Source organism: Plectrocnemia conspersa, unplaced genomic scaffold (genome assembly GCF_051122295.1).
Source record: "Plectrocnemia conspersa isolate PC_06_02 unplaced genomic scaffold, ASM5112229v1 ptg000013l, whole genome shotgun sequence".
NCBI lineage: Eukaryota > Metazoa > Arthropoda > Insecta > Trichoptera > Polycentropodidae > Plectrocnemia > Plectrocnemia conspersa.
This window is the reverse complement of record NW_028277177.1, coordinates 26082523-26659238: the sequence shown is the minus strand read 5'-3', so window position 1 is coordinate 26659238 and position 576716 is coordinate 26082523. Positions and strand designations below refer to the sequence as shown.

Genomic DNA, 576716 nt, shown 5'->3' with positions numbered 1-576716 from the left:
CCCACTAGACCTACGACACGGGTGTCAAACTATATACTAAAAAAATACAGTGATAAGCAGACGATTAATTACTTCAAAGTCAATAAATCGAACGTTAAGGTCATAGTTCAGTCTACCTTCGTAGCTGTTTTGATACAACTACGAACAGAAACGATGGAGAGAAGGAGAGAGATTATAGAGGCAACGGCAAAGTTCGCCCACGCTCACTATTGTACAGGTAAATAAATGTCAACCCGTCGAGGTGAGAGGACGGTGAAAGACGCAGAAAGGCGGAGGAGGGAACAAAGAGAGCAAATTAGGGAGAACTCCGTCAGCCAGGAAATGTATGTTCGTCGGCTATCGCGCAATGTCACGAGCGTGCGATAACTTTAATCGGACCGCGACGGGTCAAGTCTGAGCAAGAGTGTTTTGAATCAATTTAATTGTCTTTACGATATTGACATTATTAATGTGTTATGTATACGACAAATAATGATGCACGATTACGGGAACGGCACATTGTTAGACAATGTTGCACACGAGAATCGCACCAAAGGAGTTAATAGTTAAAAAATGGCAGATTCCATGCAAATTTACTTTTAATCCATTTAATTTATTATTTTATTTTTATATGCAATAAAATATAAACTTGTTATCTTCACGACTACATTGCACTTTCGAGGGCTACTTTTAACGCCGCCGCCATAAAAAGCGCATTAAATTACATTTTTATCGACCATAATATGTGCATATTTTATTTCGTCGTGCAGACATATTTTATACCTATGGCAATATCGACACGTGTTGCCTTAGATTTATAAAATTGTGCAGATGTTGATTTAATCAGCGGATATTGCGGAGGTATAATAATATATTCTAAGCGGTCGCTGCAAAGGATTCGTGCGATTGTATATTCTTGAATGAAATTATTAGAGAGCAGGACTCGATGAGTCAATCGTTTTGTTTATGAATTAACGATAAGCAAGTACGACATGTTTATGATCTGTATTCGAGTGGATGAGAGTTTCGACATATTTCGAATTCCAAAGATTTTCCCACGTGCGTTAAATAAAACAAGCAAGCAATAAACTCTGATCTAGTGTTTTGACAGGTGAAGAGTTTTTTAACATCAATATTTATTATCTTTGACGATGTCATGAGAGAAAGGATATAAATATAAAATCCAAGGCTCTTCGTGTGAAATGCAATAAGCTTAAATCGAACTTGAAATTAGTTTATATTAACTCAATCCGTTAAAATGGGCACGTGCTTTTCATATCCACAAGAATTTATTTATAAATTACTTTTAAAACGGTCGTTAGTATGTGGACACGACACGAGCAGAAAAGCAATTTGCCCCCCCCCAGAAAAATCAGCATATTATTTAATAGAATACTATAAATCTTAATGAAATCGAAATAATAAAAAAAAACGATAAATGACCAGCCATGAAAAAACTGAAATGACGTCCTTGATTCTCCAAATACATTTCACAATTTGCTGTTTAAACCCAAACTTAAGCCAATGGAAGTTTCAATACGAATTATTATTTAATCTGTACATAAACGATTTAACCTTATGTAATTTTGGATTTAACTGTATGCTGATGATACAGTGCTAATATATAACTCTAAAACATACAAAGATGTGCAAAGAAACATGCAGATTGATTTGATCAATATTAGTGAATGCATGATATTAAACAAATTAAAAATTAATGAAAAAAAATTTAATGATACTTTTGATATCACAATCACTGTAAGTAATATAAAATACTGTGGTCTATGTTTAGATAAAAATTATTACCATATTGATTTTATAATATTTTTTTTTTACACAACTTTCAAAATATATTATCTAAAAAAACTAGATTAAACATTTATTATACACTTATTTATAGTCGTCTAATATATATGTCTTACGTTTGGGGATTTAAAAATAAATTTAAATTAAAATCACTTCAAGTTATTCAAAATACAGTGAAATCTCTTTGTAACGAATACCGAAATAACGAAATTCCCAGTATAACGAATCTTTAATTTGTCTCCGAAAAACTTTCAAACAAAATGTTTTCATTGTAACGAAGACAGATCTCAGTATAACGAAATATTTTGATCAGAATTTAAGAATGACGTTACAACTTGACCCTCAAAACCTTTTTCATAAAACATTTTTTTAACAAATTTAATTGTTTTTATTACAGTATCCTTAAAAATGGACAAAAAACAATTTGTCAATCTTGTAAGAGGCAATAATTATTAAATTTGATAATTTAAACATCTCTTAAGCATTTTCTGTGAAGTTTGGCACAAATTCATTTTAATATATTGAATTTAAAATCATTCATGATTTACCAAAATCAACTAGGAAGAATTGCCAAGAATTAAACAATTTTTTTTAATGAATTCATGCAACTTTAATCAAATAAAATGAAGTCACATATATTATATCATTATATAACTGTAACTTTTTCCTTTTAGTATGCTTCTTATTTGTTCTTTTAAAATTTAATAATACATATTTTAACAAAAAAATATTGTTATAGAACTTTCATTAAGTCAAGTGCAAAATACGAACTGAGCTAGGGGAAAAAAAGTAGAAGTACAGACAGACGTCGCATCTCGCATATTGCTCCATAGTTAGTCTGTGTTTTAAAAATATGATAGTTATTCTAATCGATATTACTATCGATTTATATATGAGAGTATTGGTTAAAGTGTATTCAACCCGAATTTTGGTCAATAAGAGGGGTGCAAAAAAATTATCACTTCTCAGAAATCAAAAATTCACGTTAAAAGCAATAGAATCGTATCGGCGCCGTCGCACTGGGAACGTTCGGTAACGAGCGCTCCCACTGCGACGGCACAATTTTATTGCTTTTGACGTGAATTTTTGACTTCTGAGAAGTGATACTTGTTTTTGCGCTCTCCTATTGGTCAAACTTCGGTTTAGATATATTTCAATCGAAACGAGGAAAATGTCCAAAAAGGTGTTTCAGATACCTGTACATGAGAGAATATATAAATATTATAAATTTTTATTTATCATAAAATTCCTATATGGTATGCTCGAATATGATTCCCTCGAGTCGCGTCAACGAGAATATCTGGGAAAGCACTTCTTTAAGTTGCATTTAGAGAATATACATAATCTGGAGATATTGGAAGAACTACGTTTTTATGTATCACATAATTACCAGCGCTATTGTTTGATGTACCGCATTCAAGAACAGAAGTTTTGGTCAACTAACCATTTAGCACACCTATTAGATTTTTAAACCACCTGTCGGATAGTATTGATTTCTTCTCAAGTTTGAAAATATCGCTTTCTTTAAACACAAGCGTCTTTAACTATTGGGGGATGCGTTAATTACTTTAAAACATCTGTTGTTGTTTGCTGACAACGTCTCGCGATTATTATTATAACGTTAACGTTATTTATATATTTTTATTTAATGTTTATTACGTTCTCTAAATCCGTGCCGGCGCACTCCCCGCGGCTCTCTTTTAAAAAGCAAACCTGTTTTGAGCGGGCTCGACGATTATTCCTCTCTCAGGTACTAAATAAAACGCGGGGGCTCAAAAGTACGGATTCACCTGTGTGTGCCGCTTCTTCTCCTCGTCCTTCTTTTTTGTTTAAGCCTTTGATTTTTCTTAATTTTATATCCGCGTCTCTTTCCCACTCTCGCACCGTTGCGTCTCTATCTCTCTTTGTTTTGTACCTCTTCGCAGCCAAGTTGCGTAATACTCGTCGTTAACGTGTGTTACAAATCATTCTCTCAAACGAAACGCATTAGCTGGTCGCGCATGGACGATAACGTCTCCATCCGCGGTTAGTTACTAAAATATCGCAAGCATAATTATATTTATAAACATTGTCAATGTTTTCAAATCGAATTAAACCTTCTCGATCAAGGAAGTGATTCAGATGTATAAATATATTTGACATCTCAAGCTCAATCGCATAGGAATAAATTTTGAAAAAAAATATCCTAACCCAATCTATTCCACTACCTCAAAAACGATAAAATAAAAACTCACAGCGACCGGTCGTTTCGGAGGAACCGAGAGATGGTTATCTCTCGTCCGGCGGAGAGTGGCGTATTTCATCGGGTTTATCTGTACAAGATCGAATCGAATCTCGATTCGATCTCGGGTCCGGTTAAAATCAAACAAAACAGTAGTAGTGGTGGGTGTGTGTATAAAAATAAAACAAAAATTAGGATTCGGGGGAACGGAAGACGCCGCTGGCGCTTCGCGGATATCGGCGTGCAACAGGTAGTAGTATCATAGTAGGAGAGCGAGAGATAAGAACAGCCGAACGCCGGGCAAGATCAGTTTTCACACATGAGCGAGATAAGAAATTTAGCAAGAGTAGGGGGAGAAAGAGGAGGCAGGTCTTTGTGTCACGAGGTGGAAAACCGAGCACGCGAGCTCATCAATCCAGTTTCTGTCGGCCGGCCGGCACGAAAAATATTGTACCTACTGTTGTGACGTCACGCAAGTGGATGAACTCCCGAACGGGTGTTCGTAACAGATAACGAACATTTATTTATTAGAATATAAAGCGATCACTCGTTGCGCTATCGGACAGGTGAAACGGCAGCAATTAGAAATTGTTCGGTTGCATTTGCACTGCGACTGCACACGTGTGTTCACACATAGGCAACTAGCGGCTCTCGAAGTTTCGCGAGCCGGCCGCCCCTTTCAAACATTGTCTCGCCTCTTCGGTTTCCGAACACGTTCGCCGAGAACGGAAGCTATCGTACCGCACATTTCTATCGGCGAATGGCTACACGTCCTATGACATATTTCACCGGGGGGGATGGAGCGGGGGAGACCTTGAAAATTTCCGTGGTAGAATCCCAACAATCCGGCGTATGACGTGTTACGTCACGTGACGAAATGCGGCGAAACGTGACGTGACGTACGATGACGATTTACTGAGTAGAAATTTTCGTTAGGCAATTGACCATGTGTGATAACAAAATTGTTGTAATTTAAATTTTGATACAATTGAATGGCAAAATATGGTCATAACAACTTCATATTATGACTAACAAAAATTTAAATTCATTAGTCTTTACTTGCGACACGGAGGCGCAGCAGTAGCTTAAAATAGCCGCCGCAATATGAAGGAATAAAACCCACATTAGTAGACATTTGAATTTACGCCGAGTAGTAAATTCAAAATCCAAGTTTGCAGGGAACTTATGTTAGCTGCGTTTTAAGGACGAACGAGGGACATTTTTGAGTCACTAGTTTTCAAGTTTGATAAAATATTTCATTATTTTAGAACGTGCTGATTTTATGACCGGCCGGGTCATAAATACAGCATTTGTTAAAATGTTTATTGTTTTAACCTATTCAACTTAGCTCTTAGCTATTCATAAATATATGTCATTTAGCGCATTCAGTTTAAGAAACACGCTACACGAACGGCCCTTTCATTGCGAAAATACCACCCCTAAGCAAGTGCCGCCCGAAGCGGCCCCCCCCCCCCCCCCCGATAATGAACGATACACGGCATTAGACAAATTGTGAAGATTTTTAAATACTCTCCCGTATGAAACAACATTTTACAAAAGTATGTATTTAAAGTTAAAAAAATTGAACCTCATTTATATAGAACATGCGATGCTAGACCGCTTTTTACGAATTAAGCAATAAGTTAAAAATGCACTAACTGACCTACATTTCATAGTATTTAATTATTCCTGAAGAGGTACTGAAAACTTTACAGCCAATAAAGATTACTGTAGAGAGAATATGTTACATTATTGACATTCTTTTTGTTAAAACAATTAGAAATTATCAATTTTGAGCTAAGGTAGAAATTTCAAAGGGCAATTAAAGAGAAATTAAATGATCGAAGAAACCAGATATTGATGTCATTAATTAAATATTTGCAAAATCTTGAACCTTTACCGTTCAAAAAAGAATGACTTCAGTTATTCTTCAAAAACAGAAATATGTAACATGGAGAAATAAAATATTCGTAGATTATTTAATGGTTTGATTAATTATAAAGACCATTGAATCATTAGAATCCATAGAATCTATTAAAGAGATTAAAAATTTATCTTTGGCTCAATAATTAGAGAAAGAAAGTCAACATCTTGCGGATTAATGAAGAAAGAATTTAAATTATTTAAGTCGACAGGCAAGAGAACAAATATTTTAGAGTGCTTATTTGAAGCCTTGTTATCGATTAAACCAACATCAGCACAAAATCAGAGGAATTTTCTGTGGCCGAAAATTTTTTAGCAAAAAAAGATTGAGGAGATGCGATTTTACTTCAGATGACATGTGTTTTTTAAAGTGTTACTTTGAAAATAATATGTATAATGTATCTAATATTAATTAATACATATATTAATAATAAATAACAAATATTTTAACATTCTACTAGTTTATATTTCAATTACATACTATGATAACAATATTTAAATGCTTAAAACGAAAAAACGATTACAGTAAATCTATTTGTAAAGATATTTCATTCATTTAAATTTCTCATGAATTCTCAATAAATTTGAGAAGTGAAGTCGAGAATTCTCATTTCTCGAGAAATGAAAATGATCGTGAAAAGCAAAACAACGTAAATTTTATTTTTTGACACTCGTCTGGCATTCAATTTCAAATGATTATAGAATAGGGTTACTCGCACAAATTGGCGTGCAGTCAATTTACGAACTAAACGTTTTCGATGTGTTACACGTTAACGTCCTCACCAATCGCAAACTTTGACTGGTAACTTTTTGGAATAACTTCGTGATGTGTAACATTCGCAAATGATCCAAATCTGCAGATAATCACCAACGACCGAATACGAAGCATAATAAAAAGAAAGTCGAGTATCTTTACTTATATGATATTACTGAAAACGACAACCTCCGTATAAAAAAACGGTGAAACGACACAATAATATTTAATTGCAAAAAAGCAACAACACCTCAAAATAGAGCGGAACACTAGAGATTATTATCGAGCGGTGCAGCACAGGCGTAATTTTTCTTCTTTTTCCTTCGTTTTTTGCAAACTGCGGAAAAAAGACCGCGCAAAGTCTTTAAGCACAAACGACACGGAGCCGATGAGCGTTGCGAGCCGACATGCGATCGGAGGAGATGAAGAGGAGAGAGAAGAAGGCGACGAAGATCGTTCGAGATTGCAAATCGCATCACATGAGCACACACTCGTACAAACAAATGCTGTTGAGGAAGTGAAAATTGCCGTGCAGCATCCTAATGTCGCGTGGTGGAGCCTCGAACGGATTGTGCGAGGAACGAATGAACTGACCACACATAAAGTTGTTAAAATAAGACGTCTAAATCTCTAAAATATAGATTTTATTCTGAAAAAGAGTCGAATGCAGTATTGACTAACAATAAATTATAGTAACATTCAAAAAGACGAATCATACACGAGATGTAAATTAAATTGATAAAAAATATGACGTATTCAGGAGCTACATTTACATATAATTAATAACGATTTTATAAAAAAAAAATTGGTTGAAAAGCTCACCTAGACGCTTTATTATTATAATAATGGAACGGAAAGAGTTAAATATAATAAAAAATATTTTTGGATTTCAAACACCGTAACTGAACCACGGTTGCGTGAAGAGGGAAGCGGCTGCTTTGTCGGTTTCTACAGTCTGTAGATGGTCAGCGTAACTCAATTTAGTGCGAATTTTTATGAATTATTATATCATAAGTCAAATGCTGACGGAAGCGAATTCCGAATGGAAGTTAACGTTTGGTCTGCCTGTAAGAGGTTTCGTGGTGATCGAATATGCGACAAGATTTTTTCTCGCGGTCAATGCGTCAATTTCAATTAAAGCTTTATACCTGTCGATGGTATTTCACATCATTATTTAAATAAATAAAAAAAGAAAAACTCAAATTCCATGTACTAGCGTAAAATATGTCTAGTATTAAATGTAATGTCTTATCACTACAATAAACAAGCATTTAAAAATACGTATGAAAATAATTTGATAAATGATTTTAACCAAACTGGCTTTTATTTTTTTATAATCTCTTTACCAGTATTACACTTTTAAATAAAACAAAGTATACGGTGTAATTGGGAACAATTAGAGTAAATCGGATTCCCATAAAACGACGTTCTTATCTATAAAAAGTAGTGAATAAGAAGAACGGGTTCGCAAAGAAAAAGGAGTATCATCGGTTTGTAATTATTTTTCAATTCGGTGGTTTACTTCGCTTCTAATGTAAATGTAATTCAAGAATTTTCGTCCCAAATGAAAAATGCATTCCATGTTTTATGAAATATCGTAGTGTATATATAATATAACATAACGTGCAATAAGTATGCAATAAAATGATTCGATTGATGAACTTTTAAGTGGCTAACGAGTTCATTTGGACCTTTTAGCACAAATAATAATAGTAACTCGACATTTATTATTTAATATGGACTCCGTGGGCACTAAATAGTGAATTACGCAATAGTGAGGTTTCAACGATTTTGATTGTTATTAAAAATCGGATAGTTTAAATTTATGAAGCGAACAACAAAACGCCTTACATAATACATTAATGCAAATTTTGACAGTCACTCCCTTTCAATTCGTACAAGAGGTGCATTCGTGGTGTAAAAAACTTAAATAATAATATACAAATAATTTTAATTGATAATATAAATGTCGACATGACTCGGAAGAGTAAGTGAATGGACAAGGGCGGAGCTAATATATAGCTAATATATCAAAACCTACGAAATACTGTGTGATTAAATGAAAATGATTATGTGATAATTCGTAGAAACCAAATACTAACTAGTAACTACCTATATTGACATGTCGTATTTCGCAAGCAGAAAAAGAGAGCTGTTCAATTCACATATCCAATACTATGCGCTGGATCCATCTTCAATCGACCGGTTTGCATTTTTATATTGATTGAAATGAACAATACATTTAAAGTTATGTTTGAAACACGCAATCGAATGGTTCGATCGAGCGTTAAAAAGTCGCATTAGCGCGAACAATAACAATAAAACAGCCACACGTTTACGCACACATACAAGCGACCAAACAACGTACACAATTTTCACGAAAAGGGTCGGGAATTTTTCGAAATGCCCACATCTCATTAGTGCGCACACTCGGCGAATAATTGTGGAATTAATAGCGCAAGAGCGGCGCAGGAATGCAACTATAAAACCCGCCCGCCTGAAATGCCTATGGAAATTGTTCGAACGTACCTACGACTATTATTGTTTTTATTTTTTATTGTGAAACGTGCAACAGTAGTGGTTGGTGTCAAGCTGTAAAAGCTACGTAACGATCGAAAGGTGCATACACACATAATTAACATCGTTGGCATTGAAAATAAAATAAACACGGAATTATGCAAAGGGGAATGGGAAAATGGTGAACGATATGCTAGGCTTATTTACCAGCGTTTAGATAATATGAACTTTGATTTAATAAATACTAATTTACACAACAAGCCATGAAATACATTGCACTATCAAAGAGTCTCGAAGATAGTCAATAAAAAAAACATTATGTCAAGTGTTATTAATATAAGAAAAAAATATTATTGTAATGTGTTTTTTATATATGTATGTATATATATTTTGTATTCAAATAGAAAATTAAGCATTTGTAAGCAAATATCTATAGATGAGTTTTCTATTTTTTTTAAATAAGAAGAATATTTTATTTATATATTTAAATAAGATTTTACAACAAAAAAAAAGCAATACATATATTAACAAAAATCATGTCGAGTTGTCAACTTATTCCCGCCCAACTTGAGTAACTATAATTTAAATAAAAATTAAAACCTATTTAATTTGAACTCTGAGTTTTTAAAGCTTATTATTTGGTTGAAAAAATGTAGGGCGTGATAAACCGCGCACAGAAATTTGTAGGTTTTTCTTTCATTAAAATAATTTAATTTTTCTAATTGATTTTATTGGTTTACATAAATATAATAATGGCCATGCCACAATGGGTCCACCAGCTGCGAATACCTGGTTGAGAGCAAATCATTACTATCCGACAGATGGTTAAAAATCAGATAGCTGTTGTAATTGGGGAGTTGTCAAGCAAGCGCTGTTAATTTAATGGCACAGAAAAACGAAGTTCTTTCAAAATCTCTGGATTGTAAATATTCCCTAACAGCAACTTAAGGAAGTACTTTCCCAAGTACACTTGTCGACGCGACTCGAGGAAATCATATTCCAGCACACCCTGTAGGAATTGTTTGGGAAATAATTATTGATAATATTTATACTCCTATATCTAGCTTCATTAGAGGTGAATCAGACCAGATAAGCATGCTCAAGGGTTCTGCGTATTAAGTGATTATACAAGGTACACAGTGCCCTCGAGCTTCTCAAATAAATCACGACATCTTTGAGGCTTTGTTGCATGTGCTTTCTATATTCTGATGTAATCCTTAGCCTCTTGAAATAGGACTACTGTGAGATGAAGCATATTGTAATCCAATCTATAATATGATCAAATTTAAGTGGTGATCTTGCTTTAGAATAGTCATGGTTGATGTGGCAATATATTCATTCAGACGACTTGTGTTGCCTATATTTCCCATAAAATTCAATCATTTCATGGGAAAACTCAAATCAATTCATTTTTTTTAAGAATTAAGGAATGACAAATTTTATCAAAAGCATTTTTAAAATCGGTGTAGATTATATCTATTGGATTTTTCGTCACAAAATTAAAAATAGAGTATATTTTTGATATCCATATTGATTCACAAAAACCAAGCTGTCGATCAATCAAGTATTCTTCGAAATGATTTGAAGCATACTTATGAATACTTAGGCTCGTGCTGATAAAATCGACACTAGCCTATAATTATTTATTATAGATTTTTATGTATGAGAGTCTTTTTCAATGGAAAATATATCGATAGAATCCTTGAATCGGATCAGTGAATTAAATTCATGCTAAAATCTGTCGATTTGAGTGTATTATTTTTTTATTACAACGTGACGCACACTAGGGTTTACAATAAAACAATTTGTATACTTGGGCAACACAGCTAGTCGTTTTATTTCTCAATATACCTGAGTGACTAGTGCCGCTCCAAAATTCATGGATATGTGTCTTTAAATTGTTTCAAAATGCGAAACAATGAAACGCTTGTTCTCAACAGAAAAATGCTTTATTTAATATTTTATTAATTTATTTAGCTATACTAGCTATATAATTTTATAATAATATTAATATTTTACGCATTCGAAAAATATTTGTGAATAGAATTGTTTATCGGCTGTGTATACTATGACCGAAATTCACAGAATTCATTCTTTAAACGAAACAAAATGTTGCAATAATTATATCGCGTTATTTAATTTATATGCAAATTCGCATAAATCAAAAGCTGATACAGATCCGATCTTTATGTATATAAAATTCGTTCCAAACATTATTAGCTATTGTATTCTATAAAACTATGTACATTAATTTTGCTGAATTAATTCAATTGCAGTTAATCTTAATTCTGGTGATTTGAAATAGCTGAAATGACGTCCATGATCAAAAAGTATGTATTAATAAATAAAGCATTTTGACGCCCTCATTGATCAGTAATTCGCACAGCATTGTGTTATGCATCATTATTTATTTTTTAATTAAATAATATTTTACAGACATTAATTGGTTAAATAATATCGGTAAAAACCGAGAAAAAATTAAGAATATATTCGAATACTTCATCCATTTTTTATTCAATATTCGAATAGTTGAAACTTGAATAATTGAGAACCCTAGCGCACACGCAATTGAGCTACAATTGCGTTGTTTACATGATTACATAGTAACTACTCAACGCAACAATTTTGCATATAAATATATGATTATCTATTGTTAATAAACTGATGAATATTTCACCATACATCAGCGATTAAGATATTATTTATTTTTTAAACGTAGTTGCTATTCAGCGAACAAAATTAATGACGACATCTGCATAATTGAAATTTAACTGAATTCGAACTTTGCCCTCGCACCAGAGCCTTCACAGATTGGCAGGCGCTGCGCTGCTCTGCTGGCAGCATAGAGAGGCAAACTGGTGGACCAAGTTCCCTTTTACTGGTGGACACACAATCGGCGCGACTCGTCGAGAATATCATTGACTGGTTAACGGTAAACGATCAGCAGCCGAGAGGAGGAGGTGTGGGTCAGCGAGGTGAGGAGGGCCACTCTCTTTGCCAACAGTGTCCGTTATGTGCGACCAGCTAGCCATAGGCATAGCAGGAGGCGAAACGACGAGCGATTCCCCTTCCTCTATCTCTCTCTCGTGGAGATATTGCCGATCAATTAGCGGGCGCTGGCGGCGATTAAGGTTTCGACCGATCGACTTCTGAAGTTCAAGAAGACTATCGACCGGTAGTCGATTTCTTCGGTCTTAATGCGTAATAAACGACGTCGAGAGATAAGCTAATGAACGATCGAGGTATCTGATTTGGTGAACGATGATTAAAAAAATACAATCTATAAGTAGTCTATAAAGATACGTTCGATAATATATTTAGTCAGGCTTTAGCAATCCGAGTTATCTACCGGATCTGTCCTACACGGGCTGCGATTTACGACAGTTTTAACCTATAACCTTTTAAACAACGAGTATCCAGTCTCGTGTACGTTCTATGAATTGCGCATTTCTAATCTTGATAATTGAGGTTATAAAGGCAAAGTTAGCATTTTCAAGAAATCAAGGTGATTAATCGAATAGGGGCAAGTCATGCCAAAATTCAGGATTGATGTTGTGAACTAATAACGAATACACAACCGATGGTTTTGAAGAAATTTTAAGTCAACACAGTAGCAAAAACCTCATATTACGTGAAAAAAAAATATTTTCAAATTTGATGAAAATTTTCAGGTTTGAATCCCAGCAAATTAGTCACCGAGTTGGACCACTCGGAGTTAGATAGATATAAACAAGTAGGTCGATACGAAACGGCAACGTCGTTTTAAGACCGATTTTCCTCTTATGAGTACATAATATAGTGTTTTTTTTTATTATCTATCTCTCTCTTTCCATTCAGAGTTGACTCATTCGCTGTTTACATAATCGTTCGCGAAACCATCGCGCAGGTGAGAGAGAACGCACGCGGATGATTAACCGATTTGAACGAGTGACCCAAGCAAGATGCGCTGCTGCCGGTTAACGAGTCGAAATCCTGTCCGGCGATGGTCCAAAATTTATACGTATTGTATAACGACGAGAATCGGTGAGTCACAATGGTAAAAGTGAACGAACGGTCTTTGTGTGTCGTAATTAAAAACGAAATTGCGAACAGTACCTGTGTCAGGTTGAAGATGTGCAGGTAAACGTTGTGCTGCTGTTGTTACGCCTGCAACAAATTGAAACAGTTCATTAATCGTGTGCGGAACTAATACATAAATAAATAATAAGTGGGTGTAAATTACACGATCGTAAATTATGCGTATATTATTATAGTGAAACCGATAAATGACACTGGGTTTATATACTGGCGTTTCCTATGAACTAACTATACAGCATGGTCTATTATAATACACTGATAAAGATCAAGCTGTGCATCGAAATATTTACTGTACCAATTAAAAAGTATAAATGTTTACATTGACACCTTATAATTTGTATAAGACTTTCTATACAATTTAAACATATATATATATATATATATATATTGTCTAGTATATGTAGTAGATTAGCAATTAGTAGAACGTTCTAAAGGTGAATGGAAATATAAACATTTGACATTTAAGTGTCGGTTAAGATTGTTAAATCGAAAATACATATTGAAGAGTAGTATTAGTTAATAAAATAGGTTTAAAAAATAATTCTAAATGTATAATTAACAAAGCTAAATTAATTGAACCTTTATCGTCGTATAAAAGATATTAACGTTTTAATTTTAAATACCAAACTTTAAGATATCCAATAAAAGCTTTACTCGTGATAACAGAGGAGCAAAGGTGCATTTCTGACTAGCAATGAAAAATAGTATATTATATATTGCTAGATCATATTATCGAATTAACAATAAATTCACATTTTAAAATAATTCAAACACGATCATATTATCTAAAAAATGATTGATTAATTTTAGATCATATCATTATTACCTTAAAATGGAAATGAATAATAGTTTTTTTTAGATAAATAAGAACATTCGGTAATCGCAAATAAATATTGTAAAGTATAATGAAAAATTAACACAGGCGCACATCGCAAATAAGCATTCAGATTGATTTGCTATGTAAAAATATGCAACCAGATCATATAAGCCAAACTACGGGGAAATTTTTAAATATAATTTTTCACCAAAACGCATTTTTTCGAAAATAAAGCTGTAGCCAAAGTCGCGAGTATCTAATTTATTAACAAATACCGGAAAGCCATTTACTTATGTTGAATTAATAAAGTCGTGTAAGATTAATGCAGCCTTATATCAATCTATCAAGTTTTCAGTGTAAACAGTTGCTGGAACTGTTGAGCACATTGGGCGTAACATCAATAGCCAATCCAATCCAATTCAACAAATGATTTCGAAAGATTGTGTTTGGCTTCTCCAGTGGTTCTACTCTCAACGCCCAATAAAAAAATTAAAAATAAATAAAACCTCTATTCCCACAAACATTTGCGGCGGATAAGCTTGAACTGCAGTTCTAGCGGTGTGCAGCATACATTTCGATTTAAAAAAACACATTCGACTGAACAATTGAAAAACTTTCACTATACCTTTAATTTAAATTGAACAATCTGCTAAATGACGACATTCTATTAGGAACATTTTAAGAAAAGAAACTAACAGACTTCTTCAAATGTGAGGAATATCGACAATTAAGATCACATGCTTGGAAATTAAAATTTGTATTTGTTAGCACCTATGTATGTGAAAAGACATTTTTAAAGATGAAGTACAAATAGTGACAATTTCAGGTTAGTATTAACAGATGACCATTTGCAATAAATTTTGACGATATAAAGTGACTAACCACAAACTCCAGTTTGATGAAATATTATCTCAAAAAAAAGCAATTACATTATTTTTATAAGTAAAGCTTATTACTAGAGACGTATTTTGAGCGATAGATACCAAAATTCAAATTACATTAAACTATCCAAATCGATGCTTAACTATGTAATTCTATTAAAACTGAAGGTTCATAAAATAAAAAAATATAAGTGAGTAATTAGATTTTGAAAGTCGTAATATGAACTAATTTAAGAAACACTGGTATATGTATCTATATATTGTAAATTATTGTTACATTGACGTTACATGACCTTTGTTTTGATCTCAAATCGAACCAGCTAGTATATAGCACGATAGACCAGTGACTAATACATGAAAGACGTGAGTTTAAATCCCATATGAACATGTTTGGGAGATCGGAATAATGTTTATTATATAATTATAATCTGATCGATCATCACAGATTATGTCTTCCTAGATTTTCTTAAGCTCGCGGATGAATAATTAAAATAAAATTATCTCAGTACGTATTTGTAGGCGTTGATTGTGTTTACTTGGTCGTAACGCATTGTGTTATGTTACATCAAAATATTTGCAATAAATTATTATAATCGAGTCGGACCAACTAATGTTTTTTTTAAATACTATCAAGTATAGTTGCATGCAAAGTCATGCCATTTCAAATCAGACTACTTTTGATCCGACGAGCGGAGTAAAAAATCGCCGATCAAGGTCCCGAACCTGGCCGGTACGCTATTGGCCGTTGGTGATGGTGGTGGTAGCGACTGAGTCACCATCATCACCACGCGTTAGTTTAGTAGCGGTATTGTATATATGCAAGTCGCACAACACACGACCGGTAACCGACCGGTCTTTTGCCCTCATCTCCCCACCTTCCCTCGCCCGACGACTAGCCAATCTCCCGCCTCCTTCGACCTGTTGTAAGTTTTGCGGTGGTGGCGGTGGTAGAATCGGATCTACCGATCGATCGAAAGTTCGCCGGTGACTAATTTGAACTTAATTTCAAACGCAGCCTCCGATTGAGCGCCGTTGATATTGCGCTGATATATGAGTTTTGCATAACTGAATAAATTTGATTGTTGAGATCCCGTGAGACACATAATCTACAAATAGTCCCAACTCGAATTTGATTTATACGAATCGGTTTCATGTAGTCGAAAGCTGATATGTTGTCGTTAATCACTGTTTCAGTTTCAATTGATAGATTCAACATAATATATGATACAATGTAAACAATAGTTGTAACCTACGTCTGCATCACTGAATGTCAACAAGCTAAAACCCGCATACAAACGAAAGAAAGTTCGTATTAAGCCGATGGTACGATATCAGCTTAACGTTATACGATTGTAATCGATTCTACGAAATATGTTTTTTAACTATTTCATTCACGTTATCATTATCGTGTCGCAATACCTTAGCGAATGTCGATTATAATGTAACACGGTTATTAAATAGATTATATAATTTATATACATATCGAGTTAAAGTAATTGAATATATCATGATGGAGAATATCGCAACAAATTATAATGCAAGCGTGTTAATTAATGCGTGAGTATAGAGTCATAATCAGAAGCATAGCGATTAAACGTTTATCATTTTTAAACCAGAGGTAACTCAATAATTAACCGATTAAGCGATGTGATGTGTAACAAAGTGCTTTATTAGGACACCAAAGTCGGTTTGGATTTTATTCAAAGGATCAGTCAAATTTTTAAATTTATCGCATAGTTGAAGCTGATGGCGAATTCAAGTGCAATGCAAACACATAATAAACTAAATATTATTTCGCGTGCGATACGGACTGCGATAATCTAGTACCGATATCGATAATAATAATAAAAAAATCACCCACAAACTTGGATTAAAACCTTTTGAATACATATTAGTTTGCATATTTTATAGACCTTCAAACACAAAGCATCAATAATTGTACGTATAAAATATGCAATGATAATAATAACTATGCATATACACGGCACGTGTGTGAACAATTTCAAAATTTAAAAAAGGTGCCATTATAATATACACACTACCGGAGGGAGGGCATTTACCCTCTTTTGAATATGAGCAGAAAAATACGTTTCATTTTATTTTTTTAATTATGTAATTTCGCATGAGTAAGAAATAACTCATTCTACGGTTACAGTATAAATTTAATACGTATAAATTTAAAAAAATGCTTGACAAAGTTGGTCTACAATGAGGACAAGGCAGACACTCAAAGACACCGGGAGACGCGCCTCCACCGACAGACACGAAGATACGATTTGAGACTCCCGAACACGATCATTGCAGCAAGAGGAACTGACCTCCAGACACTATCACTGCCACCTACAAGACCCCTGAGGATCTTCCACAGACATCATCCCTGTGCCAGCTTCTCCACCACTGCTCTGAGAAAACTATATTCGCCCATCATAGTAACTCGCAATATATTAATTAATAAATTATGACTAGTTTCCACCTGCGTCTCACTGGCTGCGAAGTCACAACTCTTAGGGTTACCAAACCTTAAAATAGTATTGGTTAGTGTATTCAAACCGAATTTTGGTAAATAGGAGGGCGTCATGCCGTCGCAGTAGGAACTCTCGTTACCGAGTGTTCCCAATGCGACACGATTTTATTGCTTTTGACGTGAATTTTTGACTTCTGAGAAGATATAATTGCTTATTGCGCTCTCTTATTGATCAAAATTTGGTTTAGATGTGCTTCATTCAATTCTTAAGTCTTAATATTAACGCTAGATAACTGAGCGTTTCCACTGAGACGGCGACGGCACGATTTTATTGCTTTTGACGTAGATTCTAAACAGGAATTTGGCTAGAAAAATGTATGTCATATACTCCATAAAATGGAAATATTAAAAAACGACTACCATCTGGCCAACTTTTGCATCCCCCCCAGAAAAATTTGAAATGACGTACAAAATTATTATTACCGCAAACAGTAATTTGCACATGCGTGCAGTGCCTGAGTAAAAACAATAATCGGATAAACGGAAGGAAAGACGTTGTGCGATTTTTCACCTACTTACTGAAAATGGGTCGGAAGTTCGCATTATCAAAACGGTTCGTCGAACGAATACAAATCGTCAATTAACCGAAGCAAAACGTTTGTGTTTACGCGCGTTGAAAATAAAACTGTGCCGCTGCCAAACATCTGCGGGAATGATCGCTAGTTAATTTTCGATACCTTCCGGTAGTAAGTCAAGCACCGGGTACATTATGCAAATTCATTTTAATTATTGATGTTGATTGAATATCGAGATCGTGACGATGGATAATTAAATATAAAACGTGTATGTATCAATGATTGCGATACTATACATCCGGAATAAACTAAAACCATAAATAATTGAAGCAATCGTCTGATTCTCATCGCCAAAGAAAGGGTATAAATATGAATTTGAATACCACTAAGCAAGTAATGGGACACCGAACTGAAATCAAAGAAATCTATTTTATTAATTATGAACTTTACAGTTTACAACCCAACTCGATTTAATTTTTAAAATCGCGATATTCCTCCGCGAGACTAGGAAAATCGAGGAAAACCTACTATTTGATGATCGATCTGAATTATAATTTTATAATTATCATTAATTGTAATCTCACAGACACTAGGTTTTTTACGGTATAAGCTACCAAGTCATATGCTACATGGACTATTTCGAACATTAAAATAAAACGAACGTAGTTTATTAGTTACACGTTTGCCATCTAAAACGACATTCAGCAAATAACTGCGCCAATCGGAAGCGATTCTCACTCTCTAAACACAACCTACCGTATTTCCGACGATCGTTTTTCCCTCCGTTAGAAATCTTTCACTTACATAAACAACCAATACGGACCATTTAGGGATTTTTACGTGCAACTTGTTGAGCGCCGACCAAATGTACGCACACAAACGTAGTACGTTCGACACGCGAAAAGCGTTCGATCCCGCGCTCTTCTTGCATAACAAAAGAGTGAAACCGGCGTTAGTCAGCGTAAATTCCCCGCGGTAACACTATTGCGCCCCCGGGGCCCACCTGCCCGCGCTCGTCACTTCGGTTCATTCACAAAACGAAGAACAAGAGCGAGAGACGCTGCTTCTCGGAATATAACGAGTGTATAAACGACCCGACACCCCACCCGATGGCTAATTATACATTTGAGACCGAAACGGAGCAGTGTCGAGAACGTTCGATTGCACCTTGGCGTGACGATGATGATGGTGGATCATGGTCCAGGATCTGTGTGTGTGATACCACTCAGCTCCTTCCTAAGATTCGTGCTGTAACAAGCGCACGCATCGAAAGTTAGCACGCAATGGTAAAAAAAATAGTTCAACGTCCACCGCGTATTATTTCAATTATAAAATAAAATAGGTCAGTTTCTACCCTTAGCAACTAACACCGCATATCATTTGATTCAAATCTAATATGCTTGGACCAAGCCGAGCGGGAGTATTTTGCTCTTTCTTATACCGTTGGCGTCCGTAGCGTACGGACGCAGTAATAAATAATAATAAAAGTGGTGATGCAAATGTGTTAATATCTAAGCGAATTAATTTTAAACTCTTCAATTGAGCACGGCAAGCTCGAAACGGCACTCGCCATAAATTAGATCGTCTCGGAGGGAAGTGGCCGCTTCAAATTCGAAGCTAGCGTGCTCACTGCGAAACGTAAAAGTTTCCGCGTGTCGGAAAAATAAATAAAAGTTAGGATCGTCAATCAAAGTGAGCCGGTATACATCAAGTGCAATTTGTTCGCGGGGAAACACTCGCGTGATGGAGGTGGATGGGGATACGAGTGCTCTTCGCGGACGGGTAGGGGGTGTATCTGAAAACTTTCCGACTTGAACAGCTTTAATACAATTTCCGAGTATAGACACGCATACGCATCCATCCGAACGACTATGTTTGTTTACTTTTTCAAACTTTTCGGCGTGCATTTGGCATCAAAAGTGAAATATATGATCGAACTCAAATATAATATATTTATATGTGTATATAATAGTTAGTTAACAGGGGGGCGAATTCCGTGGTTCGACCAAACCGATGCCGGAGCCGACTGCCCTCATCGTTCGGTTCGGCAACTTGACCGAACGCAACAATGGTTCTCTGGTCCGGCGCACATTTCTGGCCGTTAGGGTTCGGTTTCGCAGGAACAATTCCGACAGAAATGCCTAAAATGCAATTACATATCAATATGAACAGATTACTCAGCTTGCCGCAACAACCCTTGTTCGCTCTCTCCTTGTTGTAAATAGAATGCAAACAAAGGGTTAAACTATCAAATAAAACTTGAATCAGATATTCCTTTTTTTTATCTAATTGAGTAAACATTATTATAAACCTCAAATCAGATAATATAATTTTTTAATCTAAAAAGTTGGTCATTTTACGTTTTTAAGTGAAACTAAATTCAAAAGAGTACATGCATCGATAAGCTTGGATAGTATTTCTAAGAATTCTATCGTAATAATTTAAAACCTAAGGTAAACAATATATTAAAATTTAAATAATATTTTCAGAAGAAGATAACATACGTATGTTTTAAAGTTAATGAAAAGCATATTGAGTTCGCTAACCTTTCTCTCACGAACATGAACAATACCCATTGTTAATTTTTGCATCCAATGACAATATTAATTTACTCACTCTGAGTGATGTGAATTAATTCAAAACAACTACTGATACAGACAAGACAACACAATATGATAAATTAAAGCGAAATTGAATCCTTGCTGCCTTCCATTTATTAGAAACTTCCTTGTACAGAATTGCAATTATTGTTCAGCGTTCTTGCATGTTCATATAATATAATACATACCCAGAAAAAGTTTTTTTTTAATACATTTTGGGGTTCAGAACAAAATCATTGGAGCAGTTTTATTGGATTTCAAGAGAAATAATGTTGAAGAAATTAAAGAATATCGGCATAAGTGAAATAGTTTTAAGATGGTTCAATAATTATTTAAAAAAAATTAAACAAAAAGTTAAAATTAATTATGCGTATTCCAAATTGAAATCAATATCTCACCACAGGGTGTACCACAGGGGTCTAAATTGGGATCATTGTTGTTTATATTATATATTAATGATATAATTAATAATACCAAAAAAATATTAAATACATCTGTTTGCGGACGACTCATTTATAGCATAGGTTATAACGTTAAAGTAGTAGTAGATAACTTAAATAATGAATTAGGTATAATAGAAATATGGTTAAAAAATAATGTACTTAATAAATAAACTAAATTAATTATTATTAATTATAAAGATATGTTAGATAATAATATAAAATATTTAGGAGTAATTGTAAATAAAAAAATAGTAGTAAAATAGGTATATTATATAAGATGAGAAAATACAAAAAAATCTACATAGTATTATATTGCCCCACTTCAATTATTGTGCAGCAATATTAAATAAGCTTAATTAGATAAAATGATGTTGCAAAAATTACAAAATAGGGCAATGAGAGTAGATTTAAATATAAATAGATTTATAATAATATGTTACCAAAGCATTTTAATAAGAAATAAAGATGTACATACATACATAGATTTAATACTAGAATAGAGACAACTTAAGGATAGTTAGGTATAAGAAAACGAGTACGGCCAGGGGAATATTTTACGGAGGTGTGAATTTTTATAATACTCTTAGGACGAACCGCAAAAATATAAATGTAGGCGGTTTTCTCAATGGAATAAAGAAACACTTTCTTGCATTATTAAATAAATTATAATATTAAACTATTTTTTATATACATACATATGCTTTGATTAAATATGTAATGTGTATAAACAAGTATCTATATTAGCTAAATAATTTAATAAAATAAAATAATAAGTGAAAATCATTTTCAAATTTTCAATTAATTTATTTAAATCATTCTTCTGATTTATTTAAGCCGTGCCCGTTACAAATGTTAATATAAGCCAAGAAATGTATTGGCGAAGCCGAGCGGGAAATACCCGCCCTATCGTTCTTATACTGCTGTCTACCGTACTACGCAGACGCGGTGGTGAGTCTACTTATACAGTTATGTAGAAGTCCCTTGAGTCTTAAGATGACCATCACACGTAAGTTAGGGTAATACAAAGAATATTAATAAACCGCAGACTCGAGTGTAAAAATTAAACAATTTTACTATGTATTCTCTGTCGATATGCAGTTTTGCATTTTTTTACAATTTTTTGTAAGCTTTGACGTAAAATATTAGGATTAAATCGGGACTATATAGAAAATGATCGATAACTTTCCATCATAATCATGCTGTCATATGAAAAAGAGCATTATCATGCTGCAAATATATCGTCCAACGTCATTTAGTATTTAATTATTGATCTAGCTGTTTAAGATATTTCGCTACCGTTATTATCGTAATTGAAATTGAAAGTTGATTAATTTACTATATAACGTCTGGTTTAATTGTTTTTGTTACCCGCTTCTTTGATAATTATTATGCAATACCATTTTTTGTCAGTGAATAAAAAGATTTATGTATTTTCGGTACATAAATCTTGTGTTTACAAACCTATAAAATTTTTTAAATGCATTTTTTTAGTTATCTAAAAAAAAATATTGTCAATTTTAAGACTCCAATGAGTTTATCTCTAACACAAAAATCTCCCGATTTTAATTATTTAAACCATTTTAGAATTAGCGGATAATCTTGTTGTAACTCAAATAACATACTTTAACTTTAATGGTACAGATAATTTTGTTATATACATATATGGGTTTTTATAGAGATCACTCGCTTATTTAGGAAAAATTTTAATTAACACAACAAAGTTCTTTGTTATGGGGCATATAGCATTCCGTATCATACGGTCCGTCAGGACTCAGGACCCTAAGAATATCGAACTTTACACGAGTCGAAGATAGCTAGTAAAGATAGCAATTAATATGTATCGTGTCAATAAGTTACCGAGCGTTTAATTATAATACCTCAAATCCTCCGTGAAAATCTTTGAATCCTGTATTCGAATTTCATCGAATTCAGGATTCATCAACATAAGTGATCTTATATTCATTAATTGGAAAATCTAATGTAAATGTTTTAACGAATTCAATGCAAAAATTTAGAATGGCACACGAGCGAGACAAACGTGAAACTTTGCACATGTTCAGAAATAACGTGATTTAAAATGTCAATCGACTAGAACGAAGGCGCAGAAGGAACGAGAGGCGATTCTATTTTTGCAAACGTTAAAATCCAACCGCGAAATTCTCCAAACTGTATGCACATTTATTATACACGTACGAAAATTTGCTTTGCATAATAAGAATTCTTAGAATTGTTTAATTAGAAAAAAACACAATGTTTACACACGTGTTGCAATGTATCATCTTGATAATGATGATCATTTATAAAATAAATAAAAAAATATTTATATTATGACGGGCACATTCGAGGGGTAATCTTTAGGCATTGCCTAACGCAGTATTATATCTGATTTTATATCCCATATTCCTAAATCACTAGAGAGATACTACCGTGATATACAATATAAAATAAACGAGACTATCTTATAAATACTAAACAACTATGAAAACGTAATCAAAACTCAAAAAAATGGTAGTATCAATTAAGAGATAAAAAATCATTCATGTTACATATGCGCTTCGTGAGATTATACAAAAAAATTGAGAAACACTGTAAATCTTCGATTTAATGCGCTAATCGACCGCAGTGTGTTCAAAATCGCAATGCGACCGCAATAGAGCCAACTTTGACGCATTCAGTTCTATTGTCCGACATATTGTACGTGTACATAAGGACGCATGATTCACTTGAGCGTGGGCGTCTTTAACCGAAACTAATTTCGGATCGAGAAATATGATACAGTACATTATACGAGTACATAAGGTAACTACTATATATAGAAAAAAATACGTAAGCAAACCAGGAAAAGGAGAAGGGTTACTTGATTGTTATATGGCACGTTCAACGTCATGACTACGTAATAATTAAACAAAGTATTATAATAAATTAGTTATTATTCACAAAATATATTAGATTAAGTCATTCTAAGAGAAAATATTTAAGTCAATTCACATATATGATTAATCAATAACACATACTATTCGCAGCAATAAAACACAAACAAGTAAGCGATAGTTTAACGGCGAATATTCAGCCATGATAAGGTTTATTTATACAACGTTAATAAAACAAACAGTGATTTTCCGATAGATATAATTTAAACCCACTACTGCACGTTGTTGGTTATTTTTATATGATACATCATATGAGTCATGGAGCGTAATCGTCAAAATTAAATAATCGCCGATAATACGCACTTTATCTGACGATTTCCGAGTATGTAATCAAATTTAAACAAAAAACATACATTAAACATCGATTCAGTCCGGTAAAAACTCGATCGACAAATTATCAACGAAATTACACCGTCCCGCGGCCATAACGGAGAATTTGGCAAAATTGGATCAAGCGAACGAGTTGAGAAAATGAGAAAATAAACATATAATTCGTGATAACACAACATGATATCTAGAAAAATTATGTTTGTTAAATCGTGACTATATTCAAATACATTACTGTTATTATTGTGTGGGAGGGAAAACTCACCAGAATCCATGCGTTTTTCAAAACATTAGTCACGATGATTAGAAAAACTAGATTAATGATTTGATTAATTATAAATTATCATCTGAGATTTATGAAATATTATAATTGTGCACATTCGTTAGATTATATTTTTACAATATTGAAATATTATTATAAATATAATTTCATCTTAGTCAGGATTTCTGCCATTAGTCAATGGCGTTGATTAGAAGTAAGAATATTTGAAATTATAACATACATAGTCCGTTTCACCGCATGGACATACATATTACCGTACAACTTTCTTAGTGTGGACTTTTCACCGTGAGTCATTTTTACCGTGTGTGCACTAATTCATGAGAAAAATTCACCTACTCCTTATGAAATAAAAGTTTGATTAAATTATTGAAACATGATGCAAAAACGTGCAATTTATATTTAAATATAAACGAGACTTTAATGTGTACAATTGTACACACCAATTTCGCACGTTAATGTTTCGGCTGTATGGATATTTTTGAACCATTGCGTAATACGGTCAAAGGTTTGCACGGTAAGAAGTCCGGATACCATAGGTAAAAAATAGAAGATATATCAGCCCGGTATACCAGTGGTATTCGAATCCCATATGGACCCTAGTGTTTTTCAATTTATTTATTTATTAAAATTATAACCATCGTGACCTGACGGGCAAACCCAATGCGTCACGATAGTCAAAAGTACTAACACATAATAATACATACAAATATAAACAAGACAAAACAACAGACACAAATCACCTCAACAGGTGTGCATTGTCCCATACGAACTGAACCAAAACTCCATATGTGCAAGAGAAAATGTCAATATTACTATGGACAGAATTGAGCAGATAAATAGCCTTGGCCAGAGAAGAGTTGGCAAGTGCTCCAGTTCTAGACTTAACAGGCAAGAATAGTGGACGCGACCGAGAACTATAACCACCTTCAGGAGCCCACATTTGAAGCTGCTCGAGCACTGAAGGATTGTCTACGATGCCCTTGAGCAATTTTAATTACATAAACACTTCTGCGAGTCGACAAAGAAACGTATCCCAGGGCTCCCAAAATAAAAGCATTGGGAAACAAGAACGGATAATACCCGTATTCCTTCAAGTATAAATATCGAAGAAATTTACGTTGTACTTTTTCCAGCTTCAATTCATTACGCCTGGGATCCAAATGATGGAGCTAGTTTCTAGTATGCTGCGGACTAGAGTATCATAAAGAGTGCGCAATACTAAAGTATTCCTGAAGTAACGCGCATTTCTCAAGATAAAACCGAGCATTTTTAAGGATTTGCTATGAGTCTCTGCAATGTGCTGGCTAAATTTCCAACGTTCTTCGAAAGTCACTCCTAAATCCTTAGTTGAAGAAAACCTTTCCAGAAAATATCCGCCTAGATGGTATGAATATTTTGCCGGCGTTAATGACCTTGAAAATGAAATTGTGTGACATTTCTTTACACTGAAAGGCAATTGGTTATAGCAAGCCCATTTCCATATAGAGTTGAGATCCTCCTGTAGGTCGAGGGAATCAGAAATCGAATGCATTTTCTTGTAAATTTTCAAGTCATCTGCATATAATAAAAAATCTGAATGCTCTATTGCTGTTTCTATGTCATTAATGAACAATAAAAACAACAATGGACCCAAATTGGATCCTTGAGGTACTCCAGTAGGGGTAATATCGTGTTTGTGAGATCGGAATTAGTGATTATTAAAATTTGGGAAAATTTGCAATAAATAAATAGTGAAATTAAAAATATAAAGGAATATAATAAAATAATACTAATAAAATAACAATAAAATAATTTTGTGTAATCATATAACTCGTTATAGGCAAGTAAAAACGCATTACAAAACCGCGCCTATATCGAGTATACTAATAGTTGTTTTTATTACTTATTTTATATTTTTAATTTCCTCTTGTAATCTAGAAAATGAGCAAATGCCAGCAACTTACACTTAATTTAATGTGTGTACTTTTCTATATTCTTAATCTTGTAATGAACGTTTATATAAGAGAGATAGGGAGAGTGTGTTTTGTTCGATTCCAAACTCATTTTATACAGTATTTTGAGACTATTGAAACACATGCTTTCTACGGGAAAGAAAGAAACGTAAGTACATTTGTTTGGAATTTATCTGGAATTTAAACCCACTATCTATTGAATGAGAAATATTGACTTACACCATTAATATTTTGTCATTCCAATTTCCACGCTACTATTTCTTAATAAAATATTTATTTTTAACAATGCAACAATTAGCACAAAAATAACAATTTATGAATTTCGCTATATTATAGATTATATTAGAATAAACATGACATTTAATTTTTGTAACACGATAGGCATAAGTCTAGCGCGTTGCAATCGTGCAAACACAATCAACACCTACAAGTAAGTGGTAAGAGACCGGACGTAAAAGTCTGTTCATTTAATTATATTTTTTTATAAAGAATCTAACCATCATGGTGTGACCCCAAAGTCTCACAATGGCCATTATACAGTAATATATATTTAAAAAAAAAATATATATAAAATATCCCTTATAGCTATCGCCGGACACTACATTGTGTTTGGCAAGCTCATTGAGAAGCTGCGTAGCTCGTGAGTGTTCTTAAGCGCTGATATCGTGGCCGCGACAGTAAAGAATAAAGGACGCGATCGCGACTCTCGATTGCCAATTATAAAGCACATTTATATATATATATAAAAATTTGAGTCTGTTGCGAGACCCGAACCCGCGCCTTATTCTAAGTTTGTTTTGTAGCGCAGTACAAACATTTTATATTTTAAATTAGCTTCATTTTATTTTCAGTTTAAACAATTTCTCAAATAATCAATAACCGATTTTCGTACTGATTACTTGAGTATTGCGACTGATTTCATCATGAAATTAAGGAAAACTTTTATCTTGAAATATTTGAGAACGTAATGCATTTGAACGCGAAAATCGACTAAAATCGCCCAATTGATTTTTACGCAAAAATCAGTAAAAAAAAATGCTTTTTAAGAAAAAACTTTTTTTTGTGAATTAAAATAAAATATCATTTTAAATAAATAAAAATTAAAAAATCAGAACATTTAAACACAGTATCGAGGTAAGATTTTGCATTTAAAAAAAAATATTTTTGATTAACGCGTCCAAAGGGTTTTAAGCAAAACATGATCGATAATATGGTTGAAATAAAATTTTGCGATACGTGCGAAAACGTAATTAATTATTTATTATCGCGTATCGGACGAAGCGGGGAAAATCGCGGCGAGCATCGGTGTCAACAATAAAAGCGGAAAATCCGAGCGCGCGCGAAAAAATGCATTATGGATATTGTGGTAAATAATATGTAATGGCGGGGAGTTCGCGTGTCATATGTGTGTCAGATGAATGATTGAGATGATATCGCCGCGGAGGTATAGACACAACAAAGCGCGACCACGCGGCTGAAACGGGAGAAAACTGACAAAGTGACGGTTGTAACGACGATAGTAATGATATGACGAAAGCGCACGATCTTTGAACAATCCATGGTTTTAGATTGCGATTTGTGATCCATGGCATTTGCATAGTATAATTAAACAAATACTAGATCATATATATATGTTTGTTTTTATACGATGAGAGTAAAAAATCGATCACTTAACATTATAAAAACAAAGTCAAGAATATGTATTAAAACCTAGCACATAAATGTAATTCAATCACATAAATTCTAAGCAATGTACTAATGATTAATAAATATAATAGTTTATATTTAAATGATATAACTGAAAACCGCAATTATCCCAATGGTTTGTATATAAGTAATGTTTGGTTAACATAAAAATAAATCAGGTATCATAATTATAACAAAGATCTAAAACAATATTAACATGGGCAAAATGGTTACATTACTCTAAAATTATAAAACAACGGTCCGGAGGCGATCAACGTGTTGAATTTGAATTGTACAAAGCCATGCGCTTGACCCTTTCTAAGTCTCTATATTTAAATACTATGCTACCGTAGTTATATTGCATATACACACTAACACAACCGATAAAATCGCCATTTACACTCCCGACCTTCCGGAAAATCGCCACAAACCGCATCAGACTTTTTTCCTCGATCCATCTGCTTCTGCGTCGATTCGACAACATCTCAATCGATCAAGATCATCATCCTCCAGCCGATTCCGCGGAAACGCTACAACGCTCTACACACGTTCGACCTTTAATTTATTTTTCGACCATACTCTTGGCTCGAGTCCAGGGTTGGTCCGTTCGCGGCCGCTCTCCCAGCCGTGATTTATGACGATAACCGAGTTTGATTTTCCTATAAATACTACGGGATTTGGCCGTTTTATTTTATCTTTCAAAATGGTAACCGGCGAACACGCGTGGGAACGGATCGAATTGTAAAATTCGCACCGGCAAATGCATGCAGTAATCGGACCACAGCAGTACAGTGGTCAAACGGGTGGATTATTGATATGCCGGCTGTTGGATTGTCGTTTCACGTGTCATTTGCGATAATGTTGCGGTTCGGAGGGTCTTCCGATTGCCTCTGTGAACGTACGTAATTACGAACACGCGCATAGGCCTATTCCTAATTTGATTAGATGGATAGAATTCACGTTGGATTTAATTACAGAGAATAGGTTGTTCATAATCACTTTTAGAAATGGGTTTAAATGCCAATTTAACCTTTGGCAATTGAATAACACCAACTTATCAAACTTTCTCGCATGTTAGAGCATTTAAGGATATGCAGGTATAAGAAAACGAATACGGACAGAGGAGTAAATTTGTATGATACTATTCATAAGACAATCCGCAAAAATAAAAATGTAGCGGTTTTCCTCAATGGAATAAAGAAATACTTTCGTGCATTATGAAACAACCTTTTTTATATTCCGTTTATGTTAATATTATATTTGATATATATGTTTTGATTATATTTGTTTAGTGTATAAACAATTAGCTATATTGGCTAAATAAATTAAACATGGAAACATGCGAGCGGTTCTTGGATTATTTTTTCGTTTTTTTCTTACTACCAAGTAATTAAAATAATAATAATAATGTCAATACCGGTATCGACTGTTTTGTCTTGCGGTAATACCGGTATTAATGCAATCCCTACTTTTAAATTTTGCCTTGTGATTGGTCATTCACCATGAGGGATGTGCCGGTACGTGAAAGTACACAGCTCAGTATTGAATTGTTTTTCTCGAGGTACAGTTGTCGAAATTATTATCTTACTGTCTGTTTAAAACATAAAATGTCTTCTGCAAACACAGATAATAAATATTAAAAGAAAATATGGGCCGGACATTTTTTCTGTATGGACGACTTGAAGCCTGCAAAGCGGTTAGCACTTAACAAGCCTGAAGGTAAGAGGAGCTCGTGTACATTTGACGTAGTAAAAACGCTGTCTGCATAGCAAAGGGCGAAGCAAGATAGAAGACAAACTTGAAGGAAGCGAAGACTATTCCTGAACTATAGCGATAGAATAATGATAACAAATGGCAGAACACTAAGAATATACAGTGATCTCAGATAGTACATAATGATCATTATCCCTCGAGCCGAGGACGCAAAAATGAAGCTTAAATCGGCTACATTTACGGATTTTTCACTTACACGCAATATCCATTATAATGAAGATTGCGCTAATGCGATATAAGGCTAATTATGTCTTGAAATTTTGCTTTAAATCAAACAATAAATAAAAACAACAATACCGATTTCGCAGCGTAACGATTTACGTTTACGGATCGATTTTAATCGAAAAATAATCCAACAAATCGCAATTCAACGAATTTTCCTATCGTCGCCGATTACGAGCGATAAACTTAAATCGATTATAATTATTTTACTTGTATATTAATGCGAGTGCGGCATTGTGGTAAAGAAAAGTAACTCTATGCGTGATTTTGACCGACTGTCACGTAGCGTGTCAGAGGCGGCTTTGTCGATACAAATTCGTCGGTTCGCGTCACGCAGCGTCTCACTCTCAAAGCGCCAATCATGAATGAGTGAATGAATCGCGTCTCGCGAGATGACAACCCGCGGTTGTTTGTCGTTTGCTGCGTTTAGCGGCGCAATCATTGTCCTGGGTTTCCTGTCAAACGGGTATGCACGGCGAGCGAATCGATTGAGCGAGTTTTGATTGCGCGACTGTCGACTTCCAAAGAAAAGCGCGCTCTACGCCGCAAAAGTCGATTTATGGTATCGGTATTTGTTTATATAAAAGCGGCTCGATTAATTGTGGCAAATTGATTGTGGCTATATTTATCTTGTTGCGAAACGCTACATCGCTAAAATTGTAACATATTACGACCAGTGAACTAATTAACACGAGCTTTGACAATAATATTTGTTAAGAAAGCTTCACATTGCTAGTGATACAACAAATAGAAATCTATATATTTTCTATTGACTACAAAATTAAATTTGTGAGATGAGACATGTGTATGTTTATTTAACTAAGAATTGGTTCAAGTTACATTTTATTTTTATATTATGTATATATACATATCCTAACTGTGGCACCCAGCTTCGTCCTGAGCCGACATAGAACGACTAATTAGACGCATATCGAAACACAGAGTTGAAATACAATGTAGTTTTGACACGATACATTTCACTGAAACAACTTGTCTCGATGCAAACATAAAGTTTAATATACATCAGTTCGCTCATGAATACACGCGACTGGTTAAATTTAGTTCTAATTATTTGTGTATGTTATCATATAATGTTATCAATATGTATGTTCAGCATCATGACGATTTACTATAATAAAATTTAACGTAATACATTTACGGTGAAATATCAAATGGGAACATAAGATTTATTATAAATTACGGTGCTAGTACGATGTTCTTGTGGTATGGTTACGAAATTATTATATTATCGTCCCTTTCACTATTGTAATAGTTATATATGTTTTATTTATTTTAATCCTCGCCTTAATCTATGTGTATTTTTTTTAATTTTATGTATTTCTAGTATGCACTGACATTTAAATATTTAAATTTAAATTAAAGTGCGTCGGAGAATCGAATTGAATAGGTTCAATTAACTATCTGAGAAGCAATAAGTTACGTACGAATCAGGCGCGTATGGTAAGATATTCTCCCTTTGGCTCGCTCACACATTAAGTAACGGGCAACCGTGTTATTGGGGGGTCTACTGTACTGAATTCATTATTTATTTTTTTCCAAATCAAATACATAAAAATTAATAATAATAGTATATTGAAAAGATTAAACCAGAAACTAAAGAATAAAAACTTAAGTTTATTTACCAGAAAGAGGAAAATTCTTCAACGCGGCAATACATAACCCAAAAATCAAAAATTACTAGTGTAAAAATGTTTAGTTTAACTATGATAATTTTCTATGCTCTCCATAATTACCAAACCTCACAACCGATTGTTACTTTTCAGGTCCATGGAGCACACCTTAAATGAAAAACATTTTCAAAATGTGGTCGAAGTGAAAAATAAAAAATTGGACTGAAGAGCAAACGAGATGGTAAGTAGTTGTAGATAATGATGTGTCACATATTAGGAAATGTTTTTATAAGCACGCGATTTTGTTATAGTACAACAAATTAAGAAATGATAGAAGTTTATGTGGGATTTGAACTCAGATCTTTCAGTCATTGACCTACACTGCTAAAAAAAAACGAAATTTAATTGGTCAATTTTAATTATAATTATAATAATCACTAGTGTAGCCTAATGTGTCCCTGACACATCAAACTTCATTTAAAATTCACGAGTCCACGACTTTCAGATGTTAGTTATCGAGTTACAGCATTGATCAATCGTGCTGATTTTTTAATACTTGATTAGATGCCATTTAAGGTAGACAACGAATAAGACTTTTAAATAATAAGAGCAAAAGTTTGATGTCAATCTGATTAGAACCCACATATTAATATTTTTAAACGGAGGGTAGATAATTGAAAAATGTATCGAGAGATTGTGAAAGTTTCTCTCTGCAATTGGTAGTGTTTCCAATCGAGCAAAAAATATATCAATGAGTTACAAAAATCATATCAAGTTAAATAAAACAGAGATGAGAGTCGATCAGACTGTAGTCAAATCTTTCAAGCTCAATAATTCAATATGACATGAATAAGAGTATATAGGTGGTATTCAATTATTTTGTTTTTGTTCTCATGCAAGGTTCTATGCATGTAATTTCAATCTTCTCGATTCCGACGCCTGCGATAACGATCCCAATTTATTTCGTTCGTCGCGAGCTTTCGCGTCGCCTCAACACCGACCCGAGAGAGACGCATAAACTAAATACTCAGGTATGTCCGCGTCCGTAGGTATGCGCACGTATACGTACCCTCCGGCGGCGGCGTTGTTTTTATTTTTTTCGTTTTTTGTGTCGTTTCGGGGTTAAGCAGGTGCACGCGGGCGCGTCGCGGCGTCCCTCTGGTAAAAAGGTTTCCCACGCGCCGCAAAGGAAAACGCGATGCGCCGATAACTGGCCGCGGGATTCCCGTCTCCATTCCGCGCATTCCGGGCCCGCATTGCTCGGCGTGCTCCGGCCCCCATTTGATCTGCGCTCCTCGCTCTCTCGCTCGTGTTTTGCGCTTAAATTATTTTCATTGTTCTATTGTGCCGCCGCCGACGGTGCCCGAAAAAAACGCGACAACGGCCCCCCCTTTGGCGGGAGCCGCCACCGCGGACGCGGGCCCCGTTTCGGCGAAGATATACCCCCACCCCGGCGGCGGAGAGAGAAAATTGAGTTTTTCCTAGTGAAGATGACGGAGTGCGGTCAAGGAATTTGCAAAACTAATAATATTAACCGCAATATGTTCTTTATTTTTATTACAAATGCAAATTTATCTTTTTATAAAAGTGCAAGAGGAGCGTTTTTAAGCGCTGATCTGCTGGCCGCGACGAGCAAGAACAAGGGACGCGACCGCGACTCTCAAGCTTGCAGCTGAAAGTCGCTGAGAATTGACGGATTGTCGACACCGCCCTTTATCAACTTCAAAAAGTGCTTCATTACGCCGAGAATGTAATATATCCACCTTTTTTGTATATCCAACCACTATGCTTTATTGTTCATTTTCTGAAAGACATGATTTCAACATTTTATTATGAAAACGCTATAAGCCTCTTTAAACTTGAAGGTTAATATTTTTAATTTCAAAGTTTAAAACAATTTGATACTTACTTAAATGTAATAATTAAACAATCAATGCGGTTTGAGTTCAAAAATTAAAATTAACAGCGAATGGCTTCGTTAATTCATTGATATCCGAAAGGAGTAATGTATTATTTAAAAAATATTTAATTGTTTGGGTAAGCTTTTAGCCACAGTGGGTAACTAGTAACAAAACTTATTATATGCTATATAATAAAATATATATTAATTGTAAACTTACCGTTGTATTAACTGCGAAACAACGGGGTAACAAGCAACATATAAGCGTAGACATCTTGGAATTATTTATATAATAAGGGTTGAAATTAAACAAGCTGATACATTACTAACGACTGAATACACATCTTTGGTTACACTTTTGCAATACAGGTATTGGGTACAAAATGAAATACCATTTTATTTGTTGAAAACGATATTTCCATAGCTTAAAACTACGAAAACTAAAATACCCATATTGCTTGAAAGCAGAAGCGAGGAATAAATTATGCTTAATATATGGGGTTTAACATAAGTAGTGTCATCGGCGAAGGATATCAAAGTAGAATAATATTATGCAGTATTTACGTTTCTTTTTATTCTATAATATTCACATAAACATTTATAACTTAAATTTAATTAACGTTTAACTTAAGTAGAAATAACTATATGTACGTATATACTAGAGATGAATCTTTCAAAAATAAATATTATTGAAATATTCTAAAATGTTCTTAGAAAAAATATTTTGTCACATTTTGAACAAACAGATTTATAATTTTGTACACACTCCTTTCTCATAAGGTTATTTTGAATAATCGTAACTGACAAAAAATAATGAGTAAAATAGGAATATATTTTATTGCAATAAATTGGCTAGTGGTGCTTTAGTCCCTGGTATAAAAACTTAGGAGGCATCCAGAATCTGCCGATGAAAGAGGATATTTTCTTTGACTTATTTATTTTATTGGTACTAGTAGAAAACACAATATTTACATAAATACTTCACAACTGTGTTTTTATAGTTGATTAGTTTTTTGATATTTTTAGAAAATCAAAATTTCAAAATATTCTACTGAAAATATGACCGAATATTTTACGAATAGTTAGACATTCGAATATTCGGATTGGAATCTCTACATATATTTTATACAATCGAAACACCATTAAATATAACTACTTAGACAGATGAGAAGTACATTTCAAAAAATACGTATCACGAAAATTGAAATGCTTAAAATCGGAGTAGTTGGATTTTTTTAAGAACGACTATAGACGAATTTTCCACTTCTTAAAAGATCTGTTTTTGTATATTGGCAAAAAATGCGCGGATAATAATATCTATACATTTTGCACGAAAATCGACCGACACTCTTTACAAATTAAAAACGCCTTGTAGGGTGTCGTTTTCAAATTTTAATTTATTTTAATTGAGCTATTTACACAAAAAATCTGTACAATAAAATAAAAATAAGTACTTGTTTTTAGCCACATTATAAAGTTTATAAGCTTTTAAAGTGAGCTTAAAACTTGTTAATTTGAAGATTCCACGCAATACATCTACCAAGCGAGCGTAATGAAAATAGTAAATTCGCTCATTTTTTTCACTATTCTTCTCATCGCGCTTTCCTCTCTTAGCTCTTCTGCTCGTTTCTCTAGTAATTTTTCAAACTAATCCAAACGTCGAGCTTTTATAGCTACATAATTTATTTATAGTCAGCGCCGCTGTGCAATAAATTGCGATGCTCTCGCCATTTGTTCTTCTTTTTGGAAGCGAGCGGTCCCTTCTCGATTGACAACACAATCGAATCGAGCAAAGAGAAAGAGAACGAGCGAAGGAGACGTCGTTAAAAGTGGACGATATTCATGTGTATACGTAAGATTGTGTCATCTTATAAGTCATCATAATACGCTTCGTGCGAGAATATCGCGTTCGTTCTCACGTCTTCGAATTTTATTGCCCGCGTAATATCGCCTCACCGTTGTTGTTGTTGTTGACTAGTATAACGATAGTAAACGCATCGCATGGGTCGTTTACCATCGTATTACTATAGTAGTAGGTAGTATACAGTAATATAAATAAATCGAAACTACCGCGATAAATCGCGCGATCAAGTCTTTCTCTGCGTGGAAGCCGATGGTGTGTTTTACAAGTTATGATTTATAAACAGCGATATTCGAGCGTGTAATGAGCCTGAGCGTTTTCGGGAGTCGGTAGGCAAATTGCCAGCGAGCTGCGTGTAATTCAGCAAATTCGGTAGAATTTGATCAGAATATTGAATGGGATTTTCGAAAATTGACATGTAAGAATATCGCATTTCCCCAAAAAATATATCGCACGAAACGATACTCGAAATCAAAGCTTCTGAGAAAAATTAATTTGCAGCGTTTCTTGAGTAAACGGGTTAAAAACAATCTCGCCAAGATGTCTCGCCTCTCTCGGGATTATCTCTAGTCGAATCTTCCTCGATATCGGCGCTGATTGGCGGAAGCCAAAGCCGCTCGCTCCCTCTCTTTCCTTTAGCTTTTTTTCCAACCGATTAAGGAGCCTCTTATCTCGTCGCTCTCATTAACGCCGCTAATTGAAAATCGATACGCGCGTTTTTCGATTCGGGGTAAAAACGCTTTGATTGGCTTCGTCGCCCCTGGAGCGAGTCTGGAATTCTTGCTTCGGGGAGAAAGTAGATCTCGCGCCTAATTGCTTGGCAAAGCGACGCTTTTCTTATTTCCCGGTATTCGCGGTGAACGTCGGCAAAATATCCAATTTGAGGAGGATGTTGTGTGTGTGAAATTTGAATATTAAAAACGTGTGTGCTTTTTAGATTCCAATCTATTAGCGAAGAATATCTTTCAGCTGTAATGGTATGAACCACGCACAAACCCGATTTGTTAAAAATTGAATTTCTATTAATATGAGTTTTATTAGTAACACAAAATCGACGGTTATCGACTAGATTAGACCACGAAAAATAAGTTATATGTGCAATAATAACATATTGAAAAGGAGCATCTTCAAAACTTTTTTTGACGCCACATTTGGTTTTATATAATTTAAGCTTAAGTATAAAGTCAAATGTGACGTTAATTTTCCACTATTCACTACATTAACTTTTAGCCTAGCACTAAATGGGTTCGATTAAATAAGGAATTATATTAAATACTTTGTTCCATAAAACGAATTGTTTGTGCATTACAATAATAAAAAATGAGCATTAAATAAATATATCTATGTTCAATAAAAATTTAGATTGAGAAACATTTTATTTGTAATGTGAACATTGCAAAACCTTTTTTAATTTTTTTTCTTTATTTAATAAAAAATACTATATTGAGCAATATTTTATGTTCAAACACAAACATAACCTAAGAGAATTAATAAAATGGAAGTTCTACAACTATAATTAGTTTTAGAACTTTTTTTAGGTTAGGTTTGGGTTTGAACAGGATGTTTCACAACTGTTATAGTGAAATTCTATTTTCAATAGTATGACCTAAACAATTGATGTATAAATCACACCAACAGCTTATTTATTTTAATACACGCATATTTTATAAAATGTTGACAATAAATGCGCATTTTATTTTATATATTGCTCATTTAAATTGTTCTCATACTAAATGTGCACTCCACGCCAAGATCTGTGCATGAACAAATTTATTTAGTATGGAGGAAATCAAAAATAAAATCATAGCAGGAAAGAGATTGCTCTACCCACTCGCATTCAGAGTAATATAAGGGTGCGAGTTAACTAGGAAATATTTTAAGAGATATGTGCATTTATGTAAGGTAGATCTTCGGATTCGTTGCAGAGTTATTCATTGGTTATTTACTGTTCTGACAAATGCTTGTTCGCACCTAATCTGTTCAACAGTAATGCACAAAAACATTGTTTTATGGAACAATTTGCTCATTTAAATTTTCCTCGTAATATAATATATGAATATAATTTACGTTCTTTAATAATATACAGATGCAGATTATGGAACATCACAAAGAATCACTTTATCATCAAAACAAATAAAAAATGGAAAATAATGTTTATGAAATAAACCATAAATAATAAAATATCGAAAAGATACAACTGTAAATACAGAAAGTACTCCAATCATTTTAGAAAATTTATCAAGTATTCGTTCATATTTATAGTGGAATATTTTGAATTTCTAAAAACGGATTAAATCAAAAAGCCAGTTGTAAGTCATTGTGTATTACAATAATGTAGGTAGTCATATTTGTTTTTCAAAATTTATCTTCTTATGTTTATGTTGTTAATAACATGCAATGCCATAACAACTAAAAGGCGACCAATGAAAAAAAAATACTCTAAAATTTAAAATTTCAGAAATTATTCATATTTCCCAGTTAATATTATGCAGCTATGGACTTTCTTTGATGGTTATCATTGAATTTTTCGCTCTCTTCAAATCAATACGAACAATGATTAATTTATAGTCTAGCGCAGATATCTAACAGTTTTGATCGGCAAGACGGATTAACAATTTTTCAAAGTCCAACGGGCCATAACCCGATATTAAGTACGATTTTATTTAAAAGCAATTATATAATGCATATAATTTTTCATGAATTGCGTTATGTTTTTAAATGTCGACGCATTGACGGACAATAAATCAATCTGTTTAATTTGCATAGAGACAATAACTGTTTTCAAGGAATTAAATGTGAAACGTCTATACGACACGAAACATTCGAAGAATTATTCAATATTTACTAGAACATGTCGGTCAGGAAAATTTGAGTGATTGAAACGCGGGCCTAACTCATAGTAGCTGATTTTCAAGAAATTTAATTCTGAACAAGAAGCAGAAACCAGAGCAAGTTATCGTGTAACACATTTAATAGAAAAAGCTGGAAAGCCATTCACTGGCGGAGAAATAATCAAACAATGCATGATCGAAGCAGTAGAACAAATATGTCCAGATAAAGCTACTTTATTCAATCAAATAAGATTGTATGGGAACACTATAGGGCGAATAATACGATATTGTCGAAAAAAAATCATCTCAGGTGACAAGCTTTTCTTTGGACGAATTTGGATATTTAAAAATAGAATCCAAATAATGAATATTTGGAGACAACCATTTTACATTCGTAGGTTACAAGATTTAATAAAAACAGAAACATCGAGAATATTTTCGATACTCTTCAAAACATATTATTCAGGTTGTATCAAAAACATATTAACCCTTTGAGTAGTGAATTAATTTATACACATTTGTTAATTTGTTAGTATACACCCGGGAGTGAGTTAGTTTTACGTATTTTACTACTTTGTTGTATTAGTATATTTAGATAATTTATTTTAACACTTTTCTATTATTAAATTTCGCTAATTTATTTTTATATATTATTAGACCCATTGTGGATTTTTTTTTATATCAATACATAGGCTCTCAATATTTTTTAAATATTAATATATAATATTTTTTATTATGTTCGTATATTTCGTACTCTTTTTACAACTAGAAATCATTTATATTCCCCTGACTTTAAAACCATCTTGGCGAAACTTTTACCAAATTGGTGTACTGACACGTTATAATTTTGAAGATATACATATGTATACTTAATACAGCAAATACAGACATGTCACTCGATTTTAAAGAGTCCGTAGGGGACACTTGAGTGCAAGCTTGCCGGTCTAAAATTGGGAGGACTACAGTGGCGCCGATCCGCGGGCCATAGAGCTAACAGCGAGAATCGGCAAATGCCAAGGTCCCGCAGCCGCGGATCGAGAGAGAGATGTCGAAACCGATAATCGATTCCAAGGTTTCGCAACGTCGTCGTTCGGAATGACACATAGTTCGCGTTATGCAAATGGCCGCCGATCGGGGGGTGGTGTGATACCGAAAGCTGCGAACGCGGCTCTGCATTGATAACGGCGGAACAGCTTGCGCTTTTAGCGGTTCACTTTTGGCGTGTCGCACACTACGTGTGTGCGTATTATAAAGCGCCGAAAGAAAGTCGACGGTTGAGCAGTTCGAGTTGTTGGTTGGCGTTAGTTCGGTTCGATTTTACGCCGAGAACGAAAACCGGTTCCGTGCGCGTGGCTTTTGTGCGGTTCTATTGGACATACACACATAAACTTTTCGCTTTCAAGTCGTCGGCCAGTAGGTACACGCTAGATTATATCGGATTAACGATTTCGACGCCTTCCCTAAACGTTTCCATACAAAGGTACAAAGAGCGTATAGCGCATACGTTCAAATATAAAAAAGTATTTTGCTATAAGAATGATATTGAGTACTACAAACACTTGTATAAAATATGTTTACGAAATGATTCAGAAACCCGTTATTTAACGATCAATTTGTCAATGTGACATAAAAAATGTATATAAATATTTAAACCCTAAAAATGTATATAAATATTTATACACTTACGCTGCGATTTTATGCACTGCTTTTACATTACGAATTTACTGCCAAGAGTGTGGGACAGGAAGAGTTTACAGCTTTTAACGTAATACAAAGGCCAATATACTTCTTCAAAGTGGCGTAGCTAGAAGAGCGGGGACCGCGCCGAGCGGCACTTACTTGGGGGCGGCATTTTCGCGATGGAAGGACCATTTGTGTAATGTGGTTCTTAAGTTGAATGCGCTAAAAAATATGTATCCACGAATAGTAAGAGCTAAATTGATTATCTGAAACAGTTTAACAAGTGCTGATTTTATGACCCGGTGGATCATAAAATGCCGCCCCTATCGATAAAAATATTTTTGGTAGTTACACTAGATGTTCCCCATTGTTTGTTCGAGTCGAGCACGTGATAAAATAACGAAATGCCTGATAACCATTAATATATTTCATCAAACTTGTAAACTATTTTGCACTTTTTTATATGCATATAATATGCAAAGGATATGTAGTATAGCTGAAGGGGGAGAGGTTTAAAAAATGCCGCATGCTAAAGTTACAGATTTTTAGGAAGGTAAGATTCTGTAAGGATCGCCCGGGACCGCACAAAACCTAGCTACGCCACTGCATTATATTAATATTGCGCCTAGATCTTTTTTTACTATTTCTGTAAGGGTTAAAAATGAACTTGACCGACGATCATATTCGGAATGTTTTGTTATCGAAGATAAGAGCGACAGTAGCAGCAGAAAAAATAAGTAAAGTCTGCAGCAATATACTGCAAGCGGTGGTTAAAGAAGTTCCGTCTGGGAATTACGACCTCTTTCTGGAAGGCCCGTGAAGATCTGTAGTGGACAATAGTGGACGCGCTTAATTGACAGAGAAGCATCAATACATCCTTTTATCGGTAAGATTTCAAAATATGGACAATGAGTGTCACGTATGGATTGCAATAATACCGGGATTTTCAATACCGGTATTAATGCAATCCAAGATAGTTATGTCGCGACCCGATACCGGGCCACATAAGAAAAAAGACAGGGTCGCCTAAAAACTCCCGAATACCTTTGTTTTATTACGAAACGCTAAATATGAGTAAGTAACGATGAATTTATCAAGATAAACGGCGCTCTTTGTCAGGTCCGCACTGCTGTAGCGCGCTGCACTGCACCACTAGCCAAATATTTTTTCAACTTTATTCATAACTTAATCAGTGTACCGTGCTATTATTTTAATCCATCATGATTAAAACGTGATATTTTAACGGCCATTGCAAAAATACGCTACAAACTAACGCGAATCACCAATATTTTTTAAACTGACGCGCTCCGCATATAGCAACCGAGCATATTCGAAACCTTATCGCAAACTTTGGCTATGTTCCTCAGATATTGCCTCACCTAAGTCTGCAATATCATTTATATGGAAAAATAACCGAGAAACTAATATTTAAGATCCAGATCTAGAAAAATAGGTTCGTTACTATATATAATTACGACCCACTTAATACAACATAAATAATCTCGAGTAGCCGGAGGAGCAGTAGCATCCGGCAGACAAACGTACGTATCCTGTCCAACCCTCGAAAGCTCGACGTTAACGAGGAGTACGTGAAAAGGGCGCTATTAGCGCACGTGGTGGGGGCAAAGGTTGTCACCGCAAGCGAGCGACGTCACCCGCCGCCTTATAGCCGGTTAAACCCGTTATGGCCGATATTGATGAGGGTCTACCCGCAACCGTGCGGTCTGACCTATTAACCCCTTCGGCGCCAAACGTAACGAAACGGGGAGTGCCGAAAAATTAAACTATAGCAGGAAAAGCACACGCGTCTTACCGTTGACGACGGAATGGTGTCCAGCGCTTCGGACGCTCTTTCAGCTTTGCCAATTTTCCGACGACGAGCGTGCGTATGGTTTGTGTGTGGGGTGCGCCACGCTGTGTTGTAGCCGGTGGGTTGGTCCACCGTTGTCGAAACACTGCGAAAGAAACAAAAGAAAAACGTAAGTAAATTAAAACAAACTGTAGTGTAAGTCTATGGCAGCGATAAGGTTCAACCACTTTACAAATAATGGTGATTATCGCCAACATTATTGGAAATCAATAAACTATATTCCTTCTCGTTAGATTCGTTAATCAACAATATCATATTTTCTACTGTAAATTCATGTTTGGCAGTTAATAAAATATTAATTTAAAGAAAAAATAACCTATCGCAACAGTTTACCCTATAATATAATGTATATTTATAAATAGTCAGACGGATAATTCTTCATAATTGTCGGCAACCTAAGTCGAAATTTGATCTGCTGTTTTATTATATTAAAAAAAGCTACTACATTTTCATTCAATATCTTCAAAGAAAATGTTCCGACTCTTGAATCCTTGTATTTTTCGCAAAATTTGCAAGCATTCATGAATATATTACAGCATAAACTTAGCAATAAAGCATTTAGTTTGACTTTGAATGAATGGATGTCTATCAGATATGACAACTAAACATGATAATTAGGTATAGTTACGAGTTAATGTAATAAAAAAACACAAATTCATACAAAACATACTGGACGTAAACAATGTAAAAATTAAAATATTTAATATAATATGTATATAGAAACAATAATTTAATCGTATTCGAATGCTTTGGTTTTGCTAATCAATAAATATGGAGAAACATGAGAGCGATGCTAGAATTATTTTTTCGTTTTTTTTTATTACCAATTAATTAAAATAATAATATCAATATCGGTGATACCAATATTGACTGTTTTTTTCCTCAGTAATACCGGTATAAAAAGCAGCTTCATGAAATAGTAAATATTAAGTTTTTAACCGAAATGTGATCCATATAGCGTCAAGATGACGAATCGGATTTTTACAACAAAGAAAGATTGTACGTGCGGTGGTTTCAATCCAGTCCTCGGAAAGGTACAAGGAAGAGATCCGCCGCTTGCGGTCTCGAGTTGAACAGCAATAAGACAATAAAGCAAGTGAGTATCTCCGGTGAAGCGTGGGCGAAACTTTAGAATCGCGCTCAATCAAACGCGTATCAGTCATCGTTGCGCAAGAGAAGAGTTTACGCACATGAAAAGACGACAAACGTCTTTTATGTATGTATGTAGAAGAAGAACTATCACGACCGGTTGGTCAGCTAGTAAAAAGTGAAAAACTAGTTTTTTTCCTTTACGCACAGCTACACGCCATCGGTCCCGTTTAATTATTTATTTACCTCTCTAACATTGTTTCATATTAATCCACGTGCGAACTGCAGATTTTTTAATATTATTATTTATTATATACGAAATAGTAATTGTGCTACAAAACGATAAGATAAGCGAGCGCGAGCAGTGCAATCGTAAAAAGAGCGGTAACGCGATAAAATCACGTTGCGTTTTAATCGGCATTGCAATTTTTTACGGGCGCTAATCGCTTTTGTTATTACATTACTCAGGCGAATTCGTTTAATCGAATTTCTTTTATAGGAAATGCTCTTTCGCAACACTTTGGATCTAAACGAGATGAATACAATTTTCCAATGTGACGCGCGAATTGTAAAGAAACGCCATCGTCTATTTCCGATTTCACTATGCGGGGGAGTCGAGGTCTAAATCGATCGTTGGTTCAATATTTGTGTAATGCTTTATGTCTGTGGAGTGTTAATTTACGTTCAAACCAAAATACCACTAGAAAGGAGCAATAAAACAGGATATAAAATTATTCCCGTGTATCGATTTTAACGATTGCGTTACAATTGAGCTACGATACTACAATAATATTAAGCCGACCATAAAATTAATAAAGCGAATCAATTTAGCAAAATTTACACAATGCTAATATAAGAAAAAAATAATCATTTGTAATAGACAAAAAAAAACATGCATACAATAAACATTTTTTGCACAAATGCCATTCAGATAATTTTAATATTTACATAAATATATTTTCTTAACAAAAAAGCGTTTTAATTTTATGAATATCATTAGTACGGATTGTTTAGAATATTTATAAACTCTCACGTAGAAGAGCTTTAACTATTTATAATTGTAAAACAAATAGTATGAGAACGATCAAGTGGATGATTCAGAACCATGTGCACAAGATCAACGTTTCCTAATCATTTTCCTTTGGATCGGTCAGTCGACCGCGTCCATGACCGATTATTTTATTTCGATCAGACATTTCATGGCAGCACGAAGAAAATTATTATGAAACGATTCCGCGAACTCCACCACAGTTCTCAATTATCCCAAACCTCATGCACAAGGTTTAAAAAAATGTTAAAATTGTAGTGTGTGACTTTATATGTATCATAATCGAGTTGTCGAAAGAAGATTAATGTAGAATAATGAGGTTAATTTTTTTTGTTTATACGAAATTAATTGTGGAGTAATACATCATAATACAATATCATGCCCAGAAGTACCTACATATATGTATGTAATTAATGGTTTACAAATGCTACAATTTTGAAAACAAGTAGTGGTTAATTTAAATCCGCTAAATTCAGAGCAGGTAGTGAGAAAAAAGGCAGGGATTTCCGATTAACGCTTCCGAGACGCTTTTGTTCAACAAAAAATGCTTTTATGCTTTTGAAAAACATATGTATCGGAGGTATCTACTATGACCGAAATTAGCAGAATTCGTTCATTGAACGAAATAAAATATTTTTTCATCTTTATTATCGTTTATCGTGCGTCGCAATTGTTTGTAAAGTTCGTGTTACTTTTTTGTGTTTGTTGTTTCAAGGCACAAAGATTTTATTTATTTAATTTATATGCAAATCCGTACAAAACAACTGCCGATACGGATTCGATCTTTATGTACATTAATCAAATTAGCTCTAAGCATTATTAGCTATTGTATATATAATAAATTAGATAAAATGTTTCATAATTTTTTATGAATCAATTAAATCGCAGCTGATCTATTCTGGTGATTTGAAAAATCTGATCAAAAAGTATGTAATAATAAATAAGGTAATGCCCTCACTGATCAGTAATTCGCACAGCATTGTCATGAATATATTATAAAATTAGCGATTATAAGAGTATTTAATGATTAATTCAAATAATTATTTTTTGCACTAATTGGTTAAATAAAATAATATCGGTACAAACGAATAATTAAGAACCCTACTCTCAACCTTTTTTTATAAGCTTCGAGACTCATCGATCGAATAAGCATTGTTATACATATATTTTGTAATTATCGGATGATCACCCACGAATTGCCACCTGGAAGCGGAGCTAAACAATAAAGCGATTTGGTCTAAATTAGTTTTCTCTCTCATTCGTCCAAGCTTACTCGAAGAAACAGTATAAAGGAAGTGACTTCTAGTTTTACAGACACGTATTAAAGAAAAGGCGGGGACAACTTGAAGAAACTAATATTGGTGGGTGGCATAGAAGAAAAACAAAACTATCGAGTCAAGGCTGTCAGTGGGTTTCACAGCTTTTCGAACAGTCGAATTTTATTTCATTTTTATTACAGCATGATTTTATTTTTCATGAATGATTTTAAAGTACCCGAATCTCCCCCCTCCTACATGCCCTAGATATACATTATCCGATACCTTTAATTGATTACTAATGCTAGAAACCATCAATAGTTTTCGCGCCGGTTTCGTGACAGCATAAGTAGGGGGTCGGGCCTAGCTTTAGTAAAGGCGATACAAAGCACGCTAGGTAATAATCGTATTTCTTAATTGGTCGAAACTTATGAGCATTATGCAACTACCGACATAGGCTGACAAGTAAAAAGTTGATTAAGAGAATATTGGAGCAGAATAGTAGTGGTAGAAAATAAGCATATTCAAATTCACTTTATCGCTTCTAATATAACGTGTGTTTTAAAACAACATTGATCAACACTATAAATAGGTCGTTATTGACATGAGATATAATACCAAAATCCGGCGCCCCATACCTATTCGTACCGAATTGAGCCCAGGTGGAGATAGATAGATAGATAGGGGGTGATGGCGTGCAACGGGTGCAACCCACACGGGCGCATAGCTCAGTGTTTACGTCCTGACGCATAATTCGAGGTCCCGTCGAACGTTCAAAAATCAATAAAGCCTATTCCATAGATATTCCAGCCATTGTCCAGGCAAATGTAAACAGGTGAGCATGCGCTTCAGCTAAACAACGGGTTGGCGGACCGGAACTGCCCCGAGCCCGGGACACGTACCCCCGCGTGCGGGCGGACGGATGCACAGGGCCGGATCAGTGGAGAAGGGAGACAGAAAAGAGAAGTAGACAAAAAAAGTGTATCGCGTATGTGCGCGATCGAGCTGCGGCGCAACTTGTTGCTGGTTGACCTCCCTGGATGTCGGATCGGGAGAAACTGGGTGAAAACTGAGGAAAAGTTGTGCGGAAAGAAAATAACGGAAAGCGAAAATTTGTTCCAACCTTCAGGCAGTCGCTGTAAAATGCGAATAACCATGTTTTTATACACTTTTAATGGCGTGAAACGTAGCATAACTTTAACTTCACTTTCTTTGCGTTATTTTTAACTGTTAATTTTCAGGGCACAATGTTTGTGGTAGACGACAATTGCATAATGATAATCATACTAGAGAATATATACAATATAGTGGCTCCCTATTTTTAACTTGTACAATAAAATTATTAGTTCATTAGAATATGGTATAAATAAATAATTCATTTGTATAATCCCTGTATAGTTAAAACATAACAAAATGTATTGAAACAATTCAAGTGTTTTAATTTTACAGCCCCTTAAAAATAAATACGCGTTTTAATGCGTCCAAAATAGAGAAGCATTCAAACACCCTATTTTATGTTTATGGGGTCGCTGGTTCACATTAACATTTCGGAAGCGGAAGGAATTTGTGAAACATTAACATATATGCCATAAACCTATATTCCTACACAGCATGTTTTATTTTTGAATAAACTAATCAATAACAACAACTAAAGAAACGCGCATCACGCACAACATCGCATTAATAGGTTCAATATTTTTTTCATACATATATTTAACTCTTGACAGGAAAACGTTGGATTAACCTTTAGAAGTCCAAAGGCATGTGTCATGCCTAAAGTGGTTTTACCATTACAGCTCAAAAGCAACTACGTAATGCCCAACATATTTTATATTTTTTGAAGCTATTTTAAATGATTCCTGATTAAATTTCCAGCATCTTATTTCATTCCACGTCTCTGAGTCTAAACTAGAAATTCTTGGGTTATCCCACAAAAAAATCTATCCCGAAAATATTTTTTTAAGTATGTAATTCCGGTGAAATTAAATCGAAATACATTTTCACCGATAGATATACATATACTTTTACCAGTGAAAATATAACTTCTCAGAAGTCAAAAACTCGCGTAAAAGCAATAAAATTTCGTTGGCCGCTCGGTAACGAGCGTTCCCACTGCGACGGCACGATTTTATTGCTTTTGACGTGGATTTTTGACTTCTGAGAATTGATAGTTGTTTTTTTGCGCTCTTCTATTGGTCATAGTTCAGTTTAGATGTGCTCCATTCGATTCTCATTTAATGTTATAAAAAGTATTAATATGAACACTACATAACCGAGCGTTTAAACTGCGACGGCACAATTTTATTGCCTTTGACGTGAACTAAACTCATTTAATAATCTGAATTTCGAAATAATAAAAAAAACGACCACTGACTAACCAATTTTTACCACCGCCCTGAAAAAAGTTGGATCGTCGTCCCTGCATTTGATACTTTAAACACGCGTGATTATTAACAGCTGTCTGATTTACAGTACTGCCAACATATGAAACGCGAATTGGATTAACTTTTTTTAATTAATTAGTATATATAACTAGTTAGTTAGGTCTAACACAAGTAATCAAAAATACGCAAGGGAAAAGTTGTAATATATGTATAAAGGACGAACAATAATATTATAGTATGTATTTGCATATAATAAAATTCCTATTTTATGTATAAAAAACTTGTGAGGGAAAATCAAATGAAATGTTTAAAAACGTAATTCAGAATCATATCTTCATATGGAAGATTGCTTCAAGAAATATCACACGACGGACGAATATATAAATATGTAAGTAATTGTAATGTACATAAATAAATATATTTAGTGATTCATATATCAAAGTAATAAAAACAACAATAAATTCCGTGCGATTAAAAATGCATTGAGAACCATTGGTTTTGTATGAATTACAATAGTGAACAACTAAATACTATTTACAAGGATAGAGCGAAACATTCTTTTGTAATTGCTTTTTTGGGTGGTTTTTTTATACAGGTAGTGGTTCCAACATCTAGAACGGGTACAGGGTATACCCTAAATAAAAGGTTAAAAGCTTTATTTTTGTGATTAAATAAATCGGACCGCAGTGTAACAGTCAATAAGAAAAAAGTTTTTGTCCGGTAAAGGTTAAATGGACAACGATTGAACTCATATATAGAGTCGGAAGAGAAAAATTAATATTCATCGTTCGACTGGATATTAGGCAATTTCGGGAAAATTTCGCACGAATACGTCCGCACACGCACGCGTGTGTGAGGCTGGTACGTGTGCGACGAAAGCGGGTGAGCTCAAAAAGGGCCAATATGAAAATTTGCCACCCTTGAGCGACGGGAGCAATCAGAGGGATGATTGCGCACAACCGGTCCATATATTATTATGATCGACACGCGAACACGCATCCGTATATTATCTATTATATATGCTAATAAGCAACAATTATATGCTAAAACATATTCAAACATCATCGTCCATATAGTACTTATGATGAGTATTCAGTATTAAGAAGAAAAAAAAACCTTGTGTGTATATAAAGTTCTTGTAAAAGCAATAATTATTATTGTGGATACTAACGAATGTAATCCAACTAAAAACAGTAGTAATCTAATATTTAGTTAAATATTCTGTTCTACACTGAGTCGAAAGCCTTACAAATTAATAAACAATCTGATAATCAACTAAGCTAATGGAAATATTGGTATTTATATATCAACACTAACGATGTCATTGTTGACCAATCCAGAAGTGAATTCACACGAACTCTATCGACTGGGTTAGGGTTTCTTAGTTTCACCTAATGCTATAAATAAATATCGAGATTGATTAATTCATGCTATAATGATTCGTTATTACACCATCTAAGATTTCCTCAAATATATAAAAATTATATAGAACGGTACATCAGGTAGATGTTAAAATTCTCAACGTTTTTGTTTGTATTCACAGTCGCTACTAAGTCTCTCGCACTGAGTTCTATTTCGGTAATCGCGAGATTCACGCCTCAACACAGATTCGCACAGCGAAGAACACGTGTAGTAAATGATTCATCGAATCGAGAGAATTATTCATTGACTCGTTGATTCCATCGAACCGGAGATTAGCATATAGTTGCGAGTGAGCTTTTCTGAATTAGAAATTGAGCGTGATGGGAAAAGCTCTAACGCTAACGTAATGACAACCCTTTGCTCGCACTCGCACAATGGACACGCGATTGCGTGTCTCGATGCGCTTCTTGAAGGAACAAAACCCGCATTGTCCACCGCCGCCGGACGCCAGTTTAATTGCGACGTCATTATTATAATAGAGCATGTGCTTTTATCGTTTGATGCGCAATTTTAATTGATTTGGAACTGAGTGACGATCGGGCGGCTAATTTGGGATTGCGCGGGTCACTCGCTCGCTTGTCATCGGATATGACGCGTTTTGATCTGCATCTAAATAAAAAACAAACAAATGCGCGAGTGATGTAGACGAATTTAACCCGTTTAGCGCCGCGAATGTGAAGTTGTTTAATATGGTTCCACTTTCGTTAAGCGCCTTTGTTGTACAAGGTATTCAACCGAACAATTCGAAAACATTGTTTCTCAAGAAACTATGAAGTGCGAACTAAAATGGGGTAGCAGAAGATGAACGCCACTTCAATGTGCTTTGGCTTTGGTTGCAACTTGTAATTAAGTAATACAAGATTGCCGAAACCTTCCTACACCTTAGAACAAACTGACCCGGATCAGCTTTTTCCGAAGTTCATAGGTCAGTGGTAAAATAATCATATTATTATATAAAAAACGCCTTTTATTTATTTCAGCATTTATTCCTTATAATTGAATATGTTTAACCATTATTATACTGTGACGTACACCGAGTGTACAGCTTATTATGTGAATATCTCTATAAATATGCCTAGTAATATTCATATGTAATGTTCACGCGATACACGTACATATCAAATCAGATAATTACATTATATATTATATGTAAGTAATTATCGAAAATAACACAATAATAAATGTTTTGTCAACAAAAATAGTATTAATTCATCAATATAGATAATTCCAAACTTAGAAATTTTTATTAGCTATATAGTATGTAATACAGAATAAATGCGATATCCAAAACATTTAGTCGTTCTTAGTGCTTATAATACAATAATTATTATAATGCATATTTCGTAATAATATTAATGTTTTTACAATTTTAAATAACAAATTTTCAGTTTTTATATGTACACTAAGTATACATCACCGGAGCGCGCAAAATTTGCACCGTAAGAGGAAGGTTAATACAATAAATTAATGGTTTTAAAATTAGTTATTTAAATATATTTTTGCTTATATACAATATATGGTTACTAGATGGCGAAATAAAAATGAAGATAAAACTATTCCGAAATTACTACCTACTTGGAAACACTTTCTAAAATATTTTTGATAAGTTCTTCGTTTCATAACAGTAATCTAATATAATATAAGCAGTCGATATTGAACAGGGCTCTGGTCGTTTAAAATTTCACCGACTCTGATTTTAATAAGATTATTTTTATCAGGATATGATTGATAGCAATAAAAATAATGTCAACGATTTTCAAATTTAAAAAAAATATAAGGATTTCAAAAAATAATTAAGCAAAAAAAAGGGCCACGTCTACTTAATTCACTTTCATTTACTAATTATACTGATATGTTTAAAAAAGTAAGTACAAAAAAGATATTTAATAAAATATTTATATAAAAAATAAAGTGATACATTAAAATAGCAAATTTAATTATTTATTTTCGTAAGGGAAAAGGTTGGTTTTATTTTATAAGGTTGACTAAATCTAATCATAAGTCTTTAATAAATCTAAATTAAATATGTCTCATCCTTGTTTTAAGCTGAAATTAGACCTTAGAAATTAGTAAAATAATTGCTGTAAAATAATAAGTCAGCGTTTATGGAAGCTTTTAAATCAGATTTGATTATTTTAAGCGCGAAAAATAAACGCCCTTTAGCGCACTCAGCGTGTTAAAGAAAATTATAAAAATGAGTCGGAGTCGGTCGATTTTTTACGACTCCCGACTATTTTTAAAATACGACGACTCCGACTCCGTCTGCGAAACAACAGCCCTGATATTAAAGCAAACGTTGTAAAATACCCTTAATTGTTACTCAGCAAATTATTTCGACAAACAAAAATCATTATATTTTCGGACTAAATGAATAAGTTCAGTTGAGAAAATTGTTCGTATAGTCCACATGTTCTCAAAGTTAGGAAAATCGCCCACCGGTGAACGATGAACAAATCTCGTTGTAAGGCGCCAGTTAATAGGGCAAAAAATTTTTGTTCAAAAAATAATGTTTTTGGCGTTTTATATTTATAATAAAGTAAATATCTTTTGTGTAAAATATAATGCGTTTTAGGATCTTTTGGAAATGGCCGCTCAACCAACAAAAACACAGCTCAACCAACGAGTTATTTTTTTTAAAAGGGGCGCTGGACTGATAATTCAGAGGTTGCGGGTTCGGGTTCCCGCAGCAAAATAAAAATTTTATTTATAAAAATGCATTATTATTAATATAAAAAACAGCTCCATCTGCGAGTGACATTAATTAATCGTATGCTATAATTTTATAGTTTATAATTATTAAAATAAACGTCACTGATTTACAGGCTTTGTTTTAAGTCTGGTCTTTCGCCACTTATTTGTAGAGGTTGATTGTTTTAAAAATTCATCATATATGCCATATTTCTTCATATTAAGCACTTTCTTTATGAGAAAACTATTTTAAATTTAAGGGCACGATGTTTGTAATTTACAGTGATGAGATCTCTACTCAATTTCAATCTCCTCTACTATTCTCGTTTTCTACTTGATTTACTTTCTCCTCTACTAATTTATAGCATGTATACTTGTAAGTGTATGTTTTTATATATAGTTGAATATGTAAGATGAGGACAATATATTTTATTGTATACATATTTTTTTTGTAAAATAAAATATCTTCGAGCTTAACATACATATGTATGTATTAAAAAATATAGGTAATAAATTTGTTAAATTCGTACTATTTTTATTTTATGAGTCGGTATTCGTATACATTAAAAATATAAGTCAAGTTAATTCTGATTTAAAGATATGATATAAGTTATGCAGTTTGTATCACTAGATAATCATTTTCATTCATACAAACCGCAAGCTAATCCGCGCGAATGATCAACGTTAACAAGTCGAAAACCACTCGAAACGCATCTCTCGACTGGAGAGCAATAAGAAGTAGGAGAAAAACTTGGAAACACACAACTGGAGACAAAAGTCGTCGGAGGAGCTTCTCGCTTCGTATAAATATCGCGCCAGGAATAGCCCGCGGCTCGTCTAGCCCGACGGGAAACTGAGTCACTCACTCTCTGCGAATCTTTCTCTCGGTCGAGTTGGTGTAGCACAATCGACGATAATGCAATGATACACTACACGTGTAAAATACTCGAGAAAAGTACTAGCGGGAGGCGCGCGTAAGTGCTCCGTGGAAAAACACAGGTCCGATAAAGAAAAGTGCGCGCGAAACTATCGCACATTGGCAATAGATGCAGGTGCAAATGCGCTAGCGCACCTGTGTTTGTTTTAGAAGGTGACAAGCCTGATTCACACATGTCGATTGGTGGTGGGTGAACGTTAAATTATATAAAAACATACATCAAGAAGCAATTTATAGAATTAGAATATAAACAAATAAGAGAGGCGTTGACAATATTAAGGGCGAACTCAACACTCGCATGTTTCTAGATAATCGAGTACAAAGTTTTTTAAGAATATTAACGGCCAATTAAACTCATAGGTCTAATCATCACCTTTCAAGGCCGGGCTATTGCGTATTGTAAGTATGTGATATCAAGCATTTCTTTTTTTGCCTTTTGAATATTGGTCAATTTCCATATTCATTTCGTGATTTTTTTTATCGTCCAAAAAATATTATTTGATATAATAACGAAAAAATAACAATAAAATATATTGAAAATTAAATTAACTATTTCAGTAATAAATCGTTTTGTCATGTTTGACTTTTTCGCCGAATAGTTGATGGACATTAGGTTTACACGATTATGAAATGAAAAATCCGGACATTTGACTAGTACATATCGGAAGCTAGAAAAGGTTTTCCGAATAAAATTTTAGAAGGTACAGTAATTGCAATATTTTTAAAGCTTTTTGCTCTAAGTTTGGAAACACCTATTTACATTCAGATTAGTCTCCAAATAATCGTTATTTTGAAGTATTAGAATATCGAATAATAAACGATAAAATATTAGTTTGAATAATGAATACAAGTTTATACACAAATAATTACATGTTCCAACAAAAAAAAACGTGTATTTATTTTTACTATTACTTACAAACTTTCAGTACGAATTAATTAAGAAAATATTACCATAATAAACTACATCAAATTGAACATTATTCGTATTGATTTAAAAATATATAAAAATCAACGAGAAAGTACACAGCTGCACAATATTAACTAGGAAATATGAGTAATTTCTGGAATTTCGGCAATTACAACGTTATCTGTTATACGCCGTCTGTCCCAAATCGGCGAGTAGTTATATTAGTAATATCTTCGGTTCCAGTAGCACCATCTCTTAGTTGTGGCATACGTTAGGTCTAGGTTTTGACATTCACAAGCGAATTATTTTGGTATTAGTTCTTCTATTTCAACAAGAATACCAAGCCGAAGGCATTTGATCGTTGTTGCATGATAATGCACGCGAATTCTTGTGCAATAAAGGAACCTTAGTGCTCAGCCACCTGATTTGGCTCACTGTAAAAATTAAGTTGGCGTCGAAAGGAAAACGTTTTGACACCATTGATGACGTCTAAAATGGTAGACTGAGCCATTAAAGGCACTTCCGGGGAATTTTTACAAAAGCGCTGTATTGACTCAGAAGGGGTGTATTTTGAATAAATGAATATAATATTGCAAAATAATAAACGTCTCAAAAATCAGTCCTCGCGGATTTGTGTATCATGTTCTGTTTTGTCTAGTTACTGTGTCCAACGAACGTGCATGTATTAGTTTTCCAGATAATATAAGCCCGGCATTTTTTATTGCATCCAGTAAACTATTTAGACAATGATGAATGTAAAATGTATTTATGACGTTACAGCTGGCAACCTTTTTAGCGTGTAAGATACTTCAAAGATTTCAATTATTTGCCATGTCACTTATAGCACTTGAAGTCTATATTTGATCATAGAACATTAAGTGAATATTTAGACTGCAAAACTACTATTTTAGTAATGTAATGATTGGCCACGCAGCGCGAATTTTTTTCTGTATTGTTTCAAATGCTTAAACGTGCCGATTATTATTCATCTAAATTCCGCGAATTACACCGTATACTACATATTCATCTTAATACTCTTATAGGTTAAGAGTTTACATAGCGAGCGTCAATCAATATTAAAGATGCTGATTATTGGACATCATTTAGAAAGGTCCAAATCAAGAAAACTAATAAATCCTGTTGAAAAGTGGACTATTTTATCATTTTTTTTTGTCTTGTCTGTCACGTGACATATCTCCGACAGATTTTACGTCAGGTTGTTTCTCAAACAGGCGCGTCAGGAACGAAATTGTGCATAAAACGCGTTTAATACGTCCTGGTGGAGTTCGTCTGGGGGCACGCAATAACCCTATAGTCGGGGACGACGCAAATAGCTCAATCTCAGAGACGAAGAAGAGAACAAGACGAAGACGACGACGACCAACGGTGCTTTAAACTCTGGCCGGCTGTGAAACAACAAAAATTGCGTAAGGGGCCTAACGAACGACTACACACTTAGGTGACCCGTCCTATGCGAGCGAGAGACGCGAGAATCGAATTAACCTTTTCGATGCCGGCGGCGCCGTTTCGTCTCGAGTGGTTTTCGTGCAGTGAAAAACGTCTACCGGGAGAAGTATCAATCTGCATTAAATCTTATTAATTTGTTCTCCAAAGTAACGATCCGTTAAATAATGATGATTTTGAACCATGTTTGAAGTTTATTTTGTAAATAAAAAAACAAATACATTGCTCAGAATGGTGCGGTTTGATGAGTAAAAGTTTCTTAGAAGATGATGTCATCATGTCGCGGTAATATTGTTGGAAGTTCGCCGAAAATTTTCCAACTATGCCAACTATGACTTTCTTCGTAATTTAATAAAAAAACAATAATCTTTCCAGTTATTGATAATTTGCAACAATGCGAAATAAAAATCGTAGAATACAAAATCAAATTTCAATTAAATAAAAATCAGTATATGGAACTTTTTGGATTAATATAGTAATTATTGACAGATGCAAGCATTACTAATTTAAGATTCGTAACGATGGTGAACATTTTATAAATCTTCTGTCAAATATGTGCTAAAACGTTTGTCGCAATCGTGCGAAAATCTCTCAAAATAAATTTATTAGTTCGTCAAAGTAACTATAAAATACGGATGAAATACTGAGCGAATCGCAATGGTGCAGAAACACCGCATCAATTTCACACGTGTAATTTACCTGTCAACGCGTGAGATACGCATCTCGGGCAAATTGCGCAAAAAAGATGCTAATCGGAATTGATATGCAGATAAATGTACGTACGAAGATATGATCGTAATAAATAAACTTACGCGGAAGAAACATGCTTGATCACATTTCTTCATCGAGTTAAACCAACCGTACTGATCTGATAATAAAAAATCTAAATTAAACGAACGACTGATAATTTTAAATATACTGATGCTTTGTGTCGTAACACAACGACAGATCTATTATGTCTTTTTGGACACTGTCCAGAAAGAAACTTACGCAGATTAGCGCACTTTAACGGATCAATTTTATTATAACAATATCAACAACAACGCGTCTGATACGCAGACGACGGTTACACCGATTTGTTTACAAACAACAACAACGAGCATCACTGTTCATTGATAACGCCGACGCGTGTGAAGATAACGTATTGTATAATATTACATTCTACTGTAGCACAGGTGGAGCATTTAAAATTGGTCTAATATGTATAATAATAAAAAAAAGGTTTCAATATAACGCTATTAAGATATTAAAAGTTGTTTTATTTATTTACTTTAAATAGCTCTTTATGTAATTAAATATATAATTATTAGAAATATATGTTACAGATCCTTAATGTTTAAAATGTAGATTCTTACTTCTAACCTTTCGTATCCAATTTTATTTTATATTTATTGCCTCTCGTATGTGTAATATATCAAGATTATACGTCAAATTAAAATATCTTTGATAAAAAGTTTGGCACTATGTTGAACAATAAATTATTTGTATAGCTAATTATGGATATATCGTTGTTGTTATGGAAAAAGTCATTGATTATATTTTTATCCCGATTCTTAGTTAATCAATAGAAGGAAGGTGATCATCACAAAGAAAATACATAATGGGTATGAAATATTTAATCTTATTTTAGAATAGTAAATTATTACACAAACGATAGACCAGTGGTATAATTTAGTGACTGATATTTAAAAGACCTGTGTTCAAATCGAATCGTGTCTGGGAGATAGAAATTAGTGATTAATACATAAATTTAATTCTGATCGACCATCACAGATTAGATTTTCCTAATCTCGCGGATAAATAATTTAAATAAAATTTAATTATAGACATTTTTAGACTTTCGTATCATAACTTAGTAGTTGTTACCCTGTTGTAACGCATTGGGCTAACGCCTATCACATTGAAATATAACACCTCTCACGAAGCGGGAATAACGACAGAGCGGCGGCAAAGAGCACGCTTAGCTTGTGTTGTTATCTGATAATGTTGCGAGCCCAACCAAACAAATTGGCCCTAAAACACCTTGATAATTACCATGTATTATTATGCTTATTATCAACTTAAAACTGATCTTTAGGTTAAAATACAGATCATATAATATAAATACTGACTAAAAAAATTTATTCTGACCATCTGTTAAAATAATTATTATTATTGAATACAAATTTTAACCAGTCCGACCAATTAATATAAAGTTTGACCCATGAAATATAAATTCTGACCACAAGTGAATTAGAATTCTGACCCGAAAAATACGAGCCGATTTGAATCAGTTAAATAATTTTATTATACATGATTCAGGACTTGGAGGAAGTAATGTCTTAACAATAAGTTACTACATATTTTATTTAATGGCTTATTTAACTACTTATACTAAACCTAACCAAATTTCGTAAATATAGTTTTTATACATTTTATAAGCATTTATTTTTAAATAATATAAGCAAATGACATTTTATTTAACTCCAAAAACACTATCGGAGCCCTACTATATACTTTTTTAAAATGCATATATAATAATATATATTAACTCATTTAAAAAAAATAATGTTAATACGTTGATTCAACCGTGAGATTAGGGGAATCTAGGGAAATCTAAAACTAATTTCTGATGATCTATCGGAATTATAATTATATAATAATCACTAATTCTGATCACCCAGAAGCAATATCAAATAATACTTCTATCAATGTACGAAAGAAGTAAAATAATTCATGGCCAATTCAGGCATTCGGTATATAATTTGCCTAATTCATTGTTGAAGCAAAGTTGCTTTCCTCTTCATGAATTAGGCATTTTTTGCCTTTTTCATGTAATAAGAAATTTCGCGGATTCGGTGTTGCACAATTACATACTTTTTGAGTTGTTATGAATTCAAAACTTCTTTCATACAAATTGTGATATTAAACCGTTTAAAATTAGATTTATATCAAATGTGTAATACAAGATGAAAAAATGCTCTCAGAAATATTTTTCTCTCAGTTTATTTTCTGTTAAAGAAACTTTTTTCATACGTCATTAGCGAAATTTCCGAGAATTAATAAAAAATGCTTTTCGGATGTAATGTTTGCAACTCGATGGTTATTTTGAGGTTCAAACATATAAAAATATGGAACTCCCCTTTTAATGTATGAAAAAAAGTTGTTATGATTCAAAATTTTAATTAAAAAATATATAACACAGGTATAATTGTTGTTAAGGTTCTACAACTTAAAAAAATTATTGATTTAAACCTTTTATATATAGTTGAAAAACAGGTAGATTGTTCCATTACTATTGTTATGGTTTATGAATAAATATTTAGTTTTAAATCGGTTAGATTGATGTGTAATAAAGTATATTTTTTTAATTAAAATTTATTTTAAACTCAACTAATGAACCTATTACAAACATGATATAGATCTTATGGGTCAAATGCCATAAAGTAGATCAATGATGATTTTGTTAAAAGCTGTTGATGAAAAATTTTAAAAATGTAATGGGATTCCCATTCCATATATAAATAAACAAGACATGGAAGAAAATGAAACCGAGTCGCACAATTGTATTTTAGTCGTTGTGATAGTTATTTTGGTTTAATTTAGCACAGGTGCACGATTGTTGTTATGGGCAAAAAAGCGGCGTTATGGCCAAAATTTGATCGAAATAAAAACACTTTGAATTTGTAACGTCACAGTTGTATAATTTTTTGAATTGTTGTTATTGTGGTTCCTAAAGCGGATAATCCCTCGACCGCGGCGCATCTCACGTTCACCTGTTGGCGGGAGGCGCGAAGCGTTCGAAAGTTTGGAGACGCCTGGAGTCGAGCGAGCGAGGAGCGACGGGCTACGGGCTGCGGACTACGGGCGCTGCGCTGCGTCGGGGGCGGCCGCGCCGGGCCCGATCGATCCGCGCGGCCCGCTTTGTTTTCAAATCTTGGACAGGATGACGTCCTCGGGGGGGCGACGCCGCCGCGAACTCCGCGAAGTCTCCTCCGGCTCGAGGCCCGAGAAGAAGTCGCGGCGGCCGCGGGCGAAGGGACACTCGGGGGGCGCGGGCCACTCGCGATGGTCGGCTCTCACCTGCGACGGTCGACTGCGACAGTCGGGGCGGAGGCGCGGGCGGCGGCGGCGCGCTGCAGGCTGGCGCGGCTCCCCGCCGGCGCTGGTATGCCAGGAATGGCACAAAGAATCCGGACAACGCGTTGCCACCGCGCATTCGCGACTGCGCATGCCCCTCTCCGTCGCTTCGCCTCGCCGCCCCGCGGGAGAGCGTCGAAAACGACGGCAGCGCCGCTCGACGGTTGCACCCGCCGACTGCTGCAGCTCCGATCGCAAATGTTTTTTAATAGTTGGCCATAGGCGGCACTAATTTAAAAATAATACAAAAACAAATTTTATTTTTATCAATATTATTTTACCAACAAAAAATTACATTTAATATTATTTACTTATTTATTATTATTCGAAAATCATATCCCAATAATTTATACTATATACGTATATTATAAACTAGTATCTATTTTCGTATTTTGCTCAAATAGTATTTAATTATAAAAATAATAAGATGTATAATTGTTAATATTTTATTTAATCGAAATATTTATTCCGTGAGAAAGTGTAAATATTTTAAGGTATTTTCCTGTTATCGGGGGTCAAATGTTCTTACCTCTAATTTATTAATTACAATTTATTTATATTACATTTTATACATGCATTTAAGACTACTTTAAATCATATACTTTACATGCATTACATTTTTACATACATTATCACATCAAATAAATATTTCTGTGCAATGGCATACTAATATAAGTAAAATATTGTACGAAGGCTAAGTTGAGGAAAAATACTTTGAAAATTCGTTGAGAGTATAGATGAATTAAACTTTTCTTAATAATGAGAAAATCATTGAATAAAATAATCCACGAAGCGGTAAAAAACAAGTAATATCTTTAAATCACATGAAAATATAATATAATAAGAAACACTTTCGAAATTAAGTCGATAAAAAATCTAAAATACTAATCATTCACTTTGCTCATTCTTTTTTCCATAAAACAAAAAACTTGACATAATATTTTAATTATAAAAACCGATTTGAATTTAGTGCAAAATGCATTTTAAAATTTTAATTTTCTGTACTATATGAAGCTTTACGAGAAGCGTTAAAAAAAATGAAACATACTGTAAATATATACAGTAGACCCCCCGATAACACGGTAAATTGGGGACGTGCTATTTTGGTGCCTGTTACTTTATGTGAGCAAGCCAAAGAAAGGATATCTCGCCAAACGCGCCTGATTCATATGTATACGTATTCTACGTATTGCAAAAAAATATGAGTATTTTCTAGTCCCCTAACAACACGCACCCAAATAGCACTTCCCCAATTTACCGTGTTATTGGGTGTCTACTGTATATAAAAAGTCGTTTACAAAATATTAAAAATGAAATAATTTAAGAAAAATGTTGATTTAAACCGCCAACGAAGTTTTTCACTTATAATAAATAAAAATGTACGCGACGGATTATGCTTCACTAATATTCTTCGATCTTCACTGATGCTCATCTGAATCTAGACAGGCTATATATATTTACGAAATACATGTTGACAGATTTTATTTGATACAAATTTCCAAAGGTTCAATGAAATTTAGTCATACAATAAAGTCCGGTAAGTACAATGTAGGTAATATAAATTTTCAGCTGTAGTATATAATTCCCTGCTGTAACGACGAAACCTTTTTTTTTCATTTCAACGCACTACACTCACTGTGGAACTGTGAACGCTCAAAGAAAAATGGCAATACCTTGCTAGATGTATTAGAAAAACGCGATATACATTTAGAATTTCCTGAGACTCACACATACCATCGTAAAGGCAGGCCATCAAAGCTCGATTTAACTATTTTCAAAAACTTTCCGGCTTGGCGTTGAAGACCTTGCAGCGTTTATCATCCGATAATCTGCCGGTTACATTTACGCTGGGCGGTACTGCTGAGGAAATTGATGGATTTGCCGAAATTGCTATGAAAACTGTTGCTATTTCTAAAAATCTTTGAATTAAAAATAACAGATCCGCGAAGAGTTTTTTGCCAACTTTTCCTCTATAAATAATTAGCCTAATAATCTAAGCTAAGATAATAATTTTAAGAAACTGAAAATGTTATAGATTAAGTACTTAAATAGGTAATTATAGTATTATAAATAATGTATTACATCAAAAAAGTATGAACATTTATTAACAAATAAAGAAATTGTTTAATTTTGGTATTGAACTGGATCAATTTTAACTGGCATTGAACATGGATCTGTTTAATGTCAGCTACGAGGAGCTGGTCCCGTTTGTATAATTTCATATTTTATGATATTTTTTCTTTCTTACTATATATTATTTTTTATCTTACTTTCATTATATTTTTTTGTGTATTGTAATAATACAATGCATTGTTCTTTAACCACTATGAAGCATTGGGGTAACCTGTTAGGTCATGATGGTCCTTATTTAATTAAAATAAATTAATATATAGGTATTTAGTTTGAACAATATAAAAATAGTTCGATATTAATTCTTAGTCAAATCTAATAAGAAGTACATGTTATAGCTTTGATATCTTCTTAAAAATAATTTCATTTTGAAAGGTAAAGTGACCTTAAAAATACATTATAGTATGTATATAAAACATAACTTACATTCCATAAAAATGTCTTCTTTTGAAGAAATTGTCTCCACGTACAAAAATTAATTAATGAGATATAATAGGTATAAAAAAGGGCGAGCCACCTTGGTGGAAGGAGATTGCGTTGGACAATATTATCGCTAATTTGCACGATTAGGCCTATTGGGCGAGGACATGTCCAACGACATCTGCCTTTTTTGAAGACACCATCGTCCGAAATTATCCTCGTGGACGGGCTTTGTGAACGATCCCCGCCCAGACCGCGCCCCCGCCTACCCGGACTCGCCTACTTAAAAACAACACTAATTCGCATTATATGCCAATACTGAAAAAAAATTCCGTTTGCGATTATGTTTCGGTACAAAAAAATATTTTAATATACTTTTGGTATCCCCTAAAAAAAATATACAAGAGTCATCGTATTCTGGACGGTGTAAATGTGCTATTAAAATTATCATAGAAATTGTTTGTGTAGTCATGAATTAGTTATAAAATTATTCGTGCAATTCAAAGTAGATTGCGTACGAACTTACACTCCACCGCGCTTTGGCCGATCAACGAATTAATATTTAATTATAGCAAAGTTAATCATGCAAAATAATTTTATAGCTAATACACAGGAGTGTGTTTAAAATATTATATTAAATAAATTTATCGTATTTATTTATTTATCTATTTATTAAAATTAAGACTATCATAACCTGACAGGTAAACCTAATGCGTTACAAAAACAGGAAACACATGATAATTAAAAATAAATAAAACATAAAAAGAGGATACACATTACCACAACATATGTGTAAAGCATAAAAAGAGGATACACATTACCACAACATATAGGAAATATCAACATCTCGATGCTCCATATTGAGCAGATAATACACATAAAAATATAATAAAAGTCGTAAATATTTTTTTTATTCTATATTTTATGTTATTTGTATGAAACGTTTGTATATATTCTCAATTAAAATCGTATTTTTTATTTCACCTTTTTTAAATTATTTATTGCATTTTTAATTTAGCATAATATTAACATTAATTATCAATTCGACCAATATGTGGCAGCACAGTATTTCGCTGGCATCACCACTTTATTAATTTTGCAAATCAAGCAGGTAACAAGAATAATTCTCAACTATATTTTAAAACATTGTTTTCGCCATTAGTAATATATTGACAATTTTAGAAATCACTTACTACTATAAACAATTTTATATAAATATTTTTATTCATTTTTCAGTCGCAAGCGGAACGATCGATTTACGTCAACATATAAGGACAAGATCAGAATAATGTAGTTGCGAGTTCGGGGTGGATATGGGGGTACGGTCAGGATAGGGACCGTCTCAAAAGCCTTTTCACGTGTGCTCATTTTCCATAGTCCAGTGTGGAAAGGTGGCACAACTCTTGTTTTTACAAGGGTACCTAAGTCGGATCGTACCAGTGCGGTCTGAGGACCGGCAGTTGTTCATAAGAACAATATACCGTTTTCCAGTGTGATAGGCGACATTGTCGCCTACTACAATCCACCATTCTCCCATTGTAGCTCGCAATATTTTTGACCATTTTTTAATTTTATTTTTGTATCTAAACACATGTAATTGAGAGCCAGTGCCATTAAAGTCTATAAATCCATCTCCAAAATCACCCTATTTAGTAAAACCTGGCTTCAAGGTTAAACGTTGGACGACCATGTGATAATTATAAAGGATAATTTAAACAATGCTTATTCGATGCTAGGCTAGTAGTGTTTGCTCTAATATAAAATGGTTTATTGAGTTTTTGTAGTAATTAATGTTTTTTTGTTGTTGAATACATACAATATATTTTTTAGCTTATTATTAGATTTTTTTACTAGCTCATATGTACGACTTATTTGAATTAATCATCAAGATATTCATCCGTAATATAAGGGAAAGGTAGAAAACATAATCTGTTAATTATTTTATTTTTTCTAATTTTATTTTATTATTCTATATGAGCTGAGGTAGCTCATTATTTGAACTATATATCATGAAATGTCATTATGAACAACGTAGCTCGATTTGATGTTAATTATTCATCATTATATACGTCCATAAACTTAGGAAAATCTAGGAAAACGAAATCTGTTATGATCGACCGGAATTATATTTTTAAAATAATAATCACTAATTTCGACCCCTAAACATGATAGGAATTAAAAAAAACACAAGGGTCTGTATGGTAGCGAACCCAAGTCTTCAGGTATAGTCAATAACTTATTTATTTATTTTTTTAAATTAAAATTAACACTGGTCCATCGTGCTGATTGCTTATATGTTCGTATTTATTTAGTCAGTATTTTATTTTAGATAGTCGGTATAAAATATATTATTTACCATCAATTTAGAGAAATGTAGATGTCAGTATCAGGCGGTGTAGTTGAAATGGTATGCTTTGTAAATCAGAAAATCTTCGCTGGTGTGTCAAGTGGCAATTGTTCGTCCGTAGGTGCAGTAGATGTTTTCAGTCAGAGTTGTGTTGAGTTTATATCAGCTGCAATAATTATTAATAGCTTTTGAAAGTTCGTGGTTATTGTGTAATACTGGGTGTTCTGCACGATTTCTTTATCAATTGTTAATGCTAACCCTGTTGAACAGCAGATCTCTCTTTTGTTGTTTAAAGCCACTTATTATCATTAGCGTCAGGTCTAAATTTATCATCGATGCTATTGTTGTCTTCGGGCTATATTTCATTGTTAAAAGTCATTTGAAACCCCTCACATCCTAATTTAGTATTGAACAAAAATGAAATTTATACTGATCATATACTATTTACAATAACTTATTTAATTAAATAATACTGACCATGAACAAAATTATTCTATAGATCATGACCCGTTGTGGAAATCATCTCTTGGTAATTCCTTAAAACACTATGAGACGCGAATATATAATTGCTTCCACTGCATTGTGATCTTTCTTGATATACCTATTATTTCCCCCCCCCCCCCCGGAAATATTAACATTAAGCATTTATTCATGTGCTTAACTTACTGCTTTATGCTAATATATTATAGTGTCAAGTAAAACCAGAAGCGTTTTAAGTAATAATTTATTTCTTGAGGAATAAGATACAATACATTTCAAAAATTTTACATACGAGAGTATCCATTTTATTTTTTAAATTTAATTGTAATAAAGACAAACTACTATATAAGGCAAAAATGTTTATACTTTTTTTTTATAAATGTAATACTTTTACAGCATCGACGTAATTTGAACTGGATTACATTTGTCATATATGTAGTATGTATATATTTAATTTTGTTAAAATTAAAAAATAATATGGCATGTCTATCTGTCACGATTTACGATTTAAATATAAATTATAGTTTTGACAAACATTTTTAATCAAAATAAATAATTTCATATATAATATTAATAAATTTCAAAAAGTTTCTATCACACTATACGTATCATATACCTAATCTACCGATACTAAAAAAATTAAAGTGTCATAGCGAGGATTTAGTATAAAAGTATCAGATTTCAATTGTAAATAGATTTATATATAAATAATAAGTACGTTTAACTTTGGAAAAGATCAATTTGGAAGAATCACAAATAAAAAAAATAGAGCGTAAGATTTGTTTTTTAAGCATATCAGAGCATAGGTGCAATCATAAATATCTACAAGGAGAGAGAGATTGATAACATAGTGAAAATTATCGAGTAACCTAGTCACTGCTATAGATTTTTTCTTAATCAATAAAAAATTCAAAATTCTATAAATGTGTTACTTTATGTATGTATAATATATTATAACTATATCTAAATATATTATTATATAAACTGTAACAATAATACTATCTAAAACAAAATTTATAAAAATTACTTCATGACTTTTGTGTTGTGGATAATTTTTAACAAGGCACAAGGCACACACCGTTCTAGTAAAATTTTGACAAATATCCATTGATCACAGAAATTAAAGAAATACATATCTCACTTTCGTACGTGATAAATTATTAACAACAATAAAAAGGTACGACGTATTTCATAACAAATAAATTGTACTATGAGTGTTTATATAATAGTGTAAAAAAATACTAAATTATCAGGTAGTAGCCTCGTAAGCGAATAATCTACGTTAAGTCACTGTCTTAAAGTAATAATTTCAATACGAACAACTATGATAAAATAAGAGGTCTCAATTTATGGGTGAAAAATAAAATTAATTACAAATCCTGCAAATTCAAACCTTACATGCGATACATATTTCTATATATTAATCATATACGTCCTATATAAAATTTATTGCTTAAATACATACAAATTTGAAGTCAAAAAATACTGAACAAATAATATGCATACGAGTGCATCTAAATCTTGGATCTTTAAAGTTTATATGTATATTTTAAATTATTGGTTTTGTTCTAATCCCATGTAAATCATTTTGTATTATTATAAATTTTGATTCAGTGCATTTGAGGAAATCTTGCAAGTGCAATTTTATAGGTTTTTTCTTATTACTCAAAACTGGTTTCAGCATCTTTCATAGAATTCTTTAAAGAACTTATATGGGAATAGAACTAAGCCAGCTATATTAATAAATTTATAGCAATCAATTTTATTTAATTCTAAATTTGTATTAATAGATATTTGTTTTTATTTCGACTTTCACAAATTATGTCGATAACGAATATGTATATTTGCAATATGATTTAATATGAAAAATTCACTAGTTTTTGTATCAAAACAATTAAATGTAATTTTGCAATAATATCAAAATATTTTTTTTATTCCTGGCAAACATAGTTATGAATTATAAGAGTTAGATTAATTAAAAAAACATTTAAAAATCATCAGTCGTTAGCCGTAACAATCATTATTCAGAAAAATATATATTCGTTAGCATATACTTTAAAATAAAAAAATATCAATACATAAACACACACATTTGTGCACATCTAACAACAAAAATATTCGACATAGTAAAATAGGATTTCAATTAATTAAGATCTTACAAAAATAAAGAGTATTCTAGTCAACCGTCTATAATAAGCGTGATATGATTTTAGTATAAAAAAAACAATACAATTTTCAGTGATTATACATAAATTTTTCATGGTAACTTATAAAATGAATTTAAAAAAATATCTCATCACTATCCTAATAATACATCAGTAATTGATTTTTTTAAGTATCATAGTAACACTATGTAATTGAACGTTTGATTTTTTCACGACGTTTACATTACATTTTAAATAATAATCACAATATTCTTTGAAAAATGATAGACAGACGTACAAAAACCTTTCAAAGTTTTTATCACAACAGTCTGTCTGGCTTTGGTATCAAATAATAAAAACATGAGATCAATGAGTACAATTTTAAATCTACAAAAAGCTTATTTAATATTATATATAAATGACTAAAAATTATTAAATAAAACATCACAATCTCAAATCTAACCTAATCACTAATGGTTATTCTTCTGTAATTGTAGTACTAATTACGCAATTTATTATAAACACAACATACCAGTTTATTAGGCACAGTATGAAAACACAATTATTCTTTTAAGACGACACAAAAATCTTGGCATTCTTAATAATTAACAACATCAAAGTAAAGCTATTGTTAATATATTACACCCTCAGTAAAATACGGTTTCGTTATTTATTTCGTTAACATCTATCTGAAATTCTAAAACAATGCTTATAACTCAGTTGTAACCTAGCTCTTTTTTTAATCTTATTGTAAAATGTAATTTTTGCCTTATTACAGTATTTAACTGAGGATGTAATATGTTTCATTAGATATAAAACTTGCCCAAGTATTCAAGATTGTTTTTGATATTCAATTTTTTTTGGCAGTGTTAGTAAGTTACACTCTTTTTTATACCCCACGGATGAATCTGCAATTTAAAGCGATACATAATACTGATATTAACAGTTTTTAAGAATATTCCGGTGAGGTTTTAAAAATTAGGGTTATATTTGTCACATATATTTATTTATAATAGAATTGATAAATATTGACTTGAGCGAGTTTGATATCTAACGATATATATTTTTAGGTACTAGTCTGCTTTGTTACCCCTAATTTTTATTTGTTAAATTTTTTTAAGTACTTAACCGTCCAGACAAGACGGGTGTATCACTAATTTCCATTGAAATCCTCAGCCGAAATGAAATTTTAAGCCGATGCCACGGTACAGACTAATCTGAATTTCTACAGCTGCGACCATAACAAAAAAGATGTTCATATTGAGCAAAATAAGTTATAAACAAACAATTTTATATTCAACCTATATTTTAATTACGCTACCGAAACATCTTTGTTGTTAATTTAACCTTCATAATAGCTATCTATTAGTTTCTATATAGAAACTCACTGGTTCAGGCTTCAAAGGTTTTTTTTTGGGTGCTGAAAGCAGACCAGTATCAATTTTAATATAAGAATTTCGACATCAATAAAATGATAATCTTAGCACAACATAAAATCACATTGTTTTAAAATTATACACCCTATCAAGTACACCGCCTCCGATCGTAGACCCAAACGAGATTTAAAGCTACGTTCACTACATGCTTTAACCGTTTCGAATACGTTAAAAATCGTTTATATGCTTAAAAATAGTCAATTGGTCACCAGCTTGCCTGCACATGCGGCCCACATCAAACGAAACGGGCGATGGGCCACACATGCAAGAAAAGAACACTTCGTGCGAAAATATCATAACAACACGCACAATGTAACTCGTCAGTCTCCAGTTATAATTAATTTCATTTAAATATAATTTATAATACGATGGTGCGACACAAAAATTCGAGGACCTGAGGAAATTTTGATTCAAAAAATACAAAAATATTTTCACACGAGTTCTGCTGAATTTTTGAGGATTGCGAAAGTATTACAATGTGTACAAGAACAAAAGGTATCTCCTCTCGGCACCGGTAGCAAGAATCAGGTAGATTTGGTCTGTGTAAAAGGAAGATATATTTAAAAAAAAATGGTAATAGAACACTTTTTTTTCTAGAACCAATTTTGAATCAACATCAGGCTGGCTAACAAGTTTAGCCATGATATTTACAAAAGCAATTTTTCAGAAAAAAATATCAAAACTCTCCGCAATAGTATTTCTATCCTATCCAATATATTAAAATCAGCCGAATAAAGTAGATTGACTAGCTTGAAAAAAGCTTTTCAGGAAGATCGACATGCGGAGAAAAGTTGGTAGACCCATAATGAGGTGAGTCAATTGTGTGAATTGCGATATTAGGACGATAAGTGTACTTAATCGGAGTGTATGTACTCCATTTACTTCATCTGGGAAAAATGACAGTGATAGCAACAAACTCATTTGTTAGTCCTCACAAGTCTTTGTGTCGTTATATGTAAATCACAACAAAGTTTAATTTGAACAACAAAAATTTAGCGAGCTACTGATAAGCTTCTTGTGAGCCGCATGCATACTTAAGGCATAAAACGGTGACCGTTGGTCTTAGACAAGCTACAACCGTTGTTAATTTATCATATACGATTATAATTATAATTTGGAACTTATACAATAAGTAAGTTAAATACAGAAATAACTAATGCACGATACAGAAAAATAAACAGTGCACAGTTTAAATTTTATATATATATAAATATATGATGATTTCAATTAAAGCAATGTGAAAATTTTAGTACCTTTTTCTTTTTTTTTTCTTCTTTAATTAACTTGTGTAAAATTTTGACAAGGCTAAAACTATAAACGTGAACCGTATTCATAAAATGACTAGAACAACTTTTAGGCAGTAATTATTAGTTTAAAAGCAGAAGATTTTTAGGAACAATGTTTTTTAAAACACTTGTATGAGTAACATAACAATGAATAATTATTTTCCTCGTATTAGCAGTCAGAAAAAATTACAATTATGTCATTAGGAAGGGTTTATTACGCATAATTTACACTAGCGTAAGATTGTCCTTAAGCAACGACATTTCATAACAAGCGTTCGTTCATAATGGAAGAAGTTTCATATATTAAATATCATATAAAACACAGCGGAAGTTGCACAAATCGGAAGCTGTGTCGAGTATAATATAGATTTTTTTTTCTTTGTCAATACAGATTTTGGACCCAAAGAGAAAAATCATGAATTGCAACTTGTATATGTAACGACTTTGCAAAATATACATCATTTTTGATTAGTTATAGATAAAAATATATACGTATGACTTTTTTCAATATTTGGTTAAAAACATTGTATATATGTAGATGCGTACGATAATAATTGGGATTGAAGTAAAATTTCGAGAAACGTAGGAAGAGTGAAGCACGATTCGTCAGGCATTTCAATCTCTCTTGGATCCTTCGATTACTTGAGCCACTTGTAGGTGATGTTCAGGAAAATCCAAGACTACTGTTGCATGGAACGCCATGTTTGCACATGCTATAATATATTCGCACAACGAAAACCAGCTAAAAGCTAAAAAAAAAGTAAAAATTATTATGAATATTAAGTATACATAAATTCAGTATAGAAAAAAAACCAGGGTTCTTTCACATTTTGACTACTGCTTAACGATATTTGATTGCTGGTAAATTACAGAATACTCTGAAGTAGTGAGCATCCTTTTAATAATCATAATAAACAATAGCAACAAATTAAATGGTCAGAATTTAAATCATCTTTGGAGTAGAATAAAAATCAAATCTTGGTTAGAATTTTATTAATAGTTTGGTCATAATTATATTATTTAGGGTCAGAATAAAAAAATCATATGCTCAGAATAAAAATATAGGATGATCAGAATTAAAATAATGAATGGTCATAATAATATTATTAAGAGTCAGAATAAATATCAAATGGTTAGAATAAAAATAGCTTATGGTCAAAATAAAAATATAGGACGATCGGAATTAAAATAATGAATGGTCATAATAATATTATTAAAGATTAGAATAAAAATATAAAATTTATGAATATAAATTGGCAATAAATTATTTACTTTAGAAATATCTTATAAAATATGTCGCTCGCACCTAAACTGTTATACAGGTTAGGTGCGAGCGAGCTTTGGTCAGAACAATGAAGACCCCACGAATAACTATCAAAGAATTTGCAAGGAATCTATTTAATTGTATGTCAAATGAAGCGGGAATAAATACAAGCCAAATTATTTGACTATGGTAATATGGTCGTCATACATTACAATAACAAAAATAAAAAAATAAATTGCATTTAACATTTTTTTTAATAAATCCACTTTGCCGATATGCAAACGACATATCGACCAAATGTAACAATCTTCAGCGTTACAGCAATAACAACACCATACGATAACACTACTGACAACTAAAAAAATGATTCTGACCATTTGTTAAAAAAATTCTTACCAATAAATATAAATTCTGACCACAATCTTGTTAAAATTTCGACCCGAAAAATATGAGCCATTATTTACTTTACAGATCTCAAATGAAGGTATGGGACATCTGAAAGAACCTTAATTTTTGGTTGTTTTATACTCAAAACAATCATACTTACACATAGGTCTACAGAGCAAACGATGCCGCAAAAAGAACACTACTAATCCAATCGTCGAAACGACGGACACCCAAAACAATATCCACACAGCTTTGTTGCTTTTTAGCTCCGTATCACCAAATCGTCCGGCACTTCCGATCTTCGCTCGGCACCACATATGGAATAGGGAAGATATCATAAATATTATGAATATTTTTTCATGTACAGCTGAAATTCAAAAACAAATATTTATTAATATATATATTGAAACACAACACAAGAACTAATATAAAAATGATTACTTACGGTAATTTTCTCTATTAGAAATATAAGTTACTCCTGTCAGTGCACAAACTTCGATCACATTTAACCAGTAGCAAACATCGCTTAGTTTCACCGCAGATAATCGGTTCTAATACACGATGAAACATTGTATTATATAAACAACAAGACAATAAGTATCATTAATTTAACGAATGTAACTCACCTCGACATCACTTATAAGATTTGAACGTTGCATGTGATATGTGTGATATAGTGAACCTATTAAAAATCGAGGTCCCAAATGCAAAGCAACACAAATGCGCCATAAGTATCTTTGAGGGCTTATGCCTGTGATGGCGCTGATCGATGGAATTATGTTATAAACCTGAAATATTTATATAAAATTTTAGAATTAACATATTGTGTAAATAATATTTTTATAAAAATAAGCGAGTATTTTACCCTGCAGTGAGTCTCGTGTATATCATCCTGTTGGAATATGGAAGCAGTAATGAAGCAGACCAGTAGAGATCCGAGCGGAAGCCACAATGCACCAATGCACACATGCCGCAGTCCACAGCGCCATAATGTCACCTATGATAGGCAAAAATAAATAGTAAATAGTATGGTACAATATTTTTACTTCAAAGATAAAATATATGTTTTAGATATCATTTTTAATTTTCGTCAAAATTCATTGTTTTTTTTTTTTAAGATTTGAATCCCTTGTTATTTTCATAGGAGCGGCGAAAGATACATTTTAAAATGTATTTCTGTTACTATTGTGTGATTCATCAACATTGCATATTTATTATGCTTCATGATATATTGTTTAATATCTTCCATATTAAGTGGTTTCTTTGAGTTACTTTCCTGTGTTTTAGAAGGAACAATATCTATTCATTTTTTATAGATATCAAACAGAAGCAATTCACATAAAATTTATTTGTTCAGCTGTTAAGGTTGTGTACGAATGTAAGTCAACCCCTAAGGCTTGGTCTATTATTTTAATACCATACATTGTATGCAAATGAGGCTATATATAGATAAATTTTTCGAGATTGGTAGCTGAGTGATGTGGCGTTTCAGCGAGTTAGACACCGAAAGAATTGTTTGATACACAGTTTATTGTGTAATAAAAATACAGATGTGTCGATGAGGAAGAGACATAGAGATTTACAGTTGTATAAATGGCGAGTCTCTCTGGTTCTAGGTTCGCCGAGAGTGAGTCTATGTCGAAAGTGCTGGAGTTATTGCATGTGATTTGTGCTGTGACAAATTTTACATCCTTTATACCGATCTTTCGATGAAGTTTGGGCGAATGGGAGAGGACTATTTAAAATTAGTTCGATTTAACAGGGAATTTTATAAGAGATATGTGCATTTAAATAAATACTTTGTTCCATAAAACGAATTATTTGTGCATTACAATAATAAAAAATGAGCATTAAATAAATATATCTGTTCCATAAAATATATTAGATTTAGCAACATTTTATTTTCAGTGTGCACTGAAACAAATGATATGTGCATTGAAATATCAAAAAATGAGCATTAAATTATATTCATACAATTGAAAATATAACTTCACTGTAACAGTTGCTATTCAAACCCAAATCTAGCCTAATGAAAGTTCTAAAACTAATTAAGAAATATTAATATATACTAATTATAATATATATTAACATTTCTTAAATTTACAATTTTATATAAGAGAAAAATGTTTCTTTTAGTGCACACTACAAATAAAATATTTCTCAATTAAATTAATTTATTTATATAAAATCTTCCGCTGTAACCTGATAGGTGTAATTCCAATGCGTTACAACGGGATAAATCTGTACCCTACCAACTGAGTGTGTCAATCAGAAATAATGAATACTTATAAGTAAGTATTAACCACCAAAGTCTGGGAATTGGTGACATCTATATTAATAATTATAAATTATTATGTGTAATATAATTCATAAGCTATAGATGTCACTGCAGCTGGGGCCGTTTTTTTAAATAGTAGTGTATTTTTTTATACATAAAAAGTCAAGTGTCTCTGCCCGGGCTCGAACCTGCAACCTCAGAGTTACTAGTCTGAGATGTTATAGACTACGCTATTCCGTATTTTTTTTATTGAAAATAGTTTTTTTAATGCCCATTTTTTAATATTTTAATGCACAAATAATTCGTTAAGTGCACACTACAGATAAAATATTGCTCAATGTACTCTTTTTTATTGAATAAAGATATATTTATTTATATTTTAATGCACAAATCATTCGTTTTAGTGCACACTACAAATAAAATTGCTCAACTTAAAATATGTGATTTAGAACCAATTGTGTGATTGTTTAGCGCCGCCTCCAATACATCTTTTGGTGAAAGCGTAATTTCCAATGTGGCAAATTGCAGGCGATCATCATTAAACTACAAAGGATGTGTACAAGAATACTTATTCATTGTGAAGCCATGAATATATTTTCTAGACGTGCCTCCCGATGCTGATGAAAAACAGGGTTTAAAGAGTTTTCATTTTGTGATAATTGAAAAGTCTCTGTGGTTATTGTGCAGTTCTTTAGTATTTCGAAATGCCTATTTTACTAATGTTTTGTTTAGTTAAAAATTTTATTTTGTAGCTTACTATTTTTTTTAAACTCTTACAAAGTATTTTAATATTATTCAATGAGGACAATTTAAATGAGCAATATATAAAATAATTGTTTCATAAAACGGACTGTTTGTGCATTACTGTTGGACAGATTAGGTGCAAACGAGCATTGGGCTGAACAGCGAATAACTCTCAGCAATGAATCCTTTTTGGAAGAAAAAATTCAAAGGTTTACCTTACAAAAATGCACATTCAATTCGTTTAATGGGGCAAAGTATATATTTTAATGCAGATATCTCTCAAAATAATTCCCTGTTTAATGATAAGGTAGTCATTTGCTGAGCAACTCAATTTGATGAATATTTATATAACAAAAAAAAATATATAATTTAGAACTACTAGATCTTCTAATTATCCCAAATGCAAGTTTAATTTGCACTCACAATTTTTTTTGATGAATAAAACTACACTATTTTTTTCCAACAGTCAGTGCATGTAAGCAATGCTCAACGCGTGACAATCACGTGTTCTTCACAGAAAGCTTCTAATTGGTCACTTGAACAGATCCACCCCCAAATACTATTTCAACAGGGTAGTATTGGTTTGCTGTTCGCGAGATATTATTTGCGTGTGCATACGGTTGCCGAATTTTTAAAGTGTAAAAATGTCTTTTACGGACACCAATACTAAAATTAACCCCTGTAGTCCTCCAAAAAAAAAAACGGACTAAAGGAAATCACATAAATATTTAAAAAAAAACATTATATATATATTAAAGGAAAATTTTGGAAAATCCCAACCAAATTAATGACAAAGTATAAATTATTTTATGGGGCTTTTGGGACAATAACACCAGAAATATGGAAAAAATGTGTTGAGCATGTTAAGGATAAGATTGAAATTTATATGTGGGAATTAGATAATGTAATTTTTAATGTCATTTTTATTAATGTAAACTAGAATTGATTGCTCAAATCGATTTTATTTGCTTTTTTTCAATAAGTTGTTTTATATTTAGTATTTAAAATATGATTTATTTATAATCCTTGCCTTTAGTATTAGTTTTTACGTGTTTTCTAATTGTATATGTTTTTAAAATTAATGAAGTGTTTTATTTATTTAAAATAATTCGTTTATTTGTTCTGATTCAGCCCTGTACTCAACGATCAGGTGATCCCCATGTGCATTTGTTATTGTCGACTAACTGTTGGAAAAAATATACTATAGTTGGGTGATGCACGTCCATCAATACAGCAAAGTTTTAGAATGTACTAGAAAGTTCTAAGATAGCATGAGCACTGTAGCAGATTTTTTGACTAAGTCAAGTACACCGATTAGTGACATTGCAGCAGTTGAAGGCATTGCGAAGAAAAATCTGCAAGGTTGTAAAACGACGTTGAAATTGAAAAAAAAATATTGATGTCCGCCGAGCACTTTTTTAGCATTTGTAAGGAGAAAGTATTATCGGAGATAAAACCAAGAGAGCGAGTAAGAAATAGCGTCATACATTCTCATCGAAACCGAAGAAATTCAGCACACAATCATCTTTTGGAAAGATTATGCTAATTATCTTTTGGGATGAACAAAGAATTTACAGTATCAGACATATCTCACGAATCATCCTTGAGCTACTATTAAATCAAAGTTTTTGTCGTAATATGACAATGCTTTACCCCAAGCTACATGATGCATTTCAGTTTGTTGAACATTCGCCGTAATTTCCAAATCTCGTCCCTAGTGATTTTCGAGTATTTGGAATATTCAAAGAAGCAATGGCAAGAAAGAGGTGCAAAAGTGATGTTCGGACGTTGTTGAATTAAATGATGATTATCAGGGTGCTGCTCGAATTGAAGTGTTTGATGTGTGCAAAAAAACATTTTTATATGATTTATGGTCTTGATGATTTTTATTTTGATCAATTAAATCGAAGGAAAGATCAACTATATATTATTAGGTATTATTAGGGGTGGCCAGCCATAATGACTTATTGGTCATAAATAATTGCATAATGAGTCCCTCTACGCATCTCAATGAGAATGATCTGTAGTGTTTTGGCGCGACAATATAATTGAAACGATGGCTATTCTTTATTATGTTAGAACAACCAGAATGTTTGTATTTGTTTTAACGTGAAGCATCTAGTGCGATTTTATTCCTTACAGAAGTATCCATGCACTGTGCCAAGCGCTGCAAAACCAGGTGGATTAGAAGTGTTTCTGTATTCTTTTCGTTCAATAAAAATTACGAATTTTTATTTGTGTCACCTATTGCTTAAATTATCTAAAGGCATGAATAAATAACAGTAATTCCTAAATGAAGGCTGAGATCGCACTGAATTTGATCTGTATATCAAACAGCTCTTCCGGGGTTTAACAGGCTGAATAAGTCACATAACTAACATAAGCTCTGCGAATGAGGGAGGAAAGAGGTTATAAACTGACAAAGAAGTGCGGCACAATTAAACATATTTAAGGTTTTCATTTAACTTACTCTCGTATATATTGTGTTACTCTTTTGTTCTCTAGACATGGGCCTTTCAACGATACTTCCATCCGCTCTCGTCTTCAATTAATCACAAGAAAAATATAAATAGAAAATATTATACTGCATAATTACATAACACACCCCCGGTAAGTTAAAAATGAATCTAGCGCGTAATGCATGTCGTACGCGTTGAATAATTGACAGTAACCATTAGTAAGAATCGATCGTAGAACACGCGTAAGTCGGTCGGATTAATCGAAACGCATTCGATGCGCAATAGCAATAGGAGACACCGACCTGATAGTCTTCATAGTGTGTTCGCGCGGCGTCCTTGGGAGGCGACGCCATGTCCTGGTCCGCTAGCGGAGGCTCATGGCTCGGCGTTCCGGTGTTTCGTCTGCTACTCGGCCATGCTGACAGCTCTCATCGATTATTTGTTTTCGAACGATCGCGCCGGTGTTGCCGCACGCAAAATATCGCAATGCGACAATTCAGCCGGTTATGCAATTACCAACTTTTACACAAATTTAAATCCAATTCATTATACATGGCAATTTATTTATTATAACTATTCAAATTAACACTTAGGAAATAATAAAAATAATTTGTTAAAAACAAAACTTCTTAATATTTTTCAAATCTCTTAATTTCAAATATACATATGTAATAACATCAACCGCTACTAAAATTTTATTTTGTAAAATTTTTGAAATTAATAAAAAATAATAAATCTTTGATATACCTACTATTGATATTCCTATTAAAAAAATACTATGTACTTCTCAATGACTAATACTATCCAGCTCAACGGAAGACCGCAAGGGTTATAATGATAACAAAATCGGTAAAGGATTCATAAGACCTAAAGCCATACAGGCCAATAAGTCTCCTTCCCATATTAACAGAAGTTTACGAAATACTGTTGCTCATAATAATTAAAAGTGAAAGTGAAAAAAGTTACTTCTTAGTCATAAATTTGGTTTTCTTCAGAAACACAGTTCAATCGAACAAGTACAACGAGTGGCGGGTGAGGTGAACTGAAGCCTCCAAGTACTATTCAGCTGTATTTCTAGACATCAGCCAGGCGTTCGACAAAATGTGCCACGAAGGCCTACAATATAAACTCAAGAACGCACTCCCATATAATATGTATGTGATGCTCAAGTCATATCTGAGTGACAGACATTTTCAAATCAAATACCAGGATAATGTGTCAGTTCTTCATAAAATAAGAACGGGGTTCCTCAAGGCAGTGCGCTTGGATCGATAATATACCTACTTTAAGGAAGGTGATGGTGACGGGTGGCAATTATACACAGATTGAGCCGCTGCAAAATGGACAGCAGGCTGGACTCGCAACCGGCCGTTGTGAGTCCGCCAAATTTTGCTCAGAGAATGTGCCGTCACGTCAGGGTTACTAGAGTGCCGGCAAGTTTTGGCAATAATAAAACCTATGTATAAATACATAAATGGGCCCCTATACTACCTTTCAAACAATACGGTCGTTATGGCCTCATATGAATATCCAAACAAGGCGTCTTGATTTCTACAGGAGCATCTGAATAAAATTTAAAAATGGCTACAATTCTGAAGAATCAAGGCACAAGAGCAAACATCTGTCCATGTGACATTTACCATGAAAAATGACATATGCCCACCAGTCCAGTTAGATAATATTACATTACCATAAGCAGATAGTGCTGCCAAGTTTTGGCCATAACAACATCTATATATACATAGAAATATAAACAGACTTCACATTACTGATAATTGTATACAGTGATTTATAATTACTTTCTCGTTAAAATATTAAGAAAAATTATAAAGCGATTGCACAGGAGTTACGAATTAATGTAAACATATAAGGACATATAAGGACGGAATAGTGTAGTCCGTAACTTCTCAGACAAGTAACTCTGAGGTTGCTGGCTCGAGCCCCGACGGCGGCACTCGAAATTTTATTTATGAAAATTACACTATTAAAAAAAACCGACCCCAGCTGCAGTGACATCTATTGGTTATAAATTATATTACACATAATAATTTATAATTATTAATATAGATGCCACCAATTCTCAGACTTTCAGTCTGGTGGTTAATATTTACTTGTAGGTATTTATTTTATCTGATTGACTTACTCAGTTGGTACAGATTTATCCCGTTGTAACGCATTAGGCTTGCGCCTGTTAGGTTACAACGGAAGATTTAATAAAAAATAATACACCTTTTTTACTAATAATATATATATATATATATATATATATATATATATATATATATATATATATATATATATATATATATATATATATATATATATATAAATATAGAAGAAATTCTAAATACATAAAAAATTTACAAAAAGTATAAAATAATATATAATTTGTATACGTCTGACTCATTTTCAGCTTATTCAGTATTTTTGATTATATATGTCTATAGATTGATTTAATAAGTTTTTTTGTAATTTAATTTAATATGTACTATATTTTAAAATACTTTTTTTATTCTTTACTTTTGGTGCACGAGACAGCGAGTATTATTTCTAGGCATGTGTAACAATAACAAAGATCATAAATAAATAAAGATATTAATTACGGTTGAGTACATTAGGTGCTCTTTAATTTTTTGGATATTACAAAACTCTGATTACCGCTGTACTTCAATGTTTGTCTAAGGAATTGTGTATTGAAATTGTTAACGAATAATTTGCTTAAACTTTTAATTCGAATACTCTTACATAATTTTCAATAAATAATACAATGAATATTTTTTACAAAATCAACTAATTAATATGTTTTAATAAATTTATAATACTCTTTAAATACGTATAATTTACATATTATACATATGTTTTAACAACTACAAAACAAAAATACGATATATTATTGAATATGATGTTTTTAAATAATTGAACTATTTTTAGATAATTATTCGTCTTGTTAGTTTAGTGCATATTCATAAAATTCATCGATAGAAAATAAGGCAAGCTCTTGCTTAGTTGTCTCCTCCTCATTAGCTCTGCTCCATCTTCCCAGATAGCTTTCCAAAGTTTGGCTTCTGCCATTATTTGTCTTGATAAATCATCGCCAGCTGGATTTGCCGATATATCCTAGAAATATTATTTTAAACACAACTATAACTTTATTGCCAAAGCTTTCTTTTCCCACTACAGTGATTTTTTGTTTGTCAGTGTTATTACCTAGCTATCCCAAAGATATGTTTGTAGCCACTTTACTATTCAATATTTTTTGTTTTAATTTATAACACTTTGAACTCCAACAGCATTAAGTTAATGCATTATTGGTGTTATTATTGTGGTCCTACAGTAAAATAAATATAAACAAAATATTCACCAATGTACTACGATATAATATGATAATAATTGTTCCCCTTCTCTTTAGGTAAAGTATATAAGTATAGTAGTGGTACTTTAGCTATTGTGACCAGCAATAAAAAACTATCATTTTCTTGATATATGTTTATTAACTTTTTGTTTTATAATAACTGAAGTTGCTGTCAAATTGGTGAGATCTTAGAAGTGAGTCGATAGTATCATGGACAATATGTTTCAATATCAGGGAAAGTCGTTGCTCTGTTTTGATTAAGTCGGAAGTTAGGCTGCCTTCGGTGTCAATTAATTAACCTTTTTTCGGTGCTTTAGTGGGTGGTCGATCTTGGCATCCTATAATTAAAAATATTTTTAAGCTCATAAAAATATTAAGAAGAATCTACGTAATTTATCTAACTACAATAATTTAAACATCCATGACTAATTTTTGTATTTTTTTGCTTTACCTCCATATGCGTTGCAGAATTGTCCAGCTACATTTGATGGAAGCTCTTCAAGTATTTCGTGATTATTGACCAACTGCACATTTCAAAAATGTTAAAAAATTATTAAGTACCATGTCATTTAACAATTACTTACGGATTAATACAGAAGATAAAAAAAATATACTAAATAGGGTAAACTTTGATTTTAATAATATAGCTACAAGCTCATTTGTCTTACCTGTCATTGATTTTGTTTCGTATTTTGCTACACACACTAGTTTTGATAAATAAAGATTGTATTTGAAGAAAAAAACTTTATAATTATCTTGTTTTCACTACAAAATAAATGCCTTGTTTTGTAGTGAAAACAATAGCGTTGTGGTTTTAAATTATGACTTTCTAAATTTGCAAACATTATTTACTGCGACTAATTACTATTGTACGAGAAATATACAGCACGTTCAATGAATCGCCAATGAAAGAGTTTAGACAAAAATACTGTAAAAATGTTAGAAGGTGCTAGATTTATGTATATTGTTTTAAATATCAAAGACGATTTTGGAATCAGCTTACACTTATTTTCACAACTTGTACTTTCAATGCCAAAATGTATTTTATTTTTATATGCACGCACATTCTCAAAAATGTGTATGTCTTAATTATTCATTATTTTTCTAGCCAATAAGAACGAAAAAATATTCATCAGTGTTGTTCAAAATTATTAACCAGTGAATACTAACAAATGTGGGTGATATAGTTCGAAATCCAAGGTAGAAATGTTATTGCTGTAATATGATATAAATGTAGAAATCTGTTTATTTTTAGGCTTTCGTTTTCGAGACATGAGAGAGGGGTTGCTAGTAGATAGAGAAAGCATAACACATGATCCTAAAAATGATCTATTAAACTGTATTGTAAATAAAATTATTATTAGATTTGGATTAACTGACTTCTACTATTAGACATTATAGAAATATGTCTAAGAAATTCACTATTTTTTAAGATATTGGCTAAATACACTAATAATTTATTTTGTAATTTTTTTTATAATTTTACCCCTATATTTTGGCGAAGAAATAATGCTACATTCTGATGAAAAATACTGATAAAAATCGTATTGAATGAGAAGAAATGATTGCAGGGAGCTACAGTATACAATTTTACGGCAAATGGTAACCACAAAAAGTATTTCATAAATTTAAATCATTATTTGCAACACATTGCCGTTATAGATAATAAAATGTTGTTTATCACTTATTAATGTTACGTACCATATCCTTAGGAATGGACCTCTTCTGTTCGTCATTTTTCGCCCATGTGAGACCTGAAAGCATTTCACATATCTCATCGTGTATATATAAACTGTCTTATAATATATGCCTAAGGCATATTTTTTATTTAATATAATTTTCCATTCAATATAAGCAATTGTACATGACTATTTATTAAATAGTTATTAAACTGATGAGAGAACAATGAAAGTCTTATCATGGGTTTCATGAAATTTAATAATTAAATAGATTGAAAATTTAATAAATTTATTTAGTTCAGATAATAGCTAGTAAAATTGTTTAATTACTACTAAACTTACCCACTAGACACAGCATTATAATGACGAATACCTTCATATTGTTGTTTATATATTTTCTAACAGAGCAGATGTATTAATGCATTGTTATATAAAATTAAATAATAATTTATTGTGTTACCATACTTCGATTTCTAAACGATTGAATAGCACCTGTTATTTGAGTACCAATTAATAAAATTCGTCGACTTATATACCTAAGTTTTTCAGCGATAAACAACGTTTTATACGTTATATATTTACCATTAAATACGTAAATAATAACCATGACTAAAAAGTTCATTTATAACCACGACAAATAAGTGTAACCATGGCATATAATTAGAATTAACAAATACATATTATATATTTATAAATAACATTAAATTATTTATTTATATTATAAGTGAGACTTAATTCTCTCTGTTTTTTTATTACAATAATATAAATTTAGTCACGTTGCAAAATCTAGCTGCAGATAAACTATAGAGCATTTACTGAGATACTTAACTAAATATTTGCTAAATTTGTAGTTCTATTGAATACTTACGATGTTAATGTTCTTTTAATCGAACAAGCATATACAATTGCAAGTCTTATATTTTTTTAAATTATTAACTATTACGGCAAAGAATAACTCTAGTAACTTTATTTCTTTGAATAAGCTTATTTATGAGATTTTTACACACACATATATATATATATATATATATATATATATATATATATATATATATATATATATATATATATATATATATATATATATATATATATATATATACAGTATTATTTAGTAGTGTATCGCTGGTGGTACAAAATTTCTCAGGTTATCCCTTAAAGAAAATCTAAAAAAATCTTAATAATTTTTTGGTTGATTCTTTTTAAAGATATTTTTTAAGATATCATTTCAGTGAAATCATTTCGGAATATACTTTCACCGGTAGATATACATATGTATATATGTTTTCCAGTGAAAATATAATTTATCTGGCAGGTGCTAGTAAAATTATATGATTTTAACTTTTCCATATGTAGTAATATTTACATACTTAATCATTATTTATTTGCATGCGATATACAAATTTTACAGTGAATGTTAATTTTCATCAGTAATCCAAATACATATATTATATATATACATATATGTATGTGTGTTGTTTTGAAGGGATTTTAATGTCGGTAGTTTTTCCTTTGACCGATTTTGGCCAAACATGAGAAATTTACAGGCAAATTCAAAATGTAAATAAATAACTAAGTAAAAAGTTGTTTAATGTTTCGAATATTACCATTGTTTATTGATTTTATCTTTTATTTTGTGTCTTGTGTATACATTTTCTCTTTTATTTTGTAACTATTAAAATATGGTTGATCAAAAAAAATTTTAAAAATGCACATTGTTTATTTTAAAATAAAGTGATAACATTTAAATAATCATTCAAGCAAACCGCATGATAAACTTGTAAATGTCCAAAAATGGATCGATTCTATAAATTTTCGTAATTAAAATTCACTGACACACGGTGTAAAGATGTCATATAAACTTAAAATACCATAAATAATGAACACATGGATGATGTTATTGTATTTAAAAAATTATGATACATATTTATCGAAACAAATAACAGTAGCACTCAATAATTGTAATATAAACAAAATTATCATTGCTTTGTAAAGTTATCATTGCAATTTCCTAATACCAAAGGAGAGATAAGCTATTGTTACCAAAAGCTTAGCTTTAAATAAATTTATTGTTGAATTTAGATAGCCGTGGTACGCACTTGAAACAAATTAGATTTGAGATAAGTTGTTAAAAGTACACAGGTATTTTTATAATGTAGCATAAATATATTCTTACAATTAATTAACAATAAATTAATTATATTTCTAGCAGTCTACACTAATAATGTAATGTCTTCCAACGGCCATATTCTCATCAATACTCTACTTTTAATTAAACCCTGGGGAACAGGTCCGTAAACGCGAGAATCTGATGAATTCGACGAATTATCTCCTTCTAACCAAACGTGGCCTCTAGGAACGAGCTGCCTTCGCAAGGAATACTGCCCTCTCATCATGTCCCCGGGTAAACCCGTTACCCGCTTGCAAATGTTTTGGCTAGGATTGGAGGGATTCTTCGCTATCACAATATCGCCTTTTTGAATTTTATGCATCCTCGGGGTGATGTGTTCCGTTACCAAAACATTGTTTGAGTGCAGCGTCGGTTCCATTGATGGTCCAGCGCACTGAAATAAAATCACTAGAGTTAAATTTCGTCCGTAGGTGAATAATATTCTTCAATCTAAGTTAAATAAGTGTGACATAATAGGTTATATCCTAACCACAACGAAATCTCCGATGTACGCAAAGGTACAATGAGCGATGCAACCATAGCGTATAACGTTTAACGCCAGTCTTCCCTTCTGACGCCACATTATCGATCGATATCAAGATCCATTCTTTATTAAAAGTGACATTTTACAACGAAACGTCAACATTCAAATAGTTTCAATTAAGGTGTTGCCATATCAATGAAAAATGACTACACGTGAAAATTAAAAAATGCTCGTATTTTTCGGGTCAGAATTTTAACATGGTTTTGGTCAGAATTTATATTAAATGGTCAGAATACATCGTTCAGAATACTGGCGGTCAAAATAAATATTAAATGGTCAGAATAAATATTAGATTGTCATAATTTATATTTATTGGTCAAAATTGAAATCGGAATCGGTCAGATTTAATATTAAATGGTAAGATTTATGTTGACACATGCTCAGATTCGATTTTTTCAGTTGACAATAGTGTTATCGTTTAAGATTGGTACAACTGTTCGACGGCGTCTGTCGTTTACATCTTGACAGTTCTGACGCGCCAACGCTGAATCAACAGCTCTTGTCAACGCCAACTATTAGACCTTCGCTACGACCACCACTACGGTGAATGATAATCAAAGTGTAACATTCTAAAATAAAACAAAATTCATTTTTTAACATAGTTTTTATTTAGTAATAATTACAAACTTATATAGGAAAAGGTGACATGGCGACTCACACCCGCTCGCGCCGACTTTCACTGTAGAACCAAACAACCTAACCTTTTTTTTAATCATATTGTATTGATTTGTTCTCATTTCGGTATATCTTGTAATTGTCCAGCATCATCCAATCTATGACTAACTGTTCAAAAAGCGAAGACGCATATGTGAGTACCAAAATTGGAATGAGATAATAAAATAGGTTAACTTCGAGTTTCCTGCGAAAAAATGTGACTATGGCAGCAATTTACTTTATTATGACCATATGTTATTTTTATTCTGACTGTATACTATTTTTATTCTGACCGTTTATTATTTTTATTCTGACCATTTAATATTTATTCTGACCATTTGCTAATAAAATTCTCACCGAAAATTGATTTTTATTCTGACCAAAATTTGATTTAAATTGTGACAAATAAATAAATATTTATATTAATTACAATTTTTTTGATTTTAGCTTTCTGCGTTGTGAAATTTTTGTATTTAAAAAAACATGTATTTATATCTGCGATTCGTACTTCACAAAACTTTGCTTATTGCTAGTGTTGTTAGTCTTATTCGAGAAGCTAAAAGCATAAAAATTTAATTTTTTTTTTTTTTTATTTATTTATTAACGTAATTCCGCTTGAGTATAAAATTACTTATTCTACGGTTACATTTTATTACAGTTTTATGTTAAATATGAAAAATAAAAACTTATACATTAGAAAGTATTTAAACTCTTATCAAAATAACAAGTATAACAAATTATAAGAATTACATACACATATACATACATCCATACATATGCATACATATATAAAAATATACAAACATAAACATATACACACATTTTTTTTTTTTTTTTTTTTATTTTTTTTTTATTTTTTTTTTTAATTTTTTTTTTAAAGTTCGATGAATTTTTTTAAAAAATAATTTTTAATTTCTTTAAAGTTATTTCTGGTTGATATTGGTAAATCATTATATGTTTTAAAAGCTATATATTTTAAAGAATTTGTTCCAAACTTTACTGAAAATGGTTGAGGGATGTGTAGATCATATGCAGATCTAATTTCATATTTGTGTTGTTCTTTTCTAATTTTAAATTTAGTATTTATAGTTGATTTTCCCTCTAACATTTTTTTTGTTATCATTATTAATTCATATTTTGGAAGGATAGTTATAGGTAAAATTTTTGTTTTTATATATATGTCTTTAGTGTGAGTATCAAACGGTAAATTCAATAAATTTTTTATGGCACTATTTTGTATCACCTGAAGTGATTTTATTTTAAATTTACTTGTAAATCCCCAGACGCAAGACATATATGTTAGATGACTATGAATGTGTGAAAAATAAATGCTTAATCTAGTTTTATATGATAAAATATTTTGAAACCTGTATAAAATTTTTGACATTGGTAACATTTTTTTTATTATATAATCAATATGATTATAAAAATTTAAATTTTTATCTAATTCATTGACTATGATTTTTTACTAATCCTAAGAGTGCTTTTGCAATGATCTAATTTGTCGCGTAGTTTTCAACGAATCTACATATTTAATTGTTTATATGACGCGAATGTAAACAGTACGACGAACGAAGTGGGAATAACGACAGATCGGTGGTGGAGAGCACGCTTGGCTTGATGTGTTGATATCTAACAATGTTGCTAAGCCCAATCAAACAAGTTAGCCCTAAAACACCTTAATGATTTTAATGGACTGCCGACATGCGAATGACAGATCGACCAGTTGTACCAATCTCCAGCGTTACAGCAGTAACAATACTATATGATAACACTATTGTCAACTGAAATAATGATTCTGATTCTGACCATTTATATTCTTACCAACGTGTTTGACCTTTATTATAAATTCTGACTACAATCGTATTAAAATTCTGACCCGAAAAATACGAGTAATCAGAAAATGCACAAAAATTAACTGCAGTCGATTATTAGGAAATATTGAAACACACACACATACATTGATGTATACCGGATATCATTGTGTTAATGGAAAGTGCTTCTGTAAAAACTATAAATATCGAAAATTTAATGAAATGTTACACTATGTGTTAATTTTTATAAATTTTATTTAATATACATATAGTGTTATTAATATTTGTCTATAATAAATTATTAGTATTTATTTATGTATGCACATAATATTACATTGTTAAAGATTTCTAATGTTTCTGATATTTGTTTTTTGGCGATGGGAGGTGACGGGTGGCAATTAGATACAGTCTGAGCGACTTCAGTAGTATTTTTATTGAATAGAAGATGAAGTTACATGTTAGAATATTATTACAGTTACAGTGAGGAATATGCGGGGCTCGCACTGGCGTACGAGCCCACCAGGCTGCCAAGAGTGTCCGTTACGCCAGTGTTACCAGAGTGCCGCCCAGTTGTGGCCATAAGAAAATATAAATATATATAAATAGGCCTCCTATACTTTTATATATTTTTTATGTATATATAATCTTAAAAAATAAAACTATTCAGAAAAAAAGGTTTTTTAGATGGGGGAGAGGGGGGTCATAATTATTTTTGCAGGATCTTAAATTTGAAGTTTAGCTACTGGTTTGCGTATAATAATTTCATCGATTGGTTCGACTGCATATCATCATTCTTGCGAGTCCGCCATACACTGGTGGCCCGTCACATCAGTGTGGGAGAGCAATATGAACTCTTTTCTAGGAGCAGGGATTCTCGGGGGTAGGCAGCAGAGGTAGTGTTGATATCACTCTCGAAGTTGCCAAAGTCCTTCGAGACGCACGGGCGTTCCTAGGAGTAGGAGTTACAACGAATATGATAATCCAATCTAACAAGAGCCCGATCATAGATACTCGGAGAATATGTTATATAAACTCTTAAAAATAGGTATCGGGTGCCCATCTGGATGTAAAAATCCAGATGGGCACCCGATGGGATGGACTCGTAGGACCACAATACTAATAGACTTGCACGAGTCTTTTTGCTTGTATTAACATAGGCATAGCCTTGTAACTTAAGTTGAAGCACTAGTGTTAGTCTGGTACTTGATTGCTTGTGTTAGGGCTTGCACTGGAGCTTAAGTGAGCGCAGGCGGTGCTTTTGAAAATTATGCAAAGTAGTCGCAACTCTGTCATGTACACAATCTCTGAACCACTAAGACTATTGATGTAAACGTAATTAAAATAAAATGTGCTAATTATATGAATTCTTACTTATTTCCAATACTTTTCGTACCCAAAGCTCCACAGTACCAACTGAGTCGCCTCAAACGACACAAGCTTTCCTTACAAAAAAATCTTTTATTAACATATTTATTATGAAGTCTTGATATACGTGAGAATATTATTATAAAATAAGTAATTTTTAAATAATATTTGTGCAATATTTATATGAAATTGTCTAAATTCAATAAAACTTTTACTCGAAAAATATGTGTTGCAAAATGCTCCGTATTATTGGGATTACGACGTTGACTTACAATTTTTACCACTTATATACATATATTAAAGTGAATGTGTATTACTATTGAAGTTATATTTTCACTAATATAAATATAATTTAACTAATTTAGGCTATCAGTTAAATATATTCAAATATGATTTCACTAAATATAACTTTAATGTTAATACTCATTCGCTAACAATTAAGTCACTTTGGTGGTTGGATGGCGACGGGTGGCAATTACACACAGATTGAGTCGCTGCAGTAGTATTTTTACTAAAAGTATATAGAGTTTTTATGTTTGTTATTGAAATATATCCTAATGAACGGCGGAAGAGGAACCACTGAACATTGTCTTCCCCTCGAGGCGCATTAAAATAATGTGCTGCCTTCCGGCCCCGACACGTCATTGTTACTAGAGTGGCACAAAGTTTTGAACAGTATGAACTAATAAAAAAATGTATAAATATATCCCCACGTTACTATTAAAACTACATTTTTTGATTATTTTTAGAAAATTCTGTTATATATTAATTTATTGTGTATAATAAACGAAACCAGCAAAAATTCGTTTGTATTTATTATTCAAGCTAGTTGCAAATAAAACAAATACTAAATCATATACATTATAATAAAATAAAAATGAATGGTCGTAATTGTCACTGTTTGGATAACCAGTTTGGTCGGATGACACATAGTGCGGGCAGGTCGAATCTGTCAAAGGCGCCTCGGCCGCGGTTCCGCGAAGTTTTCCTTTGCATTCGGCGGTGGGAATCGGCGGTGACGCACGGCGCCTCAGATGAGTGTCGGACGTCAAGGCGACACCTCCGGTGAGTGGTCCCGCTTTCGCTTTCGTCGATTCATCCCTCTGATGCTCGATTCGCGAACGTCACGCATGCAAATACGCGACCGTTTTCTACTCTCGTGCCTTTCTTTTCACTCTCGCGTGTCTCGCATCTCTCGCTCGCACTGGAGTCGACGCATCGTCTCGTTTTCCTTGTCTCTTTAATTATTCCGCGATTTCGCAATTATCGATTCGGCGATCCTCGACGCGTTCCTAAAGGCTAATCATATTTACAAATAACAATCGCACGCCCTTGTGCTCGAATTTCGTTTTCGTCTTCGTCTTCGTCGACTGTCTTTGTTTATAAATTTATGTGTGTCGTCCTCTATTGATATTATTATACATTTGGGCCGGATCTTCTATTGTGCCGTAATTTAGGTCAGTTCATATCAATTGATAATCGGTCCCGTTTTAAATTGCATTATATTAGATCATCGTGAGATTTATATATATTATATTCTATTCTATTATCGCAGCGAATCTTTTTTGCATACAATATTTTAACCTAATTTTATTGATAAGATATCTTTCGCTTATCATGTCGCACTTTACTCATTTTTTATTGGAACGCCGTTAAACAAATTATCTTCTTTTTATTGTTTTCCAACATTGACTTTGCGTTTGATAAGCGTAATAAAATATACAACAGTTCAAATTTGTTTAAATTCAAAAACCGATTGTAACTTTTTTAACAATAAAAAGTAAGTTACTGTGGTCTACATAATGATAAAATAAAACCACAATTGTATAGGTAAATATATTTTCAAAACCACTACTTATTCAGTAAACATTTTGTCAGAATGAGTCATTAAATTTACACTTATAAACAGTGAATACTTTTCTCCAAATATGGTATGAGTCACTTATTTGTGTATGAAATTTAAAAATAACTGATATTTACATTTTTAAATCGAATTTTCAGACATTAATTAAACGAAATTTAAAATGATTTGGCCTAATTTTTCGGATTTATTATTTGCGATAGATCAGATTTTTGATAATTATTTTAATTCCGATCTAACAAACAATCAGATTAGATTTTTATAATCTTGTTAGATTTCGTTAATAATTTGGGTTATAAATAATAGATTGCTTATTTTCTGCTTAGTGTCAAAATATTACGAGAAACAATCTTAACTCATAGTGAGTCGCATACAATTGTGATATTTCCAATATTTAAAAAAATAGGAAATGCATCTATTTGCAATTTCAATTTTTAATAGTGAATATGCTTATTGCTAAATAACGTTGCTGGCATGCCAAACATACAACCGGTAATTTTTTATGATTGCGATTTCCTCTACACTGTATATTATAAAATATATTATTTGTGTTCTATGTAGAGCTTTTAAAAATATGTCATATTACAAAGTAGTAGACTGAAACCCACAATTATATTCTATTTTTAAAAAGAGTTATTTATTTTATTTGAAATAATACATACCATAATTTTTTTTGCATTGATAGTATGAATCAATAGAAAAGCGCCTCAAGAAAATTCTGAAATGTTGAGGATGCTAAATTAAAAAAAATATACCAAGTTTTGAATTTTAGATTTTTAATTTTTATTCATCATATTTTATATCAAATAATATGTTTTTTGTCTTATCGTTATTTTATGGTTTTTGTGTATTTCATTATGTCAAGTAAAGTTTAAATATTTTTTTATTTGTTTTACTTTTATTAACATTTAAAAGAATCCAATATCAGTATTGAATTTTAAAAATATTACTATTATAAATTAGTCTACAATTTTGATATTTTCCAATTTTCCGATAATTTGTTTAAATAGTAAATCAAAATAATTTTCTTGCGATTAATTTGTTATTGAGATTTATTCAAATTGAATTAAGCATTGCAAAAATATTTGCATATAAATCTGTATTCTGAACATAAAATGATAATTATAAAATATTATATGTTAACTAACTATATTGATATACCCCATGAAAAGACCGAGAAGAATATTATTTTACATATATAATTAAATACTTATAATAAAAAATATATAATCAAAAACTTTTTAATAAAATATAATTGTTCTAAACTTTGATCTCCTAATTGCGACCTAATTTTTAAAAACTGCGGAGAAATCTCTTTAAAATTCGTTAGTTGATAGTCACTATGCCATTTAAATATATTTCCTCTCAATTTTTTCATTTTAAAAATACGCTAATTACTTTCTGATGATGTTTTCTTGTTGATCAATATTCAATGTTTTCATTTTTTGTCTTAATTAGGAATTGGAGTTTCTCTTTCGTTGCTAACGTAATTTTTAGGATCAGAATTACTTATTATTTCTGACAATTCAATAGTATCTCTTTCGTTTTTATTATATTTTCTGCTGGTGCATCATTTTGCAATTTAGATTCTAGTATATTTGCTAAATATTGTTAACCAGCACACCAAATTTACAAAAATTAATAATTATGATTTTACTATCCATTAATAAGAAAAATGTGCTGTTTGTTGTTTTGAAGAGTAAATAACAAACGCGATAATATTACAAATATTGAAATGACTCTGTTATCTGAAGGTTGAATGAATACTAGGATTATCATCAATTACATTATTTTGCACACCTTCAATTTATAGATTCATTATGTATCAAAATAATTAGATTGTATGAAAACACTAATAGAGCTTCTCTTGATTTTTCATTCTATTTTTGATATTTTATATATCTTAACACATTACGTTCTTGCATTTTCGCATATCTTTGCAATCAGTCCACTCACACGTTTTCGAGGGTTAAAAATAATTAACCCTTTATCATTATATAAAATAAATGCTAACAAAGATCGCTGTTGACATCATGATGCCCGAAAAAGTAAATTAATCTGTGAAATTATTACTCCGTTAGTATGACAATGGCATAAAACAGTTTTTGAATGAATTTAATTATAATAATGTATAGGAAGAACTGATGAATATGTGAAAATAAAGAATTTTTAAAAACACTAACATCCAAAGGGTTAAGCTTGTAAAAATATCGTGTAAACTTAATAAGATTAATTTATCAGGAGATGGTAATATATACATTTATAATTATTTTGACAGCTCAAATTTTTTTTACATTTTGCCCAAACTTAAATATATTCTGCGAAAATAGCAGACCATAATGTGTTAATATGTAAAGCAAAGTCATATTTTTTTCTCATCTTTTAAAAATAATGGTATTGAAAGCCTTAGTTACATGACATGATGTATCAATTAAAAAATCAGTTGTGCGCACCAAAGTTGATAATAAACTACACCAATAAAGACTGCATTCCTCACAAATAAAAAAAACATCGTCAAAGATTGTACTTGGAATTATTCATATAATATAAAAATTGCAGTATTTGCTTTAGGAACTTTATAAACGGTTTCCATGACTCGTGTAATTAAATAATGTCACATCTTCGCGTTAAAATATTAAGAATATAAATAACCAAGAAAGCCATTCCTATGATAATTACCATGATCTAGTGTTGACGTCAGATTAAACATATCTATGTGTGTAGAGCGACATTAACAAGTTTACCTTGAAATATTTGCATTTGAAAATTATAATAATAGTGAAGCATATCACGCTCATTTCACGGATAACACTATTTTTTATCCTTCAATTGATCTCTTCTTTATCTATTTATTATTATTTCTATTGTTGATTTACTACAGAGGCATGACATGTTTACTATGCATATTACAGATCTTTAAGTAGTCATGGGCAAATTCACCGGTAAAAGATGCCGTCTACTGTCGATGCTGTGGTTGACGACGTTCTTCTTCTTCGTGGAGATCGTCGTTGGATATGTAACCAATTCCATGTCGCTGGTAGCTGACAGTTTTCACATGCTGAGCGACGTCGCCGCTCTGATAGTCGCATTTCTGTCCGTAAAGGTAAGACGATCGATTGCCGTATAAATCGCATCGACTGCATGTTTATGTTTGTTTTTGTTTTAATTTTATAGATGTCGCCAAAGAAGTGGTCGAAGAACACGTTCGGCTGGGCGAGAGCTGAAGTATTAGGTGCGTTGGTGAACGCAGTGTTTTTAGTGGCCTTATGCTTCAGCATCACCGTTGAGGCGTGCAAGCGGTTCATCGAAGTCGAGGAGATACACGAACCAAAACTTCTAGTCGTTGTCGGAGCTCTTGGGCTGCTTGTAAATGTTATAGGAATATTTTTATTTCATGGTAAGTTAATATTTGTTCGATAGCGATAGCAATGCTTATATACACCTAAACCTTTCCAAGAATCCAAGTCATAATATATGAAAAGCGTTGTAGTGAAACAGTGTATACATTAATAATATGAATTACAGCAAACGCAATCGACAATTACGACTAATAAAATGTGCAATAATTTCTATGATACGCAAAGTTTTCTGAAGAATTTACTTTCAATGTAAATTTACTTTCTTTGTCATGCCCTGAATTGTTTATTCATTTTAAGAAAGTGAAAGTTAGGAGAAAAGGGTGGGTGTGTGTGTCTCAACAGCAGTGTGTATTTTATATTTTTTTTATAAATCTTCATGCTAAAAAGTAGAGCGTTTGGCGAACTTTTGCCACAATTTTATGAACTTCTGTGACTGAATTGTTTTCGCATCATCTGGAATTTTTTATACGTCCATCTTTAAAATGATTAAATCAATCAAGTACGACTAAACACATTACCGACGGAAAGCCAATTTTTTTGGCTTAACGCCCAAATTTTTTTGGAAGTATATTTACTCTTTTAAAGATATTGCTAGATTTTGAATAAGTTCAAATTTATAAAATAAAATTATTATACTATAAAATTTTAGATTTAGTAATGGTGGAATCTATCGGTAATGTGTTATGGTCATTGTATATAATTTCTGTTGCAGTTTTCCTTAATTTACGTTTTATATGTATATAAATACACTAAAGAGTGTCAAACAAACATTCATCCACCAAATTTGTTTTAAAATTTGCTTATATGACATACTTGCATAATAAATACATTCAATTTTTTCTGGAAATCAACTTATTTAAAATGCCATTCTTTCAAGGTAATCCAAATGTTAAAACATCATCAAAAGAGGAAAAAATGCTTGTATATATTTTTATCTACATATAGTTTTATAAATAGAAATACATACATACTTGAATTGACATTGCGACACTTTCTTTGTGACTTATTTATTGTAATGGTGAAGACGAATTGGGAATTTAAGCGAAACAACAAATCTTCGTTACCTGAATCGTGTAAGTTCAATGCCTTCACAACCAACACGTGTGGAGGCATTGAACTTATAATATAGAAATTGTGACAGAGGACTAACATTTGGTAGATAGATGCTTAAAACTCTAGACCAGTAAACGCCATGCCTTCCAATTTTTACAATAAAGTCATATACGTAACACGAAAATACGATTATGTGTTGTTTTTGTTTCTACCTGTGCTGCAATAACGGTTATTATCGGGAAACTGCCGCATATCGGCATACTTCGACGAGTGTATGCAGAAGTCGATAACAATTTTACACCTATGATATATTATTTAAAAAATGTATTTAAAAACTTTGGGCAGTTTTCTTTGGTTTCGTTTCAACAAGACTCACTTTCTTATGGTGTAGAAGAAGATTGGCAGTTCATTTTCAATTTTCAAAAAGTCACTGAAAAATTGTGAGAGTACCGAATCCAAAGACAGTTTGTTGTTAACAGATATGTCAAAAATTCGTACTGCAATAATTTTGTGAATGCTTTGTCTACGTATACAGATGTATGCGAGAGAGAAGCAATACACAAGAATATTCATTGTCTCGCTTGTTCTTGTTGAAGCGGCAATGCTCATTTCAAGAATTTTCGTCTGTCACATCCGGCTATAAAATAAATATTTCTGTTTATTTCGCACAAAATAAAATATATGTAATATCACAGTAGTTGGTTGTCAACTCCTACAATATGATTGTGTGAGTAAAGCGTCTGTGTGTTTTGGATAAAAAGTGGAAGGTGTGATGTTCACTGCTATAGACTTTTATTAGTACATATTACTATTGAGATTATTTGTTCAATTTTAAACTTAAAATTGTTTAAAAGCTTGGTTTTTATGACATTTTTAATACTTTAACTATACCAAATTATTGTAAATATTATCAAAATTATCAATACCTGGGTATATATACTTGATGTTTTTATTAAAATTTGGTAACATAATACGTTTCATACATTTTCTGTATATAGCAACAAATCAAATAAAGCCATCATTTCTTGAAGTAGATTTTTGTGACGTAGTTTATTTACTGCATACAACTTTTGATTGCATTTTATCAGATGATTAAGTATATATCAATGTTTTAAACCATCAAGTGGATTAAGAGCTTAGTTGACTAATGCATGTTCCTATCATAATTTCAATTCGTATTTTATAGTTAAGCTTGCCTTACATATCGATAAAATAAACTGAAAAAATAAGATGTTTTGAAATTAGACTCGTTGCTGATATTATTTTAAAGTTCTATTTATAATGATACTGTTTGCTTCTAAAAAACCTGTTTTTGCCTCAGGAGAAACAATGTCAAGGCCAAAGATCGAAGGAATACATTCGTGATGTTTTATGCTTTTTTTGTGCAATACTTTCGGAAACATCTTAAAACTTCATATATCGTTAAAATTATTTAAAAGTGGTGAATAGCCAAATACAGGAAAGCTCTTAAAATGTAAAGTAATGTTTTAAATTCACCGGTGAAGTCAGATCCAGTAAATCCAATAAATAATTATCAATAGATCTTGGATGTTTGTGGTCGATAGTTTAATGAACATGAAACTGATCCGTTTTTGAAAAGAATTGTTGCTGGTAATGAAAAATTGGTTTTCTACAACAATCCGAAGAGAAAGAAAATGTCTTATTCCAAAATAAGTATATGGTTTGGTCCCTCGACCAACGTTGACCGTAAAAAGATTCTTCTTTGTGTTTAGTGGGATATTTTGGGAGTTATTCCTTTCTGAATTATTGAAACTTGGCCAAATCGTCACAGCATATGTATATTGTGGTATTCTGCAAGATGACAAAGCAAAAACACATGCATCTTTTGATTATCACCTTTCCTAATTATTGCAAAAAGTAAAAAATAGTATTTGTATTGTATACATTATATTACTATGATTAATGTTTTTCAGAACACGGTGGTAGTCACGGTCATTCTCATGTCGGAAGTGGATTATCAGAACTCGTCGGCAACGATTTGTCCGACGATAAAAACGAATCGCTCTACTCCAGAAACGTCGGAGATACGGTACCTCCGCCGTCCACCGCCAAACACGGTCACACACATGATGCGTCTCAATTGAACATGCGTGGCGTGTTCTTACACATTCTGTCCGATGCTTTAGGTATATATGTTCACTCATAAATACGACAACTTAGATTTTATCCACTCTAATTACAAATCGTATATTTTTAGGCTCAGTGATTGTTGTCTGTTCTGCCTTAGTCGTTTGGCTCTCAGACTGGGAATATAAATTTTATATTGATCCAGCGCTCAGCGTCATCTTGGTTATGTTGATACTGCATTCAGTTTGGCCCTTGTTGAGAGAGTCGGCATTAATTCTTTTACAAACTGTGCCTACTCATATTCAAGTGAGTGAATTTTTTTTATGATTTGATCTGGCTTGATAAGTTTGTCGTCAAATTATTTTGTCTTTTTAGGTTGATGCTATCCAAAGACGTCTATTGGAGAGAGTTGACGGCGTCTTAGCAGTACACGAATTTCATGTGTGGCAGCTGGCTGGTGATAGAATTATAGCATCGGCGCACATACGGTTGGTAATTTAAACTTTAGCCCAAAGTACCCATTTTTTTAAAGCAAACTACTATATCTACTACGTCACGGTACATTGCAGACTGACTGTAAATGAAGGCGTTGCTCAAACGATTTTGGAATATGGATCATAATGTGTTTTTAGGTAATGAGTACCATAGATGTCAACAATAATCATAGATTTAAAATTTATTATAAAAAAAAATAGTAACAATTTCTTTGATATGTTACGAGAAAATACAACGTTTGCGTTCATTTTTAGTTGCCGTAATTTATCAGAGTATATGAAGATAGCCGAGAAGGTGAAGGAATTCTTTCATAATGAAGGAATTCATTCGACTACAATTCAGCCGGAATTTGTTGAAATTCCTGGCGATGGTTACGATGTAAGTATTGTTTTATTTTTATTGACAATTAATGATGAATATTCGTAATTCTATTACGATTCAATTTCAGGGTTTGAATGGGCTAAACGGTACTGTAGAACCACCTTGTGCTCTTTATTGTCCTACGACTGATCCTCCGTGTCACAATGCAACATGTTGCGGAACAAACAAACAGGTATTATATTTGCACTTTATCTTCTAACTAAATCGTACTCTAGTTCAGGGTTTAAATTTAAAAAAAAATAATGGCAGTCTAATGCATTTTTACCGAATATTACACACCTAATTTGATGTTTCTTGTCTATAGTGGTATAATATTTGCTGTCTAAATTTTTTAAGTGGTAGCATTAACCCTTCGGTTGCTAAAATCTAATTTACCGACTTTTGCAAACGAAAATTGCCGAATCTGACTTCATCATTGAAGAAAAATTCAATTCGACAGTAGACCAATAACACGGTAAATTGGGGATGTGCTATTTGGGTGCGTGTAGTTGGGGAACTAGAAAATATTTTTTTTTGCAATATGTACGTACGAATCAGGCGCGTGTGGTGAGATATCCTCCTTTGGCTCGTTCACACATAAAGTAAGGGGTATCCAAATAACACATCCCCAATTTACTTATTATTGGGGGGGTATACTGTATTTTTAGTGGGTTGTAGGGTATTTGCTTCGAGGGAGAATATCAATTTTTTCTAACATCTAATTCATCAATATATAGATAGTAGTCCATGGCATCCAAATACCCTTTTGTTCTGAATGCAGCTGTGAATTCAGCGGACTTTTTGGAAGCACCGAATATTGTTGCAGGAAAGTGTTCACTTAATCTCTAAATGAGTTTTGCGAAATAGAAAAATATCCAGAGAATTTTGCATCTTGAAAAATTGTGTGAGATATATATTTCATATAAAGAAATAAAATGACCAGATACCCGTTAAAACTAACAGGGTTTTTGGTTGGAGTTATTTTTATCTGTTCTGCTTATGAGATTACGACATAAAATTTACCACGAGAGAAGCATTCATTTGGCAAATTAATTTCTGTTGCATTTAACGATTATCTTTGTGATTTATTTATTGTGTCGGCGAATGCACGGAGAAGTGAATATTAAGCATAAACACATTTCAGGAGTTCAAAACATTTTATACTATAATTATTTAAAAAAAATCAAAACTATTCTGTTAGTCGCGAGTTATTCGAAAAATGCTCAGTATATGGGATTTTAGTTTTAATTATATTGACAAAAAACTTTTCTTAAAAATATATCTTGGCTAAATTCGTTAGCCAGCCTGATTCTCACATCTTGTTTCATAATGGAAGCTAATAAAAAAATCGTAACAGTTGAAAAATTGTATAGAAATTTGTAAAGAGGTCAAAAATATACTATAATATAATAGAAATTTAAATATATTTTTTATGCCATTAACTTGGCACATGAGGAAATGGTAACTGCTATAGTTTTAATCGTATCGCTATGGAACTTTTTTTAATATATCTTGTAAATATCTCGCTGGTTCCAATTAGCCAGCCTAGTTCGTTATCTTGTTTCATAATGGTGGCTAATAATTTGTAGGTCTGTTTAAAAAAAATCGTAATCTATAATATATTAAAATAAAATAAAGAAATTTTCTTACACATTTTCACATACGTGTAAAAATATTTATATTTAATATTAAAGACGCGTTTTTGCGTCATCGGCTATTAACGATAGTTTTACGCATATTTAAGTCATTATCCAGTAAAGTACACGATAATACATTTTTTTTTTAAGAACCTACTTATATAATCTCTCAGTGTAATGTTCTGTAAAAATTTCATATTGCTAGTGTTTTCTTCTCAAGTTTTCAATGACACAAACATAAGGACAAAGTTTAAGAATTATAGTATAGATTTTAAGTTGTTTTATAGATCAAGATTTCTACTTTTTTTGTTCTTTGGCATTATTCTCTAGCTTAATGCTCTGTTTTATCAATTCATATTAAGTTTAATACACTTCTTTGAGGTTGACATATCCTGAAAGAAGCTGTTCTGGCTGTAATGTATATGGAAAACGCCATTATCAGAGATCCTTAGCACTCGCCTATAACTATCTTTTACCTTGAACTGCTACTGTCTAATAACAATTTTATTGGTTTAACAAATGAATCGTTTTTCAGGATCGAACTACTCCAACACCATCTCCTGCCAACACGCCGTATCTGTGTCGGCAGCGAAACATCTCAAACTCTTTCCAGCAGCCCGATGTGCTGGAAAGCGGAGCGCTCTTGCTTCCGCCGCCGGAAGCGCCGATAACACCTGGCTCGCGCGAATCTTGTGTTTGACACATGCACCCCGCGACCTACATGCCTTATACTAGCTATATAAAATTCTTATTATATACAAATACCAAAATTGTTTCCCATCTATTGAAAAGTTATAACATGACGGTCGTCGCGCAATAACGAACTGCTGCAAAGTAAACCAGACTGACGTCATCATCATTAATTATATGCATATATATATATATATTTATATATATATATATATCAATATGTATATACATATATATGTATATAAATATGTATATATATATATGTATGTATATATATATATATTAACATTTACATATATAACGTAATATGTGTGCACATAGGGGTTCAATATATTTTACAATATTAATTTTATATATATAAACGTTATATATATATATATATATATTTTTAGGTATTGTAACAATAGTGATAAAAAGTCATAGGCTTGTTACTTTAAATGTAAAGTTCAATCATCGTCAAAGAAAAATTAACAACGATTTTCTTTGCGCTCTTGGCTGTGTAGCTTGTGTTTTTTAGTTTTAAAGTTGCAATGTATATTTTGAAACTATATATGGTGAAGTACTTAAAAGTAGCCACATGCCTGTAGTCGGTATGTGAGCATTTATGGAGATTGCTGGGCGTGTTTAAGCTACTGATAAGGTCACCATACACTTTCTGTTCCGTAATTTTGTAGACTTGAATATAAAGACACATTTCAGGAGTCGCCTATTAAAAAAATGCTATTTTCGTACTGTATGATCCCTCTGAGCCATTTTAAATTTTGTCATAAAAAGCTGTAAACCCTTTGGATTCTTTTCTGTCATCGCAATATTTAGAAAATCACTGAAACTATGACCGATTCACAAGTATTGTGTTGTATATTTAGAACACTTGTTTTATTTAATATAGAAGCTATCAAAATCACGGAACAGATGGTGTACTTTGTTAAACTATTTTGGATCATCTCCCATCATTATCGATCACAAATCTATAGGATTTTTATTTTACTATTAATAAAGTATGTATATAATGAATTCTCTCCAGAGAGTGATAGTCGTCGTTTCATTATGAAGCAATCGTCGAAAAAAAAGTATTTGATTTTTATTCCATTGTAATTATTAAAATAAATATAGATATGTAATTAAATAGGAGCGAGTGAATAGATGATAAAAATATTGTCTTTGGAGATAACGCAATTTCATTTTTATTCACTTAATGACTAATTTTAGTACAAATATTATGCAAAAGCTCCATCCTTAATCTATAATTGTGGCGATGAGTGTTTGCGGCGAGTGAGTAATTTTTTTATAAAGTTTTATACGTTTTCAATGATTGTCTTAAAAAATATATTATACACGATAACGATATGTATTCTAATGATGATATTTATTGAAGTTGTAATTTTAGATTTTTAAACGTTCGCTTAGTGTACGTAAACAAGTATTGCGAGGAAGGACAGTATGTTGAATAATATATGCTAGCGTATCAGACGAGATCTTGTAAAGATGTATAATGAATTAAACTCATAGTTGGAATGCTGTTTGTGTGTATAACGGGAATTGTTGAATTTTAGACCAATTTTATGGTTTAAATAAATATTTAGAAGGTCAGTAATGTGCGGATCATCGTGGATCTTCATAATTTCAATCTGGTTAGCACAATTAACGAGTCATATCAATTATGTATTAATTTTAAGTTTTAATTTTACTGTTGAAGCGTAGGATGTGATTTAAAGAAATATATGTATATATGTATCTGAATCTCAAAACAACTGCGGATTATCGTTTCAACAGAGCTTATTTTACACTTAGGCGTATTACCGAATTATAAAGAAAATAGTATATTATCAAAATTAACTAAAAAAAAGAGTATTATGATTTTTATATTTTTATTTTCAATATTATTTATTTTATATTATTTATTTATAAAAGATTGGATTGTTTGACTTATGAAAATTTTCAAAAAAAGTATTTAAATATTTGTAACAAATTTAATTTACTTCTATTTTTTTATATGCAATTTTATAATGTGTATTGATAGCAATAAAAATGAATTCTTATTTTATTTTTGATTAAACATTTTTATTTTATCAACTAATACTTATATAATCCCCTTTTGGATATTAGTATGATTGAATTTTACAGTGTATCTAATATTATTATATAATATAATGAAACGATATGCCAATAAATAAATAAAATGCTCAATAATTTATACACGTATAAGTAAATATTAAATTACCAAAAATATATACATTAATAGCAATATTAAAATTTATTCGTCAAAAAAATTTGTAAAATAAAATTTATAACATATAAAAGCCCCAGTTTTAGTATAATTCAAGACTAGAAAAATAATTATAATTAATAGCGGATATTATTGCGGAGAAGGCGATAGCAATCAGTCATTCTTTGGTGATTTTTTATACACTTAGTACTTATTTTTTTAGCGACGGAATGATACGGTTAGTTCGTCAAAAAATTATTTTACAAAATTCCTCAATTCAAAACTCAACGATTGATAAGCTTTAATAACAAAAATAACCCGATCGTTATTAGATACATAAAAGTATTTGCACTCATTATTTTCCTACTGCCGATCATAATTTGTTAATTTTTAAATATCTGAATAATTTTGTTACGAATATTATTTTAAAATGTATAAATAAAACTTTAGATAAAATTGGAGTGTTTATTTTATTGATAAGCATATCTTAATTATAGCAATAACAAATTGCTATTCATTATAAAGCTTTCGAACTGAAGAAATATCATCTGTTATTTGAACAATAATAATTCTTATTACTTATTTTAATTAAGAGTAAAATAGTAATAAAATGAAAATATTATGTAAATAATAATAACTATGTAAGAAAATCAAATATCTTATTAAAGTTGTATTACTTACATTATAACCTCAAAAAAATGATTTCACAATATTCATCATCTGTGACACATCGGTATTTCAGAATTTGCTTCACAAACCCAGGAAACATGAATAGCGATAAGATGTAACAAAGTCTACAAAAGACATTACGAATAGATTTTGTATTAATAGAAAAAGTTTAGATAACAACCATTGAACGTTGATAACGAAATGTGTTTTACACTTCAGTTTATTTCGTTAAATTCTTATTAAGAATGAGAATCATGTTATTTTATCTAAAATATTTGTAATTGAAAATAATTAAAATTCTAACGTTATCAAAAGAGCAGGTATTGAATTGAAGACAGACAACCAAATTCTGATTGTAAATGATAAGATTAGATATTTTTTATCAACATTTTTAGAACAAATGCGTTCATCAGATAAATGACAATATACAATATATAAGCATATCTAAAAAAAGGTTCAGTCAAATGAAAACCTTTAAAGTTCAAGAACATTAAAATTATTAAACGAATTAGTTGGCAGTACGAGTAAAGAATAAAACACTTATAACATGCACTAAAGTAGGACAACGCTACATCATTCGATTTTTAAATAGTAACGCTAAAAATAAATAGAAATGGAATAGAAAGTTCTAAAGCATTTTCTTGACTGTAATTCATTTTCACATTTTAGGAACGCTCAAAGAGATTCAGGTCCGACATAGAGGTGCAGCAAGCGATGCACTAGTAGTTGCACATTAATCAAAAGATTTATTAGAGAAAAGTATCCACGCGCTTTATGAGCGTTGAAAAATTAAAAAAATATAAATCTTTGAAAAAATTTCTTTTCCTCGTTTTGAAATATATTAAATATGAAATCTCGAAATCCTGGCTTTGTTCTGGACAATAAATACAATACTATAGATACTTCTGGTCGCTATAGTGTGAAAATAACAATATTCCTTTGTATCAATGATATTCGTTGCCTATTATAAAGTTATTTTAAGAGAAATAAATTATTTTAAAAGATTTGCAGTTTAGAAAATACTAATGTTACTCCACACAAGCATTTATTGAAAATTATTTATTGGTGTTAACGCGCTGTTCTAAGGGTCGCAATGGCGGCAAGTCTTTTAGAACAAACTTCCGGAATGCGTTTACTTTGAAGATCCAGTGGCAAAGCTTGTCTATAATTCATAAATATGTTTTTTGTATTAGTCTTGAAGTAAAGCATCAACAGGTTTACAATATTTATGAAATTCTAAGCCGGGACAGCTAAAAAAAGGTCGTCATGGAATATTTTATTCGTTTTGGGATGTTAAAATGTGTAAGTTGAATGCCGGTATGAGCTAAAATTTTTTTGCTTATTTATTTTGTGTGGTTGAGATGTGTTTGGTTGGTTGACAGGATGCTAGGAGAGCTAAAAAAAGCCAAAACTTGGCGGTACTCAGGTAACACTAACGCGATGGACATATTCCCTTGGCGAACTTTGACGGAACAGCCAGTGCTGCCTCGTGCACCGTTCGAAAGCATATCTTATTAATAACATGTAAACAAATTAAATCTTCAATAAAACACTACCGCAGCGGTTTAATCTGTGTCTAATTGCAGCCCGTCACCATCCGTCGCCAAACTCACCATCCGTCACCATCCGTTGGATTAAGCCATTTAGAGGCCTTAAATACTTGATGTCCTCGAAGTAAACATAGTTTTAAAAATCTATGTTTATTTTATGTACTATTAAAAAAAACTAGAACGGATTTTAAAAGAGCAAACATTCGCTTTAGAGCACCGTATTTTATTATTGTGTGTTCTGATTTGCTTAGGTCACGACCATTACAAAGGTTGTTATGGCTAAGAGATGTTATTAGTTCGCGTTATTGCCTCGCGAATTGTGCGGTCGCGGTAATATGTCCTACATATTATAAAGTGACCAGATTTTGAAAATAATAAAGGCGAATACTAAAAAATAAAAGGTAATTATTGCTCCGGGAAAAAAAATATGTAATTGCGGAAATTATTGTTCAAAAGCTATCTCGGATTTTTTGTTTGAGGACAGATTGCCGCGAAAGGTAGAAAAGGGTCATTTCGAAAATTTTGTTTAAAGGTCATCCACAAGATTTCGAAAATATCACAGGAGGACTCTAACTAAAAGGTTAAATGAGAAATTCTTGTTTTTCTGGGAGCAAAAAAAAGTAATTATGGAAATTTTTGTTCATTAATGAGTACTATGGGAGCTTAAAAAAAATCACTTTGGACATTTTTGTTTGAGGAGGACAGAGAAGAACAAAATATGACAAAAGAAGACAAAAAGAAAACAAAATAAGCAAACTTTTTGAGGAGAAGAATCTTCTTTAAAGGAGGACGTCTGGTCACCTTAGGTAATACGGGCAGGACCAGTTGCAACGTTAGTTCTAGGTAAAACTAGTACTAACGCTGCAACTGCTGCTAAACTTTACCAAACCAAAGTCATGCTATGTTTTGGGTGACTATTTTTTGAACAGAATTATGCTAAATGACGTGCCAGGTTGGAATGCAGGATGCTGGTGAGAGCTATAAAAACGGCCATACAGGAAATTTTGTGAAAGCGGGACCGATGGTGAGAAATCAGAATAATCCCTGAAAAATCAGAACGCACGGTAAGCCTAATTGTTATCTTTGTGAAATTCGTTGTAAAAACGGCATGATTTAAATATTGTTTTACTCATGTAAAACAATTATAACCTTTGGTACATGTATCTATCACGCAATTTACCGATATGTTTGCACACAGTCGGTCAACCTCCTAGGCGCGGCGCTGTTGATTATTAAGTTTGTTACCCTATTGATGATTTTCTTTTTTATTATCCTGTTAATTATTTTTTTTATTTAAAATACAACAGCTCAAATATTTCGTTTTTAACCGACAAAAGCAAATCACTGAGAGATAAAATAAATACATAGCTTACCATAGCGTCAAAGTATCAATGTTTTAATATGTAATAAAATTATTTTACTTGTTTCTGAGCATCTTTATGGTTTGGAAATTAGTCGGTGTGGGGGAAAGATGCAGTCCTGCTATATTGCACAAAACCCTTAAAAACTTTAAATTTTTCTACCCTTTTATTAAAAAATGTTTTTAGAAGTGTATTTTTTTTTACATAAGAGTAAATAAAAACTTGTATTAAAAAAAATTACGCAAATTTTGATTCATGGTCGCATTTATTCGCGTTAAGACGGCGCGGGGCGTGCCGGTGCGCCGCCGCAGCCGAGCCGGAGGCCGGGAGGCGCCCACGGAGGTGCGAGAGGGTTCTTGCCCCCCGCGGCGACGGAGCGCGCGGGCCATGCCGCCTCCGCGCCCCAACTGAACGTTATCGGCCTTATCTGAGTGACTCACTTCATGCCGCGATATCTACGGCCCGACTCCGAAGGTCCCTCTGACTCCTGATCCGATCGCACGTCTCGGCGCTCCGAGCGAAGCGGATCTACGCACGTAAGTGGGCCTCCGCCCCCCTCAGCCCGTTTCTATCATATCATTATCGACTCCCCGCTCTTTATCGATCTGGGGGTGGCACTTATATAAATATCCAATATCCTATCTCCGATTACGATCTGCCAACTGTCAATATCAAGGTTGACCTTCGTTCGCCATTACCACCATCACCACCATCAACACCATCATCGTGACAGATGACGTCGATTTTCAAAACATGGCGGATTCTAGCTTCTTCTTTGGTCTGCTGCGTTCGGGGTTGCCAACCTAATTGATTACCAACTGACATGTCAAACTTACATAATATTTTATTCAAATTTATTTATTGCCAACGGTAACCGTTACAATGCGAGATTTATTTGGGACACTTTTTTTTTAATAATTTCATAAAATGTAAATAACCACATTAAACTCACAATTTATTTTAAATAATTAACTGTGTATTAGCTTTTATTCCCGAAATTATCGCGAATATTTTATCAAATTTCCTAATTTTGAGTTAACGATTGATTTCGTGGTGTAATTCCATATTTGTAAACATCGATTCTTATTTGAGTCGGTACAGTTCACTGTAATGGAACACTTCCATGTTTCGGTGAGTCGGTGCAAGTGCACCTGTTGCGTAGATATGGGTAAGTTGTTGTTATTAACCATATAGTTCTTTCTGGAACAATAAGTTGATTCATATTTAGCTCACATTTCGAGATAAAACAATAAATTCAAAATAGAACGGAGTGTTATTCCAAATAGAAAAATGATTAATTTCGTCTAGTCTTACATCTTGAGCTGGTGACGTTGACATATTTGTTTTTTGTTTTGCTTGATTTTGATTTCTTCCTGTAATGTAGATGGTCTTTCCTGCTTTCTTGCGGTACACAATGTTCGAGTCAAGTCTATTCTAAAATCAGCTTGGTAGTTTATCTGCCCTTAGATATTACAACGGACTTCTAATATAAGAGTGTTGATAAAAGTATACTCTAACCAAATTTTGGTCAATAGTTTGACCAAATAGACCCCCTAAAGTTTGGCTAGAAAAATGCTTATAATTTAATGAAATACTATGAATCTTAATGAAATGGAAATATTAAAAAAACGGCTGCTGATTGGCCGACGTTTGCCCCCACCCTAAAGAAAAGCTTAAAAATCTTGAAAAGCCCTGATTCTAAACTAAAAATTTAAAAAAACAGTCGAATCTACCCTGAAAATATTTTTTAAAATATGTCATTTCAATGAAATCATTTCGGAATACATTTTCACCAGTAGATATATATTTTTACCAGTGAAAATTTAATTTGTCTGGCAGGTGCTAGTAAAATTATATGATTTAAAATTTTCAAATATTTGAAAAAAATTTTCGTTTCCACAATAGCTGAGAAAGAAATCATATCTTGCTGTTGTAGCAGTTTCTTTGATCGTAATCGTAACATTATTAGTATTATTTCTTTCCGAGTATTCTTCTAATAATTCCTTGAAAACAATTGTATTTTCTTCATCATTACTATCGGGACAAAATTTATCATCACTGCCATCAGGTATACTTTCAATCAAGTCAAATAATAATAAGTATTTTCACCACTAAGTAAATAATATTTAAATGCATAGTGATTTATATGTGAATCGGCTATTATTTCTAACATAGCAACAATTAATGCAAATAAAATTAATAACTTACACTATAAAATTACGTTGTACAATGCTGTGATGCATATGTATCAATTTGCTTATAAATTTGCAAAAATCTGGATAAGAGCAATGTTGCAAAATATACATACATGTATTTACATAGAAACTGTATCGTAATGATTTTCTTAAAATGTAGGATATAGATTTGTTACATCTTCTGTGATTTTTTTAATAAATCAATAGGTTGCAAATTTTCCCGACTAAATATTAATTGAAATGATCCAGATAATTAAAAAATCGTCCCAAATTGCCTCTTTTCAAGGCATTGATTATATCTAACTTGTCTTTTAATGACAGCACAATACGTTTACTTTATCATGACATATAGGTAATATTGAAAATAAATATTTAAATTGTGACCGAGAATTGTGATTCGGAAGACAATAACTCGACCTGAATTTAAATGGCTACTGACTCATAGCAGCTACAATTACATACTAAGTCTAGGTATATAAATACGCTACTGATAGGTGACTGTTTATCACATAGTTAGTAAAGTATTGAACCTGTATATTAAATTCAACTGCCCATCACACATTGCTGTTAAAATTATTTGTTATGTACAATACATATAATCGAGGCTACTGTATATTGCATTCCGAAGTTTTAACATACTTTTTATTATTTCTTGATTGTTTTTGTAAATTATAATTATTTTTATATATAAACCATATTTGAGTTAACGACAACTCGAAGATTCGTGTTATTCTTAGAACATTTTCGTTGCCTTTCCTCATGAGTTATAAGAAGTCACTTATACAACAAAGTTGTTGAAAAAGTTGCATAGTTTGGTAACTATCATCCAGTTACAAGTTATATAATACGTATACGGATGTAGCATTAAAAAAAATTGATACATAATTTTATTAATTCAAGAGGAATGCGATAAAGTATTTAAAGTTTCTGACAAAAGCCCTCGGTGCGCCAATACCTGTTTTAGAGTATACATTCACATGCTTATCTTTTAATTTTAAAGATAAGCTCAGTACACATGTAACATTGTGAATGGAAATAAACCTTGATTGATTTTTTTTACATAATTAAATAATAATCACTGTAGAAATATAACCAATCGGTTAAGTTTTCACTGAAATCTCACAGTAGCTTGAAAAATGTCGACTTTCTATTTCAATTGGGTAAACAAAATTTAATCTGTGTACACAAGTGGAAAGTAACCCACAGCTGATCTAACCGTTATATTTACATTTTACTGTAAGAGTTTTGCCTTCATTTGTAAACCATTGAGCATTTGAAACACACTCTCAGTAATATTATATATTGTATAATATAACATATTGACAACCCCTGGAAATTTTATTTTTGGACAATTTTAAAAATTGCGTTAAATGTTTCAAACTGAGCTTAATTTTATTAAAAGTGTATTGTGTGAATCAGAGCAGTTGAAATATACGAATTTCGATTTCCCAAATAAACTGCTAGTTTGTTCGACACCGTTAAGACACATCTATGTTTGATTGTAACATGTTTATGACATGTAGACATACATACATATATCATATTAAAATCATTCAACAATCATTATAATTAATTATAACCTATGATGTCATCCCTCGCTTTGCAATATCACATGTGTTGTTTATTGTTGTCATTAAAATACTAAAAGAGACATCTGATAACTCACATAAAGTAATTTTTTCATAAGTATTCTTATCAAGCGTGTCATGGTTATGCACGTGCATTGTAACCGTGAGTAGTCATTAACAGTAAATTGCTGTTTTTCAATTTGAACCGATTTTAACTTACTGTTATGGCCGAGTGTAATATGCAATTCTTGCATCATGTCGAATGAAGTTGAAATTAGTTGATTGAATTAGCTGTCGTTAACGTGTTATTCAGGTGAGCCAGTGACATGTGTGTATTCGTTGAATTAGCTTCATTGCCATGTGTGACATTTGTCATTCTATATATTTGTGGATTAGTTTGTTTCGGACTTTCTTGACACAATTGATTTGACATGGTGCCAGATGCTTTTCAGATGTTTGTATGTACATATGATATATTTCGGCGGCTCTTAGACTTTTTAGTTTGTGACCCAGTTTTAATTTAATATTATTCAAAGAAGAAGATGACATTCAATTTCACAGTTTAGACGCATATAAATAGAGTCACGCATTGAGCTATTTCATCTTTTCATTGAAAGACAAAGTATTTTATAAATATAAAATCGCAATATAATGTCACAACGTATGGGACTATTTAGTGAGAAATTTAATGCTATTTTTGTAAGAACTCATGCACTGAAAAGGTTTTCGATTATTTTTAATATGCTCTTTTCATCAATAAATACATATGTTTTTTTATTATTATTTTTATGATTGATTGAAGTAGACTATAACACTATACGCACAAATTAATTTAAAGCTTAGTTTATAATTAGCTTATTAAATAGAAAAACATAAGTTTATAATATATAAATCGCAATAAAAAGGCTTAGTATTTTTTTCATTAAAAAAATTGTTCTGCTTACTGTTGTGCTTAGGATTTTGATTATATTTTTTGTTTTATAGTTGACTGACAAATAGCTATGCTTTATTACATTCTTTATTCTTCAAAGATTCAATAAATCGATTTAGGTATTTGTTAGTGCGGCGCCACGCTCAAATTTGACAGTTGCAAAACATTCATTTGCTGTCAAACCCAAACCTAACCTAAACGAATATAATAACGGTATAATGGTTAATTTGATTTGGTTAGGTTTGGGTTTGAACAGCACGAGAAACACAATGGGCAGTAACAACTGATGGTTTTTGAGCTTGGCGCCCATAAACGTCATTTCAGTCTTTTCAAGGGGGGTGGGTAATTTTGATTTCATTATTATTCATGGTATTTCATTAAATGACATGCATTTTTCTGTGCAAATTCAAGTTGCCCCTCGCCCCCAAAGCAATAAAATCGTGCTGTTGCATTGGAAACGCTCGTTTTAATATGAACTACGTTAATATTAAGACTTTATGACGACTATACAATAAGTGAGAATCGAATGGAGCATATATAAATCGAATTTCGACCAATAAGATAGCGCAAAAAACAATTATACTTTCTCAGAAGTCAAAAATCCACGTCAAAAGCAATAAAATCGTACTGTCGTCGTCGCAGTGGGACGATTGTTACCGAGCGTTCCGACTGCTTATTATTTTTTGCGTTCCCCTATTGGTCAAAATTCGGTTTGAATACACTTTAACCAAAACTCTCATATAGAAGTCGGTAGTAATATTGATTATAATAGCTATCATATTTTTAAGTGCAGATAAACTATGGAGCAATATGCAAGATACGACTTCTGTCGGTACTTATTCTTCCACTTATATTCCCCTGAGAGATGAGTTGGCTTAGTTTGTATTTTGGACTTCACCTTCTGAAAGTTCTAAAACTGTAATTAGTTTTAAAACTTTCATTAGGTTAAGTTAGGGTTAGAACATTTTATAGCAGCATATTAGTGCCTATCGCTTAAATGATATTTTCGCTAATAGAAATATATATCTACTGGTGAAAATGTATTTGGATTTCACTAGTGAACATTTATACATCGCATGTAAATAAATAATGATAATTATATAAATGTATATATTACTACATATGGAAAAAATAAAATCATATAATTTCGCTAGCTAGAAAATGTATTTCGATATGATTTCACTGAAATGATATATTGAAAAAAAATTTTTGGGATAGATTTGAGACTGTTTTTTTAGATTTTCTTTGAGGAATAACCTAAGAATTTCTTGCTTAGATTCAGAGACATCATTTCAACTTTTTCCAATGGGAAGGGCAAAAATTGGCCAGTTATTGGTCGTTTTTTTTTAATATTTTGATTTCATTTGAATTGCATTTTATGGCCAAATTCAAGAGAAGGGGAGGAGAGAATGCCCCCACCTGCCCCCCCAAATGACGTCCCTAGTGGCGCCTAATAATTAACAAGTACCCCAATTTATATGTAAAATTGTTTGCTGATTTTAAATCTAATTTTTATACAGATTTTTCAAAACCTTATTTCACCTTTTTGAAACACATAAATAAATTAATAGTTTTAGAACCATTTAAATAATGTTAGTGTTTTGTTTATGTGAAAACATTAAAGAAACGATGTATTTGACTATTTTGCATAATTGTACATTGGGATTTGTTGACAGGCTTTGGGAGCTGTTGGTTAATATTTAGTTGTTTTACTACTATATTGAATAATTTTAAATTCTTAGATCGTTTATATTCAAATGAGTCGATGCTTATAAATGTGACCTTTACTTTTTAAAAACCGTTGAGTTGCTGTAATATCTTTGTGGTTTGAGTGTTATAGTTATATAATTGGATGGGTTACATTGCATATTGAATTTCGGAATGTATTTTATAGTATTTTTTTATACATTACTATTTTTATAGTGTTGATACATAATATAACGCACATGGCCTTTGATGTGGTTCTGACTCATTGCATTCTTTTTCTATATCTGGTTTCTAGTAGCACAAAGTTCGATTATTTGTGGAATATTTACATGCGTCGTATACTCAGTCAGTAAAGAGCTTATTTCGAGAGGATTACTTTATTGATTATATATTATGATTATATGACAACTATGTTCATGTTCTATTACTAATTATTTTATTTTGTTTCTGTTTCAGAACTCAGAATGTTCAACGGGCACATCAAACATTGTCTGCATTGCGTTTTATTATTTTCTGTTATTTATTTCATCGAATCGATATCCGGAGCCTTGTGGCGCGATGACGGATTTGACTTCGACCCTTGGGAGAGATACGGAACAGTCGGCACGATCACTCTCTACCTGCTGAGGGCTTTTACCCTCCTTACTCTGCCGCAAGTCTTATTCAACTTTGTCGGACTCGTGTTTTACAATGCGTTTCCAGACAAGGTGCAGCTTAAAGGCTCGCCGCTGCTGGCGCCGTTCATCTGCATCAGAGTTGTCACCCGCGGAGACTTCCCCGACCTGGTCAAGACGAACGTGGCCAGAAACATGAACACCTGCACCGACGCCGGCTTAGAAAACTTTCTGATCGAAGTGGTCACCGATAAAGCACTGGGTCTGTCTAAAAACGGCCGCGTCAGGGAGGTGGTGGTGCCAACCACTTATGCCACAAAATCGGGTGCCTTATTCAAAGCCAGAGCTCTGCAATACTGCCTGGAAGACTCGGTCAATAAGAACTTGGGCGATGCTGATTGGATCGTTCATCTCGACGAGGAGACGTTGCTCACTGAAAACTCCGTCCGGGGAATCTTGAATTTTGTCATGGATGGAAAACACCAGTTCGGACAGGGACTCATCACGTACGCGAACGAGGACGTCGTAAATTGGCTAACCACTCTGGCCGATAGCTTTAGAGTTGCTGATGATATGGGAAAGTTGAGATCGCAGTTCAATCTGTTTCACAAGCCGCTGTTCAGTTGGAAGGGATCTTACGTAGTAACACAGGTGAGTTATTCTATCATTATTTTAACCGATTATCTGAAATTATATATAAAATAAGTTCTTAAAATCGTAATTATGTTGAAATAAATTTTATTTTTTATATGATCCACACAAAATAACTTAATTTATTTGCATTGTTTTAATGCCTGTTGATTGTTATGGTTTTATAAATAAATATCTCTTTATGGCTTAGATTTTCGAGGTTTGTGATAAGATGAAAGTCATTGGGTGCTGAATTAGTATGTGTGCAAGGAATTATTTTGAGAGAAATGTGCATAAAAAGAAATAATTTGCTCCATAAAACGAATTGTTGGTGTATTTATGTAACGTAAATTTTCGGATTTTTGTGATTAATTGGATTGAGCAACATTTTATTTGTAATGTGTACTAAAACAAATGATTTGTGCATTAAAATATTAATAAATATGCATTAAATAAATATATCTTGATTCAATAAAAAATTTACATTGTGCTGTATTTTATCTGTAGTGTGTACTAAAACGAATTATTTGTGCATTAAATTATTCAAAAATAGGCATTAAAAAAATCATTTTCAATAAAAAAAATATTAAATTGAACAATATTTTATTTAACTAATAAAATAAATAACCTTGTCAGACAATAATGGATAAGCGATTTGTTTTATGGAATAATTATTTTATGTCTTGCTCATTTAAATTGTCCTCAATTAGTATGGGTTATGTGGAAGTAATGAAACTAAATTCATCGTCTTTTTGATTGATTATCTTATTAGAATGCTGTTTTGTATTATCATAATAAAAGATCATTTATTGTTGTCTTCTATGTTGTTTTTAACATAATTTGAATCTCAAAAACATATTTTTGTTGAATCATTAGTTAAATGTAATACTTAATATTTTCTTTCTAAAAATACCTCTAAATCAAACATAACAATATAAATAAATTCACAATCGTATGATCTTAGCTAATTTTATTTGCGATAGCTAAAGTTTATTTTAATTGAAAAAATAAATTGGTTTTTTATTCACACTTTCTGAAATATAAATAATAAGAATTGACAAATTAAAAAAATTATATTCTCTAAATTAAAAATAATATCAAACAACAAAAAATCGAATTGAAAAATTAAAAAAAAAAACAGTTCTTATTTTATTATTATTCCAGTTTTTTATATTTATTTTTCTGTTATTTTTTTTATAAATGCGTTGCGCTGTTTTTTTGGTTGCGCCCTTTTGTCCGCGCTCTTTTGTCTTGTGCCGTTTTGAAGGGACACTGCTTCTACACAACATTTTTACGTGGTAACGATAATATTTTTGGTTATTGCTTTTAGTCATTTCTTATTTTATAAGGTCCTAAATATATTTTTAATTAATTCATATCTGGAGATTCATTAGTTAAATCTAATACTTTATTGAACTTGCATTTACTGTTGAAAATCCAACATTTCAGTCATCCTGAGTGATGTTTTTGTATTTTTTTATGCTAATAGTTTTTTAATTATATTGTTTGTTCATTTTAATTCTAGCTTAGATTTTTTATCTATGCTCTTCTTTATTTCTTTAACATATAGTTTGCGGGTATAATTCTATGTAATATCTCGCCTGGCGCGGGTGAAGATCGAGGTCTCACGCAAAATTATTTGTGTGCAAAAAATCGTCATGACTTCTAAAGTATCTAATATAATTTAATATTTTTTTTAATTCTAAACTCACCCTATACTACTCCCTTTCGCCAACCCCATGTCAATGAACCATCCCTATCCAGGTGTAAAAAAAAGATTTGAACAGAGTTGCAGTACAAAAGCAGCATATTAAAAATCTGGCATAAATACGATCTGTTTGAAGTTTTTAACCTTGTGAAATAAAAATAGTTCATTATTTGACAAAAAAATATATAACTGAAACTATATTGATTTTTATTACAATTAATCATATATAAAAAAAAGTTCTTTGTGTAGTATGAACTATGATCTGATGGAGAGCAATGAAATCTGTCATAAAAATAACCCGTATAAATATATTACCTGACTTCCACCACCAGTTAAAATTTATATATTTACATATTTTTTCGTGTGTGGCAATTCTTGAAACGTTTATCGGTACATAAACCAACTTTACAATTTATCTATATATTGAGCGTATAATTTGATTATTTTTTAACATAAGTGACATAATTATGCTTTTGATCTTTTCTGGCCAATGTTCGGAATGTTTTACTTCTTATCTCACAATAGATATTTCTGTAGACTTCATTATGATATTTGTTTTTTTAGTTCCACCAGTTCACAAACTAACAACAAACGGGAAGCTATGTGATCTTTATTGTGTAGGGATCTTGATATTATGTAACAATTTAGAAGTGGAAGAACAGTTTCTTCGTCTATTTCCACGATCGTCTAGAAATCGTATATTTTATGTGACTCATGTCATGTTTTGTCTGTGATCATAAGTCTGGATAAAATTGTGGGAATTTTCACATAAATATATAAATATAACAGGGAAAATAAAGTATAATAATAAGAAAATAAAGTATAATAATTAAATATAAAGGCAAGAGATAATATTTTTAATCATAATTTATATATTTTTCAGGCTGGTGCTGAGAAAAAGGTTTCATTTGACAACGGCCTGGACGGATCGGTCGCCGAAGACTGCTTCTTTGCGATAAAAGCTTTCCAGCAAGGGTACACCTTCAGCTTTATCGAAGGCGAGATGTGGGAGAAGTCACCGTTCACCCTCTGGGATTTTGTCCAGCAGAGGAAGCGGTGGCTGCAGGGTATACTGCTCGTTGTGCACTCCAAGTGCATCTCGTACAAATACAAAACGCTCCTGATGATATCGTGCTACTCCTGGGTGACGTTGCCGTTCTCCACCAGCAACGTCGTGCTCGCCGCCATATGCCCCATCCCCTGTTCGCAGATATACGATCTAATCTGTGCGTTCATCGGCGCCGTCAACATCTACATGTACATCTTTGGTGTCATCAAATCGTTTTCCGTGTACAGGTTCGGTTTCCTGAAGTTCATCTTATGCATATGCGGCGCCTTATCGACCATACCCTTCAATATAATAATTGAAAACGTCGCCGTCATCTGGGGCGTGATTGGCAAGAAGCATAAATTTTACATAGTGAACAAAGATGCCAGACCCCCCATCACAGTTTAGTTTAGCCAATTTTTTTTGCAATTTGTGTATATAGGTTTTTCAATTTAAGATAACAGTCACTAAAGTCGGACTTGAGAAAACCGATCGGTTGAAATATTATTTTTTTTGGCCGTTCGTGAATCTGACTGTTACGTATTTTAATTTTAAATGATTAAGCGTCGTTTTCGATTTATACGTTTGTACCTTTGCGACCCTTTCCATACTGCGGCTGTGAATTATTTTTCTCTATTTGTCTTTGTGATTCAAGTGAGAGTTAAGGGTCGTCTTTACAACGACGTTCCCGTAAGCTAAGATTAAAATTTGACCCCCACGGCGAGGACGGGTTGATCTTACACTAATTCTAAATGTGAACAATGTATGTTATTGTACATTAAAAAAATACTAAATAACAAAGATTAAACATTATAAAATGCAAGTACGCCAAAGATTTCATAATGTAGCGAATTAATTACGATACTTATAATGAATATTAAAATATTGTGGCTTCTGTATCAATTTTGTTGATTTTACGGAAGCGAAGTTGATTGATGCGCTATCGTTATATACATGACTTTTAGGTTAATTATGGAAAATTTGCAGTATTTTTTTGTAGTTTTTGCAATATTAAAGTTAAGGTTTTGAAACTGTTCATGTGTTTTATAAACATATAGCTTTCTGTGCTTATAATAACCAGTATTTTTATTATTATAATTTAACATATTATGCACATTGTGCCTTTTTCATTAAAGCTTATGGGATTTATATATATATATTTATATGTATATATATATATGTATATACACATATATGTGTATATACATATATATATATACATATATCAGGCGCGGGCGGCTAGATACTTTCCCTCTCGATCGCTCGCGTGCTAAGTAACGAGAGTGGGTGAAAGATAAGAGCATGCGGTCCGCATGCCCTTATCTCTCATTCACTCTCGTCACTTACGCGAGCAATTAAAGTATTTCACCGCCCGCCCCTGATATATATACATATATGTATATATACATTAAGACATGCTCATTTTTTCGATTTGTATTGATTTTTGTGCATTCAAGCTTGTGAGATTTGTAAACATTTAAGATATATTTTTTTTTTGGTTAAAATTCTCAAAATGCATATTTTTTAGGTTTAATTACCGATAACTGGTGCAGCAAAAATAATATAATTATTATATGTTTATTTATCCTTATACTATTTTTGATTGTCTAATATCGAAACTTAATTTATTTGTCTGGAATTTTTGTTTATTGGTCAAGATGCCCATTTGTATTATTTTTTTGTGATTTTAATATTGTTTATTTGTAAATACGCGTCGTCTACCCGATCGACATGGTGTCACAAACGAGTGTTTCGGTCAAAATTCGGCGTTTTTATAACCCAGTTTTTTTTTGTTAAGCTACGATAATGGCGCATAGCAAAGGGAGAGAATGTAAAGGGCGATTTTAACACGATAGTGTCTAGTCACTTGTTGCGGTGAGTGATATTTCACTACTATTAAGTTTTGTAAATATATTTTTGAATTCGTATCATAAATTATATAAAACGATCGATGTCTATTTTCATATTGTGTATGTATGATTTTGCTCGTCGGCGGCAATGTTCTTTCAAAAGTTTTTCCAAGATTCACAGTGGTCGGCGATCTTCATTTACACAGAAGGTCATCCACGGTGTGTTTATTAATTAACACACGCTTAAATCAGCCGTTGAAATAGTTGCAGGCCACTTCTTTAAAATGTATTCTATTTTGAGATCATTACAATGTCCATTTTTTTTGCATTGACAGCTTAATTCAATGACGATTTGTTTGAAAATCATCAGGTTAAATTTAGTGTAAATATTTGTCCAGTTGATTGATTACATTTGCCGTGTTCAGTGAGGTTTGCCGATTTACGACGCTTAAGTAAATTTGTGAGAAAGCTGCGATTTCATTGTTGCGAATTGTATAGTGAATTTTTGTAGTGTTGTATGTTAATTATTGTATTGTAAACGGTGATTTCTTGTATAAAATGTTGCTTTTTTTTTTAACAATTTTTTTATTGTAATATCTTGTTTTTTTACGAGGAATGTAATCATACCTTATCTGTATAGATTCAAATCATTATCCCGAAGTTTGACATGGAATATAATATACGTTATATATATGATAATAATAAATGTAAAATGAGTACATGTGATTATAATATTACATATGCAACATAAAGTTGTTACGAGGAAAACATAGTACGTATAAATATAGTACATATAGTTGTTATGAGCAAAAACATTGTCCAAAGAATTACATAGCAAAAGTTTGTATAATACGTAGTAATATTGCATTCCACTTTGTGAAAAAAGTTTAAACAGCGTTGATGCATTGATATCAACTGTGATAGTTTTCGTTTTAAGAAAAATTCAGCTAATAATAGTATATTAGGTTGAACTACAAGTCCTGTCTCTTTTGTTTATTAAACTAGTTTGATATAATAATAAATTGATATATAATATTGCTTATTAGTAATCAGGAGAGACGGTACTCGATTATGTGACATGCGTGTGCAAAAATCACTGAAATGTTCATCGAACAGAACTGAACAATTCATTAATATATTTTTTATTGTGAGTAAGAAAATTGTTTTTTTTTTATCTACAAGTGGTAGGCATTGTAGTGTTTATTGTATTTGATATTATCTTAATTACTCATCATCCCGATGTCGTCTAGTGATAAACTTTAGCTATAAGCTTTCTCAGAAAAATATATAATAGAATGGAGAAAGCCGCATAAAATCGGACAATCCATTATTGAAATATTTGCAAATATATATTGACTAGATTAACTTAACTTTTATATTATATATTCTTCCAAATCGTGACCGTCATGATCATTTTTGACATTTCACTTCCACAATGGCCTGCTTTATACATTCAGGTGTGCCTTTGTGGCATCATTCACATGGTCAAATTTAACATCATTATACACTATTTGAAATCTACATGTCTTTAATTTGTATGCTTAACAATATCGTCGCATACATATATGAGTACATTTTTAACGATAGAAACCCTGGATATTTTGGGGAATTTACTTTTTGTATCAAATTAAAAATATAATGTAAATATATGTATACAAAAAATGTGTTAATAGATAGTTCAGTCAAGTTATACGAACTCCTCAATTTTTTCACTCACATGCACACAGATGATCACCGATTATATCATGATGGACGAATTCCCAATTAAAAGTAAAAATAATAAATACAGGGACAGAACTTGCATAGTGACTTAGTATATTACTTATTCATACGTGGATCTCATTTGAAAAAATAAAATATTGGACGAATTTAATGTGATTTTAGTACAAATTAAGAGCATTGATCATATTTTTTTTAATGTAAGTAATTTTCGGTCGAGATTTAAGTTTAATTTATTATTGTATTTTTATGTAAAAATGATGCTTGAACACTGCGTGTTCTTTTTGTGTTTTTTACACGACTTTTAACCGTTTGGTTATATATCGCGTTAAGGATTCATCATTTTAGGGTGTAGTATTCATATTCACAATTTTGTACAATATTTTTTCAATTGACGGGCGCGTGTTTGGGACTAAATTTGCTATATATACACTATTTTTCTTTTCACCTCGCACATTCGTTACATTGTAAGCTTGGACCACGAAACGTTGGCTGACCAATAACGATAAATTATAATCACACTAGATTAAGTTGAATTGAAAGAGTTGGGTTTAGTTTAAACAGAGTTCGATTAAACAAAATCAAAGAGCTTAATTTTAATTTTTTATTTTTTCGAAGAACTTATCGTCTAAGGAACACGAACAATTTAATGCTAATTCGGATAAGAGTAAAACCCGTTTTTTATTATAAAGAATTATTTAATATCCAATATATTTTGTAAAAGGTGCGTGATTCGTCTCGAGCGTGAAATTGGCGTGGTACAAATGTGTATGAACGGACCAAAACTGATATATAAAATAGTCTTATGTACCATTTGTACACACTTATGGTCGGATCGGTACGAATGATTACATTGTACATAATGATGTCATATATGTGTTACCTGTGTTTTTTTCTTTGTGTGAAAAATTTTTTTATGTAACAAATCATTCTGTAGGTACTCTATATTATAATTTTCAATTATTTTAGGATGTTGTATATTTTTTTGAAGGACTTACGTTCGAGTGGATGTGTTGTCGTTGCCATTTGTTATTGTAACGTTTTATAAATAGTTGCTGATTTGTCGCTTTAACACCTTAATATATATTTAATTTAAGTAAAGTTTATATTGTACCATGCATGGCCGCTCCATCCTATAACAGTGATTTTTAATTGATTATGAATCGCATGAATCTTTAAAATAAAAAGAGTGAACAAAGACACTGTACTTATTATTCTATTCACTATTGTAAGTTACTTTATGTTGTTTTCCCACTAACACAATAAAAAAGCTTGTTATGTAGGAAACTTACTTATGGAAATTAACCATTGTGCTTAAAGATATATTAGTATGAGTCAAATGAAAATCTTGAATATTTTTTATTTAAGGCACAGAAGAACATAATTTTTATAGTCTGTATGGCGTTCAATACTAGTATTCCAGTGAATTAATAATAAATAAAATAACTTTTTGGCTGAATGTGTAGATCGATGATGTACGCAAAAGATGTGTACATCATCAGGGGCCGTTTATTGTCATGCTGCAACAAAGCACTTTTACTCGGAAGTCTATCTGTTTTGCTTCGATTTTAGATTGAATACGCTTCTTTAGATCTGCAAACGTTGTATTGGTAACAACGTCCCCCATGGATTTTCAGTTATAATTCTTTCTAGAAAGCCATCACATTTTGTTTAAAAGCGCTACAAATGCAACTTACACATTCACTATCAAAAAAAGAATGACAGAAATTCTCCATTCTGTTGTATGTTGCAAGTGCGGCGATTGTTTTAAGCTACTGTCGTGTCTTCCTATATGATGCATAATTCGTACTACCACTACTTGAAATTCTATGTAATATTGCTACAGCGTTATGAATTGTTTTTGGCTACTTTTAAGGTTTTCATGTGACTCAACCTTGTATATGCATGTACATAATCATGACACAGATTATATTGATTTATAGGAGAGATATTCGAAGAGTAAAGTTACTTAAGATAAGGATAATAAAAATGGAAGCTCGATTGTAGCACTGTCGTTTCATTACTGTAAGGTAAATCTTTGGAAAAGGATTCGTTGCAGAGTTATTCATGGGGTGTTCACTGTTCTGACCAATGCTCGCTCGCTGCCGCTCGTTCGCACGTAATCTTTCTAACGGTAATGCACAAATAATTATTTTATACATTGCTCATTTAAATTGTATAGGCTATCGAAAACTGCGCGCATTGGGTGGCGAAAAAATAACACGCAAGACTCTGGAATCAAGAAACTCGTTAAGGTCCATTTTGATAATATGTGAAGGATATGCCGCAGATTTTTTGTTCGCGTTTTTCCCCCAAAATCTTTGGATTTTTTTTATTAAAACCACGTTACTCAAGAAAAGATACTGCCTCTTCAAAACGGCACGTATAGTCAGCCTAATTATAAAGCAATCCCAAAATAAAACCCTATAGAAACATGTTTTAGACTTTGATACGATATAGAAGCTTTTTAACATATACTATTTTTCTAAAAATGTTATTTGTAATTAATGGTCAACATAGGTAAGTTCATTTGCATGGAATGTAATCAAATAAAGTCCCACAGTCCCTTCGCATTCATTAGTTGGTAATAAAAGATAAAAAATCTAGGTAATAGAATTCGGAGGATATAGTTGCGTTACATACTGCTTTTGTGAAACTGAGTTGGTGGGAGAACGAAGTTAAGAGTAGGTAAGTAAAGGCGTCAGTTTAAGCATTGATAACATAATATTATCAAATCCAGAATATATCTGTTCCTGCATAGAAGGCAATAGGAAAACCAATCTGCACTTCTGGAGTCGACATTATAATTGATAATGTTTTAAATTTCAACTTCGCTTTATGTAATCAATGAAGTAGAAAGTACTACACTATACTTCATAGCATATAAAGCTCATTTTCACACGAATGTTTTTATGTTACCAGGGTTAAAATAATCAAACACAGCCATTGGTCCAAGAACTGTGAGCTCTACAACAGGTCGGTAGGCGAGTAATTAATTCCTCGCCGGTCGACCAAAAGCCTGTATTTGTGCAACAATATAGCCAGTTGAAGCTCGACATAGACATTATTTATCTTTGCTCATATTCTTCATAAATTGTTATTTTTTAGATAGGGTGGAGGAGAACTTGGCCTTGTAGCGTAAAATTATTGAATATTGCACAAATAAATTGGCATTCCATTGATTAAAAACTTGACAGTTTTTTCGGTCGTACAATGAGAACATTTTTATAAATAAAAATGTTTATAAAAGTAAGAATGTACGAGATTAAGTCTTATTTATTTCGGTAAACATTTTTAGTTGTATTTTTTTAGATAATTAGCTTTTTAAAAGTTGGTTTTTATATAAACATTTTTTTATACTATATAGTATATACGATAAAATAGTATTATTAGTTATGGTCGCAATATATTTTCTTTAGAAAAGTGAATAGAATGTAGTCAATGGGAACGTCCTTAGGAACGAGAGGAAAAGGAAGACCACTAACAAAAGCTCTCAAATCTGTGGGGTGTCGGGAGAGATGAGAAGAATCATAAAGAGATCCCAGCGAAGCGTATTGTATTTTTTCATACAATACTTACTATATTATTTGCTTAGTCACGAATTCAGTTATCTTTGTATTTCGTAAGACCTTTTTTTACACTTCAAGCTAGTAGTTGACCTCATATATAAACAACTGAAGCATTACATGTAAATTATTAGAATACTTATTTAAGATTTTTCTATTTAGAGATCGCAAAAGACTCGCATAAAATGAGAAATGGTGAATCAATCAGAAAAAAGATAAGTCAGGTTATTGATGATGTTCTTAAAGGAACTTCTATGAATACTGCAGCAAAACGCTACTCAGAACCACGCATTAGTGAAGTGTATAAAGATTTTTTTGGATTAAAACTGGTATTTATGACCAGCACATAATTTTACTCTATATTTAATAATTTATGTTTTGTTCATCCACTGGCGTCCAAAAGTTTTTTTACTACACTAAATAATCACGAATAATAAATGAATTCTAGTAATGATAATTAGAGCAGTTCGAAGGCCTTAACCCTCTTCAGCCGTCTTTCCAAGTTGTCCACATTGAGGAGTTTGTTGTCTCGATGTTAACGTGCTGATGGATCCTCGTTTCAATACCTTACAACTTTGTTATGATTTTTTAATTCATATTAATGTGGTACTATTTGGCAAATCCCCATAGCTGTATGCCGTAGACCCAAACTGGTTTCAGGATTTGATTATATGTCTTGATTTTTTTACAACATCCCTGCGCCAGCTTCTCCACCACTGTTCTGAGAAAACATCTCGCCCATCATGGTCGCAATATGTAATATAATCTAATAAAATTCTCACTAGTTTCCACCTGCGTCTTCCTGGCTGTGAAGTTACACCCAATAGGGTTACCAAACCTCAAAGGCAAACATTAACCATATTTATATAATACTTTATTCATTATTAAAATTATCTACAACAACTTACTATTTTTACATTTTTTTATATTATTAATTATATTTTACATTTTTTTATATTATTAATTATATAATTAATATAAAAATTAATCAGCAATAGTCACAATTTACTGTGGTACACCGTGAGATATTATTTTCTCTTTGGAATACACATAATTTAATTTAACTTTTTGCTTTCTTTTTTTAAATAATTATTAGCCACTTTAAAACATTTCACCTATACCGATATTCTTTTATTTTTTAAATATTATTCTTTTGTCTATTGTTTCGAAAGCTCTCTTTAAATCCAAGAAAACTGTTCCAGTAATTTTGTTTGTATCCTTGGCTAACAACCAATCATTTATAACTACTTGTAATACAGCCGCAGTGCAATATTTTTCTCTGAATCCCGATTGTTATTTACATAGAATGTTTTGAGAAATAATGAAATCATTTAATTGTTTCTTCCATCATCATTTTTGATACAAGGCAATTGGTCTCATTTCCTCAACCGTTTTACTGGTTTTTATTTTAGGTATAGGTATTTAGTTGCAAAATACTTCTGCCTCGACTCGATCCAAAGATAAATTAGTGTATTTTTTTGTCTTTTATCTCGAGCTTATGGGTGCGCAAAATATACAATATTAAAAAAACCGCTATTTAATTATAATATTTTTTATAAAATTATGTACTAATTTTTACAAACTTTTTTTGGAAGGGGATTCTTGTCTCGGGTCTCGCGTTTCTTAGCGCCGTCTCTGGAGATAATGATAGAACAGATGGTGATGAGGATCTTATACCAGCCACAAATGTGTCGTTGGAACTTGATTTTGGGTGATAGTGAGAGTGATTGTTGAGTTTTGCTTTCCTGCCTGGAGCTTGCTCTTATCGAGCGAAAGAGAAAAGATCTCACCGCACGCGCCTGTTCTGTTCCTCGTGTACACGTTCCCACTTAGCACGCCCCCTTCTAGCGTGTCATCGAGGAGTCTACTGTATGTACATTTTCGCTTTTTTTCCAGTTCTCTCTCTCTCTCTCTCTCTCTCATAAAAAAATGAAAAGGCAACATTGTGGTCTAAATGGAACATAGATTACTCTAGACAACGGGAGGAAAAATATAGATTGCCTTTAGAACGTGTTAGCATAAGATTTAAAAAAAAAAATTTCGTGTTTTTTTAACACATTTTTTACGCCTGTTTTGCAGATGATTACAGTGTTTTAAGATAATATTTCTCAATTATTTGACTTTGAAGTCATATGATTGCCAGCAACCATTCCTTAGAGATCATATTCAAAATAATAAGGCATGGTAGATAGGATGAACCTCGATAGCTTCAAATATTGTACAAAATGAAATCGCTTTGGCCATATAATTCGGCCGAAATTAGTTCGTCAGATTTTTGCTTGATCTCTAATTTACTTACACTTTGCTCTCAATAATTCATAACATCTCTCTCTTTTATTTCTTGGCAATCTTGGCAACTTTACTTACATCAACTCGCAATCAGTTCCGCTAACATAACGACGATTACCCAACCGCGAAACGACATGCAAAAATAGTATTCCCCCGGCGCTTTTCTCAGACAGCAAATTGAAATTGGTTCCCGATCAATTTGAGAATATTGACCGAGTCGCATGTCAGCCTGTAGTTCGCTGTACTTAGGCCATAACAGGATTAGTCACAATGTCCCCCTAAATCCCAAGCTTATCATCGGCGAAGCCCGACAAGCGCTATGGGCCGGTGCTAAACTACACTACGATAGCTAATACAGTACCGTATACTATTCGCGACGACTGCCCTCTTTTCGCGCTTTCTTAATTTAATAATAAAAATAAGAGCACCTTGGACAAAGCGGTGTAAGCCAGTTACTGACGCGGGACTCTGTGTAACGGTTAACAGACGGTGAAAAAATGGGTGAAACTGTGACTCCTGAAATCGTTGTGCAATCGGAGCCGGATGTCAATATGACTAATGGTGAAGAGAATGGCGAGGTGCAGAGCGATGGGCTGTCTGTGCCGGATGCAGAGGAAAAGGGGTAAGTGAGCATTTTGTTAACGTAGAAGCGTTTGTGCTGTGTGAAAAATACTTTCAAAAGCACATAGTGTAGTAATTAAGAGCGTCTTAGCAGTGTTGTCGTGGCACTTATTTAATCGGAATTTTTCAATAGTCACTGTGACCAGTGCTATAACTTAACATGGTAAACGCATGCATGTAAATTAAAAAAATATCAACGGTCTGGAATGTAGACAAAAATCAATCCAAAAATCAACTAGGGTTGCCACTTTTCTGGTTTTGACCCGGAGACTTTGGGTTTCAGTAAGTTGTGTCCGGTTTCCGGATTATACTTTCTGCACTTTATTGCAAACGTTAATTCAATTTAATATTGCTATCTAGAACTTTCACCTAAAGCGCATTTATTGGTAATTATTGTTAAGTACTGCGTCCAATTGTATGAATATTTCGTTTTCCGCTTATTCTGTTTTGAGAAGTGAAGTGTTACAGATGCGAAAGAAGTTATGCAGTCATCAGTTTAAATATAATATTTATAAAATCATCATCACAGGTTCTTCAATTAACAGTTAGTGTAACTTATTATTATTATTTTAGGATATATACTATTATATATAATGGAAAGTAATACACGTACTGCCACCAGCAGTCAATAAAAAGAACAACGAGGGACTTCAGAAACTAAAAAAATTGTAAAGAATCGACTATGAATGTACATTTAAAGATCAATTGGTGTGAAGAGATGAGTATTGTTGTGGCTGAAAAAAATTGATAAAATAACTGTAATGTGTCTGTTGTGCAATATCAAACAAGATGGAGAAAAAGCGTTACGAACTCATTGTAATAGCAAAAATAATTTGTAGTGAAATCTGCTGTAGAACATCTTTTCTTCAAAAAACAAATTTACTCGATGAAGTAAAAGTGGAATCATGAAACATCAAAAAATTATAATCCAAGTCATTGCAGCATTGACTTTGAAAAGAAAATTAATTTATTGTTATAGTTTGATTCTACAATTGCTAAAAAAATACATTGTGTATTTTTAAGCAAGGGATTGCTTTTCGATGTTTAAAACTTGAATTTTCTGTTAACTCTAAAAGAGTTAAGAAGTTGAAAGATTGCTTTAATATTTTGGATCTAGAATATGTATACGTCGTTCGACATGTGATAACGAGATGATTACCTCTATATAAAGCCCTTGATACAATGGCTAATTCTTGGTTAGCGATACAACAGAGTGAATTCAAAGATGGGATTCAAAGCAATGAAAATAATTTAGCTGAGTGTTAAATTCAATTTGTGCACCATTTTATGAAAATTATGAATCAGATTTTTTACAGCTTCAAAATCATTCAATTGTGTGTTTTGAATTGCATGACATATTTTTTATAGTAGCAGAGTGAGTTTAAATTTCTTGACTGTCTATGAAAAGCAAAAATCGATCAGTGAAGCAAAACAAGTAAGCAGAAAAGCTATTGATTACTTATCGTGATTTTGTAAATGCCGCAAATATGTAAATATAAAATTAGGAAAATTATGATATTTGCCTTCTCAAAAATATCTATTCTGAAATTATGTCGCTTGATTTACCGTCACTGTCATTGTCAGTCACATTTTAGAAATTCTTAAAATGTATGGACGGACGAAAGCACTTATTAATATAGTGTTACTACTTTTGTCATATATTTAATGAATGTGTATTTTAAGTAATTTTCAACAATTGTTTATGATTTGCAATTGAGTACTCAACATAGTTAAAAAAGTAAAATTAAAAACGGTAGAGCATTGTACTATCCGTTTTTTTAAGGCTTTTCTAGCTTTATCTATGTAATCTCGATGAATTAGACCTATATATAGTATAAAACATCTCTAATAAAGAACTAAATTCAGCTCGTATGTATCGACAAAATTAAAATATTTATTTTAGTCATACATACATAAAAACTTATGTTTTATCTACAGAATTTAGATTAATTAATTCATATCCGAATATCAATATTGCTCTCTGAATATTTCTCACTCTTTCAATTTCTAATGTTTCACGTGAGAAAAGTTTCAGCAAGTTAAAATAATCGATGTAAACAATTTGTTTAAATGGAAGCCTAAAAAGTGCAATTTATATATATTTTTTATTATAATTTAATAAAATAAATACGAGATACAGAAATAAAATCTTGTACAAAGCACATAAAAGCACTAATTGCAAGCAATGAACCTTTTCATTAGTCTTACTGAAGTACGAATCGTGCAGTAACAGAAAAAAATGTTTAGAATACATACTTATTAAAGTTTCAATACGTCTCAATAATTACTAATTGTATAGTAGTAGCGTTTGCTTAAATAAATATGAAAAAATTGAGCTCATCTCGTGAAAATATATTTTAACTCTACTTTTAAAAACATTATTCAAGGGGAAAATTCTTTGTTTATACAAAGAAAATTTAATATGATAACAGGGATAAAAATAATAAACAGTATAAAATATTTTTATAAGGAATAGAGCGCAAAAATAATTTGCACTATGTTTTTAGTAAAATATACTATGGTAATTTTGTACGTATTTTTATATAGAGATTGTTTATCTTTCATAAATGCAAGTTATCGCGAAGGCTTTCGCTTTTATTTCATATTATGGTTATTCTTCGGGGTGCAGTTGTGCTTATTCACGCTTCTTAACAGCAAAGATCTTTTTAGTGACATAAAAAATGATTTTTGCCAAAAATATTATATATTTATATAAACGTTTTTTACAGATAGTTACATAGCAAAACATTTCTTTAAAGTTAAAATTTTATATATTAAAAAATGTGATATTTACTGTATGAAATCTTATTAAATATTATTTTTGATCATGATATCAGCATACTATTAGCATGGTAAAAATAGTAGATATAGAATAGATATGACGTTAAATATCGGTTGGAGATAAAATTAGACAATGGCAAGATAATTAGATCGCTTCTTTCTTCTGCATAGTTTACTTGATATTTTTTGTATATCGATGGCTTAAAATGTAAAATTGATAACAACTTTAAAATAGGAAAATAAAATAATATCTCAAGTTTGTAATTTAATGTTTGTAGTGTTTAATTGGAAATTGGTAAATTATTTTCATTCAAAAGTAAGTTAGAAAATTTAGACTTTAAGCCATCGATGTGTTACAGTTTAAGGGTTAAATTTTGTTAAAAAAATATGCATTATGAGTTTTAGTTAAAGCGTACAATGCTACATTTCGTGTATTATTTTCCTAGATAATGTATGCTTTAACTAGTGAGTTAGTTACATCGTTAACGAACAATATTTGACAGGTTAGCGTGTTTGACAACCAATCTAATTACGAGTTATTAGTAGTAGAGCCAATAAAAAAATTAGCGTTTGTAAGAACCAAGCGCGTACGGTGAGATACATACCCTTTCGCTCGCTCGCATGTTAATTGACGAGAGTGAGTGAGAAATAAAGGCGTGCGTTACATGCGTTCCGCACGACCGCTTCTTCTCACCGTACGCCCCAGGTCGGAATTTACTTAAAAGGAGGATTAAATATATTATCATAAAGATTTAATTTAAATAAAATATTTAAAATACTTATTAAATATATAATTTATTTGATTTTGAATTCTTTTGACAAAAAACGAACATTGAGGGCATACAATAACTAGTTACATTATTTATACTGTAACTGAAGTGATTTGATAGTGCATACATTGCCTAGCTAATGTTTGCATTTTCGGAATTCACACTTCGCCTGTAACATATACAAAAATATGCTTCAATAATGTCTAAAAAAGTTAGAATTTTAAATAAATTGCATACTATATCATATACTACAGATATTTTTAACTTTTTTTAAATACACAGTACATTAAAAAGGGTATTAGTTAAACAAGTAGTAGATCTAATTACAATCAGCTCTGAAGCTTTGCTTAGGCTCTCCTGCAAGTATTTTTATTCACATTTGATACAAGTGGAGCTGTATCTATTTTTCCGAATGGAATGTATCTCATCGGAAGTGTGCGTGCGAAACGCATTTAATGCACGTTCTTATCTCTTACTCACTCTTGTCACTTAACACGCGAGCGAGCGAAAGGGAATGTATCGCACCGTACGCGCCTGGTATATATGTACGTATATTTTAAGTGAAACTTCAAGATAAGATAATAATTAAAAGAAAGTTTTTTTTGTACTGAATTTTTATTAATTATTTGGACCTTTATGTAAGCTTACCGAGCCATTTAAGAATTATCTTAACTCGCAAAAAAATGTATTGTTATTAAAATATTCTTCACAAATTTTCGTTGCGTTCTTTATTTTATAATAAAAATCCGAAATGCCAACTGTTATGTCAAAGCTGTTGTGCCTTAAGCTATAATTAAATTAGCCTACGGGCTAATCTAGCTTTGACTGTGCAATGTAATTAATATATACTATATTAGATTTACACTTTATCCGTTTCATCCTGTTTCATCGTAAAATCGCCGACGCGTTTCATTCGCCGAAACATAGCATACATATGGTATTATATGTAATAAAACGAGCATTGCTTGTGTTTTATAAGGTGAATAATCGATTTGACACTGAATCGACACGACATGACATGCAAGATAATATTAAACGAAAATTTTTCATCATTTATAGATTGGACATAGACGCCAGGCACGGATATCGCGTACATTTCGCAGAGCAGGCGGAGTGAGTTTTTCTCTTTTATACTAATTTTCTTTTCCGTTTTTAGTGACTTTGCACTATTTTTACCATTTTCATATATCGACGACATTGTTTCGCGTCAAACGTACGTCAAAACCACAAACCGGGTATTAAATAGTTCTGTGAAAACGTGTCTATGTATCATATTATACATATACTTTAATATAGCATTTATTGACATGTGTTAAATTCGCCAATTTGCCAAAACCAGGTGTGTTATTTAATAGGAGAACAAAGCTTAACTATACATTGCTTATTGATATTGGTTTTACACACACAATACAAATGATAATCTATATAACCAATTTAAAAGGTTACATTTGACATGAAAATGTAGTATAATTTTTAAAATTAAAGATGAATAATATTTTTTGGTATATTATCATAACTTTCTCCATTACGTTTAAATTTTTTTGCTGATTGGTGGCAATCAAACACAGGCTGGATTGCTGCATGAGTTTAATGGGGGTGTGAATGATCGGTGGACGAAGCGCCGCCGGTCGTAGTTTTCTCGTCAAGGTTCGCCAGTGAATGTGTTGCTCTACGCAGGGCAGCCAAGAGCGACCCCGGGCTCTGTAAAAACAATGATTCCGGGCCACGTGGCAAAAATGGCATTTTATATATTTTTAACATCGTAATATAATTTCTTGAATAAATAATAATAGCTTCTATGCTACAAATAAATATAAAAATTAGCCACCGTTGAACCATATTTTATCCGAAAAAAGCGCTTTAATAACATTTTCTGATTATTCTTCTTCAAAAGTAATTATATAATATAATTTCTATATTAATAATCAAGATGTTAAATTTTTTTGTTGCAAAATTCAGATTTAACCGCTGATTTTTGTTCCTGATGACTTTCATTCCAAATCTTGTACTAAAATATTAATCAATTTCATCTTATAGTTGTTAAAAAATAAATTTTGCTGCACAATTATATAAAGAATTAATGAAAAAAAATATACTCGTACACCAAAATAATATCCATAGTATATATTTTATTTTGTGATTAATTTGAAATTGCTAAATGTACTACATTCGAGTATTTTTAAAATGTACCTAAAAAGGTACTTAAAATATATATCCCCAATATTTTTAATTAAATATTTTACTTAATTTATTTAATAAGCTAAAGGTTTATTCTAAAAAATAGGACAAAATTTATAAAAAATACTTTAAAAATTAAAAACACCTCTATACTGTCTTGTTAATTATCAGTAGTGTTACATATAGTAGTAATACGAAACAGGCATGCAACATAATGGTCATATATCGCAACAAATAGACAATTCTGAAACATTAGTTTTGTAGCATATTATTTGTCTGGATCTGGTACAGATATTAGAGACCATTGCAATATTCAGAAAACAGGGAACAAACTATTTACAATTATCTATAATGCTATGTAGTTCTATAAAATGTCAATAAGTTAACATACCGACTATCTTCAGAATTAAAAGAACGGTACATTGACGTCTGCCGGGTATTTTTGTAGGACTTTGAATGAAAATATGATGGTTTCTTAGAAAGAATTGTTATTGGATTTTAAATATCGGTTCATAACCGCAAGACCACAAGACACGACACCTCTTTAACTCTTTAAACGCCAGTGACTAGTGCGTCACTTGTTATTTCTTTTCACGCGTCAATATCTACTTCTGAAAATAAATATATAAAATATTTGGCACGGCTAGTAAAATAGTCTTTACTAACTAAAAAAATTGTTGTTAAAAAAAATTAACCAGTGACTCACGTTTAAGTAGTTAAGAATCCTGACGGCGTACACATTTATTTACCTTCTTCTTCGGTCTTTTAAGGGTCATCTCAGTCTATTCAGCGTGGCTCCGTTTGGTGCGAGTTTGCCTGTATTATTGTAATTCTAAGTCAGAATTTTTCTTCCGATTTGGAATAATGTCAATAATAAGTGGTAGTTCAGGCGGATGTGATTGAGTATGAAAGTGTTCTAGAATATATACTTTGAAATAATTGGAGAAGTTTAACGCATGTTCTAGTCCTCGATCATCTGACCAATGTGGATGATTCGAGGCCGAACCAGACTTTTTGTTTTTTTGTGATTATTTTTTTTATTAAACTCTTTGATATGTATAGCTGCGAAAAATATAAAGCATTATGTCCAGATGTGATATTGTGAACTGTATATAATACATATGTCCCCTAAAGAAGCATCTTCGACCTGTAATCGAAGCAAAACGCTGTATACTTTTGAGTATAAGTGTTTCATTGAAACATGTCAATGCGTGCTTTTTTGTTAATTTTTTTTTAAATTCATTTTTAAAAACAAGTATCCGAATTATTAAAGTTTATTGTATTTTTACATGCTTAATTTATCAGTATTTTATATTTATTTAAAAAAAAAGATACTGACCCGTTAAGAGAAATAACAGGCGACTCACTAAAAAGTCACTGGCGTTTAAAGGGTTAATACGACCCGAAGTTTTCACTTTTAGTATCTTGAACATATGCTGTACTCATCAGTTCTGGCTTTAGTTGATTTTCACATCTTTGAACAACTCAAAAATATTGAATGTACAGAAGAAATTTCATCTTGTATCTCTTCACTTAGAAAATTTGCGTCGAATGCCATGGAAAACCTTTAACGTTGAATAAATTAATATATAAGGAATATTTTGATCTAATCTTGTATATAAAAATCTCGAATACCGGAAACTCCTGGTACCAAAGTCTCTATTCATGTGATTCCTAAAATGCAGATACTCAGAATCCCTCATAATGTACCTAACGATATGTATTGTACAATTCTACGAAAAATTGTAATATTATACTTTTATTTCAACTAAAATACGCGGGTGGAGCTTTTGATGGTTATATACATGTGTGATTATTATTACACGTTTTTTTTTACGAAAGAACATCCTTTTGCAAAGCACAATTCCGAGAAACTCCAAGCTTTTAATTACCAAGCGTTTTGAAATAAACTCATACATTTCAATGTACTGACGGGAGCGTTTCAGAACCACCTGCGCAGGGTGGAAAATTCGCTTCGGATATTTTTTTGCTTACGTAAATTTGTATATTCAGACTTTATTTTTTTTAACATACGCCCGTTCGTTGGATGATGGGACGATTGATTTGATATGGTCATAGTTGAAAAATGAAAAATTTCCCGGCCCTCCCGGGAAAATATGCATATTCATATGATAAAAATTTGCTCGTATTGAATAACTTTTTATATGCAATAATTTGAGGTAGGTGTGTTACGATCAACAAGAGTCAGAAATATGTAAGGAAAAACGTGAAGAAATATGAATTATGTTTTTACATAATCGGCAACAAATATTTCAACACGTAAATAACGTTAAAAATATAATTTAGCCCATAAAAAATTCTTTTGAAATTATGTATATCATATATGTATATGTCACTAACAAATTTCAAATTCATAGTTCATTTTCTGGTGATGTAAAATATTGCCTTGAATAATCTGTTTCAGTAAAGGTTGATATTATAATAATATCAGTGGTTCCATAATATTAATTAAGATTGGTAATAAAAAATATTTATTTAATATATTACATATAAAAATGTACCAAATTCCAAACTATTTATCAGCTTCAACTCTATTTCTTACATTACTAAAAGATTTAAAATTACAAGGTATTTATTTTTGACGCATACTAAAAATAAATAAATATAAAATCAAGCGGTTTTATTAAATGGGATGGATTTGTATAACATATTTTTTTCAGATTATTAAATTACGTAACTTTTACCGTTACATAAAAGCCATTTTTGTCAAACAAAACGAAAAGGTTTCCTCATCCTCCCTGAAAATATTTTTATTATTACAGTCACTTTACGTCACCCGAATCGAGGAAATACCGAAACTTCCGGGAACCGATGAATGGCGACCGATTTCTGATACCTGAAATTCCCTTTACCGCTTCCTTCCTTTACGCCCTCAGACATAAGTGGGTTGATCCCACGAAAGTTTCCGCAATGAAAATATTTATTACGCTGAAAACACGTATACAATGTAAGCAAGCCACTGAGCTTTTCAATAGAATAAAAAATATAATAACTATTGCACGTTCAATGCACTGACCGCTACATTATAATAAAAACAGTGAAATAACTTTCAAGTTGTTTTTTTCCGGATTATGCAAGTCATAACATAAATATTAATTAAAATCGAGTTACCTGTTGATTTTTGTATATCGTAAAAATCACATCAATGTGTATCGATAAACACGGTTTCATTTGCTTTAATGCATAAATAGGCAACGTCACAAATGAGCGCGGACAAATAAATGTGCGTCAAAAGAGCGCTGCGTTATAAGCGCTGTGTCATAAGAGCGCTTACTAAAGTAGCGCTGTAACAAAATATAATTTATTTTCAGATAATTTTATTTATCTTACACTTAGCGCGTAAAATTTATATTGCGCTTGTTTTCGCCATTCACGAAAAAGTGAAGTTGTCTAAAATAAATGAATAAAAAGTCCGACGAGCCATAGAACTGTACGTATTTATTGCAAGTCGAGTCGATAATTATTTGTCAATTTGTATATCGTATGTATGGGGATGGGGAGCCATACTTTCGTATGTACATAATAATTAATAAATAATAATGTTTGCATTGGCTATCATTATAATCGTCATTACGCTCTGGTATAGAAAATAGTAATTTTATCGCCTTTGCAGATTTCTCACAATTTACTTATATTTTGTATACCTAATTCCTAAAATATTCATTACTTGATTTTCTCCAAGTATTTTTGCGCTCTTATGACGTGCTCCCTTTTTTTAAGCGCTCATATTACTGTCTGCGCATTTGACGTACGCTATTTTGTTACAGCGCTACTTTGGTAAGCGTATAATGCAGCGCTCATATGACGGCGCTCATTTGCTGTACGCTCTTTTGACCGGCTGCCATTAACGGAAGTATTATATTTAATTTAATAAAATTAATTTTTACCATACTGGCGACAAGTGCTGTAGAAAGATCATTTTCGACAATGAAAATAATTTAAACATTCAATAGAAATAGTCAAAGTGAGAATAGATTGTCAGCTCTTATATTAATATCAATCGAAAAAAACTTATAGTCAAATTAAAGAAAGATGATTATAAAGAGCGTCAATTAATATTAATTTTCAAAAAATAAATACATAATATGTTTATAAAATAAAGAAAATTTGAAGTTTAAAATAAATAGTTTTGTTCCCCCCCACTAACCCCCATATTATCAATATGTAATAAAAAAAAATTCACTATTTTGAACAAAAGAACGTCATTTGAAAATGTCGTAAATTTGGCACATATAAATTAGATTTAAATAATATTTTTCATATAAATAAACTTGAAATCTTCGACATTATACTTTTAGAAGGTCAACAAGTAAACAACAAAGGTGACCTTCATGTCACTCTCGCATTAAAATAAATCGAATGAGAGATAGATATTCTAAAAATAAACAAATTGCATTAAAATAATTCGAATTAGGCCGGTTACACACGTGCCGGATGGATTTGCCCGGCGCCGTGTAGTGGGGGTGGTGTTGTATGGGCAGCGTCGGGCCGGCGCCGGATGGATTCGTCCGGCACGTCTGAAATGGTAGGTACTAGTTCATACAACACCATCCCCACTACACGGCGCCGGCCCGGTGCCGGGTGAATCCATCCGGCACGTGTGAAATCGGCCTTAGAGATAAATATTTAAAAAATAGACAAATTGTCAACCTTTAATAAAAAATATTTTTTTTTGTAATCTGAGATGCACGACATTTTAATCGTTATGGTTTATATGAACATAACACGAAGCTTAACCTTGAACTCGTTTGAGCTTGTCTATGCATCTCGAAATATTTAAAAAAAATTCAGTAGCTATATGACATTAGTCATTAACGGTCGTGTTACATTTTTCTCCAATAAGTGTTTTCGTTCATATTTTTTATAATAATATCCGTTTCGATGTTTTTAATTATAAAGTGATAGTGTAATTTAGTGTATGTGTTAGAATTAAGCAGTGTATAATTCAAATTAATGTTTATAATAGTTATTAGTTGCATCGGCACGGGGCCGGCACGACGTCCTTACCGACGCCGACGCCGACGCGCCCGTCACCCGTCACAAGGTAATGTCTTTGTAATTTTCTGTGTCTTTCGAATATATACTAGTTAGCCCTTTGTGCTCGTAAGTCGACATCCGAGTGTATTCCAAGCGTTGCACTCTTACGTCGACAAAACTTTCAATTTTGCCAATTTCAATTTATTAATGGTAAAAAAGCTTCTGGTAGACACAGTTTAGTAATATTGAATTCTAAACTTATGCAAGTAAGTCAATAATCTTCAATTTACGAGTGTAAGTTTATTGTAAAATTTTTCATCGGAACATGGCCGGATCGAGCGGTTTTAAGACCACGCATAACGCGATACTTGACAATTATTGGTCTTAAACTGATTTTTTCCGGGTATCTATATTTTTATGATATGGGATGAAACGGGGCTATATGCTTTAATTGTGCATAATTGCTACTTAATATTGTGTGTCTGTTATCAAATAAAAACGATAAGAAAAAAAGAGCGAGATGCAAGCAGAGCTCGCTATCTCGCTCGCACTAAACAAATCAGCGATTGACAACTATCGATCTGGGTATCGACATTATTAGCGGCAACTTAAATAATAATTACTAAGTTATGTAAAACAGAATTAGTAATCTGTGTTTTAATTACTTATAAATACATATATTGATGAATGACGATATAATAATTGATTAACAGTGTTATTATTACTGCGACAGTAATAGTAGTAGGAATGATATCTAACCACTTAAAAGAAGATGGATTGTGCCAATATTTGATGCAAATAATGAATACGAATCTTAAATATTATGACAATAAATTGGTATGGTGCGCCAAGTAAATATTGTTAACCTAATATAATACCTCTGCACCAAAAGATCCATTTACTGTCCAGATACCCAGAGACCCGTAACTATAGAATAATATATCAATTTATAAAAACACTAATTAATTTACTAAGAGAGATTAGCATAATAGTTTATTATTAATATTTGTAAGCTAATAAAAATATTGTTTCTGAAACAAGTTTATATATAGTCCCCTTTTAAAATTGTAAATTCTACAATTTTTTTAATATAATTTTTAATTTGATTTATTTTATACACTTTCTGGATTAATAGTGCAGCAAGGGCATTTAGTATATCATAAGAAATCAAATTTCTCATATGTATTTAATGCGATTCAACAACCTGAACGAACGTTCAACATCAGCTTTAGACTCGTTCATGCTAAGACTATTTCTACCTATTTTAAATCTTGTACAAGTTTCAAGTTTTAGAATAATCTTTTAATGCAATCATTTTTTATGATCAATTTAATTATTTTTTAAAAACTGTTTTAATAAATTCCTAAATATTTTGGTATGTCCAAATATGGTTTTAATTTCAAATGTCATTAGGGAATAACAGTATTTTCACATTTCAAGGTATCGGGTTTTGTAATAAGAAATTACATTTTTTGTCTTCCACTGAAATTAATGTATAATTGTCAATTGGAGTTTTGTAAGTCTTTTTAAGAGATTTGATCTTTTCATTGAGCAACGTTTCAAAATGTTGTAGTGCTTGTTCAGCTGTTATATAAGTGTAATTATTTGATTGCAAAACATTTTATTATTCGATATTAGTGATTATTTTTAATATTTTTCTTAAAAACCACAAAATTTTATGTCAATTTTTATCATCCAAATTATAACGCCTAGATATACTGGGGCGATATTGAAAGATAGTTATGGAGAAAAATGGTATTTTGTCAAATATTGTAAATCTTACTGTATTATTTATAGATTCGATTTCGATTTCCGAAAGATATTTAAAATACAGAATTTTTTGAGCGTCGAGGCGTATCAAAGTCAAGTGTATCTAGTCCGGTTTTGTGCTGCGTTATATGCACCGTCATAAGCTGGCCACACACGGGCGGATCTGCCCGTTGGATTTGTCCGAAATGGATGTCCGACGGACAAATCCGCCAGTGTATGGGGTTAAAACTCTCGGACAGACCCGTCTGTTGTCTGTCCGTTTATTAATTTGATTACATATTATATATTTTTTTTGTGTTACACATATGGTCGTTCTTTGAGTTCGTAAAGCAAAATGTGGCACTATGTATAATCAAGATCTTTAGAAAAATATTTTCATGTACATTAAAAATTCCAACATCCCGTTTCAACTCTGCTGCATAATGCTGCATAGACACTTCTATAAAACTGTTTTAGTATTATACGTACTTTCTAATGAATAAATTTATTATTTTGTACTTTATAGCAAATGTGCGCCACCCCCTTTACCAAATGGGGGTGGCTTAAGCCTCCCGCAGTTGCACTCTGAATCTACACTTAAAGCGATATGCTTTCCGCTCAAGTCAGGGCCGCACCTGGCATACAAATAATTAAGGTGAAATCGCGCCTCCTGAAAGCTCTCCGGTTTTTATTCTCCGCTTTAATTATCGCTATTATAACGCTTAATCAAATTCTATTTGCGAGTAATTAATATTAATAATTGCCGTTTGGGATTCGACGACACGAAAACGCTTTTAGTCACTATATACTCGTATGTATATGGGCATAGTAAAATGATTCATTTCGAAATCCATCAGTCAGTAACCTTACATAAATTTTGTTTATGTAAAAAATATCAGCTTTATCAACAAAAATCTGCGAATAATTCTCGCTGTTAAGATTACGATAAGGACACGTTTATTTTTGTATTTAATATACACATTTTAAACAAGTTATCGCGACGCTCTTAAATCTGTATAATATTTTTTTATAACACAACACTCTTCTAAAATTTAGAATAACATGATATCATATGCTCAAATGGGCTTTACAATTTGCTGGTATATCACAAGTTTATTAAGTATTAAAAATTTTGGATGTCTTCTTAAATTCTATTACAATTTTCCTAATCATTTTGTTTTCATCGCAATTTCGTATCCAAGATCATGACAAGACGCTTTGTTGTATTAGCATACGACACATATTGATACTTAAGGAGTGTTTTGTTATGGCAGCATTAAGTTTTATATACGATTATGGAATAGAGAGAATATTATACTCTTCACCCGTTTCTATGCAATACAAAGGATTTGAGACAGAAAATATTTAATTAGATTTTCTAGAATCTGAGTTTTTAGTTGCGTAAGTGTCGTAGCAACAAAATTGTAAATTTCACTAGTGTTCACAAGTGTAAATTGATTTTAATATCGTTGGTGTCGTCCTTCGTTCCTTTTTGAGAGTCCGCTAAAACGCCGTATTTTTGCAAATGTAATGGAAAAATCCATTAGTTTTTATTTTTATTTTACCTGATCTTGTACAAATACATTGCAACGCGACAATTATATATATATATATCCAGACAGTTAATATTTGTAATTTAAAGCTACATTAAAAACTTCCTTTTTTTAATTTAATGATTAAATTAAATTTTAGTATTACTATTATTTTTATTTTAAGGAAAATTTAAAATTATAATCGTATACAATTAAGCTTCTCCTAAAGTACCAACAATTTCTATGAATTTTGCTAGGTTTGGAACGTGTTGCTGTAATCTCCGAATTAATAACAATCTACATGGTTTAACCCTTTGAACGCGGAAAGCGACTAAAGTCGCCCAATTGATTTTTTTATCTCTTTACGCAAAAATCAGTAAAAAAAATGCTTTTCAAGAAAAAACTTTTTTTTGTGAATAAACATAAAATATCATTTTACATAAATAAAAATTAAAAAATCAGAACATTTATACACAATATCAAGGTAAAATTTGCATTTTTCAAAAAAAAAAAAAAAAAACAATAAAATATTAATTTTGATTAACGCGTTCAAAGGGTTAAGTAAAAGTTTTTTTTTATGTTGGAGCGATGGTTTTTTAGATTTTTTTTGAGCATATAATTTACCCTATGGTCGCATTCTCTTACTCGAATGCAAAATTAGTTGAATTTGTTTAACTCTTTTAATGCCAACGAAAATTAGGTGGTGTATGCTAAGAATGCCAAGGATTTTTTTGGCAAATATAGTAATAAAAATATTTCTAAAATTTTTTTTTTGTGTGAGCCAATATTTATTGTAGAAACAAAATTAAATATATTTTATACGAGTAAATACACAAAAAGTGTAGAATTTTTTTTTTCATAATTAAAAAAGAAAAGAAAATACAAACTAAGAAACGAGATATTATTATTGAAAAGAAACTCTAGGTGCAGCTATATGTAGTAAAAAAATGGTTGATCATTGAAATAAATATACTTTTAGTAGTAATCATTACGACGATAAACCGATTTATACAATTAAATTGCTGCGTAACTGATGATAGTTATAATAAATGTTGTTGTTGATATATTATTATTATTGCATAAGCAAAGCTATTTAGTTATAGATTATTCTTATTGAGTTTTTTTTTGAGTCTATGAAAGATCAGGCTTGAAGTGAAGAGGGAAGCGGCTTCTTTTTTAGTCTTGTCTGTCTCTGTTGATGGTAGGCGTAGCTAATAAGCATGTATGTCCGTCGATTTAAATATTTTGAATTCTCTCTTTCTCCATTAATCCGTAACATGTTGGTTTTCCTACACTACTCTCTGTGAGGCTAAAAGAAATTTCTTTCTCTAATTGTTGCGTTAATGATAAATTTCCATTTATTCAATGAATTCTAATGAGTCGCGAGGGTCCTATCTGCGAATAATTTATTTTACCATTTTTCATATTTCTGTTTTTGAAGAATAACTGAAAAAGTCATTCTTTTCTTGACTGATGAAAGATTCTAGATTTTGCAAATATTTAATTATTAACGTCAATTTTGTTTATACTTTGTTAAGCGTAAAACGTCTAATTACGAAATAATTTCGGGCTCTCGCATTTATACCCAAATCGTGAGAGCATTGTCAATTACAGCTATTGCTACTTTACAAAAATAATATAAAAAAACATTTTTCAGCCCTAAATCATTTTTCATTTTGTAAATTCGCATATGTTTTCTTTTCGGAGCGGGTTCTTAGATCACCAAAGCAAAGATAAATTCGCCGGCCGGTTAGAGTAATAGAAAATCGCAAAAAATGGGTTAATGGTTTAATTATTATTTTTATAATGACGCATTGGGAAAACCTGATAAGATTTCTAATAAAAAAATAATTATTAGTTTTATTAATATTATATATTGGAATATGCAGGATTTTTATTTATGCTCCATTATTTATAATTGGCTTCTTAGACGATGAGAAAAGAGGGTAGGCGAGACATTTAGTTATAGAGTTTACTTAGCACTCTTGAATAAGTCCGCGGACGATCATTCTTTCAGTCCATTGGAGCTATGTTTTCATCAGCCGTCTGTCTTGGTAGTGATTAGAAGGTGGTCTCCAGAGGTTTCGTAAATTGTTGACGGGAAAAGAGAATTCTAGCTTTACCTCTAAATGAAAGCTCCGAGCTTTTCCGTAGTGCACTGTTGCACCTGTGATGGGTGTCCAGGTGGGGGCGCCGCCGCTCAAGCTGGGGCTGCGGAGACGGCCAGTCCGCCGCGAGTCGCCCGCGAGGTCGGTCGCGCCGCGCCGCCACAGGTCGCCAACCTGTGGCTCGAGTGCCACGAGACCACGTGCTACGACATGGCTACGCGACTATCCACCACGACTACGACCGTTGCTGATTTTGCTACGGCTACGACACGCGACGAGGCGCATCAATAAAATGGTGCCCACACTCAATAATTATCGATAAATCTAATGATCACCGCTCGTTCAGTTAAAACCATAGAAATATAGCATTAAGATCCCTTTATTAATATGATAAGTGCTAGCATGTGCAAAAATCACGTAAAAGTTTGTTAACTATCTGCTTTCGTATTTGTTTGAATGAAGTTACATTGCTCTCACCATTCTAATGTATGTCCTATAAAAATCTCATGTCTTTTAAATATAAAGAAATTTTATTGATTGATTTACAGATGCATTAAAAAGAAGTTAGCGTAGATGATTTGATATTTTTTCTGACAGGATCAGTTATAAATTATTTAATTTGCTCTTAAGATAAATGATAAAATGTTATTTTTTTAATAAATGGATCAACACATAAAGTACTGATAATCCATACTTTGCAAATAACGTATGTTAGAAATCTTATGGTAACTTAGATTATGTTTATCGTGTTATATTTCTATGGTATATTATTGATAATATATAGTATGATCGAGCAGCGAGTTCTGAAGCGCATGTAAAGGTTTTGTATCAATGGTTTCATTCATTCAGTGTTGAAAGTGATACAGTGGGTCGAATGGGTTAATCCATGAATGAAAATAAATCTATGTATAAAAAACGTGCTTCTTGAATGACTCAAAAGCGTAAGTAGTCTTTACTTGATATTATTGTTATTGTGCATTGTTTATAACTTCAGAGTTATTAACCGATACAAAACCTTTACGATTGCGTCTGATTTTTGTATAGATATCGAAATCGTTAATATATTCGAATTATGATTTTTAAATATATGCTATTTTTAGATTAACATTATTAATTAAAACTTATAGTGATATTTGCGATTCAAGTATATAAAGCGAAAGCTTTTCTAATTTAAAAATTAGTTATATTAAAAATATTTTTATAATATCAATTATATTTAAAAGCACTGAAAAGCTCGTTTTATAATATTTTTCAGTATATTAGAAATATTTTTTATTATAGTTATATTTATATAGACGAAGGATAGTAGTGAATCTCAGTCTAAGTATAATTTTATTATCTTGCATTATATTTATATAAAAAATAATGTTTCCAAATGTAATAAAATATTTTATCGCTTTTAAGTGTTGAAATATTATTCATCACAATTCAATACTTCCATTGCTTCCATAATTGATTAAGCTGGTTTAATATAAGTTTTTTTAATTAAATGCGATCATTTGATAATGTCATATTTTAACAGAGTTGATTATTAAAATAAAATTATCTAAATATACATTACAAAATTGATGTATGTATGAATTTTATATATAAAAACAGGCTTAAGATAAATCTTTACTTATGCCTCATAATATATAAAAAATATGATTTGTATTTTTTTATAATTTTCTTTATCTATTTTTAGGTTATTTTGTGGTTTTATTATTAAATGTGTCACTTTTTATTTTATTGTTTTTTTTTTATGTTTTAATAATTGTAATTTTAGATTTTTACAGAACTTGCAGTATGTCCTTGATTATTAGAAAAAATATTAGTGACATATTATTTTTTTATTTAAAAAAACTTTTCTTGTGTTCTCGATTAATGAAATATTTGATTACCAGTTGACAAAAAAATCCATAGCATATCTATTGTATTTTAAAGCTGTGACAAAACAGACCCAATATTCAATTATCTTATTATTTTAAAGTAAAATATGGAGTTATTTTATATTATTTTATATTAAAATAATATTCATTGAATAAAATTGTTACTTAATCATCAATCAAACTGACCTTGGTTTATTTTTGTGTTCTTATGACTTCAATATATAATAGTATTTTTATCACTATTAAGTACGTTTAAAACACTTTTTATTATGCATCGCTGCTTCACTTGAATTTACGCAAAAATGTGTTTCGTGACGAAAACGCTTATATTATATTATACATTACGCATTGCGTAATTTATGGTAATTTTCTTTGTGGCGTCGGATTAATAAATTATTTATCGGTCCAATTATGGATTATTATACCGTGTATTAACAATATAAGCATTTGCGTGTACGATTTTCTTTGACGTAACATTATTGTACTATAGTACCTGTGTAAGATAGATTGACCGATTTAGCTTCGTTAGATCAAGATCTGACGTATGTGTTCTCTATTAATTGGATTTCTTCAGAATTGGGATTTGAGATTAGCTCAGCAGCGATTAATTAATTACGGTTATACGATATATAATATATATATACAGCATGTCTTAGCAATAAAAGATTAATTTTAATCTTGATTCTAAAATATATTTCAGTCGAGCTTAAGAAGCTCTCGTTAAAGAGATTTTTCCACAAGTATAAATGACAGTTTAAACAGAGTAATGAAAATTTCAATTGCCCATCGTCGTATTTGAACTCTTTCATCTCGCCGAGTAGAAAAAGGTATTTTTGCCCGGGGAGAAAATAAAAATGACAACGGAGAGATAGAGAAGAGCGTTATTAAATTTTATTTTTCCATATAATTGTATTTGAGCGCCTTCTCTCTGTCTCTCCCAGAAAGGGTTAACCCTAATTTTTTTCAATTTTTCCCGAATCCACAAAGTCGAGCTTTCCTCTCGCTACGCAGCGGTGATTCAAAAAATAAGCACAATTTTTTACAGAAAGGTAGTAGAATGAGAAAAAAACACAGCGCCATATATGTACCTCAGATATTGAAAATTGCGAGTAAAGTGTTTGAAAAAAATTGTTTTCCCACTTGAATATAAATGTAATCGATAAAAATATATTATCGTTTCATGTTATATATTACAAATTCATTATTGGTTAATATAATATATAAAGATCTTTTTGTTATTGTGTTAGTTAAATCAAGCATTAATTTGTACTATTGTACTATTTTATGTGCTTTCTATGGTTATTTTCTTCGTTTGAATCGCTAGTTGTAATATATTTTAATATACATCTCATCAATAGTATTTTTATTTATTTATCATCATTAGGTTTCACTTCAATGCGTAAATCGATATGTTATATTCTCTGATGTGTCATCAGCATTTCTTCAGTTGTTTACACATTTTTTTTATATTCTTTGCCTCAATACCATATAAGAAAAAATAAGCTTTTAGCTCATCTTAAACATAATTATTATATTTGCGTCATTAAATATTGTAATGCCTTTCATAATACTTTATGAAAAAGTTTGCTATAGCCAGAAGGTAAAACTCAAAAATACATTTTGCAACTTTCTTTCGCTAATTGCTAATTATTAATTGCTAGCATTCGCACCAAATTGCGTAAATACAACAACAATTAGAATCATAAGCAAATGCGTACATATTTCAAAGGAAAAGTCTTAACCATCACCTTTTTAATCTATTATATCCACTTTTTTTTATTAATTTGCTTATTTTCGTATATTTCTGTAAAAAAACCTTATTTTTAATATTAAATCATTTTATGACGTTCATTGGCTAAATAGTAGAACATCCGAATGCGTTTTATCTTAATAATTAAAAAAATATTGATTGCGTGATTGATATACAACCTAATTTAAATATTTTTTAACCTTCCTTAAAGGTTTTAATTACAGCTCCTATAAGTATTTTTTTATTAATGTATGATTTTTTAAATTTACTTAAAATGTAAAAATAATCAACATTTTCAACCCAAAATAATTCCGTTTTAGATAATTGATATAAAAAAACAATATTTGTGCATAAACATGATTTTTACCTCTGCTGCTGCAGAATAAACTATGTTTGTGAATTTAGAGGAAGGGTATTGCTATTTCTTACATTTTACTTCTTGGAGCAATGCGACGCTTCAGGGCAGAAACAGACTATGTTGTTGTCTGTTAGATTATTTTTTATAAGTATGTTTTGGGTAATGTAACATTTTAGCAACGCTCACTGGAAACATGTATTTAAGGCATCTGCTAGCCATATTTCACAGACTTGTTGGCACATGTGGTCTTTTGTTACTATTTAGAAGTGGCCCTAATCCGCCCCGACTATCTAATTTGCACGTATACTTGTATAACGCTGGCGTAAAAAATAACAAAAACTTATATAATAGCAATTATTTTTATTACGCATTAAATATTTTCAACAAGTCTAACTAAAACAAAACATACATATATTAAATTTAGTTCTGAATCACTTTAGCACAATCTGAAAGTGTCCAGTCTGGGTGTTGCCGAGCCCATGTTATATTTATTTTAAAGCCACGATTTATGTAGAGCTTTACATATCTTTTATATGCTATAAATTGGATGTACAAAAATATTTAGAAATACGCTAAAAATATTTTACAAGACTTTTTTTCTAAATCAGTTAACATTTGCTTTTTTGAAGTTTTTCTTACATTTGTATGTATTATATTCACTGAACTAGTTTGTTATTTGATTTAGTTATTCAACATTTTTTTATTCATATTTATCAATGATGAAAACAAGATCTTATCTGAAATAAGAACGGTAGTATTAAATATTGCTAGAATCTTCCAATAAGCCGTTTTCACGTGACATGCGAGTGGAGCCGGAATAAATGAGATCGTTTATCTCAGGACACTCTTCGCGCAGCATGTAATCCTAATACTAGTTAAAAATATTATTGTAATATATTCGCCTAAATGCTCGATTATTTTGTCGTTAAAAAAAGTAAAGTACTAATTTACTTTTGTGATTTCTTGTTCGTTAATTACGATTAGATGGTATTAGAATAATAATAATACTTTAGCGCCCGCCCTCCAAGGGGCGCTGTGTAAGAGGAAACCAGGAACAAGTGAGTCGTTGATGCTCCAGCAATAATGCGAAGGTGTGTCGTTGTGACTACTGGTTAATGACCTTTATTTATTTTAATCGCTCCATATTTATACTAAATATTTAATACGATACACGAGTATTAATGACAATTACTTATTAATGAGCAAAATATTAATCAATTTGCAACATGTGTCTATAAAAATAAATTCGTTGCTGCTATGCTAATTTATTTTTGATAAAAATAATATGCAGTTAAATTGTTGGTTCCAACAATACCAATTTAATGTTAAAAAAGCAATATTTAAAACTTGTGCGTTAAAAGTTATATTTATTATATACATTTATGTATTTAAGTTTATATTTTAGTTTCAGTAAACAGTTACGGTGTAATAATTTTTTTACTTATATAATCAGCAGCATAAGTCTCTAATTATTGATCTTAAATACCTGGGTTCGAATCCTATATAGAATTCTATCGTATTTGGGAGATTAGAATTAGTATGATATATAATTCTGATCCATCATCACAGATTAGGTTTACCTATTTTTGTCTAATCTCACAGTTATATATCATGATGATATGTAACACATATTAGATATTAAAAAATATATAATAATTAGCTACTTTAAAATATTCATAAAGAATATTTTATATGCATTTAAAAAAATATATCCTGATCTCATAGTCACGCTTATATTTTTATATTTAATGCGAAGTTATTTGTATTGTAGCATTTAAAAAGTTTGTCCTGGAGGCGATGCTTAACATGATACAAGGCTAAAATGTGGTACGAATGGTAAGGCCGAGTCCGCTGTGTCCCTACCACGAACGTTAGTAAAGATCAGTTTTCTTTTATATACCGGTTTATCGCACTTTTACAGAATATGCGCTGAAGATAAGTTTTTTATAGGTGATTCTAATACTTACATACCAAATAAATACTTATAATGACTTTTTGGCGGACGATTAGATACGGGTGGAAATTAGACTCAAATTGCACCACTACAAAAGTATAGTTACATGATGCTGATTATTATGAATGAAATGAGATTGGTGGACGAAGCGCCACCAGTCGTCGTATTACCATCATGGTCGCCAAAGGAATATGTTTGTTCTTGCCGCCGCTACGACAAAGTATTGCTCATGTTATGATTGCAAAAAACATTATTGCTTATTTTAATTAAATTAAGTAAAGTGTATTGCATTTAACAAAAAGTCGGATTTCAAATATATCAACTATTAAATCGTATTTTATTGTTGTATCATCATCTCTTAATATTATAACAAAGGGTGTTTCAGAGTCATATGAAATTATACAAAAAGTATCATAATCAACATTTTAGTCATAAACGACTTCTATGATATAATTTTCGGATTTTTACGTACTTTAAAATTTAAAAAATATTTAACTAGTATATACTTTTTTTTCACTTTAATACACGTTTTACGGTATTATCTTTTTCGAAGAGTCCAAATACAGTATTTAAAAGGTTTATTAATATATTGTAATTTGTGTTTTTTTGCACGTATTAAAACAGTTTTCCGAAAAGTAAAAAGACGTTTTCAAAATGTATCTAATATATACATCGTTTTAAATAGCTCGTGTTTTTTAATTGGATCAATCCGTGATATAAATTGTCATTAAAGCGTTGTTATTTTTCCACCTGAAGCTGCGATTGTTTTTATTCGCTTTTTCTGTGTATGAATATACAATTGTTGTGTTAAATTGATCGTGAATGGAATACTTTTATATGAATATATACTTCCATTGATATTTTTATAATGATATGATATCAGTGTTTTTTATTTGATGCGAAATGAGCAAACTGGTCTTTAGAAATAAGCTAACAATTTGAAATTGTAAACGTACATTCTTTAGCATTTACGCTCTGTTTCAGATGGACGTACAATTTAATCAATGTCTCATAGTTTGGCGAATAAGTGAAAGTAAACAAACACCCTCTTTGATAAACCTTTGAAATCCTTCCGCGGCATCAGCATTATCCTCGAATTAATCCGTTTTGCCGAAACATCCGACACGGAGTGTTAATTCGAAATTAATTTCGACTCTGATTCTATATATATACATATAATGCTATATAATTCATAGCAAAGAAGCGACATCACTTTTTACGCACGCTTTTACTGTAATGGCAGCGTAAATATTGAATTTCAAACGCTTGTCGTTCTTCCTTTTGTAATTTCACGTTAATATACGGCTACACAAAAGTTAAGAATACGGAATGAATAAATAAATGCCGTTCAGCGTTGATAAATTACACGGGTGCCCTTTTGAGCGATTCGTCGAACACGCGAGTATTGATAATTTTTGACAATGTTAGAATGCCTACTCATCGAATTAAAGCTATTTGTGTTTCACGTAATTATCGCCTTTAAAAATTCTGTATAAAGCGTAATATAATGAACATCAGACACAAGCAGCTTTATTTTCATAATAACATTACACGACGCTGTTGAAGCCTTTACTAAAAAATAATTCTTGAAAGCTAGACGCTGCGAAATTTCCATATGATCTCGAAGGAATTCTTCTCAAAGGAGAAATTTCTTCTAAAGATATTGGCTTTTTGTATAAAAGGAATTTATATTTTAACTTTTACCTGCTTAATATTTTAATTAGGCTTAAAATACTAAGGGTTTTTTATGCGAAAAGTTGAATCCACAGGTAATTTAAACGACACATTGGTGCTTAGTATATTATATTACAGAGTTGTAGAACGATGTAATATTTATTATTATTTGCATGTATACATGTACAATTTTATCATTCATAAAAAAAAGAATATAGATTTTTTCTATTCTTATTTTTTGCTTTAAAATACGCTCGTGCGTTGTAACTAGTTTAGCGAAAACTTTTAATATATTCCATACATATGTATAAATAATTGTTTATTTTATTTCGTATTGCATTATTTCTTTATTTATTGTATGCGATGCATTACAACTAGATAAACACAATGAATAAGTACTAAGTAAGCAATAAACACTGTAATTATTAACCAGTGTACGCGTACTAGAGCTCAGTCACAAGAATAATTATTAGACGTATTATTGTGTGTTGTTGTTTCTATCTTCGCTGCAATAACAGTTATTATCCGGAAACTGCATACTTCGGAGAGTTTAGCGGAGATTGATAACAATTTTACGCGTATGATATATTATTTCAAAAATCCATAAAATATTTTTCTTATATGTGATACAAATTACAAAAAATAAAAATAAAATTACAGTTAAGATGGAAATAATAATACAAATTTTTCCAAGTCAGTTTTCTTTAACAATACTATCATTTTCTAATAATGTAGAAGAAGAAGATTGATAGTTCATTTTCAATTTTTAAAAAGTCACTATGAAAAATTGTGAGTGTACCAAATCCAAAGACGGTGTGCTGTTAACTGAAACATTAAATATTCGTACTGCAATAGTGCATCAGCATTCTTTTTGTGAATGCGAAGGAGAATGCTTATTTCAAGGTTTTTTGTCTGTGTCACATACGGCTATAAAAATAAATATTTTGGTCCATTTTTCACCAAATAAATAAAAAATAGTATATATGTAATAACACAGTAACTAGTGTCAGTTCCAGCGTCTGTGTGTTTTGGATAAAAAGTGGAGGATGTGACGCTCACTGCTATAAACTATTATTACAGCTTACAATCTATAGATGTCACAATTTACGAAATGGCTCGATTTTAATTATAATTATTTATCGCAACATTCATCCACGAGAATAATAAATCTAAGAAAACCAAAATTATTTATTGAATATATTTTAATCATTAATTTAATTTTTACAGACGTACAATATGTTTCATTTGGGATGAAACCCATGTCTTTTAGGTATTAGTCACAGACTTATACAACTGCTCTATCATGCTTTAAAAACATTTATTCTTTGTTGCATATTTATGCAATTTTATCGTATTTTAATACGTAAAAAAACAGCACAGGACAAAATATCACCGACAAAACAGCGCCACGTTTCGTTAGATAAAGTTTATTTTAATTGAAGACTTTTGTGAAACGTAGTAACGAGAGTAATCGACAAATTCAATTTATTTATATAGTTTATATTGAAAATATTATCGAAGAATTGGGGAAAATGCAAGTGTGCACTTTCAGAAAAATATTTATTCCTGTTTTTAATATTTTATATTTCTGTTTTGGTGTTTCCTTTTATATATATGCGTTGCGCTGTTTTGTCGGTGCTATTTTGTCTTGCGCCTTTTTGATGGAACACAAAAAAAAAACAATGGCCGATACATAAATTAAAATTATTAATAAACCTACAATAAAGTATAGTGTAAACTTCTCTGTCATTTTTTTTATTGGAATAGTAATTTTAAATAAATTCATTACCCTTTTTCTTGCATTGCTTTTTAAATATTGATGAATTACATATTAATAAAAATATATGTTCCGAAAAAATGTTATTTGCTCCTAAAGCAAATACTTATACAGACCATATTCAAATCGGGCGATTGTCACAAAAGTAGAAAATGTCAATAAAGTGGATTTCGGCAAATAAAAGGTTAACAAATATTAATCTAATCCTAAAAAAATATATATTGGCATTATTTAATTAATTTTAAGGGCATCAGCGTTAAGCTTTTTAATCATACAGAATAAATATATAAATTAAATATAAGCAATACAGATTGTTCAAAAAATATTGGTATTATAAACTAATATTATTTATATACATTCTTAGGTCAATTTCTCAATCTTAAATACAGGATGATTTTTAAAAGCTCATATACCGTAACACAAAGGAGTATAAATCATATAAATTTATTCATAGCAATGAGAATGTTTTTATATTTTTATAATACATGTTAAAGTAAATAATGTTTAATTCAATATACTTTCATTAAATGTTATTTTTTTTATTTCCATTGCTCACTATCTCAATAGTCCAACTCTCTCGTGATAATATATTTAAATTATGCTTTTGATCTTCTATATAAGGGATGGCGATCCTAAGACGCGAATTTTTAATTACATTGCATAATGTATATACATCCCCTATCACTATTTAATCAGATCGAGTTCGCATATTTAGAAATAGAGTTCATTGAATTTTAAATAGGATTGACTAAAAAGTTAAATATTAATACACAAACTTCCATGGATTGCTCAAAACATGACTTATTCTATCCCCATTAATAAATTTGTAAAATAATGAACATATATATGGATAAAAAAATAGCTTTTTTATGTTAAAACTTATTTAACTATTTTTTTGTGTCACAATTATTTCTGAAATTTGCAATGTAAGTATAAAGAATTGTTTGTTTCGAAAATCCCATATTGAATTTGGGTTGCTTAATTTTGTTGTATGTCACAATTTTAAGTGCATATATTCTAAATACTTTTTATTTGTTAAAAATGCTATTTACATGGCTTAGAACTAAGAAAACCATGATATCCACATTGCTTGAAAGTAGAAACGGAGAATATATTAATGCTTATTGTAGGAGATTAATCTTTATGGTATTATCGGCGTAGGATAATATTATGCAGTATTTACAAATGTGTTTCTATTAATCAGTGATTTTCTATTAATCACAGTGAGTTCTCCCTAGCTGATTCACCCTTTTAGTTTCGCATCTCTGATGAGCCACGCTTAGAGATTATTTAATCAATAAGATTTAGTTAAAATTGCAAAAAAGCAATTCATAATGAAAACAAATTACAAGTCACAAACATATTAAAAAACAATCACACTTACTTTATTATAGTGAGCATTGAAAGGGATAATGATATAGTTAAAATATTTGATATATCGAAATAAAAATTGCCGGGGTATTCGAATGTCTTGCTAATCAATAAACACGGTAAAAAATGTGAGCTGCATTTGGATTATTTATTCGTTCTTTTTTTTATTATTTAATTTAAATAATAATAATAATGTCAATATCGCTAAAGCGGTATTACATATTTCCTCTCTCTAGTATTGAAAATCCCGGTATTATTGCAATCCTTAATGTTGAAAAAAATATTTCAGCCGACGCAGATTTTCTATATGCATATTATATAAGTCACTAGATTGAATCCATTAAATCATATTAACCCTTTGTAGTCCTAAAATAAATACTATGATTTTTTAACATAAAACTGTATTGACAAAACTATCTTATTTCACTTAAATATTCACACTTAAGACACATTTGTATAATCACCAAAACTCTTAACATTTTTTCTTGAATACCGTTAAATAAATGAGTAAAAAAATACTGTGCCTAAAAACTTTACTATTAAAAATAATAAAATTAGTTCGACGAAAGGCTGGAAAGGGTTAAGATAGATTAGGAGTAAATATTTCTGAGTGGATAAATAATCTGCGAATAAGATGGATTAGGAATAAATATTTCTAAGTGGATAAATAATCTGCGAAGGGTTAAGATAGATTAGAAGTAAATAGAAGTAAATAAATAATCTGCGAATTAAATAAACAACAAAAATATAATATTTGTTTTTAGCAGTGGCGTACGGTGGGTGTTAATATTGGGTGTGCTATAAAAAATAAAAAAAACGTACATTTTTTCATTTTTATAAGCCGAGGTTTTGGCATGCCTAAACTGCCTTACAGCTTTTTCCCATATATAAATAAATAAATAAACATCAAACCAAATCTAAAATATTATTATATAAAAATATCAAATTTCCAATAAACATAAAATTATAATTATTTATATATAAAATCTAATCTTCTTTCTTTGATCATAAATTTTTCTATCACGCTGTCATAAAAAGTGCTCTTCTTTTTAATATCCATAAGGATCCCTTTTTCTATTGAAATCAAGCTAAGGCCACATAGCCTTTCTTGGCCTTGGGTACTTCGATAACAATTATTAATTCGTTTCAGAGCAGAAAATGAACGTTCTGCTGAAGCAGTACTGCTTGGAGGAGCTAATATTAGTTTGCCTAATTTATCTATTTCCTGAAAACCTGACTCAAGATTATTTGTGTTCATAAATTGTACAAGCTCATGAACAGATTTCTCTGCAAATTCAGGCAAATGATAAAGAACAGCAAGCTCATTTTTTAAACTTATATAATCAAATAATGTTCCATAGAATTGTTGTAGTTTGGTAAGTAATTCATTTGGAAATTTTCCTTTATATTGCTCATATTTTTCTTTCTCCAAAAGGTGAAAATATTCCAATTTGGACATTGAAGAAAAACGGCAACAATTTGCTTACATATATTATCAACTATTGTATTAAATAGTTGGCAAAACGCGTGCTTTTCTTCAACAAGCAAATCATTACTCAGTCTTGGATAATTTTCTTCCGTTACATAAGAATCCCATAATGTTTCATAATTATTTTCCTGTTCATGTCTGAGTTGTTGCAAAATTTCGGTAACTTTCTTACAGCAATATAATATGTCAAAAGATTTGGATTGTAAAATGTTGTATAACACATCAGTTTTTCCAAAAAGGTTTGACCATATGTGGAGAAGTTTTCTTGTTTCAAAATCTTCCAAAAAGCTAAGAAAACCTCGTGCTTTTATTACAGTGTCGGGGTCCCATAGTTCACTATTTTTCATGACGTCTCGAAAAAAGTCCGTAAATTCATTTCTGTATTTTTGCACTGTGTTACTTAACCGTGATGTGTAATTCCATCTTGTAGGTGTAACAGAAGGAAGTCTTCTACCTACAAACTCTTGTAAAGCATTTATTCGTTTGGAAGATTTCGAAAAGAATGCAGACAATCCATTTAAAGTTTGAAAGAAAGATTTGCACACCTTTATATTGGAAAGACCTTGTTGTAATGTTAAATTCAACATATGAGCATAGCAGTGTGTAAAAATGGCCAATGGATAAACTTCGAGTACTTTGGCTTGCAAACCATAAATAAATTGGGAAGAGGTGGACGTGGTTTGCCAATTTTGATTATCTTCAATTTAATTTCATAACTTCTTTTTGAAAATGGATTATTCAAAATATCTTCAACAGTATTCTTCATCATTTTTGGGGTAAATAAAAAAATATAATCTAGAATAGAAAATTAAATATTGATCATATGTAAATAAGATAATAAATTATAAAAAATGAGTGACCTGTTATTGTGATGTAATAAAAAAGCAGCGACGGACGCAAGAGTTTGTGAAGTACGCGCACCAAATTCGAGACCAATTTTACTACTGAGCGCTGCCAGCCGACAGATCGACTTCAGCCGTTAAATCTCGGAACAATTTACTTTAGTCGGCGGCCGCGCGCAAGGTCGGCGCGTTATATGTGTTGTTCCAAAACGATCGCTCGCGCGAAAACGTTCAGAGCGTATGACAAATACCAATGCATACTATACACTGCATATTAAAATTTTATAATTTTGCATACTACTGTATGCAAAATGATGTCGCTTTACGCCCTAAATTTTCTAAATTTATATTTTAGATGGTTTTGCGGGTGTGCGCCGCACACCTAGCACACCCTGAATACACGCCCCTGGTTTTTAGTAATGTATAAAAATAAAAAAATGGCAGATCAGGTTGTTCTATTAGTTTGCGTGTTTTTCTTACATTTGTAAACATGTATACCTTTTGTGAATTAATGATCATTATATTATTCTTTCGGTGTTTGTTGAGAAAAGTAGTATCAATGTCGCTCTTTAGTAATGGAATATTTTTCCTTTCGAAAATTTCAACGCTAAATCAATAATGGCGGTGGAGATAAAATAATTTTGGTTAAGCTATATTGTGATTTATAAGTTTTAAAATATGTGTAATACAATGGGCCGGATTGCAATTAAATTTAAAAAGTGTCAAATGTGGTTCTAAAATATTCGATCGTAAGGGCGGGTGATCCTAAGGGGGTTGTTAGTGAGGATATCAGGGCTGCCATCAAGGCAGACCTGAGATTAGCGGTACAAAAGCTAGCACAATAGCTCTGTCGTGTCGCCTATATCAGTTCATAGATATTTAAAAAAATAGGAAGGGTGTCAATTTGCAGAATATAGGTTTCTCAATGTGCCAATCATTATTGATTCTAGAACAGAAAGATTTATTTTTGAGTCGTATTGTTACAGGAGATGAGAAGTAAATCCTTTACTTTAACACTGAAGTGATTGGACGTCAATCAACCTCCAATTTCAGCCCCGAGTTCAGGATTACACTTCAATAAGATAGTGTTGTAGAATTTTGTTGAATATGAAGGGTATAATTTTTAATGAATATTGGATTACATGCTCAACTAATTTGATTGACCTTAAAAATACCTTCCCTTATAAATCAAAAACGGGTAATTCTACACTAAGACAGCACTCATGTATGAAAATGGATTTTTTTGGAACATTTTTTTCACCCAATGTATTTTTCAGACATTGCTCCAAAAACTATCATCTATTTTTATTATCTCTGCAACAGTTTTTATGTGCAGAAATAATGAAAATAGATAATAAAATATTTTATTTTTACAAAAATAGATATAAAAATCGACAATAAAGAATCAATTGCTTCCAAAAAATTTTTTTCGAATCAGGTATAAAAAATTGATTAAAATTATTACATATTTATTTTTGAACCATTTGACCCGCTCCTTAAAAAAAGAAAAAAAAGACTTATGGAACAACCCGAGGGCTCTCAATCATTCGTAGTTTAATTTTTTTATTCAATATTCGAATTGAATATAAAATGGATGAAATGAAGAAATGGATCTTCGAATATATTTGTGATTTTTATTTTGGTTTTTATCGATATTAATTTATTTAACCAATTAGTGCAATTTTTTGCCTAAAAAATATTATTTAATTAAAAAATATTTATTAATGAATAATATTTATTTTAATTAATCGTTAATTATTTTCATAATAGTTTTTTGAGTTTTATAAAATATGCATAACACAATGCTGTGCGAATTACTGATTAGTGAGGACGTTAAAAGGAAAATGCCTAATTTATTATTATAAACATTTTGATCAGGCACGTCAATTTTTTCAAATAAACAGAATTAAGATCAGCTGTGATTGAATTATTTCAGTAAAATTTATGCAACATTTTAAATACATAATTTTATCGAATTTATTGAATATAAAATAGCTAATAATGTTTGGAACAAATTTGATATAAATAAAGATCGAATCCGTATCGGTGATTGTTTTGTGCGGATTTGCATATAAATTGAATAACTAGAAATAAATTAACGCGATCGAATTATTGAACTGAATGAAATATAATATTTGCGTCTTGAAACAACAAATCCAAAAACGTAACACGAATTTCACAGAAATTTGCGACGCTCACCTATTGAGATAAGCGTTAAACGATAATGAAAGATCGGACTTTCTAATATTTTATTTCGTTCAACGAACGAATTCTGTGAATTTCGGTCTTAGTAAATATCGCCGAAAAACATTCTATACACAAATGTTTGTCGAAGGCGTAAAAGTATTTTTTTGTCGAGATGAAGCGTCTTATTGTCTCGAATTTTGAAACAAAATAAAGGCGCATATAGGACCGTGGATTTTGGAGCGGCACTAGGTACTACCTGTGTGGCTTATGTATACAAATTATTTTATTTTATGATTTTTAAAATTTCACTTGAGATAGTATTTAGGAATATTTTACTAAAATTCGATCAATTATTCGAATATTTATATGGTTAAAATTCGGGCGAATAATTCGAATAATCTAATATTCGATTGAGAATTCTAAACCTGATGGTAGCGTAATCTGTTTTTATTGGCGTATTAAGGATTGATTGTATAAGCTGCCACATGTGTTTAAAAAGTTCTCTTAATGATTTGAATTTGTGAATTTGAAGTTAAGCTATTAGGAATTTAGATAAACCGGTTAAGCGGCAGATTTATCTGGGTTGAATGGTCGTTTCTTTGTTTAGTGCAAGTTAGGCTGAACTCTTGTAAATTTTAGTGCTGATTAAAGTATCTGAAGAAAGTAATTTAGTCTTATTCTAATGTGTGCTTTGAAACGTCGGCTCTGATACGCAATTTTTTTGTTTATGTCGACGAGAAAAAACACCATATCTTACAAGATCTAAGAAATACAAAGCAATTTGTCTTATAAAATTCTCGACTAATTTCGTAGCAAATATAATATTACGCGTGGTCTTTAATTGTATCAAAAAAAATATGCTGGGCCATCCTGTATATTTACTACAAGCTCTAATATACAAGCATAAAATACACGTAGATCATATCGTAAAATTCTTTTTCCCTAAGGAACGACCGACTCAACGCTGACCTTCGACGAACCCCTAACCTTCAGTAGTCGAGGTCCGAGCGTTCAAATATGCAACGGGCGTATGTTTATATGTATGTTTAGTCGATATGCCAAATTCAAAGTGAATTCGGAATGAGGTGCAAAATTAACGGCCAAATCAAATATTAATTTGGGATCACTGAATGCGTCAGGGTACTTCGGATCAAATGCTAGGAAATGTCACTCGAGTGATTTGCTGCTATGACATATGAGTGTAATATAATTTATATATGTATTAGCTGTCAGATTAATTTTAGTGGTTATCTTTAATATAATTGAATATTTATTAAAAAAATATTGATCTCACCATAACTACAAATATTTAAACTACTCGTTGTCACAGCTTTTAATGAATATTCAGTCTGGAAACATTTTATTTAAGATTTAGATTGTGCTGAAAGCATATGCTTATATGTTACATGTCATTTTTTTATTAAAATATTTTTCAATCACAGTTCTATGTATATTACGCGTCCCTTCTTAATATTATATATAATTACGACGTTTTGAAGATTGATTAAAATCATAAAGATTTGGGATGACCTAGCGTTTCTAAAGCTTTGTCTCGGTCGATTCACCGTAGCTCCGCTTGGTGCGTGATCGGTTAAACTTTCTTTATTCCAAGTCGAAAGCAAAGATTTGTGGCAAAGTTTCAAATGAAAAGTCTAAAATTATGGTGGAGGTTCTAAAATTTTAATTTATTGTTTTTTTTATGAAACATAATTTAAATAAATAAATAAATTAATATATATATATTATAGGAAATTTAATGGCACGTGAATTATAGATTGCCAAATATTGGTTTGACACATTTTAGCCACAAATAATATAATTGGTTTCTATACAAAAATCTTTTAAATATTTTAGACGTTTTAGAACAATGTGAGTTAATTTAATTAAAGCTTATTTTCAGTGAAATTGGAAGATAATTTTGAGCACTTTACTCATTGTTTTCTCTTTTTAAGCAGTTAGTATAAATTTTGTAATAATTTATAATATTTGATTATTTTCTACGGGTTTCGTATTTCTTTAATGCGGGTTAACCTTGATAAGTCTGCCTCTATATCTCTGAATAAAATCCACTAAGCGAGTAATCGTGGGTCGGAAAACATATTATTTCTACTAATTGAACACAATTTTCTGAAGGTAATTGTAGACTGATTTTCGTATTACGTTTGAATTATAACAACGCGCTGTTGAAAGCTTAAGATCTTTTATACGGCTATTTCAATTGAATCAAATCAAAATGGTCCTCTATCGTGTAAAATATGTTCAACCACTTAGTCCGTCTTTTATGGTTAAGTTATTTTTAAAACAATACATTTTATTCCCGTCGCCTTGAATTTAGCATATTCATATCCACGTATTATATATTTCATCTACGTAATTTAAAGAATTCGCGAACGACTCCGCTTTTATCTCCTGGATGTCATTTAGACAAAAACGTCAATAGAGAGTGTCCTCGTTCGTGCACGGTCATGGCAACCCCACTTTGTCAGAATTGAAAATCGGAATTAAGGTCTTGTCCTCGACTCCAAAATCCAAGCACCACTACAATGAATTTATTATAAAATACCACTGCGAGAATAAAAAACACAACAACGCAAACACCAGTGATGCTGTGTAGTACCAAGTGAGATTTAATAGCCACTCTCTTCTTTGGTCGGATGGCTACTTTATCCGCTAGGGCATAAATAATTCATGAAACTTCGTCACAGGGAAAAATAGCACATTTACATTACATACCTATAGAGAAGACGTGAAATAGTCTAATTATTTACATTTTTATATAGTTTCACACTGATTTTAATGAAAATTAATGATAGTTTCGATACATCAAGGAAATATTACGTATATATAAATAATATTAAATTTATAAAATCCGCAGACTTTAAATGCTATTGTTTTGTAAGTTTTATGGGGGCTTATTTATTGTCAAAATTATACGGTATAACCGCGACGGGAAGACGACAACCGGCAGTGCCTCGTCTGCCGATTCGATAAAATACTACTTCAGCGGTTAAATCAGTGTTTAATTGCCAATCATCATCATCTGTATGCAATAGTTTATTTACCTAATGAAAATAATCACAATGTTTATGGTACACAAAAAATGTTTTTACTTTAATAATCTCACTGCAACGTTAAGAAACTGCTGAGTTAGTGGTCACATGTTTTGTAATTAATTTTGCTTCGTAAAATACCCATTTGAAAAAAGTATTATCCATAAAATAATAGAGAAATATCTTTGGACAGTATTAGGTTATGTAAGAAATGAGTACACATCTATGATTTCCATGTCAGAATAATAAACTAACTTTTCTGGAAATCTTTTTAGAAAATTAGTCTAATCATATTAAAATAATTTATTTAAAAGCCCTTATTTGATTGTTTTCTTAATACTTTTTATTTAATTTATTATTTTTTTTATTTATTAAAAAAAAATAAAAGTTAGTGATAAGTTTAAATGTTTCCAGTCTTCTCTTTGTGTTTGTATGTACGTAGGTCCACACTTAAATTGGACACCCACTTTGCCTCCAAGGGCTGTCACGTCCTTTGATTTTGGCGTCTTTTAATTAACCGACCCAGAACTAAGATCCTCGAGATTTGCTCGAGGAGTGACAAAATCTTAAGTGTCACTGCGACGATCAGATTTGATTTTCTGGCGTTATTCGTCACGACAGTCTCTCCTCATCTGATAAGTGTCACGATACCAATTTGAGGCACATTTTCTTTTTTCCACTTGTCGACGTTTACTGTCACGTACATTGGATTTATTCAATTTTTCTTCTTACCATATATAGAAAAATATATTCGCTGGCATCTGCTCAACGTCGATTGTCTAGATTTTTTTTTTATGAAAGCGGATTCTGATGATATATATGGAGAAGACACAATATATGTATACCTATATGTATGTTGTGTGTCACGACAAGGAAATGAAAGATAAACTCACATTATTATATGTGGTATATATATATAGTTTTTTTTTATTATCTGCTACATTAATCTAAATTGTGTGTGTGTTGTTGTCGTTCGGTTTTTATCATCAATCGTTAATGAATCAGCTATCTGTTTTGGCAGCGAGTGGTTTGTGTTTCTAGAATAATGTAATGCTATTACTATTAAAACGGCAATAAAATGATGCAAAAGCAAAACCGTGTTTAAAACACTGTGGTAGATGTTAGCTTGAAGTAATAGGAAAATCGATATGGTACAAAGAGCAATGGCAAAGCTGGTAAAGATTTAGAGTAATAGAAAAGTGTCGGGTAAAACCAAAACGAATCGTATTAAATCCGTGACTTTTCTCGATACTCCTAGGTTTATAGTCGCATTTGAAATGTTCTGGTATAAAGAGATTCTTGGTATTTTTTGGAGCGAGCAGAGAAGCAATGTATCTTTAATGAAAAAAAAATGGCTTTCGATGTATACAAAGAGAATAATCTATTTCTTGGGAGGCTAAGTAGCAAAATGGGAAGGATAGCAGTGATTTAAATTTTAAATTATCTGGCCTAAGATCAAAGAGTTTTTGATCTGTATTTATATGTATATTAATTGACAAGCAATACTTGTTTTTAATGTATAATTTTGTATAGATATGATTCTTAAGTTACAAAGAAGTATATTTATATCGAAACTCTAGCAAATCAACGTATTGTTTGTGTTAAATAAATCAGTATCTTTAATAAAATTGTCCTTAAATATTAATGAAAATATAATCCAATATATGGATTATGAAAAATATGTCATATTGTACAGATTGATCTTTGTATTTATTTAAAACATAATATGTTTGCTACCTGTAGATTGAAATCATCTGATCTCCAAGTTAAATATTTTATTTTAACTCTCAAATTTTAATTCTTAAGCCATGTTTCTAACCACTGCACCATTCGCTTACTAAATGGCAATTTATTACTTATATCAATAATAAGAAACAAATAATATTTGTCAATATTTATACATGTTCGAATATGATAGTATTTTTTTACATATCAGTAATATATGTACATATGATAGGGCACATGTAACATATCTAAATCAGCCTTGTTAAATATTATACATAGCTCTTATTATATATATATATATATATACATACATATATATATTCGTGCTAAAATTAGAATTCACTGGACCGTCGCAATATGGGAATCACATTACGTATTATTATTACAAGTCAAACATAACTGTTTTATTAGGTATTTCTCCGTAAATTTATTATCATAATAAAAAATACTATTAATGTGAAAACATATATAAAGGTTGACTCATTAAAAAAATACTTATAATATAATGAATTTCATTACCAAATATAAGCAAACATTCAAGTGAAAATAGTTGTTGTAATGAATAAACGATATTTTATTAAAGTATACCTTTGAATATCTTCTATTTAAATAAATACATATGTATATTGCAATAGAAAAAAAGAGCTTTCGTGTCTCAACTTTTTATGACAATAGATTAGTTTTTAGATAGTGACGTATCACGTGTGTCTCTTTTTAAGGTCAACTCAGAATAATATTAGTACATATCCATACATGGTGTGTGTTCGTTCTCATTACACGCTTTACATCCATCACAAAAATGCGTTAATAGCGTTCAGTCCCTAGGGTCGCCAGTTCGGATTTCACTTCATTAGGGTCGAATTTCGTACGAACTCGGATTTACATAATGGCTTTGGACAATCAGCGATGTTACGCTCTTTTCGCATTCGCAATTAATCAGAACGATCCACTGTGACGAGTGTTCTCTCGGCTCAAAATCGGAAAAAAATATCCCAAGTAATTCCGACGATCGCAAATAAAATTACGTCCCATATTTTATTTACTTTCTTTGTAATTTTAGAGATTTAATGAAGCTCATTGATTCCACTAATCTTAAGTTGTTATTTTGCGTGTAGTTAATAATCAATTCTGTGCCTGTGAAGGTTTCGAGTAGGTCTTCTAATTCAACTCTCACTAACTCCACTTTTTTGGTTTATTAATATGCTATGAAATTATTGTTATACGATATAGCTGCGACTCGAACAGAGTTCTGACGGACCGTATGGTACGGAATGCTATATGATTATGTTCATCCAATATCTATACCGTTATGTTTATTAAAAACGTAAAGTATTCTTTGACTTTACATGCTAAAATTAATATGTAGCGCAAACCGTACATATAATACCAGCAAAGCACGCGCTTATTTTTTTTAAAAAGCAAAGTTTTTACAGATTTAAAATTCTCAGTATAATTTGTACCATTACTTATTTTTTTGTTTATAAAAATTAGGACTATCGTAACCTGTCAGAATAATCAAAATAATTAAAAATATCAATGATTAAAAAAATCACCTCAATCAAGATATTTCTCAGCGGGATCTAGGAAAACCCGATTTGTAATGATCGGCTGGAATTTTAATTATATAATAATCACTAATTCCGTTCTACCAGATATAATAGAAATTGAAATCACAAAGGTTTATATATAATTTAAACCCAGGTTTTTATTCTTTGCGTTTGGCACCGACTGTATCAATTGTTCAAATACTTTGTGTAAGTGATTTTTAATGGTTGTTTGCTCAAATATGCGATCATTTGTAAAAAAAAAAAATGTTTTTATTAATACCTATTAATTTTAGCAATTATAATGTGTGGTCCCGACACTATGATTAATATCGCTTAATTCAAGCTTTTATTCATATTTAAGTGATCAATTACAAATTTAATAAGGTTGAGTTTAAATTCAATATTATTATTCCTAATACGACGACAATCATAGTATTATTACCTGGATGGCTGGAAGTTGGTAGGCTACACGGTAAATTGCGAACGTGCTATTTGGGTGCGTGTAATTGGAGAAGTAGTATTTTTATTAGTTATTTTTTGCAATATGCACGTATGAATCGGGCGCATATGGTGAAATATTTTCTATTTCGCTCAATCACACATTAAGTAATGGGCATCCTAATAGCATGTCTCCAATTTACCGTGTTATTTGGGGGTGTACTGTATATCCTATAATTTTCAATCTGTTATAATAAAATTCGCGAGTTAAATTTTAATTTTTATGTACTGTTTCATAGTATAGTTCAATAATATATTATTTTCTTATTGATGTACGAATATATAACTGGTTCTTAATTAGTGAAATATAGTTTAATATTCGTTTGGAACTGATTTAATTGATCAAGTCTGCATTTTCCAATACCTTTTATATTTCTTTTTTTGCATTGTTTGTTTAATCATATATTCTTTTAAAATACCTATTATATTTCAGACATAATTCGAATGAAAGTTAACATATATAATTTAACACAAGTATATGCAAATTTAAGATAATATGCACAACAGTTTATATTTTTTCTCAAATACAACGTAACAAAATTTGTATATAAAAAATAAAAAAAGTTTATTCCTTAAAAGGGATATTATTTAGGTCCAAGGCCAAAATATAACCACAAGTTTGACATGGTTTTAGTAAAGCTTTTAAGATGCTGTGATTTGTTTTCAGCTATTATCATAAATTAAAGAGCTCGAGTGAAATTGATTCTATTATGATAAAAAAAAGTTTACAAGAGATTTATTTGTATCTTGTGTATTTATTTATATAACTATACCGCCTTTTCCATGTTTTTTGTGAAAGTTAAAATACAATTTCTGCATAAAAACCTTAACGTTTAAAACCTAATTCAACTAAGTCCATATAATCATTTTCTACGTTATGTATTTTGTTACACATTAAAATTTCTGTTACATAATTTAAAATTTTAATCTATTGTAGTACATAAATATTAAGTAAATTAAATAGTTAAAGACGATCTATAACGGTATTTATAAGTTTTCAAAACGGGATTGAACCAATGTGAATTTGACGGTTAAAAAGTTTATTTAGGCGTTTATTTAAAAATAATATTTAATGTAGGTAGTAAGTCATGTTTAAAATTTTCAGTGAATATGTCGAGATTGTAATTAGCTTAGAATAAAAGTTTATGTTCCACTTCTAAGTATCTTACTAAGACATATGCTTAAATTTGTTAACATAATCTTTCTTAACGATATTCTTTGTGCAAAATTTAATATAAGTAATGAAGTTAAATTTATTATAAATGACTTGTATAGGTTACGCCAGAAGTCTCTTTTAGATTTAATTCACATATAGTATATACTACATAATGAATGGAATGTAATATCATATTATATATAAAAATATTTGGTATATATATAAATAAATATCAGCTAAAATCATTATATAGCTCTTTTCATGTAGTTTTTCATTACTTAATGTTTCTGAAATATATTATCAAAATCTCATATGTTTAAGCTAATATAATGCAGCTGTGGACTTTCATAATCACCAGTTTTAATATTTTTTAATTTTAATTCTATCAAAAATATTTTTTATAGTGATACTTTTTAAGCATACCGTTTTGTAGTTTCTGCAATTCATAGTTGAAATTAAAGCTCACAACTACAGCAACTAATTTTTTTTTGCAGCAGGAATGAATAAAACTTATCTTCTTACTTATTTTAAGTTTGAAACATTTACTATTTCGTATTTTATCGTTTACTATTCGATATTCGAATAGTTAAAAACTTGAAACTAAAAAACTATATGATAAAAATTCGTCATCTCTTAACACAGACCTTTAAAATTTGTCAATGTTTATTATTTGGAAGGATGTTTAATGTCAAAATCGGTATGTTTGTATTTTATGCTTCTATGAGATTCTTGTTTTTTTTAATGGGCATGTTTTCTTTGTAAATTCCGTAAAAGTAAGAAAGGTTTCATGTTATCATTTGACAGCGAGTTTTTAAGCCTTATTTCAAATCCACGTGCTCTTTAACTACCCACTATTTTACTAGTTCATATATTGTTGAATCTGTTAGGGTAGTTCCAATGCCATGTAATCATCTAAATCATGTATGTGTACTAACAATAGATGGGTTATTTTGCATTGGCAATATTACGGTTTTGATTCGTTTTGAATTGATTTAAATCCCCAACGTTATTTTCTGGATCGTATGGGTTCGCACAAGTAGAAGAAATTCAAGCCTTTATTGAATTTCGATAAATTAAATGTATTGATTTAAAATTACATTACATATACTGGGTTGTTGCAAATCATTTTTTTCTGCACTAATATGTTTTTAAAGTATTCCATTTTTAGTTTAGTAATAGACATCGAAGAGTAGAGAGCTGTTATATTTTTTAAATCGATAAACTGCACTTAATTATTTCGTGAAGATACTACCGCGACTGTAGCAAAATAAGATGGAGATTTTTCATTGCTTGATAACTGATCAGGTACAGGATGACCTTTAAGGTCTGAAGTTGAAGGTTATAATTAGCAATGATCTTTGTTAAAATACTGTAGTAAGGCATTTGCATCGCATGGGAATGGTGCTCAAGCTTTTGATAAAGTATGGCACAAAATTAAAATTTAAAAGCTAAATAGCATACTATCGGAGCAATATGTAGAATCACTTGAATCGAATATTCTGAATTATAAAAAATAAAAGCTGGAGTCCTACAAGGAAGTGTCCTAGGACTAATACGATTTGCCACAAATAGAGAATGTTACAATTGCAACATTCACGGATTATACAGCAATCTTGATAATGTGAAAATAAATAGCGAATACTACCGAAAAACTTCAACAAGCCGACGATGGAATCACTAAAATTGGAGTACATATCAACTTCACTGATAAAAATATAACTAAGCAATCGCGAATTTTCATAAGCCGCAACACTATCCCATTAGGAAATACAGCTAAATCCTTTGGCATGATCCTGGACAGCTAACTGGGGGCGGAAGGTATGAATACAAAATAAAAAAGAAGAACTTATAAATAAAATATAAAAAGCTATATTGGCTTTTAAGAAGAAGCTCCAAATTATCGTTAAACAGCAAAATAAAAATAAACAATAAATTTTGAAAACCAGTTCGGGTCTACGGTATGCAATTTGGGAATTTGCCAAAACGGTGCCACTTTAAAATGATTGAAAAATTCAAAATAAAGTGTTACGAAACATTGTGAATACTCCGTGGTATGTTTGCGATAGAGACATACATCGTAACCTAGGTGTCGAAGACGTTGCCAGTGCTATAAAACGTTTTGCTGCTAAACATGAAACTAGACACAGCACGTCAATATCGAGGCAGTAAACTCCTCAATGTGGACAATTTGAAAAAATGACTATGCTCTTCTAACCGGTTTAGTCATCATTAATGGAACTCATTTACAGAAAACTTTTGGTCGCAATGGGTGAAAATAGTGTCTAAAACATAAATTATTAAATATTGAATAAAATTTCTCATAAAGAGCAGTTTTAATGCTTAAAAAAATCAAAGCAAGTAAAAAACTCTTATAAAATCATGATTGCCAACAAAAATTAGGTAGCTGATTAAATTAGTCAACAATTTTGATTTTTTATGTCTTATAAAAAAATATTTTTTCATTAAGAGAAAAGGATTCTCGAAAAAAAAAAATAATAAAAACATATGTCTCACTGGTATTTCTATTGCCAAACAACACTCTATATGCTTCTTAAAAAGCAGTTTTCATCTGGTTCCGAGATGTGGTGTTATCGCATTAGACGTATCAAACGGTCGCCACATAATGAAAAATAGAAAAATTGAAAAAAATTAATTGTTTTAAATAAAAAAGGGACTTTTTGCAACCAGTGTTATCAATAAATTAAATTTTAAATTCAATAAATACTTGAAAATATATTTTTACTAATTGAATCAAGAATTTCGAAGAGGGCACAAATTTTACAGGAGATTAAAAAACTGAATAACTTTCGAGTAGTTTAAATTAGGAGTGCATTTTTTTTTGTAACTGCTATTGTGTTACATACGTACTAAAATGGTTTCTTTGTATGATTCTTTTGCATTTCACAGTATTGTTATGTTATAAATATAAAAAAATACCTCTCATATTTTTTTATTAAAAATCTTTTTCGACGTCTGTCTATGATGCTGCATCTGTCGACCACTGCAAAATACCTTCGTGTAAGGTTTTTTAATTCCGACGGAACGTATTGTTTCAACTCTTGTAGGTCCTTTATTTTTAAGGGATTGATTGGCAATTTTGAGTAGTAGCATGGAAATGTTTAAAGAGTAGGAATGTTTGCCTTTCCGTATTTATTTCAAAGCGTCATATTTTTTCCATTATGAAAATCACATAGGAAATCTTTTGGCAAATCTTTGGGAAATCCCTTGGTTTGAAAAAACAGTGAAAAAGTCCACTTTGAAAATAATAATATCGAAATGAGCCCTTTTTGAAATAACAATGTCATATTTTAAGTCAAATATGTACTGATTTTATATGTATTAAAATCAAATGAAAACCATTATAAACCAATGATAACGATATATATATATATATATATATATATATATATATATATATATATATATATATATATATATATATATATATATAAGCATAAAACCTAACGTTGCATTAAGCGAATAATGTGGTAATACAAATAATATTCATTCTTAAGAATGTTCTGTGATACGAATCATTATACTAGCGTTCTTATCTCATCCAGGTAATCGTAGTTGTTGAATGAAAAGGGTTAATTAGTTTGTTAAATGGTTAGTGTCACGTATAATATGTACTGAAACGATTTGCTTTTGAAATTTAATCACAAGGAAGATCCTACTCTGTATTAAATTTAGTGTATCTTTCACAGCACGGGAAATAAATCAATGCATTGAATCGTATCCAATTCCCCAGTTCACTCGTTCCGATAACAATTAATCACAGTTATTCCGGCCCCAAAGTGTTTCGCAAGGGTCTCATGAGTGCAAATCGGTACATAAAAATAGGTGCCCAGGAAACAAACTCATTTCCCTGCGTCATCGGATCGATATAGAACATTGTTTATGTCGGCGGCAATAGACTTCCACTCGTTCACTCGTTTCCAATATGGACGCCGAAAATAATCTGACCAATTTCTGACCGACGAAGTCCATCAACCCGACCCGAGTTATAATAAATCCAACCGAGGGTAAAAAGCAAAACGTTAATAACATTCGCGAATGACGTCCGAGAACGTGACCCCGTTTTCGCGCTCGGTGCATTCTCATTAAGAATTCATTTTTTCCGCTGTGCAAAATTAAGTAGATGTTTTCAAATTGTACGGTGGGAGGAAATCTTGTGTGGGGTGGATACAGGATGGCAGAAATTTTTTGCAATTTTAATCTTATAAAATTATGCAGCAATAAAAGTTTTGCGATTGCTCTTTTCTTCGTGGCTGTTTCCTAAGGTAAATATTTAGATACCTGTTTGTGTTATACATAAAGTTCACTGATCGTTAAACACCTTTTCAAATTTTTCGAAATAGTTCATCAATGATAACGGATGGCCTTCCATTAATTTTTCATTATAAACGTCTCAACACACTGCTTTTAAGTTACGACCTTTTTTTGTTGTTTATTTCTGATTAGCGTTTAGTTTAAAAATTAAAGGAAGCTCTGATAAGACCAGCTTTAGCACACACTAGGGAAACTAAATAAAAAAGTCTTAATTTTCACTTTTCTAATACAATTCGTACTTGCAGAGTTGTGACATATATAAAGAGTTTTTTTTTTGAATTAAAACGTGCGTGGCTAAACTTTTTACTATATTACAAAATCTACAAAAACCTTCAAGAACAATAATTTATTTTCTAGTATGGGATTTTTTTTGGTTTGTAACTATATGGTTACACAGGTGATGATAAAATTAAGGATGAGTTTTTAAAATATAATTATTATAGCTTACGAGCAAATAATAAATATCGTGTTTTATGTATGTGGTTTGATAGACATTTCATATTAGTTTTTACTTTGAAGCTATTCATCAAACCTTCATTATAAAGTTATTCATATGGAACTCCCCTTATTTTTGCTTAAAAACAGAATAAGACACTTAGATGAGAAAACTTTTCGATGGTGTTCGTGCCGAATGTTAAAAAATATTCATACTTTTTCAGAAGATCGAAGTATTTAATATCTAACCGGCCGGCGGCTTTATCTTTGCTTTGGTAATCTAAGAACCCGCTTAATTAATAAATTACGCATAGGAATCGGTAGAATGCAAAACGATTTAGGGCTATTTTTTTTTCGATTATCCAAAAAGGTTTTATTATATTGTTTTTATGAAGTAGCTACAATTGTCTTACGATTATTATTGACAGCCGAAGGGTCCTTAAATTTTTTGTTAAAGCAATTGAAAAATATCAATTCTGAGATAAGTTCGAAGTTTCAACGGGCAATTAAAGAGAAATTATTTAATCGAAGAAACCAGACATTGATGTCGTTAATTAAATATTTGCAAAATCCGGAATCTTTCACCACGCAAAAAAAGAGTGACTTCTTTAGTTATTCTGTAAAATCAGAATGATATAAAATGGGAAAAGAAAGTATTCACAGATTATTTAATGGCTCGACGAATTCTAATGACAAGAAATCATTACAATCAATTTAAGAAATTTAAAATTTATCATTGGCGCAACAATTAGAGAAATAAATTTCTTTCAGCCTTACAGAGAGTAGTGAAAGATTAGCAACATCTTACGGATTAATGGAGAAAGAATTCAAAATATTTAAATTTTTGGGCAAGAGGACAAATAATTTACAGTACCAATTTGAAGCCTTGTTGTCGATTAAACCAACATCAACATAAAACGATAGGAATTTTTCCACAACCAAAATTAAAAAAAGGAGTACAGGGATGATTAATTTTACTTTAGATGGCATGTGTTTTTTAAAGGGTTATTTTAACAATATTATGTGATTATGTATCTGCAATATTTTCATTCATCAAAATTTTTCAAGAATTCACAAGAAAATCATCAAGAAATCAGAAAGTGACATAATTGATATTAGATAAAATTACTTAAAAATAAGAATTTGTATTGGTAGTGCTGCATCAATACATGTTGAAAGATTGGAAAAATTACTTTATTACAGCTAAAATATCTACAATATAATATATTATATTAGTAAAAAATAATTTACTTACTATATACCACACGAATATATAGAAATATTTAAAAATGGAACAAGTATTTTTTTATGAAGGGGATGCAGCCCCGCAGCCCATATGGATGGACCACAACTAAATAAAAGTAATATAAAAATAGCTGTTTTTTACAGAAAAAACACGCTTTTCAAGGAACACCTTGTTGCGTCAAGAATTTTTCAAACCTACATTTTTATGACCGTGTTTTTTCTCCTTGCATTAAAAAGGGTCTTATGCAAACTTTTGATGATCGCTTTGAAAGAAAAAAAAAACACATAGCAAGCAAGTAAAAAATAACTAGCTTTATTTTTAAAATGGAATAATAAATTAAAGCGTTGTAATGATCGAAAAAACGCGTCACTGCAAATGTATTGTGTGAAGCATCAATATAAAAATCAAATAGCTAATTAATGTCTTCATACTTTTGTATTGCTTCATTAAATTATATTAATAAAATAACACACGAGCCCACTGGCGCGGTATGCGCGATGTTATAACTGCGAACATGCGTAAAGAATGAGCTCCACAGATTAAGCGCAAGAAAGGGAGGAATCAGAAAAAACTTTTTATTGTTTTCCTGTAAATTTTATATATAAAAGTGTTTAAAAATCAGCAGTGTTTTAAAACACGCTTATTAAATTAATTTAATCTTAGATCAGATCTTCACTATTTTTTAAATAAATCAAACGCGTTTATACTCATTATTTATGTTAAATTTCATTGAAGTAAAATAGGGTGCCGGTCGTGAAAATTTGTCTGCTTTTGTTAATTTCGTTTATTATTCATTAGAGCGCTGAATAAATTATGCACATGAGAAAACTTGCGGCCGGAAAATTAAATCCATGTAGCGGTCTAGCGCATACAGTCGAATTTGGTTATTTAAAACCCGATTTTCCATCGCGCATAAACATGTTACAGCATCGATGTAAACAATTATTTTTTAATGATCGTCGGTCGGTCGGGTTAGGCTATTAAATATTTTATTAGAATTTGAGCTTATTTCAAAAGCATATATTTTTTCGCATCCAAATATGAATGAAACACATTTATTCACATCTATCAACCGTACAATCCCGTCACTCAATCATGGGATTATATTTTGGATTGGAAGTTTAAACCAAACGTTCAGCGAATACAATGCATTAATCAAGATTATCAACCAGTCACAGATCCGCCTAATACCCAATCACGAATTCAGCTATGTTTTATTAACTCGATTGAATAACGATACACTTTCTATAGATAGGATTATGGCGTACGTCTAGCGAGGGCTCGTTAAATTTAAACATATCAGTGCCTTAGTGCGTCTTTAGTTAACCATCTCGACAATATATTTTAAAGGGTGTCACCTGCTGATTCACCACGACAATGCACCAGCTTATATCACAGCAGATTTTAAAAAAAATTATCATTTATTCAGATTTAGCCTTGTGATTTTCTGTTTTCTAAAGCGAAAACACTCACAGGGAATAAAGTTTCAGTCCATTGAAGAGGCAATTACGTCGTACAATGAGGTCATTTCGTAGGTTCTCAAAGACCATTGGTTTGAAACGTTTTCTACGCATAAAACTACATAACATACGGGCTGAATGGGAGCACTTGGAAATAATGTAATAATTCTTTTTTACAATAATGTATGCTTATAAAAAAATGTGTGATCGTTATTTCTAACTTTGCTAGTATTATTAAAAATATCCAAAAATAGTTTTTGTTATTTGAGATAAATGTAGTTTCGAAATATTATTAAATCACTATTAATTTTATTATTTTATTCTTTCGTTATAATCTAAGAGGCGTAAGCCCAATGTGTTTCAAAGCAACTGAATTAGTCACTCAGTTAGAAGTGAATGTAAAATCACTTTTTCGGGTTTTGAGGCCGAAGGGGTGTGACTTTACAGATAAAAAATATGCCGGAAAAATCTGGTAGCAGTTTATTGTTAAATTATACAATTTACCAAAGCGAAATAGTGTCGAGTTGTAAATGTTTAGTAGACTGAGCGCTGATGGAGAAGTGATGTTCTGAGGTGTCTTGTGTTTGTTGTAGTTATTTGTTCCCGGTCTCGGTCTGGTTGCCTTCAGTCTCGAATAATATGAAGTGACAAAATGTCACGTATTTTATACTCTTAATTCGGGTCGTCTCTGGTGAATCAGAGATGCAGAAATTGGTTAGCCATTTGCATCGCTTGCATATTTGACCAATAAAATATGTTCACGCCTTAAATAAATTAAATTACAAAGTGAACAAATTCCGAAAGTCATTCATGCAAGAGATAGATTACAATAGTGGTTTTTACACCGGAAATACGCATTATGTTTTTACGCTAAAAAGGTGCTTAACGAGCGACTAACGGGCGGATGCTGACAGAAAAGTGAAATATTTAAAAAATCATATGGTATTTGTTAGCATCATTGTAAATGTAAGTTAGGCAATGTGGTATTAAGTGTTTTCTTATTGATATTAGACCTTTTGTTAAAACGCGTTGTTATTTCTTTTTCATAATTTCGAAATTGTCATATTACTATTAATTTCAAAATTTTTGAACTTAACTTAAAATTTAAAAACATATTATTTTCTAATTTAAATATTCAACCATTCCAATCTATCAATCATACTTCTATAACTAGTTAATATTTTTTTATTTATAACTACATTAATTTCCCTATTTTGTAATTTTTGCAACATCATTTTATCTAATTTATTAAACATATCTAATATTGTTGCACAAATAATAAAAAAATATATAATATATATTTCTTATTGATAACTTAAAATATTTATTATATAATATGTTGATGATTTGATTAGGTCAGTGTATTAGAGTATTTGTGCAAATGCAGATTCGCTGTCTCAACAAAAATACACAGAGTCGCTGTAAATCAATAATTGGTTATAATTAAATCATTGCCAAGTTTCACATTCTCGCATATTCTTGCCTGACAGAATTAACTTGTACTTTATAGTTAAGTGTTTTAATCAGATTTTTGCCGACAATAGCTTAGGAGCGTTGCAAATCGCTAAAATTTGCGGTAATGCATCGATGATACTCGATTTCGTTAAGCGAAGCGCGTGTCACTTATCAATTTATTGCCAATTTGTGCTATGTACGATAATTTATTTCGTAGTTTCCTCAAAGTTGCCTCCATTTTTTTTGATATCTATTGAGACACGACTGATTTTTTGTTAAGAGTATTGGTGTAAGCAATCCGTAGATTTTCAGATGTTGTCTATAGAGCGTCATAGAGTCACGTTTGCATATCTAATTCTTAACCTTTGCGACGTCAGCGCTCGAAAAGGCTCAACTTACACAGAGTATTTAAAACACAAAGATGTTTTCGGGGATAATTACAAGTAGCTGAAACAATTTTGTGTGATATTATGCACACATTTTTTAGGTGTGCGTCACAATGTGATTTTAATATATTTATTAGGAATAGTTGAATCTATACAGTCAAGTTAATATTCAGGCACACTGTGCACATGTGCCCTTTAATTAGCGTAGTTTATTTATGCTGAATTGTCTATAAAGTACCAGATTATATAGATTTAGGCCAAGATTTGCTTGCATATGCGAATATAATATATCAATACGCGATACATTTGTCTATGCATAGGAATAATATAATTAATCCGTCTGACCCACATCTAACAATTAATTCGTCGTGTATAGGCGTTCGAATTATCGCGGGTCCATGACCTCGACAATGGGTCTCAGGTAATTCAAGCCGTGACACTTGAGAGGTTATTGACAGTTTAGTAAGGACGAAGGCAATTTGCCAGGACTCACTTGGCTTTGTAAAGTGGAGACCGAACGCTGTGGTATAAGTTGACGTCTTACGGGACAAACCGTATAACGTTTAAACGCTTTATGTTCTGCAAATTAGCATAAAAGATACTATAAGCATAATTCATATCTTCTACAGAGTGATTAAAAGTACATAAAAACAAAATAGGGCAAAGAATGTGCTTGGAATGACACGGTGATTTTTTTTTATATTCTTGTCGACGGATGTCGAAGAATTGATGCATCGTTATCGTTTCGAAAATTGGGTTGAACAGTCGTTTCGGTCGATTCGTTTTGTTAGTCGTTAGTTGAAGTCGAAAGCGAAGTGGTAGTCAAACTGGTAAGCATGTTTCCGATGAAGGTGGTGACTGGTTTATGTAGTATTTTTGCGTGTTTAAAGCAGTAGAAATTTATTTATGATTGCGTAAATCTGACAACTTTGAAGGTACACGCTACCTGCTCGGTTGTTGTCAAAGTACGGTCCAACGGTTTTAGTGCGAATTTCTCTGCTCCGGCAGCGAAAATGTATAACTGCTTTATGGCCGACAACGCTTCGATTATTATTAAATTCAAGTGACTTTTAAATTAGATTTTTGATCATAAATTTAATTATTATAACGCAAAAATAAAAGATGCGTCTGATTATAATTTTAAAAAATAAACGACATACCTTATATTCAGTCATAGTAATATTCTATTATAAAATATTACAATTTATTAGTTTCAAAGTGTTTTTTATAAAGTGCGGTTTCTAGCGGATTATTGCGTATTTTTATAATATGCCATGATGCTTAATTTATAAAACGCAATGTGTTTTTATTTAACAAATTGCATTTTTATTGTTGCATCGTAGTATTAGCAGCAAATGTCGATCAAACAATATTTATTAAGCTATAAGCAATTTTAAACTGGGCTAAATTGTTCAGAATTTTGATTGTAATTTTATACTAATTTAGAGCTTCGCTTTTATATTAATTTAAAGCTAGAAACAAATATTCACAAATTTATTTTTTAAAATATAAATTTAAAACATGAAAAATATTTTAATTTTTCGATTTTGATTTGTAAAAAAAACAAAATTCGTTTTATTTTCACACGGTTTTTTGCAACCCTAATCATCGGTCAACATTTTAAATATTTTCGCGTCGCCCTACAATTATATTTTGCAACGAAATTTTTTGGTAGCGTACGGGATTTAATAACCATCACTTAAATAATTTCACTAGAACCTGTCAGATAAATAATATTTTCACTATACTATATTTGCGTTATAATAGCAGAAGCTTAAACCAAAACTTGCCATCTCTTTCTCAATTATGGATAATGATGAAATTGATAGCTCTCGAACTGACTGTGTTAATGCAAATATATTATAGTAGAAATACGTATCTATTGGTGAAAATATGTTCTAATATGATTTCACTGAAATGCAAGTAAAAATATAATTTCACTGGTAATACACATTCACTTGAACATATATTTAACTATTGACCATACAAAGTTTATTTTGTTTATGTATGAATTATTTTTCTAAAATATCGTAGGTGAGTTTATTTCTGTTAATAGATAAAATTGTAGTTTGCAATTTTTTAAAATTCATAATAGAAGTATATAACATTTTTACATGACTAGAGTGAGAATTAAATCATATACATATGTTTAATGTACTATTCGGGGATATTAATGTTTTTTGTACAAAATATAATTATCAAAAAATTGTAGTCGTTATATTTAAGCATTCATTGTATTTAAAAGTCATTTCTAGAAAAGATGTTGATAAAAAAATCTCTTAAAATAAATTAATATGTTGAATTATGTTCTTACGACTCAAACATTTATAAAAGCCTTAATAAATAAGTAAAATACTTTTTTGCAGCAATTACGCTATATAATTAGACTTTGTCTCTCTAATTTATGCCCCTATAACAGAGCATGCGTATTTTTTCAGTCCAAAGCATTGCTTTGTGGTGATAAATAGTTATATAAGTTTAGGGTGTCTGTTTATGTTTTGTATTTTTTTTGTGTAGCAAGTTTTCTCTCGAGGGTTTATATGCAAAGCACGTTTGTTTAAATACAGTTTAACAGTAAAGAATGTATTTTTTTAGAATGTATTATGTGGTAATTATAATTTATATTTACCAAATTTGTTGTTTTAAATACTCAACAATGTGTTATTGTTTGTTGCCTAAAGGGTTATAAAATAAAAAATAAATATATGAAAATTGACAAAATATCATTTTACATAAGCCAACAACTTAATTCACCGGCTTTAATATTCTACACTTTGCAGCCAAAAATAGACGCCGTGAAAAGTTGGTAATAGTTTATTGTTAGGTAGTACAATTTACCAAAGAAAAATAGTGTCGAGTTGCATATGTATTTGACAGACGAAATATGTTCACACTTTGAATGAGTGAAATTGCAAGGTTTTTACTCTGGATAGACGCATTGTCTATTGCATATTTTAAGCACAAAAGCGTAGTTTTCTTGGCATCACGAGCGGTGAATGATCTGTTTGATATTATAATTGTGGTATTGAGTATTATCTTATTGTTATTAAAACTTTTATCAAAACGCGCTGTTATTTCTGAGCAGCTGGATGGACCTCGAACAAATTAATATTTAATTCTCTCAAACCATATAGTTGTTGATTGGTTTATGACTGTAACTCTGACTGATATTAAATATTTAATGCTGATATGTCAGATACATGAGAAATTACAATAATTAGGGATTTTCATATTTAAATTTTAAAATTGTTATTAATTTTATTAAAAATTGTCACGTTATTTTCTTAGTACACGCTTTTTAAAAAGCATGTCGATAATTTTAATAAAAGGTCAACGCTTATGAAATTTGCACGAGCTTCAAGATGACCTACAGTACGTACATATATATCTTGAGGGCAAATTCCATTAGGGTCCATTAGGACAGACGTATGTGTGTGGAAAGGTCATGTCAATTATGATGAAAAAAATACTTTACTAGAACGTATTTCTTCCATAATTCCAAATAATAATAACACGTTCACGGATTATTTGACAAACAAGAACGGTTTTTGCGTTATTTCTCATTGGTTGTATAGTAAATGTGTACAACGTACGTAACGTTGTGTTACAAGACCTATCAAAACAATATGTCGCTTAAGTGATTCTATGTAATTTCTCGCCAATTCCATGTAATGCTGTCAAAGAGAGTTCTTTTATAAATGGAATTTGCTGTATTAAATTTCTACAGTAATACTGATATTTTTAATGTTAAAATATATAAGTAATCAAACTATAGCAGAAATTGCTTGAATAAAACTCAATTCGTGAAGATTTAATCTTGAATTATAATTAATTATATTGGCACTGTTTTACGGTGCGTAATTGACGACATTTAACTTTTGCTATCGATACCGAACGTTAACAAGTTAAATAATTGCAGTTCATTATATATATTTAACGGGCCGTTGTTTGCGAATTTTATTCGATCAAACAGTGAATAAATTATCTTTGGTGTTTTATAAAACGGAAAATTACCCAAATTGCACAGGATGGTTTATTCGCGTTTAATGGGCGGTTGAGTAAAAAATAAACTAACTCTCAGGGGTGTGCATGTGTTTTCCGGTAGAATTAGCATATTCATAGCACGAAAGACGCATTAAAAAAAAGTTTTAACAAGTTGGCTTTTAATAAATAGACCTCAGTAGCACTGTGAATAAATCATGAACATCGAAACTTTTTTTCCAAGAACTTTTGCATAATAAAAAAATATTATGAGTACGATGCGGCAATTTAATCGACGCTGCAGCACCAAAAGTAAAGCGATCAATGGCTTCCACTGAAAATTGGATAACTATACTTTCGAGTTAAAATTAATTAGTAATGCTAATATGCTACCAAAGTCTCAAGCAAATATCAAACTTATTAACCCGTTTCAACTTTGTATATATCATGTAGCACTAATGCAGAAGTTATACTTAAAATTGGAAATAAAAAGTGAGATGATGGGAATAAAGCCAACATAAACAATTTATATGAATATTTAATTTATTATATATTCAAACAAATTAATAAAAAAATATATAAAAAGCACCAGTAATGATTTAACTATTAATAAAAATAGTTTTGGAAAGTAATATGTTATCTGGGATTACTAAGGTGAGAATAAAATAGTTCAAATGATAATAGAGATAAAATAAAAAATTATGCAAGGTCTAAATCATTTTTTTCAGTATATTCTATTAGAATATGAAACATGGATTAATTCCCAATTGATTATACATAGTTTAAAATAATATCACCAGATAAATATTATGTTTTTTACTTCATTGTGTTTACTTGTAGTGCATCACTTAACAATGATTTATATAACAAAACCGATAAATTCTTCATTGTTTACATTAAATAGCTCGATTCGGTTTGATGTTTGTTTTCGAGATGTTTATTTACACACGTGTAATCGTAAAACGACTGACGTGCGAAAATCATTAGTTTAATTAACGGCAATCGCTGAAAGTGGGATATCCATATATAAATAAACGTATCGATTTATTAGTTAATGTATACATTAAACATCCGGTAAGATTGTAAAGAGTTAATCGAATTAATAAGGCGTAATGCAATTAATTCAATACCGATTAAAGTAGTAAAGTGCTGATATGTTTAAACAAACAAATACATCTTTCAGTGTTTATTAGTATTATATATATTTTACTCTGTACAATAAATTTAATATTCTAAAGAACGAGCTTTGAATATGTAAACTATTTTATACGAAGTACCTCGGTCAAGTTCGTTAGTAATCAATCAGGTGTGTGCAGCTAATGGAAAAACGAAACCGTTATTTGCCGGCAACTAGAGCTTTCGGTGAGAGCTTTGCCAACAAAGCGGAAGTTTAAACGTATCCGTAAGGTTCGAGGGTTTAGAACAATAAAGCGTTCAAATAACTTAATTCTATGTGCAACAAACAAGGTCATCAATTATAATATAGTCTTTAAAATCACTGCACTTAATTTTAAGTATTTTAGATTTCTGTTTCCTTTTATTTATTTCACTGAAATTAATTTTTTTAGTCGATATTACAAAATGTATTATTTTTATATTGGTAAGGTTAGAGTTCTCATGCACTATCGATTACGTAGAACACAATGTAATAAAAAATATGTAGCCAATTACGTGGGAAAGTACATTTGCTTTTAATAAATGACATGCACAAAGCTGTATATATATTATATATGACTCTATAGCCATTGTCGCGAGTTAAAAAGATTTTATTTTTTTGAATAAGGATAAGTTCATGTTACTACTTGTTGTATTTCTTACATCTTGATTCTTAAATTGAGGAATTGTGCCCAATTAGGCACGCATATTTGTAGTAAAGTATAATTTTTCATTAAACAGCTCTGTCTGTGAAGAGTAGTGCTAGTTTTGCTTAAGAACGAATTCGTAACTTCTTATTCCATATAAAGGCGGACCTCCACTTTCTCACATAATTGGTTCCTGAAAATGTATGCGAATGTTGAATGTTCGAAAGTAGAGAGAAGTAAAAAAATTTGAAATTGTGTGTATTTTAAAATATTTATTTATCAAGTATAAGATTTTTAAGAGGCGTTTAAGAGACATGTTTAAGTGGGGTTTGTAGGTGCTTCCTTTGAAAAGTTATCAAGAGCTAACTGTTTTCCACTATTCTTTTTCTTTTCTTCATATAGTATTTTATAACATGATATGTCTTTCTTGATCACCCTACGCACTTGAGATATGCGTTCTCCATTGGGATCACAATCTTCCATAATATTTAAAAATTTGTCAAGATGCGCGAAGGCTTCATTCATATTTTTCATCGTTAAAGAGTTTTCCAAAATAAGCCTGTCTCATCTACATTAAAGATTTGGCTGGAGGAATATTCTCCATCTTCAATAATTTTGGATAATTAGGAAATAAATTCTTTTGCAGCATCTTTATCCGCATCAGCCGATTCTCCAAAAAATTTAATATTATGAAAAGAATACTTCATTTTAAAATTGTAAAACAAACCGTTACTTGCTTGAAAAACCGTGTTAAAATATTTTTTTAATCTATCCTTCCAATCTTTGTGCAAACTAAGAACCTTTGCTTGAATAATTGAAATACTCTGAGGGACATTTTTTTTGATGTTGGTCATCGATCCATGATGACAAAGATTTTTTCATTTCATTCATGTTTTTTTGGAATAGATTGTGGAAATATATCTTTAATTTTTACAATTTTGAACGTATTCCTTAATTATATTTTTATTTTGCAAAATTAAACATATCGTAGTCCTGTTTGTATCATACGAACGTCCGATTGAAGCAAAAGATTCACCGCTATCAGAACGTCTAATAATTTCAATCTTTGTCTCGAATCGTGTGAGGTTTATGAGTCCTTGATTTCTTTTTGTTCGTATCAGCAGTGAAGTTTTTCCGTTTCTCACTCATGTTTTTTAGCTTTTTTTACAAAAAAAAATTAATTTAAAAAAAACGTTTTTGTGCTGTATATGTTACAGTAAATATATATTTTTCAGTGAAGTTATATTTTTACTAGTATAAATTTAATTGTTTCAGTGATATTAAATTTTTATATATTTTTACCAGTAGATATATATTTTTACTAGCAAAGAATAATATCAGTAATGTAATCTCTTAACAGCGCGTTTGAATTAGAGCAATTACATTGCTTAGTGGTGCGGTTATTTTTTAGATCACAAGAGTTATGCTCTTCAAAATTTTGGAAAAATCTAGTTGTAATTCTGTTACAATTAATAATGTAGCGCATTTTTTTAATGACGTTTTATCAAAGTTTTTTTTCTGTCCGTAATTTACAGAGTTTTTTTTTCTGTCCGTATGTATGCCAGTAAGTTTTAGATTAAATTTTGTGCTAGTGAATTTATCTGCCGTTTTAAATATATATGAGATTTATTTTTGACAGTTGCGAAACGTCCATTTGGTATTTAAACCCAAACCAAACCCGAACAAAATCTGGATATAAAATATTCAAGGAAAATTTTTTCAAAAATATTTAATAACTATAATATGTGTTTTATATACATATATAATTAAAAAAATATAAATAGTTGTTACAACTTTAAATTTTTTTACGAAAGTTCAAAAGCTTTAGTTATTCGTAATAAATCTTTAGGTTAAACTACATTTGATTAATTCGTTAAGGATATGTTTTGGTTTGAATAGAAAATCGACATTTCGCAACTGTTAAATTGAGTTCAGAGCAGCATATAATATAATACTTATTTATTGATACTTATTTTTATTATTAAAATACACTTTTAATAATAAAAATAAGTATCAATGCACTGAAATGCTAGTGATAATATAACTTCACTGGTAATACACATTCACTATAACACATAAATTGCATACAGTATTATATGTTTTCATGTATGCGTATTTTATTATTAGATTTGTATATTTTTAACCATGTGAATTTGATAAATATAGTTTATTTTACATACAGATTTTATGACCGATAATAAACCATGAATGTAAATAAATATAAAAGCATACTAACCATATTTTATATCTATTTATATTTTTTTTCTAAATTTTTAGATTATTAATAGATACATTTATGAATATAATATTGTATTTCACATACATATATATTTTATAATCAAATAAAAAAAGTCCTAGCTAAAAGCAATGTTTATATGTTCTACGTCCTTACGATTTGATTTTTTTTATAAATCGAGCTTAGAAAGTTATAGAATTTAAAATAGTAATTAATTATTATTTTTTTTTATAAAAAAGAACAATTCTATATTAAAACATTTTTTTGTCCTTATATAGAATTATTTATTATTTAAAGTTGTGTTAAATGTCTGGAAGATCGGTTTAGTAATTTTTATATAATTATAATTCCGATCGATCATCACAGATTAGATTCACCTAGATTTTCCTAATCTCACGGATGAATATCGTGATAATTAATTGAAATCGAGCTAGGTCGTACATATCTGGTTTTGTAAATTCTTTAATAATGAGCTAATACCGTTCATTAAAATATCTTATATGTATTAAGAAAATGATGATGGATTAAAATAACGCTAAAAATTAATCTATATATAGAGGAACTTAAGGGACAAATTAAAATTACAATACTATTTGCAATAAACAAATCGAAATATGATTATTTATTTATTTAAATAACGTTATGTTTCACATACATGTATTTTTCTTTATTTATTTACATAAAATTTTGTTATGTAGAGTCCTAGCTAAAATCAGTGTTTATAAATTTAATCTACATGCTTTCAATTTTCTAAGACAATAGTGAATAACAACTTTGATTTACTGGACCAAAAAAAAAGCTGATTAAGATTAATTAAACATATGTTAAATGTTAAAAAAACTAATACTAATTATATCAATAATTAAGGAAAAAAACATAAGGCTAGAATTAACTCATCTTTTTCTGCATTTTGATAAATTAAATAATATTTATGTCTTTACACTGCTTCGATAAGTTCGTTTGCGAATATTTTTTACTGTTTTTTGAGATCTTTTGTCTTTTAAGGTATTTTTCTAATCATCTGAAAATTCTAATATTTACAGAGAATAATTCATTAATAGTATATGTTATAAAATGCATAAATAATACTTAGTTATGAAATACTGTTTGAAGGAAATAAAAAAAAGTTTACATCACTGTTTCAATATTATTAGCTCATTATAGGACTCCAATTGAACCACTATTATATTTTTAATTAAAAGTATTAACCTATTCTAATCAGTTATAAAAGAAAAAGTTAGACTTGAATTAAAACATTGCATTTAATTAAAAAAAATATTGATGCATATGTCATTAATTAATAATAGAAACAACAATGGACCCAAGTTGGTTCTTTGAGGTACTCCAAAAGAGATTTTTTATACTTTTCATAAATCAGAAAGGATTACAATATCTTTCACTTCAAGAAAATATCTGATATAGCGGGCAACGATTATTTATTTTAAAAACTCGCTACTCTGTTAGTCGTCCAACTGAAAATTGAATATATATATATATATACAGAAACGCAGGCAAGAATTTTTTTCTTACACTACTGGCATTCAAACTTAATAATCCACTTCGGAGTTTAAGGCATCAATTATTTAAAAGCCCTTCAACTTGGATTACAACCAAGAGAAGGCTTACTCAATTTCAAGCCAGTAAAAATCTTAGAAGCTGCCGCTTCTCTCTTCGTATCTTCTGATCCAGATTGACGTCTGAAATCCAGAGTTCAATCCGCTTTGGAGACGTTTGTATACTACGGACTGTTGCGCAATATTTTATTTTATAAAAAATTTTGTCCTAAAAAATACCCCTTGACCCGAAGATTGGTTCGTTTGACAACACAAAAAAACAATATAGAGGCCAACTAAAGCAGAATGCTCATAGAATGGAGAAATCGCTAAAATTACAAGCATATTTAATTTAAGGAAAAAATGCCCAAGATAAAGCTTTTAAGAATAATCATGTGTGTTATTTATTATGGATAGTTTTTTTTGCCTAATATTAACTTTTGTAATTATATAAAAATTAGGGAGTAAAACTTTCCTTTTAGTATTTGCGCTCTAGCCCAGATTTTTCGTGAGCCAACATTACTCGGATACTTAACAACTTAACTTGGACACAAAGAATGTTTAATCTAAACCACATATTGCTAAAGGAGAACCGCAAATAAATTGTAGGCCACCTTTCGAGGCAATTTCGGGTACTTTTACGCCATATTGTAAATCCGACGACTCGATGACCGTTCCTGCCGATAAACACAACTAATGGTCGCACCCGTCTGAAAAAATGGTACTCTAAGGAGACTTTTGCATGGGGAATGTTCCCGGCGGTGTATACCATCCAGACTGGTCGATAGCTTTCACTCGAATTCTAAACGAGATTTTTTTCTTCTTTGCCACTCACACGGAGGCGAATCTACTACATTACATTGTCGCGCGAAAGCCTTTGTGCTGTATTCAAACTCGATACTCCTTCACTTCGACTTAATAGTTGCCATCAAACCTTTGTGCCTCCGATATAAGATTGACGCCATATTTGCCTGCTGCTGCCTACGTATGTACGTTTTTTTGTGACGGTCTAATAACATTTGTTTGGCAAAAAATATAAGTGAAAGCCTTACATTATTTTTTTATGGATTATTCTATTCGATATACGAAATGGAAGTTTTGTGAAAAAATATGCCACATGTTAACTGACACGAATGACATTTTCAAAAACAAATTGAAATATATTTTTATTAAATATTAAAGAAATATCAAATGAACGTTATGTTTTCACATTTTCATATTTATTGTATAGGTTCTTTGATAAGTTATGTCGACTTTAATGTAGACACATTTGTGTACTATAAACTTCAGATTTTAAGGCTTTAGTGCTTACACTTGTATTAGCTTTCATCTTTTCAACAAAATAATAAATACTGATGTACGTATATTATGTTATGTACATATGCATACATATTTAAGTATGTTTTAAAATTATAATAAAAATATAAATATGATTTTTAATATAAATTAAACATTTACCACATAAAGCGGAATGTTCAACAACTGAAAGCACTTGCGAGACTTAATCTAACGATGTCACATCCACGACTCGGACTAGATATAGTATAAAAGGATGTTGTCAAGAGAAATAAACACAAAGGTGATGTCACCCTAATGAGATATATCGCGAGATGCGTTAAAGCATTGTGTCGTTAGAGAGCCACAAAAAGATTATTATATAATTTACGCATAAAATAATTATTTATTAGAATATTTAAAATATACTAGTATCATATACATACCTTCAAAAAACATTACTACACGAGACTAGTAAAATCTGTTCTTCTAGTATTTAATTTAATTTGAATGACTTTTTCAGCATTTAAATCAGAAAAAATTTAGTCTTCCTCATTATGTCTGGCAACTTTGTTGATAAACTGGATGGCTTGTATTAGATTGGCGTTCTCGAGCCCAGATGTCTTAGCAGTCACGCAAGGGTTGCAATCAGGTCCGCCTGTATGAAAATATTGATTCCGGGCCCCATGACAAAATACCATTTTATATATATTTTTACCATCGTAATATAATTTATTGAATAAATAGGTAGGAGTTAACCCTTTTTTTGGTACAAATAAATATAAAAATTAGCTACCCTTCTGACATATTTTCTTAAATCATATTTTATGCGAAATATTTTAATTAGGCATTAAAAATTATTAAAAATATCTACTTATAATATTTATCAAATATTTAGTCGTGTTTTCTTTGCTGCTCAGTGTTGCTATGTAGTGAACTTCCAGTCCAGGTCAAAAGCAATAAAACAGTGCCTTCGCAGTGAAAACGCTCGATTTTCAAGCGTTTATATTAAAAAATATTATAACAATATTACAAGTGAGAATTGAATAAAGTACATATAAACCAAATTTTGGTCAATAGAAGAGCGCAAAAAACAATTATCTCTTCTCAGAAGTCAAAAATCCACGTCAAAAGCAATAAAATCGTGCCGTCGCCATCGCAGTGGGAACGCTCGTTACCGAGCGTTCCCACTGCGATGGCGCCGACACGATTTTATTGCTTTTGACGTGAATTTTTGCCTTCTGAGAAGTGATAATTGTTTTTGCGCTCTCCTATTGACCAAAATTCGGTTTGAATATATTTTGATCAGCCATCTTATATTATAAGTCCATAATAATATCGGTATAAATATAGTTGTCATATTTTTAAAACATAGTGTAATATTGAAATATAGCTTTACGAGAGATGCGATTCTGTCTGTACATATTCTTCCGCTTATTTTCGCCTGAGAGGTGAGTTGGCTTAATTTGTATACTCTTGTCCAGAGTCAGAGGTCCCAAGAATTTGTCCCCTCTACCCGTCACTCAGCAAGCCTGCTAGTAACTTATGAAAGTACATAGAAAATATTATTAATGCGATTTATAGTTTATACATATATAGTTTTTACAAGGTCGGCTTCTGAGGGCAGTGGAATCAAAGCAAAAATGCCGCGTAAACATTTATTAGGCGATTGGAAAATGAAAGCGCCGATTCTGATCGCACGCTTGTTGTTAACCTTATTTTTTGTCTTAACAATCACACTTACAACATTGTATTAACCACTTAATTAGTGGCTTATTTCTTAATACTACATATTAATTGTAATAAAAAAATTTTCCAATCGATAATAACGCTTAAAAATAATTTAATATTATTGTATATTATAAAATCAGATGGAATATTTGTATGTAAAAATATTGTTAATATGTAATATCATATTGTATCTACTCGTTCCTCGATTTATGAATTATTTAACTGTAAAATACTATATATTTTTAAGACATCACTATATAATTAAATTAAAAATTGTCAATAGCTTGAAATTTTAGATTTACAAAATATGTCAAAAAATAAAAATACAAAATTGAAACATTTTTAAAAATTAAAATGCTTATAAAAAATGCAATGTTTATAATAAATGAAGTATATGTAGGTACATACCTTTTTTTTTTGATGAAGCGCTTAATTTTTTTATAGTAATGTGTGATGTCGTTTTTTTGTGATTATCGGCATGACAAATATTTTGCATAACATATTATTTTATTGTCTAATTTGATTTCCCTACTAGGAGAGCAACAATCCAATACTTACACATGTCGTTGCATCCCTCCTATAGAATAACCAATCACAAGGCAGAAATTTAGCATCGCTCGTTGAGCATTGTCCTCTGAATCTTTTGATCTTTATTTTATTCATTAAAAGCTTGTTTTCAAAATTTTATTATTCATGATATTGAAATATTTTTCGGTGAACAACAATAACAAAGTGGATGTAGGATTTATATTCCCTAAATCAAAAACAAATCTATCAGTGATTCTTAAGATCCAGATTTATTTACTGCTAAAGTAAAAGTTATTCAATTACTTATAATTATCGATTCTAATGTTAAAATAGCTTTATAAACTAACGAGATATAAAAATATTTATTTGCAATTAAAAATAAATTAAGAACTTATTAAAAATAAAAAAGTATTTTTTTATTATAAATAATAAGAAATTAAATATTTACACAATTGTTTAATAAAGTAAAAATATATGTTTTAGAATATAGCAGAAAATATTCTAAATAAAATAATACAAATTTTATATATTATGAATATTTTAAATTCCGTTGCATAATAATGATACTATAGTAATAAAAAAATTCTTGTTCATGTGAACTTATATTATATATAAATTATATTCTAACATTTTCTACGAACTTTATATCCCGGAACCAATCTCATAATTTTCAATGAGCTCGATTTTTTTTCTTTATCTACTGCGTAAATAACATTGAAATAATTGCTGAAAAGCCCATTTTAAACCATTATTTAAGTTTATGCTTTACACAAGATTCTGTGCTTTTATCGTAATCATACATACACTATTATAAATTTAATATTATTTTATCATAGTAAATTTCTTTTATATTATCAATGGAGATTCTCCAAATTCAATACACAGTAGTTTTTCTATAAAATTATCAAATAATCATTATTGCAGTCTAACAACCCTAAAATAAATAGGCTTTATATATGAGATTGTTGCAATTACGACTCAATCCATACATGAAATAACCTCATCAGATAATTGATCACATGTCACATCTGAACTAAATTATTAAATAGCATATAAAGCAATGACGTATTTTACGTAATTTCGGAGAAATAAAGTGTTATCAGAATATTCTGGCAGCGATAGCTTTTTTCAAAATTAACCTCGACAAATAAACATCATGCCTAATTATCTGACTAATAATTAGCAAACTTATTTGCTAACCTAATAGTAAATGTCGTATACGCACAGTTTCAATACCCGCCTGATTCTTCCCCACGACACACCGGTTGAATATTTAATGTTATACAAAGCGCGTTTTCAGAGGTAGCTCCTTTGTATGACGGGGATGTTTCATTTAAATTCCGCCCCAGCCCTCCTACCGGCTAGAGATGATATTTCACTTTGGCGGGGGAAAATTTCCGCGAATTTTCTTTCACCTCGCTCAATTTTCCGCGGGCCGAGCGATTTATCGCTGGGAAAAGTGACGCTTTATTATGATATACGGCGTGGGCGTAATTCGCGCTGATGAATGAACCAAAGAAGAGAATCAGCAGAATGATATTTTGCTACTATAATAATAACCTTAAAGTAGGATTCTTCACACAGGTGCGAATATACTGTTCTTAAATTTATATGTATGTAATATAATGCGTATTCAAATCGTAAGAGAATTTAGATACATGTAACATGTATTTCGTATTCTCAGTGCTTCTCAGAAATAATTTATGTATGTAAAACTTTGATCGATAGCTGTTTAATCATTTTTCTGGTGTTTTAAGGGTGAGCAACCTTTTTTTTTTGTGGCGGGCCATAACTGAAAATTCAATAAGCAATACGTACCGCAACTCACACAAAAATTAATTGTTATTAGGAGGGACAGCTAAAAAAAAGGTCATCCCATTTTTTTTGTTCATTTAGGGATGCTGCAGGAGTTAAAAAAGTCATCTCAGAAATGTTTATTCAAAAATGTCTCATTATCTGAATTTCCAGGACAATTTGACACTCAATTCCGGGACAATCCCGGTCCATCCGGGACTGTTGACAACCAATTGTGATTAATTTATTAAAAATATAAAAAAAATAATAATTTAAGCATATATAAGGCTATTACTTTTTATTTAACTTTGCAAATACATTTTTAAAAACTACTGATAGTACATAATATTAAAATAAATTAATGGTACCCCTCGTACTCGTAAGTCGGTTTTGATAGTCACTCTTTATAACTTTCATTTTTAAAAATAATCATAACTTTTAAATAAACATATTACTTGCCTAGCATGGTTAGCTAATAATATAATTTTTTCAGATGGGAAATAGTTATGAACGATTCAAAATAGTCATGATATAGCTATAAAATTGAACAAGATCAACATTTATTGCAAACTAATTACTTCTTTATTTCGATAAATAAATTGTACAGGAATAGAAAAAAATAAAATAAAGTTTTATTTTTCCGTAAATTTGTAAAACATCAGTCAAATTCTTTTTCCTTTATATCAGAAAATGTGCCAAATTATTTTAATTGAGTTACTGATTTCATATTATAAGCTTTTTTTGTCACACATCCATTCCTTGTAATCAAATCCAGAAAATGTATATTCCTGTATCTCCAAGAATAGCTCAATTTCCTCTTTTAATTCATAAAAGCGCTTTAGCATTTTCCCCCGACATCCATATAACTTTGGTGTTAAAATAACTACATCTCATTTGCTTTTCAAGTGCTTAAAAAAATTTAAATTGCTGATTATTTAGGCATTGAGATCTAATAAAAAAAAAAATATTCATTTTTAAAATTTTGCACCTAAATTTTATTGCTATAAAATGCAAAGGGTAATAATTATATTCCGTCATGTAACCTTCTTAACTTCTTTAAAATATTTTAGGACGGAATAGCGTAGTCTGTAAAGTCTCAGACCAGTAACTCTGAGGTAGCGGGCTCGAGGCCCGGCAGCAGCACTCGAATTTTTATTTATAAAAATGTGCTATTATTAAAAAAACACCGGCCCTAGCTGTAGTAACATCTATTGATTATAAATTATATTACACATAATAATTTATAATTATTAATATATGTATATGTCATCGATTTTTGATCTTCTATAATATGTCTAAAAAAGGGCTAAAAGAACTTATACATGAAATACAGCAGTATATAGGTATATTTCAAACAACTGTAGTTTAGTTCAAATTCATTATTTAAGGTCGATTTTTTATTTTTTTTTATGAATATATTCTTGCCTTCTAGTCGGGCCCCTCAAGGATAACGAAAATTTGTCCTCTCTCCTGTGTGATACTATGGCACTTTTTGATTACAATAACCGGATGTTTAACTCAAGCAGAACATAAAAAAATTTATTACAAAAATACAAAACAAATATTATAATTTTTTATTGAAGATAACTTTCACTGTATTTATGATTTGATAAATACATTTATGAAATTAATTAAAAAGTCTCGGTAGGCCTCGTGCTGCTCATCGCTGTCTTAAAGAATTGCTGGAATTTCTTCTACTGATTTAAAATCTAAAGAAATCAAGGTTTGAAAGCTAATTAATTTAATTCATCAATAAACTTTTGCAAATCTTTTACCAAGTGTTTCACTATAAATTGGATGCACTTAAATGGCAGGTTGTTCCGTTAAATCTCTTGGTTTGGTTAGTTGTTCCTTTAAATCAACTCTGGCCACTTCACATAGATTGATTTTTATACTTTAGTAATTTGTGAGCAATCCAGCTTCTGCTATGATCTGTACTGGTTTACTTTACTGTAATTATGCTCTTTCCTACAAATGTTATTGTATTAAATCCACAGCTCTTAATTATCAGTTCAGCACCTTATAGACTACGCTAAGCCTGTCATTGATTGATTGATTGATCTTGAGCATTTTCAGTTCTCTGTCTTGAACTGTCTCAATCTTGTTAGGATCGCCATTAAATCGAGTCTTGTCTGCAGGGCCGCATCCCGAGGTTAATTGAAACCCGAGAGTGGGCAACGGCTCAACAAAGGGCAGCTTCAAAACAAAGGGCCTGTCCAGTCCGCTTTAGGCTTTGATGACGGCTCGTAAATCAACGTGGTCGATCGTAAAAAAGGCAACAAAGCGGATAGGCGCTATTTAACCCTTCGATCTAACGCTCGTCAAGTCGAGCGCTTTTAATTAGTGTAATGTGGACGCCCGTTTTGTGTTTATATCTACAAGTTATCAGGTCCTTTGGTGCACAAATTACGTGTATATGGGCTATGGGCATTTCAGAAGACACTTGTTGGTTCAAGTAATTATGCTTTGATACACAAATTGGCAATAATAACGGTTAAAGGGTTGTTCACATAATGGTCAAAAGCCATATCACGTACTTTACGTCAGTCAGTACACACCGTAATTACTACGACATAATAATCAGAAAATAACAACGGTAAACTCATGTCGTGTTTTGCAAAATTGATAGAGTAACGGTGTTGGTGCTGCGCTACCATTAAACCGAAGTATTTTGCGTATTGTAGCAATGCTTTTGATAAACTAAGGGTCGGATCGTCGGTTCTTTTTCTCGGAACGCGGATGCTTTTTGATGCTAACAATGCTTAAAAAAATTGTTTACTTCACTGTTATTTTAACAGAATGTATCAAAAAACATCCACGTTCCAAGAAATATTTTTTGGAATTTTATTTCTGTGTTTCTTAAGCACTTAAATATTCGAATAGAACGCTAGTGTAGTGGACTTGAAAGTTTTAATTTATTTCTTTCATAATTATATAACTACAGAATTTATTATTATAATTGTCTTGTAGATAAATATTTGGGTGAATAATTCAAGAAAAGCTATGTCTCTGTATCATTAAGTGCGATGCAACAATACAAATGCACATTGTCAAACATTGACAATGGCATATAATATATTTTGACATCTTTCTGAGTCGGCCAAATCGAATCTGAGCCTTTGGGTCGACCGGCAAGATATAATTTACTCGCCAATCTATCAGCTGCTAGGATTTGTGAAAACATATCAAAATGCAAACCGGGAATGAATTTATAAATTAAAAGGTTTAAACAGAAAATTATATTTGCTGCTCAAACTCAAATCTAAGAAAACACATTAAAAAAGCTCAAATTTACCTAAATTAATTTCGTAATCTAGTTTTTTTTACTGAAGCTTTTATTATGTCAAATTGGGTTTATTTAATTAGTTTAGGTTAGGTTTATTTTTGAACAAAAAATGAACGTCTCGAAATTGTCAAATTGAGTTACATAGACATTTTAGAGCAATATATATTTTTTCTAGCGCCTATCAGCTAAATTATATTTCTGGTGAAAATGTGTCCATATATTATTTCACTGAAACGTCCGTGAAAATATAACTTCACTGTAACATATCTAATATATATACGCTAAAAGTCAAATTTTAATAAAATTATATTTTGGCTAGTAAATATATATCGGTGAAAATGTATTTGATATGATTTTACTGAAACAGTAAAATTATATTTACACTAGTAAAAAAATAGTTTTTCTGAAAAATACAATATCATAACGTTAACATTCTTTTTGACTTCTTAATTATTTTATTTTAATTTCAATAAAAAAAAAAAAATATGAAGCAAAAAAAAAAATCTTTTTAAAAATATTTTATTTTTTGATTGAACCGAATAGTTAATTATTTTATTAAAATATTTTTATCGCCTTAAAAACCTAAAAATTTGTTTACATTTTTATTTATTGAAATTTAAATATATGGTTTTGATTTATATATCATTATATCACTAAAATAAAAAACCCAGTGCCAAATGTTGGTAAATTAATAAAACCATAGTTAGTTATTTTAATTTATTTTAGAATTATTATTAAAACAGAAGTATTAGTAAACTTTGACGGTAATTTAACTTAAAAATTCAACCATATTCAAAAATTTTTAGACCATATAGGAAAAAAAACTTACAAAGGATTGTGTAATATTATCTTTTATTTGGGAACAAATCTTATTGTACGGTATTATTTTTATTATGAAATATCAGGTGCTAGTTTAATGTAATAATGTGCTACAGCTTTATATTATTTTGTGGGGGGAAGACGAGAATCTTCATTTCACGGCGTGTATCGGTTAAAAGCGGGAGACGAAGACGATTTTTTTTGTTCTGCGTTGATGGGTTACATTATTGCTTTACTATTAACAAATTTATTAATGTATTGTTTTTAATTTTACACAATTAATTTAATAATCATCCTAATAGCTTAAAATATGTATCTTGTATAAAATTAAATGTGTTGAAAGTAGTTTTAAATTGCTTTTATATTATTTATTTGTTAAGCATAAACGTAATTAAAGGAATAGTTTTTCGTCGTTTTGTCACATTATAATAATTCAAAATTTACAAAATACATATACGAATAGTTATACATTTTGCTCTGGTTTGTATAATATCAAGTTGTAAATCAGAATAAAAATAATCAAAAATAATGCACCACATCATAGAGGTTGTTATGAATTAATATATCTATAAATAATATTTATTCTTCGTAAATTTATATTAAATAGAATTTTATACGTATGTTTGTAAATATTCATTCAACGCGAATTAACAATTTCTACATTTCTATGAATTCTATATATATATATATATATATATATATATATATATATATATATATATATATATATATATATATATATATATATATATATATATATATATACATCCGGTGTGTGGTTGCTCAGATCTGAACAACCACATGCTGGGCTTTGCCCACACCGGATGTTCATATTCTCAATTTTCCCCTGAGGATGGCTGGGCGAATCTGGCCGAAACGTAGGGACCATGATTCCACACGGAATCAAAAAAGTACGCGGAGTAATCCGACTCCTAGAAATATTAACCAAATATTTCTCCGCGAAAACGCATTCAACCACACATATATATATATATATATATATATATATATATATATATATATATATATATATATATATATATATATATATATATATATATGTGGTTGAATGCGTTTTCGCGGGTTTTATATATATATATATATATATATATATATATATATATATATATATATATATATATATATATATATATTTATATATATATATATATATATATATATATATATATATGTACTTTTTTTATTGCCGATATCCTGTTTATAAAATCTAAAGATATTTAAAAATATATTGATTTGATCTATTTTTACTATTCAACAACGTATTTATAACTACTTGTCTATTATCTATAGATAAAACTTAAATTGAAAAAGCTTTGTAAAAATTGAGAGGTTCGATCGGTATGGCAAATACTTGATTAAAGCAATAGTGAAAGTTTCCCAGTTAGATGTCGTAAGAGCTGGAAAAGCATCAATCGAAGCTTTTCCTCGAAGCTTATGGTAGTACGGCTTCTGCGGTCTTATCCCATTTCGTCGTCGGATGAGAGTAATTTTCTGAATAATCTATTAGCGTAATACGGTGGGTAGGCGAAGTCACTTTGCTGAAAGCCGTAAAATTAAGGCGATGGGATAAGATGTTCAATCACCCGGAAGGGTTGCGTGCTTCGACGGCAGACCTTATGGAAAATTTAATAATTTTTCAACCGCCCCCTTTGCACCTTTTTTCAATATCTTGAACAACGTTGGCGACAGACACCTGAAAATATCTCAATCGTGGGTGAGAACATCTACGAAGGTTTTTTTATATAAAATAAAAATATTTGGAAACGAAATCGTATCATGCGCCTAAACGCATTTATGCAGGATATTATATCCATTCATGTGCACTATTTTAAAATATTATTTTCATAGACGATTTACGTTTTAATAAGACGTTAACGTTTTTATTTTCACCTTTTAAAAATATATTTTTTGCAACATATGTAATCATAATGTAATTATAAAAAAAACACCAGGCTACAAGAAACATTGAAATATATTATAGCTGATATATAATAATGAAGCGCAAATATTCATAAAGGTTAAAATGTTTTTTTTTTGTGTTAAACTACTTTTAATGTTGCAATATTATCTGAAAAGTTAAGATAGAAAGTTTTATCAACTTTAACTTTACTTTTGTAGTAAGGGTTTTGATTATTACTTGATTTTAAATCATAACCTCATAAAGAAACAAAAACAAGACACCAAAAATTGTTTTAAAAGCGAGAAAAATACGGAACGGAACGTTCCGCACGTCTTTACTCTTTCACTTACTCTCGTCATTTAACACGCGAGCGAACGAAATATAAAGTATCTCACCATACGCGCCTGGTACGCATGTACTTCTTGAACCATAGTTCAACTACCTCTGAATCGCACTTAAGCAAGTACACTAAAACGAAATCTGGTTACCTTAATAAAGCATTATGTTCAATATTTAAATATTTACTAGGCAAACTATTATCTGACCAAGAAGAGCAGCAACAATGTTACTTTCGATTATATCTCAAAAGCCTGGTTATTCCAGCTTATGAAACCTCAAACCCAAAATAAGCTTAATCTCAAGTTTGTAAATTTTAACGCCTCTAGCTTATTAGTTTGGGCATAGATGGAAGAGCTCACCTTTCGCCACTAGCTTCTGCGTCTGCATAATTAAGCTAGCTCTGGCCTCCGCTAATTAAACTGCTGCAGCTAATTAGCCGAAGTGCACACATTTTACCCTACTACTGTCATACTTATCGCCTAAGCCGCAACCAGACGTGTGGTAATATCGGATGGTAGGTCGTGCGGCCTAACGAGTCACTCAAACATCGACCGCTATCACTCACCCTACTGCCCTCGTACTATGTGAATGGTCGGTCCTCTGGGTTGTCGCTCAAAATTCACGGGAAACGTCCCATATCTGGCTAATGACGGAAATGTCGCAATATAACTATAGCTCATATCTACCGCAACGATATTATTATCGATGTTGCGGAAAGTTGCTCGGCAAAATTGAAAGCAATTTTAGATATGTTCTTAGAAAAATAAATCGATGTTTGATGTTCGCATGTTAATTGATTATTAATATGTGCATTACTAACGTGCGGCTTAAACTAAATTGGGTTTATCTGTTTTAAATTAAAATTAGCCGTACAATGTTCCGCGAATATTTATTATAATTTAGATTTATACTATTTTAAAGCAATGCTGGTTCAAGTTTATCTCTAAATCGATAATTACACTAAGCGGATTGACTTTTAAACGCTCATGCGTTAGCCTCTTTTTGCTCTCGTGCTAAATTTCTTCGAAGGACGTGTATAAAAGAGCAATCAATCTCTAAAAAGCAATTAATTGAAAAATTATTGGCAAAAAATCAAGCAACCTTTACAAACTAGGATGATTTTAGAGTTATACTCGAATGCGTAGGCTCACCTTTAGCCTCATTTCATATTTATCTAAGCTATACTGAATGACTATTATCATTCACGGCGAAGACTCTCAAACGAAAATTATTTATCACCAATAAGCAATCATTGACGACCAAGGCGAAGACTCTCAAGTCTGATACTGACATCTACAGTTCTCTGTACATATGTAGTTAATTATATTATGTACAATAAACTGTCATCTAATTTTCTGTTTTTTTTTGTAACTGGTTACAGAAATCACAAGAAAAGGAATATTCTAACAAACTTAGCTATACAACAAATGCTCTTCTGTAACATTACATTTTGTCTTATGATATTTTTTATTGAATATATATCCGCACTGTTTCATAGACATATAAATGCTTATATAACATATGTATCTTATGGAAAAAAGTTGCACATCTATGGCACTATGTCAAAACGACATCACCATATATGAATATAAGTAACTCATTTGAAAAGTCAGACGTGTTCCAAAGAAGACGTGGGCTCAAGGAAAACAATGATTCTGGGCCTCTTGACAAAAACGCCATTTTATATATTTTTTACCATCGTAATATAATTTCTTAAATAAATAGGTACGTGTTAACCCTTTCAATGCTACAAATAAATATAAAAATTAATCACCGTTGCGAATTATTTTAATTAGGCATTAAAAATTATTAAAAATATCTACTTATAATATTTATCTGATAATTGGTCGTGTTCGTGCTCCCACTGCGACGGCACCGACACGATTTTATTGCTTTTGACGTGAATTTTTGCTTTCTGAGAAGTGATAATTGTTTTTGCGCTTTCCTATTGACCAAAATTCGGTTTGAATATACTTTGATCAGCCCTCTTACATTATAAGTCCATATTAATATCACATAATATTTAAGCTGACTTTTTGTTGGGATAAATAATATTTTTAATTCATAACCCAAGTCTCTAAAAATATTCTATTAAGTGCTGTCCACGATACATATTTTTTAGGTTCGTTTATATCAGAAATATTTAACACAAATAGCACCTTCAAACTAATTTACAGCCTCTAAAATTTATATTTAATTTAATTTTGAGATCTCCTCTTGTTTTCCAGAATTGTGGAAATGTTCAAAAGTCACTCCGATTCATAAAAAGGGTCCCAAATCTCAGATTGACAATTACAGGCCAATAGCTTTGATCTCATCACCTGCAAAATTATTTGAAATTGTTTTGCATAAATACATTTTTAATCATTGCAGGTGTATGCTTCTCGACCAACAACATGGTTTCCGTAAATCTCGATCCACTGTCACTAATCTAATGGTTTTGTCTAACTATGTTTCAAAATCATTGGACTCTGGTGTACAAGTGGACGTCATATACACAGATTTTGAAAAAGCATTTGATAAAGTTAACCATGCTTTACTTGTAAAAAAGTTATCTAATTTCGGGTTTTCTGAAGATCTCATAAATCTATTCTCAAATTACTTGACCAATAGATATCAATTCGTCAAGTATAATAACTCTTTTTCTGAACGATATAAGACCCCTACTGGAGTACCTCAAGGATCCAATTTGGGTCCATTGTTGTTTTTATTGTTCATTAATGACATAGAAACAGCAATAGAGCATTCAGATTTTTTATTATATGCAGATGACTTGAAAATTTACAAGAAAATGCATTCGATTTCTGATTCCCTCGACCTACAGGAGGATCTCAACTCTATATGGAAATGGGCTTGCTATAACCAGTTGCCTTTCAGTGTAAATAAATGTCACTCAATTTGATTTTCAAGGTCGTTAACGCCGGCAAAATATTCATACCATCTAGGCGGATATTTTCTGGAAAGGTTTTCTTCAACTAAGGATTTAGGAGTGACTTTCGAAGAACGTTGGAAATTTAGCCAGCACATTGCAGAGACTCATAGCAAATCCTTAAAAATGCTCGGTTTTATCTTGAGAAATGCGCGTTACTTCAGGAATACTTTAGTATTGCGCACTCTTTATGATACTCTAGTCCGCAGGATACTAGAAACTAGCTTCATCATTTGGATCCCAGGCGTAATGAATCAATGTAATGAATTGAAGCTGGAAAAAGTACAACGTAAATTTCTTCGATATTTATACTTGAAGGAATACGGGTATTATCCGTTCTTGTTTCCCAGTGCTTTTATTTTGGGAGCCCTAGGATACGTTTCTTTGTCGACTCGCAGAAGTGTTTATGTAATTAAACATGGAAATTGCTCAAGGGCATCGTAGACAATCCTTCAGTTCTCGAGCAGCTTCAAATGTGGGCTCCTGAAGGTGGTTATAGTTCTCGGTCGCGTCCACTATTCTTGCCTGTTAAGTCTAGAACTAGAGCACTTGCCAACTCTTCTCTGGCCAAGGCTATTTATCTGCTCAATTCTGTCCATAGAAATATTGACATTTTCTCTTGCACATATGGAGTTTTGGTTCAGTTCGTATGGGACAATGCACACCTGTTGAGGTGATTTGTGTCTGTTGTTTTGTCTTGTTTATATTTGTATGTATTATAATGTATTTGTACTTTTGACTATTGTGACGCATTGGGTTTGCCTGTCAGGTCACGATGGTTATAATTTTAATAAATAAATAAATAAATAAATAATGCAAGTTTCTTAAAATTGCAAGTTGCCAAAGCGATGGTGTATAAATACCATGATATGTAATTAAAAATAGATCATACAGATTTAAAATATTGTATAATTTTCACGATATTTGTAGTACCTTAACATTTTATCTTGCAATCCAATATCAGTGATACTGTTCTTTTGATTATAGATATCTATGTAATATACTATTTCTAACTGTTTTTTTAATATATGTCTTTGAGTCGTATTGGAATTTACATTATCTTATTGTGATAATTCATCTTCAATATAAATAAATTCTAAAACTTTAATTTATTTTTTACTATGAATTTTGTAATTAAATAATACAACACTTGATAAAAAATATTTCGAGAAATTGTGGTATTTCGCAATTACTAAGAAAATATTTATGTATTTCTTACCGTTTAATTATATAACATAATTAAACGATAAACTTATATATTATTGCTTAAAATATATACTGATTTAATATTAATGAATTGTTATTATATTATATATAATACAAACGATGCGTTCAAAAACACATTCAAAACAATCAATTTATTTTTTTCCAATATGTTACGTTTAATATACTGCTTTTTACCGATAACAAGTGATTTAGAAACGTCGTTAGGAGAGCAATTTTTCTCGAAGGCTTCCGAATAAATTTCGCCATTTTCTAAATTATTAGCCAATTAACGAGCTTTCGATACTCGGCGCCCGAGATAAACGCCCAACGGGCGTAAAATTTACAACCGCCGCGCTTTAATCTAAATTTTCCTCATACACATATAGCTACAAACTCATTACGTCAATTTTTTTTACGGTTAAAAATCGAGCGTTGCTTATGAGTTACATAAGTGCAGTTGGATCCGTTCCAAAGCTGTACTTTCGCAACGCAAGACGTGTTGAAATTAATCAGCAAACGCTCTTCTACGTGTTCTCAAGAGTCTGCTATGAAAACAAATTTGCATAATTTAATGCAAAAATTCGCACGAGATCGTAATCCCGCAATCGCATTCGCCATCACACAGACTCCAGACACTAAAAACGGGTGACGTAGAATCCATCTATCCACTTAACTCTCTCACCGTATCACAGTATCGATTCCATTTATAGGGCTGTGTATGCAATAAAGAAGTAATAATAACCAAGGGCGTGGCAGAAGAATCAGACGCCTTTTAAGGGAATCTAATAGAAAATTTAACAAAGGATGATATTTCGATATTTCGTTTAATGAGAATTTAAATTTCAACTCCCACATGGTAAATTTTTATAATGAGACATTTACAATTTAGTATTGTAGAAAACATATTATTTTAAATATACAAAATTGAATTTTTTTAACGATAAAATATTTTTAATATAATTGGAAAGGATACGAAGAAAATTCTAAAGATGTTTGTATCTGAAAGAATTCGGATATTTTTTATTTGAAAAGAAATGCAAATTTTTCTTTGAAGTAGTTTAATATGAAATTAGAGAAATATGAATATTTTGACAAAGTTCAATAAATAACGTAAACTGCTAATTTGTTTCCAAATAAAGACGAATAAAAAAATCATTACTTCGTTGAACAATCTTAGAGAAGAAAGTAAATACTTAAAAAACATATATTAAAAAAATAGTATATAAAAATAAAAACATCTAACTCTGTTTAAAAATCATAGAGTTTTTTTTTAATAAGCGCTTGATAAGATTTTTAATATTTAAAACCTGTTCTATTTTATAACAAAATTGGTAAAAGGTAGCCAAAATAACCCCAAATCTCATTACTTTGCCTGAGTACAGACCGTTCCAAAAACGTTTAGTTTTTATGCCACAACCTGTATATTTATACTTCGACGCTCGGTAAATTAGTTATATTCACAGCGCTGACAGGTGAAAATCGATGCGTAAAAATAGTATTTGTTATGTGTTTGTAAACCTTTGCACGAGACAATCAAGATCTGGACCACAATAGAAAACATATTGCGTCGTTCAGACTAATTTTAAGCTGTTGATATTTTGTTTATGTGAGATAAAGGGATATAAAGTATACTCATTTATATTTATTCACCGATTGATTACTTATTAATTTTCAATAGTTACACATTGAATGAATGAACATAGCATGAACCAGTTATATGTATGTATAAGTATGGTTTAAGAGCCATGTTATTGTACCATTGTAAATTTTATGAAAGGCACTTAAAAAGTACCACCAAAAGAAACTTTTCATGGATTTCAATTCGTGTGAAAATTCCCATTTTAACGTACATGGACACGTAGTTATGAATTTTCGTAGTATTATATTCAACAATAAAGTGTATCGAGTTTCTCAAAGTGTAATATTTGAGAAAAGATAGAGTTCTTTCCAAGAACAGAGCTTTGACGCAAAACGCGTAGGCTCTTTAAATGTTTTTATTTATTCGCCATTAATTTATCGCCTTCATGCAAATAAATAAAATAAAATAATACCAAAGCCTTCCCCCGCCCGATTGATTATGGCAAGGATTGGAGTGTTCGGTTTTATATAGTTATCGGTATCGGTAACGGTATTTTTTTATCCGAATGGTCCGAATCCGACCTCGACCGACGCTTTACTTGATTGAATCTTCGGCTAAAAAGTTAATCCTATATAGAAAAAAAGATATTTAATCGAAGCTATCGATTGAAATCTGAATTGTCTCAAAAATAATTTATTTAAAATTTTTTACTCATTCAAAAGATAGCTTTTAAAATCAGATTAATTTACAAAAATAATGCATACTTACATTAAACAATATGCCGAATAAAGCATTTGCTAATTTATATTTTATTAATACTCTACTAGTGGGTACTAATTTTAGTATCCACTTCTCAAAATCTATTCTAACTATTCTGATTGTTTTGAGCAATTAATAATGTATAAAGTAGAGAAAAGCACGCAAAAGACCAGCAGTGTCTTATATTTGATATCCATTCTAGTCTTTGTGGAATTTTCCTCTCATTTATATTGTTTATGCATTGTATAATCTTGCTTATACATTGTTATAAATAGTTTTTTATGCAGATTTTTAACCATAAAATTAAATCTGTACTGATCGATTAGATTAATGATTTTAAAATAATCACAAATTTCGAAAAACGAAACACGATACAAATTAAAAAATGTTCATATGGAATTCGAACCCATGTCTTTCAGATATTAGTATTCGACTTATACAACTGCCGTACAATTGATGCAATAAATTAATTGTATATAAACTGAATTGCTGTTGAATTTTATTTTTCACAAAAATATGTGTGTTATTTTTAAATTAATCAGAGAAATACAGTTGTAATTACAATGCAGTATGTGTGTTTGTATATTTAAATATAAGTGTTTAATACCATTTTTTATAAAATACTTCATAAAAATTTTCTAGATATTTTTTATTTGTCAATTTATGGTTAAATGCAATAAGTTATCATTATTATTAAATTCTACTCTAATTATATCTTCTTACTAAATACTGATATTAGAAAATGTAAAATATATCTTCAAGATATTAAATAAAATTTTATTAAAATATTTTATAATTATGAAGGATTTACTTATAGTTTTAATTAGAACAGTAAGCCCCCAAATAGCGTTCCCCCCTATAGTGTAGTTTTGTTACGGTTTGTCCCTTGACTTCGCCAGAGGTATTCTGTGACGGGCGAAACACTGCCGCGCTATAACATTCCAGGGATATTCATCATAATACAGTAATTAAATATTTCTTTTTGTATAGCTATGGAAAAAATTATGATGAAGCAAATCAATATACACGTTTTTTAATGCATAAGGTATCATTCCAACCATTCCACTTTTGTATAATAAAATTTATTTATGTTATAACTATCTATTATAAATCTTAAGAAGTATTAAAGAATCATAAAATATATGATATAAGACCCTTTATATCCAACATTATAATTTTAGTGTATTTAAAATATTACGTAATCTTTCTAAGCTTAGCTAATTCTTTATTCAAAAATTTAAATGCAAATCCCATGTATATATAATAATTTATTTAATATGATCCACAGAGAGACCTGCTATTATTATTTTTATTATATTATTAATATTTTTAAATGGCTTCATAAATTTCTTATTTTTATGTATATATATATATATATATATATTTGTGAAATTAATTTTCAAAATGTATTTTTTTATTACGTTTACCTTAGTATATTTTTTTATTTTATTAATTTATTTAGCTAAAATAGCTAATCTTTACATCTAACAAATTTAGTAAACATATATAAAAATATATAAAAAATACATAACAGAAAGAAAAAATAAAAATATACAATAATAAAGTCTTAATATTATAATTTATTTCTATATGTACGAAGGTGTTTTTTTATTCCATTTATGAAACCCGTTATATTTTTGCTGTTTCGGATTTCTCTTGGAAGACTATTATATAAATCAAAACCTCCGTACATAATTCCCCTAGCCGTACTCGTTTTCTTATACTTAATTATCTTTAAATTTTCTCTATTTCTAGTATTATATTTATGTACATCTTTATTTCTTATTAAATACTTATTAAAATATTATGGTAACATATTATTTTCTAACCTATATATAAATACTAAAACATTCATACTCAATATTTCTTGAACATTCAACCATTCTAATCTATCAATCATACTTTTATAATTAGTTAATCTATTTTTATTTAAGATTACTCTCATTGCCCTATTTTGTAATTTTTGCAACATTTGTTTATCTAATTTATTTAACATATTTAATAGTGTTGCACAATAATTAAAATGGGGCAATATTATACTATTGTAAATTTTTTTTTGTATTTATACTTAATATATTTCTTAATCTAGATAATAAACCTATTTTTCTACTAATTTTTTTTTAATATGTAATTACAATGTTCTTTAAAATTTAATTTTGTATCAACAATTATAGAATAATATTTATTCGTGACACTTTCATCATCATGAAATTAAGAGTTAAGTGTCTTAAAAAAATAGTGAGTACGAGCTTTCATTTTAATGTAATGTAATGCTCAAAAAATTAAACAATTATAAATAACTTAGGACAGTACATTATTCGTATTGATTTAAAATATATAAAATATGCACAATGTTAGTCCACAGTTGCACAATAATAACTTGATAATATATCTTAATGAACTGTCATGATAATTAATAAACAATAAAAACCCGCAAACTTATTACTTATGTTAAACATTGTAGGAACCTAATGGCAGTTGTACCATCAATTACAGTACAAAGCTACGTAATTGAATGTGTACTTCAAAAGGCAAAATTAATTAATTAAAAAGCTTTTTACGTAATTGTCCAACAATTTTCTTTCCTTTTCGAAGTGGTACTCAAATTCATCGCGAATTAGCAGCCAACCACACATCACAGGAATGGATTTTATAAGACGATAAAAGATGTAACCCCAATCAACCCCGTACCCTTTCGTGGAAACCGTACGACTTTTTCGCCAGAGGAATTTCGGACCGACATTATCCGACTGACCCTTGTATTTTTTCCCTTCTTTATTTTATTTTTTTGACTGTGGAACTTACGTCTATTTTCCACATTATGTGTGACCGATTTGAATGTAAATGTCAGCTTTCCACGAAACGATCGAGGGTTAGTAGCAGCCAACTCGATATGGTAAATCGACTAAGGGAAAGTCGCTGAGAGTGTGTTTTTATTTAGATATAAAAATATATATCTTGAGTTCTATTTTTGTACCATAAACGCAGTAAAGGCCACTCGTTTCGAGTACAGTTCAAACAGCTTAGTTGTAAAATGCACTCCTCGTGGTGTGTCAACAGGTTCTTGGAGATCCTTTGATATTTTAATAGAAAAGTAAGGGAAGTGAATTAAATTTTTGTGAAATAATAATATTATACATATAATATTATTTTTACATTCTGTAAAAAATAATTAGATATTTTTTCTAATAAGGTAAATGGTAAATAAGTTATCCATAAAAACTGCATTAGTGTTTCTCGCAAAATTAAATCAATTATATGTAGAACAATTTAATTTAATAATTTTATGCAAGATTTTTGCTTATTTTAATCATTTTAAATAATTATAAATTACAAAATTAAACCACTATATTTAATAAATCTTTAGCGATCTCTCAACGGAGACTAATACTGCACAATTTATCATTATTCTTTTTATGAAAAAATCATTTGTCAACCCATTTCAAGAGTTTGTCCTAAATTTCTGAGTTATTCCCTTAGGAGAGCCCAAAGGTGAAGTGCCTTAGGGTTCTACCATACTAATACCGAACAGAATGTCAAAACGTTTGCACGTTAAACAATCGAGTTAATACACCCTGTCTGAAACACAGCGATACCCTTGACAGTTTGTTAACTCATTCCGTTTGTTCGTCGGGGTCGACTATTTTTTACCTGAATTTTAACTTCAATTTGTTCATATTAAAATTAAATTGAAAGGGAACAGAATAAATAAAAATCTGTCAATAGATTGCATTTTTAACGGTTTGCTTTGATCGTTGGTTGACGGCAGAGTAACCTTTCATATTCAGAGGGCGATTGCGGTTGAAAAAAAAGCAATTGGTAGTGGATTTTTCGCTCGTTTTGTCAGAATGGAAACGTGTAATTATTCAAAGCCAAATTTCACTATCACAATTGATCGAATTCACTCTCGTGATTTGTGTGCCTGAAATTCAATATTGAGTTTCAAGCACACAAACTCATTAAAATATGGTAAAACATATATATATACATACTTGAGCGTGATTTATTTTGCTTTTCAAGACTTTAAGATAACAACAAAAACAGAAAAAAATACAACAACACATCCATATCATAATGAAACTACGCATTTTATGTCTGAATTTATTAAAAAAATATAGGACGGTTTGCATATGTAAACTACGTCAAAACTACGTTTATGACAGTTATTATATACTCGCTATGTTTTAAAACATTAAAATGATTATTATTGCGCTTTTATCCATGAAAGAGTTTTTTAATAAATGTTTTGAAATTCGCCATTGAGTAAAAGCTCTGTGGTATCGCAATATACGGATTTCAAATGTAACAGTAAATACAATAAATATTTCTGAGAAAAGGAGATTTGCACGTGGGTTTAGAACTAAGCTGACAATATTGAATATTATTTCATTTCTATCAATAATATAATATTATTTGATGTGTAAATACATATACATACTTACATCAAGTATATATAATTCACTAGGTATGCATCGCTTCACTTTGCCAGATTATTTAGCATGTGTTAAGTAAAGTGATGTGATTGGATTTTACTAAGTGCAGTTAGTGACTTTATAAGAGCCTGTGAAATTTACTTTATATATTTATCGCATAGTATGAGAATCACCTAAGCGTTAGAATTAATCTTTAAATAACCTACATATTGCTTTTTAAACTACCCATTGTTACATAATCTCAAAGATAAAGCGATTATTGTATTAGTTATATTCATATAATGAAACATTCCTATACTGCAATTTTTACTTTATTATTGTCAATTTATAATATCTCATTCGCTTTTTTATGGTTTTAAATTCGCAATTAAATTATAATATTAATAAAAAAATCATAAATGTAAGCTTTGAATTTGATTACAAAGTCGTTAATTGCCGGTGGTAATGTGTTTTGAGTTTTATCACCATACAAGCCATTGCGAATTCTTTTAACTTTTAATTGCATGTTTTTGATGTGTATGTTTCTTGCTTACAATATTTATAAAAATAAAATTAATAAGTGTTTTTTGAGGGAATTTTTTTTTCGCGCAAATTCTTATTTAACGCGTAATAAATATTATTGATTTTTCCTGATGCACGTGACGATTAAAGGATCGGACGAATTATTAATTTAATTAAAAGGACAGTTTGTGTCTTAAGCGCTTCACGATAATTTTGGCAACCCTCCAGCCGATTAAATTGTAATCTTTAAGCAAGGTAACAGACAAGAACGAGTCTGTTTTCATCCACAAATCATTGTATTAGCTTAAACGTCGAAAATAGAATATAAAAAGTGCGTAAATAGTGTACAATTAAAGCTTATATTTATAACTTCGTCATTGCCAGGACATTGCAGAGACTCACTTATCTTAAGAAATGCGCGCTACTTCAGGAATACTTTAGTATTGCGTACTCTTTATGATGCTCTAATCCGCAGCATACTAGAAACTAGCTGTATTGCTTGGAATCAAAGTTGGAAAAAGTACAACGTAAATTTCTTTGATATTTATACTTGAAGGAATACGGCTTTTATCCGTTCTTGTTTTCCAGCGCTTTTATTATGGGAGCACTGGGATACGTTTCTTTGTCAACTCTCAGAAGTGTTTATATAATTAAACATTTTTAAAATTGCTCAAAGGCATCATAGACAACTCTTTGGTGCTCGAGCAGCTCCAAATGTGGGCTCCGGAATATGGTTATAGTTCTCGATCGCGTCCACTGCTCTTGCCAGTAAAGTCTAGAACTGGAGCACTTGCCAACTCTTCTATGGCAAAGGCTGTTGGTCTGCTCAATACTGTACATTTTATCGTGTACATATGGGGTTTTGGTTCAATGCACACACATTGACGTGATTTGTGTCTGCTCTTTTATCTTGTTTTCGTGTTTTTATTAATATGTGTATGTATGTGTGTGTGTATACGTATATGAATTTGTATGTATGCATACGTATATATGTATTTTAAAATTGTAAAATATTTTTTACTTTGGCAATCGTGACGCGTTAGGTTAACCTGTCTAAATCACGATGGTCACAATTTTAATAAAAAAAATAAAAATAAAATAAACTTTCACTAGAAGCGACAAACGGGAGTTCATAAAAATCGAGACAAAAAATACCAAAGGAGTAATTACTTTCTACTTCATGGTTACAAAGTTCAAAATACTGGATTTATCCTGATATTCAGAGACAACTGGATAGATTTAAAATTTCTCTTTTTTTTATCACAATGATCTTCGTCACGTAAACATGCACTGTTTATTTTCTTAAATTATTTTGGCAATTTTTAATTTTGGGTGATTTTATGTAAGGTCATATAATGGCAAATCTTTTCCCTTACAAAGGTAGCTCGTTGTTAAAATAAATTTTGACGCTGATTTTGGTGTATTCGTAAGTTTTAGATAAATAACACATTTTAATTTTTACTGAAACCGAAATCTCGAAATTACCAGTATAATTAATCTTTAATTTGTCCACGAAAAACTTTCATACAAAATGTTTTCATTGTAACGAAGACTGATCTCGGTATAACGAAATATTTTGATCCGAATTTAAGAATGACGTTACAACTTGATACAATATTTCTTTAAATTCAGTTCGTCCTTGATTTTCCGTGTACTGGATGTGTTCACAAGCGACATTCAAGGTGTTTCGCCGACCAACAAACTTTTTTTAACAAATTTTATTGTGTTCATTACAGTATCCTTAAAAATAGACAAAAAACGATCTGTCAATCTAGTAAGAGGTTTTTTTGATGCTGTAGTAATATGGTAATTAAAAATAAAAAAAAAAAATATATCATCTTACTTACATTCAATACAACGAATTTTCAGCATAACGAAATATTTTCTTCGTCCCGTGAGCTTCGCTATACTGAGATTTAAATGTATATTAACACATTTATAAGTTAAACAAATTATTTATATTTTTATTCAAACTGATTATTTTTTACATTAATAAGTTTAATATTAAATAAATATTTTTTTTATTCAATTTCTTTCAAAAAAATATTTTTTATATCACGTTTTATTTTTAAAGAGCTGTATTCACTAATTTTAAATACCCAAAATATTTTTTATAAATTTTTTAAATAGATAAATATATATAGTACATATATTTATGTATTTAATAATGAATTTTAAAATTCGAGATTTTAGATTTTTTTTTAGAAAATGCTCAACTGTAAATAATTAACTATAATATGTTTTTTTGTGTTATTTTATTTATATATTTAAAGTAATTAATGCAATTTTTATTTTAATATTATCCGACAGTTAAAAAAATATCATTGATTATTATAAATAAAATTAATTTTAACCTAATTATAATTCTGTGTTAATGTATCGATATAATTATCGATACCTTTTGAGCATATTATATGACGTGTTGTATGTATTCGTCTATAAATATTTTATTATGCCATATTCAGCCCTTTTGCGATGTACTATATGTCCATATAATGGTACGATATATCATAAAAAAAAACATCCACTGCAATAAAATTACGCCCTTCGCAATATGAAAGAATGTCTTCTATTTTTACACACTATGTAACCTGGCACAGTTTTATTATTTATATCGTTTTAGTTGCCTTAAAAGATGCCTCGCGGTTATTAAATATTGTCTATTATCGCATGAACGGACCATAATGTAGAAAATTGGTTCTGGAAAAAAAAATGCTGTGAAAATTTGACCTATTTATTTCTTAGAGTCAGTATCACCTCTTGTTCCTATCCATCTTGTGTCACACGACGACATAGGAAAACTTTTATCTTTTATCTCAAGGTACGTCGTTGGTGCTTATTACAGAGACGTTTTCGAGTTGAAAAATTCATCGATCATTTTGTTATAGGCGTGTGCCGTTGCACGTGTGTGGGTTTTTTTATTGCTGTTGAACTCAAACAAAGGGCGACAAAGTCAAGGGTTAACCCTCGCTCACAATTCAATTACAAATTATAAAGGATTTTCAAGATGTGAGATTATATAGAAGCATATGATTCCCTTGTAATTTTGGCATATGCACGTTTCTATTTTGAAATAATGGCCATACATTAATTCCCATGACTCGAATTCCTGAGCATATGATTTTTTTTGGAATACAAATTGATTGTAATGGTTTCCCGTGTCACGATCCATCCTAATTCAATAAGCTTTATTAAGTTGATCTGTCTCTTTTGTCGTGTAATTTTAAAATGTTGGATTACAATTGAGCTTTATTTAGTTTAATAAAAAAATATATTTGTACCATACATTATGGTTATAAAAGCAATGAGTTGCTTCGATAGTATGATAGATATTCAGTTGCGTGGGTAGATCTTTCTTAAAGTCATCGATCACGATTTGTAAAAGTGATGCTCAAACAGTGATGTTAGGTCCGCGTGCATCGCTCACTGGATGCGCGTGTACCGTGTCTCTTGACTGATACTATGCATAAAATGATATCAAAGTTCAATTTATTCTACAGAGGTTATGCGGTTTATCATCTGATTTGGCCGCGATGGCTCACTTTTTATTTTATGTATGTATGTACTAAAATTACGTAATAAATTTGTCAATATAAAATACAATATAGTAATCGCCGCCTTGCAAATAGTTTGCATAAAATTTGATGCATTTTATTTTAGGCGCAGATAATACTAGAACGATATTTTTTTGTAGTTTAGTAGTATTGATACTTAAAAATGATATTGTTGTTTATATTATAACGCACATGATAACAGCTAAAATAATATTAAAATATGATATAAGAGAAAAACGGAGATTCTAGTTTTACAAAAAATCTCGCATGACTGCTCAATGAGGTGGGGAAAGATCGTTGATCTCCTCCTATTTCTCTAAGCATATATTTGTCAGTTGAAAGCTCGCGTTCACCTACACTTTCCACATCCCTTCCGAGTTCTTCGCTTCCACTTCGATCATCAGATCTGGTCAATCCAAGCATTCTCGTTGATCTTTGAAAAGACTTGAAGGTGTTACGGCACTCAATATCCAACGATATTTATATAATAATATTTTACAGAAATTTAAACTGTTGTAACTTAAAAAACATATATAATAATTTTAATTTGAATTAAAAATATTTTTTTAAATGTTTTCAGTAAATTTCAACCATGTTATATTTATTAGTTGTATTATTAAATACATGAATATAATATAGAGCATCACTAAAAAAGTGTAATAATTTTTATATTGCCATGCAAAAATACACACATCAATCACCCTGTTCTAAAGAGAGTCAAAAAAGTTTACGTTTAAGTTTTTTAAGAAAAGAAATATTTTTTATAGTATGTAGATGATAAATGATTTTTATAAATTAATTTATTTTATACATATGTATATATAAAAATAAAATATTTTTTAATTATAAAAATTATTAAATTAGTTATTAGTAAGTTTGTTAAATATTTAATAAAATTAGCTTTGACTGTCTCAAAATAGATTATATATATTTTATTATATGTAACATTTAGCCCGTTTTCTGTTTGTATAAATACAGGATAATAAATATTTATATACTTTATGAAATGTCGTAAAACCGTGATTAAAAAAGGTTAATAATCACACAAATGGTCTTTATGATACAAAACTCTAGTGTATGTTGCGCAACAATGTCACTCTCAACACTCATTTAAGTATCTATAAATGACCAGAATTGTATATACACTTACACAGCAATTAAGTTTTTTTTATATCTATTTAAAACAACAGTAAATCGAATATTGAAAACCATTTTTCTTAAGTTATTTAAAAACCCTAATTGCAGGTTCAAATATCTTATGTCATATTAATAAAATCGTCCTGAGTATTCTCTTTGTTAATTATTTCAGTATCCGATTCATATATATCTAAATAAAATAAAAACGCTGTATTGAAGATTCCCCATTATTTAAATCTATTTTTTGGGAGAAATTTAAAAAATAGTTTTTAATGCTAAAGTAGTCGGACTTTTGTAAAAAAATGTATGAGCTGCTTATTTCTTCTCTCTTAAAGCTTTGATTTTTTTGACAGCGCTCCAAACATTTCTAGTTATAAAGTTGTGTTAATTTCAGACAACCTTTCAATACAAAATCAGAAGCTCTTGAGACTCGGACTAATTTTTTTGAAAGCAGGAAATTCCCAGAAATAAATTCTTGGATTATTTTGATGGTATTAGGTACGATGCTAATTTAGTTATATAATTTATTTGCATGTTTATAATCAGTTATTATTAATAATCTGCCATAGTTAAACATATAGACGTGTATTATAACATATGTATAAATATATATATGGTATATAGAATGCCACGTATGCTTATCATGACATACATATATAGTAAATGTATGCTCACACATACATAGAAATATTATGACTCTCATTTCAGATGCTTTATGTAGAAGCTTTGCGTTGCGCTTACTGGCGAGCAATATTGCTTCTGAAAAAAATACATTTATTCACCCCTTCGTATATGGATAAAAATGGACACGTGGATATTCGGATATTCAGCATATGCGGTGACCGGTCATTCAATTTGCCATTCAATAAATGCTCTAGTTGAAATGCCATACGAAATCACGTACGCATACGTGACTTTTCCCATGCGTTCCTTTTATACTATACTTTATCATGTTCTTTTGTAATCAAATTGTTTGTCAATAACATGAAATTGTTTTTTAATTGCCTAACTGGATACGTGTGATGAATTGTTCAGGAATTTTGTTTACAGTAATGTAACACGCGTAGCTAATACAATTAAACATGTGTATTAAAATAATCTATTATACAGATAGTAGTAACAATATACTATTTTCCATTATTAACTATCGAAATGATGATTGATGCTTTGATTGTTAATATTTTATTAGTTGTACAAACGGGTCTTAGTAATTTTTGTTATCGATATGGAAATATTGATTAAATGTAAAACACAATGGATAGATAGTTTTTTTATTTAATAAATATGTAAGATAAATAAACTAATAACTTAAGAGCGAATAAAATGTTTTTTTTTACTGAACTTAAATTTTAATTTTATTGCCTCTTTAGATGGATTCTTAAAGAGCAATAAAATTAAAATTTTGTTGAATTTAGAGCAGCAAAAATCAAAAGTAAATAGTAAACCTAATTTTTTATTAATAAAAAACAGCATATATTTACAATGTTAATTATTATTATTTTTTTCATATTAAATTACTTTTTTATTTCTTCTATTTTAGACTACAATTAAAAAAAAATAAAGTTTAGTTATGATTTGTAAAAGTACCAGACAGTGTATTCCGAAAGGAAGTGCCGTGAGTATGTTATGTTCGCGGTAATATACTATTATAGGGAAATAATTTCACTTTTAAATAATATTTTCATTCAGACTAATGCAACGATTTAAGGCGAAAATAGATAATTGTGTGATACATTATTATTTCATAATCCCGGTTATAATTTAATCAGTTATATATTTGGTAACGCTGATAATGAAACCTTAAATTTGGGTACTACATTTTTACTAACAGTCTAAATGGCTATTGTGATAATTTGAAATTTATAGCAGAATTTCATGACTTAATGCGTAAGAGGCTGCTTCTCAAATATAAAAACAGTGAATTCTGTCTCGTTTAAATAAAAACGCTATACACGCATTTCAAAAACTCAATTTGATCATTTCGACAGAGCGTATTGGGTCCTCTTCGTAATTCGGTCCCCCTTTAAAAATGCACGCGAAAAACACGAGCCTTTTTTTTCTCTCCGACTAGCAACACTCACTTTGACGAGCGCGCGCGAATTTCCCCGTCAAAACACCTACGATTTTTTTCCCGCTAGAGGCGTAATGGAAAATAAACGCTGACGAAACGGCAGCTTGTCGCAGGCCCTTTGTGGGGTCGCAGGATCCAGGCGGCGGTGACGTCACCGGGTGTCGTTTACACATTCGGGACGCCCCACTCGTTTGGTTTCTTATTCGTGAATAGCGCTGTGTGGGCGTCCATCTAAATTTATGCGCGGATAAGAGACGATATGTCGATCTCGAATGACGGTTCTTTTCCTATTTGCCTTCGTTAATGACCCTTAATAAAATGGCAGTAAAACACGTGTTCGATCGTTACTTGATGCCTTTTCGGCAGAAATTAGGAATTATTTATGTTAAGATATTTATTTATTTAAATTTTTATGGAGTAACATAATGCATCACGTTGGTTAAAATAAAAACATAGTATATAAGAAAGGAATACTAAAGTAATGCAAATCCAAAACATTTTCGGTTGAGAGGGAGTATTTGGTTTTTCGGGAATTCTAAATTATAGATCTTAAAATGCTGCTGACTAAATTGTTATAGAGGACACGAATAATTGACGGATCGTTAAAAAACGCGTTCTTCATAATTTGCAGACGTCGTTAGTGTAGAGGCACATGCTTTCAAAAGTGACGTTGAAATATCTAGTTGAAGTTTTTTAGCCAGAACGTATATTTCCGCTGATATTACTTTTTGAATCGCTTCTGAGCAGAAACCGCACGAAGGAGTGGCGCGTGAGAGTTTGTTCATTGGAAATTTAATCGCAATGGATCACCTCAGGGAGGAATAATAAGCGTTCTGCGTAAAAATGTTTTATAGAAACAACGATTATTATGTGATTGTTTGGCGCCTATACAGTGTGAATCAGTGTCCGAGTGTTCTCAAAAAGTCCAAGGAGACCGGTTCAACGCTAAATATAAAAAAACGAGCGATCACGGAGTAAGTAAAGCGAAAAAAATGTCGCGCAAGTTAACGAGTTTGTGCGAAAAGATCCAGGCTTATCGACTTCCTAGCGTTCTGCTGCTATAGCGAAACCAATATCAACTTTGCATCGAATTTTGAAACTGGACTTGCAATTACACTCATATAAAATATAATTAATGTAAGATTGGGCAACCTACTATACATCCAATGTGACTATACCTGTGGTGGAGAGAAAGTTTCTTAAGAAACTGATACCAGATCAGATTTAACACCTCTTGATTTTTTATGGTGTTATCTTAAAACGTGTTTATCTTGTGTTTTCTTGAATAAACCAGCCATTCGCCAAGAGCCAAAATCCCACGCTCTTTGTGTCATAATGTTTCAAAAGCTAGGTGCCAGATTCGAGGAATGACAGCGGCGGAATGGTGAACATTTAGACTACATTATTATTAAGAATTGATTTTCCTTATTCTGTTTTTTTATTGAATTCGCAAAATTTAAATATTTATGACTCATCCTGTATATACAAGACTTGTCAGTAGCTATTTAATGCGATGTAATTCATTTAATCTAATTATAAAACGAGTCTATGCAATCGATAAAAGCTCTTGCGTACCGTTGCTCGTCGTCGTTTGACGTAAAAAAATATTTTGCCTAGCAAAATATTTTATGAAAGGGTTTCTCAGAAGAACTTGGAAACATGTGTTAAGTCAACAATTGTTAAATTCTTTATGAATCTTTTATCATATTTTTGTCTTTTAAAGTGGATCCGAGAAACATTGTTATCATCTTTGGTTGGCAAAAAGGATGACAAATAGTCGCCACATTCTTATTTGTATTTGCGTAATGGTGATTTAAATGCCAGTCAAAGTGGGAAATCTTTGGATATATATTAGCATTTAACACTAAAAAAAGTTTATTTTGCAAGTACTTTTAAAACTTTTAATGGATCGTTTGAATTAGGTCGATAAAAAGCTTCGTCATTAAAATGCTCAGGAGACACAAATTAATTAAATAGTGTTTTCAAGCTTTTAGTCTTCTAACTTTTACTAATTTTGGGTGGTCTCGAAAATAGTACCATACTTTATATAGATGTTAAATGATTATACGTTATAAATGGTAAAACTTTCATGCTTTTAGATATAAGTTTAGTGAATAATTAAATTTAATAATATTGTAGATAAAAACTGAACTAAGAAATGATTTATTGATCTACATTTAATTAAAATTAAGTTGTTATATCTATATTGAAAATTATGTTTTCTTTATTGATTGTGAAATGCATTTACATACTAATGTACGAATAATTAGACTATTCTCCAGTTGTCTTTGAATGTAATTATAATACTAGAACTAGGTACTATTTCGACATTATTTTATTTGATGATTAGTAGTTTTCGCTATAATTGCTAGTATTACTACCTCAAGGTATTCTTAAATTTATCATATTGTATTTTTCTTTAGATAGAAATTTTGAATATTCACCCTACTTTAAATTGTGATTTTTTAAGCGCCTCAGATTAAAAATAGCGATATTCATTACATACAATGATGATTCCTAAAAACCACTAACACAGATATGTGACAGATATTTTTCTGGTTTATTTATATTTATATTGCAGGCATCTTTCATTATCGCTCTGATTTTAAATATTGCACTATTATGATTGCTATTAAATATTAGCAGTATTATAGATAAAACATGGTACATACCACAAAGTTTTTATTACATAAACCAACACTCCGTAAAACGAAATAATTTGGCAAAATAATCTGGGGTTGCGGATAGTCGCTAATATCAACAAAATACTTAAATAGACTGTAAATTAGGTTACGTTTGTTCCAGTATTTCTTCGAGAAGAGCATCGAGAGTTGAGCTGTGTATTCGCTTAAAAAGTTTCCTTATCAACCGCTATAATTGGGCATTAAGTCTATTCGCAGTTGTCGTCCGATTCGCAAATCCTTGCCGAAAATTCCCCGCGGAGAGAATACGTAATGGGGTGTATCCAAACGATTCCGTGTTATTCCAGCCGAAGGATTAGATTACAAGAACCGATTTAAATTGTAAGTTGTTGACTGCCTACTAAGCCAGCCAAAAACAATCGAATTACACCATCGCAGATACGCGTGCCGAGGCGAAATAATTAATTTTTCCACTGTACCACCAGGGATCGATTTTGTAGAATTAATTATTTATGAATGGAAATCATATTAAATAGCTGAACTAAAAATATTTATGAAATTTTACTAGTAATAAAGTAATTAATAATAATAATATTATATAATATCTTATGTTGAGCAGGCTTTTGACAAGGTAGATTATGGGTTTATAATCCATTAAATAAGCAAGACTTTTTGGCAATGCTTTATTTTTATGGTACTCAAAAATATACTGATGACTGTTAGCTTATAAGAACGATTGTTAGAAGAGCGATTAAAAATCTGGGGATTATTTTACTTAAGCGCTTTATGAAAAATATATTTTTTATGCGATGTTCAAAAGTAGGTCAATTCTAGGCACTGAAAAATAAAACTGTTTTTTGCTTCAAGATCATTTTGTGTAAAAACATATTTTTTGATTATGAGATCTTATTTTTTAGTTGTTATTGATGATTAACAATTTTGCTTTTACAAAAACAACACGTATTAAAAAAACCCTATATAGATCAAAAGTCGTCAACTTGTTGTCGGGATCGACTTTTCATATACAATAATAGTCATTAGCTACTTTTCAATTTCTAAATATATTTAGTGTATTTCACCTCTCTGGCCTAATTGATAACTAGGCGATATTTCTAAAATTGAAATCATATTTATTTTGTGATAATTGCATATCTTGAATGTCTTTCTTATTTCACTTTTGATTTTAAAATAGTGAATCTACGACTTGAATAAGTTTTTTTAAATAATTCGCTATCAGAAAGATTTTTCATATTTTTTGATAACTTATTGGTAAAATATAAATTGTTTGATTGGCTTCATATTTTGTTAAAAGTTATTTGTTCCTTATTTCACTAATAATAGGTAAATCATGTAACGTGTTAACATTATACATGCCGCGCGGTTACACGGTTAAACATCACGAGATGACGGCAACTCGTTTTGAATAATAATTTATTTTTTAAAATAAAAAAATTCAAATATTTTTCTGTTATAAATATTAAGTATGTCTGCATTTTAATTTAAATATTAACTATAAATGTGTTATGTAATATATTAATTATGCGAAAATATGATACAGGACAGTAACTGTTTAAACGCCACATATAAACAGTAACATATTTATTTAACCATAACGAAAAAATAACCTAGTACATATTACTATATTTGCATTAAAAAACTTGAATGATTTTAAATATTGAATCAATGCAATTATATAAATAAATTTATTATTTAAATTGCTGTAATAAATGAATGTAAATAAAATGAGAATAAAATCACATATAAACGTGTTTATAAGTATGTCGTCAAGGTAAATAAGAAAGGGTCGCCGGTGAAATAAAAAAAGTTTTGCGTTCGTATGTAAACAATCGACCGAATGATTATTTGGCCCAGACATGGTCGCACTTCCTCTTCCGATAGACCAAATCGATAGAGGATAGTAATAAAAAAAAATAACCGTCGCGTGACTCGCCGTTGGCTACATCGGCGACAATATTGCGGCCAGCTCGCGTTTTGTTTTCAGCTTGAAATTAAATCATGCTTATTTTGTTTTGCACTTTTTAATGAATCGTGCGCTGATTGCATTTGAATAATTGGCCATGTCGTTAGCTCTTTGGACCAAATTATATGTTTTTTTATTTGACAGTTTTTAAATTGGGTTTGCGCTACCTTTGACCCAATAAAATATTAATAATTTTAAAAAGAGGGAAGTGAAAATTTGTGAATTTATGTAAAGAAATACATAAATTTAAACTTTATTTGGGTTAATTTCTTTTAGGTTTTTGCTACAAAGACAAAACTCAACTTTATTTATACTAATGATGTATTAGATTTTGCAACAATGCCTATTTTTTTATATGATTAATTATTTAGTGATTATTATTAATGACACATTTTACTTTTTTGGTAGCTTTATTATATATTAATTAATTGTGAATATTATGTATATTTAACATAAAACAATTTTTTTTATTTTTATCAAAAATTATTGACAAAATTCTTTTTATTTTAAAATGCTTGAAATCGAATAAAATTTTGATTTTGCTTATTATTTGAGCAATATATATTGTAGAATATTTAAATATAGTGGCACTTAAAATATAATAACTTTTTGTTATGCCACTTCTAGTATTAACCCTTTTCATGCTATACACACCATATGATAAGCAGCCGAGTCGAGTCATCGGTGCAAAACCTACCATATGGAGGGTCCGTAAAACCGCATGTTTTTAACGAAAATAAAGGTAGATAGTTCAGTAAATTCAGTTTAATATCAATCATATTAATATAACAGTTTAGGGTAAAAAAATAAAATATATAATCGTCAAGTATTTTGTGCAAGAAAAAAGGTGTTACTCGTGACCATATATCACAATAAAATTAATGAAAATCTATTTTTCACTATGTTAATAATGACTTTAAAGGTTGCTATTATTTTAAATATCTCAGTTTGACAGCCAGCCTGATTCGCCATATTCTTTCAAAACGGTGCCGATAAAAAAAATGAAAAAATCATTACTCTGTTAAAAAAACTCAAGGGACAAAAGAAGAACTGTCAAAAATATTATATAAAAGAAAGTTAATTAAAATAAAAACTGAAATAAATATTTTTTAGTACAATGTTTTATAGAAAATATAAATATTTATAAAATTTGTATTATTGTAAAAAGCGTATTTTGTCGATGCAAACGTTAACCGTTTTTAAAAAAAATATTATATAACTCGATAAATACGCATCACCCATCTTAGTACTGACAATGCTGCTTCCTAGGAACTATAAAATATATAAGGTACTATATTGCTGTGTTAGGCACGTGTAATTTGTTGTTCGGAATTATTATTACTTGTGTACTCGAAATTAATTTACTATTAAAACCAATAACATTATTAAATTGAGTTTTACATACAATTTTGTTATTTTTTTTAAGCTAATAAAAAAGTTGACGAATCACTAACTTTTAGGTATAAAAAATAATTTGATGTATAGCATAGATTGTACTTGTACGGCTAATAAAAATATATAATTATTTTTATATCGGCTCTTTGCATTTTGCTTATGCGCACGGATACGTGTGCATTTGTAAGTCTATATTCCCTTGTGTGTATTGCGCTTTTGCACAAACCGGATAATTCGAACATTAATACTTTGATTCGTGTCATATTATTAATAATAGATCAAAATAATTTGTTTAAATATTTATTTAAATTATATAGATCGTTTTTAAACAGTAAAAATGTATATTTTAATTGAAGCGAGCATTTAAAATGACTGTTCTCTAGATCTGAAAGATGATATTATGTAGTCGCCGCGTTAAAGGACCATAGGCCGAACCTATATGTCACGTAGATGGGGGTCATGAGTTGCCAAATATATTTTTTTAATGTTATTCCAATCATTCCAGCAATTCGTAAAATGTTTGTATCAAACACTAATTTTCTTTATTATACGCACGTTTACTAATTTAAACATTGTAATTATAAACACTTTATTGCTCTTTCAAAATTAAAAACTACATACACATTAGTTAGTCCTGAAATGAATTTCGTTTTTTTATAATTACAATTTTTAATGATCAGTTATGCTTTGGCCGTTGATACATAAGTACGTATTTTGTTATATTTGTGTTGGATATTAAAAAAATGAACCATAAAATTTACGATGGCAGAATTTTTTTCAAGTGAGTTATATGAATTCCTTAAAAAAAGCTCGGCAACTACGACCATTTTTCAGAATTTTTTTCTAATTGCTCTAAAATATTTTTTAGCAATTAAGTGATATTACTACGACTTTATTTATAAATTGTTCATTATTCATTTAATTAATGATATAGATTCTTATTAGAATGATTTAATAATCTATTGTTTAATTTTGCGTATTTAGAAATTAAATTTTAGAGAAGCAAAAATTTTTATTTGATTAAAATTATTATTTTCATGTGTCGTTTATTTATTTATTAATAAATTTATTTGCAGAAAATTAGTAATATGTAATATGTTTATACTATTCACATTTAATATACAGAAAATTTTCGGTTAATTTATAAAAAATATTTTGTATTCTCTTTCTCGGTTATAGTAATACTACCACCGACCACAATAGTTCAACAATGAAAACAACAACAATCAAGAATTTTCTATAAAAGATCAAAGTGTCTTAGAAATAACTTCTGGGTTAATTTAATTTCAACGTTCGGGGTTATACAATTTCGAATTATGCAAAGAGGTAAATCGGTTGTCATATTAAGTTATGTACATAATAAATGGCATATATGCGTGTTTATGATCATATAAATATTTTTAAACGATACATTATGTATAATTTAGTATATATGTTAAATGTGTTAACAATATATAGCAAAGCTCAAACACGAAGCTTAATTATGCTATAAATTAAGGCTCCTTTTGGACGTGAATATGATTGAAAACAAACTAGGGAAGGGCATTATTTCATAAATTCGGTAAAGCTGCGGGTATTGATTTATCACCGTGCATTGGGGGGTACTTATATTATGGTTTTTATATTGTACAGTGTACAATAATGTAAGGTAGGGGCACAACATGTGACATTTCCACACGCAACCTTTCTTAGGAGAGTTTTCCGATGAATTTAGTGTGGAAAATAGTCTCGAAGGACGACAACAAAGTGCAGAGATAATAATTTAAAATGTTTGTATGTGCGAGTTTGTCGATGTTTTTGTGTTGGTTTTTAAAGGAAAAAATGAAGGACCATCCATTTCTAGGGTCGCGCGTGTCAGACATACAAATCGAGATGATTCGCATTGAAAGCACCGAACAATTTCACAATGAGGGAAAAATATATTAAATTTTATTTCTATAAATTCTTTGTGTTTTTATTTTTGATAAAAACAAGACTTTTTAAATCAAATTTATTTTCTAGCTTTTATAGTAAAATAATTTAATTTCGATTTACTATTTTAATATTTATTTTTTAAAAATAACCAAATAATAAAATACACAACAAACTTAATATTTAACGTTAATATATTTCTAAAGCTTATTAATATATGTGGATATATGTTAAAAAAAATAACGGTTTTTTTTGCCAATATTTAAGCATGTAAATTATAATATTCATGATATGTAAAATTTAATATAAAAGGACTTGAATGGTATATTTATCATTTAATCAAACATATTAGTAGTTGTATATTATCATACTTAATTCTTTTAATAACTGTTTAAAAAGCACATCTTATTTGTTGATAAATTTTCGTCGGTAAAAATGCTTCTTTCGTTTTGTGTCGATGTTGGTTCAATCGACAAAAAAGCAATGTAAATTGTTTGTTATCTTCCCTGATTTTTTCCAATAATCCGTAAGATATTGGTTTTCTTACATTACTCTCTTGAAGACTGAGAGATTTTTTTCTAATTTTATAACTAATAATAAATGTTTGATTTATTCAGAAGTCATTAAATAGCATAACAGTATTTTTTTTAACATTTTACGCATTCCTGCATTAGAAAAAAAATGAAAAAGTAATTCTTCTTTTGATTGCTGAAAGATTCTGGCTTTTGCATATATTTAATGAATGACATTAATGCATTATCTCTTTGAATCTTTATTTCGCAAATAATTTTGAGCTTAGCTTTGAATTATCATTTTATAATTGAGCGATAATATGTTATAATGAAAGTAAATAATCAAAGGACCAACATTTGTCAAGCTACAAAAAAAATTTGGGCTCGCAAATATAAACGCACACGTATAAAAATATATAACAATAAAAAACCTTTTTGTATTTAGAAATAAAGATATTCAAGTACGCCGACAGCCAAATTTTATGGCGTAACTTTGTATAAAGCCCCCAAAATTTTTTGCAATCTGCCGATTTTTATGCGAAGCGTTCTTTTTTATCTGATTATTATAAGGGTGATTAGAGTAGTTCAGAAAATTGTAAACATGTTTTACCTATTATTAAATTATTATTATTAAACATCTAGAACGGGACCACTTTTTATTATATACTTGTAAACATTTTAAAATAATAAAAATGGCTATGAAAATTTTCTGCTTTCACGAGAAATGATTTAGTATTTTCTCGAGAAATTCTCGGTAAAAAACACTAATTGTGTTATGGTTATTGAGTGGTTTAATAAAGCAAATAAGTTCTTGGTATGTGACAAATCACTTTATTTTGATATAAACAATATATATATAAGGTAATGTATTTTTTTAATAAATAATAAACATTTTTTTAAATGTTTATTTTTGTTTTAACGATTCAAAATATATAATTTTCTCCCACCTCACAGTTATTTTTTGAAATTATATTATACTAAACAGTTGAATTCTTTAATGAAAAATATTTCATTAGTCTCCTTTTCACATCATTTGTATGTGATTTTATTCCTTATAAAGTGTTGCATCGATCTAAATATATTGTTATCGGGAGAAGAAAGTGCTGAAGAATTGTGTGGATCAGATAGAACCTCCGTGCCAAGTTCCTTGATGCTATCGAGAGTCAATTTCGCCACAGATTCTCAGGTATTAACGGTCAAAACAAAGCTAACTGTTAAAAAAACGATTTTTATTTCGGGATTATCTTAAAAAAATATACTTTTTTGTATATACAACCGCTGCTCTTCTGACACGAATTAGTTTTCTAGACAGTTTTCTTCTGTGATGATTGTTGTTTTGATTAAACTAATTTCGAAGTCGTACACTAAATTTCTTAATTTGTTTCCCGTGTTATAACCTCTAAAAATTACCAACCGCGATTCGTTAAAATAAATCGGACTACTTTTTTAAGCCAATATATCATTTTTTAATAGTTTTAAAATTTATCTAAAGTTTTTGTTAAATTTAATGCAATACATTTATAAATATTGCCTGCTGCTAAATAATATATTAAATATACTGTTATAATGAATATTCTTTAAGAATATATTTGATCGTGATAATCCATATGAAAATCTTAATACAAATTGTTTATAGATCCGAGTACTTTATTTGCTATTTTTATCGCATATTTTATTTACTATGGCCAGCAAATCTAATAGATCGATAACAAAAGTCAAGCGTAGGGTTCGTCCTATTACGTCAGCTTTTTTCTATGTGGATAGATAGTAAAGAAAGGCAAGAGATGAAAGAAAGATTTTATAGGGCTTATAAATCTCTAATATTTATTATATATTTTATTAATAAATTACAAAAAAATTCGATGTTTAATTAATCGCGCAGTTAAAATATTTTTATATATATTTATATTTGACTTTTAAATAAAAATGATGGCATTTATAGATAGCTTGATTAACAGTTTTCTCCGTATTGTCCCTTTATTGCAATCTATCAAATGATTTTCTTATTATATATGCTACTCAAGTATATAGATTCAGAGATTAACTGCTTTTACTATATATATATACACATTTTTATTAAGTCGCGCACTCAGAAGTAGCCCGCACGATAAATTTTCCCACAAAAAGTTTTACCACCAGTTAGCTTCACTTCAACGCTAAACTTTAATCAATTTGTAAAAGAAAAGCCACATAATTATCTCGATTGAGATTCTAACAACGCTTCTAAAACTTTTGTCTTTTACACACTCATAGACATATAGTACATTTTTACTTTATTAATATTTACTATGCAAGTTGCGTATCAGAAACGAGGCATTTCCAATTGAAATTCACCGCACAGATCAACTTCTATTCTCAATGGAGCAGCAACAACGCGCTTTAACGGCTAATAAACTTTACGATAAACTTTCCATATGAAAACTCGGTTTATAGATACTCCATAATGTAGTACACAACGTGTATTATATATGATGGAGCGCTTTAAAATAGTCCACCGTCGGAATAACAACATGATTGATGTTGATCTCAGGTGACGTACGAGTTTAGAGTAAGCTTGTAGAAAACGGACATCCTTATGATTTTCTGTATTAAATTCAGAAGTTTCAACTGAATTGCTATTTAAAAAAAATAGTTTATCAAATTTTTAATAAAAAATATTAAAAGAATATTAAATATGGTTTCAAACTATTAATAGTTCATTATTTTTATTAAAACTTTTAAAAACCGAAACATATCTTTTCTTAAAAATTAAAATCTTTTAATACAATTTTAGACGTTAATGATTTATTAATTTGAGTTTAACTGTACAAAATATTGTATGTAGGGGGTCAGAGGGACCATACTATTTTTAATATTAAAATTTTTCCAATTATGCTTTGTTAATGTAAGGTATTGTTAATGCGCTTTTATCATATGAATTTTATTTAAACACTTTTGTGTGAGCTTTATATAAGAAGCACTTACTAGCATCCGAGCTTTCTCTGGATTGTATTAAATAATTGGTTTTTAGTTTTAGGGGCGAAATTGCTATGCATGTGCTTTAAATATTTATTTTGTCGTGTCCTTGATTACAATTTTTTCAACTAGTATTTCGTATGAGATAAATTTGCCAATTTAATTTTTAAATAAATGTTTTTATTTATCGTATCGTTAGTACTCCTTTATTATATGTGGTTTTATTTAGAGTTTTTTGTAAGCTTTAGTGAGAAAAATTATTTACTTTCATTTCAGCCTTTCATTGGTTCTATTTTATAGTTTTTAAAAGCGGAAATTCTATGTATTAGTTTTCAAGCATATTTTTTTTAGTTTATCCTAATATGGTTTTATTTTTAATGACATCTAATATTTCCGATAGGCTAATTTGCAAATTATATTGTAAGTTATCGTATAATTTTTATCTTTTTTATCATAGAGCTTTTTATAGTTTGTAAAGGAGGAAATATTATGTATTTATTTTAAATTTATTTGACTACGATTTGCTTTTAATGATCTGAATTTTATCGCTTATTTTAATAGTTTTTATTTGTTTGCAACTACTATATATTTTTTTACTTAAGACAATGCAATATAATAAAATATATATTATTAAGTATTATACTAAATAAGTTTTAATTTCATAAAATACAATATTTTAGATTTTTTACGAAAAAAATATTAAATATATTTTTTATACACCATTACAAAATGTTTTTCTCTACACATAATATCTCTAAAACTTAAAAATGCTACAAAATTATTTTGGGCATGCTAAATTAATTAAAATAAAAAATTCTAAAGAAAATATTCTAATGATTTAAAAATGTGACAATCTGGTTTATGAATTTTATAAATTTAGAAGCACGGGTTTTGAATTATGGTTTCTAAAAACCGATGAATGATAGTACTTATCATTAAATAATTCATATATCGTTCATTGATTTAGAATTAATTTAATTCTGTCGTTTAACTAAAAAAGGGACTTGATTTTTGGAACCCTTTTATACGACTACCTCATAGGAATAAGGATCTCAGAAGGAATAATTTAATCCTAAAAAACATTGCATTGTATATATGAGAAATAAGAATTACTATTGACTATCTCAGCATCTTTAGTTATCGTGATTGCACAGTTTGGTTATCGATTTTGCAAACACCATATTTTTTAATTAGTTTATGTTTATTGTTTGAATCATCCTGACGATGAAAGTTGAAAATTTAACCACTAACCGTGGGAATCCGACTTCTTGCAAGCCGCGTGTCCGTCTGCCCTCAGTCCACCCTACACGCGTGAATCTATCCACCTGAAAACCGCCGAAAAAATATTTTCTTCATCCTCTGAAGGACTATTAGGCACAGCCGGAGCAGAAGAATTTCTAGCGGGCGGATGCCTTTCCAGGTTTCACCACCTCACCCTTCATTCTGCTTTCGTCTTTCGTAGCTGGAAAATATTTGGCGCTGCTCGGTCGGAAGTTGATGTAATGGTCGTGGGGTGAAAAGAGCGTGCCGGCGCCCAATAATCGAGCCTTTTAAGCACATCGGCTAAGAACGTATTTGTACACGCGTGTATGGGGGTCTTATATTGATTTTTACTGCCTAGTCTTTGGCCGTACTGCCGCGAACGAATTAATTCTCGAAAGCGATCGAGCGTACACCCCGTTGCATAATTGATCGATTTTCCGTATGATGGATTTTCGATGGGTAATAAAATGAAATGTAAAAAAATACAGAGTGAAAGAAATAACCACTTTATACTATAAACACAAGTGGTACATTTAGAATTTATTTTAATAATAGTATTTTGCCCTATGGGTTAATACAAAGGATTGGCATAATATTTAATTTATTTTTTAATGTAATTTCTAGTATTTTATTTCATTAGTTACTCAGAGATACTTCTATCAATATATTACGGAGACAATATTTAGTAAATCCTAACCATTTTACCTGAAATTGTTCAATTACTAAAATTCGTCGTAAAATCTGTTTATCGCTGCGACGGCGACGGCACGATTTTATTGCTTTTGACGTGGAGTTTTTACTTCTAAGACTTCACTTGTTTTTTGCGCTTTCTTGTTGGTCAAAATTCGGTTTTAATATGCTTCATTCGACTTTCACTTTTTGTAAGCCGTAATATTGTTAAAAACACACTTAATATGAACGCTAGACAACTGAGCGTATTCACTGCGACGGTGACGACACGATATTATTGCTTTTGCCGTGGATTTTTTACTTCTAATACTTGTTTTTTGCGCTCTCTTATTGGACGAAATTCGGTTTAGATATGCTTCTTTCGATTTTCACTGATTGTTAATCGTAATAATGCTATAAAAAATCAAGATAACCGAGCGTTTCCTCTGCGACGGCACGATTTTATTGATTTTAACGTGGATTCTAAGCACGGACGCCCTTTTAATTTTTCTAGAAAAATGCATATAATTTAATGAAATACTATGAATATGAATGAAATTGAAATATTAAAAAAACGACCACTGACTAACCAATTTTTGTCCCCCCCCCAATAGAAAAATTTATCGACGTCCCTGCATTAGACACTTTGAACACGCGTGATTATTGACAGCTGTCTGATTTATAGTGCTGCCAACATTACTCTGTATAATGGCCACTTTACTTTTTCAAAAATTTTAGAATAAAACAATAAAAATTAGTACAATTATTTTCTAACGCAAGAAATAAAAAAATACGCACGAGAAAAGTTGTAACATATAAATAAACGTATAACAATATACGTGTTTCCATGGAAGGACCAGAAAATCCTCACGATGTGGACTAGTCGTGGCTTAGCAAATAGCTATTATTCCCATATAGTAAATTCTTATATTATGTTAAAGAAACTGGAGATGTTTAAAAATATTAAGAGAGCGAGAGATTGTTCCTGTTTGCTTGAGGACGGTATTTTGGTTGTTTTTAAGGTGCACGTTGTTTATGTCGGCATGATAGACTTAATTGTTTTCAATTACGGTGTTTTATTGTGCGTTCAAGGCCAAAGTCTTTCTAGTTTCATTGTAAATGCGAGATATTAAAATCTTTGTCTTATCTGACACATCTTATTCGACTCTCTGATAAGATATGTGTATCATAAAAAAATATTGTTTTAGAATGCATAAATTTAGCAACATACATATTGTATCTGATCGCTTGGAGACAATATTTTATTTCTTTCTTCTGAGTATGGTTATTTTTACTAGTGCATGTTGTTTGTGTTAGCACGACAAACATTGACAAATAATATTGGATTTAAAAATCAAATGAGATTTTTTTTGAAATTTTGATGAAGAAATGAAAAAAAATAAAAAAGGAAGCGTTGCCTGTTTAAAATGATGAAATTTATAGTTTCTTACAAAAATAATTTAGTTTTTTTATTATCTACTTTGCTTTATTTGAATTATTATTAACATAGTTTACATTTTTATTTTTTTTTGTTCGCAAAAAAATTTGTATCAACTTTGGTATCAAAGTCAAAAGTTTTAAAATTATTATAGCTGTAAAATCTATCGGTAAATTTTACATATAGTAGATTATTTATTTAAAACAATTTTAAATTAGCTTTTTAATTTAGTTATTACAATAAAATTTTAAAATGATGTCTTTATTCCTTAAAAGCAAATTGTTTTATGTTATATCAGAATTTCTTTTGTGATACAACAGAGTTTTTTTAAGTTTAGTTATTCGATAATTTCATAAATTATTATTAAATAACACTCAAAACAATGTAAAATAAACCTTTGATGTTCGCAAAAAGCGGTTTTACTTGGTATAAAATAAATTAATCTAATTTCCTATAAAATACGTGAAGAAAAGTAACGAATAAACACTGGTTGTCAAGAAACGGCTATATACACAAGCCTTTTATAAATATATACAAACATATATATGTTAACCAATTAAATAGAAATATCTGTCAAACGTATGTACATTAATCATTGATGTTTACCGATGTACGATTTTCGTGAAGAAAGATATACGACCGAATTGAGAAGTAGTTTTTCTCGTGTCATTTTAATTTGTTTTCGATCAAAAAGGGCGGCTTAACTTTTGCAAAATCATGGTCGAATGAGTAAATAAAAAAAATATGAATAGAAAAATAAATATCTGACAAAAATAAGTACCACAAGCTTTATATATATTATATTATATAGCTCTTAAAATATAACGTACTTTATAGCATTAATAGTCACATATTGTTTTAAATTAACTTCAATGAGCAAATACATATACTGTATCTATGGCTTTGATTACTTTCTCTTGTGTTCAGCTTTATTCTTTGCCGGTATAATAAATCATATAATTTGCATTTACTTACATTTATCCTATATAATCATTAGATATGCTTTGTTGAATTATAACATATTAAAAGCGTTGATTTGCGAAAAAAGTCCGACAATGTGCTATTTTTGCACATGTATATCTATGTGCGTGCAAAAATGTTAAATTATTACAAGACCAATTGACGTGCGTAGAGTACTTTTAACGTTTCACAATTAACCGTTTCGTATTAAATCTACGGTCAGAATTCCCGGAAGGACCGACGAATGAAAAGTAAACAGTACAATACAAATGTATACGTATGATTTTTGCACGTATGTAAATATTTGAGATTCGGAATAAGAATTTGGTTATTACTGGTCATTTTAAATCATATTTTGGTTATACTGATATTTCTCATCTCTCTGATTTTTTATAGCAATATAAATAAATAAATTACAGTAAAATATTTTTTAAATAATAGCAACAAAGCGAAATATGCGAAATTTACATTTGCATAGTTTGATAAAGTGTTTTAAACACATTTTATATGCAGAGTTCTTAATGAAGACAGCAAATATTGAAACGTAATATTCTTTATATATTTATTGTAAAACAGAAAATGTCTCAAGACTTGCTGTGTTAATAAAGACTGAATATAAATGCGTATAAATTTTGCAAATGTATTTAACAAGAGTCTACTTGCTTTTATGCTTTTATCTCATCAAATTCAAGCGATTTTTGAAGCCCCTCAATTACCGCCGCTTTTAGTGCATCATTTCAAGAAAATCACTTGTAACTAAGGTTTTTTAAAGCTTAAAAATATATAGAAGGCAAATAAGACATGCGCATTTATTCCGCGATTTTTAAAATAAAGAGAAATCACATTGTGATTTTTACTTTTTTAATCCGAGAGTTTAGTTTCTATTATAAATCCTTGAGCTATTTACATAATATAAAATTAAAATCTAAATTAATCAAAAGATTTATAGCTAGAGTTTTAAAGAACTGATGTGTGTCCAAGAGTCCAATATATTTTTTTACAGAAACTTGAGCAAATGTAAAATGCTTATTCTGATTAATAAACTAATGAAGCATAATTTCCATCACATAAATAAACAACTTGTAATTGCTTCATTGTATAGGTACATTACACTTTTAGTGATAACAAATCTTATATTTTTAAAAGTGTTTCAGAATATTCGCATAAATTTGAATTCACTCTTTATAAAGAATGCTTAACGTTTTTTATTAATCCTTTCTTTCAAATCGAAACAAATTTCAGTATTTCCAATAAGGAGTACTTATAATTGAAAATTGACAAGGAGGCCTTAGAATAAAAATGGTATTGAATTAAAATTACATCATAACGAAGAAAAATTCTGGAATTTAGTAAAATTTAATCGACATATGCTTATAAATGTTTGTTTTTTAATATTAAATACTATTAAATTATTTGGACCAATGCCTGAGAATTAGAAATATAACTTATATGCCACATTACAATAAGTTGGCCGCAGATTTGCAATGTTAAATATTGCTCTAATTATCAATTTTAAGATAATGTTTTTTCAATTAAAATATAAATTTATGTATAGAAGATTTATGTTATATTAATATTTTTTTATAAATATATATTATCCTTTCTACTTCTTCATTCCATGGTACCCACCAAACTCCCGCATTTCTGAAACAGCCCTCTTAGTAAAAAAAGGTTGCCGGTCCTTGCCCTAGAGAGCCCCGATCACGTCTTTTAATATTGCCCGTTACAACCAGGACGTTATCGCTTGATAACGCCTCTCTTGCAGATGCCATCCAGCTTCTCAATGAGCTAACCAAACTTTTTTACAAATAATGTTTTCGGCGATAGCTATGAGGAGCTATGGAATGGTGCTAATTTTTTTTAGATGTGCACCATAATTCTCATTGTTTTTGAATGTTTATAATATAGTGCACTGTATTATTAATTTCTGTTTTATATAAGTTTATACAACTCTTAAATTACACATAAAAAAAATCGCAATTGTGAATGAAGGTACATTATCAATCAATACATTTCTAGTTTATATTGTGTTAAAATTAATATTAGCGTCAGAATTGTTTATTAGTGGATAATAAACCTTTTACAACATGACTTAATTGATCGACAACAAGCGTACAGCAGAGCGACAAAAGTTTTAGATGTACCACTGACATTGATAAGTTGCGAACTTTTTAAATGACAGGTAGAGATAGGTGACCGAGGTGTGTGTCAAAGTTTTTGAATACTACAGTATTAAAAAATAAAATGCGAAAAAAGTAAAAAAAATATCATTTCTCAACCGGGTATTCGTTCCCAGCAAAATTCGCACCGACGTCGTTTTATAATATTTCAATTTTTATCCGTGATAGTGTGCGAAATAACTAGGTTCGTGTTTGGTATGGCAATAACGCTATGCTTTTTGGCCAGACAATGGCGTCGTAATAATCCGTTTCTGGCTTTCGCGGTTGTCAGCGCTGCTTAATTTATTCTATGTGCGCGGTTTCGCGAAAACATTTGCATGAAAATCCACACCTGCAGGTCGTTCCGAGTCTGCCCGTGGGAATCTGCATACGAAACGACTTGTGAATTCGTTCGCACACGAAAGCGTGTAAACACGACCATTCTTAAAAGCCTCGTGTAATTATTGCGTGTTTTCCGAGCAGAGGAAATCCGATGTGTTTCCCAAGCCGAGCTAACTAAAACTGTGAGTGAAAAGCGACGTCGACGCGCGGTATCATCAATGAGATTAATGTTCTCGAATATGTATTATATGTAACACTGACTTATAAATTAAATAGGATTAGTGCTTTTGTTACTATGACTATCGAGATTTGTTTATTATATACACGCGTAATAGCTGCGGTACCTTACGATAGTGAGAAACCAACAGCTAATAAATGTATATTGTTATATCCGTGTATATTTAATGAATAATACTTGAAAAATCTAGATTAAAATCTAGTGTTTAAGATAATGGAATTAGTGATTTATATATTATTATAAGTTTATTCGATCGTAATAGATTTTCATTTCTTAGAATTTTCTTATCCTACGAATAAATATTTGAAATAAAATTAAACTTTAAAATATATGTTGATAATTAACAGACTAGTGTCTAAGACTAATATGCATGAATTTGTATGCCTTTAAATATCCTTGATTATTAAATAGTTTCTTAAAAAAATAAAATTTTCAATCAATTCAATCACTTTCCATCCGACCAAACCTGGTGTCGAGTTGATTAATCTTCCAAACTTGAAAGCTTTGATCGCACAATTCCATGAATAGAATGAAACGTTCAATTGGGATTTTTTTCAAGAGATATGCACAATCGTTCTGAATACGTCCTGAGGTTTAAAATATAACCAACAGTGTATAAGTATATCAATAAATTATTTTTGGTTATTTTTTCATAGTGGATAATATATTTTTTATCCCACTCAACAGAGGCGTTCAAATGTTATTTTAATCGTTCATAAATATAAAAAAAAGCATCTTTAAAAAATATAATATATTTACGTGCATTGAAAACAAATTGACGTTTCACACAAACACAGTAAGTGCAAGTAGTATAGCTGAGATCAGTATAGATATCAGATATAGACGAAAATAGACGTTCGAAAAATGTCAAGGGTTGTTTAAATTCACTTTTTTGTGAAATTGAACGATTTCTATGTATTATATATTTTTTCTTATCATAATTATTTTTATATGTGATTCGTCTCTGAATTGTCAATGCTGTTTTGTACCATATATATAATTTTTATTATAAATAAAATATTATTAGACATAGAAACTGTATAAACGACTTTATCCCATACAAAACAGCCTGTGAAAAATCACCGTCCCAATTAAGCGGTATTATTCGCGAATTTTCCAGAAATTGAGGTCCAACAGGCGAACGACCGACGTAATGAAAGCGATGACGTCCCTAAAAGCCGTATTGTGTTTTCGCGAACGTGAAAAATATTTAAAGCAACGACGGCAGCTTACGCCCGGGCGGCATTAATTAGGCTTACCCGGAACCATACCCCTGAAGGGACAGACAGTAGAGAACCCAACCCTATACCCCACATAGCCACCCACGCGCACACTTTAGATATCACCGGAAGGAACAAGAGGTATCCACCGACCCACGTCTATGTCTATGTTAAACGAACCGAGAACGAGATGTGCATTGAAAGAATCTTCGGTTCAGAAAATCGGTGTGTACTACGTCTCTTATGAGCTTTCACTTTTTTTGTCTGTTTTTTGGTTCGCTAAGTAGTGGGAATGTAAGGATAGGTCGAAATAGAAATACCGCTGGAAATCGAATTATGTTGAAGTAAGCTTGAGTTATAGCGTTACTTATGTACTTATATATTTATTTATTCATTTTTATTAACTAATTATAAAAATAAGTTTTTAAGTTGTCGGTCCCTCACTATCGCGATGTACCGCAGCATTGAATAATCTCGTTTTTATCAATAAAGCTAAAACAGCATTTTTGATTTAATTTTGATCGTTCTATATAGCTTGTTTTTCATTTATAATACATAAATACTGCATTTATTGTATTAACTAGCTGTCGGTACCTCACTATCGTGAGGTACCGATAGCTAGCGAGTGTGCGAATACCGGACCCTCAACTTTTTGGGTTTTAAATATAATTTTTGCTTCGTTCTGATTTTTTAAAATATTTTTTAAAATTTAATGGTTCAAATTGGACATTACTATTTAGGATTTTCAATGATAGACAAAATAGTTTAATCTATAAAAAACTACTTAACATTTTCAATTCATTTGAAAATAGGTTTACAACTTAACTAAATATTTCCAGAAGAAAACATTTTATATTATTTATTAGATTTACAACGTTAGATTTTATCGTTATATTGAAACTTAGATATTTAATGATAAATCTAAATATTGTATATCATTTATGAATAGGTTTAAAAGTTAGGTAGATAATTAAAAAATAAAAATTGTTCAGTGAACTCTCAATATAGCGAAGCTCACGGAACCAATGAATAACTTTCGGTATACTGAAAATTCGTTATATTGAATGTAAGGAAGATGATATATTTTATTTTTAATTACCATATTACTACAACATCAAAATAACCTCTTATAAGGTTGACAGATAGTTTTTTGCCCATTTTTAAGGATACTGTATGAAACAATAAAATTTGTGAAAAAAATGTTTTATAAAAAAAGTTTGAGGGTCAGCGAAACACCTGTAATGTCGCTTTTGAACACATCTGTCACACACCAAGTCAAGGACGAACTGAATTTGGAGAAATATTGTGTCAAGTTGCAACGTCATTCTTAAATTCGGATCAAAATATTTCGTTATACTGAAATCAGTCTTCGTTATAATGAAAACATTTTGTATGCAAGTTTTTCGGGGACAAATTAAAGATTCGTTATACTGAGAATTTTGTTATTTCGGTATTCGTTACAAAGAGATTTCATTGTATTATTTTTTAAAATAGGTTTGTAACTTTACTAAATATTAATAAAACAAAAATTATCAAAATGTTTTCAACATTAAAAATAATATTAAAACGTAACATTTTGTATCATTTAAAAGTAGGTTTACAGTTTAATAAATAATAATAATTTATAGCACCGGTTACACATCCGCTCAAAAATATTACTGATATGAAAAAATATTTTGTTACACCTTACTAACGCTACAACACAATCGATCATATATAGTTAGTGCAATGTGAGTGATTATAAGTCATTGATTGTGTTTTAGGGTATTTTAGGAGTTTGAGTGCCAGTTTCAACGCTGCATAACACAATTATATCATAAATTTAAATTTTCGTAATAAAAAAGTTTTTTGGTGACACCATAAGTTAGTTTATAATTTAAAAAAAATATTTCTATGTCAGTTTTTAATTACATTTACTAATTAGAAAGAAACAATAAACTAAACATATCAAGCACCTAATCTGTTTCTTTAGACCAAAAGTGCGCTTTAAAAATATTATTAATTTTGAAACTTTTGTCTTTTTTGATTAAAAAATATTTTGATTTACATATTTTTTAAAGTAAATGTTTTTCTGCGCAGCATTATATATTTGAATAATTAATGAGTGTAAAAAGTTTTCTCTATATTTAAAATTAATAATAAACTAAAGATATTTAAAATCTATAATAAATTATTAATATTTAAAATCCATAATAAAAAAGAAAATATTTTTAATGTTGAAAAAAATATTTTGAATAAATCTTGAAATTTAATTCTGAAACATTATAATTTAAAAAATATTTAAATTAGTGTTATACATTTTTGTGTAGTTTTCTTTCAAAGGCGTCAGTAAGAGGGATTTTTGCAATACTGTGCGCTTAGTAGTTGGTAATGAATAGTACTTATTTTGAAACTTTGCCCCTTTTTATTGAAAATATTTTTTAAAGCAAAGTTTTAAAAATTCTCTAAAAACTAAAACTTTAAATTGCCAACGTTCGCCAAAATTTAGGTACATATTTTTTCTGTATAGAGAAGCTAATACATATTCACATTATTTATATTATATTTTAAATCTATAAACTAAAAAAATATTTTAAAAAACATTTTTTTTAGTATTTTATGATTTTTATACATATTTTAATATATGTTATACAATTTAAATCGTTAAAATCAATTTCGTTCGTTAAAATCAATTTAGTTCGTTCTCAAGCGCGGGACATCTGACAGCTGTCACATCTGGTAAGCGCTCGCTATGCCGCTGCACCCGCTGCGAATTATGTTGTAATCGCGGCACCTTCCTTACAAAGTGACAATTGAAGATGATGCAAGTGATGCAGCAATTGAAATTATAGACAAAACTATAAATTGTGGGTGTGCCAGTATGTGTTTGGTTATAAATGAATAATATAACACGGTTATTCTAACAAAATTACTATTGACTTTCCAGGATCTAATATTAAAAGACAAACAGCGGTGATTTGGCAATTAAAGGTATACATACAGAGTTAATTAAACATATTACAATGCTAGTAATAATAAAAAATATATGACATATTGTGACAATTTTGTAGAAGATGAAAAGATGACAATCTACGTGTTTAATCCTCTACAGTACAACCATCAATTGTGTTCTTCGGTTGTCGTTTAAATTTAATTTATGGATTATATTAGTAGTAATAATGTGTTCAATGTTTACTCTTGATAGGAGTCTTATTGTTTTTTAATTATTTTTCAGAAGCAATGATGGAACAATTTGATGACCTATATGGCTACAACGTAGAATTGGTATATATAAACAAAGAGTTAATCTTCTCATGTTGAAGTCACTGTCAGCAAGTATTATCTTTTTATAAAGAACATACTACATAAGTTTGATGTAACTGAATATCTTAAATTTGGCTATTCAGAAAGAGGAATGATGGCACAGAACAAAAATTGTACATATTTTGCCACATCGGAATTAAAAATAACCCACTCTTAGATATTTTGGCTATCGATTATTCCAGGTATGCAATCATGTATATATGTATTAAATCGGAAAGCAATGATAATGTTTATGTAATATAAAAGAAAAACTCACTTTCCGGCCTCGGAGCCCGGCGACGGGATTTCAAAATTTGAAGATTTCATTACAAAGATTGTTTTATGATTGTTTATCTAATTTAATCAATGTATTCTTCTTATCCTAAACACATTATGTATATATTTAATTTTCATAGTTATAACACACCTAGTTAATTTGCAATCCGATTATTTATAAAAGCAAAAACTCACTTTTAGGCCTCGGAGCCCGTCGCCGGGAATTCAAAATTTGAAAATTTCATTACGAAGATTATTTTATGATTGTTTATCTAGTTTAATCAATGTATTCTTCTAATCCTCAACACATTATGTATATATTTCATTTTTATTCAGTCAAATGACGAATTAATGAAAATTATTGTCGCGTAGCAAAATTTTATTATTAAATAAAATAATTATTTAAAAGTGTTGTCAAGGTACTATCTATTTGAATTTGAATGCTTATTTTTCATTGGTCGAAGCTATTTGAATATTTGAATGCTTATTTTTGATTGGTCGAAACAACAGAACGCATTGCCGGCGGCTCGAAAATCAATCGGAACAAATTCAATTTTAATTTTTATTATTATTTATTATTATAATTAAATATATTTCCTTTGTTTACGTGTATTGTTACACACTGTTAATACAAAGCGATACGATTTACAGAGTAGATAATTGAACGGAGAATGTTTCGTTTAAAGTTATGCGCGTCCGGAAGCGACGGCGGAAGCGGATTAGAACAATTATATATAAGATTAAAATAATCGATTTCACTTTTTGTAGTTTATGATTTTTTTCTTTAAAAAAATGTTTCATTCAAGTCTTTTGAATATGGTGGCTGATAATTTAAAAATCTAAGGTTTCAGATTTAATGCCGAGGCAATTTAGCAGTTTGTTGTTATGTTGAAAAATATTTGATGGTTTATTTACTAAATTTGCTCATTTTTCACTTTGTCCCGAACTCATTGGATTCAAATTTCACTATATATCTTTGCCGTCACTTTTTAACTGATTCTTTCTGGTAATTCAAAGTAAATATATAAAGAAAACAATTTCTAAGGTGCAATTCAGATTTAGAGGTAACCACTGTTTATTCGTCCCTAGTGATCTGATTCGGATAATTTGCTATAAATATTTATTTTGGCGCAATATATATGTGTTTAGTATCGTTGTTCTGCAGTAACCCAAGCACATTTTTTTCACTTAAGCTCCAGCAATTCATCGGTGCGTCCTTTGATGATTACTTTTTTACATTTTTTTTTTAAAAAAGCTAAATATTTTTTAATAATTATTAAAGAATCTTGGACTAGCTTCATTAACCAAGTATTTTATATTTATTTAAATAAAGAGATATAGACGCGTGAAAAGTCGCTGGCGTTTAAAGGGTTAAAAATTTATTGTCTACTAATTTTATATTAGAATAATAATAAATTATTTGTTCAATATATCTTAACAGTTATTATTTATAGATTTAGCTTTATTTTTATGTATTTTAAATACAATATTCTCTAACCACTTTTTAAATACACATTATCAACTATTTTAGTTGAAGACCATCACTTACACCTATACCCTAGATTACATTATATTCTGTTAACAGATGTATTTTACATATTTTTTGCATAGCTCAGTAATATATATTATAAATAATAATGGTCTTAATTTGGATTCTGTGTACACCGTATAAAAATATTAGAATAAACATGATTAACATTATTTTTTTAAATATAAATACCTTTAATCTATGATTTATTTAACGTTGTATATCTTCTACTGTCTCAAAAACTTTTTTGAAATCTATGTCTTTGGCTACCTACAAATCATTTATTATACAGTCTCTGAATAATATTTTCTAAAACTTCATACAGGGCAACATGTTATTTAGTCGCATTTTCTCATCTAATTTAGTTTTTTTTTAATATATTTTAGATATGGAATTAATAGTGCAATCGATATTAATTTTTTCTAAGGTTTCTGTACTTATTAAATATATAAATTTAGGGTTTGTATATATTTCTTAAATCATTTTTACATCCAATTGTTAAAGTTGTTTTGAGGTTATTGACTTTGTCAATATTGTATTATATGTATATTTTTTATTAAAATAATGAATCTTTCGAGTATTTTTCATGTGATGATCATATGACGATCTTATATGAATATAATATAATATTATATATAAAACCACACCATAATGGTTATAATACTTTTGTTATTATTGAACTAATACTAATATTATTACACATTAAAGTAATATGTTCTATGTTTATTAGCCCTAAAATATACTTTTGAATATATTAAAATTCAAAAATATTATTCTTATCTTAAATATTCATACAATGTTTTTGTATCGTTGTATTTTATAAATAAAAACGAATTAAATATGACTATAATATGTAAAGAATGTTAAAGTAAATAAAAAAATGTGCTTAAATTCACATAAAAATAAAATAATTTAACTATGGCTATTAAATAATATTACACACATATTTAAAATTTACCAGATATTGTGAAAATAGTTGCATTAATTCTCCACAACTTCTACAGTCTATTAATTACAAAATATCGTTCAATCTGTAATTCGTCGGTCGCCTTTTTGAGCGGTACCGGTTTTTTAATTACACAGAGAAGTAATGTATGGTTATATCCTTGTAGTTGGATATTTTTTATTTATAATAAACATTGCCTTGCTCTACTCTATAATATTAATTTATTTATTTGAATAAAAATAATCATGACCCAATTCCTCATTATAGACATTGTACACATTTTATCTTGTTTTTGTTAGGTAAATATAAAGTTATTTTATACCATTAGTATAAATATTCGTACCTTTTTTTACTTGGGCTTATTAACGTATTTTTTAAATTGCTCAAGATTATTTTGTTCAATTCAACAAGCACTCTTTCAACAATTTTTTCTTTTATATACAATATTTTGATGCAATGGTTAACCTAGTTTGCTTTTCGTTTCTAAGAATTTTCTATTGTATATAGAGTTCAAAATTAGGTTTATTCCGCATTTAAGACTCTATTGTTGGCATAAACTTGATTGGTGTTTACTTTCAAGAATTCTTCCTTAATAAAATACGAATCTTTAAATATCTTATTTTTCCACAAATGTGTTTTTTCTATTGATTTATTTTAATGTATTAAATATGATTATTTAAATATCGTACATAAACACTGATATATTTATTTATTTACATACATATTAATATACTAATGTCTTGTATGAATATTATTTGCATGTCAAAGCTGATAGTAAAAAATAAATATATAGAATAACAGATTCTTTATTAAAAACAGTACAAAACAAATAACATTTCTTGTAAATAAACTAATTTAATTTTTAAAATAACGGTGATGATAAATATTGTATCTCTAACTAAAAAAATATGTATTGTTTGAGGACAAAAGTTTTACGATTAAACCCATTTTATAGTTAAAGATTTTTGGTTACAAATAATTTGATTTCAGAAATATTACATAAAAGTAAATCGGCAAAAGATTTTTTATAATACAATATATTTTTGTTTATTTTTTATTAATGTTTTATAAATATATACTATTAGACTGTCTCAATAATTCTCGTGAAATTTAGTGTAAAATTTCTATAAATATCTCCTTATTTAAAATTAAAATTTTCACCGGATTAATTAGGGCAACTTTTAGTACAAATAAATCACTCTTATTCTGTTGTCTGGTAATCTAATTTTAATTCACAATTATTTAGATTTGTAGCAAATAATTACATAAAACTAGTTAATGTGAGAATGTAACAATGACTTGTCGATCTCAATGGAAACTGTAACACAAACATGTGTTTAAATCTGATAATCTAAATACATCCATATAAAATATTGTAATACAAAAAATAATTCCCGCTATTTATCGAGCTGTCCATAGGATTTTCCATCTCGTTTTATAAGCCTTACCGAGTGGGTTTTTGTGTTGTTTATACCAGGGCAAATATCCGATTACGACATATTTTTCTCCGCTGTGGGGCACCCCATTGCGGGGGCAGAGCCCTGTGGCTTTTTTCACGCTCCAGTGTATCGAATCACAAACTCGTTAATCCCTAGTATGCAACACATAATAAACACATTTGATATTTATATTTAATTTGAGAGTGTTGATATGCATATTCATAAAACTCATCTCACTGCATATTGCCGGAGGATTTGATTTGATGTTTTATATATTAAATTTACTACCGAATATGGATGTTTTAACTGCTCAAGTTTGTTTTGCGTTCAATGGTCGTATTATTAGAAAATAAATCCAATAGTTATTTTCGCAAGCATCAGTAATGGCTAGATACTCGATATAGTGTGAAAATTTAATACGTTTTGCGGCATTTTCCTGCGAGTGAATATATAGACCGTTTATTTCAGAGTACACGGTCGCAGTTGCGATGTCCTATCTGTATGGGCTATTATATCGGTTAAAAATAGAGCTTGTAAAATAAATTTCTTACAAGTAGCGGTGGCAAGCAGTATCGACTGGAGCGTCAGTACAATCTGGTGTTGTGCAACAAAGTTTCGCGAGCAGACTCACTACAGCTTTAAATCGGATGAAATCGATGAGGTAGTGATTAGAAAATTTCTAACAAGTCTATGAATTCAAAAAATGTATAAAGTATTTACTTGCAAAAAGTTGTGACATAATATGCTTTAAATAAATTTTTGCATAATGATTAAGTAATAAATAACCCAAATTATGATATATATTGTAGAGCATATATAGATAATCTATTTATGTTATTAGTCATATGTATAGTTTTTTTGTTATAGTCGATGTGTGAAGATACAAAGCTAAAAATAATTTCATTGTAATTTCTGATAGGTTCCGTGTGGCATGACAATTTCTCAATTTCAATCACAAAAACTTTGTGCTTGCACTGTATATTTAAAATATTTTGCCGCTCGTTTCAGTGTTATGTTAATGTAGTATTTAGTTACATTCAAAGAAAGATGTATTAGATATCATTAAAACAGTAGCAAAAAACAAAAAAAGTAATAGTTTATCGTTTGTTGAATTTTATAAACTGTATAAAAGAGTATCGAGAACTATACAAAAAGCACGATAGATCAGTGGTGTAAGTCGATGACTAATACCAGAGTTCAAATCCTATATTTACTCTATAGATAGAAATTTAAAGTAGTGATTTTTAAATACATATAATTTCGTTTGATCATCACGAATCAGGATTTATTATATTTTTCATATCTCGCGGTTGAGCATCGTGATAAAGAAATTAAAAATCGTGCTAAATCGTGCATATTTATTTTATATTTTTGAGTAGAATATCACACCTTTAATGATGATTGAAGTAAGAAACTCGTTTATAAAATCGCTAATTGTAGCTATGGTAAAAATTATTAAAGGTCAATCAATAATTAAATCTTGAAATTAAAGGCTATAGAAATATGTTTTACTTTCTTAATATATATTTCGCTGGTTTATATCTGATTTTGTATGTAAAATTATTCACTGATTTAAAATAAAATATTAATTGTTTTTAATTATTTATGTATCGATTTTATTATTTTTTATTAAATTAAATCATTAAAAATATTTTACTGAGAATTAGGAAGGATATAAAACTATAAAAGCTGTATTTTTTAACGAGGCAATGAAATCGTCAATGTTGAATGATAATTTCTAACAGAAAGTTTCCGATAGGATTAATAAGGACATAATCGTAATTTTAAAGCGTAATACTGTTTTTTAAATTTTTAATGTTGATCTATCTTAATAAAAAATATTAGTATATTCATTAGTAAAATAAGAACAAAACATTAAATAGAGATTTTCTTTGCTTTAATAAGTATTTAAATCGCAACAAGTACAAAGCAATGAGTGTCATTATGAATATAAGAAAATACATAGTCTTATTCTTTGAATGATAATTATTTTATTATCTGTCAGTTTATAATTATTTCAAGTAAGGTGGTTATTATGAGTTCTTTGATTTTAATCGTGAAAATTTATTCACTGAATTAAAATTATTATGAAATTATTATCATATTTTGCTGATATTTTTTCTGAAAACTTTTCTGTCTAAAAAAATTAAATTTAAATTTTTATGTCATTTTAATCTAGCAAAAAATATTTTTAACTTCTTTACTTTTTTTAAAAAAAAGAACGAAAATGTTTTTAATGTGCTCGGCGTATTTATTTATATTTTTAGAAAAAAAACATTTTATCATTTAAATAAAAAGCATACAGTATCTTAATATTTTTTTGTATTTAAATAAATTACTGCTTCGATAGTTCTCAATCTGTGTCCCGCGTACTTTTTTTTATGAAAACAGTGAAATATTTCAAACTTTGGGTGTTTTGAAATTAAACAACATAATTAGGTATATTCATATTTGTATACGTACAAATAAATTACTTTTTTGAACTGCGTTTCGCATATTTAATTATATTTTTTTTATTGGATATCATTAAAAAAAATATTAAAATTTTATTACAATTTATATTTCAATAATATTTTTATATTAAGTTTTATTAGTGGATCAGAGTGTATTTGTTTGGCGGGTGCTTAGTGTCGATCCCGATGGATGTATTTAATGGGGTAGGCCGGTCAAGGACGGAAATTTGGTAAATGGCGAATTATGTTGACCTGATAAGAGGTTTTTAATGGCGACCCAAAAACTAAGCTAAGAAAGCTAAGAAAATTGGAAACGCGCTGTCTTCCCTACTCCGGTCGACGACCCAAGATTAATTGTCTTACACCTGTTGCTATCCTTGATGCCTGGCGAGAAGAGGGAGTTTCTCGAAAGGACTCAAAGACGTATGATAAGACAATTATTCTTATTTTTTTAGAAATGTCTGATCACGCTTTCAAGTGATTCCGAGAAATGATAAAAAGCCGTTTAAAATCTAGTCCCAAGAAACGTTATACTGTTATTTTTTTGTTTTTATTTAAATTTATTATCTGTATCATTTTATATGTATATTCAATATTACATAAAATAACACTTAAGAAAAAATCGATATAATTGTGCAAAATACTTGTACAGTATTATGGTATTTGAAATTCGTTATTTTTCATGATACGATCAACTCAATAGAAGCTGTATTTAGATTATTTTGAATAAGCAAATATACTAAAATAGCATGGGTATTAACCATTGTTAAGCTCCGTTCCGCGAAAGATAAACACGCAATCTGACATAAGAGAAACGACCCTAGATTTACATCTCAGACAATCTCGACCACGTAATTTTCTCGCTGTCCAAACACGCGGCCGTGAACACCCGTCACGTGGCGTCATACGTCCCGTAAAAATCTCTTCTTAGCTCGTCGCGTGACGTCACTCATCGAGTAGATATTTATTTACGGATCTGTGCGTGAAGGAACGCGCTCGCCCATTCTGTAGTGTGTGATGGCGATAATGTATAATAGATTTCATATTTGCTATGTGGGTCGTTGAACGGATGGAGGCTGAATACTTCCGGCGTCTTAATATGTTGACATGTCACACCGGAAGCTATTTCCGAGTGTCTCTTTTATGTATGTTCGACGCTTTGCAGGCGCCGTCTGCCATGACGTACGTGTGCACGAGGAGCATCTGAAAAGTTCGTGAAATAACACAAGCTTCCGATGAATTCCTCAAGATTGTAACCCATAAACATAGCTCGGCTGGATTTCTTGATATTCTTCAATCTTGGCATTCCATTTATCTTTGTGAATATGACATACATATAGTAGATAAACTCTTCGTTGGACTGACTTCTTGACGTTGAATGAACCGGATTTGAAAAGAGAACCTAAAGTGATGATCGGAATGAATGGCTCGAGAAAAAAGTCCGTCCATCAGGCATTTATTTTAACATATCGTTGGAAGGGGATGCTTTTGTTATTCGTCCTTGCTTCAGCCGATCTAAGTATTTAATTTTTTTTATCAAAGGCACGTCGTCGTCCTTCTGCCCGTGGAATGCGATTGAAATTTGTATTTTGCCAACTTTGACGTAATTTCGGAAAATATTTTATTACAATTATTTATAATTGCTACATATACTTACATATGTATAAACATTGCTTTTTGCATTTAATGTTATAGGTGACAGATTATTAATATATTTTTGCTATTCATGTACAAGTTGTGAAATTAATATTATATATACGAGTTTATTCTCGTATCGTACTTTTTAAATTGATTTGAAGGGTCGGATTTAACCCTTGAATCCTGTTTATAATAAAATAAACTAAACAAGTCGCAAATAACAATAGCACTTAGTTTTAACAAGTCGCTGCGAACATTTTTAGTTCAACGCGCAAAGAGTTATCTCGACACTTTTTTAAAAGCTCAAACAAATGATGCAACTGTGAGGTTTTTGCTTCTCAAATATTATTGTGCAAAACAAATTGACATAAAAGATGTAATGAACGTTAAAGTATCAACCGTTTTACTATATCGTATCTCAAGCACCTAATCCTTAAAATTTTTACGCTGTTTTTTGTTTAAATTTTCCAACATTTTCCGATCTTCTCTGCAGGGATATCATTCCGACTGATTCTTTCGCTGTTTGATTTATTGCATTTTGACACTGATAGTATATTGTGGCATTTGCCTTTTCATTTGAGTTTCTAGCATATGAGTTTAGCTCCCTAGTGTGCGCCTTTTGAACATCTGAAAGTTTGAGGCGATTGAATTTATGGTTACGAGGGAAAGGCTTATATTTGCGGTTGATCGTACCTTTGCGATTACCAGTACGTGACCAGCATAATCAATGTTCATTTAAAATTTAAATTTTTCACGTCTCTATTTTCTTAAGTTGTTGAAAGTGTTCTAAATTATTTTAAAATTAAAATTATAAATCATCGGACAGATTGTAAAACTTATATGAACGACTAATATATTCTATATTTTTTTATTAAACTTTATTAAATATGTAAGCGTAGTAAATATGTATTGCGCAAAATCTTTAAACGAAAGAATAGTAGCAGAAACTTCTTTATTAAAATAATTTTTAAATAGTGTTTATAATATTGTATACCAAACAATTAACTTTTCGAGTCATCCTATACGTATCCTTAATCCAGAATATTTCACGAATGTTGTTGCGATTTTCTTTTGATGGAGTTATTTTTCGTTCCATATTCGTATTTTTTTCCGTACGAATGCCGCTGAATGTTTGGAAGATATGAATGAGAAAAAGGAGTTAGCTACATTTATGTTCATATGTATTTGTATTGCTTTTGTGAATAAATTTAACAGAAAGTTCCTGAATTTTTCTTATTATTTTTTCAATCTCATTTAAAAGGAATTTTAAATGTTTATATTTTAGTTGCATTTATAATTGCACAATTTTTATTGATCGCGTGTTATTGCTGTTTTATTATATAGCATGAAGTCTTTGTTTTTTAGTATTTTTAGATAAATTCATTATGCATAATATTGTATTACAAATTAAAATAAACGTACAAATTAATTATTGAGTTATCGTTGGTTTAAATATAAATTTTATATTATCGAATAAAACAAATTATTTTACATTTCAATAATGTGGGTTGTATTAATTAAACATTGAAAAAGTTTTTAGTCAAAGGTTGTTTCCTAGAAACTCTTAATTTGATCCAATGTCTGAAACATTAACCGCGTATACCTTCAATATCGTTTTTATACATAAATATAATGCAATTTAATATATATTTAACGTTTATTTTGCGTAGGTATAAAGCAATAAGTTAATTCGCCAAGTCGTGAATTTTATTTCTTCGAGAGAATCCAATCCGTATGGCCGAGTAATTAAAACCAATTCCGAAGAAATTCGTTAAATGATAAAAGTTTTTCAATTTGAGACACAAATTAAATTTAACTTTGTTATTTTTCGTTTTTGCAATTATTTACGTTTATCGATATGTATATGTATAATAAAATATAATTTATTAGGTCTCACTGAAATATTTTAAAATAATTCACATTTTTGGATTATCTATCTTTTGAAAAATAATCTCCACGGCTAATTTAAATAATATGGTTAAATGATTTTCCTAGAGGCTTATCTTAAAATTTTGGTTTACGGCGCTCAAGAATAAGTTTCTTTAATAGCTTGAAAATAATTGATAAAAAATGACGTGCCATTTATTATATAGTTGAACAGATAATATTTAAAAAATATTATATCGATGCAATCATGTACAGACGCTATTCTTACAGATGATGTTTTGTAGTTACATTTTGGGGTCAATTAACTTTCTAGTAATGAACTAATCGAATAAATAATCGTATTCAGAACGTTAATTAAGTATTGGAAAACATAGTTAATCTATATAATTACTATTGCATAGAAGTTTTTGTAAATTTTTGCATTGTATAGCTTTATATGTGTTGATAATTTAAAGTCAGACTACATATATGTGAAAGTAATATACCAATCACGGTTTGCACATTCCAAACAAACGATTCAGTAACAAACAAACGGTGCACTCTGTGTTTGCTATACAAAAACAAAAATAAGTCCGTAGCGCCAACAATATTGGCAATATAAATCTGTGCAAGCGTTTTCCCCTATGTTCACGTGCTGCTGACGTGAAATTTTCAGCACGTGAAAAGCAGCTGCATAATTATCCGCGGGTTAAACGCGAACTCTAGACTTAACCACTGCATGTTTCATGTTTGAGTAAAAAATATACATACTTGTTCTGTGTATGTATGTGCATAGTCGATCCTCGACAGAAGGGCTCAGCCCTTGTTTCGTGCACTAGGGTTTTAATTGCTTTTGGCGAAATGCAACGATTAAAATTTAAATTTATGCTAAACAATTACTTTAGTTCATACATGCACATAAATTATGACCGTAAATATAGCTTTCTTTGCGAATCGTGTCAGGCGAGATAGAAGTTTAAAAAAAATATCATGTGCGAACTTTGCAGTCGCGTTTTTTTAATTCCATTATTTTGAATTCTTATATTTTCGACTTTGTTGCTGGACCAAGTGTGTCGTGAAAAACTATTTCTTGGTCCTTTTTGCTTTCTTGGTTGTTTTTTGGTGTAGATATTTTAAGATTTGAGAACCTTAGGGGTGTAATTTTGTAGCCAGTAACTCAGGGCGGAATATAATTAGAGTTTTTTTTACATTCTATTTACAATTTTTGGGATAGACGATAAATGGCGAGATGTTTTCTCCAAGTAGAAAAGCTGGCGGAAGGATGATGTCAGTGGACGTTTTGATTGGTGTGACAGCGACAGTATATTCTCTGAGTGGTGGAGAAGCTGGCAGCAGGATGTGTGAATCCATGATCGTATGTTGTCCGCAGGCGGCGGGCGTCTGCTGGTCAGCAGTCATATGAGATTCAAACCTAGCTCAAAGTATTGATCAAATAACCTCCTTGAACTTTAATTTGATTTATTTATTAAATGGATACTCTTATAAATTTATTATTTTCATGCATTTTAATGGCCATAGCTCTATCAGGTAATTTTATTTTTAGTGTTATAGTTGCTTTAAGAATAAAAATCTATAAATAAATACTTTTACGATCCGGTACAGATATATTATTACCCATCATCAAGCGTGTACGAAACGCTCTCTGCGCCGCTATCACATAACGCTTGAACAACAAGGTTTCGATGCTCACCAGTCCAATTCATGATCGGTACTGATATTTGACCTAGCAAATTAAACCTTTCTCACCTCTGTAGCTCATATAGTAGCCCTAGGTCTATATGAAATTTTCTGAAAATAAATTTTAATTGAATAAATTAAATTAAAAAAAAACAATTGTGTTATGTACCATTTCATTTTTTTAACAACAATTGTTTTTTAATGCATTATACAACATAAACAGTTAAAATTATTATAATAGGAAATAATCAACAATATATTTACCGATAGATTTTTTTGAATCGTCAACTTTATAATGCAATAATTATTTTATAGATTTGGTTGTTTTAGGTTTGTATGTAATTATGTAAGGTTAAGTTAGTTAAACTTGAAATTTACATATAGATGACTGTGTCCATAGAGTTCCAGTCATATTCCAGCTGTAAAAACAAGGTTGAGCTATCGCTTTTACAGAGTATGTGTAATACTATTTTAAGATAAGTAATCGATGCCTTTATAAGGGTAATCTGCTATTATTATTTGTAAATTACTAATAATAATCATATTATTCTGTGATATTTCATTATTATTTTATAAATATTGGTGATTCATTGAAACGTCGGAAATTCCTTAGTAACAATAATTTTGTTAAATTATAATTTTTGAGTTACACTAACATGAAGCAATATTTCGAGTGCTTAGCGTGAATTTATGAGTACTTACGGCAAAGTAACTGCCGGCAGGCCAATCTGGTTTTTACACATCGTTTTACATATAGTTTTTTCAAGCGACTCCCAAATCACAGACTTGTATTTAAATTTTAAATGATACACTTCAATTTTGAAGCGGATGTCGAATCCCGGATGTTACATGATCAGACTTTTTAGCTACATGCTCTTCTTTGATAGGTCCCTTAAGTTACGTGCTCTTTTGTGGCAATTTATATATTTACTTTAACTAGTATAGTTGTTATTTTCAGGACTAGTTGTTTATGAATATTTTTTATATAAATCATTGAAAAGTATAGAATATTTATTGTTGATAAAAATATAATCTTTCATAAATTTCGACTATTACTGTGGTTATAGTGCAAATATATCTACCTTAGCCCAGATTTTATTTTATTAAGGTAATTTATTGAAAAAATATGACTATAATGTCATTCACAATCACTTGTTAAAAATTTTAGTGAGGCGTATGAAAGCACATATATTTTATAAGAAAAAAAATGGGTTATTGTATCGTATTTAAATCTTATAAACTAAGATTTCCTTATGGTTCTGAAGGATTTTTTTATAAAGCCAAATTCTATCTTGTTTAAATTTCGCCTTTCACGTGCCCAATATTTATAATCAAGCATAAAATATGCTGGGATTTGTGATACGATATGCGAGGCACGTCAATAATATATTCACATTTTGTATTATATGTAACACACTGGTGCTTAGAATATTGATTTATAATAATGAAATCCCAGTATTAGGATATATATCTTATTAATATAAATTATGCAAAGAAAATTTTGTGAAATTAAGTATCTCATAAAATATGAATATTTTCCATATGAAATATCTAAGTAATATATAGTGTTTATTTTAATATGATAGTTAATTTAGAGACATAATATTATATACAACATTTTTATATATAAAGTTGCGTAATACTCTACAATATGATAATCAAATAAATAAAATAAAGTTAGACGAAACTATTTTAAAAGAAAAAAAAATAAAAATTTATTACAATTTAAATGAAGTAAAAAAATAAAATGTGTTAGTTTATAATACGACTATATATTGAAAATCTGTGCAGATTGTTAAAAAAATATTTTTAAATACATTATTAGGATAATTGTACAAATAAATAATTAGTATATTTATGCAACGCTAAGTATTTATTATATTTATGTGTGTTGTTAAATTATAGGGCTAAGGATTTTTCTTTAGAATATGATTTAGTTCGGGCGACAAAGATTGGTTATATTCTTAAAATAAAGTCAAAGAGCAACAGGTAGTAGATAAGTTTATAAGCATTCCATTTTTTGCAAGAACTCTAGAGCGTAGTCTCTGTGTGTAGCATGGCTGATTGAAAGGCAAAGCCTCATCAATAGTCTTATATATATTTGGTTGCCAAAACTGTATGTATTTAATGTCTTTTCTTAAACGGAGTATTGATTTTTATTTTCAAATTTTTTGCCATCAGAGGCCGAAAAGATTTTTACTTATTCGTGAACTACTCAGCGAATTAAGGAAGTTTGTGACGTAATATCATATTTATAAGCACCGCAAGTGTCAGGATTCATTGTAATTTTATTCATAATCTCTACCTGCGGTGAATAGTATCTCTAACTGAGAACACTTGCTGCAATAAGGCAGTAAAAATGCGCCTCTTACGTAGTTTCAGTTTTATTTTTTGTCAAAAGCTATTTTATTTAAGGTTTGAGAATCTTAGAAGGTGTGACTTTGTAGCCAGTGAAACGTAGGTGGAATTTATATAGAGTTTTATAAGATTATATTTATATATGTTGCGACAGACGATTTCTCCGAGTGATGGTGGAGAAGCTGGTGGAGGGATGATGTCAGTGGACACTCCTCAGAGTTCTGATTGGGGTGACAGCGACAGTTTATTCTCAAAGCGGTGGTGAAAAAACTGGCGGCGGGATGTGTGCGTCCATGACCGGGCAGCAGGGGTCTGCTAGTCTGTTCGAGTGTTTGCCTGAATATTCGAGTTGCTGCTTGTGACTGCCCTCTCCTCATCGGAGTCCATGTTTAAGAATCCAGGGTTGCAAAGCTTGCTAACCAATCACAATAATGCAGCAATCACGCAGCTAATAGATGTACCTACTCGTTTCTTAGAACAGCAAAGTTAGTATACGCCTTTAGAAAGCGAAATTTGCTTGATAGGTATTATCCAAGGTCGTATATTGCAACGGGAATCTTGTCGATCTGGTGATCTATTATATCCATAACCGTGAAATATTCTTTCAATGACGGAAAATATTTACAGTAGGAACGCTTGCTTGTTATTTATGTGATTTTTTCTGGTCGTAACGAGGGCTTTTGTGCGATCCATTCTTTACTTTATTATCTTGTTTCCTGGTTGATGGATGATCATTTTGGTCACAGTAAATTACCGCAATTTTTTAGAATAAGACTACGTGTATAACTGCGTATTTTTTTGCTAAGCGAGCAACATTTCATTGACTTTGTTGTGTCATTAAACATGCGATGTTTATTCTAACACATGTATTTCGGGTACTAGTCACCGACTTAAACGATTGGTCTATCGTGTTGGTTTATAGTTTTTAGTTGTATCTAGTTTACAATATATATTTTAGCCACATATTATGTTGTTGCTTGGTATTAATGATTAAAAAAGTCTTTACTTTGCGTAAAATATTATTTAAATATATTTAACACAGTTATTATAGTTAGACGATTTTCGCTCAATTGAAATATTCAGGCGCCTAATTAATAAAAGTTATTCCTGTTTTCCAGAGTTTTACTTTCATTTCGCGCTATAATAAATAGCTTACATATTTCCAACCGTTTGTCCAACTTTCAAATAGCCCTAAAGCTGAAAACACTAGGCATAGTTACCGACCGGTCTCATTTGTTACGCTCCGCGTTTCGCATATTTTCGCGTTGGAAATTCGCCTTTCACTTTCAATTAATCAGTTTTGCGGGTCGTTGCTAACGACGCTGTCGGTCTTGGCTTAATGAAGTGCTACGCCGAGCTCTCGGGTTCGTTTCCCATTCATATACCTACTAAGTTTTTTTGCTCTGCAAAAAGCTTATGAATGCCATTTTTCATCGCGGCGCCAAATTGAAATGTATTCCAGTGGAGTAAGCTGGAGTGAAGTACGAAATAAAAAAAGCCATATTTATATAATGTATTCAGCTTCGGTCGTTATCTTCGGAATTTGTATTTTTATTAACGGATTTACAGTTAAACTTTGTTTTTCGCTCACGGCGAATGACGTGACAATGGGTCGTAATAAATCTTGCTTGTTTTTCGTCAGACGCTGCTAGTGTCTAGTATAGGGTGTTTACGAAAGTGTACACATGTATAATAAACAACAGCGTTAAAGTTTCGTGTTATTTCTCAGGCGGACTTCGGGTTCATTTATCAATTTAACAATTTGTCAAAAATCATCTCGTCTTATATTTTATGTCTGGGGGTGTAAAGTGTGGTAAAAATATTAAAATGTATTTTAACATTTTCCATCAAGTGTATATATATATATATATATATATATATATATATATATATATATATATATATATGGTTGCCACCTCAAACCAAGTTCTTATCCGGAGATGACAAAGTATAATATATTTTTTTATTTCTTCATATAGAAATAAAATACACAAGAAATAATTTCACGAAATATACAATCAAGACAAATTACAAATTATACAAAAAATACTTATTTATTTTTCCATGTATATTTAATATCTGACATGGCTAACTTATAAATACCAAGATTGAGATTTTTTTTAAATTCGTGCAATTCTTGACAGCTCACGGTAAAATTCAATTTCACGCACAATTCTGCCTTGATCAATTCTATACGCGTTCGTCCGTCCATACATTTCCCATTATAAAGAAAATTCTTTCGATGTAGACATTGCTAATAGGTATTGATAAAATGTGACTGAGAAATTTCGGTAGTTTGCTGAAAATGTATTCAGCATAAATTTTTTTTTCATTTTTTATTGCTTGGTAAATCAAGAGCAAATATTATCATAAAATTTATCTGCGTCTGATTTTACATTTACAAGAGAGTGAAAAAATGAAAGCTCGCTCACTTTGCTTCTAAAAAAATGATGCCATGCATATGAAACACGCAATTAAATGATCTTGAAGCTGTAAAAATTCTGATTCATAATTTCCAAAAAATGGTGCACAAATGGAATTAAAATTCAGTTAAATAAATTATTTTCATTGCCTTGAATCCCATCTTCACTATCTTTCATGAATTCCCAAATGATTTCGTGCGTATTTTATTCACTCTGTTGTACAAAAAGAAAGCTGTATCGCTAACTTAAAATTAATCATTTTATCAAGGGCTTTATATATAGAAATAATCATTTCGTTACCACATGTCGAACGACATTTTTATATTCTTTTAAAGTTAACAAAAAATTTAGCAAATATTTTTAATACTAAGTTTTCAACATCGAGAGACAATCCCTTGCGTGCGTGCCTGGCTACATTAGGAATAACATAATAGTTGCAGTTACCTTTTAAAAACATTTGATTCATCACAATATTTTTCTTATACACCTATGTATATTAAAAGATTTGTTATCAGCAAAATAGTAACTTGCATTCGAAATGTCCAGTTTGCATTTTTAAAAAGATTTAATACTTTTTTGGCACGTGTCTCAGATGTAGCGTTCGAAATATTAAAAAAGTCGACGATCTTATTTTGAATTCCTTTATTCAAGTAAAAATACTGAAATGCGATCGGATTTTTATTATTGTATTTTTCGGATACGTCATTCGCTAAGGAAAAAGGAATTGTTTTGTTTTTATTGATTCGATATTTATCAAGAATCAATTGATTGGATTTTTCAGCAATTGTGGAATCGAAGTATAACAATAAATTCATTTTCTTTCTGTGGTTAATGCTGCAAAAACTGTGATACAAATTTGATATTTCTATTATTGCACCCTACTGGAGTCTTCAAATCACGGGGACATCCGGCCAAGGACGATCGCATGGCGATTGTTGTTCGCGACCGTGAATACCCTGCCACGAGGTCTTCGATGGAGGCCTGATAAGTCATAGGCAGAAACGACAGTCATACGCTTTTTATATTTTATAGAAAGCCGTTAAAACCGATTTCCAATAAACGTTGTTATTCTATTTACCGTAGCAACAGTCGCCAATTGCAATGAAATATGTCATAAAATATCTCTCTTGATTCTAAACGTAGATTCTTTTTTTACTGACGTTTTCGATGTTACGACTCTATCTCATTAAGCACACGTTTCATCATAGCATTAAGACCAATAAATGTTTAAGGATTATTTGCATGACTCTCAGATTTTAAAACTTATAATAAAATTACAGTGCGATTGTAATCCTTCAAATTTGATGACCATCTCATATTGACGTTTTTAAAGTGAATGCGATCAGTAAAATTGTTTTACAAATTAATTTATTGTTTTGTGTGCCACTTCGCTGGAACTACATGTCTTTATGTAATGGTGAACCACCAAAATATTTTTTTGCAATTGACCGTATTAGCTTGAGAATTAGTTTGAGCTTTTGAGCCAGCTGAATTTTGTAGGCAAGTAGGCGAAAATTTTTCTTGATGTCAAGTTGTTGTGAACGATCCGAATTGATGTTTCAGCGACACTTATACTCACTAAAATAGTATTCTTTTCGCTGGTAAGCTGACACACTGTATATTTAATAAAGTTCCTAGAAGTTTGTGAACGTTTTCAGCGTTGTCATTACAGCATTTACCATTTTTGTAATGTATTTTAAAAAAGATAATGCGTTTTTTCATTGTATAGTGTCTCATTTAAAACATGTTTGCTTAAGGATGAATTATAATATAAATAATAACAATCCATTAAAAAAAAGGGTTCTTGTTTGACAATATTTCATTTATAGATATACACTTTGAAGCTAAATTTCACTAGATAAAACGTGTACAAAAATACTTAGAGTGAATAAATTCTGTTTTTAGAATAAAACATATTAACTGTACTGATATAGAGTTGCTCTTTATAGAACAACATTTGTGATTTAAGTATTTTAAAAATGTACTATCTATTGTTATACTTAAATATCAAACTACTATTTAGATATACAACACAAAAAAACTAATAATATATCAAAGCATTACTTTAATTTAAAGATAAAAACAAGATGACAAAACATATAAAATCTAAATTTATTCAATTATCAGAAACATTATCATAAATGTATGTGATATTTATAATCTTGTAAAGGGGTTTTATATGTTTCCCTTACATTTTTATGTTGTAAAATTACAACTGGTTATAAACCAGCGTTGTTGAGTTATATTACCATGTATTATGTTCACTTATATATTAAATGGAGCATAAAATAAAATAAATTATAATTCTGGCACGAAAGTCTTGTGTAATTTGTTCTGATTAACTGTTTTTACTTTAATGATGAAAAAAGGATCTGTAATATATCAAATACTTTTCAATATTATTGCATAGTACGTATTTAGTATTTTTAATGTGTATTACATATTTTTTTAGCTTCAATTCGAATGATTTGTGGTTGTATTACTGATGTTACTTCCCACCGAGAAACATTTGTTTAAATGGGTCTGATTAATTGTATGCATTTTAGCAATGCAGAAGATACGTATCTTTGATATAGCAAATACTTTCCAATATTGTTGCATATCTACGTTTAATATATTATTGTTATATTTTTATTTGGGGTTCTTTGTAGTGTTACTGCACACTAAAATAGCCGTTTTTACTTTAAAAATGCCAGTAGATAAAAATCTGTGATTTTAATAGACATTTATCAATTTTTATTTTTAGTTTCTCGATTAAAAAATTTCATTGTCGTGGCCATGCTTTAAATCAGGCAAGAATGTAACTTAACATATAATTTTGCTGTATTAATTTTTTAACAAAAATCGTGATATAATCAGATTTATGATTAATTTGATATTTTAAATATCACGTTTTATGATCAACTGCTATGTGTTTAGGAGGCGTCACAAAATATATATGAAAATTCTTAAAATATGAGCATACTGAGAAAAGCTTTATAGAAAGACTCAAATAATAATAAAAAATATAAATATAGACGAGACAGACGAGACTCGCTTTGTGATAAAAATAATTTTTAGAATAAATAAATCAAATATAAATTTGCATATTGATTGAATGATACTTTGTTATACTCTGCGTATAAATAGGTGACGCCATTAGATGGCGGGATCGCACATTTTGTTGCGTATAATTCTCTATAAAATTTTAACGATATTCCCACGTCGATGAAAAATGACCGGGTAAGGTTAAATGTGACAAACCCGTTGGGAAAATTAACGAGGGGCAAAGCCCTCGCGGACCCTTTGACCGAAAATCGAACAAGAGCCCTCCGCCCGCAGCATCACGTTAATTTATGACTGAAAAAACACACAGCGCCCTATAAATGGCATCGAAAGTGGTATCAAATGGAATGGATTTTATTTGACAATAAACAAATGGAAATCCCATAAGATCTAAGCGGCAATTTCAAGATCAATCAATCTAAAAAATATCTTATAATTCAGAATTAATATAATTCTATATTAAATATTCAATTTTATGAAAAAACAAACTGCTTAAAATCTACTTTATGCTGCATGGTAATAATATTGTTAAAGAACATTTTAATGTTTATAAATCCACTAGCAACATGAAATTATGTTTTTATTATTATTATCAGAAAAAAAATAGAACGCATATTATACTTGTGACTAACTTGAATGTGCACTATATGGATTTTTTCGTTTATTATGTTAACATAGTGAAAATCAGCACTATAGACGAGTGGTATAAGTCGCTGACTATTGACCTGATAGACCTGGGTTCAAATCCTATATGGATCTATTTGTTTCTTAATTTCTTTCGTGTCTGGAATACCGGAATAAGTAATTATTATATAATTAAAAGTTTGATTGAACATCATTTAAATATTACCTAAATTTTCTTAATCTCAGATAATGATTAATTAAAATTGAACTAGATCGTACACATTAAGTATTAAAAATTCTTTATTAACGAGCTCCTTTAGCTTATAGAGAATATCTTATATCAATTAAAAAATCTTGGTATTAAAAAAATGTATCTGCAACCCATTTATATCAAAAGTTGTAGTTGTTTCTGTAGTTGAGTATCCCAAGTAAATATATTATAAAATTAATATTCAAGACAAGATTGTTTTAAAAATACACTACTATATATAAATAATATATAAAGTAATATATTATATAAATTAATTATAAATATAGTTGTATCATATAATATAATCCGCGTGAGAATAATATTGTTTTATTTTAATAAATCAAACTTTGTGCTTTTAAATATAAATCTCCTTTGTAACATAAAATATTTTTGTTTATAGCTAAATTTATTTAATAGATATATTGGGTTCGATAAAGTCGTGACTTTTTAGTTAACGTAATGTATACAGTTAACACGAAAATTATTTATTTCGGACTCTATATGTTGTTATGATAACACATTACATACACATTATATACAAAAGTAACGCATTATTTATGTCATTACGCTTAAACTATTAAACGATTGAAGCAGCAATCGCTAGAATTACAGGATCATGCATTCGTATTATTCATGGAGCATCCTTACTTCCCTCGCTGTTCCATAACATTCATTCATCTGAGAATCGTCGCTAAAGAAAACTTTATACGTTACACAATGTGTTTATTATATACATATTTTGGAGCGTTTTATATCTATAGAATGTTTATTATCAATTAGTTATTTTTGACAACATCTTATATATAATTGTTCTAATCCGCTTCCGCCGTCGCTTCCGGACGCGCATAACTTTAAACGAAACATTCTCCGTTCAATTATCTACTCTGTAAATCGTATCGCTTTGTATTAACGGTGTGTAACAATACACGTAAACAAAGGAAATATATTTAATTATAATAATAAATAATATTAAAAATTAAAATTGAATTTGTTCCGATTGATTTTCGAGCCGCCGGTAATGCGTTCTGTTGTTTCGACCAATCAAAAATAAGCATTCAAATATTCAAATAGCTTCGACCAATGAAAAATAAGCATTCAAATTCAAATAGACAGTACCGTGACAACACTTTTAAATAATTATTATTTAATAATAAAATTTTGCTACGCGACAATAATTTTCATTAATTCATCATTTGACTGAATAAAAATGAAATATATACATAATGTGTTGAGGATTAGAAGAATACATTGATTAAACTAGATAAACAATCATAAAATAATCATCGTAATGAAATTTTCAAATTTTGAATTCCCGGCGACGGGCTCCGAGGCCTAAAAGTGAGTTTTTGCTTTTATAAATAATCGGATTGCAAATTAACTAGGTGTGTTATAACTATGAAAATTAAATATATACATAATGTGTTTAGGATAAGAAGAATACATCGATTAAATTAGATAAACAATCATAAAACAATCTTTGTAATGAAATTTTCAAATTTTGAAATCCCGTCGCCGGGCTCCGAGGCCCGAAAGTGAGTTTTTCTTTTATATTACATAAACATTATCATTGCTTTCCGATTTAATACACATATACGTTAGATTTTAAGAATTTTAAATTAACCAGTTATGTTTTAAACATGAACGTGTAATATATCCTTAGTATGTGAGGATTGAAAGTTAATGTCGATCAAATCGGCGCTGTCGGACAGCTTATAAATGTGTAGTTTCTTGGATGTTATCTAATAAACGACATTTTACAATGATTATAAATATGTGATTGCATACCTGGAATAATCGATAGCCAAAATATCTAAGAGTGGGTTATTTTTAATTCCGATGTGGCAAAATATGTACAATTTTTGTTCTGTGCCATCATTCCTCTTTCTGAATAGCCAAATTTAAGATATTCAGTTACATCAAACTTATGTAGTATGTTCTTTATGAAAAGATAATACTTGCTGACAGTGACTTCAACATGAGTAGATTAACTCTTTGTTTATATATACCAATTCTACGTTGTAGCCATTTAGGTCATCAAATTGTTCCATCATTGCTTCTGAAAAGTAATTAAAAAATTATAAGAGTAAACATTGAACACATTATTACTACTATTATAATCCATAAATTAAATTTGAACGACAAACGAAGAACAAAATTAACGGAAATTACTGTAGAGGATTAAACACGTAGATTGACATATCTTCATCTTCTTCAAAATAGTCGCAATATGTCATACATTAATTGTTTGCCATACGTAAATGTTATTAGATCTCTCATTGATTCTGAAAATTGACTGCAAACGATACTATATATTGGGTAAAAAGTAACTTTTTGTTTACACTAATATGAGATTTTTCATTATTACTACCATTGTAATATGTTTAATTAACTTTGGCATGTATATCTTCAATTGCCAAATCACTGCTGTTTGTCTTTTAATATTAGATCCTAGAAAGTCAATAGTAATTTTGTTAGAATAACCGTGATATAGTATTCATATAACCAAACACTTACTGGCACACTCATAATTGATAATTTCGATTATAAAGTCTATAATTCCAATGGTAAATCACTTTGAATCATCTACAATTGTAACTTTTTAAGAAAAATGCTGTGATTATAACATATTTCACTGTTTATTTAATCGCACTAAGCTGTATCCCGGCGCGCGCTTGACCGATGACAGAAGAACTGTCACATATAAGAAATTCCGGGGAATACCGCTTATGGTATTTCCCCGGCGCGCTTGAGAACGAACTACGAAATTGATTTTATCGATTTAAATTGTAAAACACTTATCAATATATGTATAAAAATCATCAAATTATAAAAAAAATATTTTTTTTAAATATGTTTAGTTTATACGGTATTTAAAATATAATATAAATAATGTAATTTTTTTATTAGCTTCTCTTAACAGAAAAAATGTGTACTTACATTTTGACGAACGTTGCCAATTTAAAGTAATAGTTTTTAGAGAATTTTTAAAATTTCCTTTGAAAAAATATTTTCAACAAAAAGGGGCAAAGTTTAAAAATAAGTACTATTCGATAACAACCAACTACTAAACACATAGTGTTGCAAAAATCCTTCTTACTGACACCTTTGAAAGTAAACTACACAAAATTGTATATCACTAATTTTAATATTTTTTAAATTATAAAGTTTCAGAATAAAATTTCAAGATTTATTCAAAATATTTTTTTCAACTTTAAAAATATTTTTTATTTTATTATGGATTTTAAATATTCTTTATTTATTATGGATTTTAAATATGTTTATTTTATTATTAATTTTAAATAATGTGAAAACTTTTTGCATTTATTAATTATTAAAATATATAATACTGCGCAGAAAAAACATTTACTTTAAAAAATATATCAATCAAAATAAGTCAAAGTATTTTTTATTAAAGATAGACAAAGGTCTCAAAATTATTAATATTTTTAAAACGCATTTTTGGTCTAAAGTAACATATTAGGTGCTTGATATTTTCAGTTTATTATATCTTTCTAATTGGCTTTTATATTTACACATAAAACATATAAACAACTTTTTTTAATTATAAAGTAACTTATGGTGTAACTAAAAAACGCTCTTATTACTAAAATTTTAATTTATGATAAAATTGTGTTATATGCATCGTTAAAACGGGCCGCGAATTCCCAAAACACTCGCGTTAGAACGCCATAGTGACGTCACGATGATGTTTTACGCCGGCGTCAAAATCAGTTCCACAAATACTCACAGGCGTCGCTTCATACGTCGCTGCGATCGCGGGATCGGTTAGTCATAGATTGGATGATTCTGGACAATTACAAAATATACCGAAATGAGAAGAAATCAATACAATATCATTAAAAAAAGGTTAGGTTGTTTGGTTCTATAGTGAAGGTCGGCGCGAGCGGTAGCGAGGCGAAATATTGAAATTCCAGTATAACGAATCTTTAATTTGTCCCCGAAAAACTTTCATGCAAAATGTTTTCATTGTAATGAAGACTAATCTCAGCATAACAAAATATTTTGCTCCGAATTTAAGAATGACGTTATAACTTGACAAAATATTTCTAAGAATTCAGTTCATCATTGACTTGGGGTGTGCCAGATGTGTTCAAAAGCGACATTACAGGTGTTTCGTTGACCCTCAAACTTTTTTTATACAACATTTTTTCACAAATTTTATTGTGTTTCATACATTTTCCTTAAACAAGGACAAAAACGATCTGTCAACCTTATAAGAGGTTATTTTGATGCTGTAGTAATATAGTAATTAAAAATAAAATAAAAATATATCATCTTCCTTACATTCAATATAACGAATTTTCAGTACACCAAAATTTATTCATTGGTTTCGTGAGCTTCGCTGTATTGAAATTTCATAGTACAATTTTTAATTTATAATTATCTAGCCAAGTTTTAAACCTATTCATAAATGATATACAATATTTAGATTAATCATTAAATATCTAAGTTTCAATATAACGATAAAATCTAACGTTGTAAATCTAATAAATGATATAAAATGTTTTCTTCTGGAAATATTTAGTCAAGTTGTAAACCTATTTTTAAATGAATTAAAAATGTTAAGTAGTTTTTATAGATTGAACTATTTTGTCTATCATTGAAAATCTTAAATAGTAATGACCAATTTGAACCATTAAATTTTAAAAAATATTTAAAAAAATCAGAACGAAGCAAAAATTATATTTAAAACCCAAAAAGTTGAGGGTCCGGTATTCGCACACTCGCTAGCTATCGGTACCTCACGATAGTGAGGTACCGACAGCTAGTGAATATTAAATTGCAGTAAAATTTCATATGATTTTAAATTGTTTGTAAATATATATACAATATATATTTAAATTATATTCCGACTATTATATATATTAACATATTTCTTATATTTGATATATTTCTAGTACTGTAGTTTATTTATTATTATCTCTATTTGTACTTCATTGCACTTGGATCCCATAGGATTTTCACCTTTCAACTGTCGAAATAAAACGACTTTGTTTATTTTCAGCAAAGCAAAAGAAGCGATTGTTGGTAGATTTTTTTTATTATGAAAAAAAAAACCAGTAAATAAAGCTTCAGCTTTAACAGGCAGTTTACTGCGAATTCCTTCGGCGACTAACAATTCGCAAATCTCTAGATTTTCAAATTGGTTTTAATTGCATATTAAGTTGGCTTGAGTCATAAAAACTGTTGTTTTATATTTTGCGTTTTACGTCTTCGTCGTTAACTCGTAGTTAAATCGACTCTTCTTCTTTGGTATTACGATGGTACATACTAATTATTTCCATGAATATATATAAAAAAATACAATATTGAGAAAAAATGTTCCATCTTGAGATTACAGATTTAATTATTTTTTAATTCAACAAATGTAACATATTTGCTTTTAATTAAAATATATATATAATAACTCATATTTGTTGTACAATATATATTTTCACAATACATATACATACATAGAGTATTTTTATATAAAGCCAAATTGAATCGTCAATACTCTACCACATAAATGCAACTCCACAAACCATCCGTGCAGCTATTTCTAGTCTAGACTATTGTTATGGCCTAACATTATCAACATCTATGTTTCTGCAAGAGAAAGCCGTAGAAGGAGCAATAGAGGATTAAATGCAGATGTTAGTTTATACTAACTTTTTAATATATACACAACTAGAAACTTACAATATATTTATGATATATATTGAATACGTTATTTATATATGTATATCTATATATTCTTATTTTTAACACTTTTATAATTGCGAGATAAAAGACCCTTATTTTAATATACTTAAGAAATTACTGGGATTCGATTTAATTGATTATTTTCTACGATTTCATCACAAAATCATTTTTTAATATATTTACAAATTTTATATATATTTTTTTTTATGATAATTATATCAGTAATTAAAAAATAACTGTATAAAGATTTTGCTTTATTTATAAAAAAATAATAACAAAAGGTATTTTTATTAACGTTTTAAAGAAATAACATGTTGTTTATATAAGAGGCGCGGACCCGCAAACGCGCGCGAGCGCGTCTAGGGTTGCCAGTCGAGAGTATCCATCACGCCGGTGCTACCAGAATGTCGCCAACTTTTGGCCAAAATAAAATCTAAATAAATATATGTATATATAAAAAGGCACCCATAAAATCATTTAATCTTAATCTTTTATACATATTCTATAATACATAATAAAAAAAACGTTAGTAAAATCTATACAAATTAGTGCTTTAATAGGTTTCTTAAACTATGATTTACACTATCATTATTATTAATATTTGTGTACAAAAACCTTAATTTTTATTATTTCCTTAAAAATCGTTTAGAAATACATTTATAATTAGCAAATATATTGTCCGCAATTTCGCAACTTTTGTGGTACTTTTTTATTTTGCTTCATTGAGCAAATGTAATATCGTCGCACAATAGTTACGACGAGGCAATATAAAACTATCGTATATTGTTTTTTTTTGTATTTACCCTTAATATATTTCTTACCTTGTAAAATAAAACCAATATTAAACAATAACGTTTGATTTATAATTGCTTTAAAACATTGAATTAAAATTATCTAACAAACATACAATTAGTAATGTTGTTATCATATTTATGTTGTAATTAATTTATTATAAAAAATCTTAGTTAAGTTTACCGTTATAACACATTAAATTATCATATAGTAGATTTTAAAAATAAATATTTAAAATAATTTTTATTATTAATTTTTATTAAAAAATAACATTTATTTTGGGTTAGTCCACTGTTCTAAAAGTTCTTGTTTAAAATATCTTTAGTCGATAACAAATCCATTATTACTAACTGCAGTTCAATCTTCGTAGAATATTACTTATTAACTAAAATCTTATATTAAAAAAATATAAAAAATGATTTTTTCATGTTTGGTAAATGTTTCTTTCATTTATTACGAGGTAATAAGCAAATAGTTTTTTTAGGGCTGAGCTGATATTTTTCTTATCTAGTTTAATAATGACCATCTATTTTTTTTAGTGATTTATGTATTAATTTAATATATTTTAAAATTATAATTACATCTAATTCCTCAGTACAGGTTATAATCTAATTAAAAACTATTTTGTTTAGAAAGCTTTTGTATATTTTATCTTAAAAATCACAATCGTTTTAGTGCAATTTATAAATCAAAATCAGTAAAACAGTGTAGAGTATTAATTTTTAAGAAATGCCTCTATAAATTAACATATAGTAATAATTATTTTTTGTACTAATAATAATTTGATTTTAAAGCAATCAAAAATGTATGCTCACCTTTTACTTTTAAAGCTGTAGTTGAGCTCAAATATTAACATTTAAAATAACAAACAAAAAATCTGTAAATCAGATATTCGAGCATAGACAGTTTTTGCCTCTAGTACAACATATCGATTCGACCCTTTTAACTTGATTTCCCAAGCTAACCCCTGGGAGCGAGAACATGAGGGATGAATTTGTCGGTGCCTATCAACCACCTGTCAAAATGTTATAACCCCAACATCTCGTAATGCTGAGGCATTACAGGTGAATTATTAAACGTCACGCTCGCAAACGCGAGCACATTCTCCTATAGTACCCGATATAATATATTAAAATACCACGTATCTGCATTATGATATAGGATACTTATCTGTTTGCAGTTAGAGACATAACATAAATTTGACTTGTATTGAATTGTGTTATTTATATATATATTATTTAATCATGTTTTATTTGTTTGCGTTCTATTTGTAGCATCTCTAAAACTAGCTTCATCGTCATGGAATGCTAGTGCGGTAAAGTGACCCCTGTTGTTGGGGAAGGTTCGGTGGAAATTCCTTCCTAGAAATCCCTCTACAAGAACGGATCGTATTGGTATTTATATCCTAACACCTTCTTGTTAGGTGCATTAGGAAAGTGCTTCTCACACCAGAAGGCACGGCCTAGAGCTAGTAAGACTATTTAACGTTGTATACAAAAAGTTCTATTGTATCTTACGAACCTTGCAGTCGCGTGTTTTTATATAATACAAAGTTTTTATATAATATAATTATTGGATTCAATATATCTTATTCAGTACTCGTGATTTCAACCGAACAAATATTTTAATTTATAGAATATCCAGATAAAATTTTTATTTCTAAATTAGAGAAATTCGTTAATGTGTTAATTATATAGTAACTTCCTTTTATTTTTACACGAACAAATTATGACAAAAGTATTAATTTTATTATTTACCTGTGATGTACACAGAGTATACATAACATCATATTATGTAAATATCTCTAAAAAAAATGGAATAAAAATATTTAAATATTTAAAACCCCTGTTTAATGAAACAATTTTGTTTGGGATTAGCGACGCGGAAGTATATTTGTTTTCAGCGGTTTTAAAATAATAATTGCTACGTTTTAATTATTATAATGAACATGAGTTTATCTAATTTCATACTTCTTTTTTGCGCGTTTGAACCATGATGGTGAAAAACTGTGGGTTTTTCGAGAGGGTCTTGTAAACAGGTTTTGTGTTTATTCTAGTTTTCATTTGTGGCAATTTCTGCTTCTGAGGGTTATCATATCGCGTCTTTTTATTTTTTTTAATGGTTGATTTATTAGACATAGCATTTATTATTAGATCAGTTTTTTACTAACGATTTACAGAAATTATTTTTGAGATAACATATATAATCTTGTATTTTTATCGTTAGCAGTAATAAAAAAATAACATATGTCGGATCTATTAAACAAATATTCTTGCAATGTTTTTTTTAATGTCTTTAATCAATTGAGGCCGGTTTCACACGTGCCGGGTGGATTTTCCCGGCACCGGGCCGGCGCCGTGTAGTAGGGATGGTGTTGTATGGGCTAGTACCTATCATTTCAGACGTGCCGGACAAATCTACCCGGCGCCGGCTCGGCGCTGGCTGCCGGGTTGTCGCCGGCCGCGCTCACTAAACTTTCCGGCGCCGGGTACCGAATTGAGTGTGGTGGGGGTAAAACTCAAACATGAACCGGGCCGTTGACAGTGATTGTGGTATCTTGTAATAAAATATAATATATATTCCTCGTGTTTAGGTAATAGCGGAAGAAATAGACCTCGAAATTTTAATTATATTAATGTAATCTCTTTTAATTATCTTAGTAGAATACATACAAAAATAAAAAAATAACGCGAAATGTGTGGAAGGACTTATGTGAAGCCGTTAATCCTAAATTACTGGCACCAGTTGACGGGGTATAGGTCGGGTTGGGAAGAAACCGGCCAGAAACCGGCCAGAGACCGGCTACGTGTGAAAGCTTTGTAAACGGCGCCGGCCCGGTGCCGGGTGAATCCATCCGGCACGTGTGAAACCGGCCTAAGGATTTGTATTTAAAAAGTAAAAATTTAAATTATATGATTTTTTTAAATATTTCATTGACTGTTAAATTAAAAAATACATAATTTGTTGTAATATTAACGTAGTTTTTACTGTATTAAATAAACTAGAATAAGTATTTTTGTACATTATAATTAATGTAAAAATATTATTAGCAAAAAGTACTTTTACATTTATTTCTATTGAATATTTTTACAGAGATTCATAAATATTAGTTTTTTTACATTGATTTCTAACTTTTGTTAAAATATGGGTAAATTTTAATATAATCTAAATCATTTTAAACAGATTATAAACTTAGACAATGCTTTAATAAAGACAGACTAGAATAAGTAACTAAAATATATTTTTATATACATATAATTTTTCAAAATGTTCAGACATCGTTTGCTCTAAAAATATCATTTGATTAAGTTTTTGTATCGAATCAATGAATATTTTACACAGATATAATCAATATGCTTGCAGAAAGGTGATAGATATTAAATAATAAATTATTTGAGAGATAAAATTATCTAAATAGAACTTTTTCATCAACCCACTAAATATTTTATCAGGCCTTCATGACGCATTTGGGTAACCGATTATAAGTTATGATGGTCAAACTTTTAATACATATAAGCATGTGGATACTGTTACGAATATTTTGCATATATATTGTTTGGTGCTGAAATATAAATTTACGTTCGGTTTCTTCAAGTTTAAAATTGAATTTGCCGTTCGGCACGTTTCGAATGTAAAACTGATGTATAAAACGTGGTCGGCTTCTTGGACAGAGTTATGGCATAAGAATTTCTGACACGTGGGTATTTGTGTTTATGGCTAGTGAGAAAAGGAGATAAAGACATACATACTTTATTTCGTACAGTGCAAAAGTAAGCAGGAAGCTTTTTGTTTAATAGTGTGGAAAGTGGTGTACTTAAGTAAATGTATTATTTTAATACTTGTTAGCTTGTTAGTTTTGAACTTAAATAATTATAATAACATTTATAATATTATAATATAATAAACTACATGTATGTAGCCTTGTTTTATATATTAACTAAATTATTTGTAAATAATCAAAATACTATATATATAATATTATATTTTTAGTCACTGTAATCATCCCCTCGTTGAGCAACGACTTACGCATTTTATTGACACAGATCTTTTGATATTTACAAAAAACGTGATAAAGTACATTGAAATGTTACTCGTAATGTATAAAATAACACAGAGTAAAATTCATCTGACTTTTAAAATAAATATTTGCAGGATCAGATATTTTTATTTCACGAGAGCTTTCTAATCGGACGTTCAATGTACAAATATTCACACGATTAATAAATAATCTATCAATTATTCTTGCTTTAAATTATTCGATGGAATGAAAGTCTTTACAAATTACTTTAATTGTACATACATATATTGTGGTTCTATTCATTGGGAAATCCGGGAATCCAATTGCCGCACTTTTGTATCAAGATAAAGTTTAGTCACACGATATCATTTACTTTTATTGGATGTATAAATACGTATAGACGATCTGTTTTATGTACAAAAATATAAAACAACTTCTGTGCCATATTGGCCAAGTTGAACAATTCCACCCTTGCCATCTACAAACGGAGAACATTCAAGATTGGCCCAAAACTTTTACATCGATAACAACTTTCGGCCGAAAAAAACTTCTATTACCACTCTGACAGCTCAATATTTTTGATGCGAAAATGCGGGATTTTCACTCGTTAATGTTACCCTCCCCATTTCTTTTTTTTCGTTTTCATTCGCATCATTCCCTTTATGGCTCGATTGGGCCGCGGGTTTATGATTCGAACGTACCAAATAAATTGTTATCAATTTTTTACATCGTATCCTTTTTTGGTCTCTGAAGACAATGATGCAATTATCGCTTCGTCGGACGAAGCTCATTGAGAGTTATATGTATGTCCATAATTTTGTTGGTTGTTTATAGCAGCGTACAAAAATTCACTCTCATACTGCATGAGCAAAAAGTCACATTCTCATTTGAAAAATAATATTTTATGTATTGATTCTTTTCTATAAATAAAGTTTAAGCTATATTAATTGCTTCTAATAGTTACACTGTTATTATTTCCAATAATAATTTTCAGTTAAATATACTTTTATTTATTTATATTTTTGATAAGAAAAAACATGTCACAACACAAAATTAATAGACTTTTCGGAGAAGCTTTTTAATATTTTCATAGAAATATTAGATGGCTGGCATTTTAAGCTATATTGCACTATACAACACTATATGACTCTTTCCTTGAGAATAAATAATTACTATAGTTTATAAAACGCCGCTTATTTAGAAGTACAAATTTACTAGTCTCATTTTTATTTTAAAATCGTATACTTTGCATGTGCTTATGTAGTACTGAAAAATGTGAGAAAAGCCGAGAAAGTGTCAAGAGATCTATTTAAAAGCATATTTTTTCCCCCAGACTGTCTTTTAATATATGCTTTTGTTTTGTCTTGCAGCAAAAAAACTTGATTACGATTATTTGCTTCTGGCTGTGTCTAAAATAATGCACTTTATTTACTTTCCGGTTGCATAAATTAGATCTCACATATAGTTGTTTGGCCTCTAGAAATAAGTGGATTATACAATATGTAGTTCTTCATTCACAAATCATAATCTTCTGGGTATAAATTATCTTTGAAGTGTGTGGTACTGGATAATTTGACGACAAGCATTAATAGGTTAGCTTGTTATTACAGTAGCGAATCTATTTTTCATCGCAAATAAGCAAGCGAGCAAAAAATGGTGTGTTTATAAAGCGTGAAAGACGAGAATAACATTGTTAGTCTTTGAAGCTTATTTCATCTGTCAATGTATTCAGAAACATTTGCTTAGCTTTCGTAATTTTTCTAATTTATGTATATCTGTATGGATTGCTTCGTTGCTTACTTTATTGGCACGTTACGTATTATTTTTTTAGTTAAGTGATTCATGCTATTGCAGTTCGTTATTTTAGCATATCTTACGAAATGCTTAGAAGTTGTATAAAACTCATACATTATTTTGGATTTATCCAAAGGGTAAAATTATATTTTCCTGCTCATACTATCACAAATGTATCTTAAAACTGTGAATTATTTTATGTATTGTAGCTTTAAATAAAAATATATTTAAGTTTAAGCAGTCTTATTATAATCCGACGATATGTGTTGTAATATGTATGATGACGCAAAAGTATCGTTCAACTAAAAAATGTCTTATATTCAACGTTTCACACTTTGAATAATATATTTATCTGCTATATATTTCGTGCTCGTTTTTTATTAAATTTTCAGAACAAAAAATGTGTTCATGACGTTCTGATATGTGTCAATACTTCTGAGTTATCTTGTAGTGTAATATTTGAGAGCAAATTTAATACGTAAATATAACAATTCTAAAAAACAATATAAGCAAAAATATCTTTAGGTAAGGTATATACATATATAAAAAGCTGACATTATATTATTTTATTCGCCTCGCTCTATTTATATTTAGATTATAAAATAAACTATGATTTGTACAGTCAGAGGTGTAGTGAAATAAAATTACGAGGCAATCGTCCGAAAGCATCGGGGGTAATCCCTCCGTGAAAAATATGCAAAGGCATGCAGAACGGATTTTCTGATCGTTATTCCTGTAAAATGTAACCGGCTGGGTTCCCTTCTAATTTTCTCATTTGTAAACTGATTTCCCCTGGGTGGTTGTCCGTCATGACGATTCGGTTAAATATATCCGCACCGAACTTTACTTCGAAATAGTGGAATTTTTCACAATATGAAGGGTTGTGGGCGATGCTTAGATAAGCAGTAATTTCGAGATGCTTACATTAAACTCGATAAAAGATGAAACGTTTCGATCAAATGCGAAAAGAAAAAATAGTTTCGAGTAAGCTTATTTCTTCCGCATCTTATTTACCTTTATCGATAGGGACAATCTAATTATTTTCGATCTGATGGCTGTAAACCATTGGTGGAATATAGTCGACAAATAATAAAATTCATTGATCTAGCAAAAAAAGCACTAGCGATAAAGTACGCTTCTTATATGAATAGCTGGCCACACATGCACGGATCTGTCCGAGACGGATGTTCAGCGGACAAATCCGATCGTGTGTGGTGTGAAAAACTACAGAGGTGTCTGTCCGCCGTCCGTGCTCAAAACGAACGGATCAAATACGGACACACAGCTCCGAGTCTGTGCGCGAAAACGACGGTTTGCAGTATTTTTTGTTAAAATTTGCCCTTTAAGTGATTTTATGACCCGGACCATTATTAATTTGCGCCAAAGTTGCCACCACTGTCTAAAATAAGATTTTGGTGATAATGTTTTATTACTTTATGACCTATCGGTCACTCAATATTATTACATTTGAAAATTTCTTTTTTGGCATTATTTTTTGTCATATATTGTAAGCTAAATTTGTGCTGTTAAAAATAATTGTAAACCATGTAATTCATTATTATTTTGACGCCAATCGATTTTAATTATTCGTTTAGTACTGTAGAGATAGGGCTTCATAATATGCTTCTTTTTTTGAAATGCAGAATCACCTAAAAACACGTAAAGCTGATGTCCGAGTTCAGGCAGTTTGCTTATGTGGCGAAGTTGGGACAGATCTGTCCGGATGTCGGTCGGACAAATCTGTACGTGTGTGCTTAGCAAAAAAGTCGAAATTTAGAAATATTGTGCATTTTTAGTTATATTTTATTATTTTGTTTTTAGATCTGGTTATTGAAACATTATTATTTCTTGATCTTCGAAAATGCATAAAAGTCATCTTTATTTATAAAAATTGTGCATAAAGAACAAAAGATTAGTCATAGTGTTATCAGCTTCTGCAAAAATACTTAAAATAATTTGGTAAATATTAGATATTTGCTCTCTAGTTAATTTTCCTTTAATACATTCTACTTGTTCTTTTGCCTACCTATATAATTTTCCATTCGTATTTTATTACATATAATAGTGTTTTACTAATGTGGAATAAAGGCGCAATTGTTTTGTAATTTGTGCACTTTTTGGTGGATCATTTTTTGTACTTCTTGGTACTATATCGCATTTTTTCATATTTTGTTGGATATGTCACAATATGACAATACCCATCTTGTTTCCAAATTCATTAATAATTTGCGCTGGAACTTCATCGCTACTTGGGAATTTGTTCATCTTCAGTTTTTGATAGCTTTATAAATCTTTGCAGGTAAGCTTTTTGGTTCAAAGTTTAATTCGCTTAAAGTGATGGATTCTTTAGATAAGTCTGTTTTATATATTATAATTCTGAGCAAAATTCTTTCCAACTTTATAAAACTTTATCAAGATCCATTATAGGTCTTCCTAAGCTGTCCTCAATTATCTTTTTTTATGGTTGAGACTCATAATTTAATATTTTTAAATAGATATTTTGTTTAATTTGCATCTTTGTGAAGATTTGCATATCATTCTTGGTCCTGCTTGTTTATTGTACTTGATTGTTTGAGTTGTTTCATTTTTTCTTATCAGTTTTTTCGACGATCTCTCCGTGGCAGGTTTTTTGCTTCCTCAATTATATATTTTTTAATCAATTTCTAAGATATGTTTCCGTCCTCTTCTAGATATATTTCAAATTGAGAAACATTATTTCTAATAATCTTGGCATTTTTTTATTTTTTGCGGGGTTATTTAATTTTTTTTTTATAGTTATAACTTCATGTTTGCAAAAAGTCGATTGTAGTCCGAGCTTCAATTTGCACCTGCCGAAGTTTTTATATTTAGCAAAGATAATTTTAATCTAGTATTAATCATTATATAATCTATTTGATTTTGATGTGTATAAACGTCTTATATGTTGTTTAAACTGTAGAGATCACGTTAGGGTCACCAATTTAGGGGTTGAGGTCCTAGGGATGAGTAGCCAATGAGACTCAATGTGAAATCTAGTAAGACTTTTTATTGCAATATTTACATGTGTGCGACGGACGATTTTTGGCGAGACGTTTCTACCTGACGCACGTGATGATTTGTTCGTGATGGTCTTAATTTAAATCATTAAAGAAATGACTGAGCCATAAAGCGCTATATGGACAATTTTATTTTATGTTTTTATATGCTGAAAATTATTATTGTAAACAGTGAATCATTTCCATTAAACGAGTATATAAATTGTATAAATGTATGTTATAGTGACTATGCGTGTTTTTGTCACTTAGTGCCTGTTTTTCTTTGGGTATTAAATTATATACATACATATATTTATGAGCATATGCACACATATTATTAAAAGCCAACACGTATTTAGAACAGTTATATTTTGATCAATTTGGGTCAGCAAGTTACATATTATAGATGCAACAAAGAGAAAGAGAATTCCGTGTTTTGCGATCCTATTAAATTTTTCTCTTTGACAGAATGTTTCCATATACAATGTCTTCGTGAATATTTATGTAATATATTTGAGAAAGTAAGATTTTATTTAAAAAAAAGCACGATGTACGTGAATAATAATATGTTTTAATCATTTACGTAAGCAGAGTAAAATCATATTTCATATGTAATATAAGTATATATATTTTAAACTAAATGTGTTTAATAGAAAATTCGTGCTTCGCTGTAAAATCTGTGCATTTTTTCCTTGTACATATCTTTTAATTTTACAGTCATAATTTAATATGAACAATTTAAAAGGAAATAAAGTCACATTATAAAATTTTTAAGGGGTCTTTAGAAGCATGAAGTGCATTATCTAAACCGCTTCCAGGCTTTAATGGATATTTCATAGAGCAAACTTTTAGCTAGCGATAAAAATATGAGCATTAGCAAATCTGATAAAATATTATACATCTCGACGTTAAAGAACATTAGTGTATATCTGTTAACATCAAAGCTCTGCGTCAGCGGAATGATCGATTTCGCCCATCGTGAGATATGATTAATTGCCTAAGCTAGCAAAAATAAACGCTTTCATAAATTTCGCTCTTCCGCACACATCGGTGTAAAATGTACCAGTGCAAAAAAATTATGTCTCTTAATATATTTATGTAAAGGGTAATTTTTTCACGTAATCACTTGAACAACGTAAACCTGATGGCGTAAAATACTGGCTTAATTAAAATTTAACTCGACCGTATATTTGAGAAAAATAAACCATTCTCTGAACGTGCATGTATGTATGTAAATTTGGTGCAAAAGCTTTCATTGCCTTTATTAAAATAGCAGATTCGATTATAATGCGAGCGTGAACTTTAAATGTTATATTAGAGATCAGAATGAAAAAGTTAGTCGCATAAAGTTGCATTTGCAGCATTTAACATAATAAATTATCTCAACTTATAGCAATTAAATTTGTAAAAGTTATTTTTATTGTAATAAAATATGAAAAGCTTAAAAATTACATTTATTCCTTTAAGCGTGTCTTAATTATACAGTAACCTAATAAAACTTGTGATGAATAATTCATAAAGTGATTAATACTTCGTATTTTTAATTACATTTTTTACGTAAGGCATTCTTATATGTATGTTAGCAATATATGTAAATTAGGAGTAATATACAAAGATAAATAAGGCTTTTTAGTGAAGAATTCGGATATTTCGCGGTGAAAAAGTTCAAGGATAAATAGTAAAATATCAACTAAAATTCATACAATTTTAAAAGCAAATATATTAAAATATATAAATTTTCTAACGACAATGTTGTTAAAAAGATTTTACCTTATTTCACACAAAAATTGAAAAAAAAATTTTAGTGATATTTTTCTACTACATGTTCATGGTAAAATTTATTGATTGTAAACCTTTCATTCTCGCGTTATAATGAAGTAAATATAATAAGCAACTACTAAGTAGTGAGACACGAAATTTGTATATCAGTGATATGCTTTTTATTTCAACTTACAATTAATATATGTCACTAGTTATTTCCATTTTATTTTAATAATTCATCCGCAATATTGATAGAATATTTAAGAAATACCTAATCTATGATGTTCGATTATTATAGTATTTTTATATTATTATAGATACAAATTAAAACACGCAGGGTCGTTCTAGGATTTGAACCCATGTCTTTCAGGTATTAGTCATCGACTTATACCATTGGTCTATCGTGCCGGTCAAATACATTTTACCACTTAACATAACTAAGCTAAATTAGCGAATACTTAAAATATATTGGATTAACTTTATATAATGTGAAGAGCGAACTCTTTTAATTGTATGGGTAAAAATATATATTTTTATATTAAAAGTTTTTTTTCTCATATTTTTATGTTTAAAAATCAATACCAATTATTTACTTATAATATTTTTGCTAATGTGCATTTTATTTTTAATGTTTTATATCAACTTTAAATGATAATCATTTATCTATTACAAATTTTAAATTATATCGTAAATGAGAATAACAAAATTGTAACTATGACTATTGAAAGCACAACTAAAGCTTTCGAGAAAAACATTCAAAGCTCTCCTTAATTTATATTCTGAATAATTTTCCATTACTTAAGTAATTTTTCAAATGGTTATAGAACAAACTTTTGCCCTCGCGTAGAGCTGAGAGATAAATCTACTTATTTCATTTATATACATATCTTTAAATTGAGTTAATCCCCTGATTTTATGTCTGAATGAAAAATATATTTTACTATGATTGTTAATGGTCTAAAATGTGTAAATTTGTATGATTATTTATTAATTTTTTAATATTTAAGCACTCGAAACTTTTTTGTTAGTTAAACATGATTTAATTTTTGAATAAGTTTATTTATTAGCAAAGCTTTATTTGCAAGATAAAAATAATTAAAATTGTCGGAACGTTGCAATTTTTTTTTAACTTAGCTTTAAATGTTTGGATTATATTTAACATAAAAAAACTGTCTTTTAATAAATGTTTAATAAAATAAACTCTTATGCTAAGTTAGTAAGAAACATTAATTCAGAAGTAAATTCGACTTAATTTAATTGTCTTTTATTTTATTATATATAAAAAAATAAGTATGTATCTGTATCTAGAGTTTGAATAAAACTAGATTTTTTATCAACACTTTATATTGTTGTTACACTAAAGTAAACTATTCTACACTTTATTTAACATTGCTAAAAAATAAATAAATAAAAGGCTTATATTATTTTAGGTTTTTACACAAAATACATGCAACGAAATTCCAGATATGCTTTCATTTTTTTATTCACTCAAATTTTATGCGTTAATAGTAGTTAAATACAATTTTGAACATATTTTTTTATTAATAATTAGTAAATACTATTGTATTCAAATTACAATTAAAATAATCGATTTCCATTGTATTGCTTATTACTAAAGATGTTAAGCTAATTTTGTTATTTTTACATTTATTTCGAAATGGTGTATTTTTAATATAAATTTCTAGTGTCATAGATATGTCGAAATATTATAGTATTTTTTTATGGATATTTTACATTAGCTTAAGAATGACAAAATCTTTTGAATAATTATATCTGGAGTTTTATAATCAATGAGTAGATTTCAGCCGTAATTGTTGGACCTCTGAAAATAAGTGAACAATACCGACTGTAGTTTATCATATAAAAATCAAAATTGTCTGCGAATAAATCGTCTTTGATGTGTGTGATAATAGATCAATTAGTAATAAACAGTGGTTATCTTTGTATTATAATGGAAAATTTATATTTCATCGCAATAAGCAATCGATCAAAAAATGGCGTGTTTGTAATAATACAAACACGCCATTTTCATGTAAACGAACAAAGATAATAACATTGTTAGCCTTTGCAGCTTCTTCTCATCTGTCAATGTATTCAGGACCTATTTGCTTAGCTTCTGTGATTTTTTCGATTCATGTAAATGTGAACGAATTGTTTCGATGTTTATTTTATGAATCTTTTTTTAGCGTGTTGAAGTGAATTATTTTATTACAACCAATAATAGATTTGTTTATTATTATAGTAATTTTTTTTTGTAGAAAGTTAGTATAATGTAAAAAAGGAACATTGCTTGTTATCATATCTTAATATTTGCGAGATTATTTCAACATCATTTTAAGCAATAACTGAGAGCCTTTAACCCTTTCTCGGTCATGCCCGAGTTAACTTTGTGAATTCTCAAAGTTTTCAAAAAAATTATCATAGCACTTTTTTGTTGAAAATGAAATTTTTAGGAATATTTTTTATTTCTTACAACGGTTATTAATTTTTATACCGCTGCATAAGAAAGAGTGGGTCCTTGATATGAGTAATTTAAAAAAAAAGTATCCATACCGATAATACTGATATTAGGAATAATATTAATACTATCGGTATTACAAAATGAATTCTTCCTTATATTTTCACATTTTATTTGCTAAAAACAGTATCTCTATGGCTTAAAACTACAAAAACGACGATTGCTATATTTTCTGAATGAATAAAATAATTCTTATTTTAAGGGATCAACTTAAGTAGTGTAATTGGCGTAGGATAGCATTGTAAAAATGTACTATGCAGTATTTACGTATTCTATAATATTTATAGCTACAATTTAATTTATGTTATTTTAAATTTAAGTAGAAATATACAAGAGATATATCTCTTGAAAATAATAATTATTAAGATATTCTAAAATACATATGGAATGTGCAATTTTTATATAACATTATATAAACAAATCACATCTCAATAACATAAATCTGTTTTCATAAAAAATATGTCGCATTTTAAATAAACAAATTTACAATTTTCTACGCATTACTTTCTTATAAGGTTCTTTCAAAAAATCGTAATTGACCAAAAATAATGAGTAATATAGGAATAATTGTATATTTTATTGGAGTGGCGCTCTGTCTCCTGTATTAAAAAATTAGTAGGCATTCAAAAGTGTTCGATCAAAGAGCGTGATTAACTAGACTAGACCCTTTATTCCAAAAAAAAAGATTCGGCAGCCATATTTTCAAAAATATTTTTGCCATAAGCATAGTAAAAAATTGTAATTGAAAAAATTAATGCCACAAAAAATTTTAGTTTAAAATATCGAAACATTAGCTTATAGATTACAATAAATTTACCACACTGTATTTATAAAGTGTTTTTCTGGTGACCTTGTATTAAAATTGTTAAATGCTTCAGAATAATAATTGTGAATACGGAACGAATAAAAGTTTAGCATGCTAATTGGAGCACAATAGAAACGGCAGCTTTTAAGCTCCACCTCGCCTTTATGCGGTTAACCGAACAATGATAAAACCGCACTCAACAGATGAAGTTTGTTTTGAATGTAACTTTTTAAAGTGCAATAAACATACACGGATATGTATATTTCTCTGAATATTACAACAATACATTATTCAAGCTCAGACAAATGATTCCTAGTTGTTTTTATCACCGTAACGGAAACCGCCAGAAAAATGCTTTCAAAGTTAAATTTTGATACTGAGAAACCTTAAAATAGAAAGAATAGATATAAAAGTGACCCCTGAAGTGGAAAGGTTTAGTGTAACGACTCCCAATCCAGGCAAAGTGTCCCGGCGGAGTTTGCGTCATATCCGCGCTGCATCTTTTCTGCAGCCACCCCTAGGGGGTGTGGGCGGTGTGAGCCCCCACGAACATGCACACAGGTTGCTTTCAGCTGAGGGTATATTTAAAGCGATGTCTATTGCATCTGGACACCGGCGGGGTGGCAATTACGGCCCCGACCGCAGGCGAGCGCTTTCCACCACGGATGAGAACAAATATTGTATTATGGAGACTTTCGTTATGGTAATATCGCTTGCTAGTATTGGGAGAGCCTCTTTTACTGTAGCAATCACGATTAAGGGATTTTCCAGTTTGTAGAGCAAATATGTGTTTTTATGCCCTGTTTGGGCATGAAAAAGTAAACCTGTTCGTAACGGCAGTATAAAATATTAAATAATATGACCGTATGTTTAAAATATGGCACTTTATTAATTTTACTTTTAAAAAATTGTTTTCAGTCATGTACTTTATTTTTGACTAATATTTTAATATTAAAATATGCATAAGTCATATATTATTTATTAAATAATACTGAGAAAACCGTAAAAATTGGAAAACAACAAATATAATCCGAAGTTCAAACTCAATCATACTTGTTAGTATATATTTATACCATCAGTAGGAGAGGTTTAAAAGATAAAATGAGAAGCAAAAACGAGAATTAAAAATTGGTTAAAGCTCTTTTAGTAAAGCAGAATTCAGCTTCTTGATTACATGCATTAATAATTATTACTGATAAAAGGAAAAACTAAGTACTGCTAGAATATGCCTTATACCAGTGGTGGGCAAAAACCGGCTCGCGACCTTATTTAGATTTTGGGCAAATTAATTGAACAAATAAATTTTAATTGAAATGATAAAAAAAATAAAAAATAATGAATCCTTTAATTTTTCATTCCACAACGTTACATGGTTATATTATATGTCGATGGGATTGTTAGATATTTTCAAACCGTATACCATGACGATGAGATACAGCGTTTGTAGTCATCTTTGTTATCAATCAAAACTTTTAGTTTGGTTGATATGAAATACGGATTTAGAAGGCTAAATTTATTTTTTTCTTCAGGAACAGATTTTATTCCAGACTACATTATAAAAGGAAGCAATTCTCATATTTTGAACCCTCTTCGATTTATATATAATTAAATTTTGAGAACCTTCTATTTTCCAGAGTTGTGTAAATGCTCTAAGGTCACTCCGATTCATAAAAAGGGTGACCTTCTCTTAAGCCAATAGCGTTGATTTCAGCACTTGATTTGAAATTGTATTGAATAAATACATTTTTAACCATTGCAGGTGTATGCTTCTCAAGCAACAACATAGTTTCTGTCCATCTAGATCAGTGGTTCTTAACCTGGGGTGCCCGCACCCCTGGGGGTGCGGGAAGGTATATTGGAGGTGCGGGAGAAGCCCGTAACAATATAAATGATTAAATATCATTTATTAAATTTTTGATAATGAAATATTTGAAAAGTACTATCACCACAATAACGCGAAAGTCGGGACCCCGTTATTAGGGTATTGAAGCTCATACAAAAACTGGGGTTATGGGTTTTTCGAAAAAAAAAATACGTGAATGAAATATTTCGTTGCTATGCATGCGATCACCGACACATACATAGGCAGTCGTTGATCATTGTTACATCGGGCGCGTATTGGCAAAATGTGCCGATCACTAGCACACACGAGGACATAATAAGTGCGAACGAGTTAGGTAGATCTCTCCAACAAAAGATAGTGATGCCAGGAGACCATCAGTATCTCCAGACCGGGAAACCAACCGCGGTCGTCCATCGGGGCGACCCAGGTTGATACTGGAAGCGGACCATCGGCCCTGTTGATGGGAAACATGTGCTCAAGTGTTAAGGTCGCTAATGAGCCGAATTTGGCTTACACACGACCTGAGGAAGCGAGTGAGAGCACCCGGGAACTGTCGTCCTCCTCCCTTACTCTCTACCTAAGTCTACTATTGTTTCTGTGTCATCGGCAGTTTGTCGAAAAGCGATATTGATGTTATTGCCTCAATATGCACTGATGGGGCCCCAGCAATGTTAGGCAAAAATTCCGGATTTTTTTCCCACATGAAAAGAGAATAACCGCAAGTTACAATAACGCATTGCATGTTGCGTCATCATGCACTTGCGTCAAAAGCTTTGCCAGAAAGTTTAAATCAACACCTAATTACTGCAATAAATATAGTAAAATATATCCGTGGACGAGCGCTAAATCATCGCAATTTTCATGCCTTTTGTGAAGAAATCGGTGCTGCTCATACCGTGCTTCTATATCACAGCGAAATACGATAGCTCTCTAAAGGCCGCATGCTTACCAGAGTTTTTGAATAGCGTGAAAAAAATATTCAGTTACTAACCAGTCAAAATTGTGATTTAGTAAAAGATTTTGAGAGTAAGGATGCAATTCTGAGACTAGCCTACTTAACAGATATATTTAGCTAATTGAATCAATAGAATATATTAATCCAAGGATTTGGTAAAAAGAATATAATAATAGCTAGTGAAAAATTATCTTTATTTATTGGAAAACTAGAAATTTGGATACGTCGAGTTGAAAACGGAATTTGGCAAACTTTCCCTTGCTTGATTCAATTGTTGAAAAAAATACAATTATACCTGACATTGCAATACATTTGAAACGATTGAGCGAATCATTCAATGGATATTTTTCTACTAGAAATATTACCAAAACTCAGAGATGGATACTGGATCCATTTCTATATTACCTAAATTCGATGGATGATAGTGATTTTAAAAAAGATGATCTTATTGAAATGCTAGACAGTGGACATATTCAAATGAAATTTGAACAATTAGAATTACAAAAATTCTGGTGTACACAGTTAGAACGTTATCCACAGTTGGCAAAAGAAGCATTGCAGTCACTTCTATCATTTGCCACCACTACCTGCGGATTTTCATCGCTTTTGCTTATAAAATCTAAAGCGAGAAATCGCTTAAATGGAAGTGATGATTTACGCGTGTCTCTTTAAAAAAAAGCCTCGCTTCACAAATATTATAATGAACAAGCAACAACGGCCTATCCATTGATAAAAATAATATTGTTTTGTATTTGATATATAAAATTAATTTTTTTAAGTAAACAATAAATTTCGCAAAAAATGTATTATTCTAAACTAAAAAATCGAAGCACACTTTTCAATGGGGTGCGGAGACCAATTTTCAGATTCAAAGGGGTGCGGCTCACTTAAAAGGTTAAGAAACACTGATCTAGATCCACTGTCACTAATCTTATGGTTTTTTATAACATTGTTTCAAGATCATTGGACTCTGGTGTACAAGTGGACATTATATACACAGATTTTTAAAAAGCATTCGAAAAGGTTAATCATGCTTTACTTGTAAAAAAATGATCTGATTTTGGGTTTTCTGAAGATCTTATAAACATATTCTCAAATTACTTGAATCTTTTTCAGAATGATATAATACCTTTAATGGAGTACTTCAAGGATCTAACTTGAGTCCATTGCTGTTTCTATTGTTCATTAATGACATAGAAACAGCAATGCATCATTCTTTTTTTTAATGCAGATTCAAGAAAGTGCATTCGATTTCAAATTCCCCTCGACCTGTAGGAGCATCTCAATTCTTTATGGAAGTAGGCTTGCTATAAACAATTGCATTTCAGTGTGAACAAATGTCACACAATTTAATTTTCAAGATCGTCGATGCAGGCAAAATATTCCTACCATCTCGGCAAATATATTCTAGACAGGTATTTATTTACTATGGATTTACGCGTGACTTTCGCAGAACGTTGGAAATTTAGTTCACAGCAGATCATTAAAAATTTTCGGTTTTATCTTAAGAAATGCGCGCTACTTCAGGAATACTTTAGTAATGCGCACTCTTTATGATGCTCTAGTTTGCAGCATACTAAAAACTAGCTCTATTATATGGATTCCAGGCTAGAGTCTCCAATTACTCGAACCACCAACTACTCGAGTATCGAATATTAAAATTTTAAAATACTCGAGTACTCGAGTACTTTCGAGTATTTACCAAATGTACCAAAATAGCTATTATTCAAATTCGTGCACATATAAATAAATAAATAAAATACTTAGTATGTTAATTTTTACAATTATTTTAACTTCACGAACATACTTTTTAAAAACAATAATGCAAAAAGTGTCTCGAATTTACTGCTAACCTTTGGTTTTATTATTCCCGTTATGGAAAAAACCCTTTCCGTTGCTGTTGATGTTAGTCTTATTGTCATTAACGCGTTGGATAAGGCTTCTAATTTATATCTGTTCGCTTTTTATAGATATAAAATTTTTTGAACTCTCTTTTTATGTTCTCTTCTTTCATTCCCTTCTCTGCTTTTCTCTTATTTCCTTCGACTATTGACAAAATAGCATTTTGTAATTCTTCTTGAATAGATTTTTTTTCTTAACAATATACTACTCCTTCTGATTAATGCGAATAATTTAAATCTATATCCTTCGAAGATGTATTTGGGTGAATCCCTTTCACTCTAGAGCTAAACGGTTCGTAAAGAACTGACTTTACTTTAAATGTCTTTAAAACACACAATTGTTTTGATTTATATTTTAAGCTGAGGGATCAGTATAAACAATTTACAACACTTTACGCTACAACTGCATAGTCATAAAACCTAAAAATTTTTTTGTTGATATTTCATATTGTTCATTGCCATAAATTAGATAAGTTGGGACTGTCGAACAGAAAACACAAAAGAAATTTCTCCGTCGTATCCACTAACATAGCTGACGACCGGAACTATGCAACTATGGAACTATGAAAAAATTATACCTGATAGTAACCGCTCTAGCTCGGGACTTCGGGCATAAACGCCAAATAAAAGCAAGACGTTAACCTTAACCGGACCGAGTTAAAGTTATTTTTGTTTCTGAAATATTTCATTTTTTTTTAATTTCGAGTATTAATCGAGTAATTTTCAAAATACTCGATTATCAAGTACTTGAAAAATAAACGAAAATACTCGAGTATCGAGTACTCGATTACTCGAATTGGAGACTCTATTCCAGGCGTAATGAGTGGGCGCAGTAGGAATGCTTGTTCCCACAGCGACGGCGCCGACATGATTTTTTTGCTTTTGACGTGAATTTTTGACTTATGAGAAGTGATAATTGTTTTTGCGCCCTTCTATTGATCAAAATTGAATACACTTTGGCCAATACTCTTATATAAATAAATTTTAAAATATATAAATCTCTCTATAAATTTTATTTAATTTTTTATGCGCTTCGTGGCATAGGAAAAGCTGCTTTTAATTTAATTTAAATGATATTTAATATAATTTTTTTTATTAAAATGCTTGACAATAAGTGTGTTTCGGCCTTGCTAAGTCTAATTTTGTAGCAAAATTATATAACCATATTTTAGCAAATACTTTCTTTTCCATGTCTCTTACAGTCAAATAATGGTACATACATAGTTAATATAGAACCGCGAGAATTAGTATTTATCTCATTCAAGTATAAATAATGAGCAAGTTGTATGTAATTCTCGCGGGGAATGTGTTTGCATTGAGTAACTCAATATTTACTCGAGTTGCCTCCAATGATCTTGGATCTGATGTAGTGTATCAAACGTCGTTGGTTGTCGTCTGCGAACGAAGGTAATTCGTATGGAGCTTATATCGGATTGCGGCTGACGTGTCCCGTACCCGCGAGCACAATTGAATTATCTACCAAGGCTTCATTTCGAACCAATTTTATTCTTCAATACGCTGTTCGACATATATTTTATATATACATATATACATACATATACGATGTAAAATTACATTTTTGATTAATAATTCAGCAATTATTGTAAAGAGGCAAACATGAAAAGGGATTGTAACAGACGTAATTTTATTTGTAGTATAGCATTATGTAATTCTATGAATGATTAAAATGCTTAGAATATGACACATATTCACCTAATCTATTTTAAAGCAAATATATAAAATGATATATAGCTTTACGGAGAAAGCTTTCTGGCGAAATTAGATTACGGAAATTCAAAAAGTGAATTCTGAATGAATGCTGGAGTAGAGTGTTTTAGCGGAATATTTAATAATTACATACGAGCAACAAGTAATACATTTTTGCATATGTATGTATCAAGAAAATTGTATATGCGTGTTAAAATAGCTTATTTTATCATATTTGTATTTTCACATACAACATATTGAAATAATATATAAGTAAAGTGCTTCCATTGTTATTTCAACGATTTCTCAATTACAATTTTAAAAAGATATACTTCGGACACCGGGAAACAATATTAAAAGTCTTTTGTTTTTTTTTTGTTTTTAGTAAAACTTTTTTCTAAATATGTGTATATGTGAGTGTTTGTTGCGGTGTGGGGCATATTCTTCCAGGCACTCTGCAAATAAAATGTAGATAGAATAAGGTAGAATGATTTATTGACCAAGTCAAAGTATATCTTAAATTGCCGTTCGTGTACTCAATTCTTCTTTGAAAGTTTTATCAAATAAGTTTTACCGGAAACTTTTTTTAGGCTCCGAAGGTTCCCTGTTTGAAGCGAAGCGCTCTTAATTTGCCATGAAATTTCATGTGTATGCGTCTATTCGATGCAAATCCGTACATAAGTATGTACATACACACACGGAAAGTTCAGAAGAGGAATTTTCAAAGTTTTATTGTTTTGTCTTTACGTAAGCGACAAGCTTCAAGTTTTCAATTGAAATCAAATTTGTTTCTCTTTCTTTTTACACATTTGCTTTATAAGAAAAAAATCTATTTAATAGATATGTATATTATATGGTTTTTAAATTACTGTGTGATTGTATATCATTTTTGAGAGAATTTATTTCTGGTTTCATCGCGTTAAGAACTCACTATTCGATATTTCGGCTGTGGTAATCCAGCCATGGTCACAAATTTTCATAGCATTACAGCCGAAATATAGAACAGTAAGTTCTTATCGCGATAAATCCCGAGATTCTTAATCCATGAGGCAGCTCGATAGGCTTCGATTTTTTTTAAGGGTTGCTTTAAATAAAGCTTGACTGATATAGATGCACGGTTTACCTATTAAGTCTAGCATGGTTTTAGACCTCGTGATAAACTAAGATTGTAAATGTAAAGCCAATGCTTTTTATTTATAATTAAAACGTGAAAATCGTACAATATTATCTTTCTCTAAAAGTAGTTATTGAGTTGTTCCGAGAAATGTTAGAAAGTAGTTATATTTTTCGCTACTATGCACAAAAAAATACGCTTTACTGTGCTGTGTATTTTTTACACATGTCAAAATGTTTGAATACAAATCGAGAAAATAACACTGTTTAAACACATCTCTTAAATTAATTATTGCTGAAATTGATATGTAATAATATTATGATTTAACCGTAGGGTGCCACTATCCGCATCATAAGATTCCCTATCGAGCTCGACGGTTTACCGTTACATTCTAATTGGAATCCACTACTATTTGCCTCTCAGCCAAACACCGTGGGGGTGTTACCATGCGCTTCTAAAGAAATATTTACCATTTGATTTTTATTATATAATAATGCTCTTTTCTTATATTAAATATAAATATTTTATTGCTTTTGGAAACAAAAATAGTAATAATGGCTAAAATAATTATATTTATTTAAAATATCGTTAAAATTCTACACAAAATTTAAAAAAATCAGATACATAAGTAGTGAAATTATGGTATGAAGTTAGTGGTATTGTAGGTTAATCAAATTTATTCATTTAACAATCTAGAACTGACGCCGATCCCCTAGAAATAAAAGTGGGAGTAGTGTTGCATGCAACGAAGAAAGAGATAAAGTATGCTCTTTCGTGTAACGGTACTTTGTCCAGATGACATGGGAATCTTATGAAGTCCACCGTTGACCCATTTAACTCGTGTCATTAAGGTCATCTGATGTTTGCGTTGGTGATTTTGGTGTTGTATAATCGTATCTGTGTCGTGCCCAAATATCCAAAAAGCATTTTTACAGATTAGTTTTTACCAGAAAATTCTGTAGCTGTCTGGCAATAAAATTTTAAGTTAAAATAACAGAGCTATGAAGTTTTCAAATTGGTAATGTTAGAGTTAAGTTTATCGTGAAAAAAATAATATCATTACTCTTCCGCCTGGCCTTTAGTGACGGGCTTATCTAGAAGCAGACAATGATCAATGATGAGGTTTAAAATAAGTTTTGGTGACAATGACAATATCAACTTTGTAGCTCTTGTTTCTATTCTAGTATATGTGTTATTCATAACGCGAATCTCTAAGATCATTAGCAGCATCTTTTAAAATCAGAAGAGTGCACTACGTTAGGGTTGAAAACTCTAGATGCAATTTGTTGTAATTAAATAGTTTTTGAAGTCATCTTCAGGTTACATTAGACGTAGAACAAGAAACTGCTTCTGCTCCTGGCTAAAGACTGGCTTAAGCATATCTGACCAACTTGACATCTTACCTTGATTGGTTAAAGATACTCTTTCTAGTGTGAAAAATCTTAGTAATTGGCCAGATGATGTCATTTTTATCTCTCTTGAAGCAGTTGATTGTTGCGACAATTTGTTGTTGTGTGGCAATATGCTATCGCCCTAGTTAGTGACGATATCGTAAGTAAAGAGATCTCAGATAATGCCTGTACTATATGGACTTCACTGTTTTGGCTTCTTTCATAGAGAATATGTGAAAGGCGCGCTACAGAAATGTTAACCTTTCTGGTAATGTAAATTAAAATTTACTGAATCGACTTAATCATGTCAGTCGTTTCAATACGTGTGCTTAAAATTTTCATTATTAGGGGCGAGATCATCGATGGTTTGGTAGTTGTTTTCGGTCACTTTGTGACTGGACTTGGATCAGAGTCAGTAAATAGTCTTGTCGTCATCTTTGGCAGTTATCATTTTTCGTTTTTTATTTAGCGTATTCACTGCGTCTTCTTTAGAACGCTGATGTTGTTTACCTCTTTTATATTTTATGTAATCGCTTAAGTGCGTTGAGATTAATTATACATTTTTATTATGGAGGTGAGAAGCATGTACACTCATGACGTGAACACGCAGCAAAAGAAATTATTATAATGCATAAGAAAATATATTTTACGTTGATATCAATGCCATATATGCCACAGTTATATTGATTAATATACATTTAAAGCATATTTATAATTTAGAAAAAAAAAACTAAAGATAAGACATACCAAACCTAACATAACCTAACCTGGCATAGCATAACCTAGATTAAATTAGTTAAACAAAAATAGTTTGATAACATTTGTGAATTTAGAATATCCTACTTGTATCTTTTTTATGAATTATATCTGTATTTTATACAAACGAATCGATAGATTATTCTTTAAATTTTTTTTTAACAACGAAAGGCATATTAATTAACTATAGTAGATTAGGATACAAGTACGCAATACAAATAAATATAAGTGCTGTCAGATAGTTACATTCGATTCAAACAAATAACTTTATAAGTAAGAGTTTCATTTTTCATATTTTTTTGCGTTTCACATTTATTTTATATGTATAAATAAAATTTAGAATATATTCTATATGAAAATTTATATGTTTATATGTTATTGCGTTACTATTAATTATTGTAAAATACATCATAAACGTTTTAGTCATAAATCATCGCTTTTCTCGTACAATATAATATCGCATTATTATACATTTGACAAAAAACCGTCCATAGTAATAGAAAACGACGCTTTGCTCGTAAATCAAAGTTTGATTCAGCCATTCAATGGATGTAATATTATAAACACATACATCATATTTTCTTGTAGAACGTATACATAATTTATAGCACAATATATTGCGATATAATTTATTTTGAGCGAAATAGAAATTTAATTACAAGATCATGAGAAAATATTAAAAATGCAGCCTAATCTAAAAAGTACGTATAATAGGGACGGTAATAATAATAAGAGGTTAAAGCCTCTAGCTTGTTAACGTGATTTTAATGATTAATCACACGAATGGGCCTTGCTTGAATATATGTTAAATATTAAATAAATTAACTGAATTACGCAGGGTAATAATACATACCTTTATGTACATATATGCATATTGATTTATTTATATTATAGCTTTAGGCGTATGAACATGTTACCTTTAGTAGGGCGTAACACGCATACGCATTTTTGTTTAATATGTTATAAAAATGGCATAAAAGTCTTTTCAGCCGGAAAGACGGTACTATAATAAAACATTTGCTTATGTAATTTATTAAATATGTATATTTGGGAGTGGGTATGTGTGTTTCTGTTTTTTTGAAGTTGTAAAAATGCCGTAAATTAATAATGCTTGCGTGCGACTTTTAATATATTTTTATTATTTTGCTCTTTGCTTTCCGAAGAGAGAAAGAAGGAGAGAGTAATAAAAATGTGTGGGATATGTAGTAGCTTTGTTACAATTGTAAGCGGTACACAAAAAGACCGATCTCGGGTTTTACATTCTCTGATACATACAAATGTAATACAATTGTGATCTTGGTATGTTTGCTACTTTGCAAACGCTTGGTAATAGAAAAACTTATATACTTTTATGTGTGTGGGTTTTATTCATATAATGTTACATATGTAACAGTTTCAATACCTAAATTCATATTATAACTTTCAACTCTATTTGGTATAATGTAGAATTTACGGCTATAAAAAGTAATGAAATGTAACACCGCTACTTACTTTTTTCATGCGATAGATAGTTTTTATGTAATATATTTTTTAAGCCTGTTTTTTTTATTGAGTCGGTAACATTTTTAGCCTTATGGACTTTATAGTAAATAAATGCCAAAATATATTTCGCGATAAAACGATTAGCTTATTTGAATTGAAACATGCTGAATATGAAATATACATATTCATAATTTTAGAAAAATATTTATTATTAATAGATTAACTAACACTGCCTCTCATAAAATAAATTTTCTACTACGTATAATGTCAGATAATCAGTCATATTTTAAAAGTATAAATCACTGTATATATAGTGTTTTAAATATAGGTGAATGAGTTATTTATGATGTAAATATTTTTTTTTAATAAAATTAATCGCAATACTAGCGACGATTCAATCTATGATATTTTGGTTACCGTCAGAAGCATAAGCTTCTATTAAAAAAATCTAAAAAAAATATCATTATCGATTAATTAATATTTTGCAATATAAAAATCATATTTTGCGAAAAAAATCATAAAAGTACTTATTTGATCAGCACAAGATGTCTGCCCTATTGTGGACTAGAGTCTCCAATTACTCGAACCATCAACTACTCGAGTATCGAATATTAAAATTTTAAAATACTCGAGTACTCGAGTACTTTCGAGTATTTACCAAATGTACCAAAATAGCTATTATTCAAATTCATGCACATATAAATAAATAAATAAAATACTTAGTATGTTAATTTTTACAATTATTTTAACTTCACGAACATACTTTTTAAAAACAATAATGCAAAAAGTGTCTCGAATTTAATATTACTGCTAACCTTTGGTTTTATTATTCCCGTTATAAAAAAAACCTTTTTGTTGATGTTGGTCTTATTGTCATTAACGCGTTGGATAAGGATTCTAATTTATATCTGTTCGCTTTTTATAGATATAAAATTTTTTGAACTCTCTTTTTATGTTCTCTTCTTTCATTCCCTTCTCTGCTTTTCTCTTATTTCCTTCGACTATTGACAAAATAGCATTTTGTAATTCTTCTTGAATAGATTTTTTTCTTAACAATATACAATATTCTACTCCTTCTGATTAATGCGAAGAATTTAAATCTATATCCTTCGAAGATGTATTTGGGTGAATCCCTTTCACTCTAGAGCTAAACGGTTCACAAAGAACTGACTTTACTTTAAATGCCTTTAAAACACACAATTGTTTTGATTTATATTTTAAGCTGAGGGATCAGTATAAACAATTTACAACACTTTACGCTACAACTGCATAGTCATAAAACCTAAAATTTTTTTTGGTGATATTTCATATTGTTCATTGCCATAAATTAGATAAGTCGGGACTGTCGAACAGAAAACACAAAAGAAATTTCTCCGTCGTATCCACTAACATAGCCGACGACCGGAACTATGCAACTATGGAACTATGAAAAAATTATACCTGATAGTAACCGCTCTAACTCGGGACTTCGGGCATAAACGCCAAATAAAAGCAAGACGTTAACCTTTACCGGACCGAGTTAAAGTTATTTTTGTTTCTGAAATATTTCAAATTTTTTTAATTTAGTGTATTAATCGAGTAATTTTCAAAATACTCGATTATCAAGTACTTGAAAAATAGACAAAAATACTCGAGTATCGAGTACTCGATTACTTGAATTGGAGACTCTATTGTGGACGAAAGCTTGGGTAAAAAAATTACCATGTTACCATACAACTCATCTTTTAAGTTTTATTACGGATTTATTAAAAGTTAAATACAATTTTATTATTATTTTTACGAAATTTATCCGTTTTTTTTTATATTTTAAGTCGTAAAATGTAGATATTTAATAGTATTTACAAAAACATTAAAAACACTTTTGTCAAAATATATGTAATATGCAAAATTCTTGCCAAACTGCCTGTATCTTTCGGCGCCTAAAAAAGATTTATTATTTTCGCGTCCTTTCGGAATCATTTTTTGTGACAAAAAACCTAATAAATTTTAGTAACGTATGTCCCTACATTACGCACGTTAAGATATTACTAGTATATCGTAATGATTAGTATTGTTTAGTATCTGGTCGGTTTAATATATATATAATATTTAAATGTGTAAATTAGTAACAATATATGAAATATTTCTGTTAAATAAATAAAACATCGTATGTGCATGTGTCTGCCGTGCAATTAGCCAAGATTGTGGTAACCAACCCCTTTGGAGGTGAAAACCGGCAGATATTTGCGCGTAAGTAGCACAATTTAATAAATAGTATAAATAGATTGATTAATATAATATATAAATAGTATAAGATAGAAATAATTAGTATTGTTACATAAAAAAAAATGGCCGATAGCGGCGTGAATATAGCGGGCGTAATTACGCCAGAAAATAGAATAAAAGAAATGGATGAATTAAAAACAAAATTAAATGTATTATTATCAAATGGTAATATACTATCAAAAGAAAAAAAAACCATTATAACTAATACATTTGATATAATGTATAAACATTTATTAGATGTGTTAAAAACTAATAGGGACGATGTAAATAATAAAAATGAAAATAATAACTCAATATTTGAGTTATTAAATGAAGTTAGAAAAGATGTTTATAATATAAAGGATAAACTAAATTTAAATAACAATATTATTAAAAATAAAATGCAAAAGAAACATTATTCGGAAATCGTAAAAAAAGGAAAAGATATTGCGATAATTATACCTAAAAATTTGCAAAATATAGAGCAGACAAAAAAGGATTGCAAAAATTTAATTAAACCAACAGAATTAGAAGTTGGAATACAAAATATAAGACCAATAAGCAAAGGAGTTATAATAATTACATGTGATAGTAAAGAAGATGCATCGAAAATTACGACAGATGCAGTAAAAAAACTAGGAGATAAATATAATATAAAAGTAGGAAATTTAAAGAAACCAAAAATAAAAATAATTGGAATTTCTGAAGAATTAAAATATGATCAACTAAAAAAGTGTATAATGAAACAAAACACATGTGTAGAAGAAAACAAATGTTATTTAGAAGTAAAACATATTAAAAAAAACAAATTTAATAAGTATGATGCTATTATTGAAGTAGATGTTACGACATTTAAAAATATAATGGATGTAGGCAAATTAAATATTGAATGGGATAGGTGTAAAGTATATGAAGACATATTCATATACCGTTGTTATAACTGTTATGGTTATAATCACAAAGCCAGTGAATGTAAAAATAAAAAAAATTGTATAAAATGTGGTTCGGAAGAACATTTAATAAATCAATGCAACAAAAAAGAAAACTGTGTGAATTGCTGTAGAGCAAATAAATTACTAAATCTTAATTTGAATGTGGAACACAACTCCATGGATAGAAATTGTTCAATTTATAAAAGATACGAGCAAAATTACTATAATAAAATACAATATAATATAGTATAGCAATTAAAAAAATCAAGTTCATATGGGAAACAAGAATCAGTAACTGGGATATTAATCAATGCACAAGGTTATTTAAAACATAAAGAGGAAATAGAATTAATTACTGAAAAGGAATATCCAATATTTTTAGGGTTAACTGAAACCCATATCACAAATGACATTGAAGAATTTGAACTAAATATTGACAATTATAATATAATTAGATGTGATTCTAATTCCAGACATACAGGAGGTGTTATGCTGTATATTAGAAATGATATAAAATTCAATACTATATTTAAAAATAATCAAGATAAGACATACTGGTCTATCACAGTTAAGATTTTTATTGAAAAAATTCCCATAATATTATGTATAGCATACAGATCTCCAAATAGTAATCCGAATATATTCATAGAATTTATAAATAATATTGCAGAATGGAGTTTTGATCAAATTTTGGATACTGTTTTAATTGGAGATTGGAATTTTAATTGGAACAAATGTGAAGATTTTTACACAGCAAAATTAGAAAAAATATCAAATATATTTGGTTTAAGACAATGTGTCAAAGAAAATACAAGGACTAATAATAGATCGAGCACATTAATAGATTTAGTATTTACCAACAACAAAAAAATTTATTGTGAAGTAAAATCAACTCCAAGAATAACTGACCATTCAATTGTATATATTTATATAGAAAAACATAATGTACTTAAGTTTAAAAAAACAAAAAAAATTGATATAATTAAAAAAATTAATTTTAATAAATTAAGATTAGAATTACAAAAATGTGACTGGAATGTAGATAATATGGATGTTAATAGGATATGGAACAAAATTTATAAGAATATAGTAGATTGTAAAACAAAAAGTCAATATAATTTTAAAAAGGAATATCGTTACAACCCAAAACCGTGGTTTAATGATGATGTTAAAAATGCTATAAAGAAAAGAGATGAGTCATACAAAATTTTTCAAATATTAAAAACAGAACAAATAGAATATAAAGTCTTTAATGAAAAATGGAAAACATACACACAATGTAGAAATATGGCAGTCAAAGTATTAAGAATGGCTAAAAAGAAATGGTATGAAAAATTGATAGATGAAATACAAAATGATCCAAATAAGATGTGGAAATCAATAAAACAATTAATTAATCCAACTCAGAAAAACGACATAATAAAAATGGAAATTAATGGAAATATATATCAAGATCCTTATATAATGGCAGAAAAGATGAATACATATTACATTGAGAGCATAGAAGAAATTGTAAATTCAATACCAAGGATTAGTAATTTAGTACAATATAATAATAAAACATTAATTGTAAAATTTAGTAAATTTAAATCAGTATCATTAGATGAAATTCATAACATAATATGTAAATTTAAAAAAGGAACTAGTACTGATAAACTAGATATGAATATAATTAAAGAAACATGGGAAATAATAGGAACTAAATTAAATTATTTAATAAATAAAGCACTCTCATTAGGAGAAATGCCTGAAAATTTAAAGATTGCTACTATTGTACCTATACCTAAAATAAAAAATAGTAAAAAAGTTGAAGAAATGAGACCAATCAACATGCTACCGTGTATAGAAAAAATAATAGAAGAAGTAGTAATCAAACAATTAAAGGAATTTATTACTTCTCAAAACATAATATGTGAACAACAATCGGGATTCAGAGAAAAGCATTCCACTGAAACTGCATTACAAGTAGTGATAAATGATTGGCTGTTGGCTAAGGATACAAACAAAATCATTGGAGCAGTTTTCTTGGATTTCAAGAGAGCCTTCGAAACAATAGACAGAGAAATAATGTTGAAGAAATTGGAGAGTATAGGTATAAGTGATATAGTTTTGAGATGGTTTAATAATTACTTATATAAAAGAAAACAAAAAGTTAAGATAAATAATGTATGTTCTGAAGAGAGGTTAGTGTATTATGGAGTACCACAAGGGTCTAAATTGGGACCATTGTTGTTTGTTTTATATATAAATGATATAGTTAATAACGTAAGAAAATGTAAAGTTCATCTATTTGCGGATGACACATTGATCTATTGCATGGGTGATAACATTGAAGAAGTTGTGAGTAATTTGAATGATGAATTAGGTGTGTTAGAGATATGGTTAAAAAATAATGTACTTAAATTAAATGAGAATAAAACTAAATGTATGTTTATTAATTATAAAAATGTGTTAGATGATAGTACCAAAATAGTAATAAATAACTCTAATATAGAAATAGTGGATAATATAAAATATTTAGGAGTAATTGTTGATACAAAATTAAACTTTAAAGAACATTGTAATTACATATTAAAAAAAATTAGTAGAAAAATAGGTTTATTATCTAGATTAAGAAATATATTAAGTATAAATACAAAAAAATTAATTTACAATAGTATAATATTGCCCCATTTTAATTATTGTGCAACACTATTAAATATGTTGAATAAATTAGATAAACAAATGTTGCAAAAATTACAAAATAGGGCAATGAGAGTAATCTTAAATAAAAATAGATTAACTAATTGTAAAAGTATGATTGATAGATTAGAATGGTTGAATGTTCAAGAAATATTGAGTATGAATGTTTTAGTATTTATATATAAGTTAGAAAATAATATGTTACCACACTATTTTAATAAGTATTTAATAAGAAATAAAGATGTACATAAATATAATACTAGAAATAGAGAAAATTTAAAGATAATTAAGTATAAGAAAACGAGTACGGCTAGGGGAATTATGTACGGAGGTTTTAATTTATATAATAGTCTTCCAAGAGAAATCCGAAACAGCAAAAATATAACGGGTTTTATAAATGGAATAAAAAAACACCTTCGTACATATAGAAATAAAATATTATAATATTAAGTCTTTATTATTGTATATTTTTTCTTTCTGTTATGTATTTTTTATATATTTTTATATATGTTTACTAAATTTGTTAGATGTAAAGATTAGCTATTAAGCTAAATAAATTAATAAAATAAAATAAAAATAATAATTATAATTGACTTGATATTTTTATGCTTTTTTTATATTGGTTGTTGAGTTGCATCTGGCATTAAAAAATATTAATTGGTGTGCCATGGCGCGTAAATGTTTGAAATCACTCATCTAGTAAAACGGTTTTGATTTTTTTTTGATATTTTTTGGGGCCCAGTATTTACCCCTGTTATCTGGTATTGTACGTAGACTTGTATTAAATGATCTTTCGCACTATAAATAGTTTTCTCTAACCTATTTTTATTTGATAACATAAGTGTATATCTAATCTTGCAGACAATAATATAATAATAATTACTGTTGATCTTTTGTGTCGGTTTATATTGTTTTGTAATTTAAAACAAATAGTAAAATAAAATCATCTTAATATAAATAAGAAGAGATTTGTTGTCGTAAAATATTAATGCGAAAATAAAGCACTGGTCTACAAATAAAATTTATTTACATTTTTCCAGTCTTTGTGAGCGATTTTATTTGTTCAAATTGTTTGGTGAAAGATCAAAAACAATTATGAGAAGATCAAAACATATTTTATTTTGAAGTGTACGACGATGAAAATATGTACATACACAAAAACACTAAAGTGGAAATTCGGTCTCGAAAAATAAACGCTGCTCACTTTGCCAGATGTGAAGTTAAAGGAGCGTGCAAATATTAAAGTTTAAATTTAACTAGCTTAGGTACTTGCCAGTGTAACAAAAATAAACTTATCGGTAATTTATTTCCGTGTATAAATAAGTCGCGCATGTTTCGTGATTTGTACAATATTAAATTTATGGATCGTTAAAATTATTCGCTCGTGTGAAAAACGCGAGTGATTTTCAAAGGATTTTTAAATGAGGCATAATTAATGGTACGCGGTTGGCTTGGGAGCTGTAATCCTTGCACGAGCGGCACCGTGAAAGGAAATATTGTGGTTTTTAAAAGGTTTGACGCCCTCGACGTTTATTCTGACAGTTTAATTAATAGGCTTTTATGTCGTGCCCTATTATTAGGTTTAAAGGTTATGGAGTGTGTGTGTGTATTTTATGTTAATTTGCCATTCATTAGAAACAAAGCTGTTAAATGTACAAAAGGGTCTCAATCTTGATATGTCACTCAATAGATTAATTTAAATAAACTACTTATGCATATCTTGAAAAAAAAACGCTTTGAAATATGTCGCTATAATTAATTTAAAAATACAGGATACTATTAAAAATGTGTTGATTTTAAATTTTCACATATTTCAAAGATATTTTACTATACTACTTAAACGCAATTTTATATTTGTATAAATGAGTTTTAGTACCATTTAATTGATTGCTATTTGCATTAGTTAATTCATAAAATAAAATAATGACTTAAGGGTAAGAGAATTTCAGCTACCATAAAAATATATACAATAGTTACAAAACTGCTTTATATATATATATAAATTGTAAGAAAGCTTAAAGCACAGGTTTCTTACCTCTTCTGAGTTGCGATCCTATACTACATTTCTCAAAATAGGTTTTCTAGTATAATATATTTTTTTACTTGATACATGTTTATTTCATTTATGGTTTGATTTTATGTTATAAACCAGTTATTAAAAACGCCAAGCTCATGTCTATTTCTTTCTTTTGTTAACTAGTCAAGAACCAGAGAATCATTTTGCAAATCTAAGAATTCATATTGAACTTTATTCAAAATGTTGACTATATCAAAAGAAGCAGAGTTTGAATTTCATGACAATGCATTTTCCTTTTTTCTTAACTCAAACAATTAACGCTTTGGTTCGTTTTTAAGTAATTTGATATAACCAGTAATCTACACTACTATTTTTTTATTTATTTCACTTTCAAATATATCTACTAAATTGTAAAGGTTTTGAAACACACATTGTTTTACAGCTCCAATATTATCTTATAATGCGATAATATTTGTTTCAAGGTTAACCTTGTTTTGCTGTTCTGATATATCTGCTCTATAACTCTTTTAAATCCAGTATTCTTACCGAATCATAAAAGTAAGCCTAAAGGTAATGCTTTCCTTGTACTTCCATGAACGAATATTTAGCGGCGTATTAAAATTTAATTTAATAGTAAAATTTAATATTAAAGTTACGTGAATATTAAAAATTATATAAATGATCGGAATAATATCCACCAAAAAGAATGTTGCCCTTGCTGACAACGCGTCAGTGTTACCAAAGTGCCGCTGCTTTGTATGAAAATAAATCAGCCCTCACAGTACTCCCTCCTTAGCAGTTTTAACTTAAAGCAAACGATTTATAACAGTTACAACAGTGTAGAAATAATACCTCATAAGAGCTTAAGATTTAATGTTATTTAGCGAATCAATTACTTCTTGTAGGTCAAATGAAAGAGTCTTACTAGTAAGATATACTTTTTTATGCCAACCAGTTTACGGCAGTACAGAAAAAAATAACAATGTATACAAAACTTATACCTTTAAGAGAAATGCATTTTTCTCTTAACATACATGTTTTAAAAGCTTCAAATTCATTGTATTTCATAAAGAAACCTTACTGCTAAAAATATATTGGTTAAGCAGTGAACTACTCTTGCTTAAAGAACGTTTTTTTACTTTATTCTAAAAGCCATAATCTGATTATTGTATAGTCAGTGCTTAAGTCTTAAAACAAGTAATTATATTCTTATGATATTTTTAATTTTGTTCGTAGTTTTAAGTACACTTTAAAGTAGGGATTCTTTATAAATTTATCTGAATAAATATATATCACGAAAAAACTTAGAACACAACTAGCTTACGACCCAAAAATTTTCTACTTAACTATGATTAGATTCAAAATCGGTTCTTTTACTTGTGAGTCGATATATTCTTCCACAAGTGGGAGAGCGACGGCTGGTGAGGCCTCGTCCGCCGATCATTAATATGATTAAATATTCATATTGATTTAGCGGTCAAGTCTGTCTATAATTTTTATCATCACCATACGTCTGCCAAACTGGCAACTGACAACTAGAGTATTTATAAAATGGAGTCAGATTAAAAACCATTCGCTACGACCCCGCTGGAGCTTTTTTGGTTCTCTTAACGCAAATCATTATTTCTTTTTTTGTTTACAATGATTCACCATAACACCAGCTTCACTGACTACCATGTCTAGAGTAACATTTATATATTTGTCAATGTACTAGTTGAATTTTACATTGATAAATTGCTAAGGAAGGAGTACTGTGATGGCTAATTAATTTTGGTACGAGCAGCGGCACTTTGGTAACACTGACGTAATGACTGCGAGGGCAAAATTAATTTTTAGTGGATCTTAATGTAACTTTAAAATTATATCATTTTAATGCGTCGCTAAATAATATTATAAGACAAAGACATTCGTTGCATTTTTAATGCATAAGTCATTTGCTTAACTTTTTAAATGCCATTTCACTGTCTTACTAAAAGCTTTCTGTTCGATCAAATCTTTAACATGTTAAATGCACATGATAGAACTCTAAATCTTTATAAATATGTGCATCATGATTTTTTTATAAGTGGAAAAAAATCACATGTTTTAAACAGCTGTGACGAAATAGTGCAGCTAAATTACATTTAATCAAGACATCGATTAAAAATAAAAATTGCAACATATTATTTATATTTGTTTACTGTTTCAGTAAGCGACTCCATAATTTCAAAATAAAGCAAAACTATAAGGCGATGCTAAATATAGGAATATAAAGAATTTGTTTAATAAATAAGTTCATTATTTATTAAATATAGATTGTAGTATTTATGAAATAAAAAAAAGTAAAGTAAGTAAAGTAAAGTTGGGGCAATTTAAAAATATCTTCAATGTCATTTTATTTATATAATATATATGTACATATAAACATAAGTTGTGAATTAAATATTATATATTTAAAACAAATTTTAAGTTAAAATAAAAATGTAATAATATCGCCTTTGCTCATAACTAGAATGTGGTTCACACTTCACCACTCGCTGTGAGTCTTGCTTCTGATCGCTGAGCAATGTCGCCGGCTCGCGTTTTGCACAGGATAAAAGCAAAACAGTTTTCAGGCGTTTTACTATTTTTAAGGCACACTTGGGTAATAAGAAAACTTCCATGTGAATAAAAAACGTGCTCTTATTTGTTTCTCAAATGTTACAGTTACCACATACGCTCAAGAAAAAGTTGTCGGTTTCGCATTTGGGAAACACTGACGCAGATCCACGGAAGCAATTCGTAGTCGGAAAACTTTTTACACTCAAATAATCCTTAAAAAGTTTCTCATCGTTTTTCTTTGTACCCTCCAAGTGTTCAGCAAACCAAACACTCATCGCGTGGGTGGAAAGTTCTTACGTAGTCACCCAACCCTCATGAACCAATTATTCTGTGCTTATTTTGCACGAAAGCCTCCTGGTTGCACCTTTATCTCGGGATACTTAACAAGAAGTAAAACCAATAATGTGTTGAAGCGTTCGTGTCAATGTCTTCCATCGCTCTAATTGCTGTATAGGTTTTTTGCACTCTGCCACTGGACTTTCGACAAATTGGAAACACAAAGATTTTTCTCAGAATATTAGTTTTCCGGAAATTGGCTGAGAGGGAAAATCAGGCGTTAATTTGGACAGTGTGATTGATCAAACGAAATTTAATCGAATTATTTGATTGAGAATTTTTTTATCGTATTGAGTAGAACATACTTATTAAATGTATAATATATTTATTACCGAATCATGAATTCGTAAAAATGTTCTTTACTTGTTCAATCAAATATAGCATCTAATTATCTATTTAAAAAAGTTCTAAACGTAACATTTTATAAGCTTTGTTAGTGATAAATAATATGAGTAACTAGATTTCATAAATCTGCCTAATCTTATAAATCAATATCATCATAATTTAATAAAATCATTCACGATGTAAAAAGGTTTGATTTAGCTTCACGATAATGTCACATAATTTAAATTTTATTAAAGTCATAAATAGTCATTTGAGTAAGCGTAAAGTAAAAAATATAAATTATTAAATATAGTGGGTATATAAAATAAATAAGCTAGGATATATATGTGAGCTATCAATTTTGCCACGATTCTTTTTAATATAAATTTATTAAAATACACATTATACGAGTAACGCATTTAAAAGTAGAGCAAATCTTGATTTCCGGATTGTAACATGATTAAATAATAATTGTTTACGCGTTTTGCAATGTCGCAATCATGCACATATACAAGAGCACAATATACGGTTTAATTCGATATTCACACTGAGAAATTAGAAGTCTGTTTATCATACGGTATATTTAATCAGAACAGCACTAGGCGAATTTAGTGTTTTCCTAGATCTTCAGTGCTGCGTATATGTAATTGTAAATAATTATTAGGGGTGGGTGCTGTGGCAGTGAAATATTAACCATTGCTGATCCGATTTGTGCAGAAAAGTTTTTCCATCTGTCCGATTCCTTCTGTGGAACATTTTTGTTATGGAGATATATTCAAATGAAGCATTTTCCTTCCTGTCTAAATATACATTAGTGGCGAAGCTCGAAAGCTCCCCGCCGTGAAGTATTATTATATATTCTCGAGGATGGAAAGTTTGGATTTTATTGAAAAGCTTCGGTGCATTTCGAAAACTTTGCGTCCAGAATGGAGTATAATAAATGTTGTTGGAATTTATAATACGGAAAAATTATATATCAAATTCATTTTTGATTCATAACAAACATTTTATAACGCTCGATAATCTGGTGTTTATACTACGACTTTTAACATAATATTACAAATTAAATGAGGAACATATTAACCAAATTTTGCTTAATAGAAGAGCGCAAAAAACAATTATCACTTCTCAGAAGTCAAAAATCCACGTCAAAAGCAATAAAATCGTGCCGTTGCCGTCGCAGTGGGAACGCTCGTTACCGAGCGTTCCCACTGCGACGGCACCGACACGATTTTATTGCTTTTGACGTGAATTTTTGACTTCTGAGAAGTAATAATTGTTTTTGCGCTCTCCTATTGACCAAAATTCGGTTAGAATACACTTTGACCAATACTCTCATATCAATAAATTTTGTATAATTTTTATTGCGATTCTTGTTATAGGAAAAGCTGCTTTAAATTTAACTTAGATGATATTTGAATATCAGTTTTTAAGTAAAACGCTTGACAAGAAGTAAGTTTCGGCACCTTTTTTGTTTAAAATTTTTTTTGTTACTTACGTTTTTTTATACATTATTTATTTACACTTAAGGTCGTCAGTGGTCTTAGAAAATATTGCCGTGTCATCAGCATAACAAATGTTGTATATCGTGTTTTATGCAATCGAACGCTTCTTAAAAATCGCAAATGTAAAAGCTTCGAGATATCTCTGAAGCAAAGTTAAGAAAAACAATTTTTATTCGATGTGAAGCTATTAGTGTTTTTCTTTAATGAGTTTAAAAGCTTATGAAAAAAGGGTAGCTAGCAATATAACCTCACTAATTGATTTTGTGGCAATTAATAATAGTTAATAGATTTTTTTGGCTAAAGTGGAAGTTGTGGCTATTATGCAATTTTGGTATTTTTCCAATTCCCAATTTTCGTAAGTTGAAAAAATATTTTTCGAATTCCACAATTTGCAGAAATTAGTTGAAACTGGTTTTAAAATTTAAATGAAAAATATAAATATTTATAAAAAATATAAATATTTATATTTTATATTTTTAAATAATAATGTAATTATAATTATATAATAAGCAAAATATTAAAATTTATACAAAACTGAATTAATATGAATGAAAAATAATCATAGAACGATACAAAATTTCTATTGCTCTTATTTTACACCCTAAATTATCTAAAATAAAAAATATTTTCTCACTAAACTTGTAAATATTTTCATTACATCAGATCATAAAACTATTTTTTTAACTCAATGGCTGCCTTAAATATTTAAAATTCAGTCTATATGTCTTCTGATTTGATATTGTTGCTTCGTATTTCTGAAAAACATATTTATATTTTTATAACGTTTTTTAATATATTATATGTTTTCATACAATAATATTTTATTATTATATTTGGGGATTTTAAAAATATAATAAAATAAGATTCATCTCTAAGCTTAAATTTAGTTTTAGTACAATTAATACGCAGTTAAAATTTTTAGTTTTTGAATAAAATTTACAATTAAAAAAAAAACACAAGGTTTTTTTAAAGCTAAGAAACCGCAATGGTTTATTATATACTACCTTATTTTTTATTTATCTTTACTGTTGTTTATAATCTTCTTCCACGTGAAAGGTATTTTTTTAAATACTCTAATTTAAACATTGTTTTCAATGAATTCCGCCATCTAGTCAATACAAATATTTGTACTATATAAAATGTACTGTATAACTTTAAATTGTAATTAAATTTTATTAGGTATTTTTTACTTATTGCTTCTAGAATCTAAAACTAGTTTTAAAGCTGGTAATTAAAAACGTGTATTTATTTGCAAATATATTTTATATTTAGGAAAAAAAAATAAAATAGTTCATAAATAAACGTACTTATGTAATATAAACGGTTTATAAAAGTAAAGTAGCTCATTGTGTTTGTATTAAAAAGTTAGTTATATTATATTTTGCTTGCGCATTTCCACCCCTAAACACATATATAAATATATGTGTTTGGGGAATATTAAAAACTCAAGAGTTGATCGTATCTGTTATTCGAAACATTTATTCCATTTTAGAGAGGCAACTCGAACACTAAATTCACGCTTGAGAGCATCACAAAAGAGCCATAGACAAAACCGGGATTCAGGAATATTTTCAACATAAAATATACACATTCTTCTACCAGCGAAGCACAAACCTTAGCGATGATTTTAGATAATATTCCTCATCGCTCCTGGGGGTCGTTTTCAACCGGTAACATAGGAATATATACACAGCATGTGATATTTTCATACGGAACAGTGAGGCAAAATACATACGACACGTTTCAAGTAAATGTGAATTGTTTTATATATTATATGTGTGTATATAGTAGGGTAAGAGCACGTGGTCTTGTGTTAATAGCCATTTAGGTAATTGTATACCCTAGGAAACTATTATACCTTTGGTTGGCGAACGATATCAATTAGCGATCTGTAAAGTTGTATATATATATATGTGTGTATATATATATATATATATATATATATATATATATATATATATATATATATATATATATATATATATTTTTAAATATTTAAAATAACGATTGTCTAATAAATAATACAATATTATTATTAAAACGTGAAAAAAACTGTGTTTTTCTTATTGAGGGTTTTCTCAGCAATCTTTATATTCTATCCCGGGGCGATTTGATTAAAATCCATTCGCGTGTATAACCGTTTGCCATGTTTGACTTAGCCATAACATTTAAATAACATAAATTTAAAACAAACAACTTTTGTGTATGTATATACCATCAGGTGCTGTTCCCACGGGAAATTTCAATATATTACACGTTTAAATATTTCTGCACAATAAATTACAAAAAATATTTTTAGCCCACAAAATTGTTATGAAATTCATTATGTTATATAACGTATTTAATTAAATTAGTTTAACCCCAGATAACATAATCGATAGTTGAGTTTAATTAATTCATTGTTATTTTGTGTCGACTGTTATTTCAAACATCCGTTTTCTTGTTTCGCCTAACCATGAAACTTGTACAGCTAAACTCAAACGCTAACTGCAGCGGTGCTATTTCAGCGTTTGTGTTTCAAATTTAACAATATGGGTCAGTTTACCTTAGGACTAGTAGAATTTGTGTATAGTCGTATTTGATTTTAAATCAAAGGGACACGAAATATTAATCCTTTTGTTCTTGCTTATGATTTGCAGTGAGTATCTTTACAAGAATGTATATATGAAAGAAAAAACCTGTCAAAGCACTGTGTAGTCATCTAAATTTTTTGTTTTAATTAAAAAAAGTGTACTCTGCAAAAGAGTATTTTCATTATGCATTAAAAATTATTCAATGAGTAATTTTTAAAATTACTCATAAAATCTACTCTGTGATTCTATTCAGTTCATTTAAATAAGTCGTAATAAAAATATAAAATCAGAAATTTTAAAATGTAAGTGCAGGTTTCCTTTTAAGTTCATGACAACCACTTTATTGCATTTAAATACAGTGTTTTCGTAGCTAATTTATAGATTATTCTGAAACTTTGAATTAATAGTTAAGTTGAGTCAAAATATAACTAATATACTTTTAGAGCATTTTTTTATGTTTTTATTAAACACTGATTAAACCAGAAATATTATTTTTACCCTATTTGTGGTAATATACCGCAATTCTTTGATCTTTTATTTATATTATATTTATAAAGTTTTAAAATTTATATTCTTGATATAAAAAAATGGTAACTATATTTAAATTAAATTATTACAAATACATTACATAACACTGATTCAGAAAAATTAATAACTTGCATTAGAAATTAACTTATTTTTTTTATTCTAAAGATTTGAATGAGATTGAAAGTTATGTTGAATCTTTCTGCCAAAATAATGGCTATACATAGAATATTTTTACAACCAGAAGTGTAAAATAAGAATGCCAATACAAACAAAAACATTAAAATTAAACTATATTTTATTTTTCATAGCAGATTTTAAATGGGAAAAATTAATTACGGATTTTTCACTTCGTTAAATTGTGTTTTTCCACTACGTTTCATTCAAAATGATTATTATCGCACAAATTAATTAAACTAAAGCGTTTCGGAAGAGTTGGTTTTTACTATTGAATATAAGCTATAACGAAAAAGCCTATTTACACGAAAAATAATAAGCATTTTATAAATAAAAACATTATTTTGCAAATTAATAACTATTACTTATAAATACTTTAAACTAGTTATGGATATACTATGTAAATATAACTAGGTTTGAGAAAAAAATTTATTTTAAAGCAAAATATTTTATTAAAAAGAAAAGAAAAACATATTTTTTTCTTATTTTTTAATACATACAAGGATTTTTTTAATACATAATATGTATGACTTAGCTTGATTTTATTTTCTTATTACGATATTCATCCGTGAGATTGGAAAAATATAGCTAAATCTAATATGTGATAATCGATCGGAATTATATTTATATAATAATTAGTAATTCCAAACTACCAGATATGACGAAAATTTAAAAAACTGATCGTGCCGGTCATATGAATGAACCTTTGTCATATGTTAAACGTATATAGTGAAAAAAACTGTGCGCTGGTGATGTACACTCAGGGTACATGTAAAAGTTAGTAAAAGTTAGAAAAAAAATATTTATAAATAATTATTATTTTTTTCAATTAAAGGCAAACAAATTCTATAAACATATTTTTGCATGGGACGTCACGATAATTTTATATACATCCGCCTCAAATTACCAGTGATTTTATTTATACTGTATAATAATATGTACACTTAGTGTACATCACAGGATATATTACATTTTTTTTTTGTGTACGTCAATGATTATTTTACCAAAATATGAAATGCATATTTCACTACTTTTGTACCTTTCTTCCAGTGCAGATGAATATATTGAATGCAAGCAAATTCAAGCCGTTGTAACGCTATCGATATTCGATTCCGAGAACTTTTCGTATACATTGACAACATTTTATCGAATACCTACAAAACCTTACATTCCCTTAGGAAAAGGGGTGAAACCGCACATTCATCCCCAGCACGAACCAATCATTATAAATCGCGTTCTATTCCCGCGGGTAAGGTTCAATAAGAAACGACCCCATTAAAGCGATTACACTTTTAATGGAATACATTGTTTAAAAATATTGTGAAAACTATAAGCTATCATAGTTTATGATTTTGAAGGACGCTGTCTTGTCGCGTGATATTATTCACACTTTGCCTGGCGATTCAGAGGCATCAATCTTGTTTTGATCACTCTCTTCTATTGATGCTGGCGTGCGTGATTGTGGGTGGACGCGTGATTGATGACAATGTGCACGATGATATTACGAAATATGAATGTTTTCACACGCCCTTAATGTTCGTAATGTACATTTTTAAGTCGTGACAGTTAATCGTTAGAAATTGAGGATGGGCCTGTTAAATTTATATTTTTCCTTAAATTGTCCAGATGATACTGTAATATATTTGTTTATCAGATGTATAAAAACAAAGCGTTATATTATGTGTTTGAAAAAATACTTGTTTTGTGAAACTTATACAAAGTTCATTTAATAGATTTAATCCCTGAGTTGTATACAAGATCATTATAAAACTATGATGAATAAATTATTTGTTGATAATTTTTTATTACATTGTATACAAAAATAATTAAAATATTCAACATGAAAGAAAAAAATGTGTTTTATGTTTTTTTTATAGCTCAGAATATAAATCATGCATTCAGCATTGACGTATCAAATAAAATTAATCAAATAAAAATAACTTCACTGATACAATTAAAAATACCATTTAGTTTGTGATGATTGCTGTTTTTATAAAAAGTATATTTATATATTTTGCAGCACTTTAATTTTAAAACGGTTTTCGCAGTTAAAATTGCTCGGTGATTTTTAAGTGGTTGTTAAAAAAGAAATGTGAATTTGTTTGTAAAAATATGATTATTAACTATAGATTTCTTCTATGCATACCCTAGCTCAATTTTAATTATATACCACAATATGTATTTCCAATTTGTGATAATCGATCAGAATTATAATTATATATTAATTACAAACTACTTTTCGCAGGCAATTATATTGTGTAATTTACATACACATTACAAAAATATTAATAAATTTGTATTCACAAGTTTTTATATTTGATTATTAATAAATAAATAACAGTTTATTTAATAAAAAAATATTTTTACTGTTCATGAGCTTATTAAGAAAAATACCATATATTAAAAAATATATATCGATAAAAATGCATTGAAAAATAGAATAACTGATAAATAATTTGATCTGCAAATGACACTAATGTATTTTTTATAAAATTGTATCTAAGAATGGTTTGATTTTAGTAATAATATATCAATTTTAAAGTCTACAGTTAGGGTTAAATTTTGTAATGAAAACAAATTAAATAAAAAAATGGCAAATAAATACTGAAATATTTACATAATAAATATTGAAATATTAATAAATATATATGAAATTGTTTATTGTAAAAACACGTAAAATGGCTCACCCATCCCAATATATTGTTGACAGCCAAAATGTGTTTCAATTATAAATCAAATGAATAACAGAAACTTTACAAAGTTCCGACCATTGTCAAATCTAAAAGCATCATACAATTTTGAATGAAAATTTTATAATCTTCTATGTGTGAATCTCCTAATTGTTAAAGAAAAATTTTCTTATTTTATATTTGTAAAAGTGAAAAATAAATATTTTTCTTACTTCTTAATCGATAATAAATATTAACCACTTAATCAAAGTTGTATTTATATATTTTAAAAATAAATTTGTTCTCATCTCTCTTGCTAGCACTGCTAACCATCAATATATGGGTAAGACAAACGGTCATAAATCACTGACGGTAAATAATACCAATGGATTTAAATGCCGTTTTTTGTGTACGACCATCCCCCAAGTATACCGTGTGTATTTTTTTGCAAATACTCGCATTTTATTTTTTTTATTAAACGGCAAATATTTGAGGATGCTGAAACTAAATGTGTAATAAAAAATATCCTTTTTTAAACATTTTTTTCCTTCTCCTCCATCTCCTACCAAGTTCCCCTGAGTATTACCCATAGTAATTTGTTTATCGCCCATCGGTGAGCGATACTGCTCACTTTAAGAACCTATGCTTTAATTTGTCAAAATATCTGAACAGCACGTTCGTTATTATATCTCCGGCGTGACGAATAAACTTGTTCTGCAAATCGCAAATACAATAATTATTCTAATATGACATAAACTATAAAAAAATACTTGAAAAACTTATTTTTTATAAAAAATCATTAGATATTATTTTAAATAAGTACAGCTATATGTACATTGTAAACAAATATTGTTTTGATAATGCTTATTACGAGTCACTGTTAAGTAGACAAATTTGCTTATTTGCCTTTTTATGTTCATTACTTATCACTTCACTGCCTTATATTTGTTAAAAAAAACAATTTTTAGTTATTTTTTTATGGCAATCGTTGTTTATTCATTATTAATTATTAATATTATTATTATTACCATAATAAAGTTAAATGCTGAAGAAGGCGAAGAGCGATACTAGAGTCATAATAAGCAAAGTTGTCTAAAGAACGGTTATGTGTATATATATAAATACTTCACAACATGCGTCGTGCTCGAAGATAGTGGTCGTAAACCATCGGTTCGCTTGCAGTGTTTTGATGGTGTGATTGAATGAGGCGAGGAGCGAAGATGGCCGCGGCAGGCGACGCCGGCTGCGGCGGCTAGCGGTGGCGCGCGGCATGCGGCGTCTGCGTACCACCTTCAGGAGGTCAAGGACACCCACCGGGGCCGACATGAAAACCCAGAGCAGCCTAGAGGTTCCCAAACAGGTATCAACCACACAGGACTCTCAGCTCTATCAACCTTACCTGCATGTCTCTATATCTGGACACCTCTCTTGCATGCCAAAACGCACCCAGATGAATACTTGAGAAATTAATGGTTCTATGGATGCTATTTCATAATATTCTTAGTTATTTTTTACATAAAGCTTGACGTCAGAATAACCAAGCATCTTTGTGGTCATACCGAGCCTTTGGTGTCCCACAGGTGCGCTCTGCCTCTTTCGACGAAATCCAATTGGAGTCGCAGCGCAGCCAGCAGTTGGCTGCGAGGCAGGCGTCCGAGTCGGGCGCATCGGCCAGCCTCTTGAAGGTGCCTCAGCCCAGTCAAAGGTCTAGGAGCTTTGACTCAGCGGGCAGCGATGACTCCGGCACTCACCTTGACGTCCCGCGACGCTTTCCGCGGCGTCGCTCCTCCAGCTCTAAAACGCCACCGCCCTGCGTTCACTGCTACTATCTGGAGCTGTGGGAGAGACAGCAGGCCGCGGGGGGCGGAGAGCCATCGAGGGAGCCGCCGCCGCCGCCCTTACAGTACCGCACTAGCACAGCTGACGACAGCGACTCCAGCGATGAGCTGGAAGAAGACGAGGTGGAAGCGCCTCCTCCGCCGCCGTCACCCAACATCACGGTCACGCTGTCGCCCATGTGCCGCGATTTCCCGGAGCTGGTGCTGGAGCCATGTCCGTCGCTTTTGACGAGTCCTACCTCTCCGGGGTTGCCAGTGTTTCCACCGTCGCCCACGATCGAACTGCCTCCGGATGAACATCCACCACCGACGCAGCGGAGGCGTTCCATCTCCAGGCAAGAGGCTTTCTTTGTGGAGCCGACGGGCAGCTCTTTAGAGAACGTCTCGGGTTCGGACGGATCCAACACCAGTTACGACCCGTGCGGTGTGAGCAGCGAGGAGCGCGAGGTGGAAGTGCCAGGAGTGCCGGGCCTGTTAGTGCGCGACATCTACTTAACCGTACCCGATTTGAAACGCGACCGTGCAGCTTCCGTCGATTCGTGTTTTAGCAAAGTGTCGTCCGCTGGAAAGACGGAAGAACTGCAACCGACGGCCGGAGGGTTAACTCTGGTCGTGCCTACGGCGGGACTGAGGTCCAGATCAGTGGACATCGTCCTGCCTACGAGCGAGCAAGCGCGCTACAAGGCCTTAGCGCTTGCTGCACCCCAACCGACGCCAACGTTAGAATCTGGACCCAATCACCACCTGCATTCCAGAGGGTAGGAAAACCGCATGCCTTTTTATTAAAAACCTTTTAATTTAAGACCCTAATTTACTGTTACGTGTAAAACGTTTACATATATCGGGTAGCATCACAGTTATAAAAATATACTTCTTAAAATGTACTGAATCTGATGTAATTTTGCCAATGTTGAGTGCACACGGTAGCTGAATTAAATATTGATTAGGCGAGATACATTACTTTCACTCACATGCGTGTTAAGTGACGAGAGTGAGTGAGAGATAATAGAATGCGTTACGTACGTTCCGCACGCCACTTCTTCTCACTCACTCTCGTCACTTAACACGCGAGCGAGCGAAAGGCAATGAATCTCACCGTACGCAGCTGGCATTGACACATGTGACAAATAGTTACATTTATAAAAGCCATACCTATTAATTTAACCCTTTATTTGGCAAATTAATTATTTTAAAATTTAAAGTTAAACTATTTGGTTTTGAAACTTAAATTATGTACATTAAACAAATTTCATATTAAAAAAAAAAATTGTGGTCGCTATATTGACCATTGCCCGTTTAGAATAGTTGTCACCAACCATATTGACGCCGCGGACCAATTAATCGTAATTTAAAATTCCGCAGACCACCAACAATACTTTTATTAAACAAAATCGTGAATTCTTATTTAGTCGAAGCAAAATCTTTGAACTTCAAATCTATATTTAAAACAAAATAATTGAAGCTTATGCACACTTTTTGGGTGATATTTGTTTCTGCCTGTCTGAAATAAGTTTATTGATTTTTGGCTCTAATGACGTTACTGCAATATGAAGAGTCGTTTTTATTTAAAGTCTAGAACAGTACCGAGTTTTAACTATTGTTATGGATAAAAAAGTTTTTCCACACAAATACTTTGTCGAAAATTGGAGCAAAATTTTCATTACTTTTTCACTCAGCAAAGGTTTTTCATTTTTATATGGAGCCAAAAATGAGTTTCTGATATGGAGAACTGAAATTTAGCTTTAACCTTTAAAAGTCCAAAGGCATGTATGTATGTATATTATGCCCAAAATGGTTTTACCATTACAGTCCGACGGCATATATTTTATAATTTCTGAAGTCATTTTAAATGATTTGATGATATAATTTCCACTATTTTATTTCATTAGTAACTCAGATACTTCTATCAATATATTACGGTAAAAATATTTAATAATACCTAACACAATTACCTGGTATTGGCAAATTACTAAAACTTGTCATAACTCTGTTAATTCATTGATGGATCTTAAAAACAATTTTGTGAACAAGTTTGTCCCAGCCGCTAAAAAACCTAGACGCGTAAATTGTTATCTATGGTTCCTATGTGAAAAAGTTTTGTTTTTACATTTTCGTACAGATTTTCTTTAAATTAATTAAATATCTATTATTAATTCAACTATATATTTAAACAAAATATTTTGAGAGCATTAAATTCCGAATTGTGAAGTTGTCATATATTTATCAATTTGCTCTACTACCATTCGTAACATATTATCATCAGATTTTTAGGAACATTTGCCTTATATTATCTTTGAGCATATTGTTCTCAAAACAAAAACACTGTTATTGTATTAGTATTTTGTTAAATATATAAAAAAAAGGGATTAATTGTTTTACTAAATGTATTTATGAGATGACCTTCACAGGCAATTGTCTTCAAGTTTTTGATTTGAATATAACTCTAATAAAACTATTATTAAATTAAAAACTTATTTAATTCGCAATGTTTATTTAGACATTGATATATTACCATTTTATATGACTTTTCAAACTTTTGCTGAACTGGAATAGTAATAAAATAAATCAATCATGTACGCATATTATGTTATGGATCTTCGTAAACTTTATTTCATTTACTCTGATAGATTGTTTTTATATGTTAGATATACAAGATAAAAGAACATATTTTTATAAGCTAAATATACATAAATATACTTTATAGTAAGGTTTTCGGCGATCAACAGCTTCGTCGAAGGCTTAAAGTCTAATCAATGTTTAAGTTTGTTCTTGAAATTCGGAAACCATTAATGTCCATTTAGCTGTTTTAACAATGCTAAAAAATGTGACACAACTAAGTAAATTATAAAGTTTATTGCGATGAACCTCTAGCGGAAAGATATGCAATTATAACTTTACTTTCCACTACCAGAGGAGTGGATAAATTATTCAAAAACTAGCTCGAAGGAAAGAACTTTGAGCTTAAATAGCTAGTTGGACTTTTATTGCCTTGTATCGGCGATAAGGGTCTGTGGCTACGAAACTTTAGAACGTTGAATGTCATTAGTTTTATAAAAGTTTCACATTAGACATCTTAGGAAAATAATGGATGTACATTTATTTAAAAAAATATACACAAAAAAAATATACAAAAAACATACATAAAAATGTTTCGCAATAATACACGCGTTAGTCAAAGGGAATATTGTGTTACCGAGAAGTAGGAAAAAGCGTTACTTTTTTATTTTTTTATTGAATACAAAGCATGTAGCAACATTCCGTTCGGTGCTTCTGCATCAATAGAAAACATCGCTAAATTAGATTTGCCCCAATTCCAAACGGGATTGGATCACTCTCGATGATCTCGCTTTACTTTCTCTTCCTTTTGTATCCAGAATGAAAGGAAAGTATGTGAGCCAACAACGCGGAAGACATAGACAACGACGCACTTGCGGATCTGAAATCGCTTGACAATATTCATCTTGTTTTTGTGCCAAAACAGTTTTTATGAGTTTTCAGACATCGGTGTCTCACTTCAGTTAAAATATTATTTGAGGGTTTCATAATTCGAGTTCTCCAGAAGAAAATCATATATTGATATGTATATATATCAAATAAACATAATTATATTCAACAAAGCTACTGCGGATGGTAACCATGGGAGCCAACGCTTCTTTCAAAAGCGTTGGCTCCTGAAAGAACCTAGTTTCTGAAGTCTCTGGCAAGGCCCCAGTGTGAGAAAGGCGAGTGTGATCGTCAAATAGTAAAGTCACTGCGACGGTCTGCTGTTGTGTTTGTCTGCTTTGAAGGGCTTATGTAAAAACCCAACTGGGCAAGGGCAAAGCCCCGGCGTCGGGTCCAGTGATGTGCGGTTTTTATGTAACCGTGACAAAAATTAGCTATTTTGCATATGACTTATGAAATCGGTTCTTTAAAAGCAAAACTTTTTAAATTTAAATAACTCACCAAAACTTCCATTGGTAAGTCACCCATCTTTTATTTTTTGGAAGCGGTTTTTCTTGGTTAAAAATACAGTTTAGCGTTACATATTGTCTTCTTTTGTTGAAAGAGAGTGAATCTGGCAGACCATATAAATATAAATCGGGTGGCAATGCTACACGTCAGCGACAATCCGAATGAATTGTAGTGGTGTAGCAGGTCATCGAGTTGAGTGTACGAAAAAATAAATCGTAAAAGCTTTAAATATCTGACGTGGCCGCCACGGTTTCTTGTGAGCCCATCTATATTTTTCCTACGAGCATATTTAAAAATAGTGAACGTGTTTATTTCTTTCAAAACTAATTTTGTTTATATTCGCTAATAAAAATGTGTGTTTTTTTTACTATTATTGCACTATATTTAGTGTTCAATAATACATAAAAATGTTAATTATGCAAAAACTTATGACCCACCCTGTGAAATATTAAATCATACTCATTTGAATAATGCCTTAATGATGCATGTAAAGTCATAATGGTCATATTCGAAGAAATCTGCATCGATTTCTGAAGGGTATATGTGCTTCGCTTACGTTTTAGAAAGCAGTGGCGATTACTATTTCTGGGTGTTCTTATTCAGCGATGTCTAGCGCGAAATTATATAAAACCAGATCTATACGCATATTGTTTATTGATTTCTCATTAAACTACTGTTTATATTTCTATTAATGTTTCGAACTGCAATTTGTTTAAATCGTGGTTTTACTGTTTTTATGCTCAGCAACTTTGTGTTAAGATCTGAGATAAAAGTATTGTTTTAAAATTAAAATTAGTATTTATGGCTGATTTTATTGAGTAAAAAAGTCGATCCTTTCAGAATGTGAGAAAATATAAATTAACAGACGAAAGCTTATATTGTTATTTTGAAGTATATAAGTTCTCAAAAACAAATCAAGTCTAAAAAATATGTTACGATTAAATTTTTAATAAAAAAGGTCAATAAATATATTTTCTTATTTAACAGTGATGCAAAATCTTATAACTATGATATTTTAACGCTGATGATGATTTTCAAGAAGCGATTTTAAATAAATATATCTATAATTACTGTGATTTATTATTTTCTTATGAACATTATCTTAGTGTTGTGAACTTTATTAAGCTTTAATTAAGGAATGTATTGCTCAGTAATACTTTACAAAATGCAACGTGCTCGAAAGTTTTCTAGGAGATAAATCTAAAATATTTTTTATAGTCAAAGGCATAGATGTTAGCAATATATTTATATAATATACATCTATATATGAAGTAGTTTTACGTACAATGTAAGTTTTTTTTCATTTCTGAAAAAAAAATATTACAGACAAAATAGGCTTTAAAATCTCACCCCCATTGGTTAGTTCATGTAACAAATTAGCGAAATTCAAATTAGTACACGTATGTATTCTGAAGAAGTAATTTGAGAGTATAAAACTTAATTCGTTATGTTCCATTGTAAGAGTGAAACAATTGTGAACTTCAGCCTTTCTCCGGACGCTCCGGAAACGGCGCCGGCGGTCTGGTTATTTTTGTGTTTTATTTGATCTTGCAAACGTTTGGCGAGCGAAAAAACTTTACGATGGTCGGTAATTGTTTCTTTTCCTCCCTAGTTTGTTCTTCTTCGTCTGCTACAAAGCGAAAGCCTTTGATCTTTGATGCAGGCGCTCCGGGCGCCGTTCAACGGCGCCCACTTTAAGAGAATTTCACGACGAATTGACGTAACGAAATATATACAAAACGCAATAAAACCCTAAGCTGCGAGAAAAGTTTAGTAGAAAGAAAACCACACCCACCTATCCTCTCTTGTCGTTTGGCTTTACCGAATTGGGCAGATTCGTTTTGAATCACGTTGAAAAAACAAGTATCTATGTACATAAAAAATATTATAAATTAACCATTTTTTTAATATTTAGTACATGTAGTAAATATAATTTATTCCTAATACATAATTAAATTTTAAATGTTTAAACATAATCATGAATATTTATGAACTCTTTTAGATTAATTCTGGCTGAATTTGATGAAAAAAGACTATTAAAAATACATCTAATTACCTGAGTATATAATATAAAAGTTTGTTATTACATATACATATGTATATGATCCGTTGAGGATTTTTAAAGCCAACTTAAAAAACTCAGGATTAATTTATATACATGATCTCTTTTTAAATATTGTAATTAGAACGTTTTTTTATACATTGTAGTTATTAGCAATTGAATATGTCGCGAAAAAATATATTATTTTACAAATATCTCAAATATTTGTTGAATCGATAATGATAATGATTTACATTCTGAAGTTACTGAAAATGAATTACTTGTAGAAATGCAAAATATTTGGGGTTTTACTTAAAACTGACGTAATGCACTATTTATTTATATTTTAAAAGCATGGTAAATCTATGTTCATTTAATTTGTAGGAAAAGAACAAATGTTTCGGATATTAGCTGTTCTTCTTTCAAAACCAACCACATACATTGTAATGATATATGTACTAAAAACTTTGTTATGACTTTTAAGTAGTACAATATGCTTTCACATTAAAATGTATTTTCCTTTTATTATACCGGTTGGTCACTAAAAACTATATGATGTATAAAAAAATAGCTTTTACAAACACATGCTATTTTTTTTATTATTTTGCTGGGAAATATATTTAATGCATATTTTTTAGTATAACGTATAAAAAACAAAATTCCCTAATTTTCCTGCTCATAAATATAGGCTTTTTTCACAGATTTTCATTTTCTTACGCAATGTTCTAAATGTCGGACTTTGGCCCAAATGTTCCTGTTTGAGTTTTAGCATTTTCAGCTGCTGATTTTTCGGGATAGTAAAGCTTGGACCAGCAAAAGTATCTTAAATGGAGGCGCCCGGCCAAGGACGATAGTTTGGTGAATGACAGTTCTCGGCTGTGAATGGCCTGCTATTGCAGCACAAACTAAAGGAATTTTTTTATAAAAAGGTAGTCCATCGGCAAAAATTAGTGCGTCATTCACTATCCCAGGCGTAGCTCAAAATCTAACGGATTTATTGAAATTAAAATATATCAGAAAATTTAATAACATTTTTTTTTGATTAAAAACGCTATTTAGCTTTCTTGGAAAACAGCTTTAAATTTTGTTATAAGAAAAGTTGTTATCTCATTAGGCGTAGCGCCGTTCGCCATATAACTCCCAATGTACGTATCTCACAGTTACTGGTTTTAAACTAATAACATTATTAAGAATTGATGACTTTATTTAGCAACTGTATTGGTAAAATATTTTTCATTTCAATATTTGCGACACATGTTGATTTTAAATGTAAAATTCCTTCAGATAACAGCCCACCAAGATCATCTTTATATTTGTTTCGTAGTTTTTTTTTACTTTTCCCGAAACTGATTGCATTATTTATTTATTTTGCTGCAACAAATCTAGTCTATTACCGATAAAACAATATATTATATAAGAACATTAAATTTATTTAATTCAGCTGGTTTTGCATTTGATTTTTCATTATTTCTTGGCTTCTTTTATTTTCAGTTTAAATGTCTAAATTAACTGCTACTCATTTACATTCGTTGAATATTTCTTATATAATATTGTATAAGGTTCGTAAAACAATAAAATCAACAATAATTTGCAGACAAATTTTAACACAAAAAGAGCCGCACAAAAAATACATTCTGTTCCTTTGATTAATAATGCTCAATGTATAAATCCTAGATAGTGGATGCTTTTGAAGGCAATGTTCCACTCCTTTTATTTATTTACCTGAAATATATACATCGTAAACAATTAGCTTAGTTCGGATTAGTTATTTGATGTCAGTTTTAAGTTTTTTTTATCAATATAGTCTTGATATGATTTTTACAGTCGGGTTCCTCAAGGAGAACAGGCCCCAGAGATTTGTCCCCTCCCCTCCCCCTCTTGGCAGGCCTGCTTTCGACTAAAGATAACAATCAAATTATTTTAATATTCGATTATATAATATTTGCTCATTTTCTTAACCATTTCTTATTCCGAATTTTGTCCTAACATTCGTTTAGTATTTGTTCTTATTTAAAGTAAAATACATTGATATTTTTAATTTCTTGAAAAACCAAAAACTAGCTTACTCTAAAAACAGTTGTGTATTACCCCATCTTTTGATTTTGATTTTTTATGAAATGCATCACTGCATTATAAGAGTCCAATTGCGTTCTATAGAAGTATATCAACTAAAAAACTAATAAATGAAAACATCACTTTCTAACTGTAGAAATTCCATAAATTACTTATATTTTCAAGTAAATATTGTGCGGCTGTGGACTTTTTCAACGACTGATATTGAATCGTTTAATCGATATAATTTTAAATTTTGTCTGTATAAAGTAATTTATAATGCTATAATTTATTTGGGCCTACTAAGTTGTAGTTTTTTGGTATATGGTATAATTAAATTAAACTTCCTATGGATTAAAAGTCTAAAACAAATAATGCTCTAAATTTTTTTTATTAAAATTAATCTGTCTTGCTGCTTTTTAATTTTTTTATTACGTAGGTTACATGTCTTTATTATTTATAAATTCTTTATAACTTAATGAATATATTCGAATATCCATTTATTTCATCGTTTATTATGAAATTTTCAAATAGTTTAAAATAACAAATATTTGGAAACTATACTTATGACTTAGTTATACGTAGTTTCTAATACAAACTCTAATAAATATGTACTTATTGTATTTTGTAGTCGTTCTTTGTCTTAATTAATAAAAATCTATAAGTATGTAATTTTACTAATGTTTTCCGAATTATGGTTCTAATACCAATCAACGGAAAAAATACCTGTCCTCAAATTGCTTAAGAATTAATTTTTAAAATTTGTTTGTTTTAGTTTTTTTTTAAATATATTATATGTAGGTATTTTTTTATGACAAACGCTCTCATTATATTCCAATAAGTATTTCTTTAAAAAGCATACATATATATTATATAAGTATTTAATTTTACCAATGATTTACGAATTATGGTTTTAATACCAATCAACGGAAAAAAATACCTGAAAAATAAAAATGTGCTTATATTTTATTTTTCACTTTTTTTTAAATATGGGAATTTTTTGTAACAAACTTATTATTACGCTTACTATTTATTCCAATAAGTATGTCTTTAAAAATCATACATATATATTTCGATCCATTTTTTTTATAAAATTAATGTTTCATAAGTCGTCAGAATGTACCTTTTTTAGTCCACCTTGTATATGTTTAATAAGTACTTGTGTATCATAATAACATCGTATAATACGGTATTACAATATTTATTATTGCCCGAGGGTATGCGGCTCTTGAATAATCAGAAAACCCAAGTTTTCGTTAATTATGAAATAACACTTAGCCTTACCCGAATTATCCACGCGGGTCCTTTATTTGCTCGCAAAAAATTTTTAACCATACATTTTCGGGTGTATCTCGCAAAAAACAAACTAAGTGCATAAAAAATGTTATGGTGTCCTTAATTTAACAATATTACAATAAAAAAACACAAAAATGTATGTTTATTTTGTTAATATATAACTTGGTAATAATACAATGGAAATTATATTAACCTTTCCATTTATTGCGGATAATATAATACAAACACATAAAACATGACCCAAACATTAAGACAAAGCTTATATAATTTTAAACAAAGCAATATTGTATTTGGTTTAAAAAGTATTGTATAATGTTTGTTTTCATTAATTTTCCATATAAAGTATTATACTATTTGTCAATGTTTACTATTGTATTCCCATTTGATTTATTGTTAAACTGCCCATTGAATTCAGGAAACATTGTTAACCGCGATACGTATTATGCAATGGATTATTATAGCGATTTAAGGGATGATAGGAAGCTAGTTTAGGTATTTGCATTTCAAACCCTTCGTCCTTAAAGGTACCGTTTTGTTGAATTGCTTAACATACAAAGTATCGGTCGAAATATATTATGTATTGACATTTTAGAGAAGCGAAAGAGAAATATTATATAAAAATTATTTAATTTATTATTATCGCACCTGTTTCTATAATGTAGTATAAACTAAATGTTTTTTATATGTATATATATAAATACATATTTTAATTCAAAAGCTATTGCTTTATTCTCAAATATATTATATATTGTATAAATTGCCCGAAAATTGTTGTTGAATATAGAAGTTGAAAAGGACGGATAATCATATTCAATTCAGTAGTAAAATTAAACTTTTTTTTAACACAATGGAAGGTTGCTTAAATTATAATTTCACTGAAACCAGGAACAAGAAGTAGATGATATTGTCTTCTATAGACCGATATGTCTCTTGACAGTATTGAAATAAGTAGGGATATTTTTTTATTAATTTTTATCTATGAAAAAGTTTGTTTGAATTGGTTTTAATAAGCAAAAATATTTGTTATTTTTGTTAGTTAAAATTAAATTAAATAACGTAATGTTTACTGAACAGTCGTTTTAATACTATTTATTTAAACCAGCTGTAATCAGCTGTAACCACATCTTCCTGACTAAGTTAGTATTTCAAACAATAATATATTTTCTAAGCAAATGCTGCGTAGTTTTAATCTACGTTTATATCTACATAAGTCCAGTCTTCGTGTTTTTTTTTGTGTGCTTAAAGCTCCAATGTTGAGGCATTTGTTTCAAATCCATTCAGCTGCACTTATTATTTTATACGCTCAATAGATTTTTCCAGACACAGATTGTAACCGATTCGCGTTTTTCACAACTTTTGTAAAACTGTCGAGCTGAGGCAGCGCGGCCGAGAAATGCAATCTTCTTTGTCCGCCGTTCGCGGATGTGAATCGGAAACCAGTTTTCAATCAAATTTTCCTTTATTAAGTTTCACGAGACGAGTCGAATCGTTGCCGAGATGGTTTCGCTACAATCTTAGTTTATGTAGATTTTGCCACCTTTGTGTAAATCGAAACCTTCGGAGGATTTCCGTAACGGCTTACAAACGCGTAGTCACAGATAAACGCTCGATTGGCGTGATTTTATATTATGTATAAATATTAATACGTGAATTAAATGGACGCGTTTTATTTATAAATTTATACTTCGTGGTTTCGAATGGAATAAATGTTTGTGCGGGCTTATTCTGCGTGTTTATTCAAGAGTAAACCGCAACAGAACACGAACTAAAAACCATAGTGGTTATATGATAATTCGCAATATTAGTTGAGTGGTTATAAAATTAATTTATTAATAATAAATGTACGATCATATTTAAAATATTTTTTTGTATTGAAAATATACATTAAATTGAAAGTACTGATGGAACATATTTCACATATGTTAATATTCTAAAGTTTATCCTATAATATATTTTTTTCGAAAAAAAAATTAATTGTAACTTCAAATAATTAATGTATAAAATAAAAAGCAAGGCACATTATTAATGTAGTGCTAGTTCGTATTTCATCTATTACATTAAAGCATAATATTTCAAAATATCAATTGATAATATGGAATCACAGTGCGATGAAATATATTTTTATTATTTGAATCCACTAATACGATGAACTGTAGCAACTCACATATAACACGAGTAAAGATATACTGTACACGCGGGTCTCAACTCCCGCGAACGGTACTCGCGGAGCTAGCAGGCGTTGAGAAGTACGCCCGCATGTTTTCTATTTCATTCAACGGACTTACGCCTCGCCTCCTTTTGAGCATCATCTCCAGGACGAAGACAGACGATTTTTCAGCCCAATCAGATGTGACACTTTTGAGAATGCCTAATATATTTATTGATTATATTATTAATCTTAATTATCAAGATCATTTTTCGTAAATGATAAACAATTCTTGGCCGAGGGGTCTTAAAACGGCATTTGTTATCGACAGCTTTTTGTGACGGAAAATTACTCTGTACGTCAACCGAGCAAAATCTGACTTAATATAAGTTTGGTTTACCTTGCTGCAGCTCTTGATATTGATGACAGGCGTTTATGATGTAGTTTTTATATTTTTTACAACTCCGATTATGGTGTTTTAGACTATATTTTTTCTGATTAAGCAAGTGCCTTTGATATTTAATGTTTTACACAAAATTTTGTTTTTACACCTAAATAAATTTTATATATGAAAATATATATTTTTGGAATTATTTATTTTCTTCGTTTATTTAATAATTGCATTATACAATATATGTTATCTTAATTTTCATTATTATATAATAAATTATTACATATTGTTAAAAATCATTAATAATTACCAATCTGTAAAGGTTTTAATTTAAATTAACTTAAATTTATAGTTTAAATTAAATGCTGTCTTAAGTAAGCGACTTGGTTATTTAAGATTTGTTTCAAATTAGTGCTTGATATAAGATTTTATATCTTATAGATTGATTCGAATAATATTGATGTCAATGTTATTTAATAATTGTGAGATTTATTTTTCTTTTGAACTGAGATTTTCAGCACAATATACTTTTAATCAAATCTGTTATTCTATTCTATTTTTCTACTTACAAAGGTTTGTTTTTTTGATGAACGCGATAATACCGGCTTACCTTTTCTTCGTTTCATAGCGGTAAATAGTTTTTCTTTGTTTCCACATATTTCTTATTATTATCTATTTTATTGTTCGCGTTACTTTATTTCATTTTATTTATTATCGTATTTTATACATAAATTGATATATAATATATAATTTTTAACAATCATATATTGATTAATTAAATAGACAAGTTATAAATTTGGTATAAAGTTTTTATTTTTCTCAAAAAAAATTGTCTTGCGCGTTAAAAGCGCCATAAACCTATGGTATTAGTCTCAACGACCCGCCGAGTTCGGCCTTTGTGCCGACAAGTGCCATTGTGTATTAGTGTAATTAAATAACAGTATCAGTGTGGTGTATCTTTAGAAATAAAAGTTCTATTACATTAACAAAATTATTAAATTGCCGCATCGCAACTTGTTCAAACTTTAACGGTCACGCAATACGAAAATGGTTTCAGTAAAGAAACAGTCGGTTATTAACAAATATAATTACATCCCTGAATATCCATAATTGTCCGTTGCAGTGAAAGGCTGTTGTGCTAGCACGAAACCTTGATCGGGCGGAGCAAACGGATACATATTCTATATTTATATAAAAAAATTATATTTGAGCTTGAAAAAACAATAGAGTTAATCTGAATTTGAAAGCAGATTTAAAGATCAAACATAACGAAAGTAGCTGCTTCCCTCTTTGCATCAATCCTGATGTCAATAATCTAGAGTTTAACCCGATATTCGGAGACGAATTAAGTTAAACGTAGATAAAGCTATAAGGACTTTAAGCATAAATTTAACAATATTTATACAAACTGTACGTTGAGTGATGCATAATTGAATATTAAAAATTTATAACGAATTAACTTAATTTTCTACTATTTATTTTAAATTATTTTTACATAGTAATTTTATGATTCTATGAATACAAAATATTAACTTCATTGGTGTTTACAATAGTCTGAATAATTATTATCAGGTATTATTCATTATAATATATTAATATATTGATTTATACTCGAAAGAGCTAGGTTTGAATTCCATAAGAATAGTATGTTTGTCAATTGGTTTGTATATGGTGATTATTTTATAATTATACATATTTTCGATCGATCATTACAGATTAGGTTGTCTTAACTTTCTCTAACCTCACTGATGAATTTCGTGATGATTAACTAAATTAAATCGGATCTTGCATATATGCCATTTTTTTTTACTAATGAGCAAATTCAATTCTTAAATAAATAAATCAATTTCACTGAAGCAAACGAAATTATTTTTCAATCTTCTCAATCAAAAACAATAGCAATATTAATATTAAAATTACAAATCACGACGTTATGTTTTACTTACATATACGTTAAATATAAAATATGCTACATAAAACCATTGTGGCGCATTAGAGTAACCTGAAACTATAAATTTGCATAAAAAACGTATTTGATAATATACGAGTATTTTTGAATGTATATCTTGGTATTTTTCTCTCTCTATAAAATAGACCATAAATTCTCCCTGGGATCTTTATGAGCTTATGTATGGTGAGAAAAGGAGTAGAAAAGAAAAAAAATAACTACCAATGCACACCTAATCTTATTGGCTGTCGTAAAAGTAAGAAGCTGACCTAAACCCGTTGATTCAGGAGGCGTAATAAAATACCTCTAGGGGAAAATTTTCGCGAACTGAGATGGATGCACAGTTCTGTCGTCCGAGAGGAAATCTAGAATTCATGGGAAAAAGTTTTGACAAGAAAACATAACGGGGTCTATATAAATCACGCTCGGCCGAGTTGAAATATAATCTGAGATTGATTTATGCGCGAAAATAATGAATTAATTAAGCCGAAAAAGTGCAGAGTTGTGAAAAAAATGATCGAAACGATATCTGATATGGGTTTAAATTTATAGCTTTTTTCGGAGATTTACAAAAAAATATTCTTAAATTAAATGAAAAGTGTATGGTAAATATTGAAAGGAAACGATTTTAAAATAAGAATAATATATAATAATATAATTTGTAAAATTATATCGATAAAAAAATAACATGTAGTCTAGCAGAACGATAAAAACATTTTTCATACCCTTTAAGTATTGTTCATTTAAATTTATTTTACTATAATAACCATTTTTTTAAGTTATAATAAAATATATATAAAAATAAGCAAGATTTTTACTGCTTTACCGTTTATTTTATTTAAATGAGTTTAATTTGCTTATTTTATGGTTTATGTATGAATCTAGAATATTGTTTTAACCATTCTGTATTTTATAGCCGCTTATTAAAAACATAAATTGAAGGCAATAATTAAGGCACGTCTCTAAAATATATTTTAAAATTTCCACAGTAAAAAAATATATTTTCATTATCTTCGGGTATCTTCTAAGATTGCCATCCAAGCTTTACCCTGCGGCATTTTAAGGTTAAAAAAGCTTTATGACGCAAAAGGATAATGAGTACCTATATTAGCAAATCTTATCGGAAATTTAAACTTCGATATAACGACTTAAATGCTCTGCTAAAATTCATCTCTAAAAGTTTTCACATCATCTCTTAAATAAATCTTTAATAAAGTTAAAAACACTAATGTAAAAATTGCGTTCTCCATGGCTCTATCTTAGGTCTGACACTTAACTTCAATTTATATATTATATAACATAAAGCAACTCAAAGCTAAATAGAAATTCGAGAAAATCAATCAATTTTTTTGCCATATATCAAATAGGTTTATATATTAATACAATTTTAGTGAATGTTAAAGGTAAAGATTCTGCGTTAAAAAATATTAACTGATGATTGTTATATAATAATTATTATTTAGAATAAATCTCTCCCTCTCTCTACGTATACTTTCTTGTGCTAGAATTTTTTAATCTTCAACGTCAAGCGTCCTTTGAAGTGAATCGAGTTTGTTCCATTTGACGACCGAACGATTTCGAATTGGAAATTACTCTCGTGAAGGAGTGAAATATAAAATATCTGAATGTCGTTAATGAAAACTTACCCTTTGTGAAATTTGCTTATTTCAGAACGGACGACGGTAAACAGAATTTGCACTTTCTCTCTCTTTCTTCATAGCATTTCTTCCTGATTTTATTTCCGCTCTCGACTGCCTTATTTTTCCTTTGCTTCAAACGTAAAATTAATATTCTTTCTTCGAGGGTCAGAATGTATATTTTTTCAACCTTAATCGCCGTCTGGTTTATTAATATTGAAAAACGAAAAAATTGTGAATATTTGAAGGACTGAAAAATAATTATTGTTTTAATTTTTCGATTAAATTATACAATATTGCTTTCGGGTCCGAGCTTTATTTTTTTACTTTCAGGTTATTAATGTGAAGGTTTATGAAAAGCATATACTTTTCTGTTTTGTATTGAATAACCAAAAATGCGCTTTATGTGTGCAATTTAACTCGGAATTAGATTTTTAATCTTATATTTTATTTTGACACAAACGTTTGAAAATCGTGATGCAGTACTTTAGAGCATGCTACACGCCATGTTTATTATTGTGAATGGTTTGTAAACTTTTAGATTTAACTAAAAATATATTTGATATTTTTACAATTAGTTAATATATTCAATATTAGATAGACTATTGATTATTTATGATTATTTTTATTTAAAACCATTTGTATTATATATATTTTTCTCACGCCCAGTTAAACTATTCTAATAAAAAGCTTAGTAATAATTAATGAAGTATATTATAATAATAATAATTTTATGAAAATTTCATTATACCGTAAAGTGAAATATTCAAAGCGAGTTGTTTATTACAATAACAGGTAAATTCAAATAGAAATTATAAGTTAGTTTGTAACATTAGGATAATGTGATTTAAATATTGCTTATAAAATAATTGTGGTTTTTGTTTAATAAATTTTATCTTATCTTTTTTTAAACTTTGTATTCGATTTTATTATTTTGGCTATTGAATCAAGATGGAAAGTAAATTCATTTTTTATATGAGTTAAAAGTAGGTGGTTAAAAGTAGTAGAGCATAAAAAGTTTTAAGCTTTAATATAATTTGATTTTAAATATTCCTGCTCCCAAAAATACTAATTAAGCTGCTGTTTTATTATTAAAAATGTGTTATAAAATATCTATTTACTTCAAATTCGTATTGCTTAAAAAATAATATGCATCACATAATAATAACTCAAAAATATGAGTAATTTCAGAAATTTCCGCAATTACAATATATTTTTTTTAATATTTTGTTTGCAATCGCTTGTTTTGCCAGCTTTAAGCTGTTCCAAATATTTTTTTTCATGTTTCACTACAGATATGAATTGCCGAATATTTAAAAAAATGTTAGAATGTTACGATTATAATTTCTAGCATAGGTGGCAAAATTTTAAATTCCTACTGAAACAATTGATAGCGGTCTACTAAATATATTTAATGTCATAAAAATATGGTATTATTATTAATATTAATAATAATAAATCATATTTTAGTTTATGTAATGGCTTAGTTTAATCACAAGATTTTTTAGATTAATTTTTAAACAAGATTTAATATATTTTATATTCGTACTCTTTATGATCGACCGGTCGATCGCAAAGTAATAAAATACTATTTTTTCTGAGTAAGTAAAATATTTTTCGCACATAATTTTCTAGATGACATTACTGTGTATGTTATAAGTGAATGTGTATTACCATTATTGCTATATTTTCACTGGTGTTTCAGTGAAATTATATGCTAATTAGTAGATACATACTTCTGATTGTTTTTTGCGCTCTTCTATTAGTCAAAATTCGGCTTAGATATTTTTCATTCGATTTTCATTAATTGTGCTACTTTCTAAGAAAAATCTAAAACGGTTTTTCTGATGAAGTTAGCTATTAAAATGCGTACAAATTAAAGCGCGCTCAGAGCGCATCACATATAGAGCGCGTTAATACACTTTAGTCGCAGAAAAGGTAACAGTAACACAAATGGATTTTTAAAATAAATTTGTTGATACACTTCAACACGCCTAGTTAGTGAAATTAAATTTATACAGTTCTAGTAAAAAATAACTTTACTGAAAAATATACATTTTCTGTAACATAAAATGTAGAGAAAAAATAAATTAGACTGATAGTTCACACTGTAAGTTAATTACATTAGGAATTTAGAGCCTCGCTTATTTTTTAGATTAAGGTTATAGTATATATATTCTTATTTCATGTCACTTATTGTTGATAATTTCATTTACGAAAAACTTCTTTAAACGCGATGAGATGTATTGTATAATAACTTGATATAGCAATAATTTGTTAGAACAACAGGCTCTTCATCTGGATTCTTAATAATAGACAACTAGTTGTAATAAATGGTACACAAAGCGAATGTAAGGCAGTGAAGCGTGGAATTCCACAGGGTTCTAATTTGGGACCTTTATTATTTAATATATACATAAATGATTTAATCCTAAGTAAATTTGCAGTAAGGATTCAACTGTATGCTGATGATACAGTGCTAATATATAACTCTAAAATATACAAAGACATGCACAGAAACAGAAAAAGGATTTGATCTATATTTGTGAATGTATAAGATTACACAAATTAACAATTAATGAAAAAACTATATGATATTTAATGCCGATTTTATTATTACAATCACTGTAAATGCTTCCTTAATTACAAAAAGTTATAGTATAAAATTATTAGTTCTACTTTTAGATAAAAATTAGAAAAGGTATAACCATATTAATTATATAATAAAAAAATATTACTAATGGCTAAAAAATTTTTATAGGTTTCAAAATATCTTATCTAAAGAAAATAACTTAAATATTTATTATATATATATTTATAGTTATCTAACACATATGTCTTGTGATTGGGGATCTACAAGTAAATTTAAATTAAAATCACTTCAGGATATTAAAAATAGTGCTATAAAAAATTAGTTAAATTTGTGTTTCGATGCTCACACAAAAGACATATATATGAAAGCTAAAATTTTTCTAATAACTATTCTACCGAAATGTGAATTAATAATGATAAGCAGAAAAATGTTAAAAAGAAAATCGAGTATAAATAATAAATCTATATTTAGAAAACAGCTACATAATTTTTAAATTAAATCTGCCGATGATTTACACATCCTACATGCATGTCTGTAGTGCTTGGCACAATTTTAATGATTTAATGATTTACCAAAAACAACTAGAAATAATTTCAAAGAAATTAAAAAATATGTTTTTGGTGAATTTATGCATTTTCATAAAACATATATCATATCACTACATAATTTTTATTTTTGTTTTGCTTTAATATGATTCTATTTTTCTTATTTGTATTTATTATATTTTTAAATGTACACATATTAACTTTATGATTTTAATGCAGCAAAATTGTAACCGCAATATGAGTTATTTCTTACTCATGCTGAATTACGTAAATAAGTTAAAAAAATAAAAAATATGTTTTTCACGGTATCTTTACATCAAATTCACCCAAAATATAAGTACATGTTAATTTTTTAAAATAGTGTTTAATTGGTGATTTATTTGTCTAATTAAAAATACAACTAGTTAGCTAAAATTTTTTGTAACATTTTTTTACATTTGGGTTGCAAAATAAAAAACATACGGTTATAAATACGAATACATCCTATGAATAATAATGCTCTGCGTCCCTACCTGCGTCACTTCATCCCTCCCATCGAACAACCAATCATAAATTTAAGAGCACGTGATGATCGCGCGTTGAACATTATTTATGTCCACTGACTCTTGTGTGGATACAGTGGTTCATCCCTACCCCCGCCCCCTACTCCATTTCCACAATAATGCATAGAGTTCTTGAGGCTGAACGGATAATCGAATAAGTGATCCCTTTTGCGTATTTTTCCATTTGACATGTATTATAAATACACGTATACCCAAACGATATCCGACTCGAAGGAAATCGTATAAATATTTCACAAGGGCGGCGCGTGATGCCAGAAGGGAACAACTCTTGTACGGGAACGTACGCTATGAAATTTTAAATAAGTCGTCAACGCCGAATGCGGTCCTGTACCCTCATCATGTGCGCGTTTTTTTACGGGCGACAAATTCTTAAAACACGTAAAGTATATAATAATAAAAATAACACGTGAACCCCTAATATAAATTTATTTAAAATTGTTAGCTGGAATATAATAACAATAGCACATTTTTCTTGCATAAATCATTTGTCATACTTCAAATGATTGCCTGATGAAGTTCTTAGAGCTCGTGGTTATAACGACGCCGCGACACGCTCTTCACTGACACATCCCTGTATCCGAAATTTTTAACCAAATATAGTATTGCCATTTATAGTTCGTAGGCGGATTCTTACTATTTACAACCACTATTATTTATTGAATGGTAACATATTTTCATTGAATAAGAAAACAAATGTATTATTAGAATGGTGTATTAAATATCAATGGGCACTCAAAATTATGCATAAAAATATTTGGGGATATATGATACATAAAGAACAGATTATAATTTTAAAGTTTTAAATACCATTAAAATTAAAATATAAGTATATTTTATTGTATCTTTGCTTACTAAATATTTCTCATAATATAACTCAATTCAAGGAACACCCGGTATAATGTAACAAAATACCCTTAAGCCCGAGATAGCATCGAATGCCATTAATATGTGTTTAGATTTCAAGCATAAAGAAATAATGAGGCGATTAGGGTACGTCTTAATGGTACTCCCATATCGCGGTTCCGTTTCCGGTTGACTTTTCATCGTAATCCTTTTTCATATCTGATTCGAACCTCATCCCGAAACAGTCTTGGATTATCGATTCTTCGCTGGGATTTCTGTGGGATACGGGACGACCGGATTCAGATGATAAATTAGCATTAGGAAAATATCTTTTAATCCGAAGGTTCGAATGGTAATATTAAGTTATTCAATTTGTGTGTACTTATATAATATATGTATAGTACGAACCAATATTTAACGTACGTATATATAAACATACATAGGTAAATTCTATAGTATCCGTATGGATATGTTAACATACTCTAGAATACTTAATTTATGTATTATTAGTAAAATCTGTAAATTTTATTTTAGATTAAAATAATCTTTTCTTATTTGTCTTATTAAATATATAAGTTTTTTTATTAAGATTGAATAACTTGATTAATGTATAAAACTACACTTAACTGCGATAGTGTAGTTTTGCTAAATTTTTTTATAATATTTTCTGGTATGAAAATGGCAGTGTTCTTTAATTGATGGTATTTGAAGGCTAATATATTTTTTTTAAATAAGTATAAAAATGTGTGTTGCCTATTATTTTTATAGCACACCAGAAAGGTTTATGTTAAAACGGGTCTAATTATTTATTTAAAAATTAAATTTTATTTTTTTATTTAAATATCGGTCTAAAAGCCGCATTAACAGTAAGCCCTTTAGAGAAAAGGTCCAAAATATGATAAATTAAGGCTTGGTGTCCAGGTGTAAGTCGTGGTTATTACCGCTTTTTTTTAAAAAAAAAATCACTGTGTTTCACCATGACAATGGCATACCACATGTTTCTATTATATGAGTGCTTTTGCAATTTGCCGGTGATGTTTTAGTGCATCCATCATATTGTCCGGACCTTGCTCATTTAGAATATTATTTGTAAAAGCTTAATATAATAACTATTAACAAAATATTAAATAGATCATTGATAAATATTACACATAGATTTAATTTTAAAACGTAATACTAATTATTTTGCTAAAAAAGTAGCACATGTATGTTTCATTATTCAAAGCATTTAAATATATAGAAAAATGTGTTTATATGAGAAAGAACCCAATAGTAAATAAATTGTTAAGACCGAGTTGTAAACATAAATGTTAAAGCCAAGAAAAAAAGGGCAACGCCAATTAGCGCATAAATGGGCAGCAATCTATCTAGACCGCTTGATTTTGTTTTCATCGAAAGTTGACCATTTAATTTGTATTATTAGATTATGTTTTAAGAAAGATGATATTGGCTTATAATATATATATATATATATATATATATATATATATATATATATATATATATATATATATATATATATATATATATATATATATATATATATATATATTTTTTTTATTTTATTGTCAACGATAATATGCCCCAATTTTTCCAAGTTTAATTTGACAATATTATTGAAAATATACATGTATTAATTTGGATTTTTATATTTTATTTTATTATTCAATGATACGTATTATATTTTAAACTTATAAAGCTAACTATCAGGTTCTAGATTATAATTATTTTTGTATTGATTTATATATAATCTATATAGATTGATATTGTATGATTTTTATCATATTTTTTAAATTTATGCAAATACTTTGTTACACTATAATTATTTTAGTTTTATAAACTCGTTGTTAATTAACTTAAAATATACTAGATTTAAACTTTTAATGTGAAATGGCAACTAAATAATGCGTAACAAAAACTCATAAAATTCGTTATTACAAACAACTTTTTCTAAGCAGGTAAATTTAAATTTTGTTATAGGAAATTATTAATAAAATATTATTAAACATTGTTTTGATGTGAAATCGATGTAGCTTCAAAATCTATACTAGAGAATATACTTTTAGATTATAATTTAATATATATGTTACAGTGAATGTGTATTTTTCATTGAAATACTAGGCCAGTGAAAATGTACCAAATAATTGATTTATAATTTCACTGATCAATATCAGTGAAACTGTATTGTTGCACGTAAGTTCGGAACATTTTTGCATAAATAGCATCTGTCAGTGAAATTATATTTTTACAAATAGAAATATATTATTACCGTTGAAAATATATTCCAATATAATTTTACTGATATGACGTAAAATATATTTTCACGGGTAATAAACATTCACTGTAATAACAATATATTACTAATAATTATTTAAAAATATTTTCTGTCAATGAAAATGATTTTTACTAATTTAAAAAAATTTAATGTTAAGGATATCTAAAAACGAAACTCAATAGGTATAATAACATACAGCAAAAAAATTACACGAAATTCTACTTATGAATCGATTTTATTTTTGTCGTAGGTAGCTGAAGGTAAAAAAATGTTTCACAGTGATAATAAATTTTAGTTTAAAATTTTACATGAAATAGTTGGCGAACAATATGAAACCACAGAATGGAATTAAAAATACAAATACCTTTTTTAACTAAAAGTTAGCATTGCTGCGGTTTGTGGAAAACGTAAAAATGTTTCCATTTTCAATGTACTATATACATATAAACGTATGTATTGTTTAATAATATATATATATATATATATATATATATATATATATATATATATATATATATATATATATATATATATATATATATATATATATAATAATAATATATATATATATTATATATATAATTTCATTTTAATAAAGATAATCATAAAAAATATAGAATTTTTCTTTTGTAAATAATTCCATAAATCACAACTTCCTTGTAATTTTATTTATACCATTGAAATCCGTTTTTCGGGAATAAATGTAATTTCATCCTATACAATGAAAATAAGCTCAGAAATATCATATGTTTTATAATCGAATGCGCATTGTGGGTTAAATCTATTATATACTATTTTCTTGATTATAGAATCATTAAAAATATATTTCTTTTTATGATTTTATATTTTATTAATATTATTAGTTAATCAATATCTTATTTTTTTACATATTGCACTTAAAAAATATTATCAATAGTTCTACAAACAAAACACTGAATTTATGTAGAAAAAAAAATACATAAAAAAAATCCATTCAACAACTGCTACACTGTTTCTAAAATGTTCTCATGACATTGATAAAATAACGCAAATTTATCTACATAATACGTATGTGTGTTATACATTGTTGAGTTATGGCATTGATATGTATACAAGAGCTTTCAAGCTTTTAGACAATCGCAAACTTGCTCAAAGCCGAAAGTTACGACGTTCACCGTGACATCTCAGTTAAAATGTAATTTATGTGAAATATCAACCCTTGTTACGCATTACTACCGATGTGGGACAATAATTTGTTTTAATAGTTTTAATACTATATACGAAATTCATAAATGTACATACATAACTGAAAAATATTATGTTATGATGAAAAACTGATTCAGACAACCAGAGCGAAAAAATGAATTATCCGAGCATTTCCCAGATTTTCCCAAGGATCGTATATACTTTTATCGAGGTATAAAAAGGGTCTTTCCGTTACATTTGCGGCGAGATAAATCGAGCGCGATTGGTGAATAAATTTAACTTTTTTTCACCCCTATTATGTTGCATACACCTTTAGCAATTATTTAACCCGTTCGCCGCCGGTAAAAGCCTTTGAGCGTTATTTATTCGCGGCTCTCCCGCAGATCCACTCTTATCGTCCATCTACATTTCGCTTCGCCAAGAAACGCCTCACGTATAAATCAAAGGCTAAAACCGTGAAATTTTTTCGAACCCCTCGCACACGTTTGTGGTACACAAACGACATTTTATCCAGCCTCGAGGCAAAAAATCAGTTCATTTTTGGGATAGGCAATACAAAAATGTCGTCAGTTTCTCAACCAAAGAGGGCTTTAAAATTTTATAACGCACCGTAAAAGAGTTGGTTGTATTTTTTTATTTATTAAAACTAAAGGGTCGTTTTATGGTGTATGTTTTTTGAAAACCGCACATATTCCCAGGTGGTATAAAACTATTGCATATTTTATAACTTTGTGAAACGGCAGCGCGTGGAGTGAATGGTAAATTTTTCGGTTCAAAACGAACGATAATTTATTAACGTATTGCATGAAAAAATAGATCAGTTGACCCATATTACTTAATTGCTTAAAAAATGTTGCTACTAACATAAGATCTAATCTCTATTACGAAGGGCATTATTTTCGGCCTGATTTGGTTCCTGATTTAATTTTGAAGGATTTTAAAGTCAATATCGCTACTCCTCTCAAATATATTTTTGATCTGATTCTCAAGACGGTATCATTCCCTAATCTTTGGAATTGCACAAAACTTACCCAACTCATAAAAAATGTGACCAAGTATTGATTAGTTGCAGTCATGTCAAATCCTGCTATATTCGAAATATTTATTCATAAGTACGTTTTCAATCCCTTTCGGTAAATATATCGGGATAGCATGAATTTCGTCCCGTTTGTTTCACTGTTACTAACCTTTTGTTTCTCACCAAAACGGTGACAAAATCTCTCGATGCGCGAATTTAATTGAACGTCGTATACATGAATTTTGAGAAGGCCTTCGACAAGATTTTTTATGGGTTATTATTAAAAAATTATCAATTATCAATAACTCGGTTATTCTTAAATTATTTGAGCGATCGTAGTTTGAAACCTATTACGTCTGATTGTCGAAAGAATATTTCATCCCTTCGGGGCTCTTCAAGGGTCCAATCTATACATTATTTTTTAATGAGATGAATATAGAAGGTACAAATTTAAGTTCACTTTGTTTATATATTATTTAAACCCGTTTAAATGCAACATCTGATTCTCTTTGGAGATGGGCTTTCATTAACCGTATACCCTTAAGTGTCTGTATCATTTTCTCGATCCTGTTTGGCATCAGATTATTTAGGCTCGTATTTTTTGGGTAAGAATTTAAATACGGTTGTGGTCAGAATTTATATTAAAATGACAAAATACATCAGAATATAAGCGGCCAGAATTCATATTAAATGATTAAAATGTAAATTGTACTGGTCAGTATTTATTACAGTTCATTGCACAGTATTTATAAAGAATAACCTGTATTATATGATTTAACCTAAGGTCAGTTTTATGTTGACAGAAGGTCAGCATAATAATACATGGTCAATATCAAGGTTTTATAAAGGCAACTTATTTCATTGGGCTTGCAATATTGTCTGACGACAACATAAGCTAAACGTGCTCTCCATTGCGGCTGTGTCGTTATTCCCGCTTCGTTTGTCGCTCTAAATACATTCGCGACCTATAAACAATTAAATAGATTCGTTGAAAATTATTAATGGGGTTTTCACTATTCTGCTTTTTCACGCTTGCTCGCTGCTGCGGGGGAGGGGGCAATCATATTTGCTACATTTTTTTGTTAAAAAGGCGCGAATGACAACACGAAGCGTATTGCCATTTGTGAATTGAATTATGTATTATGTAAAGTTTATAAACATATAATAGTTATAGTTTCTAATTCACTTCATTACGCAGAATGCCTAGTGAAAGCAAAAATAAGTTCGTCAATATTTGTATAATTATTTGAATTTTGGTTTCATTTCAGTTACGATGTCATGATGTTCCTATACTTTAAGGACAGAATAGCGTAGTCCGTAACGTCTCAGACTAATAACTCTGAGGTTGCGGGTTCGAGCCCCGGCAGCGGCACCCGAATTTTCATTTCAAAAAAATGCGCTATTAATAAAAAAACCGGCCCCAGCTGCAGTGACATCTATTGAATAGCTAGTTAGAAAAAAATCATACTCTAGAGAAGGAACGATTTAAGCTAATCTGGAAATAGATGACAAAAATGTTACAGAAATGGCATTAAGCAATAGCACTGTTAGTATGAGAATAGATGTAATGGTCAAGATGTAGAAACACAACTTATGTAAGATTAATTGACAATAGTGAATTTATTGAAGAGATAATATGTGAAACATTGAAAACCACAACTGCTATTAATATATATAATAAAATAAAATATATTTAGATAAAACTCAGATACTAATGAGCACCATGTACTGCAGCTGGCGCTCGTTCTATGATTCTCAAGAAAAGTGGTTGTTTAAAATTAATGAAAGATGACAAGCCAGACATGTTGCTTGTACATTGTGTTATTCACAAAGAAAATTTAGTTTTAGAAAGCTTTCACCTGACTTAAATGAGATAATATATTAAATTATAAAATATATTAACTTTATCAAAGCAAATACCAAATGTGAACGTCTGTTTAAATAAATTTGTGAGGATAAATAGACACAACAGGCTATTGCTTCATACAAAAATAATATTGTTTATGTATTGCCTAAACAGATTCATAAAAGTATTTGATATTCTTAATGAATTTTTGAATGCCAATCCTGAAATGACACTTTATAAAAGCAGTTAATGGTTAAGCATTTGTGAGCTATATAACAAATTAAATTTGTTAAGTAAATAACTGCAAGTAGCAAATAAAATTTATTGATGCAAAATCTAAGATATTTTCCTTTATTCGATTTCTGAAATTGTATAAAACAATGTTTCAGACAAAAAAATTTAACAATTTAATTGATTTAATAGTGTGAGGTGATTCTGCTATACTTATTGTTGTGGAGCATTTGGGTGAAATGGGTTGTGACTGAAATAAATGATTTTTATATTTCAAAGAAATTGATTTCCTACCTTGGTTAACACTTTTTGTAAAACTTTATACATATTTACTTGCGAAAGTTAGATTAAAAATAATTTTGATTATGTGCATTTTTATTTGAAGCCATGATTTATTAATAAAATGAAAAAAAACACATAAATTTAGAAAACTAGAACTGCATAAAATGATTTAATTAAAATTATTTTATGTACTGTAATTCTATTATTTTCTTATATTTTGAAATTATTTAGCACTTTATATAATTATTATCTAACAATCTCTTAATGATTTCTTTCTCAGTAGTTTAACTGTCATTTATTAATTTTATTTTACTCTTTCATGGACGCCATGTTTTTTGTATCAAGGGTTACATTATAATTTTAGAGATGTTTTAGTAGAGCATGGTCAAAAAAAGTTAAGAAACACTACTCTAGATAATGTAGCTGTGTTGTCAAAGTCAATATATTTTTAATTTTGGCATATAACGGCCTGAGCAATAAAAATTTTACAGTGTATTGATATTATTCAAGGAATCAACGAAGCTTTTACCTTTCCGGTATGAGAATCTTAAGTATAGTAGGTATATTAGTATAGTTTGTAAATGAAAACGTCATGCCACAATATACATCTAGCATTAAAAGGTAAATTATTCAGTTGAGTGGTTTCCGCGGTGACGTCGAGTGGTTTTCGCGGAAGCCGAACTGCTCGTTACTAAATTTACTCCTCAGAGATTCATTTAATCACGATAAGATTATTTTATTTAAATAGCAAACTAAATAACGGAAATAAACTGTTGATAAGCACAACAGTTGGAAATTAAATTACGGAAACTTATTGTGCACTACGTGAAATTTATGTCATCTATAATCGATCCTCTGCACACAATATATCGAATATAAGCAAAACTACTGAATTTAGATAATATTAGAGCAAAGTCATTTATACTAAAAAATATAAAACCTCTTAAATTTAAATAAAAGAAAAAAAAACCAATTGTTTAAGTGCATTGATATGTTATGTTTTCTTTAGCTTCTAAAGCATTTACATAATTATTGTTACTACGCTTTATTTTATTGAAAAACAAATAAGGCGCCTCCCTGATATGATAAAATAGTTAGTTGGGGCACAGTTTTTAATTGTAAGAATATATTTTCCCTAAAAAAAATTTAAAAAGGGAAGAAATTTACAAAATATAAAGATTTACTTATATGTTTTAATAAAAAGGATAAACGCAACTTTTCTTTAAGTTACTATTTCACGAGATAGACAACGCAATTCACAAAAGTATAGAAGTCATGTGTATTTAATTTTCTTTTGCACATTCTCCTTTGTTTATTAAATTCGTCTATATAATATGTTGCTCATCTAATGTATAGTTAAAATGTCTAACAAAAACTTTTATACAAACCAAACCTATTGTTTTTTCTAAGCGATTTATACTTATAAATCTTAATGATGCATATAAAAAATCGTATTTTCTTGCTTTATTTTATTAATTTATTTAGCTAATATAGCTAATTGTTTAAACACTAAAAAAATATATTCAAAACATATGATAAAATGGTTCTGATTAATTGTGTGTATAAAAAAATTAAAATTTGTGGAATTTAAATAACAACATGCCCTTAGAGCGAAGTTCCAAAACGTGTTTATTAAATTAAGGGTTGTAGTCCAGGTGTAAGCCAAGGTATTTAACGCTTATAACAGTACCGATTTATATTCTACGTTACTACCTTGTTTACATTGGAGAGGTGGTGGCAAATTTTGGCTACGTTTCGTAAATATAATTGACTCTGTCACGTCTCGAAATAATTATTTAATTTTTCATAAGGTACTTTAATTTATTCGCGACTAGTTTAAGAACACAAGCACTCGTTAAAATACCATACCGTGTCGAAAGCTTCTTCTATATCAAACATTAAAAGGGCCGTTTTATTTTTTCATATTATAAATAGCACATTTATTTCTTTCTTCTTTCACTATTAAATTAAACTGTTCAGTAATAATTTTATTTTCCCGATTATTTTTTTAAATAGTTATCTAAATTACAAAGATGTTTGTTAAGTAAGAATGCAAATTCTAGAAAGGTTTTTTATTAATTTACATTTTTATTTTTTTGGTTCTTAATGACACTTAAAATTATCGCGATAAATGAATTACCCGAATTCTAATTGAATGTAATATCTTAGCGTAAGGCTTGATATATTTTTTAATAGTGCTGGCAATGCGTTTGATATTAATGGCAAACGACCTCAAAACCTAAATTGGATAACTTGAAACTAGAAAATAAGTGATTTTGATCGGATGGAGCCACAGATCACATGCATTAGCGTTATTGCGAGACAGATTTCCTGGCTTATGCACTATATAGCAACCCAATAAATCAAGAACATTAAATAGACTCGAACCAAAATTATTTACGTCAAAATGTCATGTAGGATTAAGTAAAAAAAAAATAGAAAAGCAGTGGCTATTATTAGAGGGATATTATTTTTATTGTCTAATATCATACTATATATTTTGCTGCATAATTAATTTAAATAACTTTTATCAGGACATCTTAATAATGTAGAAGTATGCGCTGATTTAAAATTTATTATTAGTTTGTTTTAAATATTATACGTAGTTACAAAAAGGGAGAAAAAATACCGTATATTTTAAAATAAAATATAATTTATCTTAATAATGCAAAACCTTGTTGTACAGATGTAATTATAAATATTAAAAAATTTTCAAAAATTCAATTATGCATAACATGTCCAAACAATTTTCTCTTTCGGTGACAGGTTTTCACCTAAAATTATAATATAACAGATCACGTATTTAATGTCATATTTCACACCGAAATATTATGTTAAGCAACAATTCCGAGCATCTAAAGTAGAAACATTATTATTCGTGAGCCCTATGATGTTAATTTTAGCCAAAAATGGAATGCCCTCGCCAAAACTGCGCCCGCGGGCATATCCGTTTAGCTCCACCCTCATGCGAATTTTCTTCCACACATACCCACAGAGATATTGCGCGATTATTTAATATTGTGAATGTACGTATTTTGGGGTTGTGTTGTAACTTTGTGTATGTATACCTACAATTGGGTTAAATATCAGGCGACCCAAAAATAAATGCACACAAAGTCTGCGCCTGGTCGATGATGCTTGAAAGTTTAATTGACTGGAAACAATACCGACCGCGTTTCAATAAATATTATACATTGTATATATTCTTATCGGTAGTAGTAACTTATAATTATTTCATAGTAAATCGGTAAAAACTATTTTTGTTGTTGTCACTTTTATAAATAAACGCTTATTACAAAAGTAAGAATACAGAAAAATACTTAGTTCAGAGTTTCGAGATATGCTTAGTAAACTTAAGCTTGGAGTCCAGATACTAAGGTACTCGACGCTAGCCAGATTATTAATTACAGAAAGATGACGGGTTTTTTTAAAACAAATTTCCGTTGACAGCTAAATATTAGCACCGGAAATTTTATTCCTGAAGCTGATAACATATTTTTCACGGTGGTGTCCCATTTTAACAAAAAAATCCATGTTTTCTTAGCTGGTTATAACGGTTTATTACATATGATTTTGTTAACAAAAAATGCCACAAGTTAAATCTGCGTGTAAGTTTACAAATAAATACAGACATCTTATCATCGTAGAAAAACGTTCAAACGTTTTTTATAGCAAATAGAGTTTTGTAATAAATTATCTATATTATATTGTTTATGAATACATTCAGACATTTTTGGTCTCATATAAAATTTTTTCAGTTTCAATTTACAAATATTGATGTCAATGTATTGAAGGATATAGCTATTTTTTTAAATTCGGTTGGCATAACTGCTGTAAGGTCTGTGTAACGTGTCAAATACTTCAAACCCAGGGCCGGCCCTAGATTATTTAGCGCCCCAGGCAAAAACTAAATTTGCGCCCCCCCCCACCCTAATAATATTTTAATAACTCATTACATGAGCGCAAAAATATAATTCAAATTAAAGTAATTTAATATTACATATATTTTATACCATACTCTTTTTTGCGATTGTGAGTATTTAAGAATTTGTAGTTTTATTTTTGTCGCGATTTTTTACGCGTGCAATAAACTAAAGAGTACACAGTAGTGTTTACAAAAAAATATCAGATTATATTCTTTAACAATATTGTTTGATAATTTTAAGTGAATATTGCGCCTTTATTTGGTATCACGGCGCCCCACAAGATCTAGCGCCCCAGGCGATCGCCTGTACTGCCTGCCCCTTGGGGCGGCCCTGTTCAATATATTTGTTTATGCTTATAAAAATAACATTACTTATTTATTTGTGTATTGTAAACTTCATATTGTTGCGAATTTTCGAGATTGAGAAATCTATTTTTTTTTAGCAATTTTGTGAATTTCAAGAATTAAAGAATTGTATTTAATATTCTTGAGAATTTTTAAAATTTATATGGAACAGCATCAGTAACAGTGGTACAGTATCTTTTTGGAATATTTTTAACCACTTCCTGCTCACAGTATTTTTTTAAAAATGACTCAAAAATATCTGGCACGTACTAATCATTTCTTATTCAACGATATAAAAAAATGCAGCCGTTGTGAAATTAAAAATATTCCGTCAAATTAAATTTTTAACAAAAAAAAGCTATGAAAATTTTTAATTTTGAGATGAGAATTCACATAATACAAATTTTCGAGTTAGCTTGGGTGTGACTGGGAAGGGGTTTTAACTAAATATTGAAATATTACGATACTAAACCATTTATTTTTTTAGATATAGTTCACAAATCTAAAAAAAAACATTATTTTGAAGAATAATCTTCGACAAATTTATTCTTAGAATTTATTCCTTATAAAAAGTTATTTTTAAAAACAAAGACAATCTGTTATTTTGTTATTTTTTTTCGACATGAAATTTCCATAGGTTCAAAAGTTTTTCTCATTTTGTGTCGACGTTGGTTTTATTGTACTTATTGCTAGTTTTAGAAGTTTCTGATTGTCTGGCAATTTTCTAGTTTTTTCGTAGACTTTTATCTATTTTGTTAATGTCTGGAAATGTTTATCAGCTATATGGTTCATCTTTGGATTAACGCTCTGAAGAATAGTGTTGTAATTGTTCTTCTAAACTTAAATTTTCTTCATGCTGTATGTCTATTGAGTGTTTAATCGATAGAACAGCAGTTTTAGTGCGGTTTTGGATAATTTTATTATTTTGTCCATTGAACACAAAGAAAATATTTTTTTTAATTCGTCCAAATAAAAACAATTTGGGTTGTGCAAAAAAATCTTGTCTTTTACAAAAATATTTTTTATTGATTGTTTTTTTTTAAACTATTTCCGTATTATTGGCTTTGAGAGCATAAAATATATAATTTATTATATCTATTTCTCAATTACTAATTCTAATATTCTAGACATTATAAAAATGAAAAAACACTAAAGTCCAAGTGAGTAATAAACCCAGGTCTTTTAGGTATTAGTTACTAAGTCATATCACTAGTCAATCATGCCGTAAAAATATTTGACATTCATGATATAAATCATGATAAAATATTAGTTTTAAAAGGCATTACTTTGTGCGCGTTTAGTTCTGAATGCTTCTATGACATTTAAATTAACGAAATTGTTTTCAGGCACATTTATTGTTACTATTTTGTAAAAGTTAGTACAAATATTTTGATGTTAAAAAGTAAATAAAAAAATAAAAAACAGTCCATAAATTTTTATTAGTTAAAACATTAAATAAACATATTTTTTGGACTAGGTAGCTTTACGTATTATCTCTCAAATTTTTACATCACATTCATTATATGTATGTAAAAATAACTGTACATGTCATTTTAGATCTCTGTTTTACATAGCATCCTTTTTTTTTTTTACTAATTAAGGTCTCTTTATATTACTCGTATTTTCAAAGAATCTGAAACGAACTCTTTTGTGATTCGAGTATTCGCGCATTACTCAATTTCACAGCGCAATTTTCCGACTCCGGCTCCGAACATCGTTAATATATCCTTTGTTTTTGAAGTTTTTAAAACGTAAAATACGCTTTTAATAATAATTATTATTATTGTATATTTTCATGCACCTATATATAATACATAAAATATACGTTTCACTTTTCGATTCTCCTCGTTATTTTCACATTGAAAGCTTTCCTACCTGAATACATTATTGTATCACTTGAAAGCTTTGCTGAAATTTTCTTATGAATTATCTTAGCGTAGCGTGCTTTGGTCCTCAGTCGTAAATTCTCGACGTGGCTTCCTAGAATGATCGTTCAAACGGTCCGAATTTGTGGTTTAATTTATCAACGCTGGAATTTTGACCGTTCCCGAATGTTTCCGACCCCTGCGTGCGGAACTCGGGAGCAATTAATGTTAGTTACCTGGTCGCTTATTCACCTTATGTGGGTCGTCACAATGCGGCCGAAAGGTGATACATTGTGTAGATAAATATTTAATTGCTTTTTGATAACAGCGTAGGAAAATAATGACTAGACACTTTTGCCCTGGTTTGAGGTCCCCCATAATTTTCAAGCAAAATATGAATTAGCTTATCCATATGCATAAATTTATTCCATTACAATCTCTATCAAACGAGAATATTCTATATCTTGTGTAATTTTAATTATAATTTTAACGTTAAAACATATGTATATATCTATAAACATATAGAAATAAATAATAGTAGAGCTATAAATAGTTTGTTTTTATCAAATACAAACTTTTTTTAGTTTAATTATATATTACTGTTAAGCATTGTTATGGTAAATTCATTGATTTTTTAACCAATATGATACTTGTGATATAATATTCAAATCAGGATATACTTCGATTCTCATACCTGAGAACACACCCATGCATATTCATTTTGATAAAGCTTTCGGTTTTTTCGACATCCCAGCAAACTTTGCAAATTAGATTTATTGCGAATACGAAACCAATTTCCAACCAAAAAATTCTTTCATATATGTATGTATATAAAAAAAACAAATTTATTCACTAGATTATTCCAGCAAAAAGTACCTCACACATTTACTTCAAAAAGGAAAAAGCGACAATTATACAAATTTGCTTTTTTACATCTGACACTGCCGTCAGATTATTTTTGTTTAGAATTCACGCGTCGCTCTTTGTCGTTTTAATAAATGATATTTAGTATTATTATTATTTTCTTCGCCACTGAATTATAAGGGCTTGTTTGTGTGTTTCTTTCGCTACTATGAATTTTAATTCGTTGGTAGATTTCACAACGGTTAAATCTCATTCTCGCTTTCAAGCGCTACGATCAGATTGTGAAATAGTGTCGTAACGTTATTAAGCGAATTGTATCAAGGAACTCTCATTGTATTCCCTAACGAGTTGTCATAAACCTTTGAAGCTATTAAGAGATGTATATAGTTACAAAGTATTTATAAATATTTTAATTAAGTCACATTACAAAGAGGTAATTTTTCACCTCTACATTTTTATAAATATTAAATTTACATAGTTTTTTTTATTATATTTTATTTCTACATTTCAGTGTTCACATTATTTAATCAACGACTTTCCACACAATGGCTAATATTTTCCACAAAGAACACTTAATCGAATATCTATTAAGTTTTAAATTACTTATTAAAATGTTCACAGCGCTAGAAGAAACCGTATAATTACAATTTATTTATGTGGAATGGATTGAAATTGGTTTCTATGAATTCATTCTTCATTGTTACACTTACTGTTGTTGTTTTGGGTCTGGGTTAATTAAGAGTTTACATTATGTATGTTATGTTTCACTATGTTATTTTACACATATATTATATTAACATAAATATTTAATAGCCAATTGAACGTATAAAATAACTCGTATTTAATCATTATACGACTTTCGAATCAAACGAGCTTTTGATGATTTCGAGAAAATGAAAAAAACGACCTTTAAGAAAAGCCAACCTTCGCGGTGACGGTTGTGAATGCGAACATTTTCCGCTCTGATATTTTTCCACCACAATTTCATCAAAATTGAAAATTGGCGTTAAATTGACATAAATAAATGTGTCGCGATATTGGAGTTTTCGCTCCGCTACCACCACTTTTCCTTTAGGTTTTTTGTAAATATATTTACTTGCTGTATTTATGTCACAAACAAAGTTTCAAGTTTTAATATAATATAAAAATAGTTAAATGTTAGCATTTGCAAATAATACTTTTACAAAATATTTTCTTGTCTGTTCAAGTATTTGTATAATATTTTATAAATGTGATTTATTAAATCTGACATTAACTTCGAGTCAGGGGGGTTATTTTTGTTTTAAGGAAAAAAGTTTATTGTTGTTTAATTTTTGTGCAATATATGACATTACTATGACAGTTATCAGTGTGTTCAGATAAATCAGAGGAAGCGAAGGGAGAAGCAGTGGCTTCTGCGATTAAAAATAATCTGAAGTTGGGTCGTACTTAGTCTACGATAGAAAGTTTTTAAAGTTCTGATGCTTTATACTTTGAAGTAGGTGTTCATTCAGTTTAAATAACAGAAAAAATATTTAAATGAGTGTTTGAGATTTTATATTAACGGCCAATAACGAATAGGTGGTGATTTTTAAAAAAATTGCCATTGGCCGTTTTAGCAGATTACAAATGGCCGTTTTGATGCCAAATCATTAGTGGTATATTTTTCAAGGCATTTGCGATGGATACTTTACCATAAAAAAGATTTTTCAATGTGATGTCTATTCTTACACAACAAAGAAGCCCCATTTATTTTCTTAAAAGTTTAAAACCTGACATTAAATACCACATGTACAGTTGTGGTCAATTTGAAGATGACATGGCGGTTCTTATACGTATTTTGATTATTTTATCAATTTTTATGCATTTTTATATTTAAAAAAAAATTATAATATATAATTATAATTGGTAACTTTCGTTTTCCGTTAATAATGTATGTATATGTATAGTTGCATCAATTCTGGGTAAGGTGTATTTTTGTCGTTGTCCCAGCAAGTGCATAATGGCGAGCCTCTAACTCAACACGTGCGCGCGACTTTTTTTGGTTCTATTCATAGACATTTAAAAATTAGAAGCTTGTAAATAAAACACTTTTATAACACATTAACAAAATTATTTTGACGTAATTTCACCTTGATTTTTAATACATACTTGTATTCTGCCTGGCATCAATAAATACAGATTTTAATTATATTAAGATCGATCTCCTCTTCCCACACTTAATGTGTTTTTTCAGCTTGGCTAAATTTTTTAATCGTGTTTTTCTTAATTGTTGTTTTATGATTGCCCATAAATTTTTAATTGGGCTTAGGTCGATACTGTTAACTCTTAAAGTTGTGTAATCTATAGGTAAAGGATTAATATAGTGAAAGTTTGAATGTAAAAACTACAATTGGACTCACAGAACGAGCTTGATGGCATGGCTCAGGATCATCTAGCAAAATAGGTTTGGTAGTATGTTGGGAAAGTTCTTCAAGGGTTGAAATAAAGTCGTTTTTTACAACCAATTTATATATTTTTGTATTCATGGTACCCTGGACAAATTTTACTGAGCCTAATTTATAAGCTGTCATACACTCTCAGATCATCACATAGGGAAAGTGCTTGATGAATCGATTGATGCATAATCTTTCGCTCTTTCTACGGCGCACAGTCGCCTACCATCTGCTCCAAACATATTAAATTTGGATTCGCCGGAGAAAGCTACTCTTCTCCAATCTTTGTCGGCCCAATGGCGATGAGCTTTTGCCCATTTAAGGCGATTCTTTTTCATTTTCTCAGTAAATAGTGTTTTTTTGCTGTGTTTCGCGTTTTAAGTCTAGCAAAAAACATTAATTCTTACATTATTATTTTTTTGTTGATTAGAAAATGTTCAAATAAGTCGACACAAAATGTTTGCTAAACGTTATTCATATAGTCGGTCATAAAACTATAGTCAAAAAATGTTTTTATTAATCGTAAATCCCTGTCTCTTCTTTTACTACCTGCTCTGAATGCAGCTATGAATTCAATTGATTAAAAAACTAGTTGTTTTTAATAAAAAAAATCAGCTGAATATAATTTTAAGCAAAAAAATACGTTAAATAATATTTTTTGTTACACTGGATTATTAAAATTTGCAATTTGTATAAATGCAATGTTGTAGAGTACATTCAGTTCTATAAAAATCCTTTAGAAAAATTTTTTCGTAGTCTTATTTCACGGCAGTTATTGGCAACGTTGCATTTCGTAAAGAAATTATGCAATCGATTTTTATCTTTATGACCTAAAAATATTTTATCGTTCTAATTAAGGACTATTTCAGAACCAGTTTGATTTTTTTACATTTTTGCTTATATTGTAAAATATTTTATTTTTTGATACAATATAAAATACATATATGATTAATTTCAACCGTCGAGAGGGTGTATCAAAATCTTTGAAGTTACAGTGGAAATTTAAATTAATATATTGAAGGGTTAAAATACTGTCTTCACTGTTCCGTTAAGAAGATATATAACTTTAATTTAAAAATATAAAAATCACCTCTAGATCATTTGGCTCTATAAATTTCGCACTGTTGCCAGGAGATATTAAACATGTTGTAATATATATTTTACCACATTTTGGACGAACGTAGTGCACACCATATGACCCGTATAAATGTATTTCACCTTCGTAAGAGAGCCTTACTTTTTCTTAATCCATAAATTCCCGCTTTTGTATTGATTTGCCTATTTCAGTCACGTTGCATGTCTTCGACCAAAACTGAATTTTTTGGTAGGTATACGATCGAAAACAGCATTATTTCATTATCACATGTATTAAAAAAACTCACTAATAAAAATCATGGCTGTTTTACACTTATCACGTAAGCACATCCGTAATATTACTTGATCCTTACTAAGGATAGTTATTTTCACCCTTGACCCAATTTAAAAATTTTTTAAATTTATGATTAGCTAGGAATTATAACTGACTCTAAAATTTATCCAGCCGAGAACCTAATCGCTTAATTCACAATTATATTAAATTATGGACAATTTGTTATTATGATTTTTATAAATAGTTTTAATACTAAAACAATTTAGATTTACCCCCGAATGAGTTTCGGTAAATCCATGAAAAAAATTCAGATAAAAGAATTTATAAAAATAAATATCCACAACCGAAACTGCTCACTCGAAAAAAATCAAACAACGCAGTTGCATTTGCCTCTCGTTAAATTAAAAAATGTAAAGTCTGTAAGAAAAACTAAAGAAGGCACTGAATATTCAAATCGTAGAAGGAAAATGCTGCCTGAAAGCTAATATTTATATTTACATAGCATAGTAAGAAATTAACAATGAGTGAAATAAATTCCATTATAACAAATCTAATAAGCAACTTGCTTAAATTACATTTTTTTTAAATAGTTTTATTAACAAGATGCATACAATAGGATTTTAATTAAAAATCTTGAAGAAGTATGACCTATGACATGCCCTGCGTTTTTCATTTTAATTTTAATTAAGGCAAAATTAAATTAAAATCTCTATTTTTAATTTTAATTAAGGTTACATAGATGGTTACTCAGCAACTATGTATATATTATATGTACAACTTTTATAAAAACATATGAGCAACGCATTAGACTTTAATTTTCCGTCGAGTTACTACACTGAAACTTGCGAAAACTCGACAGCTTTTAAAAATGCTCTTTTAAAATTTGAGTTTAATTACAATTTAGTATTCACATATTATACACTCTAGAGTTATTTTATTTTTTAATATAATATAATGAAACTTGGGTCATAAAGAGTAGCATTTTTAATGTGTTTAAGCTTTAGTCTGCAAGTTTGTTTCTAAATTTTAATTTATAATTATTATCTGTTTTTATTCTATTACTAGTATCGATTTTCTTGACCAACGTATTTAAAATTAATATATATATATAAAAAGAAAATATATTAGTAAGTTTAATTATTCCTGTAGAGCGTAATGAATTAATTTTTTGAGGAAATGAGTTTTATAAAGAAATGCTATTTGACTGACATTAAAAAAAAAATGCTTTTAAATCTTGTGAGTGTGTGTGCAATACTTGTCTGTGTCTTTTTTGTATTTTTATTTTGAAATATTTAATAGCTTTCCATTGTTAATAATTAGTATTCTGATATGAACATTTTTCCCAAAGAGAATGTTTGAGAGGTATTTTTTAAATAAGGTGATATTTTCCTTAAAGAAGATGACTTATTCGTAAATCAGGATTAGGTAAAATTAGTATCTAGGTATAAACTGTGTCATTTTCTGTGACTCTTAATATAAATGCTGCACATTTTTTTTGGTAGCGCAATAAATTTATTTGGCTCTAAATAAAACTTTACTGTTCAATTTGTAAGATTACAAATTAAAATTTAATACAAAGCTTGTTATGCTTAATTCGTACATATTTATTTATACTTATATTATAATATAAGAATCATTTAACAACTCACCTAAATTACGTTTACTAAATTTCCTTCGTCTGTGTCAAATAAATGTCTGATATTTTACAATGAATCTGTATCTATAACTTCAACATTAATTTGTAAAACCAATTATTCAATTTATTTAATGCAGTAATAAAAAAAATATTGTGTCATTTTAATATATAATGTTATTTTATTAACAATAGTAAAGCATTTAAATATTACCAACAATATCAAAAACCTGTTAAAAAAACAGAAACCAAAATACTATATTGTAATTAATTTTAAAAATAGTAAGAAAATACCAACAAATACCTGAAACAGATACCAGACCCTAATTTAAGCCATTCGAATATATACAACTATCGACATTCAAAACATATGGCAAAACAATTTGAAGTTGTATATATACAAGTCAACTTCTCGATTTTTTCAAGGTATACAAAAAAGCAAATTTTACTTATATGTTTGGAGCATTGGAAAAAACGGTTCAGTGAGTCATTTTAGGCTTATAGACATTCACCAAAAAGCCTCATTTGTTAGCTTGAAAGACTAATAGCAGGAGCTCCATTTGTTTCGGATATTTTAGGAATTATTCGCAATTCAACTTTGACAGTCGATTACCATTTGAGCTTCGATTTTTTTGATCCAGATCTTTAAGAGACAAACATTCTCCAGATTTAATCCATTAGTTAAATAGTCAAAGAATATTTTTTGTCTTAAGGTGACCAGCACTTAACTATATTACAATACGTCGCACTAATATTTATATAAAATTTATCCTGTTTATTAAATTGTGACAATCAAACTATGATAAAGCATATCAAAAGTACATAGTATTTAGTTATATATTTATAATTTTGTTATGCAAATAAAAATTGTCTTCGTCGTGGATCTAAAATGTATTGTTATTTAGTATATGGAAGTATATACCTTTTAGTAAATCATACCAAATTCAATATTTTTCTAATGCGCAACACCGTAAGAAAAAATAATATAAACACCCTATATCCTTACAATACGATTTCTTAGACTTTTTGTATCCTAATAAAGATTTTCCGAAAGCTCGTATGCATGTGTGCCATATAAAATGCGTACGTACATTCGTACTATATTAAATATTTACACACATGTCGGGGCCACAAAAAGCTAAGTTGTGCACGGCACCCTTGGGATGCGATCTAAAAAAATGCCAGCAGATAAAAGTCGGTCAGTGAAAGTTAATCAAACATACATATGACTGTCACCTGTGAAAATTTTCTAGCTTTTTTCTAGCTCTAACGAGCTCGATTATTGTGTTTTGTGGTGTATCACGTGAAGCTTTGTGGTGTCGCGTGGATGGAACTCATTAGTATAACAGCAGCGCATGAGACACGGCCGCACATAAAGAACGCTCTTCATCTCGTCTGCCGTTGTTCTTTTTGGTCGTGTATGGCCTGCTCCGGACAAAAAGCGACATTGTACGAGAGTAGATTTTCATTTCATTAAGTCGCGCTTTTTGTGAACGAATGCTATTTTAGTGTGGGAAAACACGACCAAAAAGTTTTTAAATTTTGAATCGTATTTGCATCTTATAAGGGTATCTCAGAGGTGACCGCGAGGTTAATGTTTAGGCACTAGAGACTGGAAATAGAAGTTACAATATCGCAAATACACTATGCAATATTTTACTGTATATACACTAGAGTTGTTCATGGTTTAATATTGAGCAATAGTCTCGTTGTTTGAGGTGTCTTTTGCGCCTAGGGAAAATTCAAATATGAGAACGGCAACAATAATGTAGGATACATTTTAATGCTTGATAAAAGCAACTTTTATTTTGAAAATGACGTCAGATATAATGAAATACATCTCAAGCAAATATGACAAATACAACGAGTTTAACGTTCATTTTATTCATCCTCTGTCCAATATCGTTGATTTAGGGGGGAAACAGATTTTTTGTTACAGTCTAAAATATTTTTTTTACTGTATAACTGCGCAACGGTAAATTTTCAATCAATAAAATTGACAACGTCGTTATATTTATATATGAAATGTGGAACCGTGAAAACTTGGTACATGTTTGGCGGTGTTTTGAAACTGTTAATGTATACTCAGATATGCAATTTGCACCTAAAATAAAAAATATCGTTAATAGAAAGACAGATACATACAAATAAATTTGATTTTATATAGAATTATTTTGCAACGATTACAAATGATCTCAACAGAATTAAAAAAATTAGCATACAATTTCCCTCAAACTATTTTTTTATACTTAATACTGTCGTACATTTTATATAATTTAATTTATGAGATCGATTTGACTTCTTAAGCTTCATTGTTTTAAATTACCATTGAAATTTAATGACTTCCAAACTTATTTAAAACAGAAGATTTGTAGAATGTGTGTGTTAAGAATTTTTGAACTGCTATTTCAGGTCATTATTACTCCCTTTACTCTATTATTTTAGATTAAATCCAACAATCGATCGTTTGAAAAACGTTTTTTTTATAATATAGAACCAAAATAAAAAATATATTTAATACATTTATGGATCTTTGGTCATTTAAAAATTTGAGAACTAGATTTATCTGCTGATGTTGTTTCTGGATAGGAATTACATTTTGATGTTCAAATATTAAATCAATTTCATTGATTAGTATTTGAATAACTTTTGTAAACTATTGTGGCAATTAAACTGAATTTGATATTTCACGAGATTTTATATTATATCTTTACAATTTTTTTTCAACTGAAAGAACATTAAAATTGTGTCATCAAACGTTTCAATTTTTTTATTTTATTTTTTAGTTTCGAATTATTGGATTAAATCAAACACTTCGTGTTAAAATATTAGTACATTAGAATTCATTACACGTTTATTAACACATTATATGGCTAAAAAAATTCTTACCACATAAAAAATCAGAGTCCTTCGAACAATAAATGGCTTAAATTCACAGTTAGAACAAAAAACTTAACTCATTAATTAAATTTATATTTTAATCTTATAAAGAAACAGAATTCTTATTATTTCATCCATTTTAAATATTTTTCTGAAAGGTGGAGATACATTTTGAAGTGTACAATTAAGTTGCCAAATTTTACTGATTAATTTTTTATAATAACTTTATTTTAAAGATGTACATTTTTTATAGAATCAGTGATAGGAGGGAAGTAGCATTATTAATCAATTCTGAATTTAAAGTGAATTTCATCAATTTGCACTTAACCATCGATATTCATATATAATTATTTAACATATTGAAAGGTATTTTATTTAAGCATTAATATTTTTATTTTATAGGAAAAATTTAAATTAAACTTTACGTAAATAAAATAAAAAAGGTGGTAAATAAAAAATCTTATTTAACTGACTACTGAACATTTTAAATGTTTAACGTAAATATTTTATAGCGTGTGAGGAAATCAATAAAATATAAACTGTGAAGGATTTACTGTTTCTTTTATGTAGTCATTTCGTTTATGCGAAATTTTGCGTTTTTTCATAAACGTTTTATATTTGCCTTCATAAAACAATCTTACACTTTTCATACCAAAGTAATTTAAAAGCATTTTCCGGTGTTATCATTATTATAAATAAAAAAGTTTATAATACATTATTGTTTGTAACAATCGTAAACGATGTAAATATTATTTCTGCTTACATGAAAAAATATCAATAAAAATGGTGCTTTTTATGAAACTCTTCCGGTCGATATTTTTAAGTTGTTTTTCGAAACGAGGGTCTGAACTCTCTTTTATAAGTTCTATTCTTTATTCGTTTTTATTCATTGTTATTGTTATTGCAAAATTATTATACTTCAATAATAAACCGAAATGTACTTCGATACGTACATAAACAAAAAATAATATTATCTTTATGAACTCTTTTCGGAATAAATATCCTTACCTCTCCACGGGGGCCGATCCAAAGTACATAAATTTCGTACCTCGTATACTAGGTATAAATACGTTATACGCACAACATTACTTATATTTTTATACATTGCGAAAGAATAGAAGATTGTACGAATTTATAGGGCAATTTTTCATTCGGCAATCGATTATTCTAGGTATATGTGTATTTTATTTACGAGCCGAGCGCTTTTCGATACTTAAAATAGAGCCGTTTCAATAGCTTTAAAAAAATCTCTTTTCTTGTCGCTCGATTGCTTTGAAAGAACATTTATTTATTACCTTTTAATGTACTTAGCTTTTAAAAAATTTAAATTACCTTTAAAAGATAATAATCAAAACCACAGCACTATCTCAATTGTTGTGAATTTTTCAAGCTTGGTAAATTTAGCTCAAAATAAAAATGTAAGAGACACATAGTAAAAATGCAACTATTATGGCTATTTAAAAGTGATCGAAAGTCTGCACGGTCTTAAAATATTTTATAATAAACATATATGGAATGACCTATACGAATATATTAAATTGTTTTCTATTTGTTCTATTCCGTGTATTCTAAAGATCAATGTAGTTTAAATATTGTATATTGTAGGATGTATTGAGATTTTGTATTAAACAATCTCTCTAAAATATTTTTTCATATCTTATATATAGCCGTTTTAATGGATCGAAAAAATACTTCCCCTTGCCGCTCGATTGCTGCCATTGAACTATGATTTATTTTTATAGAAGTCTATTGATATAAATAAAAATAAAATATTTGTATTTATAAATAAATATTTTTATAAATTTAAATAAAATGTATGTACATATATTTTTTATAAATCTCGTTCGGCAAAAAATTCACGCTCGGATGGTCTCCTAGATTGTTATTGTTCCGGAATTCAATTAACGTTTTACGTGGCGTTAACGTTTCTAACGTTGTTAATACAGTTGCCGTCTCGAGATCCGCCGATGGATGATTAATTGTCTCTAGAAAATGGCATTCCGACGAAAATATACAGGTTTTCACCTGGGAAACGCGCGCGAGCCGAGATTTTCCAAATTACTTTCGTGAGGAAAATTGTTTCTGACGTTTACGTACTACATTTATATTTATATAAAATAATTTAAACGCCTAATATATTTTATGAAGTTAAATGTATTTTATTAGATGGATCAAAGGCTTTTTTTTATTTATATACATGTTCTACTATTTTATTTAAATTCCTGAGAAATATTATATTGGAGCTTAGGTAGCTTATGATTAACTGTCTATACTGTACATATATTTTGTTGAAAAAAGATAAAAGTTTATTAGTTATGCCGAGAGATAAGCACGGATTAAAAGTCATTTAAAAATGTACTTAAAAACAAGAACATTCGGTTTCTGTACAAATAAAAAAAGTGCCGACAAAGTCAGTGGTATGTTTATGATCTAGCGAGGGCTCAAATTACAATTTTTTGCCATAATACTTTCAAATCTCTAGCTGTTACGCAAAAACAAAAACATAGTCTGTTTACTCCCCGCAAATATTTGTATTGGCCTTAGATTATAAAGTAGAAAAGAGCCAAGAACTTCCTCAATTTCAAAAATAGTATAAAATGTGAGCATAGCGCACTCACGACACTTCCTTTCGAAATACACTTTCATAAGGATCCCCTACCTGTAACTTTCATAAGTCAGAACATTACTTTTTGAAAGTGATTTGAAATACACATTGTGCGTTAATAAAAATTGTATGTTTAAGGTTTGAGAACCTTAGAAGTGTGACTTCGTAGCCAGTGAAAGGCAAGGTGGAATCTAGTTCGAGTTTTATTAGATTATATTACAATTGCAACAGACGATAAATGGTGTTTACTCCGAGTGGTGGTGGAAAAGTTGGCGCAGGGATGATATCCGTGGGAGGTTTCCAAAGGTCTTGTATAGCAGAGGATGATTTTTTTTATTTATCTCTGATGTATAACGCCAATTAGTAATTAACAGCAAACATTAACTTGGTAATAACAGGTATAAGTTTATTTAATACAATCTTATACTGAGAGCTTCAATATAAACTTTAAAAGGTCACAATTGAGCTTTTGATAATAAAGCACTAACATCAAGCATATTTTTTATAAAATTTATATAATGCACTATTTAAAATATTGAAAAAGTAATAAATTAAAATAAATATTATATATGAATATTTTAAAATTAAAAGAATAATATTTATTATATATAAAATATTATTGTAAAATAATTCAAATACTCAGCTAAGAGTAATGGCAAAACTGTATGAAAATTCCAATGAAGCTTTTAAGCTTGTTTGGTTAGGCACCATTAAAATCTGTGATTTTAATATATTTTTCTTAATGTTAAATTGTTATTATTACTGAAAATAATTTCTTTGATACATTAATTTAGAATGAACCAAATATATAATATAATGATCTAAACCAAATATGTCAAATTAGAAACGTCTTTAGTAACAAGTTACTTGTTACTATTAATATTATTATATATTATTTATTGTTGTACACTTACATGTTTTAATTAATCTAACATATTTGAAATGCTCAGCTCCAAGTTTCTTGTCATGAAAATACAAATACTAACTATGTAACAATTCCATTTTAGAATATGTACGAGCCGCAATGTTGACATTAAGTTTCGACGCAAAAATATTTCAATGCGCTTTAGAATCGAAACGACTCAATAACCATTTCGTATAGTTCGCAATTTACTAAAAAGTATCTAGATAAAATTTTATTTTTTCTCAATTCATTGAAACTAAGTGTAAAGTCTCTTTCAACACATGACACTGCGTCCAAGCGCTTATCCAAAGAGGTGCATATGTTTTCCTTTTAATCTGCCAACGTTTGCCGTCCGCACGTTTTCCGCTTTTCCCAGACTCCCAGGTCGTTTGTCTTCCTGGATTATTGGATTACTTGTGCTGCCCGTGGAGGGGGTGCTATTAATTATCCAGCTTTTGTGAAATGACATTCGGTAAAAATAGACACATTACCTACGTAGGCACTTGTAAATCATTTTCGTGTATCGCGATTGAAATGGCAAAAAACAGCGCATGACAAATGCTTTTAAAATGGTAGGCAATTTATTTTGCATCACGTTTAAACCCGGATGTATGAAGGCTTAATGTTTTTCAACGTGCGATATATCCGATGGCAATTTTCGTATGCTTCGCTATTATTTTCCATTAATTGAAAAACATATAGAGATTTCCGACAAAGTACTTAAAGTAATTTCAATCTTAAATAAAGAATATGATTAATTATTTTCATATTATTCACCATATTATTTTTCATGGAAGGTACGATGTTTCGTGTAATTAATATATAATTTAAAAGCCTTGTCTGCATCTAGTAAAATTGTACCAGGGTTAACGATAAGTGGAAAGTTGCTTCCAGCGTAGCTTAATGCAAGTTCGGATAAAATCACATGTATTTGTTGGAAGTTCTAGGTATAAAATCCTGATGGTAGTTCCTGCCGGAATTATCTGCTGTTGTATGAGCTTATAAGCTTTTGGAAATAGAGGAGATGCTTCTACACTCCCTATTCTCAACTGTGAGCTAATGCGATGATTTAGGAGCGGAAACAGTTTGTTATTATCTGTTACCATTTTCATAAGATAGTTTCGCGTAATGGTTGTAATTTAAACAACCAAAGACTTTTAAATAATATAATTTTTTTTGTACTTCTAAAGACTAATGTGTCTAATCTCCAATACGAATACAATTTTTTGACAAATCGCAAATATTTATAACAAATATTTGTGGCAAATATTTCCTTACAGTTAAATTAATAGTAACGACTTTAATAAGGCAGAAAATATATTATGAACTTTATATGTGTGTTTTTTTTTATGTATTATCGTAGATTTATGAATTACTTTAAACGTTCAATTACGGTTTTTATTATTTTTATCATTTTATTATAAACGTTTTTATTTTTCAGACCTGTCATTGCATAGGAATTTTTTTACCATAAATAAACCACTAATTATGTAGTTCAATTCTTTCTACTTTTACACCTTTCTCTATTGAATTCATTAAATAAAACTTCTATTTAATTAAAAAAAATATATTAAAAAACAGACTTTTTTATATATGAGTATTCAATATATAAATAACAACTGACTACTTATTAAAACTACTGACTTAAAGCATATTTATAAATATAGCCAAAATATTTTTTATTTATTTCTATTTAATGTAATGCTTAGTACTAAATAAATAATTACTTAATCATTGTTAGATGTCAAGATTTACAGCAAAATCTTTTTAAGTCCACTTGTTTAAATATTAAATGCCCACTATCATTACCATGCTTAAGTAAGAAAATGGATTATCACCGTTAATTTTTAAAAAACTGACTCGTCGAATAAAAATGTTTCAAAACCAATGCATATTTATAAACACGACTTGTTGGTGAAATTTAATTTCAAAGTTGGAAAGCTCACAATGGGGCTGGATTTGCTTCGGCAAAACTTTCGGTATTTATGGCTTTCGCCAAGAAAATTAATATAGTCGTCTACGACGATGGCATTCGTCTATATACATATATCATCAGTGTGGAAGAGGATTTATTAAAGTGTATTAATTTGCATATAAATCTTGCGTGATAAACGATAACGACGTTTATAACCCGCAGAGACCGAGAATCCGAGGTTTGGCAAAACCATCCAAGTTATTACCTCGCTTTATCACCGCTTTTCCCCTTTTATTTATATCGCTTGGTTGTATTAGCAAAAATTAATACGAAAGGAAAACAATCAAACTTTTACCCCACCTGAGCGTAGGCGATTCGCTTAACATTCTCGTAAAGAGAACACTTTTTATTTAGTTTTTTTTATCGTTGGCTCGGAAACGTACGCCTACGTCAGCCCAGTGATTAAATCGTCAGTTATTTGGAAACTCGGTAAATTTTAGATTAATTTCACGTTTAATATTATACTAAAAAAATGTGTATCATTTATTATTTATCTTATCTTACATAGCGAATACCACCCATAGAAATGAATATGGATTTTGTATTTATCTGTACATATATAATAGTTTATGCTGTATGCTTTGAGTGTATAGATTAAACGTTTTAGATCAATATCAAATGTGAAATGTGTCTCCGAGTATTCGAACACTTGACAGTTAGACTACTAGAAATCTCACACCAAAGAATAAATGTACATATGTACATACATATGACATATTATATATCAAACATATGTATAATTAAATTATTAGCAAATACTGAGATTTACAAAAAATATTTTGGGTATTAATAAATATATATATATATTTATTTTTTTATATTATTGTTTCGGGTTATTCATACACTGAATAACATAGTTAAAGCGAAAGCTAAATTAAATTTTAGCAAAACAATTATTTATTGCATTTAAAAGAAAGTAACAGTGACATGTATTTATGGACTTTTTAACTTCACAAAAATAAATATTAATATATTTAAAAAAATATATATAAAAAAGTATCTAATAATGCCTCTTTACAAAAAACACTAGACAATAATAATAATTGATTTATATATATATATATATATTATTATATATACTTATACATATTTTTTTTAGTTTCAGATAAATATATAATACGCAATATCTGAATATGTATATATTTCATTAAATACATTTAAAATTCATGTTTTTCATTACGCATTAATAAATAACAAGAAAACCTTAATGATGTCTACTTTTGCAACTCATCGCGCTTTTTACTTTTTAACTACTCTTTTATAGAATGAAAATATAAAATATGCATAATGACGAGATGAGTAACGAACGGCCGTGAGAAAACTTAATAATTCAACTCTATCCCTATTTTATATTTAATATATAATACGTAAAAATATATTAAATTCATTAAAAGACTTTTCCAAATTGTTTAAGCTCTTAACAATGTGAGAAACTTCAAAAATGAAAACATCACTTATTAAAAATTTATTCTGCATTTAAATTTAAAATCGTTTCTTGCATAGTTTTTCCTTTATGTAATACTTCAAATGCTATAGCTTACATTTGTGTTAGTTTTAACAATACTTGTTTCTTTTACATTCAAAATATTTAAGGTTAGTGATGGATTATGAAAAAATTATAATATTATCGCATTGTTGAAAAAATAAAAAGTTAGGATCTCTCTTATATATAATAATATTAGGGCGAATTAAAATCACTATTGAATTTAATATGCGTATGGCTATAAAGTTATTTTTTATTTAAGTTTCTGTCTTAACTTTTAGAAATTTAAAAGCATGTGTGTCTTACCCAAAATATATATATTGTAGATTTGATAAAACTGATGTTGATTTATAAACTTGGTTAAGTATGGGTTTGAACAGAAAATGGACGTTTCGCATCTGTCGAATAGAGTTTCATTGACATTTAAGAGCTGCATATAATTTCAGTAACGCCTATCAGTTAAATTATATTTTTGCTAGTAAAAATATATATTTACTAGTGAAAATGTATTTTAACTTCACTAGTAAAAATATAACTTCACTGAAAAATACATAGTCACTGTAACATTTATACATCGCATGTGAATAAATAATGATAAGTACGTAAATACAGTTGAAATCATATAATTTTACTAGCATCTGCCAGATACTTTAAATCACTAAAATATCATATTTTAAAAAATCATTTCATGAACGTCATTTTAAGTATTTTCGAGGGGTGGGGGCAAAAGTTGGACAGTTAGTAGTAGTTTTTTCTAGATTCAATTCAAAATGCATTATAATTTTTATGATAAATATGTAAGCGATTCATTAGAAATCGTAGTCAATTTAGGGTCAGTCTGTCAGTCGTTTCGCGTTGACTTGTTTATGTGACCAAGTCATGCCAGAGATATGACACCATCCGAGTGTCAGCTGACAGCAGCATGCTCATCTAGGAATAATTTATAAAATGCACTTTGAACACAGTGCCGGTAAGAGCGAATATTCAAAGTGGGTCGTTAGGCAAGGCGTGTTTACACAGGATTGTCCTGTCACACGGAGCAGTTTCGCAGTTTCCTGACACGTCACTGATCCGATGCAATCCATCCTGGACGTGCATCAGCTGCGACCGGAAGACTTGCAGATTTATCGCCGCCTCGGCACTTAGGTGCCGTAATTGGATTTTCCGCTATATCCGTCCCCGGCTGAAAAAGGTGCGCCCTCGCTGGCCGAATGGCAATTTGATGGCGTTGCGGATTTAGAGTGTTACGTGTGGTTTACTTTACGGTGATTGTTTTCAGGTGAGACAGCTGGGAATATGGTGTTTGTGCTACAAGAAAATATAGGTAATTTTATCTTATTACCGATAGCATTAATAGGCTATTTTACGGTTAAGATAAAATTCTTCTACTTTTTAATTATTGTTTTTAATGACAATTATATTTATAAAATTTTCTTTAGCTGCTTTTTTCTAAATATTATCGATAAGTAGAGGGGCTAAAAGTAATTTGATTCAAATTCATGAGAGCTTTTAATGAGTGAATAAATTGAGATCAAGCTTTTATTGAATGAAATTTTAACTCGAGTGTGATATTTTAAAATGAAGCATAAATTCGTTTAGTGTTATTTTTTTTATTAAACCACTGATATTGGAAAATTCACCGTACTTATTATGCCACATAAATTTTATTGTTAACGCGTTAACTTCGACTTGTATTCGCACAAAATCTCAAACGAAAAGTTTCAACCGCTAGATTCACTTCAGACTTTACACATTTAAACTGTTTAAATTAACAACACACAGATCTAGTTTTGCAGTCGACTAGTCGATTGTTAAATTACAACACTAACGAGTTGTGAAGTGTCAGTCTAATGTGGTTTTATCGATTTGCACTCGTGCCACTAATGAACAATTGCGAAACACTGACAAAGCTATCGTTACACGTATATCGCATTATTCCATTCTTTTTCTATATTTTTTCCTCCCACTCAATAAATAATAGCAGACAGAATATAGCTTGTTGATAAGAATGAAAATCAAAACGTCAAGTGTATCAGTTCCAGGTTGCTTTGTTATTGCGACTAATCAGGCGCTAACTATATTTTTATCTCTCGCCACATGTAAGAGTATCATATAAAATGGCAGAATTATTGAATATATTTTGTAGAAAATATCTAGATCACTGTTGAATTTTGACATTGGCAACACCTACGTCATTATTTAGCCAGATGCCTTGTTGGTCTGTGGGAATTATTTTTACAGATGATTAAATAATGGAACGATACGAAATCGTTATTACTTGGTTAGTTGTATAATAGACATATAAAGCAACGCGTGTGCAAAATACGTATGATTATTTTTATATAGTTTTAATAGCAATTATGATATTGTAATTAAGTGTGTGTTTAATATCGAAACTTGATTTGTATACCATTTATTAACCTAATTTAAAAATAAGTTGAATTTTGCTATTTTTTTAAGTAAAGTAGCATAGTTTAAAAATGTGAATCAATTGAATTTTTTGTGATAAGTGTAACTGATGTTTTCGATTCTTTTAATATAAACACTTAAGTGTTAATATGGAAATATAAATGTCAGCGTTTGTGTTAAAAAAATGACTTTATTTGATCAAAATTATTGAATAATTCCTTCATTTCTTATTAATTTCACAGTGTGGATTACTTATTCATTAAAATTGAGTTTGATTCTGTAGATCTGATAATTTTTCTCTCTTGTTTTTTGCATTGTTACTAAAAGAGTGTTGCTTTCACTGATAATTGATCTGTATTTTTTATAATTAAGTGCTAATTTAGAGAGAGTTTTTTTTAGCATATAATATAAGTGATATTGATTATTATTTTATTATGAATAGCTATCAGTATATGACAGTATTATCTATAGATAGTGTTTAAGCAAATATAGTACTCAATAGAATTCTTACAATTTATAACATATAAATATAGTTTCAATTTCCTATTCTTTCACACATAAGTAAAATTAGACAAATCTAAATTACCATTTATGTAATTTTAGAGAATGGTAGCAGATTTCGCTCTTGTAATTGACAACTGATTCATAAGCAACAATTTGATTCAATGTGTATTGATCGCAAAATTTGAGTTCTTTGATTTCCTTTTAATGATCGATTCTGAGAAAGCGTTGCTGTTTAAATATTCGTCTAAAAATATACATTTACAATAAAAGAGTTACTAAAACAGACAAATATATTAATATATTGCAAATATGCTATAAAAATCAGGTTGCTTAGTAAACCAAATATAAATATATCTATTGATATTTGTAGCTTAACTCTTTCGTTACTTTTTAATTGGATGTGGTGATATTTTTTCGTAATATCTCATCGTCTTTTTAACCTATTATGTTATTGTAATTTTTGTCCCATTTTTTCGTATTGGGAAAGTAATCAACTTTGCCTTTTTTAAGATTTTTACAAAAAAGTATAACGATTTGCTCATAAAAGCATTATTAAAATAGAACACTTCTAGAGGTCTGTTTTAGTTAAGGTAAATTATTTATTTTATATTTTGTTTCTAAAAATAGGATAATATCCTCCATTAATTTCCATTCTCATCTAATAATACGTCCTAGGCTCAACCACCTTATATGTGATTAATATAGATTGTCTGTATGTTCAGATTCAGTATCATCTAAAACTGATATTGATACTGTACATGATTCAATTTTAAAAACTGTGCAAAAATATAATTTGTTTATTCAAATCGATTGATTCCAATTAAGTTCTGTTTGTTTTCACTCGATATTTTTTCCAGTTAGATTTGGGCAACCATCTGTTATTAAATTGATCATATTTTCCAAGCCCATGCGTAATTCGCCTGCTTTTATAATTATTATATATTATTTTAAATTGATCGGTTATTCGACTTACTAATATTGCGTAATAATAAGACTTTTCAGTATGTTTTCGTAATTGAGATATTTTGATGGAATATCGTCGATACGTATTGTAATTGTTTTTTTGTTGGGACGCAGACCCGAGCCATGAAAAACAATGATTCCGGGCCTCATGACAAAAATGGCATATCATATATTTTTACATCGTAATATAATTTCTTGAATAAATAATAATGGGTACGAGTCACCCCTTTCTATGCTACATAAAAATATAAAAATTAGCAACCGTTGCGAAATATTTTGTGAAAAAATATTTTATGCGAAATATTTTAATAATGCATTACAAAATATTAAAAATATCTACTTATAATAGTTACTTGTTAGTCGTGTATTCTTTGCTGCTCAGTGTTGCCATATAGTGAATTTGCAGTCCAAGTCAAAAGCAATAAAATCGTTCCATCGCGGTGAAAAGGCTAGATCATCAAGGGTTTTATGGCAATATTACTAGTAAGATTCGAATAAAGCACATCTAAACCGAATTTTGACCAATAGGAGAGCGCAAAAAAACAATTATCCCTTCTCAGAAGTCAAAAATCCACGTCAAAAGCAATAAAATCGTGTCGGTGCCGTCGCAGTGGGAACGCTCGTTACCGAGCGTTCCCACTGCGACGGCACCGACACGATTTTATTACTTTTGACGTGAATTTTTGCCTTCTGAGAAGTGATAATTGTTTTTTGCGCTCTTCTATTGACCAAAATTCGGTTTGAATATACTTTGATTAGCCTTATTATATTAGAAGTCCATAATAATATCGGTAAGGATTGCTATCATATTTTTAAAACATAGTGTGATATTGAAATGCAGACAAACTGTGAAGCAATATATGATACGCGACGTCTCTCTGTACTTAATCTTCAGCTTATTTTCCCCTGAGAGATGATTTAGCTTAGTTTTTATTTTGGATTTAAACTAATGAAGGTTCTAAAACTTTCATTAGGTTAGGTTTGGGTTTGAACAGCAAGAAGATCCAAATGAGTTTTTGATAATACTTCATTATGAGTAGTAAGCAGCATTTTATAGTATTCGATTTATTTTTGGAAATACCCAAAAGATAGGCAGCCACATCCACTATGCTACAGATTTGCCAAAATCTGAATGCTTTTTCAATTACGTGCTTTGCTTAAATGAAATACTTTTTCATCAGATTTTTATAAATAAAATCCATTATACCTTTATTCAAGCACATTTTCCATTGAAAAAAGTTTCACTTCATTCAAAATCAGCGACGTCAAAGACTTCTCAATAATTTGGTATGCATCCAGGGCAGGCACACACCTTTCAGATGCAAATGTAAACAAGCGTTTGTTTACACGTGCGCACATTTACACGTGTTTGTGCGTGGTACCATACGTACCATACATAAGAACATAATGGTACACATTTGAGCAAATATGCATATACACCCACACATGTGTAGTAAACGTATAGTACGTTCAAGTGCTCGCGGTGAAGTAACATCTGTCGTTGATCACTGCGAGCCGCTAGCCGTGACATTCCTGTCTGTCTATCCCTGTCCTGCTCTGGCCTTAAGTGACTCATATACTCAAAACACTACAGAGAACGATCACCTCACACACAGTATCGTTACTCTTTATCGCCGTACGGTTTTTTTAAGCCGTTCAACGATGTTTACATTTTTTCTGTACAACTTCACTGTGCTTCGCTATGTACAGTATATACAATGATAACCGTTATGCAATGTATAGTGTTTACTTTACATTTAATATGTTTTTTTTTGTTGAGTCCGAATATCATTTTTGAAATTATGTTGTTTACAATATTAATATATTTGCCTGAAAAAAGTCGATTAAATGTAACGCAAGGTTTTTAAGTAAGCAACGTTATTTTTAATGGAGGTGTTTCGTTGTACAGTTTTACTTTTTAATATAAAAAGCGTGTTTAAACGAAACGATCGTTACTTTTTCATTATAATTAGCGTTGTTGTAAGTAAATATTGTATATGTATTTCATAATATTGGTAACATAAATAGTACAATACATAAATTATCTAATCATAAATCGCTTTTAATGTGATGTATCAATTTCTAAAATAATTTTAATCATTACATAACTAAAGTAATGTAAATTATAAATACGTAATATATTATTAAATTAACAGTTTTTAAATGTCTTTAAATTATGACAAATTAAAAATTCATAAATAAAGAATATAAGCATTGTAGAATTATTAACACTTAAGAAATAAATACATTTTTTAATGTTATATGTATTTAAAAGTTGGTCCACAAACATTTATTTGCGGACTAAAAGTCCTGTATAAATATAATGAGCTGAAATAAAATATTTATTAAAGCTACAATATATACAATGTTTTTATAAAAAAGTTGAAAGACTTCCATTGCAACATCACAGACCCCAGTGATAATGGCGAAAAAATTAAAAAAGGTATAATTTTTTAATTAAAAAGGATTAAAACCGTCAGTGGCTTTGAACAGAGAACTTAATGTGAGTCGAATTAAATTTATTATATAATTTATGGCTTTATCACATAGCACGTTATGTGTGTACATTAAATACGCTTTGATCTCTATTTAAGAGACACAATAAAGTCATGATATAATTTTTGATATAATACAAACATAACTAATTGTAGGTAGATATTATACAGATCGGTTTTAAACATCAAAAATCAAAACAGGTAGATTTTACGCGCCCTATGAATTACCATCAGCGAACGTAGCTGGTAAGAACAACTTGACCCGCCGGATAAGTGTTAACTAATAATTATTAATATAGCTACATTTTTAATAAATATAATTACTTGATTTAGATAGCGTTTTACAAAGTGAAAAAATCAAAATAAATGTATTATTCATAAAGATTACAAACACAATGTTATGAGAGCGTTGTGATGTATATATTGTATATCCGGTATAATTTTTAAAATGCTGTTTTTTGCATTGAAATATCGTTGTTTTATTATAAATTATGTTCTTATTGTTAACGCCTTATCCAGAAATTTTACTTTAATTTAATATTAACATATTTTTCAGCTGCATCAATATAATAATATTTTAGGGATTTGGCAAATTATTTTCTTCTTTTATTATACTTTACATCCTCATTTAAGTTTGTAAAGAATCCGTGCATTTTTAACCAAACTTTTGATTACAAATAAAGCTTTTGTTCAAAAGCTCAAAGTTTCGTATTTAAAATTCTCTTTTGAGAGAAAGAGTTAATTTATTAAATGTAATTAAAAGTATAATAAAATACATTATTTTTCATTATAAAATGAAAAATTTACATGTAAAAAAAGCATTACTTTAAAAAAATAAAGTTTAACTTCAAACAATCATATCTTTTTCCACGTGCCAACATATTTCGCGGTTTTATTTTAACGTATGAAAGTTGACTAGCAATAAGTGTGAATCAAATAAAAGAGTGCAAAAAACAAATATCTGTCTCAGAAGTCAAAAATCAACGTCAAAAGCAATAAAATCGTGTTGGTGCCGTCGTAGTGGAAACGCTCTGTAATCTGGCGTTCACACTACGACTTTCAAAGTAATATTTTAAATTTAATGAGGAACATATAAACCAAATTTTGCCCAATAGGAGGGCGCAAAAATAATTATCCCTTCTCAGAAGTCAAAAATCCACGCCAAAACCAATAAAATCGTGTCGGCGCCGTCACAGTGAGAACGCTCGTTACCGAGCGTTCTCACTGCGACGTCGCCGACACGATTTTATTGTTTTTGACGTGGATTTTTGCCTTCTGAGAAGAGATACTTGTTTTTGCGCCCTCCTATTGATCAAAATTCGGTTTGAATATACTTTGACTAATTCTTTCATATTAAATGTTCGTAGTTGTATCGGTAAGGATAGCTATTTTATTTTTAAATACATTGTATATTATCGAAGTGCAGACAAATTATGGAGTATTATGCGAGATGCAACATTTGTTTGTATTTTTTCTTCTGATTATTTTCCTAAGAGAGATCAGTTGGCTTAGGTTGTATTATGGACTTGACTTAATGAAAGTTCTAAAAATATAACTAGTTTTAGAATTTTCATTAGGTTACGTTTGGTTTAGAAATTGAGTTTCATAGACATTTAAATTGAGTTTCATAGACATTTTAGAGCAGCATATCACTTTAATTATATTTTAGTTTGTAGAAATTTATATCTACTGGTAAAAATTCACTAGTAAAAATATAACTACAGTGCAAGATTTATACATCTCATGTAAATAAATTATGATAAGTATGTATTTTAGTAGCACATGCTAAATAAATTATATTTTCACTAGTAAAGATATATATCTACCGGTGAAAATGTATTCCGATATGATTTCACTGAAATGACATGTTTTAAAAAATATTTTTGGGATACATTTTTTTAGATATTCTTTGAGGGATAACCTGAAAATTTCTGGTTAAGAATAATGGACGTGATTTCAGTTTTTTTATAATATTTTTATTTCATAGTAGTTAATTAAATAACATGCATTTTTCTGGTCCTTCCCAAATGACGTCCCTGCTTCTAATTTTTAATGTATCGTATACTAAGAAAACTCTTAATCTGTTTGTATACAAGATATGAAGAGGTATTGGATAATTGTAGCAACAATCTTGACCTTCCACAAATTAGCCGAAAAGTTGTTGCGTGTCTCGGCTTCTCAACAATCATCCTCCCCACTACTTTGTTCGGGAACGGTCGCACGTACCGTTGGTAGCAGCACAACAAACGGCAATGGTTTTCGGTGAGAGAACAAAAATGAGATAACGAATAGTAGTCGTCGCGGTTCGGTCGCCGCTTGTCCTATCTACCTGTCCTTTCTGTCCTCGCGCACGTGGTCTCCGGTGACATGTCTTTAACTTCTACAACACAGTGACACCAGTGACCGAAATAGAGCATGATGACCTTTGCCGGCCAAGCACTATTAGACCACCAGTGACCGGTGCGTCCCATAAGAGTGCGCGTGTGTTCCGCGGTGTCTCTAGTTCTTGAACTTGATTGAAGAAGGCGCTTAGTGGTGTATTGTTCTTAAACTGCGAAAGAAGGAGTCATGCGGCTGCTGCCGCCGCACGCAGAGTACGGAATTGTTACATTTTAACACCTTAACCGCCGGATCGATATAGAGATGGCTATCGCTACATTTTATCTGTATAGAGCGCGTGACGTTAGAAGCTCTTCTGGCGTGTCATGTCATGCCATCATGGCTTTTGGCCGTGTCGCGAATTTCTGCGCATCTAAATAAAGACTAGCGAATTTCGCTCGCCCGTAAACAAAAAAAGTTGTTTACTTCACGTTTTTCTTTTGTGAATTGAGCTACACATGTGCCGCTAATTTTATTACAAATTTAGAAGGACAGTTTGATTAAGTTAGAAATATTGATAAACACCTCGAAGTTTGATATCTAAAGTCATATACAAACTTATATGAAATCGTAGTAGTAGGTTTATCTTAAGTGACAGCCACGCGATAATAACCAGTAATACTATATACGTAAAGACTTCTATTGCGTAGCAGTCTAGTATTTACATTTTTTATAAGCACAATTTAAATTTCATTACTTATGTTCATATATAACATAAAATGTGCTAAATATATAGGACTCTTTTATATCGATTTTTAAGTTTGTTATTTAATTAAATAAAGTATTTTGGTCTGGTTTAACGTATTAAGTAATGCAACATGAAAACATGGAAACAAATACAATCAGGAATAGGCATTCTCAACTTCACTTCTCAAATTTCTTGAAAATTCTCCAGAAATTTTGATGAATCTAAAAATGTGAGTAATGCAGCTACATTATTACATACTATTCTTAAAATAGACATTCAAAAAAACATGGCATCTAAAGTAGAATCAAATGTCCTCGTTCTTTTTTTTGTTAAAAAAAATTCGACGGGCGAAAAATTTCTCTCATTTTGTGTTGATGTTGATTTAATCGACAAGCCTTCAAATAGGCACTGTAAATTATTTGTTCTCTTTCCCGTCGATTTAATTATTTTGAATTTTTTCTCCATTCATCTGTAAGATGTTGGTTTTCTCACATTACTCTCTGTAAGTCTGAAAGAAATTTATTTCTCTAATCGTTGCGCCAATTATAAATTTTCAATTTCTTCAATGGATTCGCAATGGTCCTTCGAATTCATCGAGCCATTAAATTATCTGCGACTAATTTTTTTCCCATTTTACATATTTCTGCTTTTGAAGAATAACTAAAGAAGTCATTCTTTTTTCGATTGGTGAAAGATTGAAACAATGAACTTTTAAAAACACGTGGTGTAGATTTAAATATTTAATTTTAATTTTATAAATATTATTTTAGTGTCATATGCGTTAAGAAGTAAAAGTATTTTAAATTTAAAAATACAATAATAAACTTAAAAAGTATTAATTTTATCTTAAATATTTAACTGATATCTTTATGTTCAAAGATTAGGCGCACGATAATAAAATAATTTTGTTTTTCATAAAGCGGAGTGTTGTTAATTAGTTTATTACACACATAAAGATTTATTAAAATAGTTTAAAAGATACGCGCGTTTATTTTTATGATTAACATAGTGTGAAATATGACCGTTCAATTTGTGCAAAACTTATATAGTTACATATTTATGTACTTAAAGTAGTAGTAAACTTTATCATAGTTTCCATGTCGTATCGAAGATCGTTTGAACTTTCGGAAATTCGGTTTGAAAACCGCTGTTTTTCTCATGTTGTCTCGATCGATTTGCTTCTGCTTAATAATAAGGCATAGAAATTAGAGTTAATATATTTATGATTTAATTTACAAATACACTTTTATGTAAAATAAATGTGTTGGATTTTAAATATTTTTGTGTGTATAGTGTTATTAAAAATAAATAATTTGTTAGTGGTTAAAATAAAAACAAAAACAACTAAAAACCTATAACAATTACAACTATTACAACTTACAAACATATACATATATATAAACAAATAAGTAATACGGTGTAAACTATATGGGGATTATTGAACACCTGCATAGAGAGAGAATATGAAACAATAGAACATATTAAATCATTGAGTCATGCTTAATCATGCTGTACTTGATGTATGTATAATGGTTTGTTTTGACAGTGTGTTCAATAACAATAATAAAAAAAAGTTAGCCATCGTTTATCACCATGAGCTAGTCCAAGTAATTATTATTAAAAATCATATATCTCTTAAAAATTATCCGAATCGGGTAAAGTCAATTTTTTTTCATCTCTAAACTCAATATATTTTTTTCGTCCTTTTCTTAAAAATCCATATTCTCATACATACATTTAATTATACCAGACGATATATCAGTGATAATGTATCGATGATTAATACCTGAAAAGCCTGGGTTAGAATCTTTGATTTTTTTATCATTTCTGGGAGATAGAAATTAGTGATGATTATATAATTATAATATTGATTGATCACCACAGTTTGAGTTTTACTATATTTATCTAATATCGTGGATGAATATCTTGATAAATAATTAAAATAAATCGATTAAATAGATTGTAAGCTGTTTACTGTTTTATAATAAATAAAATAGATGTCATTGATTTCAATCTGTGTCTTACTACTCTGTTTTAACTTAAAAATATTTTTAAAGTATTACCCAGATTTTTGGATCTTTATCGAGATGTTAAAATTTTAATGTTTTATTTTATATATTTAATACCATTGCTTAGATAGTAGATCGTGTTTTAATATGCGAGATATATGACTGTATAATATTCGTATTAATTCATTAAGGATAGGCGCAAATACTAGAACGCCCAGGCTAAGTTAATTCGAAATTTGCGCGTTAGCAAAAAATCTTTGGAAACCCTCGGCTGACATAATGGAGCAAAGGGTTCGTTTTTGACGACCCTCTAACCCAACCACCCCCCGGGAATACCTCATGCTTACATTAAGCGTCATAAATCGTCTTCTGTCTTGTCGGCAATAACGCATTGTTCTCTGACTTGTTGATTCTATTTTATGTTACATTAAATACGGCACAGGTCTTCGATGAGCGGACCGTTTTATTTGCCGAACAACGTTATTGCCCCCCGGGATTTATTCATTTATGTTCCTTCATTATTCTCTACCGCCGTCTCTTTCACCTCACTCTCTATATCTTATTTGTATAGCATATTATTCTTAAGAAAACGACCTTTGTTATATGGCCATTTGCAAGATGTGGACCAATTTGTTTGAATATGAATGTTTATCTCATTAAAATTGCCATAAATAATAAATACACGCTCATAGAGTTGGGATTTAATATTTAAAATTTTACTTATTTTTATATCTGGCATGCTAAGTAATTATCATTTTTTTTATTCGCATTTATTTATTGTAAATCTTCCGCTGCAATATGACAGGCGTTCAATGCGTTACAACCGTGTCAACACAATCAATAACTATTAAGACTGAAATCAAAGTTTGTAAATCAGTGACATATATATTATATTAATTATAAACTATTATTACAGCTTTTAATGCGCGATCTAGTCAGATTGGATTTTAAATATTCATCACTATAATTAACATAAATCTCTGATGATCAATCGAAATTATAATTAAATGATAATAATTCATTTTAATTTTATAGAAACAATAAAAATTTAATACCATTAGGGTTCATATGCGATTCAAACTGCTACATCCTGTTTATATAATAAATATATTCTTTATTATACTGATAAGACAATATTTTATTTTTTTAATACAATATTTATGAAGCAGTGCTTTCTAAAATATGTATTGAGAAAAATCCTTGAATAAAAGTGATATACAACTTACATCTTTTTAATTATTTTAAAAGCTATCAATATAGGAAAATGATTAATATAATGAGTCTGCCTTTTAATTCTCTACCAGTTCAAGTATCGTTATTTGTAAAAAGGCTCAGCAAAATAACATAATAATTACCTAATTATTCATTGATTATATATAAAACTTGATTCAATTATTATAAAATAAATCAGTTAAAAATATAACTCTCTGGCTTACATCTGTCGCTAACGCTGAGCGCAGTATCATTATTTGATTGTTAGAGGTTAACCCGTTCGAGACTGCGTACTTAATATTAATAAACAAGAGCTGAAATACTTTTTAAAAAATATATAAAGCTTACACGTAGTTTTACACGCTTTCGTAACATATACATATATATAACAAATCTTGTTTCTTCAGATCGATTTCGTCCTTTTATGCGCATAGTCTAAGGCTTCTTTTTCTTTTGATATATATAAAAAATAAAATAAAAATATTAATACAGTCCGGGGTTTTGCCTAAAAATATTTACACGTACATGTATTCTTTTCCCCGGTATATATAACAATGAAATGTTGTTCCTTAAACACGTAATCGGATCTACGCGAAAGAAAAAGTACTTGTGCCTACATACTGTACCGATACTACAAATCGATTCAAGATTTACATGCTGTTGTCGAATCTTGTTTTTCGTACCTGAACAGGTTGAAGCGTAAATATTTTATCAGCCGCCTTATCCTGATTTAATGTTCTATAAACATAGGCCCGATCCCCTGTTTCCAAATACATACAATGTAATTCATTTGTATATGTATTTTTTCTTCTTTGACAAATAAGCAGATAACAAATGTTTGTAATAGATTTATTTTGTCAAAAATAAAAAAAATTGCATGGAGACAGACACTTTTTTATTTCCTTTGAATATTTTAATTGATTTTTAATATATTATTTAATATTATAAATACGGAATATTCGTATCAAATTGTTGATTGTTTCAAGTCGAAAAATTGTATTTAATCGTTCAGGTAATTTATTACTTTTGAATACCTTTTTAAGGGTTGCATTCAGAACGGAACGTGCGACAGAACTTCCTGCTTCACCTCCATTGTTAATCGAACACAATGCATTGGACGATACGTCGTTAAAATGAAATGAGTGCTGGAATCAGCAACATTTTTATTTAATGTCAGCGTTTCTTCGGTAGCATCTAACTTTGATTTTATTATTTTAGTTTTTACAGCTTTTAATTTTACGTCTAATATATCTGATTAAGTGCTTTGATTCTGGTGACTTCTTAGTGAAGTAGAAAGCGACTGCTTTAACTATATTGACACGGGTCGATTCGATTGATGTAAGTTTGGGTAAACTCGCATTTGTTCCAAGCCGTAAGCGAAGTGGTATACTTTCAAGTTCTAACTGAAGTGTGTTAGTACACCATGTTCAAGCTTAAATACTCTTCAATGAGTATTTAAGTAAACGGAAATGAAGTAATTTATTCATGTCGTGCTTCTAATCTGCGCAATTATGTGATCAGCACATGCGATTAAATTAGGCTGAAGGTAAAATAACTAAATAAAGCAATTACTTTTATAGGCTTTTTGAGGAGTTCTTGATTAAAGTGAATTTCTAACACCGTGTTTCTTATATGCTCTCTTAGAGCTAGAAAAAGTTTTTAGCCCTATCTATTCTCAATTATCTTTCCAATGCGAGGACTTAGGGGTGGAAACAGACTATTTTTTATTGTGCATAAAATATCTAGTTGGTGTTTCTTTTGCGTAACGGCGATGATTAAAAAATCTGTAGATTTGGCAATCAATGTAATTCATAATCTCAGGTGCATTCTATCAACTACATCATTTATTCATATCATGCTTCTAAGCAAAACGACTATACGATTTTGTTTTATAAACTTTTTTGTTTCTAGTTGAAGGAACGGTGGTTCTGGATAAAGTGCATAATAAAATTGCGTTTTTTACACCATGTTCGCGTTTATAAACTCTCTTTAAGTTAAGGAAAGTCCTCCGTCTTTTCTATTCTCAATGCGATGATTTGGGGCGGAAACAGATTATTTGTTATAGTCTATTATTTATCTGACTAGAATTTTCTTTGCGTAATGGCAATTAAAAGAAAATGGTATATATGCACTGATTTGATATTGATATTAATGTAATCTATTTTTTTACAAAATATAGGCAATGCTTTTTTGTAGCATAAGATTGATAAATAGTAGATATTTTTGGCCAGTGTTTTTTGTTAGTATGTAAAAAAATATATTAGCAATTTTTTAAAACTGTGATGATTCTATATTTTTTTTGTAAATATGTTTTATTTTATTAAGAATAATTTTCTGATATTTATAACATTATTTAAAATATTAATATAAGCAGACATTTCTATTTAAATATATTCAGAAATAAATAAAATTGCTACTTAATAATTATATTTTTTTTTAAATTTTCAACTAAATATTTATGTTGAAATGTAAATATTATAATTATTATACGGCACTTTGTAGCTGGAGCCGTGGTTTATTAATTGCGCATTTTTATTAATAAAATTCAAGTCCGCTGCTGCGACTCGAACCCGCGTACTCTGTGTTACCAGTAAAAACCTTACGGACTACGCTATTCCTACCGAATTTTAGTATTGCTTAATCAATCATCTCGCATTAACGTGTCCTTTTTATTTACATAATTGTAAGATCCTTACGTAGTTTTATTTGGAAAAATCACTGTAGTTTTATATATTTATGGAATATCTGAAATAAACAAGCAATTGATCAAACATTAACTGTTATCTTAGAACAAGTCAAAACATTTTGTTATTGTATGGCAATCTTACATTTAAATTATTTTTAGGTAGACTTTGTAGATATTTTAGCCTAAATTTAAATTCTTAAAACTAACATAAATAGTACATTGCTCATATCGAGTCTATGAATCGTAATTTCTGTATCGACTTAAACTAAATTTTTTTTAAGAGCAAAGCTTTATTTTTTATTTAAGCATATATTTAAGAAATTATTATTTTTTTAATCTCATTTGGTTTAATTTAAACTTCTAACTAAAATGATTCCATATTCAACGACTTTAATTAACTATTTCGTTGTTTTAAATTAATAAATATTTTTAATTTCACGCAGGTTGGATTCAATTATAAAAAAAATGTTATCAACCGCTTACTAACTTAGACGATGTCGCTCCGCGACATATTGATCAGATTATTGTTCGTACGAGCGTTTTATATATTCTCTCTCCTGACAAGTTTTATTACTATAATATTTAAGAATATATTATATTTTTCCGTAAATATCGAGCTACAATAAACATAAAATAATTATATAATTTGCGTATATATAACGTGACAGTATTAAGTTCTTTGAACTTCAAACTATACACATCTATCTACATTATATTAGGTTAGTTCATTGTAGAACACTTTATATAATAAATTATAGACGATCTAGCGCAATATTTTCATGAGCTTTAGAAGTACTTACATGAGATAATTAAGAGCTAGGAAAACTTAATCTAAGGTGATCGATCGGAATTATAATTGATAAGATATAAAATTGTGAAATTTCTGTGTTTATATTCAAAACCCACGAGTTTATATAAATTATTAGAATAAATATTGAATGATTCCAATCCCACGTAACAATGGAAAAGAATTTAAAATTATTATTCTACACAGAAAAAAAGCCACTGAAGCGATAGTTGAAATTGTATTTTATTCAATATCTTTTATATTCCCAAATCGTGACCCTTTTATGATATCAGGCTGATCCTGCCCATGTCTCCCTTCATCTGTGAAATGTATTGATAAAACAAAATTGAGTGGACAGGACTGCACACGTTTAGTATATTCCCATATCTGACTCGTTTAAAAGTAGCCTTGAATATATTACTGACTTATAGAGTCACGTAAAAGGAAACGCTGACTCGTGTCTAGACACCGGTCGAATTTGAATTCGTCCATTTTGTTAAGATTCATTGTGACTATTGTGTTTTGGTTAGGTATAACTGTATGCGAGTCACGAACTTGCCGGTTTTTGATTATCTAAAAGTTTGCTTATAAAGGAAATTCGAAAAGCGATTCGAAGTAAATTTCGGACCAAGAATGGACCATATGCAAATTATGGGTATTTTTTTTAATTTTATTTTTGAAAACGCTTTTGCATAATAATAAATTCAAGGAATAGTTTGTTGGTTTCGATTAACTTCGGTTAAGTAATTGAATTTCGATTGGAATTGAATTAAAAAAATAAAAGTAGGAATTGATTGAAATTCAACGAAGCAAATAATACCATTTTATATTACTGTAATTGGAAGTTTTAAAGTTTTAATAATAGCAGATGAGATTTGAATCAATCACATAGCATACTATAATACATACACATAAGTTCTGTAACATACTAGGCTATTTTTAAATCCAAGAATCGTAGAATATAAATTGTGATAGAAACGCAAGGATCGTAGAATAGATTATTTTTTATTTAAAAAATAGTAATTTATCTGGAATTCTTATACGATTTTGCAAATACAAGATTAAGAGATCGTAAACTTCTATATTTACGTATCACGAGAATTACGATCGCATCCTCTTTTAATGTCTATTGGGCTAGGACGTCCGCCTTTTCCGACTCGCCTATGGCTGTGGCTATCCGGCTCCTTAATACGCTGGCATTGCACATTGACCTGTTTAATGTCAGCAATGAGGAGCTGGTGATTTTATGTTTTTTTTGTAGGATTCTTTATATGTATTATTTTATATATATATTTTTTATTTTTGGAATCTCGGAATTCATCGCGATTTCACTTACTTTCTTTTAATATATTTAGGCTGCGATACTTCAGCTATTGTATAATATACTTCGATAGAAAGAAAGTAAGTGAAAATCGCGATGAATCCCGAGATTCCAAAAATTTTAATGTTCATAAACCTTTAAATGTTGATCACAGTAAAATCTAAAATAATAGCATATCTCGAAGAAAAGGTTTTAATCCTAGATTTTTGAAATTATTTTAGTGAGATTTATTTAATCTTTAATCATAGACAACTATAATGAAAACAACCAGAGCAAGAACCTACTCAAGTGAAAAGATTTTTAAGTAACTTAAAACCAAGATGCCAATAATAAACTTATACCAAAATGTGCTAAAAAATATTAGGCTAAAAATATAATAGGAGAATTGAATTTAATATCCATATTGGATGACTCTTCAATAGATCATGCAAAAAAAAAGATCATCTCTGTAATTAATATTAATATTCATTTAATAATTTTACTGTTTATTTTATTTTTATATTATTAAGATAGTATTTATGAATATATTTCAAATAGTTAATAATTTTTCTTAATGACTTAATATTATAGCAACTCAAGTAACTTTATAATTATACAATTTTGAATGCGAGATTGATATTTTATTATATTAAAAATAATATATGACGCAATATATTATTTTAAGGGTTAGGGCAATATGTTTTAATTTGATCTTTTACTATATATACTTATGCTGATATTTTGCGATATAAATACTAATGAAAAAAGAGCTTTATTTTATACATTTTTTCGAGACACAGCAGCAATTCTATCTCAATTTAAAACTCCACCAATTAATTTTATCTACCCAGCCCACATTTAGATTAAAATCTACCGAAATTACCGTAGAACGAACACAAACCATTGTCGGTCCGTTCTTGATCCTAGCGGTCAGATGGTATATGCGGGTTATTTCTCATAAACAACAAGATCTAATCTTACCATCCCTCGATATCTCCATTATTCAATGGTTTTGAAGCTGGAATAATTCATCACAGGAGCCAAAACGCAGTCTTGTCTGTGGGTTCACAAAACCAGACTAAAATAAAATAATTAAGCTTGCAAAAGCTGAGTGTTTTAAGGATCCGGACTTAAATCATTTATACCGATTTCGAGTAATTTAGATAAGCGGCTTAGGACCTTATCGGACTGATCGAAGAAGTAATAGCAGAAAGAACTCAGTTAATGCTCTTAACGGGTCGTTTGCGACGTCTTTCATTCAGACCCATTCCCGAGGTAATTGAAATGAAGAAATTTAGCAATAAGCTCGAAATTTTGTAGGTACTTTATAAGTATAAATGATACACGTGTACATAAATGCGACCCATCGGATTTCAGAGGCAAATTTTGAATGTGATACGTTTGGGGGAGTCTATTTTATATTTTGTAAGGCTCAGATATTTGCATATAAAAACATTAGGATAAAAAATGTAAATCGGATCAAGCAAAAATTTAATTAATTTCTATATGTAGGAAGCATTGGCGGTAAACTTTTGTTGTTTTTGATTTTTTTAACAAAATAGTTTAATTAATCACAAGTTCAGAGTAATCCACATCATATTTGTCACCAGGCTTTGAAACATTAATAAACGTGCTAAAAAATTGAATCTGCAGTATTTATGATTTTTTTTGGTTCTGTAAATTTGCTCAAAGTTGTACAATAAATATTTTGTCAATATATTTAATCGTACTTTTTGCTCAATATGTGTTCTTAATTAAATGAAATTGTTTATGGGTGGTCATTTCTTTGTCGAATATGATGTTAGCTGTTATTGATTTTTTTTTAAAACTACCGCTTTTGTATGAGCAATAAAATACAATATATCAAATGTAATAATTTGAGTATTTGAGAGCAAATCTGAGCCCTGGGAAAACAATGATTCCAAGCCTCATAAAAAATGGCACTTATATATTTTTTAACATCGTAATATAATTTCTTAAATAAATAATTATTGGTAAGAGTTAACCCTTTCTGTGCTACAAATAAATATAAAAATAAGCCACTGTTGCGACATATTTTATGCGAAATATTTTAATTATGCATTAAAAATATCTATTCATAATAATTACCTGATAAGGAATCGTGTTTTCTTTGCTGCTCAGTGTTGCCATATAGTGGGTTTCAAGTCCATGTCAAAAGCAATGAAATCGTTCCATCGCTGTAAAAACGATCAATTATCAAGCGTTTATATTAAGACTTTTTATAACATAATTACGAGTAAGAATCAAATAAAGTACATCTAAACCAAATTTTGACCAATAAAAGAGCGCAAAAAACAATTATCCCTTCTCAGAAGTCAAAAATCAACGTCAAAAGCAATAAAATCGTGCCGTCGCCGTCGCAGTGGGAACGCTCGTTACCGAGCGTTCCCACTGCGACGGCGCCGACACGATTTTATTGCTTTTGACGTGAATTTTTGCCTTCTGAGAAGGGATAATTGTTTTTGCGCTCTCCTATTGACCAAAACTCGGTTTGATCAGTATACTTTGATCAGCCTTCTTATATTAGAAGTCCATAGTAATATCGATAAAAATAGCTATAACATATTTTAATATCGAAATACAGACAAACTGTGGAGTAATATGTGAAATGCGATTTTCGCTTATTTCTCCCCGAGAGATTAGTATGCTTAGTTTGTATTTTGGACTTGATCTAATAAATCATCAGATCATTAGGTTTGCCTTAGGTTTGAACAGCAAATGGACGTTTCGCAACTGTCAAATTGAGTTATATATTCATTTTATTTAAATTACATTTTTGCTAGTAGAAATATATATACTGGTGAAAATATATTTAGACTTAACTAGTGAACCAAAAAATACACATTCGCTGTAACATTTATACATCAGATGTAAATAAATATTGATATAGAAAAGTTGAAATTATATAATAATACTAGCAACTGACAGATAATTTATATTTTCACTGGTAAAAATATATGTACTGGTGAAAATGAATTCCGATATGATTTTACTGAAATGACACATTTTAAAAAATATTTTCGGGTTAGATTCGAGACTGTTTTTTCTAGATTTTCTTTTAGGAATATGCACATGAAACTGGTGTATAATTTATTTATTTATTTTGCTGCATTATATCTAGTTGTCAATTTACCGATAATACAATCTATAAAAACATTAAATTTGTATAATTCAGCTGGTGCTGAAGTTGATTTTTTGTTATTTCTTTGCTTCTTTCTTAGTTATTCGATCTGAATTTTTAGATTAAATACATTCGTTGAATATTTTTTTAACGTTCAAAAAGGAATAAAGTCAACAATAATTTGCAAACAAATTTTAATACAAAAGGAACTCGTCAAAAAACTACAATCTGTCCTTTAGAATAATAATGTTTATTGTGAAAGTACTTTCAAGCAAGTGGGTCCTTTTATTTAATGTATATTATGTATAAAAAAGAGCTAAAGGAACTGATACCTGAAATACATTTGTATATAGGTACATCGCAAACAACTGTGGTTTAGTTCAGATTCATTATTTGAGGACGAAAAGTATTTTCTGCTTAATATATAATCTTACAAAATGATAATATCAAAATATTCTGATATTTTGTACATCGTTTGTATTTAGATTTTTTATGTCTAGGAACTGTTGATTTTTCAACGCTTATGATTTTATGATTATAGTATTAAACTCAGGATTGCTTTCTACTTAAATTATTGTACCTGAACACACACCCCTGCATATTCATTCGAAAAAAGCTTTTGCTTTTTCGATCCCAGCAAACTTTGCAAATCAGATTTATTGCGAATTTGTATCCAATTCCATGCAAAAATTTTACCCATAAATAAAAAAAAACGCAATTTATTTAACTGCTTATTTTTTACCGCAATCACATCTGTCACACTATCAGATTATTTTGGTTTATAATCCTTTGATGATGATGATATTTATTATTATTATTTTATTTTCTCTTAAGTAAAAGGGTTTAATTATGGGTCTTTACGCTACTAAGAGTTTCTATTTGTTGTTAAATTCAACAACAGTTTAATCTCATTCTCGCTTTCAGGCGCTTCGATCAGATTGTGAAATAGTGTCGTAATGTTATTAAGCGAATTGTACCAAGAAATTCTCATTGTATTCGCTAACGAGTTGTCATAATCCTTTAAAGCAATTAAAAGTTCTAAATAATTATGAAATAAATCTAAATATTTAAATCTATGCTTTAAAAAAAAATTATGATTATCTTTATATTATATTACTATTATATATATTTTTTTAACACTAACACTGCTTTTTAAGAAGAGAGAAAGAGGTTTTCTTTCAGCACAAAATAAACAACCATATGTGACGATAGCATATTATTTATAACATAACATATATAATTTGATTATTTTTTGCACTGAAATTTCCTGAATTTTATGAGATGAAATACTTTCTAAATTTAAATTATACAAAAGGGAATGTTCATAATTTAATAAAGCTGCATTATTTTATTTCTCTGTCACTTAAAATATTTTTTTGATACGTGGAATGAATTAATGATACTCGTAGCTTTCTTAGAACAGCAAAAAAGAAAATGGTTCTTCAACGTAACATTAAGATTCCTGGAATAAGGGTATAAATCTTTTTTTCATTTATGAACATCAAAATGTTTACTTGATACAATTTAATATATATATATGTATGCGTATATAATATATGTATTAAAATATATATTTGTAATTAAGTCTAAATTAACCGTTAAAGCTGGATATTAAATGTATTGAAGTAAAGCCAATAATGCATTTAACTGATATGATACAAATAAATTATTCAATTTAACAGCAATGGATTGTTTTGTGTTAATTTAAACCAATCAAAAATATCCAATGAACTGAAAAAATATTTAAAAAATTCCACGCGATTTATGTATTAAATTATGGTTATATTTTCCTTTCTAAATAATTTTAGCATTTTTACTGATTTTTAATGTAGCAAATACTGATTTTTGTAATCACGGACGACTTAATGTATTATCAGATTATTACAGTTGAAAAGATAGTAAACTTCATAATTTGTTAAATATTTTTTTATTTAGCCCTTTTCAATTTACACAAATTAGCCATAATTGAACGGAACGAGTCGATCATTGATTTATATTGGCCGTTACGCTTATACGAGCTCGTAAGGACTGCTGACAGTGTAAATGGATCGTAAAGTTTTATTTTTTATACATAAATACATAGAGAGTGAAATGTAGAATAATGTAAGGCTTTTATGCGCCAGAAGTAAAGGGCAATAAAAGCACATCGAAATGTTTCTATTTTTGGATTTTATGACCCTTTGACGTGATTTTTCACTATGTCGATATACTCTCGCTACGTTTTAAGACGTAACGAATAAGGGTATATACAAGGGAGGAACGCGAATCAAAGGGGAGGATATACGGCTATATATATTTATGTTGAACATAAGATGTATTCGGTAATTGTCTGTTATAATGGCACAAGCTTTTTGATCATGAAAGTAATTAAATAAATATATTTCTTTTTATTTAATAAAAAAATAACATTATCTTAATTATTAATTTGTTATTAATTAAATTTACTGTTAAACATTCAATGTAATTTATTTTCCAAACTTAATAATTTAATTTAAATCAAGAATGTGCCTTTTCTGTAATTCGTTAATTACGAATATAGAGATAAAGCTATTTTTTTCAAATCATAAAGATCCTAATTAATGTAGGGTAAAAAGGTGTAATTTGGCCGAAACGAAAAAAGTCCATTTTCTGGCCGCATTTCCCAAATGGGTGTGGTGCGTAATGGGATTTTATAATTTGTGATTTTTTTGTTCTGGTATACTAATTAAGTACGGGAACTAATGCATTTAATTAAGCTACTGTATTAGTATGGCATTATTTTTTTTAAATTGTGATTTTTGTTGAATTTCTATACCTATCTATTAGCTTTATATATGAAAGGATTTTTTTCCTGTTGTAAAGTGTTCCAAAAATCATTTGATATATTGAAACCAAATAGTGAAAATATCATTTATTAATATTTAAAAAATCACCCGTTATAATCTGATCCACGAATGATCCACGATTATATTTAGTAAGCATCCAAGGGTATCAAACTATCCACTAAATTCTTTTGTGAAATCCAAGCACAGAGCTTTGGCACTATTCTCAGTTTATGGAGATGCTTGTGTTACGTTTGTGTACTGAATATTCACCCTTTCTGCAAATTATTTTTCATACATATTTTTAGTCGCGGTAGTTGCATTACTTATTTTTTTTTAAATCCATATAATATGCAATGACATAAATTAATTTTATTCTTGGTCATTGATAATTATATATATTTAGGGTTGTTAGATAATCAAAGACGAAATGAAACTGGCCAAAACAGAAAAAATCCTTGACAAAAAACGACCATTAAATACCATTTGTAATTAGGTTAATATAAGCTATATCATTCCAAGTAATAATTACAACCCAAATGTGATCTTTGTTTACCGTTATTTTCTGATTAGTTTACATCGATAACGTTGTATTTGGAAAACAATTAGTAACTAAGGTTCTATACTAAACGGTATCGAAATTCATACTGAAATCCTAATAAATGAAATTAATCTAATAAGCATTAGTTAACGCTTTGTAGAGGAAACTTTCGCAAACAACTTAGTTATCGAGCGTTAACATTCACAAATATTTATAAAAGTTAATAATTAGATAAAGTCGGTAACGCCTTTAATACCAGCCTGTTTCGAAAGCTGCGTTCAAGTGAAAAATCGAGTGGATTTTCTGAGGAAGTGCTACTCCTACTCCCCCTTTTGTTGTCGGTCCAGGACAGAATTAGCATAAGCGCCGTCGTTTGTTACAATTTGTTAAAGGCATTCGCTGGATTTTCGTACTTTTTTTGTAATGGGTTTCAAAAACGCCGCTAGCACGTAAATACGAAAAAGTAAGCTTTCATCCGTAAATTCCCGTGATAATAATTGAGACGTTATAATTTTGACCTTTAAAAACTTTTATTTGTAACGTTTGTCTTAGAAATTTATAAGGTAAAATATTTATTTAATATCTTTGGTGCTTAAAATAATTTACTTCTTAAAAAATACTTTTTTAAAAAATTTAATTTGATGACATATTTGCTTAACATAAAAAAAGATAAATTAAAAAATATGCAGTTTAAATATAATCGTAAGATTGCTCTATTATAGCACATTTTAAAACAATATACTGATTTAGTATATAGTTATTTTTTGTGGGTGTCGATTTATTTGGTTGGCCACGAGCTAAATGTCACATTGGCAACACCGTGACGTGACGGCTGGCGGCGCCTCATTTGCCGGTATCTTTTGTGATACTCATTAATTCTTCCATACTTTTTTAAATACAATAAAATATCATACGCTATCTGTCAATATAAATAAATCTGAAGTACTGAACTACTTTAAAAATAACTCGGTGACTATTTTTATAACACTTGATTTATTGTACCGTATTTCATTTCTGTGTATCATAGAAGTGAAAATATATATATGGCACTTTTTGTTTCTGAATTGGATGTTTTATATAATGAATTATTCTAATAAAACATACAAATGTTAGATTATTAGCTATAATATATATATATTAATTATTGACAGTACACAATTAAAATTCCTAAAAGTTTTCGTAGTAATGATATTTTATCAAACAATTTTATGGTACTAACTTCTACACTCGTTAAATCTAGTTTTTTGCCCTTAAACGCGCCCATACATTTCTTAAACACTGTTTCGTCATATTTTTGCGAATATGTTTTTGTGAGAGAAATCACACTCTTGAACAAAATATCTTTCGATTCGACGTTTCCGTTTCCTTATGCTATATGGATTTATTTTCTTTTCGAAACAATTATTTTTATAGCCCTGGTACTTATTTTTGGAAGATAAAGACTTTGCTGATGATAAATAAAAAACTACCTGTTTTAGTTCACCCGAAGATTACAGAGCGTGACAGACTATAGCCTCCCCTATACACTTTCATTACCATATTTTTATTTTTGGACTTGGGTGTAAGGGATAACAAGAGGAGCGTCAGAACGCTAAAAAACTGGCCGCAATGGGCAAGAATTAGGGACGCAATCGAATATCTGTTTCCAAATACTATCAATAACTTTGAGCTTTGTCTTACCAAGCGGTTGTCTCTAGCGACAGCCCAGGTAGGAAGTCGAGTGGAGTATCAATTCTTGAACAGCGCTTTTATATGAAGCTCGATTAGGTATATATGTGTATACATATATATATATATATATATATATATATATATATATGTATATATATATATATATATATATATATATATATATATATATATATATATATATATATATATATATATGTGCATGTTTATTTTAAAATAATTCTGAGACATGTGACCGTGAACTTATGGTGTAAAATCTGTCCATCTAAACTAACAAAATTACAGATTTTCCCTCATAAAAACGCTCATAATAACGAAACATCATTAGAAATATATTAATTTTGATAAATATGTAGAGAACTGTTAAAGATAATTTAAGAGGAAACACAAATACTTTCACAAGAGTCCCCTTTTAAAACTACTAGATTTTATTAAGAAAAATATATCAAAAACGAGGTGTACTTCAATATAAATACAGCTACTATTTAGGGGATATATTATCTAAAAGGATACGATGAGACTTAATATATTACTTGAAATATATTTTTTTATACTTGATAAATAATTTTATTTTCTTATAATATTTTTTTAATTATAACATAACTCGTTCTATTTATATATTGGTCTGAAATTTTATTTTATAAAACTGCTAGAAAACGATTGTAAATAGCTATGTCAGGCAAATAATTAGTAAATGAATATAAGAAAATATTAGTAATTAATTATTTGTGTCATTGCTTTTTTGATAATATAAAAAGCAAGATGAGAATTACAGGGATCCTATTGTTCAAACAATGCTTAGAATTGTTAGATTAACCGGATCTCTGAACTGTAATATATACGTATTCACTGGCGAGAAACTTTCTAGATGGGAGTATCATGACTTCGGCATGCACGCTAGTGAATTTGAGTGCTCAAGGACTATGCAAACTAAAGTTAGGATGCAATATGATGGAAAAGCAGGATCCAGCGTCTCCGACTTCTCCAGAAACAGTCAAGTGCTGGACATGGTTCGTCGGGATTAATAATCGTCCAGCGAGAAGGTGACACATTTGAGCAAGTACAGTTTTGAGTTCGTGTGGAATTTTGTCTAAAAATACTAACCTATAGTCGTTTTTGTTAAGCGAGTAAGTTCTAAGTCTACTTTAAGGATTTTTTACTTCTTTATACAGTCATAGCCTCTGACCGATTATTGTACTTTATTAAATAAATGTTAGGGGTCTGATTAAGTACAACACCAAATCAGACAGATGTTACGGGTTATTTTTCTACTGCATCTTTTGATGTATCTAATCACGATTATTTGATCTAAATTGTATTCTTTCTTGATAACGCCTCCAAAGCATACGCTTAAAGCACATGTTGCTTGCAGGCGCGTACGGTGAAATACATTCCCTTTTGCTCGCTCGCGTGCTAAGTGACGAGAGCGAATGAGAAGAAGTGAGCGTGAGAAACGCGTGTAACGCATCTCTCACTCACTCTCGTCACTTAACACACAAGCGAGCCAAAGGAAATGTATCTTACCATACGCACATGCTTGCTTGATCATGTGTTCTTAAGTAATTGATAAGTAAATTATCTTTGCAGTTGATATAAGACAAGAAGTTTTATCTATTGTAATTAAAGTAAGTTCAATTTTTTTTTATCTGTTTGTTTCTAAGCATAATTATTTATCGTGGCTTTTTTTAGATTTTTTTTTGAATTTGCTACAGCCATTTTCTTATAGTTCTTATGATTTACTTAACATAAATGTTTATTAACACATTCAAAGAATGCATCTTGGTCCCACTAAGAATTTCAATATTTCCAATATTAATGTGAAAAATGTAACGTAAGAAACCCTCAAAGACAGATTACAAAAACCATCTCGCTCTCAGCAGGTAACTACAATAACAAACATTTGGATTTGCATAGTTTAAATAATACTAATCTTAAAACACATCTAATTGATTTTTAGACGTGTCACTGGCGGTAAACAAGAAGCACTTGGGATTTTGATTAAAATTAATGTATTACGGTTTTTGGTTTTATAGTTGGTGGTTAACAAAATATTCACATTTGTAATATTTTATGTGGGTATTATATGAATGAAATTTCAAAGTCACCCTACGGTCAATTTCCCAAATTGAACCATTAAAAATTTATGGGGCAAAAGTCGTAAAACACTATGCTTAATTGAATTATTTCAAAGTTGGGCATATACGTTTTGATACGGACGTGATTAGCATATGTATCATCATATTAAATCTTTCATGTATTATATTAACTTAAAATATTCATATTTTATAAAATGAAATATTACGATAGAGAATATAAATTTAATATATGTTAGGTATCATTGTTATATTGCAATAAATATTTCTTTAAGTCTATTCAATTTAAAAACGTTCAATGATAAACAATATTAAATATGCTTTAAAATGTTTAAAATAGACGTTAATATTACATTTACATACACAAATCTGAAGGCGGTTCTTCAGAAAAAGTATATACATATAATTCTTACTTTATAGATAAGCCATAAAATATTTTAAAACTTTGCAACATTTAATTTGAATATATACATTATTACTTATCATTGTTTAAATGATTCATCTGTTTTTCTCAAGGTCCTAAAGTGCAACTAAGCATATATCGGGAAGGTAGGGTTAAATGGTGTTTATGTTATGAACAGTGTCATAAAAAATCACTATGCCAGATATATTTAAATTATTTTAAAATATTTTAATATAAAGCTCTCTTGAGCACACGTCTAACGTTGCTCGCGACTGTCTAAAATATTGTCTTGACATGAAGTCAGTTTGTGTAAATGTTGTATATATTTGAGGATCCCATAACCTTATCTAAAAAAATTGTAGTCGTAGCTAGATAAGGGTTGACGTGAAGAGGGAAGCAGCTGATCATTAGGTCTCATCATTATCGATGATCAACATAGTTCTACTTGGTGATAGGTTGAATGATTTCTCTTGTGTCTGAAATAAGTCGGTAATATCTGACATAAGTTTTGATGAAGTGCTGACTGAAACGCAATCTGAATGGAAGTTTGAGCGCTATGTATTTGTTTGAAGGGAGGCTTCTTGCTCGATAAATACAAAGAACATTTGCTTCTCGTAGCCCTTAAAATTTAAGCTGTTGAAGTTTTGGCAATCTTTTAAGTATTTTTTTTTATAAATTCTATTGCAGTCTATTATTGTTAAGTACATTATGCACTTGTGAATATAAAAAGAGCATTCAATTTTTTAATTGTGCTTTTAACGCATAATAATTTATATTTTATAGTTTAAAAGCTTTGTATCTGTCGATCGCCGGTAGTCTAATTGATAGATCACACAGCTCCATTAATTATTGCTTAAATACACGTTTTATAAACATGTACAATACAATGGCCAATTTAATAATTGAATATTTCATTCACACAATAAAAAATCAGGTTTTCTTTATATATTTTGCTTTAATAAGTATACACAGGTTAAGCTCAAAATATAATGTATGTATGTATTACTGCTTTATTTAAATCGTTTAAAAATAAAGGCTATATATACTACTGATCAGTAGATTTAAAACAGTATCGCTATAGATAAAAGCTGTGAATACTATTTAGCAAATTTATATCTTCACAAATCGTTACTCTCTGAGAGACTCGCTCCCGACCGTTGTGCTGTAGCGAGATTGTGCGCTTACTCTATTACACAATATGAAACAGTTTTAGTTTAAAAATGCTATTATTAATCTGTAGATGATACTGCATGCAATAAATAATATAATATATACTAATTTGGGAAATAAAATTTGGAAAAAACAGTGCAACTATGTATAATATATTTTAATACACATATATATTTTATGATAAAAAACTGTATGAAACATTCTTTAAATATCTACGTTTATATTTATTTTTCTTAAATTATCTTTGAGTAATTGAACTTATCAATGTCTATATAGTATAATACTCAAATTTAAACTAAAAAAACTCATAAAATACATTTGATATATATCTAGATAAAAAATATATTGATACAGATTAGTTGTGTTAAAAAAATAAATAATGCGATATTAATATCGCTGATATTTACCCAATAAATTAGAAATTCTACTTATACAATCGATATTGGATGTACAATAGATAATACACGCTCATTTATCTAGTCGCAAATGGGATGCTGATTCCAAATATAAAGTCCTTTTATTAGGTCGGCTAGTTTCCATATAAATTGGGTCCGTTTCCAGGAAGATTCATCATTGGAGCTTAATTCGAAAGACAAAGAGAACGTTTCTGGCCAAATGTATAAGTTGCAATAAAGCAGACAGTAATTTATAAAGTCTTTCTTTACAACAACGTATGTAAGTAAATTTATTAATGCAGATGTCCTTACATTAAATATTTTCATCCTGTACAAAATGGCCATTATTATTAGTACACTTTTTTTTTTTGATTCAAATTTCCTTGTACGAATTTTACTCATTTAGTAAACAGTGTATATGTATATATATATATATATATATATTGCAAGTTGTATACTTTTTTATTTATATATACACGCCTAGGTGGTTTGGAAACAGCGAGGTTTTACGGGCAAATATTTTCACAGTTATGAAATTGCGTGAGAATTTTCATCAGCGAGGACGAAAAATGTTTTGAGGTTCAACATTTGATATCAAAGTTTATATAATATAAAAAAATGTTGATATTCTATATATATATATCAGTTCAATTCGAGGTATTAATTTAAATTGATAAGATCGAGAAACGGTTGGCTAATATAATAAGATTTATGTTGTTTGGTAAATAATTATATCCATTATGTACGATGTCTTTAATTATCGGAAAATAATTTTATTAAATAAATATTGATAAATTAATATACAGTTAGGGGGCATTACAAGATATTTACAAAATCTACATTTTACGTTATTAAAAGCTTTAAAATGTTTACATTATAGTAGCATGGTACCCGCTGAAAAGTCAACGGAGTGTTTTTAATAATGTAAAAGTTATAAAGTAACTTAAAAGCTTAAACGACAATTTTATGTATTTATTTTTAGTTCAAATCTATTTATGGTTAAAAATATATTTTCGTCAAATTATACAAGTAATTTGTATAGTTTGATAATAGTTACATAAGATAATTCAATTTACGTTTATATTCCTAAACGCTGATTAACCTCACCTTTTTTTTAATAAGGTACTATTTTTTTAATTTTTGTCGTTTTTTAACACTTTTGCTTAATCAAAAATGATTTAAAATTATATTTTTATTAAATTAAATTAAATTTTATATATAAGTGTTTATTATAGCATTTTAAAATAGTGTTATAAAAATGTCACATTACGAATAAAATATCTACATTAATTACTTAATCACATCGTCATTATACGATGTAAAATATACTAGCAACTTCAACTCAATAATTACCGTATTCTGCGAATATCCCTCGTAAATTGGTTTCATTATAGAAAAAACGTGAATCAAAGGCCATCGATACCCATTTTTTCTAAGTAGCCACCGCCGAGGGTCAAGGGTTCACTTTTCTTCGATTTAAGGCAATACCTTTAAGTAAGACTTTTTGATTTTTGGGTTGGTTATCGATTTGGAACTGTATTTGCCCGGTCGTATGATTTAACGGCATCGATCAATACTGAATAAGGTCACGTCTCGTCATTTTCGGGAATGATCCGGTTAAAGTTAACTGGACGAGTAAACTTTAACTGGGTCCGATAAATACCAACCTACCCGGGGGGTGGTTAGCTTGCGTGTTTCGGGTCGTGAAACTCTCTCTGAGTACTTGAAAGCACCCGCAAGATTGGTGGTTTGGGTCTGATTGGTAATATTGCGTGCCAATCGTGTTGAATTAACAGTTATTATAGGGGATTTGTTTGTTAATTATTTAATTAAATGCACGAGAAAAGGCAGTTGTAATGATTTATTATGCTGCTTGTTGTTATAATAATTTATATTAGTGGGGAAGTTGTTCTAATTTATTTATAAGGAAAAATCTATCGTGTACAGCTCTTCTAACTGTGCAAGCAATTAAAAATTATTTTGAAGCTAATAATTATCTTTTCACATATACAACAAATGTTATAAATTCATCTATACGCAAAAAAATCTTTGATAATTTCCAGCCGCGCATCATCCTCCTTTGTAAACTTTTAAATGGAAGATCAAAAACTTTCAGCAAAAGTTCACAAAGTTCAAGCGAGAAATTGAGGCTGTGAAAATGGAGAAACCAAAGTGAATTAAGGACGCAATCAAGGTAATCAAGGGGCGAATTTTCCTCTTTTGGATGATCAAAATATAAATTCACGTTTCTGTTTATATATACATATGTATGTAGACACTAATGTTAATGCTATTTTTTTTTTTAATTGTTTAGTCTTCTTCTCGGTTATTTTAAACAGTGAAACATACATAAAAATCTTGGTCTGAAAACTATATTTTACTTATATTATATTAGCAATAAGTCTTTAAATAATATCAATAGATATTAATGTACTTATTTTTATCTTGTCGTAATCTATTGATATTAATCTATCGATCAACTTAGAGTGTGTATATAATAACAATTGTAATTGTTTGGTTATTGTCTGATGTCTCTATAGACCATAGGTTAATAACTTAAATAGCATTCTTCATTATCTTTAGTAGCTCAATAAGGATGTTGATGTTGCTAGGACTAAACGAGAAGATTGGTACTATTATAAGGACGGAACTGAGTCAATTTGAGATCACGTAATGATATGTGTATATACATATTTTAATATGAAGTATTGCATAGTTATTCCTTTAATGAAGTTTTCTTTTATGTGCATTTTAAATCCTTGTTTTTTTTTGTGAGCAAGTAACTATGTTTGAACCAAAAAGGACTATTTTGCTAATAAAGCATTCCACCTTCAACGAACGGTGGTTTGATCCTCGTTTTTTTATAATCTGGAATTGCGCTATTTGCTTTCGCAAAATTTCCCTTTTCTTTGTAAAATTTGTTGATAAGCATATTTTATTTTGGTGGTTAAATATAAAATATTTTTTTTTTAAAGGATAATATAATATATAATCAATACGACTTTTATCATTATGTCAAGCTCATATATTCATATATTGCGATTCAAAGTTGGTTTATTAGATTAATCTACAGTTATTATCAAAATATCTAATTTAGATTTACATTACATAATTTAGAATAAAATTGTATTTTATAGAAAAATCTTGCTTTTATGCTTTTCTTATAAATTTTAAATATCAATGTGAGTTCTAATAACTAAAAAATCAAAAATTGCTGTCATACTTATTTAGTTTTTGAATAAAATATTTTAAGTAAAAAACCTGTTTTTTTAGGAATTTATAAAAAAATCTCGCCGCTTGTTTGTGAAAATATAAGTATTGTAAAATGCAAATTGATCAGTCAAATATTAAAAAAAAACACCTTGCGCAGTTCAAATTCTTAGTTGCTATTTAAAATAATTTTCTTAAAGAAATATCGTAGCATATTAAATAAGGGGGGAAATTTTTATATAATAAAATAAAATCTCTATGAATTTCTCAAGCGAATGAATTAAATATTAATAAAATGTCTATTGAATTTCTGTGGTAAAATATGTCTTGTCATTAACCTAAATAAAATCAGTCGAATAAAAAAATATTAAACAATTTTCATTGTTAATTAAACATGGATGTACATTTTATTTGTGAAAAATAAAATAGTTTAGTTTTACTAGTTTATCAGTCTAATATCTAAAAAAATAAACTGCTTGGTTAAAAGTTTCTAGGCATTTACTTAGTGTTTCATTTAAAAATATAAGTGTATTAGAAAAATATGTAAATAATTTTTGTTGTGAATCAATCAATAAAAATAGAAATTTTTATTTAAATACAACAAATCTACAAATTTAAAAAAAAAATGACTTTTTAAAAAAAATGTAAATGAGTTTTTCATTTTATGATTATAAATCACAGTCAAGATATATAATAAGCTATGGCAAAAGTTGCTCCGATGAATATTTACCCTATTCTGGAGTACTACAGGGATTTAATCAGGGTTTTTTCTAGTTATAAACGCCATACATATATAAATTAATACCTTAAAATATTTATCATATGCTGATAAAAGTGTTTCAGAGTATTCGTTCAAATTCGCGTTCATTGTTTTTATAGAAAGGTCTGTTGTAAAATAGTTTCAGATTGCGTCCTATATTCTTGTCAGCGATCACAAACGTCTTTCTCGAAACTAACGACATCCAACTTCTCAACAAACCGTCAGACATGGCTTGAGCCATATTTATGAAAAGCTTTTTGACTGTCTTCGTAAAATATCTGAATAAGAATCGATGAATAATAAACATTGATTATAGGGTCGTTGCTTAAACCTACGGTTGCATATAGACAAATTTTATGTTTAAGCTGTCGATATGTATTTGACAGCATCGTGCCAGCTTTAAGTTACTTACAAATATGGTTATAAAACTACACGCGAATATAAAACAATTCGTATCATATTTTTAAATATTTAAATTACCATTTTATAAATATCACCGTAACGCGACATTAATTTGTAGTTAATTTGATCGAAAAATCGTCCGTGTACGAAAAACTCTAATTGAAATTCAAGTTTTTCAATCACACGCAATTAAAAATCATCCAATCAGAGCATTTTCAAATCCATCCAATTATTACTACCATTCAATCGAATAAAATGTAACTGAAATTGGTCTAAAACTATAATTAAACCTATCGTTATAAACCAGTAACTTTTACAGGACGTGCTCATATGAAACAGTGTAACTTTCCGGATTTTTGTGAAGTTCAAAAGTCGAACTCTTTAACAAAGTGTAGTGTCATCGCGTGCGGGAAAGTGTAGAGTGTGCTTTGTAGATTATGCGAAGGGATCCTTGAAGACTGGATTTGTCGGTTTCTCGGTGCGCGTTTCCGGATCCTGATGTTTCCGGAAGACCAGCTCGACGGTGACGGAGGCACCATGGCGTACTCCGTAGTTAGGAGGAGACATGCCATCCGGATCCGCAGGAAATCCAGAACACACCACAGATACAGGTTTGATGGGCAGCTTCCTTTTAAGCATACGTGAACAGGCGTCGTGGTTTGTCTTTGTGTGTGCGCAGAGCTTTATTTGTATATGTGTAAATGTGTATGTACATATTTATGTTATGGGACTTGATAATTATGGTATTTAAAAATTAATATAAAAATATCTACAATGTATTACATAAGTATACAATATAATCATTACAATACACATACATTAAAATGTTATTAACTAATTAATCTTAGAGCTTTTAGTGTATTTTTAAGATAATCATGTAAGGGGAATGGCAAAAAATATTTAACCTTTACTCTTTTATAAACATACGAAAAAATCATATAATACAAATCAGTTATAGAAATAAAAGCATATAAAATATAAAGTTATGTATATTCATTAAAAATATTTACATACTATATGAAAGAAAAGCATGAAAAATATTTTTGCCAAACCAATAATAAAATTAACCAAAAAAGAATTAGCACATTTATTTTTATCAAAAAAATGTTAGTCCATGTTTCAGGTTGAAGTGAAAAATATAATTAAATAATTATAAATCATATAATAATATTAATATCGGTTGAACGACGAAGATAGGTGGTTCGATAATACGTTTGCTGGATTGGTTCGGTATACGTATATTTTTATTATATATTTAAATCAGGTGTTAGTTGTTTAGTCGACTTCGTTGAAATGTAGAAGAGTTCCATTAAATCGAAGCAGATTTTTAGATTTTTAAAAAAGCTTGGAGGCGACGTTCCATTTAATTCTTAGTAAGGAGAAGAGGAATAAATTTGGTTGCAACTCATGTGCAAATCCTTTTAATAATTGAACTCTATGACATTTCAGACATATCAGAGAGTTAATCAATTGTTCAGCGACGATCTTAGTAGATCGAAATCAGTGATTATTATATAATTATAATTCTGATCGAAGATCACAGATTAGGTTTTCCTAAATTTTCTTAATCTCGAGGTTAAAGTTGTGATAAATAATTATAATAAAATTGAGCTAATTCGACCATAGTAACATATAAGCTGTAATAATAGTCAAAATTGATAAAATATGTCATTGATTTACAGATTGATTTTAATCAGGTGTCTCACTACTTATTTGTAAGTATTAATTGTGTTGCCCCTATTATAACGCTTTAAGCAAACGCCTGTTATTCAACAATGGAGTAATTACAGTAAATAACTGCTCATTATGCTATTGAATTTTTTAATAATTCTAAAGTATTGATTATAATGACTTATATTTATGGTTTTAAAAAAGAGGGTTTGTAACACGTCCTTTGTTTATGTTTTATAATAAGTATGTAGAGAATTTTACTTCTAGATGTTCTCATATCGCGTTTTGTGTAAATAGCGATTTTTCTTGTGGGTTAATTCAATTTAAGTGACGTAAGATCCTATAAAGACGACGCTTAAACTATAAGTATAATTAACTCATAATAAAATAATATTACTGATAACAGTTAATATAAATTAAGGTTTCGTTAGATTTTATTATTATGTAATTGGATTATAATAAATTGGAAATGCTATTCTTGTGTTTCACAAATTAGTTACAGGCTCCGACATCGAAACTTGAGTTTTTATGTATGTTGACTACTTATCTAATATGAATCCGCTCGTGTGCATATAAATAATCCGTAGTCTTTGAGTAATATAAAGTAAAATTAACGATGCGTTCTGCACTATATAATTATTGTGCAAAATTTTGCGTTAATTTAAAATTAAACTGAATTTTGAAAAATTAAATCACAAAATATACAATCAAGTCTAAACTACATATTTTTTTTATTTTACGCGGTTAAGAAAATCATTTTTTAAATACTCATAATCAAACATTAAACGCATGAGTTAATATTTTTTGCACTTGGCCTACATCTGGAGCCTTTCACACTGCCCATGCAGTGTGCCTTAAGTGGGGTTTTTTTAGTGCACGCGTTAACTTTATAATTTAATGAAACTCGTAAATACTATTCGACCGATTTATTACAAATTTCGTTTCATTACTCGATTTACGCAATATTTTTTAGAATGTATTACCACGTAAATCAAGTGTATAATTTTTAATCTTAGATATGAAATAGTATCACGATAAAAGTATTTTTAGATAAGGTCTAATCTTCCATCTGAACTTAGATCAAAGATTATTGCGATTTTATAATCGCGCTTCGATTGCGAAATAAAATAAATAATAAACTTTATTGAACCGGAGACGATCCTATCTGTTTATGACTGAACACATATACATCGTGATGAATGATGAATTTTTTCAGTAAAATAATATGTTGATTTTTTTAATACTATTATGCAAATACAATTATTTAAAATAAGATATTTATGCAATTTTTTTTTTAATTTGTACGGACATAAGATAAATTCAAATATTAAAAAAAAGTATATTTATTTTAATAATTAACTTTTATTTGTTAAGTGTTTTTGAATTAAATTAAATATATATTCATTTCTTTTTTCTTTATTTACACGTGGTAAATATTTCAAAGATGGGGTCGTTGCATAGCAAGTAAGTGAAATTTATCCTTTAATTTTCGTTTTACAAACCGATTTATTCTTATCTGTTTATGGCAAAAATGTTTTTTCTACATATACAAAAATACTAGATTTAAATATAGCATAAAAATCTTTAGGACAATCTTGACTAAGTGTCATTTGAACTTGATATTCATAATTTTATAAAACTCGATTTATGATACATTTTAAATGTATCAATAAAACAGTTAATATTGTTGCATTGCATTTGCAAAACTACTTTTTGTGTATTTTATAATTTTTGTGTGAAAGGAGCAAAAAAGTATTAAAATATGACGATGATACATATAAAAATTATCTTTGATTTTTTTATTTATAATAATGCTACTTATATTAAAGGAAAATATATATTTATCTACTTTAAATTTGAATTCTTTAAGAAAGTATAAGTTATGCTTTTTATATAAGTTTAACTCTTTCTGTTTTATTTTTCTTTATCGGCGATAGTGAATTATTTTTATTTATGCAGTTTAACCCATGAACTAGAGCGACTGACTCGTGTCTTGTAGGAGGTCAATTTATTTTTCTAACACAGAATGATATACATACATCATTAATAAATCATTCTTTGATAAACATATCATTTGTATCACTAAAACAAGTAGTTATTTCTATATCTAAAATTTTTTTTTTAATTTTAAATATCATTAAAACTTATAACTTAGAAACAAAAAATAAGCTTTAAATGCATTAAATTTGTACTAAGTATATTAAATTATATTTTAGTATTTTTTAAATAAGTTTTGCTTTAAATTTAATTTTAAAGTTATCAAATAGTTTTTCTTAAAAAAATACAAATTAACTCAACATATTGTTTTATATATATATGTATGTATATAAATCTAGTTACATATCTTATCTTTTTAGGCAAACATATTAAAGTGATATTTAAAAGCCTTTTTTGGGTTATTATTATTATGCATGATATTTTCTTGAGCTCAAAGTGGTAAGTTTGCAACCAAAATAAACGTTGGAAAAGTATGTAACGAATTATTTTATAAGCATATATAAATTATCACATTAATAGAGAAATATAAATATTGCTATCAGGTGGTGGTCTTGGAAATTGAAAAGTCTTCACTGGAGTGTCGAGTTGAATTATTGTGTGCTGTGATCAGTCGTGATGTTTTCTTGTGATTCGCTGACGTCATGTGACTCCTTGGCGTTTTATATGGTGCATTGCTCAACGCGTCTTCGTCCGTCTACCCCTTTTCTAATGCTAGTTCGAGACAGCTCTGGCGAATCGCAGGTGAGGTTGTTTGCTACCTAATTGTACTGCGTTTTGAATACACACATGAAATGTGTTTACGTCTTAACCTTCATCCGTCCCTCGGGTCTTTTTCGACCCGAAGCGATTTTGTTTTGCAAATATATCTTAAAATATTAATACTACATATCTGTAATTTCGTGACTTTGATTTTGTTGAGATAATAAACTAATTTTTGAAAAGAAAAAATAAATATGTTACCTGGATTATCTCTTGTAAAAAAAGTAACACTCAAGTCCCTCGGGTCGAAAATGACCCAAGTCTATTTTAGGTCAAATTATTGGAATTCCCGGCGCAAACAGATGTTTATTGTTTATCACTTTCTAAGAAATACTCTTTTGAAGTGATTATAATAGAAGATAATTTACTTGAATTTTCATCGGGAAATGATACCTGCTCAGAGATGTCAGATCATATTGAAGAATTGACTGAAACTTCTGATAGTGACATAGATAATGTACCTCCTGGATCTACATCATATCTTTCTAAAGATAAAGGTATTAAATGGCGATCAAAGCCTTCAACATAGCCGTCAATCATCATCAAACATGATTAGAACTACCCCTGGAATCACAAGGTATGCTGTTTCTCGCATATCAACAGAACTCTGCATTTCAATTATTGTTTACAAATTCTATAAAAACTATTATTATTCAAAATACCATTTTGGAAGAAAATCGTGTTTAAAGAGGATTGAAAAATATTGATATTATCAAATTGGATGCATATATTGGACTTTTGTTGTTAGCTGGTATATATAAATTGAATAATGAGGATTTGGAAAATTTATGGCACGAAACAAAGGGTCGACATATATTCAGGGCTACTATGTCACTAAAACGATTCAAAATTATATCGAGTCATTCGATTTGATGATCGTAGTACACGAGCTGCTAGAAGAAATACTGACAAATTAGCCCCGATTCGAGAACTTTAGAATAAATGGGTTGAAATACTACCATATCTTTATAATCTGGGCGAAAATGTAACAATCGATGAGCAATTGATTTTCATACCGCGGAAAATGTCCGTTTCGACAATACATGCCAAAAAAGCCGGCTAAATATGGGATTAAATTTTGGGTGCTAGCAAAAATAGTTATGTTTGGAATATATATATATATATACACTGGAAAAGTAGCTGGTGAAGCACCTGAAAGGAATCAAGGAAGGCGAGTGGTTTTAGATTTGTGTCAACCACTTGATGGGAGAAATGTAACAGTTAACAACTTTTTCACTTCTTATGAACAAGGTCAAATGTTACTTATAAAAAAAAATACTATGATTGGCACTATTCAAAAAAATAAAACGTCAATTCCACCCGTATTGCTCGAAGTAAAAGGCAAAGCAATTTTTACTTCAAAATTTGCATTTACAAAGAATACATCTTTAGTGTCATACATTCCTAAAAAAAAGAAATGTGTTATTCTTCAGAGCACTCTTCACATAACGAAGGAATTGTCAGGTGGTTCTGAAAATAAACCTAACATTATATTAGATTATAATGCAACGAAAGGAGGAGTTGATACCTTTGACAAAAATAGCCAGAAAACTCGAAGAAAAACCAATAGATGACCAATTACTTTTTTTGCCAATATATTAGATATATCTATATCAAATGCATTTATTATATTTACATGAGTTTATCCAGATTGGAATATAAAAAAAAATTATCAAAGGAGAATTTTCATTGAAACCGTGGGCAAATTATTGATAAAAGACAACAATTTATATTAGAACAAAAATGCACAACTACATCTCCTTTAGAAGTACCAACAGCAAGGATACGTGTTAAAAAAAAAGGTAGATGTCACATTTGTCCAAAATCGGACAATAAACATGCATTAGAATGTAAATATTGTAAAAGATTTATTTGTAAGGCACTTTCCTATAATGTATGTAATAAATGTAATAAATAAATAATTAACCCATAAATCGCTCTTTATTATTCGCAAACAGTCAACATTACCGTTACTAATAAAATTAATTTAATTAATTTGCATTTTGTTTCTTTTAAGTCAAAAATTTCTGCCTGGGTCGAAAAAGACCCGAGGGACTTTAGTGTACAGTCGATTTGAGGGACGGATGAAGGTTAAAAGAGAAACGGTCTAGATGGCCACTCCGGTAATCGTTAAACAAGGGGAGAAGATGCGCAGGGTATAACCCATTGTCTATTGTGTATCCTTTCCATACAAAGGGTAGTTTTTAGGGGTAGGTATGAGTGATTAACGTTTCGGGACGGATGTCTTTTAAATTTAAAGTACATAGTGGTTCGTAAAATATTTGCAATTACATAAAATCTCTTCCGTTGAAATAAACATTCGAGAATTTTTTATAGTTTGTTCGAAAGTATCGCTAGAATGACCACTTTATAACAAAAAATATGAAGGTAGCTAAAATTCCCACATAGATATCTATTAATATTATTTAATTTATTTCTAGCAACGTATAGCATATAACTTTACTAAACCGCGTATTACTCAAATGTATATTCAAAGTCAAAGACATAAATATTCATGAATGAAATTACGTGAGTTATTTTCGCGAATATCCCATAACTTGGCTCGTGTGGCCCTATATCCTTGATAAAGGACTTAATTAGAATGTATTCGCCGTTATTGGATCCGCGAAGCACTTCGGCGAAATCACGTCAGGTTCGCGATAAAGGTTAAAATTCACCACAGGGTGTTTTTGAGTCACGTATCGTATATTCGGTCTTTTGTGATGTAAAATTAATATAAATTAGACTTGGATTATTTTGAAAAATTGTTGAATCTACGTGGTGTGGAGATTTGATTACTGAATAGCAATATGACATTAAAAAAAGTGCAAAATATAAAAATATAGTCTGCAAATGAGTCCAAAAAAACTGCTCTCAAATCGGCGGTAACATTTCCTTCGTTATCTTTTACGTAAGGAAATCGTATCACTTTAAGAAAGATAAAATGTCTACATGTGTCAAGTAAGGTGATCGCAATGATAATTTTCCCATTTTTTATATCTTTCCGACGTTCAACTCATCTACCATAATTTGGAAATTAATTATTCGACCTTTTGTTATGGAATATTATGAACTATTGAAACTTGGCATTCATGGAAAATTGGTTTTGAAAAGATTTTAACAAAGTAAACCATAAGTGATCGTTAACAAAAAATAACTATTTATTGTGGCAAATAATTTACTTTTTTTTTGTATAGTTGAACGTTACTGACCATCGTGTACTTTATCTTCAGTATATTTATAGAGAGACCTTACTTTAAATTGTAAATTAATTATAATGGTAATCAATTTGCTAAATTAGAAGAAAAAGCTTGCTCAAACGTTTTGGAAATTATCGCATTTGAAACCTTACGTATCTATACTTCCGAGTTGTTGTAGGCGAGCCTTGTGTAGTAATTCAATATATTTTCAATTTGATAAAAGCTTGGCTTTTCCAGTCATTTATTTTTAATTTCGGTTTGAAAGTAGAATTCTTGAACTTGTTACTTAAATTAAATTCCTGTAAAATATAGGTTTAACTTCCAATATCTGTGTAGAATTATAAATGTCTTTTTGCATTTTTAATCTATGTAGTTCATTGCTTTCAAATCAATTAATTAATAATATATAGTAAAAATTGTTGATTATTTACCAAATGCGATAATAATTAAAAGTACATTTATTATAAATTAGCTTTTATTAGCAAACGATAAAGTTATTATCACTGTAATGGAAAATAAAGTTAATAACCGTTCACACGAACGATTCAAAGCGACATTAAGTCGTTCCACAAAGTAATAATGAATTCACTTGATATTTAGCAATTTTCAGTATTTATAAAAGTTAATGCTATTATTACATTATTTAGGTTATATTATTGTTAAAGGCAATAATATTTTTTTTAATATTTTTTTATCTAAAATGAATTTGTGAGATTTATTTTAAATTTAGACTTGGATTTGAATTAGTTAAAAAAATATGTATGTACAAACTTTGCGCTCGTAAAACTTATTTGAATATAATTTTGGGTTTATTCTATAAAGAAATGGGTATGAAGAAAGTTTTTTTTACATTACAGTTAAATATACTTTATTCTGTTTGTGTTGTGTATATTTTTATCCATTTCTTAAAAAAATTCTGATATATAATCTTAATATAGTTATTGTTTAATCAAGTATTCAATTAAGAATATAAGTTAAATAATTTTAGAATATTAAATGTATTATAATTTTATTTCAAAATGACAGCTATTAAAAAAACTTTTCTAGATCAAAATATTTTCTAATATTTATTTCTCGATACTAAAACAATTTTATTGCTTCTATTGATATAAACATTTGAGAATCACAACATTTGATTATGTAATTCAATGTTGTTTTGATATCATCTAATCTTTCATCATATATTTTCGTTCGAGTTGTTATTTTCTTTGGTCGTTGTCTCTTCGCGTTCGTTTCATATCCATAACGATGCTCATTTATGGTAATTTTTACGCACGCACCGTCGAAATAATCAACGTTCAGTTAAATATGGGGTAAACCTGCGCCAAACAGACATTCAAATCTATTTATGAAATGACCTAAACCTTTCGATTACTCGTATTATAGATAAGGATAATATCTGAGAAAAATACTATTATTACTATTAAGACTAATAGAATTGCGTGAAAAATTCACAATCGATTTTGTATACAAACGTATTAATAAAAAATATCTATTTGACCCTAGTGTCCCTTTCTAAAGCGGACTCTGGAGGACTATACTAATAATTCGGTCGGAAATTGCTTCTTTGATTATGTCTCTTATCTAATGGATTCTCTTTGAGTGAACGACGTCGTTTTTTATGTATTTACGGTAAATGTAAATGTGGGAAAATTTCATTTTTTGACACGTGCATAAATTGTGAGTTTTCAACGAAAAGAAAACATAGGATAATCAAATGTTAGCGATCTTTAAAGCATTAAGATTAAATTGAGTTTTTGGTTATGTCTTTTTCATAATTTTCCCTAATCCTAAAGGTTCATTATCAATTCTTACGATTTTTTAATGCGTATTTTTTAAAGAGGATTGATTCAATATTTCATATGAACATAAACCTTTCATTTAAACATTCAGAACGGCGCTAGGTAGTGAAATTCGTTGCCATCTGGTTTATGGAAATTATGATATACAGAGAAAAATGTAGATGCCTCTATATTACAAGCCAATTGCATCGTTTATTAGACATACCCTTAAAATGTTTTCACGCTTTAATGGTAACGGTCCGACAATCAAACAAAAATATTATTATACGTAGGGTAGAATGTACTGTTTGGCGCGCGTCCTTTCCAAATAAAGAGTTTGTGTCATAAACGTCACGGGACGGATGTATTCCGTGCAATATTTATTATTATTACCGCAATTATTTTCTATTGAGTTCTCTATTCCATAGTAGAGTGAATATACAAGTGACATCTAAATTATAACAAATTATGTAGGTGGTTGAAACCCTGTCAAACTTTATGAAAACTATCTCATGTTTCATAATCTGTTCTTTATGAAACTAGGCTATTGATTAATGTGTTATTATTATGAAATATTATCAAGACTTTCTATATTTATCTTTTAAATATTCTTATCTCCACAAGCAATGTATGATTATAGGTAATACTCGTAAAAAAAAAATAATTTAACTAACATGAATTGCCGAATATACATTTAAAACGATATGTAATACGTGTACGGCGTGTGTAATATACGTAAATAAAACATGATACAAATCGTGTTTTAATTGCTAAATAATTAAACGCGTTATTCTTAACCAACATATTCCACGTGTCGCGTGGAAATTTTGTGCCTTAATTTTTTTATTCCCTTAAAAGCTTTCAATATAAAATGCAAAAAATAAAAACGCTTAAAATATGTAAATCAACTATTTAAGCTTAATTAGAATTTCATATTATACATGTTTTATACATTTTAGTATAACATAAATATACATATGTAATATTCGTGTTTTGTAGCAACATATTGTTTTGTAATAATTGCAATATCACACGAAATATGTGGGTCTGCGTTTTGGAAGATTAATTTTAGCTCCTTGTTTTGCTGTTCGCTTATATTATTTATTATAGCGCTTTTGCTTGTATGACGTGTGAATTTATAATTTTTAAACTCTTTATAAAGTTAAAACTAACCGTTTTTAAAGATTGGTTCGATTAGATGCCCAATTTTGTTTGAACCTTTTCTTATCGCTAAATAGTATCAGATTAAGGAATGGTTTAAAAGGTTGAATCGATTGGTGAACTTATGTATGTTAAGTATAATATAATCAATACCTACCCAGGAAATTCGAAAAGCAACGATACAAGATTAATTAAAATAGAAGTGATTTATTTAGTTTGCAGATATGATTTATATAGTGAAGTATGTGTGACATGGCAATTTTTTTCGAATAAACTATCGCGCATTTTTTTCGAACAAAGTGTAGTTTTTTCGGTACTTATGGGTACTTATAAATGAGTAACAATGTGTTTATAAATAATTCGTGAAATAATAACAATCTTTAATGCAATTACTTAGTCCCGAAATCTCTCTTCCATTGTTAGACTTTGCCATAGAAACGAGTGGTTTTTATTTTTATTTGTAAAAAATAGTCGTTTAAATGTTTACTTAATTATTTGTGCAGGTGATTGAAACCACACAATGTTATTTTACCAGAAAACATGATAAAAATGTTTTTTGTTGTAATAAAAACAACATAGCAAAAAGGTAAAATTAGAACAACAATTTTAAAAAGGGTTTTTAAAATATGCATCGATACTTATTTTTATAAAATCACTACCAGTCAGTGTTTTCCATTTTTGCTTAGTTCTCTATTCTCTGATAGTTTTTATTTAATTTTTATAGCAAAATTATGCAGAACCAAATCAATTTATATCTTACTGAGACTAATTAAGTTAAAAAAATTTTAGTAATGATTAATTAGAATTATAGTTTTAATAATCACAGGCCAATTTAAACATTTGGATTTGAGCCCAAGTCTTTCAGGCTTTAGTCGTTGACTTTTAGCATTGGTTACCGATAAATTTGGCTATCGTTAACTTAAGGCTTTAAATATGTATTAAAATATTCCATTACATATGTTAAAATAGTCATAAAATCTATAAAAATTCAGGTTCTTTGTATTTGCAAAGCAACAGCGTTTAAGTAGCTTTTTTTATTATAACGAAGTACAATAAAAAACTTGTGACTCTCAAAAGCCACTAACGCAAAAACAGGATATTTTTTCTTTTGTCGAATACATATAAGATGATCTCTATGAGCTAAAGTATCTTACTATTAGAATATTTTCTATAACTCATGTACGACATAGCTTGATTTGAAAAAATCACTACGATATTTATTTATAAGATTAATGCGGATCGATCGGATTTTTTTATATAATTACTAATTTTGATCCCCCAGACACGATATATGGGTTTCGAACCTAGGTCTTACAGGTCAATAGTCAGCGACTTATACAATTCGTCTATCGTGCTGGTTAATGGAGCTATTGCTAACGGTACAAATATGCGTGCTTTTAAACAATCAAAAACGCTACACCAAATATTTTAATTGTCTAATAAAATATTTAGAAGTTGTAAAACAGATATCCTATTTTCGTTCTTAATCATCCAGTATTATTTATTAGTTGAGAGAGAGAAAGAGTAAGATCACTGATCTCTTCTCCTTTTCAAATAGTATATTAGCCAAAACTACTATTGAGAAATTACGTCAACTTTAACTTCCGGGCAAAACTTCCTAATTCTCACTTGTAACCTAATTATTATATAATATTTATTTAACAAATTGTTACTCTTTTGTGGTTTTACTATTCTAATATCTTGACAATTTTAAAATTATATAATTATCTGTACGATCTTGCGAGAATTGGTCGTGTTGTAATATGTAATAGTTTTTACTTATAACGCTATTTTTTAGATTAAGCTGTCAATTATACTGATCTTTATCACGTATCTTTGCAGAAGCATGATCGTAGCCCTTTATCTCTTAGATACAATACAAATTAATAACAATAATCAGAGTATAAGCAGATTTAAGCTCACGATATTATCGATTGATAAGATGATACAATTTGTGTATAGTGGTTCTTACTCAAAAAAATATTTACTTAACTCTCTTTTCCGCGTTCAAATATGTACAAGATTCTTATTAGTACCAGAATGACCCTCATGTTTGTCTATCTGCAAATTTTGCCCTCTCCGAGGGTTGTACCCTTGATTGTAGGCATCGCTTAATGCAAACGAAATCAACGTGACACGCCAAGACTGATTACTTGTTGTGCAAATTTAATTGTATTTATTTTTTCTGACCGTTTCAACAGACTGATTGTCAATCTTCGTTATGTCGTGTATCAGTCAGGTACGAATGTGTGTTACCACAGTGAGTAAATATGTGCTTGTATTTTGTATATAATATACTACGTTCACCCTTGGCTATATGTTATGCTATGAATATTCCGTTTTTCAATCTTCTACGAGCTCAAAAGGGCTTCGATTCCAAAATTGATAATAGTAGCTTTATCTTAGATAGTTTTTTTTATATTATATTCAAGATACATCTAAGGTTCGGACTATTCAATTGGGGGTATAAAATATAGTAAATCTCGACAAACCAACTACCTCTTATTGCCGAAGCGATAAAAATAAATAACGCCTTTTGGGCAATAAAGACAGTTCGTAGTTCTCAGTGTCAGTTCCGAAGGCACTAACCCTGCGAAGAAGCGTTATCATAAATTCGGACGCAATAAAAGTCCCACAAGTAACGATTCTTACCATCATATCGTTAATGTTTCAAGTGCGAAATTGCCGGAAACAAAAAGGTACAATAGAACGGCTTAGATTATCCCTTAATAAGTTTGTTTACACTAACATATATAAACATGAACTCGGCATGCATTTAACGTATTCGTAATCGGATGATGCGAACGCAGCAAAGTGCATGATTGCATTCGATCAAGTGGATAAATGGTGGGTCATTAAAGATCGTTAAGTGGTGTCGTTCGTCCATGTGCAATTTTTGCAAATAAAATTAGCCACGGGATGTTGACATCAATGTCATGCGATTATATTAATTAATCGAGAGCTTTATATGGCACAATTGGGTCGTTGAGGATGAAACAGGGAAAATGTAAATGTAGATATATATATATAGAAAGAGTGTGAACATGGAGTGATTACGATCTCACTAGATTATATATTTAGATTTGTAATACTTTTATTAATTTTTATTATTTTTACCATGGACCTCTATGCAGTTTTTTGACATTGTTAATCGATTTTTAAACGCTTTTTTTCATTTGAAAATTTTTTACGTGTTAGTTACAGTTGTTTATTAATCTCTCGAATATCATTGTCCATAAAAATGTGCTAGTTAAACTTGGACAGACAATTATAGTATATTGTGCTTTATTAGTAACATTGAAACGATCTGTTTTGCTGAATAATTAACGATGAATTCTGCAGCAGGTTAATGTTTAACTTTACCCAGTTCATTAGTACATCATTCATTACGGATGGCATTCCACTCTTATTCATCGTGGACGTCACCTCTTTATACTTTGACCCATTTGCCGCATTTATCTCGTAATTTTTTTCATGAGAACTGTAAGTTAGACTGAATATCTAACATTAAGCCTGACCTTTATACTGCTGATGAAATAAGATCAAATTTAAACTTACCTTTTTTTCCCATCGTCTAAGAAGCCTATAATCATACAAATGTCGTACATATTAATATAAAATAACCGCAAAATAGTATTTTACCTACCAATAAATCAATTCTGGATTTTAATGCGTCGATATTGTAAAAATACTATTAGCTTCACAATTATTCATTTATTTGTGTCGCATTCTTTTGTTGAAATATATTTGGCAATTTTTCTGTCTCACAAATATTTATGTAAAGCACATTAATGTAAAAAATGCAGCTTGATTATTTTGTTTAATATAAAATGCCAGCGAGCTTTTTATATCGTACGCGATTGCGTTTCGGAAATGCGGTATTGTGATTTTTGTGTTGCATAATTTAAATACATATATTTATTTTTTATATGCTGATTTATTATGAACTACTCTGTACTTATTGATTTTTTTACGAGTTCTTAAATAATCATCGATTTCCCTAAATTAAAACATTTCTGTTTAATTTAAAATGACAATTGACATTTCTATCGTGTCTGGAACATCGAAATTAATTATTATTTTTGTATAATTATAAATATTATCAGTAATAAGATTTTCATAGATTTTCCTTATTTTATGAATGAATATCGTGTTAAATATTTAAAATAAAATCGAACTAGGTCGGGCATAGTGACATCTATTGATTGTAAGCTGTACTAATAGTTTAACATTAAGAACACAGATTTCACTGATATCAGTTTGGTGTCTTACTAATTACTTAGTAGTTGTTGATTGTGTTCAAATGCATTTGTTGGAGGCAGGGGGGAGAGGCATATACGCCTTCTTGAAATTAGGCCAAAAAAAAATGCTTGAATTTTAATGAAATCCAAATATTATAATACGTCCACTGACAATTTTTGCCCCCCCTGGAAAAAATTGTAATGTCGTCCCTGATTTTAAACCAGAAATTTTCGGGTTATCTCTCCAGGAAAATGTAAAAAAATAGTCTTGAATCTATCTAAAAAACATTTTTTAAAACAGATAACAATCTGTATTTTAAATATAAACTGTTGCTGTGTTTGTGCTATAAAAATACGTCAATAAATATTATGTGGTAGTTTATCAACATATATTTTCCTTAAGTTGGTTTATTATAATTTATCTTGTTTATATGTTCTCAAGTCCTCAATATAATGATTCTTTTTCTACGTAAATATTTAATGAAAAATTCTATCCGTTACGCATTCTATTGTATATAACACGTGTTTACATATCACGTGTTTTTCAATCACGTACATTTCTGTAAATATCCTTTATTTGTACAATTCAGTAAAAGTTAATATGTGAATATGAATACTTGTGCGGTATATATTATATTTACAATATATACAACTATAATTGTTTACAAAGCTATTTTTAAAATAAATAATAAATACATTAACGTTTTCTTAATAATACCATTATCAATTATTATTGGGTAAGAAGAAACCTTTCAAAGTTTCTCTTTATCCAATTTGTGTATTTTATAAAGATTAAGTAAGGCATTAGTTGTTGAACTTGAAAACATTATATATCAGTACTAAAATTTAAAATATAAACTGTATTTAAGAGTTCCTTGTTTATATTGCTTACACATTTTAATTATTAGATATGTTATTTAGACGGATTCACATTAAATAAACAGGATCTGTGAATAAAAACGTAAACATCATGATCTGTTTTTTCAGTTACAATAATAGTATACTGAGAAGCACAATGAATGAAAATACAATGTTTACTTACGTAAATAACTATAAGATTATTTTTAAATCCTTGTTTATATTTGTATATCGGATATAGTGTTATTCAATTGTGAAAAAATGACTTATTCTAATCCTCGTGAATATTCATATAGCTTTCAATTAATTCAGTTGACTTGGTAGTAAGTTATGCAATTGCAAAAACTGCACGTGATGCATTTTTTTTCATATGGCTTTATTGCAACGTAGATCTGTGACTATATATTGATCAATAATAGAGTGGAAGTATTTTTAAAATTTATTTATATTTTTTTGTAAAAATATATTTTAGAATTTATTATAATCAAATTATAGAAATGAGTATTTAAATATTTATGATTCATATGAATATTAAATTTTAAGCTTTTATAACTTGTTTTTAATATATACATATATAGGGCTAGATTAGCCCAGTTAAACTCGAGATAAATTTTAATAATGTGTATATACTTAGATTTAAATATTATTTTATTGTCTCATCTATTTTTAAATATGATATTACATTATATTTTAATTATTTTCAAGCTTTGGTGTCGAGTGATATTTGTTATATGTTGAGACGCTCCTCTGTGTTTGTTTATTATTACAAATTATAAAAAACATGTTTGTCCGGAAGAGTGGTAACAAGATTTAGATGTGTTCGCGAAAAGTATTTTTATATTATTGCTGGCCAGCAGCTCTGGTGGATCTTCTGCGTGTTTATTTTGACTAATTCAGCGAAAATTAACGAAACTATGACCAAAATTAGAACTTAGGCGAGCATTTTAATACGCTTTGTTTTCTTTTACATAAGTGGTAGAGAGCTGTTTATTTTTAAACAAGGCAAAGTGATATTATAAATTAATATTGAATTTGTGTCTAAAGATTGGGCTTAACTTTAGATTTTTGATTTCTTAACTAGACCAGGTTTGATTTAATATCGAAAGCGGCTGCTTCTTTAGTCTCAGTCAATCCTTAGCGTTTCTCCGTTTGGTGCGAGTTTAGTTGAAATATCGTATGTCTATTCGAGAGTATCTGGTAGAAGTTATTGATGGTAGTGTATTTAGAATGAAAGTTTTTGATGTACTTTATTTACACTGATAAATATAGATGAGGTTCTTTTAATCTGCGTAATTTTGTCGTTTGACTAATGGAAGTTGATTTGGTATTGTTAATTTTTTAATAAAAGCAAGTTAAACCAGCTTGTTGGCATTTTGTCTGAATCTCTAATCGTCAGTTAAAGTCGAAAGTCTTTATTACTATAAAAAAATAATTTATTGCGCTTTTAACACGTTTTTTTTCATGGTCTAATAGTTCCGACACAGCCATAACGATTTTATGGCTATACACAATTAGGGGTTGCAATACCGGTATTAGGGAAATAGTAATAAGGTATTACAAAATGAAATACCGGTTGAAGCGAAAAAATTTTTTTTTTGTTTCAAATCGCAAACGATTTCTTATTAGTTTAGTACTATAAAAAAGTTAAAAATTATATAAATTTTAAGGGATTAACTGAAGTATTGTATCAATGAAAAAACGTTTATGCAGTAATTACTAATTTATGTATTCTATACTATTTATGTAAACATTTATAGTTAGACTTTTATTTACGTTACTTTTAATATGAGTATAAATATATAATACATACTAGAGATTTATTTTAAATATAAATATTCTACAGTATTCTATACATAAAAAATTAAAAACCTATTTAGTATTTCTACCTAACTGTCGCTCAGAAATTTTGTGCGTAATTGTTTTCACGAATTTAAATAATAAGTATTAAAAACATGTTACATAAAAAGAGTTAACTAATCATTTTTATTTATTTTATAAATTAAATTTATAGTAATACATTATTATTTTTAATGAATCGCCTTGTATTTATATATGTAGATCAGGATTTGGCAAGGTTAAGCTTTGAGCTGGTATTCGACCTTGCACCAGGTTCCTGGTTAATGCATTGCAGTAACTTCTTAGGTCATGATTTACAGATTTTTTGAAAAATTAATAACGCTGAATAAAAAAATGTATCAAAAGTCTAAGTACCACTGCACCGCATGCTAATTTTCGCGCACTCACATAACAGCAACCCACACACGCTCAATAACAATAAACACGATCAACAACCGGCAAGCCTCCTCCGGTCATTCCGCTTTGCCAACGTCAGATCTGATCATCAAGGTGGACTTGTTTAGTCACTGTATCGGCGAAATATTTTGCGATCGGTCAGTCGTGACCGAAGCGCTGACCGGTCAGTCAGCAGTGATTCTAACCTTGAATAGTTAAACATAATGAATGGGAACGTTAACAATTAACACGATCATCCCGCCGTGACCGAACTGCAGCTCGGTTCAGTGATCGTCAGTGCACGACGCGAACGTGTAGTGTTTCTTGCTGAAAATTTTATTCAAGTAAATAACAGCGCCGGTGTTTAGTATCGCTGATTGCAGTTTGTTCTTATCGTTTTCAATAAACATTGGATAAGGCAGTTGTAGTTTTCCGTAGTGAGAAGTCGATCGCGTTCGTCGTCGCGTATTTTTTGTGATACTTTCGGTGTAAACAAAGTTGTGTGAGTAATCATGGGGTATATAAATGCAATAGCCACGTTTCCACTGGCTCTGTACAAGGCGTGCTCCAGAAAAAAAAGAAGGAAGAGACAGAAAAAGTAAATATTATATAGTTTTTTATTTCCGTTTTTAGTGCTCTTATCATGAGCGATAACAATACGAGTAAAAGTCGTTATCTGTTTAAAAATCGGAAGCGATTGTTTGCAAAAGATGTTTTGTGTACATTGCAAATTTTTACAACTCATTATGAAGTATAGATGTGTTTAAAATTATGTAGAATTATCTAAGTAGCTAATAAAATCATGTTTTTAATTATTTTATATCAAAATAGAATCAATATTTTCATATCGTTTTATACATATATGTATGTATCTAAATTTCGCATTTTTTAATACAAAAAAATATATACATTGAGATAAACACATTTTTTACATTGACTATTGTGTATACTCCACTTTTTAACTGTTATTTTTTGACAAAAAAAAACATACAATTGTGTTGTGTGGAAATTTCTGTACCGTATGGTGCGTATTTTTTACAAGCGTACAAAGTTTTAAATTTTAAATTATTTTTAATCACAATTTGTGCAATTGTGCGTACATGCATATATAAGTTTGTGGTCGTCTTAGGACTACTTTAAGTATACTCCAAGTTGAATCGAAGATCCGGTTGTACTCTTGTGTTTCACGTGACTGCTTAGCTTGGTCTGGCTAAAGTGTAAAGTAGTTGTTTTCTCGGGCTTCTAGCGCCGTCTCGGTCGATATTTGGCGTAGCTCCGTTTGGTGCGAGTTTAGCTCAACGTGTTTATTCCAAACCGTAAGCGAAGTTGTGATAGTGGCAAGTTCTGACTAAAGTGTATTCTTAGTGGAAGTATGTTAGTACACCGTGCTCAAGCTTAAATTTTTCTTAATGATTGGAGGAAGTCTATCGTTGTTTAAGTAATCGAGCATATAGTCAATCTTAATGGTTCGTAGTTAAAATAGACTATTTAATTATATCTAATAAAAAAAATTGATTAAAAATAACGATCAGAAAATATATTTGGGTAACAACCGTACTTGGCACCGACCATTGTTGATGACGTTGACGTTGTTTTTTTGCAAGTGCTTTCAAATCATTTAATGGATGTCTTTTAAAATACGCAATCCATAAAAATACTACGTTCTTAAAAGGTTCGATTTATTTAAAAGGATAGATTTAGTAAATCTTGTTCCCCTTAAAAATTTAAAAGTCTCTGGAGAGGAAATTTGCCAAATAATAAATCCAAGTTTCAAAGTGCTCATCATTGCGTCGTTTTTTTAATTTTTAAATCAGCTGATGATGTACTCATCTTTGCTGACAAATGAGTCATTTAAAGTTGAGTTAAATCAATTACGTTACTCAGCAATTTTATCGATTTGCTTAACTTGACTAAAAATTTCGAGTTTGATCATATCACTAGTAAAAACCCGAATTGTTACATTTACATATTGTAAGTATGATGGCTATTCTATTGATAATTACAGGTCTAATGTTTTTTTAAGATATCTGCGTATGTCGTACTGATATGTGTTTTCCCTGGATATTTAGTGCTCTAAAATTACTTATTTTCCCTCAGATGATCGGGTACGGAAATATTTTGCTACTTTCAAATTTTACTTCACGATGTCTTATTATTATATGGAGCATCAAAAACTCTTGTATGGTTTGCTTTAACTTATTGTGAATGCAATTTTTTAGGCAATACAATTATTTTCATCACCATCAGGAGCTTTGAATTGTACACTTAACGCTTTATAGCAAAAGTAATAAAGTGCTATACGGCATATTATTATTATTAAAATTCAAGATAATATATTTTATAACCCAAAACGATCACTGACCTTTCTTGCTCCTAAATCTGACCGGCAAAGAAATTTTCTTAAGTTAACCTTTTTATCCTGGAAAAGTTTTTGATATATGTAGTTGAAAACTCGACCGTGAACTTTATGGTATATTTACTATTTTTAAATTTTAGTATTGAGAAACTTTAAATTAATTTTTAAAAATCAAACTTTTGTAGTGTTTTCCATTAGTATTATAAATCATGATTTCAATTAATTAGTATATTTTTTTCCTTAAAAGCTATTTAATACTAAAAAAATCTTAATGTTTATATACCTTAGATATAAAATGGTTTCCTCTTTATTAAATAGTCGAGTCCTTAACAATCTATTTTTTAGCTGTCAGTCTACAAATTTTATTTATATTCAGTAAAAAAAATATTTTTTACTTTAAAGCTTAAAAATATTATTAGGCATTTTAACCAGATATATTTCCACTTGAGTGGCTTTAAAACTGATGCCTTGATTTATATCTATCAATATTTATCTAAATTTATAACTGATTCAACATTGTCACTTAAATGGTAATAATGGTAAAAAATATGTTTTATATTATATATATATATGTATATATACAAAAAAATTATTTACAAAAAATTATACATAAATAAATGATCTTTCAACATATTTTATGACAAAAATACGTGTCGTGATTGACAGAAGTATTTAGTACCTGAACTTGTTTGATTTATAAATCGGTACGTACCTGATAAATTTATTTAACATTTTTACATACATTGCGTGATGTGTACTTACATTATTTTTCCATATCACTTGAATACAGTTTTTACGTGGCATTATTTAATCCTTAGCCTTTTTTACTCACGAATGTTCGAGTATAATTTATATATTATACGATGCTTAAAAAAATAATACTATATTTATGACGTAAATTGTTTTTATGATATGATATTAAACTTATACATATCTATTTATTTTTTTAATTTTCCTTCTACTTTATTTTTTTTTATATTGGGTTTCGCTGAATCGTAAAAAAACTAATTTGCGCACAATGTAAATTTTGCTCAACTTTTAGAGTAAATAGATACTGTGTTATTTTTCAAGATGTTTCCATTGACGTCCTAAGAACAGAGATTTAAATATATAAAAAGTTAATTACACTGAAAATTTTATACCAGGAATTTTTCAAAGGTCATTTGCCACTTAGATTGTAAAACATGTCTCATGTCAAACTCGCGAAATGGAATAATCTTACGTTTTCCTTAATTTCTTTTATAGAATCTTTCTAAGATACCTAATTTGATTAAATCTATTTAACAATAGTTGCATGGTCAGATTTTATCTCGTGTCTGATAACCTGTTTTACAAACTAGTTGTTCTTCGAATGTCACGGTTCGGTTTGCGTCATAGTTATAGTAATTACGTGCAAATTTCAAGGTGTTTTGTTTATTTGCGCCGAGTCTTAATATACTGACCGAATTTCAATCATAGAATGATTCAATATATTATCAGTATTTAATTACGTTAAAATTTAAGTTTGCTTAAAATTATGTAAGAGAGATTTGCAATTATAATCAGTCGACGTAAATGGCTCGCGATTTGCATGTTTCAATTTTGCTGAGGCCACCTGTTGAGTTATAAAATTAAGCAAGTAGGAAGAATAAGGATGTCCAAATTTGTTTTAAATATATAGAAATTTCGTATAGATGTTGTTCAAGGTTTTCTAAATGAGAAATCGTCAAGGTGGGAAATCAACTTGATGCTAGGTGCTGTTGATTTATTATATATATTTTAATGGACACTGATAAATATTATTATTTATGCTATTTAAACATAGTATATGCATTGTAATATAAAATTAGTCTTTGTTTCTTAAGCTATGAGCTATGAATGAGTAGTAAAGGATTTTTTTTTATATAAATATAAATACAAATATAAAAGCTTATATGAGGTCATCGCGTATAGTCATGACAAACTACGTATTATTTTCTATATTCTAAGGACTATTGGTACACGTTACATTAATGGTTTATTTAATATTATAGTTCAAGAAACACTAATAATTTAGTCATGTGTTCAGCTAATTCAATAGCTCAATCAAATGACATTCGAATTCGTTTGCCGGTGGTTCAAACTAATTTATATTATATTAACTACAGACAGATTGTTCCGAACTGACCGCAACTAAGTTTAGTTTAGATAATAGAGTTTCAATTGTATTGTAGTGAATTATATATGTTATGATATATAATTAAATCGTTGTGGCATTTTAGTTTATATAGTTGATATATTCAAATATAACATAAGATCAAAGAATAACTATAATAGCTAATAACTTTGTATTTTTATTAGTGGTTAGCGTACGTATTTCATATGAGTATATTTTAACAAAATAAATATTAAATGTATTGCCATTTCAATTAAATAGTTTGATGTCATAGATGAGTATGCCACGTAGAACAATAATTGGTATCTATCATCAACAAATTTAAATTTTTCTTAAATAAAAGGTAGATTTTAGTGTAACTTAAGATCACCAAGACCAGGTTACAAAAATAAAATGTTGTATGTAGAAATAAAAAAGGTCCGAAATATTTAATTTAAATTATACGAACTGGACCAGCTCAGTATTAAGGAGCCGGATGGTGACAGCCATCCGGCTCCTATTAAGTTAGTATATATTTATTCTATCTCCTCAATTTGTATAATTAAACATTTTGTGTGGCATACTTGTAAGAAAAGGTTTGTCAAAGTGTGTCTGTATATGTATTTACCGCATGTTTGGGGCTGTATGTATGTACATGTAGAAATTTTGTAGAAACCTATTAAGACACAATGGTCGATTAAATTAAAAAAAATATAAAATACTTATTTAATTATTTTGCATCGCAAATAATAAAACAATTTTATTATAATTTGTTTTATTGTATAATCAAAGTAATATTTAAGACTAAATTTAATATACAAATTATTTCTAAATATATTATTTATTACTATTTTAACAATATTATCAAAAATATATTTTGGCGGACGGACGGTGATGATTAGATGGACTATTATGTTAATTAAATTATAGTTATAATAGTTATATATTATTAAATAATATGAATGAGCTTAGCTTTGCCAGATTGATTGTGGCCAAATAAATCGGGCTCCCACAATATAGTAATTAGTTATGGTATCTTAACAATTTTTCATTATTTTAATTATTAGAAACTTAACTATTTTTTAAATTAATATATTTAAAACATATTCTTACAATATCTATTAGTATTTAGATCATAGACATAGTGAATAATTTGCTTTATAAATAAGTGATATTATTAATATAAATCATATTAATATATATAATACATGTTTACTGATTTATAACTATTTTATTTTTTAAAATATGAAATGAAACGTTAGTGTTTAAAATTCAAGGAAAAATAATTATAAACCTTCACAGTTTTAAAATCTAGGAAAAATAAAACAAGAAACAATAAGTGCCAATTTAAATACATTTCGATGAATATCTAGAAGAACTGTAATATGTTATTTTGCATCTAATGCAATATGTACTTTAGTATGTATATTTAAATTTAAGATTATTTCTATCACATTCTCTGATATATAATATGAGATAAATATTGACGCTAAATATTTTCATAGTATTTTATGGTATGAAAATGGCAATGTTCTTTAATAGTGTTTGTTTCTTATTTATTATAAAACATTTTTTAAGATACTGTTCAAAGGTGTATTACATATTATTTTTAAAGCTTTGTTTCGGATGACATTTAAATTGATATAATATAGTATTATTGCCGTTACTCCATTCCGAGCAAGCCAAAAACTTCCAAAATATGTTAAATATAAAATTTTAACTTAAAATTCAGGTAGTATTTAACGCTAGATTCTCATCTTACGTTACCCTGTTCACTTTAGATTTGTAAAGCTTATCTAATTTTCTTAAAAAAAATATAGTATGTTAACCCTAACGGTTGTGACTTTGCTGTCAGTAAAACGCAGGTGGAAACAAGTGAAAATTTTATTAGATTATATTTAATATATTGCGGCTACTATTATGTGCGAGTATCGTTTTTTCCGAGCAGTGGTGGAGAAGCTGGCGCAGGGATGATGTCAGTGAAATATTCTCAGGGGTCTTGTAGGTTGCAGTGACAGTACTTTGAGGCAGTTCCTTTTGCTGCGATGATCTGTCGGTAGTCTCAGGACTAGTGTCTGCTGGAGTCTGCCTGGTTCTTTGACCTTGGAGTCCAGGATTAATATTCAGGGCTGCAAAGCTTGTTCACCAATCACAATCATGCAGCGATCATCCAACCAATCGTTCCACTCGTTTCTTAGAACAACGAAATAAGTATACGCCTTTAGAAAGTGACATTTGCTTGATGGATATCTCCGAGGTTGAATTATGTAACGAAAATTTTGTGGCCTTATGGTGTTATTTGTCTTATTATTTTTTCGTAGCAAAGAAATATTCATTCAATACACAAGAGAATCCTTGCGTGTTATTTATATGACCCTTTTTTCTAGTCGTAACGAGAGCCTTTGTGTGATTGCACTACTGTCTAGTTAATCCTTATTGATAAATAATCACTTTTGGTCAGAGTAATTTAAGCGAATTTCAAGAATACGATCCCTCACGAACGAGTTCATCTGTGTGGTCCGCCACATTTTCCTCTGTTTTATTTTATTTAATTTTATTATTTACGTCTTGAAATCGGTGGTATAAGTCATTGACTAATACATGAAAAACTTGAATTTGAATTCCACATAAACCCTACTTATTATTATATATTGATTGTATTGTGTAATAATTAGTAATAAATTGCTTGATTTAATTTTAGACTAGATTTCACTACTGACTTGTAGATGTATTGATCCCTCTGTAGCACATTGGACTAATACGTTTCATTTTACAATTAAAGATTTTAAAAAAAGTACTCTGAATATCAACTTAACACTAAACAATAAAAGCTTTATTGAAATCTTAGAATACTGCAGCAATATGTTCTATATTTATATTATAATCTAATTCTTTAATGCTAGGTATTTATTATTATTACATTTAATGTTAAAGTTATTTGAGAGATATTATTTTAAATTGCGGTATCAGTTTCATTCATAATTCTACTAAAATATATTTAATTCGTATGTATACCTTTCGACTTACGTAAAAGCACTGGTTGACGTAAACGTTCAAAGCAATCTCGCATACAATATTTGAAACAATTGCAATTTGCAGAGTTTTTTACGTACAAAAAAACAAATAAAGAGCACGCGTGTAAGATAAAAACATCCCGAATCTTTCTGATATATAGGGTAATATATTTTCAGACGAAATTATTAGTATACATATACATTACGGGAATAGCGAGAATAATATCAACATACCGCGAAAAGCAATTTTAATATTGTTATTTAATAACTACGAAAGAGCTTTTATACGAATTTAATCTTGATCGTTAAAAGCGTCTTTTCATGAATTGATTTTTTGACATGATATTTTTTAATTTTATTAATCAACAGCAGCTTAAATCAGTAATATTTTAATACATTAAACGCTTCTTTCATATATTTTATTGGCTTTTATAGTTATTATAGTGCAAATATATTTTTTATAAATTCGCCAATGCGCCTACGATTGCGAGACGCAAATTAATTATTTACGGATTCGAAATGCCAAGCCGAATTGATTAGATATTAGTCATTGTAACTTTGATTAATACGTGAGGGAATAAGGGAGGAGGTTTAAAGTTTTATAATAATTAACCAACGAGCCATAGAAATCCATCACTGATGTAGATAGAGCATCTGTTCGGTATCGATCGATCGGTTCGCACAATGCTTTGATTAACAAAACCGTTTTTGGGTTATTAATCCAGATCTGTATAGAATACGCTCAATTCGAATAATATTTTATATGATTCCATTGCATTATGATTGGCTGATTTTCCTAGAAATCACTTATACCTCAACAAGTTATTAATCTAAAAAATTGTTTAGTTTGTTTATTAGTATAATTAGATCTGATGGCTAATTTAAACATCATTTAGACCCAAGGGTTCATACCCTAAAAAATAAGTGCTCAAATATTACTCTCGTTCTCAAGTTCCAAATGAAAACATTTCCTGAAGTGACCTATTACATTTTATATTACGACCCCGTCGTGAATACTCGATTAGGAACTTACTTCTACTATCACTCAAGGTGAAATTTCCCGAGGTGTTATAATTTTATTTAATAGTTATAATAAACATGATTATATTGGTCATTCGGGCGTAGTACTTTAATTAGGTACCAATTATTAAGAAACGTATTATGTAGTTTTAATTATTAACAGTACCGTTTTAAGTAGCTAATTTGTTTATATTAAATGTGCTGGCTTAGGCTTTTAGTTAAATATAATGAAAACAAAACACGAGTTAGGTTTGCGTTTATAAAAAGTTTTAATAGCTAATAAAATATATTATGAACATTGTGGTTATACGTATTTTTGGTTTGGTATAATTAGGTTGATTTAAAAAAAAATCAGTTACTTTTAAATGCGCCATGAGTTCAAATATTATGCTGTTAGAAAGTCGTAAAGATTTAATGTGCTATATTCAAGTTCGTCAAGAAACTTTTAGGCTCTCGTAAAATGATTTTAATTGTTTATTAAGAGCGTTGAGCCTCATCAAAAATTATTAAATAAATCAGAAGCTCGTTGCAAATTTTGGCAAAGTATATAAATCGTTATTTATTATAATAATAACAGTGATGTTAACCTTAGCTTATGATTTATTCGCGAGTATATCACAGGCTAACGGAACAATTAAAACCCATTGCCGAGTTACCGGCGATAGGTCATAAATTGTTCCGTAAACACACTACTACTACTACTAAATCGGGACAACATCCACAAGAGGATATGCGACCTTTGGTCGAAAAGGAAAAGCGACCTTAAATTTTATGTACGTGTATAAATAGGTGTCCTTTTTAATTCAGTGTATATGTTTTGTCTGATTCGTTTACAAGTAAATTCTCGCCATTCCCTTTCATTGTCGGACTAATTTATATTTTATTTCCAGTTCATATTCATAAGGAATGTATGTACTATTATATTATAGAAACATAGTATAAAATGAAACGCCACCGTGACCTTACATTGTCTGTGTGTGTCCTTTTTAATTTGGTCTACATGTAAATATGGGCTAAGTTTAAGCTTTGTCCGACTCGTCCAAAAGTAGACACTAATTCTAGACAATTACGAGAAAATACTACGTGGTCTACGGTCTGTGTAATTACGGAAGGCACGAACGTTCGTTTCTGGATAGTATATTTTATACGTGAAACGTTGTGTTTTCGGTCACGTTATGAAAAACGTTCGTTTCAAGCATAATGGATTGTCTAATGATGTTTAACGCTCGGGTGAATAAAAACGAACCCTTTAAAAAATGTTAAGCGTATCTAATAACAAATTAAATGATTGGATGATTAATTTAAAACTATTCATAAAATAAGCTATGATAGTCGTGAGTTAATTATTAATTAAAATAATGATACGCTGTCTCTTGTCCAAAGATTAGGTTCAACTCTTGGAGGTTCAATGTGACTGCGTGGCTGGATTGAACGATTGAAATGAAAGTGACTGTATTTCTTTAGCTTTGATTCGTTGCTGCTCTGTTTTATTCTATTTTAGTGTTCGTTATAGTAGAAGTTCCAAATGTTTGTATAATACTTTAAGGCAACGTTTTGACATAAAAATATTTATTTGGAAAAATGGGAGGAGAGCAACGTTAATACTATATCTATGTGATCTAGATCATTTTGGGGGGTACTGCAATTTTGGAATTTATCTAATAAACATATTTTTAGAACAGTGAAATTTTACTTGCTTGTTTTTTTTTGTACTATTTCACGGTTTAGGTGCTCATTTATTTGTTATTTACGTTTTAGCATATATTATGTTGGCAAGGAAATTTATGTTCTGTCGTAATAATAAATTAAAGTGACATCAATCCTTTAGTTTTTATGCTCCTTTTAACGTGTCTTGTACAAATAATATGATGGTTTCAAACATGTGATTAACATTGGTTGTTCTAAGAATGTACTACTACCATAATTTCATAGCTTAAATGTTCAACCGTATATTTTTTGCTTCTGTCAATTTTACAGATTTATTTAAAACATTGGAGATATCTGTAAAACAAATAAAAAATTAATAACGACGTAATAAAAATATGTAATATATATTTTTTAAGACTTAATGGCCTTACTTATTGAGTCTGTAATTTTGTTTGGTTTTGCTTAGATATTTAATAATGCAGTTAATATTTCTAACAGATGCTTAGTAATTTGTATAATAAATATATGCAATTTAAAATATAAAATTAGAGATTGAATAAACGTGTTTTATTTGATAACATGAAACGACTGACTCGTTTTTTGTGAGTGGTATAACTGTGAGTAATGCATCAATTTAATCAAATTATACATACTAGGATTTTTGTTACTAAATAAATCATGTAACAAAAAATATAGATTCTTTTTAATATTGTAAAACGTGACGCTACGTTTTAAAAATGTGGGAGCGATTGCTTTTACTTGGACATTAAATGTATCGTTTGTGTCAATTTGGCGTTAGCTTAGCTGAATGCTAGTTTATGGCTGCATTTTTTTATATTCCAAGTTGGTAGCGAAGTGGGAGTTAATCAGTACAAAAGACGATTGGTATAAGTCGCTGACTATTGACCTGAAAGACCTTTGTGTAAATCGCAAATGGAATAAAAGTGTTATTAATTTTTTATCGTGTCTAAAAGATCGGAATTAGTTATTATTATAAAATTATATTTCCGATCGATCATCAGAGATTAGGTTAATCTAGTGTCAATATAGAAATGAATAAATAAAATTAAGTTATTTAGACAAAAATATCTAATAATGAGGTACTTTAGCTCATAGAGAATATCTTGTATGTATTTAAAAAACACAGACATTTTAGTTTTATCACAAATCGAGGAGTCGAGGGAAAAGAAGATCGTTGATCTCTTCTCCTTTATCTTTACTTTTTTATATCTGCATATCTAAACAAAAAATCTATTATTTATGAAAGTAATGATGTAAAAAAGTGATATTTTTGATATGAGGAAATTTTAAAATGTAATTAAATTATTTTTATTTTTTATTCTTCAAGTATGACAGTACGATTTGGATAACGCCACTTATGTAAAGGACTTTCTGAGAGTAAAATATATATGCATGTTAAACACTCAACTGACTTCGAATATTAGTAAATAAATACTGTAGTATATTTTAAAATTTAATGTGCAAGTGAAATAATTATTTCTTTAAAGATAAAAATTATTATTTGATTTGAGTTTTGGACTTTTGGGCAATCGGCTTTTTGGTAATTGTCCGTTGAGTATTATTGTACGTTTTGTGTTAATTTAACATACTTATTTATTAACCAACAAAGCAGTAGGATGTAACGTTTTGGAAACAATATACATTTGAGTAAAAAAATATGCAAAACAAAATAAAAACGGTAGATAATGAATAGGTACAAATCCAATGGTGAAGTTTGACTCGTTAATTATGTAAACGTTTTCCTTTTTCACTTTTAAAACGGAAGAGCGACTTTTCGTTTCGTTTTAGCGTCCCTCGTTACGTTTATACCTAATTAGATGTCAAGTGCAGAATTCGAAAACTTGATAACGTAACCGTGAACATGGTGGGCGGGAGTAGGGTGTTTATTTACGGGAGGACAACGCGAGATCACGGGTGCTGCATCTCAATGCCAATGTTTAATTAATACTGTTTCTGAAAGGTGTAAAGATGTTTGAGAGTCTTTGAAATGTATATTTTTGTGACGGTAAATTGATGTTTTCAAAATAAATTCGGTTAACCCTTTTTTCATAATTGTCAAGTCTCTAGCTGTACTTTTATTCGATAAACCATTAAAGCTATTCTTTGTCATTGTGTCCAATTTTATATTGCTTCTATTTAAGTCATTAGTAAGACACTTAAATTAAGAGAACAATTGTAGGGCTTAAATTTTACTTACCCCCGTAATTTAATATATTTAGTGAAGGCAGTTGCCTTGTTCGAGTAGACAGGTGACCCTAAAGTGTTTAAAATAAAGGGTGGGATTATGAAAAAAGGAATAGGGGTCGTAAAGATCGCACCCGGCTTTATGAGGACTTATCCCAAGACCGATAAAAATGACGACGGGGTTTTGTTTTATTATGTGTACCTAATCGGATAATGGCGTTTGTGAACGTTCAGCGATTCGCTGACAGTAAATGTTGGGTTAGGTTGTAATTTTTATATTTATCGGTTAGTTTCAGTGGTTTTGAGCAGTGTAAGCCAAACAAGGGGTCATAGAGCTTCTGTGAAAAAGCTACGAAATATTTAGTATTTTTTTGTAAATTATTAAGTGTTGTTTATTTTATTTCATTATCTTGAATATTTTATTAATTAAAAAAATATATAAATTAGTATATTTATTCGGTTTATTTTTTGTAAATCTTAATCAGCACTTGAAGCTCTTAATCGATTTTATTAAAAAAATAATGTTTCACTTTTTTGTCGAATTCTGCGTTCGGTTTATATATAATATATTTTCATGAAAGAGTCAACACTTTGCGGTGGTACTCTTCGCCCAAGAGGGGTTTTCGGTGTACTTATTGTCGTGGGGCAAAAACGTTCTCAAATGTTTGGAAAGCCCGCTCGATAAGTTAGAGCCTCGTGTATTTTATTAAATTTAAAATTTCAGCAACGCGAAGTTTGATAATTTAATATTAAGGTAGACTTGGGTCAAAAGCTCCCATACACTTTCCCCGTTTACAATTATTATTCTCAATAAACCATAAGATTATTACATTCTGAATAACTAATTACCGCAATATCATTATCAATTATTTATTCATCGCCTTTCTAATTCTTTAAGAAGTAATATAATACAATTTAAACCGGATAGAAGGTGGCTGATTGCTCCAGCTTTACTCTAAAATTATTTAACGGACGAGAAGCGTAAAATGGTTAGCGCAAACGTCCCTAAAGTAATTAACGCAGTATTGTTGATATAGAAATAATTTAATGATATCTATTTTATAATGGCCTAGTTGATCGATGCAGTAATTTTCTATCCATCAACTGTCATAGCTCGTATAATTAGGGTTGTCCGTATAAATATTACCATACAAAGTATTTGATACAGGTTAAATTTAACCATGTTCTAAATGTTTAAATATAATTGGATTTTAATGTCTTGTAATTTAATATCGTATTCATCCTTGACTCGATTCTACAGTGACATGACTTTTAATGTTAAATTTAACGATCTGCAAGCAGAGTAATTAATGAGCTTGTTTTATATTTGTAATATTTTATGCGGTGTCATTCAAGGACTCTGAGGAATTTGCTTGGGTGTAAATATTTTGCGAGTGTAAAAATCATATTTATTTCAAGAAAAACTGGATCACTTCTATAGTAATATTATTAAACATACTTTTTTAACTTGCTCTTATTTTCTATATTGTAAAATAAAATATACTCGTTACTTGATTATTATTATTTTTTTGTGAGAATGCAACTAGTGGTTCTGATACATTACATACTGTAGCATTGATTTTTTTATTTGGACTTTAAAATACAATAAATACATATTTTTTAGGGTTTTGAGGCCGAAGGGATGTGATTTTGTAGCCAAAATAGACGCCGGAAAGTTGATAAAAATTTATTGTTAAGTTGTACAATTTACCAAAGCGAAATAGTGTTGAGCTGTAAATATTTTGTAGACTGATAGCATGTAGAGAAATGCTCCACTGGGTTCTCTCGTGTTTGTTGTTGTTTGTTCTTGGTCTTAGTCTGGTTGTCCACCGCTTCGATGCCTATGATTCTCTGACCCTCTCGTCTCGAGTCAGTTTATCGTCTTTGATGTGTCAGATATTTTACAGTCTTGATTCGAGTTGTCTCTGGCGTATCAGAGAAGCAGAAATTAGTTGGCCAATTACATCGCTTGCATATTCGATCAACTAAATATATTCGCGCCTTAAATAACTGAAATTTAAAAGTGAAAACATTCCGAAAGTCATTAATGCAGGAGAAAGCTTAAAATAACGGTTTTTATGCCGGTTAGACGCATTGCCTATTGAATTATTTACGCACAAAAAGGATGTTTTAATAGTGCTTAACGAGCGGTTAAAGACCGGATGTAAGCAATTGTGGTATAAAATATTCCTTTATTGTCAATAGTCAAAATACATTTGTATTACTTAGCGTTAAATGTACAGCTGTGTGGATCTCCTACAAATTTTTAAATCATGTAAATCGTTATGTTATTACATTTTCAATTTAATGATCAAATTATATTTTGATAATATTTTTTTTGTTATAGTTGAATAATTTATTCAATTTAAATTTTAATAATTTTTAAATATTTAGATTGAACTAAGCATATTTCCGATTAACGACATTAAATTTGACCTTTGAAAACAATTAGCTTAAACAAATATTTATTTTTTATCAGTTATTATCTGTTTTACTTATTTGCAAGTAATGTTTTTGCTTTTATTATTGGTTTTTTGTTTTATAAGGGAGAATATGTCTGAAAATATAATGGATTCTTGGTAACATCCTAATTTATTTATTATCCTTTGAAGAACATTGTTTCATTTTTCTATTTATACAGCTGTATAAATATCAAAATTTCAGTTATTCATATTATTTATTACAATGCTTTTAATAGCATATCAAACATTTTTGGCATTAGATGTTATTTTCACGTATTTTTTTATACTACATATTTTTATTTTCATGTATTTTTTTATACTACAAATTATGGAATTTACGAATTAGAAAAGAATCAGATAACTAATTTCTAATTTTTGTGATGAATATTCGGGCCGTTAAGGGCCCATACGCACTGTCGGCTAGCCGCCGGCGACTAGCCGCCTGGCGACTGTACTTTATATGGTTTTAAATGGGTGCATACGCACGCAGGCGCCAAGTCGCCGGAGCGTCAGGCGCGATCCTGCGCAGAGGTGATGCACAGGCGACTTGCCTGTCGCGGCAACCTATAAAACCGTGGGTTTAGATGAGTGCATTCGCACGAGGAGCGACTTTCGAGGCGACTTATACATCATTCACAAAAAATGGCTTCGACACAGAAACGCTCATCGTAGAAATTGAATCCCGAATCGTTTACAATAATTTTATATGAATATTGATAACGAAAAAAAAATATTGTGAAATAATATGTATAATTATTTTAAATTATTTCTTGCTTCTCGATTTAAATTAATTTTATTAACATAATACAGATACATTTATAATTGCATTTGGGAAACAAAAAGCGTTTCATACAGGGAAATTCAATATTATATTGAAAATAAAATAATATTTTTTTCTCTTTAAAATTAATATTGCAATTTCTTCGCGAATGTACTACCCGACCTCGAGTCGCTCGGCTTAGCCGCCTAGCCTAGCTACCTGCGTTTTTGAGCCGGCGGTCCCTAGTCGCCGGCGGCTAGCCGACAGTGCGTATGGGCCCTAAGACTACTCGCTTGCTTTCCGTTGACGTTGTCTTCATATGCGGGCAAAGATTTTATAAAATATTTATATTTTAAGTTCGTTCTCTTATTTTTTCTTTGATTTTTAACGTCCTAATAAGAAAATCGCGATTAATATTATTTTTAATAATTATTTCAGTATTTAATTCTGAATAATCTTAATTAGAAAAAACTTGTAATAAATCTTTACCATTATTGCAATATATTCTTGGGAGCACATTTAAAAATAGTTTTCATTGGCAAAATAGGCTTTTGTAAAATATGTATTAAAAAAATTAACTTCTTGTTTATTCCTTCATAAATTTTTGATTTCAGTACTGCAAGCATTTCTAGCGATATAGTTGTATAAATTTCATAAAACTTTTTAAAAAGTTAGAAAGACTCGAATTTTGTGTTAATTTTAACCTTTGAGGACAGGAGAAGAGCCGGGAATTTCCAGATTGTCCCAACAAACCAAAATTGCCAAAACAACCGTCTACTTCTTTGCTTGTTTGATAACGTCTTGCGCTTGCTATTCATCAATCAATTCTAGGATGAAATGGTTCCTTGAATATTTGAACATAAAGCAAGAAAAATATGTTGTAAATATTTCTTTTCAAAAAAAAAATCCTTTATGAAAATTATCTTCATTTAAAAATTATTTGAATAAATTTAATATTTATTTGTAAGGATTTCTTAAAGTCACATCTGCTTCTAATCGTTGGATCACTATCAGATTATTCTCAACTCAGTCATGTTTCGTTCACACCCTTGAGTGTGAAAATTGAAAGTCGTTAGTTAGATATAATAATAAATCGCCGTATCGCCCTTGCCTTGCCTACTATTAGCGCGTAGCAGTGGTGTCGAAAATAGTCTAGTCATTATACAATTCGCCATCAGAAATAGTGGCGCGGCGTCGTAAATAAACGTTTAGAATTTAGAATGGGCCGAAGTGGCCAAAGCCAAGAGCGCTTTGTCCGCGCCGGTTGTCAATGCGTGGGCCGCGGGAAAATTCACGGTCACGCACCGCCAAGATGGCGCGCGGCCAAACGGTGTGCGATTTTCTCTCTCGTGAAAAAATGTTTTTCCGTTTGATGGTTTGCGGTGTGAAAAATTCGGCGGTGACGGGCGGTCGCGTGCAACGCGTGCAACGTCAGCTGACTCGACGTTTTGATGGACGAGTTGTTAAAAATATAAAATGGAGTACTACATGAGTGGCGTCACGTGTTTATCCCGACAAGAATAGACGCAAATCAGATTGTAATTAATCTAATCATAATGAATATTCAATAAAGATGGGGTTTTATGGCGGTGGGAATTTGAATGGCGATAGCACAATGCGTTACAACCGTGTTAACACAATCAGTAGATAAAGAATTTAATTAATTTTAAACTATTATTACACATTACAATCAATAAATGTCACTATCACGATATTATATCTTTCAAAATTAGAGCTATATCATGATCATTAATTCTGATTTCCCAGACACCATAAAAATTAAAAGAACATTAGGGTCCATATGGGATTCGAACCCAGGTCTATACAGAATAATTAATTTCATCCGATTATACAGAATAAATAATTTCACAAATGTTTTGCGGATTTAAAAAAAAACATTACCAATTTTAAAGAAATATTTGTCGTTTCTGTTAGATCTTTTTTGACGTCATACATAGAAACATGATATTTGCGTAGCTTACTACGATGTTGTCTATTACATCGTTCCTTCACTCTTAACGTGAATTAAATTCAACATCGCATATACACAGGGGATGAATAAATTGCAAGCGGTGGAAGATCTTCCAGTATTATTCGCATAGTTAATATCAATCTGAATTTCTAGCACTCGCAAATTATACCAAAAAGCGATTCATTCATAAAGTATTCTTTTAAAATTATGCGTCCATTTATAGACGTCGTCTGTGAGGACGAAGCAAGAGCTTTCGCTTCCAACTCTACGTCTGAGTTCGTCGCTGGGGAAATTAGCGAGACATGTTATATGTACGACGTTAACGAATCGCATTGGCGAGCTTTGGGCGGCTAGGAATAATCTTAGTGTAGCTTTATGACAAGCTTTTCCGGCTCGCTGGTGCATTTGTCCATTCGTGTGTGTGAACAGCATACCTTGTGCATAATGTGGACGGCCGAATGTCTGCCGATCGATGTTCCGCAAATAATACAACGTGGTCATCAGAGCAGGGAAAATGCACGCAGTGCAACGGAACGACACAACGAAAACACACTAATCCAAAGGGTGACGATAAAATTTTATTTAAAATCAATAAATAAGCTATATTCAGAGTAATAATAAAACACAAAATTGTACATATATATTCAAAAAACATTATTTAACGACTTCCCAATCAAAAAGCTCCCGGTAATGAATCTATCTTAAGAGCTTTTAAGTCCTTTAATCGATACCATCAATTATTTTTTAAATATTTTAAGCCCCCATTATCTGAAGCGCTTTTAATACACCCTATGATTATTTCCCTTTTTTGTTAAGCCTATAGTTAGTTGTATATAAAAAAATTGAACAATTACGTCCAATATCTTAGGGGTACTAAAAAATTATGTCGTTTTTTAAATAAAAGATTTGAATGCTTATAAAATTTTTATTTTTTAAATACTATTTTAAAGTATAATTTATATTTTGCGAAATAGCCTTTCTTCATTTTTCTAGCAACACTTTAATTTCTCTTTCTTAAAAGTATTTATGTTTTGAGTCAAAATATTTTAGTAACATATGTTTTTAACATTGTTTAAAATTTTATAATTTTAGCCATCTAAAAAGTGTTGCATCGATCTAAACAGGTGATAATCAGAAAGAGCTAAGTCTAGAGAATACGGAGGATGATGAATCTTTTTTCATCCGAGATATTTTTTTTAGTGATTTTCGCAGTATGCAGGCGTGCGTTATCGTGGTGCAAAAATAATATCTTTAATGAATTTTTTGCGGTTGTTTTTTTTTAATCTCCGTCACTAATTGGTCCAGTTGTTCACGACATAATTGTGACTTGGTTGTTTGTCCAAGTTTGAGAGCATCAAAGTGAATAATGTTGCAGTCCCTTTTTTGCCAAGCTTAGCGGTTAGTTTCGCTACCTGACCTTTCGAAAGTAATTGTTTTTTGCGTTCTTGGTTTGAGCGCACTTGCGATCTCTTCCCATTTATATCGTAAATTGCCCTGATACACAATACTTTTATTGTCTAATTTAAACCAGAAGTAAAAGTAACAAATAAAACCCAAAAAGTTGAGGGTCCGATATCCGCACACTCGCTAGCTTTGGTACCTCACGATAGTGAGGTAACGACAGATAGTTTCATTATAAATTGCGCTAAATGCACTATAGTTTACACTAAGATTTAAAATATATATCCTTTATGAACATAACGTGTGATTTTAAAATTTATTTAACTTGCCACAAATATAAATAATTATTAATATCTAAACCATTATAATACTTTGCTTAAATAAATCAATAAAATATAATTTGGGAATTAAATAGAGAGCCATGTAAATGGTTAAACGATAAATCGGAATATTTCACTTTGAATTTAGCTCTAGAACTATTTGATTGATAAACCAATATTTATAATAAAAAATAACATAATCTGTTATTATTTAACGATTGAATAACGCAGTCTGTAACGCCTTAGACTAGTAACTCGAAAGTTTTGGGTTCGATTTCACTCGAATTTTTAGTTTTAAAAAGTGCGATATTATTAAAAGCAAAATGCGCTATATTACACATAGTAATTTATAATTAATAATATAGATGTCACTAATTTCCAGACTTTCAGCCTGGTGGATTATACTTGTAAGTATTCATTATATCTGTTTGACTAACCTAGAATGTACAGATTTATCCCGTTATACGCCCGTTTGGTTACAATGGTAGATTAAAAAAAACTGTATATCCAGACATAAAACTTATTTATTTAAATATTTTTATATTTTAAATTTTTTTCAACTAATAGTTTCATAAATGTTTCATAGCACATTTTACTCCTGCGGGGTGCTTCTTATTTTTCTATTTGTCTCCCATTAAATCGGATGTATCGATATGAATGTGCATAATATTATGCTAATGTTTTGAAACGTAGCTTCAAATGTACAGTTGTTCCTATTTGAATTTCGCATAATGTGCATAGCAATACGAAACTTGGGAAATTTGAAATTTAAATTATCCTGATGTGTATTGCTTGCATATGTGTGAAATTTGTGTTTAAACGAGATAACGTTTTATACGGAAAATAAATAAATCAACACATTGAAAAAAATACTAATTTAAAATATTGGTTATAAATGTTAAAAAAGCGACAGAAAAGAATCAAGGACGCGATCGCGACTCTGTTTAACAATGTAGCTCAGCCGTTTTCGCGTTGCTTTTCACTCTTATTTGATTATTTATTTTAAATATTTTATATAGTTCATACGATAAAGCAGATTTCATTTTTTTGGCAATATCTTTAGCCTTTGAGTATACCAGTAGAATTAGCTGACGAGTCAAAAGTGTTTCTAGATATTTTTTAAAGAATCATATTTTACTTTTTTTTTTAAATTTAAATATGATTCCTTAGTAATCAGTAAAACTTTTATATATATTTTTTTTATAAAACGCTATTTAGTTTAAGGTTAATACTATAATGATAAGAGTTATATTTAGATGTGCATCGTAAAAAATCTTATATATTAACATTTTACTTGAGAGAACATACTTTGTTTTAAAATAATTATTTTATTGTATTTGCTTCAAGACTATTGCTCTAAGGCTGAGTTATAATTAACCGCGCAGTGTGAATTTTTTTATAGATTATCATTTTACTTGAAATTGTGTCAGAACAAATTAAAAAAATTTCATTTTATTTTTAGTGGTAGATTTTAGATATTTTACTCAAAAAAAATGCAAAAATATATTTAGCCGCTTTGCCCGAAATTATAACACATTTTACTGATATTTTTATTTATTAAAAACACAATATAAATGTGGTCGCGCAGCTCAATAATTTTTCTTCAAATAAAATATCAATTACTTGTAATTGTAGGCGACTGTCCGATAAGTACAAGGAAAAACAGAGATCATCTTTTACATTGTTTTATTTTGAATCTAGGGTTAAAGTAGTGTACTTAAATAAACAATGTGCTATTAATAGTGCGATAAATGTTTTCCGTGAATTTTATAATCTGTTTTTTTTATAAATCTTATGCTATTGGGTTTAAGTATAATTTATGCTATTGCGTTAAAAGTCATAGGTTCGAAGCCCACATGGTGTTTTGAATTATATTGTAACTGGGAGATCGGAATTACAACACCACAAATAAGATTTCTTTTTTTAATCTTATTGATAACTACACAAGCGGTTAATTTAACCTAGGTTAATTTGCTATGACATTAAGATAAATAAAATACAAACTATATTTGTTAAATAAAGTTTTTTTTATTGTCGCTAGATAGCTTCATATTTATATTCTTCAGCAAGTCTTATATTCATATTATTATAGAAGGTAAATAAAAACTACTAAACTATATTCTTTCATAATAAATTTACTGTTTAAACTATTTCTGTTATATATTAAGTCGCTTAACACTTGAAAAAGCTGACGGAACTTAAAGACTAGACCGTTGGTATAAGTCAGTGATAATATAATTTAATATATCGTATCTGGGATATCGAAATTAGTGATTTTTATGTAGCTTTAATTCCGATCGATCATTGCAGATTTGTTTTTTTTATAGATTTTCCTTGTCTCTCCAATAAATATCGTGATAGTGGCATATATTTATTATTAGTTGTATTTAACAATTCTGCTTTTAGTCTGGTATCTCACTATTTACTTAATTGTGTTAACATGGTTGTAATGCATTAAAATAACGGCTGTCATGTTGCAGCGGAAAATTTGCAATAAATAAAGAAATATAAGTTGCTTACCTAATTAGAGACCTTCCAAATAATTTATAGTTTATTATCAACTTGTTTTTTACATTTTATTCTTCAACTCAAGTGTTTTATTCGATCAATAATAAAGGCTCACCTCATCTCTTAAGAAGAAAATTTCTTTATGAATATCTATATCTAAATCTAAATCTTTAAATATATGGACGATATCCTTATCAATATTAAATATCTTAAAGCTTCTTTCTTGGACTCCTTTACCATCTTAGATACAATTCAATATTTATTTAATCTTCTTTAAGTAATTGAAAACAAATTTACTTGTATTTGTTTACATATTTCAATTTACTAATGAGTTCCTAAAACGTCAAAAGCATCCGCGGACCGATGCAAAACTTTTTCTTTGAAACTTCGACTAATGTTTGCACAGCAGTACGCAGTTCGAAAGGCTGTGTTGTAAGCAATTTTTCAGTCGACTGAGCATTCACGGTTCTTGTTTAACCAAGACTCGTTCGCTTCTCACTTTGGAAAAAGCGTCGAGGAAATTGCCTCTGCGTCGCTGCAGCATATCTATCAATTCGCTTCCAACATATTAACGATGTACACATAAAATACAAATGTGTGTGCAAATTTTGAAAACGATTGTCGAAATCTCGCCAGTATATTTTCATTTCGTACGTAAATGTTCTCGGTAGAGCTATTCGTTTCTCTTGTGTTTGTGTCTATGTATAAGATTGCAAGTTTATTTTGGCTGTACTGGTTATACTCGGTTTTATTCGCGTTTCACACTGTTTGTTTTGTGAAACGTTATAACGCTTTAAAGCTCACTAAATATTGTTACACTTTTGAACAAGACACCCACGTCTATTATACATAGCTTATATTGTAAAAAAACATTTCCACGTATTTCTGTACGCCTAATTTGTTTTTCCAATAAAACTCACATACATTTTCATCACATATTTATTAGCTATAATATTTTTGTTATTGTTTTATTATTCAATAATCAAATATTATTGCATTACAGCTTCGGTGTGGTACATACATGTGTATATGTAATATGAATATATACATAATAAAATGGTTTGATTTTGCATTCAATATGAGGTAATATATAAAAATACGCATTTTTTATGTGGATAGATTTTCCTTGTAATTTCAACAACAAATATTTTCATATGAAAATATCTAATATTTTTTTATTTAAAGAATATTTTTGTATATACACACAAATATATATAAGCAAATACTTGTTATAGCAAATTAAAATAATACCGCAATAAATACAAAGTATCAACAAGTATACTAAAATATTATTTCAACCGTAAAGAGTACCATGTTATTAGAACCTTGAGAATGTATTTATATAATTTATAAGCCGATATTTAGTATTTAGTGGTACTTGGAATATATTAGATACGATACATAATCCATGTTTATTAAATTCATGAGCAAATTTCTTTATTATTTATTTAACCAAGAAAATTTTAAATGCGTTACTCAACATTTTTTTTATGTAGCCTTCATTTGTATTATTCTCAACCCATAAATTCTACGTTCTTGAATCACTAGATCGTTTTAATATCCTTTTTTTTCATTTTCAAATATGTAGCACGCGTACTTGAATCGCAAAGATTGCGCCGTTTCATATATCCATACACAGCGAAGGTCCATTCTTTTCGTCACACATAGTATAACCGTTTAATTAAATCCTTCTATGGCATTTCATAAAATATTCCAGATGCACACATACGTAGAATGTCTGCTCTAATATGATAAGGCATTCGTACGTTTTTGTATTCACGTCGTCTTTTGTCATTTCTGATTAATATCTCGCCTCTTGAGAGATAGACTTTTAGGGGCGAGTTGTGATGAAAAGCGGAAATTTGAGAATCTGAATAGATCGTAAAGCTCTTTGGACTAGAAAAGCGACGTAACAATAAATTGTTATAAGAACGATATATACTGTTGGAATATATTTTTTTGGATTGTTCGTAATGTACATATGTATGTACATACACATAAATATATATGTTTATACACTGCCTTGGCCATAATAATGGGGCACACCTTAAAATATAATTTAACTGAAACGAAATTCGCTGGTGTGTTACAGGATTTAACAAGTGCCAGTTGAAGACAACTATTTATTGCCTAGTAGCGTCAGATATATTATATTTTCACTAGTAGAAATATCTATCTACCAGTAAATATGTTTTGCAATATTATTTTACTGAAAATATAATTTCAATGGTAGTACACATTTACTATAACAAGGTATATTATATATATTTTAAATTATAGCGTGATTATTTTTATTTTGCGAAATTTAATATGGTACTTGGCGTTGAGAGTTGCGTGGGCTTGCATATCGCGCTTTTTTTTATCGCTCATCTCTCTTATCAACGTTTCGATGTCTGATCTTAGGTTCATCATCTTGAAATAGTCTTGATCTTATCTCTGCTAACGCAGATTTTTTACCGCGATCTTGTGACTAATTATTTTGATTTTTTAAAGTTACCAAAATAATAAATAGTGCATAGCTTTTGTATTTTTTGTTTTTGTATGTGCTTTTGAATTTATTTAATTAAAATAAATAATTAAATGTTATTTATCTTGGTTTAAAAACAGGCAACCTTTACAATATATTTTTTAAATTATTTCTTAATTATTTCATAATTTAGTCTTGATGTTGTGGTCTTGATCGATGGATAAAAGTGTGGTTTCTTGTGATTTATTATCAATATTTTAAATCACGACTTCTGTTTCTCTTTACAAAATTCTACAGTCTGTTCAATAAAATATGTCACAACTTTTTATTAATTGAAATTATTCCTATCTAATTATAATTTTAGAAAATAGTTAAGGAACTAGTTTTACATTTTTCCGGGATACCTTCTATGTACATAGAAGTGATTTTTCAGATGTTTTAATTATATGATTATAAATAAAACGATTTAATTATAATTTAAAGTTCTTCGAATTTATTATTTTCATCAGTAAATTATGGTATAGGCCAGCTGCCACTGAATATAACATATTCAGTAGCAGTCGGGTTAATAATGAGATTCAGAATTTTAATATCTGACTTTGTGTTATTTTTGGTGTTAGGATAAAATTATACAGAAAAAATACACAAAAATCAAGTTACCCATGGTAAAAAAATTCACAAGGTAAAAATTACAAAGTAAAAATTACACAATTTATAAAATACATATGGAAAAAATCACACTATAAAAAAATTACACACTGCCCTAATTTCACATTATCTAGTAACATGTTTAACCCTTTTTGTGTACATATAAAATATCGAAAGCGAAACCAAAAATGCTCATTCTATCATGAATATGTTTTATTTGATTAGATAAAAATGATTTTAATTAAAAAAAACTATATTTTTTTTATGTAATTTAAATTGGTATGATACTCTTTCCTATACATATTTCCAAAAAAGTTCACATACAAAATATAAAAAAATATATACGAAAGCTTAAAAGTCAACAAAAATTGATACAACTATTAATTTATATTACGACTATATAAAAAATATTTAAATTTAAAACATTAAATTAAAAAGTGATCCATGCCAAATATTAAATATGCGAAATACTTATTATATTTTATACAATAATGTTTAAAAATATTTTTTTATTACTAATAGAATATTTAAATAAGAAATATACATTTTTAATTTCGCTTTTGATATTTTATATGTACACTGAAAGATTTGAACATACTACTGAAAAATGTGAAATTAAGTGTAAAATGTACTGCGTGTGTATTTTTTTTGTGTTTTTATCACGTGTCATTTATTCCTGTGTAATCAGGTAACTGTTATTTATTATGTACAAAAGTATATTAATTTGAATCTAAAGATTAAGTACCACTGTATCCAAAAATCTTTGAGATTTATTTTATTTAATTTTCATACAATTTTTTTATGCTGAATATTTGTAGATTTATTAGCTTTAATTTTAAGCTCTTCCATTAACTGTTATCAATATTACCTAATGTGTGCTTTTTCAATTTAATTGATACAACTTCTAATTTATATTATGACTATATAAAAAAATATTACATTTAAATTTAAAACACCAAATGAAAAAGTGGTCCTTAGCAAATATTAAATACAATATATAAAATACTAATTCTATTATATTTTATCATATTTAAAAAATATTTTTTTCATTACTATATGTATATTTTTTTTTATTAATTTACTGCATGTATAATTTTTACATTTGAAATTTCTGTCCTGTGTAATTTTTGCTTTTGTATCATATTTCTATCACGTGTCATTGTGAAAAGTACATTATTTTAAACCCAAATTATTTTGTATTCAAAAAGCTTTCCATAATAAAAAAAAATATGCTGAATATTCAAAGAGTTTTAGGTCAAGATTAGCTTTCATGAACATGTTATTAATATTTGGGACAACAATTACCTTATTGGTGCTTTTTAAATTTATTTGTAATTTTTTTTATTGTTGATGAAATAAGTTAAGAATATTTTTATTATTTAAAATTTAAACTACTTCTGGTATTGGAATGTTTATAAGGTGTGAGGTTAAATTAAAAAGAACTGAACAATATAGTTTCATTTAATGGTATTTACTTTATTTTTCTCAAATTTTTAATATGCGATTTCATTTCCTCAATCAGATTTACCAGAAATTTTGAGTTAGTGCCTTAAATACGTTCACGTCTTAAATGTATGTTTTGTATTTAAACAATTAATCCCAAGCTTCATCTCAGGTAAAAAAGCATTGTTTCAGCTTTAATAATTTTGAGATCATACGAAATAAAGATTTTATTTGCTACAAAATACTTTAATTGAAAGCAGAATTTTAATTATAACAACCTAATAGAATTATAAATATTTTGCGTCAAACTTTTAAAATGCACTGCATTTTAAATTTGCTTTATTTTTTACTCTCGAGACATTGCAAGATACTTGTTGCTGTTTCTAATTATTTAAGTGCATACTGTGTCCAATACAAAACTGCTGAATAAACAATGAAGCCGAAGTACACGAAAGCTTACTTTTCTTTTATAGCAATGTATTAAATACTTATTTGAAATAGAAATCACATAGTCTCTTACTTTCGCCAAGAATAAATAAATAAATAGCATAAAACCATAGTTCAGAGTAAAGTGTCAAACTATACTTAACATTATTTCAATTAATTTTAATTCACATACAAACATTGATCGGCAACGGTAAACTTTAAATTTGTGTGAATATACTCAAACACTGCCGTATAATAATTAAATACAAACCATAAAGTACCCTGTGTGATATTTCGTTTATATTATAATACAGCATCACGTGTGTATATTATGTGCTATACATAAATTTTCTGCGAATAGTATAAATTGAAACAAGGATTTACACGATTTTCTCAGTGGAGTTCCTAGTATATGTACATATGTACGACGGAATAGCCTGACTTTAATATGCCTGTAGCTTAAATCCGTTTGAATATAACAAGATAAAAGCGAAAAGCCTAATTTTATGCCCAAGTCGAACACTGTTGACTGTGACGAGATAGAGGCGGGATTTGCGAAAATTGATACTCCATCGCATAATATATAATGATAAATAAACATCATACACGCTCGCTTTAGAGTTTAGACTTTAGGCTCAATTTGCTAAGAACAATAGTTAAAGACTAATTAAATAATATGTAATATATTATACAACATGCAGCCAACAAGACAAGAGTATGTTTACTAACGTTTTTGTCGAGAATTCATATAGTATGATTAGTGTTTCTAATTTTTTTATAACATTTTATGTTAGTTATCTTACATTTTTTATATCATTACAACATATTTGAAAAAAGGATTGACATTAGGTTAAATCGTATCTCTTAGTTACTGTAAATTTTATGTCCTTTTACTAGCCATTCAAAACACATCATACTTCTTAGTTAAAGCCAAGTATTAACCATCACCATTATCTCAGTATTTTAAATATATTTTCAGTAGTTGAACTGCAATAGAAATATCATTTTCTACGTAAGATGAAATTTATTTTATACATTCTTTCTCTTCGATATAATCAGAAATAATATATTTTGTCTGTCTGACATCTTAACTATATTGTTAGTTTATCTATATTGCGGTCTTTAATATTTAAAAAATAATTAGCAAAAAGAGGCTTATGTAACACATACATATACTATAACTAGACTTGCTTCATAAGAACCTTTCTTGATGAAAAAAAAATATATACGGCGACTAAACCTTTATAAAGGCTCAATTTTTCACAATTACCTGGAAATATTTTATGTATAGAAGAGAGCTCACTCCCATAGGAAGCCAAAAGTGAATAATTCATGGCAGGTCGTTGTATTCAATACGAATGTATGTATTTAATTTGAAAGCTATTTACACACGTGTATGTATGCAAGCCATAGTATTTCGTTGTGAGGATCCACGTATGTTAATAAATACATACCTATGGGCTAAGAACGGCTGGTTAGCGTGGATAAGTTTCAAAATTTCCCCAGGCGCTACACTATCGGTCCAATAGCATAATGCGATGAAAAGTAAATATTTTAATAGTAAAACAGTTATCTCTCGCAACTGTGCGTGAATAATTGTTCCACTATTGTTTTAAACGCGTGTCTATGTGTTTATGTATGCGAAACGTTGCCATTCTGAGATACTTTGGTTAATTTAGTCAATATCGGCAGAATGAGCTTTGATTAACTCGACGTACGTTTGTTGATTTTCGGTTAACAAAATTATGTTTGTTTGAGAATAATCTATAATAATAGTGTCCTCTTGTTTCGTATGTGCGTGTGTTTGAAGCTGAACAACAATACATTTTTAATTAAGATGGAAAATCAAAACCCTTGGGTGCTCTGTCTCTTGGGAATTTAACACCTGCAACCTCTGGGTCTTCTTTGTCTTCCTTTTTCAATGCCTCTGGAGTAGCCTTGAACTATATTATAATTATTGTAAATTTAGTTACAACGGAATAACTATCAACATTTAAGAAAAAATATTGTAACAATACCATAACTTAAACTAAGGTCTGGGAATAATATATATTATACAATATGATTTGTGGTCACCATTACTGCCATTATTAAAACATTTGAACGATCTTTATTAAATAATTTTCTGTAATTTATAATATTAAAAGATACATTTCAAAATTGTTTTAGGAAAAAATATGCATAGTAGCCTTACCTTAAAATCAGGTTTTTAACGTATGAATTGCGATGAAGTGTACTAAAATGTAGAACGATAATATTGTATCTCAGTTTGTAGAAATATTCCTTATTATAATTAGAGATACAAAAAAATGTTAAAATCTCGTTTCAGAAAGAATATAGTTATTTTCAGTAATTATATAAAAAAATGTATGTAGTTATACGTAATCAGTTTTGGTACAGGAATATTTGCTTTTGCGTCACATCTTGCACAATGTTTATAAAAAATATTTTTGAAAATCAACACACTTAAATTTGCTTGTAGTAAATCACTATTTGATTTATGAGCAAAATATCTGTAAAGAATATTTTTTCCAGGAATACGCTCGTGCGTTAGAGATAGATTTTCTAAATATTCGCTATTTTAAACTTTTCGAATTTTGAATTGTAAACGATAAAGTACTCTAATATATTCGTATATGAAAATACCAATAAAAAGTATAAAGAGAATTTTTTTATTTAATAATTAAAATAGTATAAATTATATTTTACATACAAATTTCACCATAATTAACATTATTCGTTGTAATTTAGAATAGACGTAGTGTTAAATAACTATTGAAAAAGTCCAACTTGGAAATATGAATCATTTCTTGAATTTCAGCAGTTACAAAGCGATTTTTTATTGTTTTGTTTGTCGGTTATTAGTTGTTATGGCTATGGGTGTTACAAATATATGATCAATTTCGAATATGATTAAATAATACATTGGTACATTGGCCAAAAAAATATTTTTTTTTCGCCAATCATTGTTAAAATACACAAAACTAAAAAATAATACACAATTCTGTTTTAAGGGTTTGTCGGATTTATGTACCATTAGAAATAAAAAAAATATAAATATAAACGGACACTTTTACTTGGACTTATATTCAAAAAACTAATTATAAATCAGCCATTGAAAAAATCTATAGTTGTACAACAATAACTGAAAAATACGAGTAATTTATGGAATTTCGGCAGTTACAAAGTTTTTTTTGTTTATTGCGTATTTTTTATGGCCATAGCTAATAAATTTCCTAATTGTGTTATAATATACAAATAATACACAACTGTGTACTTAGTTGATCAGTGTTTTGAATAACAAATAGTTAAAAAATGGGCAAATATATAATGTATTCAAATATTTGAATAACGATTCATCCATATAACATAATCATTAAATTAAATTATATTTATCAAATTACTCCCGAAAGATATATATATATATATATATATATATATAAATATATATATATATATATATATATATATAAATATATATATATATATATATATATATATATATATATATATATATATATATATATATATATATATATATATATATATATATATATATATATATATATATATATATATATATATATATATATATATATATATATATATATATATATATATATATATATATATATATATATATATATATATATATATATATATATATATATATATATATATATATATATATATATATATATATATATATATATATATATATATATATATATATATATATATATATATATATATATATATATATATATATATATATATATATATATATATATATATATATATATATATATATATATATATATTTATATATATATATATATATATATATATATATTTTATTTTTTTTATATATATATATATATATATATATATTTTATTTAATTTATATTATATATATATATATATATAATATAAATTAATTGTTTATGAATAGCTAAAACAAGTTGAATATGGAATAGTTAAAAAATGGGTAAATGTATTATGTATTTAAATATTTGAATAAAGATTCATCGATACATCTTAACCATTAAATTTAATTTTACTTAAAAAATTTACTCTTAAAATAAATATCCGCATAATATCATATTTTTTATTCATAACATATTCACTGCTTTTAGCATGGTCGCAAATTCGTAGGTGTCTAGCGGAAAAATAAATTTGTTTCAGAGAAGCAGTGGTATCTCATTTAGCGTGGTAACGGTTGCCACAATATATTTTTTTTATATTTATTGAAATGATATATTTTGGTATTGATTTAGTTTAATAATAATAATAAAATATATTTAAGTCTTTATATATTGCAATATATAAAAGATTAAAAATATAAAAAATACGTAAAATATATAAAAAACATTCAAAAATAGTATATAGAAAAAATATAGATTAAACATTAAAAAAAATATAGATATTTAAAATCAGTATTCTTTTTAATTTTATTTATGTATACTTGTACATTTGTATATTCCTTTAGTCGTTCTAGAATAAGAATAAATATTCAAGTATGCTGAAATATAAATATATGTTTCTATCCCTTACATTTTTAAATGAAAACTAGGCCTCTTGGCGTTTTTCTCATTTTAATTTAATTTTTTGAATTTATAACGTATATATTTTTATTTGAAAGCGTCAATTGTTTAAGTGATTAAGTAGATTTCTGTTCTAAATTGTTGTAATGAACGAAATAGCAACATCACAATGCAAAAATAAATTGCTCCTTGACTCCCGCTTTTAATCGATAAATTTCGCAAAACAAAGATTCTCATCTCCCGTATTTAACCTATCTTTCTTATTAGTAATTGAGAGATATTTAAAGATTTAATTTACTAAATTATATGCAGACATATATTTTAAGGTAAAACTGCAAATAGGTTTTGCAATGTACGTTTATTTCAGGTAGGTAAAAAAAACTGAAAATATAATTACGCTCAATTTTGCCATACAAAAAAATGTAACAGAAGTATTTTTTTTTTTATTATATATTCATTGAATTGCTGTGTTGTATATAAATATAATTCGAAATATTTTACATACAATTTTTTTCAATTGAAATGTAGAAATAATTTAAGATTTATATTTTTTGATTAATTTGATATGTTAAGCTATTATCAAAAAATATTGGTAAAATATTTTAGTATATATGTATATAATATATTTCCTTGACTTAAACTGACCATCTCAACTAATTATAGCTGATTTTGTAATTGTGTTATTAAATATATTATTTTTAAATTATACTATTCAATTGTATGTTTTCTTTATATGGAAATATCGTAATAAAAAAATACTTATTGTTTAAAAAATAAATATAATTGTCAATTCATATTAGTTAGTCAACCTTGCTAATTATATATATGAACATACATATCAAAATTTCTAATTGACTGTTAGTCCTTCTCTAAATGCCATACATGACCATCCGCACAGACCAATTAATCCGCATTATGATCATATATATGTATATAACCTTGACTGCATTTCTGCAAAAACAGACCCACCGTGTGCACAAGCGTGCAAAAAATCCTCAGCTCATTTTAGCTTATATGGCATGAGGTCAAATTTGAGAAATGGAACGTTATTTGAGGTCAGAAGCGATGACGACTACGACCTCAACGTTTGCTTCGAGATTGGTTCAATCCTCAATTACACCACCCACTTTTATTTAGCGATTCCTTATTGAGCATATTCGATGCGAATCTTAGTTGATAGTTATAGTCACATCCGCAATCATCGTCATCACCACTCCTAATATTGTTTTTTTTTCAATCGTCCAGAGAATTGTAGATTAACATCTAACTGTTTAAGCAGCTGTCTGACGCATCACTTACATCACCTTTTAGGATATTCTGACTTCATTCGCTATTCTGTTTTACACGCTTTGTTTATTCTATTTGTATTAAATCAGACTTTGTGAATATTAAATAGCAATTATAGTAATGTATGTTTCAAGGTAATTAGTATTAGTTACGTGGAGTTCAGGCAAAATATCGCTTGTCATTTATTATTATACACAAAATACCACTAATTGTTTTAAATCAATATTGATTTTTATTATGATATCCAACGTTATATTTTTATGCAATTAAAATATTATTTTGTTGAGCCTGTTCCTAATATAAAATATTTTTAACATCCTTAGTTCTTACAGCCTGTTGAATGTATGCTTGGTAAATATCCAGGTACCAAATCCTTACGCTTTGCTATAAAGCACGTTCTGTTTATTCGTAGACCTGCTGCTTTAGTTAAAGACGTCGGATAGCTTTCCAAAAATAGCTCGAATTTATCTAGCTTGGACGTTTCTCCAAGATAAATATAATGATCGACGTACTATGTATATACAATATATATGTATAGCTTGTATTGCAATGAGGTTTACCTCAATTTGTAATACTAACTCGATTGCTTTTTATATAATTGTTTACCAGGTGACGTAATCTACACCCGGTAGAAGTTGTTTAATTAAATAGACAGCGATGCGGTTATAAATGTTTTCATCTCTCTATAGAGTTTTAAAGTAATTAAAAACGTGTGTGCAACAGACGTGCAATTTTAAATTTTTATAAAATGTTTCTAACAATTATATATTTTAACTGGTTATTTAAAAAAATGTTGCTTTAATTAAAATTATATTTATATTTTAAATAAGCATATATACGTAACAGTTGTGTTGAATGTCTAATTTTAATTGAAATTCTCTTTTTACAATACACAATCTATCCAGTGGTAAAAAATATAGAATTTATCGCATTTATGGTGAATTATAGTATTTAAATAAAAGGCAAAAATTAAAAAAAATGGTTAGGTAAAATAGACAAAAAATTTTGTCACTATAATTTTATACAATTTTCTCTGTTAATTTTAGATCACGCGTATTGTTATAAATCTTTCGTCTATGTGTCGTAAATGTATTATAGGTTTTGGTCATCTTTTTTGAGTTATCTCCTGGGCTTGTTAACTTTAGATGACTGTTTGAATTAGATTCGAAGATAAAAAAACATAATGGTGATTAACTACCATATCTTCAATCCAATTGCTCGTCTACTGCTTTTATATATATCCGATTAAAGGAGATTCTTCTACTATTGTTTTGTTGTTTATTTTTAGATTTGTTTTTAAAAAGTCCATTAGAAACGTTAAATGCAAATAATCTGTATCTCATGATTATGTAAATTTACATTTATTTAAACAGAATCTATATTTAGTGCACATTAACATCGTTCATCGTGATTTAAAAAAATGTCCTGTGATTGGTGGTTTGCCCTGAAGGATGAACTCGTATGTGTAAATATACAATATAGTATTGGTTTATAGTACTTTATTTATTAAAATAATATTTTATTTGTTTTAATTCAATCATATTCTCGGACACCAGCGTGTATTAGTTTTTTGTTAACTGACTCTTGAGGTAAACATAGTGTAGTGTGTTATTCGAATGTTTTTTATTATGGATTTTTATTTGCAGTTACGTCCTTGCTGTCTAGCTATATGAAAGCTTTTTCCTTACTTTCTCTACGTAATTAAAAATCAATGAAAATTTTATATTACATTAAAAAATGTTTTTAATGCTTATAATAAATATTTCAGAGATAATGTTTAAGTTAATAAAATTTAAATCAATATATTTTTTGATTTTGTGTTTATATTAATAATTAAAATATTCCCTAATAATTCTATTTGTAGACATTTTTATATGACTAATATTAGTTTTCCGGATAGTTTAAGGCAATCGATGGAGGGTGGAATAGGTTTTCACATTTGTGTATTCCTGTTCGTGACAATGATTGATCGGGTTGAAGGGTTGCGGCACACAACAAAACCCTTATCCGCGTTTGTATCGAAAGGGACGAAAAAATATATTTTTTTTATTACATATTATATATAATACAATCCGTATTTTATAATTGTATACGCGGCTCGTTTAACAAACGTAAAAAATGTACGTTTCGCAACATTGTCTCGGTGTCGTTGTTTTTTTGTTTTTCTTAATTGAGCGAAGAAATTCCATTAGGGCTACGCCGCTTTTTAATTTGATAAATTATTTATGGGATGAGAAAAAAGCACAATGATATTTTTGCGATGTTCTTTATATTATTTTACATTAAACAATTGTGTCTGAACATGTTTTTTTCATAAATGTATAGAACACACATTTTAATTAATTTATGTGTTCAACTCGTCTGCAAAGGGAAAAGTCCCACCCTTACTTGCCAAGGATCATCGTTATGTGGCTTTGCTTGTATATTTTTTACCCCCACTTTGGCGATAATTAAAATATATTCAAAAGCCCTCAGGGTTTTACTTTTGAATATAATACAATATAATATATATTTCATTCAAAATATTTTTTTATCTGTAATGAAATGTTTTCGTGCTGAATATTTATAAACTGAACTTCTCTCTTAGGAAACTTGATACGAAGCTCTTTGCGAAACTTTACTTAATACTAATCGAAGATGTTTGTAGCAGAGAATACATTAATATAGTCACCTGTTTGATTAGAGTAGCAATTCAATTGGTTAATAGTATTCAATTAATAAATATGCTATGGAAATGTACACATAAATATTAATTTATCAATAGTATTAAGTTGAGCTTTGTTATGTAAATTTATATGAATCAATACTAGCAAGCAAATGAACAATCTCAGTTCAACAGACGGACGATAAATTATTCTTCAGTGACCTGATTCAGGAATTCTAGAAATTGCAATTGCATTTAGCGTCGCGTCTTTTGTGCTTCTCATAATACAAATAAAGACACGATGGAGTATTGTGATATATTTTTCATTATTTTAATTTGCATGTTTTGTATTAAACGTTGTGAATTTAATAAATAAAATGCATCCATCACTCATTAAGGTGTTTTGTATTATATGTTACATCAAAATTTAATAGCATAGAAATAATAATATTATATTACTATTCCTTATAATAAAAATATAGTGACAGTGGTACATATAATGGTATAAAATAATTTATCCGACTTTAACAGCGTTCATCCATCTTGCACGTTCATTAGGCGGTTTAATATCCCATACTCGTACATAATAGATGGTGCAAGTTGTATGTTGATTCCAAAGGAGTTTTATTATACCTCTACCTGAGTCTTACTTTGGTATTATTTTAATTATAATGCATCACGCCCGGCCATTTAATCACACTGGGACTAGCGAAAGTTTTCCCAAACTCAGGTTACGTGTTGATGGTAAAATTTTGCCTATGTAATCGTAGCTCTTTTAGCATTCAACGTAGAAATTTAATCTCAGCTCTTTGTATAATGTATATAAGTCAGAAATCCATTGGAACTCGAGATTTTGAGTTCGATGCAATGTCGACAGTTCCGGAATATACACTGTTAAATTGGAGCTATTCGTTGTGGGTAATTTACACCCCAAATTGGATCTGATTTCTATGTTTTTTCTAACACATTTTTTAATGAGATCATCATTACCTTAAATTATTTATTTATTCATCAATGTTGATACTGTCATTGTCAAAGGAGTTTCCATTAAATGTGATACACTATGCCAGCGTATATTTAGTTTAGTCTTATATATTGTATCAAAATATTGTTATTTTTATGTGAATATTTTGGCATCTTAATAGTGTCATTTTTGACCAAAAAAATACGAAGAGTTGTGAAGTGTGAGTCGATCTTATGTCATTTTTTTGTTGTGTTTTATTTCACACTTATAACTGAAAAATTAAATATGATCCGTTAAAATCTGAAAATTATACCTACAATCGAATTTTCTATTTAGTCAACCGAGAGTACTTAAATTTTACTTATGGTGCTCTAAAAAACGAAATAAAGTTTATTATTAATTATGGGATCACATTAGGACCATAATGGTGTAATTAAATTCCCTGAAGATTAATTAACTTCGTTAGCAGAACATCGAGGGATGCTCTCGTAAAGTGTTATTTTTTCTTATTTTTAATCACAATTTTAGGGAAAAGGGTTGAAAAGTAAACTTAGCGAGCTAATTGAATAAAAAACATCTAAGACCATTAATAAAATGTGTTTATATATTTTTTGTGAAAATTTTGTAAGCCATATCAATGGGAATTGTCCTGAAAGTGTAATTAAGGTATTACATAATATTATACCGTAATTTAGGCTTAACATCTTGTTAAAATTAAGTTTAATCGTATTATAATAACTACATAGTTTTAATACTAAAACTTTAATAGAATGCTACTACAATAAAATATATCATCAATGTCAATTCTACGAACTTTTTGATGCTTTCTCGTAATTATGTATGCATTCAACTGCTTTGATTTTATGTATATTATACTTACAGGATCTGTAATTTAATATTATTTTTTTTTTTACAGAAAACCTGGACCAAGAGAATTAAGATGTACACCAGACTGGAGCGAAGCGTCCGTGAGTGGAGACCATCTCTGGTCTCCGACGTCCGTGTCCGGAGACTGTTGCTACGTAGGAGATCAAGACTGCACCGTGAGTGTACCTTAATTACCTTTGCAAACTTTTATTATGCTTATAACCACCAGTGAACTTCGTCGTTAGCAACAACTAACCAACTCCGACTATACACTTAATCTCCAGCGCCGAATTCCAGCCGTTATCCAACTTTTCACTTTGCCACGTGTTATGTTTCACAGTTTCGGAGTTTGTCAGACGTATGGTCACACTGTACACACACACACTAGCAAAAGCTCGTATAAACTTATAAGCAAACTATTTAATTATTAACAATTAACAGACATGGTTCGCAGAACTCACTCTGGGGTTAACTAATGTTTTATTATTATGTGCGAGTGGATAGCGCAGTCGATTTGCGTTACGACTCGAGGCTAATCAAATTTATTTTACAAATTAAACAAAGTAGAGTTTGAATTGTTGGCTTGGTGATTTCAGGGTTAGAGTTTGCGACAAGTTGGCGACGATGCTTAGGGATTTTAATCACACTGCACAATAATTTTGCTAATTTAGAATACTCGATATACATGTAAAGGACACCCTGATATTATTTACTTTTTTTACATAACCTCGATTTTTTTATGTAAAAATTATATTTTTTTAACACTGCCTTTACTTATAAATACTTAAATAATTCCGTATGCTAATCATATAATACCGTTTCTTGATTATAACCATGTTTTTTTTAAGTATAAATAACGTGAAATTGTACGTTTTTTTATCTAAGATTTAATATTACAAAAAATTCTGGGAATGGTGTGTTTTTTTCGTCGTCCCAGCAAGTGCATAATGGCGAGCTTCAAACTCAGCACGTGCGCGCGACCTTTTTTTTGGTTCTATTCATAGAAAGAAATATCGAGGATATTTAAAAATTAGAAGCTTGTAAATAAAATACTTTATAACATCTTAACAAAATTATTATCACGTAATTTCATCTTTATTTTATTAAATTTTTGTTTTCTGCTTGGCATCGATAAATACAGATTTTCTATTATTTTAAGATCGAACTCTTCTTCCCACACTACTATGATATATTTTTTCCCCTCGGCTAAATTTTTTGATCGTTTTTTTCTTAAATGTTGTTTTATAATTTCCTATAAATGTGATTCCCATAAACTTTTTAAATTGTGTAATCTATAGATAGAGGATTAATTTAGTAAATGTTGAAATTTTAATTAGACTCAAAACGAGCTCGATGGCATGTCGCAGAATCGTCTTGCAAAATGGGTTCAGTAGTATGTTGGAAAAGTTCTTAAAGGGTTGGCTTAAAGTCGTTTTAAACAACCAATCTATATTTATTCCCGATCATGGTGCCCAATACATAAGATGCATGCACCCCAGATCCTTACATAGGGTAAATGCTTGATGAATCGATTAATGCATAAGAGATGAATTCTTTCGCTTTTTCTACGGCACACAGTCACTTACCATCTGCTCCAAACAGATTAAATTTGGATTCGTCGGAGAAAACCACAATTCTCCAATCTTTGACGGTACAATCCCGATGAGCTTTTGCCCATTCTTTTTCATTTTCTCAGTAAATAATATTTTTTTTTCTGGGTTTCGCGCTTTATCATCATCTATTTACTGTCCGTTTCGAAATATTCGAGTTTGAATTAAAAATCGAATTATTCGAGTTTAAATTGATTGGACTTATTCAACTTTCAACAAAAACATTCCTGCGGTAACATTTTACAGTTCAACTTCTTTTGATTTATGAGGATATTGTGCAACATTGACTGCGTGATTTTAGATATAATAAGATAATATTATTATCTAACTAAAATTAACATTAACTATTTTTTCCAAAAATGAACTTATACCACTTTTAAAAAAACGGCTCATTTCTGAACAATATTATTATCTTTTGATTTTCCTTAACAAAAGATTTTTTTTTAATAACTGCTACCATGAAACAAGAAAACAAATCAGGCTTTTTAGTTTTAATAATCCTCTATATTTATACGATCAATTTTTATGAAAAAAATAATGAAACTCATTTTTCGAAAAATATTTTTTTTTTCCATTTGTACATAGGAAAAAATATGTGTATGTATTTAAATTATGAATATTATATATTTTTGTGCACCGAATTTTTTCACTCTGATTTAGTAATTTATGTTTAATTAACGAATACTTTCTATCACATGATACCCTCGTATTTTGCAAAAAGGTGACAACTTTGTATGATTTATAGCATTTGCATAAAAAAAACTCGTTTCATGTTTCCGGCGAACAAATTCGTGCTAATGACTTAATAATATAATTATTCTTAAGTTATTGATCCTCGCTTTCTAAATTTTTTGTTGACCGGAAAATTTTCGAATAAGTTGAAACGAAATTTTTACTAATCGTTATTCTTCGAGTTGGTCATAAAACAATAATCAAACAGTGTTAATCGCGAATGTAGCGAATCAAAATTCTTCAAAATTGCAGCAAGTGTAAACAATTTAAAAATATTCTTTAAAATTCAATTTTTAACAAAAAAAAACAATAAATTAAAATTTTTTGAAATTTTATCAAGAAATTCTCAAAAAAAAACACTAGTCGTGTCATAGAAAACCGTTTTAACGTCGTTAATCTATTTTAAATATTATTCTTAGAAATCATCAAAGAAAGTGATTATTTTTAGTTAAATATTATTTAAACGTAACTGATAAATTAAGTTTTTGTTTATCTGAATGACTGTCGAGTCAAATGTATTCTTTTAATGAATTACTTAGCAATGAATTAATGTAATATTGTAAAAGTAGTGCAATTAGTAGTAGTTTATATAAGGGTGATTAAAAATAAAATAATAAGAATATGTTGTTACGTATTATTGAAAAATTACATTTTAAGTAGAAATAAAAATACATGTATATAAAGGGAAACATAATAATCAAACATATTTATAATTATATAACAAATATTTATTTGTGTATCTAGCAAATATTTTACGAATTTTTTTATTAGGTTTCAGAAGAGATATTAAAGATTTTTATTTCTACGCTAAAAATGTAAACAATATGATCTATTGATATTCCTTGCTTTCGTATTTTTTAAATTATTAGAATCTTCTTATATCGGATTTGTAATGAGTTTTAATATTAATAATGATGTTTCTTAATATATGTATTCAGAATACTTTTGCTGTATTCAATTCAAAATGATGTCTGAAACTTTAAATATGTTTTTAATCACATAATTTGTAAGTCTTTTTAAAATTCTAGTACAATGCCATTTATTTATTATTACAGTTTAATATTTTTTATTAGCGTCATAGTAGCTGAAATAATTATTAAAAAAAATGTTTAACCTCTCAATTGAAATAAATATGTAATATAGTTGTTTTTGGGTCTCATCATAACTGCAACTGAAACCTTTTTTTCAAGTTCTAAACGGAATAATTAATTAAAGTAAATATTTCGTGACATATAGTACTTTTAAAATATATTAATTAGAAACTATATACAACAGGAAAATTAATTGATTTGTTATTATTCTGATAGTTTTAGATTTTCATATTATAAGTCATTTCACCCAAAAATGTAGTTAAACAATATTAACTGGTAAAAGTTAGGCGATAAATATAAATATTGCTGTTAAAAAAATGATAGCATTTATGTTGTAAAAAAAATTACAAATATATAATGGACAACATCTAAAAAAGTATATTTATATATATAAACATAAACATGTTTTTTTTTATATGTTTAAAGTAATATTAATTTTTGTGGTGAATTTATATACGTACATTTTTCATACGTACGTATACGTAAGATCTCTCACGTTCCCACAATCGCAATCCTCACGGTCGCCTCCTCCTTCGGAACCCTTGAATATGGTTATTGCGACCGATGAACTGCACCTATGCTGAATCATCATACTCAAGGCTTAGCCACAAAAAATTAATTATAATCATCTTAAAATTTTATTTGCATCAACATATTTTTTGACCTTCAAATTTGAACCAATAACAACCCACGATGACCTTATGATCGCCTTTGCTTTCTGAACCATCGATGGTCGTCAATCTGGTCAATGAATCTTACTGAATTCGGTATAAGCAAGGACTGATTTAAAATTATCTAGGAATCATATTTGCATCAACATATTCCTATGATTTGGCCTTCAAATTTTGATGTATGCAATGACGCAGCAAATGCATGAAATAGACGAATTAGCGATCAATTAACGAGCCGGAAAAATACCAAATATTAATTAGCATTGTACACACTATAATAAAGAACCAGCGATCGTCAACCGCTTAAGAACGCTGATGAATTGCTATTGCAAAATAGCGTTAATTGTTAGCTCGCGTGACATCAAACTTTATTTTTGATGATTGATGTGTTTCGTGCGTATTCAATTTCAATACAATGTATTGTAATAAATATAAGGCAGCTAATATTTCATAAAATAGTCATTGTTGTGGAAGTGTAATACAATTTTAATTACGGGAAAAGTTTTGCAATTTTGATTATACGACGTTACACTTTAAACTACTTTTGAACAAGCTTAACAAATGCGCTACTGAGTTTGTATACATGCTGTGGATAAAATTTCAATATAAATAACTTTGCTATGTAACGTACTTTTATATTTTTAAATTAAATACCATTTTTATCAACACATAAATTGTATAAAACTACTGAAAAGACCGAATCAACTATATACAAAAGATAGAGGTTCTAAAAGTATGGATCGCGAATCGATATTTATTTGATCTTACGTGTATTTTTTTCGCTGCGCATCTCATATTTCGTAGTACTTCCTTTATATAAATAAGCGATTCTTGTGGTAAGATAATACAATCTCTTTGTGCGGTTCCATATATGGCGTCGTCCTCGTGTACATGACAGTTCTTGATTGGAAAAATGGCAAAATCTGTCTACGCGTTTCGATATTGCTACATTTTATTTATTAAGATTATCCCTAGATAAAAAATAATCTTTTTTTATAATTAATTTATTGATTATTATATGAGTAGACTATCCTATGTGTATTAACGTTAAAGTAAATTCAAAAGTATAGCATGTTGTGGAAAAATAATGTATATATGTTACAACTTATTCTCCCTTCACCATAAAAATATAATGTATATTAGCAGATATTTTAGTAACAACTTATTTTTTGTGCAGAAACACGGACCAAGGATGAAGTGCTCCTCCTGCAAGATCATTGCCCATTCCAGTTGCATCGACATCCTGATGGACCGAGTCAAGTTCATGTGCAAGCCTACCTTCAGAGACGTAGGAGTTCGTCAATATCGAGAGCAAACCACCACGCACCACCACTGGGTCCATAGGCGGTCCGAGAAGGGCAAATGTAGACATTGCGGCAAGGTAAGTCGTCCATCTATTATATTATAATTATACTTCTACAAGTATCAAATGATCATAAGAATGCCTCTTCTATTGTTATACATCCTAATTAAAAACTACTGATTATTACTAATTTCTAATAAAACAATTTAATTGTGAAGCTTATTAGGTTGTCCCATTAGTATTTGCGTTTTTTTCTTACATTTTTATAAATCAACGATTATTTCACTATTTTTTCGATGTTTGCTAACAGTATTCGTATCAATGATGCTATGTAGTAACGGGATATTTTTTATTTCTATATTTTTAATCCTAAATCAACAATGGCAGTGGAGATAAAATAATCTCAGTTATGCTATATTATGCTTTATGAGTTTTAACTCAGTCATAATGCGACAATAGAAATTAAAAATATATGTAATACAATGGGCAGGGATGCTATTAAATTTAGAGTGTGATATGTGGTTTTAAAAATTGCGTAGAAGATCTACGTAAGAGGTTGTTAGTGAGGATATTAGGGCTGCCATAAGATGAACGAAACAGAAGTTTACAGACATTTAAAAAATAGGAAAGGTGATAATTTTCAAAACACGTGTATCTTGAGTAAAATTTCGTGCAGCAAATATCAATATGCCGATAATTAATGATTATATTTTTGAGTCGAATGGTTACTAAAGATGAACAGTCGAGCCTTTATTTTAACACGCGATTTAAAAGGTAGTGGTTGGATGGAAATCAACACCCAATTTCAACCCCGAGAACAGAATTACACCCCAATAAGATAATGATTTTGTGGGATATGAAGGCATTATTCATTATGAGTTATTAGATTAAAAGCAGACAATTTTTAAAAACACAATGTGCTCAGCTTATTAAAAGCGACTCAGACCATAAAAAGTCCTTCCCTTGTAAATTTAATAAGGGTAATTTTATACTAAAACAGCGCTAAAAAGGCGGTAGAAAAAATCAACTCCTTTCTCACCCACTGTATTCTTCAGACATTGCTACAAATGTCTTTCAACTATTTAGATACCTACAACATTTTAGATAAAAAATATATTTTATAGAAACTTATAAATAAATCGATATTTTTTTATATATGATTCCAAAAATACAATATTTTTCTAATTGGATATAAAAAAATTGAATAACATTGTAGACAAAGAAAGTGAAAGTATTATATATTTTAATTTTTAATTAATTTAACCCACGTCTTAAAAAACACAAAGACTTATGGAACAATCAGGTATATATAATCTTCTACGAACATAGTAGTTTCTTGGAAGAAGCCGGAAACAACAATGTTTATGCAATTTGCTATAAGGGTTGAAACAAATTATTATCCTATGCTTGTTTGGCTAACTTGGACGTTGATAAAGTTGAAAACTTAAAATGTAGAGTAATTTTTACGATGCATAAACATTTTATGTATACAATTAAAAATCATAGTAACCATAGTGTAAATGTTATACACAAAATAGATTACAACATTGTTTTTTTTGTATTTATTTTAACTTATTGTTGGATTCTTGTGGTCCTCCAGAATAAGCAAAATGCTAATCAGAGCAACGAATTACCATAACCCACACGTTTTCGGCGGTGACTTAACCGTTCTAATGCCACGCGCCTCATGCGGGGCTCAGTCACTACATACCCATAATGCAAAGATAATCAGTTACTTACGCTACGAAATAATATAACAAGATTATTTAGGTTATCTATGGAGAAACCTTTAAAATTATTACCGCTTGAATAGCTGTCTTAAAAATAGTTAAAATTAGTGTGCTTCTTTTCAACGTCACCAGGGTTACCACTAGCCACTTTCCACCTGTGTAATGTATGAGACGTAATTTTTATTTGCAAATGATAATTAGTGTAGCATCTGACTAAAACTATTTTTATTTCTCAAAGGCTAAAACGTAGTCAGTTAAGGGTGTCCCTCCGGTTCGCTCATTTATAACATGATACTAAAACATGATACTAAATTTCACGCGTTAGATGATAGGGTGACATGCAAAAATTGCCGATTTTTTTTTTAATTTTTCTTATATTGCTGGTTTATATTTTATGAAAAATATTTCTTTTTTTCATTGTATAAATATTTTAGTTTGAAGTAAAAAATAATTTAATATTGTTTTTTTGTGTTAACCCTAGCATTTATATTTTTAACATGTGCAAATGGTGTCCAAATGCACCAGAAATGGCACCGAGAGGCTGCTTTTAGATTATAAGAGTTATTGACAAGTTGTTTACACTTGTCAATGAATTTTTTTTAATTCTAAAAATAGCTTGCACTTCTTCTGCCTATAGTATGAAATGAATCGTGGCACGAAAACGGTTAAATAACTCTAAAAAAGCTAACAACTTTTTTCAAATGTTGAATATGATTCGTCATTGACGGAATAAAAATACTCCGTTAAAGCATCAGTTAAATCTATATATCCATCGAAAGTTTTCACATCGTAATGTATTATTAGAACCGATAAATCTCCAAAACCTTTCGGGATCACTGATAAGAAATTTTCCACATTCTCTAAAGTAATCGCTGTGGCACGAGATCATTATCATTTTTTTAGCTTGGGCTCGCAAAGCTCAAAACTATGTTCTTGACATTTTCAAAATTCAATAAAGACCTTTTGAGTATTGCAATTCTACGAAAACCATTTTGGATATACTCTACCGCTCGTGCGATCTAGTTTTCTAGGAAAACATTTGTCGAACACACCCTAAATTTCTTCGTATAAAGGGTGGAGTCCTGATTATCGCACTCATATACTCGTCACTCGTTAAATCCAATATGCCACCAGCAATTATGTTTTTAAAAAGGTTGATGAGTAAGTTCATGCCATATTTTACAATAAAAGGAACAACGTTTATTCAATCCAATATTTAATGTCCACTTCTTGATATGATCGTCTCCCACTTATTAGTAAATTTATTTATATAAAGAAAATCGAACTTTAGGGCAAAAAGCTTATCTAAGGATGTTTTAACTTGCTCTGTTGAACCAAGTTTTTACCATTGAGAAAATTTTGTAGATATCGGAATAAATGGTAATCACTTGGTGCCAAGTCCAAGGAGTATGAGGGATGCTGTAAAAGTTACCATTTCAGAGCAATTAATTTTATTTTGGTGTTTGATGGAATATATTTTGTCATTAAGTTGGTGAAAAATTACACCTATTCTGCTTATGAAATCTGGTCGTTTTTTAATTAATGTCTGGTTTAAATTATCAAATTGTTGACAATACTTATCAGCATTTATTTTCATGCCCCGATTTCATGTTTTTTTGGGAATTTATACTTTAGGGATGGAAATACGCGCTGTGCTCTAGTGGTTGATCATTTTCGTTTTTGCATAACACTGTTGTATACGATCCACTTTTAATCGCCCGTCGCAGTTCAATTCTGATTATGTCTGGCAAGAAGTGATCCACAGATAGTCAAAGCTTGGAATCGAATAACGGTTGATTGGTCAATATTAAGCCTCTGAAATTTTTCTTAAAGTTAGTCGAGAATCTGCATTCATTACAGTCCTTAGATCATCGTCTTTAAGTTCGATTAGACGTCCAGCGCAGGGTTAGTCTTCTAAGGATAGATTCCCAGAACTTACTGAACAAAAAATAACACATTCATCTTTTCACCGCATCTTCACCCCACACATAACAGATATTAGTTGCGGTGGTAGCACATGTTCTAAATTAATTTTATCTGGGCCATAGCCATTTTTTGGGATTGTTACACAATCGGCTGTATAACGCAAACTGGCCAAATCAGATAGAAGAAGAAATACTTTTTTTTATTTAATAATTTTTCACACAAAAACCATTTACACTATTTGCAAATAAGTACCGTTAAAATGGTAAGAATTTTTGCAATAAATAAATACAGTTTCACTGTTATTGACCAGTGAAAATAAATCAATTGTTTGATTAGTTATTGAAAATATAAGTTCACTGAAAAATACAATTACACAAAACAGTTACAAAATGTTCATTTGTTGCTGTAAGCCAAATCTAACCTAACCCAAACTTTTTAAAATTTCATTTGGTCAAGTTGGGTTAGGTTAGGTTTGGCTTTTGACAGAAAATAAACATTTTACAAATGAGTTTTATAGACATTTTATCAGCATATAATTTCAGTAGCGCAATAAAAATATTTAATTATCGCATTTTGCTTAAATAGTATTTAATTATAATTGATAATGTTTTTTTAATCCAAATATTCATATACACACATATCGTTAAATAAACAATACATAATGATAGATATGGAAAACTAAAATATTATTAAAATATTATATTACATACATTGCTTTATATATATATTGCATTTTTGCAAATTTTGAATTAAAATTTTATAATATTTTATTTATAGATCACCAAATTTTACATGCAGAATTTGCTTTTTTCATATTTGCAAAAGTAAAGGTTAAATATTTTTTGTGACTTGGTAAACGATAATAAATATTAATTATATAATCAAATAATTTATTCTGTATAATTAGTACCAAAATTGCATTGGAGCATTTAAATAAATATGTTCACGTCTCTTGTGATAGAGCTAACCATCAACCGATGGATAACGAGCGTGTAAGACTCAACTATCACAAATCACTGACAGTAAATAATTAAAATATTCCTAAATTCTGATTTTTTATTTACGACCGTCTCCAAAGTATGTCGTGTGAATTTGTTGCAATTTTTTTTTTAAACAGAAAATTTTTAAGGATGCCGAAACGAAATGTTTCATATAACTTACACTGAGAAACAATGCTTCCGGACTGTTAAATATAGATTTTCTGTCCCTTTTCAATATACCGCTTAATCTCTAAATGGGTTTTCCGAAATAGAAGAATAGCAGGAGAATTTTGCATCTTAAAAATTGTGTGAAATATATATTTTATATGGAGAAAGCATATATTATATTTAAATTAAAATAATATTGTACCCGTTAAAAGTAAACGGTACCGGGTACCCGGTTTCCCGGTTACGGTTTTACTCGAATCGGAAGCCCTACTGGTAGGAATAAATATCTACCGGTTAAAAGGTATTCGGATATAATTTCACTGGAACAGTTTAAATCCTTGTTTATTTATACTAGTGAAAACATAACTTTACTGAAAAATAATACATATTACTAAATGAAAAATTAAGCAATAGTAATACTTCTTTTTAAGTGAGCAACATATTTACTTATATTTTATTAAACATTTTAATTTTACTTAAAAGATAATAAGCAATAATTATTTATAAATTTTATTTTTTGTTCTGGCACAAAAAATCAATGATATTTAACATAAAAAATAGGGAAATTTTCTTCAAAGTTATTTAATGAAATGTATAGATTTACATTTTATAGAATTATTGCAATAAGCACGACAGCCGGATATAAAAAAAAACACTAAAAATATTTGGATATTTAGTGAACTGTATTTCAACTTATTTAATTGATATATTTAAAACTCCGCTCGTATATGTAAATTAAGTATTATATTACTCTTAAATAGTATTTATTAAATGCTAAATAATTGCAATAAAAAAGTCCTATTGTATTTAAAAAAAATCTAGTTCACTTATTTTAGTAAGTTTAAATTGTAACTTGTTTTTAATTATAAAGTTACCAAGAACCGTCATTGTAAATGTATATTACATGGAATAAGCTATTCACTGATATTGCATGTTTACTTTATATTTGCTTGTTTAATAATTTCTGAGTGGTTTGTTTTTTTATTTAAGTTTAATTTAATTACCCTACCCTAGCAAGCTTTTCTGACTGCGTCAAAAGTCTTTGACGTTACTCCATCTTCAAAACCGTCACGCTTTATACTCATAATACATTAAACGTATGTACGAAACCGTCTCGCGTTGAACTGCGTACCATTTTTCGGCGGACAAAGGCTTAATGCGAAACTCTGTCCGAACAAACTTGTTTCATTACCCAAAAACTTTAGCTCCATAATGCCAGCTATATACTTTGTCAACGCCGTCATTAATATACAGCCTGTTATACTGCCCTAACATGATACATTATACACATATAATATTGTACGGCATCCTTAAGACTCATTTATATTTGTCAACCGTTTTACATTGAGCGAGACTTTTGAATGTTATCTGAGCGACGTTAACTCGTGTTCGAAAATCCGTATGAAAGTTTTTCGGTGCCTGGCAGTAATTAGATAAAACTTGCGGGGTCGGATGCTAAACTCGTGTGTAAAACGACTTGAATTAAAATTACGTCAGCCCTGAGGCGTTGCGCTATTTTAACTAACTTACGCTTGTTCTAGGCTGTTGATTATCGTTAAAAATCTCTATTATCGCTGCGATGCGGTGACTCACAAATTTTGGCAAGCTTGAAAGAAAATTTTGGCAACTATGGCGGTTTAATCTATTTTTTCGTGTAATAGATTGAAAAGTTAATCCCGAAGATTAATAATAATTACGTGCCAGTTTATATCTATTTATATTATTTTTATTCTTGTTTATTACGTTAGCAATTATGGAATATTTATATATTAATATCCTAATGTAACAGAGCGCAATCGATTTTGATTTGCGAGCTTATTTCAAGAGCTTGATTCGTTTCTATTATACCATATCAGCATTTTGTATTTTTTACGAGATTCTAGATCTTCGATGATTTTTTGGGTTTGGAAAATTATTGGAATTTTCGTCATTTAGACTTAATATTGCACTTTTACATTACAATTGAATTTGTTAAAATGAAATTTTCTCACAAATGTCAGCCGTTTGTTATAAAAATATCATCCAAGTATGTCATACTCAATAATATAAAGATGGTTTCACTCTTACGCAGACGTCTCTTATTTAGCATTATTGCTATCTCAGCATTATTATGCTGCAGCAGATGCATACATAATGCACACGTTGAAATGAAAGACACGTTGTTCTAGAATTTCTAGATAGATTCAGTCTGTATATTTCTAGCACATCTCCATAACTACAATAAATACTATGTCCTTATAGTAACCGTTGGCATATAATAAGTTTGATAAATAATTAAAATTTTAATTTTTACAAATTTAAAGTGTTCGCTCCATCGCAGTTCCGCGTCCAAAGTCATGCCGAGATACTTTGTGGTATTTTGGTATATAATAGAACTTCTCGGGTAATTGTTTTGTAATATTTATATACTATAGGTACTCCAGTTTATCTCTGTTTTTAATGCTATAACAAAAAAAATAAGCAATTTAGTTTAAATTCTAGACCTATGTGTCACCCTTTATTAAAAATTTAAAAGCTAGAGCGATATTCAGGTATATTTCTGAACTTGTATTTTTCCTAAAATATTTGTGTTATAGTCGAGTATTTTTTTCTTGTAACCTGTTGATAAGGAATTAAGTTGCTTATTTTTAAGCAATAGTTTGACATACCTAAAAAATGTGTTGTAAATAACTCAAGTAAATGATATTGTTCTGTATAAAGAGATATTTTTGTCAGTGTTCCTAGTTTTGCAATTTTCAAGATAGACACTGAAAGTATTAGTTTATTGTACAAAATGTGCTTCAAACAATATAGGTGTCAGAATCGGGTGGCGAAGTAGAATCAGCGAGTCTATAACGTCAAACGAGTGGAGTTAAATTGCTAACGGGTATTTTATAATGTTTTTTTAAGGAAGGTTTCATCGATTAGAAAGAAGGAAAATTTATAAAGTGATACAAAATATTTTAAACAATACTTATGTGATTTTAAAAGGAAGATTTTTGTGGTAATTAAAGGCTTCCGAAAGTCTAATAAACCACTGCGTATTGAAGATTTTTAATCGTTTTTATTGAAACTCTAACAATACAATAATCACTTCAGCTATCTTTCTTTGCTAAGGCAAATATTTTAGATTAACTATATACAAAACTGAACAGATAAGTAAGTTTCACGAAAATTTTAAACACAAGTTCTTTTAAAATTTGTTTAGTGACAAAATCATATCCTTAAATCATATAAAATTCGTTTTGTACTTCTATTGGTAAAACATAATTCACTGCACTATGATCTTTGATATCTGTCTTATGTCACAGAAAAAAACAGATGTATCAACCTTATATATTTATTTTATTTTTTATTACAAATTTACCTAATGAGTCATGATGGTTATTATACAAACAATAATTATACAGTTAAAACATAAAAAACTGTTATGATACCAACCCAAAATATATGAGCAACATTCTATTTTTTTTAATTTTCACGGACAAGCTTAGTATATATTTATACCCATATCACGAAAAAATATATTCACATTTTAAAAACAACTTTAGATATCTTCTAAAACTGTTTTTTGAACATTGACTGTGTATTTGTGATAAAGACACAAATATTGGTATTATTTTATTTTAAACACATATGTTTTTGTGCATAATAAGCGATGAAAATTGTGTTATTGTAGCGCTGGGTTTCAGATGGACGAATGTTATGGAACAGCGAGAGTAGTAAGGATGCTCCGCGAATAATACGACTGTATGATTCCTGTACTTCTAGCTCCGTATTTATAGTTTAAACATAATGAAATTATTGTGTGATAATTAAATATAACTCGATTAATATGAATACATGTATATAATGATAATTTGATTAATTTGTTACTGATACAATACTAAGATAAATCTATAATAATTTTCGTAATAACTATATACATTATATTTAAATAGAAATCATGAGCGTCTGGAACCAGACAATAAAAAAAATCATATGGTGATCCTCAAGCCATCTGCGCGACATTCTCCAAAATATTTCGATTTCTACTATCTTTTACAATGACTTTTTTCTAAGCTATAAATATAGACGTTTTATTAATCAATAATTAAAAAACCAGCGTGTATTTAATTTATAAAAAATGTGTACACCGGTGCTCTTGTGGCATTCACGTTCAACAAGCAGTGTGAACACGCTGCTTTTATGGCACTGAGTGGTGTTTAATTAATATGCTATATTTTAGACTGTATATTCATAGTCATCCTCTAAGCAAAAATGCTATTATATTATTGTTTATAATTTGTAAATGCTTTATTTAGCTGTTGTGTTATTGTGTTTTATTTACTATTACTTTATAGCTTTTATTTTTTAGAATTTTTTATGTTAAAAGGAAGAGTATTTTATTTACTTTGAAACATCAAGCGTATGATTGTGTATTATTATTTTTAATAAGTTATGCTGTTAAAAAGCTTGCAAAATTTAAATGTTATATTTTTGTTACAAGTATAGTTTTGTAGCAGCTTATGCAAATTACTAATATATAAAGCTTTATAATCGTCGCGTTGCAGTAACATAATAAAGCATAAATTGGACTTTTCTCCCTTTCATGTGTAAAGTAACCGCAGAGTGCCCAAAATAAATGAAGTACACTAAAACGTCAGCTTTAATAATATTTAACGCTAAAATGCGACCTCTTTAGGATAACCGTCTTTGACTCAAGCATACATATACAAATTTTATGTACACAACATAGAGAAAATGCAACATTGAAAACAACTAAAAAGTTTAATATTTTAAAAATAAAATCCCTGTTGCTCAATGGACGTTGATCGCCTCCTCTTTCCCCACTTACATTTTATGAAATATCATTTCCGTCAGAATTTTTAAATTATCTATTGTACTATCTATTTATCTTTCAACGAAGATATTAACAACTGAGTTGTTTTACTAACATTTTTAATATTATTCTTAACACAATAGCAAATAAAATTGTCATTGTGCTAATACTCTCATAAAAATTGTTTACAATTTAGAGTCGTAAGAATTTTCAGTAGTACGTTCGAAAGAATTCAAGATTGTCTAGGATAGAATATTAACCCGAATTTAGGATCAGATATGTCACAATATATAATAAATATTCAAATTTGATTCTGTTACCAATGATATAATATCAGAGTTGGAGTAGAAATAGTGAATTGCGGCTTCTAATCAAACCTTCCCGGAATACGTTATGTAAATGACGACAGTTTCTGGCTTCGGAGCAATTTGGAAACCGCTGCAATTAAATGATCGGGAGCATAACTCACTTGCAGGTTTACCGACAGTTAATATACACATACAGATATATGTGCATACTTTCGTGAATGACGTCGTTGTGTTTAACCTAAGGAGGTGCTTCGAATATCAAACTGTCATATCAGAGTGGCTTAAGCTCCGTCTGTGTCTTATAGTGACGTGTGTAATACTAAACACGTACAAAGTCGGTATGTGGTCTTAGTGATTTCGCATAAGCGAAGGCGAGCCCCGAAGGCGATAGACAAGAGCGAGCTTTTGCGAGACATTCGATTCAGACGTGTGTATTTATTTTTATTTGTTATGATATTAAACGTTCAATGACGACCTTTGAGATATTTTAAGGGATAATACGCGAAAAACATGGTAAAAACGTGGATTAGAGACAGTGTATGTGGTGTATTTTTAGCATGTATTCCATTTAAAATCACTGCTGCGTTATCTGCATAGATAAAATTATATGGTAAAGCTGATATCTTTTGATGTACTAAAAAGCGCGATAAAGTTTGTTTATAAATTGTTCATAAGCTGAACATCATGGGAATAATTATTATTGTATTATATCATGATTTCCTCCCCTATATTTTCCCTTATCTACCCGACACGTCAGCAACTTTGACAGATTGACAGATTGGTTCTCTTGTTGTTTAAAGTATACGGAACAGTCTTTTCAATCATAAGATCTTGAAGGCATACATACTCTGCCTCACACTCTCCTTTAATGACTCTCTTTTTGAATATTGAGAAAGCTATAGATTGAATTGTAGATTATTCTATAATTTGTGTACTTTTTGGTGGATCCTTGTGCAATGAAATAAATATTGATTCCACCCAGTATATTTTTGATTAGGTTCCATGATTTATCAGTGAACTAGTTATTTCGACGATCTCTCTATGGTAAATTACTGATTTTTGATTCTTTAATTATATTTGTTTTGAGGTGTTTACGTTTTCTGAATTTATTTCAGACACACTTTATCTGCAGCGTCAATTTATGATTATTTTTTTGAGTTTCAATAAATCAACTTCCCATATTAATATTAGTCAATGTCACTTGCCACAAATAAAAAATCGTGTATCGATTTTATCAACTGCTGTAAAAATACACAATTATTCCTATCGAGTTGTGCTAAACGATTAGTCTAATTGTCGAGCTCGGCGAAGTTTATGAGGCTTTCGCCGTCGGTGAAACTTTCGTCGATTTTAAGGATCGTTTGGTTTTAGTGCTGAATTAATTTCGAAAACTTTTAAAATAGCTGCAAATTCACGCAGAATCAAACCTCGAGATCACAACCCCACAAATTATTTCCCAAATATCCCAGCATTCAATTGATGAAGATATAATTTTTGATAACACAATAAGTATATCGGCTGCTTGAGTTTGTTGTAGTGTTGTACAGTTATTTTTAAATTTATTATTATTATTATTTGTCCTGTGTTGAACGCTCGGTTAAACAAACCGCGTTTTGCAGACGAGCTTTGGTATCGTATTAACCAATAGAGCGAAGGTGATACCTCCAGTTTCATTTTAAATCGGATTCTAATACTAGCATGAGATTAACGGGTCGAATTTCGTAATATTACACTCGTATGTTGTATAAACCAAAGCTTGATAAAAAATGTATTTTCTAAAATGCAGGTATATTTAATTTAATTTAGATCTTAAATTTAGTGATACACATCCTTTTTTTGTACAACGTAGCTATTACAATTTCAATGATTGTCAAACACACAGTAACTTGCAAAAAAACGAACCAGACAAAACATTTCAATATAGGCGATCAAGTAGGTGTTATCTAAACTGATTTTAAAAATGCTTTTTATTAATATGTTCATGTTCTAATTCTTTAAAAATGGATACTAATTGGTTTTACTGTGAAATAATTAAATATAAGATCGTTGTCAATATTTTCAATACAGGCAATACAAGTCGTCTAAATACTTGAATAAATCAAGATTTTTTTATGGTCTTAATATCGGTTCATTACTGTTTATTTTTTTATTAATAATATTCGTAATTCATTATTTTTGCGGATGACCTTAAATTATGCTTTAAAATAGATTTTATTGAGGATTGTAAAAAACTTGTCATCCGCTAATGAAAAAATGTCATAACATGACCGTTGTAAGTTGATTATAAAATGGATGACAATGTGCTTCATAGCACAGAAATAATTACTGATTTAGATGTCATATTTCAAGAGGACTAAAAATTTTATCTGCATATAAAACACATATGCAAAAAAGCTTTTAGATTTGTCTTGCAATACGCGCTCAAGGGCACTGTGTACCTTGTATAATACTACTCTAGTCTGATTAATAAATAATGCAACTCTCTCACTTTTATCAGAAAAGCTTTAAAAAAGATATATCAGTACATGAGAGAATATAAATATAAAATCTATTTTTATTTCCTACAAAATTTCTACATGTTATGCTGGGATATGATTTGTTCGAGTCGCATTAATGAGTGTACTTAAGAAAGCATTTTTTTCATGTTGTTTTTTGTGTGCTCTCTAATAATCAGCATTTGCGTTCTTAATTGAACAATTCTTTAATAAGCACAGATATCTGATTTTATAACTGTTAAATAGTATTGATTAGCTCTCATCCAGGTACTCGCAGTTGGTGGATGGATTGTGGTCTAGCCGTTATAATATTTAATTAAATCTAATTGTTGAGTAAATATTTTTTATGCGTTTTTGAACAACAAACGAATTAATAAAAAAGTAAAATTTTAAAATATGTATCATAGCATCTAAGTTTTTCTCACTTATTTAGTTAATTGACCGTCAGATTTCGTAACGAAAATATTTAAAAAAAATTATATATACGGCTTATTTGCACTGCAGAGGAAATTTTAGTGTCATATCGCTAGTCCATTAACCCTGAAACTATTTTTGTTGCAATTAATTTTCAGTCGCATTATGACGCGACAATTCAAGCTAATCGTTACATATTATGTATTATATATTGAAACATTTTTTTTTAAATAATTTAATTTTAAGTAAAAAAACTCGCTTTATATTGTGTGTTCGTTTCATATTACATAGAATAATAGCGTCTATTTGCCCGTCAAGTTTTTCGTACCTATAGTAAGCAAATATGCGAAAATACCTAGCGTCGGGTTTATATCAAATTTCATTATTATGGAAATCTAGGGCGAAGAAGCGTTTCGCTATGCAATTTATGTAGTATTATAGCTATATATTATCCTAATATATTATTTAATAATAAAATATAAATATAAACATTTGTAGCCTTACACCGCGTTGATCCCGGCATAATAAAAATCGGAACGTTTAGAATTTTCAATTTTTATTCAGGGATCAGCGGAAAGGTGTGCTTCTGTGAGCTGAATTAAATTTCGTAATTGGAATATTTTTATTTTATTAAAAAGGTATTACAATGGGATCTTTTTGTGTGCGGAACAAAGAGGGGAAAGTAAATTATTGCATAATCCAGCTAGTATTTTTTTCTTTGTATAATATTTTTATACGCGGCGATATCGAAACTTAAATTCTATAATAATATTTTATCGGGAAAGTGTCGGCTTATTGTTGTAAAATGCTTTTTCGACCTACTCTTATGGCATTCTGTCTTTGAGAGCTCAAACGAAGGACGAAACAAAAGCGTAAAAGGATTGAGAGAGAGGAGAGCGTCCCTTTGAGTGGGTAGTCTTTTCGTTAACTTTCGCAAAAATAATTAATCATTAAACTTTGAAGTCAGGTTTATATATTGTAATGTAGCAACAATAAAATGACAAAAATTTAATAAAATTTTGCGCAAAACAAAGGCAATCTTAGAGTGTACGATGTGGTTGGTATATAAACCACGGTTTTCTCACAATAATTCAATGTGACTTTAAAACACTCTGCTCTGCTAAGTTTTTAAGCTCTAACTTTTAGTATCTAGGATGATTATTATAATTTGTAAACCATTGTGATTTCTGTTGACCTATTTAAATTTAATTAATTAAAGCAGCTATTCAAAAGCTATTGTTATATTACTAAATTGACTATGAAAATTTCATTAATTAATTTATTTTATTATTAAACTATAATATATGTTAAATTTATATATATTATATATATATATATATATATTTTTTTTTTTTTTTTTTGTGAGGGGGGAAATCTTCAAAAGACAGCGCGTTGCTAGTGTGAGATTTCTACTCACTAAAACCCCCCTCCGCTCCTGCTGCCTCCCGGCACGTCCGTTAGGTAGTACTTCGAGAGGCAGCTGGGCCCGGCGCACTTCTTGCGCTCTTCGTTTCTTTCGGGATCCGAGGGGCACGCCTCAGCGTTGGGTCACCCCTCGATCTCCTCGACTTATCTTGTCGTCTTCTGCTCCGTGAGACGCTTTCGTTGTGCTATTGGCCGTTTGTCGGTTGGGCGCCTTGCGGTAGTCGTCGTCGGCTCCTGTCCTCCTCTTCTTTGACCTGCATCACGCTCGAAGCAAAAGCCACCCACGCTGACCACTTGTTCTTGTTTTGGAGCATGGACGGGACCATCTGCTCGGGTGATACTTCTGCTTCTTCCCCGAGGGCTTCCTTCAGCCGGGACCTTTCTTGGGTCCACGCCACGCACTTGAACAGTGTGTGGTCAGCATCGTCGACTGGCTCCTCGCAGTGGTGGCACCCCTCTGTTGGCTCCTTTCCGATCTTTTTTAAGAAGGACCCGAAGCAGCCGTGTCCAGTGAGCACTTGGGTCAAGTAGTAGCTCAGCTCGCCGTGGCCCCTCTGGCACCATGCCTTGAGGTTCGGGATGAGCTTCTGGGTCCACCGGCCCTTGAGCGTCGTGTCCCACCGTTCTTGCCATCGGTCGAGCGTGCGCTTTCTGGCGTCGTTCCTTGGCAGGCCTTCGTGCATCTCCTGCCTCTCTAGCGCGAGCAGGTCGATTGGCGGTATGCCGGTCACGGTCAGCGTCGCAGCCTCAGAGACCGTACGGTAGGCAGATGCGACCCTCAACGCACTTCGTCTCTGGACTCTGGCCAGCTTCAGCCTCGTTCGTTCCACCCTCATGGAGTCGGCCCAGACTGGGGCCCCATATAGGAGGATGGAATGGACCACTTCGTTGTAAAGCCGTCTTCGTTTCGACTTTGGTCCGCCGACGTTTGGCATCAGTCTGGCCAGTTCTCCAGCGACGCGGGCGGCCTTCGCCGCTGCCTGCTCTGCATGGACTGTGAAGCGGAGCTTGTCGTCAAGGTGCACTCCAAGGTATTTCATTGACCTGGCGTATGGCACCTTGAAGCCGTCGAAGACAAGTTTGGGAGGTTCTGTCTTTCTTCGTCTGGTGAAGAACACTGCCTCTGTCTTGTGAACTGCGAGCTCCAGCCCGGCGCCGTCCAGCCATCTCTTGACTGAGTGCAGTGCCTCTTGTTCAGCTAACTGTAGGGCAGTTGTTGACTTTCCGGTGATTAGGATGGCGACGTCGTCGGCAAAGGCTACCATGCTGGCTTCCTCGGGCATGGGCACTCTTAGCAGTCCGTCGTACATGACGTTCCAAAGAGCGGGTCCGAGGACTGACCCCTGGGGAACGCCTGCCGTGACCGCTCGTTGAGTGCTCACGCCCATGCTGTCGTACTCCAGCACCCTGTCCGAGAAGTAGTTCTCGATCATGCGGATCAGGTATGCCGGAGTGCCGATTTTAACCAGTGCGTCAAGGGTCGAGCGCCATCGCGCCGAGTTGAATGCATTTTTATGTCTATCGCGATCAGCACGACGTTCTTGCTTTGCTTGACGCTCCCTTGCCAGGCTTCGCGAATAGTCGTAACTACGCGGCCTATGGCGTCTATCGTAGAGCGTCCGCGGCGGAAGCCGTACTGATGCGGTGAGAGTCCCCTATCTGTGTCCTCCAGGGTGCGTTGAAGGCGCTCGAGGATCATCCTCTCTTGTAGTTTGCCCAGTCCGTCCAGCATGCATAGTGGTCGGTACGCAGAGGGGCCGGGCGTCGCCTTGTTGCCCTTCGGGATGAGGACGAGCCTTTGGCGCTTCCATGAAGCATCAAAGACTCCCTCAGAGAGACAGGCATTGAAGGCGGAAAGAAGCAGCGCGGGGTCTTTTTCTGCGATTCACTTAATCACGGCGTTTGGGACGCCGTCGGGTCCCGGAGCCCTTGCAGAGTTGATGCGCTTCGCTGCTCCTTGCAGTTCCTCCTTGGAGAACGGTAGGAACTCGGTAGGAAATATATATATATATATATATATATATATATATATATATATATATATATATATATATATATATATATATATATATATATATATATATATATATATATATATATATATTGTATACAAAGTATTTCAATCATAATATTTGTATACTTAATAAAACAATTAAACCTTTTAAAGCTATATTTTTAGAGGAGGATATATAAGTTTGAAAATTGTAGTAAATGTATTTTTATATTGTGGTTATTACACAGTTGATATTTTCTTATTTTGTGAAGCATTCTCAATGAGGGTTTTATTTTTATTTTATTTTTACCCTTTTCGTGAGGATCTTTGTTTCATCAAGGCTTTCATGAGTCGGTTCGCGAAGTGAAAAACAAAAAATCTGCGGACGGCCAGACGCATAAATCGACGACAAGATGAAAGAGGCTCAAACGATTCTAAAGAACCGAAATAAATATAAAATAATATCTAAAGAGAGCATATGCTGAAACAGCGATTCAGATGCTCTAAAACATAAAATTTATTTATAATTTCCCAAGATTTTTTAAAGAAGCTAAACTACTGACTAAATATAATAGTTTGGTATATTTGGTAATAAATAAAGTTGTAGTACTTAATATTGTTTATTTACATAGCACTAGCATTTTTTTTTATCTTAAATTAATATGCGATTTTTTAGCTAACAGTATATATCAGTCATAAAAAGTTTTGTGAATATTTGCTATGTTTGAAATATTGAGATTATCTTATACCGCGTAATCATCGTAACCTGCTACTAAATTTTTATAAATCATCTTTGTAAGCTTAGCTCTGCATAGACTGCTGATTCAATTGTTGTAGAATCTCAGATCGTCTTAAATGTTGACGAGATGCTGCTTTAACCACCAAGACTCGACGCTAAAGTCTGATTCACAATGTCGTCTCTGAAATGGAGTGTTGCCTTTTATTTTAGTCTATTAATTTTCAATTGTAATTGGACAATTACAAGGTTAACGCATGATTATTATGTGCTTTGAAATTTCTGTCTTGTGATTGGTTGTTCACCGGGAAGGATGTAGCAATATATTATATGGTAGGACTCAGAGCATTATTGGTTTGTTAATCTTGATGTATAGTAGTCAAGGTTATTTTACTATCGTCTTTTCATTTTATTTTCTATACATTAAAATGTCTTCTGCAAACATATTTTTTTTATGTTTTCCCGCAGATCCGCTTAGGGGTTTGAATCCAAGTATAGTGATTATTACAAAGCAATAAATATTTTACCAAAGTAATATCCAGTTATGCTATTTGTTTATGTACTAACTCTTAAAAATAACTATGTTGTATTTATTCATGCTTTTCCGTAACTAATTAGAGCTAATGGGGAGTAAATTGAATGTGCTCAAAATTCCATTCATAAAAATAGTGTTAATAATGACTGCGTAAATTTCAATTTTTCACAGTGGTACGAAATGTGTTTTTTATAATTGTAGTTTTTCCTCTATTTTCTAAGCATTTTTTCAAAGTGCGTTTATTTTCTTATCAAATATGACGTTGAATTTTAGCGATTTTTTTATTGTAAAATTTGCAAATTTTGCTGAATTGTATCTATTTTATTGAAATACGATTTTTTTTATACAAAATAAAATATTTATAGGTATTTTGTAATGCAGTTGCAGATCTATGCTTATTTCATATATATTTTCGAGTGGGTTTTGAGTTTTATGTAAATTTGTCGTTTGTGTGCCGCTGGAATATTAATTCATGTCGTATTCGACGTTTCGTATAATTTACAATGGTTTATTTCACATGTAAATCTGCGGAAAAACATCTACAGCTTATACCATTTAGTGTCTGTTTCTTAAAATAATAATCAAGTATGATAATATAAGTCGAGAATCTTCCACATGGACCATCCTTTTTTCATATAATAGAAAAGCTGCTCTATAGGATACCTATAATAAAACGAAATATAAATATCGCACGTTTTCGATTTAGTGATTTAATAAATTTGTTTGAAAAAACGTCGGCTGACGTTTCAGGCGCACGAATTTTCCGAGTTTTCCATTTCAATTTTCCATAAGTACGCGTAAAATTACGTTTTTCTCACCAAATCGACCGAGAAATAAACGCGCGGTATATATTTTCTGTTTATATATATATATGTATATAAGATACAACGGTTTTTGAGGACACGATAACTGCCATAGATTTCCATCAAACTTTTCTGAGAAATATTTTGGTTAAATTCGTTAGTCGACCTAATTCGTTATCTTGTTTTAAATTGAAGCCTTTTTAAATGTTCTTTAAGATATTTAATACCAAAAATATATGCAAAATATAAAACTCGTTCTTACATTTATTTTTAGGAAATATATCAACTACGTATATGCTAAAATATATACTTATTACAAAACTTTCCTTTCACACCTCGACACTAAATCGTTAATGACGCAAAGCTTCGTGCTAAGCTCAAGGATAACTTATTAGGCAATATTTTTCAACGCAATAAACTGACGCTTTTCTAGACAATGATGTTCGTCTTAAGATAGATCTATTATTATACAATGAAGCGAGTTCCTAGTAAAATAATTACAATTTTATTAAAACATTGAAGCTCGCTTGATATTAAAAATATATTTAATTTTAGCGAGGCTAGAACGCTTAAAAAATAATTATTTTAAATAATAATAATAATATCAGATTTCCAAAGTGAACTTTTCTCAAAAGTATTCTCATCTTTGCGGAACTTTTTTATGCCGCACTCTGATTAGACACAAAAATGAAGAAAAAAAGAAGTCGCTCAAACGAAAGACTTTTTGATTTTTTCCCACACCCAAAACCTATTACCCAAAAAGGGGCTTCGTAACAAGGATAATCACTTTGAAAGTTCCTCGCCCGCAGAGCGTTCGTTGCTTTGTCAAAGTTTAAATTTAACCTAGAACCGTCCCCTTTTTGCTAGTTATACTTTGAACTATGATGTATTCAAATTTGACCCGTTGATCGTTTGTTACATTATTAATATGATGAAGCACATCAATTTGATGCGATTTTATATTAAGTGTTCTATGTTATTTTGACAAATTAAAAACAAGCTTTTTAATATCTACTATCAAGTTCATATTATATATATTAGTGCAGTTAAATTTATAAGTCGAACTCGGTGCTTTGAAATATGTTTTTACTTATGCAAAAGCTCTTTCCATAAGTCCATAAGCACACTTCAAACAAAAATATATAAAAAGTCAAATATGTAAATTGCTAACATAATTTTCATTATCAAAAAGCATATTTATAAATATATTTAAATCATATTATCACTGTATATTAAAGATCTTTTTCACGTCTTAAAGGTTCATGGCACCTTGAGGTGCCCAATGCATACTGTTGATTTTATTGATAGCATCTATAGATGCTATCCGCAGTGAAAGGATTAATCCTCTATGTGCTAAAGTACATTTACGTAATATACGACCGTAATCCTAGCCATTATTTTAAAAAATTACAAAGGTACAAGTTGCATACGACAGCCCTGGCGACGTTGAAAAGTTAACAAATGATTTTAGCCATTTCATGAATGCTACAGAGTGGTGATAATTTTAAACATTTTTCTATTGATAGCTCTAGTCTTTTAATATCATTTTTATGAGAGCTTTATATGAAGCGTAACTCCACAGATCCGACTCTAAAATTATCTCATTTGATTCTGCTTGATACTATATTTTCACTATACCCTTACTAAATTAAAAAACGAAGTGAACTTTCGTTGTACCGATTGCTTGGAGTGTATGAACTTTCTTTAAGTTCTGATCTTCTTATAGGGGATGCTTATTTTATTTTAAGACAAAGTTATGTTTTGTTCATTGTTACTCAGCAACTGAGATCGTTAAGTTTAATTTATATATGGGAATTATATATGATTTTTTTGTGGGTGCTACCATATATGCTTTAGACGTCTCCGAAGTGGATTCAAGTGAATTTCAGTCAGTGAACTGGATCATGGGATGCGAAGAGAGAAGCGGTGGCATCTACGTTCTTCAATGGCTTGAGTGAGCGTTCCCACTGCAACGCCACCGACACGATTTTATTGCTTTTGACATGAATTTTTGACTTCTGAGAAGTGATAATTGTTTTTGCGCCCTTTTATTGAGCAAAATGCGGTTTGAATACACTTTGATCATTATTATTACATCAAAATTCCGTATGAATTGGCTTAATTTGTATTTTGGACTTGACCTAATAAAAGTTTTAAAACTATAATTATTTTTAGAACTTTCATTGTGTTAAGTTTGGCTTTGAACAGCAAATGGACGTTTCGCAACTGTCAAATTTAGTATTATAGGCATTAAAAATAGACTAGCGCCTAACAATTAAAGTATATTTGCTAGTAGAAATATATATCTATTGATGAAAATGTATTTGGACTTCACTAGTGAAAATATAACTTCACTGAAAAATATACATTTTTTTTTAAATTTATACTTTGGAATGTAAATGTATATGAAATCGTATAATTTTACTAGCACATGCCAGATAAATTATATTTTCACTGGTAAATATATATGTGTATATATCTCCCGGTGAAAATATATTACGATATATTTTCACTGAAATGATATTTTTTAAATATTTTTGGGACAGATTTAATACTGTTTTTCTTAGATTTTCTTTAAGAAATAACCCAAGAATTTCTGGTTTCAGAATCAGGGACAGTATTTCAGCTTTTTATGAGATGAAGGCCAGTCAGTGGTCATTTTTTTAATATTTCAATTTCGTATTTCATTGAATGACATACATTTTTCTGACAAAATACATGGGGGGTAAACCACCCACCTGTTCCTCCCTCAAAAAACGTATTGTACAAAATAATCTTAAACCAATAACAATATTGAGAGTTGATTTATTTTATTTAGCAATTGTATGGATAAAATATTTGTATGACATTTTGATTTTAAATGTAATATTTATTCAGATAACAGCTCACCAATATCATCGTTATATTTGTTTCGTAGTTTTTTTGCCCTTTCCCGAATCTCATCATCATTTAAGTTGCGAAAAACCACAAGAAACTGAATGAATTATTTTTTTATTTTGCTGCATTAAATCTAGTTATCAAATTTCCAATAATAATCTATTAAAAAATAAAATTAATTTAAATCAGCTGGTGTTGATTTTAATTATTTGTTATTTCTTTGCTTCTTCCTTTTTTAGTTCAAATACCTAAATTTAATATATGGTTCAGAAAGCAATAAAATCAACAATAATTTGCAAACAAATTTTAACACGAATGGAACCGCATTTAAAAATACTCTCGGTTTCTTTGATTAATAATGCTTATTGTAAAAGTACTTTCTAGAAAGTGGGTGCTTTTGAAGGCAATGTTCCACTCCTTTTATTTATTTTAGTATGTATAAAAATGGCAAAAGAATTTTATACCTGAAATACATACATCGCAAACAATTAGCTTAGTCGACTTAGTTTTTTTTTTATAAATATATTCTTGATATGATTTTTTCCAGAGTGGGGCCCCAGAAATTTCTCCCATCTCTCTCCACTCCTCTTGGCAGGCCTGGTAATACTTTCCTAATGGCAAAAAAATAATTGAATACTATATTTTTAAGATAAGTTTATAGTATATAATACAAAATATTGCACATGACTCCAAAACGATTTTCCCTTTAAATTTATATTATACGTCACCTGAAGACGATGAAATCTTTTATGTCCCATGAATATATAATATAATAATTTTATATTTATACCATCCCCGTATAATTCTCGTGTATATCGCGTCGCAGTGGTAATATACACACACATGTATTCGTATGGTGTATATGCGAAATGCGGCGGTTAAATTCGACGCCGTACTTGATTAAATTCCATACTAAATTTTATATCTTCACCTTAAAACGAATTGACGCGTCGTAAAGCGTCGAATTTGCTTTTATTACACATTTTACGAGTGAAATTTAATTATGTTTTAAGAGGGCGCCTCTTCATTTCCGATCGGGCCTACATTGTGTGTAACGAGAGGATTGGCGCGGAGGTTCGTAAATTCATAAACAGGATATTTTTATATTTTTTTATGATTTAATTGACCTTGGCATTGCAATCGATTCATATTTAATTCAACACATAATTAAGTTTTTATTGCATTTTCTTTATAAGTTTGTCTGCCTTATTTTTTGTTTCATTTTATGCTTTCAAAATACACTGTAAAGCACTTAAGGATAAGTCGCTGGAGGTGGAATATAAATGATGAATAAATAAGTGCATTATTTAAGTACGTATTCAAAAATGTGTTTTATTAACTCGACGTTTTGTTCGAGTATATACGAAAAGAGAAGTAATAACTTTTACATAATATATGGTTGTATATACATATATTCGTAACATTTTCTCTACTTGGTGAAAGAACATCGCTTTTACATACCGTTGCAAATTTAATGCATGAAAATGTTATTTTTTATTTATAAAGTGACAATTGTGCGTGACTCGTTTAAAGTGTAACACGTTTTTCTCTCGGCATTTTCATTGATCAATGTATACTCCAATTACTTTAAAACAGTTTAAAAAGTTGGCAGATATATTTTTATTATCGGATTCTATTTTAGATCTATTAACGTACTGAAATAGTTTTATTTTCTAGAACAGTTTTTAGTCTAACAAAAATATAAACGTATGCAGTGTTTTATTATAAAGTATCATAAATAGCAATTTTTTTTCAAATCGTCTTCATCTAAATATGTCACTTGGGTCTTAAACCACACTACCTAACGATTACGTTATAACAGTAATATACCAATCACTAGTCAGTCGCTTTATGTCATAGTTAATGCAGTATGGCCGATGATATAAAGCGTATTTTCAAGCTATTGTTAGAAATAAATTCCATTAACGAAAATAAATTACATTCACCGGTGAAGGAAAATAAAAAAATAATACCAGTGGAATAATTCGTGACTAATACTTGTATGTGTATGAGAAAGGGGTTTAGTTGTTCTATAAAAAAATATTATTAACAATGGAAGAGTCATCCATAGTGAATTTACATCTAACAAAAATATTAATTAGTCGCTTTCAGCAATGAAAAAAACAATTTTGCGCAACAATACAAATAGAAGTAGTGCAGGACACTTAGTATTGCACAATAACCACAAACTTTTATAAAAACTTTTGAGACAATTCATTTGACCGTGAATTTAATGCCATTGTTTAAATTAAAATTTAAACTTTCTGCAAAAAGTATCATAAAAATGGAAATGAGCAATGCTATTTTTTTTTAAATACGTTAATTTCAATAATGTAAATAATTTTACAAACACACTATACCCTATTTGCGTTAACACAGTCAGTTCGTGAGCTATACATTTCATCATTATTCATAATTGAGTATGGGTTTACACACCTACTATTCGCTCTAAAGCACACGATACGGATATATGTTCGATATACTTATCATTACTTCTGTTTATATTTTAAAAAAATTAAAAAAAAGAAAATTATCACTATATTTTTTATATTAATGATATATCGTGTGCTTTATAGCTAATAGTAGAATCGTAAATGCAAGCGCTTGCCATCTCTGTATCAATTATGAATAATGATAAAATGTATAGCTCTCGAACTGACTGTGTTAACGCAAATATAGTATAATTATACGTACTATACATACATGTTACTGGTGTATAACCATTTTATTGTTATTTATAATTTGATAAAAAAATATAATATAAAATAAAACTTTCATGATTATAAATTACACAAAGCCGAAACATCCAAATATACATTTATATATTTTTTTAAGTTTATGGTAGTAAGAGGCTTTATTTTATATTTATTTATGGCTAACTAATTTTCTTTGAAGACGAGTTGGCATGTGACTTTCAAATTGATTTATGCTTTAATCTCTCAAATTAGAATGGTGTAAATGCCCACTAAGACTGGGGTAAGGGTTCCGCGTAGTAAATGAACCACATTTTTTATGATACTTGCTGGCAATTGATATTTTGCGATCCACTAATTGAAGTAAAAACCCTCGTTTCTAGGAACACGAGATTCGGTAAGAGCAAGAAATTACTTCGCCTTACAAAAAATTGCCCCTAATATTACCTTAATATACAAGAAATACGTTAAATTAATAATACCAAGAGACCAGGAGACCAGTATCGAAAGCCTTATAACCTAATTGAATAAAGACTTTAAATATAGGTTTACTAAAGATACTCCCACACGGAAAGAAAATATGTGCTACGGTATACAGATTATTATTATTAAGCTGCATACTCATATTGGACGATATTTCATTTATATTTAAATGTAATTACTACAGAAATATGAAATGATATAACAGCGATGATTATAATTACAAAAGTAAACTTTCGGAGCCGAAGTCGATAAAAACATAAACGTGGTTAATTAGATTAAATAAGCTTTACATTCAGTTTAACGCTTTCGGAAGTTTCTTCAAAAGGAATATAAATCGTGTCGAGCTCGCGTCGTATGTGTATGTAGAAAATCTTTCTGAGCTTAATGAACCAAAAATCGTAACTGACGGAATTTCGTTTCACGTGTACCTACGGTGTAATTAAGTTACGTTCTCGGCTCGAACGTGTTCGATTAGAGTGAACGCGACGAGGTTTATTTATGTAGACCTGTTTATTTTCGTTTTCATTACTATGTGTGTATTCAATAATTGTAATAGCTGAAATTAATGTATTATTTTTGTTTCAGTCCTTGCAGGCGAAGCTTTCGTTCAGTTCGAAGGAAATTGTGGCGTTAAGTTGTTCATGGTGTAAAGCGGCTTACCACAACAAAGAGTCTTGTTTCAATATGCAAAGGATAGGAGAAGAATGCAGCTTAGGTATGTAGTAGTGTTTTTAATGTGTAATTAGCGTAGCGTAACATTTCACCTGTACACTACGTTGAAAATCATCGGGGAGCTTTAATATAATTCCTGTAATTTGAAAAGCTCTCGAAAACTACATAAAACACGTTTTCTCTAACGACATTCAAAATGAAATACGGCTATTAAATGGTAATTTACACCTAAGCTCTAATTCGAATTAATTTTCACATAAATAAAAAATATGTGGTATATTTTGCGTACTACATTTTTTTATGTTTTCTATTGAAAACTAATATCTTAATAATAATAAAAATAGTTTACACTCATTGAAAATATATGCTTCATGTCACATAAATAAAATCAGCTCTTTTTATATGAGCCGTTGATTTTGAAAGTGGGGCAAGTCCATGCTATGTTATTATTGTATAATTAATGGTTTGCTTTCAATCTATTTTTCATAGATGATGCCATGCAATTCGAAACACACATAGTCATACCCCAAAGGGTTAAAATCCTAAAAATAATATATGTTTTTTTTATACAAACCTTTATGAATATTTAAAACTATACTAATTGTTAATATTTCAATAGGTATTTTTATGCGAAATACGCACGCAACATATCCACGAATTTTCACGGTATAGGCGCGGGACTAATTGGAAATGTTTATGTCGCGTAACAAATATCCGGCGCACTGTCTCAATTATCACTACAATGGCGGGTCGTGTTTGACAATTAAACGTTTGTTTGTTCCCCTCAACCCGAACGGAATAATTCGTTTAACGCGAATATTAGTTCTCTATACGCGACAATGTATCTCTCCTTCTCTCTCCCCCTGCATCTATACAATGATACTACAAACGGAAAATTCCTAGGGCAAGCTTTTCCGATTAACTGTAATCATTGGGTTTCGGCAATCGTGTTGTGCTTTTGTGAAACAAATATGGGATATTTGGTATGACTATATGATTGTAAAACGTCGATCGCCAACACACTTAGGTGGTGATTGGAAAAGGACCAAAGTCATAATTGCTTGCGTGTAAAACGGATTATTTTCATAAACTGCATTAGTAGTAAAGAAAAATTACTTGCCTCAACTGAAAGTAAAGATTAAAAACATACACAACATTTGCATTTAATATTATTTTTTAGAAAATATAATTCCTGTACATATTTTGGAGCTTAGTGTGCAATATCACATGACACTAACGTTCTTGCGAGCCTGGATCCTGCCGTGAAGAAGAATGGACATAAAAAATATGTTCTGGTAAAAAAATGAACCAAGCGCCCATTTGATTTAATTACAGATGTTAGCTAAGCAAAAACAGTTTTACGAAGCTTAGATTTCAATTTCCCTTCATTTTCTTTATCTCATGTACGTTTCGATAGTTTTGAAAAATTCATGAAAAAGTAATTTTAATTCGCTTATTTTCATAAAAGTACTACCTAGAAAGTAAGTGCTTTTGAAGGCAATGTTCCGCTCCTTTTATTTCTAGTATAATATGTATAAAAAGAGCTAAATCAACTGTGGCGACTGTCGACCACCATGAATAGTAACGGACAAAAAAGGGCAATTGTCTCATTGTTAATTCCCGTAACCAAGAATGTTCACTGTTAATAATGAGACAAACATCATGGCACAAGAGGGATTTCTTTTGACCACACAACACGGGTCGTTAAGAGTATCCCTTTTCTGACTAAACGGTGCGGATGCAATTAATCATCACAACAGCAAACCCTTTCCGTAGAATTCGAAAGTCGGAGCAAGCAAAAACTCGCTTCCAAATATGCAACATCCGATTTCTCGAATTCTACGAAGCGACTCCAGCGATTGGCTAGGAGATCGACGCACTAGCATGATTGGCCAGCAAGGGTGCATCCCCTAAAATAATATAAGCCCGGACTCCTACGAGGAGACGGCAGTTGATCCGCAGTTGGTACACAAGACCTTGGTAGAGGGCCCAAGGACAATCCACGAGAGTGAAGCGAGAGACGAGACGCTGAGGCACGAGACAAGAGAGCGGAATCAGCGGCAGTCGAGCTACCAGCAGCCTTCCTGAGGAACCAGCCACGCGCCTCCACCTGACACTCCTGGCACCTGTCGCATGCAGCTTGAGTCATCCTGAGCATCATCAACTGCACGAACTCCGACATCACGAGAAACGTCACGCCGTATTCGTCCATTAACAAACTTGTAAATATAAAATAATAAACAGTCTAATAGGATTCGACCAGGAGTCTCATTGGCCGCGAGGTCAACCACCCCTAGGGTTACGCTCCCTAAACAACTAATATCTTAAATCCATCAGTATATAGGTATATTTCAAACAACTGTAGTTTAGTTCAGATTCATAATTTGAGGTCGGTTTTTATTTTTTTTTATAAATATATTTTTGCAATGATTTTTTCCAGAGTTGCATCCTTCTTTAATTTGGCTCTATCCCTTTAACGTATCGGGATGGATGTGCAATACTTACAATTATTAACGCAATTGTTTGAAGAGTGAAATATTTTCGAGGGTGCTGATTTATGTTTGTTTGAAATGGTCGTTAGAATGACCTCTAAATTAATATAAATTATGCAGCTATTTGAAACTCTCATAGTACATATTATCAACATTGCTAACATGATCGTTTAGGGGGCGTAGCCCTAGGGGTGGTTGACCTCGCGGGCAATGAGACTCTTTGGTGAATCCTATTAGATTGTTTATTAAGTTAAAATTACATGTGCCACATGGACTATTAACCCTTTGCACTTGTAATCGTTTTTGTACTAGGTATGTCGCCAGCTCGGGAAAAATAAAAAATGTTAAATTCTTTTTTAAACTTAAAATTATATATGTAGAGCATAAATGAACTAATACCAAAAACGAAGAAATACTTACATTTCTCTAAATTACATTTTAATTTTTTTTGGTTCTCTCAGGTACCATTGGTTGACAATCCATAACAATAAATTAACACAATAGGGCGACCACCCATCTTAAAATATTTATGGGACCAAAAAATGTTTTAACCATAAATAAATAAATATACACAAATAACAAAGACATGCCGATCAGATTTAGATAAACATATCTACCTGCGAACGAAGAAAGCTTACATCGCTTGCACGAGGTATATCTATGTTTATATAAACTGATGTTAGGTATATTTTTAAAAACTAAAATCCGTCCCATCGATGGTTAAATGAAACGTTGCAGTTAATGTCATATTATTTTATATATTTCTTAATTAAAAATAGACAAAACTTTAGCTTTTCAGTAGCTTGATGGTACATATTTGTTTGTGATTTTATATATTCGAGCTATATATAATAATGCTTAAATAGCATATTTTCATATAAAATAAAAAAAGTGATGCACAAAAAAGGGCACTACGTTTAATAATATGTGGGATGTTGATTTATTATAAATTAAGGAAACAAATATGGAAAAATATTATTTTTTAATTTTTCGTAAATCCCCAAGTTCTATTAGTATACCAACTCATATGTGTAAAACAATTAAAAATAATAAATAGGTTGTATACAGTTTGCGGGAGCTTGGGGCCCAGGACATTTATCACTTGGTGGAAATATTGCTATTTTTAAGGTACATTGTCATTACTAGTTATTATTCTCCAATTTTCTGATGTGGTGCGATTTGTTTGAGAAATCGTTTTTTCGCTATTATTTTAATTGCCTGTATTCCATCTTCGATTTAAGGCAACATGCCTAATTTCGACGTTACTTTCTTTACTATCATCATTGGAAGATGAAAAATCAAACATGAAATCCTCCCCATCACTATCATTACAAAACATATTATCATTACAATCACTATATTCAGCGTTAGCACTGTTTTTTTACAATAAAATTAAAAAAAAATCACAATAAAATTAAAAAAAATTAAAAAATAAGTAATTAAAACAAAATTATTGATCACTATAGTCTTACTTAGACACAAATTATGGACACCCGAGACACTGTCGAAAACCCAATAGGCAATAAAAACGTCACCGACGCGTGTCTACCGAAGGACGATCGCCAACCATTGCCTTCGGAGAAATCTACGGCACATCTGCATTTAAATTTTGTCATAAAAAAAAACCGACTTATCGCGATAAATAAGCTCTCCCCGGCTTGATTCAAGTTAAAATAATATTTTTTTGATAAAATATGCTTCTTGAAACTCTTGTCTACATTACTGCAAAAACGCCATTCAAAACATGCTCAGGAAATACCCAAAAATCGACGTTATATTTCATTAATTGAAATGGTGCGCCTGACGCACCCTACGAGTAATATAGAGCCAAGTGATGGTGCGTCTCACGCACCTTATGAGCGGAAAGGTTTAACGGCGTGACGTTTCTCGCGATGAAGGTGAAGGTGGCCATAGATGATGCTCTGGGTTCTTGTGGCAGCGTGCGACGAGTGTCGGTGTGATATTCAAATCTGTCGATGATGGCGTGTAGCTGGTTCCTCCAGATGGTTGCTCTCTGGTTGTCTGCGTCGCTGGCTCTGCTGTCTCTGTGCCTCCGTCTCTTATGGTGCCGTGGACCATCTACCTTCTCCTCCTCGGAGTCCGGGCTTATATCCTTTGGGTGATGCACGCTAGCTGGCCAATCACGATTGTGCATCGATCTTCTAGCCAATCGCTGCATTAGCTTCTTAGAATTAGAGAAATCGGATGTGTATTTCGAGAACTAGTTTTTTGCTTGGCTCCTGACTTTCGAATTCTAAGGAAAGGGTTTGCATTATGGTGATTGATTGCGTCCGTACCGTTTTGACACAAAAGGGATTCTCTTAATGACCCGTGTTGTGGTCAAAAGAAATCTCTCTTGTGCCATGATGTTTGTCTCATTGTTAATAAATGAACGATTTTGGTCACGGTCGTTACCAATGAGACAATCGCCCTTTTAAATGTGCCTAAATGTGTGGTCGCCACAATCGCATATTTATTTTTTATATATTACTACAGGTTCGCAAGAAATCGTTTTTCGTTTTAAAAGCATTGTAATACAATGTACCATCAAACTTATTTTCTATAGGGAGTCTGAAAGATTAAACAACTTTCGAATGTACTAATTAAAATGCATATGTTTCACAACACAAGCTCGCTTGTATTACTTTTCTTCCTAACAAACAATACCCCCGAGATTAAAATTAATTATCATCATTCCCGAGTGATACCGCCTTCTCAGCGAAAGCGTAAAGTTCAACTACGGCTTTAACAAGATCCTGTTTCCAGACTCGTGTTATGCATACAACTTGGTACATATAAATGTCTTCGTTATTTATACCGAAATTAACCCATGCATCGTATGCGAACAAAGATGAAGCTACCACTGATACGAGAATAATCAGATTATCTGGCTTAATAATAAAATTGTTAAGCCGAATCTATCCATCCGTGAGTAATTTTTGTTCGGGTATTAATATTTGATCAGGCGCCCAATGTAAAAGTATTGGAAAAGGATCGAAAACTAATGGTGTGTCTGCTCATAAACCCGAAGGATTAGGCTGTGAATTCGGTTTGGGTTTAATAGAATGTGAAATTATTAGCCTATTTTTAAAGGTGTATTAATAATAGAATTATTGGCACTCAATTACCATATATGTAATGAATCGATTTGAGGCGTCACTAGTTAATTTATGGATGACATAATTAAGATGTAGAGAAGCAATAAATTAATTAACATGTGGCATGCCCGTCGCATGTAACTTATGATTAACATGCTACAATAAAGGTATTATTGCCAAGGCCATATCTGACATATATTATAACATATTTGATCCAATAAATATTTTTATGCGGCTTCAGAGCTACCAGATACTGTCAATTTCAATTTTATCGACGGGTGACCACGTTATTAAATCGTGCAAATGGATTTGACAGTAAAAACTTTGTTACATTGTCTGTTTTGCTTTGTTATAACACACCCCACTGGTCCAAGTTTATAATTCAATTTGAAACTTTCATAAACGTCGCTCCTTATTGTATCGATGAACTTTCAATCATAGTTTGGTAATCTATCAACCATCCATCTGATCGAGGGACGACCTTTAATTACTTTTTGTACAACTTTGTTTAATCAATCATCGAATCGCTTTACAGACCTTTCATCCGTGAAATTCATCATTAATATATTTGATCTGCAACAGATTTCCTCTCGAATATATAAGTAAGGTTCATTTTCATGATCTTAACATACATAAAATATAATATCTATTTTATGACATATTTTATAAAGAAATCCACGATGCGCGACAGACATGGTAAACACGACCTAACTCTTTCGTTTCTAGAAGCCGGCTGACAAATTACAACTTGTTCAAACTTGACACTGACTATCTCAACGGGTCAGATTATCTGACTTATTACTTCAAATGGATGTAGCGTCATCAGTTGCTGCTATAAACATTTTTTAATATAGTACATAAAAATTAAATTTGAGAGATTTAACATATAATAAAGATTCTCAATTTTAATCATATGCTCGATGAATGTGTATGTTTATATATAAATTAAATTAAATTAGAAGTAATAATAGAAAAAAAATATCAAGTGATTTAAACTTAACAAAGTTACGCTGTCACAGTCGATAATACAATATTTTACATCCAATGTTCAACAAATCTATTTGGCATTTGCTCCCCTTGAATTTGGACAGAATAATGTCATTACATGATTTTTTTATTTCTTTTCAGGAACTCAATCTAAGATCATCGTGCCTCCGTCTTGGATCGTGAAGCTTCCCAGACGTGGCAGCTTCAAATCATCGCTAAGAAAGTCGCCCAAGAAGAAGTCCGGCTCTAAGAAGAAACCGAAAGACTCAAAAGGCGAGCAGAAGACCTTCGTCATCAAACCAATACCGACCAGCAACGTCACTCCAGTTTTAGTTTTCATCAATCCCAAGAGCGGCGGTAATCAGGGTTCTAAGCTTCTGCAGAAGTTCCAATGGCTCTTGAACCCTAGACAAGTGTTCGATCTGACCCAAGGTGGACCGGGACCGGGGTGAGTTGAATTTTAATTCCATTAACATATAATCGGCTTAAGAGCTAATAATCGAAGCCAGACATTACAATATTTATAGCTTCACTTTATCATAATGCTTGTTACTGTACTTTCAGATTAGAACTTTTTCGCAAGGTGCCTAATATGAGAGTTCTGGCATGTGGCGGAGATGGTACAGTGGGCTGGGTTCTTAGCGTGCTCGACCGAATCGGTGTCCAGCCTCCGCCAGCGGTCGGTGTGCTACCGCTAGGCACTGGAAATGATCTGGCACGTGCCTTAGGATGGGGAGGGGTACTAAACATCATCTTAATGATGTATGACCAACAGTAAAAATATATTAAATATTATTAATACCATTGCAGGGATACGAAGATGAACCAATATCAAAAATCTTAGCTAACATTGGAGATAGTGATACCGTTCTTTTGGATCGTTGGGAATTGAAAGTAGAACCAAATACAGGTGTGACTGATACGGAGCAACCAGGAAAAGACAACTTACCGTTGAACGTAGTCAACAATTATTTTTCATTTGGCGTTGACGCTCATATAGCTCTTGAGTTTCACGAGGCACGAGGTAATTGGTGTGAAAAAATACTAGAAATATTCATATTTAAAATTTTACTAAAAATTAAAATCAATTATAAAAATGCAACTATAAATATTTAAAAACGACTAAAATTAAATCAATGATATCCTAAAAACGTGACCTTATTGGATATAGATGTTATCTTATTATAGTGGCAAAAATATTGTGTAAAAAATAAAATTGCTGATGATATTGATTCAAATAAAACTAATATCTATAATATTCAACAGAGGCTCATCCAGAAAAATTCAACTCACGCATACGTAATAAGTTATTCTACGGTACCGCTGGAGGTAAAGATCTGATGCAACGTAAATGGAAAGGATTAGCCGAACTGGTCACTCTAGAGTGCGACGGCCGCGATCTGACTCCTAAACTCAAGGAGCACAGAGTCCATGCGATCGTCTTTCTGAACATTCCTAGCTACGGTGGAGGCACTCATCCTTGGAACAAATCTGGCGGAACATCTGAGCCTTCCACCGAGGATGGACTGATCGAAGTCGTCGGTTTGACAACATATCAACTAGTAATACTATCATTTTTATTTTAATATATCATATTTAAAACTGTAGAAATTCATTGTGAGTATCGTTATAGCCGTTGCTTCAAGCTGGCGGTCACGGCACGTGCATAACTCAATGCAGAACTGCAAAGATTGTTACATCTAAAACCATACCAATGCAAGTAGACGGCGAAGCTTGTAAATTGGCACCTTCGATCATCACGTTATCCAGATTGAATCAAGCGACGATGTTAGCTAAGAGAAAACCGGGAAGAGTCAATGTGCAGTGAGTATTTATTTAATTTTTGCAACTCAAAGATATGCATACATCAAACATGCATTAAAGAAACTAGCTATTGAAGAAAGAGTAGACTATTATTTATCACATTTATCACTCTTTTCACTTCGTTAAGAGACTTACTCTCGGTGATTTTTTTATTTATTCGAATAAGTGTTAATGGTAACTTCAATTTTTGATATATAAATCTGTCTACCTAACTCTTACCGATCATGATTTGTGTTATGTTAAAACCCTTTTCACATATGTGTACTTTCTATAGCTTTAAAATTATCACAAGTTACAAAATTGTATCTATCAACGACTAGAACAAACTAAACGACTGATACACTTAATCAACAGTAAACATGCCAAGACTTGTTTGCGAACTTATATATTGTCTGCGTATACAGATTAAATATCAAAACAAAATTCCTAAAACTTTGTAATTGCTAAGTAAAGAAAATGTTTATTTAGCATTTAATACAAATTGCTTAACACAAAATACTAACCATATTTTCATGTTCTTCCAGGCAAACTACATTAGATCAACTCAAATTCTCAATCCATCTCATAAATATGTCCGATTACGAGCAGCATCATTATGACAAAGAACTCCTGAAGCAAGCTGGTCAGTATTATATGGCATTAATTAGATTTAACCCACTTGAAAGGATTCTCGCTAAAAATCACACGCCATAATGAATTAATTACATAACAAGATTCCATTTATTACAGCCGAGTGTATTGGCAACATCGAAGTGAATCCAGTCGCCGACTTGGAGCAAGTGAGAGCAATGATAAACAACCTTGTGAAAGATAATCCGAATTTACCGTCTTTAACGGCTGACTGGTGCTTCGTCGATTGTAAGACACTTAATCATTATTTTGTATGGGTTCATTATGATTCATGATTTTTTTATCACATAGCTTGCACTGCTGAGAGATTCTTCCGCGTGGATCGCGCTCAAGAAAACTTGCATTATGTATCAGACATCGGCCATGAGTGTCTCTTCATTCTTGATACTGGAATCGCTCCATTGACGCCAGATACTGAAACGACTAATACGGGTCCTTCGGAATCTTCGGCAGGACCAATGTCGTTCGATACGACAACAGGACAATCAATCTCACTAGATATATCTCATAGTATCGACACTCCGAGTGCTGGAGTGTCGTTAGATGTGCCAGAATCACATAACAGGTTTATAGTTCATAAATTTAAATACTATACACAACAAGATGGTACATTTGAAGCATTATGGTTCTTTTAAAAACATTTGACATACCATTTGCTAAAATTTTAGATCCTAACTCCTGAGTCTTTGCTGGATGGTGTTAATTAGCTTTTTGGAATTGCCATTCAAATATCTATGTATTACATAATAAATATATAGTAAAATGTAATTTTCCTCTGAAGCAAATGCCTTATAAGGTTTTAAAAAATAATCTGATCCTTTCTTTAATGATGACGAAATTCGAATATATTCGTAATTTTTTTCTCAGATTTTACTAATATTAATTTATTTAACCAATTAGTGCAAACAATGTATTAATTGCCTGTGAAATAATATTTGATTAAAAAAATAACAATTGGTTAATAATAATTTGGGGGTTATGGGCATAGGGGTCATTGACCTCACAGCCAATAAGACTCAATGTGAATCTAGTAAGACTTTTTATTAATATATTTACATGAGTGTGACAGACTTTCTTGTGGCTGCGTGCAGCGAGTGTCAGGAGCAAGTTCTTCTTACCGCGATGGGAGTTCGGGAGTTCCAGGTTGTCTCTTCGTGTCTGTCGGTGGGGCTGCGTCTGCTAGTCTCTTCGATTGGCTGCTGGTGACTCTCACTCTCTGACCGTCTGCCTCTCCTCCTCGTAGTCCGATCTTACATACTTTAGGGGCTATATGTTTGCTGGCCAATTGCATATGTGCAGCGATTTTCCAGCCAATCGCTGCAGTAGCTTCGTAGAACGGCGAAATACGTCTACGCCTTTAGAAAGCGATGTTCGCTCGTCCAACCTCGTATTGTACTTTTCGAAAACGGTCACGGATGTATTGATTTATGATATCCGTGACCGTTTCAACACAAAGGGATTCTTTTAATGATGAAGAATATTTACTGTCAACTCGTGTTCTGTGCGGTCCCCTTAATCCTTTTACGCCATTCTGTTATTTATCTCCATTGTTAATGAATGATCGATTTTGGTCACAGTCATTAACGCGAGTTTAGGGTTTGAGACAATGACCCTTTCAAACGTTGCTACAATAATTATTTTAATTAATCATTAATTATTTTCATAATCGTTAAAGTTTTTGAATTTTATAAAATATGCAAACACAATGCTGTTCGAATTTCTGAGCAGTGAGGGCGTCAAAAGGAAAATGCTTAATTTATTACTTTATATACTTTTTGATCAGGGACGCTATTTCAGTTATTCCAATCACCAGAATTAAGATCAGCTGCGATTAAATTAATTCAGAAAAATTGAAGAAATATTTTAAATACTTAATTTCATCGAATTTATTGTATATACAATAGCTAATAATGTTTGGAACAATTATGATATATATAATGATTGGATCCGTATCGGCGTTTGCTTTGTGCGGAATTGCATATAAATTAAATAACAAGAAATAAATTAATCGTGATCGAATTATTGAACTGATTGAAATAAAATATTTGAGTCTCGATACAACAAACACAAAAAAGTAATACGAACTTTATAAAAAAATGCGACGCACACCTGTTTTAAGATAAACGTTAAACGAAAATAAAAGGTGGGCCTTTTCAACATTTTTTCCATTTAACGACCGATTTCTGCGAATTTCGGTCATACTTAATACCACTGATAAATATTTTATTCACAAATGTTTTTCAAAAACGTATTATTTTGTTGAGAAAAAGCGATCTCAAAACTCTCGGAAATCTCATTATCTACATTTCGGTCAAGTGATATATATTTGTTTGATATATAATATTTTACAAAGATTCCCAATACTTTAAACATAATAGCATATCTTCCATATTCACATTATTGTACACTTTCTACATAGTTTTTCTATTCATCCGGAAACCACATTGCCACTCACCTTACTATATTTGCTAAATCTGTTATAAAGGACAGTTATTAGTATGAAACCTCTACCTTCCTAAAATTTATTTTTATGCGGGAGCAGCCTATTTTAAATTTCTTTTAGATTAAAAAAACATAAACCATTCCACTTTAAATGTGCCACCAAAAAAAATAAAATCTAATAAAAATATGTTATTTCAGCGAATCTGGCTTAGGCAGCCCAGCTAAAACATCAGAACTCTTATCTCCGGGTACTCCACAGTCACCAACCATACCGATGATGGTTCCAATACTACCCGTTCCACCCATTCCAATTCTAGAAGCTCCTACTGTTCCTGAAGTGCCTCCAATTTGTCCTTGTTCGCCGGCTAAGAATTCTAAAGAAGACTTCATGCTCCGAGACACGATTAGCCATTTTAAATCGTAGGTACTTTTAATAACATGTTAAATTTCATGAGAAGCACTGTATTTTTCATAGGTTTATTTAGGAAGTAAATTCTAAGTTAATCTATTAGAAAAATATAATAACTTATTTATTACGATGCACATATAATGCATGTTGTAGAATGTACAAGGGTGAGTCAAATGTAAAACTTAAGTAAATAACAAAAGTGAAAGTGCAGCAGCCATTTTAAGCTACTGTTATGTCACTATATGTAGCAATACTGTCAGTTTATAGGATAATACTATGGTATTGATTTCTTATCACACTTTTAATGTTTTCAATTCACTCACCCTCGTATTAGTTCATATGCGCTTTGTATCAATTAATTTATATTTTTAACACATGACATGCATAGTCACTCAATTGTGTTTTTTTATTTATTGCACTTTTTAATACTTAATTGCATGCAGCGTTCACGACAGATTGTTTGGATTTGAGCAGGATGTTTTTGGATACAGGTAACCGCTGCACTCGCTTAAAATTAAAATACACATTATTATTTACTTAGCTGATCTATAATATTATTAAATAGAGAGATCACAGTCTACATTAAACAATAAACATTAATAAAATTGTATAACTTTAGGTCACTGTTGGAAAAAACGACTGATGCCGTTTTAAAAGCTGCAAAAATAGGAGATCTTAAGATGGTAACTTTATTTAATAGAAGTTTGGCGTGAAATGCGTTTGATATAAAATATAATATGATTTTATTATTTCAGTTAAAAGAGTTGCATACAGCTGGTTATTCGCTTTTATCTATCGACGCAACAGGACAAACGGCGCTTCATATAGGTGCACGCTATGGCCATAAAGACATTGTAAAATATCTGATAGCTTGTGCACCGTCTGCCATATTGAACATGCAGGATAATGATAAGTAAGTAATATTTCAATAAGTTATATCTAGAGTCCCATTTATCTTTAATTTCTATAAAATTATAAGTGTATTTGCCGAGCCTCTTGGGATTACTATTTGATTACGGTTGATCGTCTTGATGCAGATTTAGACTTTATGGTCAAAAGTATAACTGGAGATGAAAGTTGGGTGTATGGCTATGATCCTGAGACAAAAATGCAGGGTTCCCAATGGAAAACGACTGACTCTCCTCGCCCTAATGCTTAAGAAAATACGAAACAAGAATGAACGCTTTAATTTAACTTAATTATTAATTTGACAATAATTGTACAAAATACTGAGTTTTACATACTTTCAAAGACTACATGATCATTTTGCAAATTACATTTCGTGCGATACATATCGGTTTATAACTAACTACGCGTAAATTACATTTGTCATGATTGTTTTATTCATTTTCGGAGTAAAATAACAAATATTTTACCAATGTTATTAAAGCTGGCTAAAATATATTAAGCAATAATTGTATATTGGTTGATTTTATAAAATACTTTAATATTCTTGTTTTGTGTCGTAATCAAACAATAATTTTGCGAAATTTAAGATTTTAAGGTTTTGTAACCCTAAGGGGTGTGACTTTTTAGCCAGTGAGACGCAAGGTGGGATCTTGTTAGAGCTTTATTAGATTATATTACAATTATGAGAGACGATAAATGGCGAGATGTTTTCTCCGAGCGGTGGTGGAGAAGCTAGCGCAAGGATGATGTCCGTGGGAGGTGCTCAAAGGTCTTGTAGATGGCGTGGCAGCGACAGTATAGCGGAGGAAGATCCCTCTCTGTTACGGTGGTGCTCGTATGGAGGAGTCCCTCTAGGGTTGTGAGCGCCCATGACAGTATGTTGTCCACGAGCAGCGGGCGTCTGCTGGTCTGCTTGTGACTGCGCTCTCCTCATCGGAATCAAGGCTTAAGTATCCAGGTCTACAAAGCTTGCTGACGCTACATCCATTTAAAGTAATAAGTCGAATTGTCTGATCTGTTGAGATAGTCAGTGTCAAGTTTAAACAAGTAGTGACTTGCTAGCCGGCTTCCAGAGTCAGAAGAGTGAGGTCATGTTTACCGTGTTTGTCGCGCATCATGGATTTCGAACAACACGTTAACATTAAGTTTTGTTTTAAGTTGCAAAAAGTGCCAAAGAAGCTCACGAAATGTTAAAATCAGTGTATGGCGATAATGTAATGACTCTGAAGAGATGTTTACAAGTTGTATGAGCGATTTAAAAGCGGAAATGAGTCGGTTGAAGACGAGCAACAGTCGGGACGTCCTTCGACCTCAAAAACAAATGAAAACGTGCAAAAAGTTTTAAAAATGGTTCGTTCAAACAGGCGATTGTGTATTCGAGAGCTTACCGAAGAACTGAACATCTTGTAGGGATCCGTGCAAAACATTTTAACCGATAATTTGCAAATGAGACGCGTGACTGACGAATAGAAGGAAATTCGTGTGTTAGTTTGCACAAAATTGAAGGATCGTCTAGATGCAGATCCAGACTTTATGGTCAAAAGTATAACTGGAGATGAAAGTTGGGTGTATGGCTATGATCCTGAGAAGAAAATGCAGGGCTCCCAATGGAAAAAGAGTGACTCTTCTCGCCCTAAGAAGGTACGTCAGTCAAAGTCAAACGTTATAGTCATGCTAATTTTTTTTTATAGTAAGGGTATAGTGTGATCAGAGTTCATCCCAAGGAGAACCATTATAAGCTCTGAATATTACAAGGGCATACTGCAACGTTTGCGAAACGATGTATGGGGAAAAAGTCCAGAAAAATGGGTCAATGGCTTCCTCCTTCATCATGACAACCTCGATTCTGATCTGCGAATCCTGTCTGTTCACATCCACCTTTCTCTCAGATTTAGCACCATGCGACATCTGGCTTTTCCTAAAAATAAAAACCGTGCTAAAAATAAAACGTTTTGTCACCATTTCCGACATTGAGAGGGCCACGACGAAACAATTAAAGGCGCTTCCAGAAATGCTTTCAATCATGGAATCAACGTTAGGATTAGTGCGTCGCTAGCTAAGGACAGTACTTTGAATGAGATTAATTAAAATTTGATGTAAGCTTATTACTTTGTTCGTAATAAAATTATTCACCATACTTTTTGTATCACACCCCGTATGTTAACTACCGGGAGAAACGAATATCACTTAAGTATTTATTTAAGACAGTCAACAGATCTGGACAAGAAGAAACTGTAAGAGCACTTGTGTACACATTTTTTCAATTATGTGATGGTTCTTTGGTGCCATCAATAAGGACACGCATGTTTTAAGTAAATACAAATAGTCGTAGTTAAAAATATTTATTTTTAACCAAATCCAAAGATTCCAATTAAAAACATTAAGGTGCCCTATGGTTCGTGACAATCGAGATCTTTGTGTTAAGATGGTAAAAGACAAGATAAAAAGTGATTGGGGTCAATGAGGTGGCAACAGTTAACCTCAAGAGTTGAAGCATTATCTAGAACCAGTGATTTGTCTAACAGGAAATTTTAATATATAGCTAATGGATTGTGTATTTAAGATACAACTAAATTAATATTCACTAAAAATACTAGATTGTAAAAAAAGTAGCATAATTAATAAATTACAATTAATTCTCTTCCAGGGGTCAAACAGCACTTCATAAAGCAGCTGCACACAAACGGCGTGCCGTTTGTTGTTTGCTTGTGGCTGGTGGTGCGGCACTTTTACGTTCTGACTTAAGAGGTCATACGCCGCGTCATCTCGCATTGCTAGCCGAAGATCACGATCTTGCTGCTTATCTTGAAAGTAAGAAAAATACATTTTACCGCATTAAATCTTTAATTAAACCAGTATACAACATAAAACACTTTTTTTTTAAGGTCAAGAAAATTTTCAAGTGGCCTCTGAGGACTTAGAGACTGTTGTTTGAACTAACTTGGCTGCCTTAGCCGGATGGATCTCACATTGCCTAAACATTTTTTTAAAAGAAAATATCTTAAAATATTATATTCTTCTATATTCGTTAAGAAACTACTCTCATTGTAAGCGAGTGATATTTTTTAGGTATAACTAAAAATCTCAGACGTAGAAATATTTTTTTAAATATAATCTACTCATTTTATAAATACGCTATCATTGATTTTGAGTCCTTTTGTAATAAAAATATTATTTTCAACTCAGTTCTATCTTATCGTATCCATCAAACGACAACTATACAGATACGGCAGGATAGAACCGGGAAGATAGTCATATAATTAAATACAACTGTATACAATGCAGAAGAGTTAAATTAAATATTCCGAATTCCTATTTTCAATACGCAAGCAGAGATTATTAATATATTATGTTCTACGAATCACATAGCAATTTTATTCTATGTATATAAATTTTAATCAAAATAATTATCTAATCTTTTAAGCTATGAATATATATGTATATATATTCTTTCATTTGATTGATCACACATTATAAATATTAGATGTGTTCAATTCAATAATTAATACATATATTATATAACTTACTTATAAGATGTATAATTATAGGATAAAATCCGCATAATATGCGGTATAAGAAAGACAATGCTGTGAGAATATTGTGTTATAGTTTTTGTGTGACTTTATAAGAGTCCATTTTATAAAAAAATTAGTTTGTCACGTAGAGTGATTGCGTTTTTAGATGCTTGTCGTGTTTTCTTTTAAGGCTGTTGGATTTTTTAGCGTTGTTCTTTTTTATTTGCATGATATCCCTGTACATAAATATATGAAAGATCCCTATTTTTGTATTATATTATATGTGTATATTTGTGTATATATATGCAGTCGCTCTTAATTAACAAGACACTAATAACATATTTGTCATATTTTGGACCAACATTGATAAGAAAAAAATCCACTATGTCATTTGAAGTCGGAGAGTGACTGCGTTTTATATATGTATATGCAATAATTATATTATGTAGATACGTCTATTTAACTTAATACGTATTTTTGATTAATGCTTTTAATAATACAACTTAAAAGAGATATTATTACATACAATAAGAATTTTTTAACCACTTAGTCAATTTTATAAAATTTAACTACTTATGATTTAATATGGTTGCTAGTATTTTTTTAATAAGAGCTTTTCGTTATCTAGTTCCTATTTTTAATCGGCAGTTATTATTACTTATATTTGACAGAATCACTAAGAAATATTTAACGAATATCCCTTTATTATAAAAACGAATCTCTGATTTATATTGAATAATGATACATTCCAAAGTTACTTAGTATAATATATTTTCACATCGATTTAATGCTTGTGTTTTTCTATAGATGTGAATTTATTAGTATTTATTTTATAATCGTATCAATTAAGCATCTGACAATCACACTGTTGTTTAGTAATTAAGTATATACGATATAACCATACTTTGTGTGATTATATTTATATACTTCTATAAATATGTTCTACTCTTTAAATCGTTTATTTAACGCGCTCGGTAAAATATATATAAATCTTAAATAATAGCTTATTATTACAATCATTTTTTAATCGTGAGTCTATATAAATATTGTTGAATAATTAGTATGTGTACTTATTGTTGTTGATTTATACCTTCTATATTTTATTATATATAATACTTGTGACTAGTGATGTTTCGGATCGGGTTCAGGACCAAAAATGACATTGAGGTTTAAGTTAATGTGCCATAAACAAAATCGTTCTAACTTGAAATGTTTGTGTCGTCTATGTATTGTATTTTGGATTATTGGATTGTGATCATATATTTTACATTTTACGAATGTTACTATGATTTTAATTATTAGGAAATGAATAATTATTATATAAATATAAAGAAAATCTTTCCAATATGAAAATGTTTCCTGTAAAACTTAACGCAATAATTACATAAGTTATTTATTATATAAATAAATATAAAAAAATTAAGTATCAAGAAATCTCTTCGCTTTAGGGTCACTGTAAATATGTATTAGTCTTAAAATGTAAGGAAGCAATCATATTTATTTAACTTATATATATATGTAATATTGTAAATATTATGAAAATTGGGTTCTGTATTTGCAGTCTCTGTAAATCATACTTGAGTTCGTTTAACTGGTATGAACAATGAGAGATTCATACTTTGAAATTTTGATATCATTTAATAGCTTCATTAGAATTATGAGATAATGCGTATTTAGAATTATATTAAATTTATTTAGATTTGTAAATATATTTCATCTAAAATGGATTTGGCTAATTCTGTTTAAATCTAAGCTTATATTGCCTGAAATATCAAACTGTGAAGCTTATCTCTTTCGACAATATTTGTTAGTTAGAAAGAGATACTATTTTAAATATCGTTACCAAATCAAGTGGCCCAAGACTTTTGCACAGTATTATATCTTGTAACTCTTGCTTATATATTTGTTCAAATAATCTCAATCAATCAGTTAAAGGAACTCTCGCATGATATCTAATCCAGTTATAGCTGTAGATCCAGAACGTAATGATCTATGAAATTCATTGTTAAAATTGTGTCATTGGCGATGATTTTTTACTATACTTAGTAGACTTGTGAGTATCTATAATGTAAATTATTAACGTCTCTGAATCTTTTATTACTTTCATATGTATGTACTATGTATATCACGAGATCTAATCTATTTTTGTGCGAGAAAGGTTGACGATGTGTGAAGCAATCTTATGGGCGTATGTATATTTTTCAGATTTATAAAAATTATATAAGCCTAGGCGAGCGGAAGCTCGGCCAAGGTCAATTATCACCGACTGCCCATTTCTATGCGAAGTATATGTATATATAAATCATCGTTATCATAGTTTTTCGGTCTTGACACGTATGTTTAGCCACTGCAAGCACCAGGGAATTTCTAAGTTTGTTATATTATGGCAACTAAGCACCGGCACATAGAGTTTAACTGTTAGTCGTTTCAACAATTTTATTGTAGCTACGTATCGTGAGAGCCTTATACGAAAAAAATATTTTAAAAGCTATAAAAGTATTTTCTTAATGCGAGTAAGGTGTTTGAAATACGTCGATTAATCTGCTCATCACAACATTCCAATTACTGTAAGGATTCTTATGGTGTTGTTATTTAATACTACATATATCATTAATGTATTTAGGTAACGATAAAGGCAAACGAGTCTTCGATTAATTATAATCCGATTGTCGAGATCCATCTTTCATGTATTTTCCGATCAAATCTGACTTAACAAACAATACAGAATGGGACTATTCTTTATAATATTTAGTCAAAATGCCTTATGATAAGCGAATGTACCTAATCATCAATGTCGGAAGAGTTACACCATTGGAACGTATTGAAAAGAGCCTCCCTTTTAATGAGACGTTCCAATCAGTCAAACTCTTCCTGTAGTATACTCCAATTGATTAATTTTCATAGATTGTAAAGTAATAAAAAATATTTTCGATAAATTTGAACCTGATATAAATATGTAAAATCACTAAATTATTATAATTACTTATTATTAGCACCAATTTTTGTCTTAAATTAAGGGTCCAACTATGCACTATTTCCTGTCCACTTAAGAGTATTATTGTCTTATTGCCCATTCAATTTATCTTTATGTTTTTAATCCGTTTTCTGTTCAGTCGGTACAATAAAACCAAACCCGAACAAAAAATATATTCAAAGAACTTCGGTATTGTACTACGTCTATATAAAATATTTATTTGTATGTATATTTGCGTGATATGTTTTGGTGATAATGATCTAATCTATATAATATATTAGCAATGTTACTTTAGCGATATTTTTATTTATGTCGTGTACTATCCAAGACAATTTCATTTCATTATGTAATTAAGGGTTGAGAAATAAATGAAACTCTGTTATTTGATCATTCAATGGTTATTTAATTTCTATTGCGTTAGTAAATAATTTAATATATATTTATATAAAAATATGTATATAAATATTTGATACAAGCTGAAAATTGATCAGTCAATTCGGTAAAAAAACACATTATACTTTCTTTGAATCTTCCTTCAAAGTTACAGTGCGGTTAAACACAATCTGTTTTAAATAAAAATAATAATTAGTATAACATAGATATTTGAGATATCAAGTAAAAAATAATAAATACGTCACCTTATTCGCGCTGCTGTCTGGATCTACAGAGAAGAATCCGATTCTTTCAAACTGAAACTTATCGAATACTTTGGTTTGTATAAGAGAACGTTCAGACATTGCGTTCACGATTTGTAGGGAATTACTATCACAATCTGATAAAAATCCTTCAGGCACTTCATTTGGATCTTCGGGATTTTTATGATGAAATCTGTAAATTTAAAGATATTTGATTAATATTAATTAAAATTTTCATCAAAATACATTCACAAAAGATCGATGCGTAAGTACATGAAAATATATATTTATTGTTATCAATCCTTTGGTTTCCGAGCCTTTTGAGATATTATTTAAATATTGATGTATTACATTATAAATAAAATACAAGTTCTGAAAAAATGATATACGTTCCATTAAAAATGTATCAGAATTTTTTTTATTGATGACATCTGGGTCCAGCAATTCCGATGCGTCGAAAAAAAATATAATGCAGTTTCACCACAAATTGAGAAGTGGAGGGAGAAGAGGATTTTAGATCTCCTCTTTCTCGGAATACTGTCATAGAAAAGTCGCTTCTGTTCGGGACTTGGTATTTTAATAAGTATTGTTTATGTCAATCAATTTCAAATTATTTTTTTTTATTTTTTTAAAAGTCAAGATGTCTGTTGATCTATGTTGCATCTAACATACCTACAGTAACCAAACTATAAAATACGGAGTGAAAATCGATGCATCTGTGCATCCTGTGCCGTTCTTCCCCACAGAGGTACCTGTTGTAAAAAGTACCGATCATTGGTGAAGTATTAAAAAACATATTTATGTTTTTGTAGAGCTTTTAAATGTGTAATTTTTTTGGTAAATATGTTCTAAGTTTGCCTTGACAATATAATGTGGTTTTTAGAGCCGATACGGATTCTACAGTTAAGGCGCTAGAATTTTTTTACAATATTAAAAATTTTATATGCGCCAAAAATCACTAGCTTTTGTATAAAAGCGCAATCAGCTCATAGAATATAATACGAATGGAATCATCGCAAATCATTTCTTGACACTTTTAAAACAGGTAAATATTTAAAGATAAAGGTGTATTTTTAATATAAATTGCTATTTTGCTTATCTACTTTTTTTCTATTATGTGGAATTTGTTATTGATTAGTGATTACTAATGTGCGAGTTTCGAGTGAATATTTTTCATTCCATAAATTAAATAATAGTTTTTAAAACATAACTAATCGTGAGAGATGAAGATCTATATTTTTATATTAGAGATGATTTGTTTCAAAAAAAATATTTGCTCGATTATAGTAAAAACAATAGCATTGTGGTCAACACATTATCATTATAAAGCCAATTAATTGGCTTTACTCCGACACTAACACAAGACGATGGAAAACCAATATTTTATCTTTACGTCTAAATTTATTTGAGTGTATTGCTGGTGGATTTTGGCTCAAGAATATGTATCTGTATGAAATTAAGGTTAATATTATTTATAAAGTTAACACGTTGACTGCCCTGTCAGCCGCCGGTGGCCGACACCAAGGTATTCCAATTAGGCCGCGTCGACCACCGGTGGCCGACACGACATACCTAATTTTAGATTGTCATTTTGCACTGTCAGCCACACATTCTTTATAAACTACTATTAAAGTTGCCCGATATACCATATTTGACATGAAAAAACACTAATTTACCCAAAAAATATCTCAAAACAAATAAAATAATTGTATTCCGACCAATTATATTATATTAAACATAAAAACAATAAAATCATTTTTGGACATTTTACGAAAATCCTATTGGCAGTCAACATGTTAATATTATATTTGCAAAAGAGTGTTAGTTTACAATTTATAAAAATAATTAAAACCTAGATAAATATTAGATGTAAATAAAACATATCTTACAGTGGTTCATATAGTCTGACTTCGATGTTCAAAGGAGAAGACACCCATTGAATGAAAGCCTTTGGTTTACTCTTGCAATTATTAGCATTTTCGCAAACACATTCCAACTCCACTATTTCACCATTTTTATTTTTGATAATATTTTTCACCTGAAATGATGCAATTTTGAACAAATATACGTTTCAAGTATGATTATATTTTTTTATGACATCTACGTTAATTGATAATGTAAATAAATTTAAACTTTACCTCGATAACATAGCCGGTGTAGCGCAATCCAACATTTTGCTTCAATGACAGTCTTTTATAATCTTTTTCGGCGACTTCTTTGAAATCGGATCTTTCAATATAAACAGTCCTTTCGAACGGAATGTTTCTTGAGCCGAGCTCGGGTTCGCTGGGAAAATCTGGAGCTGATACTGTATTTATATCTTCAGGGAAATTTGTTATTGTCAGTTTGAGAGGCTCTAGCACAACCAATTTTCTGTTATTAAATAAAACATATATTATATCGATTTAGTAAACAGCGGATTTTAAATATATCTAAATAATATAATACATACCTTGGAGCAGATTTATTTAGAATGTCTCTGACGCAAGCTTCTAACATAGCCGGATCTACAGCTCCTACAGCTCCAGTGAGACCAAGTTTTGCACAAAAATTGTTGACGGCTTCTGGTGGATAGCCTCGTCTGCGCAAAGCACTCAAAGTGTAAAGCCTAGGGTCGTCCCAATCTATAAAACAAATTTTAATTAAAATCCCTGATTATATGGAATGAGTATTTATATGATCTTTATGGGGCGATTTATTGTAAGCAAAGTATAAACTATTACACATACCTTTAACAATTCCATTAGTGATCAATTTCGCGATCTTTCTCTTAGAAACAACCGTATAATTCACATTCAATCTTCCATATTCCCATTGCACAGGACAATAGATGTCTAAAGCATTACAGAGCCAGTAATAAGACGATCTTCTAGATTGGAATTCTTTGGTGCAGAGCGAGTGAGTGATATTTTCAATGCTGTCGCATAAGCAATGAGTGTAATCGTACGTTGGATATATACACCAATCGTTTCCAGTTCTATGATGCGGATAAAATTTAATTCTATAAGCAACAGGATCTACTTTTCCTTCTTCGAGAACAGTCTTCAATCTTAAAGTCGCTTTGCCTTCATCAATCTTACCCCTTTTCATATCCTAAAAAATAATACAAATATTCTTTATATGCCTTTAAATATTTATTAATTCTTAAATCACCTTGAACAACTGCAAACTTTCTTCAATCGGTCTATCTTTCCATGGAGACGGAAGCGGATTGAAACCTCTCATTTCTTCCACAGACTGATGACAAACATAAGCCAAGTCTTTTTTGATTAAAATTACAGCCCATTCATATAACTGTTGGAAGTTATTAGATGCATAAGTTACAGCATGTGGTTTATATCCTAAAATAATTTTATTTATATTAAATAATATTGAGACTTATAAATATATATTTTACTACTAACCTAACCAATCTACCATATCTTTAATTCCAGTAAAGAACTTTTCTTCTTCTTTTTCCGGATTCGTATCATCATATCTCAAATTGCAAATACCGCCATGAGTGGCAGCATATCCAAAATTAATGTTGATGGCTTTAGCATGTCCAATATGTAAGATACCGTTCGGTTCCGGTGGAAACCTCGTAACTACTTTACTGCCGGTTTGTTTTAAATGTTCAGCTAAAATTTTCTTAGTATTGGGAGTGACGATATATCCATCAGTTTTAAAATTCTCTCCCGGTAAATGGAAATTGACTTTTTTCAGCAACTCTTGGATATTTGAAGCGCTGTCAGAATTATCTTCAATCTTTTCTTTATTATCTTCTAAAATAATATATTAATTATATTATACATTAATATAAAATATACTTTTATATAATAATGTAATTACTTAAAGTTTCTTTTGGTTTAGGCGCAGTTGTTGTTTTAGCTTTTTTATCAGTCTTAGGAACCGGCGCTAAGTCTGCTTCAGTTTTAGGACCCAAAATATCTAAAATCTACAATTCCATCAATGAGTCTCAATGCAAAATATGATTTATAGTATATTGATTTAAAAGACGATTACTTGAACGTCTACTTCGCTCTTAATGGCTTTACCATCAGCCCATGGTAACGTTGAGCGCACACCTTGCATTATTAGACCCGAATTGTACTTGTATCTTTTCTCCAATAGCTCGGCTCGTACATTAGATATCTAAAAAATAAATTATTTCATATAAAATTTCATGCTGAAAATAAAAACAGATTATAAATATACCTGTTTTTCAACAGCTTGTTCGATTTCTTCGGGTGTAACAATTACACCGACGCCACACGCTTTCTCAAAGTTTGATACGTTGACTTTATCGTCGCTAATGTTAGATAATAAATATTCAAGCGCTGCATCGACACGCATGGTCGAGTCTAATTTGCCACTAGCTATATAATCGGTGACAAACAATAGTTTAGAAGCGATCTGAGGCTTCAATTTTGTTCCTAGATGATATACTAATATTCCAGCTCCTTTGGGAACATTTTTTTTTTGAATCTGAAATTAAAGTTAATGTATAATTTGTATAAAAGTATTTTTTTTTATGGTATATGATCATATATATATAAACTGGTTGTTCTAAGAATGTATTACTAGCCGTGCACAGTAACGTTCCAAACTTATACTCTACAGAACCTTATTCTGCTAAGAATTATGAGGTGTCGCAAGAAATTCAATAATTATTTGAATGTCACCTCTATCTACATATATTTTTTTGAGTCTCTTAACCCTTTCACCGCGGATAGCTTCTATAGAAGTCATCAAGAAAATCGCCAGTACTGATTGGGCACCTCAAAGTGCCGTAAACCTTTGAGCCTAATAATATGGTTATTTAGTATAATTTAAGGCTGTAAATCACTTGAATTTATTAAATCATAATATTTTTAAAAATATAGCATAAATAGTGCTCCCCACAAATTAACAAATTTCGAAATGGAGCGCAAAAATATCTGCTGTGGTGATAGGGTTAATAAATCATAAAATTTCATGTAAAAAAATTTTCAAATTACAAAAAGTCAAGAACTGCTTCTCAAACATATTTGATAAAAAAATTTGGCAACAATTGAAAAATCCCATTTTCAAATAATATAGTTTCACGCAGAATTTATGATATAGCGGAAGGTTATTTAGGTACCAGAAACTTATTTAACCATTTGAGTGCAAAATGGTTAAATAAGTTTCTGGTCAATACCTTCTTCAATTTTGAAATGAGCACGAGGTGCTCATTTCAAAATTGCCAGAAGCACGATCGCGTTCACGTTGAGCGGTTACATGTTTCGACATGTTACGTCAGTATCTCTTGACAGTTGCCGTGTGTCGCATGTGTTTTAGGCTAGAAATATTATATTTAGCTACTAATATATATATTACTTTTTACTTTAATTTGAATTTACAACGGTGGAAATAAATAATTAAAATGTACGTTTTTTTTTAATTTACCCTAGATAACAAAATGAGTTCAACGACTGAAATATTTGAAAATGATGATGATTCGCTGAAAGTTTTTGCGAGTAGTGCTGATAGTAATATGGCATATGAAACCAGAGATAGTTTCATATTCGAAACAAATTCGAAAGTTCAGAAAGCAAAGAAATTGACACAAGATCTGTGAAAATTTACAAACTAACACTATAGAAAAAATATATTTAAATGTTTCGACAATTTTATGAAATGTCATGAAATAAGTTTAGAAAAATATGACGATGTATGTAGCAATCGCAAGTCAATGACAGGATTTGTGAAAAGAGCAGTAATACAAATTAAGATTAGAGCTGGTTCCTCGAAACATTCCTCATATTATATATAAAGAATAAGTATTAAACATATATTTTTGCTATTTCATTATTAAATTAGAACTATCACATGAAAAAATAATTGTCAGATTATTTGAACTATGAGAAGAACTTGGTTTTTTTTTGAACAATGAAAATTTTCTATTATATGGGTGTTTTAAAAATGTTAAATCAAATTCATTTGGCTGATATAATCATAAAATTGAATTAAGTTTTTATTTCCGTTCGTTCGGGGCAAAAATATAAATAATTGAGTTTCATAGTCTTTTTAGAGCAGCTTATAATTTCACTATTGCCTATTAGTTCAATTATACTATCGCTAGTAGAAATATACATATACATATCTACTGGTGAAAATGTATTTGGACTTCAGTAATGAAAATACAACTTCACCGAAAAATACATTCACATTTATACATCGCATGTAAATAAATAATAAATATGTAAATGTAAATATTACTACATATGGAAAAGTTGAAATCATATTATTTAACTAGCATCTGCCAAATAAATTATATTTTCACTGGTAAAAATATATATCTACCGGTGAAAATGTATTCTGATATGATTTCACTGAAATGAAATGTTTTAAACAATATTTAGGATAGACTCGACTGTTTTTTAGATTTTCTTCGAGGAGTAACCTGAAAATTTCTGGTTTAGAATTATTTATTTGGGGGGGGGGGGGGGGGGCGCAAAAGCTAGCTAGTTTTTTAATACTTCGATTGCATTAAATGACGTGCATTTTTCTGTCCAAATTCAAGGGGGTTGGGGTGCTTCTTAAATGACGTCCCTGACTTGAAATGTCTACAAACGGTTAACGCAGTTTCTTGTTTTGATGCCAGATTGCATAGTGATCGCAATTATGTTACCAAATATGTATGTAGCAAAATGAAAAATAATCATGAAAAATGGGGCCATATATAATACCACATGAAGGGGTTAAAATACTACTGTACTTATACTTTTCTCATACAAAAAAATGTGAGCAATGTTCACGAGCGTGATCGCCTTGTGAGCAATAGTCACAACACCTGTTTATTGTTAAAGAATTCCACAACGTACATAATGTAATAAAGAACATAAAGGACAACACACTAGAACAAGTCTAATGAATTAACAGTTGCAAATTGAAAATTTATCATTGTATATCATTATGATGTATCGCATTTACAATATTTTTAATAATGTACAGTAAAATATTGTTTAGAGCCTTCATAAGGAAACGTCTAATGCTGTAAGAAGTCAAGGTTAAAAATGGTATAGTCAGTCTTGAGTTTTAAAGTAAGAAAAAAATGCGTTTTATAAATATGTTTTTATAGAAAGTACTAAGCAATGTATTTCTCGATCTACTATAACTATGAAGCATTTGTGAAACAATGGATGACGCAATTGCAATGCAAGATCGAGAAGACATTCTAATATGGAAGTCACGGATTTGCATTTTCACTTCATTTAAGTTCAATAAATAAGTTCTAAATCTAGTTTGTATCGATTCTAACTAATAATAAAATACATATTAAGTGATAATTTTGTGTAATATTGCACATTTTTCCTATATGAATATGAACAGAAAATATGTATATTCTAACCTGCTTTGCAGCTTCTATGAGATATCCCGTCACGGAGGCATTTTTTAATGTTTCTTTAACTTTTTGCTCAGCTAAACCTAAAGTTAGAAGTAGTTTTGTGGTCTCTTCCGCTGAACACGTCATAATTGTGACGTCTGACATTCAGTCTAACCAATCTCCTTGAAAATTGCCGCATGCAGTTGCAAGCGTCAAATCTCAGTGTTGCCACTGCAAAAAATTTTGACATACAATAATTGTCATATGTTTTAAAATGAAAATCTTACAAAAATATACAATACAATAAATTATTGTAAATAGCAATATATAATTTTTTACGATGTTGCAATCCAGGGGACATTATACCAATTAATATTTCAAAAAAATTATTGTTACCCACACGTAAAAGAGATGTGCAACATACCACATAAATGATTTTAGCACTTTGTAATTAGACAAAAACATCTATATGTCTGGCAAGTTTGTTGAGAATCTAGAACGCGATCTTGTCTTTGAGGAGTCCAGATCAAACACTACAAAAAATATATTTTCAAGAAAGGAACGCATCGACACATCAGCGACGTGACCCACCCGTGATTAAACCAACAATAATAAAATATTCCTCCAGGAACTTGAATGAGCTTGTTCAGACTTGTCCGGCGCGCGACAGTGCCAGTACAATCAGTGTTGTCGCCGTAACCACACAGTGAACATCAGATTTCTTTTCGATCAAAGTTATTATATTTCAAAATTATTGGCAAAGCAATATATAACAAGTAACTAGCGAAGCAATGTCAATTGTTTCATTAGTTTATCGCTCAACACGACGATAAATCGTTTATAAAAGAGTTCCTAATTAGATTTAGAAACTTTAAATATGTTCTATTTTATTTTAGAAATGCCCCTTAAAACTATTGTTAGGGTCGATATGCTTGTGAAAAATCAAGCGCGCGCAAATGCTCGGCCTTAGACCATTGGCATTCGTGACGCACGGACGCAGGTAAACCAATTTAACGGTAAGATATGTAGAAAAATTGAATAAAATATTTAAAATTTCAATATAAGTGTTTCACTGGTTCTTAAGCTTTAAGCTCAATAAAACGAGCTATCTGTGAGGGGAAAGTCACACGCAAATAAAAGACACTCCCCGTTTTCTCCTCAGAGGGGGAAGTAAAACGGTATACAAATACCACATTTGCATGTTTTACTGGGCTTTGAAGGAAATATATTGGACCTCCCGCAGTTTTCGTCCGTAAAACGCTTTTTCTTCTTCGAACATTATTGAATATAAAATTAAACGTAAGCATTTACATTTATTACAAACCGTGAATATTTTTAAATGTAGCTAAGCCTCAATATGTGAAATATTAAAAAAGTTTTAAGTTGCTTTTCGAATAACTTTAATTTCGGAAGAATTCCCACTGTATTATAAATTTTCTACATACTATTTTATCTCAACTAATCAATATTTACCGAGAAAGAATAGTCATGGTATATTTATTATTAATGGGAGACGTTGATTTTAAAACATTGAAAATATAAAATAAATAATTTATTGATAATATTTTTTACAAATAAAAAATTCACATTATCGTGTGTATTTTAAGATGGCTTAAATAATTTTGTGCAGGACTATTTTGAGCATTATTTCTACTTAGAACAGCGGTATAAATAATACTAATTTAAATTATAATAATACTGTTTTAAAAATCCAGTTGCGAAAATAAATAATTTAAAATGTGTAAGTACATATAATACATTTGATATTGAGTTACAGAGTATAATTAGATATGCCACACTTGTAATATGTATCATGTTGATAAAATAAAGATCTTGTATATATTTTTTTTTACAAAAAATGTGTATTTATACAGGCGAGGCAAAGGAATCATATGTTTTAAAACTTTAGAATTTTGAAAAACGTTAGAACAACTGACTTAAAAAATAAATACGTGTAATAACACATTGAATAAAATATAAATATGGGCTTAATAAACGTCCTTGTCGTTCTGTTAGGCTCTGATTTTTTTTATTTTAAGGAGAGATGATTTATTTTTAAGAAAAAGTGATTGTGTAGTAAATATTACTATTAAAATAATATTTAATAAACAGCTAAATAATTATTAATTTAGAAGCGTCTGATTCTTCAACCACACCTGTAAAATAATATTTAATCTTACGTTTACATATTTTTTATTGTTATAATGCACGACAATTTTATGTATATTATATATATTTTTTTATTAAAAAATAAACATTTAATACACGCATTGTAAATTTAATTGATTTAAGTTTACATATCCACTCAGTCTTTAAACACATTTTACTTCATTCAATATTTTACACATATAATAGCCACTATTGATTTAATTTTATAATAAAAAAATAATATATTTACTCAACCGTCAATAATTTATGCACATATTATAATTAACATGTAGTAAATGTTACAAATATCCTTATTTCGATAATGGAATATTGATATATCAAATTGATCAAGTAAACTTATAATAAAGTGATGGTATGGTAACACTAATTTTAATACATTGAAAAAATAAACATTCTTTATAATGTAATAATACAATATATGGAATAATATAAAATCATAAGCATGGAACTCTTCGACTCAATAACTGGCATTGTTTCCCCTCATACTGATACTCATTCTCCTATCAGCAGTCGGAGTGTATCCACAAGGAGCGGTTGGCGGCGGAAACCTCCATCTTCTAGGCCTTGAAAGTATGTGACCGTCCGTTGAAGCTCTACCTCTGAAGGGAATGGGAGCTTCTGGTGACACACAACCGCAAATACTTCCATTGTTACTGCCATCGGTGCTTCCGCCTTCCGATTTTTCATCTTCTTCTTCCAGTTCAACCTCTGTCCATCGGCGCCCTGAGAGCATAGCATGCAATTAAACCATAGCATCACTTTGATCTAAGATTAATATTATACCTAATAACAATATGGGCGATATTGCAGGTCTAGAACTATGCTGACATGGTAAACTTAGGGATCCGTTCAAGGGAGTTATGGCTTGGGACTCTGGTGACATTCCCTGCTCTCCTGGTGTTTCACTTCCTGATCTTTTTAACCTCGGGCATTTGGCGTGCACTCTCCAAAACCGGCAGACGTCTCTGAATACACCCCACACCTGAAATCAAACAAAACAAATTCAATAAGTCTCATGAACTTAAATAAACAATATGTTAAATAAACAGAATATATGTATCATTTGTTAAAATATGAGTCAATATTTAGCCAAAATACAAATATCATAATTATTTCATAAAGATTGAGAGTCCCATTTTATTCAATATACTTGCCCAACGTTGCAAACGCTTATTTATGCCATCAACAGATATTTCCCCCTGCTTCTTTCTGTTCTTGTTCAGATGTGAATCGATGGATCCCTTACTTTATCTCTGAGTGGATCAAATAAGTGATTACTTAAATGGATAGGATCGGAACTTTAAAATAATGAGTCAAAACCGTAAACTTATTAAACAATAACGTGGCAAAGTATACAGACAGATTCATTTTCGAACACATATTGTAGCCAAATGTATGATTTTCTGATATAATTTATGAGAGAATTTAGCTTCTGAGAAACCCATTCTCTTTACTATACCAGATTTATAGACGAATTTAAGTCATACTCGGCCAGTGGATCTTAAGTAGTCTTCAAAGAAAGCCTACGCCCTCTGGATCGTCGTCAGGGTTTTAGTTTATGGTTTTTCGGACCTTTACAGAAGGCTTTATATAAGGCCATACAACAGTGGGGCACTATTCACTATATACCGAGAATTTGCCTTTGACTCGTCCGGCCTACATAAGCCCGCTCATTGGCACACACAGAAACTGCAGCATTCAGAGCTGCATACACGGAAAGGGACAGCCAGAAGTCTGAGCCACTTCGTAATTTAGAGCACAGATGCTGTGATGCCAAGGATCTGCACTTCCAAATAGCGTGTTTCCAGTAGAATCAATCATTAGCGTTTTACTCTTTCATTATTTCGAGTTTTGAGGCTGAAGAATTACTTTGCAGCTAATGAGAAGCCGTAAAATCTGGTAGCAGTTTATTATATAAACATAAAGATGCCGCTATCAGGCGGTGGAGATAAAATGGCAAATCTTAGAAGTCTGAAATTATTTTCTGGCGTGTCGAGTTGTACTATTTTCGGCTGTGATTGTCGTGATCAGTGGCGGAACTACGTGGTTTAAGATCCCGGGGTCCGTTTTTTCAAAGAAAATATACATATTTATTAAATAAATGACTTCGAAAAACTTATCGTGCGCTACGTCCATTATACAGCTGACATAAACGTAATTCGAATACCCATGGATCGTTTTCGCACTACGCATACTCTAATTGATAATACGCATCCGCTGAGACGTCGTACAGTGCGCAGCGAAGAAGTTGTATCTGCTGTGGAGCGTTGTATTGAGGAGGACCCGAATGAGTCACAGCAATTAGAGCCATGTCCATCCATTTTATGGAAGATTTTGCGAAACATACTTGGTTTACGAGCTTACAAGATTCAGCTCGTGTAAGAATTGCAACCGCTTGAATATCGTGTGCGTTGTACGTTCGGTGAATGGGCCAAAAACAAGATTCCTCTTGATCCTCCTTTTCACCCCAAAATTTTGTTCAGCGATGAGGCTCATTTTTGGTTGAATGACTACGTCAACAAGCAAATAGTGAAGAAAATTAATAAGCCATTATTGAGACGCCGTTACATCCACAAAAAATCACTGTTTAGTGTGCTTTATGGGCTGGTGGAATCATTGGTCCATATTTATTTTAAAATGATGCCGGTCAGAACGTTACAGTCAATGGAGAGCGCTATAGATTCATGATTACTGATTTTTTCATTTCGCAATTGAAATGGCATTAATGTAAAAGAGCTTAGGTTTCAACATGATGGCGCAACACGTCATACAGCGCGCGTCAAAAACAATTTATTGAAGGAAACATTCGATGAGTGCATAATTTCGCGTAATGGACCTGTGAATTGGCTTCAAAAATCGTGTGATTTAACACACTTGGATTATTTTATGTGGATATGTGAAGTCGCTGGTCTACGCCGATAAACCAGAAACGATGGACGACTTGCAAGTCAACATTCGCTGCGTTATTTCTGATATACGGCCCCAGCTATATATGCACGAAATCATATTTAAACACTAATGGCATAAAATTATCCCATTGTAATTGTTAACAAGGGGTGTAGAAAAACAATAGTCTTTTGCACATGGTATAATGCATTGTCTGACATGCATTCTTTCCAGACAAGGAGTAGTTTTTATGGTATTAATGAGTGCTTACAAGTAATTAACGTCTCGGGACGAATATGTCTGTGAAATATTAACTATTGTTTAGTCTCAAAATTTATCTTTCATCGTAAGGCTTTACTTTCGAAACGAGTTGTTTTTTATTTTTATTTGTTCGAAATGGTCGTTAGAATGACCTCAAAATTTTGCAGTTGCTTAGCCTCAATCTTCCATGGTTTGTTTTAAAAAAGTTTGAATTGCGTCTGGTTCTGTTAACACACATTAGATCCATAAAATATAATCGTTTTCTTATAACATATGGCATAATTTTGACAGTGTCTGCATTTGCACTATTTTATAATTTGTCGCCGACGTACTTTATTTGCAAGTGTGTTAATGATATTTTCATATCTTGTTGCTGTTTATGTATGCAATAGAGTTAATAACACAACTGAATTGCATATAATCATTGATTCATCCTCGTATGATACATGAATACGGTAATCGACTACGTTTTTAATATTATACATATAAATAAGTATTTGTTCATTACATATTTATACCTAATTGGCTTCATTACTGTTTTATTCAAAGTCTACCATTATGAATTTATAGATTATTTTTCTTAATAATACACATGTGTTCAGTTTCACACATTCATGAAACTTACATCAACAAAAATTATGCTTGAATCTGTATTGGGACGAACTTTTTTAATACAACTTTTTAGGACCTATAACTTTGGAAACTTTGATGATATTTGGTAAAAAATATACTTTTAAATAAGTTTATTGTAATAGTATTTTTGATTTGAATATATCGTTAAATAGATAATATTTATTTTAATGTAAATATGTTATAATTACCTGTTCTATACTCTCTCTGACAGAAATTTCATGGAAACAAACGCAGCCTATTTCTTTACTCCTGCGCTGACCGTCTTCTAAAGATACCATCCTGTCTCCGCTTTGGTCGTTTTTGTTACCGACTAGAACTACTGGAACGTCTAAAATGCTTTCCTGGAAAATTAAATTAATTAAAAATTAATTAAAAGCTTGAGAATAAAAACTTAAATTATAATTAGTATTTGATATAGAAACTTGTTTTAAAATTGTAAGAACTATTTCTATTTTAGTGTTGATATTTATGTATTTAAAACATGGAACGATGAAGCGATCAAATATAAATCAGTGCTGAAAATGACGGTTGATTCTCTTCATATTTTCATATGGATCGGTATTGAAAGAGAGAAGAATACTTGAACTTTTCTTAAATAAAATATATAGTATAATTTTGAGTACAAAACATAAAATATCTATATAGTTAAAGAATCAATTAAATGCAAATCTACTACTCAATGAAGTGTTAAAACCTGCAGATAAATCATATATAATTTAAACTTAACATTATGAGTTACGATTCTCATCAATGGAGAAATGACGTAGTAGTGTGCTGCTTTTAATGTATTTTTCCTGCCAAATACGTCACGTTCAGTTACAGTAATTACCCAATAGCAATACGATCGTAAATCGTAAATTGTTTCATAAGCGATTTCCGAATTATCTGGCAGTGACACTGTTCGATCTCCATAAACACTTCAATAAACAATAACGGTCCATGCGTTTCCTCATCGCCGCACAGCGTTCCAATTACTTTTATTACTCCGATGCTAAAATATTCCACAGTAACTTTGTTCCATTAAAGTTTTCCACAATCAAGATTACTATATAATTTTTGCTCAAGTCTTCAATTAATGAAACAAATTGAGTTAAAGTTTAAGTAGAAAAATAAGTAAACACGACGATCGATCATTTTCGCTACAATTTTGATGGATGCCATTCGGAAATATTTCATAAGGAAAACTTTTATTGAGTTTAACTTGTGTATTATATATTGTATTGCATAGACGTTCAAGAGTATTTGACGGGAAAACTTTGATGAAAAAATCACTTGACGTTTAAAACGTAAAAGTAATTTATTTTTAATAAATTTCCATTTCGAAGTTAAATCAACTTTATATTCATAATGTTAAAGAAAATACGAAACAAGAATGAACGCTTTAATTTAACTTAATTATTAATTTGACAATTTAATTGTACAAAATACTGAGTAATACATACTTTCAAAGACTACATGATCATTTTGCAAATTACATTTCGTGCAAAACATATCGGTGTATTACTAACTACGCGTAAGTTACATTCGTCATGATTATTTTATTCATTTTCAGAGGAAAATAACAAATATTTTACTAATGATATTAAAGCTGGCTAAAATACATTATCCAATAATTGTATATTGTTCGATTTTATAAGATACTTCCATATTATTGTTTTGTGTCGTAATCAAACAATAATTTTGCGAAATTAAGGATTTTAAGGTTTTGCAACCCTAAGGGGTGTGACTTCTTAGCCAGTGAGACGCAAGGTGGGATCTTGTTAGAGCTTTATTAGATTATATTACAATTACGACAGACGATAAATGGCGAGATGTTTCCTCCGAGCGGTGGTAGAGAAGCTGGCGCAGGGATGATGTCTGTGGGAAGTGCGCAAAGGTCTTGTAAATGGCGTGGCAGCGACAGTATAGCAGAGGATAATCTTTATCTGCTACGGTGGTGCTTATATGAAGGAGTCTCTCTTGGGACGTGAGCGCCCATGACAGTATGTTGTTCACGGGCAGCAGGCGTCTGCTGGTCTGCTTGTGACTGCCCTCTCCTCATCGGAGTCAAGGCTTAAGTATCCAGGTCTGCAAAGCTTGCTGACCAACCACAATCATGCAGCGATCATCCAATCAATACATTTTTGTTTCTTAGAACAACGAAATAGGTACATGCATTTGCTTGATGGGTATTCTCCAAGGTCGTATACTGCAACAGGGATCTTAGGATCCGGTGATTTATTGTTTCCGTGACCGTTTCGCAATAAAAAATAGTCTTTCAATGACGGATAATATTCACAGTAAGAACACTTGCATGTTATTTATGTCATTTTTTCTGGTCGTAACGAGGGCTTGTGTGGTTATAATCCTTTACGCTTTTGCCTCGTTTCCTTGTTGATGGATGATCATTTTGGTCACAGTAAATTAATGCGGGGTTTAAGAATAAGATCACACAGGATTATATTTAAAATATTTAAATTTACTTTAATGATTATAAATTAATTTTATTCCACGGCTTATATAGATTATCCAAAGAATTTGAAATTAGGTTTGTGACAAAAATTGTATACTCCTTGAAAAGCAGTTAGTTTTAAATACAAAAAAATACGACGAATAAAGTCCTACAAATTACTATAAGTGTTAACGCACATACAATTTCAGACTACTACTGCTACTGAAACATATTCAGGATTTAATTTATGTGCTTTGTGTGCATCGAGAGAATTTGAAAAAATCTTAGAATGAAACAAAAAAGACGTGTCCCCCCTTCCCCCCCGAGTGACTAGTGCCGCTCCAAAATCCATGATTTTTTATGCGCCTCTTTTTATTTTGAAAAAAAATGTCTTTTTCTCTATACTTATTATATATAATACATGTGTGTCATTTGTTAATAAAATACAAAATAATGAGACACTTATAGAAAAATCGTATTTGAGCTAAAATCAATTTCACTGTGTCTCATTATTTGATGTAAGCTACATACATTAAAAATACAAGAATTTTGTTGGAAAAATTTATATCATAGAATTATCTGTCAAAAATCTAACATTCAATTAAAACATTGATTTTACTGGAACAAATTTTCGTTTGCAGCGAATTTTTCAAATGTAGAAGCATAAACGATTTTTAGCCTGAGGAGGGGTTGTAATTTTATATATAAATTTACAAACTATCTAAGCTTTGTTCCACCCTTGAAAAAGCTGAAAAAGTATGTAAAATAACAAATTAAGTATTTTTTTTGACGCCCTTACTGATCAAAAAATTCAGACAGCATTGTGCTATACATATTTTATGAAATTCAGAAAGTTCAATAATTAGGAAAGTAATTAGCGATTAATTAAAATAATTATTACTAGGCAAAAATTATTTTATAATTTAATAGTATTTTACAGGCAATTAATTGAGTTTTTTTTTTTGCAATAATTGCTTAAAAACCAATAAAAAAATTACGATTATAAAAACCTCATCTATTATGATTACGAATACTTCATTCATTTTTATTCAATATTTGAATAGTTGAGAACTCTTTCTTTATGCACAATTTGTCACCGTTTTTATGAATAGAAGTGACTTATACATTTTCAAAGATCAGAAAATGTTTCGAGAAGAGAGCAAAAATACGTTTTAAAGGAGCAGCGGCGCTGATTTCGCAACCTTTCAAAATTAAATGGGTTGCAAATCAGGAAATTTCCTGTTCAAATTTTTTACTACTTCACAAATGTTTTTAATGGCTGTAGTTGGATTTTTTTTTAAAGAAATTCATATAACATACAATTTTGTTTCTATTGTTCATTTAGTAAAAATTTTGCCATCGTAAATTTTGGGGCCCAATTTATTTTAAATATCAGAATATGATGTATAGATGTGCACCAACACAGAAAAAATACGTACTCAGGTTTTAACGGTCAAAAAAAACGACATTTATTTTTGAATTACTTAATACCAATGTACGTTTATTATGTTTTCAGCGCTTCTACGACGAAACTTTGCGAGGGTTGGACTTCTGCTACGCATTTATCGACGACATTTAAGTGGCATCAAAGTTTAAAGAAGAGTACCGAAGCCACCTCCAAATACTCTCCAGTCGTCTTCAGAAATATATTGTCGTCGTAAATACTAGCAAATGCAAATTCCCCTAAACGAAAGTTTGCTTCTTGAAACATATAGTTTCAAAACAGAGCCCCCTATTACCACCATAAAAGATAGAGGCAATTCTATGTTTGAGGCCCAATTATAATAATATTATTTGTATGTACTATCCGTTGATTTATGCACTTTTTAATCTGTCAAAATAACATTGTCAGATATTTATTAAATCCATCAAATAAAAAGCGAAAAATATTTTTTTATGAATTTTGCTTGGAAGCGCCTAATTAGATTTAATAGTGTCACATTATTGTACACTATCTTTCATGTGCTTGTATTTTACTTATATGTATATTACAACACAATTTATTAAAATTTTAGTCGGCTTTTAAAACCGATTAATATAGATGACTCTCTTTTTTTACGTGGATAAAAATAAGTCAAAACCATACTTAAATAAAAAAAAACATATCGCGTTTTAATCTGTGACATACATATTAACGTAATATTTATATAAATACAGATGTTTAAAGTTCAATATGCTAACACACATAAACTGAAAATTATTATTATATTATAAATACATACATGAAATATATGCCAAACTATTTAAAATCGCGGATAAACCAGAAATCCCAACGGTAGATTGAAAATCCCGGAATGAGGGGAAGCAATTATAAAATTTAATTAAAATTCGTGCTGTTCAATAACAATTCCAGTGACAATATATACCGTAAAACATATTAAAACTGAAAAAATAGAATATAAGAATATATACTTTACATTGTGTGAAGCATTTTGATAAAATCAGATTTAATTAGATTTGCGATCAGAAGGCAAATACGTTGAAAGGATGCATTGAAAAAGAAAAATTTGATTTCATTCGCCGAAAAGTCAGATTGCTTTCGTATAAATTTATTATTAATTATTGGATGTCTAAAAGTTGGTGGATTGCTTCAGAAAATAAATTACGATGGAAGAATTTTCACCAAATGAACTCTTTGTACAAAATTGTATGATATATTAATGTAAAAAAAATTGATAATTCCAGCTATTAAAACGTTTATAAAGTGGTAGGTGTTTTGGGATTATTGTAACTAGGGATTCCAATCCCGGGCCAAAATTTTGATCCCGGGATTTCGGTATTGCAATTAGTCGATCCCGGGATCCCGGGACCAGTCCCGGGATCATTTTCATGTTATTTTATCGATAAAAATATTTTAAAATGAATAATACAATATATTTTTACATCTGTTTTTTATAACGTACAATGTATAAAGTACGTATAATTTTAGTCTTGGACTTAAAATAAAAAATAATATAATAAAAATAAAAAAGGGAAGGTCATATATATTTATTTGAGAAGAAAAAAATGAACTTTTGACAATGTATGCACATATGTATGTACATTCATAGAAACAATTAATTGAAAACATTATTTTGAATAAAACTCACGAAGTAACATCAAAGCATCAAGTGTTTTATCATTTAGCCTTGATCTGATTTTGGTTCCTAAGCAGCCTGCTGCTGAAAAAGCACGTTCAGACTCACAGCCTCAAAGATTCACAGATGACACGTGTAACTTGAGCAAGTTTGTACACGAAATATAACGATGTTGTCAATAATAATTCGATTGTGCTTGATAAATCAACCAATCCGAAAAATTCGGGATTATGTTTTATAATCCCGGGACTCATCGGGTATTGAAAATCGTTCGGGATCCCGGGATCCCGGGATTCGGGATCCCGGGATTGGAATCCCTAATTGTAACAAATCGAACTCCAGTGTCAGATCTTTTGTACGGTTGATTTGGGATGTCTCCGGCGAATCACAGTTGACAAGCAACGAAATATGTATAGAAAGGGGTAATAAAAATGATGTTTTTTCTGTCACTGGATGGCATATTGTTTGTGCAATCCATAATGCACAAAAGGGTATGGATTCTATAGTCATTACAATAGTAATAATGACATAATGCTTTGACAACATTCCATTATGTACAAAAGTATTTTTTTCTCTGAATAGTACGAGGTTTAACCGTGATGGTCTGATCAGTTTGAGTTTATAATCAAGTTATATTCCATTATCTTTTTTTTTATGCTCGCAAGTGTCGTTAAGGATTTAAGGAGACCTCCCACAAGTGAGTCATTAGATAATCGTAATAAAAAAAATCAAAAATCAGGTAGCAATAATTATCACAAAGGTACACAATTATGTCCTGTCTGCAGAAACTTAACCAGTCCGATTCAAAAATATAAAAACACGTTAAAAAGATAAGGAAGACATGGAGATAAGGTGCATATCAAAAGAACTTGAAGCTGGTCACCGTTTCTCGATCACTTGATAACCGGAGATGAGAAATTTGAGTTGAGCAAAAGAGTTATTATTAAAAATATTTTTTTTTACTTTTAGATTTTGTTAATTTTTCTATATACATTTTGTATAAGCTTTGAGCAATACATACGAATATTTAAGATACGACTTTTTACTATGTTACACTTGAATAATATTATGTTTAGTTTGCTCTTAATATTCTAGATCGTTATAGAGCTTTTTACATGAAAAGACCAAGGAAATACGCGAACCTGAATTCCAAGTAATTCTCATTGTATTTTCTTTGATATTTGTTGTCTTATATACATACGTATAGAGCAATTTATAGCCGAGAGGCAAATTACACTTTACCAAGGATCTGCTGTATAGCTTCCGTAGAGAAATGTATCCTACATATTAAAACATCGTGATTTGGATGTATATATAATATGTATATTATATCCTGTAGCTCTATGTCTTCATTGAAGATAAATATCAGTACCAAAGTTATTTAAGTATTTTTAATAATTTTCTCTCTTTTTAAATATTTTAAAAGGCTCAGGTATTTTTCTTTAATTTAACTAGGTCAATTTAAAGTTAAAATATGAAATGTTACAAAGTATTTAAACATAAAACTTAAAAGGAAAATTGTTTGTTATGTATATATATATATATATATTTATTTTGAGGCCGCATTGACTTGTAGCTGTAGCGCAAATTAATTAAATAAACAAATATTCGACTCACTTTTCCACTGTTCGATCCTAATCTGCGTCTTCTCTTATTGTAGTTAATTAGAAACTTCAGTCTGTTGCATTCGTCAAATGAGCATTTGTCCGTGACCGAGTATACAAGAATAAAAGCTTCCGCCCACCGTATGTTCGCTTCTAAGGTCAGACATTCGCTTTCCTGAAAAAAAGTAAATAGAACACAATAAACACCCACAGATAACCATAACGAGAAAAAAATAAGATAAAACGGGGTTAGAAACTAAGCTTGAAGATCTTGACCTTACCATCCACTAAAAGGTTATGGTATATTTTTTTGTTGACGAAATAGCTTTCATAGTTCTAACTAAAAAAATTCTTAAAATTATGCATATATTGGAAATATCACAGATAAATTTGCTAGCAACTGAATCTGCTATATAATAATAATGTTATTGAAGAAGAAGAAACCTTAAATATTAATTTCTATACCTAATGTCTGGGATATTGTAATTTGTAATTATTGAATAATTATAATTACGATCGATCATTACAAATTAGATCTACTAAGTCGTAATAAATAATTAAAATAATTGCCTTTTCTTTTCTTGAAATATACAATATATAAAAGCATAACAGAAATACATTTTCAGAAAGGATTTTGTCATGATCAATGACTAAAATGTAAAAATGTGCTGATTATATTTTTATACTACACAAAAAGTAGAGTTGTCAAAGATGGCAAACTACAAATAACCAGCAGTATATTAAAAAAATCAGTTAAAATTATTAAAAATAACTTTTTTTAACCTAATTCAATATGGATCATATATAATTAATCATACAAATGTAATTAAATATACATTTTTAGTATTTTGTAATTTAAAATATATTTAAAAAAGATGAATTATGCTGATTTTTTCAACAATACTTAAATAAAAAATACACATGAATTTATTTATCTTTTATTTTTAGCAATAATCTCGTACAGTGTTATTATTTAAAATATTAATAGCATTGTGTGAACGACGACGTTTAATTCATTAAGCGGTACGCTAATTTATATATCTCCAATGATTTATTGTGCTTGTAAACAATATGTTACTCTTTTTTAATATATTATTTATTAATGGTGATACAAACCCCAAATTAAATTGGAACACGAGGGTCATTCTAAATTGGATAATAAAACAATTACTTACATGCGGTTGTCCGGCCGTGTCCAATATGTCAAAGTATACCATTTCGTTGTCCATGACTGTGTGGAATGTATAAACTTTTTCTAAGCTAGGGTCATATTCACCGATGAAGCGTCGAGTTATGAATCTCACCACCATGGCTAAAAAAAGTTAAAAAAATGTTAGTTGCTTCTTTTATATACATATTTTTTATGTTTTTATTAAATAATATATAGGGGGCATTACAATTATGATTTAAATTAATGATTCAATTATAGGTTTTCACAACATCTATTATTTGTAATAGAGAATTATTTTTTGTGAGAACGTAATTTAACAAATTACAGTATTACTTACAACAAATTACCCTAGTACTTATTTTAGACAATGAAAAAGTCGATTGAAGTGAATTTTTTTAATGATGATTTTTCTAAATTAACTATATACAATAGAACATGAAGATGCAAACATGTAATTAAAAAAACACGTAATAACTATTAAGTAAGTAGTGAAACATCTGATTAAAAGCAAAGTCAGTAAATCAGTGACATACATTTTATTAATTATAAAGTATTATTACAGTTTTGAATCAATAAATATCATAAATCACCACATCCGTGACATTTCAAAAAAATTAAATACGACCTTGGTCAAACGAACGTCGCTTTCTAAAGGCGTAGACGTATTTTGCCGTCCTACGAAACGACTACGCAATTAATAACAAATAAATAAATATTGGGACAGTAAAATTCAGTAAATCAATGGCATGTATTTTAAATATTCATCATGTTATTTATTCGTGAAATTAGAAAAATCTAAAAAAAACTAATTTGTGATCGGAATTATAATTATATATTAATTAATAATTCTGATCTTCCAAATACGATAAAAAATACCCTAGGGTTTCCATACGATTTGTACCCAAATCTCTTAGATATTATTCACAAACTTATATTGATATTGTGCTGAATAAGCTACATTCCTTTTATACATTTTTTTTGGCAGATTCCTGACGATTTATCATTACAGTTTCTAATTTGGTTTGCTATGATAATACAGTAATTTACTTGAACAAATATTTTCTGGTAGATATGATACATAATCAATATGAAAACCTGTAGATAAATAAAGATCAGTGTTATTGCTATGGTTTATTATAAAAATCGAATATTCAATAATTTGATATGTTAATTAAAATTGCGAAACAAGCAAACTCTTACATTTCAACGATATTTGTTTACCAGATAAACACAATAAAGATAATTGCAACTCCTTTTCCACGTATCTAATTGTGAAATCCGATGTAGAATGAAACGAAAAACAATTACAATTAATTTGTTTTTCCAGAAATCTTTTACTGGGTATACTTAGGCATTCGAGTCACCACCTCAATATACGAGGATAAGATTATGTAAAAATATATAGCTAAAGATTATCTTAATTCATTACTTTATACAAACGGTTATTGTTGGTTAAATGTTGGTTAAAGCGTTGGATTAGCTGTAATTTGAGTTTTAAAACTTTAATCTAATTATACCATTACTCGGAAGTTGTATAAAGTTGATTGTCTGTCAACTGATTCAATGTAAAATTCACTAATTATATATTCAGAGATAATATTTATTTTTGGGCAAAAAAATATTTTTATTTTTACTGAAATGAACATTGTGTCAATTAAAGAACCAGACATATCAAGTAATTTATTAAAGTCAGTATATTCTTAATAAATATATATAAGAGTAAACTTAAACAGAATGGACATGTCAACGATGAATATTTAACTGTGTCGTATCACGAAAGAAGCGACATAATTATTATAATGATGTGGTAAGTTAAATATATACGTTATTCACTTCAAGATAGCCGGTGTATATATTTTAGCTATAATTAATAAATTAAGACAATTCAACTTAAATTAGTTGAAAATTAATCAATAAAGTCGTTTTCGATTTTCTGTCAATTGGCCTTCTCCAAAGTTGACCTAATTTGTTTTAATGGTTCAAGTTGTAATTATTTAGCCTTACACGTGTCTCTTATAGGGTAATACAAAATACACGTAAACATTTAATGTAAAAGGAAATTGAAATTAATTCTAGAATTTATATTTAGTAAATATTGGACAAAAAGTCATGATAGAAAATAACGAAAAGAAAGGATTTTCGGCTTACAATTGCGTCGTTGGGAAATTCATTAGAAGGCAATATAATTGCGCAGAATGTAATTAATTGTTTAAATGGGTATCATGAGGTAAATACAAAATAGAAAGTAAATACGTTTGTTATTATTAAAATAAATTATATAATACATGAATTTGTTAATTATATTGTGTATTAAAATCAAATAATAAAAATGGCTATTGTTTAACAAATTTTACTTTTGTGCTTATAGTGTGTTTACAAATATTTTATATTAATTCATACTTATTAGTTTTGTACTGATCATGAAAATTAATATTTATTATATTTCATGTTATGAAAATAAATGTAAAGAAAATATCAACTAAATTATGCAGAAAAAAAGAGCGGAAATGATAAACAGAGCAATAATGTATATGGAAACGCAAAGAACACAAAATAATCCAAGAAAGTTTTATAAAGCTCTATGAGGTCTTACCAAGACTTAACTGAGATGAAATGCATGTTGAGACAAGAAGGGAAAAGGTTTTCAAAAAAAAGGATATAACGGAAAGATGAAGAGAACACTTTAACCTAATCTTACAAGTTTTCATACGTTAATACTGTCTAAATAAATACAGGCCCAATCAATTAAAAATAACATCAAATTTTAAACAGTTATTATGGCAAATTGTGTTACGTAAAAAGTTAAAATCAATATAAATATCAAAGCATTAGAAATTTCAATATTATTTTGTTATGAGTTCACACAATCATTTTATATCTAAAAATAGACCAAAAAAAATAAAAAATAAAATTGCAATTACCAGTTCAAATACTAAACGAGGTTTAAGTTTATATAATTTAATATGTATAAGACTAAAATTCTGTGTTACTATAGATCACATCTCAGTTTGAATGAGATTAATTTATTGAGGAAGCCATTGACTGCTTGTATCCCATTCCATATGTTCTGCCTTGGATAACAATCATCACGGATACCAGAATTAGAAAAAATGTCAAGGATAATACATTTTTATGTGACAACATATTTTTTGTATCGTGTTTATTTTGTATTTTACTGAAAAAAATATTTTGATATATATATATATCAAAAGTAAGCATTGATAAAATAAAAACATATATAGTAAGTATCTAATTCACTGAAGTAGCTAGGGTTGGGTGGAATGGGGTATTTCTTCTGAGTATAAGTTGACAAGGGGTTGACAAAAATCCATTGCCATTATTTTTAAATATGTACTTTAAATATATTTTAGTTTCTATAAAGTTGGTATTTTACATTTTGACTTACAATAAAATTTTCAGAGATACCGAAGGTTTCGAAAAATTATTAAAATTAATTGAAAATGGTTTAGAAAATGCATTTAATTGTATGCTCATTTTGAATGACGTCAATTTACTATCTTAATATCTGTGATATTTATTATTTATTTGAAATAAGTTAAGAAGGTTTCTCAACTTCAGGGTCATTTTTTTAATTAAAATATATTAATATTAAAAATGAGAATTTTTTTATAATTAATTTTTAATTTATTGAGAACAAAACATTTTAGTGCTGTGTTTTTATGTGGAGGAATGGGTGCTATTTAAAGTTTCAGAAATTTAGTAAAAATTTGGTAGCAAACCCTTGGTTATAATATATTTATTTTTGTCTACTGTAAAATGTTGCCTTTTTGTAAATAAAAATTGTTTTTTATTATTTAATAAAATTGTGTAAAAGTTGTATTTTTTATCTTTCCTGTATATTTAAAAATCACACTCTTAATTAAGATGAATATAATGCCATAATCCTCTAATTAAGTTTAAGTTAATGGGTCTATTAGGCAATTTGTTTATATTGGATCAATATTTCTTTTACTATTCTTTAATAATACAAAAAAGTTAAGAAAAGTCAAGGTTTTTTATTAATTATTGATAATACAAATATTTATTTTGTACCTTAAAATAATTGTAACATTAATTTAATTCACTGGTTCGAATAAAATAAATTAAGAACAGCATTTTATGTTATAAATACACATTCTTATAATATAAAAGCGTGTTATTTGTAAAGAAAATAAACCATTTATTTGATCCAGTCAATATTTCATAAATTTTGGTTTCACTTCCCTCTTTTTGTTAACAATTTCAGTGAATATATATTTCGCTATTTTATATAAGGGAATATTGTATTTTACTTAATTTATTTACTTAAATGCTGATAAAATTAATCTAAATTAAATACAGAATTTATTTTATATATATATATATGTATGTATATATATTTTTCTTAATTAAGTATAATTTAAAATGTTATTTAAAACATTAAATAAACTAAAATTTAATTGAAGACAATATTAAATATATATGCTAAAAAATAGTATAATTGTATTCTAGTATAATTTTTTAATACTAATAATAAGAAACAAATCAAATGATTAATTATACAAATTTAATAGTCAAATGTAACTATTGTTAAATATACTTTTGTATAATAGAACACATCGTTATTATTTTATTGGAAAAATATTAGAAATCTCACTCACGTAAGCATAAATATACAAAAAAAAAGGATAAAACGTAAATAAATACATATTCAAAGTTGTATTTAATTGATAAAATATAATACAATGTATTTTAGGATTTAAAAAAAATACAGTATCATTTAGTAGATTTTATTTTATTGTATTAGTCTTTTTAGATTGAAAATTAAAAGCTCGATGTATTTAACTGCCAAATAAATCAATAAAATCGGATTATCGTTTGAGTTTATTGGGAAATCTATATATTTAATGGCATTTACATTAAGCCCTATATATAATATAATTAAATGGACTTTATATGTCGATAATATATATATGGCGTTTAAAATTTAATAACTATCTAACATGTATTAAATCTGATATTGATCGTAATATTTTTTTTCAAGTATCAACTTAATATTTTTAACGTAGTATAAATTTAATTTTACTTATTCATGCGTAGTTTGTAAAATCATTATAAAATATTTATCAATTTTTTCCTCTCATTTTCTAATAATCCAACATTCCTCTCACTTTTTCGATAACACTCGAAAGCACACCCTGATCGCTTTACGTCCATATCTTAAACTTTTTTTCTCACCCTTAAAATTTCATTCGCTTTATTAATATTGTCTGCGCAATTTAAATTGCGAAAAACAAATTTTCGCGCACATTTATCTTCCGCGTTTTGCAACAATTGTCAAATGCAAAAAACTGCGCAATAATCACCCACGCTTACGCTTTGTCGCAATATAAGAAAATTCCAAGGAAGTGCGAAATTTCCATTCTTCTTTTTCCTTGTTCTTTTTTGTTTATTTGCAACTTCCCACGCCATGCGGGAAAAACTCGTTCTGCGTCACGCTTTCGCTTTTGCGCTTTTCCTGTTTTCCTCCGTGGATATTATTCATCCCTTCAGTGCTAATTAACGATGTGTTATTATCTCATGTGGCGTAGTAGGTCAGACGAAATAAATTTAGTCCGAATCAAAGCGACCTTTTATATAGAATTTAATCCGAGCTTTTTGAACACGTCCAACTCTGGCATCGCCAATGACCCGAAATTAATTCTGGTGAGAATCAAAGTCAAAGGTGATTAAATTTTTTGACGTACTTTTCCACCGAGAAGTTAAAATAAATAAATATATATTAATATATCTATAAATATATTGTATGTTTATCAATAAATCAATATTAAAATTAGATAATGGCAGTTGGTATTGAAATTAAAATTTTCACTTTCATAAAAGCTGTTATTATCTCTTAATAAAATATAAAATATATACTTAATAAGACACAAATTTAATTACTATTAAACGATAGTATAAAACTGGAAGATCTATCAGATAGCTAGTCTGAAATTCGGTGATATGCATATAATTAATTTTAAACTATTATATATAAGTCACTTTGAGGTTTTTAAAAGTGGCACTTTCTCATACATTTTGGTGAATTTAATTTTTTTTGTGTGGCAACTTTGGAGTTGCCACACAAAAAAAAATCATATCTGACATTGCATGTTATATACATTAAAAAGGAAGTAATGAAACTATCGCGAATACGTTTTAAAAACTGATTTTCATTATCGGTTAAAAAAACACTTTTAAATTAACATTTTTCATTGTTTAAGAATACATTTTAATTTTGACTGTTACAACATATTATTTTGTTCAATATCACAAGTTTTTGATTTATTTAGAAACAATTAATTTACAAAAGCACTAATTAAATAGTAATAAGTTTTATAAGAATTCAACTATAATATAATATAATGGACGATAAAAAGAGATTTATCAGGTATATAATTTAGCGTTAAATTTTATACTAAAACTTGAACGTCTACTGAGCAAGTAAAATACAATATTGATTAATCTTTTCTGTAAAGTGTGAAGGATTAATATAATATACCAAGTTTATGCTTTGACACGAACAAATCCAATCTGAATACCTTAATACTTATAAGGAAGATCCTCTAGTACTTACATGTGTTACCCATTAAATATGAATATGACAAGTTTGTTGCTTGAACTTTGCCAGTTATCGTTGAAGTTAGTGGCTAAAGCTAACCATAGTGAGTTTTTTTTAAATATAATATATAAATTGCTTTTTAGTTAAGGTACTTAAGTGCAATATAAATTATAGCTATCCAATTAAACATGGCAAGCGGAAAATTTTCAATTATTAAATTATCGTATCAAGCCTTTACAAACTTCAACCCGTATTTGTCGAGTTTTATTACATACCATAAAGCAAACGTCTGTTGCACGTTCCAGTTAAATATTACACATGGTTAGACCCACTAGTAACAAAAAGGTCCGTAATACCCAAACTCCATTAGTCGGTGACTAATGATATTCGTACGTTTGAAATATTGAAAACAACGACGAAAGCTATACAGATGAACAATATTGATTCATATGGAATTTGATCTTAAAGTTCATGTTTATTTAATTGAATCTTGCTAATCGATATTCTATATACGAATGTTGCAATTGAATTGTGTTAAATAAATCATTAGTCGAATAAATAAATAATCTTTTTTTTAATCAACTCACAAATAAATATAATTTAATATTTGATTATAAAATTAATTAGATTGAGTAATTGTATTGTTTTTAACTTGATAAACAAATCAAAAGCTTTATTTATTACTTTCATAAATAAACATATAATTGAACGATGATATGTTAATAGTCCTTTATTCGTAATTCACTCATATATATAAACACAAGTTTAGGGTCATCACAATAAATTGCAAAATAAAATCAATTATTTATAATCGTCAATGCAAAACGCGTTGTCTTTGTGAACGCCATGTGTGAATAATGGCGTAGAAGTTTTAGCGAATTAATTCACGTGCACATAGTTTCTATAATAGGATTTCTAGACAGCCCTACATTTGGCTAGGTTCCAAGTAGTGTTGCGCCAATATAAATTAAAACCAACGTAGGTATTACACACGTATAGAGTTTTGAGCGTGTGAAGTTTAATAAAATTGTGCGCGGAGTACTTTATCGAGCTTTCAGCGGAGCTTGAAAATGGATGGATAATTCCAAAAGCTGCGCGAAAGCTCAGGTGCGTGTATATTCTCGTGGCTATTTACACGTGTAATATAATTTATATATGTATACACTGTGTCAAGTAAAACATGGATTGATTTTGTTTTTTTTTATTTTTGAATCACTGTCTTATGCTTTGCCTATGAACACGCTCATGCGTTGCCAACTTGCCATTTTGAATAAAAATATGAAAATGTATTATTGTATATTTTTTAAGTTGATTCTACATAGTATGTTGTATATTTGAAATCTACATAGAAACACTTTCATGGCAAACACATAAAACTGTCGGTGACCGGATTATTACGCACACGAAAATTCTGAACATAAGTTTGATTGTCAAATATATTTTACTTTTAATTTCAACCGCTCAATATTTAAAAAAAAAATTGGGTAATTATAGGACATGTAAGTGTATCATACTAATATAATTGTAAATTATTTTTAAAATAAAAAGATTTAAATTAAAATCATATCTGTTACATTTACAGACATTCTTTTTTATATGTATTTACGTATTCTTAAATATACATATGTATGTATATATTGATCATCTATGATGAGAATTTCCGCTGTGCGCAATAATCACTGAACCATCACATTACCCTAAACAATGTATGTTAACATGTTACTAACTAATTTTATCACCATTGTTATTGTAATCCAGACATGGGCTTATTAACTACCCCTCCCGATGCTTTTAGCACATGTCTTAGGTTTATATATACATATATAAATTCGCAGATAAACACGTAGATAACTGCATTAGAATAAAAGGGACAGTAGTAAATTCTATAAATAGTAAAAGGCTCTGAAAGTCACTTTTTACTATTTTTTTTATACAAATAAAAAAGAGCTTTTTTAATAAAACTATTAGCTTTCAGAAATTTCTCGGTGAATGGCTAATGATCTCTGATATTTTATTTAAATCAAATATCAAGTTATGAGAATATATTTTTTTGCGCAAATATTCGTATCGTTTTCTTCAAATAATAAAATATATTTCTGCTTAGGCAAATGTAATTTTTTTCTATGAAACAATTTTTTTTGTATAAAAGTGTACGGATTTGGGTTCCGGCAGCAGACTCAATTTTTCTTATAAAAATGCGCTAATAATAAAAAAACAGACCTAACTCCATTATGAACATAATATTATAATATATAATTAATTATATATATGTCACCAATTCACTAGTAGCTCACCCCGTTGTTACGCATTGGGCTTACGCCTGGCTACAACTAAAGAAAAATAAAATGAAATAATCAAAGATATACTTTCTGAATAAATATGAAAATTAAATATGAATATACTGAATAAATATCAAATTTAATTCTATTAATGATTTAAGAATTATGCAAAACATTTTTTTTCTTGACACACTGTATGTATATTGCGGAGAGGAAATATTCGCAAGTGAAACGACCTTTCAGGTTTAAGTCGCACATCAATTTCAATAAATCACATCGAAAGGTTGTTAAGTTGTTTTATAAATCATGTGATTTTTTATCATTAAATAGAATTTCTTCCTACGATTTAATTTTTCGTTGAGCTGAAATATGAAAAGTGTCGTTCAGGATTAATTTTTTCCCGTCATCTAATTAAAACTTCAGAGAGGCAATCTCTGCCTTGCAGCATATTGCCGCCGAATAAAATAAGCAGTAAATAGTACTTCTTTTTTGAGAGCGAAAATTCGAAATACTGCGTCGTATTTTTTTAATAATTGAAATGCTTTGGGTTTATATATTTGTTTAGATGAATGTTTACTCAAATTTTTATTGTTATTGATCGCAAAAATCACAAAGCTCAAAAATGTACAATGGGTACGATATTAAATCATAAAAATAAATAAATCTTAAACTTTTGTTATATACTTTAAATAACTAATGTTTAAGATCAGAAACAATACATAAGTTTGTAAATGTAATAATAATAGCATATATTGATATTGTTATCAAATTATGCTAGCAATAATTAAAATATGATAAGATCAATATTTATTTTATCTAACTAAAATATATTTTCATTATCTTAAGATATTTATAATACAGCTTTTTTAAAAACATAAAATAACTCAAAAAGTTACAAAGATGAACCATTTTAAATGAATATTTAATCTGTCATATTCTACACAGAAATTTAATATTAAATAAAGGCGACATTTTCTGAGAAAAGCAGAAAAATTTTCTGAGAGAGAAAATATAACATCTTAAGATAGAACGACTTAAAAGCTCGCATAATTAAGCTAGTGTTTAATTATTTTTTTATAAAACCGTTTTTATCCTTAATACAGATGTAAACTGCATAATTAAAGCAATAATCATTTATAAAATTATTTGTCAGCGAAATTATTTATTTTATTTGTAAAAACATACCTGTCTTTCCTACACCGCCTTGTCCCAGCACCATGACCTTTATAGGTTTAGGTCTAACTCCTAAACCAAGTTTCGCCAACGAGGATTTTGGCGAAGTCGTGTTCATATCACAACGATGTTTCCCTCACGTTTTTACCTGAAAATAACAAGAAAATAAATATTTACAATAAATCTCCAGCAAGGGTTACAATAGCGCAATTCCCAAAATAAATATGTGTATTTTGAAAGGCTGCGGAATATCAAAATACTTCAAAATCAACATTTAATACCAATATTATATAATAACTCTTAAAAGATTACGCAATCAAGCACATTTTTAATTAAATAATATACCATTAATACAAATATTTATTTAGTACAATAATTATATTATAAAATCCAGTAAATATTATAACAGTTCCCGGAAGAAAAAAATCGTTACTAGCAAACAAACGGACATTTCTTCGAGCTCAATAAAGAAAACTACATTGAAAACAGATCCGAAAATTCGCACCAAAGAGTTTTCCGATGGGAAACAGACAATCGTTTATTGTATTAAGGGCATCTAATAAATGTATTTCCTATATACTTACATATTAAATCCATGGGTTAGGCGATATGGGTAAACAAAATCCTCTCAAGACTGTATTGTGTACATTCTATACATTTGTATTTATATATATATTATATATATTTACTACGTAGTTACAAATTGTTACTAAAATATATATATATCTTATTTTTATTAAAGCATATTACGGTAATTGAAAAAAATTAAATCAATATTATTATTTACTTAAATCATTTTAAACTTATTTTTGGGCTTTCTTTAAAATTGTTTAATTTATATTAAAGCCGCAAAATAAATCTACATATTAATGTTGTGTAAGCTTTTTTAAACGTTTATGATTAAGCTCTATATTAAAATATATTATTTATATAACACAATAACAGATTGAAAAAGAATGCATAATTAAAAGAAATATATGTTATAGAAACATAACAATACACTTCACAAAAATAGAACGTATATTTCAAACTTGAATAATGTTTACAAAATCACTCAATGATATAAAGCATATTTCTTACGTTGAAATAATAAAAAACAACACTTAAAAATAGAATAGATATCTATATATAATAAACTGATATCCTTGTTAGTGATCACGTGTAACCTAATATTGAATTTAATATATATCTTTTAAGCAAAGTATAATTCTTATTTGTAGCAAAAATAACTACTTAATTAGGTATACACGTCAATGCGACTCAAGTTGTGCATATTTCAGCACATAACGTAAAAATTAAATGGGTAATATATGTATATAAAAATATGTTTTCATCTTTCTATAAAATAAGAGAGTAAGATGCATTATTTGGCAACCATACAAAAGAATAATATTATTACTAATATTGTGCACTAAGTGGTTGTAAGAAGAAGTACCTTATGGTACTTAATTTATGAAAATAGCAGACAAATCACACAATCTTGGAAGCTTTATAGCTTATATTTTTCATATAATCAGTACAATATATACTGTAGATATAATATACAAAGTAATGAATGAAATAAGACTGTTATTTTCGTTTCTCCCGCGGGCAAATTGAGCATAATAATAATTAAGGCAATCCAAGTCATTTTCTAGCTATTGTATTTTTTATTTACAAGTCCGTTACTGAAAAGCATATATAAACGTATCCATTTTTTAAGAAACTTGAGCTACGAATTTAGTGGTATATAAAAACGCGTAGGTCGTACTAAAAGATTATATTCAATGCAATAATATAGATATATATATTATACATAAAAATATGTCAAGGTATTTAAATTTTTGCATATTGTATTTTTATGTTAAAAATAGATTATTTAAAATTTTTGCATTCTTAAATATTTTTCTAGGACATTTTAACAAATTTAATTTGCAAAATTCTTCAAATAGCTGCTTTTTTAAGACATGATGGCAAATCAGATTGGCTAACAAACTATGTTAAAATTTTTACAGGATAAAAATTTTATGAAGATAATAAATATCAAAAAACGCGGTGATAATATTTTTATTAATAAAAATATTATCACCGCGCTAAAAATTTACCATGATTTTACCAAGGTTTTTTAAAATAAAATATATCAGAAAATTTACATAAAATTCTTTACCTTATTTTTACATAACCTAAAATATTTATATTTTTAAAAATAAGCGAAAAAATAGCTAGACCATAACTTAATTGAAATTAAATAGTTTTTAATAATTACTAATAAAAAAATTGCGCTGCACGGTTAAATGCTCCTCACATACTTATTAGAACTAATGAGTTTAAAAAAATAATTTTAATAACTAGCACGATGGACGACTGGTATACGGAATAGCGTAGACCGTAACGTCTCAGACTACTAACTCTGAGGTTACGGGCTCAAGCCCCGGCAGTGACACACAAATTTTCATTTATAAAAATGCGCTAATAATTAAAAATACTGTGCCCAGCTGCAGTGATATCCATTGCTTATAAATTGTATAGTACATTATACTTTATAATTAATAAAATAGATGTCACCGATTTCAAGACTTTTTCAGTCTGGTGGATAATACTAACTTTTAAATATTCATTATGTCTGATTGACATATACAGTTGATACAGATTTTGGCCGTTGTAACGCATTGTGCTTATTCCTGCCAGATTACAACGGAAGATTTAAAAAAATAAAGAAATAAGAATGTCACTGACTATCAAACTAAAAGATTCATATCACACCTTTGACATTTTTAATTTATACTGTGCTTAGAAGATCGGAAATAATGCTTTTTATGAAATTAAAATTTCGATTGAGCATAACAAAATAAATTTACTAATATTTTCCTAACATTAAAGATGAATATCGTATTAATTCATTAAAATCGAGCTGAGTTTTACATTTTTATTTAATATAAAAAAATAAAATAAGAGCAACTTATCAGTAAATTTTTAGTATAAGATGCAAATCCACTTCTGCATTTTTTTTAAAAAAACATACAATTTATTAAAATTAAAAATAAGCTTATGGGTATTAACAGCTTGCAGAACAAGTTTATTCGTCACGCCGACGTTAAACAAGCTTGCGTGCCGATCGTCTATTTGTGTGCACTAGAAGCACAAAATAGTGCACTTTACTAATATAAAAGAACGCACTTAACGGATGCCACGATCAAATTCTATTGGGCACCCGAATTACAGCGTTATTACGTCCCAGATGTTTGAATAATAGTCTTCACGTAAAAATTCTTGTTAGAAAAGTATCAAACAATGGCATTTTCTATTTAATCATGAATGCATTAGACAGTTAATATTATGAAAATATATATAAGCGTGTACATAATGTACTCGCGACATTCAAAATACACTTTCACCAAATACTTTAACCGAAATATTAAATATCGATCGGAAACTTACTCTTTTCAGAGCTTAACATTTTTATAAGTTCACTGTTACGTAGAATATACTATTATTAGATGTATTTTGCACAATAACAAATAGTCTGCTTCCATCCTAAATTATTACATTGGCCAGAAGATCATGAATAGGAATGGAAAAAATTCATAGTCATCAAAAACGATATTTGCAATATGTTATATATGTTTTATAATCCAAATCAGTGCAGAAATACATAATTATCTACATCGTATTTTTTTGTAATTGTAAAAAAACAAATCAAATATGTTGCTACTGATATGCTGTTGATCATTCAAATACCGTTTGATGTGATTGAAACGTACTTGGAAAATATTAAATTGGATTTTTTATATCATCCTTCGTTCGCACCATTATGTCAATTTGATTGGAATAAAACATAAGGACGATTTGTTACACAAAAAAAATACTTTTCGACGAAAATTTCTACCCTTGGGAATAGCTCGTGTGCGAGAGAAGCGGTACAATGAAAACGATACGAAAATAATAAATAGTGATACACACCGTTGAATTAACAATAAACGTTTTTCGAGATTATGCGTGGGATTATAATGGTGACATGTGTCGTTCACGTGGAATTATATAATTTTAGATAATACAATATTATAAATAGTATCCTTTTACTTTTTCGCGGAGCTCGGGTGTTATGTCATATAATAAATTTATTTTATTTAGAATACGCTATTAAATAACATTAATATAAATCCGTGTAAAGTAAATATTATATATTTTTATATAATGTATAATATATAAAACGTACATACGTACATATATAAATATGCACGAGGCTTTTCGTCAGATCTTCCATCATTGATAAAATCGAATCATGTGTCAAATTTGACACGAAGTGAGTGTTATGCATCAGAAACTTTTACATATATTTAATATGATATTATATTCTTTAATATACGAACGTATTTGTTCTAATATTTTTACTAATTATCTATCAAAATTCATTAACTTGGTTATTTTCATAAATTGCTTTTTTTCGATAACTATAATTCATAAAAATATTTTTTTTTTAATTACAAAGCTTTCTGTTTTGATTTATTTTTCACAAATTAGTATTAAAAAAAAACAGAATATATACATTTATTATGGTTAACAGCAAAATATATAATATATTTTCAATAAATTTTAATTACATAACGAATAAGCTGAAAAGAAAATATTTCTACCCCATTTTATACTATATAAATATATTTCTAAAAGATGAAAACAGCTGCTATGTAAATTTTGTCAAGCGACAGGTTCTTAATTAACGGGAAAAATATAGGAAAACTTTTACAAACATAACCCATTAATAAATTTTATTTTATCAGAAAACATTATTTTTATATATGTCATTGACAAGTGAGCTTAAAAATCGATATATAGGTTAGATTGTTTCGATAAAATTTTCTTTTTGATTTATGAATAATTCATAACAAAACCATTTTAACATACAAATGGTTTGATTATGATACGACTTAAAGAAAAAAGCACTCTACGCGGCAAATTGGTTGTCAAACACATAAACGCTTCACAAGTCGGAAAGGAAAGGTCTAAATATAGAAATATCTTAGTTTTTATATATATGTATACATAAATTGCATCTATGCTCGGATGTCCATGGTACTGAATCAGTCCACATAACTGAAGTACGCGTCCGATCTTCCTATCCCTAGGGTTGCTCCAGATTATTGCTACATATCCGAATTGGATAGAGTTTTCCATACGGATCACGAACCGTAATAAAGGAAGAAATGCCATTACATTTTTTATACGTGTAAATATAAGAACACAAAAAATAGAGAGTATGTTCAATACTTTTCATTTCGGGTGTGTGTATTACGACAAAAACAGGAGATCAAAAGTTTTTTATACCCGGAAATTACCCCTGAAGGTATAAAAAAGTAAATCTTAATAATTTTACAAAAGTTTTAAAAGCGTAAATATTAAATGCTTAATAAAATACAGGTTGATCTAATGGATCATTAAAATATTTTTTATATATTCAGTATATAAAATATATTGAATAAATTTAGTTGAAATTTATATTCCAGTTTAGGTTATATAGCAATCTGCATACATATATTTAGAATAAACAAACAAACATTAAGGTATTATTAGAAAATTTAATTAAAATATAAACTTTAACCGGAAGCCTATTAAGATATAGTATAGTAGTTTTCGTTATACATTAACTGGAAATTTCGCTTCATTTTCAATATAGCTTAACTAGTAAACTTTAAGAATTGCTAATTTAATCAACAAATATTTGGTCACAATGTTTTTTTTTTAATTTATTTTTTATTATAAATAATATAATACTATTTTCAAGTAGTCATAACCGGAAAACATATTTTAATTGTAATGGTTACTAAAGAGGAGGTTATTTTTGAAATATAAAATAAAGTGGGTCAAATTTAATTGGAATATTTAAGTTTTATAAGTTTGTAGTACTTTATAAAATATTATTAAAGTAATTTAATTGCTGTATTTTCTTTAAATTGAGCTATAACCAAAGTTAACTATTAATTAAATTTTGTATGTCACAATTTAATTGCGATACAGCAAAAAAATACATTTAGTTGTAATAGTTTATATTTTAATTACAAATAGTGCTAACTATATTTAATGATCAATAACTGGCTATTCATGCTATAACTGTATCGTTTAAAAAAAAAGATTAAAGAAAATACAAAATTTTTGTATTTTCATATTTAAAAAAAAATAATGCTGTTTTTAGTTAATAAAATCATTGCAGACAATTTTTTGGTAGCTATTTGGGAATATTCGATAATGATCAAATCTTTCCCTACTACTATTTCCTATGTATATATATATATATATAAATGGCTCAGACTCATAAAAACTTTCTCTTATACGCAGGAAATTTATAAATATATAAACCCCTTATATTAATTACTTATTCTTTATTTTTAAAAGTGTTTCAGATTTATTGTGAAGAAGAGTTTCGGTGAATCGTTTATCTTTCAGCGTTGATAAATGGTATATTGTTAACAATTTAACAGAATGACCTCCGTGTATTTTCATAAAATGTATAATATGAAATAATATAAATAATATAAATAATAAATAATATGAAAAATTCTTAAGACAGATCTTGGCATTTGGTTTATTGATATTTTTTCAAAGATTCTTTATTCTCAACTGCTCTTTTTTTTAAATGAGGCATCAAAAATGATGGAGTATGTGATGCCAAGTAAGAGATATTATTTCTGTTGAAATGTCAATATAAAGCGAAACGATGTGACTATTTTATATAAAAAGGTATATTTATATCGATTAACCAATTACTATGATTAATAAAAATAATATCTATTACTTATGTAATAAAAATTTAATATTACATGAAAAATTATAAACATATTTATGATTACGTTACAATTTAAAGTAGATATTAAAAATGTTTATTAATTAATATTATTTTAAAATCAATTACAATTATATTAAATTAAAAAATAGAAGTAGGTAAAGTGTATTAAATTTGTAATTAAATCATTTTTACCTTTCCCATTGATTATAAAAAAAATATTTTCAAATATCTTGATGATTAAATGACATAAAATTATTAAATTAAATTAATATGTCAACACTTTGCGGACATGTATAAAAAACACTTGATTGACGAATTGGTCGGAAGAAAATAACTCGTCAGATATAAGTGTTAATAGCGCAATAAACATAAATGCCATTAGTCTTTACTGAAGATCAGAATTTATGAAGAATTAGCATCCTTAAAAACAATCACCTGCAAAATAACACATTGTATTGATAAGCACAAAAATATGCTAGAACAAGTGCAGGGTTTCCAAACCTTCACTTAGAAATACAACTAAAATAAACAAATCTCAATACATTTTTATTTTTTTGTAACCTCGATCTCTATTAGTTTGATCAAGCGTATATAAAGGCATACATAGCGCATATCATTCACTCTCGTTCGGAACACGCTTCCGTCAGCACATCGAGAATTTTCACACGATATCTCTGAGATACAACCAAGTTTATTGATTTTGAATTGAGGACAAGAACCAATTTACAAAGTAACCTATTTACATTTTATTTTTAAAACAATTTAATTCAACCACACAATAAATAATATATATACTTATTGGTTTTCATTGATCTAATTTTTTTTTATGGTGTCTTAAATTTGTTGTTGTTTCTTAATATTAATATAAAATAAATATTGCTTTTTAATATTAGACCGAAATAATTTCACAAATATTTGCCAAAATTAAAACACGATCAAGTAATATTTTGACTTGAAAAATATTAACTGGAAAATGTAAAAAAATATTATTTGCAATAAGAAATATAATTTGATTACATCTTCCGAGAATTAAAAAGGTTGTTTTAATCCTGCCTTATGTATAAATTCTCTCTCACATTGTTCTTCTTATTATACGATATTTTAAATATAAACGATATTTTTAAGTGTCTATCGCAATAAATTTATGCACTTGTAAATTTGTATTTTCGCGCTTTTACATTTATGTAAATATGTACATCATCGCGTTCTATTTCCGTCGCTTATATATGTATTTATATCAATATAAAAATTAAAAATTTATATATAAAAATCTCTGTGTCAGAGAAGAGATTTTCCCAGAAATTATTCAATGATAAGTTGATATACGAGTACATGTTATAAAAATAAAAGGTGAATCCGACAACACAGAACCGAGAGACTGCGTCAATACGATTCCGGTTAAGTCTTGGGTTAAATTTAGTCCACGGATGACAGTGGAGAGTTATAATTTAGTGAGCCACTTAAAACGTTTTCCTCGGAACATTTTCCTTGTTTTATTATGATATATTAATCTAGCCGACCCGGCCATGTAATAATAAATTACTTGTTAATATAAAACGGTGGAGAACAATGCTTAGTCGTAGCTTAGGTGTGCTAATATAAGGTTTGCTTCGTATGCGAAATTCAAGATTACAGAAAGGATAAAGCGTGATTTTTTCTATGAGATTTTCTTGGAAATAAAAACGAAATGGTTGATGAAACAAAGCGATTTTCAAACGCGACAATGTAATTCCTATTTAATTCTAGGGCATCGACCCTTGAAATTCCCTGACGTTTGATTTATTAAATTCGAGAAATTTTACAATATTGCTTTTAAATAAATTGTATCTTACAAGCTCTAAATATTTATGTAATATTAAATGTGAAATAAAATAATAAAAACAATTCATTGACAACGATTTATATCACTGTATACAAAAGTACGTACAAAATGTTATAACTTCCCTTTATAAGTTTATCTTAAATATATTTATCTTTCAAAATGATAGATACATTAAAACAAGTTGGATGTGACCTAGATGTTAATAGCGAGTTTAAAATTGTGCAGATTTACATGGCAATTCTAAGATCAAAGCGAAAACAAAATTTAATTAAAAACTCGACTACTATTTGCCATACTTTATCTTTTTTGCAATTGGTGACCGAGTAGCGAGACTATTTTATATATAATAGTTAGCTGTCAGATGAGCTGATAACAGTTTATGATACAAAATATGTAATCTACTAATATATGTACAGTATAAAAGTAATGTTTATTCTCAAGAATTATTTCTTAAAATATTTTGGAGAAATATGGCAAATCAAAATTTTTTATTTTTTTAGTAAATTTAATGATTTCTCGAAAAGTCTTTTATTGGCAAAAAAAATACATTTATTAAAATATTTTCAAATGTTTTTTAACCGCAGCATAAAAAAGGGTAGGTCCGTACCTGATGTTTGAAAATATGAAACTTTTAATAAATAAGTATTTAAATAGCAAAAAATTGTTTACGAATTTTTCAACTACTCTAATCGGCCTTATCTTTGTTTTGATAATCTAAAAATGAAACTGATAATCTGCTCCGCTTGGTAGTCGGCAAGTTTTAAAAATGTATGGGGGCTTTCTATAAAGCTGCGCAATTAAATTTGTATTAATAAAAAAGCCCCAAACTTTCTCGTATCTCGACTATCCTTTGATTATTCGCGTACACTATACTAAATCATCCTATTGTAGTTTGTTATCTTCAACGATCATTCAATTCTCTGTTCATTAAGAATATAAATATATAAACAATAATTTACTGATTAATTAATTCACACACTATTTATATTAGATATATTTTTTTATCAAAAAAAAATTATTTCTTGAGAAATTAAAATGCCTATTGGTGAGTATTGTTCATCTACATCTTTTATTATAGCCCAACGAGACAAATTAAAGATAATGAAAATTAAAAGCTAATCGCATTAGTGTTTATGTAAACCTTCAAATCCAACCTTTTGTAAATGATTTAGACTGGCGGTACGATAATTACAAAGGAGTGTTCAAAAAATATTTATTTGTTTCAATAACTATTATTAGTGTATTTTTTAGACTTAATTAGCTTATAAATAAAAGGGTTTAAAGTATTTTGTAAAAAGTCTGTGTGGCTATTGTGCAATCCATGTGTGTTCACACCATTTTTCTTTCTATTATTTTTGTTGAAACACTCAAATTTTGTACCTCTAACGAGTTTTGGGCTAAAACACACATATGGATTGATTAAAAAAGAATGTTTTATTGACCCATATATATCCTAATTGTATCTATTTTATAAAAAATTAAATTGTATTCAATACTAGTGTTACAAATATATATTTTTTTACTTAACTTAGTTACTTTAATAATATATGTATGTATGTATGTATTTAATCAGTTATTTTACATATAAATCAGTTTGTACATATACTTATTATTCTGATAATCCGCGAATGAAACTGTTGAATTTTGATTAAAAAAATTTTTTGAGGTGATTTGTTGTAATTACCTAATAATTTAAAGATTTTTAAATGGTCTGTATGATTGACTGAAAATTAAAATTAGATAATAGATACATGTTTAAAGATTATTTTCTGCTCACCATAAAAATACTTAAAAGGTTTAATGCCAATTTAAAATATCGTAATGTGAACATTTGTGTATGTAATGTGCAAATCGATAAATGCTCGAAACACAAACAATTTTCCCCGATTATCCTCTCGTGAACGTTATGTATTTTCCAGGAATTTGAATGATAAAGCAAGGGTTCCTATGCAAGGGCAAAAAACATCCCACTCCCTTAAATTAAACGATATACGTTTATACAACCAATGCTATAAATATTTATAGTAAATTATTTGTATCAATCCAATTGCGATACATATGATTGAATTATGTAAATTCACATTTAATCACACATGAAATTATAATAGGCGTTATTAATGTGAAAATATGGTACAATAGACATTCCGTTTCAAACACAATGGCATTATACAAAAATATTTTTGTTACGAATGAAAGTTTTTATCGCGTATATTACAAAAACATTAAATACACACTTGAATAGCTATTGATTAAATAATATATATGTTTGGAATTGATAATAAATTTTGTATATATTATAATACTGTATATATACAAAAATGTTGTAAGATGACAGAACACATTTTCTTATCAGTAGAAAACTGCTTGAAAATCGTATCAGGGACAAGATGACATAAAGTTGTATTATGTCATTCATGATGCAAATATCCTTATATTGAATAGTATCTCAACCGTCTGAAATGTGTTTGTATATAAAGTATAAGGTAAGCAAATATATTTTGTATTTATATAACGTAATCCTTATACCTACGGCCGGTGTTCGAACTAATTGATTGAATGTGGTTAGTATCAGTATCACTTTCGTTAGCATAAGGTCAACAATATAAAGTTACGAGTTAACTCATTTTGTGCCAAATCGATTCAAGTAGTTTTTAAATTATTTATAAAAAAATATGATCAGCAAAATTAGGCGTTTATATAATCTAACTGAAAACTAGCTTTGTACTCATCACTCAACTCAAAATATATATTTGTTCAAGTATGAAATTCGTACAAAAATTACCTAATCTTATACTAGCAGATATTATTAAAAAAACAGATTGAGCATACTCATTAATAAATGGTTGTATAAATTACGTATTACATATATGCTGTATATTAATATTCATATGCAATAAGAGCACTTTCACCTGATTTAATTAATAATCATCCTTTGATCTACCATGTAAATTCAATTAGCGAATTGAGTACTGGTTTTATATAATTTATCTTATACGCACAGATTTTATATTTCAATAATAATTATTCAATGCTATATCTAATTAATTAAATACCAAAATTACGTCACAAACATTCATTCATATTACGTTATAATTTATAATGTATCAAAATCAATGCTATCTTCAAACAATCATATACATAGGATGAGTTGTTATTCTTCAACCGACAAGCAACTAATTCGTTACAATTATTTTTATTTTTAAGATCAAAGGGTCTTTTTGCGGGCAGAAATATATATATATATATATAAAAATAAAATAAAAAAGAAGAGTCGGACGTACTCAGATGACCGTTTGTGAAAATTTATGTGAAAGCGAGTTCTTTCTGAACGTAAAGTGCAATTTATTAGACTGATGCGGACGAAACACGTTTTCTGATGTAGTTTTCAGCTCAATTTTAGCACAGGGGGTAAAAAATACTGTGGATTATGTCAACGGTATAAATGCATTTAAAACTGAAAACGGTTCAATGGAGCGTCGTTAACTATAAATATATAAACTTGCGGGTTAAAGTCTCGTAAAACACGAACGTTAGGTTAATTACAAAATAAACTTAAGTTTTGTTCTTTGTTACCAAAAATGGCACAATTTCCCATTTAACTCTTTTAGACATGCAATTTTGCTATCACGTTTTATATAAACATAATTATACATTATTTAGTTAAGCGAAGCCTGAAAATATATTATATAAGGGATCTAAATATATAAATTTGATCGTTAACGTTTTACTGAATTTAGATCAAAGTGAGAAAGTATTATACAATTTGATTTTTTTACTGTTGTATAATAATCAATATAGCTTTTATAGCGTTGAATTTTTTAGCTGTATCATTATAATAAACGCCTTATTACATTACAGTATTAAAAATATTGCACATATTTCACTTAAATCTTCAGTTTTGTATAAGCAAAATAAGTTTTTATTTATTAAAACACTTATTACAGACCTGAACTTTCTATATTTACTCGATAACAAAAATATTTGTGGGGGTGTAAGTGGAGGTCATTTATACCACCATTTTAAACACATGAAAAAGAAATAATAACTCGTCAGATAAAAGGAATATAAATAGAGAAGATAACTTAATTCTAAACCATTGCGTAAAAAATTACAGACCACCTAAGTCCGTCATTGATCATTAGTAAGAAAAAAAAAACACTTTCGTACGTAAAGTGCGTGATAGACAATGCGTCTATCTGCATAAAAACCGCAATTTTTATCTGTTTATTGTAATGTTGAATTAACTTGCAGTTTCACTTCACTGCAATATGCTCACCAATATCCTCATCTGTGATTCGCCAGAACTGTCTCGAATCAAGAATGTAAAATTATATGTGATAATTTGTCACATCGGCAGACGATTCAAGACAAAAGATCATTGTGACCTGATAGTTTAAATTAATGCGTCACGTTTGACAAAAGTATAAAATATAATACAATTTTAAAATACATATATACGTATGCAGACATATAAATTCATATACGCACACACACACATATAAGTAAAAACAAGAAAAAAGAACAGACATAAATCACCTTAACAGGTGTGCATTGTCCCACACGAATTGAACCAAAACCCCATATGTGCAGGAGAAAGTGTCTATATCTCTATGCGCAGTATTGATATTTTATATGCGCAGACGAACGGCCTTTGCCAGAGTTTGAAAGTGCTACACTTCTAGACTTTACAGGCAAGAACAGTGGACGCGACCGAGAACTAATATATATCCACCTTCCGGAGCGCATATTTGGAGCTGCTCCAGCACCGAAAGGTTTTCCATGATGCCTTTGAGCAATTTCCAGAAATGTCTAATTAAATAAATACTTCTGCGATTTGACAATGAAACGTATCCCAGCGCGAAAAAATTTACGCTATACTTTTCCAGCTTCAATTAATTACATTGACTAATTACGCCTGGAATACAAATAATAGAGCTATTTTCTAGTATGCTGCAGAAATAGTGCGCAATACTAAAGTATTCCTGAAGTAGCGCGCATTTCTTTAGATAAAACCGAGCATTTTTCATTAAAAATTCTGCTGTGAGTCTCTGCAATGTGCTGGCTAAATTTCCAACGTTCTTCGAAAGTCACACCTAAATCCTTAGTAAAGCAAGAACTGTCTAGAATATATCCGCCGAGACGGTAGGAATATTTTGCTGGCATCGACATGAAAGACATCAGCGGATTTTCTAGAGAGCATCACGAAAATACGACATCCTTCGGCTTCAAAACCCGAAATTTTTTTTAACCATTTTCAACAAAAGTAATGTCACAATATTGAGAGAGATAGAGATCTCGTGACCAAACAATTGCGTCGATTATTAAAAATATTGCGCGGACCACTAAATAACACATCTGACCCGAGACGTATCGCCGTACGTATATGTATCACCAGAAAATTACTCTTTGCTTGGAAAGGACGCGCGCTAGGTAGATAATACCTGCGCCTAATATTATTGTTCTTCTACCCTATAGTTACCGACCGTCAGAGTGGCCATCTGGGTCAATCTTAGCTGCTCTACTAAAATCGCAGCAGACAATAATATAACTTGATACGACAGCGAAGACTCTCTGACTTACAAAACCTGCCATTTTAAATTCACCGCCTGATAGCGGTATCGACATTTCTCTGTTTATGTGATAATTTATATACATTAATAAAAAAAACTGTTACTAGCTTTTTCGGCATCTATTTGGTTGCAAAGGCACACCCATTTGGCCTGAAATATTTTTATGTAGTGACTAATTATAGAAAATATTATAAAAAAAGACCAAATAAAAAATGGAAATGTAATTTTTATTTGTTGTTAAAGTAAGTGTATTAAAAAAGAAATTCCGCTAAAATCAGTATATTATTTTACATAGCAAAATGAGAATTAAGCACTTATATTTGTTGCTAAATGAAGACAGATTAATGAACACGCATAATATTACACGTGGCGGCTATAAATAAACCTTTCAATTTACACACTTGGTTCAACACAAACAAGAAATGTATTGTCTAAATATCTTCCAAGTATTTTAATTTTTTTTAAGATCACGTCGTGAATTTATTTTTTGTAAATGCATATAAAGTATTTTTAACATTTTTGAAGTATTATTGCAAAAAAAAATAAAACTGCTAGCATATATATTTAATGTTCATAAAATAAATATTTGAACAGCATTAAAAAATATAGCAATCAAATAAATTACATACTTAAGAAAAGAAAAATTATATCTCGGTTTATTATTTTAGATAGGTTTTTATTACGTAATGCAGAGTAGCAATTTCCGGAAAATTTCAATACACAAACATTGAAATCTGCCAAAGGGAGTTTAGAATACCACTATAAATACCAACGTAGACTGAGTCGAAACTTTTGAGTAAACAAAGACAATATAACAGCAGTATGCATATAAGAGAGTGAGTCAACTAAAAATATACTATTTGTCATTGTCGTACCCCCCTGTTTAGAATATGTATCGTTCACTCATAGTGTAAAATAAAAGCTTATGTAAGTTTTTATTAATTTTTTTTTATTAAAATTTGTTTTAAAATATTCGAATATTGAATAAAAAAAGTGTTCTCTGTTTTTACCAATATTAATATATTTAACCAATTAGTGAAAAAAATCGGTTACTTGTCTAAAGTTTTCAAATTATTTATTTAAATATAATTACAGCTTAACAATATTTATTTTAATTATTCATAAATTATTTTACAACAGTTAAATTTTTTGAGTTTTAAAAAAGATTGCATAGTAAAATGCTATATTAATTACTGAATATTGAGAGCGAACGAATTTGACATACATACAGAACGGATCTAAATCGGCATTTTTTTGTGGATTTGCATATAAGTTCAACAATTATAAATAAATAAACCGCTATTAAATTATTAGGCTGATTCAAATAAGATACAAAAATGTAACACGAACTTAAAAAAATTTGCGACGCACACCTGTTTTTGAGATAAGCGTTAATCGATAACATAATGTTTCGCTTAACATACGAATTCTGTAAATTTCGGTCATAGTAGAGACAATCGATAAACGTTATTGACAAATGTTTTTAAAAAGGCGTAAAATATTTTTTTGTTGAGAAGAAGCGTCTCTTTGTCTTGCAATGGATTTTGGAACCCGTGTTTTACATATTGAGAGAAAAAAGTGTTTTACTCAAGTAAATAAATTGTTCTATATTGTTTCATAAGCAAATATTTTACGAATACTCGATAAATTATTCATATATTTACATAATTAAAAATCAAGTGATTAATTATAATATTCAAATATTCGATTAAGAACCCAAATATCACATATTGCAATGTAATTGACTCGTATCATTACATAAATAATATTGTGGCGGTGGACATGTGTCACACAGACAGAAAAAAAACTAAATTACAATCACACAATCGAAAAAATAACGAGATAACGAATGGTGCTACAAAGAAAATACTGACAAGTCATCGAAACATACAGGCTTTGTGTGACCGTTAGATTTGCAAAAGGTGAAGATTTGGCAACACTGCACTTGTCATTTTTGATTACCTTGTAAATGCAATCTTATTTTTTGTTTTTGTGTCGCACTAAACGGCCGTTATTAATGCATTTAGGAATTCTAATACCCAAAATTTCTGATTCGTAAATGAGTCGTAAAGACTAATAGTATTTTGGTTTATTGCGCTTTTAGCACGTATATGCAACAAGAGCTTTTTCATGGGCAATGCGTATATAGCCGAATGGTTGTCACAGAGTAGAAAAACAGATCATTAAACTTTTCACGGGATTTAATTTGGTACACACTGAAAGCACAAATTTTATTTTATGAATGTACTTTCTGGATATCTGTTTTATATTAAAAATATGTTTTACATGGTCGATATCAATAACTAATGACAAACGTACTTCTTCCTTTGCTTCATTTAAGCGCTAGCATTATAGTTTGTTGTCTTTATTAAAGCAGCCAACTTAGTTTGGCACCATGACCCACTGTTGAACGACTCCAATAAATTACTCACTTAAAAAAGAGTACACAGCAACAATTGAGAGAGAAAATTATCTCCTCAAATGACAAGGATTAAACGAGGTTACCGCTGCGAGACAAGGTAATAAAAACAAAAAAATATTTACAGGGTTAACATAAACACATGATACCCTTTTATATTTTCTTAACAAAGCCAGTGTTGACATAGAAGTACACAAGGGAGTAATATATTAATAAATTATTATAATAAAAAACGTTAGTGAGTATATTAGTAGTTTTTTTATTCTTACACAATTTTTGCATAAATATATATTTAACATATTCATATTTTTTAAATTATGGTCTATTAAAATTTTATATATTGTAATACAGTATCGTATTTTATAATGAATTGTGAATTAATTATTTACGTTCACCTTGTATACCCGTCTACAACATAATCGATTCAAGAAACGCTGAGCAAATTTTCTACCCTTTAACCCTTTTTATACAGTTTGTGGCGTTTCTCCCTAAGAGATTTTTTCGATTTTCCACAAGAATGCACTAACCAGTTATACTTGAACTCACCTCTTAATTGTAAGCGATTCGACAGGACAATTTCTAGAGGTCAAAAGTAAATATGATAAAAAAAACAATGCAATTTCTCGATACGAATATAACATCGATATCAAATCGCAAATCGGTTCTATTTGAACAACGAGATTAAAATGGTCGACTCAGAAAATAACTACATTGTATTAGAAATAGCATAGATAATCTACGTATATAATATTCCTTATTATTTATCTTATTATATATTTATATAGATAAAAGCAAAATTATTTCTTCCTTAAAGACGTTAATAATATGATATTCAATAGTTAAAAATTGCATTACATATAAAGTGAAACATATTTATTTACGACGAGCCATAAACACGCAATCATCTTTTTATACCTCATCATAAAAATATTTTAGAGAGCAGATATGTTCGATTGACTCTTAATCAAGTAATATTTTTTGCGTTTACTATAGTATAAAAGGAAAATTCTAAGCCCACTTATTTCATAGAATATTTTATTAGGTAATTATAAGACGTTGTTTCAATAATTTTCTGACTATCGACAAAATAATTCTAAGAACTCTAGAACGACGCTCTTGCTATGCCATTATGATAACATCAAAGTAAACTACGATATAATATATCGAATGTATATCGTGCTACGTACATCTATATACGTTACAATATTAAATAGTTTTATTGCGAAAAATATATTTTTTCAATAAACTTGCAGCTGTGAATCCAGCTTCGCAAAATCGAATTCGACCCTCGGAAAGATTAATATCATGTTTAATTTTAGCTGTGTATAAAAATATTTATATAAGCTATGTTTAATTTATTTTTTCAGGCTAAATAATTAGATATATCATATATAAGAAATATAGATACAAAGTTAGTAAAAAACAAGGCATAGACGAAGCAATATTTTGCTTATAATGTATGATTTTATTAGGCATATCAATTATTAATTTTGCATTTAGTGAGAAACACATTATTTCAAATGTTATACGTTTAATTTTAAATTGATTGTAAGGGTTACAGTAATGATTTTAAAAAATATTTATTAAAACTAAATGGTTTTGTTCGTCATATCATTAGAAATCAGCAAAACTCCCCGAATTCCACAATAGCCACAAAAACTTCAAAGCCGTCACTAAGAAACAATAACCACTAATTACCTGAAAAACTTTTTAATACGCTCCAAAAATATATTATTAAATAATAGTGGCCTTGTTTAAGCTATCCTGTGTAATTCTTGGACGGGCGTATAACTCGAGGGCTTAAAAATGACTATTATACTCTAACGAGATTGTCTCCTATCTGTACAAGCTTCTTTAAAAAACGAATATAAACACTGAATCACATCAAACACGGATTTTTTGTCAGTCATTTGACGAACAGCAATCATATATAACCAATCTAATCATCGACGACTACAATGAAAACTCTCAGAATCACCTGATAAGAACCGCCAATTTTGTACTGGCTTAAAAGTCACACTACTCGGACAATAATCAAGCGTTCCTCTTAAAATAGCCGAGCATATTGTAAGAATCATCACAGACGTCGTGTATGTATAGATAGAACCTCCACTTGCTCTCAAAAGTGATTTCGAGATCTTTAGTGGAAGTTTCTTTAATTAAAATGTTCTCACAGAGATTTTAGGAATAAACTGATGGCGAACGGGATTGAGAAAATGACACAGAATGGCACTTTCCGACACTAAAGAGCAGACGGTTAATTGAATCAAATCTTAATAGAGAGTCTAAATCACTCTGTAAAGAAAAGGAGTCCGCAACAGACCGAATGCATTTGTACAATGCGTATATAAGAAAATTTGGATTTGTAACCGCCGTATTTATGTCATTAATAAATAACATCTAGAGTAGAGGGCCTAAGTTGGACCCTTGAGAAACCCCTGAAGAGGTGAAATATTTTTTGAACAATTACAAACTGTCTCAAATAACTCGAAAATAACCGAGTTAAATCATCCGAACAACCAAAGTTCGATCATTTTTTTAATAATGACCCATGATAAACCTTGTCGAAAGCCTTCTCAAAATCTGTATATACGACGTCTACTTGAATTCCCGCATTGAGAGATTTTGTAACTGTTTTGGTTAAAGACAGAAGGTTAGTAACAAACAAACTTTATCTACAACATCTATTCTAAACCTAATTCCGACAGCTCACCAATAATTTCCAATTGGGCATGGGAACACGAGAGTTCGTATGAGCTCAAAATCGCTTCCTTTTTCGCGTCACGATTTTCAGAGACAATTAGATCTTTCAGACGTAGACAAGAATTTATATAAAAATAACGTTACAAGCTGTACCTGGACGTGACTTAAAATTATTTCAAAATAATTGTTTATAAAATAAATAATTTTTCTTCAATAAAAATCAACACAAATAACACACAGCAATAGGCCTAATTTTTTTTTTTTTAAATAAAAACGACTAATCTGTGAGCTCAACAACCAGGTTAATAATATTTTATAATGACAGTATATTAAAAAAAAAATATTTAGAAGTAAAAAAATTAAATGTAATTATAGTAACTAATTAATAATTTTGAAAGCTTCACTTGCAAAAATATACGCTCTTAGAATACAAACATATCTCAATAGCCCCTATCTAAAACATAATTAGCACTATCGTGAATAATTAACGAATCATTTACATCAATTACAACAGTCGATATTTCATTATAAAACAGCAGAGTTGAATTTGTGCCACGTTTTTATATGCATCACACAACAAAGTCAAAGACCTTGCCATAACATTTATTTTAGATCACTTTGTGACTTATCTGATTGTGCGGACAAGTTCTATTCTCACTCGAAATGAATCATTAAATTACGTAAGGCAGAGAATGAAAGATTCCCGGTGACAAAGGATATTGGATTGTACATGAAAAAGGAAAGGAAAACAGAATTCCTCACAGTAGTTCGAGCGTACACACAAAAGACGAAAAATGAATAAGAGTATTGCTCGGAAAGAGACGTTGCTAATGGTCCTCGGTGAAAAGTTTATTTCCTTAATTTATTTTAGAATTGCGAAATACGAGAAAAACGACTTAAGATATGTACAACACAAAGAACTTTCGTCCTTTGTTGTTACTAAAAGAAGTTATGTCAACAAGTTCTCAATGGGTCAATTTCGTCGGTCCACAAGAAAAACACCGATTGTCAGAAAATATCAGAATAATCAGCCAATGAAACAAAGATTTTAAAAATATTGTTGTTGAGCTTATGTCATTCATAATATCACTAAATTTATAAATATTATGATATTAATATTTATATCCAACTAATAACAATTTTAAAACAATGAAATTCCGATTCCAATGAATTCAATTTAATTACTTGTATTTCAGTTTATAATATGATTTATTTTCATGTGAAAACTGTTTGAGTGATATATTAATATCTCGCATAAATGCCTCGATTTAATAATCTAAGAACGGAAGATTCTTTGATTAGTGATCATTAGCTGATGAAATGTGGTATGTATTATATTATTTTTAATATGTAAATAAAACCGCATTATTGAAAAAAAAAACACTAGTATCTAAAGCGCCATATTAAAATTATGCTCGAATTTTATATTCAATAAAAAATATATAAAACGATCACTAAGGAATAATTCCACCTTAAGAGACGGTTAATTAAATTTAAGAACTTCTGAAATATCGATAATGACCTTCATCGTCTGAAAAAGTTTTTTATACACCAAAAGAAAAATATAATTGTTCAAGATATATAATATACATACTTGAAATATTATAAGGACAATATTATTTTCGAAGTCCGGATTATTAATATTTAACTTAAAAGTGAATTTTACTTGTAAGATTTTTAAGCATGATTTTAATTCACTTTAGAGCGTTAAGTTATCAATTACATATGTAATATTTGTAACCATTATTAATATTAAATCGATCAGACAATAATTTTTAATAATTTAAATTCTGTTACAATGAATTTAATACAAATATAATTTAAATTGATTTAGCAATTACATTGCGTTAATATGATTTTTAAACAAGTATTACAAATCATTCACTGAAAAAGGAAATTAATAAAAAAGTTACACAATGAATTTATACAAAAATCGTATGAATATTAAATACTGTGACGACGTCGATAAACATTGCAGATATTTGAATTTATTTTTATACATTAGATTACGTATAAAAATATGAATCAAAATAACAAAAGAATATAATATGGAAGATAAATTATCATAATAAAAGAATAGCAAAATGTGATTAATTGAAAAAAATATTTAAAATGGATTAAAGATTAAAATCTTTATATCATCGTTAAAAGAATAGTGTTGCGAAAAATAATTAAGTTTTTTATCCATTACTCATTATCGTAACAATTTTAAATATAAATTTGTATTTGAATGAAGAATATTAATAAATATAGTTAATGCAATATTTTGTTCAGATAATTGTTTTATATTAAGAGGGTTACCATTTTGAAAACATATATATTTGTAACAATTAAAAGTACTCACTATTTTATTCCTGCATTGCAGCGTAGATCGTCGTTTGTTTGTCCGTGAGTACTCTATCCTTCTTCCTCTTCTACTTTTTCACTATATTACAGTATTTTATATTATTTTTATAAATAATTTAAGCGTATCGATTCCCCAGCACACACGTGTGTAAAAGTGAAAATATAATTAAAAATCAATCCAAAAACAAATGCTATATTATATTTACTATAAAAAAAATCCTAAGATGCGTATAAAAGCTATGTTTTTTTCTTGTTATTTTATTTTGTTATTTTTATCGTGTTTTGGCGCAAAGTTTGGCGCATCGTTCCGTTCGGTTCGGAAAACCGTTCTGCACTGAACGTCCGAGGAAATACTACTGTAAAGAGCGTCGCGACGTCTAGTCACGTCGTGTGCGTTGCGCATGCGCCAGACCAACGCGGAAAACCGTTAAAAACCGACCTTTCTATTGCATTTATTGTGCACAGAAAATTTATTTTAATTTTCACATAAAAAAATCATTTTTTTATATAAATGACCTCTTATATTTTTGGTCCAAATAAAAGCGGAATCTAATATTATGTTTCAGTCTCGAATTATATACGTATTTTATTAATTCATTGAAATAACAAATATATTTGTAAAATATATCAGAACATAAAACTACTTGACCAGAAACCGTTCTTAAATACCAGAAAATAAAAATATAAATTCTATTTTTGTCGGATGGATGCAACCCAGAACAATAGCAATTATTGAAATATTTAGAAAAGATATTGCAAATATAAAACATAGATTCCAGTTTGACAGTTGTGTCGTTTATCTTATCACCGATTATATAATCACATACAAAGACTACATTAAAATTTAATAAGTAATTTAAATTACTTCTAAGACTATATTTATTAAAAACGTATAGATAAACTTTTCCCTGTATTGATTCAAAAATTTTTACTTCCTAAATTAGTTTAGTAAATTAAAACTAAGTATATATTTTTATTCAGATTATTTTGTTATAAAGTATTATGAAAAAAATATTATTGTATTATCACAGATTTTATACATTTTCTGATGTATACTTTTGTAAACTTGAATCCCCTTTATGAATAGTTTGAAGAGTGGTAGTTGATGTTGATGCAGAATAATACGTTACAGTTGTTGTAATATATGCATGATTTTTATATTAAAGATCATGTATCTGAAATAGTTTATGTAATAACTAGATATACTTATTTATATATAATATTTTTAGTTGCTTGGCTATACGTATTGCAGTTCAGCTTAACTTAACCCTTTAGCGCGCAAATTAATTATTTTGGAATTAAGGGTTAAAAAAATACTTTTTAAAACTTTTATTATATATAAAAAGTAATTTTAATAAAAAAAATTAAAAAAAATAATTTTTTTTTTGGAAATTTCGAAAATTTTGTCGGTTGATATATCGACCTTTGACCACTTAGGGTGATATTTTAAAAATATGTTTATTATATAATGAACGATTAAATATTGGCACACAAATATAATTTATTGTTTCAAATATATTACATATACACATATAAAGAAATATTGTTAAAAAATAATTCTTTTAGAGTTTTGTAATGTTTTATTTTTATTTTTGATTAATCGTGTTTTGGCCTATAGCAACAACTTAATTTCATATGGTCGATATATCAACGAAAGAGCTTCCTCGATGACATATTGTGATGCTAAGGAAGATTTTATTATGAATAGGTATTGAATTATAGACCGTTATGTCGTCTGTCGATATATCGACCGTTTTCGCCCTTTGCGCGCTAAAGGGTTAAAATCTAAAAAAAAAATAGCGCAATTAGCCTAGAAATGAAAACCAGAATGATATGTGCAAATATCACGTTGCTATCGTTAACCTCATGGGAGCAGTCCTTGTGACAGTTGTATTCTCTGATTTATAGTATAATGAAAGAGATTTTATTCAATAAACTTTTTTACATAAAGTTTAATTTTGAACAACGTAACAATATACAATCAAAATATACAACACAAACAGATTGCATAGCGATAAATATGATCTTTTTATCTGAGCGTTTTTTTGTGGCTGATTTGTTTTAAATTATTCTTTATTATAAATAATAAAATATATTATATTGTTATGTGAGCCTATGTGAGGCCGTTACATCAGAGCCTTGAGAATTGAAAACTCGCGAATTATGTTCACACGGCTTCCATTACTGAGGAGCGATAGCGCTGCACCCCGAGCGTGGCGACCGATGCGCCCTTAATGACGATCTGCGCGAGAGCCCGCGCATGCGCATCTCAATATTCACCCCTCAGATTGCAACAATATATACCTGATGCTATATATATATAAGTATGTGTTTTGTCGACGATGCAGTGATTTATAATTCTTTACCATTACGCTTCTATGAAATGAAGATATCTTATCTATTGCTTTTAAAATGTCCTACAAGACTGCATTATTTTAAATACGATTCAATATTTTGATCCCAACAATAAAAATAGCATCACATACTGCCAGCCACTCAACCAATAACTGTGACGTCAGCAATGTGTCGCTACCTATATTAATAGCGTCTCGGATTGCAAGGTGATTTCTCGATCAGTTCAACAAGCTTCTTATTACTATTATTAAAAACTTCATCAGCGACAATTAGTTTGCAACTGAGAGAGATATGTAGTAAGTCTGAAGCTGCAAAAAAGTAATTTTCTCGTATGAGCTAGTATGACTTTAGGTTGTAATATATATAAATAAAAGACAGTTGTAAACTGTCATATTTTTTCGATTGACTAGGACTAAAACAAACTTGTTTCGATTAATATTTAAAATAAATATTTGATCGGTCTCTAATGTAATATATATATATATGATTTTAGAATTGCAGTGATTAATATATTATATGGTATATTTCTTCTCGCTTCTCGTTTTAGTGGCAAAATATTTGTTATTGCTCCTAAGCGTTTAATCTGTCAGTATGCTGTTAATGTTATATATATATAACAAATTCTTTTTTAAGCTCCTAGTGATCAAAATAATTTGTTCAGTGAAGTATATTTAATGCTACCTATAATACATAAAATAATAACACGAATAATGTTTACCATATTTGCAGATTAAATAACGTTTTTTTTTGTCCTCAAGTTTAGTTTCAAAATGACCATTATTATTGTGAACGATCATCAAAACAGCAAAAACAATTATTTTATGCAATTTTTATTTTTATTAAAATATTTAATATATTTTTAGAACCAGTGTTTGACCCACGCGATTTTATATCTGGAAGCCTTTTGATGTTTTTTTTTAATCTGCACTCTTCGTATATTTCATAAATCCTCCATACTCTTTACATTTTTATTTTACGATGTTATGCTTCCAAACTTTGTTGCATACACGGTTACATTTTAATAAATATTGTTCGAATACCTTATTTTACTTTACTTTTTATATAATGTGTTAAAACATTAAACAATTTTTTTACAAGCAAGACTGTTTTGCTATCAATTTTTTTTATTATTAATATTCAATTAAATAGCAATAATTAAAATAGTAAAGAATTTAACAAATATCATTTTGGTTCGCTTTTCCATTTTGCCTTTGAGGCAATAATCAGGTTTTACGATAAATAAATTTATAATTATGATTATAAGCAATAGTATAAATATAGAGATTAAGAAATAATCGGATAGTGTCATAAATACCATATGTGACATAAAAATGTAATTGCTGACAAAGCTCGCAATATATATTAAATATGATAATAAATGTAATACATATAAAATTTAATATGCGATTTAGAACTTTAAATCTTATTATTAAGGACTATAGTTTAAACCTATATATGATTGCGATTTTAATGAAACCTTTAAGCATTTTTAATAATGTGATTATTTAACTTGAGCTTTAAATTTTTTTAGTGCACTTATGAACTGAAATAGCAGACATTAATAATATAAATGTCGATGGGTTTGCTCTACAGAAAAAAATAGACCACCCAGATTCAATAACAAATTTCTGAAACGCATTATTGTACGATTTTAAAGCCGCTGACGTGTTTTACGATAATCAAAAGCCAGATAACGCTCAGTGTATTTTTTTATAAATGCATTGCATTACAATAAATCAGAAAATGACAGAAATATTTGTGGGGCAAAAAAAAATCTAATATTAATTAACAATGATTTTATTATTTGCTCCACAAAGACAATCGACACATTAAAACAAGCAAGAGTCAAATAGAATAATCGACATTTCTTAAATCTAAAACGATCTGTAAGCCATGTACTGCTAGAGTCTTTTCGGTCTTTTATCCAATTTATTAAACAATAAAACTGTTGATATGTAATGAAACGTACGGCATTTTTACTGAACATATATATGGCTTTTTAAATGATTAAAAAAAAGGCAGGCTAAGATTTGCTTCTGTCAGCGTTTGTTCAATTTAGTTTTATCAGAACCATGAAAATTAATTATAGTATTTCGAAATTCGAATATTCACAATTTACTTAATACAGACATCAGGCGCGTATGGTGAGATACTTTCCCTTTCGCTCGCTCGCGTGTTAAGTGACGAGAGCGAGCGAAAGGGAAAGTATCTCACTGTACGCGCCTGTTAGACATTTTAAATTTAAATTTAACGTTTATCCAGTAAGTGCAATATTTAATTAATCCATATATTCTAATACAAAACAATAAATTGCATCACAGGTAAATGAAAATATAAAAGCATCTCGACACAATGAGGTTGATAGAAAATAATGATATGTATTCAATGAGTTGTCACAAAAAATCACAAAAATATATATGCAAGTGCGACTTTCACACCTCTGTGTTTCATGCCTGATTCGTATCACCCATCAGCTGCTTTATTTAACTGTAATACTTACTAACTTACAGTATCATACGAACTATTTATATATTTTAAGGATTTAAAACTATGTTTAATTATATTTTTGCATGAAACAGATCCATAGAAATGATAGACAGATGCTTTTTTACTAAAATTATATTTTATAAACGTGAAAAGCAATATAAAAATTCCATTTATTCAATTTATTTCAAACGTGAAGGTTTTACACGAACAACAAAATAAACACAACGAATTGCATCCTCTGTAAATTTACATATTTTAATTAAATCGCCATCTCGCTATTTGTATACGAAAAACAAACTGACAACCGAGTAATTTGATATATGAAACAATTCTGCTATATTGTACTTTATAATTACATATTTTACAGCTGTATTTTCGTCTATAATCATAGCGTATGAATACAACTTGAATATACTCAAATGAAAATTGTAAAGGGTGATAAAACACAAACGTAAATATTTCAATTAATTATTAAAATATTATATTTACTTATTTTACATTTACACTAAACAGAAATATCTTAATATAAATTGATATCTGATTATTGTGTTGTAGGTATGTGTTATTAATAAATAATTTAGTTTTGCTATTTTTCATATTACCAAACTCTTGTCAAAATGTTACCGACCATAAATTAATAATATTACGACCTTCTAATTTAAAAGTTACTGCTCTTTAATTCATAAAACTAGGCATTTATTCAGTTAATTAAAAAATTCTTTATACTTATAAATAAAATATAATATTAAACCTTTGTGGATTAAAAGAAAAATATGCTATGCGTCACATATAGATGTAAAAAATAATAAATTTTATTAAAATAATTTAGATGTTTGGAATATCTTTGTAGTAATTAAATTATTCAAAAAATTTTATTTACTACCTAATAAAATATATTAAAAATACAATAAATAGATTCTATGGATTTAAATCTAGCATATTTAATGCTATAAAAAAAGAACTTTAGCATATTTAAGAAGACAAATTAGGAATCAAGATAACTTTGTGGTGAAAAAATGTTGAACTAAATTTAAAATGTTTTATTCATTATTTTAATTTTAATAAAAAATATATTGTATTTTTTATATAGATATTTATTATATTTTTTTCATTATATGTTAGGCATTTGAAAGAATTTAATATTGAATGACATGCATAAAAGTACATAAAGAATTTTACAACAACATTGTGTCTGAGATATTATGTCATATTGTGGTTTTTACGAACGTTGCATCTAGTAGTTATGTTTTGTTGTCATTGAAACTCTTCATTTGATGTCTTATGCACATTTTTATATTAGTAAATTAAGATAGAAGTTGTTTATACTATAAAATAAGTACATGTTTAAAATTTGTATATTTTAGATTTATCTATTTATACAACTATCGAAAACAAGTTATTTATAATATATAATATATACAACTAAGACCATCGATTTATAAATATACCATAATCGCAAAAGCACGTCTAGAAATTATGAATATTAATAAAATATGGAAATACACGTCAAGTTCGCTTAATACTCGTTCACACTATTGAGTTTTCTTTTTAGAATTTTCCACAGGCGACATATTCGAATTGACAGCTTCGTGACTGGACATTATAAGGCTGTATTATATTACGGGTTGAAAACATTTTTCGCAACATTTGATACTCTATTTGCGATTCTATACTCTATTAAATTGTATAGAATAATAAGATGTATATAAAAACATATTATTAAGATATAATGAAATAAAATTATTAGTAATTTATTTAAGTGTTATCACATTTAAGGTGTGATATTAGAGGATTTATTAATGTGTGATAAAAATAACAGTGATTTATTACCACGTATTATGTATAGGTGAAAAGTATTACATTCAGTTCAATATCACATTATCTATGTATGCAATTTAATATGAATAGATAACAAGACACTCCAAAAACTTGATAATATAGCAATAATGAAAAAATATATTGTAAATGTACATTATTATTAAATTAAACTATATCATTTCTATATTATATTTCATAAAAATATTGAAATTGATTTGTGGCATAAATATTGACTTCTATAAAATTTTTCTTAAATTTTGTAAGATGTCACTAGAAGAACAATCAATACTATGTTAGCTAACTATCTTTGTAAAATTAAAAATAATTTAAAAATAAATATAAAATAACATTAGTTAAAACAAAACTATTAATTAATAGTCAAGGGTTCAAATCCTATGTATTTTACTCCAATTTTTCTTAGATACTTCTTTATAATATATTAAATTGTGTATTAAAATATATGCTATAATTTGCGATAAATGTAAAAATACATAATTATTCACGCAAAATCTAATTTTATAATTTTTGCCTTTATATATGACTTTTTAAATATTACAAGCCGGTAAATATAGCTTTAAAAAATATATGTATACTAGCCTGTATTAATAATCGTTGAAAATTTTCATGGCATGACGTCATTTCATCCCACACACCGCAAAGGTCTAAAATTTCAATGCTTTGTCTTTTACAATAGCATACAGTATATAATTATTCTCTTTCTTACTTGCTTTAATTAATCAGCCTTCAAGATAAAGATTAATACGATACATTATGTAAATTTTAGGCAACGTTATTAAGAAGCTCATTCATTTACATGGAGTCTTTCAAACAGTAAATTAGTTCAGTATTAATTCAATATCTTCAAATTTCCCCTGAATTTTTTTCTTGGAAAGTTAAAGAAAAGTTTGTAATACACAAACATGTAAGTATACTAGAAATATAATACTTTAGAAATATATGTTTGAAAGGTTCATTTTAATAAATGTAAGAGAGATTTTTATTTTTGATTATGTACTAAACCATAAAATGCATATTTTTCGGGGCTCATAATACTGTGCTTTGTTATATATTTATAATTACATTAAATAACAAAACGTGTGCATGCTATCTTCTGGCATCGTTCAAGAGGAAGTAAAATTAATTAAAATTAAAGTCATATCAATAGCGTGTCATTAAGTTGCTTAAATATAGGAAATTCATCATATGCTAACAGGATTCAATATCAACTGTTATTTTTTCATATAAACAAGTCATATCTAACAACGTTGTTGGATAGGAATAAAGAACTAGGGTAAAAAAACGGCATAGACGACAAGATCTATTATTTATTAATGACCTGTCTCTATCTACCAGGAATCGATGTCCTTGGTGATCGACAACCACTCATGCGTATATTCGCTTGTCGTAAAATATTATTCAGAATATAAATAAATAATAATATTATATAAATAAATATTATTAAAATTTATATTTAGATATTATTAAAATATAAAAATTAAATTATTTAGATTATGTAGCAGATATTTTATTAACATAATTATTTATCTGAAGGTAATTTATTAAGATTGACTAACTGAATTTTAAGTTTGACTCAATATTTATTAATTGATTATATAAAATTTTCGTTTTGTAAAAAATGATTGTATAGTAAACTGATATTTTTAACTATACCATTTTGGTTTTGGTTTTTTTTAAACATTTTTTTTTATTAATTGTACATTTTTTAATTTAAAACTTCTACTTTCAAACCTTTCGGTGAGCACGGCAATTTTTATTAGGGCAGTTAATTATTATAGGTTATTTTAAAAAAAAAGTTTTTTTATTGTAATTTTGCGTCACGTCTTTGATTTCGTGACTTTCTGAATTTGACCTAATCTGATGCTTGCACGGACCGAAGTTCAACTAAAGTCGGCCGAGGTCGCCACACTGTCACCAATTTCATATGTCGTCCAGACGGCGGCGCTGAACGACGTCTGCACGGCGGCTGCTGTCACGTACAGCTGACATATTTGCGCGCGATCGAAAAATGAGCCAAATAATCGCAATTTTTAAATTGTCATATTATTAAAATTACGCTACTGATAACTATAAAAGTTTGTGTGAGCACTCACCAATACAATATCAGTGAAAACTTTTCGGTCGTAAATATTCAATTTACGCAAAATCTTTGTCGGCTTTTGCATAATGCCATAAGGCATAAAAATGATACTTCAGAATACGAACACTACATCTGTGACTATCCTAGAATTTGTCGCCATCAATTCTAAGTAAGAACATTTATATAAACCGATCTAGGAAAATACATAAGAATATTCGAAACGATTTTTTTTAACAAAATCAAGTACCACTAATTATTTTTACATTATTTAATTTTATATGAAAAAAAATATAATAACAATATCTGCTAGAAGAATATACTATCAAAAATATAATTAATCCCTTTTTGTGCCCTAAAATATTAAAAGATGTCAATAAGATTCTTTTGAAGTCCTCGATAAGCATGTGGTATTATAACTTGACCACGTGACCAAGATGCAGCGCTCGTCATGCGTGTTGATGATAGGACGCCTGCGCGCATACTGAAATTGAACCGAGCTACTTCAGTTTGCGTAACACCATATCATTATCTCTCTCACTCTCGTCACTTAACACGCGAGAAGTATCTCACCGTTCGCGCTCGAAAGAGGAGCTCCGATTTCGGTCCGTTTGCCGACAATGTTCGGAAGTGCTCAAAGCTGGCCAAGTCGACTGAATTAACCCCACTTTACCTCCCGTTCTCGGTAACCTCGGATAACTTCCGAGAGGTTTTAGAGCGGGCAGAACCGAACTCGACCGAAGTATCCCACTATATTCTCCGTCCTTGGCCAACCTTGGCCAGCTTCCAGAGAGTGTAGTACAGGCATGACGCGGAAAGCGTCTGATCAGGTCGTCTCAGTTTATACTTGGCGTAGCTCCGGCTTGTTTGTTTCAAATCTGAAGCAAAGTAGTGTAATGTATCATGGGTTTGCTTAATTGTTGCAACAAGCTTGACTTTTATTTTTTAAATTACGATATTTATATGTAAAATTAAAAAAAACGAAAATTAAATATTGAGAAACAATTTTACAAGAAGATTACTATATTTTATTTTATTTAAATATACTCTTTATCGATTCAGAAGTAATCTTACAATAAATAACACTTTTACTCATTACTTATTTGTAGTTAATTTCAAGTTATCACCAATTGAGCAGAGATTATAAATTTTAGTATTAAAATTACGGTAATATTAATAGTAAAATTAGTTTTGATTTACTCATTGCAATTTATTAGTCATCGAAAAAAAAATGTATCTTTATATTGACTGACAAATAAAATAGTAATTTAATATATATTTTAATGCAGCAAAAATAGGTTTGATTCTGTTTAAGACCTAATGCAGTAAAACATATTTTATTAAAAATCATACAAACTAGTAACATTATTTTGGTATAAAAAAAATTTGATTTCATTGTTATGTTTTATTTCATTAATATGCTTTATAAATATTTTTTTTAACAAATATATTTTACATACATTGCTCAACAATTTAACATCATTAATTAATATTTCTATTATTATTTTCCATTACCAAATTGATGGAAGTTGTACATTTAAATATTTTAAGATTAATAATTATGTAATAAAAATTAATTGTATAGACATACTTCTGCCTAATAATTACAATTAAAAATACATACATAAAGTGAGATTTTATATTTTCAATCCTCAATTCTGTATTACATGCGGTATTACTCAAAGCTCTCAAAATACATACAGATATTAATGTATACGAAATTTTATCGCAAGCATCCTAACCATGAATAAACACGATCGATCAATTACCTCAAAGCCGTGGTTAGACCCAAAATTAATATAAAATTAACAGTTCATTAAGACGCCCACGTAATAATGTTAGAGTAGATTTTCTCAATAAATTCAACGTGTTATATTAATTATGTCATTTTTTCATACCTTATATACATAAGAAATATGACGTCACGGGCGTGAGACGTAACTGCAATAAATTCCACTTAGCATCAGTTGGCAGAGTTGGCAATAAATTACATTTTTGTGCTACCTTTAACTGCTGTTTAAATGTCTGTACATTAATCAGCAATAATAATTTAAAATAAATGTTACACTGAAATACATAGACAATTATAGTTGTTAAAACATTATTTATTCAAGCGCTGGAACTTTTCTAACTAAACGTAAATTTTATAAAACGCGTCAATGGATATTGTGTATCTTAAAATTCATTTATCAAATTATTTATTCGAATAGTATAAATCTTTGTAATTAAATGTACCCATTGAATGTGTGAGACGTTGCATTTATCTAATTTTATTCGAATAAGTTATTCTCAAACCAGAGATAAAAAATAGGCAACATTTTTTTATAGTAAGTCTTAAAATTTCTTACTCCTCTTAATCAACTCAAATCAATCATGACTTTTACAAAGATAAATTTACTCTGACAAACGCGCATGTTTTAAAATAAAACATCGTATCGCTTTGTTTGAATGGTGTATTTAATAATACACATAAACAAATGAAATATATTTAATTATAATTATTAAAAATAAAAATAGAGTTGGCATGGTGATTTTCGAACCTCCGCTAATGAATTCTTTTGTTGTCGACCAATGAGAAATAAGCATTCAAATATAAAACAAAATGGCCGACAGTAACTTGACAACTGTTTTAAATAATTATTATTTATTAGTAAAATTTTGTTACGCGACAGTAATTTTCATTTATTCGTCATGTGACTGAATATGAATAATCAGATTGCAAATTAACCAGGTATGTTATAACTATGAAAATGAAATATATACATAATGTGTGTAAGGATTCTAAGAATACATTGATTCAACTAGATAAACAATCATGGAACAATCTTCGTAATGAAATCCTCAAATTTTGAATTCCCGTCGACGGGCTCCGAGGGCAAAAAGTGAGTTTTTCCTTTTACAATACATACAAATTATCATTGCTTCTGATTTAATGCACATGCTCGTTACATTTGACCAATTGCAAATAAACCAGGTACGTTTTAAACGTATACGTGTAATGTATCTTTAGTATGCTAGCACACTCGCTAGCTTCAGTGTGGTACCGACAGCTAGTTTCAATAAATGATTTTAAATGGACTTATATTAAAATACTTAAATTTTATAGATACTTTATAATCCGATATTTTTTATTTATACTGCAGTATATATAGCTTGCTTCTTGAATAAGTCATAAAATAGCAACAAGAATATTTTGTCAATAAATGATATAAATTTAATTAAATTCATTATATAAAGTAGATATTATAATATAATCGTTAGTAATCTCTGTTGATAAACTCATTTTTGCTAATCTTAAAAATGTTTCTTTAGCAAATCAATTCCAATTTATCCTATTGATTTAGATTAGCTTAACATTTTAAATATCATAACATTAACTTTTCACTTGAATTTTTTTAATTAAACATTAAATGATTTTTTAAAATGGACCACCTGTATTTTTATGTTAATCATTATAGTCATCACTGCAAAAATTAGACATTTTAATAGTAATTTGCAGAATCCAACAATAGGATATTTTAATGTGATATAAAGAATTCCAACCGATTTACCAGAGAACCTGGCCGCTAATTTTAGTTTCTCGAGAAACGTAATTGCTAGGATAACACTAGTAATTTAATAAATAGCCAATAATTACTAATTCACCACTGGCCAAGTGTCTATTTGATTAAATTATTGAGTTCGACCCTAAAGAGTCATTAGTATATGGTAAGAATGAGACCTTTCATGCATGCCTCCCTAATTCGTTCCAATCTAAGAGGAAACGTCTAATAGATTGTAATGGGTATAAAAAAAATACTAAAGGTCAATCTATCTAGAACAAATATTGTTATTTGACGCACAGGAAGGATCTAGAAGTATTAAATTGTATTTGTCATAAACACTGATTTATTTTAAATGACCCACTCTAAACTATTTAGATTCATAAATAAGATTATAAATATTTCTTTCCAGTTAAATGTTGTATTGATAAATAAAAAATACTAATATAGTATTATAAATTCACTAAATAAAGTAAGATAAAGGTATTATTTTTCTAAGTTCAATTTATTTCGAATAATAGTTAAAATAGATGTGCTATTTTTTAGAAGCTGTATTCATAATTTTGTCACTATCCAAAGGTCAAATATAGCGACTCATCTTATCTCGTTGCTTTTATTAAAGAAGTCATTCGTATTTACTGCGACGTTTATATTTTTTAAATTTATTAATCTACCCTTAAAATTTTAAATTATCATTATTAGTGACGTTGGGTCTATGTAAGATATTCAAGTAAAGATTCTTCCATTTTAATTTTAGTCTTGGACCAAATGGTGTACAGTCCGTCCAAGATATGAACGCTCATCGTAACAGTATTGTTGAGAAAATTTAATAGGGTGACCATGTGAAATTACAAGTGCAATTAATTTTTACTTTTTTAATTTAATTTGTTGAGGAAAGTGTAAAATATAACTTTCCTGCTTATTTTGTTTATTTATATACATATATAACTCAAAAACATGAGAGCAGTTTTGGTATCACTCTCCAAGTTGAATATCTGTTCAATATAATATTTTTCAAAATACCAATAGAATATTACAGGAATTGTTTTATTGATTACAAAATACCACAACGTGACAATAATTTATAATAAAAATATAACACATTATAATTTTTAATGCAATTTCCAATGTATGTTCTTCCTATTTTTAAAACAGCCCTGATTTAGTATTGATAACATTCTCCTATCGGTGTAAACAAATTCGCGGAAAACTGTGTATGTATGCATGCATGCGTACACACACCTTATTTCCAACACAACGATGATGAGCGTTAACATCTTGGATGGACTATAATTTAGTGGATCTATATGATACATATTTTTGAACAGTTGGTGTTCTGCGCTCAAATTCCATTTGAACCCTAGGGTTTTTTTTTTGTTAAATTTTTATTGCGTCTAGGAGATTTAAATTAATGATTATTACATAATTATAATTCCGGTCAAAAACACCGATTAGGTTTTCCTAGATTCATAATTAAAAATAAAATCGATCTTGGTTATGCATAACATATTATTTTGATTGTCAGCTGTTATAATAGTTTATAAAATAGATCTGATCTACATATTTTGATTAAGTGGTTGTTGATTGTGTTTACATCGTTGATACGCATTAAGCTAACGCTTGTTATATTGCAACGAAATTTATATGATTAAAGTATTACCAATTTAAAGTAATTTATTTATTATACGCAGTCATAATGGCTTTTTTTTTAATTTACATTGACAAACTTAACTTGATACAATGAATTTAAATATAATTTTTATTGTTTTTATTTTTTATAAATTAATTTTAGTTTGGTTTCTTCTAATTTAAATAGTTGTACAGCAATGAACTTGCAGAAGTGTAGATTTAGTGAGGTTATGAGTTATTGGATTTTTTTATATATCTTCTTCTAGCAGCTTTGACATATGGTGAACAGGTTTATTTTGCCCACTTAGGCTGTATGTTCAAACCCCGCTCCCTTATAAACGCTTGTTAATTTCCACATAGTAGCAATCCTTAAATAAGTATTTTATTTTATTTTATAAATTATGAAAAAAAAGTATTTTCCTTAAGCATGACAATAGCTGAAAGTTATGAGTACAGATATGAGATGAGACAAATAGTTTTCAAAATAATGATTTAATGATTCATGTTTATTGGTATGTATTTTGTGAGTATCTTTTAAACATTCATTACTTAGTTTCTAAAAGTTAGTGGCGATTTCTAATTTTAGAGATTTTGACATTTCTAACCTGAAATATAAATATTTATATTGGATCTCAGTGAAGCATATTAAATTATGATAAATCTACTTGAATATTCACACAAATTTTTGCATTTTTAATAATATTATAAAATATTTAATTGTATATCTAATATGAGGTTGCATAATATTAATTTATATTATATTATGTTAATACAGAATGTGACTTATATAGTTAAGGTACCTTGTATTTCGCATCCCAAACCCTAATCAGAAATTTATTCGTTTATTTTTATTAAATCTTCCGCTGTAACTTGACAGGCGTAAGCCCAATGCGTCTGGGAATCTGTGATATCGATATTAATAATTATAAATTAGTATGTGCTACACAATTTATAATGAATATGTGTCAATGTTTTTTTAATAATAGCGCATTTTTATAAATAAAAGCTTGACACTTGAACCCGCAACCTTAGAACTACTAGTCTGAGACATTACGGACTACGCTATTCCATCCATAAATAATAATAATATGGGATTTAAAGACTTTTTTCTTTTGAAAATATAACACTACTTACTCTTTTATTTTAATGGTATCTGAAATATTATTTTAGATGGAAATTATCTATTAGGATTCAAAGGAAGCACTAGTTAGTTTTTTTTGTTAAGGACAGTGCTCCTATGAAGCCAGAAGGACATTGCGTCTAAATCGCACATTAATATTCCGCCTATTCGCAATACGGACATTAGAGAAGGCAATCACAGCATTCAAGGCTGTTATGATCAGATATGATAATGCAAGGGGTGTGGCCTGGAACTTCGTCATTCTGACGCATGCCTGTCATCCGCAAGATCATTATTCAAGTCCTCGCATTATACACTTGCACACAATTACACAACGGCGTAGAAAATCAATCAAAATTGAGCTTAATCTCTCCTTTGCGCTGCGCGGCTCTCTATTTATATAAATAGACTCACAGGTATTAAAATTGCTCCAATTGTAAGTGCTTTCAATCATTGCTGTCATTCTTAGGGCGATACAAAAGTTTGTGAACTGACCTACACCTACGTTTCAGAATACGATATATAATATTCATTGAGTATGAATATGCATATGAATGTCTTACGAATTATATCATATGGATGGATGTAGGTAAATACATGCATAGGTGTTGGTACATATGTACATGGATGTAGATAAAAAGCGGCAGTTAATTAACTGGATTAACGCTACATCTGTATGTATAGTTTAATTACGAATTATACAGTGAAGGCATAGAGAATTGTGAGTTAAATAGACTTAAACTGAAAAATAAAATCGCAGATAATTAATGGGATTTTTTATAAAATTGCTGGCCGAGTAACGTATTTTTGCAGTGAGTTTGTATAGAAAAAATTTTACCTGTCACATTTTTTTATAACGGTCCTTCGAAGAAGCTTTGCTGTATTGGGAATAATATCAATTAAAAGCCAATCGCAATAAGGTATTGCTCTACTACAAATTTTGATTTTCAATAGGACTGTACTATAAATACTAACAATAGTTTAAACAATGTATTTTCTAGACGAGTATTTAAGTTCTCAAAGAGTAGGGTTGAAATCTATTTCTGATAATCTATGGTTTTCAAAAGCCTATGTGGCTATTGTGCGATTTTGGGTGCTCTGCCGATATCTAATGTTATGTTAGACTAGCCGTTTAATTACAAAATTAAATCTCGTTTTTAATTGACCTCAATCACGCATATTTTATTTTATTTTTCATTACAAATCTGACCATCATGACTTGGCAGGTTTCCCTAATACGTCACGATGGTCATTACACAAAAATGTTTTATATAAAAAAAAAAAATTAATACATACTTTTACATATTTAATGACGGAATAGCGTAGTCCGTAACATTTCAGACTAAGACCTCTGAGGTTGCGGGCTCGAATTTTTTTTTAAAATGCGCTCTAGTTGCAGTGACATTTATTGATCATGAATTGTATTAAACATAATAATTAATAATTACTAATGTAACCGATTTCCAGACTTTCAGTCTGGTAGTTAATACTTACTTAAAGGTATTCATTAATTCTAACCCTTCTAGAAAAAAAGGCAATAGGATAAAATTATCGTTACAATGCGTACTCTTGTAAAGATGTTTAAATTTTTTTAATTCTCTCCAACAAGTAGCATCTCGCTTTGCTAGGAATTTAGATAATGGAGCCATATACGAGGACACTATGAGCTAGCATGTGTGTACAGAATGTGAATCACTAATAAATTGTTTAAGTGACAAGCGCTCCGCACAACAAAGTCGAGCATCCTTCACGCCTTATCGCAAACTTTGGCCGTGTGGTCACAAAATAATTATCTCTGAATGGATGTATTTTTTCTTAAAACACCTACGCCGGAACTGTTCCAAGAATTCCGCTGGACAGTGGGATCTGAAAAATATAACAAAGTGACAAATGGCGTAGGTGTGCGAATACTTTTAATTCATCAGCATTTATTATCGCCAACAATTCACCGCCAGCAATTAATCGCTAGCTGTTTACAGCCACGTCAATTGATGGCATAAAAAATTATAGCATAAAAATGATCAAGTTTTATCTCCAGACAATACGTACAATTAAAAAAATTTTGGTCATTTTAAATAAAAAATAAGGATTTTCTATAAGTGTTATTTTTACTATCTGTAAAGTGACTTAATACAAATTTACTAAATCAATTGCTTGCTACATTTAACCAGCCTAGTTCATAAAATTATGTTACTCTAACAGTTGCGAAACGTCCATTTGTTGTTCAAACCCAAACCTAACCTTAAAAATTGAAAAAAAAAACAATTTTTTGCACTTTTATTAAATTAATTTGTTTACGTAAAGTTTGGGTGAAATTGAGTTTCATAGCAATTTTAGAACAGCATGTTATTTAAACCTCTTAATTAAAAATAAATTAGAGTTTTTTTTCATTGGTTGAATGACACACCGGTAATCAACTAATGAATAAACGAGTTTGTATAAACACATATTATTGCTTCTATTATAGATAGTTAAATATGCTAGCGATCATTTGTAGGCTATAAATTGCTTATGTGATCAATTGATGTGTCAGTGAAGTGCTAGCGGTTAATTGCTGGCTGTGAATTACGGGCGATAAACTGGTCTCCTAGACTCATAATAAATATACCGAGTTCTTTATTGCTACAGGCATGTCATTATTAAAGATAAGAAAGAGCAAATGTCCCAGATTGGATTTGGGCTTAAGTGTTTATGTTTCATTTGCAGTTAAACTAACTTTTGCACACATCACATTATTGGCGTTTATGTTGATGCACAAGTTTACAATCTTTGTTTTTAAAAGCGCAAATTTAATACTTGCTCGTGTTTAAAAATGAACGAACGTTTGTAATAATTTTTAAGTGTGTAATGTACATTTGCGGTTAAGCTATCTTTTGTAAACTTTACATTTAAGGCGTTTATGTTAGCGTTCACGTTTACAACTTTCGTTTTAAAAAGCGCAACTAAAATTATTGTTTGTGTTTAAAAACAAATGTGCGCTTGTATTAAACTGTAAGTGTGCATTAACCGTTAGTTTACCGTTTGTCATTAAAAGCGCAATTTAAATACTATCAAAATTAATCGGCAGCATAGTTTTATTTATTATTTTAATATTCAGCAAACATATTGACAATTGCAACAACTGTTATCATCTCTTGAATATAGCAAATTATTATTACAAGTTTTGTTCATTTCGATGGATAATTAAAGATTTATCTAAATAAAATTCCCCATAAAAAACATTTAGAATGAGTTATTCAATTAAGACGATATTAGTCCAATGAATCATTTGAATAACTCATAATTTTATTTAAAATAAAATTATCTGTAGCTAAATATTTAATCTTAATATTATATCATTCGTAGCTTTTTAAAGTTGTGAGCAGAATAAACAGAAACATTAACATTCATATATATTTTGGTGCAAGTATTTCAAAATTATTGTATTACAGACTAACATGTTTAATATTTTATAATTTATAACGAATTGATCTAAATTTATGCCTTAACTCATATTTCATAGATCGAGGGCAAAAAATACAATTTCCTCACAATACAAATTTTCTGTACAGTTATATTATATATAAATAATATAATATAATTAGAAAGTATATTAACAGTAAGAGATAAATAACGCAAATCATGGAAAAGATCTACAAAATATGTAGATATATATACAATAATAAATATACATATTATTACGGCTTGTGGAGTGTAACAAGGTTTCAACCTATGTCCTATTTTATTTTATTTATATTAACAGTGTAAAAACATGTCTTGATCAATAACAAATGACATGAAAGTAATATATATTTACTTATTTACTTTATTATTTAATCTAATACTATTTTATATCAAAATCTAAGGTATTATATTAATTAAAAAAAATAACATATTCTAAACTCATAGTAATTACATTTTCTTGCGAACCTCTTTATGATTTAAGACTTTAATATAATAAAGTTCCTTTATAAAACACTAGTTAAATATATTATTTACATTTATTTACAATATTTTTTTACTCAGCAGATATAATGTTTTGGTATATATAAAATTTTTAGATATTATATTATGTTGTATTAAATATTTTAACACGAGCAACTTTTTCATATAAAAATATTGGTATGAAATTTCGATTAATTAAATACATGATAACATAGATACAAGTTTCAGGGTTAATAACTATGCCCTATTTTATTTATATTAAAATTATGTTTATAATGTGTAAACATATCAGTAAAAATTAGACGTCTTGATCTTTAACACATGACATGAAAGTATATTTACAAATTTTTTTTATTATTGTTATATTGTTTTGTAATTTAACATAAAAATCTACATTATTGGCAATAAAATGCTTAGTTAGATATTTATTCTAATATTATTTATTTAAAAAGTATAAATTTAATCACAGTTTTTTGCAAATCTCTTTATGATTTAAGTCTTAAATATCATAAGTGTAAAAATATATCTTATGTAAATTAATTAAAAATCATTTCTTTTACTTAATAGATATAGTGTTTTAATATATAATCTTAGATAATGTGTTATGTTGTCCTGAAAAATTTTTCATATCAAAATATTGGTATGAAATTTTAGGTACTGAAAGACATAACAACATAGATACAAGTTGCAGGATTAATGACTTAAGGAGCATTTATAAAAATCATTGCTAGATTTAATATGAAAAGGAACTGCTCTTATTAGATAAAATATTTTTTTTTTATTTTATTTTTTAATTAAAATGCGTATGGAATAAAAATGTAGTGCCATTAGTGTATACTTAAAATTTCCAGGGTAGAAAAATTCTAAGTGAACTGAAAAATATAGTATTACTTAGTTCATATTATAGGGAAATTTACAATGAATGCGAAGTGCATGAATAAATTTAAGCCCCTGTAGTGTTTTATTGAATTCAGTGCTGAACAAATTATATAATCAAAATAGACATGGAGACATATTTTAAAAAAATAGCTGTATTTTTATTATAACTTCCTAATATGCTTATGCCGTAAGTTTGTTCACAATATAATAGTACAGAGCTTACAGAGCTTTATTTATAGCCTAGAAATGTCCATCAGTCTATTGTTTAGGTAAATACATAGGTATTTATCGCTATATCTTGTGGAAGATCTTTGCTGCTTAGCTCAACGAATGGACAGTCGTTTCTCCTAGTGGTAAATATTATTTGATTTGATTTACTCTCATTGCCTCTAATTCTCTATATTATCAACAAATGTTGAATCTTACTGTGATGCAAAGACCACTTAAGATTAAAAATATGTTATCAAAAAAAAAACAACAACACATTCCCCGTTATAGTAAATATTTTCTTATCTGAAAAATTGTTTTGTTACATATCTTATTTATGGCTGGTTTTTTAGATTAGATTTAAAAGCTAAATAGTAGAGTTATTTTATTATATTATATATGATATTAATTTTGTTATAGTGTTACTCATTTTTTTAATAATAGTATGATATCACTAAATGGTCCAGTAACTTTAATATCGCTCTGTGTGCAAGCATCCTTGAGTCTGAACTCTTCTTGCTACCAACTAACGACCTTTACGGTACACTCAATTAACGCGTCAACCCTAGCGTTAAATTTGTCACTAGACGAAAATCATCAGGATACGATGCTGTGGCTTGATCTCGGTTTTCCACTCTGCTGCTAATTCCGCCAGACAGGCGGGGTCGTAAACAACCATCTGATCTCTGTCTGTGTGACGCACATCTAACTACGTCGTTTCCTAGGATAATCCCGCTGGAGTTGGACACGAGTCGAGTTTTACTTGTTTTGAATGTTTTTCAGGATCATTATGGTTTTTTGAAATTGAAGTGGGAGTTAAAGTAGAGATAAAATGTCTGAATTTAATTTTTCTGTGAAGTTTATATAACTTGTAATTTAAATTTAAGATACACAAACGCATATTGTATATACTTATTTTTAAAGTTCACTTAATAATTATGTATAAAGGTCCATAATATGTGTTCGGTTGCTAGGAAAATAATTGAGGATTATGACTTTAAAATTAAAGTACATATACCCAGCTAATAATTAAATTTATAAATCAATATTTTTTTCTTAATTTATTTCAGTAGTGTAAATTTTTTTTTAATGAATATTTAATTAGTTCTCACTTTAGTATAAAAATGCTAATAACAATTTACGTATATGCTACGATTGTATATTTAAACTGAATTTTGCTAACGAAATGGTTTAATTGGAAAATTTCTTTATTACAAAATATAAATTCATTATTATTCTTAAAAATTATTAGAGCCTAAAATTAACTTATGAAAATTGTGATAGAAGAGATAACACTTTGTTTGAAATCGGGAAATATATAGTATTTATTAAAAATAAATAGTTTTTAAATGTCAATTTTTTCGATTTGTCTTGCTTTTATTTAAGCACTACATTAAAAAGATGCTATTATTGTGTCTGCATAATAAAAAGTTTTTCTTTATTAGGTAGACATTTTTTACAAACTCTTATGACTTTGATATTTTATTATAAATTTAGGTTCTCAACAATCATGCTGATATTTTGATAAGTATATTGAGCAAAAATAGTTTTACAGGCAATTTAAAAAAAATTGCAAGCCATATTTACAAGCAGATTTTTTTTTAGTTTTTATTAATGTTTGCTTAAATAAACATAATGAAATTATTTTTTAAATACATAATTTTAATTTGTATTTTTCTTATACAAAAAAATCAAAAAAATATTCACAATGTCATTGTCTACAACATTGAATAGACAATTAATATTCTAAACAAATTGCCTTAATCATCATATCATCTCAATAGTCTCTAGTTAACTTAACTAGACGCTCGAGTCTACTATAATAATGTTATTATTCTATAAAACTGCATGTTGTTTTTAATTCTGATTTACCAGTGATTTAACGATCAAATAATTCATTAATTAATCAGTCAGTCTATTTATAAACAATATAATAATTCTGAAATTCGGGCTTAATTACTATGTTCAATCAAATCAAACTTATTGTCTTTGCTCAAAAACGTCAAAATATAAATATTACGGTAGACTGAACATTAAATTCAATAAGGATCATTTTAGAAGATATTGGATCATTTATGCAAAAGGGAATGTATTAATAGAAACGGATATTCAATAACATCGAGTGAACTATTAACGTGTTCATTCAACCGGTTGGAACCAGATCTCGCGAAAAATACAACGTATAAAGGTTAATTTAGCACGTGGGCAGTTATGTCATGTTACATTACAAATTTCGCGTGTTGTAGTTGTTAGCCGAGGTCAACTTTAATTAAGAAAATACCTATGGGTTTATGTTGTATATATATATATATATATTGTATATGTATATATATATAGTCGTATTAAGCATTTTTAATGCTCTTTATAAAAAATGGTCAGGTGTATTTTTACGCGCGTCCTGTATAAACAAACCTTCTTGTTATCTAATAAGGTTTAATTAAAATAAATGTTGTCGTCAAATTGCGGATTAAAATTTACTACGGTCATAAAGAGGAAAGCATTTTTTTAATTAATTACGGTATAATATTTTATTCAAGATTTTCATAATAATCTTTATGATGCTTCCATATTTATATGGTATGTTATGTTTCTTATTAAAAGCGAATATTTAAAATTAAGCTTATCAATACGATGATAAATAAAAAAATTGACGCAGGAAAAAAATTAATTAATAATCTAAAATGCATGTTTTACGATATTGTCTATTTTGTGTCTAAGTGATTTAGTATTTTTAAGCACTATGTGACATACGCTTTACTTTAAATCATTGCTATGTAATAAGTGAGCCGCTGCACACTGCGTTCAATAAATAAAATATCCCATAGAATTTATAACTTTTTATTTAAAATAAAAATTTATTTATTGAACATATTTGCAAAACAAAATTCACTTTATTATTATTATTAATTTAAATGCCACTCAACACTTTTATTAGTGCTTAAATTATTGGTAAAAAAATGAAGGTATGTAATAGCAATCATTTTTATTGTCTTACATTAAAATTATAATAACATAATTTTTAATATGTTGCTGCTTAACACGTTTTAATATATTTTTATTTGAGTTTCATTATTTAAATATAATTTTATATTCCTTACATTTATTATTATTTCTTTGATCTTCTATTTTGACAATTTTTTTATTTTTTTTACTTTTTAAAAATGAGCCATTATTAATTATTATAAATATACTTACATTTATAATTAATCACTTTAATTTAAAATTATAAAGTACAGTCAACCCCCTTATAGCGTAGAGATTGGGTCTTCGCTATATAAGTACTACATTATAGGAGACTAGGAACCCATACAAAATTTGAGGTTAGGTTTTTTCAACTGTATTTTGTGAGTTTAACGAAATCAGCAAATCAAACTTTTTTCCCAATTTTTATGTATTTTGATTGTAAACAAGAGCATGTGCCCAATGTTCTTATTGCGACACCCGCGAAAAGATTTTGCGAGTGCCCGGGGAGTCAAACGCAACAGTTTATACGTCCTGTAATTATTTCAGTAAAAAATCACTACTTATATGATTAGAAATACTATTGCAAACAATGCTGAAAAAGTATTTCCTGTAAGATCGAGAAAAAGAACAGGACGCTAAAATAAAAAATAAATCTTTAGCTGTCTTATAGATTGCATTTATAAAACAATTATCTTAGATTTCTGATATTTTGTTCCTATTTTTTACAAAGTATAGAAACAAAGTTTTTAACTCTACTTCTGATAAAAAATAATAAGCGGTCTTGCTTAAAGGATTATGACCCAGAAATTTTGATTGTTAATTTAAAATATCAAATTATTGTTATTATTGAAACATTAACTATTATTATATAACAATTAAACAATAAATAATACATTAACATTAGAAAACTATGTATATTTCGATAATATGTTATAAATAAAAAAAAATTATGGTAACTAAATTAAAAAAATTAATTTTTAAAACAAACTTTCCTCCCAGTATTTGTGCACAATAGACAGGGCTATAAAGTATAACTTTCACTTCACATTTATCACTTTGTAAGTAATAGATCCATTTTGAAACATGTCGAAAATGTCCATGGTTCAAATTCCTGTCAACATAGACGAATTTTATAAACAACTACAAATTCTTATAAAGAGACGCACTATCAGTGGCGCTGTCTTTTGACAGCCGACAACAGTAACCAGGCGCCATCGATTTGAGTAAAGAATGATTTGTACGGACTGTACAATATATATGTATTTAAATCATAATAAATTATTGCGTAAAGCAAGACTATACACTGTAAGAAACAGCAGTCAAAACAATAAAAAAATCGATGACTAATAGTGTGAATTTGCAATTACATTTGTGATTGAAATTTACTTGACCTTTCAATTATGATTATTCTATAGATATTTTATATAATAAAATATAAATAAAGCGTCTTAATTGTCATTTGGCACATCACAGTAAAATATTTGTGGAATGAAAAGAACAGTTAATAAAAAAAATAACCAGATATATTTTAAAGATCTTAAGACACTTAATTTCTATTAATGTTTCATTAGAGATTTTTGTCACAACTTAAATATTTAAATCGATATGATACTTAGCTAGAAGGACTTTTTTAACAAAATAAACTCTAAAAATATATCATGTTTCTATAATTCAATATTTTAAAATTAAATATAATAATATGAGACTTTCTGTACGTCTCAAATATAAGAATAAACTATTTACCGATTAAATGCGGTTTTTAAAATTTTTGTTTACCATTAAGATATTGTTTTTCTCGTCTCGGCGAAAGCTTAATAGGTTAAAAAATCCCCGGGCTGTCAAATATGTCAAAAGTGCAGACGCGAGACAATAGGAGATTCCGTGTCCTCGTTTCCTTAATTAACACGTCCCAGATTAGATAATTGTTGTTTCAAAAGAACCAAATCGTTAGTGTCTAGTTCAAAAGAGGCGTATAAAAATTACTCATTTTTCATTACTTAAAAATATAATCGAATCACTTTCAAAGTTTATATAAATAAATCTTTTTAGGATATGTGTTTTTATAAAGAGAAATAAACGTTTATCTTGATTTAACATTTACATACTTTCGTCAAGGTTTTATTGTTGTTTAATTATTTTACCGTTGCTAAAAAAAAGTTTTCGGTGGGCTCAAATAATTGTTTTATTATCTAGTTACTTACTCAAATTTCATACTTAAAGGAGCAAACATTTATGTGATGTGAAAAATAAATGCCTTAAAAACTCGGATTACATCGGCAATACGAATATTTAATTTCAAAATTTTCTTTGCCATTCTAATACATTTATTCCTCCTATTTTCACTTTATATTACGCATATTTTACACAATAAAAATTAGAATGTAATA

General features: G+C 29.8%; 8 protein-coding genes and 2 long non-coding RNA genes across 30 annotated transcripts in view; 3 read left to right on the top strand and 7 right to left on the bottom strand.

The window, feature by feature from the left end:
- Positions 1–59358, bottom strand: part of sd (TEA domain transcription factor 1 homolog scalloped) — a 105985-nt gene extending 46627 nt beyond the window's left edge. For 4 of the 8 annotated variants that reach the window (XM_088201665.1, XM_088201667.1, XM_088201671.1 and 1 more), the window contains exons 1-3: positions 58954–59358; positions 41947–42088; positions 13296–13346 (exon numbers count right to left, since the gene is read on the bottom strand). The gene's annotated coding sequence lies outside the window, so the exon portion shown is untranslated. The remainder of the gene's footprint in view (positions 1–13295; positions 13347–41946; positions 42089–58953) is intronic. The other 4 variants (XM_088201666.1, XM_088201668.1, XM_088201670.1 and 1 more) reach the window with 1 other exon arrangement.
- Positions 59359–69528: 10170 nt separating this feature from the next.
- LOC148227705 (post-GPI attachment to proteins factor 2-like) lies at positions 69529–77143 on the bottom strand. The gene is made up of 6 exons (XM_088201757.1): positions 76995–77143; positions 72077–72208; positions 71838–71999; positions 71657–71762; positions 71372–71578; positions 69529–70309 (listed from the first exon to the last, which is right to left on the bottom strand). Exons 1-6 carry the CDS (start codon positions 77043–77045, stop codon positions 70176–70178), a joined length of 792 nt encoding a protein of 263 aa, XP_088057883.1. The 5' UTR covers positions 77046–77143; the 3' UTR covers positions 69529–70175.
- A 3020-nt stretch (positions 77144–80163) lies between these two features.
- On the bottom strand, positions 80164–82769 carry LOC148227704 (uncharacterized). The gene is made up of 4 exons (XR_015812015.1): positions 82066–82769; positions 81746–81798; positions 80496–80568; positions 80164–80382 (listed from the first exon to the last, which is right to left on the bottom strand). It is a non-coding gene; the product is annotated as an uncharacterized LOC148227704 (long non-coding RNA).
- Positions 82770–83423: 654 nt separating this feature from the next.
- Positions 83424–84587, bottom strand: LOC148227703 (mitochondrial inner membrane protease subunit 1). The gene is made up of 2 exons (XM_088201525.1): positions 84384–84587; positions 83424–84287 (listed from the first exon to the last, which is right to left on the bottom strand). Exons 1-2 carry the CDS (start codon positions 84474–84476, stop codon positions 83937–83939), a joined length of 444 nt encoding a protein of 147 aa, XP_088057651.1. The 5' UTR covers positions 84477–84587; the 3' UTR covers positions 83424–83936.
- Positions 84588–89166: 4579 nt separating this feature from the next.
- ZnT63C (solute carrier family 30 member 1) lies at positions 89167–99893 on the top strand. The gene is made up of 9 exons (XM_088202364.1): positions 89167–89335; positions 93044–93234; positions 93306–93528; positions 96478–96690; positions 96762–96937; positions 97007–97119; positions 97381–97504; positions 97575–97679; positions 99659–99893. Exons 2-9 carry the CDS (start codon positions 93058–93060, stop codon positions 99821–99823), a joined length of 1296 nt encoding a protein of 431 aa, XP_088058490.1. The 5' UTR covers positions 89167–89335; positions 93044–93057; the 3' UTR covers positions 99824–99893.
- A 5967-nt stretch (positions 99894–105860) lies between these two features.
- Positions 105861–120767, top strand: egh (beta-1,4-mannosyltransferase egh). Its single transcript, XM_088201927.1, has 3 exons — positions 105861–106135; positions 112457–113265; positions 115836–120767. The coding sequence occupies exons 2-3, from the start codon at positions 112465–112467 to the stop codon at positions 116406–116408; spliced, it is 1374 nt and encodes a 457-aa protein (XP_088058053.1). The 5' UTR covers positions 105861–106135; positions 112457–112464; the 3' UTR covers positions 116409–120767.
- Positions 120768–142306: 21539 nt separating this feature from the next.
- Positions 142307–497858, top strand: rdgA (retinal degeneration A). Of its 12 annotated transcripts, none has more exons than XM_088201623.1 (19): positions 142307–142456; positions 308967–309144; positions 309365–310380; positions 447787–447913; positions 453019–453222; positions 478097–478226; positions 484902–485208; positions 485325–485499; positions 485571–485784; positions 486027–486322; positions 486394–486584; positions 487109–487206; positions 487314–487442; positions 487506–487779; positions 489855–490076; positions 490685–490748; positions 490821–490978; positions 493622–493785; positions 493860–497858. In XM_088201623.1, exons 2-19 carry the CDS (start codon positions 309055–309057, stop codon positions 493907–493909), a joined length of 3909 nt encoding a protein of 1302 aa, XP_088057749.1. In that variant the 5' UTR covers positions 142307–142456; positions 308967–309054; the 3' UTR covers positions 493910–497858. The 12 variants fall into 12 exon arrangements, with proteins under 12 accessions (XP_088057749.1, XP_088057760.1, XP_088057751.1 ...); XM_088201628.1 differs by lacking the exons at positions 142307–142456; positions 308967–309144; positions 309365–310380 and adding exons at positions 385364–385378; positions 390460–390590; positions 393088–393379; XM_088201634.1 differs by lacking the exons at positions 142307–142456; positions 308967–309144; positions 309365–310380 and adding exons at positions 361015–361056; positions 385204–385391.
- LOC148227700 (uncharacterized) lies at positions 258466–260475 on the bottom strand. Of its 2 annotated transcripts, none has more exons than XR_015811970.1 (3): positions 260035–260475; positions 259836–259959; positions 258466–259722 (listed from the first exon to the last, which is right to left on the bottom strand). It is a non-coding gene; the product is annotated as an uncharacterized LOC148227700 (long non-coding RNA). The 2 variants fall into 2 exon arrangements; XR_015811971.1 differs by having other exon boundaries at positions 258466–259959; positions 260035–260114; positions 260181–260475.
- Positions 497846–505680, bottom strand: GlnRS (Glutaminyl-tRNA synthetase). Its single transcript, XM_088201636.1, has 12 exons — positions 505453–505680; positions 502296–502565; positions 502104–502232; positions 501930–502035; positions 501503–501862; positions 501252–501439; positions 500828–501191; positions 500551–500722; positions 500237–500471; positions 499988–500136; positions 498102–498291; positions 497846–498026 (listed from the first exon to the last, which is right to left on the bottom strand). The coding sequence occupies exons 1-12, from the start codon at positions 505591–505593 to the stop codon at positions 497976–497978; spliced, it is 2355 nt and encodes a 784-aa protein (XP_088057762.1). The 5' UTR covers positions 505594–505680; the 3' UTR covers positions 497846–497975.
- Positions 505681–507690: 2010 nt separating this feature from the next.
- Positions 507691–551645, bottom strand: LOC148227697 (ras-related and estrogen-regulated growth inhibitor). Of its 2 annotated transcripts, none has more exons than XM_088201922.1 (7): positions 551308–551645; positions 529705–529840; positions 519665–519801; positions 518503–518664; positions 511566–511718; positions 508381–508579; positions 507691–508320 (listed from the first exon to the last, which is right to left on the bottom strand). In XM_088201922.1, the coding sequence occupies exons 2-7, from the start codon at positions 529808–529810 to the stop codon at positions 508055–508057; spliced, it is 1023 nt and encodes a 340-aa protein (XP_088058048.1). In that variant the 5' UTR covers positions 529811–529840; positions 551308–551645; the 3' UTR covers positions 507691–508054. The 2 variants fall into 2 exon arrangements, with proteins under 2 accessions (XP_088058048.1, XP_088058049.1); XM_088201923.1 differs by having other exon boundaries at positions 508426–508579.
- Between the last annotated feature and the right edge of the window lie 25071 nt (positions 551646–576716).

Excerpts from the sequence above, each read along its gene's own strand:
- LOC148227705 (XM_088201757.1), bottom strand. The coding sequence starts at position 77,045 with ATGGCGTCGCCTCCCAAGGACGCCGCGCGAACACACTATGAAGACTAT. Across the intron at positions 72,000-72,076 it reads TACACGAGACTCACTGCAGG|GTTTATAACATAATTCCATC; the intron begins GTAAAATACTCG and ends TAAATATTTCAG. Across the intron at positions 71,579-71,656 it reads TTCTAATAGAGAAAATTACC|CTGTACATGAAAAAATATTC; the intron begins GTAAGTAATCAT and ends TTTGAATTTCAG.
- LOC148227703 (XM_088201525.1), bottom strand. The coding sequence starts at position 84,476 with ATGTGGCGTCAGAAGGGAAGACTGGCGTTAAACGTTATACGCTATGGT. Across the intron at positions 84,288-84,383 it reads ACATCGGAGATTTCGTTGTG|TGCGCTGGACCATCAATGGA; the intron begins GTTAGGATATAA and ends ATTTTATTTCAG.
- ZnT63C (XM_088202364.1), top strand. The coding sequence starts at position 93,058 with ATGGGCAAATTCACCGGTAAAAGATGCCGTCTACTGTCGATGCTGTGG. Across the intron at positions 96,938-97,006 it reads CTGTGCCTACTCATATTCAA|GTTGATGCTATCCAAAGACG; the intron begins GTGAGTGAATTT and ends TTGTCTTTTTAG. Across the intron at positions 97,680-99,658 it reads GTTGCGGAACAAACAAACAG|GATCGAACTACTCCAACACC; the intron begins GTATTATATTTG and ends ATCGTTTTTCAG.
- egh (XM_088201927.1), top strand. The coding sequence starts at position 112,465 with ATGTTCAACGGGCACATCAAACATTGTCTGCATTGCGTTTTATTATTT. Across the intron at positions 113,266-115,835 it reads GATCTTACGTAGTAACACAG|GCTGGTGCTGAGAAAAAGGT; the intron begins GTGAGTTATTCT and ends TATATTTTTCAG.
- rdgA (XM_088201623.1), top strand. The coding sequence starts at position 309,055 with ATGCGGCGTCTGCGTACCACCTTCAGGAGGTCAAGGACACCCACCGGG. Across the intron at positions 485,500-485,570 it reads GTGCCTTAGGATGGGGAGGG|GGATACGAAGATGAACCAAT; the intron begins GTACTAAACATC and ends ATACCATTGCAG. Across the intron at positions 490,749-490,820 it reads AAATAGGAGATCTTAAGATG|TTAAAAGAGTTGCATACAGC; the intron begins GTAACTTTATTT and ends TTATTATTTCAG.
- GlnRS (XM_088201636.1), bottom strand. The coding sequence starts at position 505,593 with ATGTCAGACGTCACAATTATGACGTGTTCAGCGGAAGAGACCACAAAA. Across the intron at positions 501,192-501,251 it reads AAAGTTTGCAGTTGTTCAAG|GATATGAAAAGGGGTAAGAT; the intron begins GTGATTTAAGAA and ends ATTATTTTTTAG. Across the intron at positions 500,472-500,550 it reads CTAAATAAATCTGCTCCAAG|AAAATTGGTTGTGCTAGAGC; the intron begins GTATGTATTATA and ends ATTTAATAACAG.
- LOC148227697 (XM_088201922.1), bottom strand. The coding sequence starts at position 529,810 with ATGAACACGACTTCGCCAAAATCCTCGTTGGCGAAACTTGGTTTAGGA. Across the intron at positions 508,580-511,565 it reads TCAGAGAGAGTATAGAACAG|GTGTGGGGTGTATTCAGAGA; the intron begins GTAATTATAACA and ends GTTTGATTTCAG. Across the intron at positions 508,321-508,380 it reads ATCGCCCATATTGTTATTAG|GGCGCCGATGGACAGAGGTT; the intron begins GTATAATATTAA and ends CTATGCTCTCAG.